The following is a 576,716-nucleotide window of genomic DNA, read 5'->3' on the forward strand; positions in this document are numbered from 1 at the left end:
CATAACCTAGTTGACTGTTGCAGTCCGTTCTCTCGCCTTATGGTTCTCGTTTCTGAGTCGAATACTCAAAAGGTGAGTTCCTGATTCTAAGGCGAGTCCTGAATAAGCCGTTAGGTGACGTAAGGGGCGGGGATATGTTTTATGGGATGTTTCTTTCATGAGACCATATCTCTCTGACAACTTACATTACATTACTGCCTCCCCTCCCCCAAACGACATAAAGATATACTAGGGAGAGCCGCCCTGCCTGGACGTGACAGGCTGGGGTGTCTGACACTTGTCAGATTACAAGGAGGGGAGATCAGTGATCACTCTATAGGCTGTTGAGCTGTTGGATGGAACTACTGCTTTAACCTATCTGCTTATACATCCCCATCATATCGCAATCGCGGCGCTGCTACTGTTACTAGATTGGCACTGAGAGATGGAGAATAGAATAGAATTGGATAGAATGGGATAGAAAATAATACACCAAAATATTCACTCATTTGTCCAACATAGCCCACACATTATAACACGCTGGAGTACATTTCCAACATTTGGAAATTAACTCAGCTGTAAATTTGGCAATAAGCTTTTATAGGAGGCAGTTCCTTTCCGGATGGCGAGGGACAATTTATTCAAAGGCTCTCTTCTGACATACTGCTGTACAACACCAGGCCATTCAGCAGCACTGTGACAGTGTTATAAGATCCTGAGTGCATCTCAGGAAGTGTGGCCCGGGCGTTACTGGCTACGCTATTGAACATTAAAAGCCCACTAGGCATAGGAGCGTAATCTATATAATAACCCATAAAGGTTTCATTTACAGAAAGCCCCCTTGTTTCTCACCTCAGTGTCTATGTCTTAAAACGTATCCTATTCCCTACATAGTGCACTACTTTTGACCAGGACCCATAGGGCTCTGGATAAAAGTAGCAAACTATGTAGGGAATACGTTGACATTTGGGACGCAAACCAGTGAATTCCATAAGAGTTACATTGTATCAAGCGTCAAATCTAAACAGGATCTGCTGGGCTGGTTTCCAGCTAGGGGTTCCTAAAAGATCCGACAGGAAATGTGATGGAAACCACTGAAACACAATCTTCGGGTTAAAGCTGTTTTCTGGCCTTACAAGGGTCTAGTTTCTGTACTGAATGAAGAGGCAATAGGTTGGTTGGGGGGAAAGGGGGGATATGACTTTCAGTGAATTGTCCAAAGTATGCAGCATAAAGACAGAGTACCCTGGCATATTAAAGAAAGGGTGGGAAAGCTACCATAAGGTGTGTACATCACATACACAGATGGGGTGGCACAGACAAACACAGACCAACAGAGTGGTCAACCACATGTTGTGAGAGTTGTTACGAACGGCGTTAGTTATAGTAGGGTGGGTGCCAATGTCCCCACTCTCCACAAGAGCTCATTAACTCCAATGCCCCCTGCTTCAAAGCACCAGGAGGGAGACCCAGAGATCCAACGAGACCTCGGTTGGGAGCAGCCCTCTGTGGGTATGGAGGGCACCAGAGCCAGGGTGCCAGACCTCAGCCTCTCTAAGGGCCCAGTTCTTCCAGGTTCCTTTGGCCCTCTGGCTAAAATAATATCCAGTGGCTCCAGTCACTGAGCCTGGTTAATGCATCTGTCCAAGGCCTGCAATTACCTGGTCATAACATTACCCCAGCCGTTGCCAGCCAACCAATCAGGGCAGGGCTTCGATAGGCTTTTAAACAGCGCACATTTCGCCAATGTCAAGCTGTTTGATCTCTGAGGGTAATATTGCCGAGAGAAACGTATCAGGAGAGAGGAGAGGGGAGAGGCCGAAGAGATGTATTTTTGTCTTCTACCTAGCTCCTATTGTTTGGAGGTATCCACCTTCATCACAGACTGGGACCTACGAGGCATACTACACACACAACGGTGCACGTTTACACGTATAGAGAGACACACACACACACACACACACACACACACACACACACACACACACACACACACACACACACACACACACACACACACACACACACACACACACACACACACACACACACACACACACAGATAACCATGCATTATGTTTATACACTTTTAGTAAGAAATAAATACTATGGGCACGTGTTCAAGATGTGTTGCTTATAAATCAATCTGACATTTTTCTTTTTTATATGTCAAATAATTATTCAGCTCTAGTTTTTAGATGTAAGCTATCCGTTATATACGTGGGGTTTTAAGATCATTCAAATGACCTAATTTCTGTAGGCCTATAGCTGCTCTGTGTTGTGCCTGCATGCTGCCTCTTCATTATAGCTTAATGAAGCATGGACGTTTTGCTTGTTTGTTATTTCTACAAGTCCAGCGTCGTCTATGTACCATGTTTAGCTGCTTTGCCTATGAGCACTGGTGGTATAGTGCCTCGGTGTCTGCCTACTGAAAAACATAAAAAGGCGCGTGATTAATCGTGCAATTACCAGGGTAATTTTCCCTCTTATCGGCGCCGGACTGCGGAGTGATTTGCTTTATTGACTGGGCTGTCCTTGTTTTCACACATTACTACATTGTAAAAAGTCAAGGTGCGTTAATAAAAGGCAGAGGTGAGCGCTGTGTAATTATAAAACACACACATTTGTATTCCCGAGCCATCAAAGCGGTGAGACATAATTATAATTACTTTGACAACCGATTATGTTTGTTTTTCAGAATGATTTGTAACGGGTTTTGATTTGTAATCGATTCGTTTAATCATAATTATCTTAATCAGAGGGAAATAATCACATTGAGGGGATGAATGAGTGCTTTAAGAAAGCCTAGAGGAACATTTTACCGCCTGGTTTATCACTATGTCCATTACATACAAATGAAAACATCCTTGATTTTGACCCACTCAACATGCAAGAAAAATATAGCAAACTCTACTTAAGCAGGCCTAGCCTCGGTAAATTAATGTTTGCTTTGAAATCCAATGCAATAAGGCTTTACTGATATTGTACACTACATTGGAACTAAATCTAGGCCAGAATTTGTTTGAAACAAGGTGACATTTATCCAGTTATTCTTTGTAATGATTAATGCGATATATATATATATATATACGCAATATTAATATAGCCTTATTGCGTTTCACTTCAAAGCAAACATATTAATTTACCTGGGCTAGGCCTACTGAAGTAGATTTTGCTACATTTTTCTTGCATGTTGAGTGGGTCAAAATCAACGCCGTTATATATTTGGGTCGACTGTTAGAAAAAAATATAGTGGGTGATGGGCGATTTTCGTTAAAACAAATATGGGTAACAACGTTGGAACGAAGACATTTACGTTGTTTTTTTTAGATACAGCTAATAAGAGATTGAATGAATGTATCAGTTTCCGTGTGTGTGTGTAATGTATATGCTGTACTTTTCCTATAATAGAAAATCTATAGGCCTATCGTCTATTGAAGATTGGGGTGTCCCTTCGCAATCATCGGTGCAATGCGGACTCTTCCCCCGTTGTTGGAAGAGGAGTACTCGGCTATATAAGTCAGTCAAGCATCCCCTTTACATAGCCAGAAAAAGCAAATTATTTGATTCAAAGTGACCATGAGTCCTATGGCATTCTTTTCAAACAAGGATTATATCGCCACGAAACCAACAAATACACTATTCAAATGAATTTTAAACGATTCATAATCATTCGATAGTGGATAGGTCCATTAAGAATTGTGAGGGGAAAAAAAGTGAAAAAATCATGCTTTCAAAATAACGACAATGAGGAATACATTCACATAGACAACAATGATGGGTTCAACAATTAGATTAACATTTTTTACAGTTGCATTCAGGGTTAGTGAGCGAATTGTATGCAGTTTAGGCTATTTCTATTCCCTTATTTAACTTGGCAATACGGCCAGACAAAGCAGAGGCACTACATAGGCTTAGAATACATCATACACAATAACATTCCTAGAACTGTATACATTGCTTCGAGTTGTGCTCTTATACGATGACGTATGCATGCCACATCGTTTAAATGATGTTATAGGCCGAATAATGAATCATGTTATTATTTTTAATAAATGAACGACATATTTTTCACTAGGGTAAAATAAAAACGAACGGTAGGCTGATTCATTTAGAAAATAATGGATTGTAGTATATTTTACTCTATATATCTCATATTTACATGCGAAAGGAAATTCTACACACCATGAGCAAGGCATTTTGACACAAAACAGGCAGGAAGAATAACTTAATTAATTCCTGATCACATTTGATATTGCATAAAAGGCCTTTCTTCAAGAAGAGGATGAATTTCTCTCCAATAGTATTTGTGTTTCGTTTTCAGATGCTTCCATTATACACTTGCCTGACATATGAATTCAATTCACGAAGAGCAAATCTGCACACAATATTGATGCTCTATGTTATTTGCTGTTCTATCCTTCGATGCGTCAAGGACACATTGCAAGAGCTGGTCACAACGATTTTAGACCAAATAATAATAAGTACAATAAGAAATCCATTCCCGTAAAATTGACCTACGCTCTTAGAAACCATTTTCGCATAAACGAACCATATACACTCTTAGAAAAAAAAAGTTTCGGATAGATCCAAAAAGGCTTCTACGGTTGCTTCATATATGGCACCTCTTAAGGGTTCTATATGGTGCCATGTATGAAGCAAGCAATATAACCCTTTTTGGTTCTATCCGGATTTTTTTTTAAGAGTGTATGTTTCGTTTATGCGAAAATGATACAATCACAACTGGGACTTTTTTCTTCTGAAGTCGACCATCTTCTCATCGAATGCGGGAAAACCATCATTGCTACCCGTAAGGTAGACCACACTCTCTCTCACTCTCTGCACCAAGGCATTGTCCAGGATCACTAGGTGGCGATAGAAACCCCCACTAAAACACAACCTTGTTTCAGAGAAACCTGCCAACTTTTCGCCTCAGTCGAAACAACCAAAACAAAAACATGTCCAAGTGTAAGCAGCATTCAGCAAGAACACAACCCCCCTAATAAACAACATCAATTACTGCTTTTCTCTAGAACATGAGTTCATGCTCTGTAGTTAACCTGCAGGCCTATTCCAGCTGCTCCTCCAATCAGATCCCACTGGGAACACACTGGTTGAATCAACGTTGTTTCCATGTCATTTCAATGACAATACGTTGAACAAACGTGGAATAGACGTTGAATAGATGTCTGTGCCCAGTGGGATATCAACCATCCATCAATCCCATCAAGACCTGGTTTGTAGTATAGAAAGCTTACAGTTTATGTTAAAGTTGACTTTTCGTAGCAGGTTAGAAGAATTTACGTAGCAGGTTAGGAAAATTTACGTAGCAGGTTAGGATAATTAGGTTAGGGTTAGCTAAAATACAAAACAAATCTACTTTTGACGTCAATTTGACATAAACTGAATCCCATCTAGACATGGCCACATCTAGCTGAACAGTGAGGGAGACAGTTCTAATCCCCACTGTTGTGCTCTTGAGTCTCTCTCTCTCTGTGCCTCTCTTGGCTGCTCTACCAGTCTCTCATCTGTCTTTCACTCTCCCCATCTCTCTACACCTCTTTTCTCTAGAATGGTGAGTGCAGCCAGTCACATCAAACAATCTCTCGCTCTAGTTCTCTATTTTATTTAGTCTCTGTATACCTCTCTCTCTCTCTCTCTCTCTCTCTCTCTCTCTCTCTCTCTCTCTCTCTCTCTCTCTCTCTCTCTCTCTCTCTCTCTCTCTCTCCCCCCCCCCGAGGGGCCTGAGGTGACCCAGGGTGCCCCTCTCACCCGCTCTGACCGCCTGCGGGTGGCCGCGGGTCGTAAGGCTGGCCTGGACTGCCATAGGAATGCCCCCGGCTCCAGGCCTTACTCACAGCTGTTGGCATACACTCAGTCCAGACACACTGTGCACTTTCCCCACATTCCTCCACACGTTGTTCCTCCTCAACCCCAAACTGACTGACGTCTAGTCAACCCCAAAGCCAGCCTGGACAACCTAGTCCGTGCCAGACAGAGACATGTGTGGATATTTGTTGCCTGACTGACAAGGGAGATGCACGGTAAGAGGGTTGCACTCCGCACACAGCATGGAAAACACTGCCCATTGAACACTACAGATGGTGTAGTCAAAGTAACATTAGATACACAAAACAATGGGGGGGGAAGAAGGTAATCTTGCAAAAGATTCATTCAATTATAAGCCGACGGAAGGATACTACAACATGGCGCGCATTTTGATTACACTCCACCGAGTAATCTATTAGTTAGACATTTCCCTCATTAAAGATCTTGATTTTTTATCATTAAATTATATTGATACAGTCAGCTAGAGGACTAGAACCCCCATTCTAATCAAGCTCTGTATAAAATCAATCATCCTCCAGTTTCAGTGGCCACAGTTTTACGGCTGCTACAGACGTGCGGGGCCGGAGAAGCTAAAAGTGGAGGGCCTGTACCTGGATTATGTAACTGTTTGAAGTTTCTCCCTCTCAGATGGGCCCTTCAGTGAAAGGACACAATCAAATTGGGCCCCCTTCCCAGTTTAAAGGGACTAGAGTGGGACCACCAACAGCCAGGGAGAGCCAGGGCTGGGGCCTGCTTTTATGGCCTAGGTTGGGGCTGGGCTGAGGGGGTTGAGGGGCCGGGGTAGGCTAGTAGCTAGCTGGGAATCCATTTCAGCAATGGAAGTGAAGAGTTGGATAATGGCCTTCTTCCCTCAGGGGTGGCTCGATGCGTTGTAAATCCTAGGAGTACCGAGTCCCATACTCCATTTTTACTAGGTGCTTGCCTTGCCTGCTGATGTGAATGGATGAGTGAGTATCCAGTTTCAATTTAAGTTAGAAATAGTAGAAATGAGACTGAAAAAGGGCACTTATAAGGCAGAAGTCTTCTTTTTCGTGCTCCGCAAGGACAAAGGCTTCAAAGTGACATAGAAGGGGAGATCTTAATCCACTTTTCCGCTGTTAATTCGTTTTTTTCCTGAGACAATCGGCTTGGGTTGCCCTGCCTGTACCAGAGAGAGAGACAGAGAGAACGAGAGAGAGAGAAAGAAAGAGCGAGAGAGAAAGAGAGAGATGTTGAAGTAAAACAGAGAGCTTAAAGAACCCTTTATCTCCACCCGTCCTGATCAGTTACTCTCTCCAAAATGGCCGCCCATGTACCACTACCACACACCCCTTCCTCCTTCGAGCTGGCTACCATAGAAACGGGTCATTACCATAGATACAGGGGTCAGACCCGGTATGACCTCAGAGCAATAGGATGCCAGCGGCCAATCACGGGCCTCCCTCACGTCCCTCTGGGTTAGCGGTGGCATAGCGTGAGACGTAACAGATGCTTGCCCTCCTTCACCACTCAGCCACAGCAAGGCAGAGCCTAGCATTTCATCATCCTTCTTCACAGCTCCAATCGCAAAATCCAATAGAAGCATAAGCCACAACCGTCTTGAGTGTTTGGAAGTCTGGCATTTAAAAACAAACAAATGTTGGCCCCAAAACATGCATTGTTTGACCATAAGGACAACACATACACTAATATTTGCGGAATCAAATCAAATAAGGAAAATTAAGTTGTTGTTTTTTACTTGTCAGACTACAAATCAACCCTGATTGAGTTTCCAACTGCAAAACGTGATGAAACTACACCTCCCATGATCCTCTGTAGTGGCTTCATCATAAACTGTGGTGGTCAGAGTAGCCTAACAACATTGTTGAAAGCTGTGGAGGAGCGGCCAATACTAAACAGAGCGGGTCCCATGGTGTTAGCACCTGGGTGGGCAGGCAACTTTCCCATGTCACGGCGGCCCTCGCCATTCCTGTCACAGCGATTACACGCCCTGTAAAATACTTGAAATAGTGTCGCATTAGTGAGAATATGTGAATGAGATTGGCTGTTCTGCGATAGCTGGGGTTTGCGTTCATGTCAGTGTGTCGTGGCGTGACGCCTACGTGACAGGGACAAGTAGGTGGTGCCACTTCATAACAACAACACTACTTTACTCAACGGACTGCGGAAATGATGTTTTCCCAGGCGTCTAAACATTATCCTGGTGCCCTGTTTGGACATTTTGAAATCATGGAAATCAGTCACACACATCAGAATTCAACCCTCTAACCCATTTGCTAAACCCTTCTGAATAGGCCTGAGGTAAACTAAATGACCAAAAGTATGTGGACACCTGCTTGTTGAACTTTTCATTCCAAAATAATGGCCATTAACATGGAGTTGGTCCCCACTTTGCTGCTATAACATCGTCCACTCTTCTGGGAAGGCTTTCCACTAGATGCTGGAACATTGCTGCGGGGACTAATGCCACAAGAGCATTAGTGAGGTTGGGCACTGATGTCGGGCGATTAGGCCTGGCTCACAGTCAGAGTTCCAATTCATCCCAAAGGTGTTTGTCTTTACAAATGTCTTTGTATGCTGTAATGTTAAGATTTCCCTTCACTGGAACTAAGGGGCCTAGCCTGAATCATGAAAAACAGCCCCAGATCATTATTCCTCCTCCACCAAACTTTACAGTTGGCACTATGCATCCGCCAAACCCAGATTCGTCCACCGGACTGCCAAATGGTGAAGCGTGATTCATCACTCCAGAGAACGTGTTTCCACTGCTCCAGAGTCCAATGGTGGCGAGCTTTACACCACTTCAGCCAACGCTTGGCATTAGAAATCCATTTCATGAAGCTCCCGACGAACAGTTCTTGTGCTGACGTTGCTTCCAGAGGCAGTTTGGAACTCTGTAGTGAGTGTTGCAATCGAGGATAGACAATTTTTACATGTTACGTGCTTCTGCACTTGGCAATCCCGTTCTGTGAGCTTGTGGCCTACCACTTCGCGACTGAGCCGTTGTTGCTCCTAGACGTTTCCACTTCACAATAACAGCGCTTACAGTTAACCGGGGCAGCTCTAGCAGGGCAGAAATTTGACGAACTGACTTGTTGGAAATGTGGCATCCTATGACGGTGCCACGTTGAAGTCAGTGAGCTCTTCAATAAGGCCATTCTACTGCCAATGTTTTCCTATGGAGATTGCATGGCTGTGTGTTCATCAGCAACGGGTGTGGCTGAAATAGCTGAATCCACTCATATGAAGGGGTGTCCACATACTTTTGTATATATAGTGTATATACTTATTGTTAGGAATCAGTGTCATTACTGAAGACAGACAGAGACACCCATTCATAAGATGTTGTGTTGTGATTTGTGAGAAATGCTGGGGTAGACTTTATGGTGTAAACCCCCTGTGGTAATGACTTACAACTGATGACCACAGACCACCACACACTGCTACAGGGGCCCCATGTCTGAGACACAACCAGGGCAAACAAGTCAGAACAACAAATCACCTATTGCTGAAAGTAGGGACAGTGGCAGTGCCTCTTAGACTAGAGGATAGCACCTGCTAAGTGTTGTGAGGCATAAGGGTCTCTTACTGTTGAGATCCAGGGACTGTTGTGGCTGGCTATTCCAAAATGGCTGCTCAACCAAAGGAGGAATTGTCAGACATCACCTAAAGTAACCTTAAATACAAAACACTCAAATGGAAGACAAAAACTCTGTTGAGTGAAGAAAAGCATAAGCATTGCTTTATGTTCAGGTTACATAATGACCAATAGTCATTTAGAAAATGATTAATTATGATGAGGGCAGGGTAGGGTAGGACGAAAACAAACAAAAATGAAGAAATTCAAAATAAGGTGAAACTAGTCCTGTTGCAGCCTGGTAGAGATAGTTGTTATTGCAGAGACCAACGAAAGTGCTTTATCTGCGACAGAGAGAACATGCCGTTTCTCACCTCTCTTCTCTCTCTCTCTCTCTTTCTCTCTCTTTCTCTCTCTCTCTCTCTCTCTCTCTCTCTCTCTCTCTCTCTCTCTCTCTCTCTCTCTCTCTCTCTCTCTCTCTCTCTCTCTCTCTCTCTCTCTCTCTCTCTCTCTCTCTCTCTCTCTCTCTCTCTCTCTCTCTCTCTCTCTCTCTCTCTCTCTCTCTCTCTCAGGGCTTATTATAGTTCACACTTCATTCATTAGCTGAACTAAAATCCATCCAATGGTTTAATTGTTTGTGGACTGTATATCTTTAAGGCATCTTGTTTTGGAGGTCGGAGGCCAAGAGGAAACAATGGAACACTGTTTTCCTTTTTCTGTTAATTTGTTCTCCCGGCAACCCTGCCATTATGGCTCTTCATCTAAATGAGTCTCCCTCATGCATCAGAAATCATCCAGAGGTTTATATGTCTGTAAACCTATGTTTATATTGTTTCTATATATGTACAGTATATATTTTTATATATATATAGTGAGGGACTTTATCCCTTCACTGAAACATTCATTAAGATTAGGGTTAACAGACACTACTGTATGTTGGTATACGATGTAATTCAGACTTTACTGTGGTTCTTTGCTGAGTGGCTATGTGACAGAGCGGTCTTATAAAGAGAACTTCATGACAGAGTGAGTGTACTTTGCGCGTTAACCTACCTTGTTAGTCGAAAGACAACTTTTACAGGCCTGTTAAAATGGCAAACTAGACCTTTTTTGTTTTTACCTCACCTCTGCATGCGTGTAAACTAAGAGTTTGTAATTTCCTGTGACCGTATCTGCTTCCCATCCTCCTGTGTTTAATTTTTACTATCTTTTTTTACCATTTAATGTCGAATTTTCTTTCTCTATTCAGCATTTCTTCCCTGCTGTGGGGTTGATTCCAACCTCTCCAATTTGTGTGTCTGAGGTCTGGTGCCTCTAGTATTACATTTATATCAGCAGGCTATAGACCTTTTCTAGCATGAGAGCTACTTTTCTCCTCTCCCTTGCAACTCTTCCCCGGGTCCTTAGTGCACTATATTCTCTTGTACACTATGTTTTCTGTCAATATACCTGGTAAAATAATGGTTAATTAACAACTCTAAGGTGGGCCCTAAAAAATCTGATTTAAAAAAAAAAAGTTTAATATTTTCACAAATGATGGTGTCTCAGTTAGATTTTTCCTGGTTTTAGATATCTTTTAGTTTTTCCACTCTCCAATTTATTTAAATTTTTATAGAGAAACAACGAAATTGGATGTTCTGAGTCCATGTCAATGGTTAAATCACATCAGAAGACCATCTTCTTTAGGTCTGGAAGAAAAGGAACACATTCATTTTTTTGTCTAATTCCCAATTCATTGCGCATCTGGCCCTTTAATTGCGCATCTAGTGAGTGAGGAATGTGCAGTCTGATGTGCAGGTCTAACGATGGTTCTGTACTGCTGCTCCTCATTTCTTAGCAAAGTTTGCTAATAACAAGTAATAGATACAAATGATATACTCACTTAAGATATACTTCTGCCAGGTAATCCTACTTTGCAGTGAACATTTCATTGAGAAGTATTTCTGTCAACCTACAAGATGGCTATCACATCAACTGGCTACACATGAAGTAATAGACAAATGTCTGCACCACACAGACAGACACGGACAATATTGCTGGAAATTAATTGGCAGATATTGTGTTAGGTTTGGCTTTTTAAGCCAATAGTGGCTAACCAGGGGTGGGATAATGTTAATGTTGCGTTCATTAGATTGTAGCTGGGAGCTTGTGTCTGATACTTGTGAAATTTGTTTATGACAGTTTGCGATGGAACACGTGAAAAATTGCACATACTTTTGGAAATTGTTTGCCGAGCTACTCATATGTGGGCTACGAGCTACTGGTATCTAGCGATAGACCTGTTGGAGACTCCTGCTATAGGCAGCCAAGCAGACAAGCGGACATGCAGACAGACAGGCCGACAGACCAACCGACAGGCATACAGACAGACGGCAGGCAGACTAGGCAGGCAGAGGGGTCGAAGCTGAGCCCACTATAGAAATAGAACTACTAGAACGGGAGAAAAGGCCCTCATCACAGGAATATTGACTTTCATTGCACGGTAATGTCTACAGTCGTGGCCAAAAGTTTTGAGAATGACACAAATATAAATTTTCACAAAGTCTGCTGCCTCAGTTTGTATGATGGCAATTTGCATATACTCCAGAACGTTATGAAGAGTGATCAGATTAATTGCAATTAATTGTAAAGACCCTCTTTGCCATGCAAATAAACTGAACCCCCCCCAAAAGAATCCTCCGCATTTCAGCCCTGCCACAAAAGGACCAGCTGACATCATGTCTGTGATTCTCTCGTTAACACAGGTGTGAGTGTTGACGAGGACAAGGCTGGAGATCACTCTGTCATGCTAATTGAGTTTGAATAACAGACTGGAAGCTTCAAAAGGAGGGTGGTGCTTGGAATCATTGTTCTTCCTCTGTCAACCATGGTTAACTGCAAGGAAACATGTGCCGTCATCATTGCTTTGCACAAAAAGGGCTTCACAGGCAAGAATATTGTTGCCAGTAAGATTGCACCTAAATCAACCATTTATCGGATCATCAAGAACTTCAAAGAGAGTGGTTCAATTGTTATGAAGAAGGCTTCAGGGCGCCCAAGAAAGTCCAGCAAGTGCCAGGACCGTCTCCTAAAGTTGATTCAGCTGCGGGATCAGGGCACCACCAGTACAGAGCTTGCTCAGGAATGGCAGCAGGCAGGTGTGAATGCATCTACACACACAGCACAGTGAGGCGATGACTTTTGGAGGATGGCCTGGTGTCAAGAAGGGCAGCAAAGAAGCCACTTCTCTCCAGGAAAAACATCGGGGACAGACTGATATTCTGCAAAAGGTACAGGGATTGGACTGCTGAGGACTGGGGTAAAGTAATTTTCTCTGATGAATCCCCTTTCCAATTGTTTGGGGCATCCGGAAAAAAGCTTGTTTGGAGAAGACAAGGTGAGCACTACCATCAGTCCTGTGTCATGCCAACAGTAAAGCATCCTGAGACCATTCATGTGTGTGGTTGCTTCTCAGCCAAGGGAGTGGTCTCACTCACAATTTTGCCTAAGAACACAGCCATGAATAAAGAATGGTACCAACACATCCTCCGAGAGCAACTTCCCCCAACCATCCAGGAACAGTTTGGTGACGAACAATGCCTTTTCCAGCATAATGGAGCACCTTGCCATAAGGCAAAAGTGATAACTAAGTGGCTCGGGGAACAAAACATAAATATTTTGGGTCCATGGCCAGGAAACTCCCCAGACCTTAATCCCATTGAGAACTTGTGGTCAATCCTCAAGAGGCAGGTGGACAAACAAAACCCCATAAATTCTGACAAACTCCAAGCATTGATTATGAAAGAATGGGCTGCCATCAGTCAGGATGTGGCCCAGAAGTTAATTGAGAGCATTGAGAGCATGCCAGGGCGGATTGCAGAGGTCTTGAAAAAGAAGGGTCAACACTGCAAATATTCAAATATAGACTCTTTGCATCAACTTCATGAAATTGTCAATAAAGGCCTTTGACACTTAGGAAATGCTTGTAATTATACTTCAGTATTCCATAGAAACATCTGACAAAAATATCTAAAGACACTGAAGCAGCAAACTTTGTGGAAATGTATATTTGTGTCATTCTCAAAACTTTTGGCCACGACTGTACACTTGTTGTATTCGGCGCATGTGGCAAATACAGTTTGATTTGATTTGAATGAGAATATCCGTTCTAGTCATTTTATGTGTATGTAGGACATCCTCTCTACCAAAGGAGAGGAAGTAGCCATGTCTGTCTGACAGGCTTTACATTCAACCTAGAACAGAGCAGCTTACAGGGAAACAGACATCTCACCTGAGATTCTTTTCATTTATTTAAATATCAAAGTGTTGTCCAATCCCCCATTACTCCCATATTATCCTAACGTTGATGTTTTAAGGGATCTATGATGGAATTCGATGATTATTATTACTATTATAATGTCAAAGGTCAGTGTGTGCGTGTGCATGCCAGTTTGTGCGCGTGTTCCATTGCATGCGCAGGAACATGTGCGCATGTGTACCAGGTGAATGTGTGTGTGTGTGTGTGTGTGTGTGCTCTGCCTGCGGTTATGGAACCCCTACCTGTCCCAGACCTGCTGCTTTCAACTCTTAATGATCGGCTATGAAAAGCCAACTGACTTTTATTCCTGATTATTATTTGACCATGCTTGTCATTTATGAACATTTTGAAAATCTTGGCTCTCTCTAATTCTCTCCTTCTCTCTTTCTTTCTCTCTCTCGGAGGACCTGAGCCCTAGGACCATACGTCAGGACTACCGGGCATGATGACTCCTTGCTGTCCCCAGTCCGCCTGGCCTTGCTGCTATTCCAGTTTCAACTGTTCTGCCTGCGGTTACGGAACCCCTACCTGTCCCAGACCTGCTGTTTTCAACTCTTAATGATCGGCTATGAAAAGCCAACTGACATTTATTCCTGATTATTATTTAACCATGCTTGTCATTTATGAACATTTTGAAAATCTTGGCTCTCTCTAATTCTCTCCTTCTCTCTTTCTTTCTCTCTCTCGGAGGACCTGAGCCCTAGGACCATACGTCAGGACTACCGGGCATGATGACTCCTTGCTGTCCCCAGTCCACCTGGCCTTGCTGCTATTCCAGTTTCAACTGTTCTGCCTGCGGTTATGGAACCGCCACCTGTCCCAGACCTGCTGTTTTCAACTCTTAATGATCGGCTATGAAAAGCCAACTGAAAATGATTCATGATTATTATTTGACCATGCTTGTCACTTATGAACATTTTGAACATCTTGGCATAGTTCTGTTATAATCTCCACCCGGCACAGCCAGAAGAGGACTGGCCACCCCTCATAGCCTGGTTCCTCTCTTGGTTTCTTCCTAGGTTTTGGCCTTTCTAGGGAGTTTTTCCTAGCCACCGTGCTTCTACACCTGCATTGCTTGCTGTTTGGGGTTTTAGGCTGGGTTTCTGTACAGCACTTCGAGATATTAGCTGATGTACGAAGGGCTATATAAAATAAACTTGATTTGATTTGATTTGTGTGTGTGTGTGTGTGTGTGTGTGTGTGTGTGTGTGTGTGTGTGTGTGTGTGTGTGTGTGTGTGTGTGTGTGTGTGTGTGTGTGTGTGTGTCTGCGTGTGTGCGTGTGTGCGTGCGTGCGTGTGTGTGTGAGAGAGAGAGACGCTAGAATCTGCAGTGGCGGATTTGCCCATGGAGAGATGAGAGTGAAGGCCTTTTACCTTCTCTGACCCTCCTTCTCTGACCCTGTCTCTCTCAGAGTGAGGTGTGTTGAGTTTTTGTAATTTATTTATTTATTATACTCTCAAAGGTTTATAATATGGCTGCATTGCCATGTTTAAGGTGTACACAGATCCATTCTGTTGATTGTGTTATAATTTTATGTGATGGGATAACTCCTTAATAACCCAATACATTTACTGTCAGTGGTTTTATACATACAGGATGTGAAGGCTATAGTTTGTTGTGTCTTATATAACATTTTGAAATGTTCAGTATAAATTGCTGTATTATATTCGGGCGTTATCATTGGGACATAAGTCTGTTATACATGTGTAAATGTAATAATTATGTAGCATATGTCCCAAGGTTACATTTCATTATAATTATGCACATCGTTTACAAGGATGGTTATACAAGGCTACAAACTGTATTTACAGGATTAGCCTACAAAGGCTAGATTATTTACTGGTGTTTTAGAACACAATAAAAGTCCTCTGAATTTGTATCTCAAGATATACTAGGGGTTTCGCTTTCACTCAGTCATTTTACAGCATTAGTGAAGTGTCCAATCGTTTCACCATTGCGCACAGGGGAGATTTCTAGATAATATCAAGATAGCAGAAAACTAAGAGCCACCACTTGTGGCTGATTGATTGAACCCAGGCCCTATTTAGTGACTGTTGGGCTGGCTGGGCTCTGTGAGGTTGTGGCTCGTTGAGCCTGCTGCTATCAGAAGCTCTGCTCCCTTATCTGATCACTGTGATCACACCAGCCGGTCGGTCGGTCATCCCTGAGTCGACAGTACGTGGACCAGGCCAACCATGCGCAGACCGCGGTCCCAGTCACCCCTTTGGCCTTTGATTAGTCATCAGAGAGAAAGGAGGATGGAGGAGCGTCTGGTCGTTGAGGGGGGATAACATGATTAGGAGCCTGAATGGCCACTGCAGCAGCCTTGATGTCACAAACGGCCTTAAATCAGCTGCTTTAGTGGACTAGTCCGGGTAGGGGCCGGTGGCTGTATAGACCAGCTGCTAGACGCCTGACCAGCCTGATGGGGGGACATTAACAAGACTGTCAGGATGACCTGGCCCCCAGGGGGTCACAGCTGGACCACCACCGGCCGGCACTTGTTCCTGTTCCTGTTTCTGAAATGACTGTTCCCTAACAGGCCGATATCATTTCATAATTGGATTCATGTAATGAACATAGTGTAAATGTTGCTGCAAATGCACAAAGAGCTTTTTCAAACGTAACTTGAGAAGGGCTAGACTCAGATTTCACTAAAGCGCAAGATAATCAGCTCGATAATTTACAGTTAAATGCATATGAAAATATCACACTGTTTATTGCTTACGCATTACTTAAGATTAAATCATTTCTACTGCATTCCATTTCTTTTTCTGGAAAGGTTATGGAAATTAAACACGTTTCTGCTAAATCATCTGTATATATCCAAAGGAGAGAATGAAAAATAATATATATATTATGTTGCAAATAATATAGTTGCCACAGTAATATTACATTCTGAATATTCCCATGTACTGTTAATGAAAGCACAACAAAGTCATTTACCATCAGCTGTTTTAAAGAGCTCATGTAAAGTGGTTACGGTAAAGTGAGGTTTGCCAGAACACTGCAAAAGGATGCTTGCTGGATATCCAGGTCGTGGATAGTTTGGTGGACTCACTCCAACGAGTGCACACTACCACAAAAACAACACACACACTCCAACGAGCGCAGACTCCCACATAAACAACATGCGCACACTCCATCGAATACAGACTCCCACTGAAACACACTGATAACTACAATTTAGTTTGCCATCTCGTTATCTTTGTGTCTCTTTTCTAGGTTTCATTTGACTGGTGAACCATTACAGAGAGAGTGTGTGTGTCTGTGTGTGTGTGTGTGTGTGTGTGTGTGTGTGTGTGTGTGCGTGCGTGCGTGCGTGCGTGCGTGCGTGCGTGCGTGCGTGTGCGTGCGTGTGCGTGCGTGCGATAATGTCCCTACAGTAGAGAAATTGAAACGACACCATGTATAGCCGTACTTATTTCTGAATTGCCTTTGTGTTTTTCTGTGTGGGTCATACACCAGTCATTAGCCATTAGAGGAAGCATCTCTCTGCAACCCAGAGGTTACCCGCGTGCCAGCTTTCATGTCGGCGGCCACGGCAACCCTCTGTGACTGCGGGTGGCACTGCCGCCGCTCAAAGGCCCCCATTATGCTGCTCCGTCTCCCGCCTGCTCGGTTATAAATGATTTTCTTGTCCGCCCAGCGTGTGCGGTATCATATACCCTCATCATCTTCAAATGCAAAATATCCCCTTTTCTTTTCCTGCAAAGAGTTCCAAAGCCTTAGTCCTTTTCAACGAGCCATTGAGGATTTCCCTAATTGCCCTGAAGGAAGCGTTTCTCATGTTTAAATAAATACAGTTAGTAATGACCCGCCGGTTAGCAGCCTATAGGCCCTGGGCTGCTGACTGATAAGGAGGGTTAGGACTGTTTTGGTCAGTTGGACTCTGAAACCTCTTTACACAGTATCAGAGAGGGCAGCGGGCAGGGCAGAGAAAGAGAGAGAGACAGAAAGGGCACAGAATGAGAGAGGGAGCACAGGGAGAGAGTGAAGGACAGAAAGAGACGGCACAGAGCGAGAGAGGGAGACAGAGAGAAAGAGAGAGAAGGGGGAAACAGGAAACTATAAATCAGAAAAGAGCCAACGACTGATTGCTGTGTGCTGCTAATTGAATCAGAGTGCTGTTCGGTGCAGTCGGCTCTCAAACCCCATTTCCATTTCCACCCCGGCCAAAAACACACAAACACACAGACCCACATCTGACCATTGTCCGTCTGTCCGTCTGTCGTCTGTGTCCAGCAGGGTTGGGGTCAGTTCCTTTTTAATTCAAATTCAAATTCCACATTTTTCTAATAGAGACACATTGAGGAAAATTGAAATTAGAATCGGAAGTTCAGTATATTCCCTGAATTGACTCAATTGATATGGAGCTGAACCCAACCAGCCAACGGCGGGGCAACACAGGAACGGGATAGGATATCAGTGAAGGTGGACTATCACCATCACTATCAACAACACTAGAGGGGGGCCAAATCACTGTGTAGTGAAATCAGCGCTGCCGGACCAGACGGCCCTCTGACACTCACCAGATACCTTGCTGGCCCTGCTTTAATTCACTTAACCCTGTCCCCTATGTGGTTCTGGGACCTGACTAGCCTCTGGGCAAGGGTTTGGGTTTATTACCATAGGGTTAACTGGATTTGGGCGATGTGTAATTGATGCTTAATGCACGTGTGTGTGTGTGTGTGTGTGTGTGTGTGTGTGTGTGTGTGTGTGTGTGTGTGTGTGTGTGTGTGTGTGTGTGTGTGTGTGTGTGTGTGTGTGTGTGTGTGTGTGTGTGTGTGTGTGTGTGTGTGCTTTAGAGAGAGAGGGATTGATGCTTAATGCACGTGTGTGTGTGTGTGTGTGTGTGTGTGTGTGTGTGTGTGTGTGTGTGTGTGTGTGTGTGTGTGTGTGTGTGTGTGTGTGTGTGTGTGTGTGTGTGTGTGTGTGTGTGTGTGTGTGTGTGTGTGTGTGTGTGTGCGTGCGTGCGTGCGTGCGTGTGTTCGTGTGCATGGTTGTTCTTGGAAGTGGACATGGAGATGGAGAGAAGGGTCTGATAACGTGGTTATATCCGGATTATAACGTCGGGTATATCGTTGATTTATATTCTAACGCGAAACAGATCCACTGTCGTAGTTACCGCGGTGATTTATTTCGCTGACGTTAGACGACGTGACTTTGACTGGGAATGAGTCACTGGTACATGATAAATATATTCGATCACTCGGTATATTGCACGTCTTTTTGCAGAACCACTACTCAAAATAAAAACAGTTGTATCAAGGCATTGCAATGTCAAAATATATGGTGCACACTCTGACACATTTGGCCTGTTATATCTTACTTCATAAAGGCTGTCAAACTATTTTGATTAGCTAATATATTGCTAAGAAAATATTTTTCTGCCATGTATTATTTTACTGATAGAAAGAGAAGCCTCCATTAAAGTCGGTGGTGTGGGGTATCCGAGTGTAGGCCTCTGCTCTGTGTAGGGAAGTGAGCAGAAAGGTCATAGGTCATTTTGTGGTTTTAAGGTGATGATTGCCTTAGGAACAGGGTCACCACCGACAACAGCCACCAACAGACTTCTCTGCAATGAGTTATAATAGCTTCAGAACCGTTGTGCACATAGCCCATTATGCAACTAAAGGGTTAAAGAATATGGTTTATAGTGATGAGCTCTATGACGCTATCACGCAATCGCTATTATTTAATTGATTTAATAAATAGCTCTATTGCAATCGATCTTTTAAATGACTTTTAATCAAGGCGAACAGGCCATAAATCAGAAGGAGAGTTGACCGCGGTAGATGAATGAGTCTCCCACTCATATGGCTGTACACGGGTTATACTTCCTCTGTTTTGTACAGCACAGTGATTCTGCTCTGACGGTTAATTCATCTAATTCTCTGGGGTTTTTTTCTTTTCTTTTTTTTTCTTTTCTTCCTCTCGTCTTTTTACGACGGAGTTGTTTGATGAGGTTTCTCCCAGAGTGTATGAGAGCTCCGTATTATTAATAGTGGCTGCATAGGGCTGGCCTGGACTGTGTACTTCCCTGTCTCACACACACACACACACACACACACACACACACACACACACACACACACACACACACACACACACACACACACACACACACACAACAGGAAATGCACAGCGCCAGGGCACACGTCTTTGATTAAAATGATTCAGTCACTCCTGTACACTGTGGAAAGATTAATATTGTCACTGTTTATTTTGAGATTCACAGAATGTCGATAAATCATGTCGACATTTAATGGATGATGGAATGGCGCAACACTTTATTTCCACATCGCGTTGCTTTCCATTCACAATTTGCACCTGACCCGATAATAAATGTTTTGAATACAATATCAATATGGAAAGATCGGAAAGATCAACAGGCTGTGTAACCAGGGGAAATATTTACACATGGACCAGGCTAATATGGAGAGGGGCATTGTGCCAATTGAGTGTGCCAAGGTCAAATGGCGCTCATCTGTGTGTATTTGTGTGTGTGTGTGTGGAGGGGGGGGGGGGCGAATCTCTGCCAGGTGCCCCTGCCCATTTTCCCTGCATTAGCCACGGGGAGCGAGAAAAATGTGTCACTAGCTAATCATGATAGATAGTTCTTACAACTGCAATGGCAAGTGCTCTGTTGCTGCATTCAACACTACAGCTGGTGGTAAGCAAGCTCCATATTTGAACTTTTAGCTCAAAGCTACAGTTGAAGTCAGAAGTTTACATACACTTAGATTGGAGTCATTAAAACTGTTTTCCAACCACTCCACACATTTCTTGTTAACAAACTATAGTTTTGGCAAGTCGGTTAGGACATCTACTTTGTGCGTGATACAAGTCATTTTTCCAACAATTGTTTACAGATTAATTCACTTATAATTCACTGTATCACAATTCCAGTGGGTCAGAAGTTTACATACACTAAGTTGACTGTGCCTTTAAACAGCTTGGAAAATTCCAGAAAATTATGTCATGGCTTTAGAAGCTTCTGATAGGCTAATTGACATCATTTGAGTCAATTGGAGGTGTACCTGTGGATGTATTTCAAGGCCTACCTTCAAACTCAGTGCCTCTTTGCTTGACATCATGAGACAATCAAAATAAATCAGCCAAGACCTCACAAATAAATTGTAGACCTCCACAAGTCTGGTTCATCCTTGGGAACAATTTCCAAACACCTGAAGGTACCACGTTCATCTGTACAAACAATAGTACGCAAGTATAAACACCATGGGACCACGCAGCCGCCATACCGCTCAGGAAGAAGACGCGTTCTGTCTCTTAGAGATGAACATACTTTGGTGCGAAAAGTGCAAATCAATCCCAAAACAACAGCAAAGGACCTTGTGGGGATGCTGGAGGAAACAGGTACAAAAGTATCTATATCTACAGTAAAACGAGTCCTATATCGACATAACCCAAAAGGCCGCTCAGCAAGGAAGAATCCACTGCTCCAAAACCGCCATAAAAAAAGCCAGACTACGGTTTGCAACTGCACATGGGGACAAAGATCGTACTTTTTGGAGAAATGTCCTCTGGTCTGATGAAACAAAAATAGATCTGTTTGGCCACAATGACCATCGTTATGTTTGGAGGAAAAAGGGGGAGGCTTGCAAGCCGAAGAACACCATCCCAACCGTGAAGCACGGGGGTGGCAGTATCATGTTGTCGGGGTGCTTTGCTGCAGGAGGGACTGGTGCACTTCACAAAATAGATGGCACCATGAGGGAGGAAAATGATGTGGATGTATTGAAGCAACATCTCAAGACATCAGTCAGGAAGTTACAGCTTGGTCGCAAATGGGTCTTCCAAATGGACAATGACCCCAAGCATACTTCCAAAGTTGTGGCAAAATGGCTTAATGACAACAAAGTCAAGGTATTGGAGTGGCCATCACAAAGCCCTGACCTCAATCCCATAGAAAATCTGTGGGCAGAACTGAAAAAACGTGTGCGAGCAAGGAGGCCTACAAACCTGACTCAGTTACACCAGCTTTGTCAGGAGGAATGGGCCAAAATTCACCCAACTTGTGGAAGGCTACCTGAAATGTTTGACCCAAGTTAAACAATTTAAAGGCAATGCTACCAAATACTAATTGAGTGTATGTAAACTTCTGACCCACTGGGAATGTGATTAAAGACATAAAAGCTGAAATAAATCATTCTCTCTACTATTATTCTGACATTTCACATTCTTAAAATAAAGTGGTGATCCTAACTGACCTAAGACAGGGGATTTGTACTCGGATTAAATGTCAGGATTTGTGAAAAACTGAATTTAAATGTATTTGGCTAAGGTGTATGTAAACTTACGACTTCAACTGTATATAATCAATTCATATTTTTCCTTCAATTTTACTTATCTGTTTCAGACTGTGCTGTTCTGTATCTCTATATCAAAAAGCAGACACTAAAATGTCAGATGACACAAAATGTGAAGATAAAAGAAAGACTCCTAATCAGCATCGTAAGCCTCTCTGCTCTCATGCGTGACATCAATGGAAAGGCTTGTGTCCCATCATCAGTCCTTTTGGGTTGGTTTGTCTTGTTTCCACACAGTACTGATAAATACTTCATGTCTTCTCAGAGATAGATAGGCAATCATGCTGGAGCAGACCAGGGCCTCCACATTCAACTCACTAGTCACCACAAACACACTGAGAACCATAGAAATATCATCACTAGAACTGTTGAAAAAAACGTAGACCACTGTGATTCTATTTCTATCCTGAGAATAACTTCATTCCATCCAAACCCATTCATATTCATGGAAGATTACTTTTATCTCTCCTCCTTCTCAGTCAGTAAGTCCTCGCTCACACAGAAGTCAGCCAGCCAGGCCCCCAGACTCCCGGCAGTTATAGGGGCTCTAGTCTGCACTCTGCCTTAGGGTTCAAAAGGTGGAGGAGAGGAGAGGCGATTGAGTAGTCAGAGACAGCCAGACTCTCTGGTCATCTCCATCTCTTTCCCCCTGGCTTTGATTTCCACTCTGGGGCCCTGGTAGAAGGAAGACCCTGAGAGGCTGAGGGGGCGCAGAGCGATCGGACGTGTCACGGCGCCCGGCACAACCCGTGATTTATCCTCGCCGGTCGGGACCCACGTGAACACACCTCATTTGATTATGATGATGCAGAATGTTGGAATTCTTGGATCCGTGTTCAGTTACGGTTAAGGTTGGAATCCTTATGTGGACTGAGAAAAGGGACTGAGGGAAGGGAGGTAACAATATGGTTCCCATTTTGAGTTTTTTATTTTTCGCTTCTTTTCTATTTTTTTTAGAAGGGTGTGGGTTGGCGAGGAAGGGTGGATGAAATGGGGTCTGGGGGTGGTGGGTGAGGGAGGATTACGCATGCCAAAAGTTCAGGTGTGCCAGCTTTGAACGCATAAAACAAAACGAGAGAGAGAATGAACAAACGAGAAAGAGAGAGAGCGAACGAACGAGAGAGAGAGAATGAACAAACGAGAAAGAGAGAACGAACAAAAGAGAAAGAGAGAGAGGAGATTTTGTTGGATGAAAGCCTGGCACACCCTGTATCCCCGGATATTTTTACGGCCGCCTTTCAAGATTACTGTTCAGAAATACCGTCTGGGAGGGGGGTGTAGGAGTGGAGGGAGGGGAGGGGGGTATAATTGTGAAATCAATTAGCCGGCAGCGTGAGGTGATGAGGTGTAGTAGGCCTCTCTCTCTCTGGTTGACACCCGCTGTCCCCTGTATTATTGTCCCGGTCCCAAATGGTACCCTAATCCCTATATAATTCACTCGGACCAATAGGGCTCTGATCAAAAGTAGTGCACTACGTAGGGAATAGGGACGCAGACGTTGTCAGCTAGCGCTAGACCGCCTCACGCCCACCTCCGCTACACTGGGCATCTGGACTACACATGTTAGGCTCTCCTACAGCCCCCCCACCAAACTACCACCCCCCTGTGTTCCCCACTACCTTTACACCCTACACCCCTTCCCCCTTCCACCCTCTCTCCCCATACGGCAGTAAGGCACTTGAACCCAGAATAGGGTGGAGGAATATTCCTGGGATTGTGACAGGAATTAAGTCTTTTCAGCTTTGACTTTATTACCTTTAGTATTTACAAAATCAGGTACAGAAAATGTAGATTCATTTCTTTAAACAGACACACATTCATATGCCATAAGTAGCCAATGCACAAATAAAGTCAATCAAACTCTATTTTCTTTTTTTGATTTTTTTTTAAAAATAATTTTATCCCATTTTCTCCCCAATTTTCGTGGTATCCAATCGCTAGTAATTACTATCTTGTCTCATCGCTACAACTCCCGTACGGGCTCGGGAGAGACGAAGGTCGAAAGCCATGCGTCCTCCGAAGCACAACCCAACCAAGCCGCACTGCTTCTTAACACAGCGTGCCTCCAACCCGGAAGCCAGCCGCACCAATGTGTCGGAGGAAACACCGTGTACCTGGCCCCCTTGGTTAGCGCGCACTGCGCCCGGCCCGCCACAGGAGTCGCTGGAGCGCGATGAGACAAGGATATCCCTACCGGCCAAACCCTCCCTAACCCGGACGACGCTATGCCAATTGTGCGTCGCCCCACGGACCTCCCGGTCGCGGCCGGCTGCGACAGAGCCTGGGCGCGAACCCTGAGACTCTGGTGGCGCAGTTAGCACTGCGATGCAGTGCCCTAGACCACTGCGCCACCCGGGAGGCCCCAAACTCTATTTTTAATACAATCAAGGAAATTAAACGTCATAATTACGTCAGAATGTATAATTTTTTCTATAACAAGTTGTTTTTGTGATAAGATACCCAAAAAAAGAATGAGGTCAAACACTGTCCCCATTATGAAACACACTACAGCCATGAATCATAGGGCTACAGCAGAGATACAAGAGTCAAATCAACTAGCTTGGAACAGTGACTGATGTTGTTCTTCCACCAAAGAGCCACGCTAAGGATCTCACAAGATAAGCAATAAATAATCTCCCTATCCCAGCAACCAGACACTTTCCATCCTTAGTGAGGTCACCAGAACCGTGTGTTCGTCAGGCTTCCAGCCCCCCCCCCCCCCCCCCCCCCCCCCCTTCCCCTTCCCAGACCACCCGTTGCCACCCCCTGCTACCCCAACCACGGTGGCCCAGTGCTGGGCTGGTGGAATAAGTTAACCCCCTCTTGCCTCTGGAGTTATGGAGCTCCCAGCTCCCAACTCCCAACCCACTGGCAGTGGTAGAAGATTAGAGGACCAGCTAGGTGCCAGTGTTATCTGTGTGAGTGGAGAAAAGGTTACACTACACTAACAAGAATGTCCCTGGCCATGCTTGACAAACTCCAGCTGCCTATGCCTGCCCCTGGTGTTGCCCGCTTTCCAGGGCGGTGTGTGTGTGTGCGCGCGTGTGTGTGTGTGTACACGCTTTCCAGGGCTATGTAAGCTCTGAGGACTGACTGAAGGGCAGAAGGTTCTACTTAAAAGTAGGGGAGGGGAGTGTTGAGGCGTCTCTGGAGATTAAGCACTCTAACTAGCCGTTTCCACCTCTCTGAGGGAGAAAATGGACCGACCGGACTCATCACGACGCCATTGGTTGGTCTACACGTCTGCTGCCATACCCTGGTCTCTGGTCACAGCAGATGAAATCATTTACCTTCATAACCTCTTGAACCTTCATGGTAGTTTTTGCTTCAGTTGTCATGGCTCCAAAAGTGAAACGTTTTTGTACAGAGGCTGAACATTTATCTCTTGACAATATCGAAACAATTTGCCTACAGCTTTTGATAATGCAACAATAAGAAAACATGTAACATTCATGTGGTATGTAGTATATATTTATTCCTAAGAATGGATATTTAGTTTCGCTATGTATTTTATCAAGGTATCATACCTCAGAAACCTTGGGATGAAATCAATGGATATCAAATTAGACCCATACTACATGTATTGGTATCTCCATGGTAACGTATTTAAGAGGTGGCGCCAGGGCGGCGAACACACCACGCACCACAAACCTCCTACCCGCCCTCAATGATAGCCGTCGGTCTTTTGTCACTGTGGCGAGGGCGTCAGGCTTCCTGGTCATGTGACCGGTTAGTTGTCCTGGCCCTATTAGGCTGTCAGACTGTTGATAATGGAGAAGATTGCTTGTTTAGACTGTGTAGTGGCTCCCCTTAATTCACTGTGTGTGTGTGTGTGTGTGTGTGTGTGTGTGTGTGTGTGTGTGTGTGTGTGTGTGTGTGTGTGTGTGTGTGTGTGTGTGTGTGTGTGTGTGTGTGTGTGTGTGTGTGTGTGTGTGTGTGTGTGTGTGTGTGTGTGTGTGTGTGTGTGTGTGCGTGTGTAGTGGCCTCCCCTCTTTAATTCAACCCCGGCTCTGCACTGACACCTTTAAATGGCTATCATCAGAAAATCCACATTTTCCAGAAGGACTAAAAACAACAGGAGTCTTGGTTTGGAGGTTAATTTAGCTCCTCTCTTTAGGGCCTAATTACCCCCTCATGTTTAATCTGCAATCTGGACCGAATCCTTTCCATCTCTCTCTGGCTGGGGTTAGAGCTGGGCTCTACCAACCAGGCAGGCCTACTGGCCCCTATTATTTAATGACTGACCACTCACTCACTGCCAGTCCTGGCTAGGGGAAATGTATGAAGAGTAAACAATGATATAAGTATTGTCTGGAAATGAACCATGATATTGTATCAAATGTTGTATTATATCAGAGATTGGAGCAAAACAGCCTCTAATGGTTCACTTGGTATAGCCTGAAATCTAGTATGATTATGTAATGAATAAACTGAAGAAAGAGGTTTGCCATTTTCCTTTTGATATGGGAATCTAGGCTTTTCCAAGAATATGAAAATGTGTTATTTCATGAGTTGTTAATCCAGTTGGCTACTAAAGTAACCAAAGATCTAATCCGTGGAATTCACAGTATATCTGCTACAGAGGAAAACCTCTAGTGATAATACATGGAGTAAAAGCAATCATTGCCAATAAGCTAGATTTGAATACACTGGTCCATTGTTTGAAACAGAAGCAACGGCTTGTTCCCAAATGCCCTTCGGAGTCCAGTCTATCATTCCCAGCTCATAAGATCATCTTTGTGGGGGGAAATTGCAAAAACGGACAGTTTTCCTACTTGGCAGATAAATCAAAGAATCCATTTTGAAATGGTTAAAAACATGCGTTGCTTTGATCTTGCTCTTAGATCTGGATAGACGGCAGAAGGAGGGAGGACATCTTTATGCAGCCATTGTAGTTTACTAACTGCAGTCCTACAAGTATAATTGATACAAAAGTGCTTCTTTTCAATTAAATATATGGGGAGGAAACAAGAGATTGACCTACGCTAGTTCACTAAGCACTGGTAGCCTAAATCATGTCCTATGGTATTACTTATATCCTAAGTGTGCTATCTGAACATTGCAGTTAAACACAGTACAATAACCAACCTGGCATGTTCAATAGGCTAATGGTGTAGAATGGTTCAGTACAAATACGGTAGACAGAACAAACGTGCCTCTGTGACATAGCTGTTCATGACATATCCGTCTCAAACATTCAACAGCGTTTACTAAACGCGCCCCTGGTTTCAACAGCAGTCACGGTGACTCCCCTGGATGCTTGCCCGAAAGTGGCCCTGCTAAATCCAACCAAATCTCTATGAGACGCCAGATTGCCTTCACACTTAAAAGCTAATTCCCCTTATGCTATAGCTGGAGCCCATGTAAGATGAGGGATTGCCTCTGCAGAGTCAAATATCACCACTGCTAGAAATAGAGAGAGAGAGAGAGAGAGAGAGAGAGAGAGAGAGAGAGAGAGAGAGAGAGAATAAGAAAGTATGAAAGAGAGTAAAGAATTGTTCAAGAGTTTGATGCACACTTGTTGCTTCACCATTGCCTTTAGAAAAAACCTTTTGCTCCATAAAAATGTGCAAGAGAGTAAGAAAGTGAAAAAACACTCTTGTTGGACTGTCAAATTGCATTCACATACACTCACACCGGCATCCTGAACTCCATAACGCTGTCCGACTACTAGAGTTACCAAAACACTGCTAATAGACAGTAGTAGTGACAGCGCTGTCAGCATTAGCATCATCAGCCCTCCTCAACGTCTCTCTCTGCCCGTAGAAAGAAAACAACAGGAAGGGCACCATCTTGTTTCCACGTCGAATTCCATCTGCCTGCAAATGTTTCCACACACACTTGAGCATGCACACACGATACACACACACACACACACACCAGTGGAGGCTGCTGAGGGGAGGACGGCTCACAATAATGGCTGGAACGGAGCAAATGGAATGGCATCAAACACATAAAAACCATGTTTGTTCTATTTGATACCATTCCACTGATCCCGCTCCAGCCATTACCCCGAGCCCATCCTCCCCAATTAAGTTGCCACTAACCTGCTGTGACACACACTCTCACACACGCACACCCCCTTTTTCTCCGTGATCATCCGGTCATGGCCAGTTTATGTTTTCCCACAATTATAACCAATTTTATGAAATAGCCACCCGTTTCAATTTGTCCGTGACAAACCACCACCGCCGTTGGTGGTGTCATTACAGGGGGAACGTATTCCGAGCTCAAGGGGAATTAGGAGGACTTTGCATCACAAACTGAGTTTATAATTCAATTATTTTATGAAGATATAATTGCATAACGGTAATGCCATGTTGTGAAGGCTTGAAAGCTTAATGGACGGAGTCACAACACGATGGGAGGGCCTCCTTGACCTGTAGAGTGAGTTAAATTGTTTTTAATGTTCAAGAGTGACTAGTCTAGACAAGTGGTTGTGACAGCTGGAGGCTCTCTGTATTCAACAAAGAACATAAACAAACACTTTTCTGAGATTATTTGAGAGATGTTTCATCTGGAAAATAAATGTACTACTGATAATATCAATTGAGTGCTTTTAGTGAACTGTGCCAAATTTGGAAGTGGTAAATTCTAATGGCTGTAATTTTCAACATGTCAAAAAATATTTTAGATTACAGTTTCCTTCTGTTGCACTGATCTGACGGAAACTGATGAGCCATTCAGGAGCAATAATTCTCCTACTGGTAAACATTTATAAGCAAAGCTGCAATGTGTCAGACCGGGGGCTAAACAGGTTCGTATTGTTCTTCCTCATATAGAAGAATAACTTTACACATCTGAACAAATATGGTGGGGCTGGCAGTGTGTGCAAGTGTGCGTGCCCACACTCACGTGTGTGTGTGTGTGTGTGTGTGTGTGTGTGTGTGTGTGTGTGTGTGTGTGTGTGTGTGTGTGTGTGTGTGTGTGTGTGTGTGTGTGTGTGTGTGTAGTTTTGTGCTTTAGATATCCCCAACCAGCTCTTTCTGGACCAGACGTTCTCCACAACCTCCAGTGATTATCATACTTTTCTCTGCTGTGATCAAACAGATTGCTAGTGTGAGCCATCCAGATTGGATCCACATAACGAGCAATCAGACACCTCCGGAGGTCGATAAGGCGGGGAGTCGTCCACACACACACACACACACACACACACACACACACACACACACACACACACACACACACACACACACACACACACACACACACACACACACACACACACACACACACACACACACACACTCGTCCTCATGCGCCGGTCGGGGTATTCCTGAGGTTACAAAAACATCTAAGTGCACCACTATATTACCCCCCCATTAAAGCTGACTCACTATGGCATGGCATCCTTGTTTGGGTGAATGGGGGCTGGTGTGGGGGGGTGGGGGTACCCGGCTAAAGTTTGCAACATTCCCATACGGGACATGAAAGAAGGCTATTCTTTTTTTCTCACCCACTATTTCACTCCTATAGGCTCAGGGGCTTGGGGCAGAGGGCCAGAGGAGCAGCCAGGTTACAGCCAGGCCAGATGTCTGGGTCAGGGGGATCCACCGTTTGTTTCGTTGTCTGGGCTTGGGTCATAGAGCTGGGGCTGGGGAATGGGGCTGGGAATGGGGCTGGGGTTATGGGGTGGTTAAGATAAAAACAGGGTCAATTGCCTGCCTATGTACAACAAAGTGTGGTCTGGCCTGAGATATCTATAACGCTATAAGTCTGTGGATACGCTCAGAGATCAATGAAGTTATGTTGCAGGACCCAGGACCCCCCTCACTAAACCTTAAATCACTGCAACATCAAAGGAGAGCAGGGGGCTACGAAGGTGGGCAAGCTGGTGCCCTCCCTACCCCTCCCTAGGTGAACAACCTCTGGATCCAGATGCCTTATCTATAATGGTCAGTCTGACCTCCAGTTGGAACTAATTTACTCCCAATCCTCGGCTATAATAAATTTGCCTCAGCATCACATGCCTCAATAAACCGCCTGGAGGAAGGCTAGCTATGTTGCTAATCTGGGGAGTGATGACGTGATGTTTCTTGAAGTGTGAAGAAGACGAAGAAGAAGACGAAGAGGAAGAAGAATGGTCCATTCTATGGGGTTCTAATAAGAGGCTTGTGCCATATTTGCCTTGTTTGACTTTAAAACATCCATTTATATCTTTGACTTCTTGCTTAGGACTCCAGCTGAATATCCCTGAAGATATCCTGAAGCAGGGTAGGGAGTTAGTTTAATAAAAACATCCTGGTAGCTGAGTGCTAATGTTGCTGTTAAATCCACTTGGCCTAGTTTTAACTCTACACATTGTGAACAGAACACACGTTTATAAAATCAACTGACTCGATGAAGGGAAACGGATGAAACAATGCCAATGTTTTATAACTGAACTGAATTAAACTATTGCATAGTCTTTTCCCTCAATCCACAGAGGAAAGGATGCAAATCCTTCAACTACAGAATCAATCAATCAATCAATCAAATGCTTTAAGAAAGCCCATCTTACATCAGCTGATGTCACAAAGTGCTGTACAGAAACCCAGCCTAAAACCCCAAACAGCAAGCAATGCAGGTGTAGAAGCACGATGGCTGGGAAAAACTCCCTAGAAAGGCCAGAACCTAGGAAGAAACCTAGAGAGGAACCAGGCTATGAGGGGTGGCCAATCCTCTTCTGGTTGTGCAGGGTGGAGATTAGAACATGGCCAAGATGTTCAAATGATCATAGATGACCAGCAGGGTCAAATACAATCCCCCTCATTCTATACTATGGATTGTTGTTGGGCACTAAATCATCATAATTACCATAGTAAAATAAAAAAGTAGAATACCTACCCTTCCTGCACAGCCAGATGGAATCTATGACATTCGGAAACATGGGAAACCACAACATGGTTGTCAGTCTGATCCTTGTTAACTCTGGTCTCCTCTCCTCTCTCTCCCACTCAGAACCACTGAATCTGGATGCATTCCTGGCCCTCTGTGTGTGTGTGTGTGTGTGTGTGTGTGTGTGTGTGTGTGTGTGTGTGTGTGTGTGTGTGTGTGTGTGTGTGTGTGTGTGTGTGTGTGTGTGTGTGTGTGTGTGTGTGTGTGTGTGTGTGTGTGTGTGTGTGTGTGTGTGCGCGTGCTTGAGGAATGGACTGTGATGTGATGACAGGTTAGACCCCTTTCACCTGTTTCCCCCCCACCCTCCACCTCCCAGCAGTTCCAGCTCCCGTGACCTCCGCTATCTTCTTCAAGGCCTCCAGGGGTCAGAGGTCAGCCCAGACATGGGGCATGCTGGGTAACATATGTTCGCGGACCATTCAATTATATTACAACTGGAAGTTGTGACAGTGATAGACGTCTGGCTCTTTACCTCAGAAAGGGAATGCATGGTTTGTTTGGTTGTTGGCGTTTGTTTAAATTGTGTTTTTATCTGCTTTTTCACGACTATCTTTCTTCCATCTTACTATTTTCTGAATTCTCCCTGCAGGTTCAAATACCCACTGGGCACAAACTGGTTGAATCAACGTGGTTTCAAGGTAATTTGTTAACATATTGTGACGTGGAATCAACGTGGGAAATAGTTTGGATTTAAAAAAAACAGCAACGTAAACTATTGTTTAAGAGGGTGAAAGTTCAACCCCAGGATTATGTCATCATGGTAACCCAATGTCAAAATAAACAAACATAGAAAATATGTAGAAAATATGTTGAATTAGAATCTTTAAAACAACGTAAGCTCTTCAACGTTATATATCAGGGAAAAAAACTGTAGGCTGAGTAGCACCTCCTACTTGACAAAGTATCTATCTACAGCTACCATTTGGTCTCCCTTCCAGGGTTCTAACCAGTCCTGCTTAGCTATGCTGTTCATCCCTGACTATTACATAGTGCTGTTGTGAGAATGGTTGTTGAGAGATCTCCACTTCTCCAACGAAATAGATTCACTGTTGCTATCGAAGTCATTCCAAAGGGTGGGTTTGACAGAGCAAACGAAATGTGGTTGATGAAAGCAAATTAAAGCTCTGGTTGATTTCAAATGTATTTATATTTTGTGATATTGAATTGTGTCAACATTTGAAGGAGATGTATCTCCTGGTTGGGTAGTTCCTTCTGCCACTCATTTAGTCTGGCTTTCACTTCAGTTTGTCTACAAAGTAATCATTGATATGTTGCATTCACGTCTCCATCTCAACCAAAAGTTAAAGGTCCAACGTAGCCATTTTTACCTCAATATCAAATCCTTTCGGGGTCACAATTCAGTACCTTACTGTGATTGTTTTTTTGAAATGGTCAAAAATAAATCAAAATAGCTTCTTAGCAAAGAACAATTTCTCAAGCAATAATTGTGCTAGGACTGTCTGGGAGTTGGGAGGGGGAAACTGAAAACTAGCTGTTATTGGCAGAGGGGTTTGGAACTGTCTTATTTGGTCTATTAACTAAGTTTCAAGTTTCAAGATTTAATGCCAAGTACAGTGAAATGCTTTTCTTGCTCCAAACCCAACAAAGCAGTAATCAATATCAATGTAACACTAAAAATAACAAGGTAGAACAAAAACACACACAATAGAAATAAGAACAAGAGAAAGTAAGAAGCTATATACCAGGTCAGTTCCAATACCATATTTACAATGTGCAGGGATACTGGAGTGATGGAGGTAGATATGTATAGGGGTAAGGTGACTAGGCATCAGGATATATGATAAATAGAGTAGCAGCATCATAACTGATGATTGTGTGTGTGTGTGTGTGTGTGTGTGTGTGTGTGTGTGTGTGTGTGTGTGTGTGTGTGTGTGTGTGTGTGTGTGTGTGTGTGTGTGTGTGTGTGTGTGTGTGTGTGTGTGTGTGTGTGTGTGTGTGTGTGTGTGCGATAATGTCCCTACAGTAGAGAAATTGAAACGACACCATGTATAGCCGTACTTATTTCTGAATTCCCTTTGTGTGTAGAGTCAGTATAAATGTGTGTGCATGTTATGTGTACAGTAAATAGCCTAATGTAACATTCAACCTTAAAATGAGTGACACATCCATGGCCACATTTTGAGGCCACTGCAACTATAAATGTCTTCTTATGTAATCATAGAAAGCGTGGATGTTCAAGATCAAGACCTTCACAAATACTGTAATCATCTGTGCAGAATCTCGAACAGCATTGATCACTTGCACCATGTACTTATAATGTACTCTCAACTGCAATCCAGGTCATTTGGTTGTGCTATTAGATGAAGTACAGTGATAACACATTAATCTGTTGTACAAATAAACTAAATGTCTGAATATTTATTCCATTGGAATTTGGTTGTGCTTTTACATGGTAGAAAGCATAGTGATAACACATAGAAAATTCAACTCACTTTTTGGCTTTTTTTTTTTTTTTATCATTCAAATACTTTACCTGTTCTTGAATGAACTTGCTTGGCACTGGAACTAATAAAATAGTCAAAAAGACTAAAGATTTTTACCATTTGAACCCAGGTCAGATACTCCCATGGGGATCCAACCCTCGTGGGTGGGGATCCAACCCTCGTGGGGATCCAACCCTCGTGTTTACTCCCTACTCACTAATGTAAATGAAGTCACGGTTAAGGCCTAAACGTTTTCGGCTTCCCTGACACTGTTATGTCTTTACGGTCTGGGCCAGCTAGAAACAAACACTAACTGATCACTCACCCTCACACTCACACACACACACACACACACACACCCTCACCCTCACACCCACACCCACACCCACACCCACACCCACACCCACACTCACACTCACACTCACACTCACACTCACACTCACACTCACACTCACACTCACACTCACACTCACACTCACACCCACACTCACACTCACACTCACACTCACACTCACACCCACACCCACACCCACACCCACACCCACACCCACACCCACACCCACACCCACACTCACACTCACACTCACACTCACACACACACACACACACACACACACACACACACACACACACACACACACACACACACACACACACACATACACAGACCTAGACAGGTAGACCCATCCATCAGTTTTAAAAATACACACATAGCGTAAAGATGGGCCCTCAGAGAGACGAATGATCAATTACATGGAAGAAGTGGGACTCTGGTCTCCTGTGGCTTAATTTGCTTGAGGCTCTTTATCACAATGACCAATCAGTCACCTCCAAGGAAGGGAGGACCGACATGAGACTTCTGCAAGAGTAAAACATCAGTCGTCATACTATTCTAAATAAAAGTGATGAAAACATATTGTTAGTTGCTTGTTTTGACTGTCACTGTGGTTGTTGACATGTTGTTGTTGTGTCTTTAACCCTAGTGGGTTAAAAGGGAGTGTGTAAGGGGTTCAGAAGGGTCAGTGACCTTGTGGCGAGGTCTAAAAACAGGGAGGCAGACAGGGCGCGACCTCTAACCCCTGCCTTGTGCCTTGTCAAACGATACCTCCTGTGGGCTGTAATTACAACACTGACAGGCATCTATTTTAAGATGCAGCACATCAACCGGTCTACTCAGATGGATATAAATAGCAGACTAAAAAATGCAAATTCTGACAAAGATTAAAATACCTTAAAGTAGCTATAAAGAAAATAGCCACACATATTGAGATCGAACAGGGTAGCAAAAGAACCTCCAACCAAAACGGCATCCATGCACACATACACACACATACACAGCCCCTCACCCCGACTCCAATTCGCCATTTTTGGCCGACCTCAACCATGGGCCCTGTTATTGATGGCTGTGTGTATCCGCTTTCTAAGCTAGACCATTAGAAAACAAGGCCATTAAGACAATGCTGTTGTTCCTGGAACATCTAATAAAAGTGGCCATTTAGTTGCTCTGATGAAGTCCGCTGGGCTGAACCAGGACAAGGCAATACATTTGAGTCTCTGTTCTGTTCTGGAGAGACTTCTCTGATATTCTGCCAGCTGCTCTCAAACACTGTTTACTCCCTTAAAAGCCCTCGTCTAAGTCTGTCTGACATGCTGCTGCTTGAAGCTCTCTCAATTCCTTCTCTCATACTGTGATCTCGTTCTTATTCTCTCTCTCTCTCTCTCTCTCTCTCTCTCTCTCTCTCTCTCTCTCTCTCTCTCTCTCTCTCTCTCTCTCTCTCTCTCTCTCTCTCTCTCTCTCTCTCTCTCTCTCTCTCTCTCTCTCTCTCTCTCTCTCTCTCTCTCTCTCTCTCTCTCTCTCTGTCTCTGTCTCTCTGTCTCTGTCTCTCCCCCTCCCTCTCATTCTCAATTCTCAATTCTCAATTCAATTTCAATTTAATTAGGGGTGGAGTTTACACTTTTGGGGAAAATCGTTCAAAATTTAAAACGGCCTCCTACTCAATTCTTGCTCGTACAATATGCATATTATTATTAATATTGGATAGAAAACACTCTCTAGTTTCTAAAACAGTTCTAATTATTTCTCTAAGTGAAACAGAACTCTTTTTACAGCCAATTTCCTATCCGGAAGTGAGATTTCCAAAATCGAGGTCTCTCTTCAAGAGCTTGTCTATAAAAGGGCATGTCACTTATGACTGTAGAAACACGCCATACGCCTTCCCCTGGGTGTCATGCGGAAATGAGAGCAGAAATGAGGTGATTATCTCGTTCAGGGGTTGAATACAACCTCTTTGATTGAGAGGACCGCCATTTATTTTTTGTTGGGAGGCGCGAATTTGGACCTGGTATCGCCTCCTGGAAAACCGTTGTTATTGATGAATATGATCTCCGGCTTCGATTTTATTCGATACATGTCACAATATCATCCTAAAGTATGTTTTTTCAATATAGTTTAATTATATTATTGAAATTTATTCTGGACTTTAGACGTGATGCGACGCAAGAATTTTGTCAAGATGGAGAGGTTAGCGTCGCACTGCCAGTGTGCTTGCTAATTCAAGAGGGAAATCGTTCGTTCTGGATCGAAATAAAGACGTTTCTGAACAAAGGACCCCTTGGAGAACATTCTGATGGAAGATCAACAAAGATAAGGACCCAATTTGGGATGCTTTTTCATATATCTGTCGAACTGTGCTATGCTACCGTTCGACTAGAATCAATGCTGCTGTGTGCTAGCTAATGTAGTAAGCTAATATAACGATATATTGTGTTTTCGCTGTAAAACACTTAGAAAATCGGAAATATTAGCTATATTCACAAGATCTTTGTCTTTCATTTGCTATCCACCATATATTTTTCTGAAATGTTTTATGATGTGTAATTAGGTAGTTGACGTTGGTGTCTATTTACTCTGGCTGCTCCCGTGCTATTTCTGACTGTAGCTATGATGGTAGCTATGATGGTAGCAGTAATGTAAAACTGATTTATAGCTCAAATATGCACATTTTTTGAACAAAACATAGATTTATTGTGTAACATGTTATAGGACTGTCATCTGAGGGAGTTGTTTCTAGGTTAGTTAGGTTGGTTCTAGGTTAGTTAGGTTGGCTTTGTGCATGCTACCTGCATGCTACCGGTGCTGTGAAAAATGTCTGTCTGTCTTTTGTATTTGGTGGTGAGCTAACATAAATATACGTGGTGTTTTCGCTGTAAAACATTTTAAAAATCGGAAATATTGGCTATATTCACAAGATCTTTGTCTTTCATTTGCTATCCACCATATATTTTTCTGAAATGTTTTATGATGTGTAATTAGGTAGTTGACGTTGGTGTCTGTATTTACTCTGGCTACTCCCGTGCTATTTCTGACTGTAGCTATGATGGTAGCAGTAATGTAAAACTGATTTATAGCTCAAATATGCACATTTTTTGAACAAAACATAGATTTATTGTGTAACATGTTATAGGACTGTCATCTGAGGGAGTTGTTTCTAGGTTAGTTAGGTTGGTTCTAGGTTAGTTAGGTTGGCTTTGTGCATGCTACCTGCATGCTACCGGTGCTGTGAAAAATGTCTGTCCTCTTTTGTATTTGGTGGTGAGCTAACATAAATATACGTGGTGTTTTTGCTGTAATACATTTAAAAAATCGGACATGTTTTCTGGATTCACAAGATGTTTATCTTTCAAATGCTGTATTGGACTTGTTAATGTGTGAAAGTTAAATATTTCAACAAAAAAAAAAATTGTATTTCCCGCTCTGCCTTTTCAGTGGAATGTGGGAGGAGTTCCGCTAGCGGAACACCCATCCTAAACAGGTTTTAAGGGCTTTATTGGCATGGGAAACATAAGCAAAAGTGAAATAAACGATACAAATGAACAGTAAACATTACACTCACAAAAGTTAAAATAGAATAAAGACATATTATGTGCAAATAGTTACAAAGGGGAAAGTTCAAGTACAAAAGGGAAGAAAAAAAAAACGTTTGTTCTTCACTGGTTGCCCTTTTCTTGGCAACAGGTCACAAATCTTGCTGCTGTGATCACACACTGTGGTATTTCACCCAATAGATATGGGAGCTTATCAAAATTGGGTTTGTTTTCGAATTCTTTGTGTATCTGTGTAATCTGAGGGAAATCTCTCTCTCCCTCTCTCTCTCTCGCTCTCTCTCTCTTTCCACTAGCATACTTCCCCTCCTTTCTGCACTTGAACCAAGAATGTTAAACAACCCCCCCCCCCCCCCCCCCCCGACTAGACCGACCACAGTGTTTGTGGTCGATATGAATAGTTAAGTGATGTTTAATGTGTTGGAGAGGATCAGTTGAAGTAGTGTATGGGCCTATGAACACACCAGATGGACTAAGAGTTTCTTAGCAGTTTCTTTGGAAAGCCAAAGAGCATGAATCCCCATGGCAATGTTTTACAAAGCTGTTCAGCAGTTTAACTAACTACAGCTTTTGACCAGAGCACTGATCACACGTAGTGCACTGTATGGGGAATAGGGTGCCATTACGGATGCAGCCTAGGTTACTGAGGTCACAGTTGAGTTGTAGGCTACATAGGTACCATGTCAACTTGCTAATAGGGTCGAGCTACTCTGCCATTCACTCAAGTACACTCAATTAGCTGTGGTTATGGTCAATGTGTCACAGGGTTAATGCCCCATGAACAAAGACCTCTAACAGACCATTGGGCTGCTTCCCCCTGGCCATAAAGACTTTCTCTCTCTTCTCTCTCTCTTTCTGTGGTAATCTGGTTTAAGAGTAACTAATGATAAGTTAATTGGTTCAGCAAACTCAGTCAGAACCCTCCCCAGAGGCAGTGAGAACACAAAAAGGACTGCAACGGGACAAGTACTGTAGTCACTGCACATGTCGTCCAGCGAGCTGAGGACCTAGAAACTGCATTACCTAAAATCACATGCAAACATGATGGGAGATAAGGTTAAGAGCTACAGCGGAGGGAGGGAGGGAGGATCTTTTAGGAGACACAGAGGAGAGGAGAGCAGAGAGATGGAGAGATAGTGAAGAGAATGTCTCAAGAGTCAAAGGTCAGAAAGTGATAGGACAGATAGCATCTAAGAAATCTCATTATTGTTCAGCATGATTGTTGTTCAGGCACCTGTTGTGTTCCGTCACCTGGTGAACACACACACACACACACAACACACACACACACACACACACACACACACACACACACACACACACACACACACACACACACACACACACACACACACACACACACACACACACACACACACACACACACACACACACACACACATGTTACCATGGCAACTGGGGAGGCACAAGCCAAGCAGCTGATGATGTGGATGATGGATCCAAGCCCTGCGGTTGGCAGGTGTGTGTGTGTGTGTGTGTGTGTGTGTGTGTGTGTGTGTGTGTGTGTGTGTGTGTGTGTGTGTGTGTGTGTGTGTGTGTGTGTGTGTGTGTGTGTGTGTGTGTGTGTGCGTGTGTGTGTGTGTGTGTATGCATGTGCGTGTGCGTGTGTGTGTGTGTGTGCGTGTGTCTGCACATGCACGTGATGGGGAAGCTATTGCTGCTATGAGGCTAAAATGGCTCCATGGCCTGTAGCACTTCCACTGGTTTAACAAAGAGACAGAGACAGAGACAGAAAGGCTGAGGGTTAACACTGTAGTCCAGCTGACTATAAAGCTCAGCACTCACACACCTTAGGTCAGAGTGAATAACAATGATAGTGCTGATCTTAAAATGCATTCTACAACAACCTTTGGCATTATTTTGATTTTATTATAATGCATATCAAATACAACACTATTTTCAGAGAGCAAATTCATACTATCTTGTTTAAATAATCAATAATAAAAAATAAATGCTTCAATACAGAGTTATACAGTACCGTGCAAAAGTATTCATCCCCCTTGGCATTTTTCCTATTTTGTTGCATTACAACCGGCAATTTAAATTGATTTTTATTTGGATTTCATGTAATGGACATACACAAAATAGTCCAAATTGGTGAAGTGAAATTAAATAAATAAATAAAAATATGGAAAAGTGGTGCATATGTATTCACCCCCTTTGCTATGAAGCCCTAAATAAGATCTGGTGCAACCAATTACCTTCAGAAGTCACATAATTAGTTAAATAAAGTCCACCTGTGTGCATTCTAAGTGTCACATGATCTGTCACATGATCTCAGTATATATACACCTGTTTTGAAAGGCCCCAGAGTCTGCAACGCCACTAAGCAAGGGGCACCACAAAGCAAACGGCACCATGAAGACCAAGGAACTCTCCAAACAGGTCTGGGACAAAGTTGTGGAGAAGTACAGATCAGGGTTGAGTTATAAAAAAATATCTGAAACTTTGAACATCCCACGGAGCACCATTAAATCCATTATTAAAAAATGTAAATAATATGGCACCACAACAAACCTGCCAAGAGAGGACCGCCAACCAAAACTCACGGACCAGGCAAGGAGGGTATTAATCAGAGAGGCAACAAAGAGACCAAAGATAACCCTGAAGGAGCTGCAAAGCTCCACAGCGGAGATTGGAGTATCTGCCCATAGGACCACTTTAAGCCGTACACTCCACAGAGCTGGGCTTTATGGAAGAGTGGCCAGAAGAAACCATTGCTTAAAGAAAAAAAGAAGCAACCACGTTTGGTGTTTGCCAAAAGGCATGTGGGAGACTCCCCCAAAAAATGGAAGAAGGTACTCTGGTCAGATGAGACTAAAATGTAGCTTTTTGTTCATCAAGGGAAATGCTATGTCTGGCGCAAACCCAACACCTCTCATCACCCCGAGAAGACCATCCCCACAGTGAAGCATGGTGGTGACAGCATCATGCTGTGGGATATTTTTAATTGGCAGGGACTGGGAAAATGGTCAAAATTGAAGGAATGATGGATGGCGCTAAATACAGGGAAATTCTTGAGGGAAACCTGTTTCAGTCTTCTAGAGATTTGAGACTGGGACGGAGGTTCACCTTCCAGCAGGACAATGACCCTAAGCATACTGCTAAAGCAACACTTGAGTGGTTTAAGTGGAAACATGTAAATGTCTTGGAATGGCCTAGTCAAAGCCCAGACCTCAATCCAATTGAGAATCTGTGGTATGACTTAAAGATTGTTCTACACCAGCAGAACCCATCCAACTTGAAGGAGCTGGAGCAGTTTTGCCTTGAAGAAAGGGGAAAATTCCCAGTGGCTAGATGTGCCAAGAGACTTACAGGTGTAATTGCTGCAAAAGGTGGCTCTACAAAGTATTGACTTTGGGGTGGTGAATAGTTATAAACGCTCAAGTATTCTGTTTTTTGTCTTTTTTCTTATTTGTTTCACAATAAAAAATATTCTTCTTGTTGTGTAAATCAAATGATACAAACCCACAAAAAATATATTTTATTTCCAGGTTGTAAGGCAAAAAAAAGGTAAAATGCCAAGGGGGTGAATACTTTCGCAAGCCACTGTACAAGTTGCTTAGTCATATATACCCAGAATTCCAAACACTGTTGCCATTTTAGTCCGAGGCTCAGAGCAGACTTCCTGGATCTGAGGCTATAATGACCACTCAAATCTACTTTGGAGGTCGGATTAGAACATTTGACCTATTAGTTCATGAGCCCATAATAGAAAATAGATATCAAATACAATTTTATTGGTCACATACACAGATGTTATTGTGGGTGTAGCGAAATGCTTGTGTTCCTAGCTCAGATACAGATACAGACGCTGTGTAACACCAGACAGTGACCGGAAAAGTACTGCACATTTACAGTAAATGCGTGGCAAAGAGAAAACCTTTTTCCATTAGTAGTAGTGGCTTTTCATCGCAATGACGTAGTGATGTTTACAAGTGGAAAAAGTGAGCTCTCCTGTCCTATCAATGCTTGTCTACTCAGTAGTTGCAAACCTATTTTTTCCAACGATAACACCCAAACAGTTGATTCTAAAAGTAGCACTTTGACTTTTAGGGAGAATGGAAGCAGAGAGTAGTTCTCTCCCTTCGCTCATTGTCTTTATCTCTCCTTATCAGTTTGTTTTCTTCTTGTGTGTAATCATTCGCGTTCATGCGTGGATGTGCGATGACGTGATCGTACCGCCACCAAACAGTGTTGTCATCATGAGCCTCCCTAGCAGAACTTGGCTAGGCGAAGGGAACGTCCGCGCTAGCATGCTCCCTTAAAATACCTTCGCTTCAAAAACAAGACAAAAGCGGCAATATTACTGTTTGTCCCTCTTGAGACACTGTAGCAACAAGTACACTTCCTCGAAATAAATGTAAGATAACTCCAGAAATCTGTAATGATTTTTAACATTTTTGTCGAGGAGGACTTAGTTGCACAATTTGACATGTTTGGTACAATATTTCTCAAGTGAAAAAATGTGCATGAAAACTAGTCGTCTGTTTGTTGAATGACAACAAACACTTTATTGAAGAATCCCTACTGTTGACCAATCATGAAGGGGCCTCCGCCTTGAAAAGCCTCCAGAAAAAAAACTGTGTGCTGAACAAAACGAACAAAAAACGTCACGAAATGTAGTCATAATATATGCGCAAACTGTTTCAACTGGGAAGCGCAAGAGTGCTTAAAAATAAGTATTCTGTGGCAGGCGAAAAGCATGAGAAAAATCTGTAAAAAGGGGTTGACTAACTGTTAAAATGCCATCTTCTGAGTCCTGCGATGGAGTCTTACCTACAAATCCCACCAGAGCAACTAACATCCAAATTCAACACAACTTACAACCGCAACACAATTCACAACCACCTGTGTCAAAAAAAGGTCAACAACGCTCTCTCCCTCTCTCTCTAAAGCACACACACACACACACACACACACACACACACACACACACACACACACACACACACACACACACACACACACACACACACACACACACACACACACACACACACACAAACATACACACACACACACTGTCCCTCCAAAAAGAACTGTAAGGGTGAGTGATGGTACTGGTATCCACTATGTGGTGGGAAACAGCTGGCTCTCTGAGGTTTCATCAACCAATAAACCTGGTTTCCTCAAGACAAAATATGTATTTCTCAACCAGCTCAGCACAGTACTGCCCTGACTGACTGCCTGACTGGAGAACCGACTCAGGCTATTCCTATGATAAATCACCAGCGTTAACCTAGTCAACATTCCCAACAACTCAAACTCTTCCATGTCATGACAAACTCCCTGTAAACTTTGTAAAGGTGAACACAACTCCATAATGGAGACGTGGTACATCTATCTGGAGTGTTACGTTAGGAAAATGGGAAACACCACCACCCACACCCACACAACCCATAAGTCATAAAGAAACAGGTCGTTTTAAGGTCCTTTTTTTCCTTTCCCCTAGAGCACCCCACTGTGTAAGTGTGCTATCCAGGTTCAGAAAGACAGTGTGTGTCTGCCTGTGTGCCTCTGTGTGGTGTGTGTGTGTGTGTGTGTGTGTGTGTGTGTGTGTGTGCGTGCGTGCGTGCGTGCGTGCGTGCGTGCGTGCGTGCGTGCGTGCGTGCGTGCGTGCGTGCGTGCGTGCATGTGTGTCTGCCTGCATACGTGCATGTGTGCAGGTGTGTGAATGTGTGTGTTTTCACCAGCCACACTCAGAGGATGGATGGATTAGTGCTGTGAGGCGGCAGGCTGCAGCTGATGTCAAGGCCGCTTACCACCTCCCCCTGAAAGTGCTCTCCTGATGAAATGTCTGACATATATATGAGGTGGAATGCACCCATATAATTTGCTCTAAAAATCACCCTTTTCCCAAGGACTGGAAACAATGAAAAACAGCAACATGTGAGACACTCCCAGAGAGGGAAGGAGAGAAGGAGGGAGGGAAGATAGAAAGAAAGGAAAACATGAGTGCAAGGAAGGGTAAAATATGTTTTTAGTGCTATTATATATATCCATAAAAGAGTAGGGAGAGGTATAACATGAAAGATCAACTTGAATATTTAGCACATATCTAATAAATGTAGGATCTTTCTCGACTCTTCGAAAAAAAGGTGCTATCTAGAACCTAAAATGGTTCTTTGGCTGTCCCCATTGGAGAAACCTTTGAAGAACCCTTTTGGGTTCCATGTAGAACCCTTTCCACAGATGGTTCTACATGGAACCCAAAAGGTTCTACCTGGAACCCAAAAGGGTTCTCCTATGGGGACAGCCGAAGAACCCTTTTGGAACTGTACACATATAAGTCACAATGTCAGATCTACTTCAGCAGCCTAAAAATATTCCTATTAGTCACATGGAAACATTTTCTAACTAATAGATACATAAATAACTCCGATGACATCACTCAGATAACTTCTCTCATGTCGATTGCTTCATCAAGGTTCTATGCAAAAACAAACCCAGTCTGAACGTGTCCATCAGTCCAACGAGAGTGACATCATACTCTAAGCATGACACATAGTCATGTTATAACTGTAGAACTGATAATAATGACTAGTCTCCAGTTGATCTGCTCAATCACAAAGGAGTGAACTAAGTTATAAACCGGCTAATAATGAAATCATTTCAAATCCCCGACACACACACACACAGGTAAATACCCAGACCAGTCAATAGTCCCCCAAATAACACTATGACCTTTGGTAAAACTATCTGACAACCCAGGTAGGGTAGATAGATGAATCCTGGTGCTGGCACACAAACAGTGAGGGCGTATGGGGGTTAGGTATTAAAACATTGTAGCCGTTATTTTACGGCGGCATGGTCGGTTATGGCTGCTGGGTCGATTACCCAGCCAGTCAGACTGAGATATAAAATTAATGTTGCCTTGAATTGGTATACTGTCTCCTCCAATAGAGAGATGAAGGAGCTGGGTCGGCTACCTCTCCATAAAACAGCCCTTTATTAGATCCTTAAAGGACCATACGGAGGGAGGGAGGGAGGGAGGCCCTTCAAGATGTCCGGGCCCTTGACTGGCCTCCCCACAATTACATTTCCGGAGGAAAAGGTCTGAGGGAAACAGGATAATGTAGTACTAAATCACAGGTCCCCAACCAGTCAGCCAGTCAAGCGGCCATCTTTGTTTGTATGTTGGGATGACTAAACACAATTCTTACACAATGGTTAGATAGAATAGATTCCATGCACCGTGAGTAACATTGATAGGAGACGTTTTTAAGTGACTCGCAGCAACATAATTTTAATGGGATTTTAATTAGCTAAAGGGCGTGAAAGAGGGAATGATGTCAGAGATAAGGCGATCAAATCCTATAACGTCAATTAAGGGCTGCTACGGCAACCCCGGAAGCACCATGCACATACCCAAACTTGGAAGTTAGTATTTCAAGAGCTTTTTTGTATTGTTAATAGTTATCAATTCTCTAGAGACGAGTCCAATCGAAAGGTGCCATTTTTTAAATCTTATTGCAAAACTGTGGTTGTCCAAATGAAGTAAGAGACATTCAAATTGATTGATGTCATAATGTCTTGAGCAAGGAGGGAGTAAAACACATTCTTTGAGATCCAACTCATCGACTCCCCCATGATTTCACTACAAAATGTCGTCATTCCTCTATGTCTGGGGGAGAAAGTCTGTCATTGGTGGGTTCGGTATGCGTAGTGCAGCTTGCAGTCTGGGCTTGGGCTGAGTGAGGGTTGGGTGAGAAAGCAGTAAAATAGCCTGCTTGCTAAAGGACTCTTCTGAAAGGGGGAGGGCCCCCTGTCTGGTTTCTACGGTGATACACACACATTAGTGCTGCTTCATAAAATGCATAAAGTACTCAGGGAGGATCGGTTATTAACTATTAAACTGTGTCTGTGAGTTATGATACAACGGTGACAAGGTGATTCATGCTTTGTCCTGATTTAAACTGAATATCAAGATAAAAGAGAGGTGGGAGTAGGGAATGTACTTTCCTTTGGAAATGTTTGTTCGCAAAAGTTGTTGCCAACAAGTTGACATGTTGATTTGGGATTTTATCACATATCATTAAATCCTGACTTTATCTAAATCTCCACGATCATCACATTTATAGTGCATATCTATTACGTCCAAAAAAGAAAACAAACTGGCAGAATCTCAAAACTTTGCCACCGCGGGTGTTCCTTTTGTCCAATGTCCTTATACCACAACCTAATACCAACAGACACAAACCAAGTTATTTCGGTGCTTGTTAATTGGCTGGCCAAATATGCTCTTGTCCTGTCAGATATCAGGGGCGGCCCCCCGGTGACACACAGGGAAGTTGGCAGCGCCAGCGATCGCGATGTGCGTAATTTCACTAATAGTCATTAGGCTCCTACCGGCCAGCTCCTTCTCTGAAGAATGTAGTGTCCCCCACCACTCTGAAGTCAAAGTATCAACAGCTTTAAGCTATTAGGAGGCTTTTCAGACCTCTCTCTCTCTCTCTCTCTCTCTCTCTCTCTCTCTCTCTCTCGCTCTCTCTCTCTCTCTCTCGCTCTCTCTCTCTCTCTCGCTCTCTCTCTCTCTCTTTCTACAGAGAAGCTAGTAGTGTGGCGTCTGTGGGGTGGGCCAAGCCAACGAGCCCTTCATCATCCAATCAGGCCTCGTATCAGACGAGAGCGGCTCATGACCCATTTTACAGATCGTTTGATTTGTTATCTAATTACTACATAAATATGTTATCACTGAAATGACTGAAATTACCGCATGAATAGATTATCACTGAAATGAAAATAGATCTGTGTCATGGCCCGAGGAAAATAGGAAAATTTGCCTTTATACCGCGCTAAATGGTTTTATTTTGGACGTGAATGAATGTCAACTAGACAGTACATTGCAGTGAGTTTGGGGGGATAGTCTGTCCCAATAGGCATTGCACGTGCAAGGCTGCATTTACAAGCCGAGTACACTAACTCCTCTTGATTGTTAAATGACGTTTTAAAGGCTCCTCTCTTCAGACTAGCAGTCTATTGAAGTGTCCTCCGTGTGTATCCCACCAACAAAACAGATCTAAGTAAAGAAAGACAGAAAAGAAAACTTGATAACATCTGGATACATGCTTTAGGATCAAACAGTAAACAAACATGGCAGATGTTCAGTAGTCTGATGACTGAAAGGGTTTGTCTTGACCTTCTCTCTCAACTAGATCCAGCACGGCTAAGTCCATAATGATGTTCCTAATCTCACTGCTCTTTAACAAGTCATTTCTCCCTTTGCTATCTGATGCCTGGCTATAATACGAGGCAACTAGAGGGTTAGACAGAGGGGGAGAATTGGGAGAGAAAGAGAGAGAAGCCACAATGGCAGTGTGGCCTGCTCCAGTGTGTGTGTGTGTGTGTGTGTGTGTGTGTGTGTGTGTGTGTGTGTGTGTGTGTGTGTGTGTGTGTGTGTGTGTGTGTGTGTGTGTGTGTGTGTGTGTCATGCCATATCACCCTGCCGCTCCCTGAGTTGATTGACACATGTGAAAAGCTTTATCAGTCTGGCACCACTGAGGTCTTTGTCTCGGCCTTGTTTTGCTCTGAGGCGTCTGGGACAGAGAGAGAGAGATGCCTGAAGTCACTGTCCGACAGTGTGGGAAATTTGGCCCCAGTCTTACCTCATACACTATTGAACTCACACAAACACACCCACAGAGCAACAGGTATTTCAACAACCCCCCCCCCCCCCCCCCCCCCCCCCCCCCCCCCCAAAAAAAAGAGTTGGTAACTTTATTCTGTGTTTGTTCTTTGAGGATACGTTTGTGAGAGAAACATATTGGGGTTATGCTTCAATTCTTGATATCCACCAATGTTTCTACCCATGGAGTGAGCTTTCTTCGAATAGTCAAATATTTGGCCATTTAAACCGTATAGAGGCCTTGTTTCTATGGACAGTGACCTGACTAGTTTTGAACGGACAGCTTTGATGGTATCAATACAGGTCAAATGTCGCTTGACTCCCCGCAACAACTCTCACAAAGACCCCTGTCACATGTAATGCCTGCAGAGGTTACAGAGAGAAGTAGGCTCACGCCTCTGAAGTGCAGACAGGCACATGTCCACCTAGCTCTCACAGTCTCATGTCACAATTAGACGTTCATCCATGTTTCTCAAACGTCACATTTCAAAGTTGTTCCAAACGTCACATTTCGAAGCAGTTAAGTTTCGGTATTAACTCCACATTTTTAAGGTTAGGGTTAAGTTAAGGAATTAACTCAGAAATCTTAAGGTTAGGTATTAACTCTGAATGGTTAAGGTAAGGGTTAAGGTTTGGGAAAGGCTTAAAACAAAAATCTAAAAAACTACTTTCTATCGCTGGATTCAAACATGCAACCTTTGGCACCAGAGGCAGATGCTTACGCTCATCTGCCAGCCCCGTCCACAACACCATAGCAAAACCCGAAACCTACTTGAAGGTAACAGCGCTCACTGTTTTCACATCATCTCCTGACGAACTCAGACATGGATGGACATCGAATAGTGACTTGACATGTCAGGGCTGAAAAACTAGGGCTTTAACTATCATAGCCAAAGGCTACAGCGTACCAAAAGCTACAGAGTACCAAAGGCTACAGCGTACCAAAAGCTACAGAGTACCAAAGGCTACAGCGTACCAAAAGCTACAGAGTACCAAAGGCTACAGAGTACCAAAGGCTACAGAGTACCAAAGGCTACAGAGTACCGGTCTGAAACACCAATAAAAATGAGTAATGGGGCACCACTTGGCTTTCGCAAAGGACTTCTGAATGAATGAATGAACGACTGAATGATCTCATGTCTCGTCTTTAATAGAAAATAAAAAATACTTCCCCCAGTCATCCTCTGTATCCCAACATGTCTCACACATAAGAGTTGAGTTTTCAATTACAGTATATTTCCATCAAGTTGAACTCCCATGTCCAATGTAAAGGGTAATGGTCCTGTCGGTGGATAATTAGGTCTACACAATTTCCAGTGAGGGACAATGGGCTTCGTTATGAGGCTGATGACTTGGAACTGACAAACTAATGTGGGGTCTGGTAACTGGTGGTCTTTCATGGGGCTAATGGGAGTAGGAACAACAGCCCTGGGGACATGGGGGGGATGGGACTGGGGACTCCACACAGCTAGGGACCGAGGGTTTCAGAAAGAATCTCCAATACTAAGGCCTGTATGGGCTAAAGATAGCAGTGGTAATGGAGACGTCCGACAGTGGCTGGGTCCGGGTGACTCACAGCACAGGGTCATGGTATGGGTAAGTTAGCAAGTGAGTTAACTTGTGTGAGAGTGTCCAGTAAGCCGAGTGGAGTTGCATGCACGAATGGCTTGCATAGGTTAGCATGGGATGCATAAATTCCATAATTTCAATCATTTGTTTACTTGTCAGCTACAGTTGACTTATCTGTTGCACCGGTACCAGAGCAATCCTTCAACCTAATTAGCCTAGAATCTAACAGCCCCTCAGTATTTAGTCTGTGTGGGGTAGGCCAGGCCAGTGTGGTTAGGTTAGAGGGCCAACCTCAAGGCAGTGGATAAGTGACTCGGGTCACCTCTGTGGGCCAGCCACTGTCTCCTCTGTTGCACCCTGGAGCCACTGAGGGGGAGGGGAGAGACTAACCTACAGCGCTGACTGGGGTAACTCTGTCTCTATCTCTTCTCAGAGGGAGGCTATCTACACATGGGATTCCACCACCACCACCAGACAGCCCTCATGATTCTGGAGCCATCACACTGTCCCCCCCCCCCATGTCCCCCCCCCGGTCCTCCTCACAACCCACGCATCCTCCTATCCTCCAAACTGTCCACGGCTTAAACAAATCACTTATTCTCCTCTCGTCCTCTGCTCTGCCACAGAGTCTTCCTCGTCAAGCCCACTGTGAGACGGCCATTGTGTGGTGGTATATTGTGGGACAGTGTAATTGGGAAGGGTGGCAGTGAATCACACAGAGGGGTCAGACTGATAATTGGATTGGTTTGAGGACTGTACATTTGTACATAATGGCGGATAATGGTGAGGACCACCAAGGAAACACAGTGGGGTATCACTGACTACAGTACTATGTTCTCTCAGGTCGTGTTGTTGTCCTATCAGGCTATGTCTCAAACAGTATGTACTGCGTCTCTCCTATTGTTGACCATAAAGCATCTTGGTAACACCACCAGGCGATAGGTATAACGCATTATGATGCTGCTATAATGTATTGTCATGTCTTATGGTCTCATAATGATCCTGACTAAAGATCTCAAATGCATCAGCATCAACTGTCACATGTCAGGGGAGGGAGACCCTTATCTCTGGCTGCGCTGTGTTTTTCCTGAATGACGAGGCAGGCTGTCAGCTTGTCCATCAGCCTGCCTGGGGGCCGGAGCAGCAGCGCAGTCATAAGTTACCCTGGCTCAGAGCAGACACAGACAGTGCTGAGACAGACAGACGGACTCTATCCATATTAGTCTCTCTTTCTCTCTCTCTATCCCTCTCTGTCTATCCCTCTCTCCCTCTCTCCCTCTTTCTCTATTCTCTCTCTTCTATCTCTCTCTCCCTCTCTCCCCTCTATCCCTCGCTCTCTTCTCTCTATCTTCTCTCTTCTCTTCCTCTCTCTCTTTCTTCTCTCTCTCTCTTTCCTCTCCCTCTCAATTTCAATTCAATTTCAATTATGGGCTTATTTTGCATGGGAAACACATGTTAACATTGCCAAAGCAAGTGAACTAGATAATAAACAAAAGTGAAATTAACAATTACAATTAACAGTAAACATTACAGTCACAAAAGTACCAAAAGAATAAAGACATTTCAAATGTCATATTATGTGCAAATAATTAAAGTACAAAAGGGAAAATAAATAAACATAAATATGGGTTGTATTTACTGGTTGCCCTTTTCTTGTGGCAACAGGTCACAAGTCTTGCTGCTGTGATGGCACACTGTGGTATTTCACCCAGTAGATATGGGAGTTTATCAAAATTGGGTTTGTTTTCGAATTCGTACTGGATCTGTGTAATCTGAGGGAACTATATGTCTCTAATATGGTCAAACATTAGGCAGGAGGTTAGGAAGTGCAGCTCAGTTTCCACCTCATTGTGTGGGCAGTGTGCACATTGCCTGTCTTCTCTTGAGAGCCAGTTCTGCCCACAGTGACCTTTCTCAATAGCAAGGCTATGCACACTGAGTCTGTACATAGTCAAACCTTTCTTTAAGTTTGGGTAAGTCACAGTGGTCAGGTATTCTGCCACTGTGTACTCTGTTTAGGGCCAAATAGCATTCTAGTTGCTCTGTCTTCTTGTTAATTCTTTCCAATGTGTCAAGTAATTATATTTTTGTTTTCTTGGTTGGGTCTGATTGTGTTGCTGTCCTGGGACTCTGTGGGGTCTGTTTGTGTTTGTGAACAGAGCCCCAGAACCAGCTTGCTTAGGGGACTCTTCTCCAGGTTCATCTCTCTGTAGGTGATGGCTTTGTTATGGAAGGTTTGGGAATCGCTTCCCTTTAGGTGGTTGTAGATTTTAACAGCTCTTTTCTGGATTTTGATCATTAGCGGGTATTGGCCAAATTCTGCTTTGCATGCATTATTTGGTGTTTTACATTGTACACAGAGGATCTTTTTGCATAATTCTGCATGCAGAGTCTCAATTTGGTGTTTGTCCCATTTTGTGAATTCTTGGTTGGTGAGCGGACCCAAGACCTCACAACCATAAAGGGCAATGGGTTCAATAACCGATTCAAGTATTTTTAGCCAGACCCTAATTGGAATGTCGAATTGTATGTTCCTTTTGATGGCATAGAAGGCCCTTCTTGTCTCTCAGATCCCTTCACAGCTTTGTGGAAGTTACCTGTGGCGCTGATGTTTAGATCGAGGTATGTATCGTTTTTTGTGTGCTCTAGGGCAAAGGTGTCTAGACGGAATTTGTATTTGTGGTCCTGGTAACTGGACCTTTTTTGGAACACCATTATTTTGGTCTTACTGAGATTTACTGTCAGGGCCCAGGTCTGGCAGAATCTGTGCATAAGATCTAGGTGCTGCTGTAGGCCTTCCTTGGTTGGGGACAGAAGCACCAGATCATCAGCAAACATTAGACATTTGACTTCAGGTTCTATTCGGGTGAGGCCGGGTGCTGCAGACTGTTCTAGTGCCCTCGCCAATTTGTTGATATATATGTTGAAGAGGGTGGGATTTAAGCTGCATCCCTGTCTCACCCAATGGCCCTGTGGGAAGAAATGTGTGTTTTTTGACCATTTTAACCGCACACTTGTTGTTTGTGTACATGGTTTTTATAATGTCGTATGTTTTACCCCCAACGCCACTTTCCATCAATTTGTATAGCAGAACCTCATGACAAACGGAGTCAAAAGCTTTTTTTCAAATCAACTAAGCATGAGAAGACTTTGCCTTTGGTTTGGTTTGTTTGTTTGTCAATTAGGGTGTGCAATACATGGTCTGTCGTATGGTAATTTGGTAAAAAGCCAATTTCACATTTGCTCAGTACATTGTTTTTACTGAGGAAATGTACAAGTCTGCTGTTAATGATAATGCAGAGGATTTTCCCAAGGTTGCTGTTGACGCATATCCCACGGTAGTTATTTGGGTCAAATTTGTCTCCACTTTTGTGGATTGGAGGGGATCAGTCCTTGGTTCCAAATATTGGGGAAGATGCCTCTCCCTCTCTCTCTCTATCTTCTCTCCCTCTCTCTCTTCTCTCCTCTCTCTCTCTTCTCTCCTCTCTCTCTCTTCTCTCTCCCTCTCTCTCTTCTCTCTCCCTCTCCTTCTCTCTCTATTCTCTCTTCTCTCCTTCCCTCTCTCTCTCTTCTTTCTTCTCTCTCCCTCTCCCTATCTTCTCCTCTCTCTCTCCACTCTTCTTTCTTCTCTCTTTTCTCTTCTCTCTTCTCTCCCTCTCTCTTGTCTCCTCTCTCTTTTCTCAGTTCTCTCTCTCTTCTCTCTCCCTCTCTCTGTCTTCTCTCCCTCTCTCTTCTCTCTCTCTCTTCGCTCTTTCTTCTCTCTCTATTCTCTCTCTCTTCTCTCTCCCTCTATCTTCTCTCCCTCTTATCTCTCTCTCTCTCGCTCTTTTCATCTCTCTTCCTCTCTCTCTGTCTCTCTCTCTCTCTGTCTCTCTGTCCCCTGGGGTTCTTCGGTCCTCTTCCCCCAGCTGCGCTTCTGAACTGTCAGGACGTCCTGATAAGGACTGATCGATGGGCGGCTCTCTGGCTCCGCTCTGCTCTGACCTCACTATGCCCCACTAAGGGTTCACCGCTTAGGGCTGAGCAGCTAGGGGCTCCCTTCGACTGAGGCCCCCGGACCAGAGTCTGGGAACTGAACAAGGCTTCCCCTGAATCTTAAACAACAGCTGGGACTCTATTCACAAAGAGCCTCAGAGTAGGAGTGCTGATCTAGGATCAGGTCTCCATACAATGCTATTCATTATGATCTAAAGGCCAAACTGATCCTAGATCAGAACTCCCATTCTACTGTGACCCCCAGGTCCCCAGCATGATGTGACTGTTTCTGTTGTGGCTGTTTTACACTTAGAGAAAGAAAGGTTAAATAGACGGGAGAGAGAAAGCTATGTATGTTACGTAGGGAGGTAATGACAGAGAGAGAGAGAGAGAGTGTGAGGGAAAGGGAGAGAGAGAGAGAGAGAGAGAGAGAGAGAGAGAGAGAGAGAGAGAGAGAGAGAGAGAGATTCTGGGCTGTGAAGGAATGCAGTGAGTGAGTGAAGAGCAGACCAGTTTGCTGAGAGAAGGGGGCAGTAATGGTGCAACACTGTGACAGATAGGCCAGGGAGAATAATGGCCTCTCACCGCAACACCATCGTTCATCCAGCCCCAGAACAGAGGCCTGCTTCACTTAATGTTTAACATTGAAGCAGGACTAGGGCAGGGAGTGTTTCCTTACAATGCGGAAAAACTCCACACTCTAGTTATTAACGGTCAGGTCTTGTGGTCACGAAGAACTTGCAGCATTAGCATCACCCAGCTGTCTCCAGCCCACAGCCCAAGAGCAGTGTCTTTTCCTGGGCCTCCTAAAGGGTAAAACATGGGTCTGCCTGCCTGCCGACTTGGCCTAGATGGTAAAAAAACATCCATATTCTGTCTACGTCTCAAATGGCACCCTATACCCTACATCGCGCACTACTTTTGACCAGAGTTCTATGGGCCCTGATCTAAAGTAATGCACTATATAGGGAATAGAGTGCCATTTGTGACGCAGCCTCTGAAATACTGCATTGACTTCCATATAAACAGTACACCAACAACTGTCATGTTCGCACCATCATTTCTCCTGCAGGGTTTACATTGTTTATACCCCACAATTCTTACATTTATTCAAACATTTTGCTATTCAATAAACATACAGGAACATGTTGCCTCAGACCTTAGGGGGTTTGTTTATAATTCGTCACCTGGTATTTATGAGATCGCTCACGCTTTTTTTTCTGGTTGTCTGGCATGGAATCGCACATGTGCCAAACAATGCCAGTTTCGCCATCCGTTTGTGTGGCTCTGTGGTCAAATAGTGAGAACATTATGCTGGCTACGTTTCTTACTTTGGACTGCCTCAACGGCTCAAAGAGTTTCTCTTTTTCAAAGCATGTTCGGTAAGAAGTGCTACTACTTATCTGTGTTTAACATGTCTTTAGTATAATCTCAGCAGACACGTAAACATCCCATTGATAAAAAGTCCTCGGTGGACAGATCACAAAATAATTAAAGGGGAAAAGTTTGGGAAGGAATGTAAACTTTGCGAGGGCTTCAATTTCTGTTTATTGTGAAACAGCTGTAAAGTGCCTGCGTCTCCTGCCAAGTGTAAGCAGCTGTTTGTCACTTCCATTTAACAAAAGGACCACTAGAAATGGAAAAAACAACTTCATACATGCTAATTTGTAAGGCATTATTATTCCAAAAAAATGGCTTGCGTGTGTGTGTGTGTGTGTGTGTGTGTGTGTGTGTGTGTGTGTGTGTGTGTGTGTGTGTGTGTGTGTGTGTGTGTGTGTGTGTGTGTGTGTGTGTGTGTGTGTGCGTAGGAGGAGGAGGAGGAGGAGGAGGAGGAGGAGGAGGAGGAGTTTAACTTACATGGTACCAGTCAGTGCCTTTCCTGCTCATACCGTATGACGGCTAAATGACTCTGTTCTGAGTCACGTCAACTAGGAAAGGCCTCTACCTCTATGTTACACACACACACACACACACACACACACACACACACACACACACACACACACACACACACACACACACACACACACACACACACACACACACACACACACACACACTTAGCAACTCCCTCACTTCTCTTCACTGTTAAAAAAAACTCTTGACATTGCTAAAAGAGAGTCCTGTCACAGCCAAGCAAGCTCAGGGTGGATTTGTAAGCTTTGAGTTTAGCTGCAGGCCGTTTCTATGATATATACTTCATCCATTTACACAGAATCTTTAACGCCGGAGATCCTCGTATAAATAATTCCAAGAAATCAATCCGGTATAAATCCGCCAAACTGTACATAGGAAAGTTTCCAGCTATTACTCGGAATAACTTGTGACAGTGCTGTCGGAGAGAGTCTCCCTGCGCAGACCCGGGGATCAATTAGAACTGTAAAAGATGACTTAAACAAACACACGTAAGCACAAATGCAGATGCAAACACACACACACACACTCATAGCCTTTAGTTGTTCAGAATCTGGCAGGGGACATCCTTATAGTAAACTAGATAAATCTCAGAGTTGATAGAATCTAACCTTGATCTCTCTCAGTGTTTTAATACCTCCGATAAATCAACCTGATCCAGAGAGAAGAAGAAGAGGTTGGGTCTGTCTGAAATCGGCAAGCTGCCACCAGCGGAAAAAGAGCGAGTGGGAAATGTTTACAAACCCCACAGGTTGATTTATCCGTGTATATGAGGAAACATCAAGTGAGGACCATCTAGTCGGTTTATTAAAGGATTGTGGAATGTCCCTTCTAAAATAGTCCGACCGGCAGTTACCAAAGAAATAGTCATTCTTATAAGATACACTGTACTGGTCCATTTGTCTTCTGCTTTTATGCTTATGGCAGTAACAATCTCCCTACCTCCATTTAGCCTCATCTTGAAATGTTTTTTTAACCTTTATTTAACTAGGCAAGTCAGTTCAGTACAAATTCTTATTTACAATGACGGCCTACACCAGCCAAACCCGGACGACGCTGGGCTAATTGTGCGCCGCCCTATGGGACTCCCAATCACGGCCGGTTGTGATACAGCCTGGATTTCTGATCAAAGGTTACTGACAACTTTGATATGATTGTAGCTGTATAATATAATAATATATGCCATTTAGCAGATGCTTCTATCCAAATCGACTTACAGTCATGCGTGCATCCATTTTATTCATGGGTGGCCACTGGAACCGAACCCACAACAGTAGCGGTGCAGGCACCATGCTCTACCAGCTGAGTCATGGACATCAGGCAGAGGAGTTGTATTAGTTGTATTACCATGGTAACATCTAGAATAAACACACCATCTACCCTCAAGGTGCGTTGCACAACTGCAGTAGCGGACACCACACGTAAGGATCAACCCATTTTACTGGAGAGGGCCTCGTATCAACACCCTGGTTGTGGTCTGGTTGCGGTCAGGGTTTCACAGCCATAGAAATACATTTACAAGAACGGACATTCCCAATCAACTCAACGTTCCCTCGTGGATAGAGCGGCAGCCATATTGGCTGCACTGTGGAATTCCAGTGGTCTGAGGGGCCTTGCACATTCTATTTCGATACACTGATTGTGACATCACCAAGTAATGTCATGTCATTGCCACAACAAAGAGACATATTTAAGTGATAATGCCAGAGAAGCCAGTGTTTGGAGGATATATTGGCACGGGTGTTGTTGAAAACCGTACCAATATATCCTCCAAACACCGGCTTCGAGGGCATTTTCACTTTTATACAACGGGTTACCAGCATATTCCAATAATGATTGAATTTATTCATACTTTTTCATCCCTCCACAAGATATAGTCCCGACACAAATCTAGGGTTGCTGCCCAAGCCGGCTGGTCGTTCGTTCTATTGGTTCGGTTGCCAGAGACGCGACCCAGTCGTTCAGTCTTTTTGTTCTGTATCTACGGACGCGACCCAGACGTTCGTTCTAAATGTTCCATTGCCATACTGACTTGCAACGTTCTTATCACTTGCTTGCTAGTTAGCCAACTACGGCAGCCAGAATAAGAGCAAAGAAGCTGCATTTGCATTTGTTTAAGCGGTTTTCTAGTGACATTTATTTGGATACATCCATAACAATAAGCTAATGAGGCGCGATTTCGTCAGGACACTGTTGTTCAGAGGAGCTAGCCAACAACACAGCTAACACAGTCACTTCAAACTGAAGCTGGAAAGACTGCAGAGTAGCTGCACTTTGTTTTCTTTGTATATTTCCATAAAAATGAGGCAGATGATTCATGATTTCGACTGGCTTAGAAACGCTGCCTTCCTGTCTGTCTCGTCCCGACTCCCGACACGTTCATTACTATGGGACAGCTGGTGATCAAATTTAAATATCAAAACAATGTTGCAAATGTCAGAGAGACAAGGTTTATAATAATCTCTGCTGTTGAGAACTAAATGTTAGTCTAGAAGAAATGTGAGATGATGTCTAGATGCTTTTTGTAGTGGAGATCAAGTTTATAACTTCCCGGCCTGAGCTGATGAGACAGTGGATTGCTCAGTCAGATGGGACAGAGTAAATAGGCATTTTAACGTCATAGATTTAGCTGGTGGTAACTTGTGGAATAGACACCGGCTGGAATGTGGTTTTAACCAATCAGCATTCAGGATTAGACCCACCCGTTGTATAAAATACAACAATTTCTGCCCTTCCGGTTTTGTTGTTCCAGAACGACCAGTTCAAAAGCTATTAGCATCTGGAACCACTTGACACGTTAAGGGCCAATCAGGGGTGAGAAACACAGTCTCAAGTAGAGCGGCAACGCCGAAATGAATGTGATGGTGTTATATTTCAGTTCTCTACTGAATGAATATAAACCTACATCATACAGTAACACATTCCACCAGCGAGATCTAGCTTACTCACCCGGCGCCTTCGTAACATCAAAGAGCTGCAATTTGATTCGTTTATATGGCTGTAAGAGGGGAGATCACGGGTCAAATACTAACACATTGATAAACATTTTCGACAGGGAACAATGCAACTTGTTTTCCTGTTTACAAACACAATCGTTTACTTCCTCTAAAGTATTGCACATAATATGTTAATTTGTATGAAGGAAATAACAGTTTGATTAGTAAACCTTCTTGTTTGTTAATAACCATATTGTGAAATCTTAATAGATAATGTATTCAAGTAACTCAGGTAATACTGGTCACCATGTCTGTCCGTCCGTCTGTCCGTCCGTCTGACTGACTGCTCTCATACCTCTTCTTCCTTCATTAACCTGGAGAGGTTATAATTATAGAGACTGCATGGCTGGTCTGCCTGGTCAAAGAGGCCACCAATGAAGAAGCAGCTATTTAAAGCCCTAATGGTCAAACCTGACAGGGATGTTAGTTAATAATCACCCCCATGATTAAACCTATTTGACCCCAGACGCACGCTCTGCCGCCATGCCTGCACACACACACACACACACACACGCACACGCACACGCACACGCACACACACACACACACACACACACACACACACACACACACTTACCTTCTACTCAGGAGTGTGTGTGTGTGTGTGTGCGTCTCAATGATTTGTATTTCCAATTAATAATGGTAACATCCTGTTTCAGGCTTCTCTAGACTTGGAGACTCCAGCCTTGTTTCACTACAGGCTGACTGAGTCCCTAGGTTGTTACTCAGGTTGCGCCCCAAATGGCACCCTATTCCCTACATAGTGCACTACTTTTGACCAGAGCCCTAGGGAATAGGGTGCCATTTGGGATGCAGCCCATTGGCCAGGGCAGATGATAAGGTACTGTTCCTACCTCCACACATCGTTAATGGATCGTCTAATGGATCCTACATAACTGCCTCTCCTTACTCCATTGGTCAATGCATTTGTTTTATTTATGATTGGTGGTGGTAACAATAGCTGGTTGTTGTTCCATTAAAATTGGACACAATTATACTAATGTATTTGTGGACCAGGTATAAATTGTTTGTGTGTACTGCCTATTTCTAGACTACATTTGCTGTTCCACTTTGCTTCTGCTTCTCCTATAGCCATGCGTTCCTTAACAGCCCTGAGCAGCCAAGCCAGCCGAGCCAGTCGCTAGGTGTTAATGTTAACACTGAGCTTAATTTAACAGCGAGGGTGCTAACAATTACACTGTGTGTTCGTCCTGTAGTTAGCAGGAGTACGTGGCGTATTTACTACTGCGTGATGTCAGAAGGTGCCAAAGCAGATACCTTGTTAGAGCACACTGCAGCTCCCCTCTTCACTCTCTCCACTTATCCTGCCTGTCATCTCTGCTCCTCTCTCTCTCTCTCTCTCTCTCTGTCTCTTTCTCTCTCTCTTCTCTCTCTTTCTCTGTCTGTCCCTCTCTCTCTCTCTCTCTCTCTCTCCCTGTTCTGACTCTGTGTCCCCCCATGCTACCTCCTTCTCTCTCTCCCCCATCCCTCTCGCTCTCCTTCTATCTCTCCCTACCCTTCTCTCCCATCTTCTCCCTCCCTGTCCTGTGCCCTTGATTCCCCCAGCCCAGGCGGTCTTTGAAGGGGCTGTGGTGTGTTTACGGGTTGACCCAGGCATGGCCCCGTAAGCAGCAAGGGGACTCCAAACAGGCAAACCAGGGAGGATGGAACCGTGGTGAGGCCCTGATGCACAACCCTGGAGGAGATAGTGTTGTTTGGTGTTGTGCCACTATTGTAGCTAGAGAAGCATGTCTGTGTGTGGAGAGATGGGGAAGTTTTGGTGGGTGGAGATCTAGAATTATATTGTGTGGAGACTATAATAGAGATGAGAGATCTGGTTCAACTTTGCTATAAACTTGAAGTAGTCCTACTGGAGGTGACATTAAAGGGAAGTACGCAGTGTTCTAGCACAGGATTAGAACAGGTTTAACTAATCTGGATGTGCATGTGGGGAATCCATGATTTCCTAAAACCACCCAAGAAAACAATTATTAACAGCCCTCCAATTTCCATACGATACAGCATCCAAATCATTGTTTCTACGTGAAAATCTCACTGAGCAAGCACAGTTTAGTTTACCTCACTAAAACATTTCACTGTGTTGGTCTGTGTGAACGCAGTGGAGAGGAGAAGGATAGTTAAGTCTCCACAAGCTAAACCATCAAGACCAAAGCAGGATATGAAACATGAGACCAAAAGTAAGAAAACGTGTCTTAAACCAGCAGACAGAGGAATATAAAACACAAGTATCATAGTTCTCTGCTGCGACCTTGCCATCTGTAACATGATGTGAATCCCTTTCATGTTTTAGCCTCCCGTCCCTCCCCGCATGGGGCATAGGGTCTCCTCTCCAAGGCCAGAGAGGGGTGGTGGGATGGGGGGTCTCTGAAGAGGGGCTCTGTCGTTAGGATAGGTCACCCCCGCAAAACCCCTTCTCTAACCATTCTGTCTCTCTCCCTCTATTTCCCTCTCCCCCCTTCTCTCTCCTTGGACGGGCTGTGTCGTTAGGATAAGTCACCCCACTCCCCCCCACCACCACTACCCAGGCCCCCGAGGCCTCCAGGCTGCCTCTCTTTACCCCCAGATAGATAACCAGCCACAGACAGCCACAGACAGATCAAGGCTAATTATCAGTTTGTCTTCCTGGGCAGCGGGGCATGAAGGAGCCAGCTCCATCCACAATGTCATCCAGGAGAGGTGGCTGGCTGCCAGCAGAGAGAAGACACGGCTTGTGCCCCCCTCAAACACTGTACAACACACTAGGGAAGACAGCAGATATACTGTGGGCCATAATGGCACTGTAGAGTGCACACAGTGTGTGTGCCACGATACTGTATTCCATCATATATTGTGCCAACCATAGAAATAGAATGAATAGAAAGGGCGTCTCCATTTAAGTCAATGACGGCATAATGGATACTGGCAGACATTTTGAGTGTACCCATGAGTTTACCAGTCAAATTGACAGGGTTAGAGCTTCCAAGCCTGTTCTGTTCATTCTATTTCTATGGTGCCAACTGCCAAGCTAAAGTAGGCAAGATGAACACAGTCCTGTAGTGTAGACCAAATGGGACGGTTTTCCTGGAGACATTAAGCCAAGTCCTGGACTAAAAAGCATGCTCAATGGAGATTCTCAACTTTATAATCAAGGAATAGGCTTAATCTGTCTTTGGGAAACCTCCCCGAAGTTTCCTATATGCTATAGTGCTTTTTAAATGTTTTATGTAGTAAAATAAACAGCATGGGACTATCTTCTCCACCATTTCTCCCCAGCAGGGGCCCAGAGAAAGATTCATATTTAACCTTATGTACAGTTGAAGTCAGAAGTTTACATACACTTAGGTTGGAGTCATTAAAACTTGTTTTTCAACCACTCCATAAATTTCTTGTTAACAAACTATAGTTTTGGCAAGTCGGTTAGGACATCTACTTTGTGCGTGACACAAGTCATTTTTCCAACAATTGTTTACAGACAGATTATTTCACTTATCATTCACTGTATCACAATTTCAGTGTGTCAGAAGTTTACATACACTAAGTTGACTGTGCCTTTAAACAGTGTCACGCGGGACTAGGTGGGTGAAGGAATCAGACGCAGAGAGAGATCCACTTGGAAAAAAATATTCCTTTTACTAATGCACAAAAAATGATAAGCCCAAACATTCAGGGCGCAGAGAACAACTTGATAACCCAAAACACAGGGTACCAAGTAAATAGAAAAAATAATACACCTCTACCTAAAACACACACACGGAACATAAAGACAATCCCGCACAAAACAAGGGCGGGTCTACCTACTAAATATAGGGAAGCTCATTTACGAAAACAACAGAAACACAGGTGAAACTAATAAGACAAAACAAACAGACAAACGAAAAAGGGATCGGTGGCGGCTAGTAGGACGGTGACGACGACCGCCGAGCACCGCCCGAACAGGCAGGGGAGCCAACTTCGGCGGAAGTCGTGACAAACCACTTGGAAAATTCCAGAAAATTATGTCATGGCTTTAGAAGCTTCTGATGGGCTCATTTGAGTCAATTGGAGGTGAACCTGTGGATGTATTTCAAGGCCTATCTTCACACTCAGTGCCCCTTTGCTTGACATTATGGGAAAATCAAAAGAAATCAGCCAAAACCTCAGAAAAAAAATGTGGACCTCTACAAGTCTGGTTCATCCTCGGGAGCAATTTTCAAACGCCTGAAGGTACCACGTTCATCTGTACAAACAATAGTACGCAAGTATAAACACCATGGGACCACGCAGCCGTCATACCGCTCAGGAAGGAGACGCATTCTGTCTCCTAGAGATGAACGTACTTTGGTGCGAAAAGTGCAAATCAATCCCAGAACAACAGCAAAGGACCTTGTGAAGATGATGGAGGAAACAGGTTCAAAAGTATCTATATGCACAGTAAAATTTGTCCTATATCGACATAACCTGTGTAACGGCAGTCTAAGTCGTCCTCCTCCTCAGACGAGGAGAGGCGAGAAGGATCAGAGGACCAATACGCAGCGTGGTAATTTTCCATAATGAATTTAATCAACACAAAACAATACACTATACAAAATAACAAAAGAACATACCGTCACAGTCCTAGCTGGTGCAGAACACAAACACAGAGACAGGAAACAACCACCCACAATCCCCAACACAAAACAAGCCACCTATATATGATTCTCAATCAGGGACAACGATTGACAGCTGTCTCTGATTGAGAACCATATCAAGCTGAACATAGAAACAGACGAACTAGACACACAACATAGAATTCCCACCCAGCTCACGTCCTGACCAACACTAAACAAGCAAAACACATAAGAACTCTGGTCAGGACGTTACAGTACCCCCCCCTGAGGTGCGGACTCCGAACGCACCCCTAAAACTCAAGGGGAGGGTCTGGGTGGGCATCTGTCCGCGGTGGCGGCTCCGGCGGTGGACGAGGACACCACTCCACCACTGTCTTTGTCCCCCTCCTTAGCGTCCTTTGAGTGGCGACCCTCGCCCACGACCTTGGCCTAAGAATCCTCCCCAAGGCCCCCACATGATTTAGGAGGTAGCTCAGGACAGAGAGGTAGCTCAGGACAGAGAGGTAGCTCAGGACAGAGAGGTAGCTCAGGACAGAGAGGTAGCTCAGGACAGAGAGGTAGCTCAGGACAGAGGGGCAACTCCGGACAGAGAGGCAGCTCAGGACGAATGGCAGCTCCGGACTGAATGGCAGCTCATGACTGAATGGCAGCTCCGGACTGAATGGCAGCTCCGGACTGAATGGCAGCTCCGGACTGAGTGGCAGCTCCGGACTGAGTGGCAGCTCCGGACTGAGTGGCAGCTCCGGACTGGGTGGCAGCTCCGGACTGGGTGGCAGCTCCGGACTGGGTGGCAGCTCATGACTGGAGGGCAGCTCATGACTGGAGGGCAGCTCATGACTGGAGGGCAGCTCATGACTGGAGGGCAGCTCATGACTGGAGGGCAGCTCATGACTGTAGGGCAGCTCTGGCAGCTCCTGACTGGCTGGCGGCTCTGGCAGCTCCTGACTGGCTGGCGGCTCTGGCAGCTCCTGACTGGCTGGCGGCTCTGGCAGCTCCTGACTGGCTGGCGGCTCTGGCAGCTCCTGACTGGCTGGCGGCTCTGGCAGCTCCTGACTGGCTGGCGTCTCTGGCAGCTCCTGACTGGCTGGCGTCTCTGGCAGCTCCTGACTGGCTAGCGTCTCTGGCAGCTCCTGACTGGCTGGCGGCTCTGGCAGCTCCTGACTGGCTGGCGGCTCTGGCAGCTCCTGACTGACGGACGGCTCTAGCGGCTCCTGACTGACGGACGGCTCTAATGGCTCGGGACAGACGGATGGCTCAGATGGCGCTGGGCAGACAGATGGCTCAGACGGCGCTGGGCAGACGGATGGCTCAGACGGCGCTGGGCAGACGGATGGCTCAGATGGCGCTGGGCAGACGGATGGCTCAGACGGCGCTGGGCAGACGGATGGCTCAGACGGCGCTGGGCAGACGGATGGCTCAGACGGCGCTGGGCAGACGGATGGCTCAGACGGCGCTGGGCAGACGGATGGCTCAGACGGCGCTGGGCAGACGGATGGCTCAGACGGCGCTGGGCAGACGGATGGCTCAGACGGCGCTGGGCAGGCGGCCGACTCTGACCTGCTGAGGCGCACAGTAGGCCTGGTGCGTGGTGTCGGAACTGGTGGTACCGGACTGGAGACACGCACCTCAAGGCTAGTGCGGGGAGCAGGAACAGGGCACACTGGACTCTCGATGCGCACTATTGGCCTGGTGCGTGGTGCCGGAACTGGTGGTACCGGACTGAGGGCACGCACCTCAGGGCGAATGCGGGGAGAAGGAACAGTGCATACAGGGCTCTGGAGACGCACAGGAGGCTTGGTGCGTGGTGCCGGAACTGGTGGTACCGGGCTGGAGACACGCACCACAGGGAGAGTGCGTGGAGGAGGAACTGGGCTCTTGAGACGCACTGGAAGCCTGGTGCGTGGTGTTGGCACTGGTGGTACTGGGCTGGGGCGGGAAGGTAGCGCCGGATATACCGGACCGTGCAGGCGTACATGCTCCCTTGAGCACTGAGCCTGCCCAACCTTACCTGGTTGCATGCTCCCCGTAGCCCGTTCAGTGCGGGGAGGTGGAATAACCCGCACTGGGCTGTGTTGGCGAACCGGGGACACCATGCGTAAGGCTGGTGCCATGTACACCGGCCCGAGGAGACGTACTGGAGGCCAGATATGTAGAGCCGGCTTCATGGCACTTGGCTCAATGCTCACTCTAGCCCGCCCAGTGCGGGGAGGTGGAATAACCCGCACCGGGCTATGCACCCGTACAGGAGACACCGTGCGCTCTTCCGCATAACACGGTGTCTGCCCGTACTCCTGCTCTCCACGGTAAGCATGGGAAGTGGGCGCAGGTTTCCTACCTGCCCTCGCCACACTACCCTTTAGCCCCCCCCCCCCCCCAAGAAATTTTTGGGGTTTCTTCACGGGCTTCCAGCCCCGCTTCCGTGCTGCCTCCTCAGACCACCGCTCCTGGGCTTTAGCTGCCTCCATCTCTTCCCGAGAGCGGCGATATTCTCCAACCTTAGCCCAGGGTCCTTCTCCGTTAAATATTTGCTCCCATGACCATTCCTCCTGGTACCGCTGCTGCTGTCGCTGCTGCCCATTGCCACGCTGCTTGATCCTTGTTTGGTGGGTGGTTCTGTAACGGCAGTCTAAGTCGTCCTCCTCCTCAGACGAGGAGAGGCGAGAAGGATCAGAGGACCAATACGCAGCGTGGTAATTTTCCATAATGAATTTAATCAACACAAAACAATACACTATACAAAATAACAAAAGAACATACCGTCACAGTCCTAGCTGGTGCAGAACACAAACACAGAGACAGGAAACAACCACCCACAATCCCCAACACAAAACAAGCCACCTATATATGATTCTCAATCAGGGACAACGATTGACAGCTGTCTCTGATTGAGAACCATATCAGGCTGAACATAGAAACAGACGAACTAGACACACAACATAGAATTCCCACCGAGCTCACGTCCTGACCAACACTAAACAAGCAAAACACATAAGAACTCTGGTCAGGACGTTACAACCTGAAAGGCCACTCAGCAAGGAAGAAGCCACTGCTCCAAAACCGCCATAAAAAAGCCAGACTACGGTTTGCAACTGCACATGGGGACAAAGATCGTACTTTTTGGAGAAATGTCCTCTGGTCTGATGAAACAAAAATAGATCTATTTGGCCATAATGACCATCGTTATGTTTGGAGGAAAAAGGGGGAGGCTTGCAAGCTGAAGAACACCATCCCAACCGTGAAGCACGGGGGTGGCAGCATCATGTTGTGGGGGTGCTTTGCTGCAGGAGGGACTGGTGCACTTCACAAAATAGATGGCATCATGAGGCAGGAAAATTATGTGGATATATTGAAGCAACATCTCAAGACATCAGTCAGGAAGTTAAAGCTTGGCAGCAAATCGGTCTTCCAAATGGACAATGACCCCAAGAATATTTCCAAAGTTGTGGCAAAATGGCTTAAGGACAACAAAGTCAAGGTATTGGAGTGGCCATCACAAAGCCCTGACCTCCAGCCCATAGAAAATTTGTGGGCAGAACTGAAAAAGTGTGTGCGAGCAAGGAGGCCTACACACCTGTCTCAGTTACACCAGCTCTATCAGGAGGAATGGGCCAAAATTCACCCAACTTATTGTGGGAAGCTTGTGGGAAGCTTGTGGCTACCCAAAATGTTTTACTCAAGTTAAACAATTTAAAGGCAATGTTACCAAATACTAATTGAGTGTATGTAAACTTCTGACCCACTGGGAATGTGATCAAAGAAATAAAAGCTGAAATAAATCATTCTCTCTACTATTATTTTGGCATTTCACATTCTTAAAATAAAGTGGTGATCCTAACTGACCTAAGACAGGGAATTTTTACTAGGATTAAATGTCTATCTCTGCCTATCTCTCTCTTTCTGCCTCTCTCTCTCTCTCTCTGTCTCTGCCTTTCTCTCTGCCTCTCTCTGCCTCTCTCTCTCTGCCTCTCTCTCTGCCTATCTCTCGCTCTCTGCCTCTCTCTCGCTCTGTCCTTTCTCTTTCTGTCTCTTTCTCTCTCTCTGCCTCTCTCTGCCTCTCTCTGTCTCTGCATCTCCCACGCTCTCTCTCTCTCCCTCCCTCTCTTTGCCTCTCTCTCTCTCGCTCTTGAACTCTCCTCAATACTCCAGACCAAATAAGTCATCAGAAAAATCTTTACCGTTCCACAAGATCAACACTTATCGCGGCCTTTAATTGTCTGTCCCCTAAGTTCAGCAGTGTGTACTAAAATATCATGAGTTTGGAAAGCAAGAGGGGGTCTGTCTGAGGGGCTGTGGCACGACAACATATGTCGAAAACCTAGGCTGCATCTGAAATGGCACCCTATTCCCTTCATAGTGCACTACTTTTGACCGTCAAAAGTAGTGCACTATATAATACAGTGCCATTTTGGACGCCCCCATAGTCAAAACAGATAATGGGAAATAGGGAAATTAAGAATACAGTGCTTCCATATTGGAATTGACTCTCCAGCTTGGACATTTCCCATGCATGTGCAGTCAGTCTGCGTCTTAATCTATTTCCTCTCTTCCTATCTCTATTAAATATTTCCCTCAATTTAGGAATCTTAGGTTGACCTCTCGATGATGGTTGGCGGTTTTAATGAATCAAGTCAGGCTGTGGTTTTAGTTTGGAACACTGCCACATTCTGTCTTTCTTCTTTCCAGGCTGCAGATAAAACATGTCCAGTATGTTCAGTGACTTGAAGTCAGTGTTGCAAAATGCTGAATGTTGCATTTTCTGGCAGCTGATTAAAGGAGTAGTCAGGAGGGGAAACAACTCATCTGTGAATGACAGGTCTGATCTGGTCCTTTTCCTATTGGCCATGACTGAGGAGAGAGTTGTTGAGCGTAGATACAGGGACGGGACATGGAGACACACCTGCGTCAAATAGAGTAGATGACGCTACGACGTGCGAAACTCATCCATAACAGTTGAGATACTTCAATAAGTATATGTACATGTCCATAGACTTGTAATTAGCTATTGTAATTGTCGACATGGGTTGTTATAACCCGACATGACTGTGCGCTTTTATTACCCTTTACAATATCCTCCTGAAACCCCCATTTTTTTATTTTTTTAATGTTTTATTTTTTATAACATACAGTAAGTGTTTGAGTGGGGGGAAAAAACATGTTACAATTATTTTTTATCACAAATATATTGTTATTTTGTAAGTGCAAAATTGTCCTCTTTAGTGGTCATTAGGACGTAATATGAAAAAAAGACATCAGAAAAGTCAAAGGGTACAGTAGGTGAAAAACAAGACTGCGGCATCCAGGTATGTGAAAAAAATATTACACAGTCCTGACAAGTCACTTAGCTATTCCTGAGATATTCACTTAATAGAAACGATTTGAATATCAACCTCGTAAAAATGATCATCAATAATTACACACACTTCTTTTCAAATGTCCATAAAATGTGCTATTTTTGACGGAAGACATTTTATGAAGAACCAGATAGATATAGGTGTTAAGGCCACTCCCCCATATCATTGAAAAGCCCAGAATATCCTCTCAAAGGGACAACAGGACTTAATACAGTGGCTTGTATGGCCTCAGTGATACGGACCAAGAACTAATGTTCACTAGAGAGGACAAAAATGTATTTCTGGGTCTCAGGAGGATATGACTGAAAAGGAAAACGACTTTCAGGAGCAACAGTAACAATTATCTCTGCATTATATCTTCTTTTTTGTAATTTTCCAAAGAATTTGCTTATCTCACAAGCCGTACGCACGACCCAATCATCTATCTTTGACTAGGCAGATTAAGGAAGAGGCTGAGGTACACTATTCTCAGAGCCGGCCAAAGTTCTATCCCGCTTCCGCCGTCCCATTAAAAATGATGTCCCTCCCGGTTTCAGAGGGAAGAGGAGAAAAGTTCACGACGAGACGAAGGAGAAGACGTTCCTCCTGTTCTGAGACGGACTGGCTTGTTTATCGTAAGAGGTTGACTAAAGGGCCATGCCAGAGTTCCGCACATTTGTTTATCTGTGGCACTTCTTTTCAAAATGGCTTCCTGGTCTTGAGATATGGCTGTAAACAGAGAGTGCCGGTAATTGGAAGAAGACATTTCTCTGTGTGCCTCGCAGTGGTAAGAGAGCTGGAGTTGAAAAGAGAAAGAAGGGGAGAGAGAGAGAGAGAGCAAGAGAGAGAGCAAGAGCGAGAGAGAGGGAGCGAGAGAGAAATAACGAGAGAGAGAGAGAGAGCAAGGGAGAGACAGACAGCGAGAGAGACAGAGAGACAGAGAGAGAGAGAGAGAGAGATGGAGAGAGAGAGAGAGAGAGAGAGAGAGAGAGAGAGAGAGAGAGAGAGAGAGAGAGAGAGAGAGAGAGAGAGAGAGAGAGAGAGCATTTTCCTAACACGTTCCCTGATTCCCAAGACAAAAAAACAGATCAGTAAAAGAAAAATCTCTGCGAAATAAATTTCCTGGCTATATATCTCATATATACGTGACACGTGGCCTGGCTAACAATGGCAAACCCATGTTTGTTTTCTGAATTGTTTTCAAGGCCTCGCTCGATAGGCGTAGGAAGAATATATTGATTAATGACTCTGATTTTGCATACATCAGCAAGAAAATACATTGTAAATAGAAATGGAAAAGGACAGGTTTTATGTTCATCCCCTCTAACTGCTACAATTTTGTAATATTTAATTTTACATTCTATGATTCTCCTGTTTTCTTTACAGCTGGGTTAGACTACATTTTCATGGTATTATTCTGGGTGTCTAGCTACATTAATTAAATGAAGTCAAATTAAAATGTATGATTTAATGAAATGGTATATAGCTTCAGCATGTCATGAGAGGCTTAGCCTACGTACATATAGCAACTTGTAAAGCTGTTGATTCTTTGTCAACGTATTGTGGTGCCCTAATGTCTAAGTATTTGTTGTAACACTCGATAAAAAAAAGAAAGGGTTAGCATTTGGAAAAACATTGGTATGGTCAACTTGAAAGTGGAGAGGTCCTTAAGACATGCTAAAACTTTAGTGCATTGTTTCGAGGGCCAGTCACGTTCCCCTGATCTTTGAATGACAGAGAGTCTTAAATTCCAGACGAAGCGAAAGAAGCGAATAAAAACAAAATTGTATTTGAGCACAACCACCTGACTATTTGCCAGCCACATGTGTCATCAATAAAAGCCTTGATGTGTGTGTGTACGCGCGTGTGTGTCCGATTTACTAAGAAGGCTAAATAAAGCATTTGTACGCTCATTGACACACAGTGCACAGGCCTGGCCTTGTTCAGTACTACAAAATAGTGGACCTCTCTACCAACAACAACAACATGGTAGGAAAAGTAAATAGTGGACCTCTCTAACAACAACAACATGCTAGGAAAAGTAAATAGTAGACCTCTCTACCAACAACAACAACAACATGCTAGGTAAAGTAAATAGTGGACCTCTCTAACAACAACAACATGCTAGGTAAAGTAAATAGTGGACCTCTCTACCAACAACAACAACATGCTAGGTAAAGTAAATAGTGGACCTCTCTACCAACAACAACAACATGCTAGGAAAAGTAAATTGTGGACCTCTCTAACAACAACAACATGCTAGGAAAAGTAAATAGTGGATCTCTCTAACAACAACAACATGCTAGGAAAAGTAAATAGTAGACCTCTCTACCAACAACAACAAGCTAGGTAAAGTAAATAGTGGACCTCTCTAACAACAACAACAACATGCTAGGTAAAGTAAATAGTGGACCTCTCTACCAACAACAACAACATGCTAGGAAAAGTAAATAGTGGACCTCTCTACCAACAACAACAACATGCTAGGTAAAGTAAATAGTGGACCTCTCTAACAACAACAACATGCTAGGAAAAGTAAATAGTGGACCTCTCTAACAACAACAACATGCTAGGAAAAGTAAATAGTGGACCTCTCTAACAACAACAACATGCTAGGAAAAGTAAATAGTGGACCTCTCTACCAACAACAACAACATGCTAGGAAAAGTAAATAGTGGACCTCTCTAACAACAACAACATGCTAGGAAAAGTAAATAGTAGACCTCTCTACCAACAACAACAACAACATGCTAGGAAAAGTAAATAGTGGACCTCTCTAACAACAACAACATGCTAGGAAAAGTAAATAGTGGACCTCTCTACCAACAACAACAACATGCTAGGAAAAGTAAATAGTAGACCTCTCTACCAACAACAACCTACGAGGAAAAGTAAATAGTGGACCTCTCTATCAACAACAACATGCTAGGAAAAGTAAATAGTGGACCTCTCTATCAACAACAACATGCTAGGTAAAGTAAATAGTAGACCTCTCTACCAACAACAACCTACGAGGAAAAGTAAATAGTGGACCTCTCTAACAACAACAACAACATGCTAGGTAAAGTAAATAGTGGACCTCTCTACCAACAACAACCTACGAGGAAAAGTAAATAGTGGACCTCTCTAACAACAACAACAACATGCTAGGAAAAGTAAATAGTACACCTCTCTACCAACAACAACCTACGAGGAAAAGTAAATAGTGGACCTCTCTAACAACAACAACATGCTAGGAAAAGTAAATAGTAGACCTCTCTACCAACAACAACAACAACATGCTAGGTAAAGTAAATAGTAGACCTCTCTACCAACAACAACCTACGAGGAAAAGTAAATAGTGGACCTCTCTACCAACAACAACAACATGCTAGGAAAAGTAAATAGTACACCTCTCTACCAACAACAACCTACGAGGAAAAGTAAATAGTGGACCTCTCTACCAACAACAACAACATGCTAGGAAAAGTAAATAGTGGACCTCTCTATCAACAACAACATGCTAGGAAAAGTAAATAGTGGACCTCTCTAACAACAACAACATGCTAGGAAAAGTAAATAGTAGACCTCTCTACCAACAACAACAACAACATGCTAGGTAAAGTAAATAGTGGACCTCTCTAACAACAACAACATGCTAGGAAAAGTAAATAGTGGACCTCTCTAACAACAACAACATGCTAGGAAAAGTAAATAGTAGACCTCTCTACCAACAACAACAACATGCTAGGAAAAGTAAATAGTAGACCTCTCTACCAACAACAACCTACGAGGAAAAGTAAATAGTGGACCTCTCTAACAACAACAACATGCTAGGAAAAGTAAATAGTGGACCTCTCTAACAACAACAACATGCTAGGAAAAGTAAATAGTGGACCTCTCTAACAACAACAACCTACGAGGAAAAGTAAATAGTAGTCCTCTCTACCAACAACAACATGCTAGGAAAAGTAAATAGTAGTCCTCTCTACCAACAACAACAAGCTAGGAAAAGTAAATAGTGGACCTCTCTACCAACAACAACATGCTAGGAAAAGTAAATAGTGGACCTCTCTAACAACAACAACATGCTAGGAAAAGTAAATAGTGGACCTCTCTAACAACAACAACCTACGAGGAAAAGTAAATAGTAGTCCTCTCTACCAACAACAACATGCTAGGAAAAGTAAATAGTAGTCCTCTCTACCAACAACAACAAGCTAGGAAAAGTAAATAGTGGACCTCTCTACCAACAACAACAAGCTAGGTAAAGTAAATAGTAGTCCTCTCTACCAACAACAACAAGCTAGGTAAAGTAAATAGTAGTCCTCTCTACCAACAACAACAAGCTAGGTAAAGTAAATAGTGGACCTCTCTACCAACAACAACATGCTTGGAAAAGTAAATAGTGGACCTCTCCACCAACAACAACATGCTTGGAAAAGTAAATAGTGGACCTCTCTAACAACAACAACAAGCTAGGTAAAGTAAATAGTGGACCTCTCTACCAACAACAACATGCTAGGAAAAGTAAATAGTGGACCTCTCCACCAACAACAACATGCTTGGAAAAGTAAATAGTAGTCCTCTCTACCAACAACAACATGCTTGGAAAAGTAAATAGTGGACCTCTCTACCAACAACAACATGCTAGGAAAAGTAAATAGTGGACCTCTCTACCAACAACAACATGCTAGGAAAAGTAAATAGTGGACCTCTCTACCAACAACAACATGCTTGGAAAAGTAAATAGTGGAAGTGAACATTTAATGGATAACAGACAAGAAACAAACAAGGACAACGTCTGAACGGGGGAATGACATCAATGCTGACACAAGGCAAAATAATTTCCTATTCCTCTCTTCTCAATAAACAATGGAAAATCAAACAACAGCTGATTGACGCAATTCTGGAATTAGACCAAAAATACTCCGCCTCTCCATCACCAGAACTTTGCAAAGAAAGGCTGAGTCTTCAAACTCAGTACAATTTACTATCCACAGATAAGGCTGAGCAGCAGCTACTACGCGCACGCGGTTTTGTTTACGAACATGGAGAAAAGGCTGGTCGACTTCTAGCTCATCAACTCAAGTGCAAATCTGCCTCACAACACCTCGGGTGTCTTAACAGTTAGTCCAACTGAAATCAATAATACCTGCAAAAAAATTATAGTCAGATCTTTACATGTCAGAATCACCTGAAGACAATTCAATTATGAATGATTTTCTTGACAATTTGGAAACTCCTACCATTAGTACAGAGAAGAGAGAGGAAATTGATCAACCTTTCCATTTCCCATTATCAAGGGGCACACGCAAGGGATGTCCAATGTCACCTCTGTTATTTGCCCTGCCGATAGAACCCCTTTCTATTAAGCTAAAGGCCACACCCTCAATACATGGTATCTACAGATGGGGACTGGAACACAAATTTTCCTTGTATGCAGATGACTTGCTTTTATATATCTCAGACCCCGAAGCTTGTATCCCTGAGGTAGTGGATGTACTGCGTAGGTTTGGTGTGTTTTCTGGCTATAAATTGAATTTCTCAGAAAGTGAATGCTTTCCTATTAATTAATTAGCATTAGAAATTCCACGGGATACTGTTCCATTTCGTATGTCCAAGACTGGCTTAAAATATTTAGGGATCAATATCACCCTCCATGATGATAACTTTTCTCCCCTGATTAACAAACTTAAACTGGACTTTCAGAGACGGAGTATTCTCCATTTTACTTTAGCTGGTAAAGTGAATTGTATCAAGATTAATGTATTGCCCAGATTTCTGTACTTGTTCCAATGTCTCCCTCTTGTTTTACCAAAGTCTTTTTTCACTTCAGTGGATAAGCTTATATCTTTTTTTCTATGGGGAGGTGGGAATCCAAGAATACGTAAAGCATTCCTCCAGAGAGATAGAACACACGGAGGACTATCCCTTCCTAACTTGATGTATTATTACTGGGCAGCAAATATACAAAATATTGTTTACTGGCTTCACACACCAAAAACTGACTGGTGTCAAACAGAAGCCAACTCCTGTTTTTCCTCCTCTTTGTCAGCTTTAGTCACCTCCAATCTCCCTCTTTCAGTTTCGCGCTACACATCCAATCCAATTGTTGTCAATACTTAAAAAATGTGGACTCAATTCCGTCAACATTTTAAATTCTGAGATTTCTCTATTCAAGGTCCTATATGTAATACTCACCTCTTCCTTCCATCCAAACTGGATTCAGCTTTCAGGTTGTGGCAGAGGAATGGCCTTACTAAGTTTGATGACCTTTATATAGATGGCACCTCGCAATCAAACTTTATCTACCCCATTCAAGTTTATTTAGGTATTTCCAAATCCACCAGTTTATCCGCACTCAATGCCCAACCTTTCCAATTCTATCACCCGGATCGGGTCTGGATGCCCTTTTGAAAACACCTTTTCAAGTAAAGGGACTCATATCCCATAGTTTTGAGATAATCATGTTCCTTGATAACCCATCACTCAATAAAATCTGTTCTGGGAAAAGGGAACTTGGTTGGAATGGTGCCTTACTTAGGGTAAATGGAACCTCCTCTTGTGCCTGGCTCAGCCTTGTACAGTTTAAGGTACTTCACCGTATCCATTTCAGCAAGGCCAGATTATCCAAATTCTACCCAAATATTGATGGTACATGTGACAGGTGTAAAGGCCCCTTGGCAGACCTGACCCACATGTTCTGGTCCTGTCTCTGTCCGGCAGATTATTGGTCCACTATATTTAAAACCCTTTCTGAAGCATTTGATATAAAGTTACAGCCTAGTGCAGAAATGGCTATTTTTGGAGTACCAAACAACAATTGTTCTTTGACCAATAGACAGCTGGATGCCATTGCTTTTGCCTCCCTGTTGGCCCTCATAAGGATTTTATTGGATTGGAAATCTATCAAATCTCCCTTGGCCTCTCTTTGGCTCAAAGATCTGAAGCTGTTCCTAAAATTAGAGATAATTAAGTGTACCATTCGAAGGTCACCCAACTCATTTTATTCCACCTGGGACCCGATGATATCCAATTTTGAACAGATCCAAACACTTCCTCCAGATTAGTACTCTTGGCCCCACCCCCACCCCTCGAGATTACCGCTGTAGGCCTACAAGATCACCTAATCACCTGAAATAGTTAGGCTATTACAATTTTGCTTGTATTGAAGTAGCATTGTTGTATACTTTTGTTTTCTGATATGTAACTCAATGACTTTGCCTTTCTTTGTAAATGTGTTTGGAGGCATTCTGGGGGAGGGGGAGTGGACAATAAGGGAAAAATGTACTATGTCTTTACATGTAATCTTTCATTCACTGTGAATAAAAATATGATATAAAAAACAATATTGCGCAGATGCGCGTAATGATGATGACAGATGTGCGTAATGATGGGCCGCCTGGCTCCCTCGAGCGCCAGAAAGGGGGAGTGGGAGCAGGCGTGACACTTATAGGCTTATCCAATGGAGGAAAGATCCAGTTTACATTAGGGACCCCTGTACTTTGGTTAGGTAGGGCTCTGGTTCTTGTAGTACTATATCCTGTTCATTGTTTTCTTGTAGTACTGTTATTAATATTGCTATTAGTACTGTTATTTGAGTGAATTCAGAAAAAGTGGGACACTTTTTGCATTTCTGTCCTCTGTAATCTCTTCAGAAATCTATCCAACATATTAGCCCAACACATGATACATTTCTGAAATCCTCAGAGGTTTCTTAGTCACACAAAATTTCATTTAATTGTCATTGGGTACAATTAGGACTATAATAATGGTGTCCCAGTCTGCTGTCCCAGTCTACCAAATGCAATCTGAAAATATGGTTTTGACTTGGTGTACACAAATAGGTGTCATGCCTCCTGTCAACATAATATTATGATTTTTTTTGTGATTAGAAAACAAATCTTGAGGATTTCAAAAAATGTATTATGTGTTGGGCTAATATGTTGGAGAGATGTCGAAAGAGATTACAGAAGACAGAAATGCAAAAACAAAAACAAAAAATCTTATTCCGAATTCCCCCTATACTAGAAGGAAGAGCTACGTTCAATAATGGTGACATATTTTGCCATTTTGCCCCTTAGCTATATAGCTAACAATAATGTGTTCAAGATGACACAGCGTCAGGTATGCAAAATGCATGGCATTTTAAACTTATAGTGTACTTGAAGTTTAAAAAGCCTTCTAAAGTTTGTAATTTCCACTTTTAGATTACAGATTTAATTTTCCCTTACAAAAACAATGTATCAACCCCTACAAAAACGTCCAGTAATTATAATCCACATAATATTTCACATCTCCTGTTACTGCAGGATTCCTTTCCTTCTTTAGCAAACTGGCTCAAATGAAGATCCTACTTCTGTAATGACCGTAGCTAGCCCACAATAGTCCTTCTCCATAGGTAGTAGTAGGACCTCTTATGGTAATAACATTGTGACATCACTCTATTTATTGTGTGTTTCATGAGTGTGGGAGAAAACGTGGCTAAATATTGCAAAATAATTGCAGTTGGAAGAAATTACAACAACAAACGGACAAACAGATATTTTGTGGGAAAAAAAGCTTGGTTTATGTGTGTGGCAATAGGGTCAGTGAGGAGGCACTTTATCATTCCAATATGTAATGATAAACAATGTAATTGTTTAACGAGAGATTTAAGCTGACGTATCCTTTATAATTCTTTGATTCGGTTATTGTGGTTAACCACCATCACGTTTGGAATATTGCAGGTCTGTTTTTGAGTGGTTTGCCACTAGCTCAGCCTAAAATAACTCAGAGTCTGCTTTTGTTTAATGGAACAATAAAAAAAAGTTTGTTTTTGTTTGAATCAACAAATGATTCTAACCCATAAAACGGCTTTTTAAGACGCGTTGCATCAACTTCCTTCTTCTGTGATGACAACTCCAAAATAACTCCGTTTGTTATCTTTCGAGTTCCAACATCCTGAGAACTTTTAATACTTTTCAGATGAGCTTCAAAACAAAATATATCTTAACTTTCCCCTCACAAATGATGAAGTCAATGCTTTGGGTCTATTATGCTATTCTATTGGAATAACTTGTGGAAAAGGGAATGAAGACATTTAGACATAAACACCGCAAGTGTTAGGAATTTGGGACGATTCTGAAGACAAGTGGGATTGTACAATAAACATCAAACGCTTGTAGTTTTTGTAAACTGTGTCATAATATTAAATAGCTTCTCATAAATCATTAAGGAATGATGGATGTCTTGTTTCGTCTGTTTCTTTGTCGATCCCTTGGCTTTTGTGGGCCCTCAAATGCCATAGGAGCTTTTAAACGGCTCTGATGTCTAATATCTGATGACTGCGTTGTCTTTGTAAGTAAAGGTATTGGTTGGGCACTTTCAATGCAGGACTTGAGTATTTGGATCGATAGGTTGACTACAATAGCCTACGCTGCAGTTTGCTGTAGTTTATGGTGGGTGTTTCCACTATCTTAACATAGTTTTATGTTGCACAGTTAAAACGGGACAGTCTGCTCCATACAGATGTATCTGTTAACATACCTTTCCTACATTCCTTTCCACATATGGAATCCACACACAGTCTAACTTAGACCAAAGTATATTCTTAAAGATTCACACAGGACTGCAAAAAACTAGGGCCGCCCTGCTTACACCCACACAGTCTTCTGATCATGACTAGCATGCATGAGGACCGTATGTGTGTGAGGCAGAACAACATTGGAATGCCCTTGTTGAACATGATACCAGATATGATTAGGTATTACAATGTTGGCCTCCCGAGTGGCGCAGCGTTCTAAGGCACTGCATCGCAGTGCTAGAGGCGTCACTACAGATCCGGTTTCGATCCCGGGCCGCGTCGCCGCTGGTCGCAACCGAGAGACCCATGAGGCGTCGTCCAATTTAGGGGAGGGTTTGGCCGGCTAGGATGTCATTGTCTCATCGTGCTCTAGCGACTCCTTGTGGCGAGCCGGGCACATGCCCACTGACTTCGGTCGCCAGCTGTACAGTGTTTCCTCTCACACATTGGTGTGGCTGGCTCCCGGGTTGGGCGAGCAGTGTGTCAAGAAGCAGTGCGGCTTGGCGGGTCGTGTTTCGGGGGGCTCATGGCTCTCGACCTTCGCCTCTCCCGAGTCCATACGGGAGTTGCAGCGATGAGACAAGACTGTAACTACCAATTGGATATCATGAAATTGGGGAGAAAAAGGGGTAAAAGTACAAATAAAGATACATAACAAATAAAAGGTATTACAATGGTTCATATTTCACCACCAATCCTTGCACAGAGCTGTTTAGCGGTGAGGATCGGTGGACCTCTTGAATCGCTGGTGTCCTGGCAAGAGGAGCGGATATCAAATTCTAAAATAGCACACACACATTAATTTGCATTAATTTCACCCCACACACTCACACACTACATCAAATGTTGGAGTTGACGAGTCAGATTTGAAATAAACCACTTCTGACACTCCTCTGCCAACACGTCACTAACACCTGAACCAAGTCAACGATGGTAGTTCCCACAGTAAGGTTCAACGGTTATCTACTGTATGTACAAGACATCTTATCCGTCTTCTCCTCTGACACGTTAGTTAGTTCCCACATCACACACACGCGTGACCTCTCATAGTTCTTTCTGACAGCTTGAAAAGTGCTGCTTTTAGGCAAGACTCCAGGACTCGGGTTCAAAGGCCTGAGGAAAGAATGTTTAGCATTCGCCCAAATAATGTACTAATGGGGCGTTGTGTTGCTCCACACTCTCTGATTCATCTGTTCAAGTTACTACTCTTTCAACTGGATTCTTTGTGAGACTTGTTTCAATTCCACCATTCATCATTCCAATTCAGCGTCCCCCATTAATAATCGTGAGGAAATTACCATATGATAAACCGGAATGGATTACTTTTTAATTCCCTCTGCTCTTTTTTAATTCCCTCTGCTCTTTCTCAGATGTCAACGTGAATACTCACACTTCCTCACTGCCACTTCCTCAGTGATGTTGTCTAGATGATGACTTGGACTGTTCGTCGCCATTGTCCAGGGAGAGAGAGAGAGAGGACCGCTCTGTCGAATGCCTTGTGGAAACTTTTCATCTTTAATACCATCCATCCATTGTTGGGGAGGGAGGGAGGACTGCTTAGGGAAGCACTCTTATGAGCTGTGTGTTATTGATGCTGTGCCAAAGTGTATCCTGAGTACATTTACAACATATTTTTCCCGACCCCATCCCCTTGCCAAATTGCCTCTAAACCTAGAATCATTCATTAAGGGGTATGGAGGAGGTGAGGGGGAGCTTAGGGTGTCGGAGGAGCAATGCCTTTTTGAGTGTGATTTCTGTAGCGCGGTCCGCAGTATGCGTGAAGGAACATTGATTCATCCCTCATAGGGGTGTCACTCTCAACCTCTCATATAGACCCTTAGAGCAACACAGACACACTGTGTCCACACACCTACACACCTACACATACACAGTGTCTTGGGAAGACCTGGAGCTTTGCCATGACTCACATTACCATGAGGCGCTAGCCTAACTCCCTCCCCGGCAACACTCATCGTGTTTCTGACAGATTCTGACTATTAAAGCATAGAAATAAAGTCTGGTGTGTAATTTGTTTCTTCCCAACATCACATGAAATGCCAATGGAAGTATATGGCAAATTTATAGTAAGAACACTAAAACTGCCACAGGGTGCTTATACAAATGAAGGCCCAATCCATCATCTGAGGTGCACTAAAGGACTGCGTCCCAAATGGCACCCTATTCCCTATTTAGTGCACTACTTTTGACTAGGGCCCATGGGAGTCTGTTCAAAAGCAGTGCACTATATAGGGAATAGGGTGCCATTTTGGACACATTCATAGAGAAGATTGCTGGGCATCAGACTGCTGCCTAATATAGAAAAGCTGTGTGTTATTCCCTTCAGGCTGACTTCAAATGGAAAGGGGACATCTCAGTTCAGTTCACATTAAATACTGCCGCTGAGAAATGATCTGGCGTCCGGCCAGCTTCTAAGAAGTGTTAACGTTGGCACTTCCACTGTCTACATTTCCAGTAAATTGTTTTAGTGTTTATTTGACGGGATATGTGCCGGAGGATTGATGGATGGGATATTCAGACATCTTCACCCCCCCCCCCCCCCCCCCCCCGGCCCCATCTTACCTTTTTCAGTCATATTATTGACTCAGGGGAAAGAGGGACTTGTGTGTATGTGTATGTGTATGCGTCTGCTTGGGTGTTTCTGCCTGGGTGTGTGTGTGTACGTGCCTGCCAGCGTGTGTGTGTGCGAGTGTGTGTGTGTTAATGCCGCAGCACTTGAGGGGATGTGTGAGGCTTGGTTGTTCCCTGAATAGACCCCGTGTCATTAGGAACGAGACAGAGTGCCAAGAGCAGTTGAGGTGAGGGCAGCACTCTACCACTTTACTGACACACTCTGTCTCTCTCTCGGTCTCTCTCTCTGTCTCTCTCTCTGTCTCTCTCTCTGTCTCTCCGTCTCTCCGTCTCTCTCTGTCTCTCTCTCGGTCTCTCTCTCTGTCTCTGTCTCTCTCTCTCTCTGTCTCTGTCTCTCTTTCTCTGTCTCTCTCTGTCTCTCTTTCTCTCTCTCTCTCTGTCTCTCTTTCTCTCTGTCTCTCTCTGTGTCTCTCTCTACACAGTGGCAGCTACTAGACCTGTGCACCAGTCATTGTATGATACCAGACCTCAGACTACTGGCTTTCCCCTGTATGATTATTGATTTATGCAGATTTATGGTGCTTCGGTAAAACTTGCTGCATTGTTTTCTCTTTTCCAAGACGGTAAACAAGCTACTGGCTTACGGTTTGCAGAAAGCGTATACAATGAGCAGAGAGAGCAGTAGTCTAGTAGCCAGGTTGTCCTGAGGGATTGACCTTAAAAACAGGCGCCATTGTTCCCAGGTTTTCTCAGACCTGAGGTTCTCTCTCCTCTCTCCTCACACTCTGTCTTTTCATCACCAAGATTATGAGTCAAATGGGTTAACTAAACTGTGGTGACAAATCATGAGAGAACTAGGCTATACGGCACTTGTATTATCAGCTGGCATGTATAGCAGGGATTAGAACCTGGTGCCAACATGGTACCAGGTTGACTTTCCAAGACAGTAGTTGGCCTACGCTGACTATGACCTGCGATGGCTTGGCTGATTCTGCTAGGACCCTCTCTTTCCTCTTTCTGTTGTCCACCTATTTACTGATGTTAACAGATGGAAAATACCGCCCTTTAAAACAGCCAATTACCAGGGAAATACTTCACTGTCAGCCAGGCACATAGAAGACCATGGTAGACTGAAGTTTCCCCTTTCAAAACATGAAGTAACAAATGGTCCATTGACGTACAACAGCTGCAACACCACCTTTGTCTCAGGTTGGATGTTATCTGTATCTATTTTTGTTGAACAGTTTTAAGTTTAATAAAGTTTTTCAATTAAATTACAATGTTTTACGCCGTGACACCTTGCAACACCTTTATCATTGATAGTAACATTATACAGTATTTATTGTCAACATCCCAGCCATTGAGATTCCTTCCTCAAACAACAAAATAATTGGTGTTACAGCGATGGTTCCACTATTTATGATGAATTATACTACTGTTTATTCATTTAGCACTTAAGGGAAGAACTTTACAACATTTCAGCTCATCTTCCCCTTGACTTGTACAGACAAACACAACCCGGAGTAGCTCGTGTGTATGATTGTTACACTAGTGTCTGTGATCTCTGCAGACATCCCAACTTGTCTAGAAGCTAGTTTTACAAGGACGGTCTGTTTGTCCCTCAACTTCACTAACACCAAAGGGAGAAGGGTCTCTTCTTCCATTCTCTCCCCCGTACAATCCTGAGGTTCTCACCACTGAGGAAGTCGTTTTTATGTATTGTTATCCTTTCGCTCAATCTCTCTGACACCATTAGATAACTTGGGCCGAGGTAATGTACACAATAATGGGGGAGATGGGTGTAAATCCATCAGGTGGTCATAAATTCACGCCTGGCACTTTTGTGTGCACGGATTACACTGCTCTGGGCTGGGCGATAATGTCTGGATGGCTGGCACGTGCACATACACACACAGAACCACACACACACACATACATAAACACACAGACGCACACATACACACACATTTAAACAGTTTATTCCATGGCCTGCAAACGCACCAGCCATGTCAGCCATTGAGCATGTTTGGAAGGCTCTGGATCAACGTGTACGACAGCATGTTCCAGTTCCCGCCAATATCCAGCGACTTCGCACAGCCACTGAGGGGTGGGACAACATTCCACAGGCCACAATCAACAGCCTGATCAACTCTATGCGAAGGAGATGGTTCGCGCTGCATGAGGCAAATGGTGGTCACACCAGATACTGACTGGTTTTCTGATCCACGGCCCTACTTTTTTTTTAAGGTATCTGTGACAAACAGATGCACATCTGTATTCCCAGTCATGTAAAATTCATAGATTAGGGCCTAATGAATTAATTTAAATTGACTGATTTCCTTAAATGAACTGTAACTCAGTAAAATCTTTAAAATTGTTGTGTGTTGCGTTTATGTTTTTGTTCAGTGTATATACACACACACACACACACACACACACACACACACACACACACACACACACACACACACACACACACACACACATGATATGCAGTGTTTCTTCACTGTGAGTTCACTCTTAATAAACTTCCTTGACCACAAACGTTTACACAATACACAAATAATGGCCAAATAACAGGGAAGCAATGTCCATGGGATACCTGTGGTTTGACTAGTATCAAAGGTTTATCTCAGAGTAATTCCACTGTCTTGCTCTCAGCCCTCTGAGTAAAAGGCTGTGGTTGTGTGAACTCTGACTCACAGTGTTATTGGTCAAGGGTACACTCTTAGAAGAAAGGGTTCCAAAAGGGTTATTCGGCTATCCCCATAGGAGAACCCTCTTTTTGGTTCCAGGTAGAGAAAGAGAGAGAGAGAGCGAGAAAGCGAGAGACTGTAGATGACTTTATCACTGACCTCAACCCAGAGTCTCTCAGAGCGTTCACAGTCAGACCACTGACACCCCTATCAGATCACAGCAAAATCACAGTCTACCTGAACAGAGCAATACTCAATCATGAAGCATCAAAGCCAAAGGAACTCCACAATATTAAGAAATGCTATAGATGGAAGGAAAGTAGTGTAGAAACCAACTAAAAAACAACAAATTCAATGCCTTTTAGACAACGTCCTGGACAAAACATTTCACTGTAATAGTGAAGGTGTAAACTTGGCAGTAGAAAGCCTAAACAGTATAAATGACCTTTCAGCTTCACTATCGAATAAAAAAATGTCAAGCAGACAACATAAGAAAATGAACAACAATGACAAATGGTTTGATGAAGAATGCAGAAACCTAAGAAAGAAATTGAGAAACCTGTACAACCAACAACATAGAGACCCAGAAAACCTGAGTCTATGTCTTCACTATGGTGAATCACTAAAACAATACAGAAATACACTACGGAAAAAGAACGAACAGCATATCATAAATCAGCTCAATGTAATTGAAGAATCCATAGAATCGAACCACTTCTGGGAAAATTGGAACACACTAAACAAACATCAACACGAAGAGTTATCTAGCCAAACTGAGATATTTTTGGTTCTATAACGTAGAACATACAGCAAAAACATATACATAATCAATTACAAATCTGAGAATAAGCTATTAAAGACTACCAGAACCCACTGGATTCTCAAATTACATTGAATGAACTACAGGACAATGGTGTTGATGATATCCTAAATGTAATGATAAAAATACAGATCCCAAATTCAATTTGGCTATACTTAAACTCTTTAACATCATCCTCAGTTCTAGTATCTTCCCTAATATTTGGAATTGAGGACCAAACTTAAAAGTGGAGACAAATTTGACCCCAATAACTACTGTGTGATATGCGTCAACAGAAACCTTGGGGAAATCCTCTGCATTATCATTAACACCAGACTTGTACATTTCCTCAGTGAAAACAATGTACTGAGCAAATGTCAAATTTGCTTTTTATCAAATTACCATACGACAGACCATGTATTGCACACCCTAATTGACAAACAAACAAACCAAAGCAAAGGCAAAGTCTTCTCATGCTTTGTTGACTTCAAAAAAGCTTTGGACTCAATTTGGCATGAGGGTCTGTTATACAAATTGATGGAAAGTGGTGTTGGGGGAAAAACATACGACATTATAAAATCCATGAACACAAACAACATTTGTGCAGTTAAAATTGGCAAAAAACACTCACATTTGTTTAAACAGGTCATGGGGTGAGACAGGGATGCAGCTTAAGCCACACCCTCTTCAGCATATATATCAACGAATTTGCGAGGGAACTAGAACAGTCTGCAGCACCCGGCTTCACCCTACTAGAATCTGAAGTCAAATGTCTACTGTTTACTGAATCTGGTGTTTCTGTCCCCAACCAAGGAGGGCCTACAGCAAGACCTAGATATTCTGCACAGATTCTGTCAGACCTGGGCCCTGACAGTAAGACAAAAATAATGGTGTTCCAAAAAAGGTCCTGCAGCCAGGACCACAAATACAAATTCCATCTAGACACCGTTGCCCTAGAGCACACAAAAAACTATACATACTTCGGCCTAAACATCAGTGCTCTTAGAGACAAGGCAAGAAGGGCCTTCTATGCCATCAAAAGGAACATAAAATTTGACATACCAATTAGGATCTGGCTAAAAATACTTGAATCAGTTATAGAACCCATTGCCCTTTATGGTTGTGAGGTCTGGGGTCCGCTCACCAACCAAGAATTCACAAAATGGGACAAACACCAAATTGAGACTCTGTATGCAGAATTCTGCAAAAATATCCTCTGTGTACAATGTAAAACACCAAATAATGCATGCAGAGCAGAATTAGACCGATATCCGCTAATGATCAAAATCCAGAAAAGAGCAGTTAAATTCTACAACTAACTAAAAGGAAGCGATTCCCAAACCTTCCATAACAAAGCCATCACCTACAGTGAGATGAACCTGGAGAAGAGCCCCCTAAGCAAACTGGTCCTGGGGCTCTGTTAACAAACACAAACAGACCCCACAGAGCCCCAGGACAGCAACACAATTAGACACAACCAAATCATGAGAAAACAAAAAGATAATTACTTGACACATTGGAAAGAATTAACAAAAAAAACTGAGCAAACTAGAATGTACACATTGGCAGAATACTTGACCACTGTGACTGACTGACCCAAAATTAAGGAAATCTTTGACTATGTACAGACTCAGTGAGCATAGCCTTGCTATTGAGAAAGGTCGCCGTAGGTAGACCTGGCTCTCAAGAGAAGACAGGCTATGTGCACACTGCTCGCAAAATGAGGTGGAAACTGAGCTGCACTTCCTAACCTCCTGCCAAATGTATGACCATATTAGAGACACATATTTCCCTCAGATTACACAGACCCACAAAGAATTTGAAAAAAATACAATTTTGATAAACTCCCATATCTACTGGGTGAAATACCACAGTGTACAATCACAGCAGCAAGATTTGTGACCTGTTGCCTCAAGAAAAGGGCAACCATTGAAGAACAAACACCATTGAAAATACAACACATATTTATGTTTATTTATATTCCATTTTAATTTACTAAAACTATTTGCACATCATTGTGACACTGTATATAGACATAATATGACATTTGAAATGTCTTTATTATTTTGGAACTTGTGTGAGTGTAATATTTACTGTTCACTTGTTATTGTTTGTTTCACTTTTGTTTATCCATTTCACTTCCCATGCCAATAAAGCTCCTTAAATTGAAATGGAATTGAGAGAGAGAGAGAGAGAGAGAGAGAGAGAGAGAGAGAGAGAGAGAGAGAGAGAGAGAGAGAGAGAGAGAGAGAGAGAGAGAGAGAGAGAGAGAGAGAGAGAGAGAGAGAGAGAAAGAGAAAGAAAGACACTCCTTAAATTGAAATGGAATTGAAAGAGAGAGAGAGAGAGAGAGAGAGAGAGAGAGAGAGAGAGAGAGAGAGAGAAAGAGAGAGAGAAAGACACACACAGAGAAAGAGAGAGAGAAGAAAGATATATGGCAAACTTCAGCAATTCACACAGACAGTAGTGTGTAGTATGTAGGGATGATCAATGAGGTGATTGGGGAGAACAGGTGCTGAGTGACAGGGGCTAAGGAAGTGATGATTACTACAGATAACTATTATGGATGAGAGAGAAACATGGAAAAGGGAGGAAGGGAGGACAGAGGAGAAGGGAGTTGTTGAAGGAAAATAGAGAGTTCCCAAAACAGGAGTTGTTTAATTGTATATCTTAGCAGGAGAGCGGGAGGGGGTGAGAGAGGGAGGGAGAACCGTTTTGGTTCCAGGTAGAACCCTTTTTGGTTCCATGTAGAACCCTTTGTGGAAAGGAACCAAAAGGGTTCTACCTGAAACCAAAAAGGGTTCTTCAAAGGATTCTCCTATAGAGCTAGCCAAAGAACCCTTTTAGGTTCTAGATAGCACCTTTTTTCTAAGCGTGTAGGCTAGAAGAGGCCAGGGGAGCTAATATGTCTTATGGGAGACCTGAGAGTAGCATTCTGAGAGTGACTGTCTGGAGAGAGAGTGGGTCAGAGAGAGAGAGTGGGTCAGAGAGAGAGAGTGGGTCCGAGAGAGAGAGAGAGAGAGAGAGAGAGAGAGAGAGAGAGAGAGAGAGAGAGAGAGAGAGAGAGAGAGAGAGAGAGAGAGAGAGAGAGAGAGAGAGAGTTGTTTAATTGTATATCTTAGCAGCAGAGAAGGGAGGAAGAGAAGAGAGGAGGAGGGTGTCTGTCTAGTCAGGTTAATGTGATGAAGCACACGCTGAGCATCTCCCCTCCCTAGGTTCTCCAGAGCCTAATGGGCCTTGGCTACACTCTGGAGCCATGAAAACACCGGCCCTGTTCCATCCATCCATTCCTCCCTCCATTCCTCCCTCCATCGGTGCGATCACGTTTAATATGATTAGAAGGCTGCAGTAATTATGCATCAGATAAATTAAAAACACATCAATGAGCTGTGAAAGCCCATAATAACACACTAATGCCTGTTTGTTTTCATTCAGGGAAGAGAGAGAGAGGAGGGGTTTGGAAAAGATTCATTCCACACACACACACAATGGTGGACTTTTCCGATCTAAAACCAGGACGACAAGCAGGCTCCAAGGAGGAAAATCCCAAGCAGACAAATGCTTCACACACACCAGAAGGTAAACAACCACCATTAGTGGGTGACCCTCATCGTATCTCTCACACACACACACACACACACACACACACACACACACACACACACACACACACACACACACACACACACACACACACACACACACACACACACACACACACACACACACACACACACACACACACACACACACTAGTACCTACACAATGTGAATTCTCTGTGTAATATGTTCCATACATAGTGAAACAGGTTGGTATTGCAGTTGGAATAACATAAACAGTGACAGATGAGGACACAGTGTAGTGAAAATGAAGCTAGTGGAAATGCTAATAATCCCACCGAGCTAGGTCACACTCGTACCGGATGAGAGGGGGGGGGGGTAGAGAGGGAGAGGGAGGGGAGTGTGTGTGTGTGTGTGTGTGTGGTGTGCATGAGTGGGAGTGTGATTAACAGGGTCTCAGCCAGTGACTTCACACCATTCCAACATGCCAATTGAGTCTTAGTGCTGGTTATGTCTGTCAGCCTTACAGGTGTATACCAGTCAGTGCTCCAGTTCTTTTTTAAAGGAAGAGAAAACTAAAAACCGAATGGAAAACACAGAGGTCCAGCTTCGCTTGGCGTCAGCGGCAGCATGTTGGGCCTTTAATGAGAGATGAATTGCAAACGAGGTCACCCTCCTAGTTGGTGCTTCCCATCAAGCACCTAGTGAAGCGGTGGATGTTGAGTGTAGCTACACACTCTAATCATGTAGCATTTCAATGAAAGTCAAACATTGAGTGAAATACGGAAATCGGTTAAATGATCTCAACGAATCTCAATGTTTGACACAACGTTTTGACTTCATTTAAATGTCATCATAAGTGCAAATTCATAACTCTGGTATTCATGTATGTAGGTACTGTCCAGTATAAATTCAGAAGTTCAATGTTTGTAAGATAAATGAGAAAAAGTCATTGTTTTAGGGAAAACAACTGCAGTCTATGACATGGTCAGCTAAACTAGCCTGGTCCCAGACCTCTTTGTACTGTTTTGCTAACTCCTATGGTCATTTTTGATACAACATTGATCATGGGAGTTGGCTATACAACACAAACAGGTCTGGGATCAGACTGAAGCTAAACAACCGTTCTTGTGTGTGAAATAGTAAGGTACGTGAGGGAGATAGAGCTCACCACGGTTCCTTGCATCATTAGTTATGGTGAAGAAGATTGATAAGAGAGGAGATGGGGGGGGAACCACACCGTCAGGTACGAGCAGATGTAGGTCATTGTTGGCTGTACAACATGTACATGGTGCTGATGAGTACAACTTAGCACAACCTTTTTCCTCACATGAGTCATTTTTTCCCACGCATACACACACACACACGGACGCGTACACACACACACGGACGCGTACACACACACACGGACGCGTGCACGCAAACACGCACGCACGCACACACAAACAGGAAGTGACTACTACAACAAAGGAAACAGGGGGTTCTTTTAGTATATCCAAGGCTCAACAACAAATAAAATCTACAAATAAATAGCATTTTATTCACAGTTGAACACATCCACACCTTATGTATCCATTCAAAGAGAAACGAAAAGATATTGACGAAAAGCTGGAAGAGAAAGCCCCCCCCTCCAGTACAGTTAGAGTAGATGTATAAGAGGCTTCATGTTGCTATGAGTCCAGACCAGTAATGGTACACTACTACAACACTACAAACATATGGTTCTGATTAAGACAGAACAGATTGGATTTGGAATGTCTTGCATAAACTGGTTAGTAGTATTGTGTTAGCCGGGAATCCTGAGTTATGAATCTCATTTGTCTCTCAAATGACCCCTGTGCTCGTGCAAAATGGCTGCTGTTACAGCCGGCTACCAGAAACTACAGAAGGTGAGCCCGTAGTGAGTCTGGTGTGTGTGTGTGTGTGTGTGTGTGTGTGTGTGTGTGTGTGTGTGTGTGTGTGTGTGTGTGTGTGTGTGTGTGTGTGTGTGTGTGTGTGTGTGTGTGTGTGTGTGTGTGTGTGTGTGTGTGTGTGTGTGTGTGTGTGTGTGTGTGTCAGAGGGAGACAGGAGGGGGTGAAATTGCTTTAGTGAGCAGTAATAGCACATCAACACAATAAGACAAACAGTGACGAGAAACCAGACTCACAGACAGTCTTAGTACATTAGTCTTCCACAACAGTATAATGATTTTTTCCTTCATTTCATTTTGCAGGAGATTGATTATGGATATTGGATAAACAAAAACGAGAAACAAGGGGGGGTTCTGGGTAATGGCCGTTAGCGTTTGAACGTGAGCCGATAGCTTATATCTCGATCAGTTTGTGGGGATTACCATGTATGGACTTGTTTGTCCGGACTTTGAAAGCAAAGAAGGATAATATCACTCATGTTGGATTTCTCCAATTCCCACACGTTGAAGCTGTACTCTCATTTTACCCTCTGTAGGGTTTCTGTAAGGTTTCTATCTCCGGTGCTTAGCGGTGGACAATGAGAAAACGCCTGGCCGCAAAGCACAGTAAGCACAGTGGATTAACTATGTGTTTGGTGTCACCATGTCTCCCACACCTCAGGATTACACAATGAGATAGACACCCAAAGGACGATAGGATAGACAATGGGAGAGAGGAGGAGAGGGAGAGGGGGAAGGGGGTGGAGGTTGGTGTGGGAGAGGTGAGGTGAGGAGTACGGCTTTGAACCTGGCCCTTGGAGAGAGGGGGGAAAAAGAGTGAGAGAAGAAAGGGGGTGAGTGATCAGAAGTGAGTGGTTATGGAAAGAAGAAGAGGAGGAAGAGGAGGAGGAGGGGGAGGAAAAGAGAGAGGGAAAAAAAGAGTGGGAAAGTCTATCCAAACACTGGACAGGGAGTGTAGATAAGGGTTGAGATGAGTGGAAGAGGTGGAGAGGTACTGTAACACAACAGGCCCTGACTGAGGATCAGACAATCCTGCCCTCTCCTCTCTCCTCCATGGTTCTCCAGCAAGGTCTGTCCTGAGAGAGAGAGAGAGTAAATACAACCCATATTTATTTTATTTATTTTCCCTTTTGTACTTTAACTATGTGCACATAACATGACATTTGTAATGCCTTCATTATTATGGAACTTTTGTGAGTGTAATGTTCACTGTTAATTTGTATTGTTTATTTCACTTTTGTTTATTATCTAATTGACTTGCTTTGGCAATGTTAACATATATTTCCCATGCCAATAAAGCCCATAAATTGATATTAAAATTGAATTGAGAGAGAGAGAGAGAGAGAGAGAGAGAAAGAGACAGAGATAATCAGAGAGAGACAAAGGGAGAGAGAGAGAGAGAGAGAGAATCAGAGAGAGAGAGAGAGAGAGAGAGAGAGAGAGAGAGAGAGAGAGAGAGAGAGAGAGAGAGAGAGAGAGAGAGAGAGAGAGAGAGAGAGAATCAGAGAGAGAGACATATGAGAAAGTTATATGGCGAACTTCAGCAATTCACACAAACAGTAGTGTGTAGTATGTAGGGATGATCAATGAGGTGATTGGGGAGAACAGGTGCTGAGTGACAGGGGCTAAGGGAGTGATGATTACTACAGATAACTATTATGGATGAGAGAGAAACATGGAAAAGGGAGGAAGGGAGGACAGAGGCGAGGAGAAGGGAGTTGTTGAAGGAAAAGAGAAAGTTCCCAAAACAGGTCTGACCCAATACAGGTAGTTTGACAGATATGTTTGAATTCAGTCATTGTTTATGATAAATGTTTAGGATTTTGCTAACTTGTGATCGAGTTGTGTTTTGACTTTGACTTTGAGGTTATTGATCCTGACTCACAGATAAAACTGAGGAAATTCAGAATTAACAATTCTAAACACTAACTTAAGTGGTTTCCAGTCACGCAATGCTACCCTAGCCATGTTCACCTCCTTGAGCTACCTGACCAGCACTGGCCTCACTACTGACTGACTATAGCAGAGATAATGTGTTGGAGTGTGAGAGAATAGCTGCCTCTGCAGCTCTGTCTCACTTTATGGATTCTACACATTCACAATATGAGGAGAGAACTTATCGCATCCTATATACAATTTGCCATTATACATTACAAGGTGATTTTATAGATGTATTTGAGTGTTTCTAGTCTTTAATCAATGTCTTTGGCAAATAAAATGTAGAACAAAAAAAGAGGGAATATATGAATGCCTATGTATGCCGTTTTGAAAGGGGGTTAATTTAATGAACTTTTAGTTGAGTGGTTTGAATAAATAAAAAGGTTTTGATTTTTAGTCTTCTCAATATTATCATTGGTTCTCTGTTGAATGACGTGCTTGTTTTCCTTCGTTTTAAAATATGAATACATTAAAAGTGTATTCCTGCATTATATTTCATGTCGTCAAACGTTTGCCACGATGTGTGCGGTATTGAAAATCTTTCTAACGTTAATATTTCGACAACCACTTAACTAGTACTCATGTTCTTGTGTATAATTTATAATTGATGAGTAATTGCACAGTGAACACGAGCCAGGCCCTGGGCTTTATGAGGATAGGTAAACAATAGTTATATCAATTTGGCTTAATCAAAGATGTAAAAAAAGAAAATACAAAACACGTATTTTAAATGGCCTAATTAATATATAATATATAGCTAATTAATTCACGTGCATTATGTATAAGAGGGCCTATAATAGGGCCTATAGTAAAAATACTATTCAATTTAATTTAGGCTAGCTAGCCTGCATGCGCACAATGCCAGGGATCTCTGCATGGTTCCTCTGATGTTTCGCATCAAGCCTTTTGTTCCAATAAATGAACTTTCTCACATCGTCCTCCTGTATATTAGACATGACAAGCATTCGCAATAACAAGCGCCAAGCATTTCAAAGCGTATTTATGGGATTTAAAAGGTGGTTCTAAATGGCTGTAATTCATACGAGCAGGTGAGTTGTATTAAAATCTCGTAAAAGTCCCTTAAATCCAGCTTTTAGCCTGTTCTCTATCAGTCGACATTTCGGATGAGCTTAATGCCTAAATAAATTAAGTTAAGGCGGTTGTTACGCTTACCTTCTTAGGCCTACCTACATTAGGCTATAGCTCAGACCATTGCTGCTGTTATGGGTCATGACGGAGAGAGAGAGGTGATGTGAGCTTGTTACTGGGGTCAACAACGATAACGGCCAGCCCTGCTGTAAATCCAACCAACGGGACATTGCTGGATTGGGCAATTTTGGAAATAGCCAAATGGTTCGCTAATGAGACCTCATGAGAGCTTGTATGGAGGAGAAATGGAGAAGTGCCCGCTTTTCAACCTATTTCACGTATTTTTAGGGCCTATAGGCCTATATGTTGTGCATGTTGTAGGCCTATATGGGCTTTTATACTAGTTGTAGGTCTTAAGTATTGTGGCCATCCAGGGAGGCATTTTAGTCTGTTTGTGTTTTGAGGTTGTTTTGGGATGTCAAAGAAATTCTCACAAAAATTTTTTTATTTATTTCAAGGTTTATTGCCCATCCTACAAATAACTGACACATTGTATGAGTACAGGATATTCGAATAACTTCTCAATATTTTCCTATAAAGGTTATGGGTTATTACCAAGACCTGTCAGATCTCTACATTTGTTTTGTTTGTTTTTACAGATTATTTGAGATTATCTTTGTAATGAAAATGGCTATATAAAATAAACATAGTATTATTACCATGATTAGGCAATACAGAACTATTATTATTTTACGTCCTATTATTTTGAGATGTCTACATTTGTAGGGCTATTTTGCTTAATTGCATGGAAAAAGTGAGTTTTTGTTCATTGAATTAAATTGTCACGCAAATAGCACTCGTAATGACAATCCCCAGTCGTCGGTTGAGTTCCGCCGAATGTACGTCACGTTCATCAAGCACTTCTCTCACGCTCAAATATTTGGCTCTGCATAACTTGTATTTATTTTTACGAAATTCAGTGTCAGCTTCAAAGGAAATCAGAGAGGAGAGGAGGGGTTTGTGACAGGAGTCTGAACAAGTGACCTATAGGCTAATTGTGTGTCATTAACTGGAGACTGGACGTATCTAAATTACTTAAAGAACTTCCATTCAGCCATATTAATTACACTCCACCACCCCCACATACAACACTTAAACAAATATAAATCATGGCCCTTCTGCCTTCCTTTTGAGTTTGGGAATTTTTTTTCTTTTACACATTCTCTCTCCTTTTCTCTAGTCAGACACACATATCTAGGCTACACATACACACACACACACACGCACGCACGCACGCACGCACGCACGCACGCACACACACACACACACACACACACACACACGCACGCAAGCACACACACACACACACACACACACACACACACACACACACACACACACACACACACACACATACACACACGTTCAACATGCGGTGTGTGGGCTGAATAAGATATGCCGAGGAAAGTCCAAATAAAACAACTCGTCTATTCTGACCCCCATATGGTCTGCAGTATTGTTCTACAGAATAAAATGGGTTTTACCTCATAGCAAATGTAATGGTTTCTCTGTGCAATTTAGTCCGTTTCATTTACTAAGGCATCGTTAATGAGTATCGAACTGTATCAAAATACGCATGGTTCATTTTTAAGCCAATAGCCTAGACTACGTGTCAATTTCTTATGAGTTACCATGCAATGATACACTTGGTCTTTCGCCAATTGAGATTACCATAAATAAATATGGGCGTGACCATCAACAACCTCGAGTCTAAATAAAGGTTCAAATGAGCCCTGAAACAAAATGAGTCGAGTATTTAAATGAATTGTTTACCTTATCAGCAATCTGTGCGAACCAGGCCTACTTTGCTTTAAATTGCGTCATCGGTTGGGTTCTCCCTGGTCATTCAAGCCTATCGGTTTATGTATTGGCCTATTCCAGTACTGGAGGAAGGTCCTATGAAGTGTTGGCCTAGGGTTAATCTCTCTATTATATTCATATTTGCACCAAAATAATGCTATAATGAAATAGGCATTATTTATTTGCAATGTAATGAAGAATTACAATTTAATTTCACATAGATATATAGTGTTTATATGCTAATATAGCAAACGCAGCCAACATTCTCTAGCCAGTCAGTTGTTTCGATGGGCGAAATATATTATACAACAAAAAGTAAATACATGTCAAAGCTGTGCATATCATAGAATAGTATGTTGTATTTAAAATCTATATATATATATTTTATACATTGTGAGAATGGGCCAACATAATTCAATTACGTTTTGCCTCTCATTTTACTCTCAAAATGACTTTACGCATAGTTTGCTATCGAATTGATGGACGTTTAGCCAAGTGTGCAATGATCGCTAATCGAGCAACAGTGCATGTCAGGTAAAGTCAATACATGTCGAAAAAGTGCAGTATTTATTTCTACACAGATTAAATATGAAATGATTCTGTTGTTTGCTATTCGCATAATTTTGTTGTTTATGAGACACAAGGTAGGATCATGCAATGGAGTTAATAATTGTTTTGCACGAGTAATAATGCGCTTGGTTTATTGATAAGGGACTTGGCCTACTTGAGACAGATCAAATATAGACTTTTAATATGAATACGAAAAAGTGTCAGATGTGAAAATCATAGGCTACTGTGAATAATATTCCTGTTTAACGATATCGAATCGCCTTTCCATGCACGTACAATAAATGCATTGCTGCATTGATGACCGAAATAATCGACCCTACAACCCCACAAAATGATGTAGGCCTATTTCCTTGAAAGCTAACTTTTACATCAAGACAAGACGAGTTTCATGAATAAATTAATCAATCATGCGATTGACGTTTAGGCCTACGTATTTTTGTTGTTGTTGAGTAAAATCAAACGTGCAAACCACAAATAGTAATAGCCTACCACTAATCATAGGCCTATCATTCTTAAAATTAGCCTACAACAGCCCCTAACGTTGACATTTGAAGGCAAACAAACGTCCATACCTCTCATTTTGTTGATGATTTTATAATTTCAATAGTCTAATTAGGCGGTGTATGGATTTTTCACAATCTTAATGTCATTAATAAAATATGTCGAGGCTGCCAATGCTTAAGAGGGGCCTTTGAAATGTAGGAGCGAAAACACCCAGCAATGTAGGTTATGTCCCTCCTCCTCTAAGACGTGATTGGCTCAGAGTGGTCTTGACGACATATATTAACCCAAGTCGTTCTAAAGATGAAGCTGTGACATGGAGATCAAACGGATGAATTCTGGTTGTGTGCTCAACTGAAAGGCTGTGTATTGCGTGCAGTGCACACTATAGCAGCTGGGATTTAGAACTTTTTTGTTATCTGGCGCCCTATTTAATGAATTTGGTCTGGAATCCATAAAGCGTTTGGAGGGGAAAAGCTCGACCCGAAGTGCTTGAGGACGCAGTTCATCAGGCGAAACATGCACTGTCTGTCTCCGTAATGGAAAAGAAGGAACTTTCTCACGTTGGAAATGGACAAATTATGAAAAACGTGTAAGTAGCTGACACCATTCTTCTATATTCCACACCATAGACCAGCAAAACAGAAAAAATAACGTCTCTTTAACGCATGCATTGCTGAAGTTTCGTTTAGGTGTCTATATTGGACAAATATAAATAGCAGTGCTTTTCAAATGACCAACTGAACCAAGTTACGTTTTATGAGAATAGCCTATTTTCCTAAAATATTTTGGAGAACCTGACATTAATCGGAGAGCGCGAACGCGTATTCGTTTCGTGGTTCGTTAGTAGCACCGTTTTTGGTCTACTGCTGTGTCGCCATGAGTTTAGTTGGTGGATTCCCTCACCATCCAGTGATGCATCATGACGGCTACTCCTTCGCGGCAGCAGCAGCTGCAAGCCGCTGCCACGAAGAGAACCCCTACTTCCACGGTTGGCTGATAAGCCACCCGGAGATGTCTCCCCCAGACTACAGTATGGCACCCTCGTACAGCCCCGAATACTCCACCGGGGGCCCGGCGTTAGACCACGCACACTACGGAGGTGGTATCCCCGGGGCTGGCGTCGCTGGGATCGGGATGGGACCTCGGCCGGTGAAACGGAGACCAACGGCAAACCGAAAGGAGAGGCGCAGGACTCAGAGCATCAACAGCGCCTTCTCGGAGCTCAGGGATTGCATCCCCAATGTTCCTGCGGATACTAAGCTGTCCAAAATAAAGACCCTCCGGTTGGCTACCAGTTATATCGCCTACCTCATGGACATTCTGGACAAGGACGAGCAGAACGGCGACGCAGAGGCCTTCAAAGCGGACTTCAAAAAGACAGAAGCAAAGGAGGAGAGGAGGAAGAAAGAAGTGGTAAGACAAATTCGTAATTTCAGTTATGCATGCTTATGCAAACACAGAGTAGCCTCCTGCAAGGCTTGACATTATAGATCATACATTTGCTTATTATCTAGGTTTGTAGTAGCCTATGCTGTGAAACTCAATAGGCTACAACCTTAAGGCCTATAATATCACGACATATGCGACAATAATACTGGTTTTATGGAGACAAAGTTGCTAAATTATACCTGTTCTAAACTGGCGTTATAAAATACTGTAAATATATTATAATTTTCATAATAATTTAGTAATAACAACTTCAGGCTCCCACACCACAGTAGGCCGAATAACAGCCTTGAATGCCGGAGAGAAGTGGTGATAAGTGGCAAGAAAGTAGTATTTCTCGACAACAATAACATACATCTGATTTTTCCTTGTTTCCAACAGAGTGACGTTTTGAAAAACACAGCGAGCAGCAATGACAAGAAAACCAAAGGAAGGACTGGTTGGCCGCAGCATGTCTGGGCTTTGGAACTCAAACAGTGAATATCCTTCTTCTCCTCTCAAAAAAAGACTTGAAATGATGAAAAAGTCTTCTTCTAGGCTTTTATTTGTACTCTCACGTTATTTAATGGAATATTTATGTGCAATTGCCGCTACGGAGAGTGGATATTTGAAGAAAAAAACATTCCATTTTTAAGAGGAGGAGATACAACACCCTTTGGTAAGGGACTTTGTCATTGTCTGATGTTGTTGGTTGGATGTTTGTTGTTGTCCCAAGAGTAAACCAAACAGAAATATTGGACACTATGGTGTATGTGAAGTCGTTCTCAATCTATCCCTATCTCTCTTTCTATCTCCATCTATCTCTCTTTCGATATAAATATCAATGGTGTTTGGCCGATGTTGTGGTTGCAGTTCAAGCGAATGTTTTATTTGAGAAAAAGTAATGAAGTGTTATGTTGTCATTTTTGTGGTCGTATACAGTATTTGATAGTGTTTTAAACAACTGTTAGTCCACTCAATTGCACTTCCGTCCAGAGACGTGGAATTTAAATAATATTTGAGATGTAAACAATGTAATTAATTCAATAAACCACTGGGGTTTTTTTTAAACAAAGTCAACCACCTTGTTGCATAATTAAAGTGAAAATACGAGGCAGACTTTAAAGGGTTTATTCTATACCAAACTCATTCAATGTAAAATATCGCTTGCAAGGTATGACATATTCTTCAAAAAACATTTGCGTCTTAGCAGACAAGGTAGCTTTTTCCCTCGAATAGAAATAAAAGTATGATATAGCTATAGTAAAAATTAAATCATGCATGTTCTGTTTGATTAGAGGTAGCCTAGGCCTCAATTTGATTTCAAACTAAGGTCTATAGGCTTGCCTGGGCTCTCCCTTCCCGAGTCCTGTCAAACAGCGCTCACGCGATACATCCACAACAGCTCCTCAAGTAGAAACAGAAACATACCCACGCACAGGAGAAACTGTCTGTCTCGTGTTTGTAGCCTATTAGAACATGCGGGTTCTGACATAGGTGATCGTGTAGGAGATAAAAATAGTCTAAGAAACAGCTTATAATGAAACTAAATATCTATTTGGGTGGATAGAAGATTCATGTGTAGTGCGCCAGACGAATAATTACTTTGTGGTCTTTTCGGTCAGCAATAAGCTGCCATAAGGGTAAATTATATTATTGTTTATGTTCATAGGGGCTATGACCAATTCAACAGAATCACCAGGAAATGTATCCATGCTTCAACAACATGTAACACAGCTCACTGTTGTCATTTTCCTCCTTGATTACAGGCATCTTATTATTATCATGACGAGTATTATGATGTATAATATTATTAGTAGGCTGTTGTTACAGACTGTTATTGTTAGCCCTATCATTTAGATGATTGCTATTACATGCTAATTCCTCATTAACAGCCCTGCTAGTAGTGTAATATTGGTACCTATAGGCTAGTATCGTTGTTGTTGTCATTCAATATCACCAGGAAGAAATAAACAAATAGACTAAGTGCACACTACTAGGCTGCACTATCTTGATAATAAGGATTGTGGGCCTACTAATAGGCTAGTATAGTGGAATAATTACTCAACATTGAGACCACCGAGTTAACCACAAGTGGTATATACTCAACAATTACAATGTTTATTGCTGCTAGTGACTCCATTTTCCATGTTATAAAGTGATTCTCTATTTTAAATATGTTTCTAGTAACTGCATAATAGCTATAGGCTACTCTAATTTGATGGTCTAAGTAAAAAAAAAACTGGCCTTTCTTTAGGCTCCATGACCAACCCATCTAAAGATGTAAACATGGTGGCAGAAATAGCATATATAGGCTTGAAATTCCATTGGTTAATTATGGCATTCCACTCTTCTAGCCCAAAACACAAGAGGACGAGACAGAGTGGAGCCGGGAAAAAATGTGGATTTTGACGTTAAAAGCTGGTTGGTCCGAGGAAGGTAGATTGTCGAGGCTCGAGAGAGAGGGCCCAGCTATCGGATGTTCGTGTGATTGATAGCGTGCCTATCAAAATGCGGCGCTGAAGTGCCTTTTTAGGGTTGGGGGTTGAGGGCGGACGATGAAACCTGTAACCTTTGCATAAAATCATTTTGGATTTGACTAATATCCTACTTTTGATAGAAAAGAATAGCCTATTGTTCTATAAATAGGCTAGATAATTTTGTTTTGAAATGCACGTCACTAATCAAACATTACAACGAAACCAAAAAAACATTACGTCTACAGCCTGCTTCACTTATCAATGTGTGTCAGCTGCGCAATTATAGACTAGGCCTGCAACATAAAAGCCTGTAACATAACATTTTGCATTTCACATGTCTATTTCACACTTTTGCCCACTGCATCACAGCTTGGTAAATATTTATTAGAGAGTAGACTGGATTTAAACTGCCCTGAGAATAATCGTTACTTGCATGGTTGGTGAGTAAACAGACCTCAAATAGGCTACAACAGACCAAAGGATTCTTCACGAGAAGCTATGCAATTAAAGTGACATCTACAGCAACGTAAATCAGAAGAGGATTGGACACACCGAAGATTTACAGTCCATCCGATTGCATTAGATCATTTTAACATGAAATTGGCTTGTTTCACGAGTCCGAAGTATGATAATTATGAATAATTTGTTGTCTGTCCGTGTCAAGATGGCGTCCGAAATAGTATCAACTGGCTATCGTGATAAAGAGATGAAACTGACCTGCTGCTGTATTATTTATAGAAGGATACAACTCATAGGCCAACACATAGACCTATAGGCTACATACTTTGTTTTCAGCCGGTTGAGCTCACCATCCTCAAATCAGTGTAAATGCAGTAGGAAGCAATAACCTGGTCCAATGTGCCAATCAAATGTGCTACGTTTTGATTAATCCTCTGTGCTATCCCAAAATAATATAGTTTGCAGGATGGCTGGTATGCCTAGGCCTACAATAGCAAAGCTTTTCATTTCCTTAATTGCACACCGCATACGATCAAAATGAGTGTGTATGGGTCAATACTGTTCTTTGTTCTCTTGTTTAATTCCCTCTAATAACGGCAGTGGACTGGACTTACAACATGATAGACTTCTCTAAGTGTGGAATAAGATTTTTCCCTGGTATTACAAACATCTGCGAACGATTACTTCATAAGACCCTCCTACCCAGTTTTTTTCTCCTGGCAGTCTCAACGAGGGCGGGTAGACATGTTGACGTCGGATCAGATGCTTCGAAGCTATACTGCTGCAACACTGAACGTAATGACGCGGTGCGTTCCACTCGCAATCTGGAAAGAGGATCATTCTTAATGCATGTTTTTCTATCAAGCCCATATAGGAAAACTGTGGCATCAATTAATTGACAAAGAAGTGTGTCAGTATGTAGGGTTATGCATGTGTTTGTATTTTAAGGAGAGACAGGCCTAGACTATTTCAATACTGAAAAAATAACTTTTGCAGAACTATAAAAGTGCAAAAGGTGCACTCAAAACAGACTGCAAACGTACTATATATTTGTATTTTATTCATTTTATTTCACCTTTATTTAACTAGGAAAGTCAGTTAAGAACAAATTCTTATTTACAATGACGGCCTACTATATGTAACCCACGTGAGTCAAAATCTTTCTATGGTGAAGTTCTAGATCGCTTTCCGCTGTTCAGACGCATAAATCAGTGGTTGCGTGCCACATCATCGACTGACAGATTGCAATAACATATGATGTGGTTAGCTGATAGGTAAAATACCTATCCAGGCCTTGTAAGATCAGGCAGGCATCAGCAGCGCCTGGGCAGAGGAACGAGCCCACTGTCTACTGAGCTAGGCCTATGATTGGTCATGGTCCAGCACTAAAACAAAAGCCTATGAAACGTTACATCATTGTAAAAAAATATATATATTCCAACAGTGCAACTTTTGATTAAAAATAAGATATTGCGCTGCAGTGGGGATATATTTAAATATAGCTGGGACAAGTATGTGATTACTAAGAGGATAGGGCACAATCAACGAATGATCTACAGGGCACAGACCGAGTGACATATTGTTGTGACATATATTGTTTTACACATAATGAGAGTTATTACGCATACAGCTAGAATTTGGCCACAACTAAAAAAAAATATGGCCACATCTTTATTGATCATTTAAAAAGCACATTAAGACCAACAGAATATACTGAACAAAGAAGTTGAATAATATGCCAGCACAACACATAAGAGCATTTTCCGACAATACAACCCACTGGGCACAGACATCTGTTCAACGTCTAGTTATGATTTACATCTGTTTGAGTTGTTAATTAACGTGAATTCAACGTGAAATCAACTTAAAATGTCACCAGGTCATTTAGGTTAAAAGTTGGGTGAAAAAAATACGAAAATCCCTGATGTTGATTACTTTTTTCATTTCCAATCAGTTTTCCACCGGATTCAACTTCATCAAATTTTTTTTTTTGTTGAAATTACAAATAACGTGGATTCAAACAGTTTTTGCCCAGTGGGGAGTTAGATGAAATCATGTTCATGTCTCATGAGCACGGGTGTTTTCAAAAGCATCAACTGGCACTACAAATGGACTTTCAACAATGCATCGCTGTTATATAAATATATCAAATTTAGGCAAGATGAAGGATATATGTCTAGGCTGCAAGTGAAAATATTACTAGGTCAAGAAAATTACTTTATTCACCATTATAATTCAATGAAGGATGAGTAAAATCATGGCCTATATGCAACAACTAATGAACAAACAAAAAATATTTGCATCCTTCAGTGTGAAACAACATTGCAGAATGGTTGTTTTTGCTTCAAGTTTGCCGCGCATAAATATGATGCAAACTTTTTAGAGATCGTGAAATCAGCTCGAGTCCAGGAGCATCTCTGGACTTGTGTGACCAGAATATTCCGCGACGCTTATCTGTGTGCCATCTCCAACCATTGGGAATAATACGTCAAATATATCCCCAAAAACAGATAACGGACCTGACAACAATCGACCTTCATGCAAAACCTCTTATATGCCTACTTTTACGCGCAATGTTGTGCGGAAGATCAGGCCTGTGCCCTGTGTTGCTGTCAGTTGTGACAGTTCCCAGATGGGGCCTGCTACTGTATGTGAGATTGAGTTTCTCACAAAAAAAACTCCCTCTCCATCCAAACCGTCCTCAAAAACCTTCTCCAGGCACAGGTCGGTGCGTCAGCTCCCAGGACAGAGGCTGGTTGTCTTGTCGAAAAGCCCTGAGTGCTCGGCATGAAAGGAACCGCTCGGGGTCTCTGTATAGCCGAGGCCATTATCAGGGGATGGGGAATCGACACGGGCGGTTGGAACACTGATGGTATTTCTTCCTATTAGAGGTCGTGGATATAACGAACCTTATCTAATCCATGGTAAGTAGCCTAAACTACGCGGATTTCATCATTTGTTTTGAATAAATTTCAAGGGACACTTGAATTAATTGTGATATTTACCTTTTATTTTTGTTATCGAGGCTATTTCCTGTCTTGCCTACATGTGATGCACAGTTTTCAGTAACGGTGTTGATGGAAGTCAGTCAAAGTTGACTACGACGATGTAACTCCATAGTTATTGCATTGGCTACCATGTGGAGCGTTGTGCGCTTATTTGCTCGTGGTAAGCCGCTCTGTTACTGGTTATTATAATGATAAGTAGGCTACACTGGAGTACCACTTCGACACGTTATACCACTGTAATACAAATAGCCTTATAATAATCACCGTCATAATAATAACCCGAATAATCAGAATAATAACAATGCATTGTCATTATCATGATATGCGTGATGATTATAATACATATTCAAAAGACAACTCAGAAATTTATGGTTACTGAAATGCATGCAGTAACACAGGCCCATGTGTGTGTGCTAGCTATAGGCTATATGTTGATGGTGCAGATTTTTCGACTTACACAAAATGAACAACGTTGGCATTCAATAGACTACTATAGACCTTTTTAACGTATTCTTGAGGCGGAGCGGAAGTGCAAATAGAACGTGTTATTGTTTTTACAGTTGAAAAGTCTATAGACAATGAAATAAAAAATATAATTGAAGAGGGGTAATCTAAATGATGTGCAATGTAGGGTAGAAATATTACAAATGTGTGTTTTCACATGGGTTCTCTTTATATATACGATATGCTACACCCATTGCCATTTACAGAATGTGTATTAGGCAAATGACTATCCTAAAATATTGTTCTGAAACACCCTGACTAATACGGCATCCTCTATTCGCCTGTGGCGCGCGGCACTATGAGATCAAGTGAGAAGAGAGGAGGAGAGGCAGACCTCCCAAGTGGCTGGGGGCATGCGTGTCATTGTAGGGGACTCGGCTAACACTCCATTCATCCCGGCGAGCAGGAGGCGACTGTTCTGTTTTGTCGGTGATAAACATTTAAAACCGTTAATAGAGACCATAAATCCAGTTGGGAATGCTACACGCAAAAACATTGACCGGAAAATGGCTGCGTTTACACACACACTGCAGACTATACTACCATGCACGCCTCGCGTCAACATCGTTATTCTGGCCTTGTGGATTTAACAAAATACACCTTCAAACAATACATAACCCTACCCGCAACCTTTAAAAAATGTAGGTAGCACCTATTATGTGTTTCACAATAGGCTACAGTGCAATATATTAGCCTACATTTAAACAAATATATAGTCTAGGCCTAGTACTACGAATAAGATTCAGTGAGGGAACATATATATTTGCATGGATTGAGAGAGTTTGAAATTTAAATCTACCCAACCTCTCTGCTTGTAAAACTACTTATTCACGATTGACTGTTCACAGTGATTGAGTAATGTAGGCCCTATCATATCAAGGCGTGTGTGTGTGTGTGTGTGTGTGTGTGTGTGTGTGTGTGTGTGTGTGTGTGTGTGTGTGTGTGTGTGTGTGTGTGTGTGTGTGTGTGTGTGTGTGTGTGTGTGTGTGTGTGTGTGTGTGTGTGTGTGTGTGTGTGTGTGCGTGTGTGCGTGCGTGTGTGCCTGCGCTCAATGATGCATTTTAGAAAGGTTGCTTTGCGTAAAGTTTGTTAGGCTATGCTAAAGTTGATGTCATTTATGGGTAAAGTTGATGTCATTTAAAACAATGTGCTCGTGTTTGTCTTTCGTATAGGCTATGGCGATATGCGTTGCATTAGTGCTTCAAAATTATCTGGAGCACTGTGTCTTCGTTTTAAAATGACTACATTTCAGACTTAGGTCTAATTCAATGTTCCCAGTTGTGTTTGTAAATAATTGGTGTCCAAATAAATAAGACTGGATACCGTCTATTAGCCATAATAGTTATGTTTTGTTAGCTAAACGCTGTGGATTGACACTAACTGACCTTGGCCAGATTCGAGACATTGTATGCCATTTATTTAAGTGGAAGGCGCGTCGCCGCGGCATGATGAACCGCCGCGGTAGTAGTGTAATATTTCTTCACTGGGAAATAAACAGACCAGGGACATCACAGACACGAGTTACGCACAGTATTAACCTTTTAAACTAACCAATTAAAGAAAGGAATAGACAGTGCCCGAAAGCTGTTCGATAGGCCTAACCAAGGCAGCACTGCGGCGGTGAATGTCTGGTCAACTTGGCTGGAATATAAATTCAGGCCCATATGGAATGGGAGGCGTATACAGCCTTCATCAAATCGATATCATAGCTGCTAATTTGCACAAATTACCCTAACTATAGGCTAACCGTTAAATATTATTCGTTCAGGTTAATCCGTTAATATAGGACAAAATTATTTAACAAATCACTGTATTCCAGGCTTTGTAGACTACCCTGCAAATCAGTGGCTTTATTTGCTTTATCGCGCCATTGAATGCAGCATGCGTTATTGTCCAAAATGTGGTGTTGAAGGCTACTTTGGAAGTACTTTGAAATCACCCCAAAAATATTGTCATTTCGATGTGACAACACACATCAACAATTGAATACCTAAAATGCTCATAGACCGAAATGCTCATAGGCCCAAGTTATTGAACTCTACATTTTATCGTCCATAACAACCCTACAAATCAATGTCCATGCATTTCCCATCACTGTACTTCAAGAAACAGATACAAATCCAGCCTACATTAGAATGATATAGCCTACACCATTCACAATGTTAAAGATATTTTTTGAACACAAACCAATGAATAGCATAACGTTGTAATGACGGCGCTTTAGGCACATCATTGATAAGAGAGACAGGGACTCGTTCGTAGGACTACAGCCTACTTACTAACTGTTAAGATTATTGCCACTTGATCCCCATATGGGAGTCTTTCAAGCAATTAAAATAAAACAATAAACGTGGCAAAGATGTTCTTCGGTTAATGTTTTTATAGATATCGTTCTAAAATTAAGACTAAAATGGAAAACGGAAACTAGATTTGAAATATAAACATTGTTGACGCGTTTCATGCTTATTTGCATTTTTTTATGTGACATTATAAGGCAGGCAGCATTTGTACCACTAGTATGGCTCCGTTTTTAAATTAAGCAGACAAAATGTATAAGTCTAAACCTATCTGTAGCCAAAGGACTATGATTGCGCAAAATCCTGTTAAATAACATGCAACATGCACGAGATAATACATCATATTCCAAATGCTTTTCAGGTCTATTGCTCTTCGTGTTGTGTCCAGGGACTGAAGGGGATTTTCTCTTGCTTGCTGTATGAGTGATGGCGAAGCAGCGGTCAAAAGACACCTAGATTATTAGGCTACCCCAAGAGGATATGATGTCATCCCTATTCGGACGAGGTTCATTGACTTCTTAAAGATGGTTCGATTACTCTCAGCATACATATCTTCCGACGCAGCTGCAGCAACGCAGATGTCGCTGCCGGGTTTCGCCAACAACAGAGAACAAATAATTCAAGTCCGTATTTGGCTGACAACTAACGCGCCTGGGGGTTAAAAATGAACACGTACAAAAACCCGAACTCTTTCTGAGTAGCCTCGGCAATTGATGGCAATCAATACAACTTCTCATTTTGTCAATATGAATCTTGCAGCCATCACTATCGAATGCAGACAAAGGCCTCATCGGTTTGACCAGTTGAAAATGTGATAGAGCATATTATCGTCCATCATACACTGTCCCTCTGTGACCAGTTCCCATGCATGGTATGTCAGTGCGTTTCTGACCGGGAGCGAGTTCAGCTATTTCCTTATCTGTCCGGTGGAAGTGGCCGGGATAACTAGGTCGAGATGACGGCATCACGCTGTGTTGGTCACAGCGTGTTTCCAGCCTGTGACGTAATACAATCAATATTTACACCCTGTGCCACCTTCCTCTGAAGATTAGGAAAGGGAATTCAGCAAAATACGAAAGATGTCCCCTATCTTTCTCTCTAAGTGTTATGATCAGGGGCATAAAGTCTAAACATTGAATTCAAAATGCAGAACAGTTTCCTGACTGATAACATTTATTTTCAGGACCAAAATTCTGCATATCAATGTAGGTTATTTTTTAGGGGCCCACGTGACATTTTGCCATGCCAGACATTAAAATGTAAGGTCAATCAACTGATTTTGTTCACCGCCTAACAAAGATCTTTAAGCTTATATCAACAGAGGCCATGCTGTGTCCTCTTAAAGACATGGAAAATGAGATCTCTGTAATCTAACACCATTGTTCTGTGCCATATCTGACCTGAATGGCTACACTTTGGTGTTGTTACGCACCAGATTGTCTCCCAAAACATCAGCAATATTACATTGTTTTCATAGGACACAGCGTGGGACCATAGGCTCCCACGAATTCACGTGAGAAAGCGGGTGCACGTGCACACACACTTTCTCATTTTCTCTTTGTCTCTCTCCTGGATCATTAATGAGCATCAGGTCAGAGTGGAGTGGTGTTGTGATGGTGATGGTATAACTCCTGGATGGGGCCCTCCAGCCCCCCCCCCCGTCAGTCAGTCAGTTAGGGCCCTGTGAGGAGAAAAGAGGACGGTGCATCCGGGGCCAGGTTCCTCTGTCATCCATCATGGGCAGTACTGGAGAGTTTCTGGAGAAGTCTGTGTCTAGCCTGCGTTAAACCACAGCGATGACAACCATCCACATTCTACCCCCTCTCACGCCATCTCCCTCTCTCTCTCTCAACCTCCCTCCCTCCACATGTGTTGCTAAGCTTTCCGAAAGGGTTTACCGCATTCCCCCTAACTGGTGCAGAGCCGGTGGACCCATAGGCAATCTGCCATATTGAACGGGCACTAAGTTGGATCTATGAGTACCCTTTATTTTCTGTGCACGTCAGTCCAGATCCAGTGAGAAACCAAACAACTGCTTTCGAGGTGAGGGTACACAAACGCACACATCCAACACCCACTATGTGTCAACAGGCAACGGCCCGGGTTGATTAATGACCATGCGGCCCAATGAATGCTTCCTTGTTTTAATTGGGCTGATGACGACGTCACAGTGTTATTTTGACTCTCCCAGTCCCAGAGCACTCCCATCAGCCATCACAAGCACATAGGGACCTGTCATATATCAGACAGGAAGATAATGGCCATTTTTCCCACTGATTCATCCATCCACCGCCCCTGAACCTTGAACTCTGATATCCACATATACAGTGCCATCAGAAAGTATTCATACCCCTTGACTTATTCCACATTTTGTTGTGTTACATCCTGAATTCAAAATGTATTACATTTATGTTTTGTCTCACCCATCTACACACAATACCCCAAAATGACAAAGTTAAAACATGTTTACATATTTTTGGCATATTTTTGAAAATTAAATGCAGATATATCTAATTTACATAAGTATTCACACCTCTGAGTCAATACATGTTAGAATCACATTTGGCAGCGATTACAGCTGTGAGTCTTTCTGGGTAAGTCTCTAAGAGCTTTGCACACCTGGATTGTACAATATTTGCCCATTATTCTTTTCAAAATTCTTCAAGCTCTGTCAAATTGGTTGTTGATCATTGCTAGACAAACATTTTCAAGTCTTAAGTTAAAGTCAATACTGTAACTCAGCCACTCAGGAACATTCATTGTCTTCTTGGTAAGCAACTCCAGTGCAGATTTGGCCTTGTGTTTTAGGTTATTGTCCTGCTGAAATGTGCATTCAATCTCCCAGTGTTTGGTGGAAAGCAGACTGATCCAGGTTTTCCTCTAGGATTTTATCTGCGCTTAGCTCCATTCTGTTTCTTTTTTATCCCCAGTCCTGAACGATTACAAGCATACTCATAACATGATGCAGCCACCACTATGCTTGACAATATGGGGAGTGTTACTCAGTAATGTGTTGTGTTGGATTTGCCCCAAACAAACACTTTTTATTCCTTCTTTTCACTCTGTCATTTAGCTTAGTACTGTGGAGTAACTACAATGTTGTTGACCCATCCTAAGTTTTCTCCTATCACAGCCATTAAACTCTGTAACTGTTTTAAAGATACCATTGGCATCGTGGTGAAATCCCTGAACGTTGTCATTCCTCTCCGGCAACTGAGTTAGGAACCATGCTCAGAGGGATATTCAATGTCTGCTTTTTTTTTTACCCATCTACCAATAGGTGCCCTTTTTTGCGAAGCATTAGAAAACCTCCCTGGTCTTTGTGGTTGAATCTGTGTTTGAAATTCACTGCTTGACAGAGGGACCTTACAATTACAGTGCCTTCAGAAACTATTCACACCCCTTGACTTTTTCAGCCTGAATTAAAATGTATCAAATAACGTCAATGTGGAATTATGTTTCAATCATTTTTTACTAATTCATTAAAAATGAAAAGCCGAAATGTCTTGAGTCAATAAGTATTCAACCCCTTTGTTATGGCAAGAATAAATACATTTATTGGACTAAAGAAGACACATAATAAGTTGCATGGACTCACTCTGTGTGCAACAGCAGTGTTTAACATGATTTTTTAATGACTGCCTCATCTCTGTACCCCACACATACAATTTTCTGTAAGGTCCATCAGTCGAGCAGTGAATTTCAAACACAGATTCATTTACAACATTGTAGGTCCTCCATGATACTAACCTAATTAACAGCGTGAAAAGAAGGAAGCCTGTACGGAACAAAAATATTCCAAAACATGCAAAACAATTCATTTATTGTCCTGAATACCAAGTGTTATGTCTGAGGCAAATCCAATACGACACTTTACTGAGTACCACTCTCCATATTGTCAAGCATAGTGGTGGCTGCATCATGTTATGAGTATGCTTGTAATCGTTCAGGACTGGGGATAAAAAAGAAACAGAATGGAGCTAAGCACAGGCAAAATCCAAGAGGAAAACCTGGTTCAGTCTGCTTTCAAGCAAACACAGGGAGACAAATTCACCTTTCAGCAGGACAATAGCCTAAAACATAAGGCCAAATATTCCTGAGTGGCCTAGTTGCTTAAATCGGCTTGAAAATCTATGGCAAGACTTGAAAATGTCTGTCTTGAAATTATCAACAACCAACTTGACAGGGCTTGAAGAATTAAAAAGTAATAATGTGCAAATATTGTACAATCCAGGTGTGCAAAGCTCTCAGAGACTTACCCAGAAAGACTCAGCTGTAATCACTGCCAAAGGTGATTCTAACATGTATTGACTCAGAGGTGTGAATACCTACATGAGATATTTCTGTGTTCCATTTTCAATAAATTTGCAAACATTTCTAAAAACATGTTTTCACTTTGTCATTGTGGGGTATTGTGCACAGATGGGTGAGAGAGAAAAAATATTTAACCCATTTTCAATTCAGGCTGTAAGACAACAAAATTATGAATAAGTCAAGGGGTATAAATACTTTCTCAAGGCACTATATCTGTATGTGTGCGGTACAGAGATGAGGAAGTCATTCAAAAATCATGTTAAACGCTATTATTGCACACAGAGAGAGTCCATGTGACTTATTACATGACTTGTTTAAGCAAATGTTTATTCCTGAACTTATTTAGGCTTGCCAAATACATTTCAGATTTTAAATTTTACAAAACATCCTTACACTTTGACATTATGGGATATCGTTTGTAGGTCAGTGACAAAAAAAATCTAAATTTAATCCATTTTAAATTCAGGCTCTAACACAACAAAATGTGGAAAAAGTCAAGTGGTGTGAATACTTTCTGAAGGCCCTGTATAACCTATAACCCCGACCGTAATCCCCCAGCTACCAGGCATTTGACGCCAGTGCAGTAGTGAAGTCCAAACCACACAGGTTAAGCCTGTATAATGCCTCACCTTAGATATTGTTCTCTTTTTACTCAGATCAAAAGAGGGCTGTGAAAGTTCTCTATGGCTCGGCCAATCACTGGTCTCATGAGTATCAGGTTTCCCTTTCATCAAATCACAGAGCTGGAAAATCCACTCGGGTCTCTCGGGCCGGCCAATGACACAGAGGCTGCTGCCAAACTGGCCAATGGGACAGAGGCAATTTTTTTGTGAGTATGTTTCCCGGAGCCAGCTGCCTCAGCACCAGACTACATTTACTTTCCCTTATGATACATGAGATAATCATCTGGTGTAGTACAGCACTTCAGCGTTGCTTGGCCACAGTGCTGTTCAAACATGTGTGGAAACCCAGCAGAGTAGGTGTCCATTTTAACCTGTCTAGTTAATTAATGATCTCAAAGATTGAAGAGATGGAGAACTTGAGGAATTGTTCCAAAATGCTGGGCTGCAACAAGATCTCACGGTTTAACCAATTTTGACTTCAGATTCTGACGTTAATCTACATTTATCCAAACGTCAAATATTGAAGTGGCTCCAAACATCAAATTTCGAAGTTAAGTGTTAAGGTTTGGGATAGGGTTAAAACAAAAGTGTGTGTCTTCCACGGGGATTGAACACGCTACCTTCGGATCCGGAGTCATGGGATTACCTCTAGTACTTGATGGTAATAGCGCTCACAGTTGCCCCTAGTGGCTGGGTTTGAAGGCATTTCCCAACATCCTCAAGACATGGACAGACGTCCAATTTCGAAGTCAATCTTGAGCGATCTAGCTGTCCAATGACGTGGCCCTGGTCCTTTCTAAGTAGTCTTTCTGTCCATGTTGTCATTTGATTTATAAGTGCTACTGATTAATTTAATTTCCACATTTCCTCTCATTTGAAACAAGTTAAGATGTCATGGTCTGTGCATGCCGTGATTGTTCATCGATAGGTTTCCTGGCAATTGGCTTCCTTGAAATTAGGCCTATGCTATAGTACCCTAGCGTGCTGCTTGACACAAAAATATTTTCTTTCTAAATTTAATAAAGTACAAGTTGAACTGCTAATAATATGGATAATGCCATGTAGTTATACAATTTATTACAATATTTATAAAGTTGAAAGGAGATACTGTATTATGCGTTGACATGATTAATACAAGTATTTATATTACATGCCCAGATTGCAACAGTAGGCCTACCATTTTAACAAATAGAAAATGCTAATGTTTTTATATACATGAATAATAGATTAATAAATACATAATTGAATGAATAAACGAGCTTAGCTACATGTTTGGTGCATCCTCACTTAAATGTAGCAGATCTTTCGTTAGAAATGATCAAACGTGAGTGTGTTTCAATGCATAATTTATTAGCCTGAATTCTCTCATCTCGATGAGGCTATAGTTCACGTAGGACTAAATCTATAGGCTAATCAACTACATGGAAATTATGGGCTTAAAAAACATTTCATTTTGGAATCATTGTGAGTATCGGTAGCGCACTTTTTTTTTATATGCAATAGGCGGTATGGTTAGGCCTATATATTATTTCTAATTAGATCTAATATCCTCCATGAAATGAACCATATGTATATTATGAATTAGGTTGACAATGGTTATGGTTTTAGGTTTTTATTTGGGGACAGGGATGTAGACTAATCATTTTTGGAGACAAAGTTCCAACTTTTAAATCAAACATCTTCGCTTGAAAAGACGATTTAATTTTTGTATTTTATTTTTACAATTGAGTTTAAGTTACGGGCTATAGTCTACTGTAATCTGACGGACAACAGAAATTCGCAACATTTATGATTTCGCTAGCTAACTCCTTCCTACATGCAACTCACCACTTCTTTCCAAAATGTTTCCTTTTAAGCGCGCATAGACTACGTAGCGTATTGATTTAATGAGTGGGTGGCAGATTGATCTGCAACGGAGTGGCCCCTTGTTTATTGGTCGTCTTGTCCGTAGGGCTGAGAACCTGAAGTCTCTCCCGGGTGGCCCAAATTCCAGGTGCCCTTACACTTCCACAACACCCCACTGCTTTCATTACTTGCTGCAGAATGGTTTTGATCATGTTTGCAGCTAACATAAACCCTGACCACACACTTTTGGCGCCCTTTGGGTAAAAAGAAGGGCCATTTTTACGCTGCCGGGAGAGGAAGAGGGGGGAAAGAATACCAAGTAGTTGACCGGTGGTCGCCATAGCCTCATACTGTCAGACATGAACATAACACATTTTATTGTGTCTGCCTGCCACGCCGTATTTCATAATTCGATGACCAAATGTCATACCAAAAATACATAATTAGTATCCCCCTTGTGTACAAGTTCTTAGGCTATTTAGTCTCCCGAGCTCATGAAGTCATGAAGCTCCCTACAATTAGTGCCAATTTTACACCTACGTGTAGTTGATGCATTATGCACTAGTCACACATAGGCTATAATAGGTTGTACTAGGACTAATCAAACAATTGCCCCAAAAGTAAAGGAAAGGTGGATACTTAGTCAGTTGTACAAATGAATGCATTCAACTGAAATGTGTCTGCCGCATTTAACCCGACCCCTCTGAAAGTACAGAGCGGTTCATCAGGTTACTCCATGCAGGACATTGCTAAAATACAGGTGACGTTAACATCCAAAATAAAGGAAACACCAACATAAAGTATCATAATCTATTGCACCTTGGCATAGATTCTACAAGTTTCTGCGTGTTTCTGAGTGCGAAATCATTCTTCCAAGGTAAATTCCATAAGTGTGTGTTTTGTTGATGGTGGTGGAAAACACTGTCTCAGGCCCCACTGCAGAATCTCCCATAAGTGTTCAATTGTGTTGAGATCTGGGTACTGAGATGGCCATGGGATATGGTTTACAGCATTTTTATGCTCATCAAACCATTCAGTGACCATTTGTTTCTTGTGGATAGGGGCATTGTCATCCAATGGGGGCATAGCCATGGTAGCCAAAATAAAGGCACCTTGTTTTGGTGCAGTGGCATGAAGTCATGAACATACAGACTAGACCTCCACCCCCCACCCCCCACTCACACACACCAGGTCTACTACTACTCCATCCCATAGACCAGCCAGTGCTCAACCCCCACACAGACACATCTAACCCTATCCCACCCCCATCCCCTCCCAGACAGCTGATAACCAGTGTTTTAAGATTCCTGACAATTTATCAGCAGCACTGGCCTGGTTACTGGCCAGCTCTCTCTCTCTCTCTCTCTCTCTGGCTCTCAGTTCTGAGTGCATTTAAAAGGGAGAGTTAGAGGGGAGTCTGCATGTGAAAACACTAATGTTGGGACAACTTGTTTTAAAAGATGAAACACTCTTCTGTTGAGGGTAACTCTGCTCTACTTCCATTTTGATTTGATGTGTCTGCTCTGCTAGAACCCCCCCTCATGTCTGACATCGACCTTCTAGGTACACTTCCTTTTCACAAATCAATAACAAAAAAAATACATTATACAGTATTCTATAGAGCTGGTATTACACACACCCATGCATGCACGCACACACTCTCTCTCTCTTTCTCTCCCTCTCTCTCTCCATGTTAGCTACAGTAGCCTTTGCTCTCACATCTAAATACACTCACAGCCTCATAATGAGAGGAAGTTTACAGCTAAGCCCTGCTTGTAAAGGGAATCTCCTCTCTTCTGACTGTTGCAGCCATGAAGCCTCTTGCCAGACCACCAGCAACAGGTTCTTGGGTTACACCACTAGATTACACTATCGCTGGAGCTAGGGGCTCCCATGTCAGCTCTGCTCAAATGGGACGGGACCATACCTGGGTTCGTTTTGACGTGTTTCTGAGTGGTAAACTGACCAATGAGAGAGAGACGGACTGCTCATATCTTGGTCTCATATTGCAATATGACTCAGTCATAATGTAGTACTTTGGGTGTTGATATCCACATAAATCAACCAACACACGATACAGCGTCAACAAAGATTTGCTACGACTTTCAAGTACACCCAAATCCTACAGCTGTGTTTGGCTACAGTTGTAAATGAAATTACTGCTCTATGAAATTTAAGAGCAACGAGTCCACTCCTGTGTTTGCCGTCACTATGGAAACCAGAGTGCCCCTGTCATAATTCATAACTATACATTGCCATAGATTGCTGATGTATAAACTAGTTTACACACGCAATGCAACATGTAGGAAATCATAATCAACTGCATTTTCCGTCAATTATGTTTTGTGTAAATTAAAATGTATTGATTCTGTATTTATTTATACAGTGATTTTACTCTGAAATGTAGAAGCATAATTCAAAATTCTGGTCTATAGAAAAAATAAACCACACTATGTTGAGCTTTTCCAATATGATTTACACGGTTTTCCTGGCGTTGGCTGTTCAAAACTCAATAAAACAGATTGAAACAAAACGAAACAAAAGTCAGGAAAGAGATGACATTTTCCAAGAAAACCACAACGATACAACTGTCAAAGTCCCTCGAATTTAGGATTAGAGTGGAACACAAATCAAATTCAGTACAGCCTCTGGGAAGACTCTCTCATTCTCTGTTACTGTTCAAGACCTCTATTTCCTCTGCTTATTGGAAGTATAAGGAAATGTGAATGGTCTCATTTCAAGGGCAGGCACACTTGACGGAACTTGTAATATAAGTCAATGTGATATGCGACTGCTTAGGCCCTGAATAACATAAAGCATATTTAGAAACCCGAGGGTGAAATCTTGGAGACGTGCATATACAGGCTGTGGGCCTTGATAACAGACAAGCCTGCGGTAAAAGTTACATTGACGCCTATAGAAAATGTAATATAAGTTGCAGCCATATTGTCTGACTCCACAGGGAACACTTGTGGATAGGGGAAATGATTATTTTTGGAATAACATTTATTTTAACCACAAACGTGGGGTGTAATTTCCTTCTCCACAAAGGGCTGTGGAGTTTTTCAGACTTTTTTTAATGCCGGATGAGGTGTTCGCAAATGCAGCTAAATACTGACCTCTTGTGGTTAAGACATGCCTTCAATACACACGAACCTACTGACAAAGACGGATCTATTGGAGGTTGTGGCACTGGCAGTACAAATATGAGCTTGTCATCTCTGATGGATTACATTGTATAGCACTTTTCCCAAGGTCTGAATGTTTTTTCAAAACCTATCAATAAATCACATTTCCCATAGACAAAACAACAATGATCTTGCATTTCTTATTTTCCCCTCTCGCCCTCTCGCCCACTACACTACAGCCAACCAACTAACCAGTCAGAAGAGAAACAGTCTAACTGAAGACTATGGAACCATGGAGATGGCGGCAAGACCAGCATATCACCATTCTGTCCTTAATAATCAACTCGAATATGTAGGCGACATATTGTTTGATAAATTAATTTGTGAGTTAAAGGGACAGTCTTCAGTTGCAACAATTACAAAGTGGAGACCCCGCCTCTGTTTTGGTTAAAAGCTGAGGGAAGGGCGTGGAGAAATGTAACCACTCTAAAATGCATAGATAGCGCAATGGATGCAAGGACTGACCACCCAAGATATCAAAATAGTTTTACGCATGTTTTGTAGCTAAATGTGTGTAAACCAATACAATTTGATTTGGTTTGTTTGTTTACATTTGCAATATTTACAAACATTGGAGTAAAACAAGTTTATATTTTGGTTCTGATGGGGTACGACAGTTGAACTAAGCTTATGAGGCATTTATAAGTTATATTCTTCAAGAATCAATGGGCAATGGGTATTCACACACCCCTTGACTTTTCACACATTTTGTTGTGTTACAAAGTGGGATTCAAATTCTAAATGAATTGTAACTTTTTTGTCAACGACCTACACAAAATACTAAAACATTTGTTTAAAAAAATTATGGAAAATAAAACACTAATTTATCTTGATTAGCTAAGTATTCAACCCCCTGAGTCAATACATGTTAGCATCACATTTGACAGCTGTGTGCAATAATAATAACATGATGCAGCCACCACCATGCTTGAAAATTTGAAGAGCGGTACTCAGTGATGTGTTGTGTTGGATTTGCCACAAACATACAGTAATGCCTTGTATTCAGGACAAAAGTAACATTTCTTTGCCACATTTTTTCACAGTATTACTTTAGTGGCTTATTGCAAACCAGATGCATGTTTTGGAATATTTTTATAATGTACAGGCTTCCTTATTTTCACTGTCCTTTAGCATTTAGGTTAGTATTGTGGAGTAACTACAACGTTGTTGATCCGTTTCTCCTATCACAGCCATTAAACTCTGTAACTGTTTTAAAGTCACCATTGGCCTCATGGCGAAATCCTTGAGCCGTTTCTTTCCTCTCCGGCAACTGAGTTAGGAATGACGCCTGAATCTTTTTAGTGACTGGGTGTATTGATACACCATCTAAAGTGTAATTCATAACTGCCCAATGTTCAAAGGGATATTCAATGTCTGCTTATTTGTTTTACCCATCTACCAATAAGTACCCTTCTTTGCAAACCATTGGAAAACCTCCCTAGTCTTTGTGGTTGAATCTGTGCTTAACATTCACTGCTTGACTAAGGGGCCTTACAGACAATTGTATGTGTGGGGTACAGAGATGAGGTAGTCATTTAAAAGTCATGTTAAACACTATTATGGCACACAGAGTGAGTCCATGCAACTTATTGTGTGACTTGTTAAGCAAAGTTTAACTCCTGAACTAATTTAGGCTTGCCATAACAAAAGGGTTGAATACTTATTGACTCAAGACATTTCAGCTTTTCCTTTTTAATTAATTTGTAAACATTTCGAAAAACATAATTCCACTTTGAGATTATGGTGTATTGTGCGTACATCAGTGACAAAAAAAATCTCAATTGAATCCATTTTAAATTCAGGCTGTAACACAACAAAATGTGTAAAAAGTCATGGGGTGGGAATACTTTCTGAAGGCACTGTATCATTCATTTATAAATACACAAATGGATGTACAGGTGTAGGATCTCAATTTGAGCCAGTTTGCTACAGCATGAAAATACTGTAATCCTGCAGCAACAGGAAATGTGAATTATGTGGATTATAATTAACAGACATTTTTGTTGGGGTTGATAGATTTTTCTTAGGGCAAATCAAGTCTGATATTTCTAAGTGGAAATGACTAACTTTAGAAGCTGTTTTAAAACTCAAGTTTAAAGAATCCTGCTGTGCATGAATATGCTCACAACAAAATAATGATCAAATTAAGATCCTACATCTGTAGCAACTGCAGATTACCCCTTAAACATATAATGCATAATCATGCATAACAGATAATTATAGAAGGTAACAACATAATAAAGGCATTCAACTTTTCCCTAATGATTATGACAAACTCTGTGAAGTTGCCAGTGTGAAAATGTACCACAAGATGGTGCTATATCCCTAACAATCACTTGAAGAGTACCGGTAGCCTCAATCAATACCATTTACACTGAACAAAAATATAAATGCAACATGTAAAGTGTTGGTCCCATGTTTCATGAGCTGAAATTAAAAGTCTCTGAAATGTTCTATATGCACAATAAGCTTATTTCTCTCAAATGTTGTGCACAAATCTGTTTACATCCCTGTTTGTGAGCATTTCTCCTTTGCCAAGATCATCCATCCACCTAACAGGTGTGGCATATCAAGAAGCTGATTAAACAGCATGATCATTGCACAGGTGCACCTTGTGCTGGGGACAATAAAAGGCCACTTTAAAATGTGCAGTTTTGTCACACAAACACAATGCAACAGATGCAGATGCATCCATTGCAGTTTCCACTTTAAACAAATCAAGCAGTATTTACTTTGTGTTATACAGCTACCGAAAACTGAGAAATGGCCTTTCAGGGCTCTGAAAGTATATCATACTCAATAACAGATGGCATTTTGCAGTTGACGCTTAATGATGTAATTGGCACTGTAGTGGGTGTTTCATGCTCTTCTATGGATGGGCCTTGTTTCATTGGAGGATCAGACGGGTTGATGTCAAGAAAAGTTTATTAAGACAAATGTTATATTTTGATTGGCCTATAGTAGCTCAATAAGTATGGGAAACCAGGGATGGTTGTAACACAGGATAGTTGTAACACTCAATATCTCCAATCAGGAACAAGCTAGAATCATGTGACTCACTGCACATGCCCAGTTTAGTCCTCAACCCTCATGTAGAAGCAAGAGGTAAGAAAGTACTTTTTTAACCAAATGTGTTTTTGTGATGGCATCACCTGCTTTGTAGTTAGAGTCACCAAACTTATATGAGATTTATAACCAGGGTGTGTAGATATGTTTGGTGTATAGTGAACAAAAATACACTGCTCAAAAAAATAAAGGGAACACTTAAACAACACAATGTAACTCCAAGTCAATCACACTTCTGTGAAATCAAACTGTCCACTTAGGAAGCAACACTGATTGACAATAAATTTCACATGCTGTTGTGCAAATGGAATAGACAAAAGGTGGAAATTATAGGCAATTAGTAAGACACCCCCAAAAAAGGAATGGTTCTGCAGGTGGTGACCACAGACCACTTCTCAGTTCCTATGCTTCCTGGCTGATGTTTTGGTCACTTTTGAATGCTGGCGGTGCTTTCACTCTAGTGGTAGCATGAGACGGAGTCTACAACCCACACAAGTGGCTCAGGTAGTGCAGTTCATCCAGGATGGCACATCAATGCGAGCTGTGGCAAAAAGGTTTGCTGTGTCTGTCAGCGTAGTGTTCAGAGCATGGAGGCCCTACCAGGAGACAGGCCAGTACATCAGGAGACGTGGAGGAGGCCGTAGGAGGGCAACAACCCAGCAGCAGGACCGCTACCTCCGCCTTTGTGCAAGGAGGTGCACTGCCAGAGCCCTGCAAAATGACCTCCAGCAGGCCACAAATGTGGGGGTGCTGAGGAGTATTTCTGTCTGTAATAAAGCCCGTTTGTGGGGAAAACTAATTCTGATTGGCTGTGCCTGGCTCCCCAGTAGGTGGCCCTGGCTGCCAAATGGGTGGGCCTATGCCCTCCAAGGCCCACTCATGGCTGCACCTGTAACGATCGTCGTGGGCTGAAGGAAGAGTTGACCAAGGTGCAGCGTTTAAAGTGTTCATGATTTAATCCAAAAACCCAAATCGAACAAAAACAACAAACAGGAGAACAAAAGCGAAACAGTTCTGTCTGGTGCAGACACAAAACAGAAAACAACTACCCACAAAACCAACATGGAAAATGGCAACCTAAATAGGCTCCCCAATCAGAGACAACGAGAAACAGCTGTCTCTGATTGGGAACCAACTCAGGCCACCATAAACCTACAAAGCCCTAGACCCTACAAAATCCCCAAGACAATACAAAAACTAAACAAACCACCCTTGTCACACCCTGACCTAACCAAAAAAAACAAGAAAACAAATATAACTAAAGTCAGGGCGTGACAGCACCCTTGCCTAGTCATGTGAAATCCATAGATTAGGGCCTAATTTATTTATTTCAATTGACTGATTTCCGTATATATGAACTCTAACTCATTCAAATATTGTACATTGTTGCATGTTGCGTTTATATTTTTGTTCAGTATATACACATTTTACACAGATTGCAGTCTGCTGTCAAGAAATAGTAGGGGAGACCAGGGATGGTTGTTACACTTTTTGCATTTTTGTCAATTTTTCTGAGATTGTTTGAGCTACTACTATTTGTCTGCTACAAATTGGTATAGGTATCATCTCTCTAAGTCAAACAGACACGGTGTGACTTCAGCTGTCTCAAATACATGGAGTGGAATATTACAATTTACCCCACCTCCCGGGTCAGTTGTAATAGGGCTTCTGGTGAAACGTAATAGTTTGAAAATATAAATCATGACACTCAACGAAATATTGAACGTTTTTATTGAGAACATGAGAACAACCTTGCCATGTTTAACAATTTGTATGGCAGAAATAATTAAACAATAATATAAATAATACATTTTTATTTGGTATGACCAAACAACCAAACAGCAACATCTGTCAACTAAACAACAACATCTGAACTAAAAAAGAACATGTTTGTGGTGTGTGTGTGTGTGTGTGTGTGTGTGTGTGTGTGTGTGTGTGTGTGTGTGTGAGTGAGAGAGAGAGAGCGTTTGAGAGAGAGAGGTGTGTGTGTAGCCATTAGGTAACTTCAATTTTAGCTACATGTTAAAACTGTAGCATTGCTAACTTACACTGAACAAAAATATAAACGCAACATGCAACAATTTCTAAGATTTTACTGAGGTACAGTTTATAAAAGGAAATCAGTCAATTTAAATAAACTCATTAGGCCCTAATCTATGGATTTCACATGACTGGGAATACAGATATGGATCTGTTTGTCACAGATACCTTAAACACAAAAGGTAGGGGCATGGATCAGAAAACCAGTCAGTATCTGGTGAGACCACCATTTGCCTCATGCAGCGCAACACATCTGCATCGCATAGAGTTGATCAGGCTGTGGTTATGTTGATTGATGTCCCACTCCTTTTCAATGGCTATGTGAAGTTGCTGGATATGTTTGGGAACTGGAACACTGTTGTACATGTCGATCCAGAGCATCCCAAACATGCTCAATGGTTGACATGTCTGGTGAGAATGCAGGCCATGGAAGAACTGGGACATTTTCAGCTTCCAGGAATTGTGTACAGATCCTTGCAACGTGGGGCTATGCATTATCATGCTGAAACATGAGGTGATGGTGATGGATGAATGACAATGCAATGGGCCTCAGGATGTCATCGCGGTATCTCTGTGCATTAAAATTGACATCGATAAAAAGCAATTGTGTTCGTTGTCCGTAGCTTATGCCTGCCCATACCATAACCTCACCGCCACCTTGGGGCACTCTGTTCACAACGTTGACATCACCAACACGACGCACTCTGTTCACAACATTGACATCTCCCACACAACGCCATACACGCTGTCTGCCATCTACCTGGTACAGAAGAACAAACTTCTCCAGCGTGCCAGTGGCCATCAAAGGTGAGCATTTTCCCGCTAGTCGGTAACGACGCTGAACTGCAGTCAAGACCCTGGTGAGGACAGCAAGCACCCAGATGAGCTTCCCTGAGACAGTTTCTGACCGTTTGTGCAGTAATTCTTCGGTTGTGCAAACCCACAGTCATCAGCTGTCATCAAACCCACAGTCATCAGCTGTCATCAAACCCACAGTCATCAGCTGTCCGGGTGGCTGGTCCCAGATGATCCCGCAGGTGAAGAAGCCGGATGTGGAGGTCTTGGGCTTGCGTGGTTATACGTGGTCTGCAGCTGTGAGGCCGGTTGGATGTACTACCAAATTCTCTAAAATGACGTTGGAGGCGGCTTATGGTAGAGAAATTAACCTTCAATTCTCTAGCAACAGCTTCGGTGGACATTCCTGCCGTCAGCATGCCAATTGCATGCTCCCTCAAAACTTGAGTTATCTGTGGCATTGTGTTGTGTGGCAAAACTGCACATTTTAAAGTGGCCTTTTATTGTCCCCAGCACAAGGTGCACCTGTGTAATGATCATGCTGTTTAATCAGCTTCTTGGTATGCTATACCTGTCAGGTTGATGGATTATCTTGGCAAAGGAGAAACGCCTACTAACAGGGATGTAAACAAATTTGTGCACAAAATTTGAGAGAAATAAGCTTTTTGTGCAGATGGATAACTTCTAGGATTTTTTATTTCAGCTCATTAAACATGGGACCAACACTTTACATGTTGCGTTTTATATTTTTGTTCACTATACACCAAACATATCTACACACCCTGGTTATAAATCTCATATAAGTTTGGTGACTCTAACTACAAAGCAGGTGATGCCATCACAAAAACACATTTGGTTAAAAAAGTACTTTCTTACCTCTTGCTTCTACATGAGTGTTGAGGACTAAACTGAGCATGTGCAGTGAGTCACATGATTCTAGCTTGTTCCTGATTGGAGATATTGAGTGTTACAACTATCCTGTGTTACAACCATCACTGGTCTCCCATACTTATTGAGCTACTATAGGCCAATCAAAATATAACATTTGTCTTAATAAACTTTTCTTGACATCAACCCGTCTGATCCTCCAATGAAACAAGGCCCATCCATAGAAGAGCATGAAACACCCACTACAGTGCCAATTACATCATTAAGCGTCAACCGCAAAATGCCATCTGTTATTGAGTCTGATATACTTTCAGAGCCCCAAAAGGCCATTTCTCAATTTTCGGTAGCTGTATAACACAAAGTAAATACCGCTTGATTTGTTTAAAGTGGAAACTGCAATGGATAAAACTGTGCTGCCGTACAATAAGAAGCAATTGATTTAACACACTAAGTAGATTATTAAATTTGGCTGTGACGGTTACTTTCACAGCCAACCAGCTCTATCAGCAGTCAGTGGAGCTCCTCTGCGTGTCAACAAGGGAAGGAGCCAAGTCAAGCCAAAGGTTACAGCTATAGAGAAACGTGCATTTCCCTTCCAACTGGTTCATTTACTGCATGCATCACTTGCATTTCATTATACCCAGACAGACACTCCATTTAAACGGTACGAGCATCCACCACATCTGATTGCAACACTCACAGCAATTCAGATGCTTTAGAGAGATTCAGTGAAAGGCAACATTCAGTATCAGGCATTCATTCATTCGCTCTTGGATGGTTCTCTATTGAAATGAAAAATGGCTGATATACAACTAATTAAAATAAAATAAAACACATTGAAAACACATATACTAAAAACGTAGCCTACTACTTCAAGGCTGCTAAATTTGTATTATACGTTATTCTGGATGTGAACAAACTCTGCTTGTTCGCTAGACTGTAAAACCATGATTCAGACCCCGTTCATGTACTTTTCCACAGCATATATGAACTAAATCTGTCTGAGACTGAGAGGTTTGGTTTGGATCACTCCCCAATGCTGGCCTCTTCACTTAGCCCTCTACCATACTTGCATGTAAGCATGGTGTTATTTTCGTGCTTGTGCAGAGTGCGGATTTAATCAATGCCCTTGGTTATTTCTCTGGTTTACAGGCTGAGAGGAGAGAGGGGAGAGATGGTCATACTCCTAGCATGGGGTAGAGTAGGGATAAAGACTCCTCTGTTTTCTGTTTTATACTTACTAAATGTACCCAATGAAAACGGGTCAGAAGCAACTGCCGTTCCTGGGGAGAGCACTAAATAAGGTATGGGCTAATTTAATCAGCAGATAATGTTATGTAATTGGAAATATAATAATGATGGGGAGTTATAAGTAAATTAACACGAGTTATAACTAGTGATGAATGATTAATTATTATAATTCGATGATTAAAAAATAATCATTAGTTTTCGATTTCGATTATTTGGTTTGAATGCTGTACCAACACAGAATAAAACAATTAATAAAAGTACTATGATGGTAGTGACTGTCCATTACTGCTTATCACTTATTAACCATAATGTATTCACATTACTTTAATAACATATTTCAGTTGTTGTGTATATTTCATTTGTTTTATTTTATGATTGTATTATTCAATTCCAAGTCATCATCTCATCCCTATAGAGTTGCTGAATATTCTGTCTGACAAAGTCACTAATTTGTATCTCTTCGGAGTAAATAAGGCAGACTTCTATGACTGAATACGAACTTTCGATCACTTAGATCAGTGTTTTTCAGGTAGCGATACCCTGTCAAGCATCAGCTGCTCTCTAAATCCCCTCACGATCGCGCATTCTTCTGCCGCTTACGGTAGCAGGCACAAAAGAAAGATAGACAGGACAAGTAGATGCGCAGTGGATTATGGTCATTGTAGTTAATTACTACAATTTACGCTCTGAAATATGCAGGATATTGGCCTGTTGGAAACTACAACTCCCTACTACATCACACAGTTCAAGCTGGATCTGACTTATCTCTCGAGAAACTGCCATTTGTGCATTGACCTCACAGAAAAAAAACGAACGAAATGGAATTCAAATAATTTAACCAAAATTTCGGTTAATTGCTCAGCACTAGTTATAACTGCAATGTACAGAAGTGAAGTTTATAAGACTGCAATCATTGTACCGTGGAAATCTTTGCAATAATTGGGTTATGGTAATATAATTGAAATGCAAATAATGTTGAATCTATTTAAAACACAAGGTTGAATTATTTAGTGGCATAAGCGACATAGCAAATAGGCTGTATATATCCACCAATCTTTGAAATAACAGACAAATGCAATATTTATGTCCAGTATCAATATTGTTGCAAATTGAAAAATGTTATAGAGGATGTCCAACTTATGCTAGGTTCAAATTCTACAAGGAACAACATCATAACACTATGTGAATCAGGGTCATACTTAAAGTGCCTTCAGAAAGTTTTCACATCCCTTGACTTTTTCCACATTTTGTTGAGTTACAGCCTGACTTTAACATTTATACAATTAGGATTTTTTTTGTCAGTAGCCTACACACAATGCCCTATAATGTCAAAGTGGACTTATATATATTTTTATTTTACAAATGAATACAATATTTAAAGTTGAAATGACTTGAGTCAAAAACGAGTCAACCTCTTTGTTATGGCAAGTCTATATAAGTTCAGGAGTAAAAATGTGCTTAACAAGTCACCTAAGAAGTTGCATGGACTCACTCCGTGTACAATAATAGTGTTTAGCATGATTTTTGAATGATTACCTCATCTATGTAACCCACACATACAATTATCTGTAAGGTCCCTCAGTTGAGCAGTGAATTTGAAACACAGATTCATCCACAAAGACCAGAGAGTTTTTCCAATGCCTCGCAAAGAAGGGCACCTATTGGTGGGTAAAATAAAAAATAATAAAACAGATATTGAATATCCATTTGAGCATGGTGAAGTTATAAATTACACTTTCAATAGTGTATCAATACACTCAGTCACTAAGAAGATACAGGTGTCCTTCCTAACTTAGGAAACCACTCAGGGACTTCACCATTAAAACAGTTACAGGGTTTAATGGCTGTATAGGAGAAAACTGAGGATGGATCAACAACATTGTAATTACTCTACAATACTAACCTAATTGACAGAGTAAAAGAAGAAAGTTTGTGCAGAATAAAATATTCCAAAACATGCATCCTGTTTGCAACAACACACTAAAGTAATACTGCAACAAAAAAAATTGTCCTGAATACAAAGTGTTATGTTTAGAGCAAATCCAATACAACACGTTACTGTGTACCACTCTCCATATCTTCAAGCATAGTGGTGGCTAATAAGTTACAAACAACGCAAATAAACTAACAAATGTGCAACCAGAGGGGGAAAAAACTCTGGACCACCTTTACTCCACACAGACGCATACAAAGCTCTCCCTCACCCTCCATTTGGCAAATCTGACCATAATTCTATCCTCCTGATTCCTGCTTACAAGCAAAAATTAAAGCAGGAAGCACCAGTGACTAGATCAATAAAAAAGTGGTCAGATGAAGCAGATGCTAAGCTACAGGACTGCTTTGCTAGCACAGACTGGAATATGTTCCGGGATTCCTCCAATGGCATTGAGGAGTACACCACCTCAGTCTTTGGCTTCATCAATAAGGGCATTGGTGATGTCGTCCCCACAGAACCTGTACGTACATACCCCAACCAGAAGCCATGGATTACAGGCAACATCCGCACTGAGCTAAAGGCTAGAGCTGCCGCTTTTAAGGAGCGTGACTCTAACCTGGAAGCTTATAAGAAATCCTGCTATGCCCTCCGACCAACCATCAAACAGGCAAAGCGTCAATACAGGACTAAGATCGAATCGTACTACACCGGCTCTGACGCTCGCCGGATGTGGCAGGGCTTGCAAACCATTACAGACTACAAAGGGAAACACAGCCCAGAGCTGGCCAGTGACACGAGCCTACAAGACAAGCTAAACTACTTCTATGCTCGCTTCGAGGCAAATAACACTGAAACATGCGTGAGAGCACCAGCTGTTCCGGAAGACTGTGTGATCACGCTCTCCGCAGATAATGTGAGTAAGACCTTTAAACAGGTCAACATTCACAAGGCCGCAGGGCCAGACGGATTACCAGGACATGTACTGCGAGCGTGCGCTGACCAACTGGCAAGTGTCTTCACTGACATTTTCAACCACTCCTTGTCCGAGTCTGTAATACCAACATGTTTTAAGCAGACCACCACAGTGCCTGTGCCCAATAACACTAAGGTAACCTGCCTAAATGACTACCAACCCATAGCACTCACGTCTGTAGGCATGAAGTGCTTTAAAATGCTGGTCATGGCTCACATCAACACCATTATCCTAGAAACCCTAGACCCACACTAATTTGCATACCGCCCCAACAGATCCACAGATGGTGCAATCTCTATCGCACTCCACACTGCCTTTTCCCACCTGGAAAAAAAGGAACACCCATGTGAGAATGCTATTCATTGACTACAGCTCAGCGTTCAACACCATAGTGCCCTCAAAGCTCATCAATAAGCTAAGAACCCAGGGACTAAACATCTCCTTCTACAACTGGATCCTGGACTTCCTGATGGGCCGCCCCCAGGTGGTAAGGGTAGGTAACAACCCATCCGCCACGTTGATCCTCAACACAGGGGCCCCTCAGGGGTGTGTGCGTAGTCTTCGTCTGTACTCCCTTTTCACTCATGACTGCACGACCAGGCACGACTCCAGCACCATCATTAAGTTTGCCGATGACAGAACAGTGGTAGGCCTAATCACCAACAACGACGAGACAGCCTATAGGGAGGAGGTCAGAGACGTGGCCGTGTGGTGCCAGGACAACAACCTCTCCCTCAACCCGATCAAGACAAAGGAGATGATTGTGGACTACAGGAAAAAGAGGACTGAGCACGCCCCCCATTCTCATCGACGGGGCTACAGTGGAGCAGGTTGAGAGCTTCAAGTTCCTTGGTGTCCACATCATCAACAAACTAACATGGTCCAAGCACACAGTCGTGAAGAGGGCACGACAAAACCTATTCAGAGGTAGGCCCTAAAAATTGTCAAAGACTCCAGCCACCCTAGTCCTAGACTGTTCTCCCTGCTACTGCACGGCAAGTGGTACCGGAGCGCCAAGTCTAGGTCCAAGAGGCTTCTAAACAGCTTCTACCCCCAAGCCATAAGACTCCTGAACATCTAATCAAATGGCTTCCCACACTACTTGCATTGCACCCCCCCCCCCCCCCCATTTTACATCGCTGCTACTCTCTGTTGTTATCGTCTATGCATAGTCACTTTAATAACTCTACCTACATGTACAGTTGAAGCGGAAGTTTGCATACACCTTAGCCAAATACATTAAACTCTGTTTTTCACAATTCCTGACATTTAATCCTCGTAAAGATTCCCTGTCTTAGATCAGTTAGGATCACCACTTTATTTTAAGAATGTGAAATGTCAGAATAATAGTAGAGAGAATTATTTATTTCAGCTTTTATTTCTTTCATCACATTCCCAGTGGGTCAGAAGTTTACATACACTCAATTAATATTTGGTAGCATTGCCTTTAAATTGTTTAACTTGGGTCAAATATTTTGGGTAGCCTTCCACAAGCTTCCCACAATAAGTTGGGTGAATTTTGGCTCATTCCTCCTGACAGAGCTGGTGTAACTGAGTCAGGTTTGTAGGCATCCTTGCTCGCACACGCGTTTTCGGTTCTGCCCACACATTTTCTGTAGGATTGAGGTCAAGGCTTTGGGATGGCCACTCCAACACCTTTACTTTGTTGTCCTTAAGCCATTTTGCCACAACTTTGGAAGTATGCTTGGGGTCATTGTCCATTTGGAAGACCCATTTGCGACCAAGCTGTAACTTCCTGACTGATGTCTTGAGATGTTGCTTCAATACATCCACATAATTTTCCTCCCTCATGGTGCGATCTATTTTGTGAAGTGCACCAGTCCCTCCTGCAGCAAAGCACCCCAACAACATGATCCTGCCACCTCCATGCTTCACGGTTGGGATGATGTTCTTCGGCTTGCAAGCCTCCCCCTTTTTCCTCCAAACATAACTATGGTCATTATGGCCAAACAATTCTATTTTAGTTTAATCAGACCAGAGGACATTTCTCCAAAAAGTATGACCTTTGTCCCCATGTGCAGTTGCAAACCGTAGTCTGGCTTTTTTATGGCGGTTTTGGAGCAGTGGCTTCTTCCTTGCTGAGCGGCCTTTCAGATTATGTCGATATAGGACTCGTTTTTACTGTGGATATAGATACTTTTGTACCGGTTTCCTCCAGCATCTTCACAAGGTCCTTTGCTGTTGTTCTGGAATTGATTTGCACTTTTCGCACCAAAGTATGTTCATCTCTAGGAGACAGAACGCGTCTCCTTCCTGAGTGGTATGACGGCTGCGCGGTCCCATGGTGTTTATACTTGCGTACTATTGTTTGTACAGATGAACGTGGTACCTTCATGCATTTGGAAATTGCTCCCAAGGATGAACCAGACTTTTGGAGGTCTACATTTTTTTTTATGAGGTCTTGGCTGATTTCTTTTGATTTTCCTATGATGTCAAGCAAAGAGGCACTGAGTTTGAAGGTAGGCCTTGAAATACATCCACAGGTACACCTCCAATTGACTCAAATGATGTCAATTAGCCTATCAGAAGCTTCTAAAGCCATGACATCATTTTCTGGAATTTTCCAAGCTGTTTAAAGGCACAGTCAACTTAGTGTATTTAAACCTCTGACCCACTGGAATTGTTATACAGTGAATTATAAGTGAAATGATCTGTCTGTAAACAATTGTTGGAAAAATTACTTGTGTCATGCACAAAGTAGATGTCCTAACCGACTTGCCAAAACTATAGTTTGTTAACAAGAAATTTGTGGAGTGAAAAAGTTTTAATGACTCCAACCTAAGTGTATGTAAACTTCCGACTTCAACTGTACGTATTACCTCAACTAACCAGTGCCCCCGCACATTGACTCTGTACCGGTACCCCCCCCCCCCTGTATATAGTCTCACTATTGTTATTTTACTGCTGCTCTTTAATTACTTTTATTTCTCATTCTTACCTGTATTATTTTTTAACTGCATTGTTGGTTATGGTCTCATAAGTAAGCATTTCACTGTAAGGTCTACACCTATTGTATTCGGCGCAAAATTTTATTTCATTTGATTCGATCATGTTATGGGTTTGCTTGTAATAGTTAAGAACTGGGGGGGTGAATTCACCTTTCAGCAGGAGAATAACCTAAAACACAAGGCCAAATCTATAGTGGAGTTGCTCACAAAGAAGACGGGGTCTCAACTTACTGTTGACAGTTAGAATTGTACAATTGGTGAATTTTCGAAATTTGGTTGTGCGTCAGCAGTTTTCCACTTCTTATATGTCACTGACTGACGGTCACTCAATTAGTCCATATCAGTTAACATTTTGAAGATTGGTTAATTAGTCAAAATTAGTCTAGCCAGCTATATGAACTTTTAGTAATCATGGCTGAATTACGTGCCCAGGGACCCTGACCTCCAGGGGGCCCCCATTCATTTTATTATTCATGCTCACTCAGATATCATATCTCTTAAATGTAACTAAATGTAATCTAAAATGTAATCTACGTAATCACCAAAACAAATTATTTATCATGAGAGGGCCATAAGTAATGCTGCCTACTCCAAGAAAGGTTGAAATCTCACCTTTCTGATAAAAATAGTTACAAATTGCTGAGGTGTAGTCACTTTTGAGGACACAAGCTCAAGTACACAAGTAAAAATATGATTCTTATTTTGTATGTATTTCCTATTCAACAAAACTGTATGAATAACGCTTGAAATATAGTATAATGAAATTATAAAAATAATAACTTTTAGATTTCACCTTCCTTATAACTGTAAAAATACATATTTGTATGTCTAGTATTAGATCAAATATGCAGGTCTCTCTTGATCAAAACGTCTGCCCCCACCGCTGTGAACGTCACACAAGAGAGCTCTAGCTTGGCTTCCTGAACTCGCCTTTCATCTTACTATTGTCTGTCTAGGACAAACAAAAAGTGTTTATTGTTTAAAAACGATTAATCTTTTTAGATTATTGTGATAAAGTTGGTTATAAATCGATCTCTGAATGTGCTCGAGCAACGAAAGCACTCTATCCTGTTGGGCTACGATGTCAGGATTTTAAGGCATGTGCTTTGTCAGCGGCTGTGATGTACGGTTTAGACAGGAGTTGATGGACAGTCGGAAGAGCGAATGAAATGGTAGGAGGGACGTCCCAGCTTCAAGTGGTGTCAGATTTCACACCTTAAACAAAGATTATGGATAAACTGACAAGACACATGTCTCGCTGTCCACAAAGCGGTATGGTGTGCTGTCTAGATCTCGCCTATTCTTTCTTTGGATTGGTGGATACATCTAATTATTGTAATATCTTTTGTAAATTCGATGAGGGTTGTTGACGTCAACTGCCTGTATTCAATGGAGACAGACGCTACACTACTGGCCTCATGCAATAAATATGCGTAGCCATCTCGAGACAACACCCATATAAAGTGTTTTTTCTCAAAATTGCCGGGATGTCACGTGCCCTACTTATATCAATACACTCGTAACAATTTAGCCATTAGGAAACTATTATTGGATGAAATAAACCTACCATAGCAAATAAGCCATACATTTTTTGGCCTTACCAAATTCAACACTCTCTCATTGACTTCCATACAAAAACTCTTTGCTTGGTGGGCGAAACAACGAAAAAACGCCACCTACTGAAATGAGACATCTTTCCGCCGAGTTGGGCATCTCTATTCCTCTTCCTCTCTGTGCTAAATCACACAGGCGGAAGAGATACACTAATGAGTCGTTATGAACCCGCGTTACCGCTCGATTCAAGCCATTGCGATCTACGGTGTCCACAGGTCGATTGTATAAGCAGAAAATGTCGGTCGGAACCGGTACCAGAACCACGCAGGTCCTCTATACGTGTGACTTTACATCTTTAACATGGCATAAGTCATGGCAAAATGTATCCAATTGCAGGAAATTAGCATTCAAACTGCACCGCCCATAACGAAATGTGTAGAATTGCAGGACATTGCAATACAAAGTTCTGTAAAGCAAACATATTTGTTTGCGTTTTGTTAATAAATAAATAAATATTCTAACAGATCCCTCTGTACATATTGAAGTTTTTCATCTCGGTGCTGAGTTAATGTGTAGTGGCAAATTGTAGAACTAATAGGCTACGTGTTTTGTTGATCAACTGAGGTAAATGAAGCTACAGCAACCAATGTGATAATAGCTGGGTACGTTTTTGTCTGTATTTGCTCTCCTCCAAATAGCATTTTAGATTTGTTTTATTTGATAGAAATGCAATATAAACTTACAAAAAATGTCCCTCCACCCCCTCTGGACCTTACTAAAACTCAGACCCTGCTTATGGCCCTAACGGGAATATATTTTTTTGTGGGTTGGATTTGTGTATTTATATATTAATGACTGGGGTGACTTTAGAGACATTCTAACCAATTATATACATTATGTCGTCCTATTTACAGCTTGATCAAAATGAAGGCACTACTCATTGCTGCTATTCTCTTGGTTGGACTGTTGGCAATGGGCAGCGAGGCCATTCCATCAAACCGCTGGTCCTGCTACAAGAAAGTCTTGAAGGACAGGGACTGTCGCAATGTTGGCATCTCCAACGGAGTTGCGACCATGCGACCCATCGATTCCCTGCAGAACCATTTCTGGGAGGGGAACAAATGCGACATGGTGTGCTACTGTAACTTCAGTGAGCTCCTCTGCTGCCCAAGGTACAGCAATATCATTCTCCGCCAGTAGGCGGCGCCCATGTTCAGCACACATATACAGTCTCTGTTAATACAGTTCTGGAACAGTGGATGGCTCTGTGGTGCTGTTATGTGCACTGGAGGCCGAATGGAGGCCGGCGGGCAATTATAGTTGGGAACGAATTGGATCCAGTCACAGGCTGCCCAGTGAACACTGCCTACATTGTGATTATCATAAGCCACCTATTAATACAGTCAGGCACGTGTGCCTGCTGCCTTGCAGTGAGCTGTGATGTGGAGTTGACTTTTGTTTCACTGGTCAGTTAAAAGGTCATTCGTGCTGTTTTTACGTCGTGGCCTTTGCTCATGTAATGCAAATACGCTATGGCTAGGCCTATGCATTTTGGCTGTTTTTAGTCAGCTGTTGACTACAGAGAAGTGTTTTTCCTATAAAGAGGCACTATATGCCTGGAAATCAAACAGATACACGGAGCTTATCAGTTTGCAATCACAGTTTATCAGTTTATCAATTGAAAATAATGCCATTCTTGACTAGATGCTTCCTTCATTAACTAGGCCATTCTCTCCTGAACCACATGGTCCATCCACTAGAAAGTCATGGACAGTTTACCATAGTCTTGGATTCCAGGCTAATAGGGCAAAATACTAAACACATGTTTTTATTTTTTATGTTGTTCCAGGGATGTCTTCTTTGGACCCAAAATCTCCTTTATAATTCCATGCAAAACCATCTGAGCCATCAGTCGATTGAATGGACAGCGAACACGGACGGTGCAATCTTCTGAATTGAAACAAGAGTAAAGAGTTAATGGAGCCAGGGGGGATGGGCCCATCCAATCCGGACTACAGAATTACATGCATTTCATTCTTCACTTGGAGACAGCTACAACAACGACAGGTTCAGAAGGCTGGAGCTAAAACAAAAGCACAAGCGTTGAAGCTGAAAAAAAGAGGCCCACCTTTCACAATACTTGGGCCTACAAATAAAATGCATTATTTTCAGTCTCAAATACAGCACCCAGTATATTTATTATCTGTGAAGACAATTCAATAAATGCAACCCGTGTCCCTCCTTTGCCAAGTCTACAGTTCAACACTTGTATATCTGATTTGGCAGACCCTTCATTTGGCCTTCACAATGATGTGACACACCCATTATTTACACCCAAACGTAAACAGGTCTCACTATTTGGCAATAATACAGTAATACCACGAGTGTGCCTTTATATTGAGTTGTTGCACATGCCAAAATATTATTCAATAGTTAATAGTATGCCATTCTTGAGAGACATTCCATTTTATATTCAAGGCTATTAAATTCCGTAAATGTCAGCAGGATCATAAAATGTGATGTTGTGATGAGCCTATGAAGCATGATTTTGCATGGCTGAAACAAGTAGGCTGTACAACTGTATTGTAAATGTCTTTGCAAAAGGATTATATTATTGTGTGTGTTACTAGGCCTAACTAACTGTAAGTCGCTCTGGATCAGAGCGTCTGCTAAATGACTAAAATGTAAATAACAGCACTACAGATCACCTAGACTGGTGTAGCTGTTTTAACAAGTTGTTCTACTGCTCCACGACATCTCCCTGTACTTATCCAATGATTTTATATCAATTACAACACTGTATGTGAGAATATTAATAAACAGATCGGTTTGAGTGTTATTTTGCCTGCAGGCCTTACTTGTTGTATTATGAAACCACCTGTGTGGCTCACGTTTCCTTTGTGAGCTTGTTATGTTTCAGTTTGTTGTTGATAGACTTGCTTTTGTCAGTCAGTTACAAAACATCACTGATTAATATTGTTGTAATTAGAAGAGATTGTTCTACTGCTCTATGTAAACAAACTGAATTAAGGTTCTTGAGTGGGTAAGATTTATTCACGGATTCACTGTTATTCTCAGTCACTGATAATAGATTCCAGTAACTGTAGAATAGGCCCACAGAGAAGGATGTCAAATCGCACAAATGCATCTCACCATTATATATATATATATATATTCACATTTGTGGCCTGCTGGAGGTCATTTTGCAGGGCTCTGGCAGTGCACCTCCTTGCACAAAGGCGGAGGTAGCGGTCCTGCTGCTGGGTTGTTGCCCTCCTACGGCCTCCTCCACGTCTCCTGATGTACTGGCCTGTCTCCTGGTAGCGCCTCCATGCTCTGGACACTACGCTGACAGACACAGCAAACCTTTTTGCCACAGCTCGCATTGATGTGCCATCCTGGATGAACTGCACTACCTGAGCCACTTGTGTGGGTTGTAGACTCCGTCTCATGCTACCACTAGAGTGAGAGCACCGCCAGCATTCAAAAGTGACCAAAACATCAGCCAGGAAGCATAGGAACTGAGAAGTGGTCTGTGGTCACCACCTGCAGAATCACTCCTTTTTGGGGGGTGTCTTGCTAATTGCCTATAATTTCCAGTGAAATTTATTGTCAATCAGTGTTGTTTCCTAAGTGGACAGTTTGATTTCACAGAAGTGTGATTGACTTGGAGTTACATTGTGTTGTTTAAGTGTTTCCTTTATTTTTTTGAGCAGTGTATATACACTGCTCAAAACAATTAAGGGAACACTAAAATAACACATCCTAGATATGAATGAATGAAATATTCTTATTAAATACTTTTTTCTTTACATAGTTGAATGTGCTGACAACAAAATCACACAAAAATTATCAATGGAAATCAAATTTATCAACCCATGGAGGTCTGGATTTGGAGTCATACTCAAAATTAAAGTGGAAAACCACACTACAGGCTGATCCAACTTTGATGTAATGTCCTTAAAACAAGTCAAAATGAGGCTCAGTAGTGTGTGTGGCCTCCACGTGCCTGTATGACCTCCCTACAAGGCCTGGGCATGCTCCTGATGAGGTGGCGGATGGTCTCCTGAGGGATCTCCTCCCAGACCTGGACTAAAGCATCCGCCAACTCCTGGACAGTCTGTGGTGCAACGTGGCGTTGGTGGATGGAGCGAGACATGATGTCCCAGATGTGCTCAATTGGATTCAGGTCTGGGGAACGGGCTGGCCAGTCCATAGCATCAATGCCTTCCTCTTGCAGGAACTGCTGACACACTACAGCCACATGAGGTCTAGCATTGTCTTGCATTAGGAGGAACCCAGGGCCAACCGCACCAGCATATGGTCTCACAAGGGGTCTGAGAATCTCATCTCGGTACCTAATGGCAGTCAGGCTACCTCTGGCGAGCACATGGAGGGCTGTGCGGCCCCACAAAGAAATGCCACCCCACACCATGACTGACCCACCGCCAAACCGGTCATGCTGGAGGATGTTGCAGGCAGCAGAACGTTCTCCACGGCGTCTCCAGACTCTGTCACATCTGTCACATGTGCGTGTGAACCTGCTTTCATCTGTGAAGAGCACAGGGTGCCAGTGGCGAATCTGGCAAATGCCAAACGTCCTGCACGGTGTTGGGCTGTAAGCACAACCCCCACCTGTGGACGTCGGGCCCTCATACCACCCTCATGGAGTCTGTTTCTGACCGTTTGAGCAGACACATGCACATTTGTGGCCTGCTGGAGGTCATTTTGCAGGGCTCTGGCAGTGCTCCACCTGCTCCTCCTTGCACAAAGGCGGAGGTAGCAGACCTGCTGCTGGGTTGTTGCCCTCCTACGGCCTCCTCCACGTCTCCTGATGTACTGGCCTGTCTCCTGGTAGCGCCTCCATGCTCTGGACACTACGCTGACAGACACAGCAAACCTTCTTGCCACAGCTCGCATTGATGTGCCATCCTGGATGAGCTGCACTACCTGAGCCACTTGTGTGGGTTGTAGACTCCGTCTCATGCTACCACTAGAGTGAAAGCACCGCCAGCATTCAAAAGTGACCAAAACATCAGCCAGGAAGCATAGGAACTGAGAAGTGGTCTGTGGTCACCACCTGCAGAACCACTCCTTTATTGGGGGTGTCTTGCTAATTGCCTATAATTTCCACCTTTTGTCTATTCCATTTGCATAACAGCATGTGAAATTTATTGTCAATCAGTGTTGCTTCCTAAGTGGACAGTTTGATTTCACAGAAGTGTGATTGACTTGGAGTTACATTGTGTTGTTTAAGTGTTCCCTTTATTTTTTTGAGCAGTGTATATATATATTTTTTTTAATATATATTTTTACCTTTATTTAACTGGGCAAGTCAATTAAGAACAAATTCTTATTTACAGTGACGGTCTACACTGGCCAAACCCGGGTGACACTGGTCCTATTGTGCGCCGCCCTATGGAACTCCCAATTAGAACCAGGGTGTCTGTAGTGATGCCTTAAGCACTGAGATGCTGTGCCTTAGACCGCTGCGCCACTCGGGAGCCCAAAGTACTTCACTACTTCAGTCCTCAGTTCAAAGTCAACACACATAAACCACCCATACACTGCTATCCTGTTTTTCCCCTATGTCTAAAATCATATACAAGTTGAGACAAATCAATCCACTGTTTGCAATGTAACTCGTGCGAAAAACTCAGTACTGAGGATGGTAATTGGAGAGGAATCGAGCCTGCACTCTCCTGCCACCTTTAATACCTATGTTTGACACCCTGTGGATAAAGTCATCTGCTTCCCACAATGAGGATCCAGTATGAATAGGATCTCGGGTCTAGTGAGTATGTGAAAGGGTGTTTTGTCAGTTGGGCCCATTGGTAAACAACTGGGGGGCTTACAGTTTTATGCTAATGCTGATTGTCTTGTCAGCTCCTTTTGCTTGTGAGGCTATGTGCTTTTACTATGGGGCTGGGTGAGAACGGCTGTGTTGGTGAGGCTAGAAAGGAAACTTGAGCATCTACTTTACATCTTTTGTCTTGTGGCCTTATCTTTCATTTGATATCTAACCATTTGGTATGCTATTTGTCCACATTTACTATAGGTTAGCCACAAATTCACCTCTGCCAATTTTTTTAGTGCTTAATTGTGACTTTCCAATTTGCCCAGCTTCTGGTGTAGGCCTCTGGGGTGGCAGGTAGCCTATCGGTTAAGAGTGTTGGGCCAGTAACCGAAAGGTCACTGGTTTGAATCCCTGTGCCGACTAGATAAAAAATCTGTCTGTGCCCTTGAGCAAGGCACTTAACCCTAATTGCTCCAAGGTTGCCATCAATAATGGCTTATCCTTGGCTGTGACCCCACATCCAAGGGTGACTCGGGGGGGAGTGGGATATGCAAAAAGCTAATTTACAATGTACAGGTGTTTAATACACACTTGTACATGTGTGAAATAGGACAAATGTAAGAACCAACCTAATTATAATTAATATTAGTCACTTGTTGGCAAGCGTAAACAAGGGCCTACTATGTCATAACATAAGCATACTACTATTTTGGTGCTATGGAATGAGAATAAAAAAACTTTACTGTACTGGGAGATCCTTGGACCTTCGAGGAATCTTTCTCTCCAAGTGCAGCTGCTATGGCGGCATTCAACATAGTGGCAACATGGACGCTCAGCCTCATTGACACTTGAGCAGCTGAGGCCTGCAGGTGAAAAGACACTCACAATCAATCTTGACATACAACCCCAACAACTCTGTTTACTTTTTCTCCTCCTGACACACTTAAACCAGTTTGAGCTGAACTGCTCCAGTTCCGCTGAGGCCCTGGCTGTGAGAATGCAAAACAGAACAGGAGGAATGAAGCAGGGTTGTGACTTGATGGAGTACAGCCACAACCGGAAGTTACTTTTTAAAAGCATAACCGGTTAGGAGAGCATGATAGCTAACTCTAACCTTTTTTATAACCTTTCCTAAATCCCCTAACCTGCTACCTTAATTCTCCTGACCTGCTGCATAAATTCTCCTAACCTGCTACGAAAAAAGTCATTTCAGGTTGTAACTGTATAGGCTACCACCTAGTTTCTACCATGAAGCAGCCTGACTGACAGAACAACAGTGAAGACGGCTGAAAATTGCTAATGCTAGCAACAAAGTAGGCCCTTTTCATTTTTCAAGAGAAGTGCCATAGGTTTGTTTTAGGCTTACACTCTTACAAAAAGAGTTCCAAAAGGGTTCTTCGGCTGTCCCCATAGGAGAACCCTTTCTGGTTCCAGGTAAAACCCCTTTTGGTTCCAGGTAGAACTATTTTGGGTTCTATGTAGAACCCTCTGTGTAAAGGGTTCTACATGGAACTCAAAATGGATCTAACTGGAACCAAAAATGGTTCTTCAAAGGGTTCTCCTATGGGGACAGCCGAAGAACCTGTTCAGGTTCTAGGTAGCACCTTTTTTCTAAGAGTGTAGAGCAAGGATAAGTTTTTAATAAATGATTTAAACATTGGACTACTACTTTAACGTAGTAAATCTAGAAAGCTGACCCCAACAATAGACCACCAAGCTCGAGCTCGCCACACACCTGGACTAATTAGTTATAAAATGGGTACATTTATTGCTGATGCATCAAAATAGCTCAGGTATGTTGCCCAGTAGGTCTATCTGAAATTGCAGCTAAGGACATGGGGACAGTAGCTAGCAAACACACATTGATGCTGCGATAATGTACATTTGTGAGAATAAACATACTTGTCTGTAGTATTGATTGCTGCACTGACTGATCAGGGGAAAATTGTCATGCTGGCTGCAACCTGGTCTCAGAGCATTACGTATTATTCTGTACCCTCTATTTGGTATGATATGTTTACTTTCGTATGATATGTATTAATTTGTGGATGTCCATCACCCATTTTGTATGATATGTTACGCGTTACAATTCATATTATATTTAACAAATGCAAATGTACAATATGTTACAAATTTGTGAAATTAATATGCGAAACATACAATATGTTATGAATTAGCAAAGCATATGATATGCTATGAATTCTAGCTAGGTGGCAAGGTGGCTAATGTTAGCTAGTTGGCTGACATTAGCTAGGCTAGGGGTTAGGGTTACGTTTAGGAGTTAGGTTAAAGGGTTAAAGTTAGGGTTAGCTAAAAGGGTTAAGGTTAGGTTTAGGGGAAGGGTTAGCTAACATGCTAAGTAGTTGCAAAGTAGCTAAAAAGTAGTACGTAGTTGAAAAGTTGCTAATTAGCTAAAATGCTGAAGTTATCCATGATGAGATTCAAACTCACAACCTTTGGGTTGCTAGACTGTCGCATTATACCCTACCCTTTTTGCCTTAAGCAAAAATGTGTTTTATGTAAGTGTAACAGTATAACTTTAGTCCGTCCCCTCGCCCCGACCCGGGCACGAACCAGGGACCCTCTGCACATATCAACAACAGTCACCCACGAAGCATCGTTACCCATCGCTCCACAAAAGCCACGTCGCTTGCAGAGCAAGGGGAACCACTACTTCAAGGTCTCAGAGCAAGTGACATCACCGATTGAAAGGCTATTAACGCGCACCACCGCTAACTAGCTAGCCATTTCACATCCGTTACATAAGCATATCAAAAGTAACATATCATACCAATTTGAGTGACCCGGATTTACATATACTATATTACGTCTAGTCTATGAGACCAGGCTGCAACAATAGGCTAGGCTATATGCTTAACTAGGCTATATAAAGCTACTACTAGGCCAATATTGCAATGATATCCTGATTTAAGACTGTTTGAAAACAAAAGCTTCAGTCGCGTGGCGTGGCTTTACATTGCTACAGTGTCTGCGGCTCGGTAGTACAACACAAAGCGTGGGAGCACACTGGGGTCGCATCCGCACGCAGCTGACAGCTGTTCCCCTGCTGGCCTTTGTGCTCTTGTTCTACGGTTATGGTGGAGCTTGCTGTTACATTTCTGACTAGCTAGATGGACACTTGCACATGGAAACATTTGAGCATTTATAAGAGCTCAGGCAAAACGTATCAATGGCTGTGTGGGGTCTTTCTGTAGTAACGTTGTAACACTGTCTGAAATATTGAAAACGAATACATACATGTTATTTGCATTGCATATTGAAATCTAGCTCAAATGTCTGCGCATGTTGTTGCTCAAATCAGATTGGCTTAATTTTTGTGATTTTTTTGGTAAGTTTTAGTTTCATTTCATGATCATTCAACTTGATTACTGGCATCTGTTATCTCGCAGCTCAAACATTTTATTGTGTTTTTATTTTCATCAATAACTGTTCATTTCTATTCTTTCCTAAATTATCTGACGGGCTAGCAGTGGCAACGGATCCTGTTAATATGATCCTTGGGACGTCACTACCACTCCCATTGCAGTCAACATTGTAAATAGTTACGGTAGGTTAATAGTTAAGGTTAGGTAAGGTTAAAGTAGGGGTTAAGGTTAGGGTAGGGACGTCCCAATGATCTTGGATAGCACTGACCCAGTGGGAACGGCCATCCAACAAACAACCCCCTTCAAAGCGTTTAGGCTTTTGGCGCCGTCTATTTTAAATCCCCACTCCGGCCAATCACATGAGTTTGCCATTGAGCCGCCACAGACAACCGTGATAGTCTCAAAATATAGACCTTCAGCCAATCCAAACACCGTTCATGCCCTGGGTCCCAGATTCAAATTTAAATGCGTAATTTCAGCCAACCGTATATGACAAGCGGGAGGAGCTCTAAAAAACATTTAATCAAGTTTGTGCGAACTGTCTCTCACCCACAAAACAGTGCGAAGGACTTTACATTGGCACTCATTGTATTTGTGTGGCTGGATAATAGGTGAGTAAGGGAACTTCTACGCCTATCAAATCTTTCGTGATTTTCTACATGTAAAGTTTGTTTTTGGAATGCTTTTTAACTTAAGGCAAAACCTCTCAAATGCTTACTGAAGAATATATGTGGTAAACTATTTTATTCAACTAAGCCAGCGAAGTTGGGAAGCGCGCGCTGTGATGCAGTTGCTATTTAGCTAGCTAACTTGATGCCATAACACATTTTTAAAGAATATATTGTTCTCGTCGTAGCCAAGAATGTTCAGTATGATAAGGAGCATTTTAAAATGTTTTCCGTCCAGAAAATACTTTTTGGGTACATAATTCAGACATAACATGCTAACATCGTGCTAGGTAGTCGGTAGCGATGTTGCACGATGCATTCCATACTTGCTGCCATTGAGCTAGCCCAGCTAGCGTCGTTACTAAACTAACTTTGATCAGCCTTGCAGAAATGGTTTAGGTAACCTTTCGGTGTTTATTTATGACTAACGGGTATCATTCTGATGACCAATTATCAACGAATAAATGGTTTGATCCTACTTATTGCATTTGTTGGGAGACTTGGTTTAGGCGGGAAACAAAATGGAGGGACGCTTATTGTCCTAGCCGTATAGCCACAATGAAGCAGGAACTCAATCGGATTAGCGCGGTTTCGCGTCCTTGGGCTGTCCGTGGAGTGGTTTGTGGCTCGTTTACTCGGTGGTACCATCCGAATACATACCTTTTAACGTTATTTATATATTTTGAGATTTTATTAAATTTTTGCTTAATATATGTTTTTCCTTTTTCAGAATATAGCAGCCATGCCGGGTAAAGATCCTAATAAGCCGAAGGGAAAGACTTCTTCCTATGCGTTCTTTGTTGCGACGTGCCGGGAAGAACACAAGAAAAAACACCCAGGAACTTCAGTGAACTTTTCCGAGTTCTCAAAGAAATGCTCAGAGAGATGGAGGGTAAGTTCTGACTGAGCAGCCGCCATATAAAAGTTTTTTTTTTCCGGGGGGCGGGGCAAAGCATGCCTACGAAACCGTTAGCAAATCAATGTATCAAATGGTGGGGATTTGGCGCAACATGGATGCTTCGATGAGGTGTGACTAATGCCGTTTTTCTCTTTTCCAGACCATGTCTGCAAAAGAGAAGGTGAAGTTTGAGGACATGGCCAAGGGTGACAAAGTCCGTTATGACAAGGACATGAAGGGTTATGTGCCCCCCAAGGGATCTAAGGCAGCAGGAAAGAGAAAGAAGGACCCCAATGCCCCCAAGAGGCCACCGTAAGTACTCCACTTATACGACTGTATTGATTGATAGTGTTCTGTTCAGATTTTGGAACTAAATGTGTTCTCAACATTCTATCCCCAATAGTTCTGCATTTTTTGTGTTCTGTGCTGAACACCGTGGAAGAATCAAGGCTGATAACCCAGGCATGGGCATTGGAGACATCGCCAAGCAGCTGGGTCTGCTGTGGGGTAAGCAGACTCCCAAAGACAAGCAGCCACACGAAGCAAAGGCCGCCAAGCTGAAGGAGAAGTATGAGAAGGTAAGGTCCACTCCAGAACCACTTCAACTATCACTTATGACTGACTAGAACCGTTGTAGGAGACTCGTCACGAATCAAGTCCATTTTTGATAACTGAATTGTTTGTTGTAGGATGTTGCTGCCTACAAGGCTAAGGGAGGCGCAGGTGCAACTGCTAAGAGTGGCCCTGGCAGGCCAGCTGTTGGCAAGAAGGCAGCGCCCATGGATGATGACGATGATGATGATGAAGAGGAGGAGGATGACGAGGAAGAGGAGGATGACGAGGATGACGACTAAACTGCCTGGAAACTTGAGCTGGAGTATTTGCAAAACAATGTGAACCTTACAATGTAACATTTATAGCATTTTGGATTTTTCAGAACATGTACAGTGATGTGCAATGGCTGCAATAATGCATACAGGGGTCATATTGTGCTGTCTTGTAAATTAACAGCTCTTATTCTCGAAGCACTGCTTGTTTTGTCTTTGGATGGTGGCATGTTCTTTTCCGCCCTATATTGATATCGTTTCCACTGCCGTTTTTAAGAAATGCAAGGGAAAATGTGTAGATGTTTGCGACCCATTTTTAATGTGGAGTTTCAGTGTAGAATTTCTTTTTATAATAAAAATTTGTTTTGTATATTATGATTAACCTCCTTGCCTTGTTGATGACAAGTTAGATTAGGGATGTGATTAGACAACTAGTCATATTCAGATTTTTTTTTTCTCTTTCTCCACACCCCACTAACTGGTCTTTCAGATCTGATCATTTAAAAGCCCACTTGGTAGAAAAATATCTGAATTGGCTGTGTAAAAGCGGCCAAATGTACTCCATGTTGGTTAGCTACTAGTTTCAAGGTAGTGACCTACTAAATTGCACTAAAACTTCAATGAAAAAGCTTAATACTCAGGCAATTCATGACGTATACTGAACAAAATAAATGCAACATGTTGGGTTTCATGAGCTTAAATAAAAGCTCATATTCTGTGTATTTCTACCACCCAGTTAGGGAGCATTTCTCCTTTGCCAAGATAATCCTGTCAAATGTGGCATATTAAGCCAATTAAACAATACATTAAAGGCCGCTCAAATGTGCAGTTTGTCAATGCCACATCTCACGTTGGAGTGCAGTTGGGCATTCCTGTCAGCATACCAAGTCTAGCAACCCCTCAATGTTCACTTCTCTACACCGTGTGGGAAAGGGGTTTGCTGATGTCAGAGCCGGGTTTTGGGCAGGCATAAGCTACGGCCAATTAATGCACAGAACGTGATAAGATCAAAGTCCATTATTGTGCCATGTTTCAACATGGTCCCAGTTCTTCCATAGCCTGCATACTCACCAACATTCCAATCATCTCTATGCAAAGGAGATGTTGTGCTGAATGAGGCAAATGGTCACACCAGATTCTGATCCATGCTCTTATTTAAGGTATACTGATGCATATCTGTATTCCCGGTCATGTGAAATGCATTGATTTCATTATAAACTCATGTTTTACCTTTAACTAGGCAGGTCAGTTAAGAACAAATTCTTATTTTCAATGACGGCCTAGGAACAGAACGGCAGATTTTTACCATGTCAGCTCGGGGATTAGATCTTGCAACCTTTCGTTTACAAGTCCAACGCTCTAACCACTGGGTTACCTGCCACCCGATCAGACTAGCTCGCTGTAAGGTTGACTTTCACCTTTGGTTGTAGACCTTGTGGTTACCAGCTAACAAGTCAATAGGGCACAGATGGTCTGAGGGAAATGTAGGTCTCAAATCCACTGCAGTTGGAGTGGTTGACATATGGCCAGACAGGGTTGAAGCATTTTCTTTTGGATAGATAACATACAAATGAGACCATGTTTATCTGGGGGATTTAGTGTAATCAGACCTGAACACAAGGTTGAAGGTTCAAAGATACATGAATACCATAGGCCTATCGCAACATAGCTGCAATTGAGCACAATAAAAAAGACCATTATTCTACAATTGAGAAATATACATTTCTCTATAAAATTGTAATTTCAAGGAAAAGGGGCAAAAGTCATTGGTAAAAAGGTAAAATTTATTGCCATGAGTACAGTTCGAGCCAATATTTTTTAATAAGTTAGATATGTACACCTTCATCCAAGGCTCACTGCATAGCTCTATGTTTTAGAAATAAACCTATTTACATTATAAAAAATGCATACATATCACATCATACCCCAAAGAAATCACATTTTCAAAATTTTGCTTTGAACAAATTGGTTTCTGGTTGCTTTGCAGTCATCATTCAACATTTACATACCAAGCTGGAAATATATAAAAACAAAAACCCTTTCTTTATATAGCCATTTGAAATTCACCAGTTAGAGCCAACATGTTAAATTCAAGCTTTTGGAATTTCACTGTGCCTAAGACCAACATCATTGAAGTAGTAAGTCCTTTCAAAACATCCAGTGTTCATTCTTGACCATGATTCATGAGTGGACTTAACCATCTAGCCTGGTCCCAGATCTGTTTGTGCTTTCTTGCCAATTAAACACCTATGGGTCATTGTACAAACAGATCTGAGACCAGGTTATAATCCATTGCAGTTTTCAAAAACATAGTATTCTTAAAAACCTAGCTAGAAGTGGTTTTGAATTGTTGAATGTTCAATTCTGCACATTGATTAATGAATCCTCCACCAATGTTTTTTTAAAGTTAGAAAACATTCTCAGACCCCTGAGTAATAGCCCAAATACCCCAATAAGATGTAAAGATCGAGAGAAGAGAGCAATAATGTGTAAACATCTACAACTGAAAAAAGGTCCATTATCCAAGTGTGTGTACGGAGGAGTATCTTCCGTGGGACATGGTTGAGAGAGCACAGTATCCCCTATATAGTGCATTGCTTTTGACCAGGGCCCTTAGGCAGGGCTGTCATTTCAGCTAAACCTACAAAATTTAAAAACTCTAAAAAGCTATTTGGAGACAGCGAAAACAAGAAAAATTGACTCCAGCCATTATCACCTTAGTTGTAGCTTCATTCCCCACAGTCAATAAGGGACTTAACGTTCTACAAACATGTTATACAGCAATTAGCTGCTAAGCACTAGCTCCGCACCGGGATTAAAAACGAGTTAAGTTCCATGTGAAGTCAAAAGTGCAGTTTCATAGCCATCTACAGCAATCTTCCACCTCTGCACTGTTTTAAGACAAAAGCTACCTCAGCTCAATGTGCTCTATCCAGACAAACAAACAGTCTTTCCCACCTGCTCGGAGGCCTGCCAGCTATTACAGCTTAAACTGCATTTGCCATTTAATGGGGATTGGAATGACTTTAGTAGCCCATTTTAAAATAGTTGGTGTATGTTGACTGCCATACACAATTGACGCCCCTGCCCATAGGGCTCTGGAAGTAGTGCACTATATAGGGAAATAGTGTGCCATTTTGGATGTACACAACCTCTCAATGCAGCAGACAGTTGAAGTGCAGTGTTCGATGCCCTATCCTGTTGAGTGAGTTCCAGTAGGAGTAAAGTACCCTCTGTGCGGCCGTAGCTTTAAACCGCTACAATATTGTTCATCTCCCACTTTTGTGTGCTTTTGCTGGTGTCACAGTCTGCGATGAAGACCTTGTGGAGGACGTCCGACCGGTCCAGGCACCTCCCCGTGGGGACGTGGGTGAACCTGTGGAGGTCCTGGGAGGGAAACGAAACAGTGAGTTCACTTACACTACATATACCCTCACACATACATGCTAATAAGCTATGTTCAGCAGTACCATCTCAAGCTGTAACGCGATAGGAAAAAACTCATAATACTGTATTGGTAACAAGGATGGATTCTCTTTCCAACCGTTTACCACATCTTATGAAGCAATCATATATTGAAACAATGGCACCAATCTAAGGAGGTTCTCATATATGAAGTTAGATGCAGCTGCATACCTTGAAGTATCTCCACTCTGTGTTCTCGTTCATGTTACAGTGTGTAACGATCACCGCCGACCCGTCTGGTCCTTTCGTCAAGCACTGGTCATACTGCATGACCTGGTTGGCTTCATTTATCCTGAAAAGCTACAAGAGGTGTTTTATCAGTAAATGATGAATAATGTTTAGGAATAAATAAAGTCTATAATCCAAAATGACAAAGGGTTTTCTGACCTGGTTCCCACCCATTCTGTGACAGGGTCCAATCTCCACATTGCCGCCGTTGGTGTGGCCCATACTGTCAATGCAGTAGCTGGTCTCATATCCACGGACCTGGAACAAAGCAATAATGTTCACTATACATTCCAAATGCACATACTTTTGTGTATGTGAACACCCCTTCAAATGAGTGGATTTGACTTTAAGCCACACCTGATGCTGACAGGTGTATAAAATCGTGCACACTGCCATGTAATCTCCATAGCCAAATATTGGCAGTAGAATGGCCTTCCTGAAGAGCTCAGTGACTTTCAACATGGCACCGTCATAGGATGCCACCTTTCCAACAAGTCAGTTCGTCAAATTTCTGCCCTGCTAGAGCTTCTCCAGTCAAGTGTAAGCGCTTTTTATTTATATCGATTTTGTTGTATTTTTTACCAGATTTTTCTCCCCAATTTCGTAATAGCCAATTGGTAGTTACAGTCTTGTCCCATTGCTGCAACTCCCCTACGGGCTCGGGAGAGGCGAAGGTCGAAAGCCATGCGTCCTCCGAAACAAGACTCAGCCAAGCCACACTGCTCGCTTAACCCGGAAGCCAGCCGCACCAATGTGTCGGAGGAAACACTGTCCAGCTGGCGATTGAAGTCAGCTTGCAGGCACCTGGCCCGCCACAAGGATTCTTTAGAGCGCGATGGGACAAGGAAATCCTGCCGGCCAAACCCTCCCCTAACCCGGATGACGCTGGGCCAATTGTGCGCTGCCTCATGGGTCTCCCGGTCACGGCCGGGTGTGACACAGCTTGGGATCGAACCCAGGTCTGTAGTGACGCCTCAAGCACTGCAATGCAGTGCCTTAGGCCGCTGCGACACTCGAGAGACCAACTGTAAGTGCTGTTATTGTTAAGTGGAAACGTCTAGGAGCAACAACGCCTCAGCAGCGAAGTGGTAGGCCAAACAAGCTCACAGAACAGGACCGGCGAGTTACAACGCTAGAGAGTTCCAAACTGCCTCTGGAAGTAATGTCAGCACAATAACTGTTTGTCGGGAGCTTCATGAAATGGGTTTCCATGGCCGAGCAGCAACACACAAGCCTAAGATCACCATGCGCAATGCCAAGCGTCGGCTGGAGCGGTGTAAAGCTCGCCGCCATTGGACTCTGGAGCAGAGGAAACGCGTTTTCTGGAGCGATGAATCAGGCTTCACCATCTGGCAGTCCAACAGACAAATCTAGGTTTGGCAGATGCCAGGAGAACACTACCTGCCTAAATGCATAGTGCCAACTGTCAAGTTTGGTGGAGGAGGTATAATGGTCTGGGGCTGTTTTTCATGGTTTGGGCTAGGCCCCTTAGTCCCAGTAAAGGGAAATCTTAACGCTACAGCATACAACATTCTAGATGATTCTGTGTTTCCAACTTTGTGGCAACAGTTTTGGGAAGGCCCTTTCCTGTTTCAGTATGACAATGCCCCTGTGCACAAAGCGAGGTCCATACAGAAATGTTTTGTCGAGATCGATGTGGAAGAACTTCACTGGCCTGCACAGAGCCCTAACCTCAACCCCATTGAACATCTTTGGGATGAATTGGAACGCCAACTGCAAGCCAGGTCTAATCACCCAACCTCACTGATGCGCGTGGCTGAAAGAAAACAAGTCCCCACAGCAACGTTCCAACATCTAGTGGAAAGCCTTCCCAGAAGAGTGGAGGCTGTTAAAGCAGGGGACAAACTCCACTAAAAGGCCATGATGTCAGAATGAGATGTTCAACGAGCAGGTGTCCACATATTTTTGGTCATGTAGCGGACAGTAACACACTACTCTTCAACAGATGCATATGTTGATATTTTAATGAAGTAAGACTGCAATTCAGCTTTTAGCTACTATTGTGTAGTATGAATAAACTAAAAACGAAATATGGACAATACTTTAGCCTACCTCTCCCCACTCCACGTTTTTGGGGGGCAGTGGGTAGTTCATGGGGATGTCATAGGCAATTTCTTCCATGAACCACTTGAAGCTCTTGCAGCGGTGCTCCTCTCTGAACTTCTTGAGCTGGCTGATGTCCCCGTAGGCCAGGGTGAGGGTCTCCGGCCGGCTTGCGTAGAAGTAGTCCTTGTAGTCGTCCCACCAGACCTCCACCACACGCACATAGTTCTGGAGCAGGGAGGATCAGAATAAAACACCAATTATTCGTTTCCATGAAGGACAACACCTCTTGGAGGACATCAGTCAGTCAATCCATATGCTACTTCTCATATGGTGTTCTTCCATAAGATTGCTGATGTTTTATGATACAATACAGATGACCGATACATATGATGATATCCATATAATTAATCCACTACTGACCATTTGATAAATGGCTGTAGGCCTACATGAACTGTCCTTAGCACAATATATCATTCAATCTAGTTACCCTTGTAGACATTTGAAACTGGCTGAACCATATTAGTTTACAAGGATGAATCCAAGTAAATAAGCAGATGGTGCCAGGTCAGCTCAAAGGAGCCAAGAAAAGCTGCCAGGGATTTGCCAGAGTGGGCTAGCCTGGTCCCAGATCTGTTTGTGTTGTCCTGCCAACTCTTACAGTCATTGTGACAATTACCATAGGAGTTGGAAAGAGATTGAACGCAGATCTGGAAGCAGGCTAAGAGGGGCAGCCTGGGTGCTTAGTTTGACATACTTGGCACACTGACCTTAAGTGTGGGCGAGGAGCCAACGTGGGCAGGGGGTGGGTTGCCCTGCCAGCCCTGTAGGCGGTAGATATGGCCCACGCGGGAGCACGGCACGAAAAGCAGCTGGCCACCACATTGCCAGATCTGGGGTCAGATCAGGACAATAGAACATGCTGGAGTTACACAGATGGTACATACAAAGCTGAAAATACAATAGTATACCAGTACAATAGAGAGACAACATAGTTGAAATTCACAGCAAATAAAGAACAGCTACTAATCATTATGCATGATTAGTAACAGTATCAATACAGGACCAAACAATAGCCCAAGTATTTTATTATGATGTGAAATCTTTCGTAGATGATTGAGAGCTTTAGGTGGTCTTAGTGTTTACCTTATAGGATATCTCAAAGTTCTCCCCTCCCCAGATCTGCAGTCCTGGGTCATAGAGGCCCAGCTCAAAGAAGAAGTCCCTCTCAATGGCAAACAGCCCCCCAGCCATGGCAGGAGACCTGAGAAAGGCCCAAAACTACATTACCCACAACCCACAGGAGTCTCATCCAGAGAGAGGGACAAGAGCTCAAAATGTAGTAGGGAAGAAGGTGGATACATGATGAAATAGGGAGAAACATAAGCATTATGACAAAAAGAGTGAACAAGTACATTGACCCAAAGAGTGCTCCCAAACAATCCTTAATGTCAAATGACCAAATATCATGCTAGCCATCGAAGGTGAAACATTACTGACTTATCTTCTCAAGCAATAGAATAACGTGGTAGGATACCGAGTTGTGGAGAAGACCGAAGAGATTATTGGTGAGGAAATCACACCAAGAAAAACTGAGAATGAGAATGCAGGACATTAGTGAGAGATTTCAAAGAGTTTAATTTCAAAGACTTAAGCGTTGATTTCTAAGGCACAAGCAGTGGCATGTCAAAATTCCTTCCAGGTATCAGAGACTGCTAGCATTCAGGGTTCGGACAAATTGATACTTTTAATTGGTCCAGGCCATAGGCATTTCTTCAAGAGCATGAAATTTGGCACTAGAGCAAGTTAGAGAAATTAATAAGCCACATTGAGTGCTACAGTTGGTAATTAATGGGTATTACATAGCTTTCTGATTATTGTTACATCTACAGACCACTATATGAGGTAGCACTTGTGTTTCATAGTTAAAATACTGCGATCACTAGCAGGTCAGCATACAGTTATACACTATAGAGAAGTGCCAAGCAGTAGTATGAGCAAGCCAAGGCCAAGCAAATAGTACTGTACATGCAGACAGCATATTGTATACTCTAATGCATAATTTGTGCCTCAGAGGTTGATGTTGCAAGCAGGGCAGATTTTTTTTTTTAGTGCCGATAAATTACCGATAGGGCTCAGTTTTAGTTAATCTCTTCTCCTTCTCCCTGCTACTGAGGGGCACACGCTTCCAGAGCATGCTCCAGTCCCATGCGCCGCGGGCAAAGCCATCCTCGTCCCCTCCCCCTTGTGGGTCAATTTGGAATGTCTTCCCTTCTATGGAGTCTATGAGAGGGACCGTGCACACCGTTCTGGGTAGGGACAGCCGGTGGGGAGATGGAGGGAGGGTTTCATGCATCACACACACACACACACACACACACACACACACACACACACACACACACACACAGGGGGGAAACAAACAATACATCTGGGTTTTAGATGGACATGCAAGGCATGGATGGTAGCAGGATGTTTACCGATAAGGCTCGGTCTTATGCTTTCGCTTAGCCTTCTCCCTGCTGGAGAGAGGCACTCTCTTCCACAGCAGGCTCCAGTCCCAGGCTCCCCGGGCCAGCCCGTCCTCATCACCACCTTGCTGGGGCTCTATGGTATAATCACTGCCGTCTATATAATCTATCAGAGGTACAGTGCATACCGTTCTGGAAACAGGCAATGAGAATACACACACAAGATGTTACAGTGGGGCAGACCACTGCACTAAATTGATATTAATTACTGATCAATATTTAGCATAGATACAGTTTTGCATATTCAGCATGGATGGATACACCCATCTATACATTTTCAATACAATCATCTGCACATGAATTAGGTTGTATATACGTCAATGTATATCACTAGTTATGCTGTGACATAATACAGAGATGTTTCTGGTGGAGAGGATTCATGACCTGCACCATTGAGAATATGTTTCATTATTACAGTAGAACAAGTCATCATATATGAAGTAGAAATATTCAAAATCACAGCCACAGACCACTCATACCTGTCCTTGGATATGGGGGCCACCAGAGGGGCGTACCAGTTGGCAGCGACTTCACAGTGAGCGTCTAAATAGATAAGAACCTATAGACGACAGGACACACACAGCGGCCAAACACGTCAGACACTGGAGAGAACAGTTGCTTGACAGAAGAGTTGTTGCCATTCCATATCTTTCCTTCTATATGGATGTAAATCTATATTAGTGGCTCCAGATCAATCCATTCACTCATTCCCCTTTGTCTCATCCACACACAGTAAGTGTAGAGGTGATGGAGTAGCTGTAGCCTACCTGTCCCAGGGTGGCTACATGGGCTCCTATACTCCTAGCCTGGATGAGGCCCTCTCGCTTCTCATTGCGGTGCAGTTTGACCAGGCCGTTCCACTGCTTAATGTACTCTTCTAGTCTCTCCTTCAGGTGCACTGGAGACCGACAGGGACAGTGAGATTAAACCTACTTTTATTTGTCACGTACACAGTTTACCAGGAGGTACAAAAGGTGCAGTGAAACGCTTGTGTGCTAGGCCCCAGAACATTGCAGTACAATACTTCAATAAGACTCAAATCAATAACAAGTAATAGAAGAGGTAGTATTCCTAGTAATAGCCTGATATGTACACAATAGGATATCGTACAGTATTTGATCATTATTGTGCTAGTATGACTGCATTTACAACTATAGTGGTTGTGCAGATTATATATTACAATCGTCACTAGAGGCTTATAGCCCAGACACACCGGTAGGATTATCAAACCTTTGCCGGCCGACAGTACTTAGCACCTCTGAACAGAGTGTCGGCAGTCAACCTCCAGTTCACACAGCAAAGACCTTGAAGTCGTCAGCCTTGTTAAAATACTCTAAACCAAAAGGTGGCAGAAGCATTGTTTGACACTGCATGCCAGTGTGTTGCTAAGTTTATGGTCTAGATTCCAATGTTAGCTAGCTAGCTGTGCTAATGTTGTAATTTTGCAGAAAGTCCTTGTTGATACTAGCCAGAGCTAGATGACGAAGAAACAATTCAATTCATTCTCCATAACCCCATACAGCTAGTACCAGCCCATGGCCAAAAGTTTAACTAGCTAGCTAACGTTAGCATATTCGCTAGATGATGCAACATAGCTAGCTAGCTCTGTTTCGTTAGCTAGCTAACGTTAGCATATTTGCAAGCTAGTGTAACATACACCTGTTGCTGACAGGTGTATAAAATTGAGCATAAAGCCATGCAATATCCACATACAAAATATTGGCAGTAGAATGGCCTTACTGAAGAGCTCAGTGAATTTCAACGTGGCACAATCATAGGATGTCACCTTTCCAACAAGTCAGTTCATCAAATGTCTGCCTTGCGAGAGCTGTTCTGGTCAACTGTAGGTTCTGTTATTGTGAAGTGGAAACGTATAGGAGCAACAGCGGCTCAGCCGCGAAGTGGTAGGCCACACAAGCTCACAGAACGGGACCGCAGAGTGCTGAAGTGAGTAAAAATCATCTGTCTTTGGTTGCAACACTAACTACTGAGTTCCAAACAGAAATGGTTTGTCGAGATCGTTGTGGAAGAACTTGACTGGCCTGCACAGAGCCCTGACCTCAACCCCATCGAACACCTTTGGGATGAATTGGAATGCCGACTGCAAGCCAGGCCTAATTACCCAACATCAGTGCCCGACTTAACTAATGTTCCAAGTGGAAAGCCTTCCCAGAAGAGTGGAGGCTGTTATTGCAGCAATGTGGGGGGACCAACTCCATTTTAATGCCCATGTTTTTGGAATGAGACATTCGACGAGCAGGTGTCCATATACTTTTGGTAATGTAGCATAGCTAGCTAAGGACACTGCAGCTAACACAGGCAGCGGTTTCATGGAAACTAATCCATTGTGATTTCCTTATGTCAATATTTGCTCCAGTGGTTAGCTAGCTTGCAGGAAATATTTAGTGTTGTGTGCATTGAGTCTGTGCACTTAGCTAGCTAACATCCCATAGCCTACACTGCATATGAAGTGTGACTGGCTCATGACATTTAACTGTGGCTGTACGGAGAAAACACCCTCTTCCCATCTTTGTTGTCACACCTGTAGGCTCTCCCACGTGGGGGTTTGTGCTCTCTGATTGGCTCAAAGTCAAGTTGTTGGCCACTGACGAGAATTGCAATTCTACAAGTAAAAACGGCAGGTTCGTCGCTACCGGGGACGGCACGAAGCAGGTACCGCTTTTGTTGTAGTACGAAAAGGCACGGCCTACCACTGTGATAAGTACCTATCAGCAGCAAGACGGTTTCATGCTTTAACTATACAGAGATATTTCTGTATCAACCCTAGAATACTATTATATAAACCATAACCTTGAGTTTAATTCCATAACATCAGAAGTGCAAAGACGATGAGCCCCTGGCACCGCTATATATTGCTTGCGGTCTGTGAGTTAGTCACAACCTTTATAATTACTTGTGTATGTTCGGCTGTGGCCGCCTGCTGTAGAACAAAATGTGCAACAACTGATGTGAAACCTGAGCAATAACGTGGCATCTTTCTCCTTCAAAACCCTGTTTCCAATGGCCACACCAGTTTCTGGCAATGAAGGGCTTGTGATAGCATGCAGATGGTTTAGAATACTGTAGCAGGCTTTGGTAATAGCAATCAGTAGCAGGCTGCATGCTTAACGAGATGAATTCTCTGAGCTCTTGATGTTCTCATGAAGTCAGTGTCCATTACGTATCTTTTGGTGTTGTGGTGCCCCCGCTTCAGGGGAATTACTCAGCCAGCTTTTCACAATGGTGGACTAGGCTCTCACAGTACAACTGAATGGTGTTCCATTGCTTGGGCAGGGCCTCACAATGCAGGACTAAGGGAGACACTGGGGGCGAAAGGCTGTTCCACTCCAATGCTTTTCATAGCCGGTGATAATTTAGCATGACAATGGCAAAGTGTTGTTGCAGAGCGCTGATTCAATTGCTGGGCGTTTTACTTGGTAATTGGAGTGGGGGTCCCCTGCTTACAGCCAACTGTAGTTATCTACTAGCCTAGCTGAAACAAAGCAGGGTGCTTTTAACCTTAAACCAAGAATAGACATGTTATGCACTAAGGCTTGTGAGGAAATGTACAAGTACAACAGTGAAGCGCTGGTACACTGCAGTAGAGTGATGTCATGAAGCCTTCTAGTCTAACCTGATTGGCTAATTCAAAATGGAACAAACATTTCCATGCAAGTCATTTCGCAGACCCTCTTATCCAGAGCGACTCATTGATCTTAAGGTAGCTAGGTGGGACAACCACATGTCACAGTAAGTACATCAATAATGTAGCTGCCAGCAAAGTCAGAGTTAGTAAGGGGGTGAGCGTTAGTTCATAAGACAATATTGGTACAAAGACAAAACCCTATCAGCCATGTGTTGTAATTACTAGTACTCAAACCAATGCTACCTTTGTTGCTGAAGTCGTCGATCATGACGATCTCGGCCAGGTATCGTCTGGGCGTTCTCTTGATGACGCTGTGGACCGTCCTCATCAGGGTGGACCAGCCCTCGTTGTGAAACACGATGACGACACTGGACGTCAGTAGGTTGTCGTCGTAGTGCCAGTACTTACACCTACAGTAGGAGGAGAGGAAGAATTAAAATGGCTGTAGGCATACATACTGAACATGTAGTGGATAACAGGAAATATTTATATAGCTTAGGCTATGTTCAGAAGCTGGAAAGTAACATCTTTTGACCAAGTTTGTATAGCATTTCATACATTTAGAAAATACTGCTTTGGAGTGATATAGGACTGAACACACAAAAAAAAGAGGCCAAAGGCACAACAGATTCCACTATGCAATCTGAAGACATCAGAATAGACACAGCCCTGGCTAGCTTAGCTTCACCAGCAATTGCTGCTAGCTAGATCCATTCTAACACATGATAGCCCTAAGCTCAGCTGCCTAGCTCTTTCTCCTTTGTGTCTACCCAGAGCTCTGCTAGGCCTCTGTCACAACCCCCAATCCCCTCCCCCCCTCCTCCTCCACAGGCAGACCATCTGTGAGGCAGGAAGGCAGCCCTGCTTTGTGTGGTTTCCTTTTGGCAGAGTGCGCTGTGTGTGTGTGTGTCCTGGACTCCACTTCCTCATTCTCAGCGTACTCACTCACTATAGGTGTCTGCTGCTCTTCTACTGCAAAAACAACAGTACTCACTACCTCCCATTGTCACATGCCATGCCTACGTATAGGCTTCAGGCCAGCCAATTGCCCTACAACTAGCCATCCAACTGCCCTGTTAATACAGCCGAGTGTGTGAGAGTGTGTGTGAGAGAGATAGAGCGAGAGGCCGGGCCAGACACTGGTGTGGCATACTGAGGGTCTATTTTTAGCCTTGGTTTGAGCCCTTGGCGCTAGCAAAGCAATCTGCCTAGGGGACGACCTGAAAGAAAAAGACGGAGCGGCGAGGCGTCTGAGGTCACTTGACCCAAGAATTGTGAGCGTTATCATCAGTGATATGCGGAATTCAGGACGGAGTGAGCAGTAAGAGGTTGGTCAGGTCTGGGCTGAACTGAAAAGAGTTTGCAGCACAGCAGATCTAGAGTGTCTGGGAGGGGTTGTTAAGGCTGAGACTGAACTGAGAACAGTTTATAGAGCATCTCTGGGAGGTTACATTTATGGTGAATCACACAGGTCTGCCTACCTGTCCTTCCTGTTTAGGATGATTATAACACACTTGGCATATAAAATGTTATTTTTCTAAGAAACGCCTGGCTGGTTTGTGTACATTGTGACGTATATATGTTTTGCAATGCAAATTTTAATCCTTGTGTTAGTGTGTGTCGCTCCCATCGCATCTCCCCTGCAGTAACATGCGGAACAGCTCCTGTTCTGGCCTGTCCTCCTGGTTCTCACCCACTAACACTCAGATAAACACCTCAGATTACAGTCCTGTTTGACCAAACCTTTATAACCTGAGAGCTCACAGCTCCATTAAGGGAAAATGGCTTTCAGCCTCCCTAGGCCTGAAAACAGATAAAGATCCACAGGCACCTCCTCACGTCACTCACTTTTACAGCCAGGGAGGTTTTGGACTGCCACTTCATTATGACCTGCACAAAAAACCTTCAACAGTAAATAAAGGCTAGGAAAGGCCAAAAGACGGAGGCACTAAATACAGACGGGTAGCGTCTCAAATGGTACCCTATATAGTACACTACTTTTAAAACAGGACCCATAGGGCTCTGGTCAAAAGTCGTGCACTATATAGGGAATAGGGTGCCACTTAAGAAGTCTCCCTGGAGAGGCTTATAGAAAGATGTGAAAGAAAAGATTAGAGGAGGATCTTATACTGAACTGGGATTCAGTGCTCTTACCATCCCCAACCCATCTCCTTGTTTAACAGTGTAACTAATGGCTTATCCTTCAGCTACAGTATGCTGGCTTGTGTTTTGAGTTGAGGCGTCGATGAGTTAGAAGGGCAGGGGAGGAAAGCATTAGTCATATCAGCTTCTTGTAAACACTGTGCAATAGTCTACACATGGGGTAAGCTCTATGGCTGTATTCAAATCTACTGCATTTGAGAACAATTTTGAATATTCACTCGGCCTATGGGTAATTTGCTCTGACAGCGTGGAGTGTTTTCTGGAGAGAAAAAAAGTCCAACAGGAATCCATTGCAGAACAGCGGTTAGCCTACATGAGTTTCCACGAAAGCCTCGCTCATTCCCATCTGAAACGACACAAATAGAAACATATCCAGTGATGGTCTTGGACCTGATGTTAATTAACTCAAGGGAGCGGGCACAGTTGAATGGCTTGGGCTGCTGTTGTTGTGTGAGAGGGAAGGTCTGTCCCAGAGACTTTCGTTCTCAGAACGACAACACACTGAACTCACTACTCTTGGTAAAAGGTCATGAATTTCTCCACATGGAATTACAAATCGCAAAACTTCAATACGGATTTTGCCAACTAATCTCGTGGACAGACGACGTAAAACAAACAATGCAAAATTTAGCTAAGATTATTAGCCAACATATCAGTCAGGATGCAGACTGGAGGCTTGACGAGTGATCGCTGTGTGTGGAAACATTCATCACACGTCTATGAAGACAACAGTTCTCCCTGTGCTGAGCTCTACGGAGGGGAGGACAAAAGCAACACTAATGAATAACACCGGTGACTTAACTCAGTCTGTGGAGGTTACTTGTCGCTCTAGGGGCTTCATGTGAGTTTCAGTACGTCTGTGTGCGCCTGACAAATAGTATAGGAAGGAGATAGAGCTAAAACAAGTGTATGCTCGTGTGTGTACAAGGAAAGAGGGTCCTGTGCTGAGCGAAGGTCAGCCATCTTCCTGCCTATAAAATGCCGCCGCAGCCTTCAAGTGAAGCGCCTCGCAGAACTCTTAAATGGAGACCGTTTCACCACATTTCTGCTGACAGGATCCCTCCAGGCTAAGCAGCTCTAATGCAGTCACCCTACCAGAGAAACACTAATGTATGACAGATAGCTACTAATCTACCTCAACCACACACACACACAAACATGAAGCCTGGAACACGTAGGCCACGGTACTTTACTTGGCCTACATGGCCAAGTAAAAGTACCACACGCATCCTAAATAAACAGGCCTATGCTTTGTCAACAGAGAAGTTTTGAAAACCACAGCACTAAAAACGATTAAGTGTTTAAAAGTCGTGATTTAAGGAGGAGGCTAAGGGTGTAAGGTCAATATTTTCATAACTTTTAACAGTGTTGTACTGCTAGTGTCATGTGTGGATATTGGATACATTCAGATTGTGCAGAAACATGATATGAACTGTTCAGCGTGGAAGACTTGAGCGCTTAACCGGTTTACTAGTTATACCAGGCTGACAACTAGTCCTATCTGTAGATCTACGGCCGTGTCTCGAGACTAGTCTAATTGATACAGGCTCGCGCTTCATCAGAGAGTTGTTTTTGTTTACTCACACAGCACCGGGAGGAGGGCAGCTGAGCCAGAGCTGTGGTGAAAATACTGAACATCCTTGGCTTCTTCCCACCGTGTTATGGGACTGGGGCCAAGCATGCACATATAGGCAACACAACTCAGCCCCTCTGCAGAGAGGTGAGAATGTCTAACGTCATCTGCCATGAAACTCAAAAGAGAGTTCCTGCCACTGAATTGCAGTCTTACCCAATGTCCTGAACGGGGCTAAAATGAAGTGTAATGGACAAGGCTGCTCAATAGTGACTGCAGTGGGCCATCTTGTGGCCAAAACCGGAACTACAGATCCTGTGTTGAGACCATTCACATCCTGATTGCACAACTAAAGTACAACCAATCCACCTCAGCCACCTGGGTTTTCTGTAATCAAACACAGATTCATCTAAATAAATATTGACAACATTTACTTAACTAGGCAAGTCAGTTAAGAACAAATTCTTATTTACAATGACGACCTACACCGGCCAAACCTGGACGACGCTGGGCCAATTGTGCGTCGCCCTATCGGACTCCCAATTACGGCCAGTTGTGATACAGCCTGGATTCGACCCAGAGCGTCTGTAGTGACGCCTCTAGCACTGAGATGCAGTGCCTTAGACCGCTGCGCCACTCAGGAGCCCCCCTAATGGAGTGAGTGACACCTTTGCCTACATCTGCTGTGCACTGATCCACAGAAAGGCGTGAATAGCAGTGTGCCAATCAGGACCGTCTTCGTATAGAGCAGCTCAAGCCACAGCAAGTGATGCACTTTGTCAGTAACTGGTTAGTCCACATGAGTTCTATTTTCCTAACACGATGCAGTTCACATGGCTGTCAACAACCTCAAACTGACGGATTAATGTTCTGCCCATATATATGTATATATCATGGAACGGTTTACATATGTAGAACAACTAGGAAATGCAGTCTAATATCAACAGTTAGGTCTGGGGCAGTGATGTAGTGGTTAAAGTGCGTGAATGCCATTTCACAAATAGAAAGTTGCGAAAGAGAAGTTCACCCTCCACTATACCCCCGGTCTGGGTGCAGCAACAGTCTCACACCTACTACAGTTAATGTAATCAGTTGACAGTATGTTGTCCTACATTCCTAGGAAGCACCAAACCAAAATAGAGGGCCCAGCCCAGCCACAATCAGTCATCATGTTCTTTAGTCCATCATCCATTATCTCCCATACTGACTAGGCTATAGTAAAGTCCACGTGGATGTCAGCAGCCCAGCCACATAACCTAAAGCCTGTACTGTAGCGTCCAACCAGGGATGCATGTCCTGTCGTCATGCTGACTGTTCAAAGGTGCCCTTTGTGTTCCCACTGGGCCCCGCAGCCAGATGAAAGGCTGGAGAAATACACCTCGCCTGTTTGTTCTCCACACAGTATTAGTCCATTGTGAGTTAATCAGTGACAGTGTGTGTGGCCCAATGTGTGCACACAGACAAAACGACGAGGTGCCACCTTTCATTCCTATGTGAAGACACAATAGCGCATTGAAGCCAATTGAAATCTGTTAAGGCGGCGTCTCATGGAGACATAACCTGAAACATTTGAGCTACTCCAGGAAGTGACGCTGCTCCCGCTCATTGAGTAACTCAAGTTGAAGACCGACCGGGGTACTGCAGGCTGCCATTAGCAACTAAATGACCCGTATACTTGTGTGCGATTAAAAATATTATAATAAATGGTTCAAGGACATACATTTGGTGTATTAGAAGCAATTACTGGTACCATGATGGTCTTCCAAAAATGTTTTTACACAAAGATGGCATTTTTTCCAATTTTTTCCCACATTCACTATATTGTTTTCTGCTAACAAATGCATCCCGTACCACTGTTGCCTTTAACTTCCATGGCTTCAATGAGAGGGGGCAGTCGTTCTCCCCTGGTTTGGCCATATATAATTGGAAAATTAAAGAGGACTAAAGATCATATTTAGTTAAGAGTGATTAACACAATGTTTAGCATATTTCTGTAATACACATTTCCAGTGTTCTAGTTGTGACACTCAAGGTGGGGGTTGGTCACTAGACTTGTTACGGATTATGCCCATATCGGTTGATAGTGATTGACGCCAGACTGGAGGTACAAGGACACACTGACTATTCACGGTTGTATTGATGACCTTCTGGGGACACTGATTCTGTAGCAGCTGACAAAGCCGCTGCCTTGGTTGTGAACTGCGAGCCTCTCGGGCTGGTGTTTCCAGAACAGTTGGTGCTATCTGATTAGAAGAAAAAAAGGGCCCGTCTCCAAGAGGCCAGTTAGACATTCTCTACTCTGTGCTGGAGGCGTCTCCATTACAACTTGTAATAAACCCGATTGACTTGCCCTACGACTGCTCCTTTCTGTTCAGCTGGATATTCATTATACCAAACTTCACTCAGTACCTGAAATGTACTGCTACACAAACAACTCTACAGAATACTGTAATCAGCTAGTGTACAGTAATAAAACCTAGGTAACAGTCTTATCAAGAACCAGACCACTGGCAACATGTCCCTATCCCAATAGTATAGGCTATCAGTCACGCATCTCCAGTAATGAAAATAATCTGTAGCTACATTCTACTTCCAGGGTTGGGAGGACTAGGCGATCTGATACGTTCCTTTATACACTGAATCCAAAACAACTCCATGCAAATGAAATCCAAAAGGTTTCCCCTCAGCTTGAGAACCTTGGGTTGACCTAGCCATGGGACAGCCTAGCCGCCATTCCTCATTTGTTCTGCTATGACTGTTCTCTAATCTGCTCTGATATAAACTAAAGCCAAAATGCAGGTTAATTGGATGTATGTTGTTGCGTGTGTTTTGGCTGGCTGGACTGCTCTTCTGTATATACACTGATGTTCTATGGTAGGGCTCCCACTGGCACAGAGGTCTCGTAGACTGCCCCTCATATTATTACATCGTCACCTGACCTTAAGAGTTCCATCAATCCATCTCCCTCACTAGCTTTAAGCACCAGCTGTCAGAGCAGCTCACAGATTACTGCACCTGTACATAGCCCATCTATAATTTAGCCCAAACAACTACCTCTCCCCCTACTGTATTTATTTATTTTGCTCCTTTGCACCCCATTATTTCTCCCTCTACTTTGCACATTCTTCCACTGCAAATCTACCAGTCCAGTGTTTTACTTGCTATATTGTATTTACTTCGCCACCATGGTCTTTTTTGTGCCTTTACCTCTCTTATCTCACCTCATTTGCTCACATTGTATGTAGACTTATTTTTCTACTGTATTATTGACTATGTTTGTTTTACTCCATGTGTAACTGTGTTGTTGTATGTGTCGAACTGCTTTGCTTTATCTTGGCCAGGTCGCAATTGTAAATGAGAACTTGTTCTCAACTTGCCTACCTGGTTAAATAAAGGTGAAATAAATAAAAGTAAATTTAAAAAAATGCATACTAACCAGTGTTGTTACAGGGATTCCCATCACTTTGCATAGTTTTACCAATGTATGATATACTCTTAACAAAAATATAAAAAACGCAACATGCAACAATTTCAACGATTTTACTGAGCTACAGTTCATATAAAGGAAATCAGTTAATTTATTTCAATTAAGCCCTAAACTACAGATTTCACAACTGGAAATACAGATCAATTTAAAAAAGTAGGGGCGTGGATCAGAAAACAAGTCAGTATCTGGTGTGAACACGATTTTGCCTCATGCACGACATCTTCACAGAGTTGATTAGGCTGTTGATCGTGGCCTGTGGAATGTTGCCCCACCCCTCAATGGCTGTGCGAAGTTGCTGGATATTAGCGGGAACTGCAACCCACTGTCGTACACGTCGATCGAGAGCATCTCGAACATGCTCAACAGGTGACATGTTAGGTGAGTATGCAGACATTTTCAGCTTCAAGGAATTGTGTAGAAATCCTTGCGACATGGGGCTGTGCATTATCATGCTGAAACATGATGGCGGCGGATGAATGGCATGACAACGGGCCTCGTCACGGTATCTCTGTGCATTCAAATTGCAGTTGTGTTCGTTGTCCTTAGCTTATGCCTACCCATACCATAACCCCACCATGGGGCACGCTGTTCACAACATTGACAATCAGCAAACCGCTCTCCCACACGATGCTATACACTGTCTGCCATCTGCCTGGTACAGTAGAAACCAGGATTAATCTGTGAAGAGTACACATCTCCAGCGTGCCAGTGGCCATTTTGCCACTAGTCGGTTACGATGCCGAACTGCAGTCAAGTCAAGACCCGGAAGAGGACAACAGGCACGCAGATGAGCTTCCCTGAGACGGTTTCTGACAGTTTGTACAGAAATTCTTTGGTTGTACAAACCCACAGTTTCATCATCTGTCAGGGTGGCTGGTCTCAGATGATCCCACAGGTGAAGAAGCCGGATATGGAGGTCCTGGGCTGGCGTGGTTACATGTGGTCTGCGGTTGTGAGACTGATTGGACGTACTGCCAAATTCTCCAAAACGACACTAGAGGCGGCTTATGGTAGAGAAATTAACATTCAATCCTCTGGCAACAGCTCTGGTGGACATTCCTGCAGTCAGCATTCGAATTGCACGCTCCCTCAACTTGGAGACATCTGTGGCATTGTGTTGTGTGACAACTGCACATTTTAGACTGGCCTTTTATTGTCCCCAGCACAAGGTGCACCTGTGTAATGATCATGCTGTTTAAAATCAGCTTGTTTATATGCCACACCAGTCAGGTGGATGGATTATCTTGGCAAAGGAGAAATGCTCACTAAGAGGGATGTAAACAAATTTGTGCACAACATTTTAGAAAAAAAGCTTTTTGTGCATATGGGAAATTTCCGGGATTCTTTATTTCAGCTCATTAAATATGGGACCAACATTTTAAATGTTGCGCTTACTTTTTTGTTCAGTATACATAGGCCTAGTGTGATAGAGCTGGAAATAAATGAGGGCATTTTACAGATATTGATAATTACACTAAAGTAGAGAAATGTGAAGTTTGAAATTAAATAATGCAGCTAGCTCTTCGGCTGCATCAGATTCACAACTGTCAATGTCCATGATAGCTGGGCTAGCAACAAATGTAGAATTACTGATGCTAGCATTGGATGTGCACGTGGAAGCAGAACAACTTGTGTCATGACAGGTGCAGGTATAGTACTGCTGGTAGTAGCAGTACTACCAGTAGAGCTGGTACGTGTCTCTATGGTCGCGGGCCTTACTTTTTTTTAACCATTTATCAATTTGAGCAAACGGAAAGAGCAGCAGCTACATTTGGCTACATACGTTAGTGGAATTCCCGCGAGAGAGTAATGGTTAATGTGATTGGATGTTCATTATTTGACTAGGCTACCTGTATTTGACATTGTGTTGTTAATTAGCTGAACACTAGATGGTTACATTTTATTTTTGGCAGTGAAACAAGGCTACTCAGGTGAGAGAAAAAAACATCACCCAAATGTTTTGCCCTGTTGGAAAATCTAAATGGAATGTTTGAAAATGTGAATCACATTTTTATTTGGCGTACCCTCGGTGGCATTGCGCGTACCCCTGAGGCAACCCTGACAAAAGGGGGAGAAGGGCCTTGGTCAGGGAGGTGACCAGGAACCCGATGGTGACTGACAGAGCTCCAGAATTCCTCTGTGGAGATGGGAGAACCTTCCAGAAGAACAACCATCTCTACAGCACTCCACCAATCAGGCCTTTATGGTAGAGTGGCCAGACGGAAGCCACTCCCCAGTAAAATGCACATGACAGCCCGCTTGGAAAAGGCACCAAAAGACTCTTAGACCATGAGAAACAAGATTCTCTGGTCTGATGAAACCAAGATTGAACTCTTTGGCCTGAATGCAAAGCATCATATCTGGGAGAACCCTGGCACCATCCCTACAGTGAAGCATGGTGGCAGCATCATGCTATGGGGATGTTTTTCAGGTACTGGGAGACTAGTCAGGATTGAGGGAAAGATGAACAGAGCAAAGTATAGAGAGATCCTTGATAAAAAATGTGCTCCAGAGTGCTCAGAACCTCAGACTGGGGCGAAGGTTCACCTTCCAACAGGACAACGACCCTAAGCACACAGCCAAGAAAGTGCAGGAGTGGCTTCGGGACAAGTCTCTGAATGTCCTTGAGTGGCCCAGCTAGAGCTCAGACTTGAACCCAATCTAACATCTCTGGAGAGACCTGAAAATAGCTGTGCAGCAACGCTCAACATCCAACCTGACAGAGCTTGAGAGGATCTGCAGAGAAAAATGGGAGAAACTCCCCAAAGACAGGTGTCAAGCTTGTAGCGTGATACCCAAAAAGACCTGAGGCGGCAATCGCTGCCAAAGGTGACTCAACAAAGTACTGAGTAAAGGGTCTGAATACTTATGTAAATATGATACTTCAATTTTTTTATTTGTAATAAAATGTGGAAAAAGGGGTCTGAATACTTTCCAAATGCACTGTATTTAGTCAAAATCTCACGAGCCGCCAGGTCTGGTTATAGACTGCACATACACAGACCAAGAGAGATGTATAGAAGGGACCATTTCCACTAGACAGGAAAACCCGCTATGGGCTTTGCCATCACAGAAGCGATCAATGGCAAAGATCAGAGGTGCGCCCTCTATACAATTCTACGGACAGCAGCTGTCATGACATTTCTCCAAACAGCCTCTTAGCTCGCATAAGAACTAACTGAGGAAACAAGTCGAGATCGGATCATGGAAACACACCCGGGTAGAGATATGATTCTGAAAGTAACGCAGGCATTGTTTGATAAATTAACGAACAATATTACCCAATTTGAAAATGCGTTACTTCACTCCATTACTCATAAAAATCAGTCTGATTACATATAAAAGTAACAGGTTAACGCATTACCCCAACACGGGTGATTGCTAAAACGGGACAATTGATAGGTACAGCATTCAAAGTAGTAGTTCATGGAAACGTAAAAAAGTATGTTATACATTTATAGTTCAACTCATCGTTAGTGATAATTCAGTAAATTTATCGTGATATGGATTTTTGTCCATGTCGCCAAGCAACTTTTATATATTTCCCCCTCATTCTTTATAGACGGGTTGACTGTTTAGCGACAAAACTGACACGTGCGTAACTAAAATCGGGCAAAACAGCCCGGATTGGCTTAGATTAAATAGTTAAACAGCCTCCAATGTTTATTGAAAACAAATACATTTGCACAATGAGCTAATTTATAGCAAACATATATCCCCGACTTTCATGTGCACAAACATATAGCTTTGTCCTACCAACATTTTGCATAACTTCCTATTCTCTTCCCAACAGCAGAAATGACAAACGTATACAGTAAGATTATATACGAATTATCTGCCCATGTAAATTCCCAATTCAGCCGCATAGATGTTGCACATTACATACAAAACAGACAAGTGCAGAGAGCGAGAGCTATAGCCGTGCTATTGGGAGGCGCCGCCGTAGGCAGACCTGGCTCTCAAGAAGACAGGCTGTGTGCACACTGCCCACAAAATGGAGGGGGAAACTGTGCTGCACTTCCTACCCTCCTGCCAAATGTATGACCAGACATATTTCCCCTCAGATTACACAGACCCACAAAGAATTAGAAAACAAATCCAATTTTGATAACTCCCATATGTATTGGGTGAAATACCAGTGTGCAATCACAGCAGCAAGATTTGTGACCTGTTGTCACAAGAAAAGGGCAACCAGTGAACAAACACCATTGTAAATACAACCCATATTTGTTTATTTTCCCATTTGTACATTGTAACACTGTACATAGCCATAATATAACATTTGAAATGTATATTCTTGAAACTTTTGTAAGTGTATTGTTAACTGTCATCCAGTTCACTTGCTTTGGCAATGCCAATAAAGCCCTTTGAATTGAGAGCGCAAAGCACAATCACAAGATGGTGCCGCAAAGTAGGCTATTGGCAAAGTAGTATGGGTTACACACCTCCATCACAGTCACGTCATTGCCATTGTTATCAACGTTCCACAGACGCCGCAGCCACATTGTGGTCTAAAAGTAGAACGGGAGCTAATGACTATTTTGCCCAGAGATGTAGTAGATTCCCTAGACCTCGAGTCCCAAGTCCCTTGTGCTCAAGTCCGGGGCCCAGTGCTCAAGTCGGGTCACTGGGTCCACATGAACTCAAAACAAATGATTTAACCAGTCAGATATAGCATAGTGGCAAGTAGTCAAGTTGTTTGCTAACCCTTTTTCTTTCTGTGCCACCAAAATGTTCGCATATAGGCTACTGGTCATTTTAACAGGGCCACGTTCCACTGAAAGAAGTATGAACATTGTAGATTGAAATTCAATGTATCAAATTTCATTTATCACATGCACTGAATAAAACTGGTGTAGACGTAACAGTAAAATACTAGCTTACGAACCATTCCCAACGATGCAGTAGCATAAATAAACAGTAGCAGCAGCAGCAAATGAGTGTAAAAGTGTGTATGTTTGTGTTGTGTCGGTGTGAGAATGACAGTGTGAGTTGGTTTGGTTACCATTATTTGACTATTTAGTAGTCTGGCTATTTAGCAGTCTTATGGCTTAGGGGTAGAAGCTGTCTCGGAGCCTATTGGTCCAAGAGACAATGCCCTGATACGGTTTTCCAGACAGTAGCAGAGTGAACAGCCTATGGCTTGGGTGGCTGGAGTCTTTGGGAATTTTTCGGGCCTTCCTCTGACACCGCCTGATATATACACGGACCAAAAATAGAAATTCAACATGTAAAAGTACTGGTCCCATGTTTCATGAGCTGAAATAAAATATCCCAGAAATGTTCCTTACACACAAAAAGCTTCTTAAATTGTGTGCACAAATTTGTTTTCATTTAACCAGCATGATCATTACACAGGTGCACCTTGTACTTGGGACAACAAAAGGCCACGTTAAAATGTGCAGTTGTCACATAACACAAAGAGGTCTCAAGTTGAGGGAGTGTGCAATTGGCATGCTGATTGCAGGAATGTCCACCAGAGTTGTTGCCAGAGAAATCTCAACCATAAGCCGCCTCCAATGTCCTTTCAGAGAATTTGGCATTACGTCCAACCAGCCTCACATCAGCAGACCTCGTGTAATCATGCCAGACCAGGACCTCCACATCTGGCTTCTTCATCTGTGGGATCGTCTGAGACCAGCCACCCTGACAGCTGATGAAACGGAGAACAATTTCTGTCTGTAATAAACCCCTTTTGTGAGGAAAAACTCATTCTGACTGGCTGGGCCTGGCTCCCCAGTGGGTGGGCCTATGCCCTTCCAGGCCCATCCATGGCTGCGCCCCTGTCTAGTCATGTGAAATCCATAGATTAGGGCCTAATGAATTTAATTTAAATTAACTGATTTCCTTATAGGAACTGTAATACTCAATAAAAAAAATGGTTGAAATTTTTTGCGTTTATATTTTTGTTCAGTATAGATGTCCTGGATGGCAGGGAGCTCAGCCCCAGTGATGTGCTGGGCTGCCCGCGCCACCCATTGTAGCACTTTGCGGTCAAGGGCAGTACAATTACCATACCAAGCGGTGAGGCAGCCATTCAAGATCCTCTCGATGGTGCAGCTGTAGAACTTTGAAGATCTGAGGGCCCATGACAAATCTTTTCAGCCTCCTGAAGGGGGGAAGAGGCGCTGCAGTTCACTCTTCACGACTGTGCGGGTGTGTGGACAATGTTAAGTCCTTAGCGATATGAACGCCAAGGAACTTGAAGATCTCAACCCACTTCACAACAGCCCCGTTGATGTGGATGGGGGCGTGCTCTCCCCTTTCTCCTATAGTTCACAATCAGCTCATTGGTCTTACTGACGTTGAGGGAGGTTTTTGTCTGACTACCTCCCTGTAGGCTGACTCCTCTCCGTCAGTGATCAGGCCGACCACCGTTATGTCTTCAGCAAACTTGATAGTGTTGGAGTCGTGCACGACCACACAGTCAGGAAGTACAGGAGGGGACGAAGCACACACCCCTGAGGGACCCTGTGCTAAGGGTCAGCCTGGCGGAGGTGTTGTTGCCTACCCTCACCACCGACACCTGGGGCCGACACATCAGGAAGTCCAGGATCTAGTTACAGAGGGAGGGGCTAGTCCCAGGGTGGGAGGGCTGAGCGAAACTACAAATTCAAAGATGGCCTACTCAAGGGAGAGAAAAACACACCTAGACCATTTTATTATTAAACTCAATGCTGTTTTTTTGGGCTTGTGTTTCTCAACCAGGCAAAGGGTAGCTACTTAAAAAAGGCAGGTTAGCGAAGGTGAAACGATCGCTCCAAAAACTCTTTCCCAGGCCACTTAGTAATCAGAGAATTCTCGATTTAGTCAACTGAAATATCTTTTTGTTGTTGTCAGTTATAGTCTCGTCAATTGCCACTGAAAAATAGTTGTTTGACGAATATTTCAGTCACCATTTGCTGACAAACTTAACACTAGTAGAAACAAACCTTTTTGCTAGCCATCAGACCACGCGTATAATTTGTGATGTATAATAGGCTTACCTCATCATAAATTGAGTAGCACATTTCAGACAATGCGTCTTACAGTGTATAACTCAATCAAGGTGTTGCATAGAAAGCCAGCATTCTTCCTAGCGTCATTCTTAACTCAGGCAGTAGGAAGCTCTCTCATCCATTTCTATGCAGATGATACAGTCTTATACGCAGCTAGCCCATCCCTGGATTTCGTGTTAAATGCTCTACAACAAAGCTTTCTTAGTGTCCAACAAGCTTTCTCTACCCTTAACCTTGTTCTGAACACCTCCAAAACAAAGGTCATGTGTTATGGTAAATAATAATTTGTTCTTAACTGACTTGCCTAGTTAAATAAAGGTTAAATAAAATAAATATTAAATTCTTCTTACCATTATTAGAAGAATTATGCTACATTTCCACATTCTAAGTGGGTAGAATGTGGCCGATACAGACATGACTTGATAAACACATCTTCAATAGAACACCTAGGCCTAATTGGTGTGTAAATGTAAGCATGTGTAACTTTTCTCAAAATAAATGTCAAAATGACGCAAACACTACGAACAGAATAGAGAGGCCACGCCTTGGATCTCAAGGTGTGAGTTTGTGACACACAATATATACGGTTTTGATAATGGACTAACTGAATAGTTTGACTACCAAAGAATTGCTTTTCTATTGGACTGGTGGTAGGCCTTTGTTCTGTTAACATTGCACAACCAACTTTTAAAAGCCTGCCCCACACCCTTGTCATACCAGCCCTTCAGGTATAGAATTGTGCTTGCGACACCAGAATAGTGGGTTATATTCCAATGTATGCACAAATGACAAAGTTGCTTTGGATAAAAGTGTCTGCTAAATTACATGTACCGGGATTGACATAAAGGGTTGCCCTTTTGCCTAGGGCAAGTGAACTCTGAACAGGGTTCCAAGTTGAGCCTCCTCTTAGGTTGCCATATTGAGCAGGTGAAACCAAAACTGTAAAAATAATTCCAATAGCCTAACTGATCTTTCTGGTTCCTCCCCCCCATTGTTTAAGTGAAAGACAGACAATTTATGGCAGTCTGGCAAGTTGAGCCTGCTCTGATAATTATTTTTTGCTGATAACAAAAATTATTTATATTCTATCAGGTCTTTGATTCCTCCCGTGTCAGTAAAGGGCAGCTAGTATGGCATGTGAATTAACCATTTACATTTTCAGGCAAATTATCATAATCGTCAGGCAAAAAAAAAGACCGCTGACTTGCCTGATAGGCAAGTGCTTTTCAGACCTTAATGTTAAGCCATGGATACATTATGATCTTTAAAAAAAATACATTTGTAACATTTGTGAAAGGAACGATGAAGTAACATTCAACTGGAACACCCAGTGACACATATTTAGAAGAGAAAAAAACATTAAGTTGATGGCAGTTCCTTAACACACGTACCATTCCGATAGGCCTAGCTACATCCTTAATAGGGACGACTACTAGTCTATACAACACAGTACCACCAATCCATACAGTAGCCATCTACCTGGGCTCTAAGGCCTACTACTGTAATTACTCTTTATGATGAATGTCACAGATTCCTTCTTCATTCCAATTCAACTGCCATAACACACAAACCATTCCAATAGGCCTAGGTCTAAAAAGATGTATACTATGACCCAGCACCTTGTCTATCTGCCTGGATTGGGCCTTGGCCTTAATACTACTTACTCTTCATGACGAATGTCGCTGATGGTCCTGTCTAGGGAGATCATGTCGCTGGCCACCATGTTGAAGCCAAATTCCTTAATGCTGGCCTGGGCGGCCTCGTGGTACTCCGCTCCCAGGACGAACGGCTTCGCCCCCTCCCCAGGCCCATCCTGCACCCCGTGGGGCTCCGGCTCCTTGAGCTCAAAGTTCCCCAGGGTCCCCCTCCTTAGGACGGGTGCCGAGTAGACATTGGTGTGGGGCTTGAAGGTGACATACTGTTTCTGGATGACATTCTGCTGGTTCTGAGCACCGCCGGCTGGTTTGCCAGGAACCAGCTTGTCGTCTCCTCTGTTCTTCTGTCGGATGGAGTCCAGGTCCACCTCGACCCCTTCAACATGGGGCCAGGGGACCACGGGTTTGAACTGGTCAGCAATGTCATTCTTAGGCAAGAGGTTAGGGGCAGCTCCCTCCTACATAGAATCAGAAAGAGGTTAGCTAGGTCTATTGCTTTTCCAAGGCCTAAAATGGAGGGTGTGATAGACTATCAAGCAAGTTTAGCTGACAGCGGTAGCTACTAGCTTTTACAAGGCGTAAAAGGGTTAAACAGATGATGATGCTCTTCATCTAGGTTTGCAGGATCAGCAAAGGTCTTAATCTGCCCTACTTGACAGCGCAATTGGCTAACTAGTCCCCCAGCAATTAGCTTTAAGTCGAATTCCTTCACTGGCCACATTACGGTATGCACATGCGTTGATGTTCATGAGGTTCACAGTAAACATAGCTAACCAAGATAAAACAAACAATGCCGTGTAGTTTAACACAGTATCACTTATTCGACAAAGGCAATTACAGCTTCGGTGCGAGTCTTGACAGGTGTGAGTTTAGCTTCAGGGATGCATTAACGTAGTTGGCTAGCTTTCCAGGCATTCGTTGCCAGCTGGCTACGTGTCATTTCAACACAACGTTTTTACAATCTTGGTGGTGTCTTTTCATACAATGATAACTATTGTCGAATTCGTGAGCAACAGGAGACAATTTGAACGAGAGACAGCTAGCAGGCTAAAGCCTTCCGGGTATGTTTGATATTGTCGTCAAATCATTTAAATATGACCTAACGTAAGCGGACATTCAGGAACGAGTGGGGTTCAATGCAGGAACGCTAGCTAGCTAACGTTAGCTGTCTGATTAACAAGTTAACGTTAGATAACAAAATGTATAAGCAAATGGTAGTTAGCAAGACTGTCATAAAGTCCCAATGACATTTTGCACTCTATTAACGTTACAGTAGCTAGCTAAAATAGACCCTAACGCTAAACAATCTCCATGACAACGACTCAGACTTGTTTGCTAGCTGACTTTTAGCAGCATGGTTAGGTAACGTTAGCCATAATTACATGCCAGAAATGTTATAGAATGCATAGCTACAACAAAACACATTAAACATATAAAATGATAACGTTTGACCAGTAGAAAGCTGGTTGTAATTGAAAACTTACCCGTTTAGCAAAGGGATTTTCGTCGTGCTCTTTCGGCGAAAGGGAAGACCAAAGCACCACAAGCCCTAAGAATGTGGCAATAACTATTACACTACGAAGAATAAATCCAACTCTTAACCTCATTTTGAAAATAAGACCATCTACAAGGTGCTAGCTAACCTCGTTACTTCGTGGCACCCCTCTCTGCCAAAGCCAGTTCGAATCCCAAATTGAGCCAACCGTGCGCCTCTCCTGATTGAATCCCTCTCGTCGGCATGTAACATTATCTGCTCTGTCTGTCACACCCCCCTACTGCGAGCGAGCAAAAGTTGTAATATAAGCAGTGGCGACTCTTCATTCTGGGCAGGTGGGGCTCTTTTGAGCTTCATTTTTTTTGTTGTTGTTGGGGGGGGGGGGGGGGGCATGTTATTTGTTGCATGTTATTTGGCATTAATACGTGTCACATATCAGTTGCAAACAATGTAAAAAAAAATATATATATATATATATAATTTAGTTAATAAAGCAGCATACAAACATGGTCTCTTTTTTGTTTTCTTGACTAAGGCAGCTCCAAAATGCAGGTGTTTCAGCCTAGCTCAGTGCTTTCTGTGGTGGTGGGGCAAGCCAGCAGAAAATACGGAGCGTTGCGCCATGATTGGCTCAGTGTTCTGTCACTCATGGGGACACTACGTCACCGCCAAGTCTAAGGGTAGAGCTATAAAATTCAAGCTCCTTGGGTGCTGCCACAGAGTTACATTAGAAGTGCCCATCCAAGAAGGCTGAAGGTCACTGGCCACAGATAAAATTACGTCAAATCACCTTATATCTACAGTATCTTTGATTGGACTGATCATGTCAACATCATACTTTCAAAATCTTAGCTATAAGTCGACAATCTACTGGCAAATCCTTTTTAATACTTGTCATAAGAAGATAAATAATTAAGAGAAAATATAGGTAAACGTATCGGTGCTCATCGGCCATTGGACATGAACATTACACAACAAGATGGAAATCGCAAATTCAACAATGAGTGGTTTGGAAGGAATCAGTCTCTAACTGCAAGCATTGCAAAGCAATCACTAGCCTGCTATTCAGTGGAGTGGCTGTGTGGTCCCAAGTCTAAGATTAAGGGTCTATTTTCCTAGTTTAAAATTATAAACATTCAACATTGGCCATGCTGTCAATGAAGCTTGATTTGTGCCGCGCATAAAACAACTGTTAACTCGGAACTGCAAAATCTGACTTTAGTGAGTTCAAGACAACTGGGAACTCGGGGAAAAACGAGCTACGACTGGGAAAATACGTTTAGAACTTTCATCCAACTCGGAATTGCACATTCGGAACTCTGGCCTCTTTCTATAGCTATGACTTGAAGATCACTGACGTCATCATGATTCTACCTCCCCCCTCCCCGAGTTCCCAGTTGTCTTGAAAGCACCATAAATCCAGAGAATGCCAGACTTTGATGACAAAGTTTGATGACAAAATTTGCCCACAAAAGACCGACGCGCCACCTTCCTGTATAAGTGAGCACACCACAACAAGGTTAGTCCAAAAATGTCTTGTATGCTGCTGAATAAACTATGTAATATGCCAGGGAGATGTGTATACTGTAGCTAAGAAAGTAATACTAAGTGTTGTGTAGTAAGCTGTTAGTAGCCCATGTGCCTCACCTTAATAATTTGATATATTATCTTAATTTCGCCTACTGATCTGACTTGGTGGTGAACATGTAGCCTATAACCTGTTTTTGAGAAATGTAATCATTGAATATTGTAAACGCTTTCATTGTCTGCTTATATGCCCCCTTTATCTATCCTACAGTTCTGACTTGGTGTACAGGGAGAACACTGTAAGAACGGCCCATGTTCTGAATTCTGTTGCTGTACATTTCAAAAGTGCTAAACAAATAGATATATTGACTATGTGCGCCCTAGCTCGCTCATTAATGTCTTCATCGAAATTACGGATGGCCTCTTATCCGCTTGTCGTCCTCTTATGCCATAGTTTGTACATCTCAATTGTCAGTAGAAACCACATTAGTTTAAGCAAGTCAGCCATATCAGCTATGTTTTTTTAAGAGGCAGTAAATGAGGCTGAATGAACTGTTTCGCTGCCAGACAAGGCTTCGCTGATAGACAGGTGTAACAGTGGTAAGGTGTTGGGACTGCTGTTGGGACTCTGCTGTTGGGATAGCTTTATGTAGGCCCTAACAATTTGTCACCGTTATAGTGCAATTAATGTATTTTTGTGTGTTGTGTTGCGTAGTAGCTTTGCTGGCATGCATCCCACATTTATTTATTTTTTGCCCCACCAAGATTCACATGCTAAAATCAACACTGAATGTAAGACATGCCTATAATTTCTAGAACGATGCAATCTTATAGAAATTGGAACGCAGGTTGAAAAGGTAGAGTGACACACGGATGTGGAGCAATCAAAACCAGGAAGCCGCAGGCTTGTTTGATTAGCGGTTCGTATTTGCATAACTATAAAACATTGCCACATTTCGGTAGGCTATTACCACTGATACAAGTGTTTGCTATTACAGATAGGTCCTTGATATCCAGGATCCTGGGACATGCCAATGCTTACATCACCCCATTGAAGATGACATTTTAATGGTTAAGTTCAGGGTTGGGTTGTTTGGTAAGGGTTGTGGTTTAAGGTAGGCATGTCCCAGGATTGCACTAACCATTACAGATTGTTCCATCATGCACGGAACCAACCAGGGGCAACATAACTGAACATGTTGTGAATGCCAACCTCACTGATATGTCCCCTAGTTTACCGTCACCATGTTTTGAACAGTGCTGCCTTTTGACATTTCTTTTTGGTAGCTCTGGGGCTTAATGCTTGTTTCAAATATTGACAAGAATTGTGTATTTCATTCATATACTGCAAGTGATTTTCCATTTTACGCACAAAATACATGCATTAATTTGAGATGTGAAATATTTCAAAAGCATACTGTAGGCCTCTGCTGCTTACATATCCTGGAGGTGTCAAACTTTGTTGACTCAAGTGTGTTCCAGAGATAGGTGGAAGCTGCTGAGGGCAGGACGGCTCATAATAATGGCTGGAACAGAGCAAATGGAATGGCATCAATGGGCTCCCGAGTGGCGCTGTGGTCTAAGGCACTGTATCTCAGTGCTAGAAGCATCACTACAGACCCTGGTTTGATCCTGGGTTTGATTGGGAGTCCCATAGGGCGGCGCACAATTGACCCTGCATCGTCCGGGTTAGGGTTTCGTCGGGGTAGGCCGTCATTGTAAATAAGAATTTGTTCTTACCTGACTTGCCTATTTAAATACTTACTTTTTAAAAATCAAAACACATGGAAACCATTGATTTATTTGATAACATTCCACTAATTCTGCTCCAGCCATTACCACAAGCCCGTCCTCCCCAATCAAGGTGCCACCAACCTCCTTTGATAGAGATATACACACACACAACTGACTGGTTCTGACCCACGCCCCTACTTTTTTTTAAAGGTATCTGACCAACAGATGCATATCTGTATTCCCAGTCATGTGAAATCCATAGATTAGGGCCTAACAAATGTACTTGAATTGAATGATTTCCTTATATGAACTGTAACTCAGTTTATATAACTGTAAATCATTGAATGTTGAGTTTATATTTTTGTTCAGTATACAATACTCTTACATACTCTCACATCTGCTCCTGCAACGCCCTCTACTGCTTATCCTGTGTCTCCTTGACCTGCCGCCACTGCCCCAGTACTCTCTTCCCCTCCCTCTCTCTCTGTGTGTGTGTGTGATTGTGTGGGCGGAGACAAGTGTGCTGGAGTCAGAGCAGATCCCCACCAGCTGCAACCTGTTCCATAATCAAGACCTCTACAAATACTCAGCCCTGCCACTTCCACAGTGCCAGATTGTAATCTCTGTTCAGTCAGTCTACGCTTCTAGCCGTTTGTTACTATTAGAGCCGGTTATCCTGTTATCCCTGTTTTCCTTGCCTGATGCTGTTTTCCTCTCCGCTACAGTTCTGCCTGCTCTGACTCTGGTCCTTGTCTCCAGTTCCACGTCTCGTCATCCAGCTACTCTGTCCTGGATTCCCCTCCGGACCTGCTTACCCTGTCCCAACCCCTCTCGCCTCAGCCTCCTCACCTGGTTTCCTGCAACCCACCTGAGCTTCCCCTGGCCTGCACTCCATCTTCCCCGTGTTTCAATAAATACCTTGGTTACTTCATCCCTATCTCCTCGTCTGGGTCTGCTCTTGGGTTCCACTCCGCGTAACACATATGGCATGAGAGGATGCTAAATGTTAAAATCTATTTTATTCCACTGCCATGTACCCCTGTTCGTATTCTTATATTTTATTATTCTTATTGTTGCTGCATTGTCGAGGAAGGACCCTGGAATTAAGCATTTCATTTTACGACGTATACCATGAGTATCCCGTACGTACAACTTAAAACTAGAGGGATTGAAATTATATTAATACGTTACATTTATTGAAAATGTGCATCTGAAAATACTTTACTGATTGTATTATTAATACCAGCCATGGGATATACCCTTTTTGCCAATGTTTGCAACACTTAATAGCAATAACCTATATCAGAGATGGGCAACTGATTGTGGTAGGGGCCCCAAAAAATGTAACTCATGGGGCGCAGTGGCTCGTGGGTCTGCGGCCTCCCTCATGACAGCAAAGTAAGTTTAAATTTCATTTTCTGCAATTCTGCACATTTTGATATGGAGCATAGAGAAAATATTTGGTGTTTTAAAGCAAGTTTGTAATTGTACACATTTTGCCATAGGCAGAGAAATTAGCATTTTTACAGCTCATTTCCTGCATTTCTACACATTTTGCCATAGGGTGGAGGAAAATGTTTGCGGTTTTTAATATAACTGATGATCAACGGGACCCACCCCGGTCGGTAATTCGGTCGTGCTTACTACAAGGTTAGATAGCTGTCCGCTAGACTAACATACCAATCTAAAAACATTTAGCTGACAATTGAGTGACGACTGAGGAACAACCAAATTTCGAAATTACACCTTGTGTATTCTATTATTCTAACTCTCAACAAAAGGGAGGCCATGAGTTGCCCACCCCTGCTCTATATTAACATAATGTGTGTTGTAGACAGCATTGAGGTGACTTCTTGACATTCCACATCAGCCTCCTACAAAGAAGCAAAACTTGTTTTATAAAATAAAGTGGGACAGTGACGTGAGGCATGATTTGAGAGACCGTAGAATAAATGCTCATTTACAGAGTATCTTAACGCTTTCTAACTTTTGGCAAGGTCTCCGTATCAAGAGCAATCTATGTAATATCTAAATTATAGCCTATGTTTTTATATCAGTTTTGGAGCAAAATAGAATGACTAGAGAGAAGATGCAGTGGTGAATACATGGACACAGCTGACCTCTCATGTCCATTTATGGTAACTACAGAACACATGACTAAAGCTGACTGATTGAATTCAAAACAATTATGAATACCTTCAATAGATTAGAATTATAAAAAAAGGAATTAAGACCCAAGTTAAAGGTGAGTAAATGGAACTTAATTCCATTTGATGCATTTTTCTCTACTCGTATTCTGACCTTGAACTAATGCTGCATTCGTAACCAAGTCGGAATTGGGAATTTACCACATACGACTGGGAAAAATACACTTGAATGCCAACTGGTAATTAATTACTAGTGGGAAACTCGTCTATCATTCTGCGTTCCCACTTCTCCCACATGCTGACCTCTGACATCACCTACTAAGTCTGACAGCACAACTGATTGGCAAACATACTGCAAATTGAGAAATCATAGACTAAACTGATTAAAAATAAGAAGAAACTATACTATGACACAAAGATAAATGATATAAAGAATGATAGTAAAAAGCTTTGGAGCACATTATATGAAACTTTGGGCAAAAAGGCAAACAGCTCCATCATTCATTGAATCAGATGGCTCATTCATCACAAAACCCACTGATATTGCCAACTACTTTAATGATTTTTTCATTGGCAAGATTAGAAAACATAGAAATGACATGCCAGCAACAAACGCTGACACTACACATCCAAGTATAATTTACCAAATTATGAAAGACAAGGATTGTAATTTGTTATTCTGTAAAGTGAGTGTGGAAAAGGTGAAAATAGTATTGTTGTCTATCAACAATGACAAGCCACCGAGGTCTGACAACTTGGATGGAAAATTACTGAGGATAATAGCGGACAATATTGCCACTCCTATTTGCCATATCTTACATTTAAGCCTACTAGAAAGTGTGTGCCCTCAGGCCTGGAGGGAAGCAAAAGTCATTCCGCTACCTAAGAATAGTAAAGCCCCCTTTACTGGCTCAAATAGCCGACCAATCCGCCTGTTACCACCCCTTAGTAAATTTTTTGAAATAATTGTGTTTGACCAGATATAATGCTATTTTACAGTAAACAAATTGATAAACTTTCAGCACGCTTATAGGGAAGGACATTCAACAAGCACAGCACTTACACATATGACGGATGATTGGCTGAGAGAAATTGATGATAAAAAGATTGTGGGAGCTGTTTTGTTAGACGTTAGTGGGGCTTTTGACATTACCAATCATAGTCTGCTGCTGGAAAAACATATGTGTTATGGCTTTACACCCCCTGCGACATAGTGGATAAAGAGTTACCTTTCTAACAGACCACAGAGGGTGTTCTTTAATGGAAGCCTCTCCCACATAACCCGGGTAGAATCCATAATTCCCCAGGGCAATCTTTACTAACGACATGCCACTGGCTTGGAGTAAATCCAGTGTGTCTATGTATGTGAATGACTCAACACTATGCAAGTAAGCTACAGTTAGTTAGTTTCAGAATGGGTGGCACGGAATAATTTAGTCCTAAATATTTCAAAAAGTAAAAGCATTGTATTTGGGACAAATCATTCACTAAACCCTAAACCTCAACTAAATTTTGTAATGAATAATGTGGAAATTGAGCAAGTTGAGGTGACTAAACTGCTTGGAGTACCCTGGATTGTAAACTGTCATGGTCAAAACATGTTGATATATCAGTAGCTAAGATGGTGGGGGGAAGTCTGTCCATAATAAAGTGCTGTTCTGCCTTCTTAACAACACTATCAACAAGGCAGGTCCTACAGGCCCTAGTTTTGTCTCATCTGGACTACTGTTCAGTCGTGTGGTCGGGTGGAACAAAGAGGGACTTAGGAAAATTACAATTGGCTCAGAACAGGGCAGCACGGCTGGCCCTTAAATGTACACGGAGAGCTAACATTAATGATATGCATGTACATCTCTCATGGCTTAAAGTGGAGGAGAGATTGACTTCTTCACCACTTGTTTTTATCAGAAGTGTTGACAAGCTGAATGCAGCTTGGACACCCATGCATACCCCACAAGACATGCCACCAGAGGTCTCTTCACAATCCCCAAGTCCAGAACAGACTATGGGAGATGCACAGTACTACATAGAGCCATGACTATATGGAACTATTCCATACCAGGTAACTGATGCAGATTTAAAAAATAGATAAAAATACACCTTATGGAACAGCGGGGACTGTGAAGAGACACACACACAGGTACAGACTCACAAATACGCACACAAACACTACCACACGCACTCTACACATGTAATATTGTTGTATGGTGGTATTATACCTTGTGCATTGTAGATATGTAGTGGTGTAATAATGTTATATGATGTACTGTTTTATATGTAATGTAAGAACCTTAATGTGTCGGGATCCCAGAAAGAGTAGCAAAGGGATCCCTAATAAATACAAATACCTACTAAGGAAATTAACCCGATAACAGCATTTTCGGCAGTTAAATGCAACAACAAAACATTATTTATAAAAAGCAATCTATTAATATGTTTTTTGAACACTATCATTTGTTTACAAGCATGATAGCTGTACTTGTAGTTTATGCAGCTTGTTTGTCATTAGCCAATCAGTGTTTCTCAACGAGTTCAAAGCACGTGACTGCATCCAACTGGTATTTATGACTTCACAACTGGTAAATTCTCAGCTCCCACTTGGTTACAAAGTCAGCATTAAGCATGGGGAAACACATGTGCCAGCCAAGTATTTGTTTGGGGTGGAGATCACAGAAATGGAGGTGTGGCAGAGGTGTGTGTCTACAGATACACGTATTCTGACTGACTTAATTCCCTCATAATTCCTCCAGTTTTACACGCAAAGAAACCATGAATAAGGTCGAGCGAACCTATCGGTTCCAAGTGTAAAACATATACTTTCTTGTTTCAGATCAAAATAACACCATTCTCCATAAACTGTCATTTGGGCTGGGCCCCACCTGTTTTGAGACCCACATTTTTAGCAACCTCCAAAAATGTAAATGAACCCTTGCTGGGAGATTTGGAGAGACCTGTTCAGTCAGTCACTCGATAATATATTAATACTCTCGCAATCTGTTGATTCTATTCGATTAGATAGATTAAAATTGTATGTTAAACATCGCAGCGTAGTTGAAAGATATATGGAGTGTAAAAATCCCGAAGAGGGTGGCCAGCAGAGATAGGTGGGATGGGCTGAGGGAAATCAAGGGTTGGAATTTAGAACTGGAGATGAGTGGGAGTAAAGTTACTGATTGAGGGGTGGGGACCTATAATATCTTTTTTTAAAGCATATCAACATGACAGGCATTTCCGCCCATTTCCTACAGTGAAGTATAAAATGCTGTGACCTTATGCATAATTGTAATGGCCTTTTAACTAGCAGTGATGAAACTTGGATACGCAGGCCAAATGGAGAGGCTACTGCAGCCTGGTGCATTTGATTGCCTAACGACAGTCGTGCCAAATGAACCTTTGGGAAAGAGGATACCTATTCAGTTGTACAACTGAAATGTGTCTTCCACATTTAACCCAACTCCTCTGAATCAGAGAGGTGCCTGGGAGCTGGCTTAGTCCACATCATCGGCGCCCGGGGATCAGTAGGTTAACTGCCTTGCTCAGGGGCAGAATGACAGATTTTAACACCTCGTCAGCTCAGGGATTCGATCCACCAACCACCCGGTTGGTTGCTGGCCAAATGCTCTAACCGCTAGGCTACCTGCCGGCACTCTCAAAATGTTTTAATTGTATGCCCCGACGACTTTGACTGTTTCTTACCATTTCTATCATGTTAAATATTAGTCACTATCAGCATCGACTGTCAGAAATAACCACACATATTTAACTGCCAATGTATCATTGTTTTGTTTACCTTAATTTGCTTTGTCTGTAAAGGCTGCCACGTCCGTGTGGTTGTTGCTGAGGATCACTAGTAATAGTTGATCATATTTAATGTAAAACAAAATAAATGAACATGTAGGCTGATTAAATCATTATGGAGCGCAGACCAAGCTGTATGTTTGTAACAGTTTGAACCATCATCACAAAATTCCATTCAAGTGCAGGCAATAGGCTAGGGTAAACTATTGTACACTATTCTCCCTATTATTATTATTTCTACACTGATCTTCCAACATGACCTTGGGTTGATGAACTGAATGTGGCAAATTTCAGAATGAATGAAACCACTGAATGAATGAAACCATATTTTTCAATGAACCTTTAGTATTCATGAAAACGTCCCTAAACATACATATTGTGAAACAACAGTTTTGAAATCTATGCATGGGTTCTCAAACTGAGATAAATATCCATATGTTTTGACGGCTATCTTTCATTGATCTCCATTCTGAAAGCATTCTCCATAAGGCTACATTCTAATATTGTGCAGATCAAAATCAAATGAAAAGTACACCGCATTTAAAGGACACCCCCAGAGGAAGTTTCCGCCACTAGTTCGATGTAATTTCCTGTCCTAGAGATAAACATCAACAAATGGGGCACTGACAACTTCGCCACAGATGGAAACCACTGGACTATCTTTGACTTTGCCATCTATTGTCATCTCCAAAGTTTTGACATTGTCCGTAAATTGCGGCTGCGAATCCGCCACATAAATAGTTGAAGAATAAGATGAAGATCCGGAAATATTGAACAGTGTTTTTCTATATTGAACAAAAATATAAACGCAACACGCAACAATTTCAAAGATTTTTCTGAGTTACAGTTCATAGAAGGAAATCCATCAATTGAAATAAATTCATTAGGCCCTAATCTATGGATTTCACATGACTGGGTCGCAGCCATGAGTGGGCCTCGGAGGGCATAGCCCCACCCATTGGGGAGCCAGGCCCAGCCAATCAGAATGAGTTTTTACCCAAAAAAGGGCTTTATTACAGACATAAATACCCCCCCCCCCCAGAAGATCCAGCAGGGCAAGAAGACAGATGTGGAGGTCTTGGGCTGGCATGGTTACAAGTGGTCTGCGGTTGTGAGGCCGGTTGGATGTACTGCCAAATTCTCTAAAACAACGTTGGAGGTGGCTTATGTAGAGAAATTAACATTCAATTCTCTGGCAACAGCTCTGGTGGACATCCCTGCAGTCAGCATGCCAATTGCCTGCTCCCTCAAAACTTGAGACTGTGGCATCTGTGGCATTGTGTTGTGTGGAAAAACGGCACATTTCAGAGTGGCCTTTTCTTGTCCCCCAGCACAAGGTGCACCTGTGTAATGGTCATGCTGTTTAATCAGCTTCTTGATATGTGGTAGAGCAAAGCCAAGTCAGACGGTGCTCATGGTTCTCACAGGGGAAGTGAAATGATAGGCTACATGTAACTATAAATTCCTTGAATAAACATTTTGCGGGTGCCTTTTCATTATCTGGACAGACACTTGTGGTTTCTAGCTAATGTTACACCAATCAAAGCAGTAGAGCGTGTAGTGAAGCAAAACTTTAGTGGACAAAATCATTAATCTTGGGGCGACGGGGGAGTGGGTTTGTAAAACGCTATCATATGACGCAATTATACCATTTATAATATATATATATATTTTAATACAGACCAGGTTTTTTTTTTTTTTTTTTTTTTTTTTTTTTTTTTTTTTTTTAAATCGGTGAAAATGTACATATTATCCAATGGATTATGATAATTTTCTAGTAAGAAAAGGAGGTGCAAAAAACATTTAATTTGCTCCTACTTTAATTTGCTCCATGGCTCAGGCGGCCAAGTGGAACAAAGGCTGTCACCTCAGTGGCGAAGAGGAATAACATTGCAGCTGTTTCTGATTAATAAACAATGCCATGCTGGTGGGTGGTAACATTAAAATAAAACCCAGCACTGAAACGAAACGTAGGCTGAAAATAATCTGTATGTCATATCATAAGAAAAGACTGCATTCACATGGATTTGCACAAAGTGGGCAGTTTGGATTTGTCACTTCTAGCCCAAATATATCATACTTTGACTAAAACGATGACTTATTGAATTAAATCGTTGGGAAACACCAAGGGTAAGCTCTGGCCATCATCTTTCAGCTCGAAAAAGTGGATTTCTGCTGGTGTGGGCGAATAAAGGGATTGATGAAGATGAACTAACAGAACAACTCCCTGATCAAATTGGTAGGCCACCCAGTGGGTGTGTTTTCTGGAATTTTATCAAATGTATACATTGTGCACAAGGGAGCCACACCCGCAAACCTTGTTACGCACGTGCATAGGGTAAGTCTGAATAGCACATACTAAGAAGTGCTTAAATCAAAATGTGTAAAAAAGGCATACATTTCCTAAGACTGAATCGTCCCATTAGTGCACATGTAGACGAGTTTTGAAAACTTCAAAAGTGGGCACACAATCATCACTTTTGAATGAGCACCCACATGCATAATCATAAGTCCATGGGCATCTTCTTGGCTGCTATCGCCATGTAATATCATTGTGAGATGTGTCATCATATAAATGCTCACACACGCCATACAATTGCAATATTTCATGTACTTTTTTCAAATTTTATTCATGTTTACTACATCATTTTCATTGGCTGAACTTCACAACTTCAAATCGTACAATCACGGGGACCAGAAATCTGAAAAACCCATTTAAGTATACACTTAATAAATTATTGTTCTTAAAAAAAAAGACAAAATAAATTAACACAAAATAAATACTAATAAAATAATCATGGAAAATAAATAGCCTTACAAAAATGAGCAAATTATTCATGAGCCTCCGATATAGTACAAATCCACCATGCGATCTGAAGAGAGTGACAGTTGGAAAATTCCTTTTTCAACCTGATACAAACAAATCCAGTCTACTAGACCTGCTGTGTTTGACCTTTAACCCATAGAGGACCTAGAGGACAGTGTTCTGGAGGTTTCTGTGTCCTCGTCCAGCAAGGTGCCCCTGTGTGGCGGCTTAGCTTGGGTCTAGTTTAGTCTGATTAGTTCTCTGAGAATAGGCGACCTTGAACGTCCCATCAGCCCATTGGGCAGAACCAGGCAGAATCCCAGAATCTCTTTCAGCCAGAAAGGAGTCTTTATCCTCCATTTTGGATCTGATCCCATCGGGCAGAGGATCCGCAGACAGAACAGAAACGTAGCCCCAGCCCCCCCACCCCCTTCTCTTCCACTTTGTAGCCCCCACGTTGATGAGCTGGGGGGTCTGGGAGACAGGACCGCTAGCTAACTGGCTGGCCGCTTGCTGCTACAATGCACACGTTTGTTTTGTTTTTTTGTCGTGGGGGTTGGCGCCTGGTTCCTAGGAGCTGGCAGCCGCAGCGCTGTTGAATTTGTCCAGGACGGTGGCGTTGGCTCTCTGGAACAGCCACCGCTGTGTCTCCGACCCAGGGTCGCATTTATTCATGAAAATCCTCTTATCACCGGGACTGCAGTCCATGCAACCGCTGCTCACCAGGTGGTACAGCAATTTATCCTGTATGTGTTGGCCCAGAGAGAGAGAGAGAGAGTGTGCGAGAGAGACAGAGCGCGAAAGAAAAAGCATGAGGTAGAGAAAGAGAGAGAGAGAGAGAGAGAGAGAGAGAGAGAGAGAGAGAGAGAGAGAGAGAGAGAGAGAGAGAGAGAGAGAGAGAGAGAGAGAGGAAAAGAAGGATTGAGATAAATTATTCAAATAAAGTAGAGACAGGTAAGCCTGTCTCTGGCAGACAGGCTGCTGTTTAATCCTGCTCTCTCATCTCCCACTCCCTTCAAACAGATTACAGACGGGGAGCTGAGCATCTGACTGCAACAAGGTATTTCCTCCCTCCATTCTAATCAGAGTTTACTTCATTTCATGGAGTGAGGGGTCTGAATTTGGGAGTTAAACTAGGCTGAGAAATATGAGTTCAACACACAAGAGTTTTTAAACCCAAAGCTTCAACGGACCATTACATTCCTTTTCTGAATGTTTATTCTTTGGGTTCATCCTCCCTCGCATGACAGAAAGGGAAAAGTAACAAATTCAGCTGCAAAAGAAAGAGGAATTGAAGGAAGTACGAATCGTTGAAAACTGACAACACAAAATGAAAATACGTCCCTGGCTTCCAATAATAATAGCCAGTGATGGACTCAAACTGAAAAAGGATTCTGTGGGGAGGGATAAAGTTGTGGTGAAAGATGAGGAGGTGGAGAACGCCTCAGAGGTACTTGGCAGTCATTTTGTTCTCGTATCATGCGTCCGCCTTCCTGATTTTACAATGTTCACACAGCCTCAAGCCCACCTCAGCCCTTTAATAAGCAGCTATTGCATCTGTGTAGCTTGAGTTCAAGACCTGACTGTGTTGTCTTGCCACAGTAATGGAGGTGGCAAACAGATCTGGGACTCACGCTGGCATCTGTGCACCTCAACCTCATTGAGTCATTCTAGGCAGAACCTGAAGAGAGATGGGACTGTAATGACATTCTGATTTTGCGTTGAGTAAACATTCATCTCTCCTCCCTAAACGATGTGGAGGAAATAGGAGTGGTGCCACGATAAAATAAGTCCCCTATTACTTTCCTCTACCTGGAACGCAGCAGTAAAAACACGGTGTACATCTTTTCTGTTTGATGACTTTGATATTGTGTTGTGACTCAATACATCAGGCCTACTTTCCTTTACTACAGTGTTTACGTGGCTACGTATGGACATTTCCCTGGTGTGTAGGACTGCTATCAACGCAATTTAGTTAGATTGCCTTGCTGTGGCTGTGGAATAACCACACAACTTATGAGTTTTAGCTACCGTCCTGTGGCTGTGGTAGTAATCTGAATGATGAGGTGTTTGATGTGGTGTTATAACAGTAAGTTACCAGGCTTTCTGTTGATTATTGATTGATAATTTACATTCCACATGGAATATAAAGCCAAAACAGAAGTAAAGTAAGTACCATACAGATACAATATAATCGTGTTCTATTTAATTCTGTTTAAAGTTACCTTCCTATAGCGCCAGTGCTGGTTGCCCTTCATGCCGTGGCAGTCGTACAGTGTGACAGGGGAACTCTGGGAGATGGAGTCAAAGCAGAACTTCCTGGTGTGGAGAGGATCCCCTGGCCTGATGTCCTCTCTCCAGCCAAATGTAAATATCTGAGTACAAACAAGTACACAGGCACAACATGGTATCCAAGTTCCGTTATGAGATTCACAGTATGACTACCCTAAAGGTCATTTTAGAGGCGGATGAACATGAGGACAAGAATGTGGTGATGATCTGTTCAGATTTAACAGTAAACAGCAGGAACATTAGTTGCATATGAAGCAATCGCCGGCTACAGTACCCTAAACTTGTTTTGTATTAAAGGAAAATGCCGGCCAAAAATGATCTTTTGGTATTTGTTTCATTAGTCCATTGTTGCTATACTACTAATATGTTTTTCATGTCAGCAATCAGGTTTTCAAGATATCTAACTTTCAAAATACATAAATAATGCCAGTATGATGCAAAATTATAATAACTGCATCATACCAGCTGTATTGCTGTATTTTGAAAGTTGTATATCTTGATTGCTGACAGGCAAAAAAACATTTTGGGACTATATCATGGGTGGAATCTTCCTTTTAGCGTAGTTCTGTGTATTTCGTATGTTATGGTTCTTTTGCGAGACTAAGTGTTGTGATGGCTGCTTTGCAGACAGCACATGTTGCAACTAATCTTTAATCAAACGATTGAAATGATCATCTTTAATCAAAGGATTTGCAGGGTACCTTCCCAAAAAGGTATTTCTTGCAAGGGGCAATATGCAGTTCAAACAATAACATTTGCAAGTTATATTCCTTAAGTATCAATGGGTACATATAATTCATTTAAAAGTCACAAAATGGATGTAGCAATTGCAGATTGCTGCTTTAAATGGGGCTCCCTGCCTAAATAAAGGTTAAATAAATAAAACATACTGTTACAGTATGACTCATGGAGGGGCCATTCATTCCTGACTATTACTGACTGACTGACTGAATGATTAACAGGCCGGACTCATGGAAGGGCCATTCCTGACTAATACTGACTGACTGACTGATTAACAGGCCGGACTCATGGAAGGGCCATTCCTGACTATTACTGACTGACTGACTGACTGATTGATTAACAGGCCGGACTCATGGAGGGGCCATTCCTGACTAATACTGACTGACTGACTGACTGATTGATTAACAGGCAGGACTCATGGAAGGGCCATTCCTGACTAATACTGACTGACTGACTGATTAACAGGCCGGACTCATGGAAGGGCCATTCCTGACTAATACTGACTGATTGACTGACTGATTAACAGGCCGGTGATGTGCTATAGTACCACACCCCGCTATACAGTATAATATAGTATAGACGACACTGTACCATACAGTTTAGTATAGACTAAACCCTACTATATAGTACAATATAGTACAGACTACACCCCGCTACACAGTATAATATGGTATAGAATACACCCTACTATACAGTATAATATAGTATAGACTACACCCTACTATACAGTATAATATAGTATAGACTACACCCTACTATACAGTATAATATAGTACAGACTACACCATACTATACAGTATAGATACACCTTACTATACAGTATTATATGGTATAGTCTACTCCCTACTATACAGTATAATATAGTATAGACTACACCCTACTTTACACTATAATATAGTATAGACTACACTGTACAAAACAGTTTAATATAGTATAGACTACACCCTAATATACAGTATAATTGTCAGGGTTGTCGTAAGAACTCGACCAAGGCGCAGTGTACGTAGAGTTCCACATCTTTAATATAAAGTGAAACCTAAGCAAAACATGGTGCACATGCACAAACACAGATGGGAGAAATATCTACTTAAATATGATTCCCAATTAGAGACAACGATTACCAGCTGTCTCTAATTGTGAATAATACAAAACACCAACATAGAAAATATAAACTAGAACAAAACATAGAAATGATAAACTAGAATACACCCTAGTCACGCCCTGACCTACTACACCATAGAGAAACAAGGGCTCTCTATGTTCAGGGCGTGACAATAATATAGTATAGACTACACCCGACTGTACAGTATAATAGGGTATAGACTAAACCTACACCCTACTATACAGTATAATATAGTATAGACCACACCCTACTATACAGTATAATATAGTATAGACAACACCCATATAGTAAAACATAGTATAGACTACACCTACACCCTACTATACAGTATAATATGGTATAGACTACACCTACACCCTACTATACAGTATAATATAGTATAGACTACACCCTACTATACAGTATGATATAGTATAGACTACACCCAACTATACAGTATAATATAGTATAGACTACACCCTACTATGCAGTATAATATAGTATAGACTACACCCTACTATGCAGTATAATATAGTATAGACCACACCCTACTATACAGTATAATGTAGTATAGACTACACCCTACTATACAGTATAATATAGTATAGACTAAACCTACACTCTACTATACAGCATAATATAGTATAGACTACACCCTACTATACAGTATAATATAGTATAGACTACACCCTACTATACAGTATAATATAGTATAGACTAAACCTACACTCTACAGCATAATATAGTATAGACTACACCCTACCATACAGTATAATATAGTATAGACCACACCCTACTATACAGTATAATATAGTATAGACAACACTGTACCATACAGTATAGTATAGACTACACCCTACTATACAGTATAATATAGTATAGACTACACCCTACTATGCAGTATAATATAGTATAGACTACATGCTACTATGCAGTATAATATAGTATAGACTACACCCTACTATACAGTATAATGTAGTATAGACTACACACTACTATACAATATAATATAGTATAGACTAAACCTACACTCTACTATACAGCATAATATAGTATAGACTACACCCTACTATACAGTATAATATAGTATAGACTACACCCACACCCCACTATACAGTATGATTATAATATAGACTACATATAATATAGTATATTATACTGTATAATATATTATACTATATTATACTGTATAATATAGACTACACCCTACTATACAGTATAATGTAGTATAGACTACACCCTACTATACAGTATAATATAGTATAGACTAAACCTACACCCTACTATACAGTATAATATAGTATAGACTACACCATTCTATACAGTATAATATAGTATAGACAACACTGTACCATACAGTATAGTATAGACTACACCCTACTATACAGTATAATATAGTATAGATTACACCCTACTATACAGTATGATATAGTATAGACTACACCCAACTACACAGTATAATATAGTATAGACTACACCCTACTATGCAGTATAATATAGTATAGACTACACCCTACTATACAGTATACTGTAGTATAGACTACACCCTACTATGCAGTATAATATAGTATAGACTACACCCTACTATGCAGTATAATAAAGTATAGACTACACCCTACTATACAGTATACTGTAGTATAGACTACACCCTACTACACAGTATAATATAGTATAGACTACACCCTACTATACAGTATACTGTAGTATAGACTACACCCTACTATACAGTATAATATAGTATAGACTACACCCTACTATACAGTATACTGTAGTATAGACTACACCCTACTATACAGTATAATATAGTATAGACTAAACCTACACTCTACTATACAGTATAATATAGTATAGACTACACCCTACTATACAGTATACTGTAGTATAGACTACACCCTACTATACAGTATAATATAGTATAGACTAAACCTACACCCTACTATACAGTATACTGTAGTATAGACTACACCCTACTATACAGTATAATATAGTATAGACTAAACCTACACCCTACTATACAGTATACTGTAGTATAGACTACACCCTACTATACAGTATAATATAGTATAGACTAAACCTACACTCTACTATACAGTATAATATAGTATAGACTACACCCTACTATACAGTATACTGTAGTATAGACTACACCCTACTATACAGTATAATATAGTATAGACTAAACCTACACTCTACTATACAGTATAATATAGTATAGACTACACCCACACCCTACTATACAGTATGATATAATATAGACTACATATAATATAGTATATTATACTGTATAATATATTATACTGTATAATATAGACTACACCCTACTACACAGTATAATATAGTATAGACACCACCTTACTATACAGTATAATATAGTATAAACTACACCCTACCATACAGTATAATATAGTATAGACTACACTCTACTATACAGTATAATACGGTATAGAATAAACCCTACTAGTATAATATAGACTATACCCTACTATACAGTATAATATAGTATAGACTACACCTACACCCTACTATACAGTATAATATAGACTACACTCTACTATACAGTATAATATAGTCTAGACTACACCTACACCCTTCTATACAGTATATTATAGTGTAGACAACACCCTACTAGTATAATATAGACTACACCCTACTGTACAGTATAATGTAATGACCTGACTAGATCATAAAGGAACAATTGTCCAGACAGAGGATTGAGTTTACGAATTGACGGTTTATTAAACCAACTTTACGAATTGACGGTTTATTAAACCAACTTTACACAGGCTACTGTTTAGCCGTAGCCCACGCCAAATAAATGAAAGATAACCACAAGCCAACCGTGACCTTCTCTTGTGAAGGCCAGACATAAGAGGGAGAACAAAAGCTAAACCTGGTCTTAACTTCCAATGCTCCATCCCCCTGCCCAACCCCCCTCCACGCCACTCTGCCAACCGCCAGGATGCCCGACATCAGAACATTCCAGGCATTCCCGTGATTGGCAGATAGCAGGTTGATTGGCATGTCGGACCCCGCGAACACTGGGTACTGGTCAGTACAACACAACCACCTACTAGCCTAACACATAACACACAGCTGTCTGTGCGGGTCGCTACAATAATATAGATTATACCCTACTATACAGTATAATATAGTATAGAATACACCCTACTATACAGTATAATGTAGTATAGACGAACACCTACATCCTACTATACAGTATATTATAGTGTAGACTACACCCTACTAGTATAATATAATATAGACTACACCCTACTGTACAGTATAATATAGATTATACCCTACTATACAGTATAATATAGTATAGAATACACTCTACTATACAGTATAATGTAGTATAGACGAACAGCTACATCCTACTATACAGTACACGGCTCCGGTTGTACCTACCTGTTCGTGTGCCCAGGTGCGTTCAGCCCCCTCCTTCAGACAGGCGTCCAGTCGCAGCTCGGTCCCTGTGGGGCCGTGCTTGGAGTCTATACACAGACCTGATGCAGCGTTACGAATCTACAAGGACACAAAGAGAGGGAGGGCTCAGTTAAAACCAAACACACACACACTTTGAAGCCTCCCAAAAACAGCGAAAGGGAGGCCTCGGTGAAGACTTGCGTGCGCGTGCGCACACACACACACACACACACACACACACACACACACACACACACACACACTATACATCTATAGATGTAGAGACCACAGGATGAGATACTCCGGCTTCTCTCTAATGCTCAAAGCTCTGATCAATGGACTCCAGTGTAGATTGGAATCCATGGCAACCTTCCAAACACACTGTACACAGCAACTTAGTACAAGCAGCCAACTATCTATACACAGTATGTGGTTTTACGTAACAGCGTATGATCTGACATGGTATCAAAGCTCTCACAGTTTGCTGACAAGATCTACTCTCACCAGTGACTGTAAGAGATAAGCTAATTCGTTCCTGGAGCATCTTCCTCCCTCTAAACCGGAGTTAACAGGCGCCCCCTACTGTGAAAACGTAAAAAGTTTCAGAGTTACTTGGCTCTCAAACACATTTGATTGACTGTGTCATTTGCCTCATTCTCTTTCTAGCATTCAGGTGAGCTTGGCTCATGTCACAGTATGGCTCAATAATGCATGAATCCAGATGCACTGCATCTAAAGTAGCCTGGTCTCTGTCTGTCTCCGTGGCCCTCACTAACACATTCAGAGGAGAGAGAAAGGCGAAGGCAGAGGAGAGGAGAGAGGACAAAGGAGGAGAGAGGGGGAGAGTGAGTTAGAGTGTGTGAGAGATAGATAGAGAGAGAGCGAGAGGAATGGTTGGAGAGAGGAGGTCCTACAGGGTCAGAGTGAGACACTGTATTTGACAGGAAGGAGACCAGGGATGGAATACTCAGAGGTGTTTTGCACAGCGTTGACTCTCTTATAAAAGTTGCTACCCCTGCTCGCCACTAGATGGGGCCAAAGACATTAGCTAGGGCTGTAGCAAATAATGGGGATTATTTGACTGTTAGTGTGGAGAATGTCTGACAACAACGCTATGGTTGGCTCTGAAAATGTTGATTATAAAAATGTATACCAACTCAATGTCAGCTCTCCTCAATGTTGTGCATGTTTTTCTAATAACAGAGTACAGATTACAGCTTTTATTTGGGTCAGGATAACCGGTTTCTTTTGTGGAGTTGAGATTAAAACTTGTGAGCTGTGAAATATGGAGCAACGAAAACTAAAGGAATGGCAGATAAATTCTCTACAAAATGGCGACACATTTCTTGCCTCAGTGCTTTCTGCCTCTTTGGTTGCTCCTGCATCTAAACTACAGAGGCTCTCCCCTTTTCCCATCATGAAGGAGTGAAATATTCAAGACAAGTGATTTCACCTTTCCTCTTGAACAACAACAGAAACATCCATTAGGTACAGGTCAGATGTGACCAATTTTCTACAGGCAGCCCCATCTCTGGAAGGTCACATCGTCACCCACACATAGTTCTACTCTGAGATAAGATTACTTATATTCTCTAGGATGCAGCCAATGAGAAAAGACAGTGAAACACTGTTTCCCTGACATAGACCTATATCAATCGGACACTATTCCAAAAGGATGATACATACCAATAATACAAATCTTTGTTGCAAAGTTCTACAGTATTTTACATGGCAAACAATAATACGAGTTTAGTCCTTTAAATGCTGCAAACAAACTTGGCACTTATGTGCCTATCAGGCACCCGTGGAGCAGCATTATTATGTAATGAAGCAAAAAGTTTAGCAAGAAGTGCAGTTGGAAATGCAAAATAATACCCACCTGCATTGCAATTCAGAAACTTCAAATAATCAAACTCCCTCAGCCTGCCGCCCGCATCGACAAAGTGCATTTAACCACAGGGTCATTAGGAGTAAACTGCTGATCGCTCTGAAAGACCAATAATGGTGTGCGAATTGTACTGCATAATGGGCCTTCACTCTCCACTTTTCCCAAGCCTCATCTGCCTGAAATGGGCCCAGGAGCAAAACACAGTGCTTATCCCTGATGCCATGCCTATCAACATGCCAGCGCTGATCTAGAGACACAGTTAGAGCCGAATCAAAAGGCCTGATGATTGCATCACTTGAAGTGATTTAGACCTATTGAAGGAGCCGTGGTGTGGAGTTGTGGGGAGGGAGGAAGATTGGATGGTGGGGAGGGGGTCAGACAGACAGCCCCCTATTTACCCAGTCTGCACAGCTCCAAGGCTGAGGTGTCGAGAAGGCTGACCCCCTGATCGTCATCTTCCAGAGATGTAGAGGAAGTTTAATCTGAGCTCTCTCTCCTCTATGTCTGTCTCACAATCTCACTCTCTCTTTGTCCCTCTGATCTTATCCCTTTCTCTCTCTCTCTTTCTCTCTCTCTCCCCCCTCTCTCTTCTCTCTCCCTCTCCTCCCTTGCAATCTGGGCTTGAATACCCAATGAGAGATCTTTATAGTTCCATAGATCAGGTGGGGTGACAGCGGGGGGACAGGTGGGATGACAGGCAGGGTGAGAGCCAGAGAAGAGATGGCACATGAAGCTGTCAGCCTGACGATAAAATTACTATCATCCTCACCCGGGGGAGGAAAGAGGAGATATTTACCTACTGTGCAAACATTTCCTCATCAAGAGGTACACCGCTTCACTTCTTATTTACTATCCATTTTCACCTCTGGCTAATACGGAAGGGGTGGTTAATCAGCGGGGACGGTAATAAGCTGGGACTTGTGTTGTGTGTGTGTGTGCTTGTACAATTTGTGCTAATGGCCTTGTAGACGTGAACAGAGGAGAGTGGGAAAGGTGGGTCACTGCGGAGACGGACTTCCATTCTACCTATTATCATTAGTACCCTGACCCAGGGGCCAGGACGTCAGAAAAATATAGAAAGTGAGATTTTCTAAAAGAAGGCAGAGCAAGGAATCCAATTATATGTAATGCAAATGAATTTCATTTTTCATATTAACGTACAATGTGTTCGCCGTGAGGTTTCTGAAATGTTTCAGTGGCTTGAGAGGAGGATGTGGTTTCCTTCCGGCACATAGGGTGAATTTATTAGTGAATGATGTATCCCAGGTCCATCTAACCATCTATCAGTGATGATTAAAACTACTCCTGCACCCAACCTCCCTATGGAAAAAAAAACTGGTTGGGAAACAATCTCCATGAATACCTGATTCTTAGCCTGGAATCCCCACTATTTACAGTTGAAGTCGGAAGTTTACATACACTTAGGTTGGAGTCATTAAATCTGGTTTTTCAACCACTCCACAAATTTCTTGTTAACAAACTATAGCTTTGGCAAGTCAGTTAGGACATCTACTTTGTGCATGACACAAGTCATTTTTCCAACAATTGTTTCCAGACAGATTATTTCACTTATAATTCACTGTATCAGAATTCCAGTGGGTCAGAAGTTTACATACACTAAGTTGACTGTGCCTTTAAACAGCTTGGAAAATTCCAGAAAATGCTTCTGATAGGCTAATTGACATCATTTGAGTCAATTGGAGGTGTACCTGTGGATGTATTTCAAGGCCTACCTTCAAACTCAGTGCCTCTTTGCTTGACATCATACCGCTCAGGAAGGAGAAGCGTTCTGTCTCCTAGAGATGAACGTACTTTGGTGCGAAAAGTGCAAATCAATCCCAGAGCAACAGCAAAGGACCCTGTGAAGATGCTGGAGGAAACAGGTACAAAAGTATCTATGTCCACAACAATAAAACGAGTCCTATATCGATATAACCTGAAAGGCCGCTCAGCAAGGAAGAAGCCACTGCTCCAAAACTGCCATAAATAAGCGAGACTACAGTTTGCAACTGCACATGGGGACAAAGATTGTACTTTTTGGAGAAATGTCCCCTGGTCTGATGAAACAAAAATAGAACTGTTTGGCCATTATGACCATCGTTATGTTTGTAGGAAAACGGGGGAGGCTTGCAAACCGAAGAACATCATCCCAACCGTGAAGCACAGGGGTGGCAGCATCATGCTGTGGGGGTGCTTTGCTGCAGGAGGGACTGGTGCACTTCACAAAATAGATGGCATCATGAGGATGGAAAATTATGTGGATATATTGAAGCAACATCTCAAGACATCAGTCAGGAAGTTAAAGCTTGGTCGCAAATGGGTCTTCCAAATGGACAATGACCCCAAGCATACTTCCAAAGTTGTGGCAAAATGGCTTAATGACAACAAAGTCAAGGTATTGGAGTGGCCATCACAAAGCCCTGACCTCAATCCCATAGACAAATTGTGGGCAAAACTGAAAAAGCGTGTGCGAGCAAGGAGGCCTACAAATCTGACTCAGTTACACCAGCTCTGTCAGAAGAAATCTGCCAAAATTCACCCAGCTTATTGTGGGAAGCTTGTGGAAGGCTACCCGAAACGTTTGACCCAAGTTAAACAATTTAAAGGCAATGCTACCAAATACGAAATTAGTGTATGTAAACTTCTGACCCACTGGGAATGTGATGAAAGAAATAAAAGCTGAAATAAATAATACTATAATTCTGACATTTCACATTCTTAAAATAAAGTGGTGATCCTAAATGACCTAAAACAGGGAATTTTTACTGAGATTAAATGTCAAGAATTGTGAAAAAATTAGAGTTTAAATGTATTTGGCTAACGTGTATGTAAACTTCCGACTTCAACTGTAAATGGTGAACGGAGCATACGAGTGTGGATTCCAGGCAACCTGATTCCAGCTCCTGCATTTATGGGTATGATTGCCTGAGGCTAGATCCCATCCTCACAGAGCGCAGATAGAGTGAGATTGTGTGTGTGTGCCAGAGAACAGACAGAGTGAGATAGTAATAAAATGCCAAGGCCATCTCCAGCCCCATCCCTTCACAGGTAACACAGAGAGGCATTATATATATCTCAGAATACGATGCAGCAAACTGCATGTCATGTTTATGGACAATGTAAAGTAAAATCTGCTACTTATGGTTTCTGGGAGTAGTGAAGCAGAAAGTCCAGCTGTGTCCGTTTTGTGACACTGTCTACTCTAAAACATTTCATTAGCAGGCTGCTGGCTGCCTGTCCCATATGAGAAACGCATTACGTTTCAGCGAGCACCAGACATTCATAAATCAATGAACGTGGAAGAGTCCCAAACGGCCCCCTATTCCCTATATAGTGCACTATTTTGCGCCATGGTCAAAAGCCATGCACTATAAAGGGAATAGGGTGCCATTTGGGATACAGGGCTGGTAGAATAATAGCCTTCCGTGACACACCTGTGGAGGCATTCAGGGACTGTCTCTTAGCTGATGTATTGGTGTCTGGAAATAGATTCATTCATTACAATACCAGCTAAAAATACGCAAGAAACCAAATCAGCCTGTGGATACTGCTCAGACTTAGCTGTTATTGGTGGCATGTAAGACAGTGGGTTTATGTAGACCTAAGTATTGTGAGAAGTCCTATTATTTGTATCAATGCCTCAGTAAGTGACCTCGAAAACATGACCTGATGTTTAATTTTGGATTCTAAGGTAATCACATATGGTTTTATATGCCTTTGAATGCTTTTCTGTTCGTGTGTGTGTGTACCGGCTCTTGCGAGTGTGTTCATTCGTTCTGTAGGTGCGTTAGCTCTGTCTGTGTGCGTACGTGCTCTTGTCTGTGTGTGGTGGTTCTGTGTGTATTCCTAACTTCCTACCTCTCCCCAGGCGGCAGGCAGCGGCTCCACAGCGGGGTAGTACTTGGCCAGGTCCCAGGCCACAGCGTTCATGTACCACTTGAAGTCTTTACACTTGAGGTGTCTCCTCAGCTCCTTCTGGGCCGTCAGGTCCCCGGTGGACAGGTGGCGGTACTCTGGACGACGCTGGTAGATGAACTCTGTGTACTCATCCATCCATGTCTCAGCCACCCTCTTCAGGTTCTGAGATAAGGGAGAGAGACAGGGAAGGAGAGATGGGGTAAGGAGATGGACTGTCTGTGTGTTTAGCTTATCACAGCACAGGTCACAGTGTGCTGAGTTAGTCAGACCTCATCTTAAATCAGATAGATGGCTGGACCTACATCCTCAGCTTGACTATCAGCCATGTGCAACCAGTCAAAATGGCTGCATGTTAGCCATAACCAGTTGATGGAAGCAGTGTACTGACTGGTCAGTCTAACTTACTCTGGCTAGGCTTGTTCCAGACGGCACTTTGTAGGGGACGTATTTCCTGTAGATATGTCCTACTCGGGAGCATGGTACGTCGTACATACTGCCCCCACACATCCATACCTGAATGGAGATGGAACACAAATAATACCTCAGTACATTACTTCAAAAGCTTTCTGTCAGCCTGCTAGCTATGTGTTCTAAGCAAGGCCGCAAAACCTTTGTAACTCAACCGACCGTGTGTTGTAAATAGGGTTGCAAAATTTCGGGAACACTTAATACATTTTCTGGTTTTCCAGAATACCTGGTTGGATGATTCTGGATTTCCTGCTTATTCCCTCCTGATTCTGGGATTTCGGGAGAAATCAGAAAATGTATTGAATGTTCCCGGAATGTTGCAACCCTAGTTGTAAGCACTGAAGTAAAGAAAGAAAAGAAAAAAGCACATCTTGTTTTTCCTATTGTTCCAGAAAGGAATCACAGGTATCTTTCAATTTCAAAGCCCTGAGTTATTGTGGACTGAGTTCAGAGTGAGGATATTGTTGTTGAAATGGTTGTGTAGATGGGTTTGTGTTCTGTTTGTTGCAAGACCCTAACAGACAACCTATTGTCCCTCTGTCCACACTTGAAGTGGATTCCCACTTTGTCTGCTTGGCAGGGCCACATTATAAGCCTCTTTGAGCGGAGGGACTGAAAGGAATCCTATTTCCAGAGCACTCCGCTCGATACCCCTCTTTCCTGCATCAAAGGAAGAGCTAGAAAGAAGAGGAAGGAAGAGGGCAGGTGTCAGTAGTGCTACTCTGAACCCCTTCAGTCTGCTATCCTCTCCCTTACTGTCTCCCTCGCTCTCTCTTCCTCCCTATGCCTCTCTTTATCTCTTCATGTCCCTCCATTCTTTCTCATTCCTCTCCCCTCTTTCAAACTTGGCAGCTTGATTAGAATTAGAGTGGTCATGCTGACTAATTGGAAAGGACCCTGGGACATTTCACCTCTCCTCCGCTTCTCCTCCTCTCTCCCGCTGTGTGTGTGAGCGCTCCACCTCTCTCCCTGCTCTGCCATATCAAAACGAGGCAGGGTGCTTTCCTGTGGAGCCTCAGGTTAATGGTCAAGCTGGCTTTACAGGCTTCATTGACATGTGGAGAGATTCCTCCAGTCTTCAGAAAATGGCCTCTTCAGAGGACAAGTGTAGATGTTCATTAATCTCTCATATCAGCAGAAATATGAGGGGTTTATGAATGACTCCCATGCGTTTACGAGTAACAATTTGCTTTAGCGTACAACTCACAGGACGAGGTAAAATTCCTGGAGATGTTTTGATGATATCTGTTCAATGTGAGATACTACCAGTGTCAATAGAGTGTCAGTCTAACAGCTGTCACATGTAGGCTAACTGTCAGACATCCATACTCCGTGACAGTAGAGGAGAGTGGGGTAAGTTGAGCCAAAGGGGTCAGTTGAGCCACCCTTGTTTCTAGGAAACCATACACAATGTATAATTTGACCAAATATTTAGGAAGAGGTCATCATTTCATGGAGTCTATGAAGGAAAAAAACACATGGAAAAAGTGGTAAGCAAGTTAGGTCAAAAAAGTCATTTATTGTGTTAGAGGTTTCATGATGCTTCTAAACCAAAGTAGATCATCTTAAGAGTGTTCTATACATCAGTTGGGGTCTCTATAAGCTTCAATGTGAGGTCCTAAACCTAGAATGAAAGTGCATCCTTGTAGCTGTGTGGGCTAATAAAGTCAAAATGTTTGTCTTGGGGTAAGTTGAGCCAATGGCAAGTTGAGCAAATGGAAGTGTTTTCTTCCCAAGTGTAATGCAAGGCATTATTGGTGGGATATGAGGTTACAACAGGGCCTGGCCTATGTTCATTTTAAAAAGTACAAAGTGTTTGTTTGGTGTTAAGCCTGTGTTAAAAGATTCTTCAAAATATTAAAAGACAAAAAAGCGATTGTGATTATGATGAATTGTGTTTGGGAAATGAAGATGGTTTAAAAAATGTAGTGCTAATATTTCAATCAATACAGACATTTGTAGCTATGTTTTTCATAGCTATGTTTTTCAAAACTGTAATGTTTACATGAATTCGGATTATTTCCAGGGATATACAACATCCTGAAATATATGTAGATATCTTTGCTAGAAATAATACTATATTTCATTAACAGTGATGCTGAATGTAAAAAATACCCTGACTACAGCGCTCACGTCGCGTGCGCTCGCGTTGCAAAATACATTTAGGAATCTATGTTATTCAATTATTGCACCCACACTGCTCGCGCGTGTCAAGGGCTAAAATAGGAGTCATTCCTATTTCTGACGCAGATCACGCTGCAAGTCCTGCCTCTCCCATCTCCTCATTGGTTTATAGAAGCAGGTACCCACATGCCATCTCCTCATTGGTTATACCCACGTGGGTGATTGAAAGACGAACTGTTGCCGGTTGTCGTGGTAATACTATGAAAGTTTAGATGCCAATCACCATATACGTTCAACGATGAAAAAGCCTGGAAGGAGGGGAGATGACTAGAAACGATTCGGTTGACCGTTTTTATGTGTGGATTAATTGTCGGAGTAGAGGACCTTGTGCATTTCAGGTAAAATAACAACCTAATGTTTATATCCCAGGACAAATTAGCTAGCAGCAGCAAGCTAGCTAAAGAGGACAAATTAGCTAGCAAGTACAAGCTAACTAGCTAAGTTGCCATAAATGTTTAATGCATTTCGACCTGTCCCCAAATGAATGTCATTGGTTCAGAGTTTGTTTTGATATTTTAACCTGCGTGTCGTGATCGCGTTTGGTGTAGGGGGACAAAATAAATGTATGCACGATGTCACACGCGCGCAGCCGGTTTGGGTTCCGTGTTACCCCACTCTCCCCTAAGTAACTGGACCGGAGAACTCTGAATCAGAGCTTTTAACATTTAGACAGATGGGGGCGCCACTGTGTAATATTTACACTTTTGCTTCATTTGTGTGCTTATTGTACACTTGTGAATTCTCAATACAAAATAACACCAACGACTCAAAAAACACAGATTAACACAAATGTCTGAATCCCCCCTCCCACCTCTGTAAGAAGACTTATTGCAAATTTGCTTGGGAACTATTTTTATCGTTGCCATGGTTTCCAGTCAAGGAAGAAAGGGCTGCATTCCTATTACAAAGTGCACTCACTGACAGAACGAGAGCGAGAGAGAGAGAAAGAGAGAGTATACTGAGACCCGGTTGGATGGCAGGTATGTCAGGCACGATAACCACAATATTCCCTCACATCCATATACCGTGTTCTCCTCCGGAAATCAAAATGGAATAACCTCTGAGCCGCAAACAAGCCAAACATCACTGGCTGTAATTAGTTTGGGAAGGAGGCTAAAGCCTGAACTACTGCTTGTAACCCACTAACACAGACACACGGGCACACACACGCACACACAAACATTATTTTGGAATGCTGGGTTCTGAGGAGTGCATTGTACTGGAGAAGGTAGGGGAAACAAAACACTGGAGAACAGAGCGAGAGCAATTCTTCTGAGTGAAAGTCATTTCAGTTCAATAAGGTTGTCTGGGAGCAGATTGACCTGTCTGGAGACTAAGGCAGGGGTATGATGGGACAGGATGGAAAAGAATGGACGAAAGAAACACATTGTTATGGGTCTGGACTCTAATATAATTGCAAGGTTGATAGACTTTAGTGTGTTTTAAATCATCTGTAATTTTTAAGGGATGTATTGTTGTGCTCAGATGAACGACGCAACTTTATATGTATTTTAAATATGTCCAATAAAATTAATTCAAGGCAAGGTGGGACACAGTCACTGGATGAAAAGGGTGGAAGAGCCACATTGCTATGTGACCATGATTGTATAATATGAACTATTAGTAAATATTATTTATATTGTATGATATCCTATTGAAGAAAAGATTAGTGGCATTTATATGTCGTGTTACACACAGTGCAGATAAGGACTAAATAGAAGCACCTCAGCATAGATAGAAGTGGATAGTATAGACCAGGGGTCGGCAACAGGCAACAATACTACATAATAACAAAGGAAAAACTGTTTATAGATTTTTTTTATGTATAAAAAAAAAAAAAAGGAAATATCACATTTACATAAGTATTCAGACCCTTTACTCAGTACTTTGTTGAAGCACCTTTGGCAGTGATTACAGCCTTGAGTCTTCTTGGGTATGACGCTACATGTTTGGCACACCTGTATTTGGGGAGTTTCTTCCATTCTTCTCTGCAGTTCCTCTCAAGCTCTGTCTGGTTAGATGGGAGCTTCGCTGCACAGCTATTTTCAGGTCCCTCCAGAGATAATCGATTGGGTTTAAGGATCTCTCTGTACTTTGCATCCGTTCATCTTTCCCTCGATCCTGACTAGTCTCCTAGTCCCTGTCACTGAAAAAGATCCCCACAGCATGATGTGGCCACCACCATGCTTCACCGTAGAGATGGTGCCAGGTTAGTTACAGACGTTACACTTGACATTCAGGCCAAAGTGTTCAATCTTGGCTTCATCAGACCAGAGAATCTTGTTTCTCATGGTCTGAGTCCTTTAGGTGCCTTTTGGCAAACTCCAAGCGGGCTGTCATGTGCCTTTTACTGAGGAGTGGCTTCCGGGTGGCCACTACCATAAAGGCCTGATTGGTGGAGTGCTGCAGAGATGGTTGTCCTTCTAGAAGGTTCTCCCATCTCCACAGAGGAACTCTGGAGCTCATTCAGAGTGGCCATCAGGTTCTTGGTCACCTCCCTGACCAAGGCCCTTCTCTCACGATTTCTCAGTTTGGCCGGGCGGCCAGCTCTAGGAAGAGTCTTGGAGGTTCCAAACTTCTCCCATTTAAGAATGATGGAGGACACTGTGTTCTTGGGGACCTTCAATGCTGCAGACATTTTTTGGTACCCTTCCCCAGACCTGTGACACAATCCTGTCTCGGAGCTCTACGGACAATTCCTTCGACCTCATGGCTTGTTTTTGCTCTGACATGCACTGTCAACTATGGGACCTTATATAGACAGTTGTGTGCCTTTCCAAATCATGTCCAATCAATTTAATTTACCACAGGTGGACTCCAATCCAGCGTTAGAAACATCAAGGATTATCAATGGAAACAGGATGCACCTGAGCTCAATTTCAAGTCTCATAGCAAATGGTCTGAATACTTATGTAAATAAGTTTTTTCTGTTTAACATTTTTAATACACTTGCAAGAAAAACCCGTTTTCACTTTGTCATTATAGGGTATTGTGTGTAGATTGATGAGATTTTGTGTTTATTTTATCCATTTTAGAATAAGGCTGTAAAGTAACAAAATGTGGAAAAAGTCAAGGGGTCTGAATGCACTGTATGTGATTGTCCCTACATGTAATCAAGTTATGAAATGATTGCTATTTTCAAATAAATCTATGTTGGGGCTGAGTTGTGGTCAAATTATTATAATTATGTTAGGAGAGCCCCTTGGATGAGTGAAGAAACAAATAAATTATAGAGAAATTGCAGAAAGGCAGAGCGGAAGTGGAGAAAGTCAAAGTTGCAGGTCCATTATGATATTCTGAGAGAGCAACTTGGCATATACTGTACAGTAACAGTCAAAAGTTTGGACACACTCATTCAAGGGTTTTTCTTTATTTTTTATTATTTTCTACATTGTAGAATAATAGTGAAGATATCAAAACTATGAAATAACACATATGGAATCATGTAGTAACCAAAAAAGTGTTAAACAAATCAAAATACATTTTATATTTGAGATTCTTCAAAGTAGCCACCCTTTGCCTTGATGACAGCTTTGCACACTCTTGGCATTCTCTCAACCAGCTTCACGAGGTAGTCACCTGGAATGCAGTTCAATTAACAGGTGTGCCTTGTTAAAAGTTAATTTGTGGAATTTCTTTCCTTCTTAATGCGTTTGAGCCAATCAGTTGTGTTGTGACAAGGTAGCGGGGTATACAAAAGATAGCCTTATTTGGTAAAAAACCAAGTCCATATTATGGCAAAATAGCTGAAATAAGCAAAGAGAAACGACAGTCCATCATTACTTTAAGACATAAGGTCAGTCAATCCGGGAAAATTTCAAGAACTTTGAGTGCAGTTGCAGAAACCATCAAGCACGAAACTGGCTCTCATGAGGACCGCCACAGGAAAGAAAGACCCAGAGTTACCTCTGCTGCAGAGGATAAGTTCATTAGCGTTACCAGCCTCAGAAATTGCAGCCCAAATAAATGCTTCACAGAGTTCAAGTAACAGACATATCTCAACATCAACTTGTCAGAGGAGACCGCATCAATCAGGCCTTCATGGTCGAATTGCTGCAAAGAAACCACTACTAAAGGACATCCATAAGAAGAAGAGACTTGCTTGGGCCAAGAAACACGAGCAATGGACATTAGGCCGGTGGAAATCTGTCCTTTGGTCTGATGAGTCCAAATTTTTGAGATCTTTGGTTCCAACCGGTGTCTTTGTGAGACGCAGAGTAGATGAATCTGAAAAAAAGTAATCTAGATTCTTCAGCTCTTAGCCATTTTCGGGCAATCTCCAACCTTTCATTCTTAAGCAAAATTCTGGAGAAATTGGTTTCAAACAGATATATAATTTTTTAAAGTGCCAACTGTATTTTTGAAAAATTCCAATCGGTTTTTCGTGCCCACCACAGCACAGAGACAGCCTTAGTTAAAGCCAACACAGATGCCAAACAGCTCTCTGTCCTTGTACTCTTGGATTTAAGTGCTGCACTCGACACGGTTGACCATGATGTCCTTCTGAAAAGACTGGAAAGGTGGGTTGGCCTCTCCGCTCCAGTTCTAAATTGGTTTAGGATGTATTTAACTGGTCGAGAGTCAAAATAGGCGCTGTGGCGTCCACAAGGTTTGATTTTGGGTCTGGTACTGTTCAGTTTATAAAGTATATGTTACCCCTTGGCAGCGTTATCAGAAAGCACAGCATTGATTTTAACTGCTACACAGATGATACACAACTTTACATTTCTGTGTCACTAGAGGATTTTAACTTCACAGATACATTATTAGACTGTATTAGTGATTTAAATACTTGGATGGCTCACAACTTCCTCCAGGTAAATCAAGACAAGACCGAGGTACTTCATACTGGACAAAGAGTTTTTCTTTAAATGAATCGGAAGCAAAGGATTTACTTCAGACACTGGACAAGGCCCAAATCCCTGCCATTCTCATGAAGAAGAGACAGATATCGGGGACGTAGGTCGGGGTGCCTTGTAAGGATTCGACGGCAAGTGGGTAATCCGCCTCTACATCAGTCCTATTAGCCAACGTGCAATCATTGGATAATAAACTGGATGAGCTCTGACCAAGACTATACTTCCAACGGAACATTAAAAACTGTAATATCTTATGTTTCATCGAGTAGTGGCTGAACAACGATATGGGTAACATACAGCTGGCTGAGTTTTCTGTGCATTGGCTAGTTAGAGCAGCTGCCTTTAGTAAGACAAGGGGTGGCGGTCTGTGTCTATTTGTCAGTAACAGCTGGTGTACGAAATGTAATATTAAGGAAGTCTCTAGGTTTTGCTCGCCTTAGGTAGAGTATCTCATGATAAGCTTTAGACCACAATATTTACCGAGAGAGTTGATCTATATTTTTCGTAGCTGTCTATTTACCATGACAAAACCGATGTAGGCACTAAGACCGTACTCAACGAGCTGTATAAGGCCATAAGCAAACAAGAAAATGCTCATCCAGTGGCGGTGCTCCTAGTGGCCGTGTACTTTATTGCAGGGAAACTTAAATCCATTTTACCTCATTTCTACCAGCATGTTACATGTGCAACCAGATTAAATAAAACTCTAGACCACCTTTACTCCACACACAGAGATGCGTACAAAGCTCTCCCTCAGCCTCCATTCTGGCAAATATGACCATAACTCTATCCTTCTGAGTCCTGCTTACAAGCAAAAACTAAAGCAGGAAGTACCAGTGACTCGCTCAATATGGAAGTGGTCAGATGACGCAGATGGTAAGCTACAGGACTGTTTTGCTAGAACAGACTGGAATATGTTATGGGATTCTTACGGTGGCATTAAGGAGTACAGCACATCAGTCACTGGCTTCATCAATAAGTGCATTGATGACGTCGTTCCCACAGTGACGGAACGTACATATCCCAACCAGAAGCCAATGGATTACAGACAACATCCGCACTGAGCTAAAGGGTAGAGCTGCTGCTTTCAAGGTGCGGGACACTAACCTGGACGCTTACAAGAAAACCCGCTATGCCCTTCTACGAACCATCAAACAGGGAAAGCGGCAATACAGGACTAAGATTGTGTCACGCCCTGATCTGTTTCACCTGTCTTTGTGATTGTCTCCACCCACCTCCAGGTGTCACCTGTTTTCCCTATTAGTCCCCAGTGTATTTATCCCTGTGTTTCCTGTCTCTGTGCCAGTTTGTCTTGTATTTCCAAGTCAACCAGCGTTTTTCCTAGCTCCTATTTTTCAGTCTCTGTCTTTTTCCTAGCCCTCCTGGTTTTTGACCCTTGCCTGTTCTGAACGCGAGCCTGCCAATCCCCTTATACTGTTTGAACTCAGACCTGATCATTGAACCCCTGCCTGTCCTGACCTCGAGCCTGCCTATCGCCTGGTACTGTTTGGACTCTGACCTGGTTTATGAACTCTAGCCTGTCCCTGACCTGCCTTTGCCTACCCCTTTTGTTATAATAAATATCGGAGCTCAACCATCTGCCTCCTGTGTCTGCATTTGGGTCTCGCCTTGTGCCCTTATAGATTGAATTGTACTACACTGGCTCCAACGCTCGTCGGATGTGGCAGGGCTTGCAAACTATTACGGACTACAAAGGGAAGCACAGCAGCAAGCTGCCCAGTGACACGAGCCTACTAGATGAGCTAAATTACTTCTATTCTCACTTCGAGGCAAGCAACACTGAAGCATGTATGAGAGCAGCAGCTGTTCTGAACGACTGTGTGATCACGCTCTCCGTAGCCGATGTGAGTAAGACCTTTAAACAGATAAAAAATCACAAGGCCGCAGGGCCAGACGGATTACCAGGATGTGTACTTCGAGCATGTGCTGACCAACTGGAATGTGTCTTCACTGACATTTTCAATCTATTCCTGACCGAGTCTGTAATACCAACATGTTTCAAGCAGACCACCATAGTCCCTGTGGTCAAGACCACCAAGGTAACCTGCCTAAATGACTACCGACCGGTAGCACTCATGTCTGTATCCATGAAGTGCTTTGAAAGGCTGGTCATGGCTCACATCAACATCATCATTCCAGAAACCCTAGACCCACTCCAATTTGCATACCGCCCCAACAGATCCACAGATGACGCAATCTCTATTGCACTCCACACTAACGTTTCCCACTTATCCTCTTCTGTTTTTTTGTGTAGTAAATATTTCAGTTGTTTTTATTCCGTTTTTTTTCTGTGACGAACATTGTGTTGCATTTCATGTCTGAAATGTAATGTATAAATAAAGCTTGGTGTGATTCGATTAAGCCACCCGACCATTCGCGCCGACAAAAATTGGCCTGTGGCTCAATCTAGTTGCCTAACCCTGGTGTATACTGAAAGACGAACTTAGCCCTCATGAGTATGACTAGCAACCTTAAGACTCCTTAAGACTTCCAGTTTCTCTACAGTGCTGTATTGAGATGCTTGAATGATAAGATGTGTTCCAGTCTTGAGAACATTGGTAAGAGAAATGTATGATTGGGAAACGCTATCTTCTATACATTTTTGCTCACCTTGAACGATATCTCGTACTGCTCTCCGCCCCATATTTCCAAGCCAGTGTCGTAGCCACCCAGCTCCCAGAACCACTGACGGTTGACGGCAAAGAGACCTCCGGCCATCACTGGAGACCTGTAGGAGAGACAGAGAAAGAATCCATGTCTTTAGCTTGTTGGTAAAGTTATTTTCTAAATCTTCCGATCAGCACAAAACAATGTGGCGGTGTCCAGTTCTTTTTGTGTTATAATGTGAGCATCTACTGTTACAGCTGTAGCTCTTAAGAGACAGACAGATAGAGAAACTGTACAAGAGAAACAGTGAGAGACAAAGAAATAATACAAGTGTTAGTTACCATGTTCAGATTTATTACGTTAAAATAGTGCATAACATCCATATATTGAAAAGTGACATTTGGTGTAATTCCAAGCATCCTAAATCCAGAGAAAGTAATCTACACTTGCAGTCTTTGTGGTATCAGACAGATTCTGAGTTATTCTTTAACAAAAATATAAAGTAACATACCTAATCCCTTGAGCTGAGAAAAACATGACATATGTAAAGTACATATATTGAAAGGTGGCATTTGAGCATCATAATCCAGAGATAATCATATTGCAGTGTTAGTGGAAGCATACAGAGAGAAATTATGTGGCCCTCACATGAGCCGAATCTCTCTGTTGCCCCTGGATACGTAAATGCACACCTTCTAAAAGACCATCATACGTATAGTAAAAACATGCACTCAGACACGCAGGCAGTCTCAAAGACATATTGAGTCTTTACCCATAAATCCGCTGGCTTGCAATAATAAAGGATGTTCCGTTCAGGCTTATCTCAGTCAAAGCTTTCATCCAATCACAGCAAAGAAATACCAGTCTCTCGGGGTATGCTGACACCGACCCTCGCGCAATCGATAAACTTCACAAAGAGCTCAAGCAGTCAAAAATCCCCATGATTGACACTTGACATGGCTATTTGCCTGACATTTCACATTTCCCACTGCAGAATCTACAGAAAGATCAAAGCAGACGAGGGATTGGTGCACAGTAAGCAGCATCTACTCCAAGTAGAAGCAACTTCCTTCCTATCAACAACAAACTGCTTCTACTAATAGTATTCTAATCCTTTCTCCCTGCCTATTCCTATTCTCCCTCATTGCTCATTGTACTGCCCCAAACCTGTACTCTTTGTTATTTCACACTCCCTTTCAGCAGGGCTTAAGCTCGGGGAGTGGATTTTGTTGGACCCTGACTTTGGCATGTTTGAATGTTTTTCCTTGTAGTTCTTCTTTGACAATGGTGGAGAATCAGAGTAATCCTCCGGGTAATGGGAAGAGCTCTTTTCCTGCGTTTGAGTCATTCCTCGGTAGCGACGAGGACGAGGCGCCAATCTTCTATTGAAGCGTGGGGGGATGAAATACTGTGATGTAAGTAGAGGAGGCCAAAAAAGGAAAACACCACAGCCCTTTGAATTACTGAGAGGGCGAAAAGAGCGGCGGGGACTTGATGCGGTACGGCAGTGTGGAGGATAGGTCTAGCGTTTGAGCTGGGGAGCCGTTGAACTAGGGGTGTTTTGTAACCAAAATGCTCAGAATAAACAGCACCATGGCGCAAAGCCACAACACAACAGCAAGCTTGACTCATTAAATCTCTTCACACCTCCTGATTCACAGAGAAAGCATCGCATTATTTGGGCATCTTAGTCAACAAGAAAAAGAGCTTAAAGCCAAGAAAGTTTTAAGCAGTAAAATCCAGAATAGCAAAGGAGTTGTGGGAGGGATTGGATTTGGTGCCTAAGGTTAGGCCTCCACAGACGGACAGTCTTTCCTATCCGAAAAACGGTTTGATCTGACCCAATGATGAGTCAAAGGAACCAAATGTTCCTTGTTCCATTTTTTGTGTGTGTCTATGTATCTATGACAACCATGATCTGCCCATGCAAAAAACAAGACAAGACAACAAGTGAGGAATGAGCTTGTGTGTGGGGATGAAGGCAGAGCCAGACGGAGGGAGCTCAGTGCAGAAATCTATTTACTCTGCGGATAACACCCTCCGGCCTGCTTCCCTCCAATTTAATAAAGCGCTGAAATATACCAGTCCACTCAATTAAAGGAGCTAATGGAGGAGCAAGCTGAAATCATTATATATTTTATCTTCTTAGCAGCCTTGCCAACAACAGCTGAAAAACACTAGAGAACATAGTTTATTTGGGAAGTTAAAGTAGTTTATTTGTCGTTGACACTACAACTTCTGGTGAAGGTGGTTGGAAAGAGGGATTAGACAAAATGCAGAACTAACTCACGTAATATTCTTATCTTAAAAAACCCACAACACTAGAAGATTATTTGGGAAGTTAAAGTTGTCGTGGACACTACACTTTCTGGTTGTGGTGGTTGAAATTAAAGGATAATATATATAACCCTCATCGTTTGGAAAGTCCGTTTTTGATTCACTACGGTTGAAATACACCACGGGAGAGATTGAGTGGGATAGTTTGTGTGGTGATATAGAAGGTAATGAGAGCTGTTTTTTAGCTGTGGATATCTCAGTGGTTAGTGGAGGCTTTACACTGTTTGATCAGGCTGGATTGCTGCTGATAGGCTCAGAGGGAGAGAGAGAGAGAATGAATATCCTTCATCTAAGCCTACAGGAGACTTACCCAACAAGGAGGAAGGAACCAGCCTGCTATGAAGAGATGATATGATTGAAGGAGGGCAGCATTCAGAGACGTCATGCAATTTATTCAAGGGTGCCCTGATAGCCAAATTCAATATTGTAGGATTAATTAATTATACGCAAAGTCAGTGTACAAACAGATAAAACTGAGGGGGGCTGAGCGGAATATGCAGCATGCACGTTCCTTCTCCCGGCCGTAGCACAATCCCAATCAAAAAGTAGTCCGTTGCCAAAAGTAGTGCCCTCTTTAGGGAATAGGGTGCCATTTGGAATGCAGCCTATGCAGTCAAGAAACAAGGCCAGTCAGTCAAGATGATTTTAGTCAATCAAACCTGCCAGGGACAGAGGGCTAGCACTAAGGAGATGTGATTACTTCAGTGTGGGTTCCTCCAGGAAGGATTGGGTCTGAGTTGAAGGGAGCAGCCAAACTGGATATGATATAGTAAGACTGCAGCGTGGTGGCTGTTATCGATCCCTTAATTAGACAGGAATCTCAGAGGGAACGTGTAGATCAATGAGGCTGAGCTGAGACGGAGGAGGCTGTATGTGTGTGTTCCTGTGTGTGTGTGTGGTTGGCCAGCCAGGTGAGTAAAGCAGAGGTCACACCGCTGCAGGTTGACGTTCTGAGACAGTGGGGCGTGTGTGACCGGGTCAAGCTACTTACTGAGGCTGACTGAGCCTCTCTGGCCTCTGGCCTGTGAAGCCCATAGGATACTGGGAGGCCCAGCCCTGTAAATGACCTGCTACCCACAGTAGGAACCTAATCACTGTAATCAAACAGCAGGACACACACAAGCACGCATTGGCCTTTGTACACATACTGTACAAACACACACACAGGCACGCACACTCACATTCACACACACTGTACAAGCCTCGGCTCACACAGCTCATTAACCTTCATACATACTGTTCCTAATCATACTGAACATGCATAAATTACAGCACTCTGACACAACACTACTCTACCCTCCAGCCAGTTGAGTCTGTACTGCACTCTACACAGCAGATCACTGCTGTTCTACATTGATGTGTACATTATAGACCTTTGGGGAATAGCTTACAAACAAGGCCTTAGCTGCTCTATTCATCCGTATATGTAACACGTTAGTTTGTGTGACACAAGGCAAACGAAATAGAGCCATGAATGCCATTGAATTGAAAACCCTATGTGTGTGTCTCTCTCTCTCGTGTGGATGTGTGTGTATGGTTTCCTATGTATGGCCAATTCCTTGTGGAATTGGACTAGAGCTCAACCCTGACAGACAGTCTGAACATAGCCTCATAATTACCAGACTGATTACCGCTGATATCTGTGTAGCCATCATGCATGTAAGCTCGCAAGATCAGTCAGTTTACTAGTCTGAACACTGACTGACTGACTGACTATAAACGAATTAAGAAGTAATTCCACTCAAAATACTAATTATCTGATGTGATTAGTTAAATGCTGTTGGAATTAGTGCAACATGCTAATAAAGCCATGTTGTTGAAGCCTTTGGCCTCTCTCTCTCTCTCTCTGGAAATGAGTTGGAGGTTTTTCTTCTTCAAATATAACATTGTTTCTGTCCTGGGTCAAGCGGTGTAATGTGTGAACACTCTTGTCCAGGGAGAATAGGTTGTTTATGATTGGGTGAATCACACAGCCAGATGTAGAAGAATAAGCCAGATGTAGAAGAATAAACACACACACACACACACACACACACACTGTACACACACACACACGTACACACACACTGTACACAGACAAATAGTTAGCAGGACTTTGACACGTCTCATGTATGTTTGTCATCCCTTAACAGCACAGTAAAGCAACATAGGATTGTGTGTGTTTGTGTGTGTGTGTGAGGAGACAGTTTGGAAGGGCTCCCAGTCTCCATCAGTCCAAACGATAGGGGAGCTCAGCTCCAACCTCTCTTTACTTAGGCTTGTCCAAATACAATTAATCATTCCCCTTCTCTTCTCTAGTGTAGAGTAGTGTAGTGTAGCTTTCAGTGGCTTAGCTTTAAAAAACCCAGGCATCGATTCGGAGGGCCTCTGTCTGTCGACAAACACTTCGCACATCTCTGACGAGCTCAGCAACACCTCAATATGTTGACACCCATCTGTTTCTGAGCCACGCTCCCCAATTACTGCCACCTACCTGCCTGCCTGGAGATGTCAATCATCATGTACATTCAAGGGATGAGCTCTTAGATCCAATTAAGGAAGGACCTCCACACAAATACCACATTCATGCAGCTTATAAACAATGTTCCCTCTAAACTGCGTGCGTGTGCACGCTGTAGCCCTGAGACTGCCGCGCAGCTGCCATGCAGAAATATCACCCCACAGAGAGAAGCACTAGATAGAACTTCACTCTACTTTCTACAGCAGTGGTCACCAACCGTTCGATCGTATTCCACTGGTCCATCTCCAAGGCATTCCTAGTCAATTGACAAACATTTCTGTAATAAACCCAACGATAAAGCCTTACGAATCGTGTACCCTAGCACGCGGTGAATTGCAGCGTGCCGCTTAGGCCGCCCAGAGTGGTTCGCTTGTAGGCGTGCTGGCAGCATATGGTTTATAAAAGTGTTGAATACAGTGTTGACAGTGCTGAGTAAGAACTTAAACATGAACTCACTCATAAAAACAGCAGCTCTTTGCTGTATTAGTTGACAGTCTATCTCTAGTCATGGTTTTAAGCATTTTGACATCTCACTTTACTGTATCTTTCCTTTATGCCTGCTACGTTACTGCAGACACGGTCATCTGAGCCATCCTATTGGCCAGCGGTAGGCCTATACTGCACTTTAGTTTGTATGAAGGTCTGGCCCACCCAGGGACAAAATTATTTTGGGGGCTCACGAGTGGCGCAGCGGTCTAAGGCACTGCATCTCAGTGCTAGAGGCATCACTACAGAAACCCTGGTTCGAATCCAGGCTGCACAATTGGCCCAGCATCGTCCAGGTTTGGCCGGGGTAGGCCGTCATTGTAAATAAGAATTTGTTCTTAAACTAACTTGCCTTGTTAAATAAAGGATAAATAATAAATGAAATGGGTAAATAGTTTGATCCATTCTCCATTTCATGAATTTATTCACAGGTAAATAGTAATATGCTGTAAAATGCTCTGGTGACAAACAAACTTTGCTGCCCTGTTTCCAATCGTCCACTGGTTGGGAGGACCTATTCAAGTAAGTAAATACATTTTGAAAATGTAAAAAAACCGATGTATTATTAGCTAACTAGCTACAGTGAGGGCTAACTTTAATGAGCTGCTAACATAGCTAGCTAGCTATCTAGCCAACTTTACAAACTGTATAGATAGCTAGCTAAGTTAATTAAATATCACCAGCTACCTAACTTCATATTAGCTAGCTACCTTGATGTATTTATCACTGTAGAAAAACAACTCCAAATGCATTTGTAGGTAGCTAGCTAACAGTCACGGAGGATGGTAAAATAGATGTGTGAGAGAGTAGGCTATTCTGGATAGGGCAGGTACTTCTGTGTAGTTCCAGTCCCTAGAAGTGAGGACGGAGATAATTTCTGTCCTCAGATACAGGGAGGACAGTGAAGATATAGATAAGAGGTCCCAATGAAGAGCAGTGGTTCTCAGTCCTGGTCCTGGGGAATCAAAGGAGTGCACATTTTTGTTTATGCCTTAGTACTACACAGCGGATTCAATTGATCAACTCACCATCAAGCTTCAAGTGGTATTTATGTGTTCATTTGTGATGCTATCCTGGATATGATCCTGCTTGTCACGTGCTACACATGCACATGTGTGTGCACATGCATCTATCTATCCAATGTTATCATGATTTGTTATAAGGGATATACTACTTTTGTAATCCACAATGACTTGGTGATGGAAAAGTCAAATAATGACATTATCTTCCATATTCCTACAGATACCTTCAAAACGATTGCCTACAGTTACCGTGTAGGGCACTGCAAGGTTGGGTGACCAAGGCCATCTGGGACTACCTCCTGGGAGATTTCAGGTGAGTGAAGGCTACCTGTTTCCTGCATAACTTCACGATGATGGACACGAGGACCAGTAGGGGATCTGCAGCTCGCCGCCGTGCGCCAGAGGAGAAGTCTGCTGCTCTGCAGGATGTTTCAAGGATGGGGTCCAACAACGCAGCATGGGAGGCAATATGTGTGCGGGGGAGCTTCACCTACTTTTTCGAAGAGGGTGCTGTTCCCTGGCAACACCATAGACTACACTATGCACAACCAAATGCTCTTTTAAGAGCCATCCACATTGAAATAAGAGTATTCTTCCATTTTGTCACGCCCTGACCTTGGAGATCCTTTTAATTCTCTATTTGGTTAGGTCAGGGGGTGACTAGGGTGGGCAATCTATGTTTTCTATTTCTTTGTTGGCCGGGTATGGTTCCCAATCAGAGGCAGCTGTCTATCGTTGTCTCTGATTGGGGATCATACTTAGGCAGCTTTTTTCCACCTGTAGTTTGTGGGATCTTGTTTTGGTACTGTGCTGTTTAGCCCTACTAAACGTTACGTTTCGTTTGTATTTGTTGTTTTTTCGGTGTGCATTGAATAAAGGAAGATGTACGCTACCACGCTGCAACTTGGTCCGATCCTTCCATCGACGGACGTGACAGAAGATCCCACCATAAACGGACCAAGCAGCGTGGCCAGGAGGAGCAGACATCCTGGACATGGGAGTATATCTTGGACGGTAAGGGATCCTGGACGTGGAAGGGGATCCAGGCCGGAAAGGATCGCCTTCCATGGGAGCAGACGGAGGCAGCGAGGGAGGAACAACGACGACACCGGGGGTCGCAACCATGACGGAACCCCGAGAGGCAGCCGGGGGGCACACGGGGTGGTTGGCGGAGCCAGGGTTTAAACCAGAGCCAACTCCCCGTGGGATCTTGTTTTGGTACTGTGCTGTTTAGCCCTACTAAACGTTACGTTTCGTTTGTATTTGTTGTTTTTTCGGTGTGCATTGAATAAAGAAAGATGTATGCCTACCACGCTGCACCTTGGGCCGACCATTCTTACAACGACGAGCGTAACACATTTACTTAGCTATGTCAACTGCAGTTGTTCAATTCCCAGTTTCTCTCCTTTTGAGTTCTACTTCTCAGGTGAGGGTGCTGTTCAGTGAAGGGTGATGTCTGTACAAAAACAAAACAGGCACATTTAAGAGTCACCCATATAGATTTTTTTTTGAACAATTAGACACCCTATAACCCACACCTCCACACTCGTGTATCAATCTGATTGATGGATTGTGTTGTGCAGTAAGCAGGCTCAGGTGTATAACTGTGGCTCCTTCCACCTTCAAAGAATAGGCAAGACACTTCATTATTTATATTTATGTAACTACTCTATATTGTTTGTCTTCGTGTGTCTGTGCATGTTTTTCAGTAGAAAGTCAGGGATGCAAACTGGTGAGGGCCCAAAAAGGTGACACTTTTTTTGGCACTGAAACATGCAAAAAATCCCTGCCAGGGGTGAAAAAAAAATGTATTAAAATTTCTAGTGACTTAGGTGGATTTCTAGTGACTTAGGTGGATCCCTTCTTGAAATGCAGGTTTTAACTAATTAAACAAAGAATATGATCTACATGATCAGTCTGTGTGTAATATAAAAAGTGATTAATGTGAACCTAACTGACAGTGCCGACCCGTCATTCAGGGAAAATAAAAAATAAAAAACATTAAAAAGATATGTATATATTTTTTTTAAATTTGTCCTTGCCTGTTTTGCATGTTATTTTGGCATTAATATGTGTCACATATCAGTTTGCAAACTGTAAAAATATATATATAATTGAATTAATAAAGCATCATACAATCATGGTCTCTTTTTTGCTTTCTTGAGTAAGGCAGCTCCAAAATGCAGGTGTTTCAGCCTAGCTCAGTGCTTTCTGTGGTGGTGGGGCAAGCCAGCAGAAAATAGGAGCATTGCGCCTGATTGTCTCAGTGTTTTGTCACTCATGGGGACACTACGTCACAGGCCAAGTCTAAGTCCTTAGTAAGGGTAGACATCGAACATTTCATCCCTGCCATAGAGTTACATTATAAGTGCCCTTCCAAGAAGACTCAAGGTCATTGGGCACAGATAAAATGACATCAAATCACATTATATGTACAGTAGCTTTGATTGGACTGATCATGCCAACATCATACTTTCAAAATCTTAGCTAGCAGTCATCATTGTGAATCAAGTCGACAATCTAATGGCAAATCCTTTTCAATCCTTGTCATATGAAGATAAATAATTAAGTGAAATTATTGATAAAAAATATCGGTGGTCATCGGCCATACCCATTCCACAACAATTTGGATATTGCTAATTCAACAATGAGTGGTTTGGAAGGAATCAGTGTCTAACTACAAGCATCGCAAAGCAATCACTAGCCTGCTATTCAGTGGAGTGGCTGTGTGTTTTTTTTTCTCCAGGGTTCCCACCATAAATCCAGAGAATGCCAGACTTTGATGACAAAATTTGCCCAAAAAGGACCACCACGCCACCTTCCTGTTTAACCTGTCTGGCTCTGGCGTTCCGCTAGCGGAACTCCTCCCACATTCCACTGAAAAGGCAGAGCGCGAAATTCAAAAGATATTTTTTAGAAATATTTAACTTTCACACATTAACAAGTCCAATACAGCAAATGAAAGATACACATCTTGTGAATCCAGTCAACATGTCCGATTTTTAAAATGTTTTACAGCGAAAACACCACGTATATTTATGTTAGCTCACCACCAAATACAAAAAAGGACAGACATTTTTCACAGCACAGGTAGCATGCACAAAGCCAACCTAACTAACCAAGAACCAACCAAACTAACCAAGAAACAACTTCATCAGATGACAGTCTTATAACATGTTATACAATAAATCTATGTTTTGTTCGAAAAATGTGCATATTTGAGGTATAAATCAGTTTTACATTGCAGCTACCATCACAGCTACCGTCACAAATAGGACCGAAGCAGCCAGAGTAATTACAGACACCAACGTCAAATACCTAAATACTCATCATAAAACATTTCTGAAAAATTGATGGTGTACAGCAAATTAAAGACAAACATCTTGTGAATCCAGCCAATATTTCCAATTTTTTAAGTGTTTTACAGCGAAAACACAATATAGCATTATATTAGCTTACTACAATAGCCTACCACACTACCGCATTCATTCATCAAGGCACGTTAGCGATAGCAATAGGCACGTTAGCGATAGCGAATAAACCAGCAAAAGATATATAATTTTTGACTAACCTTGATAAGCTTCATCAGATGACAGTCCTATAACATCAGGTTATACATACACTTATGTTTTGTTCGAAAATGTGCATATTTAGAGCTGAAATCAGTGGTTATACATTGTGCTAACGTAGCATATTTTTCCCACAACGTCCGGATATTTTTCTGACACTTTTTCTGACACATATTCTGACCAAATAACTATTCATAAACATAACTAAAAAATACATGTTGTATAGGAAATGATAGATACACTAGTTCTTAATGCAATCGCCATGTTAGAATTCTAAAAATAACTTAATTACGACATCCAGCTTAGGTATAGCGAGAGAGTGCCCAAACTCTGGGCGCAAACGACTAGTTCACATGTACGACAGATATATGAAATAACATCATAAAATGGGTCCTACTTCTGCTGATCTTCCATCAGAATGTTGTACAAGGGGTCCTTTGTCCAGAACAATCGTTGTTTGGTTTTAGAACGGCCTTTTTCCCTCTCGATTTAGCAAGCACACTTGCCAAGTGGCGCGAATCTCTCCATCGTCAACAAACTCAGAGAACGGAACACGGCAAAACTCCCGAAAAAATTTCAATAATCTGATTAAACTATATTGAAAAAACATACTTTACGATGATATTGTCACATGTATCAAATAAAATCAAAGCCGGAGATATTAGTCGTCCATAACGACAGCTTATCAGAAGGCAAATCCAGATCCCTTCTCGCGCTCTCCAGAAAACAGGAAACTGGTGACACGTCATGCCAAGAGCTATTATTCGAGCCCAGATCAAGTTACACACTCAATTTCTTCTCTCACTGCTTGTCGACATCTAGTGGAAGACGTATGAAGTGCATCTAAACTAATAAATATCAAGGACTTTAATAGGCATTCCCTAGAACAGTGCATCGATTTCAGATTTTCCACTTCCTGTCAGGAAGTTTGCTGCAAAAGGAGTTCTGTTTTACTCACAGATATAATTCAAACTGTTTTAGAAACTAGAGAGTGTTTTCTATCCAATAGTAATAATAATATGCATATTGTACGAGCAAGAATTGAGTACGAGGCCGTTTAAATTGGGCACGATTTTCCCCCAAAGTGAAAACAGCGCCCTCTGTCCTCAACAGGTTTTAAGTGAGCAAGGTGAATCCAAAAATGTCTTGTATGCTGCTGCATAAATTATGTAATATGCCAGGGAGAAATGTATACTGTAGCTAAGAAATTAATAATAAGTGTATGTTGTATAGTAAGCTGTTAGTAGCCAAATGTGCCTCACCCCAATAATTTGGTCTATTTTCACCAACGCGGTATTGTAAACATCTCTTGTGGCCGGTGTGTGATTATTAGCAGACTTTATTTTGCACAGTGTTGACAGTGCTACTGATAGTAGTGGTGGCGCTTAGCTTGCACGTGCACATTCAACACATACAACATTCTATAATAGAATTGTGTTGTTTGACGTGTCAAATTAAAAGCTTATTTAACGAGATAGTGTTATTTGACGTATCTTTTTTTATCACACAAAGACCCAAACGGCATTCAATGTGCCTCACCCTAATAATTTGGCCTATTTTCACATCTTAATTTTGCCTACTGTTCTAACTTGGTTATTCACATGTAGCCTATAAGCTGTTTTAGAGAAATGTAATCATTGAATACTGTAAGAGCTCTCATTGTCTGCTTATATGCCCCCTTTATTTATGCTACGGTTCTGACTTGGTGTACAGGGAGAACACTGTAAGAACGGCCCATGTTCTGAATTCTGTCGCTGTACATTTCAAAAGTGCTGAACAAATAGTTATATTGACTATGTCCGTCGTCGCTCGCTCATTAATGTCTTAATCGAAATTACGGATTGCCTCTTATCCGCTTGTCGTCCCCTTATGCCATAGCTTGTACATCTCAATTGTCAGTAGAAACCACATTTGTTTAAGCAAGTCAGCCATATCAGCTAAGTTTTTCAAAAGGCAGTAAATGAGGCTGAATGAACTGTTTCGCTGCCAGACAAGGCTCAGCTGATAGCCAGGTATAGCAGTGGTAAGGTGATGGGACTGCTGTTGGGACTGTTCGGACAGATTTATGTAGGCCCTAACAGTTTGTGGGCACCGTTTGTCACCGTTATAGTGCACTTCCTGTATTGTTTAGTGTTGTGTAGTGGCTTTGTTGGCATGCATCAAATATTTTTTTTTTTGCCCCACCAAGATTTACATGCTAAAATCGCCACTGAACTCACAGCTAAAAAAGATTAGGAAAGCAATCCAATGTTATTTGTTGCCTAGACTTTACTGCAAATGACACTCAAGTCCAGAGAAAAAAACAATACATTAATATTGCAGTTCTAATAGAACGCTTGTGACCACACACATAAATATTGCACTTGGGAAAAAAATATCTTAAAGTAGAAATAGAATGAAACAAACAGGCATTCTATTTTTGCTCTGTTATATTGGCCACTGTAGTAGACATCACTCAAGTGCACAAGGCTAGGTGTGCAAAAATAATGTTCACTGAGTAAAAATTAAAAGAATCCCCCCTCACTCACACAACTGTATATCAAGTTCAACACAACAAAAGCAATAGCTTTGAGCTACACTGCACGTTATTAAATTTTACACTTTCTGCATGTGGACATCTGTTCTACAATGTGCCAGCAGCAGAGCATGAAACCCTTTGTTGGCATAACTGATCTCTTTCAGGCAGGGAGTACACCTGGCATACCCCTTTTAATCTACCGTATTGAAAAAGTGAGAAAGAGGAAAAGTGTGTGGTGTTCCTTTCACCTCTATAGTGGCATCCAGCTTAAGCCAGGCCCAGCACCAGCTTCAATTCATCCCTGAATCCACTTGTTCAACAAGCAACACCTCATTTTCACCCAATTCTCTCATTCTGAAAATTAACCACATAACGTTAATGTATAGGGAAAACATTAGTTCAAAGATAGTAATGTTAGTTAGTTCGCTAGCTAACAGAGAAGTCGATCTAGCTAGCAAGAGATTGCATCCCTGATAAAGTACTCTGCAGCCACTTAGTGTGGACACCAGGTGAGACCACACACACAGATTCCTGTTGAAAACGATCTTTAACTACATTATTTCCTCAATTATGACCTTATTTTCTCTCCTCCCTTCTCCCTAAATCCTCTAGGTTATCAAATCAAATGAAATGTTATTGGTCACATACACTGTTTTAGAAGATGTTATTGCGGGTGTAGCAAAATGATTGTGTTCCTAGCTCCAACAGTGCAGTAGTATCTAATAATTCACAACAATACACACAAATCTAGGATGAGCAATGTCTGAGTGGCATTGACTAGAATACAGTAGAATATAATACAATATATATATATGAAATGAGTGAAGCAGTATGTAAACATTATTAAAGTGACTAGTGTTCCATTATTAAAGTGGCCAGTGATTCCATGTCTATGTATATAGGGCTGCAGGCTCTAAGGTGCAGGGTTAAGTAACTGGGTGCTAGCCGGCTAGTGATGACTATTTAACAGTCTGATGGCATTGATATAGAAGCTGTTTTTCAGTCTCTCGGTCCCAGCTTTGATGCACCTGCACTGACCTCGCCTTCTGGATGATAGCGTGGTGAACAGGCCGTGGCTCGGAAAAACTATATATTTCAGCTATGTCGGTGAACCCCCCTGCATCTGAACTGGCTGACACATAGAGGGCATGACCGACTAGGTCGGGTCAACAGGAAGTATTATTAAAGTAATTTATTATTAACTGAGATACAGATAGAGATGTAGTTGTTCCAGAGTTAATGATCCAAGGTCAGTTTTGCATTTCACCTACTGATGATTATGATGACTGACAATGTTAGAATAAAAAGAAAACAAGGCTTAATCTTTCCTTCCATCTGTCTGTCGACTGCAGGTATGTTTTGATGTGAGAGAGGATGCCAACCACCAGTCCTATCATCACCATCTCACCCGCTATTAAGATAACCTTCGGGCCAACTGGGGTTCCAAGGCTGTTAGGAGACACCGCTAGAGACACTATTATGTAATTGTGATGAACTGAGAGAATATTAGGGTAGCACTCTGATTCATTAATCATATGCTGTCTTCCCTGCTCCTCTGTTCTTACCTCTTTCCCTTTCTGTGTTTTACACTCTCTCACACCTCTCTACCTACCTCGTCTTTCTTCCTCTGTTTTTATCCACACCAGATGTGCATTGAAGTACAGATTGAACTTGTATTTATAATATCATATTACATTTATAATATTTATAATGCATGTATTATGTATTTATAACACTTGGATAATTAACTTCTTTCAATGAAGTGTTTCACATTCTCTACTGGTTGAAATGAAGTCTCTCATTTGATGAAATACTACACCTATCCTGTGTCCTCAGATCAATGCAGATGAAGGGAATTAGATATTGAGATGAACCGGTTTTAGAGTATTTACATGATGCATAGGAAGTATAGTGTACGATGTTTTAAATTCTGTTTCTGTATATATGTATTACAAATCAGCCTTTAATTACTGAAATCATGTTTCTAGTCTTTTGCATAGTTACAATGTGTAACCAGGTCACAGTTGTAAATGAGAACTTGTTCTCAACTGGCCTACCTGGTTAAATAAAGGTTAAATAAAAAATAAAAAACATTGATGTTCCAGGACCAGGATTGGTAAACACTGTTGAAGTGTATAATTGTAATACATACATGCAGACACAGCATCATTCAAAGAATGGAGTTTGATACTCCTGGTATTGGATATGACTTAAAAAGAATGTCTCACAGACATTCATACCTGAACTGCACCTTTATTTGCCAAGGTAGAGTACATGATCAGTGAATACAACAGGCTATGATGGCTGAGGTTCATAGCTAGGTTCTGAACTAATATTTATACCAAATGTTTTAGGGTCCACACATAGATCGGCTACATAGCTAGCTACACATCCATAGGCATACTGGTATTTTTATCCTCCACTACACAATAAGCAATAAAATAGTTAGCTAGCTAGGTTACTTCAGCTGCATTGCATGGGAAATATCAGCAAGGCAAGCTTACAAAATTGTACATTCAATTTGCAGTAAACGCTTTAGCTAGCTAGATTCTTTACATCCACTGTTTCACAAGACAAGGTTTGCTGGTTTTCTCAGGAGTCCCTAAAACATTAAACAACACAATTACAATTTCATACTCATGTCACAACACCCATAAAGCTAGCTAGCTAATGTTAGCTAGTCAGCTAGATTGCTAAATAGCAATTTTCTTAAATTAACTTTGACAAAAAAATGCAGAATCGTTTGTCTCTACATTAACTAATATATTCTTCTCAACAGTCATTTTTTTTGCATGACTTGTTATGACGTTATAATTACTTATTTGCTTCCATCCTAGTACATAAAGTGCACTATTAGCCTACCTCTGGCCAATCGGATGGCTCAGATTACCATGTCTGCAATAGCGTAGCAGGCATAAAAGAAAGCTACAGCAAAGTTGATACTGTGATATTTCAAAACGTTTAAAACCATGACTAGAGAGTGACTGTCAACTAATACAGCAAAGTGCTTCTGTTTATATGAGTGAGTTCATGTTTAAGTTCTTACTCAGCACTGTCAACACTTTGTATTCAACACTTTTATAAACCATAAAATGCGCGTTCTTCCTATTTCCACTCAGCGCTACAACAAGCAGTGCAGCAGTAATGAATGAGTAGGAAAGTGTATCTATAGGCTTGCATTGTTGTTATTATTAGTGGCTTGGCTCTTTTTCAATAGAGAAATATTTCACTTTTTCTGTTCATAAGACTAACAACATGGATTTGAGCATGAGGCAGAAATAATGCGGTGCGACTCGAGCTTCCCCATCAGCTGGAAGACGGTCTCCCTTTTTGGTCAGTGTCAGTGGAGGAAAGAGAGAGGCGAGGGATGTTGAGAGGAGGACCCTCTGATAGGCGGACCATTAGATACAGACACCATCAGCCCAGTAAAATATGCTGGGCTCAGCTGTGCCTCACAAGTAATACAACAATGGATCTATTACCAGTGTGATCATATAGCCTACCTCAAATTCTGATTTTTTTTTTTTTTAAATGGCCTGAACAATAATGCATTGGCAGGGCAATTCAAGCAAAGCCAATATGCAGTGATAATGTATTGGGCATATAGCTTACTGCACAAACCTCATTGCTACAGTACTGTTTTTAATTGGTTAATGTTGCATATGCTTACGGTTTGTAAAAAAAAATCTGAGCGGTAGATCTCGGCTTGCATTTTGACTCAGAAAGTGATCTTGACTCAGAAAAGGATGATGAGTTTTCTCTGTTAACGCTATCAACGTTTCCCTTTACAACGCAATATTAGCCAATTTCAATGCAACATACCGAAACAAAACAAACTATGATCAAATAACCACAGTAGCCTACTTGGCCACTGTTAAAACTGTAACTTAAAGCGGGTACAGCCTCAGTGTTCACAGTAAACGTGCGCTGGAAGTTTTTCACAACGTGCGCACAGAATTTTCACAACGTTCAAGTTTGCGCTCAGCAGACCTGAAATTTGCTCAGTGACGAAAAATATTAGAGGGAACATTGCTTATAAACACACACACACACACACGAACAAACCCACGCACATTGCTTATAAACACACCCACCCACAGTTTAGGGAAACTTCAGCCAAACCACAGTTATTACTCTACCTCCCATATAATTTCCATCAATAAAAATCACACAATTTATTCAGAGCCAAGAAGAAAATAGAAAAATCATCAACAGAGATTGCCATCTGCAGCACAAAAAAGCCCCTCCACTGGCCAGCACAGTTTAAGCTCCAATGGCCAGCACAGTTTAAGCTCCACTGGCCAGCACCGTTTAAGCTCACCACTGGCCAGCACGGTTTAAACTCACCACAGTTTAAGCTCTCCACTGGCCAGCACAGTCCACGCTCTCCACTGGCCAGCACAGTCCAAGCTCTCCACTGGCCAGCACAGTCCAAGCTCTCCACTGGCCAGCACAGTCCAAGCTCTCCACTGGCCAGCACAGTCCACGCTCTCCACTGGCCAGCACAGTCCAAGCTCTCCATTGGCCAGCACAGTCCAAGCTCTCCACTGGAGAAAATTGAATAATGGATGCCTTAACCTCCTTATGGCCAATTATGGATGGCTTTATTAAAGGGATACTTCAGGATTTTGGCAATGAAGCCGTTTATCTCTACTTCCCCAGAGTCAGATGAACTTGTGAATATTTTTATGTCTCCTCATGCATCCCTTTAAGCAGTTCAATTCATGGATATGGAAGGGGGGAGTATTAGCGATGTGTATAGAGGGGGAGTTGAGTGTGCGAGTGTGTAGGGAGGAGTCATTTGCAATGCACGTCCATGCAGCCAAGGTCAGAGACTGCCAGCGGGCAAGGGGAGTCAGCTGAGAATATAGGCCCAATGTGTGTGTGCTATCCAGCGATACAGCTCCTTGCTCTCTCTGCATAGGTACCCCCCTCCCGTCATTTATTTATTTCTCTTTATATAATCCCCTCGCCTTGAGTCTGCCATGTGCAGATTGTGCGTGTGTTTCTGTCTGTCTGTGTGTGTGTTCAAGGCACAGTAGTAGGAGACGGCAAGGGCACACAGTCACTGTGTCTCTGTATGGTGATTATATTATGATTAAAATGGATGTACTGTACATATCCATTACTCAATTCCCTCCGCCTCCACAGACTGCATATTTTACGGAACAATAGGACCCCAGTATATGGAGTCAGCTATAATGATATAATAGAATGTAGTGATGGCAGCAGTGTCTGTAATATATGAATGGGACAGTGGTGGGCCGTCAGGGCCAGCAAGGCCTTCCCTGCTGGCCTAAACATCATCAGAATATATATTTTTTTTATAAATATATTTTCCCACAAATATGTATTAAATTATTCCCCAGAGTAAGAGTTATACTCTTCATTTCATAGCTTTCCTCTTGGTTGCACTGCTTCCAGCCCCAGGTTGAGATTTGGAGGGCTGGTCTTTATGTTAGATCTTTTATCCAATCATATTCAGCCATCATGTGTTGCCAGGGGTCTAAAATCTGCCCTCAGGCCTTCAGAATCAACAGTGCGGGCGCTTGTAGCTTATAGTGAATGGAAATGAAAATTTAGTGTCAACCAATCAGCTTTAGAGTTGGCTATTGTACGCCTGCTGGCTGGCTCCAGTGTTGTACGCCTGCTGGCTGGCTCCAGGAGCCAGCTAGCAGGCGTAGTGCGTGCACGTCTTTTGATTGGATTACCAATATTGAGAGGCAGGTCCTATGGGCAGGTCTATGCAGATCTAGGAAACTGAATTTGATAAACGAATTAATTCGCGTACTACTAAGCTGTTTTTTCAACCCACAATGGCGGAAGGAGGAGAAGATATCGATTTGGTCGAGGATATAATTATAACGCCATTCTCAAGACGAACTTTTCAAGAAAAGTTAGACATTGTAAGGAGAGGTCGCCCGACGCCACAAAGCCTGTCACAGGCGGGAAAGGGGTTCGTTCGCTCGCCACTTTCAAAGTTTCAACTACGAGCGCTATCAATGGCTCACAGGCTCCGAGAAGCACTGCAAACTGTACTGCTGGGAATGCCTATTATTTGCAAGTGATCGATTTGGTGTTTGGAGCCACACTGGCTTTGCAAACTTGAGTTGTCTAACCAAGGCAGCAACGAGACACCAAAGTACGGCTGGGCACTTACAAGCAATGGTGCTTTTGAAAACTTTTGGGGACACCGGAGTGGATCTACAGCTCAACGAACAAGCGCGCAGGGCAACGGAGCTGCACAATGAAAAGGTGAAGGGAAATATTGAAAAGACTCATTGATTGTGTCATGTTTTTGGGTAAACACTTTACCCAAAAATGTCAATTTGTCAATTTCAAGGTGACGCAACCCCTGGTTATACTGCGTTTCTGTCTAAATGTATAGTGTCTAGAGCCATGGCATCATAATGATGGTAATAAGAGGTGGATTAATTCGGGTGGGACTGTGTAGTACCTCACTGAAGGACCAGGCCCCAGGCACGCCACTGGAATGGGAGTTTATTGTATTGTACTAATTGACCCTTTGCTAAGTCCCACCCCCAGGGGTGAAAGTAGATTTAATGTCTTACCTGTACGTGCGCGCACACATTTTGTTGTACTACAAAATGACAGGGTAGCCTACTCTGCTGACACTGACAAACAGATCAATAAAAACGATGTTGTCTGATCCATCTAATAGGCCTACGAAAAGGAGAGACACAAATACAATATGATGTCCATCTAACCTGGAGGGGGAAATGATTTGTCCAAAAACAAACAAAAGTGGCACTGACCCAATGGCAGACAGTGAATATGCAGACTCAACGGGGATATGGTCGATGTTTTCTGCTGGTGCCAGTAAGATAGGCGACTGTTCGCTTAATTAAGTTAAGAATGTTGATATCTAAAATATAGACTGGAGTCTTTTCATTGTCATCTCTTTACAGCAATAGCCATTTACTTTCCAAACAGTTTTTACGCGATTGTATTTTTAAGTATCGCATTATGCTTGGCTGGGTCTCTCTGCTTTTCACTGACAGTCGCAACTCAACAATCATCTATTTCGTATTTGCAGCGAGCGCTGCCCAAATTGCAAGCCCTTCCGACTGTAGGCTATGCATTTTAAAACAATCCGCAGCTATTTTTTTTAAAGCTAATTATCCTCTGTGGCCAAATCATGCTTTCTGTTCTAGTAGCCTATATTGAATGATTTTATTTATTTATGTATAGACAGGAGTTAGCTAATTAGACTATATCATTTTGGCAATTTAATTCAATTTACTTTTGGGAAAGCTTCCCCTTATGGACACGCCGCCTATGCGTTTTAATGTGGCATAAACACAACCAGTCGAAGTTTTCATCTGATTGTCAAACAATCACTTAACAAAGGCGCTCCTGTTGGCTACCCACGCACATTCGTCCACTCAGAAACTCATTTCAGCATCCAAACCCCAACAGTGCACCCGCAATTTCATGAATGCAGAGAGGCATCTGTTACACAACACCTACGTGTATTGTGATGACATTCTGCAATTGTCATTAGACTCACACTTGTAGCCTGAATTGATGCATGTCCACGCCACTCCTCTCCGCCTTGGCCACCCATCTCCGCCTTGACAAAATGTAAGTGTTCTCCTCAAACCACAACGCAATTTAGATTGCATAACACCCGGTTTCCAGTCAATTCGCTAATATATCATGCAGCTGACATGCAGTAATGTTAAAAAATGGTGTAATAGTCTATAGGCTTACGTTTTACCTGCATGGCTTCCCCCACTAATTGTTTAGCCGGGATGCCGTACCGGATCATATTACTTTGCCCTCTTGGTTACTGTTGCAATCTTGGACAACATTTTCCTGGGAAACCCAATTCCCCCCACAATGATAACAAACTGTAATACACAATGAAATTAAACACAGACTAACCTTTGGTAATCAGGAAACTCTAGCGTATGATGTGGTGGACTGTCAACTGCTTCTCGTGAACCTGGTAATATTATGTTTGTAGTGTAGCTAGCGACTGATTGGCTCTGAATTCAATGTGAGCATGTAGTCAAAGCTACAATCAATTTAGAGCAAACTAGTGCTCTGAAATCGTATCCTGATGTCGACCTCAGATGGGAGTTAATATGGCTAACTTAGCTAGCTAACATACATTTCGAGAAAACAAGTTATATTAAGTGGTTCGCTAGGTAGCGTTAGCAATGTTTGGTGGTCATTGAGGTGGCTAGCTAGCTAGCGTTAGCAATGTTTGGTGGTCAATGAAGTGGCTAGCTAGCTAGCGTTAGCAATGTTTGGTGGTCAATGAAGTGGCTAGCTAGCTAGCGTTAGCAATGTTTGGTGGTCAATGAGACTGCTAAACACCTGAGCTATCAAACAATGTAACAAAAGTATAATTTCGGATTCGAAAAATACACGCTCTGCATTTCAAAAATAACAGTAGCAAGTACTCCTGATGCACTGCTTAATTATTAAGCCGTTTAAAATATATATTTGAATAAAACTCTTGTTTTCCCACTGCCCACTGGCTTTCATTCATTTCAAACATGAGCTTGTCCGAGTGTATCATACTCAACCATACTGCTATCCATTGGAGCACTGTGATTGGTTGCACAACATTCTGGGGAGGGGCTTAGCGAAGGTAAAATTGAGTCGACTATGGTGATACAGTATGTATGTAAAGGATATTATGATTATAGTGTTGTTGCTGTTAGGCCAGTAGGTGGCGATATGACATCAGATATAGACAGAGAGATAGGTCAGAGAGTAGGTCATGTCATGATCTGACTGTGGAGAAGGGCAGTGTGTGTGTATGTGTCGGGGTGTGTGTGGGGGGGGGGGTGTAGTGTAGTGTCATTTAGCAAGATTAATGCCCATCGAACAGTGTTGTGACAAAGTTAAATTATCAGGTTTAATTTAGTTCTGATGTGCTAGGACAGATTGACACACACACATACACACGCACGCACGCACAGAGCATGGGAGAAAAAAAAGAAGCAAAATGTGCCTTCTCAATGGATCAGTCATTTCACAATGAGCTTTGTTCCAGATAGAGGAACTGCTTTCATCTGATAACAGGCGCTAAGATCTATATTAAGGCATCTTAGAGGAGCACACTTCACACATGCCAATGTGTTGGTGCTGAATGTGCCAGGCAGGCTGGCAGGCAGGCAGGGGGGAGGCAGGCAGGAAGGAAGGCAGAAATGGATGGAGGGACGGCAGCCAGGCAGGAAGGCAGGGATGGAGGCAGGAAGGCAGACGTGGGCAGGCAGGCCCGCAGCCGTATGTGGCGCCACCAGTAGGAAAGGCAGGAGGGATTTATTGAAAGCCTGTGGAATCTTGTATCTCCTCTGCACCTAGCAGTAGAGCCTCATTACCAGTCCATCACATGTTTGTCTCTTCCTCTCTCTCTCTCTTCTGGAATGAAGAGGCGATAGTGAAAAATCAGAGCTGCCCCATTTTGTCTAACTCTCCCACTCTTTAGTTTTTTTTCAAACAGAGGTAAAGTAGGAAATCAGCAGAGCCGGAGCAAGTTTTCTTAATGGTTTCTTTTTTTTCTTCCTCCCTCCACTCCTCTGACAGTCGAGTACAAATCCACAAAATGTCCTGACTTGATGTGGAAGTTGGTGGTCCTTCTAGTTTCACACAGAGAAAAGGCTGTTCACAAACAGACGGACTGACTAATGTATTAAGTCTTGGACATCTTCAGAAGACGCAGTGTCTGCCATCAGTGCCATGGCACGTGACACAGTTTAACATGGACACGTGTCATGGCACGTGACACAGTTTAACATGGACACACTGCCTGTTACATTGTCAGCATCAGGGTCCTCCTTTATGCCTCTTACCCTGACCTCAGATCAGATGCTACGGAGAGTGTCCCATTCTCCCTCCTCCACAACATACTCACAATAAAGTGCATGTCGTTGGTTGTAACAAAGGAATAGAGCCTTCTCATCCTCAACATTCTCCTGTACATAGGGAACTGTTATTCTAATGAGATATGTGTGTTCTGTAGAATCATTGTAACTAAGTAGAAGCCTTGGCCTAAGCTAGTTATTTATATTACATTGTTCCTCCCTGTTGGATATTCTTCTTAACCTCCCAGAGAGACAAGGTTGTGATGAGGAATATGTCCAGATATTCAGCTTGGTATCACAACGCCCATGAAGAAATACTGATATTGATTTTACTTTCTTCCTTGGCTCCTCTTCGTGTTTTTAACTTCTCTTTTCTCAAACCGAAACAAAAACACAGCACCCACAGGTAAAAAAAATAAATAGTCTCAATAGCAAGGGGATTTAAAAAGGAGCAAGTCTTTCACAAACGTTGTCCCCTACGTGATGACACCGTAGGCGAGATAAAAATCACTCTTTGATTTCTTTGTTTGGAACATGAAAGAGTTCCTTTCAGAACACGTACGTGGCTCACTAAAAGTAATGTACTCAAAGTATGTGTTCTGCTCTGTTCGACCAAGCAATAAGTGAAAATGGAATGATTGTAGTATTGTGTCTGCTGACACAAATGAACATGCCTTCAATACAGTACGTGCTCGACTTTCAAAGTGCGATTATGATTACGATTAAGTCATTCCACCAGATCTTTTCACATGAGTCAACCCCACACAGTGATTTGTCTCAAATAAGCCACTCGAGTCTGAATATATTGGTGCTGTAGTAATCTCATTTAAACTGTAATCATTTCAGTGTACCTGCCCCATGTTCACATTACCAAACAGCATTGTGGGTATTATCTTGGTTGAACAGAATCTCTCTCCCATAGCCAAACATGACAGATGGAGGCAGTTTGGGAAAATGTTACATTTCATGAGCATCATCCTTCTGCATTCATTCCCTTAATGAATCCCAATTTAGCACTGGGACACCTGTGGTAATAGGACACACACACATTGAAAGTTTAGGATGATGGAGCTGAGATGAGTAAGCAGTGTGGGAGGGTTAAAGGTCTGGTTTATCAGTGCAACAGAATGGAGCCAGGGAGGCCTGGCTGGGAGTCTGGCTGTGTGAGTTGTGCTGGCTGGCTCCAGAGAGGATCCATGGACTCATGCCTGGTAGGGGGTGCATGCTGGGCCTCAGGGCCTATAGGGGAGCATACAAGTCTGGGCAGCCCACTGTGAGCTGCCCTGGGCCAAGTCCTTAGAGTCTGGAGGAGTAGGAGGCAGCAGCAGCCTGGGGGATAGTCTGGGAACAGGGAGAGGGTTCGTTGGAAGGTAGGAGGGCTGTCTGTCTGTCTGGGTTTAGGATAAGAAGAGGACCATTGAGTGTGGAGAGCTTAGCTTCGGGCTATAGGCAGAGAGGTGGGAGATTTGGATAAAGGGAAGCAGGAATGAGAGCTGGTGTTATAGAATCTAAATTAGGTAAAGGTTCAGATCCAGGGGTGCACGGCATTGAGCTGTCAGTGTTTTGGGCAAGTTGCGGTGGAGGTGGGGGGAGGATATTTGGTTGTCCTGGGAAAGGTCTAGATACGAGAAGGGAGGGAGCCACTCGTCAAGGGAAAACAGCACCCTGACAGCTGGATTTCTGAGTAGGTCGCACAGAATGTGGATAAGCACACGTGCACACCCCCCCCCACCACCCCACCCCTATATTTACCCTCTCAGCATTTACACAGTTTAACCCCTGATGATGCCGTTGCCCTTGAAGAGGACAGGTGATCATTTGCTTCATTAATAAACCATACTGTATCTCTATGTAAATGGAGGACGTGTAAAATGCCAACCGCTCCCTGTGACCTGGGATAAAAGTATCTGCTGACTGGGTAAAGCTACGCCTGTGTCCAAAACGGCACCCTTTTCCCTATTCAGTATACTACTTTTGACCAGGGCCCTTAGGGGAATAGGGTGCCATTTGGGACACACACCAGAAGTAACACCCACTGGATCATCCTGTTCTGCCTTTACGTCAGTGGGGCTTTCATCTATTCTAGGGGCCCTCTACCTACGTACCTCTGTAGATCTGTGAGCTATCGCTAGTCGGAGCCTGACGCGTTATAGAGATCAAAAAAGGTGTTGGTTCAGATGTGTATCTTTAACAGCAAGTGCTTACCTAGGATAGGATGAACTCTTATCTCCGCGAGGGATAAAATGGCCTTAGACACACAGTGTAGACCTAGATCACAAAGATATTTTAGGGTGTAAAGAGTGACTAACTGGACAGCTTGCCAGACATCGTGAGTCATTTCTGGGGGTCTAGAGAGAGGTTAGCGGGTTCCTTTAAGCATTCATTGCATACACAGTAATAGCAGCAAGCAAAAAGCCCCTAGCAAGGGAACGAGAGAGTGAGCCAGAGGAGTCAGTCACAGTGAAGAGTAGAGGATGTTACAGCCCAGTGACTGCTGTGCTGCTCCCAATCCCCTATCCTCTATCACCTTCTCACACATTTCACCCCCAACTGGCGACGCAGCCAAGGCATTAAGCCCAGGATTAATTTAGAGGGATATATGAAGAGGGCTAGCAGAGGAAATTAGCTTTCTAGCTTTCTCACCTCACCTCCTTGCTGCACCACTGTTCTAGTAACTGACTGGGGGAAATGATTCAGCCGTGCGCCTTGTAGCAGGCTGGTGTCGTGTGTCATAAAATAGGCTGCGTTTACACAGGCAGCCTAATTCTGATCTTTTGACCAATCACATCAGATCTTTCACATCAGATCTTTTTCAGAGTTGATCTGATTGGTCAAAAGACCAAATATTTAAACAAATATCAGAATTGGGCTACCTGTCTATGACACATATAAGGTGGTTGATAGGTGTGTGTGTGCATGATTGCGTATCTGTGTACTCACTCATAGGGATCACTTGTGTCGGGGCCCTGGAGCTCTGGAGGGATGGGGATGCGTTTGTAGTACATCTCCCAGTCGAAGGCTCCCCTCATGGCGTCCCCAGCCTGGGCTTCATATCCAAAGTGGTTATGGTCGATCACGTCAATCATAGGGCACACGATGGTCTTGGGGTTCTGGGCAATCTGGTCTTTATGGGGCGGAACAACAGAGAGAAAGAGTGTGAGCATGTATCAATCACCATACCCTGCTGTTTGTAGTTCTCTCTTTCTTTCCTTATTTTTATTTCTTCCTTTCCTTCTTTCTTTCTTTCTTTTCTATCTCGTTTTTCTCTATCTCCATTTCTCTGACGTACACATAGGGAGTGGAACCAGGGCAATTGCTTTTGTTCCCTGGAACCTCTCTCCCTCCCTCCGTCCCTCTGTCCTCTTCTACCACTTCCTCCCTCCTCTCCCCTTATGTGGAGGTCTCTGGGCAGCTCTGCTCCTCCTACAGCGAGTCACTGGGCGATTAGAAACAATTACAGCGTTTCAAAGTAGGTTGGCTCCGTGGAGGCCTGAGAGCCAACCTCGACGTGTCTGTCTGCCGTGTGTGTGTGACTGAGCCGAGCAATGATAAGCCGCCCCAGATCTGTCACACCCCGCCCACCCCACCCACCTCTCTCTTCTGTGGGCCGTGTCTGCTGGACCATGGAGAGAAGGGGAGCAGAGGCCCAACACCACAGCACTGAGACTAATGGGGAGTGACTGTACAGTATTGTACATTGACACACCTTACTATCAACACTGTAGCCTGGTCCCAGATCTGTTTATGGCCAACTGCTATAAAATCATTGTCATGCAGCATGGCGAAGAGTAACACACCTTGAAATGGTGGCGGGTTTCTCACACGGTTAAGATGTAATTTAATTGGCATATGGAAGGCTGTACAAGCAGTAACTACCCAGCTATAAGCCCCCTTGTCCCTGCCAATATAAACATATAGAAACTATTGACTTGAATCAGTTTGTGTTTATGTGCAGGTCTCTGTAATATTCATCTAGTGTGCTTACTGTGACACAATCCTTTGTTTTATTCCCTCACATTTCCAGCGCTGCGGCTAAGTAGTCTAAATCCAAATACCCATGACACCATCTTACTGGGCCTGCATGGATACATTTGAAACAAAGGATAGAGAGAACGAGAAAGAGAGCTCCCAATTGTAATGAAATAGAAATGAACAAAAAGGCAAATAACAAGAGGCAAATGGGAAGGGAACTCTCAAGAGCTCATTAAACGAGAAGGGACTGCATTTCAAATGTAGCAGTCATGTGGAAAAGAAAAAAGGTAATCCACCCAGTTGCCATGCCCACACTTCCTTATCCTTATAGGTTTGTTACACATAGCGAAAGAGCGGTTAATTCAAAAGTTGTTCCGTTCGTTATGTGGGTTATACATTATGTCCTTTGATCAAGGTAAGATCCAGGGTTTTTAGGAGATCCAAGGAGAGAGGAAGCATTAGATTCAGAGAGCAGTGATAAAACCTGGCCTGTTAATTAGAATGGTGTGGTGTTGGAGGCTTAGATCTGCAGAGAGAGAGAGAGAGGTAGAGGGAGAGAGAAAGATAAAGAGATTGAAATAAGAAAGAAAGACAAACAGCAAATCCCTGTATTCCACTGATCTGATATCAGAGCCCGGCAGGATGATTGCATGTGTCACCGTGCCTGTGGATGGCCTGGGGTTCACTGCGGTATCTCCTCCACTCTATTCATACATGCGAGCCCCACAGCACACCTCTGCTTCACGTCCCGCATTACATCAGCCTCCCAAATGGCACCCCATTCCCTTTATAGTGTACTACTTTTGACTAGAGCCCATAGGAAAGTAGTGCACCATAAAGGGAATAGGGTGCCATTTGGGACGCATACCTCATCAGCCCCGCTCTGTTCTGCTCTCTGACAGGCAGGCGGCTCCATTCCAACCAATTAAAGAACCCCATACTGCGAGTCCTCTTTCTCAGTAACCCAGAAGACAATGGGGTCATGTCGTGGAATGGTGGTAGTGGTGTGGCTATTATCTACTATTATTATTATCATAGGGACCTGGGCGTACATATCAATCATACCTTTCATGGGAATCCCAGTCCCTGTGTGATTGAGTACAGTAATGGCTGTAATCACTTCACATCCATTTATTTTGTGCTGGGAGATGGCTATTATCAGGGAGTTTCCCTAGTCTCCCTAATGTTGCAGTAACATGCTATGCTGGTATGTGAAGAACAGCACACCTGTTCACAGGCTACACGTGACGCGACAGCCCAGGAGGCAGTTTTCCTCGATGCTTAGGGTTGCACCCCTGGAGCGGCGCGTCGGGAACGTGCATTGAACATGGATTCAGGCTGAGGCTGCGGCACTCTTTTATCAAACAAACTACAGAAACTGAGAGAAATTTCCTTTGTGAAACTGACAGATATAGAAGTGTGAGATAAGCCAGTTTTCTTATGGAGATTTTAACCTTCCTACTCTCTCACACGTTCTCTTGCTCGACCCGTCCCCCTTTCTTTCGCTCTCCTGACCCAAACTTCTCCCTGGCGCCACTCTCTTCTTACAGAGAAAAAAAGACGACTAAAAGATGCACCTTCTCCATCCCACTTTCCTTTCCTGCTCACTCCTCTCCTGGCCCAAACCTCTCTCTGTCTAAGCTTTTTTTTATAGTTATCTTTACCTGCAGCTATGCTCTGCGACTCCGTTCCAGTCGACTCACCGAGCAGGGGGGACTACACTTTGTTTGGCTGGTCCACAGACACGCACGCACACACGCGCACACTCACCAAGCAGGGGGGGCAGCCAGTTGACGTTGGCCTCACAGTGAGAGTCCAAGAAGGTGAGGACTTCTCCCTTGGCCACCGAGGCCCCCAGCAGACGGGTACGGATCAGACCCTCCCTCTTCTTGGTCCGAACGATGCGCACTTTGGGGAACCGGGCCATGTACTCCTCCAGACGGCCCTTCAGGTGCTCTGGGAAGGAGAGGAAGAGAGAGAAAAGGTTAGAAATGTGCCGCATGGGAATGAAATCCTTCCCTATACAGTACATTCCTCAAAGATCATCTATTCAAAGAGAGAGAGAGAGAAGAGAGAGTGTTATAACAGATATCCATCCCTATACATTATTTAGTACATGGGTTATGATCACCTCTGTCACACACAGAGAGCGAGAGGAGGAGGAGAGAGATTTATAATTATATATATTTTATTTATATATTTTATTTAACCTTTATTTAACTATTCAAGTCAGTTAAGAACAAATTCTCATTTACAATGACGGCCTACCCCTGGCCAAACCCAGACGACGCTGGGCCAACTGTGTGCCGCCCAATGGGACTCCCAAGGGAGGGAGGGAGGGAGGGAGGGGAAAGGAGAAAGGAGAGAGAGGGAGAGTCGAGGAGGGATGGTGATGTTAGCTCCCGGCTGCTCATCAGCTCAAGCTATATCCAGGCCACTGATGGGGCTGATTATTCTGGATGTGCCTGAGCAGGGTGGGTCACCAATCAGCTAGTCGTGCCAGAGAGACACTTAATGTCATCATTACTAGAGACGGGAGGGGATGACACTCCAGGTAGATTACACAGACCAAGGAGGTGTCAGATGGTACATTATGAAATACAGAGGGAGAGAGCGGTAGAGAGAGGGAAAGAGAGAAACAATCAGTGTTGCTCTTTTCCTTGAAACAGGAGGTAATTCAGGGTATTTGAATTGAAAGGGGAGGGAGAGAGAGGAGTGACAGAGACAGAAAAGGGGATATAGAAAAGTAAAAGATGGAAAGAACGAAAGAGGGAGAGAGGGGTAAGAGGGAAAAACAGAAAAGTAAGAGCGATGGTAAGATAAAGAGATGGAGAGAGAGAGAATTTCATCTCTAGTGATGTGTTAATCTAATCTTGCTATTGTTTCACCATTCTCCTGGTCCCATTCAAGGGCATTAACAGTTAACGTCCCTTAAGATTGCCCCACTGTTAGCACTTAATTGAATTGTTGAATTGGTCTCTGTTTTTTTAATATTACAAGGAGCAGTGGTTTAGAGGCCCACCTGATAAACCAAGGAAAATAACATGGCGGCAAGGCTAACTTATATAATGACTTCATAACCCATACAAGACACATTCATAAGCAGTAAATAAGCATGTCATACCGTAAAAGCTGGGTTGTCGGTCAACCTTTGTCATTGTGTTTGTAATAACTGAAATACAGTTCAATATGATCCTTCTATATACATGCATGCATACAAATAAGAACTGTCACCTTATCAAAATAATAACAACGAACAAATTCTTACTGACAATATCTATTTCCAGAAATCTAATTTAGAACCTGAGACGAAGCAGGGGAATGTGATGGAAAAAAGCATTCCAAATCGACATCCATTCATTCCCCCCCACCTCTCTCTCTCTGTCTCCCTCTCTCACTCTCTCTCTCTGTCTTCCTCTCTCACCCTCTCACTCTCTCACTCTGTCTGTTCTCATATAAAGAACTGGTAATGTGTTTGACCCCTTCCTAACAGAGGCCAAGATGACCATCAGTATGGTGGCAGTATAGTAGAATAGGAGAACCATCCTTATCTTCCTTCATTGTATTATTTGTTCATTTCCCTGTCGGCGGGAGTTTTTTGCATGCCAACCGTGTCCCCGTTACCGGCATCATTCAAATCCTTTAAAGGTAGCCGTTAATACCTGCATGCTGGGGCTCTATCACACGCCTGCAGCCTCGGCCGCTGTTTGTCCGTGATTAGCTACACCGCTTTGCTTTTTAAACGCTCCGCATCGCACCATACCGCACCCTGTCTGGATTTACACTAAGTAGAGTGTTGAAAGGGGGAAGGAAGAGGGTTCATTTCAGTCTATAGACAGATGCTGGCTTAGTTAGGTAGCCGAGCGGTTAGCGCGTTGGGCCAGTAACCAAAAAGTCGCTGGTTCGAATATCCGAGCCGACAAGGTGTCGATGTGCCCTTGAGCATGGCACTTAACCCTCATTTGCTCCAAGAGTGCCGTACTACTATGGCTGACCCTGTAGAAAAACACACTTCACTGCACCTATTCGGTGTCAGACTTTTCTTTCTAGCATCTAAGACAGGGCTGCCCAACCCTCTTCCTGGAGATCTACGGTCCTGTGGGTTTTCAGCCCAACCCTCTTCCTGGAGATCTACCGTCCTGTGGGTTTTCAGTCCAACCCTCTTCCTGGACATCTACCGTCCTGTGGGTTTTCAGCCCAACCCTCTTCCTGTGGGTTTTCAGCCCAACCCTCTTCCTGGACATCTACCGTCCTGTGGGTTTTCAGCCCAACCCTCTTCCTGGACATCTACCGTCCTGTGGGTTTTCAGCCCAACCCTCTTCCTGGACATCTACCGTCCTGTGGGTTTTCAGCCCAACCCTCTTCCTGGACATCTACCGTCCTGTGGGTTTTCAGCCCAACCCTCTTCCTGGACATCTACCGTCCTGTGGGTTTTCAGCCCAACCCTCTTCCTGGACATCTACCGTCCTGTGGGTTTTCAGCCCAACCCTCTTCCTGGACATCTACCGTCCTGTGGGTTTTCAGCCCAACCCTCTTCCTGGACATCTACCGTCCTGTGGGTTTTCAGCCCAACCCTCTTCCTGGACATCTACCGTCCTGTGGGTTTTCAGCCCAACCCTCTTCCTGGACATCTACCGTCCTGTGGGTTTTCAGCCCAACCCTAATTTAACACACCTGATTCTACTAATTAGCTGCTCAATAAGACCTTATTTGGTGTATCTGATTCAGCTAGTTTAGGGTTGGACTGAAAACCTACAGGACAGTAGATCTCCAGGAAGAGGGTTGGGCAGCCCTGATCTAAGATGTTAACATCTAGGTAGAGCATAAACAGATATTAGCCTAGCTACCACCTTTAGAGACGAACGCCAATAATACCGTCTCTACATTATCCCCCTGTAGGCCTGTAAGACCAGTGTTCTCTGTGTAACCCATTAGTCTACAAAAGAAGTCTGACCCCTCCACAGTAACAAGTCATTTTCCATTCCGGAGCCTATTATTCACACCGCAAACATAACCATACATCTGAGTGTTGGCAAAGACAATGAACCTCATTGTCCTATCAGCACACAGAGAGAATGTCCGGGTTGGCCAATAAGTCAGTCATTTGGTGTCCTTGAGTGGGGCACACCTCCCCAAAGTCACTACTCACCACCTAAAAAAGTTGCATTCAGCACTTTTCTTTTCCCTTTTCCTCTCTATCTTTCCCCTCCCTCTCTCCCTTCATCGCAACACTTCTATCTAAACTCCCAGGGTGTCTCCCCTTCAAACTAATGGCCCCAATAAAAGTGACAGTAGCTGTATGAATGAGATGCCTCCCGGCCTGACCCGGCGCTCTCTCTCTTTCTCTCTTTCTCTCTCCCTCTCTCTCTCGCTAAGGAACAGGACGACAGGAGGTGAAATTAAAAAGGAGGGAGGGAGAATGTTTCAATGTTTCACCGCTGCTAGGCTTGTTAGTGTAATTGATATGCGCCACCTAGAAAACGCTAGGGAGTTCTGGAGGAGGTTGGAGGGGTCTAAAGAGGTAAGAGGCGGGCCAATTCCCTGTACAATTTCCAACAGGAAAGAGAGAGATCTATCATGCCAGGTGTCCTTTGAGTGGTTTATTAATCAAGGTCATAAATCAACGGACTGACACATGGCATGGTTGCTACGGCGGCGGAGGTGACAAACAGTTATGGAAGGGGGGAAAGTTTTGCGATCCCAGCGGCGCTGCAGCGAGCCCGACAGCTCGTGATAAAGGGCAGCAGCCATGGCGGTGGGCTGGGTTCCTTCCTCCCTGGTACTTTGATGTTTCACAGGCAGGGGGATAGTCTTTTAAGGTGCTCTCTCTCTCTCTCTCTCTGTCTAAACTGTCTTCGGGCGATTTCTCTTTGGGACCCACTCTCTCTCTCTCTCTTCCTCTTCTCTCTCATCTCTCTCCATCAAGGCATAAAAATATGGATTGCTGAATAAGGGCGTTTAGCCTATAGAGCGTCTACCTGGCCTCATCGGTCGGTCCATCAGGAGTTTAGATGCCTTCAAAGCCCAAGCCTTCTAATTTTTCCCACTGACCCCCATCACCAGCAATAACTACACAGAGAAAGCAACTCAAATTATGGATATGTCTGAAATCACCCCCTTGAAAACTAGTTCTTGAAACGTAGTCTGGGCCGGCTCCAGTTAAATAAATGATTAGAAAGTGTTTTTAGGAAGTAGCAATTGCCGTATCCCTCTCTTCGCTCCTGTTTTTTAATGAAGAGGCAATAAGCCCAAGTTTTCCCTGCACTTTAACTGCATCAATTTATGTATTAATATTATTTTTATACTAACTCGATTGTTTCATCTGTAAAGTTCAAATAGCTTTGTGAAGAAAGACTATTAGCCAGTGTAAAGAGTGTTGGATAATTATGGCTTGGCTACTGGCTACGTTGGCAGCTCACACTCTTTGCAACACTGGATGGGTGTGTGTACAGTGTGTGCGTGCGTCCGTGTGAGTGTGTAGACGCCTCCATGCGTGTGTGCATTTGCTCCCGCTATAGTGTTTGTCTTAAAGACCGACCATGTCAAAGACTACATATCTAGATGTTCTGGCTTCTCTCTTCAGTTCCATGACAGGTCATTCATTAAAACCTCCAATAGCTTCAGGGTGTATAGACTCAGTCAGGGACACAGCTAGCTAGAGAAGTGAAAACGCACAGGGCAAAAGAAAATGGCCAGAATTTCCATAATTTGCCTTTTAATCAAAGAGGCGGAACAGAAAAGTTCAAAACATGTCATGTGGGTTTCAAAGCTAATTATGAGTGGAAAGTTGAAAACGTTATAGATGGTGTAGTTCAAATGAACGTTTCTACGGCTGGATCAAAGAGGGTATTGTGTGAGTGTGACCTTCATTTCAGTATCGGCTCGAATTGTGGGGGTATGCCGTATCCCTTAGAAAAAAGGTCAAAAAACGTACCCCTTGTTAGCTTAAAAATTGGAAAATTGGATCCCAATTATATTAAGCGATCTATAACGACGCTTTACTCTGCAATGCTTTAGGCTAGAAACAAGATGTGCGGCTCCGATGCACATGTGGATATACTTGGATCGTCTCAGTAACATTCACAGGCATTTTGGAAGTGTAACGCGCCATTTCTAGAGTGGAACATCAGCTATATCAAAGATAAGAATTTCACACGAGACAGCATACGGAGCTGAGCAGGACGTGACTTTGTTCTGGGTCAGGCAACCACCATCTCAATTAGCTCACGTGACAGACAGGAATTTATAGACCCGGGTGTGACTCTGCCGATATCAATTGAGCTAATCACGTTCTGAAAAAGATGTTTAACTAAATTGATACTTGATGGTTCATATAAATTAAATGTTTATAACATATTTGATAGTGAAATAACATTTGTGAAAATATATGACATTATAATTAAACAGCCTACCCAAAAGATGTCATGAGTCATGTTATTTACACCATATCGAATTGCAGGAAATGTGCTTGAAAACAATTTTTACATATCTCAATGAACAATAATTAAAATAGACCCAAATACAGGCTCCGGTCAGTATTTTCATCTCCAACTTTGACCAACTCACATTTCCCACACATCTGTTGAACTTATTTGGTCTTTCACAATAGCCTATGTAAGTCAGTGGCATGCCCCCAAACCCACCTAGTAATAAGCATACTGATGGTGAAGAATCTCTAAAGAACTAACACTAGACCACCCCAAAAAAAAAGAAGAAAAAAAAAAACAAAAAAAAAAAAAACACTAGAGCACGAGAAGCATCATCAAAGATAGAATCAAATAATCACGAAGCAAGCCGTTGGCTCCATGCTCTGTTCACAGTATTAGCTGTGCGTATTTGAAGTGCGCAGTAAGCCTAGGCCCAGCCTGTTGAATAAGAAGACCCCCCCTTCTCGGCTTCAATTTACTCCAACCAGGCTTTCCTCTGGGACGACTGCGATGAACCGCCTTGAACCGCTCATAAAGTCTTACCTCGCTCTGTACCAACAGAGATCAATGTTCCGACTCAATCCCAACTTATTACGTTCTCGCTTTTCTAAAGAGAAGAAAACAATGAGGTTCACTCGCTTTGGTTGAATGGAATCTTGCGGGATTCCATCAGGCGTAGATTCTAGAACAAGGGTGAGGAGTAAACGTGTTCACCTGAGGGTGGAGTTGTTTGTGTAACTAGGCGCGCGAGGCTCCGATGTCCTAGTGGGAGCATGGCTGTTCGTACACATAAAGGAGAGGAAGGGCAAGATGGGGGCATTCTAATCCAGCTCGATCTTCTCATTCATCCTTTATTATTCACTAAAGCCCCATTGCGATTGGAATCTCTCTTTCTGACCTCTGATATGGCGACCCTGAAACTGTAAAGCAAACGTGTCACTACAGTCCAAGTGTATGAAAAGAGAAAGCAGTACAACATAAAGAATGCATTTAATGGCCAACTCGACTAATAATTCATCTTCGCTCCCTCCGTTCCAATAAATCCTAAATGTTTTGGCTGAAGCTTCGTATTTCACTTAGATTGACGTACTGTATTTTGCCATGGCATGTCCTTCACTACAACCTAAAATCCCTGCCAGTTAAAAGCTTTTGCTTGGTAAATCATTCCAACTTCCATATATTCCAAGGTCTTCTAATCTTCCTGAGAGAGGACTATTGTCCACACCCCTTCTGTTGTTTCAATCACAATCTATCCTTTTACAATCCACAGTGGATGTGAACCTTCAACTTATGAAAGCAAATTGTCCTACAAAGACTCACTGAATATCTGTTCTCCTTACGAAACTCTATTGACTGGCACCAGAGCACTCTGTTCCAACCTTGGTGAGGTTGATGCCTACTGAACCAATGTATTAAGGACAGGATGACACACAATGCCACATAACAACACAGAAAACGCTGATGCATTTCTAAACACTTCCCCAGAACAACGGTCCCTTGCTTTAAAAGGTGAAACAGCCAAGGAAGAGAATAGGATCCATAGACGTATGGATTTCCCACCCTGTAAGATCACCTGCAACAAGAAGCAAGAAGATCTATTGACGAGTGTTGAGATAATTGACATCCGAATGCCAAAGGTTGCTTGGTGAAGCGGTGAGGGCTCCGGTTGTTTCTTTGATACACACCGATCGTTAGAGACGGGGAACAAAGCCCACACCTGGGCCTTATTGATCCGCTGTGTGTGTGTGTTGTATGCGTATGCACGTGTTCCCCTGCTCTTCGATGGGAGATGACAGATGCCGCATATAATTGGCGAGATAGAGGCAGCGGGCGATTCTCCCGCGCAGGGAGAAGACACAGCCGACGCATAACGCACCACACTGACATTTGTCGCGAGCGGGTTTCGTCCAATCAAAGGAGGCCAAGGGATAATTACCTGGCAGGGTTTGTGTAATATGGGTAAGACTAGTGAGGAAGGGGGGGAAGAGAGGTCACTCCATTAGGCGCTCCCCCGCTCCTATCGGAAGCAGTGGCTACTCTTTCATTCACTACGCTTGTTTACCACCAAGGTTATATGACATGGGGTCCTTAATTAGCGCTGAGGCAGGTGTGTGTGTGTGTGTGTGTGTGTCTGAGTGGCTTTTCTAGCTCTTATCTTGAGAATTGCCCTTTATCAACACTGGGCTCTCTGTTCCTTCCCAGTGACTAAATAAACTACAGGTGCATTCTTTCTACTCAACTCAGGCATCTCGATGCCTTTGAGAACATCCATTTCCATTATCTGTGATTAAAGTATTTAAGAAGGCATGGAGTCAGGCAGACAATACAAGAAAGGCAATGCTTTGTTTTATAGTTTGACTTTGTCTCAATTCATTAGCCTAAACAAAAGGTACAATGTCATGCAGAAGAAACCACTCTGACATGACCCGTCTTTTGAATTAGATACCATTTCCAACATGCCATGCTTATATGAACAATTATTTGTCGTTGACGTTTTTAAAAGAGTCTGCTAGACAATTCCTTCACCTTACAACCCTCTTTAATGCACGATCACAATGTGTTTGGTACTTGTTCTATAGCCAACATGCTGCTAACCGACTACAGATGATTATTTCTGAAGTCGCATTAATGAAGAAGTGCTGTTCAGTGCAATACAATTCCAAGGGTGGGAACGAGGGTTCTTCCAGTCCAGAGAACATGTGTAGTTAACTAATTCCTTGGTTAAAAAAAAGGCCTTTCATAACAAATAAAAATATCAGTGAAAAAAGAGAGGAATGGAACAGATGACAATTACAAGGACAACGAGGACAATGACAGCTGCTAAAGCTAGTTTACTCTCTCTCTTTCTCTGCTCTCCTGGGAGAAGAAAAGACAAATCTCCAACATAAGGAAGGACAACTCGAGGGAAGCAGATTTTGATGACTTCAATGAACCACTTTCTTTACCAAACACCTCCCTGCTTTGCAAAATCATCTTTGAGTAACTCCTTGAACAAATGTGAAACTTCTCTCAGCCCTGCAACCATCACAATGGATTTGTCACACAGCGTTTGCAACAGATAACAGATTTATCAGTCTGACAAACTGATTAACGCATAATTAAGATACAAAAAGATAAGTGAATGTTTGGAACAAAGTCAGCAGCACAGTGACTATGACCTGGAAAACCGAAGGCGGTTGTTCTTCGATAGAAGCTGAGGAAGGAATCGCGCTTATTGAAAACTTTATAACAACCTGGTTACTTTGAAGGGAACCTACATAAGGACTTTGTAAGACATCCATACGACATAGCTAACACATTTATAAGAAGTAGATCAGCATTTATCTGCCGGAAAGCAGATCTGTGTCTGTATCAAGATGGGAGTGGGCCGAAAGAGTCAAGGAAGTCTCGTCATGGCAACCAGTTATTATGATGCTGTTTGAAGTCTGGAAACATTGTCTGTTCTGTTGTTGTTGTTATCAGTACTGTAGTGTACTCTCATAGGAAAGGTTCTTTATAGTGTTGAAGTCTCCTCCTTCATTCTCTTTCTATTCCCTCTACAGGCTCCTGAACAACTTCCCCAAACTCCAATCAACAGCTCACATGCACCGTGCTCCCGAAGAACACCCTCTACACACTCTCAGCACATTCCATAAAACCCCCTCACAATGACCTTACAGTGGAGGCAGAGCTGACAGAAGCAAGAACATCCCTGAAAGAAATGAAGAAGAAAAAAACATGCCTCTTCTTTTGTCTAACACTCCACATTCAGCACTGGACAAACGTGTCTCCAGTGTAGCATCCATAAAGACTGTGTTTGAGTGCCTGCGTAGGTGCGCGTGTGTATATTTGTGTGTATGTATCTCAGGGTTCCTTCGGGAGTTTGGGGAAGCAATTACACACTTGGCATGAAAAGAGATTCTGGCAAAAAACCCATCGGACAACAAAACCCACGGAGGAGCACGGCTTTAAATTAGTCGGTGCATTTTATACAGCGCTCAAAGTTGTCCAGCCTCTCCATTCCATCCTCTCAGAGCATACACTGTGCCTATTGAGCTGCCTATTTGTTCTTCCTCAAGTCATTAAATGTTTCCGTTCCCTGAAACTTTAAATCAATGACTCACTTCACTTAAGCACAGGACAGTTAAACCCCCCCCCCCCCTCCGCCCCCTGCAAATGTGGTTGTTTCTGGAGGAGGGGTACAATGTGTCTCTCATCCTCATCTCATAACTGGAAGTGGAAATGTATGTTAAAACAGAACAGATCCTAAGCATATTTAGAACTGCATTGTGGGTAGACGATGGGGTTCTCACAGTAATAATGGACACACGTAGCCTTCTACTTTAACTGTCACTCTAATGCTCTGAGGGTAGAACTAACACGTTGTGAATGCAATTTGACATAGACAGATATACACCAAGACACTTGGAGGGTAATCTATTTGCTTTAAACAGCCTTTTAGTTATTGGGGCCTTCTTGCTGTAATCATGTCAGGGGAATGTCTCCCTGAGTGCACTTTATCTATACCTGGGTGAGTCACAGTGAAACATAAGTGAAGAAAGTGTGTGTGTGTGTGTGTGTGTGTGATAACATGCGAAGCGAGAACAATGCTAAATTCCTGTTTCTGATGTTACACAATAAAAAAAGGTACAATAAAAACATAAGCACTTCGCCTAAATTCTTAATTTTTAGAGAACATCAACATTTTAATATTATGGAAGAGTGGATGATAATTATTATAATAACAGATGAATCACTGATCGTTAAACAGGAACCACTGCCCTCTCATTGAAAGTAATTAAATGGATTGAGATGCTAATATTCAGTTATTATAACATTGGAGAAAAAGATCCCAATGTTTTTGATAGGCAAATTAAATGGAAGAGCTCATAAAGGTTTTGTTTCACAAGCTTCCCTCCTCCCTTTCCCCCCTCTCCTCTCCTTCATCCTCCCTCTCCCCCCCCCCAATCCTCTCCTCCTCCTCCCTCTCCCCTCCTCTCCCTGCCACCTTCTCCCTCTCTCCCCGCTTCCCAGGCAGATCGTACAGTACAGGACATTAAAGGTGTCCTCTATTCCAGTTCCATAATGGAACCGGGAATCCACTCCCCGCCTCTGAGATGAAAGCGGCTGGAATTCTCCAGAACCCTGGGACCCTCTCTCTCGTTTGTGACATTCTACACTCGCCCGCTCTGAGGTCAGGATATGAATATTCTATTGGCAGTCGGCGGACTGATTGGAAGCACATCGATGGTTTAGTTTCAAGAGGGATCATTAGTATGACGTACCACAACTCTCGCTTTGCCCCGGGGCCGACACCAACTGTCAATAGACAGGAGGAGGCGGAGGAGAGCCGACTTAATTTCTCTCACAGAACATGGAGGATGGTCCTGTGGCTCACTAGTTACTGTGACTAGGTTGTAGAGGGCCACTCCAACTATACAGTCCCCATGCATTCACAGTGTTCAGTGTAGAATGATATTCACATCCTTATACTGTATTTATGGGTAGATTTCCTTGTGGTATTCCAGTAGTCCAACTGCTTACGACCGACCAGCTGGTCTGTGGTTATTTGTAGTTATTTAGGTAAAAGGATAATGGCATTGTAGTCCCCAGGCTTTTTAATGCAGTGTTGGTTTCAATTTCTCTACTCCACCATTTACTTAAGTAATAAGGCCCGAGGAGGTGTGGTATATGGCCAATATACCACAGCTAAGGACTGTTCATACGCACGATGCAATGCGGAGTGCCTGGACACAGCCCCTGAGGTGCCTTATTGCTATTATAAACTGTTTTCCAACGTAATTAGAGCAGTAAAAATAAATGTTTTGTCATACCTGGGGTATGCGGTCTCATATACCACGGCTGTCAGCCAATCAGCATTTAGGGCTCGAACCACCCAGTTTATAATTATATTTATACCATGGCATTGCTGAATACTTCTCTATAACCCACAGTAGATTTGCACAGTATAATTCAATGGCTATAGTTCATTCTTTCATGTTCTATGTTTTGGGCTGCTTTTGAAAGCAAAAATCGATTTGAAAACATTACTGGCATTTTATTTTCATAATGGCAAGCTAGGATTGATGGTTTGGCTAGCAAGTCTGTTTGTTACCATGGCAACTACTGTAGCTATCTAGTAAACTTGCAAGCTACTTCAGTGGATGTTGAACACATTTCTACCTGCAAATGTGTTAAATTATAGCCATGGTATTAAAGGGATAATCAACTTGGGCCTCTGCATTCTACGGAACATAATGCAACTCCGTGGAAGGTCAGATCCACTCGGCTGGCGCGTCGTGGAAAACACCTTCAATGTCGTTCATTATTTTCCATAGAACGCATACATAGCACTTTGTTGACTATCCCTTACAAAGTATCCTCCTGCCCATTTACCATCGTAACATTCTACTAGTGTTTGAAAAGCAACAACATACCTAAAGTTTACCTTGAGTGATCGTGAAAAAGTCGAGCAGCTACAGCTGTGTGTGTGTGTGTGTGTGCACGAGTGTTCCTGTGTGTGTGTGTACATCACTGATGTTATTTATTCTACCTCTGTGACTGGTGGGAGGAGTGGGACCAGTTAAGCCATGCCACATCCTCCTACTGCAGAGACAGCGTATCACTATGGCTTATCATTATCACTGGCACTAGGTCCTTTAGCACCAGCAGCTTTCTGACTGCAATCCTTTAGGGGTTTAAGTGGACTTGACTCTGTCCTATGGCGAGCAGGTTGCACGCTGTCGCTGCCACTACAGCTAAGGAGGGAGAGGGGAAGGACATCTGTGTGGCACCACAGATTATGGGTTGTTAAGAAACAACTCCAGCCTCTACCTATTGGTTCACGTCAGAGCGAGTGAAAAATACCCACCCACAAAAGCCCCAACCCACAGCACAGACATAAAACATGGATATTGGGGAGGCAGAGATTTCAAATCATAAAACCAATACTTATAGTTCAGTCAGACAGACGGAAAATAAAGAGTCAACACAATTAGGAGCAAAACAGCAGACAGCAGAAACCTACAATAAATAGGCTGTTTTGTCTAGCAAACATACCAGTCAGAGGAACAGGCAGAAAGTTGGGTTTATGAGAGCTGCTGAGACGTGATTATAGCAATGAATTAAGACAAACCACAAACACAAAACCTGTGAGTCACAAACAGAACAGAAGTGTAGTGTCTAACACAACAATAAAGCAGTAAGGAGCTACTGCTTGTACAATAGGCCTGTCTTATCACGGCTGAGACAGGTTACTTCTCGCAAAACAAAAGAAAAAGGGATGTTTTGGGGAGGTATGACGGTTGCTCCTGTTTTTCTTAAACTTACGTCCCACCAACGAGAGACAAAGAAGAGATGCTTTGTCTCCCAAACGAGAGGAAAAAGGGGTGTTTGGGGATTTATGACGGATGTGCCTACTGTCCTCCTTTAAACAATGCCTTCATTATCCTCCAGGTCTGCTGCTTCACTCAGACAGAGAGCAGATGGAAGTAGGACAAATAGAAGTCAGGAGAAGAGAGGGGGGGGGGGGGGGGGGGGAAAGAGAGAGAGAGATGTAACTCAAACCTTCCTCCGGAAAAAATAACTCCATGTGGAAGATGTAAAAAGTGTTTTTTGAACACGTTCCTATCAGTAGGGGAAGCAGCTATGGAGCGGGCACGAATCATCAAAACATGTGGCTAGTGCCAAGGAGCCTTGACCTTTTTAACACCGTCCAAATATTCTGGGAGAGACTTTGAGCACGGAATACCCATATGTCTTCCTGCCCCGCTCCACACCGGCTGGCTGGCTGGCTGGGTGGGGAAACAAAAAGAGGTGACATACATTTGGAAAAAGCTGTTTCTACATAGATAATAGTGGGAAATCTACCATCTAACCTCTAGAAGTCCATGAGGATTTCAGAGTGAAGAGCAGGACTTCTAACCTTTTGAATAAGGGCTGTTCAAGTGTAATTAAGGAAGGATAGAAGTAAACGTTGTACTGAGGGAATTCAACTAATTATACATTCTCCTCAGGACTGAGAGTTGGAGTGTGAGACAATCTACTACAGGGATGCAGCCAATGATCTGAACTCATTAGTTCAATAAGAAGCGCTCATTTTTGTTTTCCATTGCAAAAAGTTTTGCCACCGTGTGTACATGGACCCGAACCTCCTTAGAAAGACATTATAGAAAGAAAGGAAAACGCTCTGAAACGGAGTGAAACAGGGAGGTACTATCTGAACTTGTCCAATAAGAAACTCTCCTTTGAGGTTTTTCTAAAGTGTTCCCTTATAACAGGGTATAACGACCCTGTTATAAGTCCTTCCAAACCTTAGGGTTGTTCTGAACACAACCGTACCTCCAGGTACACCTACATGTATACCATTAAGCATAATTAAGCATAACCTCTGTAATATGCAATTCCATAACTGTGAAGTGAAGCCGTAATAAGAAACCAAAGAAACCATTTAATTAATTCAGCTCGTACAGTGGTGTCAGCAGCTGAATATATAACTATTTTTTTCCGAGCCCAGGAATGAGTAATATCTCTCAGATAAAATAAGATCATTTCATTAAAGTAACTGTCACCGGTCTGAGTTGATTGTTTGTCTTGACTGTACTCAAATAAATCATTCAACCAATAGGATTGGAAAGAGGAATGAAAGAGCGAAGACATCTCTGTCTTCCTTCCTCTCTGCTTCTTATTGTAATTTCCTGTGTGAAGCACCAGGGATGCATCACTGCTATAAGACCCCCATGGCCCGGGCTTTATTTTAAGCAGTAAAAAAATGATGATTAATGAACAGGGATGGAGGGGAATATGGTCCTTTGGAGATTAAACCTGCAGTAGGAGGGGAGGTGAGAAAGTGTGTGCATGTGTGAGAGAGACAGGGAGCAAGAGGGAGGGAGAGAGAGAGTGTGTTTCAGTGTGTGTTTGGTGAGAGAGAGTGAGAGGGAGGGAGAGATACTGTGTTTCAGTGTGTGTGAGAGAGAGCGAGAGGGAGGGAGAGAGAGAGAGAGTGTGTGTATGGTGTGTGTGCGTACTTCTGTGTGTTTCAACAGTGTCCTCACGTAGCTGCATACGAGCTTATACCACACAAAGAAATGTTTCTCCTCTATGCCTTTTCTCAACCGACTTCTCCTGCTCTCCGTTCCCTGTTAAATCTAACTGAGATGGCAACGGGCCAGCATCATTAAGAGAAAAAATGGTGAAAAACTCACTTTCACTCCGTACTGGATTTCCACTTATATTTGCATTCATTGAATCTGTTTTTATTTGCTCTCCATAAAAGCACATTTGTATTTGCAGAAAAAAAAGCACATTTCCATTTGAATTAATTCAGAATAATACTGCTTAAGTCCCCTGTTTTATTTAAAACTGGTTGTCTTGAGTTGTAAGCTCTGCATTGATTATAAGGCGACAGATGAGAGATGGATTGTGGAGTAGTAAGCTCCTCCATCCAGGCACCACAGCCCTTGACTAAGTGTTTGAAGAAGGCAGGGTGACAACACCAGCTGTCCTCCCTGCCTCTTAACAGGCTGATCCTCAGCTCCCTGCAAACTAAGTGGAAAACGAGAGACCCACTGAGTGTGAAGAGTGAGGAGAGACCAAGGGGGGAGTACAGGGGTGTGTGTGTGTGTGTGGATGTGTGCCTACTTGAGCGTTGTGTGATAAAAGAGTTTGAGATTTTGATTGTATTATTGAGACTGGTTTTAAGCTACACTTTATGAACGGACAAACATTGCGTGACTGAGGTCACTTGAACTCATTTACCAGGCGGGACTCTTTTTAGGCCCGAGGTACGGGACTTTTCTTGAGGAACCAGAGATCATTGTTTTGTGATGTTTTTATGTGTGTGATCAGTTGTTGTGGATTTCTAATGTTTTAAGGGTATTATGAAAAATGTATTTCCATACGGACTTTTACATGAGTCCTCAGTATTGGTGTAGACTTGACGGACCAGACGGGACTTATTCCCTCACCAACAAAAAGGAGAAATCTATATTTTCTCTGGTAGGCACGACCAACCAGGTACCCCTAAAAAACAATAACCTCAAGTCAAAAACCGTTACAATGTGTGTTTTCCCTCGGGGCCTCCTGTCGTTAATGAATCGCATATCTCAGGTATGCCATAACACGCGTACATACAGGGCCTTCAGAAAGTATTCACACCCCTTGACTTTTTCCACCTTGTGTTGTGTTACAGCCTGAATTTAAAATGGATTCAATCGATATTTTGTGTCACTGGCCTACACACAGATAGGAAACCGCTCAGAGAGTGCCAACGGAGACTTTAAAACAGTTACAGAGTTTATTGGCTGTGATAGAAGAAAACTGAGGATGGATCAACAACATTGTAGTTACTCCACCATACTAAGCTGACTGACAGAGTGAAAAGAAGGAAGCCTGTACAGGGCTCTAACTCCTCTAGCTCCACAATGAAATAGGGTGCAGGCCAGCCAGTGGAGTCTGCCACTAGCACAGTCAGTGTAGTCAGCTCAGCTATACCCATTGAGACCGTGTCTGTGCCTCGACCTAGGTTGGGCAAAACTAAACATGGCGGTGTTCGCCTTAGCAATCTCACTAGGATAAAGACCTCCTCCATTCCTGCCATTATTGAAAGAGATTGTGATACGTCACATCTCAAAATAGGTCTACTAAATGTTAGATCCCTCACTTCAAAGGCAGTTATAGTCAATGAACTTATCACTGATCATAATCTTGATGTGATTGGCCTGACTGAAACATGGCTTAAGCCTGATGAATTTACTGTGTTAAATGAGGCCTCACCTCCTGGTTACACTAGTGACCATATCCCCCGTGCATCCCGCAAAGGCGGAGGTGCTGCTAACATTTACGATAGCAAATTTCAATTTTTAAAAAAGAAGACGTTTTCGTCTTTTGAGCTTCTAGTCATGAAGTCTATGCAGCCTACTCAATCACTTTTTATAGCTACTGTTTACAGGCCTCCCGGGCCATATACAGCGTTCCTCACTGAGTTCCCTGAATTCCTATCAGACCTTGTAGTCATAGCAGATAATATTCAAATTTTTGGTGATTTTAATATTCACATGGAAAAGTCCACAGACCCACTCCAAAAGGCTTTCGGAGCCATCGTTGACTCAGTGGGTTTTGTCCAGCATGTCTCTGGACCTACTCACTGTCACAGTCATACTCTGGACCTAGTTTTGTCCCATGGAATAAATGTTGTGGATATTAATGTTTTTCCTCATAATCCTGGACTATCGGACCACCATTTTATTACGTTTGCAATCGCAACAAATAATCTGCTCAGACCCCAACCAAGGAGCATCAAAAGTCGTGCTATAAATTCTCAGACAACCAAAAGATTCCTTGATGCCCTTCCAGACTCCCTCTGGACGTCAGAGGACAAAAATCAGTTAACCACCTAACTGAGGAACTCAATTTAACCTTGCGCAATACCCTAGATGCAGTTGCACCCCTAAAAACTAAAAACATTTGTCATAAGAAACTAGCTCCCTGGTATACAGAAAATACCCGAGCTCTGAAGCAAGCTTCCAGAAAATTGGAACGGAAATGGCGCCACACCAAACTGGAAGTCTTCCGACTAGCTTGGAAAGACAGTACCGTGCAGTATCGAAGAGCCCTCACTGCTGCTCGATCATCCTATTTTTACAACTTAATTGAGCAAAATAAGAACAATCCGAAATTTATTTTTGATACTGTCGCAAAGCTAACTAAAAAGAAGCATTCCCCAAGAGAGGATGGCTTTCACTTCAGTAATAAATTCATGAACTTCTTTGAGGAAAAGATCATGATCATTAGAAAGCAAATTACGGACTCCCCTTTAAATCTCCGTATTCCTCCAAAGCTCAGCTGTCCTGAGTCTGCACAACTGCCAGGACCTAGGATCAAGAGAGACACTTAAGTGTTTTAGTACTATATCTCTTGACACAATGATGAAAATAATCATGGCCTCTAACCCTTCAAGCTGCATACTGGACCCTATTCCAACTAAGCTACTGAAAGAGCTGCTTCCTGTTCTTGGCCCTCCTATGCTGAACATAATAAACGGCTCTCTATCCACCGGATGTGTACCAAACTCACTAAAAGTGGCAGTAATAAAGTCTCTCTTGAAAAAGCCAAACCTTGACCCAGAAAATACACTGCTCAAAAAAATAAAGGGAACACTTAAACAACACAATGTAACTCCAAGTCAGTCACACTTCTGTGAAATCAAACTGTCCACTTAGGAAGCAACACTGATTGACAATAAATTTCACATGCTGTTGTGCAAATGGAATAGACAAAAGGTGGAAATTATAGGCAATTAGCAAGACACCCCGAATAAAGGAGTGATTCTGCAGGTGGTGACCACAGACCACTTCTCAGTTCCTATGCTTCCTGGCTGATGTTTTGGTCACTTTTGAATGCTGGCGGTGCTTTCACTCTAGTGGTATTATGAGACGGAGTCTACAACCCACACAAGTGGCTCAGGTAGTGCAGCTCATCCAGGATGGCACATCAATGCGAGCTGTGGCAAAAAGGTTTGCTGTGTCTGTCAGCGTAGTGTCCAGAGCATGGAGGCGCTACCAGGAGACAGGCCAGTACATCAGGAGACGTGGAGGAGGCCGTAGGAGGGCAACAACCCAGCAGCAGGATCGCTACCTTCGCCTTTGTGCAAGGAGGAGCACTGCCAGAGCCCTGCAAAATGACCTCCAGCAGGCCACAAATGTGCATGTCTGCTCAAACGGTCAGAAACAGACTCCATGAGGGTGGTATGAGGGCCCGACGTCCACAGGTGGGGGTTGTGCTTACAGCCCAACACCGTGCAGGACGTTTGGCATTTGTCAGAGAACACCAAGATTGGCAAATTCGCCACTGGCGCCCTGTGCTCTTCACAGATGAAAGCAGGTTCAAACTGAGCACATGTGACAGAGTCTGGAGACGCTGTGGAGAACATTCTGCTGCCTGCCACATCCTCCAACATGACCGGTTTGGCGGTGGGTCAGTCATGGTGTGGGGTGGCATTTCTTTGGGGGGCCGCACAGCCCTCCATGTGCTCGCCAGAGGTAGCCTGACTGCCATTAGGTATCGAGATCAGATCCTCAGACCCCTTGTGAGACCATATGCTGGTGCGGTTGGCCCTGGGTTCCTCCTAATGCAAGACAATGCTAGACCTCATGTGGCTGGAGTGTGTCAGCAGTTCCTGCAAGAGGAAGGCATTGATGCTATGGACTGGCCCGTCCGTTCCCCAGACCTGAATCCAATTGAGCACATCTGGGACATCATGTCTCGCTCCATCCACCAACGCCATGTTGCACCACAGACTGTCCAGGAGTTGGCGGATGCTTTAGTCCAGGTCTGGGAGGAGATCCCTCAGGAGACCATCCGCCACCTCATCAGGAGCATGCCCAGGCGTTGTAGGGAGGTCATACAGGCACGTGGAGGCCACACACACTGCTGAGCCTCATTTTGACTTGTTTTAAGGACATTACATCAAAGTTGGATCAGCCTGTAGTGTGGTTTTCCACTTTAATTTTGAGTGTGACTCCAAATCCAGACCTCCATGGGTTGATAAATTTGATTTCCATTGATAATTTTTGTGTGATTTTGTTGTCAGCACATTCAACTATGTAAAGAAAAAGGTATTTAATAAGAATATTTCATTCATTCAGATCTAGGATGTGTTATTTTAGTGTTCCCTTAGTTTTTTATACACTGCTCAAAAAAATAATCGGCCTATATCGAATCTTCCATTCCTCTCAAAAATTTTAGAAAAAGCTGTTGCGCAGCAACTCACTGCCTTCCTGAAGACAAACAATGTATACGAAATGCTTCAGTCTGGTTTTAGACCCCATCATAGCACTGAGACTGCACTTGTGAAGGTGATAAATGACCTTTTAATGGCGTCAGACCGAGGCTCTGCATCTGTCCTCGTGCTACTAGACCTTAGTGCTGCCTTTGATTCCATCGATCACCACATTCTTTTGGAGAGATTGGAAACCCAAATTGGTCTACACGGACAAGTTCTGGCCTGGTTTAGATCTTATCTGTCGGAAAGATATCAGTTTGTCTCTGTGAATGGTTTGTCCTCTGACAAATCAACTGTAAATTTCGGTGTTCCTCAAGGTTCCGTTTTAGGACCGCTATTGTTTTCACTATATATTTTACCTCTTGGGGATGTTATTCGAAAACATAATGTTAACTTTCACTGCTATGCGGATGACACACACACAGCTGTACATTTTCAATGAAACATGGTGAAGCCCCAAAATTGCCCTCGCTAGAAGCCTGTGTTACAGACATAAGGAAGTGGATGGCTGCAAACTTTCTACTTTTAAACTCGGACAAAACAGAGATGCTTGTTCTAGGTCCCAAGAAACAAAGAGATCTTCTGTTGAATCTGACAATTAATCTTGATGGTTGTACAGTCGTCTCAAATAAAACTGTGAAGGACCTCGGCGTTACTCTGGACCCTGATCTCTCTTTTGACAAACATATCAAGACTGTTTCAAGGACAGCTTTTTTCCATCTACGTAACATTGCAAAAATCTGAAACTTTCTGTACAAAAATGATGCAGAAAAATGTATCCATGCTTTTGTTACTTCTAGGTTAGACTACTGCAATGCTCTACTTTCCGGCTACTTGGATAAAGCACTAAATAACCTTCAGTTAGTGCTAAATACGGCTGCTAGAATCCTGAACAGAACCAAAAAATTTGATCATATTACTCCAGTGCTAGCCTCCCTACACTGGCTTCCTGTTAAGGCAAGGGCTGATTTCAAGGTTTTACTGCTAACCTACAAAGCATTACATGGGTTTGCTCCTACCTATCTTTCCGATTTGGTCCTGCCGTACATGCCTACACGTACGCTACGGTCACAAGACGCAGGCCTCCTAATTGTCCCAAGAATTTCTAAGCAAACAGCTGGAGGCAGGGCTTTCTCCTATAGAGCTCCATTTTTATAGAATGGTTAGCCTCATCTCTTCAGTAGGTCATATGATTGAGTGTAGTCTGGCCCAGGAGTGTGAAGGTGAACGGAAAGGCTCTGGAGCAACGAACCACCCTTGCTGTCTCTGCCTGGCCGGTTCCCCTCTCTCCACTGGGATTCTCTGCCTCTAACCCTATTACAGGGGCTGATACACTGGCTTACTGGTGCTCTTCCATGCCGTCCCTAGGAGGGGTGCGTCACTTGAGTGGGTTGAGTCACTGACATGGTCTTCCTGTTTGGGTTGGCGCCCCCCCTTGGGTTGTGCCGTGGCGGAGATCTTTGTGGGCTATACTCGGCCTTGTCTCAGGATGGTAAGTTGGTGGTTGAAGATATCCCTCTAGTGGTGTGGGGGCTGTGCTTTGTCAAAGTGGGTGGGGTTATATCCTGCCTGTTTGACCCTGTCCGGGGGTATCATCGGATGGGGCCACAGTGTCTCCTGACCCCTCCTGTCTCAGTCTCCAGTATTTATGCTGCAGTAGTTTATGTGTCGGGGGGCTAGGGTCAGTCTGTTATATCTGGAGTACTTCTCCTGTCTTATCCGGTGTCCTGTGTGAATTTAAGTATGCTCTCTCTAATTCTCTCTTTCTTTCTCTCTCTCGGAGGACCTGAGCCCTAGGACCATGCCTCAGGACTACCTGGCTTGATGACTCCTTGCTGTCCCCAGTCCACCTGGCCGTGCTACTGCTCCAGTTTCAACTGTTCTGCCTGCGGCTATGGAACCCTGACCTGTTCACTGGATGTACTACCTGTCCCAGACCTGCTGTTTTCAACTCTCTAGAGACAGCAGGAGCGGTTGAGATACTCTTAATGATCAACTATGAAAAGCCAACTGACATTTACTCCTGAGGTGCTGACTTGTTGCACCCTCGACAACTACTGTGATTATTATTATTTGACCATGCTGGTCATTTATGAACATTTGAACATCTTGGATATGTTCTGTTATATTCTCCACCCGGCACAGCCAGAAGAGGACTGGCCACCCCTCATACCCTGGTTCCTCTCTAGGTTTCTTCCTAGGTTTTGGCCTTTCTAGGGAGTTTTTCCTAGACACCGTGCTTCTACACCTGCATTGCTTGCTGTTTGGGGTTTTAGGCTGTGTTTCTGTACAGCACTGAGATATCAGCTGATGTAAGAAGGGCTTTATAAATACATTTGATTTGAATAAAAACATTCTAAAACATGCATCCTGTTTTCAAAAAGGCACTAATGTAAAACTGCAAAACATAAGGCAAAGAGATTCACTTTATGTCCTGAAAAAACAAGTGTTATGTTTGGGGCAAATCTCACACAACATCACTGAGTACCACTCTTCATACTTTCAAGCATAGTGGTGGCAGCATCATGTTATGGGTATTTTTGATTTTATTTATTTTCCGAGGCAAGTCCGTTAAGAACAAATTGTTATTTACAATGACAGGCTACCCCGGTCAAACCCTAACCCGGACGACGCTGGGCCTATTGTGTACTGCTCTATGGGACTCCCAATCACGGCCGGTTGTGATACAGCCTGGAATCAAACCAGGGTCTGTAGTGACACCTCTAGCACTGAGATGCAGTGCCTTGGACCGCTGCGCCACTCGGGAGCCAATGCTTGTCATCAGCAAGGACTAGGGAGCTTTTTTAGCATAAAATAAATGGAATAGAGGATGTATTTCAAGGCCTACCTTCAAACTCAGTGCCTCTTTGCTTGACATCATGGGAAAATCAAAAGAAATCAGCCAAGACCTCAGAAAAAAAATTGTTGACCTCCACGTCTGGTTCATCCTTGGGAGCAATTTCCAAACGCCTGAAGGTATCTGTACAAACAGTAATACGCAAGTATAAACACCATGGGACCACGCAGCCGTCATAATACTTAGGAAGGAGACGCGTTCTGTCTCCTAGAGATGAACGTACTTTGGTGGGAAAAGTGGTGATCCTAACTGACCTTAGAGAGGGAATTGTTACTAGGATTAAATGTCAGGAATTGTGAAAAACTGAGTTTAAATGTATTTGGCTAAGGTGTATGTAAACTTCCGACTTCAACTGTATTGACTCAGAGGTGTGAATACTTATAGAAATTAGATATTTCTGTATTTTATTTCCAATACATTTGCAAAAAAAAAAAAAAAAAACATGGTTTCACTTTGTCATTATGAGGTATTGTGTGTAGATGGGTCAGAAAAAAAATCAATTGAATCAATTTTGAATAAATGCTTTAACAGAACAAAATATAGAATTAGTCAAGGGTTATGAATACTTTCTGAAGGCACTGTAAACACACACACACACACACACACACACACACACACACACACACACACACACACATTGATCAGAAAATGTCTTAATCACTGCCAACAGCCCGTGGAGAGTCTGCTCCTTGCCAAGTCCCATCAACATCTGTTTAAATTCAATTACTTCACGAGAAAAAGCTGCACCCTCCTCTGATTTCCTCTTTTAATTTGAGCGCAAACTTTGAACCCCTGCATATCGACCAACCGGCCAACATCCAAAAACAGGAAGGATTCAAAATTAGCATGGAGGGCTGTCAAAAACAGTGAGGCATAAGTTAAATATTACAGAACGGCTGCCAAACAAATCCCCTGAGGAATCTGAGTAACGTGCCAACGCCGGCCGACTTTAATGGCGTTGCTGTCGCCGTAGGGACATCTCCATAACGCAGCGGTGACGGGGAGAGAAAGTGGGGCTGCATCTCCATTAGTAATGGGGGTCACATCTGGCTCCGTGCTGTAATCAAGCTCGTTTTATTGGGGGATTAGGATATAATTAAAGCATAATCCAGCATGCCATGACACCAACAAGAGAGAGCCATTGAGAGAATGTTTTTCCCATCCGGAAAATGGTGGAGGATTCCATTTCTGGAATGACTGCATTACATGGACTAGAGAACACACACACACACACACACACACACACACACACACACACACACACACACACACACACACTGAAAACTGCTTGCGAAGACACGGAGGTCAACGCATAGCTGAGAATCGGCACACATGCTGCACAGTGATAACTGATCATGTTTTCTTCGGTTAAGCTTACTTTAAATGCCAGTGAGGGAGAGAGAGAGAGAGAGAGGACAAAGAGAGAGATGGAGAGAAGAGCACCCTTTCTAGTCCTGCTGCTGATCCTTGGAAAGGCATTTTCATGCCTTGTCCTCTCCATGCCTTTTGTTCCATTTCTTATTCTACCATTCCTGAGAAAACAAGCCCTGCTTCACATTGATTGTAGCACTGAGGAGTAGAAGAAGCTCCTTCTGTACGGGGCCTTGCTCTCTCTCTGCCTCTCTCGCTCTCTCTCGCTCTCTCTCTCTCTCTCTCTGGCTCTCTCTCTCTCTGGCTCTCTCTCTCTCTGGCTCTCTCTCTCTCTGTCTCTCTCTCTCTCTCGCTCTGCGACCTCGGCGGTAGTGATTACATCGTGACAGAAAAGCGGTGTGTGTGTGTGTGTGTGTGTGTGTGGCTGCCTCATGGCCACGGGCTCCCTACCTCCATCCCTCCCTCCCTGCCTCCCTCCTTACCTCCCTCCCTCCATCCCTCCCTGCCTCCATCCATCCCTACCTCCATCCATCCCTAACTCCATCCCTCCCTCCCTCCCTGCCTCCATCCCTCCCTCCCACTCCAGTGTCCTCCTCTATCAAGGCCTTTATATCTGTTACATCAACTACTAGTGCTCTTTGTGCCGCTGCCCAGTGACAGCATGTCTACACTCTGGATCTCTGTCTGCGCCACAAATGGCACCCTATTCCCAGGGCCCTGGTCAAAAGTAGTGCACTATATAGGGAATAGGGTACCATTTGGGATGCAATCACACTCTCTGTTGTGGGGCCTGAGGCCTGATCTACTAGTGCAAGTGCTTCTGCTTGCCTCTATAAACTGCCACTGTTTCTGCTGCTGCTACAGCTGCTGTTGCTACCTACCTGTGTTGTGTTCAGTGGCCCGATCTACTAATGCAAGCCACTATGAATTGCCATCGATTCTACAACAGATGATGTTGCTACATACACAATGAAAAATGACATTCAAATCTCATTGTTGAACGTGGGCGGCGGGTGTTTCATCAATTCAAGTAAACTCCTCTGTCAACGAGTCGCCGCAATTATCCTTGTCGTCCCGGCGCAGTGGGAAAACAAAACCCTTCAAGGTCTGTTTAAGAACAATCACCGTGTCTAATTGAATATGTCAAGACTGAGTGATGGGCCATGTTAAATAAATATAGAAGTGACTGGAAGGGAAAACAGAACACGGTAATGAACGCCAGACAATGTCAAAGAAGCACCAGGCAGTATTTAATGTCAGGGGATGTTGTCGTTTCTGCATAACGTGTCGCTGAATTGGAGTCATTTAACAATGAATGGGAGTGGTTTCCACAGGTGGATTCTTCCTGGGTTTCTTCTCTAAGTTTGGTCAACTAAAAGTTGTCGTTTTTTTAAATCAAAAGTTTACTTCTTGTGTATTCTACATGTTGTAGCAATACTATTTATTATACATTCAATGTATTCGTATGTGAAGACTACAGACAATTGGTTTAGATCACCGTCAGAGCTTTGCTTCTGTTCCCTTTTTGCTGTGCAGGGGATTAAAGACAAATATTGCCAAATAAAGGTATAGCAATCTTGTAAAGTAGAATTCCCTTATTCATCAGAACCAGAATGTGAGCCAGGGGAGAGGCTCTATATTGCATTATTTCCATGCCTTACAGAACGAATGGCTGCTCAAAGTCCTAAAGGTACCATACCATCTCTCTCTTCTGTCTCGCTCCCTCTGGGGTATAGTAAAACAGTAGCTAAGCAAATTCAGATCCCATCAGCTCTGGGCTCCAGATAAAATCCCGGTGACTACGCTGTTTTATGGCTCTTGGAATTGCTGTGACATTTACTATCGCTTGGTTTTTTCCTCAAAATGAAGGCTATCCTTTGAGCAAGATGTGCCTTTATTTTACTTTCTCTATCTCTCTCTCTCTCTCTCTGCCCCCCGCCCTCGCTCCCTCCCTCCCTTGTCACCCTACCTAGTATGGGATTGTTTAAAACAAGAGAGAGAGCGAAAAAGAGAGAAAGACATCCCCATTGGGGTTTGTGCTCACATCTCTGACTATGACTCATGCCACTGAGAACAGAGAGAGGAACAGGAGAGGAACAGAGAGAGAAACAGAGAGTGGAACAGAGAGAGGGACAGAGAGAGGGACAGACAGAGGAACAGAGATAAAGAGAGAAGGGGAATTGTTCTGAGAAGGAATGAGATTCTGTAACTAATATGATGTATATAAAGGTAAAACAGGGGAGACACCAGGTCCTCAGTGACTGGTCGTTAATTGCTTATGAGACTCCCCGACGCCGGTTTCCGTAGAATGGATCCCGGCCAGGACAAATGTGGAAAGCGGGTTGCAGGAAATCTCCCTGTTCCTCCTGCCGAGTGTAATCATGGGTGTTAGAGGGTCTCGGTCTCCCGACGCATCGCTGCCAATATCAAACCCCACAACCAGATTGAAACACAGGGGACGGAGCCGTGAAGGTCAGACACAAGCCGGGAGTCAGGCACCCAGAGGCATTAGTAAGCTGAAGTAAATAGAAGAGATTTAGCTGAGACGAGGACAGGAGGCAGTGGCCATATAATCTCAAGGCTGGTGAGACAAGATGTGCACCAGAACTGGTCCTTTAGCTGGCAGTAGGAGAGGAGACTTGGTGTAATGTGTCATTTCACATTTAGCTGGTGCATGTATGAGATATGCGACAGTGATGGAAAGGGACTGGGGAGAAAACAGAAGTAATGTCAACCTTAATGCTTGAAGTGCCCCAGTTATCACAGAGACCGGGGGAACATGGAGTTATTCACGCAGCAATGGGAGCTAAAGAGAAAATAATATTTGATAAACATTTTTTCTCAAAGTTTCTCATTGGTCCTAGGAGATCATATCTTCCCAAAGCCCCCTAATACCGTGCATACAAACTAGTAAATAATAGCTGATCTCTCTCTGCACCAGCAAATACACCCACCCACTACTTGTCAACAGTCAAAGCTCTCTTTATCCCTGGGAAATATTGCTCTGAGTCGCTGCTCAATAAGACTGTACAGTAGGATCATGCCTTGATTCCATGGTTAGAAAAGGAAATATTTATTTCAGTCGTTGCGCAAGACTATCTATGATCACACATTGATTTCATGGTTATATATAACTCAGACCATAACACGACCAGCCACCACAGCTTATCAACCACAACCCATAGTGTGGAGGGCCTAAAGCACCCAGGTTATGGACAGCAGCAGAGAGGCTGGGCAGTAGTAGTGCTGTCAGGGCAGCTTTATGACAGGTTAAAGAGGCGGCAGGCACCGGGGCTGGCCCCTCTGTCTCACTGACTGACAGCTTTACCATCCATGTGGGGATTACCACCACCGCAACCGGCCGGCAGTGGGGAATAAATTCTTCCTGGCTGCAGCTGAAGTCAGGAGTTGGTCCTTTCTCTCTCTCTCTCTCTCCCATTCTCTCACTCTCTCTTTTCACTTATTTCTCTCTCTCTCTCTTCACTTCTCTCTCTTTTCACTTCTTTCTCTCTTTCTCTCTCTCTTTCACTTCTTTCTCTCTCTTCCCCCCTTCTCACTCTCTTCCTCTCTCTCTTCACCTCTCTCTCTCTCTATTTCTCTCTCTTTCACTTCTTTCTCTCTCTCTCTCTTCCCCCCTTCTCACTCTCTTCCTCTTTCTCTTCCGCCCTTCTCTCTCTCTCTTCCCCCCTTATCTCTGTCTCTGGTCTTACAGACTAGGACAGGGTACATCCAAGGTCACACCACCAGGGTTGTTATGGGCAGTCTTTCCCACTTGGCCACCTCTTAATGCTATACCCGAGACACTGTGGACAGACACCACGGGGAATACAGTAAGTATTCCACTGTCATAAAGAGACACTACAGCCCTCATACAGTATGCTGACAGGATATACAGTATTGCGTCAATACAACTTAATTTGATTGACCATTGTGTGCTTAAGTGAAACTTCTCTCCGTGCAGCTTAATAATAATAACAATTGACCCTGCCATGCCAGGCATAACCAAGCCTTATCATTCAAATCAATACGGCCTTGAATTGAATACAAGTAAATGGTGCTGCTGCTGAAGACTTGAAGGCATTTAATTTTCTAACTCCTGCCCAGAGGACAGGAAGGAAATAATCATTTGCTGTAGCTCTCCCGCTTGGCTCTCGCTTGGCTCATTTGCTGTCCCCAAATAAATTGGCTTCTATTAATAAGGTAGTATGCCATTAACTGCACTGCTGTGTGCTGTTCAATCTGGACATGAGTGATTTACCCTGTCATGATGTCATTATGCAAGGTTAGCAGACCTAGACTTTCTGCCTTACTCTTACTCTTCTGTGTGGATAAAGCCAGAGCCAATGATATACACAGTACAAGTCAAAATTTCAGACACACCTACTCATTTCTTTCTTTTTACTATTTTCTACATTGTAGAATAATAGTGAAGGAATCAAAACTATGAAATAACACATATGGAAACATGTATTAACCAAAAAAGAGTTAAACAAATCAAAATATATTTTATATTTGAGATTCTTCAAAGTAGCCATCCGTTGCCTTGATGACAGCTTTCTGTCCATATAAGACATGTCTATTTCCTGGAAAGTTGGCTGTGACTTACAACATCATTCTAGTCACATTAGCGCATGTTAGCAACAACCGTCCCGGTATAGGGACACCGATCTCGTAGTGGCAGTGGTAGACACCACAATGTCAAGCTAAATATGCCACCCATCTCGTCCCCTGAACCTACAGTCAGTTCTAGCATTACATTATAGTTATTGTTTAGTTTAATTAATAGCATAATTGTTCATACTCACAGGCCATAATGCAGAATGGTTAAAATAGATGAAACAGCACACAGATCAGACTGACGTATCATTAAGAAAATCAGTGCTTTTATGGGCAAATAATGAAATAATGAAACAGTAAAGCCTACTCAAAGCCTATACTTAACCTCTAATTCCTCCCAAACCCGGATCCGGGAGCACCCCCATCAGTAAAAAAGCTGACTAGCATAGCCTAGCATAGCGTCACAAGTAAATACTAGCATCTAAATATCATTAAATCACAAGTCCAAGACACCAGATGAAAGATACACATCTTGTGAATCCAGCCATCATTTCTGATTTTTAAAATGTTTTACAGGGAAGACACAATATGTAAATCTATTAGCTAACCACGTTAGCAAAAGACACCACTTTTTTTACTCCACCATTTTTTTACTGCATCAGTAGCTATCACAAATTCGACCAAATAAAGATATAAATAGCCACTAACCAAGAAACAACTTCATCAGATGACAGTCTGATAACATATTTATTGTATAGCATATGTTTTGTTAGAAAAATGTGCATATTTCAGGTATAAATCATAGTTTACCATTGCAGCCACCATCACAACTCTCACCAAAGCAACTAGAATAACTACAGAGACCATCGTGTATTACCTAAATACTCGTCATAAAACATTCGTCATAAAACAAAAATACACAGCGTACAGCAAATGGAAGACACAGATCTTGTGAATCCAGCCAATATTTCAGATTTTCTAAGTGTTTTACAGCGAAAACACAATATAGCGTTATATTAGCTTACCACAATAGCAAACACACAACAGCATTGATTCAAGCCAAAAATAGTGATAACGTATAAACCACCAAAATATATTAATTTTTTCACTGACCTGCTCAGAATTCTTCAGATGACAGTCCTATAACATCATATTACACAATGCATATAGAGTTTGTTCGAAAATGTGCATATTTACCGGCACAAATCGTGGTTATACAATGAGAAAAGTAGCCAAGCTGCCAAGAAAATGTCGGGAGAAATCTTGGGAGAGGCACCTATTCTAATCGATAAATAATCATAAACTTGACTAAAAAATACAGGTTGGACAGCAAATGAAAGATAAATTAGTTCTTAATGCAATCGCTGTGTTACATTTTTAAAATTAACGTTACTACAACATACAGCGTGCGTTAAAGCGAGGCTGCACTGAAATTAATGGCGGCTTATGCATTTTACATTTTTCAACAGAACAACGAATTAACAGCATAAATAGTTCTTACTTTTTGATGAACTCCCATCAGAATCTTGGGAAAGGTGTCCTTTGTCCAAAAGAATCGTTGCTCGGTTGTAGAATGTCGTCTTCAACGTTGCAATTAGCAGTAAACATTAGCATGTGAGCCAGAGATACCCAACTCCCTAGAACGCCACAAAAATAAATACCCGAAAATCGCAATATACTGACATAAACTGATATAATTCGGTTTAAAATAACAACATTATGATGTCTTTAAAGCCTATATCGAATAAAAACACAGCCGGATATTTCTAAGAGCTATAACCGAAGGTTCTAGTACGATATGCCAAGGTCCTCCGTGCATCAGAGCGAAGAGGGAAAAGACCAGATACTTCCTTGCCAAGCTATTTATAACCTTTCAGATCTGCGTAGAGACTCCATTTCAAGTCTCACTATTCGCTAACATCCAGGGGAAGGCGTATGCAGTGCATCTCAACCAATAGAAGACAGGCAGATTTATAAACAGATCTCAGAGCAGCTTGCAGAATTCTGCATTCTCACATCCACATAGGAAAATTGCTCTAAGTCCAGTTCTGTTTCACTCACAGATATAATTCAAACGGTTTTAGAAACTAGAGAGTGTTTTCTATCCAATAGTAATAATAATATGCATATTGTACGAGCAAGAATTGAGTACGAGGCAGTTTAATTTGGGAACGTAATTATTACAAAGTGCTAACAGCACCCCCTATTGACAAGAAGTTTTAAGCTACATTCAACTTTGTAAGAGGGATGATGGGATGCAAACCATATGCACACTTCATAGAAAAACCCATGAAAAACATCAGAGAACTGCAACACTATCTTAGAAAAATCTAGAACATTCCATCAAATATTAATGGAGTTGAGTGATTAGAGATGAGAAATGTTTACTTTCCTTATTAAGTATAAACACATACTCCCTCTGGTGTTGGAGGATACATGTAGACGCGCGCGCACACACACACACACACACACACACACACACACACACACACACACACACACACACACACAGTCTCATTTCATGGTAGGTAATGCAATAGCTCATGATGAACTGACACTGAAGGCGGGCTGGTAGGCCGTCTGCTTCAAAGAGCAATTTCAAGGCTAGACAAACCATCTGCTATCAATCTATTAGCATTACAAAGACTGGTCTTTTCACAAATTGCATGACATGGGAAAATGGACTGCTGAAAGTGTATTGCCTTGCATGATTGACATGCTGGGTAGGTGGACATACTGTATCATTTTGCATACACCCCTACAGGTAGCATTTTGATATTCAAGCTCTCAAGGTATCAATTTCATGAATCACGGACCTTCCCCCCCCAACTGCAAAGAATAAAAAACACACTAAATAAACAGAAAAATAATTATTCTATGATTAAGGGTACAATATTTCAAGGTTTTGCCACAGCAGGGTGGCAACCTACGTACTGCACCGTACAGCGTATGTTGATTAACTAAACAAAAGGCAAGATGACAAATCAAGAGTAATCACTACCTGGGTGATTCTGAACCTCACTGTGCAGCTCTCTAATCACCGGAGTGACAAGTCATTACAGACGGAGAAAGAGGGTTTTTGTCTAGTGTTTACAGAGGGAGAAGGACAATGAGGTTGTCTGACCTCAAACAACCAAGGTTACGAAACCGAGTATTTAAGGAAAACATTTTTGCTGTAAATTCTATCTGTGAATAGAACCAATCTGGTAAGGCTGGTATTAAGGTCAACAAGTTAGCAAAACACCAAAGTCAACATGTACTTGAGAGAAAGTTTAATTTCTCCCTCTTTCCCAGACTATTTCTCTCTCTCCCTCTCCTTCGCTTCCTCCCTCTCCATTTAAGCTTATTTCACGCACAAACATGTGAATTCTCACCAGCCACACAACATGCCGAGCTCTTAAACAATACAGTGCCATCCAAATTGAATCACCTACACTTCCACCTAAGCCCGGCCAAGAGAAGATGACCAGACAAGACAAGCAGAATACATTTAGTGTGAATCCCAAATGGCACCCTATTGGCCCAAACACTCTTAGAAGAAAAGGTGTTATCTAAAACCTAAAAGGGTTCTTCAGCTGTTTCCTTAGGAGAACTCTTTGAAGAACCCTTTTTGGTTCCATGTAGAACTGTCACGTAGGTAACAATGATTCGGGAGACGGGCGTAGGAATGCGTAATAGTTTTTTTTATTACGCCCCAAATTGCAGCGTGCCATGTAAGGGCACAGGGACAAAGACTAAACAAACACTATACAAAACACAGGGTTGAAACACAAACAAAAGAGCGAGGAGTACCTCGAAAAAATGACACACGTGCACAATGATACAACACGGGACGAGACCCGTAATCATCTGCGCAATCCACAAGGGCACGAAAGCCCAAAACACACAGCACAGGTACTCACACGCACCAATGAACATAGTAACAATAGTCGACAGCACCATGGAAACCAAAGGGCACACATATACAAATACAATCAGTGGGAATAGGGGACAGGTGTGCAAGATCGAATCCCCGAGCTGACAAGGTAAAAATCTGACGTTCTGCCCCTGAACAAGGCAGTTAACCCACTGTTCCTAGGCCGTCATTGAAAATAAGAATTTGTTCTTAACTGACTTGCCTAGCTAAATAAAGGTAAATAAAAAATTGTGCCATCCACTGCACTTTATCCTCTTATGAAGCCTGATTCATTACGACACTAGATTACATGGGGTAGGAGACGGACCGCATCACATCTCCAGGATGGATCACGCCACAATGCTGCAGGCCAAGAGCAAACAGATACAGTAGGACACCATGCTGAAATAAGATGGTCTGATAATGAAGTGATTAATGCATTGCGCTTGAGCGAGCACACACACACGTATGCATTACACCATCCAGTCGTACTTTAAGCTCTGCGATGACACATTCTCATTTGCAAACTAGTGGCTCAGAAAGGAGTTATACTGCTGTAAATGTCATTTATGGGAAAAAACTTCAGATCAGGTTAACTAATCGACACCACGACTGGCAGTGAGTGATCATGGATCGATTCTTAAATCTAGCTATGTTTCAGTCAAGAAGTCTGATGAGAGTTGTGTGCTGATGATGAGAGTTGATGTCTCTGTAGTTGTGTGTGTGTGTGTGTGTGTGTGTGTGTGTGTGTGCGCTAGCCTATTACTACAAAGCCATGCACCGCTTGCTGTTCGTCTATGAACAGGTTAACACAGCAGTGTAATCAGCACAGGCAGATTAGTGTTACCATCAAATACCTCTGAGGGGTCATTGGGGCTTGAAAGGGATTACCGCCCTGAGATTAACAGCTGATGCATCTGGATCCTAACAATTTGCTTGACTTGGCTAATTAAAAGTGGAGTGTGTGTGTGTGTGTGTGATGCTGCAAAAAGCCGGTGAGGTCAGTCAAAGGCATAGTCCCCCTGCTTTCCTGCTCTCCCTTCAGATTAATTACCCTTCTATCAGACAGGCCCCCCTTTGAAGCCAATCATTAATTATACACGGACAAATAGTCAACTCCCGCCCCTCCCCGGGAGCCTGTGTATCCCTTTAATTGCTTTCTGTAATCAAAGACAGATTTTTTCCCTTTTTCTCCAGACAGACAGGATGAGGATGACATCTGTCATTCAGGGAGATGGACAGAGAAATTACAGAGAGGCGCACAGACACAATTACGGGGTTGGCGTTGGATCGCTGCTTCTGATTATAGGGGGATGGAAAAGAGAAAGAGAGCGAGACATTGTTATAACACTGTACATAGCAATAATAGGACATTTGGAACTTTTTTGAGTGTAATGTTTACTGTAAATTTTTTATTGTTTATTATCTATTTCACTTGCTTTGGCAATGTAAACATACAGTATATTTCCCATGCCAATAAAGCCCTTTGAATTGAATTGAATTGAGAGAGGGGGGAAAGGAAGAGAGATAGTGAGGAAGGGAGGGAGGGAGAGAGAGAGAAAGAGAGAGAGGGAGACAAAAGAGAGAGAGGGAAGCGATGGAGAGACTTCTCTGTGGTGAGACATGGAGAGGAGGTATGTAACCCTCCCATTGTCTAAGTGCCTCTACAGTAATAACACTAAAATGGCACAAATGTTCCTGTTCAGACAACAAAAAGAAAAGAGGAAAAAGGAACAGGAAAAAAGTCACTCTCGTCTATCACTTTTTCTCTGACTGTCTGGAAAAGCTTTAAAGTCTGATCCGGCACTATTAAGAGATGCTGAGGAAAGGTTTTAAGTGAGCGAAGCCAGAGACGTCCGCGGTGACAAAAGCTTTAAATGCTGAGCAGAACTCTATGGGCACAGCGAGGCTCAATTAAGACACAGATCTCAGCGGAGGCACTTCTTCCACGTCATGGGCTGCCTCCCAAATGGCACCCTATTGCCTTTATAGCACACTACTTCTGACCAGCTCTGGTCAACAGTAGTGCAGTACGAAGGGAATAGGGTGCCTTTTGGGAGGCAGCCTGAGAAACTTTAACTTTCAACACCAGCCAGGTAGACGCTTTGAGAGAAACACAGACAAAACGACAACTCTTGCTGTTTCCCCCGTGCTCTCCACAAGATGCTTGTTTGATTCGATGAGAGTTTGTACACACCCCCCCCCGAAGCGATAAAGCGTGGATGATGTCACTCGTCAATCCATCAGCATTGAGAACGGGAAACAAGGGAGGGGCCAGTGGTGCATTTTGTAAACATTCATAAGGGCGTTCATTAAAACTATGAGGATGAAACTTAAGTGAGATGTTTTTTTTTCCGGTTCCATCCAATCTCTCGAAGTCTCGACAACAAAGCCTTTATCTCTATTCCCTGATTCCCTTTCATTTTATAATCAGATATAATGTATTACAGATCCTCCTTGAAACCTAGATCCTTAGATCAAAGAGACTAAAGTCTCCCCCACTGCCCTCTTCTACAAAAAAGGGTTTATGTTGCCTTTTTCATAACTTCTTCCTCTTCTTCACGCCCGACCTCGCCCGTTGTCTGGTACTGTGGTGGAACGGCCATTAATCAAGGAGCCTCCTCCGTGTGACGCAATGATCTTCTCCCACTGGCCGGGGGAGGGATGGAGGAAGAAAGTCAAGGACACCACAGATTGATCCCTAGGCCCTTGTTCCGTTTCACTCCAGTGTCCAGGGTTTTCACAGCGTCCCTCTAAACGCCTGACCAGCAACCAGCTGGATCCTCCGAGGCTCCAGTGCTAGGGGCGACCACATCCCACCCTCCTCCACTCCATGGGGGATACGGACGGTTACGGTTGGGAGCCTTTACCCAAGGAATGATGGAGTATTAATTATACCTCCATAGTTAATAATGAAGTCTGGCTTAATTAGCCGGGTTAATCAACTGTGATTGGACGAGAGGACCTCCCTACTGAGGACGTGCAGGCCGCTCTCTCTCCCTTCTCAGAGCCCGGAGGATGATGATGAGGGGAAAATGGAGGAGACGAGGGAAAAGAAGGAGGATGTTTAGACCTCTTTCAGACGACACTGAGGACTGGTAATGTCATAACAAAATTGACTATTAGCATAAATATTGGCGCCGTTGTGCAAAACAAGTTAATACAAGTTTACTTATATTCTGTGTCTCTCAAAGCAAAAAAATGTAAACTTCATTGGGAATAAGGACGAATCCGGCATCTCTATAAGTTTTTGTCTGTTCGAATCAAGCTGTGTGTGTGTGTGTGTGTGTGTGTGTGTGTGTGTGTGTGTGTGTGTGTGTGTGTGTGTGTGTGTGTGTGTGTGTGTGTGTGTGTGTGTGTGTGTTCGTATCAAGCTGTGTCCTGAGATACGCCAACAGCTTTCTTGTTGCAATGATTATACAGGACACAGCATTTGCTGTCAGATACGTTAACAAACACACAAACACATGACTAAAACTAGACTGGGATGGATTCTCTTAATACTTGTTTGTTTATTAATTTATGCATTTTCATCTCCATCACAACAAGGTTTGTTTATCTATGTGGAATTCAGTGACAACCTTTGATCACTACGTCTTCGAGAAGAATAAGAATATAATTTGTGTGCCACATCGTATGTTTGCTCTCCCTTTCTTAATCTGTTTCATGGCATTTTGCTTTCTAAATTCTTCTAAAACTATTTTCTTCTTTGACACATCGCTATCATAAGTTGAGAAAGCACGTATCATAAACTTATCGTATCAAAACAAAAATAGTACGCTAAAATTGATTCATAAACTGATTCCTAAATCATATTTAATTGTATTATCGCCTTGAGTTGTTTAAATCGTTTGACTCATAATAAGCATAACCACATGTTGTATATCAAAACATACCTCCTACAGGCTTCGCCACACTTAGCCCAAAGCCAACACAGCATGCTGAATAACTTGGAAATAAATAAGTCAACATGGGGACATACTCAAATCTGTGAGTCCAGCCCAACATCAGTGGGGCAACATTCAAACCACGTAGCAAACTCTGGGTTGTCCAGGTAGGCTCTCAGATCAGATCACCACGTTTTCAGAGGTGAGGAGAGAAGTAAACAAGAGCTCAAAGGAAAGACAGATATTGTAACGTTCGTCTGGTGGTGTATTAACGGACCAAGGCACAGCGGGTGATGAATACATACTGACTTTATTACAAACAGACGAAACACTGACAAAACACTAGAACAAACTACAAAACAATAAACGAAGGCAACAGACCTGAAACAAACGAACTTACATATAGACGAAGGACGCAAGAACAGGAACAGACTACCTTAAACGAACGGACAAACGAAACAGTCCCATGTGGAATACACTGACACAGGAACAATCACCCACAAACAAACAGTGAGAACAACCTACCTTAATATGACTCTCAATCAGAGGAAACGTCAAACACCTGCCTCTAATTGAGAGCCATACCAGGCAACCCAAAACCAACATAGAAACAGAAAACATAGACTGCCCACCCAAAACTCACGCCCTGACCAATAAACACATACCAAACAACAGAAAACAGGTCAGGAACGTGACAGAACCCCCCCCTCAAGGTGCGAACTCCGGGCGCACCCCTACAACTCAAGGGGAGGGTCTGGGTGGGCATCTGTCCGCGGTGGCGGCTCCGGCGGTGGACGAGGACACCACTCCACCACTGTCTTTGTCCCCCTCCTTAGCGTCCTTTGAGTGGCGACCCTCGCCCCCGACCATGGTCCAGGAACCTTCACTAAGGCCCCTCCTACATAGAGGAGACAGCTCAGGACAGAGAGGTAGCTCAGGACAGAGAGGTAGCTCAGGACAGAGAGGTAGCTCCGGACAGAGAGGTAGCTCCGGACAGAGAGGTAGCTTAGGACAGAGGGACAACTCTGTACTAATGGCAGCTCCGGACTGAGTGGCAGCTCCGGACTGAGTGGCAGCTCCGGACTGAGTGGCAGCTCCGGACTGAGTGGCAGCTCATGACTGGAGGGCAGCTCATGACTGGAGGGCAGCTCATGACTGGAGGGCAGCTCATGACTGGAGGGCAGCTCATGACTGGAGGGCAGCTCATGACTGGAGGGCAGCTCCTGACTGGAGGGCAGCTCCTGACTGGAGGGCAGCTCATGACTGTAGGGCAGCTCATGACTGTAGGGCAGCTCATGACTGTAGGGCAGCTCATGACTGTAGGGCAGCTCATGACTGTAGGGCAGCTCATGACTGTAGGGCAGCTCATGACTGTAGGACAGCTCATGACTGTAGGGCAGCTCTGGCAGCTCCTGACTGGCTGGCGGTTCTGGCAGCTCCTGACTGGCTGGCGGCTCTGGCAGCTCCTGACTGGCTGGCGGCTCTGGCAGCTCCTGACTGGCTGGCGGCTCTGGCAGCTCCTGACTGGCTGGCGGCTCTGGCAGCTCCTGACTGGCTGGCGGCTCTGGCAGCTCCTGACTGGCTGGCGGCTCTGGCAGCTCCTGACTGGCTGGCGGCTCTGGCGGCTCCTGACTGGCTGGCGGCTCTGGCGGCTCCTGACTGACGGACGGCTCTAGCGGCTCCTGACTGACGGACGGCTCTAATGGCTCGGGACAGACGGGCGGCTCTAATGGCTCGTGGCAGACGGATGGCTCAGAAGGCGCTGGGCAGACGGATGGCTCAGAAGGCGCTGGGCAGACGGATGGCTCAGAAGGCGCTGGGCAGACGGATGGCTCAGAAGGCGCTGGGCAGACGGATGGCTCAGAAGGCGCTGGGCAGACGGATGGCTCAGAAGGCGCTGGGCAGACGGATGGCTCAGAAGGCGCTGGGCAGACGGATGGCTCAGACGGTGCTGGGCAGACGAGCAGTGCAGGCGGTGCTGGGCAGACGAGCAGTGCAGGCGGCGTTGGGCAGACAGCCGACTCTGACCTGCTGAGGCGCACAGTAGGCCTGGTGCGTGGTGCCGGAACTGGTGGTACCGGACTGGAGACACGCACCTCAAGGCTAGTGCGGGGAGCAGGAACAGGGCACACTGGACTCTCGATGCGCACTATAGGACTGGTGCGTGGTACCGGAACTGGAGGTACCGGGCTGAGGGCACGCACCTCAGGGCGAGTGCGGGGAGAAGGAACAGTGCGTACAGGGCTCTGGAGACGCACAGGAGGCTTGATGCGTGGTGCCGAAACTGGAGGCACTGAGCTTGAGACACGCACCACAGGGAGAGTGCGTGGAGGAGGAACAGGGCTCTGGAGACGCACTGGAAGCCTGGTGCGTGGTGTAGGCACTGGTGGTACTGAGCTGGGGCGGGAAGGTGGCGCCGGATATACCGGACCGTGTAGGCGTACTGGCTCCCTTGAGCACTGAACCTGCCCAACCTTACCTGGTTGTATGCTCCCCGTCGCCTGACCAGTGCGGGGAGGTGGAATAACCCGCACCGGGCTATGTAGGCGAACCGGGGACACCATGCGTAAGGCTGGTGCCATGTAAGCCGGCCCAAGGAGACGTACTGGTGGCCAGATATGTAGAGCCGGCTTCATGGCACTTGGCTCAATGCTCACTCTAGCCCGGCTAGTGCGGGGAGGTGGAATAACCCGCACCGGGCTATGAACACGTACAGGAGACACCATGCGCTCTACTGCGTAACACGGTGTCTGCCCGTACTCTCGCTCTCCACGGTAAGCCCGGGAAGTTGGCGCAGGTCTCCTACCTGACTTCGCCACACTACCCTTTAGCCCCCCCCAAGAATTTTTTTGGGTTGTACTTGCGGGCTTCCAGCCTTGCTTCCGTGCTGCCTCCTCATATCGTCGCCTCTCCGCTTTAGATGCCTCCAGCTCCGCCTTGGGACGGCGACACTCCTCTGGCTCTGCCCAGGGTCCTTCTCCGTCCAGAATCTCTTCCCATGTCCAATCCTCCTTGACCCACTGCTGCTGTCGTTGCTGTCCGTTAACCCGCTGCTTGATCTGGGTTTGGTGGGTGATTCTGTAACGTTCGTCTGGTGGTGTATTAACGGACCAAGGCGCAGCGGGTGATGAATACATACTGACTTTATTACAAACAGACGAAACACTGACAAAACACTAGAACAAACTACAAAACAATAAACGAAGGCAACAGACCTGAAACAAACGAACTTACATATAGACGAAGGACGCAAGAACAGGAACAGACTACCTTAAACGAACGGACAAACGAAACAGTCCCATGTGGAATACACTGACACAGGAACAATCACCCACAAACAAACAGTGAGAACAACCTACCTTAATATGACTCTCAATCAGAGGAAACGTCAAACACCTGCCTCTAATTGAGAGCCATACCAGGCAACCCAAAACCAACATAGAAACAGAAAACATAGACTGCCCACCCAAAACTCACGCCCTGACCAATAAACACATACCAAACAACAGAAAACAGGTCAGGAACGTGACAGATATGAAGAGAGACAGAGAGAGAAAGAGTGAGAGAGTGACAGAGAAAAAGAGAGAGGGGAGCGCGTGAGAGAGACAGAAAGAGTCAAAAAGAGGAGAGAGTGAGAGAGAGAGAAAGAAGCAAGAGAAAGAGCGAGGGAGAGAGAGAGAAGAGACTGAGAGGATTTGAAAGAGAAAAAGTGAGTGGCTGAAGGGTAGCAGACTAGAGACAGCTATACATATAGAAGCAGATTCCCTGCCATACCTGCCCTCCTCCTTGCAGAACCCCTGCCTGCTTTTGAAGTGATGTCCACAATAAGGTTCAGGTAGTCGTACAGCCAGGTGTGATGCAAAGATGCAACATCCGGGCAACAAGTCTTCATACAGACATCAGACAAGGATGCCATGATTATTTGTTATCGGTCTGTTGCTCACTGTTTCCTCATGCCATAAGTCTTCATGCATACAGTATGTGTTAAGAGATTCAGATTGATCAATATTACACAGTACAGGCCTAATCTGTGTGTATATTTAGCCTGACAGTCTAGCACCATATAGCACCAGTTGGCCTGTGTTGTCAGGGCTGGACAAAAACACAAGGCCTTCTTGACCCTGAGATAAGACCAAGTAGGGATTAACAAGTAGGGAAGAGAATATGACAGACGGTCTCTGAAATTAGATGAAAAGCTCCAGACTGATCTTATCCTCTCTGTCTCTCTCTGTATCTCTCTATCTGTCTCTCTCTCTCTGTATCTCTGTATATATATATCTGTATCTCTCTCTCTTTCCTTGAGAAGCTCTCAGTTCAGCAGCAAAGTGAGAGGGTGACGGACACACACACACACACACACACACACACACACACACACACACACACACACACACACACACACACACCTCTGTAAATCTCCTTTGGCCATTGGATCCATCACCCTGTGTGTGTGTGTGTGTGTGTGTGTGTGTGTGTGTGTGTGTGTGTGTGTGTGCGGGGAGGGAGGGAGGGATCAGGCTGTGGATCAGTCCAGGCAGGTCTGTATTGATCTGATAGCACGGGTACGTCCCAAATGGCAAACTATTCCCTATTCAGTGCACTCATTTTAACCAGGGCCCATAGGTTAGTGCCCCTATATCCATAAGGGAGGGTAATATGTTACCACCTGCAGTAAGACAGACTTTTGCCTGTTGTATCTTGTTGTGTCCTACAGGTCCGAGCTTTGTGTTATGATATCCAAACGGTGACAGAGCTGCTCCAACACCAGAGCTGTACGCTGTGACTGGCAAAGGTGTCGAGACAACGGTCTGAAATAGATATTCTCTAGCGATGAAAAGAGAAACGTCCGACAGAGATATGACAGTGAGTCAGATTGATATCACTAACGAGGACTGGATTTTACAACCAGCGTGTCAAAGGAGACTTTTGAGAGGCGCATGTGTGTGTGTGTGTGTGTGTGTGTGCACGTGCATGGCTGGTGGCTACCTGTCTATAGGATAATGATCTTGTGCACTGTTTAACCAACATAAATACAGACAAAGGAAGAATCTACATTAGGAGGCAGAAGTTGTTCCTTGTAATGATCGTTAACATGTCCTGAGCTGTCAATCAAAAGCGTAAAATTAAAAAAACTTCACAGATTGCCCGCCTGCTGTCCAGAATATTCATGGCAGGAGAACCACAGAAGTCTACTCCTGAATCCCAAATCAACTCCTAGTTCCTACCACCTAGGCATTCTCGGTAGATCTAAGAGTATTGGCGCAATAGGGCTCCATCTTTCCCTCTGATAGGCCAGGTGGAATTGTTGAGATATTGCGCCAACAATTCTCCACAAGTGGAATGGAGCCTCGGGGTTCAGTTGAGATTCAGGGTAAAAGTGAAGAAGATGAAGCGGTGAGAGCAGTCTTGAGGTAGTTTTAAAAAAAACATTTTTTAATTTTACTGTTATTTTACCAGGTAAGTTGACTGAGAACACGTTCTCATTTACAGCAACGACCTGGGGAATAGTTACAGGGGAGAGGAGGGGGATGAAAGAGCCAATTGTAAGCTGGGGATGATTAGGTGACCATGATGGTATGAAGGACAGCTTGGGAATTTAGCCAGGACACCGGGGTTAACACCCCTACTGTTACGATAAGTGCCATGGGATCTTTAATGACCTCAGAGAGTCAGTTAGTTCGGGAACAGAATGGCCTCAGTGAATCCCAGTTTAGCGTTTCCTCTACTATCGGAGTCTGATGGTGAGACCTGTTAATTAGATGCATTTTTAGACGGCTGAAGATAACAAGGTGTCTAATTGCAGACACATCCAAATCACTAACCGATTATTTGCGGTAATAGTGATTATGCGAACCTGCTGTAATGTTGCTGCAACAATGACCGCTGCACCCTGGACCTCTTATGGTGTTATACAGTTGTGTCACGTGCAATGACGTACAGTGGTGTTACGTTGTTATGTCACCTCTTGAAATTGCGTGCCTGAAGGACATGAAAGGGTTGTTGAGGTAACGGAATGCTATCACAAGGTATTAATTATTTACCTGTGATAATATTAGCACCGCTAATAATTGTTGAGGTAAAATATTCCTGTGCAGACTCTCATTTTGAAAAGCAAACAGACAGATCACCTAGTCTATCTTCACTGATTAAAACAGATCTACGGTGGAAAAAATGCTGAAACCAGCTGCCATTTTCTCTATCTGACAGAATTGCTTCAAGTTCACACTGGCAATTCCATAGCTGCAGTCATCATGATCTATCATTCATTCAACAGATAACTATACACTAAATATCATCATCAAAGGTAACTGTACAATGTCTGATCAATGTGTCTGATCAATGCTTGATCAGTGTCTGATCAAATTCTACAATGCCTTAAAGAATCCATGAAAAGGATCTCACCACATTCAATAATATCTCATTAGTCCCTGATCACACCTAGTCATAACGATGTATCTTAGCAGATGTTGCCTTACTACAGCTGGACCTCTGAGGACAAGCAGTCTGAGACGGAGGCACGCATTACGCACACGCACGCACGCACACACACACACACAGGAGGATTCTGCACAGCCAGCCGGATGGACACACAGGGGAAGGAGGCTTTCAGTACAGACCTTCAGAGTGTAACCTTTAATTAGCCTCATCATGACAGCCAAACTCGCCATATCACTAAAAGAGAAATGTCATCCTAGTGACGTGGAGCCGTTTGACTAACAACGAAAACCCTGACCTGCATGATACTGTTGTAAAATGTGTGACAGGGTTGCACACGAAAATAGGTTCTCTTTGCAATATAGCTAACTTGTGTCATGTTCTTATTGGTGATCACAGAGCTATATGGCCTATGTTATGGTAAGTCTACTGCTGAAATGGTAGGAGGCTGCAAACTGCTTATCAACAGTTTTACTGTGATGTCTGAGCGTCTGGCCTTGGAACTGACCTTTCACCTTTGAAACGAGGGCAAACATCAAGTCTGACATGAAAGGAATCATCTAGTTAGCGCTGTAGATCCATCTGAGAGATTGGAAGATGTTTCTGAGATGAGTCTGACCTTTTGACCCCTGGTTGTTGACCCACTGCTGGCCCTCCTACACAGACTTCAGGGCAACTCCGAGACTTAGATTTTTCACTTTAAAATGTATACCAAACAATAACCATTGATTTCAAAGTTAAAACAAACCATAGAACTCCATGCACAAGATGTACTTTTAACAATTTCAACTGAACATTTTGCAAAAACACATTTACAGCAAGCACTGTCTGTGCAGATACAAAGTTTGGTAACAGAATAAAACTGAGGGAGATTTAACGTAATTCTGTTACCAAACTTTGGATCGGCACAGTTCTTCCGGTAAATGTGTTTTTCCATTTACTGTGCAAGTTGTCCAAAGTAGTCATTGTGCATAGAGTGGTATGGTTTGTTGAACTTTGAACGGAATGTTTTTTTGTTTGGCATACATTTTAAAGTGAAAAATTCGGAGTCTCGGCGTAATTCCATTACCATGGAATTGCCCTTCAGTCTATTTGTGTGTGTGGGTGTGTGTGCAGGCACATGAGTGTTTGTTATGTTTGAGGATGGGGGTCCGATTTAATGATGAATCCCAGGGGTGAGAGTGTGTGGGCGAGTGTGCCTGTCGCTTTGGTAGCAAAGCAGAAGTAGCACCTCGTTCTTTCACCTGTCTCAGTTTTCTAACAGCCTGTTGACCTTCTCACCTGTGGTGTGTCGGTTCTTCTGATATTGACGTCCTGAAACTTTTGTTCACTTTGAAAAACAGATTTGATGGATAACTTTCACTTCCTAAACTGCCTTCAATCTGACCACAAAGTCATTTCAGCGGCCATCAATTCAAACGTTTACTGTACACCACAACATCATAACAGGAGATAGGTTCCTGCCCTCTGGGCTATTCTGGCTCAGACAACGCTACTTCATTTATAAAACGTACTTTATAACAATATACTAAACTCATTTCTGTGTGAACATATTTGGTGGATCACTTTCACTTTGTAAACTGACATCAATCTGTAAACTGACCATGAAGTCATCTCATCAGCTCCTGCACTATGGGCCATTCTGGTACTATGGATACTTCTGTCACTATGGGCCATTCTGGTACTATGGATAATTCTGTCACTATGGGCCATTCTGGTACTATGGATAATTCTGTCACTATGGGCCATTCTGCTACTATGGATAATTCTGTCACTATGGGCCATTCTGGTACTATGGATAATTCTGTCACTCTGGGCCATTCTGCTACTATGGATAATTCTGTCACTATGGGCCATTCTGGTACTATGGATAATTCTGTCACTCTGGGCCATTCTGCTACTATGGATAATTCTGTCACTATGGGCCATTCTGGTACTATGGATAATTCTGTCACTATGGGCCATTCTGGTACTATGGATAATTCTGTCACTATGGGTCATTCTGGTACTATGGATAATTCTGTCACTCTGGGCCATTCTGCTACTATGGATAATTCTGTCACTATGGGCCATTCTGGTACTATGGATAATTCTGTCACTATGGGCCATTCTGGTACTATGGATAATTCTGTCACTATGGGTCATTCTGGTACTATGGATAATTCTGTCACTCTGGGCCATTCTGCTACTATGGATAATTCTGTCACTCTGGGCCATTCTGCTACTATGGATAATTCTGTCACTATGGGCCATTCTGCTACTATGGATAATTCTGTCACTATGGGCCATTCTGGTACTATGGATAATTCTGTCACTCTGGGCCATTCTGCTACTATGGATAATTCTGTCACTATGGGCCATTCTGGTACTATGGATAATTGTCACTATGGGCCATTCTGGTACTATGGATAATTCTGTCACTCTGGGCCATTCTGGTACTATGGATAATTCTGTCACTCTGGGCCATTCTGGTACTATGGATAATTCTGTCACTATGGGCCATTCTGGTACTATGGATAATTCTGTCACCATGGGCCATTCTGGTACTATGGATAATTCTGTCACTATGGGCCATTCTGGTACTATGGATAATTCTGTCACTATGGGCCATTCTGGTACTATGGATAATTCTGTCACTATGGGCCATTCTGGTACTATGGATAATTCTGTCACTCTGGGCCATTCTGGTACTATGGATAATTCTGTCACTATGGGCCATTCTGGTACTATGGATAATTCTGTCACCATGGGCCATTCTGGTACTATGGATAATTCTGTCACTATGGGCCATTCTGGTACTATGGATAATTCTGTCACTATGGGCCATTCTGGTACTATGGATAATTCTGTCACTATGGGCCATTCTGGTACTATGGATACTTCTGTCACTATGGGCCATTCTGGTACTATGGATAATTCTGTCACTATGGGCCATTCTGGTACTATGGATAATTCTGTCACTATGGGCCATTCTGGTACTATGGATAATTCTGTCACTCTGAGCCATTCTGGTACTATGGATAATTATGTCACTATGGGCCATTCTGGTACTATGGATAATTCTGTCACTATGGGCCATTATGGCTCGGACATCACTACTTACTTACTTTAGAACGTCATACAAATCCCTTTTTTTCTATGTGTGTGTGTTTTGCATGCATGTGTGCTTGCACAATGTGATACAGTACGCCAACTGGGCGACAATACTCCTCATCTTATTAGAAGCCCCGCTATGCTGGGCATCACTCCCTCTCTCCTTCCCTCTTTCCCCCCTCTGTGTCTTGGCCTCCAGAGTACTGTCTCATTTCCATAGCAGCGTGACGCCTCGCCTCTCCATCCTTCATCTGAATTTCCGAGGCTCATATCCTTGAGCAGCCATGTAAATAAACAGCCTGGTGTTAAATATTAAAACCTCATTGTGGGTGAGTGACAGCACAGGACCTGGACCCCCACCTATTAGCCAGCTGGGGCCTCGGCCGGTTTGTGTGTGTGTGTTTGTGTGACCTCGACCCCGCCTCAAGCTGTGGACCAGTACACCAGGGACTCCTGAAACACAGCTTCTGTATAAACACTTAGTGACATCTGCTGACGTAAATAGGTCTTTATAAATACATTTTATTATATTTTTCAAGGTAACTTAGTTGCATTAGTATACAATGTCTATCCGTCACAGGCAATACATCTCCAATCATAGTCTTACAAGGACAAAATACAACAATGTGAATAGAGAAATTACCCATAACTCTACAACTTAATGTGTATACCCTAGCATTGTCCCTCAGACAAGCTGAGAAATTTGTCTAGGGAGGAAATACATCTGTTTAACAACCCCGTTCTCATTCAACCTGTCCCTGAATCTGTTATCTACCTCATTGCATATGGTTCATTGTCAACCTCATTTTTATCATAAATTAAACCAACCAACCAATTTTACTGCATGGACCCTTTAACAACTAGCTAAGTCGCGGTCCATGAAATACAGCCCTTTGCCCATTGCTATGGATTTTACAGCCAGAAGTATCATCAGACAGCCACTTTCCATCAGTAGCTAGTTTCTGAAGAATTGGAATGCTATTACAGCTAGTCACTGGGAAGCCCTCATCCGAGTCATGAGTCTGTGAAGCCACAGACCAGAGAGAATGATGCACGCGCACGCACGCACGCACACACACAGAGGAGTGACTCCCTGGAACAAATAGAGGATGGATAATGTCTGGGCCCCCATCAGGGCTCCAAACTGTCCCTGCTGCTATACACAAGCCATCAGACCCAAATCTCTTGTGACATGAAGGCTGGCCCCAAATGTAGACGGACTTGATATGTGTGTGTGTATGTGTGCGTGCGTGCACATGTGTTTGTGTGTGAGAGAGGTAGAGTGAAAGGAAAGGGGGATACCTAGTCAGTTGTACAACTGAATGCCTTCAACTGAAATGTGTCTTCCGCATTTAGAGAGAGAGAATATATGTGAGTGTGCAATAAATGCTCAAAAATGTAGAAAATACTTGGCATTATCCTTGTAATACCATTCTATATTCTTCTCTGACTACTTGCCTATTTCGTAACTGCATAATACACCTCACTTCTCCCCTTACAAAGACGTACACATTGATTTTGACCTGCGGTGGGTAAAAATCTAAGCCATGTCTAAATGTGTGTGTGTGTGTGTGTGTGTGTGTGTGTACTGATCCAGATGAAAACAGTGAGGCCTGCAGTCATACTGTAGCAGCAGTGGAGATGGTTCTGATTGCAGTTATCATCACTACATTTCCCAGTGGGTAAATCTAGAAGCATAACCTCAGGGATTATTTCACAGTCAGGCACTATACAGGCACACCCATAAGATCGCATGCATGCACGCGCACACACACACACCTGAACTAACAAGATATATAGTTTATTCTTATTATTTTGTTGTTGTAATTTTACCCCATTTTCTCCCCAACTTCGTGATGTCCAATTGCAATCCATTTATGAACTCGCCAACGGGCTCGGGAGAGGCAAGTTCGAGTCATGCGTCCTCCGAAACTTGACCTGGAAGCCAGCCTCACCATATATTCACCAATATTTTGATATTTTTTAGAATCATAAGTTTTCCCATTCATAATGGTAACTGCTTTTTTAAAGTCATAATCATAACTGCTTGAGTGTTCCATCTTTCGATTGTGCAGATGACAATACTGTGAATGACTTAATTTGTCTGAATACAGTATGCTAACACTGTCCTATTCATATTCAAATCGTTGACTCTGTATGGCAGTAATTGGGATTCACACAGCTAGACTGACTGAGAATTGTAAGCACTGTGGCAGTCATTTAGGCAGATTTAAACCCTATACTCACCCAGACTTCTCACATTGTCAGAAAACAAAAGAATCCATCTAATTATCAAAATGGAGGTTATAGCATGTCAGGCAAATGTTTTTCTTTTCTCAATTTAAGCTCCCACCAGTCAAACCAGGAGAGAACAGCCAGGCGTGTTGCAAACAACATGGTTGTGAAGCCGTAACAGTAATGGTAATGTAGCGCCATGTGCAGAACATGTCAGCATCTCAGGAAAAAAATCTGTGGCTGATTACTCGCTCTGATGCGTTCTAGTCAGTCAAATGCAGTTCCTCCCCTCAGTCATTATGCTTAATTGGCGTACTTCCTGTTGAGTGCAGGCAGGCAGGATCACTGCTTTATTCAGACGAAAGCAGAGAAAGAGAGTGATGGGAGCGGTAGAAAGAGGAAATGGAGAAAGACAGTAAAGGGGTGGTATATGGAGAAAGAGAGAGAGAAATGCAGAGGGGAGAGGGTAGAGAGGGGGATGTATAGAGAGGGAGAGAGAGAGGGGTAGAGGGGGAAAGTCAGAGAAAGGTAGAGAGAGAAAGAAAATTAAAATAAAAACATGCAGGAAAAAGTGCTTCATGCCAAGACATCAAAAACAAGACAGCCAATTAGTGGACAGAGCAGAGCAGTAGGGGAAGCTGAACTGACCAATCAGGGGCTTCGGTGGTGAATTGATTGTTTGTGTGTTGCATCCCGCTGTGTTTCTGCATGGAGACACTCACAGACAGACCCCGCTCTGCTCTGCTTTGAGGTGATTGATCACACTCCAGGTGGGGCCATCTCAAAATATTGGTGTATGTGTGTGTTCAAAATGTTCAACAGGAAATTGGAATGTAGCCCTGCAAGCGTTGAGGGGGGAATTGGAAGTGGCTTTGGTGACTAGCCAATTGACGTCTCTTTCTCTCTCTCTCTGTGTGTCTCTGACAGGTGGTGCCCATGGATGAGAAGAGGAGAGGAAAGGAGAGGACATGTCCTTCTGATGGATGTGCCGTTTGATAAGGCCATCTCTCCCGGTGAATGAATGGTGAAACATAACAGCTGCTGCTGGCATCAGACAGAGAGCCCAGCCCACCTCACCAGTGCCTTGCCTACGACCGACCAACCAAGCTTGACAGACGTCGAGAGAGAAATCTCAGACCGCTGACAGGTTTACTGACAAACCTCGAACATTTCACGCTTTGCATGCTGGATGGAGGATGGGCTGGATGGTGAATGCACACTCAATAAAAAGCACACAGACAGATATAAATCTTCCCCTCTGCCTCTGTAATGGCGTTTCAACATCAATACCTGAGGGATGGTGGTGTACGTCCCTGCAGCCTCCGCTAAAGCTAGCTTGAGGAAGAGACACTTTTAGTGCATCTGCAAATACACACAGGTGGACATAGATGCACAGAGGTGTGCACACACACACACACACACACACACACACACACACACACACACACACACACACACACACACACACACACACACACACACACACACACACACTAGCAAGAAAGTATATAAGTGCAAATGCTCACACACACATAGGCAGGTAGACTTGCTGTATTACCCTACAACACTTCCCATTCAACAAATATGTTTGAACAACACAGTACTATGCAATTATTTCATCTCAGGGAACCCTTAATGAGTATTGAGTACTGCTGTGAATACATTATTTCCTATCTATCGCTTCATGAGGTACACAGTATCTTTCATTCCCGCTTGTACGCTATTTAATCAGAGCTCTATCCTCTCATTAAACTGAGACCTGGGCTGTTTAGCTCCCTGATGCAGAGTATGTGTGTGGGGCTCCCTGCTGTAAAGACAATGTGTTCAGCTCAATATTGGCTGGATTAACCCCCTGCTGTGATCCATATCTGATCACCACAGTAACTTTATCATTCACTTAGCTACAGCTGGACTGGACTCAAACCAATGCACAGAGAGAGAGAGAGAGAGAGAGAGACACAGAGAGAGAGACACACAGAGAGAGAGAGACACAGAGAGAGAGAGAGAGACACAGAGAGAGAGAGACACAGAGAGAGAGACACAGAGAGAGACACAGGCCCACTAAATGAGGTGGAAACTGAGCTGCACTTCCTAACCTCCTGCCAAATGTATGACCATATTAGAGACACATATTTCCCTCAGATTACACAGATCCACAAAGAATTCGAAAACAACCCTGATTTTGATAAACTCCCATATCTATGGGTGAAATACCACAGTGTGCCATCACAGGAGCAAGATTTGTGACCTGTTGCCACAAGGAAAGGTCAACCAGTGAAGAACAAACACCATTGTAAATATAACCCATATTTATGCTTATTTATTTTCCCTTTTGTACTTTAACCATTTGCACATCGTTACAACACTGTATATAGACATAATGACATTTGTAATGTCTTTAATCTTTTGGAACTTGTGTGAGTGGAATGTTTACTGTTCATTTTTATTGTTTATTTCACTTTTGTATATTATCTACCTCACTTGCTTTGGCAATGTTAACATATGTTTCCCATGCCAATAAAGCCCCTTTAATTGAATTGAATTGACACACAGATCAAGAAAGAAAGAGGAGAGAGAGAGACTATACTATTGGCTTCATTATTCACTTAGCTACCGCTGGACTACAGATATACTGTATAGCTTATAAAGCATGTTTATTAACTTTCTAGTTCATTCACTAGTGGCTATGAGCATGTTCACTCCTAACCTCTAATTCATTTCCACATTGACACACTAAGATAAGAGTTGACAGTCTACACTAAGCTACGCAGACAGACTCGTTCTCAGACTTCTAAGTTGTGAAGTGCACACAAATTTAATTGATACAAACCACGGGCACTCAACGTCATTCCAATGTGTGACTGTATAATAAGATTACAACCTATATTCACCCAATCAAAAAGAGATTGAAAAGTTGGTTGAATGTCCAATGTATTATCACTATGGATCTAGACGCACAACCAAATTCCAATGGAAAAACAATGTCGGATTTTTGGTTTAGTTGTCACCCGAATGTCCATCGCTGCGCTTTCAACCATTTAAAAGCACAGCAAAGTTCAAATGGGAATACAATGTCAGATATTTGGGATTGCAGTTGAGAATACATTATAAGTACATGGTGCAAGTGACCAATGCCGTTCGAGTTTCTGCACAGATGATTACAGTATTTGTGAAGGTCTCCACAGACTTACGTCGACCTACGACCTATAGCATCTTGAAGCTGCACACTTTATATGATTACATAAGACATTTATAGTTACAGTAACCTAAACATTTTTAAATATTTTTTTAATTTTGGATTAGTGTGTGCTATTTGACATTTACTGTATTGATTAATAGGAACTAAGCACATAAGCATTTCGCTGCACCTGCCGTAACACCTGCTAAACGGCATACACAACCAATAACTTTGATTTGAAAATGCGGGCCATGGATGTGATACTCGTTTTAATGTTGATTGTTACATTAGTTTGTAAGATAATTTGAGGCTATTTATTGTATTTTGAAAGTGATATTGAATTGTGTTTTGTTAGTGCAACCAAATATCAACATTTAAAGGAGATGTATCTTCTGAGCCACTGACTTAGTCTGGCTTTAATTCCAGTTTGTCTACAAATGAATAATTAACATGTTGGATTCACATCTCCATCCCAACCAAAAACCAAGGTTAAAGAGGACTATATGAAATCAAACTTTAAATGCACTTTAAATAAAGTCAATTTAGCCCTATTCTTTAACTTGTTTGGTTGAGATGGATGTATTCAACATATAAATGATTCATTTGTAGACAAACTGGAATTAAAGCCAAGAAGAGAATACATCTCCTTCAAATGTTGATATTTGGTTGCATTGACAACCAAACCCAACATCACTAAATAACCATTACATTTTAAATCAACCAGAGCTTGAAACCCTAGGCCTACTATATTGTACATTTTTAGTTGAATTCTGGGTTGAATTACAACAATATATGTTGATGACTTTCTAAATGCTATATTAGAGGTCTACAGTAAATAGCGTCTTTGATGATATATAAGCGATAAAGTATGGTCACATTTCATTTGCTCGGTTTAACCTACCATTTGGAATGATAGCAACAGTGAATGTATTTTGTTTTTAAATGGTATTCGCTCAACAATCATCCTCACAATAGCACATTGGTAATTAATAGATTAATAGTGAGTGACAAATATAATCGCTAAGCAGGGCTGGGATTGGTTAAAACTCTGGGTGGGAGACCAAAGGGTAGCTATGGGTTCAATTCTCCAGTAGGAGCTATGGGTTCAATTCTCCAGTAGGAGCTGTGGGTTCAATTCTCCAGTAGGGCTGTGGGTTCAATTCTCCAGTAGGAGCTGTGGGTTCAATTCTCCAGTAGGAGGTGTGGGTTCAATTCTCCAGTAGGAGGTGTGGGTTCAATTCTCCAGTAGGAGGTGTGCGTTCAATTCTCCAGTAGGAGCTGTGGGTTCAATTCTCCAGTAGGAGCTGTGGGTTCAATTCTCCAGTAGGAGCTGTGGGTTCAATTCTCCAGTAGGAGGTGTGGGTTCAATTCTCCAGTAGGAGGTGTGGGTTCAATTCTCCAGTAAGAGCTGTGGGTTCAATTCTCCAGTAGGATCTGTGGGTTCAATTCTCCAGTAGGAGCTGTGGGTTCAATTCTCCAGTAGGAGCTGTGGGTTCAATTCTCCAGTATGAGGTGCTTCCCAGCCTATAGTTTATTTTCTGATTGTGGATATAACGTTGAAGATCTGACGTTGTTCGAAAGGTATATATCTAACATATTTTATACCAGGTTTGTCTATGTTGAAATTAGGTTACCATGTTGAAAAAATCATGTGGTTGAAATTGCACCCTCAAAACAACAGTTGATGGACTTTCGATGGACTTTAAAAAAAATCCAATGCATTTTCCACATAGATTCCACATCACAATACGCTGAGAAATGATGTTGAAATAACATTGATTCAACCAGTTTGTGGGGAAACTAGATACACGGCAGGTCTATTCACACTGTTAGGGTTTGCTATTGAACATGTGTGAAGCTCTGTTTGTTCCACACATCACTGTAGAGAATATCTATCTAATCAGGGATGTCAGGTAACTGCCAAAATAAAGGAAACACCAACATAAAGTGTCTTAATAGGGTGTTGGGCCACCACGAGCCAGAACAGTTGCAATGCTCTTTGGCATAGATTCTACAAGTGTCTGGAATTCTATTGGAGTAATGCAACACCATTCTTCCACAAGAAATTCCATAACTTGGTGTTTTGTTGATGGTGGTGGAAAATGCTGTCTCAGGTCCCGCTCCAGAATCTCCCATAAGTGTTCCAGTGGGTTGAGATCTTGTTACTGTGACGGCCATGGCATTCAGTTTACATCGTTTTCTTGCTCATCAAACCATTCAGTGCCCATTGAATCGGGACATTGTCATCCTATGGGGGCATAGCCATGGTAAGCAAAATAATTTCCAAAATGATGGCCTGCCCAACATTATACATAACCCTCAGCATTAAGGGATGTTAATTTCTTAATTAACCCAGGAACCATACCTGTGTGGAAGAACCTGCTTTCAATATACTTTGTTACCCTCATTTACTCAAGTGTTTCCATTATTTTGGCAGTTACCTGTACATTCCAGTTAGAATAAACGTGAAACACATCAGTCCAGACAGGAAAGAGAACCCGAGGGCATATTTGAATCATGTATGGTAACCGGGGTAGAGCAAAGGATTAGATGCAGGTGCTTTGGGGAGGGAGAGGTAAGACTGAGGTGCTTGCCTGTTTTCTGAGTGACTTCACGCAGCGTGTCTATGTTAAATATTCCCTTCTTTCTCAACACAGTCATAGAGACTCATAGAGAAGCATTAAGGTTGCATGATGCGGTGCTCTCTCTCTCTCTCTGTGTGTTGAGGAAATATTCATAGTGTACAAGAATCCCTCAACAACAAAAAACAGAAGAGCCTCCACTTTACCTCACTCAACATGGCCGCATTAATATTCATTAGAGAAAGAGGAGGAAAGTGCTTTATAGACTCAGATGAGATGCCACACAATGAGTTCTGCATTCCAATTAGGCGGGGATACACACAGACACAGACACAGACACAAACACACACACACACACACACCGTTTCCAAGGGAACAGCAGATTGGAAGTCACCTGAATGAGCCCTGTCAAATTGTGCTTCCTATATAAAATGGAGGTCATGGCCACCAAGCATTCAGGGGACGCTAGCTAGCCTACAACACCTTCCTGCAGTGTTTTGACATAGATTAACATTACAACATTTTTTTGTAAGTGGTTATCTGGAAAGGGGGCAACATAATGCGGAACGAAAGGTATCAAGACCCCGGAACAATTCCCCCGTGTCACAAAACCCATTAGTGTGTAACAGACAGGGTGAGTAGCTCGGGGACAAAGACAGTAAGGATACTTCCTTCTGAGAGAGCAGTGCAGTGGAGTGCAGTAGAAGGACAACGTCATTGTTGGCAAAGTCAATCTCAATCCACAGGCGGGCGAGATAAGAACTCAGGAGCCCCTTGGCACTCAATGAAGATTTCAGATAGAATTGCTACAGTATTATCTCAATGAGAAATCCCTTCCCTGACTTAGAGAGCAGCTAAATCAATAGCCCATCAGAGCAGAGATAGGACGACGGCCTTGCTTGACTTTCGTGAGTACGGAGGAGCCGCTCTGTAAGACAGTAAGCAGTCAGAGCCACAGGGAGAGCAGAGCAGAGCAGCACTTCCTAAGGTTGACTCACAGCCCGAGCTAAAAACAACTAATGTCACTAGTAGAGGTATGTCAAATGAATTTCCCAACTCGCAAAATATAGTTCAGTACTCTGATAATGAAGCAGCCACGACTCTCAAGAAGAGAAGTTATGAATTGGCCTGAAAAGAGCTGGGGAGCACCTGGAGAAAGATGATGCCAAATGGATCTTGTCTGAGTCAGTGTGTCTGATGCCACTTTGGATATCCTTACCAAAAGGCATCCAATATGTCTCACACAATAACTTGGGCAAAGTGGGCTCCTCAAGTGACTTCTGTTGCTCCAGTGCCCCACGTAAATTAAATTAGGATTCAATTGTTTTTCATTTCAGTTCAATTTGATTTAATTTCAGTCTAGCTTTCCTTTTGGCATTTCTGAGTGAGGGATGGTGTATTTGTGTTTTTTGGTTAGAAGGAACGATCAAAGGGAAAATACCTGGCTTTCAAATCAAAAGTGTTTCAGAAAGAGGCTTTGAAGAATGATGCATTCATGGCAGCTGAGTGGATAACCACCCCAATTTCCCCTGGTGATTTTACTGAATCACAGTCCATAACGGATGGAAAGACCTGTTGACCTCCAGGCCTGCTGTACTTTTTATCCTGTGACCTGCATGGTGGAGGAATAGATCTGCTATTGTATCTGTGGTGTGGGGAGTATTTTGGTCTGTTTACTGCTGGCTCTACGACAAAAGCTCAGCATGGTTCTCTTTTTTCTATTTCATACCTGCTACCCCAGATGCTCTCTGGCTGCTGCTGTAAATGGTGCAACCTTCACACATAAAATAACACACATTTTTCAGAAAGCGAGAAATAATTTATGATTTATGATTCCTGGATCATGCATTCAGTCTCTGTGCTGTTCCAAGGATACAGTACCTGCCAGCATGACTGTGTGAGTGAAGTAGAGGCTACACAGTTCGATGCTTCAGGAATGAGAGATGGAAATATACACTGAACAAACACATCCACACAACATGCAACAATTTCAAAGGTTTTACTCAGTTACAGTTCATATAACAAAATCAGTCAATTGAAATAAATTCATTAGTCCCTAATCTATGGATTTCACATGACTGGGAATCAGTGGTGACCCGTCATTCAGGGCAGGTGGGGCAGAGGCACACTTTTCGTTTTTTGGGGTCGGGTTTGGCTGTTTTGCTTGTTATTTTGTCATTAATACGTGTCACATATCAGTTTGCAAACAATGTAAAAAAAAAAAAAAAAAATGCAATTGAGTTAATAAAGCTACATACAAACATGGTCTCTTTTTTGCTTTCTTGCGTAAGGCAGCTCCAAAAGGCAGGTGTTTCAGCCTAGCTCAGTGCTTTCTGTGGTGGTGGTGGTGGGGCTAGCCAGCAGAAAATACAGAACGTTGCGCCTGATTGGCGCAGTTTTCTGTCACGAATGGCTCAGTTTTCTGTCACTCATGGGACAGTACGTCATCCCCAATTCTAAGGTTAGAGCTCTAAAATGTTAGCCCCTTGGCTGAAGGTCACAGATAGAATGACATCAAACCACATTATTACATTTTTTTATTTAACTAGGCAAGTCAGTTAAGAACAAATTCGTATTTACAATGAGGGCCTACTGGGGAATAGTGGGTTAACTGCCTTGTTCAGGGGAAGGACGACAGATTTTTACCTTGTCAGCTCAGGGATTCGATCCAGCAACCTTTCGGTTACTGGCCCAACGCTCTAACCACTATGCTACCTGCCGCCCCAATGATCCTGCTGTTTAATCAGCTTCTTGATATGCCACACCTGTCAGGTGGATGGATTATCTTGACAAAGGAGAAACGCTCGCTAACAAGGATGTAAACAAATTTGTACACAACATTTTAGAGAAATAAGCTTTTTGTGCGTATGGAACATTTCTGGGATCTTTTATTTCAACTCATGAAGCATGGGACCAACACTTTACATGTTGCGTTTATATTTTTGTTCAGTATATTTCTAAATGTACAGTGCTTTACAATAATGGTCATGATCATTACAGATACTAACATACTACATTCATAATGGTCCATTGCACTGAAAGTCATTCAAAACAGTAAGCATAAAACATGCATACACTGATAACTGTACGTACAATTCAAAAGGTTTACAGTTATGAGGGTGGTGAGTGATATTATGAGGGTGGTGAGTGGTATTATGAGGATGGTGAGTGATACTAGGAGGATGGTGAGTGATACTAGGAGGATGGTGAGTGGTATTATGAGGGTGGTGAGTGATACTAGGAGGATGGTGAGTGATATTAGGAGGATGGTGAGTGATATTAGGAGGATGGTGAGTGATATTAGGAGGATGGTGAGTGATATTAGGAGGATGGTGAGTGATATTAGGAGGATGGTGAGTGGTATTAGGAGGATGGTGAGTGGTATTAGGAGGATGGTGAGTGATATTATGAGGTCGGTGAGTGATATTGGGAGGGTGGTGAGTGATATTAGGAGGATGGTGAGTGATATTATGAGGTCGGTGAGTGATATTGGGAGGGTGGTGAGTGATATTGGGAGGGTGGTGAGTGATATTAGGAGGATGGTGAGTGATAGGAGGATGGTGAGTGATATTAGGAGGATGGTGAGTGATATTATGAGGTCGGTGAGTGGTATTGGGAGGGTGGTGAGTGATATTAGGAGGGTGGTGAGTGATATTAGGAGGGTGGTGAGTGATATTAGGAGGATGGTGAGTGATATTAGGAGGGTGGTGAGTGATATTAGGAGGATGGTGAGTGGTATTATGAGGGTGGTGAGTGATATTATGAGGGTGGTGAGTGATAGGAGGGTGGTGAGTGATATTAGGAGGGTGGTGAGTGATATTATGAGGGTGGTGAGTGATATTGGGAGGGTGGTGAGTGATATTGGGAGGGTGGTGAGTGATATTGGGAGGGTGGTGAGTGATATTAGGAGGGTGGTGAGTGATATTAGGAGGGTGGTGAGTGGTATTAGGAGGGTGGTGAGTGGTATTATGAGGGTGGTGAGTGGTATTATGAGGGTGGTGAGTGATATTATGAGGGTGGTGAGTGGTATTATGAGGGTGGTGAGTGATATTAGGAGGGTGGTGAGTGATATTAGGAGGGTGGTGAGTGATATTATGAGGGTGGTGAGTGATATTATGAGGGTGGTGAGTGATATTGGGAGGGTGGTGAGTGATATTAGGAGGGTGGTGAGTGCAGGTGATATTGCGACACAGGAAAAGGAAGGAGGGCTCATAGGACGGATTCTCTATATCTGACAGTGAAGTAAGATCACAAGGGAGGGTCAAAGAAAAATTGTATTTGTACAACAAGGCAACATGTAACTCAGGCATGCACGCACCCACACCCACACACCCACCCTAACCACCCATGTGTGATATCATTGATTATCTGTACAGCTGGATGTGAGCCTGGGGCTTTGTGGGACATGAGGAGTGGATGTGTCCTCAGCAGGTCCAGCAGCACCAGGCTCTGATGAGGGCTCAGCCCCAGAGGATTTCACCACCAGCCGCTCTGCTTTGCCAGGGGATTCAAACCTCATTATTACTCCGCCACATTGGGGATACGTCCCAAATGGCACCCTTTCCACGATGAAGTGCGCTACTTTTGACCAGGGCCCGTAAGTAGTGCACTATATAGGGAATATGGTACCATTCGGGACGCAGCATGGGACTCCATAACAAGAGGAATGGGAATAATGGGTTTTAGCTGGACATAATTAACCTTCACGCGGAGGAGGTATTTAAGCATGTCTAAGCTACTCTCCTTCTCTGTAAATGTCACTGTGTGTATGTGTTCACTAAGAAGTCTGTCTGTCTGCCTGTCGGTCCACAGAGAAGAGTTTCACCTGCTAGGTGTCTAAACAGCCTACAGCCTCTAGTCAGGAGAAGAACAACTCCAGAACACACTGATTTACAACGACAACCTCAACACACAGCCAGAAGCATGTCTGAATACTGTACACACACACCATTACACCCAGCGCAGAATAACTTCAGTGCACTAGCCCAAGGACGTGTTATGTATGAATCATTTATAATGTGAATGCATTTATACAGTAGGCTACCAGACTTATTTTAACTGAAACAAGCCCTACCCGCCTGTTCTCATTCACATCATTCACACCAAAAGAGCTCAACAAATTAAAGTAATTCACACCAAAGAGCTCAGTGAAGGAAATTCACACCAAAAGATTCCAATCAAACCACTACACACATCTACAGAATGTAATGTAGCTCTACAGATGAACCTCCTCACAGGGTGGAAGGATATTTTAACCGGGCTGACGTCATCAGGAGAAGAACTGCAGGTCAGCAGGGGAGGGCCTATCAATTATTAATATCGCTATGGAAACGATAAAGGCCAGGATATAATCGTCTGAGGGGCAGAATGAACATTCATGTATTCTGGATGGATGGTGAGTTATTCTACTGCTAGTCTCCCTGTAGGAACTATTAGTGTGTGCCCTTGTTGCTCTGAGGGTTATGGAGTCAGCAATAGGCCCTACAATATACTGTAAAAGTCAACACTACAGCAGTGTACTGTATGCACTGATAACACACAAGCACAAGTCATTAAAGGCTCACCATAGCTGTCTTTCAGTTGGTCAGATCAAGGCTGTTGGTCCTCACGTCTGTCTCATAGAAGTCAACAGCAGTATACTGTAGGCCTGGTGATGATGCATAAACACAAGTCATTAAAGAGACGATCCAAGCAGTGTTTTTAGAACCCGGATCAAGGGTTTCCATTGGCTGTAAGGGAATCTCAGACAGTAGCAGAACCAAGATGAAAAGCATGGCATCCTTCCTCCTGCCAGGGTTTGGTTCAATAGACCATCCATTTACTCCATGTTTCTCTGTGATCAATGTTTCTTCCTTTTGTCTCTCTCTCTCTGGCTCTTTATCTCTCTATGCTCTGTCTCTATCTCTCGCTTCAAATGTCATATGTGTTTTCAGATCAAGTGATGAATTGCGACGAGCTCTGAGCTGTCAGACAGTCATTTTTAAATCTCAGGTTGTTCTCCATTTGACATCCTCGTAATAGAGAATAAATGAATGTCTGTCTTGCCAACAACTGGTGGTTCAATTTAATACACATTGTTACCCCAATGATTTCTACATTCCTGCTGCTGCTGCTGCCACCACAAGGCAGTGGTACAATAAAACGATTTACAGTATGTATCAACGTAAAGTCATTCTTTTTATAATCCCAATAAATCTGATTGGCACGTAGATTAAGCCGTAAATATAACAAACTAACAGAGTATCAATCTGCTCTCAAAGCATTTACCTTGTGTATAAAGAGTATTTCTTTGCCACTATTAACATGCGCCATTCTAATTACCTCAGAATACATTTCGGATTTTTTTTCATGTTTATTTCCATCTGGGTATAGACTGTGTGAAAGGAGAATCTCTGGTCTTTGACGCAGCAGCTCTGTTTTGTTCTTTGTGTTCTGAACTGCATTTCATTATAACGCCACCTGACACTCCACTCTGGTAATAACGTGAATCCACATGCAGCAGCATTGTGGGAACTGAACTAAGAGTGGAAATTTTCATATGTTCTAATCCCCCCCCGAGTCTGCCTCCCAGATCTTTCTTTTCACCAGTCAATAGACTTGAAACATCTTCTCTTTCTCTCATCTCTTCCCTTTTTTCTTTCTAGTTCTGGCTCCTTTATAATGCTCATGGAATCAATAGACAGCGATATGATGATGTCTCAGTACTGAGAACTGGGTTCATTTGCCATGCCGCATTTCATAAGCACCGAAAAAGAAAACAACATTGGGTTATATGCCTATGTTAAGACTGGTGGATCATTCATATTATCCCAAATGTCTTTTTAAAAAGAGTGAGGGAAAATGCAGCTCACAAACGGCTGCCTGTGTAAATGTCCTCTGCTAGATTGAGGAGATAAACTATCAATGGCATAAACATGCAGTGATGTGACTCATAGAGATGGCATATGTAATGCTATTGATTCATAAAAACACTGACATACTTGAACAGGCTGGGCACTGAGCACACCCACCATTGACAAACAAAGACTAAACTATACCCATTCTGTTAAATTGTCCAAACAGTAGCTGAACCCAGGTGTAGGTGTGACGTCCCACATTTCTACTGCCAGCCTACAGTAACAGTCTTCATGGTGCAGTGCAGACACTCTGGACTCTGAAGCCCCAGAGAAGCCCCATAGGAGACCATGACATCAGTAAATCTAGACTCACATCTGGCCCTGCTGACAGCTGACTTGGGAGAGACCATACCATCTGGTTCTGTGGAGATAGAACCAGGGTTAACTTGGGAGAGACCATCTGGTTCTGTGGAGATAGAACCAGGGTTAACTTGGGAGAGACCATCTGGTTCTGTGGAGATAGAACCAGGGTTAACTTGGGAGAGACCATCTGGTTCTGTGGAGATAGAACCAGGGTTAACTTGGGAGAGACCATCTGGTTCTGTGGAGATAGAACCAGGGTTAACTTGGGAGAGACCATCTGGTTCTCTGTGTATAGAACCAGGGTTAACTGGGGAGAGACCATCTGGTTCTGTAGAGATAGAACCAGGGTTAACTTGGGAGAGACCATCTGGTTCTCTGGATATAGAACCAGGGTTAACTGGGAGAGACCATCTGGTTCTCTGGATATAGAACCAGGGTTAACTGGGGGGAGACCATCTGGTTCTCTGGATATAGAACCAGGGTTAACTGGGGGGAGACCATCTGGTTCTCTGGATATAGAACCAGGGTTAACTGGGGGGGAGACCATCTGGTTCTCTGGATATAGAACCAGGGTTAACTGGGCCTAGTTGACTAGTGGCATTGCAAAACATATATATATATTTTTTGGGGGGGGTTGAAGGATGCCACATATCATTGAAAAATTAAGCGGAAGACACAAATCAAAAGAGAGCCTGCCTGGACATGAATTAGACACAGGTGCCAGATGGGCCAACAACCACTAGCTCCATTACCAAGCAACACACACACACACGATACACAACTCATCTTCATCAGAAAATGACCTAATTCTGTCCAGAAAAGCATTCTGGTGGCAGAAGACAAGTCTTCAGATCCTGGTTATTGGCAGGACTGGTACTGTATATTATTCATAGTTGTCTATAGATAACCCCCTTACAGTTGACCTTTAGAGAGGAAAGAACTGTGATTATAAGATAAAGGAGTAGCCTCCAATGCATGTGTTGACTGAGTGACACCTACTGTATGCAGGGGGATGGATACAAAAATAATTGCAGCTTAGACATTTTGATATATTATGTTCCAACCATATATTTTCCTTTGGGATTTGGCCATGGGGATTTGAGTCTTTATATTATCACATAAGATATGGCATTTAACATATTTGAGGTCTTGCATGAGGTCTGACGTGGACATGTAACACCATGATTGCTGTTGCTTATTTCACAGCCTATGGTCCAGTAGACGAGAGCATTCCACTACATACTGTATATCCCCATGAGGTATATAGCCTATTAAGGTGTGTGTGTGTGTGTGTGTGTCTGTATTCCACTCCAGATGTCCCCAGGAGGGCTCTAGCCTATTAAGATGGTGGTGTAGCAGATAGATTGAATTGGATATAGCAGGCAACAGAGCAGGCAGGCAGTAGTACCTGGGCCTGACAATGAGTTAGTGAATCACTGGACAGCATCATGCCTCGCCTTAATAAGACAAGGCCTGAGAGAATAAAATAAAAACAAGTTTTCACATTCTCATCACCCACCATAAGTTAGACTCTGGTTACACCCTGGCTACACTCTGGCTACACTCTGGCTACATTGTCTATAATGAGACATCTGATACAAAAATGCAAGACTACTTGTATCACAACAACATTAGGCTAATTATTATACACCACTCACAGCCCACTACAAATGTCTTAAAATATGTATTTGTATTTATTAGGGATCCTGCTACTCTTCCTGGGCAGGAATATCGATTATAATAACATTTTTAAACATTAAAATACATTTTCCCACAGATTTCACAATACATTAAGTGTGTGCCCTCCGGCCACTACTCTACTACTATACACAATCCAGATGTACGCGTGTGTATAGTGTGTATGTTATGTGTGTTTGTACCTGTGTGTGTGACTCTTCACAGTCCTCGCTGTTCCATAAGGTGTATTTCTATCTGTATAACATATTGTAGCCCTATATATGATGGGATATAACCTGATCGTAACTAACAAAACATCTGGTACAAAATGGTGGCTATACGTCAGTACAAGCCAAAAGAAAAAATAATATCAACTGCTTAAATGGTAACTAATCTAAGGACAACAAAACACAAACCCCCTGTATTATAATACATGATCCATTTTTCATACGGTTGATGCATTTTTTATGTGAGTAAACTTCCACTTGTATAGCTGATGGACAGCCAATCATCTAGTCATTGTGCTTCTCACTGAGAGGATTTAAAAGACAAACTAGAATTAAAAATCTATTAAATAAGACTTAACCAACGTCGTCTCCCAGATGGTATTTGGGAAAAGGTTAATGCTTTGAGTGTGTGTGTGTGTGTGTGTGTGTGTGTGTGTGTGTGTGTGTGTGGGTGCGTGCGTGCAAGTCTCAGATAGCACTTATTTTAAAAAGCACATTGTTTATCCACTGCTATTACTAGAAGGTGTGTGCTCGAGTGAAACACTATAATTGGATTTCTCTGTGAAGGAGACAGAGAACATTTGATCGACACGGGCGTTCACCGGGAGGAGGAGGAGGAGTATCGACGTATCACAGTTAGCAGTGTTATGCGCTGGTTGATAAACTGAGAAGTTGCGCATCGCAACGTTGTATAGTAGTTAAGCGTGCTGTGTGTGTGTGTGTGTGTGTGTGTGTGTGTGTGTGTGTGTGTGTGTGTGTGTGTGTGTGTGTGTGTGTGTGTGTGTGTGTGTGTGTGTGTGTGTCCTTGGTAGGTAGAGATACTGGTCCTCCTCCAACACGGTGCTTCGATAGTGTTTCCAGCACTTGACCCCAATTGCTTGGGCTTGTTCGGCTTGGTGATTATCGCTCTTGTTATATGGGTCACACACAGAGGTATACACGTGTGTACACTCTCAAACACAGGTACTCACGCACACACACAAAATAGTGAACACACACACACACACAAACACACTCTCTACTATCATTTTCCGCTCTCCTCTCAAGTAGCTCCACACTGAGCTAAGTGACACGGAGGAGGAAGGGCACAGGGAAGGAGTGTCTTGACTTGCTGTCTCACACGCTTTCATTGACTACAGTACATTAGTGTACTACACGACTACAGCGTAGTAGTCTCCACGCAGTCAAACTCTCATCCCAATACAACACTGTAGTATACAGTCTGATCTGGAAGCTGAAGGCTGTATCAGTATGTTAATAGAACATGTCCCCAACCTGGGGTTCGTTCCCAGTCCCACAGTAGCAGAGCTGTAGAGCCGTCTGTCTGTCTCTTATTCTTGTCCTAAATGAAAATGTGGTGCTACACGAACTTCTGGGGAAATGACAGTCCGCTCCCAGACCTCCACTCTGCTCCCCAGAGTCATCTGAGTCAGTGAATTAAATACACGTCATGTTCCCCTTCCCAATAAAGGGGAAGGTAAAGCAGCATGCCTCTCCCTCATGGGGTGTTGCTATTTTTTCTCTCTCTGTCTCGTCTTCTCCCTCTCTCTCTGTTTGTCGCTCTCTCTCTCTCTCTCCCTCCACCTCCTCCATTGCTCTCAGTCTCTCTCTCCACGTTCAAATATCAATTTGGTTACTATTACCATGGGACGTGGTGGCAAATGGCTCTTGCTTCTGCAGATTAAACAACATGGGAAAAGAATGAAAGGCCATTTCCCAGATGCTGCAGCACCTCACATTAATGAGAGCCATCTATCAACTCGAGATATTTCCCACGGCAACAGGCTCATTATTGGATGCGATTTATGGGCTGTTCAGATAAGGTGTATTATAGCAACCCCTTGGTTTTTTTGTCTTAAAGGTGTTGCGTGTGGGGCTAAAATAACACACTTTTGAAAAGGGCCGGTACAATATAGTTAAAACAACCAAGCGTTAGAGAGGGTACACTTCACTTGTTGTGTGGTTTATGTGGATACACCTTATGGGGACAAGGACAGGAAGCCACAATAGACTATAGACATGCCCAAAGGCCCTCCTGGTGTCCAATTATGCATACTCAGCTAATCTAATGTCACGCAAAGTATAATATAATGCTGATAGATCTCCATTAAGAAAAAGGGAAAAAAGTGGAGACTACTAGAGGAAACTGCAGGTTTGAGGAGTAAACTATGGAGTAAAATGCGCATGAGGACAGGAATAGTGCGATGCAATAACTGCAGGCTCTATTTTACAGCATCAAATTTCACCAAAGGGATTTCTCAGATGGGAGGACGGATTTCCCAATGGGCTTCAATCTAAAAGTAAGGGTCTCTCTCTCTCTCTCTCTCTCTCTCTCTCTCTCTCAAAATGCCCTTCCCAAACACTTTTGTGTCTTGCCGAGATATCAAAATAGCTCCTTTCATTGGGAGCAGTTACAGCCAGCAGTTACATTTACTTGTAATTACTACGAGTACATCTAGTTTCCACCATGCTGATTGGCACTGGTGATCCCACAGGGGTGAGGCTTTTTTGCATTTCGCTTCTCCACACACACACACACACACACACCACACACACACACACACACACACACACACACACACACACACACACCTCTATCTATTCCCTATGCCTCTCTGTCTGTTTGAACTCCCATCCCTCTCTTGTCTCCCCAGCTAGCCTCCAACGGGCCCTGTGATAGTTTAGTGACATAGTTAATCTGTCTCCAAGGCCCTCAGCTCCACATAGCTCAGTAAACAGTCACACCCCAAAGAGCACATCCATACTCTGTCAGTGTTTCAAATGGCACCCTATTCCCTATATAATTCACTACTTTTAACCAGTGCCCATAGGGAATAGTGTGCTATCATTCCTCTCCGGCTAATGAAAACCCAAACAGGCATGACATGATATGGAGGCCCCATGCCTTGTTATGGTTGCACTCTCACACCTCCAACTACAGTAGCATGGCTCATACTGAGCATTAAAGTGGAACTGAAAGCTACTTAACAGAAACAACCAGACAACCCTAATATCAGTCATAATATCATACTGAACATTAAAGACTATGATATCCTACTCCAAATACCGCGATATCCGATTTAATCGTTTTGCGGCGTTAATGACGCAATAATTCCAGACTGTGCCATTATTATTTATGATATTATAGTCGCATTGTCATTAAATGATCTTTGTATGGTGAAACAATAAGGCTTAGTTTATTCATTTACACTTAATGCTCAACATACTGATAACACTGCACAGTTTTGATTTGTAAAGTTCAAATAGAGTATAGTCTGCACTTCACGATATATCACCGATGTCAAATATCACCATGTTCGGTGTAATCATATATCGGCCCAACCCTAGGAGGAACATGTCTTGGGTGACCTCAGAAACCCTAGGTACAGGTACGTAGTGAACTCAGTATGTACACACACACACAGTATGCGCAGCTACAACAGTCTGAACTAAGCCATCCTGCACTCCTCAGTTCATCCACGTTTTCCTTTTTTCTTTAACCTTTGTTTATCCAGGAAATGTCATTGAGGTCAACTCTTTTACAAGGGAGACCTACATGACACGTCCCGGAAAAACTCTGCTCCCTATAGGTCTGATGGCCTGATTATCAGGAATAACTGGTAGTCCGATCCTGTGTATACACTCTTAGAAAAAAAGGTTCCAAAAGGGTTCTTCAGCTGTCCCCATAGGAGAACCCTTTTTGGTTCCAGGTAGAACTGTCTGTAGAAACCCTCTGTGGAAGGGTTCTACACAGAACCCTTTCTACCTGAAACCAAAAAGGGTTCTTCAAAGGGTTCTCTTATGGGGACAGCCAAAGAACCCTTTTAGGTACTAGAAAGCATATTTTTTTCTAAGAGTGCTGTCCCCCTCACTCACAGCTGATCGGGCTTTCGGGATAACTTTCCTCCCTGGTCCCATTCCTACTCCTTAAACAGCCATAGAGGAACCACCCCACCTGACCCCACTTGTCTTTTTAACTAACATTTACAGGTAACTGCCAAAAAAAGAAAACACTTGAGCAAATGAACGATACAAAGTATTTTCAAATCAAATCAAATGTATTTATAAAGCCCTTCTTACATCAGCATGTCACAAAGTGCTTACACAGAAACCCAGCCTAAAACCACAAACAGCAAGCAATGCAGATGTAGAAGCACAGTGGCTATGAGAAACTCCCTAGAAAGGCAGGAACCTAGGAAGAAACCTCGAGAGGAACCAGGCTCTGAGGGGTGGCCAGTCCTATTCTGGCTGTGCCGAGTGGAGAGATTGAACGCAGGTGCTTCCACACATGTGTGGTTCCTGAGTTAATTAAGCAATTAACATCGCATCATGCTTAGGGTCATTTATAAAAATGCCTAGCTGCTGATTATTTTGGCTACCATGGCGAGAAGAGATCTCAGTGACTTTGAAAGAGGGCTCAAAAGAGCATAGGGGTTTAAAGGGTGTGTGTGTATGTCTCAGTCACCAGAACTCAACCCAATGGAACTCTTACAGTATGGGAGATTCTGGAGCGGCGCCTGAGACAGTATTTTCCACCAACAAACACCAAATTATGGAATTTCTCGTGGAAGAATGGTGTCACATCACAGTGATTTCCCCCTCAGCCATTTATTTTCCCAGCACCCCTGGAGCGTGTCAGGGTTAGGAGGACTAGGCTTCCCGCCACTGGCCTTAAATAAGACATTTCCTTGATAACAGCGACATTGAAGTGTTTTACTGTCCTATTTGTCATCTCAAGGCACTTTAATGGAGTAAATTAAAACCATTCAAAGCCATTTAGTCTTAACCTTTGAATTGACTTGACCTGTAGCCTCCATCTGAGAGTGGACCACTCAAATCAAATCAAAGTTTGTCACTTGCGCCGAATACAACAGGTGTAGACCTTACAGTGAAATGCTTACTTACAGGCTCTAACCAATAGTGCAAAAAAGGTATTAGGTGAACAATAGGTAAGTAAAGAAATAAAACAGTAAAAAGGCTATATACAGTAGCGAGGCTATAAAAGTAGCGAGGCTACATACAGGCACCGGTTAGTCAGGCTGATTGAGGAGCATGTACATGTAGATATGGTTAAAGTGACAATGCATATATGATGAACAGAGAGTAGCAGTAGCGTAAAAGAGGGGTTGGCGGGTGGTGGTTGGCGGGACACAATGCAGATAGCCCGGTTAGCCAATGTGCGGATGCACTGGTCGGTCGGCCCAATTGAGGTAGTATGTACACGAGTGTATAGTTAAAGTGACTATGCATATATGATAAACAGAGAGTAGCAGCAGCGTAAAAAGAGGGGTTGGGGGGGGCACACAATGAAAGTAGTCGGGTAGACATTTGATTACCTGTTCAGGAGACTTATGGCTTGGGGGTAAAAACTGTTGAGAAGCCTTTTTGTCCTAGACTTGGCACTCCGGTACCGCTTGCCATGCGGTGGTAGAGAGAACAGTCTATGACTGGGGTGGCTGGGGTCTTTGACAATGTTTAGGGCCTTCCTCTGACACCGCCTGGTATAGAGGTCCTGGATGGCAGGCAGCTTAGCCCCAGTGATGTACTGGGCCGTACGCACTACCCTCTGTAGTGTCTTGCGGTCAGAGGCCGAGCAATTGCTGTACCAGGCAGTGATGCAACCAGTCAGGATGCTCTCGATGTTGCAGCTGTAGAACCTTTTGAGGATCTCAGGACCCATGCCAAATCTTTTTAGTTTCCTGAGAGGGAAAAGGCTTTGTCTTTTTAGTCCCAGGATCCTTAGCTTAGTGATGAGCTTTGAGGGTACTATGGTGTTGAACGCTGAGCTGTAGTCAATGAATAGCATTCTCACATAAGTGTTCCTTTTGTCCAGGTGTGAAAGGGCAGTGTGGAGTGCAATAGAGATTGCATCATCTGTGGATCTGTTTGGGCGATATGCAAATTGGAGTGTGTCTCGGGTTTCTGGGATAATGGTGTTGATGTGAGCCATTACCAACCTTTCAAAGCACTTTATGGCTGCGGACGTGAGTGCTACGGGTCTGTAGTCATTTAGGCAGGTTGCCTTTGTGTTCTTGGGTACAGGGACTATGGTGGTCTGCTCTAAGCTCTAAGCTCCACGATAACACTGAGCAAAGGTAACCTACAACCACAATATCATCCACAGTATCAACAGGTGATTCATTGTCAACTGACGACTGCTGCAAATCAGAAGCAATGTCACAATTGAATACCCCCAATGTCATTGTCATATTTGATCATGACAACGGTGTAACGGTTTTCCTCCTCCTCTTCGTCCGAAGAGGAGGAGTAGGGATTTGACCAAAACGCAGCGTTGTGATACGACATGACTTTTATTTAAACAAGACGAAAACTAAACAAACTTGAGAATTTACAAAATAACAAAACGACGTAGACAGACCTGAACATGGAACTTACATAACTACACGAAGAACACACGAACAGGAACAGACTACATCAAACGAACGAACAAACGAAACAGTCCCGTGTGGTGCGCAGACACAGACACGTTAGACAATCACCCACAAACAAACAGTGTGAACAGCCAACCTATATATGGTTCTCAATCAGAGGAAAACGTAAAACACCTGTCCCTGATTGAGAACCATATAAGGCTAATTACAAACGACCTAAACATAGAAACACAAAACATAGAATGCCCACCCCAACTCACGCCCTGACCATCTAAACACATACAAAAATAACATAAAACAGGTCAGGAACGTGACAGAACCCCCCCCCGCAAGGTGCGAACTCCGGACGCACCACCAAAAGTCTAGGGGAGGGTCTGGGTGGGCATCTGTCCACGGTGGCGGCTCAGGCTCTGGGCGTGGTTCCCATCCCACCATAATAAATCCCCGCTTCTTTATCCCCCTCCCAATGACCACCCTCCAAATAACCCCACCTAAATTAAGGGGCATCACCAGGATAAGGAGCAGCACCGGAATGAGGGGCAACACCGGAATGAGGGGCAACACCAGAATGAGGGGCAACACCAGAATGAGGGGCAACACCAGAATGAGGGGCAACACCAGAATGACTGGGGGATCCTGGCTGGCTGGCTCTGGCGGATCCTGGCTGGCTGGCTCTGGCGGATCCTGGCTGGCTGGCTCTGGCGGATCCTGGCTGGCTGGCTCTGGCGGATCCTGGCTGGATGATGGCTTAATGCTGGATGACGGCTCTGGCTGGTCATGGCTGGATGACGGCTCTGGCTGGTCATGGCTCGCTGACGGCTCTGGCTGGTCATGGCTCGCTGACGGCTCTGGCTGATCCTGTCTGGCGGAAGGCTCTGGCTGATCCTGTCTGGCGGAAGGCTCTGGCTGATCCTGTCTGGCGGAAGGCTCTGGCTGATCCTGTCTGGCGGAAGGCTCTGGCTGATCCTGTCTGGCGGAAGGCTCTGGCTGATCCTGTCTGGCGGAAGGCTTTGGCTGATCCTGTCTGGCGGAAGGCTCTAGCGGCTCCTGTCGGGCGGAAGGCTCTAGCGGCTCCTGTCTGGCGGAAGGCTCTAGCGGCTCCTGTCTGGCGGACGGCTCTGTAGGCTCATGGCAGACGGGCGGCTTTGCAGGCTCATGGCAGACGGGCGGCTTTGAAGGCTCAATACAGACGGGCAGTTCATGCGGCGCTTGGCAGACGGACAGTTCAGACGGCGTTGGGCAGACGGACAGTTCAGGCGCCGTTGGGCAGACGGACAGTTCAGGCGCCGCTGGGCAGACGGCAGACTCTGGCCGGCTGAGACGCACTGTAGGCCTGGTGCGTGGTATAGGCACTGGTGGTACTGGGCTGGAGCGGGGAGGTGGCGCCGGAAATACCGGACCGTGCAGGCGTACTGGCTCCCTTGAGCACTGAGCCTGCCCAACCTTACCTGGTTGTATGCTCCCCGTCGCCCGACCAGTGCGGGGAGGTGGAATAACCCGCACCGGGCTATGTAGGCGAACCGGGGACACCATGCGTAAGGCTGGTGCCATGTAAGCCGGCCCGAGGAGACGCACTGGTGGCCAGATGTGTAGAGCCGGCTTCATGACATCCGGCTCAACGCTCAATCTAGCCCGGCCGATACGTGGAGCTGGAATGTACCGAACCGGGCTATGCACACGTACAGGAGACACCATGCGCTCTACTGCGTAACACGGTGTCTGCCCGTACTCTCGCTCTCCACGGTAAGTACAGGGAGTGGGCGCAGGTCTCCTACCTGACTTCGCCACTCTCCCTTTAAGCCCCCCCCCAAGAAATTTTTGGGGTTTACTCACAGGCTTTTCGGGTCTCCAGCCACGTCTCCTTGCTGCCTCCTCAAACCACCGCTCCTGGGCTTTAGCTGCCTCCCTCTCTTCAACAGAGCTGCGATATTCCCCTGTCTGAGCCCAGGGTCCTTTACCGTCCAATATCTCCTCCCATGTCCACGAGTCCTGGTTTCTTTGTTGCGCTCTCCCACGCCGCTTGGTCTTTGGTTGGTGGGTGATTCTGTAACGGTTTTCCTCCTCCTCTTCGTCCGAAGAGGAGGAGTAGGGATTTGACCAAAACGCAGCGTTGTGATACGACATGACTTTTATTTAAACAAGACGAAAACTAAACAAACTTGAGAATTTACAAAATAACAAAACGACGTAGACAGACCTGAACATGGAACTTACATAACTACACGAAGAACACACGAACAGGAACAGACTACATCAAACGAACGAACAAACGAAACAGTCCCGTGTGGTGCGCGGACACAGACACGGAAGACAATCACCCACAAACAAACAGTGTGAACAGCCAACCTATATATGGTTCTCAATCAGAGGAAAACGTAAAACACCTGTCCCTGATTGAGAACCATATAAGGCTAATTACAAACGACCTAAACATAGAAACACAAAACATAGAATGCCCACCCCAACTCACGCCCTGACCATCTAAACACATACAAAAATAACATAAAACAGGTCAGGAACGTGACAAACGGGTGATTCCATGTTTGTGACAAATGTTGCAATAGGACCGATGCTGCTCTGATTTCAACATGGAAAACATGATAACAGTAACTAAACTCTGATACAAGAAGCACCAACACCACGTCGACCAAAGCAAAAGCTACATAATTTCAGAGAGAAACTGTGAAATTGCACTGGGTGAAATTGCAAAACTATAAATACATCAATTAATCAATCTGCAATGCAGACACCCTAGAGCAATACAAGCAATCCTGTTAGCAATAATAAACACAGCTCTTTGACTAAAAGCTTTTTCGAAGGCTGTGTGTTTTGACGAATCAATAGCCATTCTGTCAAGAAGCCACACAGGAGGATGCTGTTGAAAAGATCTCACAGTGACCCCACAGCAATTTGACTGTCTAACAGCGAGAGAGCCCTCCCTCAATGACTAACAACAGGATAAAACTGCACAGTCACACACCCCCAAGACACTTCTAGAGAGGATGATACATCAGCATGGTGAGGGTTGGTGTCTTTCAAAAGGGGAATGGCACACACACACACACTCACTCACTCACTCACTCACTCACTCACTCACTCACTCACTCACTCACTCACTCACTCACTCACTCACTCACTCACTCACTCACTCACTCACTCACTCACTCACTCACTCACTCACTCACTCACTCACTCTCTGATTTGTCAAAGGTTCTGGTTTAAATGAAGACTTGGATGTTGCCCTGATATTGTCCCTTCATGTTTCCTCCTCCAGGGCTGTAATCAGACCTCTGATGGCTCGGCAGGATCTATTCAACGATGGACAAAGACTGACAGACAGGAGAGGGACACTCTTCCCCATGGGAAATAATAGCTCTCAACATAGAAAGGGTAAGAAAGGACCATAGACACACACACCAGGCCACCTGTGTCCGTTCTGGAGTGTAAAGTCACAAGCTCTGCTGTTTGGCTAATGCGTAGCAAACTAGCAGGGCTGAATTATGTTGAAGTTTGCTACAAATCTATTAATCGAATGAAATAGTGATCCGTTATGACTACTACATTTGTCGTCACACAGGACCACGTGCTGACACAGACCAATCACTGGCCGGCAGGCCCTCATGCACGTGTCTCTCAGGCAGGGTGAAAACAACTACATTGATCATGATCCTTTGCAAGTTACGGCCACTTTCACCATGATCCTTAGTGATGTTTTGGTGCCATTCAGCCCCATTCGGCAATATGGTGCGCTTCAAATTCAAATACTTCCGGCTTCATGCGCCATCGGGAGTTTTTTATAGGAATATATCAGCGCTATCACTATCTACTGGTTTTAATGTCTATGACACACACACACTTGCCAGGTAATGACAGTCTTCCTGATCTCCCTTGGTGCAGCGTGTCTCAGCTGTAATCTCCTGACACGGTCAGATGAGGTGTCCTGTTCTACTGGGAAACGAATGACTCAAACACAACAACAAGTTGAGTGCCTCATCCTCAGACAGCAGCTCCAGACATTATACCACTCTGGCCCCCCCGGGGATAAAGAGGAAGTCAGCGGGAGGGAAGACTGTTCCATATTCAGCAGAAACAAACCAGACAACATGGTGGCCTAGCAGTCAGACTGATGTCCTGATCCTTGGTTCATCCATCAACCTGTTGAGTCTGAGTGTGTCTGGGCAAGAGTGTACGGGTATTTGTGAATGTGTGTATGTGTGTTGGTGGTGGGAAGCAACTTAAACAATACTCAGTAACTGTGTTAAATAACAGTTTTATCTGAATTTATTTTTTATTATTCTGTAACGTACTGACTACAGCATTCAATATAGGCCTGCATCCATAGCTTTTTTCTATACTGTATATACAAAAGTATGTGGACACCCTTTCAAATGAGTGGATTCGGCTATTTCAGCCACACCCGTTGCTGACAGGTATTTAAAATTGAGCACACAGCCACGCAATCTCCATAGACAAACATGGGCAGTAGAATGGCCTTACTAAAGAGCTCAGTGACTTTCAATGTGGCACCGTTGCTTCCCCGGTCAACTGTAAGTGCTGTTATTGTGAAGTGGAAACGTCTAAGAGCAACAACGGCACAACCTTGAAGTGGTAGGCCACACAAGCACACAGAACGGAGCATTGGATTCTGTGCTTCCAACTATGTGGCAACAGTTTGGGGAAGGCCCTTATCTGTTTCAGCATGACAATGCCCCCGTACAAAAGTCAACAAGTACAGCAGCAAAGAAATTATTTTGATGAAACTGTTGCTATTTTGAACCATTTCATGTGTCTGAAGGCACAAACTCCACCTTCCCTGCGGGCCCAGAGAACAAATCAGGTGCACTATAGGCCTACCGCTGGCCAATCGCCTGGCTCAGATGACCGTGTCTGCAGTAACGTAGCAGGCATAAAAGAAAGCTACAGCAAAATTGATACTGTGAGATTGCGAGAGAGAGACTGTCAACGAATACAGAAAAGAGCTTCTGTTGATATGAGTGAGTTCATGTTTAAGTTCTTACTCAGCACTGTCAACACTTTGTATTCAACACTTTTATAAACCATAAAATGCGCGTTCTTCCTATTTCCACTCAGCGCTACAACAAGCACTGCAGCAGTAATGAATGAGTAGGAAAGTGTATCTATAGGCTTGCATTGTTGTTATTACTTCCAGCTCGTCACTTCCTCTTGAACTTGCAACTTGCAGACGTGTTGCTGTGCGTTTTGTTGCCAACCTTACTTTGCTACCTGACAACTTTACGGTTTTTACTTTTTAATTACCGTTTATATTTTTAGTTTTTCCCTCACAACTTTTTTTTTTCATTCAACTTTTTCACTCCGGACGCTTTATCTGGACATGGTTCGTCAGCACCTTCAACAGCCGAAGCTAAGTAGTAACATTAACATGATGTCTTCTAATTGCAGTCGCTGTACTCATAATATACAGGAGAACGATCACCTTACGGCGAGGATAGCTGTGCTTCAAGCCCAGCTTCAGACGCAATCGTTAGGCAAGGGTAATTTCAGTGTAGGAAAGGATGAAACAGCGTCTGTGCCACCAGTAAGTACAGATAGTAGTATAAATCCCCTCGCACAGTCCCCGCAGCCGGACAACTTTCTCATGGCTTCTGGAGGGAAATGCTGTAGGAATGCTCAACCGGTGTCGCTCATTCAGCCGACAGAAACTTTCAACCGGTTTTCCCCATTAAGCAGCGAGTCGGAGTCTGAGGCCGAGCCTTCTCTTGTCTCTACTCCTCCCGTTACGGGGTCTGAGACGCCGAAGCTTCCCACCATTAGCTCTGACAAATTGAAAACCCTAGTCATTGGGGACTCCATTACCCGCAGTATTAGACTTAAAACGAATCATCCAGCGATCATACACTATTTACCAGGGGGCAGGGCAACCGACGTTAAGGCTAATCTGAAGATGGTGCTGGCTAAAGCTAAAACTGGCGAGTGTAGAGAGTATAGAGATATTGTTATCCACGTCGGCACCAACGATGTTAGGATGAAACAGAGGTCACCAAGCACAACATAGCTTCAGCGTGTAAATCAGCTAGAAAGATGTGTCGGCATCGAGTAATTGTCTCTGGCCCCCTCCCAGTTAGGGGGAGTGATGAGCTCTACAGCAGAGTCTCACAACTCAATCGCTGGTTGAAAACTGTTTTCTGCCCCTCCCAAAAGATAGAATTTGTAGATAATTGGCCCTCTTTCTGGGACTCACCCACAAACAGGACCAAGCCTGGCCTGCTGAGGAGTGACGGACTCCATCCTAGCTGGAGGGGTGCTCACATCTTATCTACATAGACAGGGCTCTAACTCCTCTAGCTCCACAATGAAATAGGGTGCAGGCCAGGCAGCAGGCTGTTAGCCAGCCTGCCAGCTTAGTGGAGTCTGCCACTAGCACAGTCAGTGTAGTCAGCTCAGCTATCCCCATTGAGGTCTGTGCCTCGACCTAGGTTGGGCAAAACTAAACATGGCGGTGTTCGCCTTAGCAATCTCACTAGGATAAAGACCTCCTCCATTCCTGCCATTATTGAAAGAGATCGTGATACCTCACATCTCAAAATAGGGCTACTTAATGTTAGATCCCTCACTTCAAAGGAAGTTATAGTCAATGAACTAATCACTGATCATAATCTTGATGTGATTGGCCTGACTGAAACATGGCTTAAGCCTGATGAATTTACTGTGTTAAATGAGGCCTCACCTCCTGGTTACACTAGTGACCATATCCCCCGTGCATCCCACAAAGGCGGTGGTGTTGCTAACATTTACGATAGCAAATTTCAATTTACAAAAAAGAAATGACGTTTTCGTCTTTTGAGCTTCTAGTCATGAAATCTATGCAGCCTACTCAATCACTTTTTATAGCTACTGTTTACAGGCCTCCTGGGCCATATACAGCATTCCTCACTGAGTTCCCTGAATTCCTATCGGACCTTGTAGTCATAGCAGATAATATTCTAATTTTTGGTGATTTTTTAATATTCACATGGAAAAGTCCACAGACCCACTCCAAAAGGCTTTCGGAGCCATCATCGACTCAGTGGGTTTTGTCCAACATGTCTCTGGACCTACTCACTGCCACAGTCATACTCTGGACCTAGTTTTGTCCCATGGAATAAATGTTCTTAATGTTCTTAATGTTTTTCCTCATAATCCTGGACTATCGGACCACCATTTTATTACGTTTGCAATCGCAACAAATAATCTGCTCAGACCCCAACCAAGGAGCATCAAAAGTCGTGCTATAAATTCTCAGACAACCAAAAGATTCCTTGATGCCCTTCCAGACTCCTTCTGCCTACCCAAGGATGTCAGAGGACAAAAATCAGTTAACCACCTAACTGAGGAACTCAATTTAACCTTGCGCAATACCCTAGATGCAGTTGTACCCCTAAAAACAAAAAACATTTGTCATAAGAAACTAGCTCCCTGGTATACAGAAAATACCCGAGCTCTGAAGCAAGCTTCCAGAAAATTGGAACGGAAATGGCGCTACACCAAACTGGAAGTCTTCCGACTAGCTTGGAAAGACAGTACCGTGCAGTATCGAAGAGCCCTCACCGCTGCTCGATCATCCTATTTTTTTTAACTTAATTGAGGAAAATAAGAACAATCTGAAATTTATTTTTGATACTGTCGCAAAGCTAACTAAAAAGCAGCATTCCCCAAGTGAGGATGGCTTTCACTTCAGCAGTAATAAATTCATGAACTTCTTTGAGGAAAAGATCATGATCATTAGAAAGCAAATTACGGACTCCTCTTTAAATCTGCGTATTCCTCCAAAGCTCAGCTGTCCTGAGTCTGCACAACTCTGCCAGGACCTAGGATCAAGAGAGACACTTAAGTGTTTTAGTACTATATCTCTTGACACAATGATGAAAATAATCATGGCCTCTAAACCTTCAAGCTGCATACTGGACCCTATTCCAACTAAACTACTTAAAGAGCTGCTTCATGTGCTTGGCCCTCCTATGCTGAACATAATAAACGGCTCTCTATCCACATGATGTGTACCAAACTCACTGAAAGGGGCAGTAATAAAGCCTCTCTTGAAAAAGCCAAACCTTGACCCAGAAAATATAAAAAACTATCGGCCTATATTGAATCTTCCATTCCTCTCAAAAATGTTAGAAAAATCTGTTGCGTAGCAACTCACTGCCTTCCTGACGACAAACAATGTATTCAAAATGCTTCAGTCTGGTTTTAGACCCCATCATAGCACTGAGACTGCACTTGTGAAGGTGGTAAATTACCTTTTAATGGCGTCAGACCGAGGCTCTGCATCTGTCCTCGTGCTACTAGACCTTAGTGCTGTTTTTGATACCATCGATCTCCACATTCTTTTGGAGAGATTGGAAACCCAAATTGGTCTACACGGACAAGTTCTGGCCTGGTTTAGATCTTATCTGTCGGAAAGATATCAGTTTGTCTCTGTGAATGGATGGTCCTCTGACAAATCAACTGTACATTTCGGTGTTCCTTAAGGTTCCGTTTAAGGACCACTATTGTTTTAACTATATATTTTACCTCTTGGGGATGTCATTCGAAAACATAATGTTAACTTTCACTGCTATGCGGATGACACACAGCTGTACATTTCAATGAAACATGGTGAAGCCCCAAAATTGCCCTCGCTAGAAGCCTGTGTTTCAGACATAAGGAAGTGGATGGCTGCAAACTTTCTACTTTTAAACTCGGACAAAACAGAGATGCTTGTTCTAGGTCCCAAGAAACAAAGAGATCTTCTGTTGAATCTGACAATTAATCTTTAAGGGTTGTAAAGTCGTCTCAAATAAAACTGTGAAGGACCTCGGCGTTACTCTGGACCCTGATCTCTCTTTTGACGAACATATCAAGACTGTTTCAAGGACAGCTTTTTTCCATCTACGTAACATTGCAAAAATCTGAAATTTTCTGTACAAAAATGATGCAGAGAAATTGGTCCATGCTTTTGTTACTTCTAGGTTGGACTACTGCAATGCTCTAATTTCCAGCTACCCGGATAATGCACTAAATATACTTCAGTTAGTGCTAAATACGGCTGCTAGAATCCTGACTAGAACCAAAAAAATTGATCATATTACTCCAGTGCTAGCCTCCCTACACTTGCTTCCTGTTAAGGCAAGGGCTGATTTCAAGGTTTTACTTTTTACCTACAAAGCGTTACATGGGCTTGCTCCTACCTATCTTTCCGAGTTGGTCCTGCCGTACATACCTACACGTACGCTACGGTCACAAGACGCAGGCCTCCTAATTGTCCCTAGAATTTCTAAGCAAACAGCTGGAGGCAGGGCTTTCTCCTATAGATCTCAATTTTTATGGAATGGTTTGCCTACCCATGTGAGAGACGCAGACTCGGTCTCAACTTTTAAGTCTTTACTGAAGACTCATCTCTTCAGTGGGTCATATGATTGAGTGTAGTCTGGCCCAGGAGTGTGAAGGTGAACGGAAAGGCTCTGGAGCAACGGACCACCCTTGCTGTCTCTGCCTGGCCGGTTCCCCTCTCTCCACTGGGATTCTCTGCCTCTAACCCTATTACAGGGGCTGAGTCACTGGCTTACTGGTGCTCTTTCATGCCGTCCCTAGGAGGGGTGCGTCACTTGAGTGGGTTGAGTCACTGATGTGATCTTCCTGTCTGGGTTGGCGCCCCCCCTTGGGTTGTGCCGTGGCGGAGATCTTTGTGGGCTATACTCTGCCTTGTCTCAGGATGGTAAGTTGGTGGTTGAAGATATCCCTCTAGTGGTGTGGAGCTGTGCTTTGGCAAAGTGGGTGGGGTTATATCCTTCCTGTTTGGCCCTGTCCGGGGGTATCATCGGATGGGGCCACAGTGTCTCCTGACCCCTCCTGTCTCAGCCTCTAGTATTTATGCTGCAGTAGTTTGTGTATCGGGGGGCTAGGATCAGTTTGTTATATCTGGAGTACTTCTCCTGTCTTATCCGGTGTCCTGTGTAAATTTAAGTATGCTCTCTCTAATTCTCTCTCTCTCGGAGGACCTGAGCCCTAGGACCATGCCTCAGGACGACCTGGCATGATGACTCCTTGCTGTCCCCAGTCCACATGGCTGTGCTGCTGCTCCAGTTTCAACTGTTCTGCCTGCGGCTATGGAACCCTGACCTGTTCACCGGACGTGCTACCTGTCCCAGACCTGCTGTTTTCAACTCTCTAGAGACCGCAGGAGCGGTTGAGATACTCTTAATGATCGGCTATGAAAAGCCAACTGACATTTACTCCTGAGGTGCTGACTTGCTGCACCCTCGACAACTACTGTGATTATTATTATTTGACCATGTTGGTCATTTATGAACATTTGAACATCTTGGCTATGTTCTGTTATAATCTCCACCCGGCACAGCCAGAAGAGGACTGGCCACCCCTCATAGCTTGGTTCCTCTCTAGGTTTCTTCCTAGGTTTTGGCCTTTCTAGGGAGTTTTTCCTATCCACCGTGCTTCTACACCTGCATTGCTTGCTGTTTGGGGTTTTAGGCTGGGTTTCTGTACAGCACTTTGAGATATCAGCTGATGTACGAAGGGCTATATAAATACATTTGATTTGATTTGATTATTAGTGGCATGGGTCTTTTTCAATATCAAGGAATATTTCACTTTCTCTGTTCATAAGAGAAATAATGCGGTGCAACGCGAGTTTTGTCATCAGCTGGAAGACGGTGTCCCTTTTTGGCCAGTGTCAACGGAGGAAAGGGAGAGCAGAAGGATGTTGAGAGGAGGACCCTCAGTCTACTGCTCTCTCCCTCCGCTGAGACTGACAATCAGATGCAGGCACCATCACCCCAGTAAAATTAAAATTATATGGTCAATGTATGGTCATTCAGCTGTGCTTCACAAATAATACAACAGATCACATAGCCTACCTCAAATTTTAAAATATAATTTTCAAAAATGGCCCGAACAACAATGCAATGGCAGGGCAATTCAAGCAAAGCCAAAAAGCGGTGGTAATGTATTGGGCCTATAGCTTCCTGGTCAAACCTCATTGCTACAGTACTGTTTTTAATTGGTTAATGTTGCATAGGCCTAGGTTTTTTAAGTCATGTTAAAACAAATCTGAGCGGTAAATATCAGCTTGGAAGTGATCTGGACTCAGAAAATGTTGGTGACTACTGTTCTAGTTTTCCTGTTAACAGCATCAACGTTTCTCTTTACTGTGGCAATTGTGACATGCAATATTAGCCACTTTCAATGCAACATACCGAAACAAATGCAACAGATTTTGTTGTAGGCAGAACACATCGGAGTAGGACTCTATTGCATTTACACGCACTACTCAGCCCGTACTCTACACAGAGTACGGTGCGTCATAAACGGAGATGCAGTAGGTTTATTTACAAATCAAACATTGCCATATATGAATCTGTGCCAACTGGACTGTGTTGACAACATGAGCGGTCATGAATAGATGCGATGTTTTGAGATCAAAGCGAGAGCTGCATATGTGCACATTTTGTTCATATCGTTGCTAGTTAGTGAGTTATTAACCTAGTTATAGATCATTTGTAGTCAGTAATAGGGGAGTTATTGCTTCCTACAAGAGCACAAAATGTATACATTTCTAGACGTCTTTGAAAAGCAAGTCTGGTAAAGAGCTTTTGTTTTGTCTTAAAGGGGCAGTGTTGTATTTTGAGACTGGCTTGAATAAAGTAAGTAGCCAATTTGCAGAGGGTAGCACAATTTATCTGATTCTCTGTAATAATGTTATGGGAATAATAATGCATTTTATTTTGTAAAGTGGTTTCTTGCATCAAACAACACAGGTTAATGAACAGGTTAATGTCAAGCCCTGCATGTTTAAAAAAAACGTATAATGGAATGTAGGCCTACATTGAACACCACACATTGGCTGCTACTGTAGGCTGAATGATAGAACAGCTATTTCCATGTTAAAATGTTTTGGGATGCATTTTCTCCATTGTTATTTATGGTAGGCAACTCTGGTAGGCCTACATTATGATCAAACAGCTACAGTAGCCTACATGCCCTAAATTTACTCAGTGCCCCCACAATTTGAGGGAACATTGGACCTGACCTCAACCCCATCAAACACCCTTGGGATGAATTGGAACACAGACCGCGGACCAGGCCTCATCGCCCAACATCAGATCCCGACCTCACAATTGCTCTTGTGGCTGAATGGAAGCAAGTCTCCGCAGCAATGTTCCAACATCTAGTGGAAAGCCTCCCCAGAAGAGTGGAGGCTGTTATAGCAGCAAAGGGGGAACCAACAACATATTAATGCCCATTATTTTGGAATGAGATGTTCGACAAGCAGGTGTCCACATACTTTTAGTTATGTAGTATATGTACATGCCATTCCAGAGTATACACCATTCAAAAACTGAGCCTCACATCTAATACATTCCTCATGTTTAGTAGGAATAACATTAGCAATGTAGAAAATACAATTGAGGAAAGGAACAATCTTACGTATCATTTCTCCGCCTTTCAGACCACCTGTGGCCTCCCTCTATCCTCTTCTGCCTCCTGTCCTCCACCTTCTCGATCCTCTACCTCCTCTCTCCTCTCCTCTACTTCCTCTCTCCTCTCCTCTACCTCCTCTCTCCTGTCCTCTACCTATCCTCTTCTCTACATCCTGTCTCCTCTCCTCCACCTCCTCTCTCCTCTACCCCAGCTGACAACCTCATGAAGCTGGCTGAGAGAATGCCAAGAGTGTGCAAAGCTGTCATCAAGGCAAAGGGTGTCTATTTGAAGAATCTCAAATATAAAATATATTTTGATTTGTTTAACACTTTTTTGGTTACTACATGATTCCATGTGTTATTTCATAGTTTTGATGTCTTCACTATTATTCTACAATGCAGAAAATAGTAAAAATAAAGAAAAACCCTTGAATGAGTAGGTGTTCTAAAACCTTTGACCAGTAGTGTATCTCCAGTCAGATAATCATCATGAGTGCACCTGGCAGGTTCTCTCCCCTCCCTCCCTCCCTCCTCACCTCTCTACTTCCATCTACTCTCTGGGTCTGCAGGAGAGCAGCTCAAGCCCATTACGAGTGTCGGGAGAAATAACCTCAGCCATGAAATGGAAGAAGTGCTTTGAGAAAAAAAAGCCTCAAACCTGATATGGTGAGAAACGGGAGGGAAGCCATGTGGATTGGAGAACCAATCATGTCTGTGACATCCATCTCAGCTACTAATGCCCTGCCGGTTATATAGAGTATAGTATTAGAGCTGTAGAAGAGTGGAAGAGCTATTTGTTGTTCTAGGTGAATTAACCCTGTGAGTACAGCATTGTTTCCCCTATGTTTTCTCTCCAAGATGGGTCAAAGCAACATCTGTATATTCTAAAAAGAAGGACAAAATGAGATGGTTTAAGACAAAACAGTGGACTACGTGGGAGCTCCTTCAAGACTGTTGGAAAAGCATTCCAGGTGAAGCTGGTTGAGAGAATGCCAAGAGTGTGCAAAGTAGTATTCTATTTACATAGAACTCATTTACCAAATGTCAGCCCACCAGGAGAGGCAGTGGAAGGACATTTCAGTAAAGCAATTACTGAGAAAGGAAATTGTAGGAAATTCTAAATCCATTATGGCTTTCATTTCTTTGGACTTTTTGACTTGGCTTTATTTTGAAAACTTTTATCCCCAGGTTGCCTCATTTTGCAGTTAAAAAGTAAAGAGCATTTTTCCCGCCCCCGCCCGTGATGGTCTTACTCCAGCCATTCTTTGGTAAATGACTCCTATATGAATAGAATACTGCTCCTGCTCTCTCCTGGCAGGTAGCCTAGTGGTTAGAGCATTGGGCCGTTTGAATACCTGAGCAGATAAGGTGAAATAAAATCTGTAGATTTGCTGTACTACCATTGCTGACACTGTACAACAACACATTTCACTTCACCTATCCGGTGTATGTGAAAATATATATATTTTTTTCCTTTCTCTCTTTCCCTCTCTCCAGCAGAAAGAAAGGTTGATGGTGGTGAAAAGTGATGCATCCGTTGATTAAGGTGACATATCCGTTGATTTAGGAACCACACATACAGTAGTCAAGATGGAAGACTGTGGAACTGCAGGACTTGGTATCGATTGATCATCCCGACTGCTAGAGGATTTAAAACCTTTTCAACAGCAGGAGGAACATTTGTCATGTTAAAGTACAGTACATCTACGTATAAAAGCCTGCTACAACTGCTCCAGGCCAGACCTTGGGACCCGGTAATGCGCTGACAAGATATTGATATACAGTGCCTTCAGAAAGTATTCACACCACTTGACTCATTTTTTTTGTTTTACAGTCTGAATTTAAAGTCGATTAAATTCGGACTTTTTTTGTCAGTGGCCTACACAATGTAAATGGGACCATATTTTCATGTTGCACACCTTTTAGTTGTCTCATTTAATGCTTTCAATATTTGTATATGGATTTCTACAATTGATAGTTGGTTTGAGGTTTTTAAGTCATTGAATTTTAAGCTATTGACCTTTCAAAATAGTGTCCCATGTAAATTGTGTAATTAACTGATGGTCCCTAACTAGCCCCATAGGGATATCGAATGTCAAACCAAATTGACCGGCATTACGATTGGGTTGCGTGCAGCTGTGCTCCGAATTGATGATTACTTGGGTGCTGCCAGCTGTGAGCATGTGGGCAGGGTTGAAATAAACCCAACCCAAGGAAAACTGTTATGGTACCCTTAATTCCCTGACATACAATTTTTACTTAATTATCTCTCAAATCTCTGTTTTGAACAAAAATGAATTTATTACCAAAAATATCCTATTTACATTTTGTAGTAAATTTTGACACTGGACCATTTTTTTCTGACTAATATAGTCAATATTCTACCAGAGAAGTTGTTTATTGCCTTCACTTGTCTTTGGTCTGTCAAGAGGGGATTTGCAGTGCCTTCAGAAAGTATTCACACCCTGGGATTTTTTCCACATTTTGATGTGTAACAAAGTGGGAATTTAATTGATTTAATAGTCATTTTTGATCAACGATCTACACAAAATACTCTAATTTCAAAGTGGAAGAAAAATTCTACCATTTGTAACACAATTATGAAAAATAAAACACTCATATATATTGATTAGATAAGTATTCACCCCCTGAGACAATACATGTTAGAAACAACTTTGGTAGTGATTACAGCTGTGAGTCTTTCTGGGTAAGTCTCTAAGAACTTTGGATACCTGAAATGTACAATTTTTGCACATTTTTCTTTTTTTAATTCTTCAAGCTCTGTCAAGTTGGTTGTTGATCATTACTAGAAAGCCCCTTTCAAGTCTTTGACACATTTTTTGCAGTATTACTTATGTGCCTTGTTGCATGTTTTGGAATATTTTTAGTTCTGTACAGGCTTGCTTCTTTTCACTCTGTCATTTAAAGTGCATTCTGAAAATACACACAATACCCCATAATGACAAAGCAAAAACAGGTTTTTAGATTTTTTTTGCAAAAACCAAGCCATGAGGTCAAAGGAATTGTCCGTAGAGCTCCAAGACAGGATTGTGACGAGGCACAGATCTGGGGAAGGGTACAAAAATATTTTTGCAGCATTGAAGGTCCCCAAGAACACAGTGGCCTCCATCATTCTTAATGGAAAAAGTTTGGAAACCCCAAGACTCTTCCTAGAGTTGGCCGCCTGGCCAAACGGAGCAATTGGGGGAGAAGGGTCTTGGTCAAGGAGGTGACCAAGAACCTGATGGTCACTCTGACAGAGCTTCGGAGTTCCTCTGTGGAGATGGACAACTATCTCTGCAGCACTCAACCAATCAGGCCTTTATGGTAGAGTGGCCAGACGGACGCCACTCCTCAGTAAAAGGCACATGACAGCCAGCTTAGAGTTTGCCAAAAAGCACCTAAAGGATTCTCAGACCATGAGAAACAAGATTCTCTGGTATGAAGAAACCGAGATTTAACTATTTGGCCTGATTGCCAAGTCTCACGTGGTGGTGGCAGCATCATGCTGTGGGGATGTTTTCAGCGGCAGGGACTCAGAGACACGCAGGATCGAGGGAAAGATGAACGGAGCAAAGTACAGAGAGATCCTTGATTGAAAACCTTCTCCAGAGCGCTCAAGACCTCTGACTGGGGCGAAGGTTCACCTTCCAACAGGACAACGACACAGCACACAGCCAAGACAACGCAGGAATGGCTTCGGGACAAGTCTTTGAATGTCCTTGAGTGGCCCAGCCAGAGCCCGGACTTGAACCCGATCAAACATATCTGGAGACCTGAAAATATATGTGCAACAACGCTCCCGATCCAACCTGACAGAGCTTGAGAGGTTCTGCAGAAAAGAATGGGAGAAACTCCCCAAATATAGGTGTGCCAAGCTTGTAGCGTCATACCCAAGAAGACTTGAGTCTGTAATCGCTGCCAAAGGTGCTTCAACAAAGTACTGAGTAAAGGGTCTGAATACTTATGTAAATGTCACATTTCCATTTTTTTTATTTTTATAAAATCAGCAAAACAAATTCTAATAACCTGTTTTTGCTTTGACATTATGGGGTGTGTAGATTGATGATGGGGAAAAAATACAATTTAATCCATTTTAGAATAAGGTTGTAACGTGACAAAATGTGGAAAAAGTGAAGGGGTCTGAATACTTTCCGAATGCACTGTATGTTAATATTGTGGAGTAACTCAAATGTTTTTTTCACATCTACCAATCGGTGCCCTTCTTTGCGAGACATTGAAAAACCTCCCTGGACTTTGTGGTTGAATCTGTGCTTGAAATTCACTAATCGATTAAGGGACATTGCAGATAATTGTATGTGTGGGATACAGAGATGGGGTAATCGTAAAAAAAATCATGTTAACCTCTATTACCGAACACAGAATGAGTCCATGCAATTTATTATGTGATTTGTTAAGCACATTTTTACTCCTGAACTTATTTAGGTTTGCCATAACGAAGGGGTTGAACATGTATTGACTCAACACATTTCAGCTTATAATTTTGTATTAATTCGTAAACATTTCTAAATCCATAATTCCACTTTGACATTATGGGGTATTGTGTGTGATTTATTGACGGTCCCTATCTACCCCCGGAAGCACAAGCTAGCCTAGGCAACTTCAAGACACAAGACTGGTTAGGCTGTTTCAAGTTATCTAGAAGGGTGAGTGACTGTAACTGTGTACTGTTTTGGCAGAGTGAATGTACAAACGCTTGCCACGTGCAAACACACACCCACACAAGAGACACCCACATTAAACCACCTTCCCAAGACAACTCTCGTTTGTCTTCAGTCATGGCCGCTGCATTTCTTAATGAGTAAGCTAAAAAACAAGGTCATATCAGTAAGTTCAACCCCCCTTTAACAATTCCCTTATGTGCACATTATAGAAAACAATGAACATTTAAAATGCGGGTAGTTTTACGATGAATATTATCATTGATTAATGTGATAGTTTCCAGGGTCCCTATTGGTACCTTGAATTGAGTTGCTTCTGGAGTACATCTGCAGCTTCCAGCGTACTGCAAATTGCAAAGTGGCAAATGTTTTTTGTCACCAAGTGTCACCGTGACAAAACGCAACATTCATCGTAATCATGTTTGCCATTTCGGAGTCACATCTCGCTAACTATCGAAGCGATGTGAGCTGACAACATATCATGATGATGTGAATTAAGGCAATAACCTTAAACTCTGTCAGCCCGCAAGTCTTTTCTCTCCTCCCCCATTTCCCCCAAACTTCTTCTCTTTGCCAGCTCTGAAACCCACGTTTCAATATGCTCCTGTTCTTATGTATTAAAGGAGAGCTGGCATGTCAGAGTCACAGTCCCTGGGCTTTGCATATCTTACACGGCCCCTGATTACGACAGTCAGTGGCAGCAGCAGCAGCCAGCCGTCCGTGAAGACCGCAGCAGGCTCGCAGATTTACACCACGGCACCGGGGCAATGGCATTACACGAGACATTGGCAGGAAAAGCCTGGTCTACATGAAAGACAGCGTCCACGGGATCCCTGCTGAGGCCAGCCAAAACCACTAGGGTGCCGTCAATGGCATAATCGCTGTTCTGGTCCGCCAGAACCGCTGCTCAGACTCAGGCCTGATTTCATGTCATGTAATGGTGGTACTGAGCCTAATGGTGGCTCCTATTGCCCTTGGACTATGTCGTTCCAAACATTGTAATTGCTCTGTCTTGTTAAAGACACAAGACAAAGAATCGTGTTAGCATACAGAAAAAACATGTATACTACCATGGCAACTGTAACAGTTAGATTTCTATTCAGAGACTACGCAAACACACAAAATGTGTTATTGCGCTGTTGCTTTAAGAGGGGAGGACAGTTGAATAAGTGAATGTCTCATTGGTTAGTCATGTCGTCTTACTCGATTACCACGTTCTCTGCAATGGGGTCATGCAAGTGAGCACAGATGAACAGCCCTCTAATGGATTACTACTGCAGCCTAAGTCCGCTTTTCCCTCCAGACCTTAGCAGTAGATGTTGATGTAGTACTGAGCAGAACAACGGTTTGTATGATAGTGCTGAGTCATTAGTGTTTTTTTCGGTCCGTTTCGGTTCGACAATTAAAACAATCTGCACCGTTTTCGATTTCTATATATATTTTTAACATTAAATATATTATGAAATAATGAAATATATTATGAAATAATGAAATAAATTATGAAATAATGACGTTACAATGATTTTAGAGCTTTTTAATGGAAATTCCAAAGCCAAAAATGGTAAACATTCAATTACCAAAACATAGGAAATATTCCGTTGTCTGTCAGCTCCACCTTGGGTAGACATTAATAGAAAAATAGGAAATTACTATGAAATAATAAAATATTTCAGTTGTGTATATTGCTTAGCTTTAATTTGATTACTTTATTATTTGAATTCCTTAAAGTAATAATCTCATCTCTGCTCAGGCAGTAGCAGTCCGCCAGCCAGGCCATCTAACGTTATATGCTCCCCAGACTGTACCGTCTTAAGTCATCCTAATTAGCTAGCCTAAGCATGCTGCAGAGCTGTCTTATGAAATCATTTGACTAGTTCTTCAAAGTAGATAAGGTATACTTTCACAAACTATCTCTGTCCCTCTCGTTTTGTGTTGTGTACATTAATCTCATGCGGTCTATGCAGTCTGTGTGTATCTAACCTAAGGTAGCAGGCGTAAAAGTGTATCCGTCCAGAGATCTGTACACAATGATGAGATGCGCCACTACAGTCCTTGGTTCGATTCCAGGCTGCATCACATCCGGCCGTGATTGGGAGTCCCATAGGGCGGCGCACAATTGGCCCAGCGTCGCCCGGGTTTGGCGGGGTAGGCCGTCATTGTAAATAAGAATTTGTTCTTAACTGACTTACCTAGTTAATTAAAGGTTAAATAAAAAATGGGAGTTGTTGTCCCAAAGGTGGGAAGACAGGCGACAAGCTTAGGTCCAAAATAAACCCAAAGAAACACATTGGGCTTATCTTGGACAGATTTTGGCGAGAGTGAAACCTTTTGCTTCGCCTCTACCTCTCAGATCAGTCTGATCAGTCTCTGAGCCGGAATAAAATGGCGCAATAGATTATGGTCATTGTAGTTAATTACCACGTTTCTGTGCTGAACTCGGTTGAATATTTGCTTAGTGAAAACTACAACTCCCTTCAGCCAAGTGTCCCATACTTCTTGACTTGATTTCTCCAAGAAACAGCACGTTGGGCTCACAAAAAAACCGAACTAAATGATATTCAAGTAATTGAACCGACGTCGGTCAATTAGTTGTTTAATAACCGAAAACCGGTTAATCGCTCAGCACTATTGCATGATGACAATTTTAGTATACAGACTGTAATATAATCCGTAAACACTTTCCACACAGAGATAGACTGAGGACGGAAGTGCTCGAGGTGTATAAAAACACACAGAAAAAAAACTATGCCGATGGAAATGATGTACTAGCAGCCTATTTCCTAGTGTTTCACTTTATATCCATTGTGTTCCAAACACTTTTTACACAACAGCGATTTTTAATTAACTATGGATTGGAGTGGGTGAGCAGTAATGAGAGAGAACTGAGCAGGTCTGAAAAGGGGAGAGAAACATTTTCTCAATTTGTTTTTATAAGTAAATTAGGAGTAAATTTGATTTGTGCTTGACGTTTTGAAGACTGGGTACTATTTATCAGCTATATTATACTGCTCTAATTCTTTACCAACAACCGGGGACCTTCATCATATCTTCTGTCTCTTCCCATCTGTTGACACACCCATACAATCAGAAAGTTACTGAATATATTCTGCTCTACCACCAGAATATAGTATTGCATGACCACACTGACCAACATGTGTTTTTTTCAAAATCTCTAGTCTATTTCGTCTATTTAAACTGGTATAGCCCTACATACCCTGACAGAGGTGCTTAATTGGGTTCACCTACTTTTAAACAGGGGGAGTTTAAATAATGAACCAGGAAATTGCTGCCTGTAGGAACTGGAAGTTCCTTAAAAAAAGTATAATCCTGAAATAGAAAATGCACACAAGCCCAATGTGAATGCTAATGCTTTCTCTTTCTTATAATAAGTTAACTTCCTGATTTAATAAGGAGATGAAGGACAGTTTATGTGTTCTACACGGTACTTTAGTATTAAACTCTTCTTGTGTATTGAAGAGCTTTCAGTGCAGCCTTCCTTCCTGTCTGGACAACCATGGTGATTCCTTTCCACGGCTGTGACCTAATTTTCCACTACAATTTGCTGATGATATTTCATGTAAAACATAACTGAGGGAAGAGGGCTGGTTTAAAACTTTCAACATGCACTACGACTAATGTGAACTGTCACGAGTGCTGTCTGCCATTAAATACAACAGGCCCCTCTGTTGCGCTGCCACCCAGCCCAGTGAAATGCCATCTGGCATCAAGCTGCATTAGTGACGCCACATTAAACCAGGTAGGACATGAATCTTTCACAGCTCAAGGTATACTGGGGAATGTGCAGCTCTGGTCTGGCAACACACTGACTCTACGGCCTTTTACTCTCTGCAATAACACCACCCTGCACATTTTATTATCTGCGAACTAGGAGAGATAATAATGTCTCCACTCAGACCAATGATTATACAGAACCCATCCGGTACAGTACACAACCCTGGGTGATACTTACAGGAAGAGAAACAGTCCACTCTGATACAGCTCATCTGACTTGGAAAACATGTCAACTCAGCTCCACTTTAAGACCCTGTAGTAGTACCCACTGGTGACTGTACTGTAGCTGCCACCAGGAGAGGAATAGAGTTTAGAGGCAGGAGAGAGAGGAGAGAAACCCATCCATTTAAATCACCAGCAGTAAGACTCACGGCGATGGTGATTAAAGTAAAACAAAGAGCCATTTCCCCTCCACCTCTGGAGTAGTGATGGCCAGAAATAGAGTGAGAGAGAGAGACCAGAGAAAGAACAAGAGAGACCAGAGAGATACTTTTTTGAAAGAGAGCCAGTAAAGTAGTCTCTTTATGGCCCGCCTCTCCTATCCTTTATCCTTTCTCCTCTCCCCTCTCCTCTGGTCTGTCTGCTCTCTGGTACAGCTGCTCTGCTCCCATTAGAGCCTCTCCTCTCTGGCAGGTGTCACCCTGTACCAGATGCATGGCCGTCTCCCAGAGCCCTTACTGTCCCATCATTAAGCCATCGATGCTGCATCACTGTGGACAGAGAGAAAACAGGCTGTGGCAGGAATAATCCTGCTGCTAACCTGTCCAGATGAATACCACATGGGCCTGCCAGACAAATGTTAAACAAAGCAGGAGCAGACAACCAACAGGCCGCTACCGCAGGAGAGAGATGAAGAGAGAGGTGGAGAGAGAGGGAGAGAGAGATCAGAGGGAAAGAGAGGGATGGACTCCTCCTCGTCAACCTTAGTATGTAGAAAGGTGCTTTCTCTCCTCTCCTCCTCCCTGTTAGGATAGAGAGGTGGGTCCTCAGGGCTGACTCCTCTTACCTGTTAGGATAGAGAGGTGGGTCCTCAGGGCTGACTCCTCCTACCTGTTAGGATAGAGAGGTGGGTCCTCAGGGCTGACTCCTCCTACCTGTTAGGATAGAGAGGTGGGTCCTCAGGGCTGACTCCTCCTACCTGTTTGAGTTGAGCAGGATGGATTATATCCTCCTCAATCAACTACTTGTCTGTTTTTCTCTCTGCTGCTAGAACAGTACGTTCTCTCTCTCTCTCTCTGAGTCAGCCAACTCTGCCTGCCATACCCTCAGGCTCCACGGTAGAGTTGGGACCAACACACCATAACACCACCATCAGCGATGGGAGTATGGGAGAGGAATATACTAGCGGTACCAGACCTGGGTTCAAATAGAAATTGGAATAATTAAAAATTCTTTAGCTTTGCTTGATTGAGCTTGCCTTGTTATATATAGCCATGTTATTTTTACTCGTTATTGTTATTCGTTATTCAGTGTGTATTCATCCCTCGTGTCTCTATATTGTTGAAAAAAGGAACCGTAAGTAAGCATTTCACTGTTGGTCCACATCTGTTGTTTACGAAGCATGTGACAAATACAATCTGAATTGACTGCCTGGCACAATGGAACCAATAGAATGGTCCCAAAAGTGCAAACCACACTCACCTGGCACTCCAGGCTGGCTCAATCAAACGCAAAAAAAGTATTAGAAAGATGTGGGGGAAAACACAGCACACCAGCGATGGGGAGATGGGAGATGGAGAGGAATACAGTAGCAGTACTAACACAGGTAGGTACACATGTACAGGAAGCCCCGCGTTCCCAACTGTCAACCGCATGCAGCATTTTAATGGAGCTGCTCAGAGCGCCGAATATAATTAACAAAGTCGTGCTTGAATAACACTGATAGACACCATTATTGTAATCACTGTCAGTTGTCATCTGAGAAACTAATTAAAAATCAAATTAGTTAAACTAGCTAGTGCAGTGAAGTCACTTCAGAACAGAGATGAGCTTTTTTCATCGCATGAGGCTGCCAAACTGTAGGCTAATAACTGAGCCAAGTGGATCCTCCAGTCCTTCAGTGTTGGTCAAAACCTGGCTGTTACCCAAAATGGCACCCTATTCCCTATATATTATAGTGCACTACCTTCGACCAGAGCTGGTCAAAAAGAGTGCACTACAGTATATAGGGAATAAGGTGCTATTTGGGACACTTCCCCCCCTCTCACAGTGTTGTCCACTCTTGCTGCATGTAAAGTGCACTATTAAACACGCCTACAGTGCACCATGTTGGGAGTTGAGTCAAGGAGAGTTTTATCAAAGCCAAAACTGAGAGAGGAGAGGAATATTTTCATTTAAAGAAGATATCAGATCAAATGGGTAGTGAGCGTAATTCGAGTAGAGATGCATTTATTTAAAAGGGAATGGGTGAGTAGGACAGTAGAACTGCCATGCACTGTACCGGAGCAGAGCTCATGCTTTTTACTTAACACTGCCTTTCTAAGTTCCTTTGACAAGTGTTGGGGAGAACTACATGTAGCTCAACTAGCAATTGAATTGCATTTTGCTATAAGCTTGGTGCTAGCTGAATTCAAATCTCGGTAATGTTTTCAGTAGTTTATTACTTTGCCATGTAGTGGTGTAGCTCAGTGGTTCTCAAACGGGGGAGGGGGGGGTACTTCAAAGTGCAGTACTGCAGAGTACTTTACAGTCATACGTCTAACACTCTTGATGTCTGGATTAATCAAGTCTAATTCATGCAGGAGTCGCTAATGCAGGATCAAATGTGGTAAAGCACCATCCTCGAGCGTGCCCCTACTGCGCCTCTGCATGGCGGATGTAGGCCCTAGTAGCCCCTTTAAAATACAGCCCATCCATACTTCCAGCAGCTTCAAGCACCATGGGGGTTACACGGTGGGGATGGCCTTGCAAGCCCATAAAAGAAATGTCAGGCATTAGAAGTTATCTATGGCTCTGTTGTGCAGAGGTGGCCAAGTGCACCAACTAGCCCCGTATTGCCGTAGCCATGATTTGTCATCTGAGCCGGGTAACAAATGGGCCCATCTCGGAGAGCAGGCATATTCATCAGTCTCAGGCAGGCAGAAGTACTGTAGCACTGGGCAGAGCTGGGTTGCACAACACAACTCTCCCCCCAGTTTTACTGGACTAGATTTACCAGTTCTACCATCTAGACAAGTTCCCCCTCCCTCTGCACCACCAAATGATCAGGTCTGGGAAAATGTCAAATGTATCACGGATACACACACAGGCTACGTCGCCATACACACACAGACACAGATATTAGACAAACGTACTACTGCATTGCTACGAATGTGATGAAATGCTAAATGAGCAATATGCTACAAAACCTACATAATGCATGTCATCATAATATGTCTTTATATCAATCAATCAATTTACAGATCAGCAAATGTCACAAAGTGCTGTACAGAAACCCAGCCTAAAACCCCAAACAGCAAGCAATGCAGATGTAGAAGCACGGTGCACAGGAAAAACTCCCTAGAAAGGCAGGAACCTAGGAAGAAACCTAGAGAGGAACCAGGCTCTGAGGGTTGGCCAGTCCTCTTCTGGCTGTGTCGGGTGGAGATTATAAGAGTACATGGCCATTTAAGGCCAGATTGTTCTTGAAGATGACTACAATGAACCAGCTGTCTAAACCGCTGCCTCCATATCACATATACCGCTGCAGCATGGGTTTGAATCTGGCCTCCATCTTTCCCACGGTCTCTCCTCTATCCAATATAGCATACGATGTAAAAAATATACTGTACCTTTAAAATAAACAGGCCATGTGCATACAATGCGTGAGGCACAGCTGGGGTTTTATGCTGCCTTCTCATAAAAAGGACATGACTGTGTACTTGTGTGAACCTTTGTTGATCTACACAAAAGGCGTAATCATATACCATTGATGAACAGAGGTATAACACAACGCACTGGTAAACTATAGTAAAAAGGCATGATTGGCAAGCTCTAGCTGGCTGGTGGTGGCTTGTCAGTCCTCTGTTGCTCAGTATTTTTTCTCTTTGGCCTTTTCTATACCATAACCACAGTAAACCATAGTACAGGCCTGATTCGTGGCTTCATTTGTCCACTGTTGTCCATACAGGGTGGACGACAACATAGTATTTTCTCTCTGTCTTTTTCTGTCCTGTTTTCGTCTCCTGTTGTGTTTGGACGTGATGCTCTTCTCTCTGCCAGTACTGGATTTAGCAGCTGGACTGGATTCACCACACAAACAACCACTGCTGTTGGTAATTAGCTCCATATTACACAATTAGACTCACTCCCAGGCCCTCCCTTTTTCTTGTCGTCTGCTCAGAGTAAATGAGGTAACAGGATGGGCAGAACAGCTCCTTTAGTTCCCATGTAACTTCCTTTGTAAGATTTAGTTGACGGTTATGCAGATGATGTGTTCAGAACATATTCTGTAAGCTTACAAGTGAAAATAGCAGTAATTTAGCCGCCAAAGAAATCTATTACAAAGTTCCAACAACTGACATTATACCCCCACTAGATAAAATGCATTCTCTAAAGGGCTATGACAGTGTTGAATTGAACACCCTGACAATTGCAGTGAATGGGCAGAATAATTGCCATGGATCCTTCAACGCGGACAAGAAAATAGAAAATGACAGAAAAAGAAAGCTTTCAGTTTGTCTGGGCGTATTCTTCCACCCCTGTATTTTTGTAAAGGATTGGTGAATCGATCCACAGCGGTGATATGATAATTGCAATGTTCTCCCTCTAGTCTGACTGCTCTCAGCGAGATAACCAATCCTCATTTATAGAGTGATAGAGGAGGTCCAATCTCGTTAGGATGGAGAGGAGGGGGAGAGGAAGGAGGAGGAGTGGAGGAGGGGAGAGGAAGGAGAGAGGAGGAGGAGTAGAGGAGGGGGTTATCTGTCTTAAGCCAGGCTGATAAAAGTGCTCTGTTCTGGGGTCTGGTGGTCAGGTTATCAGGCCTGCTGGAGGATCAGATCATTACTGGCTGAGCTGCTCTATCTGGTAGGTCACTGGGACACACAACTCCTCATTGGAAACGGCGCAGTTAGATCCAAGTCTCATCAGTACAGTGTTATCACACACAGCTTTTCATTATTGGATTTTCGCTGTGATGGAAACAGGTCCAGCAGCATCATATACTGCCCTCAAACTCAACTCTGGACCTTGGAGCCAGTTCCACTGCTTGTTTTCATTGTTCCCCTCTATTCAGGGACTGATTTAGACCTGGGACACCAGGTGGACGGAATTAATCATCAAGGTAGAAAAGAAAATCAGCAGGCTCTGGACCTCGTAGGGTAAGAGTTGAATACCCCTGATATACTGTATAGCCCAGCAACCTTTCAGTTGTATACAAAATGTATAATAATAATAATATCCCAATGCCCCAGGGCAGTGATTGGGGACATTGCCCTGTGTAGGATGCTGTCTTTGGATGGGAAGTTAAACGGGTGTCCTGACTCTCTGTGGTCACTAAAGATCCCATGGCACTTATTGTAAGAGTATCGGTGTCCTGGCTTATCGGTGTACTGGCTAAATTCCAAATCTGGGGCCCTCATACCATCATGGCCACCTAATCACTCCCAGCTTGCAATTGGCTCATTCATCCCCACTCCTCTCCCCTGTAACTATTCCCCAGGTCGTTGCTGTAAATGAAAATGTGTTCTCAGTCAACTTACCTGTCGAAATAAGGGTAATATATATATATTTTAAACATATAATAATATATGCCATTTAGCAGACGCTTTTATCCAGCGCGTCTAGTCATACGTGCATACATTTTACATATTGGTAGATCCAAGTCTAATCAACTGGGAAAAACAGTACAGTGTCAAGTCCACATACTCCAGTCCATAGTCCAGTTACATATGAGCTAAGCATGTACAGCGAACAGTAGGTGCATTCCAAAGGCTCTAAGAGCAGGAGACATTCTCTGTGATGTCCATAGAAGCCTATATGAAAATGTACAGACAGCAGTGTTCTATCTATTAAGAGCAGTAACCCCCATAGTAGTAGTTGTACAGTAAGTGCACTCTAAAGGCTGTAAGAGCAGGTACAACATTCTCTATTAGTTTCATAGAAGCCTGTTATAATGTACAGTAAGTAGCATGCTACAGTACCTAGAGCACGGAGTAGTGCTTCACTAACGAGCACAGGGCTTTATTTAGAATCCACTTACATTCACGGCACACTGGCATGGCTGACAGAGGTAGGTCTTCTGGTAATGATGCAAATAATAAAGCGGGAAATGTGCCCGTAATGATTGATTTATTGCAGTGCCATTTGGAAGAGTTTCAAGGCTAATTTCCATGGTACCTACCCCAACCGACGACACACTTTAAAGTTCCGTGGGGATAATGGAAGACTGCGAAACACCGAGAAAATGGTTCAAGTCAAATTAGGTGGGGACAAATATATCTAAAAACAGGGACTTACGTAGACTTCTCCATAACCAGTCAAAACAGACAGGGAGTCAAGGGGGTTCAGTACCAAGAAACAAACCTGTAAACCAGGTCTACAAAGTACAAGCTCATTGCTCCTGAATGAAATGACTAATATGCTGTCCTGTCTCAACCTAATGACTTTGGTGATGTTGTTTACTGAAGTTTGAGGACGAAAGCCAGGGACTGTCGTGCATCATCTTCATCAGAGAGAGTAGCTCATCTGCGAGCCATAGTCTGGGATAATTTGTCGGTGATGGAGACAGCAGTGACGGTGACAGAGTATGTGTGTGTGTGTGTGTGTGTGTGTGTGTGTGTGTGTGTGTGTGTGTGTGTGTGTGTGTGTGTGAGATTTGGGGAGGGTAGCTCAAATCGGTCGTCTCGGGTGTCCAAAATAAGCGATGGCTCAGCCAAGAGCACGGCCATCAATCACGGAGGTCATTTCTCTTAAGGATGCGGTCATGTGGAGTCGGTGTGCGTGTGTGTTAAGGTTGAGAGTTATGCTGAGCAGAGGGCCAGGAGGGCAGCCAGAGACACCAAACAGCCCCTGGGGAGTGCAACACGTCAGTTTGCAGGGAAACGGGGAGAAATACAGCTCCGGAGCTACGGAACCAAGACAGCTTCTTTCATTGACCTTTACCTTTCATTGACTGGTACTTACAAAAGAGCCTGGCTGTCAGTGTCATGGAGAGGCAAAGCAACTTTGGATGGAGTTAACTTGACTTCAGCAATTAGGGCTGTGTTGTTTCCGTTTGGATCTCAGACAGAGGCAGTGGTGAACGGGGGGGGGGTCTGGTTTGGGAAGTTAAGTAGCTAGGGATGAATTGAGCGTTTGTTGGTTGGTTCGGTTGGTGTGTTTTAGTTTGGATTTCAGAAATTAGAACTGGGGGTCTGGTTGCCAAGTCAACAGGCCACCTAATCAGAATACAAAGTGTTTCATCTGCGTTGTCTGAGAATAATCATTTCGTTGAGCATATATTGTGACAAATGAATTAAAACAAAGTGGGTCTATTTAGTGTGCCAAATCAAATGGGGCAGACCGAGAACAAGACAGAAGGGTACAACCAAAATTCAAAATTTCGCCCTTTCCCCTATGTAGTGCACTACTTTTGACAAGGCCTGCATAGGGCACTGGTCAAAAGTAGTGCATTATGTGGGGAATAGGGTGCCATTTAGGGTGCAGACAGGGTGTGTGTCTGATCTCTTGCCTTGTTGCCCAGAGCAGTAGGTCTTTGATCTGCAGTGTGGTCGAGGTGGGCCAGAGAGATAACTTTATCCTTGGAGGGACCTGGGACTTAGCCAGTCTAAGCAGAGCTGGTTGGCACTCTCCTATTAAGATGTAATGGCAAGGTTGACCCTGACACACACACTCACACGCGTTGCCCGCATACACACTTGCGTGTAGACACACATGCATGCACACACACACATGCACACACACCACCAGCTAACTGCAGTATATGGAGGACTTAGAAGAGAGGATAGAGAGGCTATCCTGTGTGTGTGTGTGTGTGTGTGTGTGTGTGTGTGTGTGTGTGTGTGTGTGTGTGTGTGTGTGTGTGTGTGTGTGTGTGTGTGTGTGTGTGTGTGTGCGTTCTTCTGATAGATAGATACTGTATTAGAAATCCGTCTTGAGTGAAAATAAAAATGACGTGGGATTGTGTGATTCAATACAATGCCAAAATGAGAACTTCAGGAAGAAAGACATCACTGTGGCTCTCAGAACTGATGGAGAATTCTCATCATTTAATAGATTCTGTGACCTGCCTCCGCCCTCTATCTCTGAGCCAGAAAGAAAACAAACGCACGCGCACGCACACACATACACAGACACACACACAAAGGAAACACTGATGATCACAGACAGCTTCAAGATGTTCAGTGTCTGGAAGAAGTATTAAAAACCACATAATGCACAGGAACATTTCAAGTCCTTCCAAGAACTTACGTAACAGTACTTTGGTATTATACTGTATATAAATGATTAATATTATTTGCCAAGGCTATCAGCTGAAGAGGCTTCAATGAGGCTTCCATTTATCTCAGAACTGGGATGCTGCTATTGACGTGCAGAACGAGAGAGTGATGCATGCAGCCAATATCTGCCAGAGGAAGTTTCACTGACAAGTGACACATTCCGGAAGGACTCTCTCTCGCTGAACTTCAACAGTAAAGTTGGCCGCTTATGAGTATCGACAGGCACGCCTGGAGGACGCGGACAAGACGATTGATTTTGCCTTAAACGTTTTTGCCGAAGGAAGAAAAGCTGGTCGGTTTGGGAAAAGCGGGGAAGCAGGCGGGTGGCAGGGACAAAGTGTACATCACTCTCTCTTTTGCCTGCTCCAATCAATCCCATCTCCATCCACTCTCCCAGGAAGGGAGTGTGTGGCTTATTCTCCCCCCCCAAGAAACGCAGCCTTGCAGAGGCAGCAGAAATACTGGCCAAGGGCATCTGACTCTGGATGGCCCTGGTTCCATCTTCGTCTTATCTCATCTCATCCCAGCAGGCTGAGCCGAGTCCGGTCCGGTTTCTGCCCCCACAGTTCGAGATCACAGCGAGCCTAAGTCAATGGGCCATCACTGGCCTGAAGCGAGGTTTTATTCCTGGCCCCTGTGACACACCGGTTACTACTCCACAAAGCACTTCTACAAGACAATGGCGTTCACAGTCAATTATGAATACAGTGGGGTACTATGTGGGTTGGATTGGCCTGTTGAAGCGTAGTGCCATGTGGAACTGAAATTAGTATTTTTTTTGACCATGAGAGAGAGACTCCCGAGCCGTACTAAAAGCTTTTGGATGAGGGTCCTGAAATGTTCCCTGTACAATCTCATGGGGACAGAAAAACTATAATTATGCCGAAAGGTGAACGCTGCATTGTCACTTAAGTTTCTATTTAAAGAAAGGGTATGTTTGATAAGGGTTAATGTATCAGAAACCATGAAGAGCATATTTTTTAAATATGTTAAGGCAACACGTACAGTCGTGGCCAAAAGTTTTGAGAATGACACAAATATACATTTTCACAAAGTTTGCTGCTTCAGTGTCTTTAGATATTTTTGTCAGATGTTACTATGGAATACTGAAGTATAATTACAAGCATTTCATAAGTGTCAAAGGCTTTTATTGACAATTACATGAAGTTGATGCGAAGAGTCAATATTTGCTGTGTTGACCCTTCTTTTTCAAGACCTCTGCAATCCGCCCCGGCATGCTGTCAATTAACTTCTGGGCCACATCCTGACTGATGGCAGCCCATTCTTGCATAATCACTGCTTGGAGTTTGTCAGAATTTGTGAGTTTTTGTTTGTCCACCCGCCTCTTGAGGATTGACCACAAGTTCTCAATGGGATTAAGGTCTGGGGAGTTTCCTGGCCATGGGCCCAAAAAATCGATGTTTTGTTCCCAGAGGCATTTAGTTATCACTTTTGCCTCATGGCAAGATGCTGGAAAAGGCATTGTTCGTCACCAAACTGTTCCTGGATGGTTGGGAGAAGTTGCTCTCGGAGGATGTGTTGGTACCATTCTTTATTCATGGCTGTGTTCTTAGGCTAAATTGTGAGTGAGCCCACTCCCTTGGCTGAGAAGCAACCCCACACATGAATGGTCTCAGGATGCTTTACTGTTGACATGACACAGGACTGATGGTAGTGCTCACCTTGTCTTCTCCTGACAAGCTTTTTTCCGGGTGCCCCAAACAATCGGAAAGGGGATTCATCAGAGACAATGACTTTACCCCAGTCCTCAGCAGTCCAATCCCTATACCTTTTGCAGAATATCAGTCTGTCCCTGATGTTTTTCCTGGAGAGAAGTGGCTTCTTTGTTGCCCTTTTTGACACCAGGCCATCCTCCAAAAGTCTTCGCCTCACTGTGCGTGCAGATGCACTCACACCTGCCTGCTGCCATTCCTGAGCAAGCTCTGTACTGGTGGTGCCCCGATCCCGCAGCTGAATCAACCTTAGGAGACGGTCCTGGCGCTTGCTGGACTTTCTTGGGCGCCCTGAAGCCTTCTTCACAACAATTGAACCGCTCTCCTTGAAGTTCTTGATGATCCGATAAATGGTTGATTTAGGTGCAATCTTACTGGCACCAATACCCTTGCCTGTGAAGCCCTTTTTGTGCAAAGCAATGATGACGGCACATGTTTCCTTGCAGGTAACCATGATTGACAGAGGAAGAACAATGATTCCAAGCACCACCCTCCTTTTGAAGCTTCCAGTCTGTTATTCGAACTCAATCAGCATGACAGAGTGATCTCCAGCCTTGTCCTCGTCAACACTTACACCTGTGTTAACGAGAGAATCACTGACATGATGTCAGCTGGTCCTTTTGTGGCAGGGCTGAAATGCAGTGGAAATGTTTTGGGGGGATTCAGTTCATTTGCATGGCAAAGAGGGACTTTGCAATTCATTGCAATTCATCTGATCACTCTTCATAACATTCTGGAGCATATGCAAATTGCCATCATACAAACTGAGGCAGCAGACTTTGTGAAAATTAATATTTGCGTCATTCTCAAAACTTTTGGCCACGACTGTACACTGAGTGGACAAAACATTAAGAACACCTTCCTAATATTAAGTTGCAACCCCCTCGCTTTTGCCCTCAGAACAGCCTCACTCCATCGGGGCATGGACTATACAAGGTGTCGAAAGCATTCCACAGGGATGCTGGCTCATGTTGACTCCAAAGCTTCCCACAGTTGTGTCAAGTTGGCTGGATGTCCTTTGGGTGATGGACCATTCTTGAGACACAGGGAAACTATTGAGTGTAAAAAACCCAGCAGCGTTGCAGTTCTTGACACACTCAAACCAGTGCGCCTGGCACCTACTACCATACCCTATTCAACGGCACTTAAATCTTTTGTCTTGCCCATTCACCCTCTGAATGGCACACATACACAATCGATGTTCTTCATGTTTTGTTCACTCAGTGTACAGTAGACGGATCAATGGAGCCCGGGTTGAATTAACATATTTCAGTCGCTGCAATTAGTCTGGCCAAATAAAACATGGACATAGCTTTGATTTGGCTTACTTCACATTGATCCTTAAAGCTGATCCTGAGCCCAAAAAGCCTAGTCTACATTAGATGCATCCTGTGCAGTATAAGTCTTTAAGACAATGGATTTTCCTCTTACCTTGATTCTATTTATTGCTAAGGTACCGTAATCGAGGCATTTGAAGGCGATTTACAACACCGTTCGGAGGTCTTAATTAGCTTAGCTTGGTGGATAATTAACACGTAACATTAAAGAGGGGTCCTAAACCCACCTCTTGTTAGGGGAAGAAATACAGGTATATGTCCTCTGTAGCTCAGTTGGTAGAGCATGGTGCTTGAAATGCCCAGGTAGTGGGTTTGATTCCCGGGACCATCTGTACGTGAAATGTATGCACGCATGACTGTGAAGCTCTATTCGCACAGGACTAGTATTACTAGAGAACGTTGGTTATGTAATTATTACTCCAGAATGTCTGTTATTCCAGATGACGATTTGGACAGGATGTATATATATTAAACCAAATGTTTAGGTCAGTTGTATGCTGCTGCTTTGAGATCTATTAACAGCAAGGGTTGCATTTTACAGGCACAATATATTTTACTGATGGATTTGGCAATATTAAATTAATCCGCACAAAACGTGAACAAAAGTATTCACTGTGAAAGTTGATACATGCAGGACATTCATATATAGGCTATGCACAGCACTTCGTTCAATTGATCAAATCAGTAATTGTTTTCTTGCTCAAACCCGCGAGCAACACCTGTCAAACTCAGACTCTCAATAACACAGGGATGTCGATTCGCACAGGACTAGTATTATCAGAAGACTTCGGAGTTTGCCAAAAACAGTAGTTTATTCTGTCTGGAATTATTACTCTCCTGCCACGTAAAAATGACAGATGTGGCAGATTCGGACCGGACTAAAATTACAGATGTGGTGTTTGTGCTCGTGCACATAATTACATTACCCAACCTCCCCCAGTAAAACTAATCCCATCTCAATAGGGCTTTAGTTTCTTTGGATAAAAGCGTCTGCTAAATGGCATATATTATTATATTAGGTATTGACCCCAAAAGTAGTGGACAAGATACAGTACTGTAGATACCTATACATTTGGGGTTGACTGACACCTCTATCGCCGGTGGGGTCAATTCCATCTAAATCACAGTCAATTCAGTAATTTAATTGCATTATTCTGGAGTAATTCTAGGTTCAATGCTACACACCAGACACATACACCAGATGTTTCAGAATTGTACATGGTAGAAGTCAGAACACTCCCAAAACAACTTTCAAAAAGGATGTTTGATTTCATTTCAATTGAAACTAAGTGGTTGACGCTACTGTAACCGTGTCGAGGTTTTCTGGGAAAAGTGAAATTCAAATTATTATACAGCCCTTAATTAAAGTGTCTGCTCATGTCATTTTATGTCAGAGCTTCCTTGTTTGAATGTTTGAATATGGAATGGAGACTTCCAGAGGGAACTTCAGTAATGTAAAGTAACTTTCTACATTTGATTGATATACAGGACAGTGGATAAATGAATCATTCAATAATATTCCAAGGACACACCCTTCTGAATTGGCAGAGAATATGTTGAGCTTGCATTCATTCTCTGTTCTCTCGTCACACACAGAACGGAACAGGTGGTAATTATTCATTGTCAGTCTGATACGGCGTGCTAGACTGTGTGTGAGAGAGAGAGAGGGAGGGAGGGAGTGTGTGTAGAGAGTGTGTGTGTGTGTGAGAGAGTGAGTGTTTGTGTGCGTGTGTGTTCATGCGTACATGCGTGGTCTCAAGGGCTCCCTGTTGGCTTCCAATCTCATAAAGCCTGTTTTGGTTTATCCAAAAGGCAGAGTAAAAATGTTCAGTAATTACCCCCAAATTTAGCTCCCTAAAGGTAAATCCCACATCCACAAATCCCAGACTGTAGCTTTAGCCAAAAGCTAAAACAACTCTACCGCTGAGCTGCCATGACCCCTCACCACTCAGCTCTCCCAAAAGGCAACAGAGAATTACATTTCTGTATTTTTTGCTACACACCATTGGCTTTAAGTGCCTCCAGGACTTCCATCACTAGCATCTGTTGAGACAAGGCGTCAGTTGGATCTATGGGGAGGGTTAGAGAAGAGAATTGGGGATGAAATCTAAAGTGCAGGCTGGTGTTTCGCAGGTTAGCGGTTTTTGTCATGAATCTTGTTCTGGAGGCAGCTCAAGTGGTCAATAGCTGGTCAATAGCTGGCACAGCCATAAAGGCATAAAATCTGATTTAAAACCTGACCCTAACCTTAACCACACTGCTAACCCTAATGCCTAACCCTAACCTTAAATGAAGACTGAAAATAACATTTTTGTTTTCATGAATTTTAACAATATAGCCAAACTGAGGCTGGCCCATCAGATATCGAGCAGTTCTGCCTCAAGGACGGTTTATAATAATCTCCTATTCCTAACCCATTAAAATGTCTGTCTTTCAAATACTATATTTTGATAATCCATTAACCTCTAACGAGCCTCAACCCCGGATCCGGGATCACCCCCCACCCCCCCCCCACACTGATTAGCATCGCTAGCATAGCGTCACAATTAAATAGTAGCATCTAAATATCATTAAATCACAAGTCCAAGACACCTAATGAAAGATACAGATCTTGTGAATAAAGCCACCATTTCAGATTTTTTAAATGTTTTACAGGGAAGACACAATATGTAAATCTATTAGCTAAACACGTTAGCAAAAGACACCATTTTTCTTTGTCCACCATTTTTTCTCTCCACCAGTAGCTATCACCAATTCGGCTAAACTAAGATATTGATAGCCACTAACCAAGAAAAAACCTCATCAGATGACAGTCTGATAACATATTTATGGTATAGGATAGGTTTTGTTAGAAAAATGTGCATATTTCAGGTATAAATCATAGTTTGCCATTGCAGCCACCATCACAAATCTCACCAAAGCGACTAGAATTACTACAGAGAGCAACTTGTATTACCAATTTACTCATCATAAAACATTTCTTAAAAATACACAGCACATAGCAATGGAAAGACACAGATCTTGTGAATTCAGACAACATTTCAGATTTTCTAAGTGTTTTACGGCGAAAACACAATAAATCGTTATATTAGCATACCACATATGCAAACGTTACCCCAGCATGAATTCAAGCCAAAGAGAGCGATATCGTTATCATCGCCAAAATATATTAATTTTTTCACTAACCTTCTCAGAATTCTTCCGATGACACTCCTGTAACATCATATTACAACATACATATAGAGTTTGTTCGAAAATGTGCATATTTAGCCATAAAAAACCGTGGTTATACAATGAAAATAGTAGCAAAACAAGCCTGGAAATGTCGGTCGCCATCTTTGAGTGATCTAGTTTAATCAAAAGCTAATCATATACTTGACTAAAAAATACAGGGTTGACAGGAATCGAAAGACAAATTAGTTCTTAATGCAATCGCTGATTTACATTTTTTAAATTATCCTTACTTTTCAATACAGGTTGCGCCAAGCGAAGCTATACAAAACAAAATGGCGGCATAAGCGTTTAACATTTTTCGACAGAAACACGATTTATCATCATAAATTGTTCTTACTGTGAGCTGTTCTTCCATCAGAATCTTGGGCAAAGAATCCTTTCTTGGGTCTAATCGTCTTTTGGTCGAAAGCTGTCCTCTTGCCATGTGGAAATGCCCACTAACGTTCGGCATGAACTGGAAACGTGCCCAGCGGTTCAAAGTGTCTCAGAAATAAATGCCTCAAAATCGCACTAAACGGATATAAATTGCTATAAAACGGTTTAAATTAACTACCTTATGATGTTTTTAACACCTATAACGAGTAAAAACATGACCTGAGAAATATTACTGGCTAAACAAAAGCTTGGAAGGAGGCGAGTCCGACATCCTTCGTGCGCCAGGCGCAGGCAGCAAAGGGAAGCTACTTCCGGTATTTGCTGTTTTATACAGCCCCTGATTGCGCAATCGACTCCATTCAAAGCGTCATCACGTACTGACATCCAGGGGAAGACGTAAGAAGTGTCTGTTTCTCCATAGCATTTACACGGACCTTTAAACTGACTCCAGATCAGGGGCCAAGATGTCTGAAATCTGACTCCCTATCATGAAAAGTGCTGTAGATTGAGTTCTGTTTCACTCAGAGACAAAATTCCAACGGCTATAGAAACTAGAGAGTGTTTTCTATCCAATAATAATAATAATATGCATATTGTACGAGCAAGAATTGAGTAGGAAGCCGTTTAATCTGTAGAGCAAATTATGCTAATGCGAAACAGCACCCCCTATAGTGGCAAGTTAAGCTCATATACAGTCACCGTTAAGGCTAGGCTACCTCATCATCAAACAACCAAGTGAAGTAAGACCTCTAATTACTAGTTTCAATGTAATTAAGGTTTATTGTATAATGTTTCTATACTAGGGCTGACCCCATTTAGTCGACAGGCCGGTCATTTCTGTTAATGCATTCAATATATTATTATTATTATTACAGTTGTTTACCGTTTTCATTGTCTGAGTGGACAGGTTGTTTGCAGAACTCACAACCTATGCTACACTTGTGAGAGACAAGTTTTTGTTTATTTCATTCCATTTTCGAGTTTTGTCATTTATTAATAATCTTTGTTGAGTAAGGACTCGCACCTGATTACACATATAGAAGTAGGACTAATCTACATGGCCTGCGCAAATGTAGGCCTATAAATATGCCCATTTGGGGATGTCTAATAGTATTTTGGATTGTCTTAACATATCACCACTAATGAGCTGTGGACCTCAAACAGGAAGTAAACAAAGTCTGTTTTTAGACTCAATTGAGAATGCAAATATTTCCAGCTCTCTCCCTTTCAATAACCACTCGGCATTAAAAGGAAAAATGTAATTGTCACGATCGTCTATGGGTGAGAGAGAGGACCAAGGCGCAGCGTGTGCAAAATACATTCTCTTTTATTTAGAGAAAGGAAAAACACGAAACGAACACTGAATACAAACTAAACAAAACAACCGTGAAGCTAAATGACGTAAGTGCAATGACAAGCAACAAACGTTCAACATAGACAATTACCCACAAAACCCCAATGCCTATGACTGCCTTAAATATGGCTCTCAATCAGAGACAATGAACCACAGCTGCCTCTAATTGAGAACCAATCTAGGCAGCCATAGACATACAAACACCTAGATAAGACACTGACCCCTTTACCATACAAAACCCCTAGACAATACAAAAACACATATCTTCCCCATGTCACACCCTGACCTAACTAAAAAATATAAAGAAAACAAAGAATACTAAGGCCAGGGCGTGACAGTAATGCTCTGTTCCAGTCATAAAATACCCAATTACTTCTTATCCCTTTCACAAATAACCTACAGCTGTGTCTGTCCCGAGCTCACTGGCACGGGAAACTCTGAGGGCCCAGAATACGTTTTGTTTTTATTCAGGATATTTTCTACCTGCAGGCTGCAATGTTTTTATTTGTTGGCTTTATGTAGGCTATTTTTACACAGTTGGCAATGGCAATAAAAGTTACTTTTAGATTTGTATCATTAACCACAGACAATGATTTTGAGAAACTAAGACTATTATAAATGAAATGAAACTGTATCATAAAAATGTGCATATCAAAATCATAACAGGCACACAGATCAGTAGAATTAGAAAGATAAATTGGCACTCCAAATGGAAAAAGTTGCCGACCGTTGGTGTAGCCTAGCAACTCCAGGAGCGTAAAGGCAGAGGCGGAACTATAGTTTTATATATGGGGTGGCCATGGGGTGGCCAAGGTTACTTCAGGGGGTCCATAGACCATGACAGAAAATGTGTGTGTTACCCTAACCTGGCATCAAAGGAGCATGAATGAATCCTATGATTAGGGCTGGGCGATATGACGATATATGTTGTGTGACGATAGAAAAACGTCTATCATTTCATACTATGCTCTATTGTTTATTTCGTTGTGGCGCAAATCATACTCTTTACGGCAATCTTTTTTGCCAATTGGACGTCGCTTTGCGTTCTTCTGGAAGGAAATTTACAACACAAACAAACATGGAGGAGAGTGAACGTGACACAGAGCACGGAGACCGTAACTAAAAGAGGGGCTACTTAGGTCGCATGGACGTGGTTTGGGTATGAAACGTCTGACACGGACCAGAAAACCGTCCTCTGCAAAATATGCCGCAGACCGGTCCCAACAACATCCTCAAACACCATTAACCTCTTTTACCACCTACACAAGAATCTGTCCCTCAGATTACGGCATGCCCACCTGTCACACCCTGGCCTTAGTTATCTTTGTTTTCATTTATTATTTTAGTTAGGTCAGGGTGTGACATGGTGAATGTATGTGTTTTTGTAGTGTCTAGGGTGGTTGTAAGGTTAGGGGGTTTATTAGAGTAGTTGGGTTTATGTTTAGTATAGAAGTCTAGCTGTGTCTATGGTTGCCTGAAGGGTTCTCAATCAGAGACAGATGTCATTAATTGTCTCTGATTGGGAGCCATATTTAAGGCAGCCATAGGCACTAGGTTTTTGTGGGTAATTGTCTGTGTCTATGTGTAGTGTTTGTGTCAGCACTATCTAGATTTATAGCTTCACGGTCGTCTGTTTGTTGTTTTGTTTCGTTTTCCTTCTGATAATAAAGAGAAGATGTATTTTTCACGCGCTGCGCCTTGGTCCTCTCTCTCTCCTAAAGACGATCGTGACACCACCTTACATCCGTAAGTCTCTGTAGTTCCCTGGGCTGCTGCTGTGGATACAGCTCTTTCTGAACTGCAAGCCACTTGAGATGAACGTACGAGCCAGATACAAAGTTATAAAGCTTCTGCAGGAGAGCAAAAAAGTTAACTGCCTCAGGAACTGATTTTACAGCATCGACAAGAACCAAATTCAAACAATGTGCATTACAGTGCACATAAAATGCAAATCTTGCACTGTTCTTAATCCGTGCACCTGACTCAGTTGCACCGGCTCTGTCAGGAGGAATGGGCCAAAATTCACCCAACTTATTGTGGGAAGCTTGTGGAAGGCTACCCGAAACGTTTGCCCCAATTTAAACAATTTAAAGGCAATGCAACCAAATACTAATTGAGTGTATGTAAACTTCTGACCCACTGGGAATGTGATGAAAGAAATAAAAGCTGAAATAAATCATTCTCTCTACTATTATTCTGACATTTCACATTCTTAAAATAAAGTGGTGATCCTAACTGACCTAAAACAGGGAATTTTTACTCGGATTAAATGTCAAGCATTGTGAAAAACTGAGTAAATGTATTTGGCTAAGGTGTATGTAAACATCCGACTTCAACTGTATATTATGTTAACTAATAGCAAAGAAAAGTTTTGGAATTGGCCTAATCAAGACCAAATTAAATCTGTGTGACATGATACCCTTTGGATTTATCATTTTAGAATGTCAGTGTACGAGCTAGTACACAGTGGAGGTTTTAATCATGACCAGAGGGACCGCCTAAGTGCCAAATTATCCTAGGTAGATTTAAAACAGCATAATTCTGCGGTTCTGTTGAGAACTGGCAAAATGTTTCACAAACTCATCTATGTTGAGGGAGCCTTGACTTGACTCCTTGACTCAACACCGGGAATTCCCGAGGTGACTTAACCTGTAATCAACCATTGCTGTCCTCAGGTGGGTTTTAATCAGTTTAAAAGCTGAAAAGCTTCTCTCGCAAGAAGCACTGCTGACTGGTGAACAACAGAAATGTTACAAAGTCAAAATAGCTCATGGAAGACCTCTTTATAAGGTTCTAGAAACACAACAACGTCAAGGAGAGTAGACGGCCTGTCCCTTCCACTTTTCTCCCCTATCAAGAAGCCGCTTGGTTTGATGAACCTCATGTTTGAGGTCCTCTAAATCTGACTCAAAGGTCTGAGCAAAGGCAAACAGAGGCTCCTCATTCAAGAATGTTGTACTCTTTGGGTTGAGAGACTGGACCCCTTGCATTATCTCGCAATTCTTATTTGAAAAAAGCCTCTGCAGCTCAGCTGTGTGACTGTCAAGCACCTGATAAAAGACAGCTCTTTGGAAGCTCTCGCCATCACTTTGGTCACTATTTTTCTGTCCTACAGTGCTCATCATCAATCAGTCGTGAAATCTTAAGCTTGTTTTAGGCTGTCTTTTACACATTGTTTGTACACTTATTTTGCAGTGCTCTGCAATCTTTTCAACCTCTTTCCATAGTTCTCCAAAGTAACCCTCACTTCTGTAGTCCTGTAATGTGACTATAAGGGCACCTACTAGATCCACAGCCCTTGCTAGATCAAGAGAGTTTGATTGGAGCATGTCAGAAAGACATTTGGCATCACCAAGCACTTTACAAAAGGTAACCAAAAGCCCTATGAAATGTAAATCTATCTGAGAAAGAAGGCCCCTTGCCTCCACTGATCTATCACCCACTATTTTCAAGTGTGATATCCTGTAGCACTCTCAGAACTCCTGTCCCTCAGATTACGGCATGCCATGTATCTGCATGCCCACCTTACATCCGTAAGTCTCTGTAGTTCCCTGGGCTGCTGGTGTGGATACAGCTCCTTCTGAACTGCAAGCCACTTGAGATGAACGTACGAGCCAGATACAGAGTTATAAAGCTTCTGCAGGAGAGCAAAAAAGTTAACTGCCTCAGGAACTGATTTTACAGCATCGACAAGAACCAAATTCAAACTATGTGCAATACAGTGCACATAAAATGCAAATCTTGCACTGTTTTTAATCCGTGCAGACACACCAGAATGCTTTCCGCTCATGACGGATGCACCATCATAGCCTTGCCCCACAAGATTATTTCTGTAGTCCAGACCATGTTTTTCAAGGCAATCAATAATCCTTTTTGTGAGACCTGCTGCATCTAAGCTTTCAGCTGACTGAAAGTGTAAAAAGCTTTTGTGGATGGCCCCGTTGTAATAGTACCTCACAACTAAAGACATTTGTTATTTTTTCTTTAAAGCTTTGGTTTCATCTGCAATTACACTAAAAACTTGACCTTCTTTTACTTCTCTTATTATTTCACTTTGTACCATCTCAGCTAAGCCCTCAGAACTTCCTTCTGGATTTGGTGGCTTGTGTACTTAGCATTGCCACATGCATTCATCCTTTTCTCTATGAGAGGGTCATGCTTTGCTATTTCTTCTAAATTTGTCAAAAAATGACCCTTGTGAGAGTCATCAGACTCTCAATGACCTCTGCGCTATATTTTGAGTGGCAGTTAGCAGGCGCACATCTGCAATTGTTTTAATGTACAGTCGTGGCCAAAAGTTTTGAGAATGACACAAATATTAATTTTCACAAACTCTGCTGCCTCAGGTTGTATGATGGCAATTTGCATATACTCCAGAATGTTATGAAGAGTGATCAGATGAATTGTAATTAATTGCAAAGTCCCTCTTTGCCATGCAAATGAACTGAATCCTCCAAAAGCATTTCCACTGCATTTCAGCCCTGACACAAAAGGACCAGCTGACATCATGTCAGTGATTCTCTCGTTAACACAGGTGTGAGTGTTGACGAGGACAAGGCTGGAGATCACTCTGTCATGCTGATTGAGTTAGAATAACAGACTGGAAGCTTCAAAAGGAGGGATGGTGCTTGGAATCATTGTTCTTCCTCTGTCAATCATGGTTACCTGCAAGGAAACACGCGCCGTCATCATTGCTTTGCACAAAAAGGGCTTCACAGGCAAGGATATTGCTGCCAGTAAGATTGCACCTAAATCAACCATTTATCGGATCATCAAGAACTTCAAGGAGAGCGGTTCAATTGTTGTGAAGAAGGCTTCAGGGCGCCCAAGAAAGTCCAGCAAGCGCCAGGACCGTCTCCTAAAATTGATTCAGCTGCGGGATCGGGGCACCACCAGTACAGAGCTTGCTCAGGAATGGCAGCAGGCAGGTGTGAGTGCATCTGCACGCACAGTGAGGCGAAGACTTTTGGAGGATGGCCTGGTGTCAAGAAGGGCAACAAAGAAGCCACTTCTCTCCAGGAAAAACATCAGGCACAGACTGATATTCTGCAAAAGGTACAGGGAGGGATTGGACTGCTGAGGACTGGGGTAAAGTCATTTTCTCTGATGAATCCCCTTTCCGATTGTTTGGGGCATCCGGAAAAAAGCTTGTCAGGAGAAGACAAGGTGAGCGCTACCATCGGTCCTGTGTCATGTCAACAGTAAAACATCCTGAGACCATTCATGTGTGGGGTTGCTTCTCAGCCAAGGGAGTGGGCTCACTCACAATTTTGCCTAAGAACACAGCCATGAATAAAGAATGGTACCAACACATCCTCCGAGAGCAACTTCTCCCAACCATCCAGGAACAGTTTTGTGACGAACAATGCCTTTTCCAGCATGATGGAGCACCTTGCCATAAGGCAAAAGTGATAACTAAGTGGCTCGGGGAACAAAACATCGATATTTTGGGTCCATGGCCAGGAAGCTTCGCAGACCTTAATCCCATTGAGAACTTGTGGTCAATCCTCAAGAGGCGGGTGGACAAACAAAAACCCACAAATTCTGACAAACTCCAAGCATTGATTATGCCAGAATGGGCTGCCATCAGTCAGGATGTGGCCCAGAAGTTAATTGACAGCATGCCAGGGTGGATTGCAGAGGTCTTGAAAAAGAAGAGTCAACACTGCAAAAATTGACTCTTCGCATCAACTTCATGTAATTGTCAATAAAAGCTTTTGACACTTATGAAATGCTAGTAATTATACTTCAGTATTCCATAGTAACATCTGACAAAAATATCTAAAGACACTGAAGCAGCAAACTTTGTGAAAATGTATATTTGTGTCATTCTCAAAACTTTTGGCCACGACTGTAAGTACAGTTTCCTCCACTTTCTTTTCCCGATCCTCATTTATGACATCTAACATTGATGAGTTGCTGTCAATAGCCCTTTTATGCTGATTCCAAGCATACATAGCATTGATATGATGCTCTGCCTTCGAATGGAGCTTAAACCCCAGAATCTTTAAACAGTGCCTTTTTCCAGTTACAAAAACCTGACTGTGATGTGAAGGCAGATTCCGGTGTATTGGGCAGAGAAAAATGCCTACAGACAAAAAAACAATAAGTCGAATCTTGATTTACAGAATATTCAAGCCATGAATTGTCCTTATACCAGGAGCTGTTGAAAGCCCTTTTCCTAGTACCATGCTGAGTTCTGGGAAATGTTTTCAAACACGGCTGTTCAGGACCCTCTTCTCTGGATCTTGAAGTGTCTGAAATACATGTTAAATAATGTGTTATATCTCTATGGAAATTAATAATTAAGGGATCCACAAGATTAGATACTAACAGCTGCTAACTAACATGTGTAGTTTAAAGTATAGGCCTGGCCTACCATTGGGTCCTTTTGGAACAGCATATCTGGTGCTTGATGCAGTTGGGAGGGGCTCGATGACATCTCCTGTCAGCTCTGGCTCACTGTCTTGCTCAGAGCCAGAGGTCTCTGTGTCATCCCTTGATATATCTATTACATTAAAATAACACAAGAACCATTAGTGTATAATCACAATAAAAATGCCACAGCCATCAAAACAAGAACACACATGAATCAACAACCAACATTTTAAAGTGAGGCTTAATCTGACAAAATCATATATTACAAGCTGAAGCTAAACTTAAATTCTGAACTGGGCATGTGACTGACTGCCTGGTAGATGCTCTGACCTGGTGGTGGTAGACTGGGTCCTTGTGAAGTCTGACCACACTGACTCTGACTAGCCTCAGGTAGGGAGCTGCTCTGGGGTTCGGTGGTGATGCAAGGGCTGGGGTCTGTTTGCACCTGATCTGCCTGTTTGTGATTCTTTAAAAATAAGTCTGATATCTCTCCCTTTCTTTTCATGTTTAATTGACCCTATGCAAAAATAAGACAGTCTATGGTTACATCTAAGCATCCAATTACCCACATTTTAGTCCAATCTCAATCTTAATTACAAATCCCCATTATCATAACTGTACCTTAAAATCAACTACTAGCCTAAGTTACTAGTTAGATCATGGCTAGGACTACTCTGCAGTAAGTAACTTAGCTAGCTATAATGTCTTATACCTTTACGATAGCAAACAGGCTATAGTTATAATGTCTTACACCTTTACGATAGCAAACAGGCTATCTACAAGTTGCGGTAATCTTTTGAGTAACGTTAACAGATTGATAATAACAATTGTTCGTTTTGAGTTCAAGTACAAAAATCTAACTGAGATAATGGATTTCAAATTGCTGATTGTTAACTTGCTGAACACTGACAGCTGTAGCCTACTAGTTACCCCACATTAGCTAAACATTCGTATACTGTAACCCCTGCACTGTATATGCGTGTATTATTAGCACAGATGTAAACATAATGTTAGGCTAAATTGGGAACCGATCTCTCTTATCTGATTAACTGTCTGTCAATGGAGCCAAAGGTCTAACGTTAACTTACACAGCAACACAAAGTTGTCCAGGAAACCTAAGGTTTAGCATCGGGTTTAAAACTTACTTCAAATATGATGCTTTCACCAATCGCGAAAATATCTCGTGGAGCTGTGGGAATATTCTCTCTTCTTCTTCTGTATGTTCTTCTTATTCTTATTCTTCTGTATCTCGCAAACAATGTTAATATTCTCTTTTCCTCGTCCTCGATTTGAAAAGTGCACACCGAATGTCAAAATAAATGCTTCTTTCAACAAGAGGTGAAATGAGATGTCAATCAGCATCAAACTGCCAGTAGCGAATAACATTTTGGGGTGGCACCCGGGGTGGCCAGTCAGATGTCAGGGTTATCCAGTGCCACCCTGGACACCCCTCTGGCTCCGCCCCAGCGTAAAGGCAAAATCTGCAAATGCCAGCAGCAACGGGAGGAGGGTCGTAAACGCTTTTTTCCTTCTGGTTAGGCTATATTGATCTCTGGCTCCCTCTTGAGTCATTTGTGTGTCTTAATTATTTAATCAAACAGCGTGCTTACAGCTTCAGACAAGTTCAGTACATACAGGCTATGGAAAAATACAAATAAAAAAAATTCAACCAATCGATTGGTGATGACTCTCGGTCGCCCAAAATTGTATTTTTGCAATTAGCACCCCTTTGCATAATACATAGAATAAAAAGAGCAAAAGCGCCTAACAGAGTGCCATCACGATTCTAGCTAAATGACACTGAATGAGGGGACATTTCACGATTCATTAAATTCTGTGGAGTGAATTCAATTTGCGCCCATGTTTTAATGAGTGCCCAGCAGTGGTAATTTGGAGATAACCATTTCACATTGCTTCTCAGGGTATCTTTCACAAGAACAGCTTTCCTTTCTAAAGACTTTTAGCTGAAATGTGTGTGTGTGTGTGTGTGTGTGTGTGTGTGTGTGTGTGTGTGTGTGTGTGTGTGTGTGTGTGTGTGTGTGTGTGTGTGTGTGTGTGTGTGTGCGTGTGTTACTGTCTGTGGAGGGTGAATGGTGATTTGGCTTAGCTATAAAAGGAAACATTTACAAAGCACACACAATACACAGCTGGATGTTTTTGCAGGGCCTTCCATTTAGCTAAGGATTGTTCTTTTAAAAACTTCAAAGCACTTTAAAGTTTTAATTTAGGCTATTTGGTATTTACTGTGAACATTTAGTTTTCCGCTTAGTGTTTTCTAACCTGGCATGCCCTGTCATATTTCTAATTTGTCTAAAGTTAGACAGCAACAAATTCATGTTCTGAGATTTCTACCGATCTCATTGAGTCTGTCATTCAGGTAGCTTAAATTAGAAACTGTCATCTTTGATGTTTTGAGCGGTAGAATCTAATTCATATTCCATTTTCCAACGCCTCTTGTTTGAGAGCTGCAGAAATGACACTGTCAGTCAGTCAGTCTATTCCAATAAGAACACCTCTCTCTTATCTCTCACATCACATTTTTTGGGGGCGGTTGCCGGGTGATTGATGGGAATTGGATCTTTGCCCTTAAATGTTGCCGTGGAGATAAAGCGGTGGTGACAGCTCCATGCTGTGAGTGACTTCCTGGATATTTTCACGGTGACCGCGGGCGGTGACACTTCAGGAGTGACAGGTGATTTTCTCCCCCCAAGGTGTCAGAGAGGGTCTGAGCTCAGAGAGAGGGAAACTCTGAGTTCTACCAAGGTGAAGACCTTTGGACACAATTCAGCTGAGTCCTTGCCAACAGGTCTCCGATTGGTTGGTTCACACATTGCAGGTACCAGGATAATTGGACTAGGTGTACCTTTAATACAGGGTAAAACATGCACATTTGAAGCAACAGTACATATAGACAATCTAGTCTAGACAATATAACGAACAAGCAGCACATCAGTTTTTAAGCAATAAGGCCTGAGGACCTGGGGATTATCGTGTGATAACTCACAACTAAGAGCTGTTCTTAGGCCCGAGGCGAAGCCAAGGGAAACAGCCCTTTAGAGGGGGTTATCAGATGATTTTTTTTCACCTATTTGGCCGGATCCAGTACCTCTCCTGGCATGAACAATTATTTTCACTTTTTGCAATAAAAAAAAAAAGTCAAATAAAAGCGATAAAATGTATTTATTTAGAGTTGCCTCCCCCCGTATCTCTCTCAGAACTACAATGAGATTCAGTTTCTATTATTTCTCTCTCTCTCTCTGCTCTGATAGACATGAGCCTGCAATCCTAATCTCTCCAGCATTGCACTTCATCATTTATTTCCTTATAGAATCTTAACCGTGCGATGGGTCCTGGAGGAGCTGTAGCAACACTGATGAATTTAAATACATTTGCCAAAGTTATAGAGTTACTGCTGTCTGTTCAGAAATAAATGAAATAATTCAGAATAGCCTACTACACTAGAAAGCCTATAATTTTGCCACAGAGGATCAGTAGCGTCTTTAAAAAAATTGCCTAGCTGTGGAGTGTATCCCAATAACAAGGCATAGCCTACAGTCTGGAACACGTGGCAAATCTGTCACTGAACAAACAGCATGCAGACCAAACAGGTTGGAAAGCAAATGGCTCCTGCTGAAAAGAGAAGACTCTATGTTGTAGGCTGCCAAAATACTTGATCAACTTCCAAGTATTTTACAAAGTAAAACAGGAGAGAGAGGCTTCTGGCACGAACGCATCGGCCATCACCAGTGAGGGAGCTGCGTGTCATTGGGTGAGTCAGTGGAACTGGAATGAATTTTTAGGACTATAATTTCCAACTCATATTGTAGCCTACAATAGCTATTGATGGATTCAAGACAAGTTCGTTTTTATTGATCTCAGATTTTCAGTTGTTCTTTGTCAAAGTAGCCTCTCATTTCAATAATTTGTGTGGTATTATGGTGATTTTAAGACAATTTGGAACTCGAGTTGGAATCATGATGTCAGTGATCTTCAGGTCGGAGCTCTAGAAAGAGGCCCGAATTCCTGACTTGGAATTCCGAGTTAGATGACTATTCAAAACAAATCGGAATTCTGAGAGTTCCTAGTTGTTTTGAACGCGGCATTAAAAAAGATTATACCAAAGTCTCCAGTCAAATGAAATGCGTTTTTAAAAGACAAACATTTTCCCAGACTCTATGCCACTAAAATTGCTTCCCATGCCACTACGCAAATGTGATGATATGCATGCAATGCTTTATTATAAAGGTGATTCTTTTTTTAATGCGTTCCGGTACCTCAGAGCTCCCCAGGTCACCCCCCCCCTCGTGCTCACTTTTTGTTCCAGCACTTCCCGATTTACAAATTAAGCACTGAGGATAGCTAGGCTAAAGTTACTTCTCCTTTGCTACTGTAGCTAACTAGCCAACTAGAACTAACACACAATCACATCAAGCAGCTGAAATGACAGCAAACTATGTGCATTTTCCTTTGTTTTACCTTCGTTTATATTGCCAATTCTTTGGATATATCCATTAATGATCCTGATAAATGAATTGGCCTGACTTTTAGTCTCGTCATGTTCATGTGCATGGCACCATGAAGATCCCACCACAAAAAAAGCAACATGTTGCACAGGTTGGATAGGCAGACAGCAAGGCTTATATTAACCCCTGCTGTACCAAACCTAATGCTAGGCTAGTAGCATGGGGAAATATTGTCTAGACGCAGGCTTTTTTGTGGGGTTTGTTTTGTTACATTGTTACACACAAGGATATACCATGACACATTGCATTCTTCATTTAATAAAACAATGAACTTTAGAATGTTGTGTTTTTTACTCCTGCTTTAAAGCTGTACACTGTAAATGTAGCCTACAGTTCTGAGGACGCACAAAGTGATTGTTTTTAAAGCTCCTTTTTCTCTCTCATGGGCTATGGGCTATGGGTTGCGTTTCACATGAAAAGGCATTTTACTATCATAGCGCACATTTAGCCCTCCGGTCAGCCCTGACAACAGTAGGCTATTACCCCACTTCAAATAGCCTGCAGGCGCGCGCCAACGGAGGGTTCACAAGACCTGACACAGATCAATGCAAAACACTCACCAGAAAACTTTTTGTTGAAAGAATCAGTTCTATGATGGCAAACATCAGACATATTCACTATTGCTGTTAGCTGAGGCTACTGTTAGGGAAAGGGGAAAGGGGGATACCTAGTCAGTTGTACAACTGAATGCATTCAACTGAAATGTCTCTTTGGCATTTAACCCAACCCCTCTGACTCAGAGAGGTGCGGAGGGCTGCCTTAATCAACATCCACGTCTTCAGCGCCCGGGGAACAGTGGGTTAACTGCCTTGCTCAGGGGCAAAACAACAGATATTTACCTTGTCAGCTCAGGGATTCCATGCAGCAAACTTTCGGTTACTGGCTCAACGCTCCTATCCACCAGGCTACCTGCCACCCCTAGCCAACAAATACCGGAATAGCACCCTGAAAACCACTGCACTGTCTGCTGTTGTGGCATTTTACGTCATTCTGAGTGACGTTATTTACAGAGGTACATCATAGGGGTCATTCATATGGGCACAGAAGATAAACCGTTTTTTACTTAGTTTTTATGGGAAGAAGCAACTTATTCAACTCTGAGGCTCCAGTATACAAGAAAATACCTTTCCTAGCATTGCTCCTGATCCTGTATAAGCACACATTTGCAACACCTGATGGTGCTGTGATTGTGTGCATCCCTAACACTGGGAAAGTAATCAGTTAGATATCTGGGCACAGAACCATAAATACTTGTGTAAACCAAACCCAGTCTAATCTGGGACACTGTCAACAGACAACCAGTTGTGTTCCTGAAAGCAGCTCCTGCCTATGTGAGTACATGGACTCACCTTCAATACTACCCTGATCAGCTTATTCTGGGCTATCTGGAGCTTCCCCTTCATAAGCTTAGATAAGCCCCCAAACCAGGAAGTACTAGTGTAGTCAAAGTGGCATTGAATGAGGGCAGTGGCTAGCACTTTCATGGAGTCCTTATCAAGCAGCTTGGACTTTCTAGGCAAAAATGTAGTCCTGGCATTTACCTTCCCTAGCACTTTAGTGGCCATGCTCACACCTCCCAATCTTCTATTAAGGATGCATCCCAGGTAGCTAACAGAGGTTTTAGTAGTCAGCACCTCCTCCCTAACTCCACTCTGATTTCAAAGGACCTACTCAATTTAGGTCTGGATCAAAAATAATTGCCTCAGTTTTACCTAAGTGCAGAGATACCTTATTATCTCCAAGCCATTTGCTAATGCTAGTAAGCTCTGTGCTAAGTATGCTCTCTAACATAGTTTTACTTTTGTGAGACACCAGAAGTGTAGAGTCATCCGCATAAAGGAAAAGATGGCAAGACCAAGCATCTTTCATATTGTTATTATACAGTAAAAACAGACAGCGAACCATTAACTTGTACTATTTGCTCCCTACCTGATAAAAATGACTTTACCCAGCCTAGAGGGATACTGCTTAACCCCAGTGCTTCCAGATTGGAGATTAGGAGACAGTGGTCAACTGTATCGGAGGCCTTTTGTAGGTCAAGCAGTACCATTCCACAGATATTTCCCTCATCAATCTCTTTCCTGATGAAGTCAGTCAAGTAAAGTAGACATGAAATCAGTGGAGTATGTTTTTCTAAAACCTGACTAAAAATCATACATTAGACTGTTTGTTGACATATTCATACATTTGCTCATGTACAACTCTCTCCAGGATCTTTGATGTTACACTGAGGATAGATACAGGCCTATACTTCCCAGGGTCAGACTTTATCCCCTTCTTATACAGAGGTATAACTTTAGCTTGTTTCATGTCCCTGGGAAAGATGCATTGTTCAAGAGAACGATTAACCATATGCGTAATACAAGGGGCAATTTGCTCAGCAGTATCTATAAGAAACCTTGCAGGAATATTATCCAGGCCTGTGGCTTTGGAGCATTTAAGCTCTGCTAGCATACTGGCGAGTTTGGCTGTTGCTACCTTTGCAAAAGAGTTTGGCTGAACCCGTAACTCGGCATTATACTTATTGACTTGGTCGTTTCCATACATACCAGAACTGGTGGGCAGCTTGCTAACCAGCTTGCTGGCAACAGAAGTAAAACAAATGTTGAATTCATTGGCAACCTCTGCATTTTCATATACCATCTCCCCCCTGATGTTCAGTCCAATAGTGTTTAGTTTGTTTTTGGTGGTACTACTACAGCCTAGTTCCTTAAATGATTTCCAAAGCTTTTTAGGGTCATTTTTGTTCTCAATGATTTTATCAGCAAAGTAACCCCTCTTAGCTTCATCCATCCTGCGCTGTGCTTAATTTCTGTGATGTTTATATAGGACAAAATCATGCTGCTCTTGCGAGTTCTTACATTTCATCAAGGCCTTATTCCTTGCTTGGATAGATTCTAGAATCTCATGATTAAACCAAGGGCTAGATCTCTGCTTTACCCTGACCCGTCTAATGGGAGCCATCACATTCACCACATCAAGGAATCTACATTTAATTAAAGGCTTCCCAGGCACTGTCTACCCCTACACTATCCAGCACTGGTGACCAGTCAATTTTACCCACTTGCTCCCTAAACATTTCAACACAGTATTTATTGAGTCCTCTGATTCTAACAGTTTTGTGAAACGATAATATATCTTTAAAAACCCTCCTTGTGCAAAATGTAATAAAATGATCACTGATTCCATATACAATTACTCCACTCTGCGATATTTTGGATTGATCAGACACCAATATTAAGTCAATTGTACTTTGCACTGTTTCACATATCCTGGTGGGATCTTTTATCATTTGGGTCATGGCAAGTGATCTACAGAAGTGCATAAATACATTGTGAGTTGGGTTTTCCTTTTTGCAGACATCAGTATTGAAATCCCCTAACAAACTTATTTCCTTCACCAGGGAATCATTACAGCTTGACAACACAATTTCGAGACCTACATAGAATGCATTCTGATTGGGCGGCCTGTAACACACCCCCAACAAAATCGGCTTGGTTTTGGGGAGGCAGATATCCAGCCAGACAATCTCCAGATCAACGCTTAAATCCGATCTAACGTTATAAGCAATGTCCGATCTTACAAACGCACATATCCCCCCCACCATTCTGATTCCGATCCTTCCTCTCTCTGTAAAACATAAGACACCCACCTCTGATTTGCAAACCAACAGACGTATCTCATCTATCTTCGGTAGTAGGTGTAACGTCCTGACCAGAGTTCTTATGTGTTTTGCTTGTTTAGTGTTGGTCAGGACGTGAGCTGGGTGGGAATTCTATGTTGTGTGTCTAGTTCGTCTGTTTCTGTGTTCAGCCTAATATGGTTCTCAATCAGAGACAGCTGTCAATCGTTGTCCCTGATTGAGAATCATATATAGGTGGCTTGTTTTGTGTTGGGGATTGTGGGTGGTTGTTTCCTGTCTCTGTGTTTGTATTCTGCACCAGATAGGACTGTTTCGGTTTGCCACATTTTGTTCGTTGTAAGTGTTCACTGTTTTCGTTTAATTAAACATGTTGAGCACTGGCTACGCTGCGTGTTGGTCCGATCCCTGTTTCACCCCCTCTTCTAGTGAAGAGAGGGAAGGCTGCCGTTACAGAACCACCCACCAAACTCGGACCAAGCAGCGTAGCAACGGGCAGCAGCGGCAGCAGCAGCAGCAGCGGGACCAGGAGAAATGGACATGGGAGGACGAGCTGGAAGGAAAAGAACCCTGGGCAGAGCCAGAGGAGTATCGCCGCCCCAAAGCAGAGCTGGAGGCAGCAAAAGCAGAGAGGCGGCATTTCGAGGAGCTAGCTCGGCAGCAGGAGCCGGATCTGGGTTACACCACTTGGGAGGAAATAGACAGGTGGTCGGTTGACCCAGGGAGAGTGCCGGAGCCCGCCTGGGATTCGATGGAGCAATGTGCAGAGGGATACCGGCGAATGAGGTTAGCACGACGACGCGGTAAGAAGCCCGTGAAGAAACCCCAAAAATGTCTTGGGGGGGGGGGGGGCTAAGGGATAGTGTGGCGAAGTCAGGTAGGAGACCTGCGCCCACTTCCCATTCTTACCGTGGAGAGCGGGAGTACGGGCAGACACCGTGTTATGCGGAAGAGCGCACGGTGTCTCTTGTACGTGTGCATAGTCCACCTCCCCGCACTGGCCGGGCTAGATTGAGCATTGAGCCAAGTGCTATGAAGCCGGCTCTACATATCTGGCCTCCAGTACGTCTCCTCGGGCCGGTGTACATGGCACCAACCTTACGCATGGTGTCACCGGTTCGCCAACACAGCCCAGTGCGGGTTATTCCACCTCCCCGCACTGGACGGGCTACGGGGAGCATTCAACCAGGTAAGGTTGGGCAGGCTCGGTGCTCAAGGGAGCCAGTACGCCTGCACGGTCCGGTATATCCGGCGCCACCTTCCCGCCCCAGCCCATTTCCTCCAGTTCCAGCACCCTGCACTCGCCTTATGGTGCGTGGCCCCAGCCCAGTACCACCAGTGCCTACACCACGCACCAGGCTTCCAGTGCGTCTCCAGAGGCCTGTTCCTCCTCCACGCACTCTCCCTATGGTGCGTGTCACCAGCCCAGTACCTCCAGTTCCGGCACCACGCACCAAGCCTCCTGTGCGTCTCCAGAGCCCTGTACGCACTGTTCCTTCTCCCCGCACTCGCCCTGAGGTGCATGCCCTCAGCCCGGTACCTCCAGTTCCGGCACCACGCACCAGGCCTACTGTGCGCCTCAGCAGGTCTGAGTCGGCCGTCTGCCCAACGCCGCCTGCACTGCTCGTCTGCCCAGCACCGTCTGTACTGCCTGCCTGCCCAACGCCGCCTGCACTGCTCGTCTGCCCTCCAGTCATGAGCTGCCTTCCAGTCATGAGCTGCCCTACAGTCATGAGCTGCCCTACAGTCATGAGCTGCCCTACAGTCATGAGCTGCCCTACAGTCATGAGCTGCCCTACAGTCATGAGCTGCCCTACAGTCATGAGCGGCCCTACAGTCATGAGCGGCCCTACAGTCATGAGCGGCCACTCAGTCCGGAGCGGCCACTCAGTCCGGAGCGGCCACTCAGTCCGGAGCGGCCACTCAGTCCGGAGCTGCCACTCAGTCCGGAGCTGCCACTCAGTCCGGAGCTGCCATTCAGTCCGGAGCTGCCATTCAGTCTTGAGCTGCCTCTCTGTCTTGAGCTGCCTCTCTGTCTTGAGCTACCTCTCTGTCCTGAGCTACCTCTCTGTCCTGAGCTACCTCTCTGTCCTGAGCTACCTCTCTGTCCTGAGCTACCTCCTAAATCATGTGGGGGCCTTGGGGAGGATTCTTAGGCCGAGGTCGTGGGCGAGGGTCGCCACTCAAAGGACGCTAAGGAGGGGGACAAAGACAGTGGTGGAGTGGTGTCCTCGTCCTGCGCCGGAGCCGCCACCGCGGACAGATGCCCACCCAGGCCCTCCTCTTGAGTTTTAGGGGTGCGTTCGGAGTCCGCACCTCAGGAGGGGGGTACTGTAACGTCCTGACCAGAGTTCTTATGTGTTTTGCTTGTTTAGTGTTGGTCAGGATGTGAGCTGGGTGGGAATTCTATGTTGTGTGTCTAGTTCGTCTGTTTCTGTGTTCAGCCTAATATGGTTCTCAATCAGAGACAGCTGTCAATCGTTGTCCCTGATTGAGAATCATATATAGGTGGCTTGTTTTGTGTTGGGGATTGTGGGTGGTTGTTTCCTGTCTCTGTGTTTGTATTCTGCACCAGATAGGACTGTTTCGGTTTGCCACTTTTTGTTATTTTTGTTCATTGTAAGTGTTCACTGTTTTCGTTTAATTAAACATGTTGAGCACTGGCTACGCTGCGTGTTGGTCCGATCCCTGTTTCACCCCCTCTTCTAGTGAAGAGAGGGAAGGCTGCCGTTACAGTAGGCTTCGGACGTTTAAGTACACAAAATGTAAACACGTATTCCCAAAGGCCTCACTGAATTCCCGATCCACTTGTAACTCGCCTCCCACTGCACTACCATCCTCCCGCTGCACTGCCTCCGGTGGCCTCTCTGCCACCATTGAGCACCCCCTCCCCAGGCGCTGCTCCATCAGCCTCACCACCGTGTCCCCCGTCTCTCGCCTCTGGTGGTCTCCGCACCGCTGCAGACCCCCCCCCCCCTCTGGTGCACTCTCCATCCTAGGTAAGTCCCCTGGTCCCACTCCACCTTCATATTATTCGAACAGTGAAATCATTTCTAATGCCCATCCATATAAACTATGTAGCCAACTGATTGGTATACTTATGCAACATAATCATAGTTTTCCACTGAAACTTAATAGATTGGATATCTTCACAGGTACAGTAGTAGGTGACTAATGCTGCGTTCACAAAAAGTGGGAAGGTGGTATTTACCACATTCAGCTGGGAAAATTCCACTTGAACGCCCCTCCAACTGGTAATTACTAGTGGGAAACTTGTCTATCATCCCTGAGCTCCGACTTCTCCCACATGCTGACCTCTGATGAGGCCTAGTAAGGAAATAACCTTGATAACTGCATTTTTGGCAGTCAAATACAACAGCAAAACATTATTTATAAAACGCTATCTATTAATATGGTTTCTGAGCATTATAATTTGTTTACAAGCATGGTAGCTGTACTTTTAGTTTATGGTTGACGCAGCTTGTTGGCCTTTAGCCAATCAGTGTTTCTCAACGACTACAAAGCATGTGACTGCATCCAACTGGTATTTATGACTTCACAACTGGGAATTACAACCGTGCCACTGGGTTATGAACGTAGCATCAGACAATAAAGGTTGATTTCATTATTTATCATTCGAGCAACAGATGGAGAGTTATTATCATTATGACTCATAATTATACATTGCCAAATGATTTCTCAGAAGGTTTGGTTTCAAATGTAGCTATTCTGTCTGCAGAGTTTATTGTTATTCTCGCTTCAGGTGAAAAATCTGTTCATAGATATTTCTGCTTCCTTCACTGGAGAATTGTCCTCCACAGGCACAAAGAGGCCACTCTGCCTAGCTGCTGTGTGCAACACACCAGAACGTGCCTAGCTTCTCTGTGTAACACACCAGAACATGGTGGGGGTGAACGCAGTCCTGGGATGTGTAGCCAGGATATCTGGCATGCATTACACAGCTGACCAGTTTAGGTACTATTGAAGTGTGGTTGTAAGATGGGAGAATAATAAACAATATAATATGGCCAGTGACAATAACATTAGCACATCAAACGCAGGCAAGCACACACACACACACCTTGGGGGATAGATTCAGCTGTAGGGTAGAGCAGCAGCTGTGCCCATCTGGTGTCCCACCGTGAGGACTATCGTCCCAGAGAGCCTCAACTGACTGAGAATCTGCCACCTCTAACACTGATCCCCCACACACACAAACCCTTGCCCAAAGCTGCCATTCACACACACACACACACACACACACACACACACACACACACACACACACACACACACACACACACACACACACACACACACACACACACACACACACACACACACACACACACACACAGAACCCAAATGACCCATTTCCACACATTCACCTGACTCAGTATGTAAACAGAACAGACAGGCCTACAGCATGAATCAACCAACAGAGAGTTGGCACCCCACAGGAAAGCTGGCACCCCACCAATGTTTTTGGTACAAATCTGGGGGCTGGGGCTGGAGAAATGTAACCACTTTCAAATTCATAAACAGAGCTAGATGCCAGGATTGACCATCCATGATATCAAAATGAGTTTTAACCATGTTTTGAGCCTATACTGTGTTTGTTTACATTTAGGTTGTTTACAAACATTGGACTTAAACAAGCTGATATGTTGGGTTCTGATGGGATATGACAGTTGAACTAAACTCATCAACCATTTATTTATAAGACGTATTCTTCAAGAATGAATTCCAAGTCCAAAATAGAAGTGCGTATCTCCCCTTTAAACAACCAGTGAATTCCCCATTAGGCTGAATCATCACTTGATGCAAATGAAGAACACACACTCTAAAGTCCATCCACCAAGAGGTTGTTTGTGCTGTTGCTCTTCGCCCGCTAAAACAATATTAAAATACCTCAATTATGCTAATACATGCATGGGCTTACAGAGGCGGAATACGGAATGTGGAATGATCCGGGCTAAGCCCTGTGGTGTGGTGAGTCTTCTCTCTGTGTGTGTGTGTGTGTGTGTGTGTGTGTGTGTGTGTGTGTGTGTGTGTGTGTGTGTGTGTGTGTGTGTGTGTGTGTGTGTGTGTGTGTCGGAAGGCCAGTGGACTGAGAGTACCAGTGGATTGTCTCAACGTCTCAACACTGCGGGGGAGCATCCAGTACACTGAGTCGACACAATGACTGACCCTGTCCGGCCACGGTGGTCTGGCTACTGAACGCTTACGTTCTATCTCACTCCCCCTGAGGCAAGCAGCCACACCACTATAGGAAGTGAATCTGTTTCTATGCAAAACACTAACATCCACAGAACCACAGGAGAGAAAGAGGGCACCGGCCAACAGGGCAACCAGCTGGCTGGGGAGCAAAACCCAACTCCTCCCAAACCAAACTACCTGACCATAGACGGATGAGAGGTTGACACAAATGAGTATGGCTCCTACTAGCTTCACACACAGGGTTATCCTCAAGGCAAAGACCCCCAGAGGCAACATCCAGGGTTGTAGACACCAAAAACATACACTAACAGAGATGAATCAAAGTGAGATTCTATGAGTTGGTAGGGGTAATGGAACTAGTGAAGTGCCCCGTACCCACTAACGCCATACTGTTAGGAACACAAGCATTTCACTACACCCGCAATAACATCTGCTAAATATGTGTATGTGACCAATAACATTTGATTTGATTTGATTTAACCAGGGTCCTATCTGATACATAGAGCACCTTACTGTAATAACTGTAGTTTAACCAGGGTCCTACCAGCACCATACTGTAATAACTGTAGTTTAACCAGGGCCCCACCAACACCATACTGTAACAACTGTAGTTTAACCAGGGTCCTACCAGCACCATACTGTAATAACTGTAGTTTAACCAGGGTTCTACCAGCACCATACTGTAATAACTGTAGTTTAACCAGGGTCCTACCAGCACCATACTGTAATAACTGTAGTTTAACCAGGGTCCTACCAGCACCATACTGTAATAACTGTAGTTTAACCAGGGTCCTACCAACACCATACTGTAATAACTGTAGTTTAACTAGGGTCCTACCAGCACCTTACTGTAATAACTGTAGTTTATCAGGGTCCTACCAACACCATACTGTAATAACTGTAGTTTAACCAGGGTCATACCAGCACCATACTGTAATAACTGTAGTTTAACCAGGGTCCTACCAGCACCATACTGTAACAACTGTAGTTTAACCAGGGTCCTACCAGCACCATACTGTAACAACTGTAGTTTAACCAGGGTCCTACCAGCACCATACTGTAATAACTGTAGTTTAACCAGGGTTCTACTAGCACCATACTGTAATGACTGTAGTTTAACCAGGGTCCTACCAGCACCATACTGTAATAACTGTAGTTTAACCAGGGTCCTACCAGCACCATACTGTAATAACTGTAGTTTAACCAGGGTCCTACCAGCACCATACTGTAATAACAGTAGTTTAACCAGGGTCCTACTAGCACCATACTGTAATAACTGTAGTTTAACCAGGGTCCTACCAACACCATACTGTAATAACTGTAGTTTAACTAGGGTCCTACCAGCACCTTACTGTAATAACTGTAGTTTATCAGGGTCCTACCAACACCATACTGTAATAACTGTAGTTTAACCAGGGTCATACCAGCACCATACTGTAATAACTGTAGTTTAACCAGGGTCCTACCAACACCATACTGTAACAACTGTAGTTTAACCAGGGTCCTACCAGCACCATACTGTAACAACTGTAGTTTAACCAGGGTCCTACTAGCACCATACTGTAATAACTGTAGTTTAACCAGGGTTCTACTAGCACCATACTGTAATGACTGTAGTTTAACCAGGGTCCTACCAGCACCATACTGTAATAACTGTAGTTTAACCAGGGTCCTACCAGCACCATACTGTAATAACTGTAGTTTAACCAGGGTCCTACCAGCACCATACTGTAATAACAGTAGTTTAACCAGGGTCCTACTAGCACCATACTGTAATGACTGTAGTTTAACCAGGGTCCTACCAGCACCATACTGTAATAATTGTAGTTTAACCAGGGTCCTACCAGCACAATACTGTAAAGACTGTAGTTTAACCAGGGTCCTACCACAGTCACTGAGTAGGGTATGGTGTAAGAACCCTGACCACCAACACACACAGTAGCGTAACAGTTAACCAGGGTCCTACCACAGTTACTGAGTAGGGTATGGTGTAAGAACCCTGACCACCAACACACACAGTAGCGTAACAGTTAACCAGGGTCCTACCACAGTCACTGAGTAGGGTATGGTGTAAGAACCCTGACCACCAACACACACAGTAGCGTAACAGTTAACCAGGTGTCCTACCTCTGTCACTGTAGTCGTCCACCAGTATGATCTCAGCGATGAGGTGGTCTGGGGTGCGGTAGGAGATGCTGTGGATGGTCCTCAGCAGGGACGACCAGCCCTCATTGTGGAAGGGGATGATGATGCTGGTGTTGGGAAGGTTCTCCAGGTACAGCTTTGTCTTGCAGCTGAGGAAAGAGAATACACAAAATACCAGGGACTGTATTAGCCTCCATGGTTTTTTATACATCAGACAAGACATTTCTTGACCTGTCCTGACAAAGACCCCAGTGGGATCGAAATTCAATACATCAGAGACATTGTGCGTGTTTCATCTCCACATGTAGCTTATGCATTTGATGTAGAGCTAGCTGCATGTGTTGGTATTTCGTATGTTTGAATATAGTGACTCTGTGATAGGCTAAATGTCACAATCTAATACTGATATCTTTAATCACGTCTTCCTACATCTGGAAAGCCAACCTGCTCCCTGCTGTGTGTCACACTGCCAAGCCAGCCAGCCAGCCAGCCAGCCAGCCAGCCAGCCAGCCAGCCAGCCAGCCAGCCAGCCAGCCAGCCAGCCATACAGCCAGCCAGCCGTCCAGTCAGCCTTACAGCTAGCCAGCCAGCCAGCCTCAAACACATAGCCTGCTTTACCTTCTACCTCTGTGCTGAGTCGTAAAGTAAATCAGCGTTTAAAAGAGCCACTCCAGCTTCAGCCGGCCTAATAAACAATTCAGGGAAATCTGCATGTTAATAGCCGCCTCGACAAAGCTGAAATTGGCAAATGAAGCAACAGTTTTACGGTTCACACGAGTCTCCTGCTAATTTACCCCGGTGACAACCTTGACAAGCTGTTCTAATTTATCACCGGTCTCTGCAGAATGATGACTCGGTACTTGGTTAGAAGCCCTGGTTTTTATTATTGTTTTATTTAGAGAAAGAGAGAAGGGGAGGGAGGGAGGGAGGGAGGGAGGGAGGGAGGGAGGGAGGGAGGGAGGGAGAGAGAGAGAGAGAAAGAGACAATGAGAGAGAGTGAAAAGGGAAAGAAGAGAGCGAGAGAGAGAGAGAGAGAGAGAGAGAGTGAGATAGAGAGAGAGAGTGAGAAAGAGAGAGAGTGAGATAGAGAGAGAGAGAGAGAGAGAGAGAGACCAAGGGTGGGAGGGGGAGAGACAGAGATTCTCTATTGAGGCAGAGGGAGGGTGGGAGGGGGAGAGACAGAGATTCTCTATTGAGGCAGAGGGAGGGAGGGAGGGAGGGAGGGAGGGAGGGAGGGAGGGAGGGAGGGCATAAAAATCCCCCACCAAACTGCTCCAGCTCCCTACAACTGTGCTGGGCTGGGAAAGCAAATTCATTCCTGCTGGAGTTGAGCCAATCTCTAAAACACAAGGTTGGTCTCTCCAGCTGCCCTGTCAGATAATTCTACATTATGAAATACCATTCGGGAAGGAGAGGAGCATCGATTTGCATAGTAATAGGCAGATAGAGCCACATACCATTATGGAAAATACCGTTGTCACCCCCCCTCCAGCGCTGTATCGCGAGGAAACTTGAAATATGGGGCTGGACTGGGGCATTATAGGCCTCTCTTAAATGCATATAGGCTTAAATTAAACTTCCATTTCCCCTTCCTTACTGTATGGAATGAGTGTGTGAGGAAGAGAGAAAGAATGAGAGAGTGAATAAATAAATGACTGAATAGACTCCGTTCAGGTCAGGTAAGAATGAAGCAAGACTGTCGGCTTCCGTTGAACTTGATAAGATGACATTGAACATGATGCAGACTTGATGCTATCAACTGCTGATGTGATTCTTTTTCATCTCAACTAGGCCTTTGCACCGCCGTGGTTGTCGCACACCCGGTGAGAATGACATTCGTGTTACATTCTGTAAGGGTAAATGCCTTCAGTCTGTTCCTTACGTGTTGATTTTCCATTCCCAGCATGATAGGATTCCCCACTGCATCTTATACTGTCTGCCATGCTGTTAAAGCCATTTAATAACAGGTCACTGCTCTCCAGATCAGATCAGTACTTACTGTAACACCTGCCTGGGTAAATGCATAGGTGTTAATGTTGGATGAAATGTTGAGCTGTGTCATTTGGTGTAAAATGCACAATGCAGTATCACAACTGCCAGGCTTTATTCTGAGGCATTGCTCTGTTCAAGTGTAGGCTATGTACACTAACTACCGAACGTTCAACTTCTCCATCATATCGTATGACTTGTGGACCTGATTATAGATAGTCCAATGCTTCAGTACAAACTGTAATTAATTCAGCAGTGAAAACATTTTGAAAATAACCAAATATAAAACAGTAACTGAAACCAAGTAGGGTTGGATCCAGGTATAACTAAAGGGTTCTACCTGGAACCAAAAGGGTTCTACCTGGAACCAAACAGGGTTATTCAAAGGGTTCTCCAATGGGGACAGCTCTAGGAACCATTTTAGGTTCTAGACAGTGTATGTGCAGACTGAGAAATACAACATTGCCAAAAATACTTAGCATTCACAGACATCGCAATCCTTAAATGTTTTTAACCTGTGAGGTTTATTTTCCGTACCGCTTTGCGTCAACAACATTAGCTAGGATAGCGGCAGCACTGGCCTCATTTCCATCTCTTAAATTCGTTGAAATCAGGGGTGTATCTGAGTTATAGCCGTCATTACATTAGGCAGGGAAGCAGAACAGGCAGGCAGAACAGACAGGCAGAGCAGGAAGACAGGCAGAGCAGGAAGACAGGCAGGGCCCCAGCTTACTGTGAGGGAGATGGAGATCATTCAGCCACTGTCTACAAAATAACGATCCAGATCACATACCGAGAGGATTGCTGCAGGGCTTTATGAGACTGTAAATAAACAGAGATGCCCTCTCACCATAGATATTCTCTCTTGTTCTCTCGCTCTATCTCACTATCTATCTAACTCTCCCTCTCCCCCTCACTCTCTATCTCTTTCTCTCTCTATAACTATCTATCTCCCCCCTCTCTCGTTTTTCTCTCTCTCTCCCCCTCTTCCCCCCTCTCTCTTTCCCCCCTCCCCCCCCCCTCTCTCACACACTAATAAACACACTCTCTCATTCTCTCCCTCTCTCTCTCACACTCCGCACAAGGCACGTCACCTGCTGAAGAAAATTGCCATGTTTTTTTGTGATTATGGAACTGAACTGAAGAGCATTGCCCTGGAGGGCTGATTTAGCTTCATAGAAACCTGACTTCCTGTCAACACATGTTCTGATCCCACACACACGAAGTGCGATGTGGAATACATGCTTACTAGTAATTGAGCACACACCATTTTCACACATGAAAATGTACTTACGTGCGCACCTTGTACATCCTGTGCATCATGTCGAATATACTTGCACCCACACACACACATTCTCTAAATACACACACATGCATAGACAGTCACACAGTCAGTAGAGATTAGACACGGGACAATATCCAGAGGGAGAAAACACTATATTTCAATCCTAAGCTTAACTAGCTTTCAAATGAGAAAATGTCCCCATATCCCTCTCCACAGTATGCACAGCACAGTGTGGCATCTAATTTCCCTACCTCGCTAACATGGAATCACTTGGAGTCCAAACGGCACCCTATGCCCTATAAAGTGCATTATGTTTTACCAGGGCCCGTAGGGTAAAAAGTAGTTCACTATATAGGGAGTAGGGTGCCATTGGGATGCAGTCACTCTCAGCCCCCCGCAGCGGAGGGAATAGTTCTCATTATCGACAGAGCTGTAACACTACTGCAACCCCCCTCCTGACTTCCAACCCATTGCAGTAGGAGTTACTGGAGGATTTGTTTCTTGCAAGGAGATAGAGACAGAGAGACAGAGAGACAGAGAGACAGAGAGACAGAGAGAGAGAGAGAGAGAGAGAGAGAGAGAGAGAGAGAGAGAGAGAGAGAGAGAGAGAGAGAGAGAGAGAGAGAGAGAGAAAATCCATGTTGTTTCTATGAGGGCCTAATGGTGCGCAGAAGGCCAGTGTTTTCTCTCTCTCACTTTCTTACAATGCCTTCTAGTGCTCCCTGAGAGCCATTATGGACCAATCCATCAAATACCTCATTGCAAATCCTCTTTAAGCAATATCTGACATCACTGCGAAAAGCAGCCAATACGGCCATCCTAACGTACATACACAGCACTGTTCAACTAGTAGCAGAGTAACCACCCACAACAAACCCCTAATCGATGTAAGCTGCCATTTTCCATGTAATGATATTAGCCATGTTTGCCTACTAATGAATAGCAGTAAAGTGCCAGTGCAAATCGTGTGCATTGTATACGGGTTACATTCACATGTATTTGATGTGAGGATCAATAGAGGTGAACGTGTTTGTTCAAGCTCCTCTCCTCCAAGCCATTGAACAGACACAGATACTAAGACCTGGGGGATTAGAGAAGACAACATCGTTGGAGATGCGAGGTGTGACCCCATTTTGTGTTTGAAGTGAAATGTTAACACGCACGCCACCTTGTTCTCTCGTTAGTAGTGCAGCAATTGACCCCCAATTAACACACGTTATTACCTCTGCTCTGCACATTTATTCCGTCAACATTTGGGTCAGAGAAAGACCCATCTGTCCCTCTACTTACTTTGGATGTCTGATGTCTGGTAGAGAGCGGTCCAGGGCGATGTTGTTACTAACGTAGATGTTGAAGCCGTTCTCCTTGTAAACCGAGTCGTCACACTCATCCTCAGCCAGAGGGTAGGGCTTGCCGTGCTCCCCTTTCCCTAAAAGACAGAAAATACTGTGAAAACTCAAGGTGCTTTGTGTGTGTGTGCGTGCGTGTGTGCGTGCGTGCGTGCGTGAGAGAGAGAGAGAGAGTTAGTGTCTGTGTGTGTGTTTGTGTCTCAGAGGGTAATAATGGTCCACTTTAACCCATTTGGGTCTTTTTCGGTAGATACCCTGTGGAGTAAGTGCAGTGTTCCTCTTCTCTCCCATTTCTATGATCAGAAAAGACACTGTAAATGCACAGACTTTTTTCAGGACTTGGCAGTTAGCCACTTTGGCGTAACGACGACTCCTAAATCCTCAAAAGACATCAAACCAGGAAGGGAAACATTTGGCCTGCCCTGCGATCACTAATACAATTATACACACGTCTGTGAGATCAGGAGTGTGAGTATGTACGTGTGTATGTGTGTTTGTGTGTGTGTGTGTCTATTTAGAGATGCAAAACACTGTTTTCAGTATTGTAATCAACGTTGGCCCCAAACCAACAACAGGAACCGGGACTTCTTAAATTGAATAAGCAGCCCTCTACACACTCTGCTTAACATGCTGATAGAGAAGAGGAGATTGAAATCTCCTTGGATACTGCCGTTTAGGCACAAGTGAAATACAAACAATAGGCTAAGAGCTGTGTGTTCATTTGAACTGCTACGGTGTGAGTATCTCATTAGGGGGGCTTGGTAAAGCATGCAATGCTAAAAACAGTAGCCTACATGAGTGTGGATCAGTAGCTGTACTGAAACTTTGATATACAGCACCATTCGATGATTATAAAAGCTCATGGATGCTTATAACAAGTTATAGACCTAAAACATTATACCTGCAGGCTTGAGGTAAAGTGTTACTGTATTTGTTCAATCAAATGTTGCTGGTTAGTGGTTACCAAGGTGATGAAATGGTTTGCTGTGTGCACTGAAACCAATTAAGAATAAAACGCTATGTTTTTGATGCCATTGCATGTGATATACTATGCCAGTAACTATGGTGACATACTATAGTATCTATCCACACAGGCTGTACTCTTGAGTCCATCCATTTGTTCTGCAACCCCCCTACTGTTTAATCTTGAGTCCTGTACTGAGATGTAAAACCTCAGAAAGAGTCTGCGTGGTGACAGAATCATTGGCTCACACTCTGCCATGTGCATTACTGCCATGAGCTTGACTAACTGCCCACCATGAATCAAGCCCCAGGGGCACCGACGCTGAAGGGAAGGCGTTACATATCACTTAAGCTGCCAATCACAATTGACTGACAGCTTCTCTTTCATCTAATGAAACCGTTTACCTCGTTTATACCTCCAAGGGGCCAGAAGTAGAGGATCCTATCGGCATACTTTATTAGAGGATGCTGCAATGAAATCACAAGTGGGTATAGAAGCATCTAATTCCGGAATCCTGCTAATGTGCATTGTTCTTTTTGGACGAGGGCACATATGAGAGAAATGTACTGCTTCTAATATAAAGAGAAAGCTTATAATATAGAGAGAAATATCCTAGGGGGAAAAAACTGTTTTAGCGCATATTATTGTACGGTATGTTAAGGTTATCCCTGAAAACACTCCTGGCGTGGCAAACATGCGGTTAATGTACACTGACAGCCGGCTTTGTTTGATGTACGGAGAGGATGCAGAAAGGAAAACAATGACATTCTTAACGAGAGGCTTTTCTTTTGATGTGTGAGCGAGACCGAGGAAAACATGGAAAGTTTCCAGGACCAGTACAAAGGAGAGAAATAGAAAAATCTTTGTTTTTGTAAAATATTAAATGGATTTGGAAGCGGGAGGTGGGAAATATTTTGTGGGCGCCGTCTGCCAAGTAAAGGCTTATGTTTCAAGTAGGTATCGTATGCCACAATCTTAGAGTCGGCTGGAAATAGGATGAAACGAAACCCACGTCCCTGTCCTCTCATAAACACAATTCATTTCACATCCTTCGCCAAAACCAACGCTAATGAATAAATCACTTGCCAAGTTTTACATCGTTCATAATTTCTCTCATCAACGTGAATTATACATTGACATAACCAGTGATCCCTCTCTCTCAATAATGCGGTGAGTTCAATAACTCTACTGTGAGTATTGTTGGCCGCTGAAAGCTAATTTTCCTCGGTACATAATTATTGAAACACTACACCCACAGCACAGGGCAGGCAAGCTCACAGGAGGGAGGCGAAAAACCAAGCAAATTAAATATTCCAATCCAGCACACCCACACATTAATGTTCAATAGTAATGGTTTTCCATTCCATCGTTTCACTCGGAAGGGGCTTGATTTTCGAAACAATGGCGGTTCAAAAAACTAAAGTAAAACATGGACAAAGTGCACTCACCCAATTTCCCTGCTGACAGAACATGTAAATGGATGCTTTTAAAAGGCATAATGGGATAGACAATATATAGAGAAAATCACTTAATTGGTTTAACACATTAATAATTCCTACATGCTGTTCAATGGGGTTAGATTTTCCACAGCTTCCTGGTTGGGGGATGGTGGTGATTATGAGTCTATTATTCACAAAGAGTCTCAGACTAGGATCATTTTATCCTTTTAGATCATAATTAATAAGATGTCATGGACAAGGGGGACCTGATCCTAGATCAGCACTCCTACTCGGAGACACAATTTGAATGCAGGCCCTGTTCTGTAATCACTAATCTATTCACAACAGAGATGGGCAAGAGGCTGACGTCTACTTGATTGACAGGCCCATCACAGTACAATGACGTTGCTTACCAGCACTGCAGCTTTATAAGTGGTTAATACACATGCCTACAATTCATTATACAGAGCATTTGTATATGAGCTGCTTTAGATTTGTGAGTGGTTAATACATATAGTAGACTACACTTTTCATCCATCATGCACTGATGAGCTATAATCAGCTTGATTCATCCAAAATGAATAGAAAGCTTTTATCATGGTCACCGCAAACGTACAATCGAGGCTCAACAGATGGTGTGGTACATATGTGGTGGAGGTCTGGTGGGACAATGACCATGCATCATGATCTGACCAGACAGGAGGGCAGAGAGGGCAGCTTTCAGGATTTAGGCAGCCATATTGTAGGGTTACGTGATGTGACAGGTCTGCCACCCTAATGGCACCCTATTCCCTACATAGTGCACTACTTCCGAAGAGGGCCCATAGGGGAATGTGGGGAATAGGGTGCTATTTAGGACAGAAGCCCTGTTTGACGTCTCTGTTCTAGTCTGGTAGCAATTCAACTTAGTCTAATCTGGCTAATGACTTTATTTAATACTCTGAAGTCTGCATGCATTAGAATTTACAGCCGAGTTCCGCAATTCCAGAAGCTGTAAAAGTGTTCTATTCTCCATTGTTGCCTGGTCATTAATATTGCCTCTGACATGTTTATCTACAGTTGACATGAACCCCTGACCGAAATAATATATTTCCTGTCTGGCATTGATGATTTATCCGGCTTGGCTTCAAATGTTTCCCAGCTCTGGGGTACGTTCCAAAACCCACCTTATTCCCTATATCGTGCACTACCCAGAACTGGTCAAAAGTAGTGCACTATGTAGGAACTAAGGTTCCGTTTGGGATGCAGACTAGGTCTCTACCAGGATGGGACTATTGAAATCTATCTGCTAAAATATTGAAGCTTTAACTGGCAATGGCACAGTGATTTAACCTTAAGGGGGTCAAGACTGAAAATACTTAAGTTTCAAATGGAGCTCTTTTTGAGTGATGCTGTAACTGCACAGCGGCAGGAAGGAGACACAGATACTGTGTTTGGATTAGGAGAGGAACATTGGGCCTCTGCCTCTCTGCTCTTTACTTGACATTTATGTAATGAATGGAAATCGCTGGGTTATGTGTGGACACAATAATTTCTGGCCCGAACACCCCTCCCCCAGATACTTCTTGTTTGAATAGTGGATACTAATGGCTTGTCTATCAGTGACCTTTTCTAATTAATGTAAATCGGAATTGAGATCCTGGTATATGTTCTCACTTAGCTAAGGGTTAGTCTTGCCTCTACTTGGTGGAAACAGACCATCATTTGTTATTTTTTTTTTTACATGTCTCAAATGGAAATGCATTTGTCCAGCATTTGGGCTCCCATTGCTCAAGAAGCAGAGCTAAAGCGAACATTATCAAATAGACCAATATGACTTACAAAGTTACTGTACAGTACCTACTGTACCTTAATAATACACTTACTGCCTTGGAAAACAATCTCCCCTTTACCTTCATGGAAACCATTACAGTACGTCATGATAAAGATAGACTTGGTTGAAGTTCTTTACGTGGACATTTGTTACGTGAGGTCTCAGCTTGCTCGCTGTGTGCAGAGTGAAAACTCTTTAGCTACAGGAGGTGTAGTGATTGTCTGTGGTTTCCTGTGAGTTCTCTGTGAGACGTACCGACACGCAGTTCGTCTCGCCTGATGCTCTCGTTATCATGCCAGTCTCTCCTCCTCAAGCCGTCCGTCCAGGTGTAAATGTGTCCTTCGCTCAGCCCCAGCGAGAAGCCCTGAGAAAGAGGAGAGGAGGAAGAGGGTGGGGGACAATTCCATCATTCCATCATCACCCACTCCGAGAGATTAAACGTTGCAATTCAGTGTGAGCCTCAGCCGAACAGTAACATGAAGAGAAAGGTAAAACACTTACATTTTGATAGAACACTCAGCCCTGATAATTTAACTGGCCATCATTTCTATTCATTCTCCCTTCACTCCATCAACAGTTGAACATGTGCTGATTCTAATATTTAAAAAAAATGATTCTATATGAATGACATTTGAATTCAACTGTCAAAAAAAACGTATGCATGAACGAGCCTGAAGTGACTTCAAATTGATCTCTAAAGTGCTTCCCAGTGCAACAAAAGCTAGAACTTGGTAATAATTCAGATACCCTACGCTTTGTTCTGCTTTCTGTGAATTTTGAAGGTTGACTTGGAGGTTCAGAGAAATAATTGCCTTTAACCTGAACTTTAGCAGGGAGCTTGCTGCAAACACAAATACAGTAAATGTTTTATGCTGTACATTCATCTAATGTCATTGAACATTGGTTACTTTAATAATGTTTACATACTGTTTTACAAACTTAATATTGTACTGTATCCTAGTCAAGGCTCATCCTATATAACTACTGCTGTACAGTCGTGCACAAAAAGGGCTTCACAGGCAAGGATATTGCTGCCAGTAAGATTGCACCATAATCAACCATTTATCGGATCATCAAGTACTTCAAGGAGAGCGGTTCAATTGTTGTGAAGAAGGCTTCAGGGAGCCCAAGAAAGTCCAGCAAGCGCCAGGACCGTCTCCTAAAGTTGATTCAGCTGCGGGATCGGGGCACCACCAGTACAGAGCTTGCTCAGGAATGGCAGCAGGCAGGTGTGCGTGCGTCTGCACGGACAGTGAGGCGAAGACTTTTGGAGGACGGCCTGGTGTCAAAAAGGGCAGCAAAGAAGCCACTTCTCTCCAGGAAAAACATCAGGGACAGACTGATATTCTGCAAAAGGTATAGGGAGGGATTGGACTGGTGAGGACTGGGGTAAAGTAATTTTCTCTGATGAATCCCCTTTCCGATTGTTTGGGGCATCCGGAAAAAAAGCTTGTCAGGAGAAGACAAGGTGAGCACTACCATCAGTCCTGTGTCATGCCACAGTAAAGCATCCTGAGACCATTCATGTGTGGGGTTGCTTCTCAGCCAAGGGAGTGGGCTCACTCACAATTTAGCCTAAGAACACAGCCATGAATAAAGAATGGTACCAACACATCCTCCGAGAGCAACTTCTCCCAACCATCCAGGAACAGTTTGGTGACGAACAATGCCCTTTCCAGCATGATGGAGCACCTTGCCACAAGGCAAAAGTGATAACTAAGCGGGGAACAAAACATTGATATTTTGGGCCCATGGCCAGGAAACTCCCCAGACCTTAATCCCATTGAGAACTTGTGGTCAACTTCAAGAGGCGCGTGGACAAACAAAAACCCACAAATTCTGACAAACTCCAAGCATTGATTATGCAAGAATGGGCTGCAATCAGTCAGGATGTGGCCCAGAAGTTAATTGATAGCATGCCAGGGCGGATTGCAGAGGTCTTGAAAAAGAAGGGACATCTGCAAATATTGACTTTTTGCATCAACTTCATGTAATTGTCAAAAAAAGCCTTTGAGACTTATGAAATGCTTGTAATTATACTTCAGTATTCCATAGTAATATCTGACAAAAATATCTAGACACCGAAGCAGCAAACTTTGTGGAAATTAACTTTTGGCAACGACTGTACACACCTGTTCTATTCATATACTGTCCTTACTGTCTATACACACCATTCACATACATACAGTACCAGTCAAACGTTTGGACACTGCTATTCACTCAAGTGCTTTTCTTTATTTTTACTATTTTCTACATTGTAGAATAATAGTGAATACATCAAAACTATGAAATAACACATATGGAATCATGGAGTAACCAAAAAAGTGTTAAACAAATCAAAATGTATTTTATATTTGAGATTCTTCAAAGTAGTCACCCTTTGCCTTGATGACAGCTTTACACACTATTGGCATTCTCTCAACCAGCTTCATGAGGTCATCACCTGGAATGCATTTCAATTAACAGGTGTGCTTTCTTAAAAGGTAATTTCTTTAATTTCTTCCCTTCTCAATGCGTTTCAGCTAATCAGTTGTGCTGTGACTAGGTAGGGTTGGTACACAGAATTTTTTGTAAAAGACCAAGTCCATATTAAACCATCAAGCGCTATGATGAAACTGGCTCTCATGAGGACCGCCACAGGAAAGGAAGACCCAGAGTTACCTCTGCTGCAGAGGATAAGTTCATTAGAGTCACCAGCCTCAGAAATTGCAGCCCAAATAAATGCTTCACAGAGTTTAAGTAACAGACACATCTATCTCAACATCAACTGTTCAGAGGAGACTGTGTGAATCAGGCCTTCATGGTCGAATTGCTGCAAAGAAACCACTACTGAAGGACACCAATAAGAAAAGGAGACTTACTTGGGCCAAGAAACACGAGCAATAGACATTAGACCGGTGGAAATGTGTCCTTTGGTCTGATGAGTCCAAATTCGAGATTTTTGGTTCCAACCGTCGTGTGTTTGTGAGACGCAGAGTAGGTGAATGGACGATCTCTGCATGTGTGGTTCCCACCCCACCGTGAAGCATGGAGGAGGTCGTGTGATGGTGTGGGGGTGCGTTGCTGGTGACACTGTTTGTGATTTATTTAGAATTCAAGGCACACTTAACTTTTTGTCAATAGGGGGAGCTGTTAGCACTTTTTTTTTTGACGTTGCCAAATTAAACTGCCTAGTACTCAATTCTTGCTCGTACAATATGCATATTATTATTATTATTGGATAGAAAACACTCTCTAGTTTCTAAAACAGTTGGAATTATGTCTCTGAGTGAAACAGAACTCATTCTACAGCACTTTTCCTGACAGGGAGTGAGATTTCAGAAATCTTTGCCCCTGTTCCCAGGTCAGTTTTAAGGTCCCTGTGAATGCTATGGGGATACAAACACTGCCTACGCCTTCCTCTAGATGTCAGTAAGTGGTGACAATTTGAATGGAGTCGATTGCGCAATCTGGGACTGTATAAAAGACCACAAGGCGGAAGTAGCTTTCTTTTCCTCCCTGCGCCTGACGCACGATGGACGTCGGACTGGCCTCCTTCCAAGCTTTGGTTTAGCCACTTCTATATCCCCGGTCATGTTTTTACTCGTTATAGGTGTTAAAAACATCATAAGGTAGTTAATTTAAACCGTTTTATAGCAATTTATATCCGTTTAGTGCGATTTTCTGGTATTTCTTTGTGACGCACTTCCAAGAGCTGGGCACTTTTCCAGTACATGCCGAACGTTAGTGGCCATTTCGACAGGACAAGAGGACATCTTTCGACCAAAAGACGATTAGACCGGAGAAAGGATACATTGCCCAAGATTCTGATGGAAGATCAGCTCATAGTAAGAACTATTTATGATGATAAATCGTTGTTCTGTTGAAAAATGTTAAACGCATATATCGCCATTTTTTTTTGTGTAGCTTCGCTTTGGCGAACCCTGTATTGCACAGTAAGGATAATTTTAGAAATGTAATTCAGCGATTGCATTAAGAACTAATTTGTCTTTCAATTGCTGTCCAACTTTTTTTTTTTGTGTCAAGTTTATGAATAGTTTTCGATAAAAATAGGTGTCTTTTCAAGATGGCGCCGGGCAGATTGCTTGAGTAGTTGGACATTATTTCCATTGTGTAAGCACGATTTGTGCCGCTAAATATGCACATTTTCGATCAAACTCTATATGGATTGTGTAATATGATGTTACAGGAGTGTCATCGGAAGAATTCTGAGAAGGTTAGTGAAAAAATTAATATATTTTGGTGATGATAACGTTATCGCTCTCTTTGCCTTGAATCAATGCTCGGGTAACGTTTGCACATGTGGTATGCTAATATAACGCTATATTGTGTTTTCGCTGTAAAACACTTAGAAAATCTGAAATATTGTCTGAATTCACAAGATCTGTGTCTTTCCATTGCTATGCGCTGTGTATTTTTAAGAAATGTTTTATGATGAGTAAATTGGTAATACACGTTGCTCTCTGTAGTAATTCTAGTCGCTTTGGTGAGATTTGTGATGGTGGCTGCAATGGCAAACTATGATTTATACCTGAAATATGCACATTTTTCTAACAAAACCTATGCTATACAATAAATATGTTATCAGACTGTCATCTGATGAAGTTTTTTCTTGGTTAGTGGCTATATATATCTTTATTTGGTCGAATTGGTGATAGCACCTGATGGAGTAAGAAACTGATGGAGTTAGAAAAGTGGTGTCTTTTGCTAACGTGGTTAGCTAATAGATTTACATATTTTGTCTTCCCTGTAAAACGTTTTAAAAATCAGAAATGATGGCTTTATTCACAAGATCTGTATCTTTCATTTGGTGTCTTGGACTTGTGATTTAATGATATTTAGATGCTACTATTTACTTGTGACGCTATGCTAGCTATGCTAGTCAGTGGGGGGTGGGGGGTGGGGGGTGCTCCCGGATCCGGGTTTCTGAGGCGGTAGAAGTTAACCAGCATTGCTACCACAGAATAACCAGCATTGCTACCACAGAATTCTGCAGTAATACGCCATCCCATCTAGTTTGCACTTAGTGGGATTATCATTTGTTTTTCAACAGTACAATGACCCAACACACCTCTATTTGACCAAGAAGGACAGTGATGGAATGCTGCATCAGATGACCTGGGCTTTACAATCACCCGACCTCAACCAAATTGAGATGGTTTGGGATGAGTTGGACCGCAGAGTGAAGGAAAAGCAACCAACACGTGCTCAGCATATGTGGGAACTCCTTCAAGACTGTTGGAAAAGCATTCCAGGTGAAGCTGTTTGAGAGAATGCCAAGAGTGCAAAGCTGTCATCAAGGCAACGGGTGGCTACTTTGAAGAATCTAAAATGTAAATATATTTATTTAACACTTCTTTTGGTTACTACATGATTCCATGTGTGTTATTTCATAGTTTTGATGTCTTCACTATTATTCTACAATGTAGAAAATAGTAAAAATAAAGAAATATTTATTTGCATTCCTGACTGACATTACTCAATCGGATATGTCTTAATTTCTTGTTCTTTTATTTTACTTTTGGATTATGTGAGCATTGTTATTGTATTGCTAGATATTGCTGCATTGTTGGAGCTAGAAACATACGCATTTTGCTGCATTGTTGGAGCTGGAAACATACGCATTTTGCTGCATTGGCGATAACATCTGCAAAACTGTGCACGTGACCAATAAACATTGATTTTATTTGAAGTCATAACCGGAGGGGGAAGAAAAAGCTTTTATGAAATGCTACTTTTAAAAGCACCGTGGTGCAGATAGGGCTTCGTAATCTCTCCTTCTCTCTCACACAAACACACACACACTCCTGATATGATAAATCTCAAAGGTGTGTATAATCATATTAGTCATCGCAGGGCAGGCAAAATGTTTCCCTTCCTGGTTTGATGTCTTTTGAGGATTTAGGAGTCGTCGTTACGCCAAAGTGGCTAACTGCCAAGTCCTGAAAAAAATCAGTGCATTTACAGTGTCTTTTCTGATCATAGAAATGGGAGAGAAGAGGAACACTGCAATTACTCCACGGGGTATCTACCGAAAAAGACCCATTGACAAATGGGTTAAAGTGGACCATTATGTTTCCTGTCTGTTTCCAAAAGCTGCTGAAAAGTTGGTTCCTCTGAGGCCCTGCATCATATTCTTTTTCAAGAGATGCTGAAGTATCATGGCATGTAGGTGGAAATGTGGTTATTGTGGTTCAAATGGACCCCTCACTAAATGGACCCCTCACTAAATGCACCCCTCACAAATGGACCCCTATAGTACTTTGCCTCAGAAGAGCCAATTGTTCATCAGCTTTTGGAAACAGACAGGACACCACAGTCATAATGATCCACTTTAACACTTCCCATTTGTCAATGGGTCTTTTTTGTTCGATTCCCTGTGGAGTAATTGTGGTGTTTCTCTTCTCTCCCCTAGTAGCAGCAGGATAATGCCCTATGGGTAGCTGCATGGCTATGACGAGCAATTTGAGCTACAGGGCTACAACTAGACCTTGGTTATGTTCAGTAGGGCACGCAGTAGTACAATCTCTTCAGATAGTACTTCCCTGTTTCACGCCATTTCTAAACGTTTCCCCTCAACTGAACAAGACAATAGAGGCATTCTGTAATACTATTATCTCATCTCAGAGATCCTGATAGCACATTCATATGTTAGCTCTGAGAACAAACACACTCCTGAATGGTAAATCAACAGACGTTCCTCATGAGAGTCGTGATTGGAGTGGTTTACTGTTAGCGGAAGGCGATATGGCTGTCTTTACACAGGCAGCCCATTTGTGATCTTTTTCCACTAATTGGCCTTTTGACCAATCAAATCAGCTCTGAGAAAGATCGGATGTGAAAAGATCAGAATTGGGCTGCCTGTGTAAACGCAGCCCATGAGGCACACATCAAAATAAGGGATTTGGAGATAGAGGAACAATAGTAATTTAAAGAGACACACCACAATGAATATGTGCTTTTGAATAACTTTAAAAAGCCATGTAGATATATGAAGAGAGCGATCATGATCATATCGGAGAATTTCAAATCTTGAATGAGGTGGTATTTTAGAGCTAATCAGCCTCCGCTGGACATAATCCAGTTACTTTACAGTTGGACGTGATCTAAAATCTAACGGAGCATGTCTTTTTGAGACACAGTTATTACAGTCTCCTCACTTCACTAATCAGAGGTAAGAAGGACAGGGAAACAGTTGGATAATTGAAAATAAGCTCCAATGTAAAATGAAGCATGAGGTTGAGAAGGAAAATGTGTGTTTACTGCTTAGAGTTCCATTCTCTATTAGGGACAGACGTGAGATTTAGAGAACACATCTGATAGACCTTGTGATGAAAAAACAAGGACAGTGTTGACTTCTAAAAGTCAACTGATGCTACTAATTAGCATAGGATACATTTCAGACTTTTCTTTCCTTTTTTTAGGCGACGTTGCCATGACAACTGTTCAATAAACTGAGGATACTTTATGAGGTCACTTCACCCACATGAGAGTAAAGGATACTACAGTTTATGTGAGGGATAACTGTGTGTTTTCACATATCCACGCCAGCTTGTTTCAGTACAAAGAATATATTCTAACTACTCAGGTAGAGCCTAAGAGGCTGATATTATTACAGTCACAGCTGTGACCCTGCGAACCCCTGCACTTTGAGTAATTTACATCTCTCTCAAGCTGACACGGGACACAGCGCAAAATAATTGCCAAGCCAAGAGGTAAACCCAATCTTTAAAGGAGTGCAATTTTCATTTATATTGTCCTATAATTCCTATTTCATTGCCACCTGAAGACACTAGGTCCACGCCTGTTAAATGTCTAAATGACCCCAGGGTTTCACACACACGAAGACAGACAGGGAACTCATCTTCTGATCCACACCTCATAAAGGGCAGGTCAAGAGGTGTTGGAGCTGGCTACCAATATTTCACGACTTCTCCTTCTCAGACTCCCAGGCTTTGAAAGCTACGACACAGACACACACACACAAATGCGCGTGTGCATGCAAACAGACACACAGACACACAGACACACAGACACACACACACAGGAATGTTTTTAACAAAGCAGGCCGCCGCCCTAAGCACTGTGCATCTGTTCATGCCCTTTCACCTATTGTGCTTTCACCTGCTTTAAATATTTTAATGTAGACTGTATAATGGGTATCTATACTATGTTTTTCTAGGTTAGTATCAGGTCAGGAATAACTACAGAGTACAACGTTTTCTTCTCTCCAGGTCTATCCAGAATAGAACATCAGTTTGCATTGAGCTAGCTAATCGACCTAGCCTCTGAAAATCTATAGAGTGTTGTTTTCTGCAAAGAGGTTGAATTCTTGGTCAGGGTTGTTCTTGTTCAGAGTTGTCCTGGATTCATTGTGAACTATGAGACTGTTCCTTTTGGTCTGGGTTTTGTCCTTCAATGTCCTTGCAGCACTGGCGGTGAGCCACTTGAAAAACACATCTGAAAGAAACACTACTTCAAGGTAAAGCTAGGTAGGAGGCTATTGATTAAGTACATGCTTTAAAGGATGATTCTTAAATACTTTTCCCCAACATTCCAGAGATTTTGCCGACACGCATGATACAGGAAGTTATTTTTGCAACCGTCTTCGGTAGGAGAACTTTGTGGGTAAACGCAAATGGTTATTTTCCTCTATGCCCTATATGTATTCAAACTAAAACCTTATGGGGAAATAATGCTTTGAAAAAACACACTTTTCCCACCAACCAATGCTGTAAAACACAATCATGGTGGAAAGTAAGTAAAATCCACACAGAGCATACTTAAAAATCTCTTATATTCTCCAGACAGATAGCTAGACAGACAGACAGGCTGATCAATAAACAGCACAGTGACCTTGCCTCTGTAAATCCGAACTCAGCAGTGGATCAAGGCTTGACAGGTCCTGTGGGGGATGGCTCGAATCAAAATAAGAGGAAGACATACTACTCAGACCAGACTAGCCCTGTCTTAGTGTACTCTCCATAGAGATACACACATCACTCTATCCATCTCTGGGGTACTCCCCCTCTCTCTAAACAGTCTCCTCTGCTTATTCTGTTCTGCTCTGTTTTTTCTTCTCTCCACTGATCTGTTCCTTCTAATCCTGTACTGTACAGTGTACTCTTCCTCTCTCTCTGAAACCAAAATGTTGTTTGGTTTTCCCTCTCCTCTCCTCTCCTCTCCTGTCCTGTCCTGTACTTACTTACTTCTGTTAATCTGTTCTGTTAATCTGTTCTGTTCATCTGTTCTGTTCGTCTGTTCTGTTCATCCGTTTTGTTCATCCGTTTTGTTCATCTGTTCTGTTCTGTTCTGTTAATCTGTCCTGTTCTGTTCTTGTAATCTGTCCTGTTCTGTTCTGTTAATCTGTCCTGTTCTGTTAATCTGTCCTGTTCTGTTAATCTGTCCTGTTCTGTTAATCTGTCCTGTTCTGTTAATCTGTTCTATTCTGTTAATCTGTTCTATTCTGTTAATCTGTTCTATTCTGTCCTGTTCTGTTCTGTCCTATTCTGTTAATCTGTCCTGTTCTGTTCTGTCCTATTCTGTTAATCTGTCCTGTTCTGTTAATCTGTCCTGTCTTGTTAATATGTCCTGTCCTGTTCTGTTAATCTGTTCTATTCTGTTAATCTGTCCTGTTCTGTTAATCTGTCCTGTCCATCTGTCCTGTCCTGTTCTGTTAATCTGTTCTATTCTGTCCTGTTCGGTTCATCTGTCCTGTTCTGTTCTGTCCTGTTCTGATCATCTGTCCTGTTCTGTCCTGTTCTGTCCTATTCATCTGTTCTGTCCTGTTTTGTTCACCTGTTCTGTTCTGTTCTGTCCTGTTCTGTACTGTTCTGTTCATCTGTCCTGTTCTGTCCTGTCCTATTCATCTGTTCTGTTCTGTCCTGTTCTGTACTGTTCTGTTCATCTGTCCTGTTCTGTCCTGTCCTATTCATCTGTTCTGTTCTGTCCTGTTCTTTTCATCTGTTCTGTTCTGTACATTTGTTCTGTTCTGTCCTGTTCTGTTCATCTGTTCTGTTTTATTCATCTGTTCTGTTCTGTCCTGTTCTGTACTGTTCTGTTCATCTGTACTGTTCTGTCCTGTCCTATTCATCTGTTCTGTTCTGTTCATCTGTTCTGCTCTGTTCTGTCCTGTTCATCTGTCCTGTTCTGTCCTGTCCTATTCATCAGTTCTGTCCTGTTCTTTTCATCTGTTCTGTTCTGCCCTGTTCTGTTCATCTGTTCTGTTCTGTTCATCTGTTCTGTTGCATTTTCTTCTCCTTCACCTTGTCTGTTTGCTCTCCTCCTCCTCTCCTCCGTATTCTGTGGTTCCTCCATTCCCTTTGTTTTCTCTCTTCTCCTCCTCTCTACTCTTTCTCTTCCCTCTGTTCTTAGAGCATGCTGAGACTGGCAGTCTGTCGGGCTGCGCTCCCTGCACATTGATTCCAGTAAATTTACCAATTACCGTACAGGCTCTGCCCAGACAGCTCGGGGTCTAGGGCCACAGACTCACTGCACAATGTGCTACTTAATTACACATGCTGAGAATGCTGCTCTCTCGCTCAGCAGAGGAACACACAGGTATTGCAGGAATTGTTTTATAACCTACATGCGCATGTATTTTAACAATGGGAAAGGTTCTTCATATAATGATGGCAGACGATGTGATTTTCAATAGATATCTACAGTGATACTATAGAACTGACATTTAACAACCCATTTGTGAAGGTTGTTAGGTATTCTGACTTTCTCTGGTCACCAACTGTGACTCAGCAGTAATCTGTCTCTCTCTCTCTCATCATCACTACCAGTCCCATGTGGCGCTGCAAACGAATGTCTGTGTGGATTTTGGCATCCAGTTCCGTCTCTCATCTCTTTCTCTTCCACTATGGATACTGTGTGACTCCGTGCCTACAGCCCCTTCCCTCTCTCTCTCTTTCCATTCCATGCCAGGAAAGAAACGAACATGGTAAGATATTTCACTCTCCCTATGCAAATGTTTGCTCATCAGAGTGCAGTTAAGACCCTGGTAGTGGCCGGTCGAGGTCGCTCCGCTCTCTCTGGAGGGAGAGGTTATGAAGTTTTCACTGGCACATATTTACGAGAGAGAGCGAGAGCGAGAGAGAGAGAGAGAGCGAGAGAGAGAGCGAGAGAGAGAGAGAAGTAAAAATCCCCCACCAAACTGCTCCAGCTCCCAACATCTGGGCTGGCTGGGGTTCTCAGTGGCACAGACTTCACCTAGCATCATGGGCTAATTTATTCTCTGATGTTTGTTACACTGAATGACTGCCACTACTAGAAGCCTATATAGGCAGCAGCTGTGACGGTCTTGGAATTTGAGGTTACGGTAATTGATCAGGCAATATACACGGTCACCGAAATAACCGTTCAGGGTTAAACAAGACATTACCCTGCGTTATTATCAAGTAATTTCCTTATTATTCAGGTTATTACTCACAAATATGAATCAACAAATGAAGAAATGCCAAGTTGGAGTGGATCTGTCGCATTTTCATATTGACAAAATATTAATGGAGTCGCCATAAAGATATATGCCTACCCTGTCCTTGTCTGTTGGCTTTTCTGCATACAATCCTAATTCGACGCACAAAACCGTTCACTCAAATGAAGTCCGATGGGTTTTCTCCCACTTTTCCCCAAATAGCTGCATAAGCGGTCATTCGATGGCATTGGGATATGTTCTTCAAAGAGAGGATGAGAAATAATGTAGCAGAAGAAAATAAGCCTTTTACAAGATTAAATCATGACAGGAGCATTTGACTGTTATTAAAGAGATGGAGTCCAGACAGGCTACTTTAGGAAACTTTCTGAATGGACATATAGGCCTATAGAGAGAATCAGTGAACTCACACTCACACGCACACCCCCGTAAAAGCACCCGTCAATCAAAGCCACCAGCGAATGTCATATACTGTAAAAGAGCAAATATTTCTCCTTTCCTTAAAATGTATTTACAAACCTTATGCTTTCACGAAAGTAGGCTATAAGATAATGAACTGACAAGGAAAGTATGAGAGGGACAGCTATGCTATAGTATGAAGATGAAATTGACAATCATTCAAATATAAATAAATACACGCAACAGATCCATAGCCTATTTCTCAGCAACGCTGATTATTGAGGGGGAAAGCGTTGGGAAAATGACTTTGAGGAATAATGTGAGGAACTATTACAATACTGTGAGGAACTATTATAATACTGCGAGGAACTATTACAATACTGTGAGGAACTATTATAATACTGCGAGGAACTATTACAATACTGTGAGGAACTATTATAATACTGCGAGGAACTATTACAATACTGCAAGGAACTGTTACAATACTGCGAGGAACTGTTACAATACTGTGAGGAACTATTATAATACTGTGAGGAACTATTATAATACTGTGAGGAACTGTTATAATACTATGAGGAACTATTATAATACTGTGAGGAACTGTTATAATACTGTGAGGAACTGTTATAATACTGTGAGGAACTGTTATAATACTGTGAGGAACTGTTATAATACTGTGAGGAACTGTTATAATACTATGAGGAACTATTATAATACTGTGAGGAACTATTATAATACTGTGAGGAACTATTATAATACTGTGAGGAACTATTATAATACTGTGAGGAACTGTTATAATACTGTGAGGAACTGTTATAATACTGTGAGGAACTGTTATAATACTGTGAGAAACTATTATAATACTGTGAGAAACTGTTATAATACGGTGAGGAACTATTATAACACGGTGAGGAACTATTATAACACTGTGAGGAACTATTATAATACTGTGAGGAACTATTATAATACTGTGAGGAACTATTATAATACTGTGAGGAACTGTTATTATAATGTGAGGAACTATTATAATACTGTGAGGCACTATTATAATACTGTGAAGAACTATTATAATACTATGAGGAACAATTATAATACTGTGAGGAACTATTATAATACTGTGAGGAACTGTTATTATAATGTGAGGAACTATTATAATACTGTGAGGAACTATTATAATACTGTGAGGAACTATTATAATATTGTGAGGAACTGTTATTATACTGTGAGGAACTGTTATTATACTGTGAGGAACTATTACAATACTGTGAGGAACTATTACAATACTGTGAGGAACTATTACAATACTGTGAGGAACTGTTACAATACTGTGAGGAACTGTTACAATACTGTGAGGAACTGTTATTATACTGTGAGGAACTGTTACAATACTGTGAGGAACTGTTATTATACTGTGAGGAACTATTATAATATTGTGAGGAACTGTTACAATACTGTGAGGAACTATTACAATACTGTGAGGAACTATTACAATACTGTGAGGAACTATTACAATACTGTGAGGAACTGTTACAATACTGTGAGGAACTGTTATTATACTGTGAGGAACTGTTATTATACTGTGAGGAACTATTATAATATTGCGGAACTGTTATAATACTGTGAGGAACTGTTATTATACTGTGAGGAACTATTATAATACTGTGAGGAACTGTTATAATACTATGAGGAACTATTATAATACTGTGAGGAACTGTTATAATACTGTGAGGAACTGTTATAATACTGTGAGGAACTGTTATAATACTGTGAGGAACTGTTATAATACTGTGAGGAACTGTTATAATACTATGAGGAACTATTATAATACTGTGAGGAACTATTATAATACTGTGAGGAACTATTATAATACTGTGAGGAACTATTATAATACTGTGAGGAACTGTTATAATACTGTGAGGAACTGTTATAATACTGTGAGGAACTGTTATTATACTGTGAGGAACTGTTATAATACTGTGAGGAACTGTTATAATACTGTGAGGAACTGTTATAATACTGTGAGAAACTGTTATTATACTGTGAGGAACTGTTATAATACTGTGAGGAACTATTATAATATTGTGAGGAACTGTTACAATACTGTGAGGAACTATTACAATACTGTGAGGAACTATTACAATACTGTGAGGAACTATTATAATACTGTGAGGAACTATTATAATACTGTGAGGAACTGTTATTATACTGTGAGGAACTATTATAATACTGTGAGGAACTATTATAATACTGTGAGGAACTGTTATAATACTGCGAGGAACTATTACAATACTGTGAGGAACTATTACAATACTGTGAGGAACTGTTATTATACTGTGAGGAACTATTATAATACTGTGAGGAACTATTATAATACTATGAGGAACTGTTATAATACTGTGAGGAGCTATTATAATACTGTGAGGAACTGTTATAATACTGTGAGGAACTGTTATAATACTGTGAGGAACTATTATAATACTGTGAGGAACTATTATAATATTGTGAGGAACTGTTACAATACTGTGAGGAACTATTATAATACTGTGAGGAACTGTTATAATACTGTGAGGAACTATTATAATATTGTGAGGAACTGTTACAATACTGTGAGGAACTATTATTATACTGTGAGGAACTATTATAATATTGTGAGGAACTGTTACAATACTGTGAGGAACTATTACAATACTGTGAGGAACTGTTATTATACTGTGAGAAACTGTTATAATACTGTGACGAACTATTATAATACTGTGAGGAACTGTTATTATACTGTGAGGAACTGTTATAATACTCTGAGGAATTATTATAATACTGTGAGGAACTGTTATTATACTGTGAGGAACTATTATAATACTCTGAGGAATTATTATAATACTGTGAGGAACTGTTATAATACTGTAAGGAACCATTATAATACTGTGAGGAACTGTTATAATACTGTAAGGAACCATTACAATACTGCGAGGAACTATTATATGGCGCCGACAGACGTGGCAGCTCTGCTTCTAGCTCCAAAGCAACTTTGCAGTATTTCGTTTTTGTGTGTGTTATTTCTTAATTTTTTTTTGCACCACAACGCGTTTTGTGTTGTTACATACAGCCGGAAAGAACTTTTGGATATGAAAGAGGCGGTAACTCAACAGCATTAAGACGAGGAATAGTACTTTCCTGAATTGGATCCTTTGTTCATTCCCCCAGGACAATTGAACTTATCCCAGAGGTTGATCCAAGACGCTGCGGGCGGAGATGAGGTATTCAGAGTGGACTTCTAGTCTGACCGCTTCCGAGTTTATTACTCGCCAATGTTCAGTCTCTGGACAATAAAGTAGACAAGCTCAGGGCAAGGATCTCCTTCCAGAGAGACATCAGGGACTGTATTATACTCTGTTTCACGGAAACATGGCTCTCTTGGGATATACTGTCCCAGTCCATACAGCCAACTGGGTTCTCAGCACATCGTGCAGACAGAAATAAAGAACTCTCTGGGAAGAAGAAAGGCAGAGGTGTATGTTTCATGATTAACTACTCATGGTGTAATTGTGAGAGCGTACAGAAACTCAAGTCCTTTTGTTCATCCGACCTATAAAATCTCACAATCAAATGTCGACCGTATTACCTCCCAAGATAATTCTCTTCGGTTATAGTCATAGCCGTGTATTGTCTCCCTCAAGCCGATACCACGACAGCCCTCATGGAACTCCACCGGACTTTGTCCAAACTGGAAACCACATATCTTGAGGCTGCATTTATTGTAGCTGGGGATTTTAACAAAGCAAATTTGAGGAAAATGCTCCTGAAGTTCGATGAATACATTGGCTGTAGTACACCGCGCTACTAAAACACATGATCACTGCTACTCGCCCTTTCGGGATGGCTACAAGGCCCTCCCCCGCCCTCCCTTCAGGCAAAAAAGATCACAACTCCATTTTTCTCCTACCTTCCTCTAGGCAGAAACTCAAACAGGAAGTACCAGTGCTAAAGTCTATACAACGCTGGTCTGACCAATCGGAATCCATGCTTCAAGATTGTTTTGATCACGCGGACTGGGATATGTTCTGGGTAGCCTCTGAGAATGACATTAACAATGTCACGGACACGGTGACTGAGTTAATCAGGAAGTGTATGGGGATGACTATTAAAACCTACCCAAACCAGAAACTGTGGATAGATGGCAGCATTAGTGAAAAACTGAAAGTGCAAACCACCACATTTAACCATGGCAAGGTGACTGGGAATATGGTTGAATACAAACAGTGTAATTATTCTCTCCGTAAGGCAATCAAACAGGCAAAAAAGTCAGTGCAGAGACAAAGTGGAGTTGCAATTCAATGGCTCAGACACGAGACATATGTGGCAGGGTCGACAGACAATCACGAATTACAAAGGGAAAACCAGCCAAGTCAAGGACACTGACGTCTTGCTTCCAGACAAGCTAAACACCTTCCTCACCCGCTTTGAGGATAACACAGTGCCACCGACCGGCCCACTCCCAAGGACTGTGGGCTCTCATTCTCCGTGGATGACGTGAGTAAGACACTCAAGCTTGTTAACCCTTGCAAGGCTGCCAGACCAGACAGCATCCCCCCTCAATGTTTACGGACATATTCAATCTCTCCCTATCCCAGTCCTCTGTCCCCACTTGCTTAAATATATCCACCATTGTTCCTGTACCCATAAAAGCAAAGGTAACTGCACTAAATTATTATAGCCCCTTAGCAGTCACTTCTGTCACCATGAAGTTCTTTGAGAGGCTAGTTAACCTTTTGACGCTAGGGGTCAGATTATTTTTTATTTTTTTAATAACGTTCCCAAGGTAAACAGACTATTTCTCAGGTCCAGATCGTAGAATATGCATATAATTTACAGATTAGAATAGAAAACACTCCAAAGTTTCCAAAACGGTCAAAATTTTGTCTGTGAGTATAACAAAACTGATTCTGCAAGCAAAAACCTGAGGAAATCTAACCCGGAAGTGATTTTTTTTTTTTTTTAATCTGTGTTTCCTTGCCCGTCTTTCTTCCATTTAAAAGGGTATCAACCAGATTCCTTTTCAAATGGCTTCCTCAGGCTGTGACCAGGCTTTGGACATAGTTTCAGGCTTTTATTTTGAAAAATGAGCAAGATTCTTCAAAACTAGTGAGGTGTCCTTTGATTAGTTCCTGCGCGCGAGAGGGGTAGCTCTCCATTTTCTTTCTCTCTTTTATTGAATAGGTTACGGTCCGGTTGAAATATTATCGATTATGTTTGTTAAAAACAACCTGAGGATTGATTATAAAAAACATTTGACATGTTTCTACGAACATTACGGATACTTTTTGGAATTTTCGTCGAACGGAACGAGGCTTTGGTTTTCTGAACATAATGCGCAACCCAAATAGATTTTTTTTTGTTATAAAAGTAATATTTATCGAACAAAAATACCATTTATTGTGTAACTCGGAGTCTCGTGAGTGCAAACATCCGAAGATTATCAAAGGTAAGCGATTAATTTTATTGCTTTTCTGACTTAAGTGACCAAGCTAACCAAGCTAATATAAGGCTAACTGTTCTAGCATTGATTGATACACTCACAAAAGCTTGGATTGCTTTCGCTGCAAAGCCTATTTTCAAAATCTGACACGATAGGTGGATTAACAACAAGCTAAACTGTGTTTTGGTATATTTTACTTGTGATTGCATGATTATAAATATTTTTTGTAATATTTTTTAATCTGATACGTTTGGGAATTTTCTTCTGCCTTTCAGGACCGGAACGAGGCTGTAGTTTTCTGAACATAACGCGGAACCCAAATGGCGTTTAAAAAAAAAAAAAAAAGTAATAATTATCGAACAAAAAGAACATTTATTGTGTAACTGGGATTCTCGTGAGTGCAAACATCCGAAGATTATCAAAAGGTAAGCGATTCATTTTATTGCTTTTCCGACTTTCGTGACCATGCTAATTTGGGGCTAACTGTTCTAACATTGATTGATACACTCACAAAAGCTTGGATTTCTTTCGCTGTAAAGCATATTTTCAAAATCTGACACGATAGGTGGATTAACAACAAGCTAAGTGTCACGACCTGACCTTAGTATTATTTGTTTTCTTTATTATTTTGGTTAGGTCAGGGTGTGACAAGGGGTGGTTTGTTTAGTTTTTGTCTTGTCTAGGGGTTTTTGTATGTCTATGGGTTTTTGACTAGTCTAGGTAGTTATATGTCTATGGTTGCCTAGATTGGTTCTCAATTAGAGGCAGCTGTTTATCGTTGTCTCTGATTGGGAACCATATTTAGACAGCCATATTCCTTGAGCATTTCGTGGGTGATTGTCTATGTGTTAGTTGCCTGTGTCTGCACTTTTCATATATAGCTTCACGTTCGTTTTGTTGTTTTGTAAGTTTGTTTAAGTGTTCTTTGTTTCATTAAATAAGATGTATTCATATCACGCTGCGCCTTGGTCTCATCCATACAACGAACGTGACACTAAGTTGTGTTTTGGTATATTTCACTTGTGATTGCATGATCATAAATATTTTTAGTAATATTTTGCGCCCTGCAATTCAGCGGTTGTTTAGGAAAATGATCCCGCTAAAGGGATCCGTAGCGCAGAGAAGTTCATGATCATATCACTTCTACGTCACCTGACACCCTAGACCCATTTCAATTTGCTTACCGCCTCAATAAATCCACAGACGATGCAATCTCCATCGCACTGCACACTGCCCTATCCCATCTAGACAAGAGGAATACCTACGTCAGAATTCTGTTCATTGACTACAGCTCAGCCTTCAACCCCATAGTACCCTCCAAGCTCATCATCAAGCTCGGGGCCCTGGGTCTGAACCCCGCCATGTGCAACTGTGTCCTGGACTTCCTGATGGGCCGCCCCCAGGTGGTGAAGGTAGGAAACAACACTTCCACTTCGCTGATCCTCAACACAGGGGCCCCACAAGGGTGCGTGCTCAGCCCACTCCTGTATTTCCTGTTCACCCATGACTGCGTGGCTGCGCATGCCTCCAACTCAATCATCAAGTTTGCAGATGACAACAGTATTAGGCCTGATTACCAACAATGACGAGACAGCCTATAGGGAGGAGGTGAGGGCCCTGGAGGAGTGGTGCCAGGAAAATAACCTCTCCCTCAACGTCAACAAAATTAAGGAGCTGATCGTGGGCTACAGGAAACAGCAGAGGGAGCACGCCCCTATCCACATTAACGGGACCGCAGTGGAGAAGGTGGAAAGCTTCAAGTTCCTCGGCGTACACATCACTGACAATCTGAAATGGTCCACCCACACAGACAGTGTGGTGAAGAAGGTGCAACAGTGCCTCTTCAACCTCAGGAGGCTGAAGAAATTAACCTTGGTCCCTCAGACCCTCAGGAACTTTTACAGATGTACAATTGAGAGCATCCTGTCGGGATGTATCACCGCCTGGTACGGCAACTGCACCTCCCACAACCGCAGGGATCTCCAGAGGGTGGTGTGGTCTGTCCAACGCATCACCGGAGGCACACTTGCCTGCCCCCAAGGACACCTACAGCACCCAATGTCACAGGAAGGCCAAAAAGATCATCAAGGACATCAACCACCCAAGCCACGGCCTGTTCACCCCGCTATCGTCCAGAAGGTGAGGTCTGTACAGGTGCATCAAAGCTGGGACAGAGAGACTAAAAAACAGCTTCTATCTCAAGGCTATCAGACTGTTAAATATCCATCACTAGCCAGCTACCACCTGGTTACTCAACCCTGTACCTTAGAGGCTGCTGCCCTATATACACAGACATGGAATCACTGGCCACTTTAATAATGGAACACTAGTCACTTTAATAATGTTTACATGCTGCTTTACTCATCTCATATCTATATACTGTATTCTATTCAACTGTATTTTAGTCAATGCCACTTTGACATTTCTTGTCCTAATATTTATATATTTCTTAACTCCATTCTTTTACTTTTTAGATTTGTGTATTGTTGTGAATTGTTAGATACTACTACACTGTTGGAGCTAGCATTTCACTACACCCGCAATAACATCTGCTAAATATGTGTATGTGACCAATACAATTTGATATGATTTGATCATTTGAATGGATGAAACAAAAAAAACGGACTTTGTTGACTTACTGTGTGAGGTGAAGAAAAAATTCGAGAAGCAGGCCAGGTACCTCTATGTGTGCTCATGCGCACGGCGCTCTGTCTACATTAACAGGACAGAGAACCCAGACGCTCTGTCTACATTAACAGGACAGAGAACCCAGACGCTCTGTCTACATTAACAGGACAGAGAACCCAGACGCTCTGTCTACATTAACAGGACAGAGAACCCAGACCCTCTGTCTACATTAACAGGATAGAGAACCCAGACGCTCTGTCTACATTAACAGGATAGAGAACCCAGACGCTCTGTCTACATTAACAGGATAGAGAACCCAGACGCTCTGTCTACATTAACAGGATAGAGAACCCAGACGCTCGGTCTACATTAACAGGACAGAGAACCCAGACCCTCTGTCTACATTAACAGGACAGAGCACCCAGACGCTCGGTCTACATTAACAGGACAGAGAACCCAGACCCTCTGTCTACATTAACAGGACAGAGAACCCAGACACGTGCTCATTTCTCACATGGAGCTCGTAAAAGACGGTATGAAATAAACCAAAACTTGTTTCCCACAAGTATAGCAGATTATGAACTCTGCAAACAACATTTCCATTCCGAGAATGGTAAATTTCTGTAATTAATACATACATTAACAGAAATGAATTGCCTGTGTTCCAAGCAGTAGACTACCACATGGGCATTCATAAAAGTCCATTGCGGGCCAACACTGTATAGCTTAGGCTACTATTCTTCTATACGGAGATAGGAGGGATTCATAAAAAAACAAATAGGCAAATCAGTTAAGAACAAATTCTTATTTTCAATGACGGACTAGGAACAGTGTGTTAACTGCTTTGTTCAGGGGCAGAAAAACAGATTTTTACCTTGTCAGCTTAGGGATTCGATCTTGCAACCGTTCGGTTACTAGTCCAACACTCTAACCACTAGGCTACCTGCCGCCCCAGCCTAGGGAAGCATATCAGCCAAGACCGGGTCTGATCAGCGTTGATTAGTCTATACATTTTACACAAAATTAGCACCTTAGGCTATAGGCCTCAGAGCCAGAACAACCTTGTCAACGGCTGTTGAATAATTAATGAATAGTCAGGCACGTTCAACCTTGTAACGATCGTCTGTTGAAGAAGGAGTGGACCAAAGCGCAGCGTGGTAAGTGTTCATGACTTATTAATAATACTGAACACTAAATAACAAAACAACAAAGAGAACGAACGAAACCGAAACAGTTCTGTCAGGTGCAGAAACACAAAACAGAAAACAACTACCCACAAAACACAGGTGGGAAAAGGCTACCTAAGTATGGTTCTCAATCAGAGACAACGATAGACAGCTGCCTCTGAGAACCACACCCGGCCAAAACCAAAGAAATACAAAACATAGAAAATGAACATAGAATGCCCACCCAAATCACACCCTGACCAAACCAAAATAGAGACATAAAAAGATCTCTATGGTCAGGGCATGACAAACCTATTTTAAAAGAAGTGGTTTATTTATTTACTAACAAGCAATGAAAACATGCATTGTGTAACGTTCGTCTGGTGGTGTATGAACGGACCAAGGCGCAGCGGGTGATGAATACATAACGATTTATTTCAAAACAGACGAAACACTGACAAAACACTAGAACAAACTACAAAACAATAAACGAAGGCAACAGACCTGAAACAAACGAACTTACATATAGACGAAGGACGCAAGAACAGGAACAGACTACCTAAAACGAACGAACAAACGAAACAGTCCCATGTGGATTACACAGACACAGGAACAATCACCCACAAACAAACAGTGTGAAAACACCTACCTTAATATGGCTCTCAATCAGAGGAAATGAAAACCACCTGCCTCTAATTGAGAGCCATATCAGGTCACCCTATTAACCAACATAGAAACACATAACATAGACTACCCACCCAAACTCACGCCCTGACCGTCAAACACATACAAAATAACAGAAAACAGGTCAGGAACGTGACACATTGTATAAAAGAAAGTCCACACATCAAACTATATTTGTAATGAAGTGCCATAGCCTATAGCGCTCTACAACCCCGTGGATCTAGAAGATTAGCTGCTCCAGCATCACTCTACACCCCCGCGGATCTAGAAGATTAGCTGCTCCAGCATCACTCTACAACCCCGCGGATCTAGAAGATTAGCTGCTCCAGCATTACTCTACAACCCCGCGGATCTAGAAGATTAGCTGCTCCAGCATCACTCTACACCCCCCGCGGATCTAGAAGATTAGCTGCTCCAGCATCACTCTACACCCCCGCGGATCTAGAAGATTAGCTGCTCCAGCATCACTCTACACCCCCGCGGATCTAGAAGATTAGCTGCTCCAGCATCACTCTACACCCCCGCGGATCTAGAAGATTAGCTGCTCCAGCATCACTCTACACCCCCGCGGATCTAGAAGATTAGCTGCTCCAGCATCACTCTACACCCCCGCGGATCTAGAAGATTAGCTGCTCCAGCATCACTCTACAACCCCACGGATCTAGAAGATTAGCTGCTCCAGCATCACTCTACAACCCCGCGGATCTAGAAGATTAGCTGCTCCAGCATCACTCTACACCCCCGCAGATCTAGAAGATTAGCTGCTCCAGCATCACTCTACAACCCCGTGGATCTAGAAGATTAGCTACTCTAGCATCACTCTACACCCCCGCCGATCTAGAAGATTAGCTGCTCCAGCATCACTCTACACCCCCGCGGATCTAGAAGATTAGCTGCTCCAGCATCACTCTACACCCCCGCGGATCTAGAAGATTAGCTGCCCCAGCATTACTCTACAACCCCGCGGATCTAGAAGATTAGCTGCTCCAGCATCACTCTACAACCCCGCGGATCTAGAAGATTAGCTGCTCTAGCATCACTCTACACCCCCGCGGATCTAGAAGATTAGCTGCTCCAGCATCACTCTACACCCCCACGGATCTAGAAGATTAGCTGCTCCAGCATCACTCTACAACCCCGCGGATCTAGAAGATTAGCTGCTCTAGCATCACTCTACACCCCCGCGGATCTAGAAGATTAGCTGCTCCAGCATCACTCTACAACCCCGCGGATCTAGACGATTAGCTGCTCCAGCATCACTCTACACCCCCGCCGATCTAGAAGATTAGCTGCTCCAGCATCACTCTACACCCCCGCGGATCTAGAAGATTAGCTGCTCCAGCATTACTCTACAACCCCGCGGATCTAGAAGATTAGCTGCTCCAGCATCACTCTACAACCCCGCGGATCTAGACGATTAGCTGCTCCAGCATCACTCTACAACCCCGCGGATCTAGACGATTAGCTGCTCCAGCATCACTCTACAACCCCGCGGATCTAGAAGATTAGCTGCTCTAGCATCACTCTACACCCCCGCGGATCTAGAAGATTAGCTGCTCCAGCATCACTCTACAACCCCGCGGATCTAGACGATTAGCTGCTCTAGCATCACTCTACACCCCCGCCGATCTAGAAGATTAGCTGCTCCAGCATCACTCTACACCCCCGCAGATCTAGAAGATTAGCTGCTCCAGCATTACTCTACACCCCCGCGGATCTAGAAGATTAGCTGCTCCAGCATCACTCTACACCCCCGCGGATCTAGAAGATTAGCTGCTCCAGCATCACTCTACACCCCCGCGGATCTAGAAGATTAGCTGCTCCAGCATTACTCTACAACCCCGCGGATCTAGAAGATTAGCTGCTCCAGCATCACTCTACAACCCCGCGGATCTAGAAGATTAGCTGCTCCAGCATCACTCTACAACCCCGTGGATCTAGAAGATTAGCTGCTCCAGCATCACTCTACACCCCCGCGGATCTAGAAGATTAGCTGCTCCAGCATTACTCTACAACCCCGCGGATCTAGAAGATTAGCTGCTCCAGCATCACTCTACAACCCCGCGGATCTAGAAGATTAGCTGCTCCAGCATCACTCTACAACCCCGCGGATCTAGACGATTAGCTGCTCCAGCATCACTCTACACCCCCGCGGATCTAGAAGATTAGCTGCTCCAGCATCACTCTACACCCCCGCGGATCTAGAAGATTAGCTGCTCCAGCATCACTCTACACCCCCGCAGATCTAGAAGATTAGCTGCTCCAGCATCACTCTACACCCCCGCGGATCTAGAAGATTAGCTGCTCCAGCATCACTCTACACCCCCACGGATCTAGAAGATTAGCTGCTCCAGCATCACTCTACAACCCCGCGGATCTAGAAGATTAGCTGCTCCAGCAGCTGCTCTATCTCTCTCTCTCTCTCAATTCAATTCAATTTGCTTTATTGGCATGGCGTAACAATGTACATATTGCCAAAGCTTATTTTGGATATTTACAATATAAAAATAAAAATGAGAATCAAAATTGTCAACGGGACAACAGTAACAACAATCACCAAGTGTCAAAATAACCATACATTCAACAATAACAATAAACATACAGTAGAGTACATGTGCAGGTTGATTGATTGGTTTGTCTCTCTCTCTCATAAGTGAGCAGATGTTCCATCCTCTACCAGCGCACCGCTACCTAATTATGTATTGCAGCCGTGCTGTCCAAACTATCCATTGCTGTCATTTCGACAGCTTACTTCAATCTCTTCCATGGTCCCTGTATTGAAAGAGGGCCTGTCTGTCAGCATGGTGCTCTGGTGCATTGTGGTTCTCTGAGCCAGGGTTGTCTCTGATAAGTAAACAGTAAACACCGTCTGATGAATGGTATTCAGTGGGAGGGAGGGATACATGCAACGTTACGAAAATGTGGCGCCGGACAACGTGACCGGGGAGATTTTAACTTGCAGGCCATTAAAAATGTACCGGACCCATATGCATTGGATGCATAACCAACAGGAGTTGCATCTTCTGTTCATATGAATTACCATAATCTAAATGGGATTCGATTATGGTAATTAACATTAACAGAACATGCAACTCCTGTAATGAAGCAGCCAATACAATTAGCTGGAAAACACCTTTGTAAACAGCGCACATGACCATATGTGACAGAGATTTAAATCTTTGTTAGAAATTTAGAAAGAGGGGGAATCTAAAATTGCAACAACTAGGCTTCTAGTCAAGATGAAAACCAACAGAACAGGAGAGACATGCTGGTTTCAATGGCATACGAGGAAGTCTATAATAATTGCCTCCACGTTTCCATCAAAACTGTTTTTAACATGCGATTTTATTTTAAATAGTTGCACAATGACAAAGAAAAGCACGTTTCACTCCAGGTGATATTCAGCTCACTGAGGTGATATTCAGTTCAAAATAGGCTCTGTGTGATGTGTGCGTGTGATGAATAAGATACATGATAACTATTTTGCGATGGGATCATTTTTTCTCCCGGGTCAACAGGCTAACGGAAACCCTGGCACACACATACACACTGAAAGGTGCCACTTAAGCCGGTCGGTATGAAGCAGAACAGAACCCAGATTAAAGACGGGCTGGAAGCGTTTTACAGCAAATCAGCTTTTTGTGATGCTGTCAGGTAGACACGGTCGAACCGTCACCGCTCTGCACAGCCTTATGTGATATCATGAGCCTGTCCTTCAGCTCTGCGTCTCACAGCTGGGAAACATGATTACAGCAGGTACACTCTTAGAAAAAAGGGTTCTTTAGCTGTCACCATAGGAGAATCCTTTTTGGTTCCAGGTAGAACTCTTTTGGGTTCCATGTAAAGCCCTCTGTGTATAAGGTTCTACATGGAACTCCTGCTATGTAGATGGGTCTTTCTATAACTAATGGGGCCAATGTTTTACATTTGGATAATAATGTTGAAATGGTTTGAAACAAAATTAAGAAAGACTTATGCGGTTCCACATGTGTACTTAGAGCAATATATGCAAATTGTCCCATAACTCCACCTATATAACAACATAGGTCTAGGACTATACATCCTTTAAGCAGGGTTCATACAGACATTGGCAAGTCAAATTCAAGCACTTCAATTCAAGGACGTCAATAGTATACAATTGTATAATTTATGGCCTATTATAGAACCCCCCCCCCCCCCCCCCCCCCGAAAAAAAAATAAGGCCAATACCACTTTAAGAACGATGCATTTTTTAGGCCTTACCAGTGCCTTACCAATGCATTGATATTCAAAGTATCATTACATTCTAAAATATGTGAAAATAATGTGGCCTGACTAAATAAATTGGATGGATGTAGGGTGATTTTCCTGTAGCCTGTGTGGCCTACACAGCGACACATAATAAAGCCTTGAATAGAGGAAGCATTAATCTCACCACTTGAATCTCACCATCGCTGTTTTTATAACGAGAAAGCGACCAAAAAACAGGTTCCTTTTGTACTGGAAGTATTGTTATGGAAAGACAAGTTGAAGCCAGAATAAGATGTCGTCCTCATAATAACCACACGTGGTTTTACCGCAACAGAGTAGCGCAGCACCCTTCAATTGAAGCGCCGGGAAACAAACGAAAGTGGCCACATCTCTCACAAAAATGGATCAAAAAGGAAATGACTGATAATTATAAAGGAGCAGGACAACTTAGAAATTGGCTACAATAATTACAAGGATTTTCAAGCCCCAAATTGAGGAAATGTCAGATTTGTTGCATCGCAGGCGCTATTACAACAGCCATTCCTCACTTGACTGTTTTGGACAAATCCAATGTTCAAGATACCAAACATGAGAAAGGGTTAAACATAGATTTTAAATTTGATTGAATATACAGTAGCTATGTCTTAAAGTATTGACATGAAAAAAAATTGGCAGATTATTATCAGTGACTTATCAACATCTGTAGCAAGTTGTCCAGCGTAGGAACTCCTCACTGGTACCCTAGTTTATAGAAAGACCCAGATACACAATCAGAAATGGCTCAATACTGACTGGCTGACTGACTGACTGACTTACTCACTCAATGACTGTGTTTGAGAGTACATTGCAGTCAGACTGCACAGAATTACTGATTTGTAAATTAACTTGCAGCCCAAATAACTACTTATTATGTGAACAAGATTCTGGTCTCGGTCAAATTGATCCCGTCAAACACACTGATTGACTGTATAGAGCTGAACACTATGTTTTAATTATAGAGACAGATTGGTTGGAAAATGTCCTCTTCAGCAGATAAGACTACTGAAGGTGATGAAACTGGTGCGGTATGAGCCCACAGACCAATCACACACACACACACACACACACACACACACACACACACACACACACACACACACACACACACACACACACACACACACACACACACACACACACACACACACACACACACACACACACACACACACACACACAGGGCCATTACGGTACGTATGCTCTGCTCAGCATCTAGACCGACTGGGAAGCTGCTGCTGCACTGTCTGCTCCTCTAATGTCTACCCAAGGTGACCAATCACCTGTCTGCTAATGCAATTCCTGTCTGCTCTTCAGTGCCAGGTCTTACATCTCTAGTGCGCACGCCGGCGGAAAAACAGCGAGGAACGAGCGAGAAGCCGCCCGCTGCAAACGATGTACAAAACAAATTCCAATCTAGCAGAGAACATGACGCTGTGACCTCTCCTATCATTTCTCTTCTCTGAGAGATGGTGGGGAGTCACAGAGGGAATTCACAGTGTTTGTGTGTATGTATGTGTGTGTGTCACGGAGGGTATTCACAGTGTTTGTGTGTATGTATGTGTGTGTGTCACGGAGGGAATTCACAGTGTTTGTGTGTATGTATGTGTGTGTGTCACGGAGGGTATTCACAGTGTTTGTGTGTATGTATGTGTGTGTGTCACGGAGGGAATTCACAGTGTTTGTGTGTATGTATGTGTGTGTGTCACGGAGGGAATTCAGCCATTTGCGGGAGGGAAGGATGATGAGGGCCCCTGTTTGAGTCATCAGCCGCTATGTATTCACTGCCCCCACTGTCTGTCTGCTGCCTGACTGCCTGTTTTCCTGCTGTCCGCATCATTGCATTTCCAACCATAAATAGATCACCATCACCATGGAATGGGAGCAGTTCTGTCCTATGAAAACACACAAAGACCAGGTGCTGTAGTAAAAGAGAGAGAGAGAGAGAGAGAGAAAGAGAGAGAGCATGAAAAGAGGAGATTAAAACAGGGAGAGAACAGTGATGATATAGCCATTCTGGTGGACAATAGGCACTAAACAGATATGCAATGGTGTGAGTAGCAGTGCCATTCCGAGAAATCTGCACACAGAAGGACTACTGTATCTTGGGGCTGAGCTGACGTGTGTGTCTGTGTGTGTGTCTGTGTGTGTGTAGGTTGTTAGAGTGTGTGCGTGTGTGATTTGTACACATGGTTTAATAATGAGTGTACTTGGCTCCTGCGGTCCCCTGTAATTTGAGCAGATGTTTCATCTTCCTGTAGAGGAGGTGAATGGTGCTCCTGCTCTACTTCATCAGGCTGGAGTCCTTCTCCCTGTGGAGGGCTGGAGGTGCATGTAGGAGTCACAGCAGCATGGGACGCATGTAATCCTGCTGCACCTCGTTGCCTGCCCTCCACACGCACACGCAGACACACGCGCACGCCAACTTAGTGCCGCACTCAATTTCCTACATTTCCCCAAACAGTCACACTCATAATTTGATTAATTCTCAGGCTTTTAAACTCCATTTCTCACTGGGACACTATTCATTTCACAAGAACTCATTTACTGAGGATCATTCTCCTGAAATTACAACTTCAAATGCCTGTTCACTGGGCCCTTTCTCTCATTAGCCCTTTGAGTACCTAGCACAATACTCTATAAACCCAGGGCCTGGCTGACTATCTGGGAAGAGGACATAAAAACCTAATTGAGAGAACTAAATTACACTTCCGGACCCTCAAATCAGTTTTTATATATATTTAGATGACCTACCAAGAGAAAAGGATGTAGGACCACAGCATGTGCAGAGTCCCACTCCTAGCTATCTAGTTTCAGATAATGTAAAGACGTTTTATTGAGTCGTCATGAAACACAGCAATAACTAGCAAATAAACCTGTGCAGGATGTCTGATGTTCTGTACCTCCAGGCGTTTTTCCTTGTCTTGGGCATTTGTCTTTGATAATGCCACTGCTTTAAGCAATTTACTCCTGACATGAAAAATAACACTGATTACAGGAACATTCAGTCATATTGATTTTACACAGACACACTCCTTCAAATCCAATTATCCTGACGTTTTCAACTTTCGGCAGAAGACACACACACACACACACACACACACACACACACACACACACACACACACACACACACACACACACACACACACACACACACACACACACACACACACACACACACACACACACAGCTTCATCTCCACCAGATCTGGGCCTGCTGCTGTGCTCAGCCTCTCCTCATTAACTGTCTTTGTGTTCTAAAGTGTTTCATTTTGAGAGAAGATGAGCTTCACTGTTCCAAGTGGCTTGACTTCAAGCTGCAGACAGAGAGACTGGGATCTGAACTACAGGCTGCTAATGTAAAGATTTCTCCTCATTACACACCACTTTATTGCTTTTCTGCAACTCAGTTTGTATTTCTCTCAAAGCCGTTCCCAACAAATAACGGGAGCTTTTGCATGAGGCAGCCAGCGGCGACCCAGAAATTAAAGGGCTTTTATTATAGTTTCTAATTCTCAACACATTCTTTATTGCCAGATAAAAAACTGTAATATCTTAGAGAGAATGTCTGAGAGAGGAAATAGTGTTATTTACATATCCAATATTCTCTCTCTCTCCGTGCCTCTCTCTCCCTCTCTCTCTCTCTGTTTCTCACTTGCTCTCTCTTTTTCATTATTCAAAATCCCTCTCCCTCAATATTCTCCCAATACCGCAACAAACTTTCCGGATAACTTTCCGGATAATCAGCATGGAGCTTCCTGTGCTGATAGAATATTCAACACAGCAATGCTCCAGTACACTCCCAGACCACTCATATCGCTGCTGGTTGTCTTTATGTTACGCTCTGTGGCACTGGGAGTGCTGGTGTACAGAGAGAGATAAATGTCTGGCCTTCAGGGTCCATGGATGGATCAGCCCTACAGGATGACTCTGGGCTGCGGCACACCACAACATCCCAGTGCTTCAGTGTCTCAACACCACAGCAATACAGCATGCCACAGCAGTAGAAAGCACTGACTGCAACTACCTTTGTGTACCACAGTACACTCGCCACATTGCATTTGTCCCACCCGTAACAAAGAACCATGACATCCCTCCACACAGTAATACAGCAGTAGTATATTACAGGGTCTCAGTGGCCAGGCAGCAGAGACAAGCTTTCAGAGATAGGCCTTCTGCTTAGAACCCGCTCCAGAACAGACCGGCTGTACTGAGAAGGGAATGGCTATATTCTCACTACCGCCTTAGTGTCGACTTCACAGCGCAGCAATAGCAGTCTGTGTAAACACCCAGTGTAAAGCTATAGGTAAATGAATGAGGTCCTATAGCTGATTTTTTTTCTTTTTCTGCTGTCAGTACCTGGCCTAACTGCAAAGTCATCAAATCAGATTTTATACCTAACCCTAACCTTAAACCTAACCTAAACCACACTGTTAAACTTGTGCCTAACCCCAACTTTAAATGAAGGTTGTGGTTAGGCATAATTTTGTTTTCATAGTTTTTTTGCGGCTGGCCCATCTAACGGAAACTGCTCAGCTCTGCCTCCAGGACAAGATTCATCCCAATAAACGTAAACATTCATTTTTTCCCTTTTTTTTTTCTTCTTGCCACAGTAGCCCTATTTTAAGCAGCGGCTGGGCTGTTGTGTGAGAGAGAGCATCTGCAATCACCTTCCAGATGGCATCATGGACAAAAGGGCTTATGGCCAGGTGCATTCACCATCTCACCATGACAACCAGATAATCATGCATAGAGTGGGGATTTGTGGCTACACATTATTCAATGCAACACCATACTGTAAAGTGTGTGAACACAAGAACATGCGTACAAGCATGCACACAAGCGTACACCGGTGCACGCACACACACTTATTTCTTAATGCATTACTTAACACATACAATGCTTCATCATACTGTAACTATACCAATACATGGACAGAGGAGCAAACGACAGATGTCACAAGTGGAGCAGCACGTTTACTTCGTTCCTGTGCCACATGCAAGTCATTAAACACCGATCAAATCTCTCTCTCTCTCTCTCTCTCTCTCTCTCTCTCTCTCTCTCTCTCTCTCTCTCTCTCTCTCTCTCTCTCTCTCTCTCTCTCTCTCTCTCTCTCTCTCTCTCTCTCTCTCTCTCTCTCTCTCTCTCTCTCTCTCTCTCTCTCTCTCTCTCTCTCTCTCTCTCTCTCTCTCTCTCTCTCGAGTGCATGCTGGGAGTGAGTCGTCAAGCAGGAGTGATTGTGAGAGCGACTGGAATTCTTTTCACTCTATTGGGTTTTGGTGTGTATATATATTGATTAGTTTAGTTGTTTTAAGGGTATCTTGTCTAACTATCACTAAGCACGTATAGGGGTGGTGGGATCGTTGAGGTTGGTTTTCGCGAGGGCAAAACCAGCGGGTGGGGCTGGTTGCAATGGCCACTCGCGGAAGTTTGGAGTTTGAAAAACGTAGTCGGCGGCATGGAGTAAAGATTCCTGCTGCGGCCGGGTGTTCAGTGGAAGAATGTAGTTTGGCTGTGGGTGCTATCATTGGGTATGATAGCATCAAATCAGCCTCAAGGATGAATAGCGCTGTAGTGATATTCTTAGATTCCATTGAAAAGGTGAATAAGATAGTTGAGAGGGGTGTTGTGTTGCGGGAGACACAGACGCCGGTATTTCCGCTTATGAATCCGGCGAAGAAAGTTATATTTTCTAACGTGCCACCATTTGTTAGAGATGAAGTGTTGGAGCGAGAGTTATCTCGTCATGGTCAAATCGTATCTACAATAAAGAAGGTTCTTTTTGGATGCAAATCTCCGTTGCTGAAACATGTCGTGTCTCATAGGAGACAAGTGCATATGACCTTAAAAAAGGACGTTGATGAACTGAATTTAGCGTTCAGTTTTAAGATTGATGGATTTGATTATGTCTTCTACGCTTCTACTGAATCAATGAAATGCTTTGGCTGTGGAAGAGAGGGGCATTTGGTGCGTAGTTGTCCCGAGAATGAGCGCGCAGAGCCCGGTAGTAGCTCTAGTGCTGGTGCAGCTAACGCACCACCGCGAAGGGATGAACATGCTAAGGGTGCAGGGGAAGGGAGAAGGTGGGCAGATGTGGTTGGAAAAGTAGGAGAGGAAGGCATTGTGGATAAGGGGGCAATTGTGGTAGATCAGAACAAAGAGGGAGGGGAAACAGTCGGTGAGATTGCGACTGCCGTCGCTGAGGTGGTGCTGGAAAATGAAATTGGAGGTCAAGAGGAGATTGAAATAACGGAAAAGGAAGCAGCTGTTTTCAAAGTACCGAGGAGTAAGAGGAAGAATTTAAGGGGTGGTGAAGGGTCTAATTCTAAGAGGAAGGTAGAGATTGATAAATCAGTTGAGGATGAACAGGTTGTAGAGATGGTGGAGTTTTCTTCTGGGGAGGATAGCGAGAGTGAGTCATCTGACGCGTCACAACAAAATAGCGAGATAAATGGGGTGGAAGGGAGGTATGGGATTGAGAAGGTACGTCAATTTCTGAAGTTGACAAAAGGGAAGAAATATATGCAGGATTACAATGTAACTGATTTTTTCCCTGAAAGTGAATTGTTTATTGAATCAGCAAAGTTTCTGATGTCAAAAATTACAGGGGGAGGTTTGACAAGCCCTGAAATTGCTAGACTCAAGAAAGTGGTCACGAGAGTGATAAGTGATGTAAATTCTAAAGAAAATGAAAGAGTTCAGTTGCAGCTTTAACTCTGTAAAGAGATGTGGTGTCTGTATCTTCCTCTGTATATTTTTTTCATCCATGAGCAGTTTTAAGATTTCTTCTTTAAACGTAAATGGGGCAAGAGATGGTAAAAAAAGAGCCATAGTGTATGAGTTAATTAGGGGAAAGGGAAGTGACATACATTTTCTACAAGAAACGCATAGTAATTTGGAAAATGAAGTTATGTGGCAACAGGAGTGGGGGGGGGGACAGTGGTGTGTAGTCATAAAAACTCAAAAAAGTGGGGGTGTGGCTATCTTGTTCTCAAAAGGGTTTTTGCCTTTGTCATATGAGGTTGAAGAGGTAGTTGAGGGGAGGTTATTAAAAGTTAGAGCAAGGTATGAAAACATCACTATGTGTCTGATAAATGTATATGCCCCAGTGGTGGCAGTTGAGAGGGTATGTTTTTTAGAGACATTATCAAATACCATTGAGAAATGTAACAATGAAGATTATTTATTTATTGCTGGGGATTTTAACTGCACAGTCAGCGATTTAGATAGAAATCACCAAGAACCTCATATAGCCTCAAGGACTTTTTTTAAACGCCTCATTGTAACACATGAACTGTGTGATATTTGGCGGAGTCAACATGGAGGCACAAGGCAGTACACCTGGGCGCATGTGAGAGAGAACACCATCTCTATGGCCAGGTTAGATAGGTTTTATTGTTTTGAGCATCAATCTCAGGTCTGTAAATCAAGTGTGATAACCCCAGTGGGATTTTCTGATCATTGTTTAATAACAGAGGTGGTGTTCATTAACGATGTAAAACCCAAAAGCGCATACTGGCATTTTAATATAACTTTATTGAGTGATGCTCACTTCAGGAAATGTTTTAGTTTTTTCTGGGAGAGGTGGAGGTCTCAAAAGGCCAGTTTTGTATCCCTTCAACAGTGGTGGGATATAGGGAAAATCCAGATTCAACAATTCTGTAATCAATACACGAGGAATGTCACCAAGGATATCACCAGATCAATGAAAGCCCTAGAGTTTGAAATAGTGGAACTCATGACGTTGGTTGAGACCACAGGAGATCGAGGCCATACTCAGGCCCTCAAGAGGAAAAAAGCTGCATTGGCAGACCTGCTGGGTATCAGAGCACAGGGGGCATTGGTGAGAAGTAAGTTTCAGGGAATCTCTGAAATGGATGCCTCATCCAAATTTTTCTTTGGTTTAGAGAAAAAGAATGGACAAAGAAAAATTATTCATTGTCTCAAATCAGCTGTTGGACAAGAGCTCACTAGCCCTAGTGAAATTAGAAAGAGGGCAGTAGAGTTCTATGCTGAGCTCTACAAGTGTGAGTACAAAGAGGATAAAACAGTGACACAGCAGTTCCTTGATGGGCTCCCACAGGTGGCTGCAGAAGCTCAGGTTGAGCTTGAGCAACCATTGTCTTTGCAGGAGTTATACACTGCATTAAAAGGCATGGAAAATGGAAGGGCACCAGGCATTGATGGGCTTCCCGTTGACTTTTTAAAGTCTTTTTGGGATATGTTGGGAGAGGATTGGCTAGCAGTAGTTAATGATAGTTTAACCGGAGGGTTACTACCAATAAGCTGCAGAAGGGCTGTCCTCACCCTACTGCCCAAAAAGGGTGACCCTAGGGAGGTGAAGAACTGGAGGCCGGTGGCTTTATTGTGCACTGATTATAAGATCCTGTCAAAGGCTTTGTCCAACAGGCTGAGGGAGGTGATGGGGCAAATCATACATACGGACCAGTCCTACTGTGTTCCTGGCAGGCAGATAGGGGATAACATTTCTCTGATTCGTGATTTTTTGGACGTCTCTAGGGCTATTGGGTTGGATGCTGGTCTAATTTCAATTGATCAGGAAAAGGCATTTGACCGAGTTGAACATCAGTATTTATGGCACACGTTTGAGGCGTTTGGGTTCAGCTCTGGTTTTATTGCCATGATAAAGGTGATATATGGTGACATTGAAAGTGTATTGAAAGTTAACGGTGGTTTGAGTGCTCCTTTTAAAGTGTGTAGAGGTATTAGGCAGGGATGTTCTTTGTCAGGAATGTTATATGCCATTGCTATAGAGCCACTACTAAATAGCATTAGAAGTCGCATTGAAGGGGTGTACCTTTCAGAGGATATTCCTCCTATTCGTCTCTCAGCCTATGCTGATGATGTAGTTGTTTTAGTGAAAAATCAAGCGGAGGTGGATAGTTTGAGTCTAATGGGTGATCGTTTTAGGGGAATATCCTCTGCAAAGGTAAATTGGGAAAAGAGTTGTGCTTTACAGATTGGAGAATGGTCTGGAGGGATCATGGCTTTGCCAGGGGGGCTGGAATGGTGTAAGGGAGGTTTTAAGTATCTTGGAGTGTACCTAGGAGATGAGGGGACTATGGAAAAAAATTGGATTGGGGTGGTTGAAATGGTGGAAGGGAGGATGAGGAGATGGCGTTGGTTGCTATCTCGTATGTCATATAGGGGGCGCACTATTATAGTTAACAATGTGATTGCCTATGCATTGTGGCATCGGTTGTCCGTTTTAGAACCACCATCTGGCCTTCTGGCTAAGATACAGGCAATTATTGTGGATTTCTTTTGGGATAAATATCACTGGGTTCCACAAAGTGTTTTGTATTTGTCAAAAGAGGAGGGGGGACAAGGTCTTGTACATCTTGCTAGTAGGGCTGCTGCTTTCCGGTTTCAGTTTATTCAAAGGTTGCTTTATGGACCGGAAAATGTGGTGTGGAGAGGGGTGGCAGGTCTTGTATTACAGCGGGTTGGAGGATTAGGTTTAACTTCTTATGGCTGCAAGGGGCAGTATTGAGTAGCCTGATAAAATGTGTCCATTTCAAACGGCCTCGTACTCAATTCTTGCTCGTACAATATGCATATTATTATCACTATTGGATAGAAAACACTCTCTAGTTTCTAAAACCGTTTGAATTATTTCTCTGAGTGAAACAGAACTCATTCTGCAGCACTTTTCCTGACCCGGAAGTTCAAAGTCTGAAATCGATGCTCTCTTCCTCTTCCTGCCTATAAATGGGCACAAGAGCTATTAGTATACATGCACGTCATACACCTTCCTCTGGGTGTCAAGAAGGCTGTGAGAGAAGAAATGAGGTGATTATCTCGATCTGGGATGGAATAAATCCTCTTGGAATGACGTGTACCCCATTTCCGGTACTCTGAAGAACGCGATTTGGACAGTGGGGTTGCCTTTTGTTTTGCTGACGTTATAGGCGACTATTATTTCCGGCTTTGATTTTATTTGATACATGTCACCATATCATCATAAAGTATGTTTTTTCAATATAGTTTCATCAGATTATTGAAATTTTTTCGGGAGTTTTGCCGTGTTCCGTTCTCTTCCGTTTGTTTACATGGAGAGATCCGTGCAACCCGGCTAGCGCGCTTGCTAAATGGAGAGAGAAAGTTGCCATTCTGAATCCAAACAACGACTCATCTGGACAAAGGACACCTTGTTCAACATTCTGATGAAAGATCAGCAAAAGTAAGACCCATTTTATGATGTTGTTTCATATATCTGTCGTAGTCGCCGGCGCCCAAGTGTTTCTGGCTATTGTGCTAAGCTAATATAACGCTACATTTTGTTTTCGCTGTAAAACACTTAATAAATCGGAAATATTGTCTGGCATCACAAGATGCCTGTCTTTCATTTGCTGTACACTATGTATTTTTCAGAAATGTTTTATGATGAGTAATTAGGTATTTGACGTTGGTGTCTGTAAATATTATGGCTGCTTTCGGTGCAATTTCTGAATGTAGCTGCAATGTAAACTATGATTTATACCTGAAATATGCACATTTTTCAAAAAAAAACCCTATGCTATACAATAAATATGTTATCAGACTGTCATCTGATGAGGTTGTTTCTTGGTTAGTGGCTATTTATATCTTTATTTGGCCGAATTTGTGATAGCTACTGATGGAGTCAAAAACTGATGGAGTAATAAAAGTGGAGTCTTTTGCTAACGTGGTTAGCTAATAGATTTACATATTTTGTCTTCCCTGTAAAACATTTTAAAAATCGGACATGTTGGCTGGATTCACGAGATGTGTACCTTTCATATGCTGTATTGGACTTGTTAATGTGTGAAAGTTAAATATTTAAAAAAAATATCTTTTGAATTTCGCGCCCTGCACTTGAAGTGGCTGTTGTCATAAGTGTACCGACGTCGGGCTTGCACGCCAAACAGGTTAAAGAAGGCTTTATTTCTGGTTGATAGTAGCCAGATTTCTAGGGAGGGAGTACCTCCGTTTTACAGAGGCCTTCTCAGAGTGTGGAGCATAATGAAGGTGTCCAGACGAACTTCAGCGGAGTCAGTGCATTGGCTGTTGGAGGAACCTCTGGTGTATGGGGCAAGACTGGATTGTACAACTGCAGCTGTTCCACATTTCTCCAAGATTCTGGTGAAGGGCAAAATCATCACCTTAAAACAGTTAATGGCCATGGCTGGGCCCGCCTTAATGGATGGAAGACGGGTGGCTGAACATTTGGGGGTGAGGTCGGAAAGGATTGTCGGACAACTGCTGGGAAGCTGCAGGAAGGCTCTGTCAGCGGAAGAGTGGGGTATGCTTAATAGCCAAAAGAAGAAGGTACAAGATGAAGACGTCTCATTTCCAAGACTAGGGATTACACCAAATATCCCAGAGTCAGAAAGAAAGGCGTTATTGCTGGATTTGAGAGGGTTGGAGGAGGTGGGTTTGGATGAGGTGAATGGGAAGGACTTGTATAGGGGGTGTGTCAAGGTGTTGAATAAAGATAAATTGAAAAATAGAAAAGACACTCCATGGAGGGTAAAATTGGGCATTGATGACAAGGTAAAGCCAGCATGGAGAGCACTGTACAAGCCACCGTTACAAAACGGTACTGGTGATATGCAATGGAGGGTTTTACATGGCATCATTGCAGTTAATGCTTTTGTATCTGTTATTAACTCAGATGTTAGAGATGGATGTCCTTTTTGTAATATAAGAGAAACCATTTTTCACTGTTTTATGGAGTGTGAGAGGATAAAACCTCTATTGGAAATGCTGGAATCTTTGTTTAAAGCTGTAGGGGAGATTTTCAATAACACTGTTTTTATTTTGGGGTTTCAATATAGTAAGCAACAGAAAAGAAAATGTCAACTGTTAAATTTTATTTTGGGACAAGCTAAGATGTCAATTTTTCTGAGTAGGAAACATAAGATAGAAACGGGATATGGGCAGGATGTAAGATGTGTTTTTAAAGGATTAGTGAAAGCAAGAATAAAAGTGGATTTTGAGTTCTTCTCAGCTGTAAAAGATCTCCTATTGTTTGAGGAGAAGTGGGCCTACGAAGGAGCGCTTTGTTTTGTAGAGGAGGGGAAATTATTTTTTGTTGATGAAATAAGTTGAATGTATATGTTCTTTTGTATTTTTATTTTATTTATTTTGTTTAGGAATTACATTTGTTGTTTCATTTCTGAAAAGGCAGTGTGTCATTATTTATGTTAACACTTGAGTATAAAATAAAGGTTTTATAAACTCTCTTTCTTAATGCATTACTTAACACATACAATGCTTCATCATACTGTAACTATACCAATACATGGACAGAGGAGCAAACGACAGATGTCACAAGTGGAGCAGCACGTTTACTTCGTTCCTGTGCCACATGCAAGTCATTAAACACCGATCAAATCTCTCTCTCTCTCTCTCTCTCTCTCTCTCTCTCTCTCTCTGGAGGGAGGGAGGGAGGGAGGGAGGGAGGGAGGGAGGGAGGTGTTTGATGGTGCAAGAAATATAACATTGGGTTTGTCTTTGGCGAAGCAGCAAGCGGCAGATCCCTTTAGACTGTCCTTCCCTTCTCTCTCTGAGAGTGACAGGTGCTTATCCCGCAGCCCGGGCTGAGTCTGCTGTACGGTAATGAGGCACTGTTTGCTTTGAGTTGTTGTTGAGCTGAGGGTTGCCGTGGCACTCTGAAGCGCTAGACTGGCAAGGCTACTATTCTGTAGCAGCATGATTTGAGAAAGAGCTACACAGCGACGGCTTTTCCACAGCCTTGACTGACTTGGCTCTTGTCTTCCGCCAGACAAAACCCTGAGCTTGTTATTGTAACGCAGTGTGAGCAGTGTGCTTCCGCGCGCATGCGTGGTGCTGGCCATGACACCAGGTTGATAGTATCTCAGGAGCTTTGTGCATCATGTGTTTCTATGGCCCTGCTGCTCTTAAGACACCCTGGCCTCCATTACGGTTCTGAAAGTCAAGGTCAAGACATTCATCTAGTAGTGTTCCCTTGTGTTTATTATGTCCATTTATTCATGATTCACTTCTACAGTTATCTACTATTCACATCTCACTGCTAGTTATTCATTATTCACTACTACAGTTATCTACTATTCACATCTCACTACTAGTTATTCACTATTCACTACTACAGTTATCTACTATTCAAATCTCACTACTAGTTATTCACTATTCACTACTACAGTTATCTACTATTCACATCTCACTACTAGTTATTCACTATTCACTACTACAGTTATCTACTATTCACATCTCACTGCTAGTTATTCATTATTCACTACTACAGTTATCTACTATTCACATCTCACTACTAGTTATTCACTATTCACTACTACAGTTATCTACTATTCACATCTCACTGCTAGTTATTCATTATTCACTACTACAGTTATCTACTATTCAAATCTCACTACTGGTTATTCACTATTCACTACTACAGTTATCTACTATTCACATCTCACTACTAGTTATTCACTATTCACTACTACAGTTATCTACTATTCAAATCTCACTACTAGTTATTCACTACTACAGTTATCTACTATTCACATCTCACTACTAGTTATTCATTATTCACTACTACAGTTATCTACTATTCACATCTCACTACTAGTTATTCATTACTCACGACTACAGTTATCTACTATTCACATCTCACTACTAGTTATTCACTACTACAGTTATCTACTATTCACATCTCACTACTAGTTATTCATTATTCACTACTACAGTTATCTACTATTCACATCTCACTACTAGTTATTCATTACTCACGACTACAGTTATCTACTATTCACATCTCACTACTAGTTATTCACTACTACAGTTATCTACTATTCACATCTCACTACTAGTTATTCACTACTAGTTATTCATTATTCATTACTACAGTTATATACTATTCACTACTACAGTTATCTACTATTCACTACTACAGTTATCTACTATTCACATCTCACTACTAGTTATTCATTATTCACTACTAGTTATTCATTATTCATTACTACAGTTATATACTATTCACTACTACAGTTATCTACTATTCACTACTACAGTTATCTACTATTCACATCTCACTACTAGTTATTCATTATTCACTACTAGTTATTCATTATTCATTACTACAGTTATATACTATTCACTACTACAGTTATCTACTATTCACTACTACAGTTATCTACTATTCACATCTCACTACTAGTTATTCATTATTCACTACTAGTTATTCATTATTCATTACTACAGTTATATACTATTCACTACTACAGTTATCTACTATTCACTACTACAGTTATCTACTATTCACATCTCACTACTAGTTATTCATTATTCACTACTACAGTTATCTACTATTCACATCTCACTACTAGTTATTCATTATTCACTACTACAGTTATCTACTATTCACATCTCACTACTAGTTATTCATTATTCACTACTACAGTTATCTACTATTCACATCTCACTACTAGTTATTCATTATTCACTACTACAGTTACCTCACTACTAGTTATTCATTATTCACTACTACAGTTATCTACTATTCACATCTCACTACTAGTTATTCACTATTCACTACTACAGTTATCTACTATTCACATCTCACTACTAGTTATTCATTATTCACTACTACAGTTATCTACTATTCACTACTACAGTTATCTACTATTCACATCTCACTACTAGTTATTCATTATTCACTACTAGTTATTCATTATTCATTACTACAGTTATATACTATTCACTACTACAGTTATCTACTATTCACTACTACAGTTATCTACTATTCACATCTCACTACTAGTTATTCATTATTCACTACTACAGTTATCTACTATTCACATCTCACTACTAGTTATTCATTATTCACTACTACAGTTATCTACTATTCACATCTCACTACTAGTTATTCATTATTCACTACTACAGTTACCTCACTACTAGTTATTCACTATTCACTACTACAGTTATCTACTATTCACATCTCACTACTAGTTATTCACTATTCACTACTACAGTTATCTACTATTCACATCTCACTACTAGTTATTCATTATTCACTACTACAGTTATCTACTATTCACTACTACAGTTATCTACTATTCACATCTCACTACTAGTTATTCATTATTAACTACTACAGTTATCTACTATTCACATCTCACTACTAGTTATTCATTATTCACTACTACAGTTATCTACTATTCACATCTCACTACTAGTTATTCATTATTCACTACTACAGTTATCTACTATTCACATCTCACTACTAGTTATTCATTATTCACTACTACAGTTATCTACTATTCACATCTCACTACTAGTTATTCACTACTACAGTTATCTACTATTCACATCTCACTACTAGTTATTCATTATTCACTACTACAGTTATCTACTATTCACATCTCACTACTAGTTATTCACCACTACAGTTATGACAAACAAGTGGTGAGAACATCTCAATTCCATAAATCCCCCCAAAGTTACAAAACAATATGAAATTCTATTCTACTTCCTTGGGATACGCCCATGATTTCAGTCAACAAAGAATCCTGTAATTGTTTAGTCAATAATGGCTTCCTATTTCTTGTGGAAGTAAGAAAAAACCTAGAGTAAACACAGCCAATTCATCATTGTGACAACCTTATTGTTCTGCCACTGGTGCAAAGGTTGCCATTTCAGATATAATAAATGCTTACTGTACTTTTGCCTTAATCAATACCTTAGGCTAGTGCTAGTCGGTAACGCTGTGGGCGCTGCACTGACCAAGGCGCGGTAGAAGACAGTTCATCTTAGACGGGGCCTGCTTTTTTCCTGAGATAGAAACAGCACAATATTTAAGTGGGATCGCAATGGCGTGAACGTTCTCTTAATTCTTAGAATGTAGGGCCCCATGGTAATGTAAAATGCGTGTGTGTGTGTGTTGCAACCTCTGATGAATTGGCACCGCTGGGATGTCAGTCTCTGCTTAGAGCTATTCCTACTGACAGAAATTAATACTATTGTCCCAAAGTGGGAATGTTCAGTTTTTCATAGAGCTAAATCTTAATGGTCTGATCTACAGGTGCAATTAGTACTTGCTGTTGGCTGTGACATAGCTAGTAGATTGACAAAACACAGAGGCTATGCATGGCTTATTAGTACTTACTGCATGATCAACGCATCAAACATACACTACCGTTCAACAGTTTGGGGCCACTTAAAAATGTCCATGTTTTTGAAAGAAAAGTACATTTTTTGTCCATTAAAATAACATAAAATTGATCAGAAATACAGTGTAGACATTGTTAATGTTGTAAATGACTATTGTAGCAGGAAACTGATGATTCTTTGTGGAATATCTACATAGTCGTAGAGGCCCATTATCAGCAACCATCACTCCTGTGTTCTAATGGCACATTGTGTTTGCTAATCCAAGTTTATCATTTTAATTGGCTAATTGATCATTAGAAAACCCTTTGCTATTATGTCAGCACAGCTGAAAACTATTGTTCTGATTAAAGAAGCAATAAAACTGGCCTTCTTTAGACTAGTTTAGTATTTGGAGCATCAGCATTTGTGGGTTTGATTACAGGCTCAAAATGGCCAGAAACAAATAACTTTCTTCTGAAACTCGTCAGTCTATTCTTGTTCTGAGAAATGAAGGCTATTCAATGCAAGAAACTGAAGATCTGGTACAATGCTGTGTACTACTCCCTTCACAGAACAGCGCAAACTGGCTCTAACCAGAATAGAAAGAGGAGTGGGAGGCCCCGGTGCACAACTGAGCAAGAGGACAAGTACATTAGAGGGTCTACTTTGAGAAACAGACGCCTCACAAGTCTTCAACCGGCAAAATACCAGTCTCAACGTCAACAGAGGCGACTCCGGGATGCTGGCCTTCTAAGCATTTCTGATCAATTTGATGTTATTTTAAATGGACAAAAAATGTACTTTTCTTTCAAAAACATGGACATTTTTAAGTGACCCCAAACTTTTGAGCGGTAGTGTAATATTGAAAAAGCCATTCTTGTATGGTACAGTAACAGTATTGCTGTTGCTGTAGAATGTGAGCGCTATAAAGCGTTCTAGAACTCCCCAGTGTTCTATAAGAACAGCCTGGAGTAGAAAGCAGTCAGCCCTGTTATCTCTTTTAATAACTCACCCTGAAAAAACACATAACATTGCTCTGAGGCCTGAGTCCATTTTTGATTAATGGTACGACACCAGGCTTGGCCTTTGTGTAACAGTTCATTCCCAGCCTTTCCACAGCCCTTTACAAGTCATTCTCAAGGTTAATGTTCCTTTCCTCTCAAAAATACTTTGTTAACATGCATTATGTGTTTGTGAGAGAAAGTGAAAGAGGTAAAGCAAGAGAGAGAAAAAGTGGGAGAGAGAAAGTGAGAGAGAAATAGAGAAAGAGTGAAAGAGAGAAAGAGAGAGTGAAAGAGAGGGGGGTATAGAGACCCTATAGAGTTTTTCCACAAGATGCCATTATTCATTAACAAAATGAGGTGGCAAAACAGTCAACACTGTTTTCTAGTACAGACAGAAATGTTCTACAAATGTTCCCCATAGAGCTGCTCTCAAGTGCTGCCTGATGGTCATTTGGAAATGTTTGTCCCGTCATGTTGATGTATTTCACCTACATATTTTGCAATATATTTGAAGAGAGATTTTGCCACAGACACTTCTGAATGTGGTTCCATTGTTGATCTATAGTAGTATATTCACAGTTCCAGTTAAAGATCCCATCATACCGTAGCAAAGACGGGTTATGTATTTTGTCAAACAACATTGGACAAATTGACGTGCTGTCAGCCAACCCTCGAGCTAAAATCTAGGCATCGTTACTGGAACTGATATAAGCATGACGTGTAAGTACTAAAGGGATTGTTTTGGGGTGAACACAAATAATAACAAGCAGCGATAAACTGGGGGGCAATCTGTGATTTAGATTGCAGTGTGGGCTAAGGCTTACTCAAATCTCCCACCCACGGCTCAAATTATGCTAGCAATTATAAGCACATTGTGTCTTCTGGTCAAAAATCTGCTAGCGCTACTGCTTTCACTGCATTCCTATTAGCATAAACACCGGATATGCTAATCACTGTGCCCCATCAACTGCCCCATCAACACCAACACAACAAACACTTCAGCAAGTCATTTCAAGACGTATAACACCAACACTTAAGACGCCATGTATTAATGTGATGCTCAGTGGGTAGCTGCCTAGCACGGTTAACCGCCACGATCTATCAATATCACACTGAAAATGAAGGGGGAATATCTCCCAGTTTGATGTAATGATTTCCTGATTTCAGAAAACGGCAATTCTTTGTCCCACTGTTCCTGAGTCAGCAAGAATGACTTAATGTATCTCTCTCTCTCTCTCTCTCTCTCTCTCTCTCTCTCTCTCTCTCTCTCTCTCTCTCTCTCTCTCTCTCTCTCTCTCTCTCTCTCTCTCTCTCTCTCTCTCTCTCTCTCTCTCTCTCTCTCTCTCTCTCTCTCTCTCTCTCTCTCTCTCTCTCTCTCTCTCTCTCTCTCTCTCTCTCTCTCTCTCTCTCTCTCTCGCTCGCTCTCTCTCGCTCTCTCTCTCTCTTTCTCTTTCTCTCTCTTTACCTCTCTCCCTCCCTCCCTCTCAGAGACAGAGTGACCTGGGACTGTGGTAAATCAGTTGCAGCAACATGTTAAAGGACTACAGAAGCTCAATGGGGGGCTGTAATGATTTTCTGGCGCCCATCCAGCCAGGCAGAGACACTGAATGAAGCAGGTGAGGAGACAAGCACCAAAACATCTAGCAACAACAAGCGCAAAAGTGGGACTCTATGACCACTAACACACTGTCATTACACACACATCCAATCAAGCTTATGGGGTACAGGGATGTCACACATCCAGCCAGGAAGAGACACTGAATAATGCTGGTGAGGTATTGTGGAGTGCTGAGGTGGGACTTAGTGACCACTAAACAGTGGACGATGGTGATACACTGTCCTGAAGCATATCCAATAACCAAACTAACTGGTTGAGGCGCTGTGGAGACATGCACCACCACAACACCTGCTGAAGCTGGACTCTATAGACAACGTATGTGGTCGGAGGGTGATGATACACTCTCCTTACAGCAGATTGAACAGAGCTTACAAAATGGTGCACTGAATATTCTTCTCGTAGCACCAGAGGTAACACATCTCCGAATGTCCTTCAACACTGCCATTACTGGATGAATGAACGCTTCCTGTTTTAGATATTCTAAATGAGACCTCCAACTGCATCACTCAATCTCATCAGTCTCTGTTCATACAGTACCAGAACACACTACAGCCAAGTGCGTAGAGAAGATGCCCTGCTGCACTGAACATCCACTTAGGAGTCATATGTCTAATGGCAGAAACCTATACATCCTGAGAGAGGTCACTTCCTGTAGTGGAGAGCGGTGCACTCATCATCCTGTTGATCCCTGAGTAATTTACATGGAGAGGAGCGAGAGGAACACAGCATCTAGTACTCTGACTTTTAAATTTCACAAACACACACACACACTTTAAGAAGGGATACGGGGGGATGTTTAGTAAATGGCTCTAGCCTCAGGTGAGTTCAGTTCACTGTTGCCTAGAACAACAACTGGTTATGACACAACGGATACCACTCTCGGCTCAGTAGGATCCGTTGTTACCCCCAGTAGTATCCGTAGTAACGCTGCAAGCTTTGAGAAATGGAAGATGGAATCTAGGTCATAGGGTAGGTATACTTATAATAATGTGTGTAATATAAAGTGCAACGACCGGGATTTTTTTTTAAAAAATCACACAGGAAACGCATGAATATCATTCTCAGGCTATCGCATGTGCAGGAACAGAGAGAGGTTGCTGTCAAACCCATTCGTACATTTTTCACTTTACCTCAATACGGCTTTCACCAGGAACATATGTCCCAATACATAATATATACCAGATGATTAATATATAAAGCTTTTTGAGCAGTGCTAGGTGGAGACAGTGAAACAATGACATCTAATTATTCAGTAGTCTGCCAGTGCCCGGATTGTCCTGAGTGCCCCTCTACCCTTGAGCCACTACTCAAAGGCTGTGACCAAATGGCACCATATTCCCTACATAGTGCACTACTATAGGGAATAGGATGCCAATTGGGACAGAGCCCGTATCTATCTATCTCTCAGCAGCTACACATTGCTGGCTTAGAGGTTTACTGTGTTGCATTCAGATACATTGAACTGTTAGAATAAATATGATGTAACTGTGGATCTCATGCAGGATCTCAAGCATTTTTATCTGATGCAGAACAAGAAAATAAATTGGTTAATGTGTTTTTCACAACGTCATGATGACGACAGTATAACACTTCAGCGAGTAATTCAACTAAAAATAAAGTCACCTCAAAAGTCAACGAAAGAAAATAATACAATTGATACCATCACTGTGAAATAATTGCTTAAAGCAGCTCTAATTGTGATGGACTATAAAAGCTTGAGTTCTCTGCTCAAACGACTGCACTTAAGCAAAGTGTTCAATGCTCTGCACATTGTGTGAAGCGAACACATTATATGGCACTTAATGTATATGCATTCATTAGACTATATTCATTAGAGATCACTCTCTTCTACGCAAACACACATTGTTTACACCGGGCCAAGATATGTCTTGAAAACACCTCCGGCAGCAAATCCAATCCCCCAGTTTGTTCCAGACTTTGTCAGCAACTTGGCGGATACAGAGATGTCACAGCGAACTGTAATTACATTTCTAATCCCCGAGCTGTGAAGATGAACACTAGCGCCATCTAAATGAATATAGCTGAGGAGAGAACTCATCCACAAGAGTGCTGTTGCACAAACATCACGCTAATAAAAGGTTGTTTGTAACCCAAACAGATGCATAGGAGAAATGGGCTGAAGGTTCCTCCTTCTTTTTTGCTTCGCTGCTCCTCTCGCGTTTCCCGAGGCGGAAGCAAATTACACACTTAAACAACATTAGAACTAACTAGAAGCAAAGGAAAACAAGAATAATGGTCCTTGTTAGAGAAGCTGTGGATTCAGTGCATGTTGACATTTTCACTGATATTACTCCCAGTCATGGGATGTAGCCTAGCTGCAGTACTGTAAAAGCCCACTTGGCAGATTACATAATACCCCATCAGAAATGATGCACCAAATGCATACGGATGAAGAAATGATGCTTTGCTTCACTCCTGGAAAATATACTCTGATTCAGCTGTGTAACTAATACCAAACATCACTGCATAGTTTTTAATCGTTTTGTTGAATCCCACGACGATGGCACACACGTGCTCGCGCACACACACAAACACACAGCGCTCCCTCTTTATGGGGTCGAACCACATCCCAAACAATCACAAAGTTATCTTTATTTTTCTGCGTTCCCATTTTTTTCGTACATATTATATCTGCAATCTGTCACTTTTTAGTGGGATGAGAGGCGTGAGGAGTGAGACGACAGCCAGAGGGCCTGGAGGGACGTATCCGTCGTGTCGGAGATCTGTGTTTGTTTTGAGTCTGATGTCATAAGGGAATCAGCCCGGGAGTTTACATGGAACGCCTCTGAAGATTCCGGAACACAAATAAGATCACAGAGCTAGAGGAAAAACAATGAGCCCCATGTAGACAAATCACTCCGCAAAGTGTCTGGCTGTCACACTGAGGCAGTTGGGATTGAATCAAAGAATCCAAACAAGTCAGAAAGACAGGCTGAGATCCTAAATCTCCTGATGGTAACATACCATTGGTGTACTTGGTCATTTTTCTTACACCTAACTTGATTCAACATTACATTTTTTGACTGTTTAGTTTACTTTTCAATACAGTATTTTGGCTTTTGTGTGATGGGGATTTGACATAAAGCCCATCTGAGAATAAGGAATGATGAAATAACCCAGCTATCTTGCAGATGTAACATGGAGTGAAGCCATTATGTGGATAATACATTCAGACTCCTACTGTAGCCAAGCCAATGCAGCTGGTCGGCACATAAAGCCAATACTCCATTTAGGAAATTACATCCATCAAGATTGATCTAACTAGTTGGTGGGGCTTTGAGGACACAATATGGTGTCCAACAGAATCTTCCGTTTCAAAACCATTTAAAAATCGTCTCTGCTGTCCTACTAGACACAGTGGAAATGGATATTCCTCACATTACATATCAGTCACATTTTCTCAACTATTAACCACAACAATCAGATATCACCTACTGACTAGATCACTGTCTATTTATTGAGGCTACCAGATAGCATTTTCATTACTTTGTCTACAACATATTTACATGATGTAATAATTGATACATTTCAAGACAATTTTGACATACCAAAAGACCAGCAGGTCTATCCTATTGTTGCTTGGTGCCCCATTTTGCAAGTAAATACATTTGTTTTGGAGCTGCATATTTATTATGGCAATTCTCTCTCCCTACAATTTTATGTTTGCACTGCAGCCAATCCTATAGCTGTACAGCAAATCAGCAATCTGTTCGCTAGGCCCAGAGGTTCTCAAACTTTTTGACCCGTGACCCCGAAAAAGGTGTGGGTCAAAGGTTGCGACTCCTGCGCAGGCACGTGTGCACAAGGGAACACAATCGCTGCGCAAATGTACCCTGTCATTTCAGCCATAAACGGTGTTGCATTTTCAAAACGTAAGATACAGAAATAAACTGCGTTTCACACCTGCATTTTGAGCTGAAAGTCATCTTAGCAGTCAATATCAACCAGGGATTACATGTCACATCGTCACTTCTCTGGAGTCCAGAGCAAGCAGGATCATATGGCCTACCTGTATGCAGCAGGGGTTGCAGGACCAAATGGAAAGCATGATCTGGCTGGAGACTTTCTCTGCCTCACAATTATTAACACATCATTCATTCGCCAGAATATGTTACATATTCATCCCATAAGTATTGATGGTGCACGATGTTACAGCTATTTTTAGACATATGGCCAGTAACACCATTGAGGTATATAATTATTATCCATTCAAACTACGCCTATCTAAAATATGAAAATGAGCAATGAAATCACCAGGGAGCCTAATAGTAATGTTCTGGCAAAGATAAGTCCATAGCAGATTGCTAAACTGTATTCTATATGGATAATATGACTCTGTGCCACAAAATGAGTGACAAAACGTTACAAAACCTGGCCAGATAATTTCAAATCAAAGTCGAGTCCCGAGTTCTGAAGCTCCAAGTGCAAGTCAAGTCTCAAGTTATTTTATATTCTATCAAGTCTCTAAATATCATTCAACAGTAATAGCTAAATATCATTCAACAAACGCCTTTGGATATCAGGGTCAGCACAGCAGCGTTCAGAGCATGAAACAAAGAGGTAATGATTTAATCTATAAGAGGTGCCGGTACTCAAGCAGTAGAAAATATGAGTTGACGGTACTCCATACTGGGGAGCATCGGCCCAAATCAAGCACTGCTAGTGATTGCCTTCCCCTGCTACTCCTCTGATCTCTTAACTCCAGGTTTCCGGAGGGGGATCTTGAAAAAAAAAAACTTTAGCTTCACTCCCAATCCATCAGCAGGGTGAAACAAAGGTAAAGTTGGCAGATGCAGCCAGCCGAGGCCCAACATTAATCTTGATGGCAAAGTGTAATTAGGAAGCGGCTGTATGAGCAGACATGATGCCATAAATAACTCTAAACCAGAGAGGAGCAGAGAGAGGAGAAAGTAGCTTGTCTCTTAATGACCCCAGAGTCACTGTGAACAGCCACATGTCAACAGGACACAAGATTCATCGGGTTGGCCGCACTGGCGTAACGCAGTTTCTCTGGCCCCCCCCCCCCCCCCTAAGGTTCGAGTGCGGCCCTCCCACCGTTCTAAAATGAAAATAGATTGAATGTGTCAGTCAGACAGTCACTCACAATGTATAGACTACCGATCGCTGTCCATGGTGCTGAAATTGCGACATGTCTATGCAGCTGCATGCCTATCGAATCAATGATAGGGTTTCTGTGGTGCCAGGGCATGTATAGTTTTGCTTTAGCTAATGGGTAAATGTTTATTGGTAGACCTATTCGGTCGTCATTTTGTCATGTTAAGCCTAACATTTCACAAAGCTACACAGTGTCGCAATGCTGCCATTTTTAGACTGCTGGCAATAATGTAATTCCTTGTTCAGTAATTCAAGTTGGAAATTCAAACATTGCAGATTGTAAAATACATTTGATGCAACAGCATACTAATCAGCTACCAATCGATTTTTTAAAATATAAAACTTCCCTGTGTAGCCTACCTGAACCTGCATGACATGAGCTGTCCTCGCGCTCTCTCCCAGCTTGGATAGAAAGTAGAGGTCGACCGATTATGATTTTTCAACGCCGATATCGATACCGATTATTGGAGGACCAAAAAAAGCCGATACCGATTAATCGGATGATTTTTATATATATTTGAAATAATGACAATGACAACAATATTGAACGAACAATGAACCCTTTTATTTTAACTTAATATAATATATAAATAAAATCTATTTAGTCTCAAATAAATAATGAAACATGTTCAATTTGGTTTAAATAATGCAAAAACAGTGTTGGAGAAGAAAGTAAAAGTGCAATATGTGCCATGTAAAAAAGCTAACGTCTAAGTTTCTTGCTCAGAACATGAGAACATATGAAAGCTGGTGGTTCAATATTCCCAGTTTTTCAATATTCCCATTTAAGAAGATTTAGGTTGTAGTGATAGGAATTATGACTCGTTGACTATTTCTCTCTATACCATTTGTATTTCATATACCTTTGACTATTGGATGTTCTTATAGGCACTTTAGTATTGCCAGCCTAATCTCGGGAGTTGATAGGCTTGAAGTCATAAACAGCGCTGTGCTTCAAGCATTGCTAAGAGCTGCTCGCAAACGCAGTAAAGTGCTGTTTGAATGAATGCTTACGAGCCTGCTGCTGCCTACCACCGCTCAGTCAGACTGCTCTATCAAATATCAAATCATAGACTTAATTATAATAAACACACAGAAATACAAATCCGGAAACTATAGTTTTAAAAAACAAAAAGTTTATTCTTTCAGTGAAATACGGAACCATTCCGTATTTTGTCGAACCGGTGGCAACCCTAAGTCTAAATATTGCTGTTACATTGCACAACCTTCAATGTTATGTCAAAATTATGTAAAATTCTGGCAAATTAATTACGGTCTTTGTTAGGAAGAAACACAGTTCGCAAAGAGCCAGGCGGCCCAAACGGTTGCATATACCCTGACTCTGCTTGCACTGAATGCAAGAGAAGTGACACAATTTCCCTAGTTAATTATCCTGCTAACATGAATTTCTTTTAACTAAATATGCAGGTTTAAAAATATATACTTCTGTGTATTGATTTTAAGAAAGGCATTGATGTTTATGGTTAGGTTCATTTGTGCAACGAATGTGCTTTTGTTTAATCATCACCCGTTTGGCAAAGTTGAAGTAGGCTCTGATTCGATGATAAATTAACTTCTACTTCATCACAATCCCGGATCCGGGAGCACCCCCATCAGTAAAAAAGCTGACTAGCATAGCCTAGCATAGCGTCACAAGTAAATACTACCATCTAAATATCATTAAATCACAAGTCCAAGACACCAGATGAAAGATACACATCTTGTGAATCCAGCCATCATTTCTGATTTTTAAAATGTTTTACAGGGAAGACACAATATGTATTTCTATTAGCTAACCACCATAGCAAAAGACACGACTTTTTTTCCCACCATTTTTTTCCTGCATAGGTAGCTATCACAATTTCGACCAAATAAAGATATAGTCACTAACCAAGAAACAACTTCATCAGATGACAATCTGATAACATATTTATTGTATAGCATATGTTTTGTTAGAAAAATGTGCATATTTCAGGTATAAATCATAGTTTTACATTGCAGCCACCATCACAACTCTCACCAAAGCAACTAGAATAACTACAGAGACCAACGTGAATTACCTAAATACTCATCATAAAACATTTATGAAAAATACACAGCGTACAGCAAATGAAAGACAAAGATCTTGTGAATCCAGCCAATATTTCAGATTTTTTAAGTGTTTTACAGCGAAAACACAATATAGCATTATATTAGCTTACTACAATAGCCAACCACACAACAGCATTGATTCAAGCCAACAATAGCGATAACGAATAAACCAGCAAAAGATATTAATTTTTTCACTGACCTTCTCAAACTTCTTCAGATGACAGTCCTATAACATCATATTACACAATACATATAGAGTTTGTTCGAAAATGTGCATATTTAGCGGCACAAATCGTGGTTATACAATATGAATAGTAGCCAAAATGCAAACAAAATGTCGGGAGAAATCTTGGGAGAGGCACCTAATCTAATCAGTAACTAATCATAAACTTGACTAAAAAATACAGGTTGGACAGCAAATGAAAGATACATTAGTTCTTAATGCAACCGCTGTGTTAGATTTTTAAAATTAACGTTACTACGACATACAGCGTGCGTTAAAGCGAGACCGCACCGAAAATAATGGCGGAATATTAGTTTGACATTTTTCAACAGAACAACGAATTAACATCATAAATAGTTCTTACTTTTTGATGAGCTTTCATCAGAATCTTGGGCAAGTTGTCCTTTGTCCAGAAGAATCGTTGCTCGGTTGTAGATTGTCACCTTCAACTTTGGAATTAGCAGTAAACATTAGCCATGTGGCGAAGACGTGCCCAACTCACTATAACGCAGCACAAATAAATATCCGAAAATCGCAATATACTGATATAAACTGATATAACTCGGTTTAAAATAACAACATGATGTCTTTAACACCTATATCGAATAAAATCAGAGCCGGATATATCTAACTCCTATAACGAGAGCTTTCCAGAACGCAATCCTGAGGTCTGTCTTGCGTCATGGCGAAAGTTGAAAAGAGTGGACCCCACGTTCCAAAACCCTTTATATGGCCTCAGATCTGCCTAGCAACTCCATTCCAATTCTCATTGCTTGCTGACATCCAGGGGAAGGCGTATGCAGTGCATGTCGACCAATAGAATACATGCAAATTAATAAACCGACCCTGGAACAGATTGCCTGATTTCAGATTTCTCACTTGCTGACAGGAAGATTGCTCCAACTCGAGTTCTGTTTTACTCACAGATATAATTCAAACGGTTTTAGAAACTAGAGAGTGTTTTCTATCCAATAGTAATAATAATATGCATATTGTACGAGCAAGAATTGAGTACGAGGCAGTTTAATTTGGGAACGAAATTTTTACAACGTGAAAACAGCACCCCCTATTGAGAAAAGGTTTTAACAGGCACCACATTGATTATATGCAAGGCAGGACAAGCTAGTTAACCTAGTAATATCATCAACCATGTGTAGTTAATTAGTGATTATGTGAAGATTGATTGTTTTTTATAAGATAAGTTTAATGCTAGCACCTTGGCTCCTTTTGACGCTGCACTCGTGTAACAGGTGGTCATCCTGCCACGCAGTTTCCTCGTGGATTGCAATGTAATCGGCCATGATCGGCGTCCAAAAAGGCAGATTACCGATTGTTATGAAAACTTGAAAAATCGGCCCTAATTAATCGTCCATGCCGATTAATCGGTCGTCCTCTAATAAAAAGTTGTTGTGCGTAAAACCAGTCTATAAATGCAAAATCATACAGTCAGCCCACCCTCAAAACACTAGATTGTTTCATTATGCAGGTTACTATCTATAGCTATATACTGCTGTTTATAAACCTTTTATAAAATGTAAATATCAAATAGCCTAACACTGAGGCAAAAAGTAGTCAGCTTAAGGATAAATTCAGCCACAATTTATTGTTGAACTCAGCGAGTTTTGTCTGGCGAATAGCCTCCACAAATAGGATGCAATAGTCAAGGTAAATTAAATTAAATCCAACTTGAGAGACTCCCCTGGTCTCCTGAAGTCCTCCTTTTTTGTGTGCAAATGTTTTTACCACAGCCAGGTGGTAAAAACGGGTCCAGGTTGCAGACCCGACTATTTTCTATACTGAGTAATGCCAACCCAGACAGTTTTCTGAGACATTGTGCATTATATGTCCATTGCGCTGCACACAATTAAATGTAGTCTTCAATGACGCATGCCAAGATACACCAGGGATAAGGGCCTGTTGATATTACAACCACACCAAGCTGGTTCACCAGCATTTTTTGTTCGAGCCCTCGAGAACTGTTGTCTGCTAAACATGATAATCTGTTTGCATCTGACAATTTATTGGCTGTCCAGTAACCAGACAACCTGTTGAGGCCGGCAACTAAGGAGAATGAGAGGCTCAATTAAAGATGCTGCAGAAGTGCTGTATTTGAAGCACCACTCCCATCTGCCCAGTTTCCCTGATGTTGCTACGGCAATCAGCTTTTGAACACCTGAGGAAGCCCCACTCATTGCCCTGGCACCATCGTAGCCTTGACCACGCCATTTGATCACCCATATCCCCGAATACTTTCAATCAGTTAAATGTTTCCTTTTCAAGGCCTGAGGCACTTTTTCAGTCACATTCCTGAAGCCCAAGAAACAAACACTTAGCTTCCTAGTACATATGAAAATTAGAAAGGTTTATGAATTACTTTTTGTGCCCCCTTCCTTGCGGGGAGGTCCGGTATGTCAATGGTTGACCAGTAGTTGTTACTATGTGTAATAAATAATGAATCCGTTTTGCCAGAAGGAAAACCAACCGTATTTGTTTGTGCTGCTGACTCTAACAGGGGTTATATAATCTGAAAACAACAAGAGTGATACAGTCTACCTCAGTGCATCTCAGTTTACCTCAGGGGTAAGCAAAGTCACTAGGAGAAAAGTGATTAAGGATGAGCCATAACAAGTTCTCAGTGTGACCAGGAGGGGTGCTGTGAGGGTTTCAGTAAATCCCCTCATCTGTAGAGCGAGAGCCGGCAGGCAGAGTGTGTGTGTGTGTGTGTGTGTGTGTGTGTGTGTGTGTCTGACTGTTAAATCGCCCTGGGAAAGAGCATAAAGTGTGACAGAGTGCATTTTTCTGCTCAAAACAATTTGGAGGGAATCAAAAAGCCTTGGCAGGAGAAACAAACCCCCCACACACACCCACATCCCTCAAATCTCTCTCTCTCTCTCTCTCTCTCTCTCTCTCTCTCTCTCTCTCTCTCTCTCTCTCTCTCTCTCTCTCTCTCTCTCTCTCTCTCTCTCTCTCTCTCTCTCTCTCTCTCTCTCTCTCTCTCTCACACTCTCTCACACTCTCTCTCACACTCACACACTCACACACTCACACACTCACACACTCTCACACTCACACACTCACACACTCACACACTCACTCACACTCACACACTCACACACTCACACACTCACACACTCACACACTCTCACACACTCACACACTCTCACACACACACACACACACACACACACACACACACACACAGAGATACACACACACACAACAGTGCCCACCTCGCTCTGCTCGAATGTCACAGTTTCTCACAGTGTGGGAGGCAGCACTGTCAGTCTGTCGCTACGGCAGCAAACGGTTCCCTCTCCCTGTCATCACACATACTTCCTCAGCTTTTACACGCACGCACGCACACACACATAGATGTATTTGGCCAGGCCCTGCGTATTAACCCAACATTCATGATGAATCACCTCCATGGGACAACAGAGGATTCAAGATTCCAAACTTTACAGAATAATATCTGTCCCAGTTGTCCCTGTATACAGGCTGAGTAATCAGTCACTCACTGGCTGCATGGTCCCTCACCAGCACCGACCGGCCCTTTCTTTTCTCATCAGCCTGACCCAGCACTGCTGCAGCACAGCACACGCATCCCTCACCCAGACACATCTCCCTCCTCATAAAAAGATAGTGCAGCCTCTTCGTGTTTCAGAGAGGCCAGTAATTCACGACACAGGAAGAGAGGAGAGAGATGACATATTGACAACACAGGGAACCCATTTCTTAGCCTGGCTAAACCAGACTGGACGCTGGCTGCACTCTCCATTGAAGTGAATGGTGAGTTCAACATTCAGTCTAGTTTAACCAGGCTACACATGAATCCTCACAGTTTTCCTCCATTAGAGAATCAAAAACTGCACCGTGGGCTTTTAATGAGATAGGATAATACAGTGGAATGACTCACAAATATCCTAATAAGCACCAAGGACTTTTCTTGTTAGGGAGACTGCTTGGGTTTTTCATCAGTGCAGTCAGTGAATTAGTAGGAGGAAGAAAGGAGGGAAAAGGAGGGAGGATGATGAAGGGAGTTCATTAAAAGAATAAAGAGGGAATAGAAAGGAATTTAAATCGATAACCTGAGACCACCTCTCAAATAAGCCTCGAGGAATCGGCACAATATTAAAAGATACTCATCAAGCTCATTCATATTTAAACCTAGGTAAAATATCCTATACACCGCAGTGATCCAGTTTCAACATCATTTAAATCAGCTCTGGTGTCTTAATACACTGTTGACATTTATATTCCTCACATTACAAATCACTCAGTTTCTCAACGGTTCCCCACAACAATCAGATATCACATCCCGTCCTTCACACAAAGAAATGAATTGACTGCAGTTAATAACTAACAAAGATACCCATCGTTGGTGACTGAAGTGATTAGGCTACAATGATTCACTGGTAAATCATCAGTAACTGTCCTGGAAGCTGTGGAAGATGCTAGTGGCTCTTGGGGGGGCAGTCTAACAAGTAGTGTTGTGGTTTAAATTCATGTTACTTGAAGGCTAAAATAAATCAATGGTTTATTGTGAGCATAGCTGTGCTGCGATTCATTCAACCACTCAGTCAGTGTGTCCAACCTGCTGGGTTGATTCTTAGGTGTGTCTGTTGGTTGCACCGAGAAGGACAATAGGCCTTTTCAGAACATGACTGGGCCAACTGTCTGCTTTCAAATGCAGGACACGCCTATTTTTGTCCTTTCCACACATACTGTAGGATACAACGAAAAGGTTACAACTCAATAACACACAGCAGGACACAACGTCTCCCTTTCACTGAATACCACCACACAATATGTGACATAATGCCAGGGGGGCATCCTTTTCAGAACCATATCGAATTTGACTAAATTTCATACAGTGACGAAAACAAAGGTTGATGTGATTGGAAGACACGGCTGACTGGCAATCTCAGCATGAATCAAGATATAATCATAAATATTGATTTCTGAGAGGATTTTTTTTGTTGAGAGGTGGTGATTCCAGCCAATTATGTTTTAAAATCACATTTTCAACTTGAACATTCTGATTAGGTCTACAAACTCTTGTTTGAAATGTAAAAGCAAAATGGAAAATTGTTAAAAAAAACTTTCAACTTTACTCATCTGTAAGTAAGCCTATCCAACAAGATAATAACTGGAGGAGAAAGCTAGACGGTCTTTTTTAAAGGTACTAGCCATCAAGTGGAGTGGACAGTCACAGCCATGATCAATTACTCCCTTGGGAACCGCTTAATTGAAAAGTAGATTTTGGATTGCCTTTAATAGATGCAATATAATGACCCTTCAGACTCACGATAATCTCTTCCAACCTCTGTCAGGCCACATTGTTAAACTGTCTGTCTAATTTAACTGTTAGTTATGTTTCACCGTGACAAGTATTACCTTGCGCGGTGGGTTTTAAACGCCGTAAATCTACGGTACGACGCCGGCGCCGCGGAGGAAAAGAGGGCCATAAAACATAAGAAGCTTTGCTCTCCTTGAATAACAATCGCCAGAGTGGAGGAGTCAGTCAGAGCTGCCAGTTTAAACAGCCGTAACTCAGCCATCTCTGTGCTGAGGGACAGTTGAACAAGCCGGGGACAATTCATGGCCCATCTATGTGATTACACTCATGGTATGTATACCTAGGGTGTAACCCAAATGGCACCCTATTCCCTATATAGTGCCCTACTCTTGACCAGGGCCTATAGGGTATAGGGTACCATTTGAGATGCAGCCCTAGTCTAGCGTATGGGAGCATTTGTGACTGATCACACGTTGACATGGATAGACATTCAATGTCCACACTTTCTCACTGATTTAGGTTAGTGCCACCAGGAGAATAAATAGGTGTGAGCTTTATAGACTTGAATAAGTGGCTATATTTACATCTTACACTGAAAGAAGTTCATGACCATTAAAACAGATTGCACTGCTGTGTAGTGTCTGACAGTACAATGGCAGTGATTACATCGAGCCTATTTCCATTACTCTCAGAAGCATGAGAAAAAAACACAAGTGCTATGGGAGTGCTTTTAGCTTAATGGAGATGCCCACGTCACAACACTGAGAGGCGTCCAAAATGGCACCCTATTCCCTTCATAGTGCACTACTTCTGAGCAGAACCCTATGGGCCCTGACAAATGCCATTATGGAAGCACCCTTAATGATTACGTCTAGATCTCACCTCCTGAGAGTCGGTGGTGGTGAATAAGTAGTTTTATATCACTGTGCAGACAGGGCCAGGCAGTCACTCCATATGAAATCCCCTTTATTCTCAGAAGACACAAAACAGCCTCCCACCACATTCTACCACCTGTCAGCGGCACACAGGGCACATCTGACAAATCAGGTTGAAACGGACCAAGACTAAGGAGAAGATGGAGGTGAAAATTATGTAAAGCTTCATGATACATATCATCAATACACAATGTGGCAAATCCTTGGTCCTGCTAGAAAGCTTATTGGGGAGCTGAGTGGAATGTAGATGATAAGTATGTGAGCAACAACTCAACATCAACACCATCAACACCAAAACGCCTATTTTTGGAAAGGGATCGGTACTCAAGCTCATTGCGATACTGGTGACAATGATGATAGCAGCATTGATGATACAATAACTCACCAACAACAACAACAACTTCTATAATGATAGTTCTACTATATAAACACAGAAACACAATCAGCTCAGTTCTCTAAAATAGCACAGTAATTACAGAAAAACACTTAACGGTGAGGGGAGAAGATAACGAGGTGTCATAAAAACAGAAGGAAACTAAAATGAAGTCGTTAAGGAAGCAAGTCATTATAAATAATATACTGTACTGAGGAAGCTAGGAGTCAATACTTTGAAGCAACACTGACAGGTATAATTACTACCGGTTTAATTACTAAATGTATTATGTGTTCCTTCTGTATGGTAATGGGGAAGCCTCTTTCACAGTTGATACGGGGAGAGTTTGATTCAAATTCATATTCAGAAGAACGATATCAATACCGGAGATTCATATTCTTATTCATTGTCAAAATATCATGGTCACAATTGAATTCCTACCAACAAGCCAACAACCTATTACCGCTCACACAATTGAAGTCTTTGCATGTCACCACCAAATCGGGTCCCTTCAACAGAGGGTTTTTATGCCTTGTGACAACCACTACAAGACTAATCATGAATGGCCTTTTCAACCTGCTTTGTCCCATCTCACACTGAAAATAGATTCCATTTCCACAGACGATTTGTGAAATCTTTTTGCGTTTCTTGTTTTTATATAAACCCCATCTCCGTTCTAATATATTTGGTAGATCATTCATCCATGGCCACATTGTCACTCAGCTCTGCATCTGCATTACCGTCATGCATCTCCTCCCTATGACATCGTGGTGGGTAGCCTAATTAGAATGACTGCCTTGCTCTTCCAACTGTCACTTTGTCACGAAATGGATACTGACAATAACAGTCAGTCACTAGGAAATCAACATACTCTCAGTTGGATCTAGATGTTAAAGGCGGTTCTCAACATTCTTGGGTTATTTTAAAGTCCCAATCACACCCCCAACCAAAGTAGGCTACCCCTTCATTTGCAGTGGATCATTAGGCCTACAGTGGCAAGAAAATGTATGTCAACCCTTTGAAATTACCTGTATTTCTGCATAAATTGGTCATCAACTTTTATCTGATATTCATCCAAGTCTCAACAATAGACAAACATAGTGTGCTTAAAACTTCTTAGGGATCAAATCCCGTTAACGGGATCGATTTGACAACATCCGGTGAAATGGCAGAGCGCCAAATTCAAATTAAATTATTAGAAATATTACAATCACAAGTGCAATACACCAAATTAAAGCTTTACTTCTTGTTAATCCAGCCACCGTGTCAGATTTCAAAAAGGCTTTACGGCGAAAGCAAACCATGCTATTATCTGAGGACAGCACCCCATCAAACAAACACAGACAATCATATTTCAACCCGCCAGGCGTGACACAAAACTCAGAAATAACTATATAATTCATGCCTTACCTTTGAAGAGCTTCTTCTGTTGGCACTCCAATATGTCCCATAAACATCACAAATGTTCCTTTTGTTTGATAAATTCCATCGTTATATCTCCAAAATGTCAATTTATTTGGCGCGTTTGATTCTGAAAAACACCGGTTCCAACTCGCCCGACATGACTACACATTATCTAATAAGTTACCTGTAAACTTTGTCCAAACATTTCAAACAACTTTCCTAATCCAACTTTAGGTATTTTTTAACGTAAATAATTGATACAATTTAAGACGGGATAAACTCGTTCAATAGCGGATAAAAACAAAGTGGAGCGAGCTTTCAGGTCGTGCGTCCCAACCACAACAGTACACTTGGCTATCCACCCAGATAGGAAATGGCTACTTCTTCATTACTCAAAGGAAAAACATCAACCAATTTCTAAAGACTGTTGACATCTAGTGGAAGCAATAGGAACTGCAACCAAGTGCCTTAGAAATCTAGATCCACATAGAAACCCCATTGAAAACACTGTCAACTCAAAAAAACATTTTCCTGGATGGTTTGTCCTCGGGATTTTGCCTGCCAAAAAAGTTCTGTTATACTCACAGACATTATTCAAACAGTTTTAGAAACTTCAGAGTGTTTTCTATCCAAATCCTAGCTTCTGGGCCTGAGTAGCAGGCAGTTTACTTTGGGCACGCTTTTCATCCGGACGTGAAAATACTGCCCCCTAGCCTAGAGAGTTACTAATGACACACAAATTATTGTATTTTATTGTCTATATTGAATACATCATTTAAACATTCACAGTGTAGATGGGAAAAAGTATGTGAACCCAGAGGCTAATGACTTCGCCAAAAGCTAATTGGAGTCAGGAGTCAGATAACCTGGAGTCCAATCAATGAGACGAGATTGGAGATATTGGTTAGAGCTGCCTTGCCCTATAAAAAACACTCACAAAATTTGAGTTTGCTATTCACAAGAAGCATTGCCTGATGTGAACCATGCCTCGAACAAAAGAGATCTCAGAAGACCTAAGATTAAGAATTGTTGACTTGCATAAAGCAAGGGTTACAAAAGTATCTCTAAAAGCCTTGATGTTCATCAGTCCACGGTAAGATAAATTGTCTATAAATGCAGAAGGTTGCTACTGTGGCTACTCTCCCTAGGAGTGGCCATCCTGCAAAGATGACTGCAAGTGCACAGCGCAGAATGCTCAATGAGGTTAAGAAGAATCCTAGAGTGTCAGCTAAAAACTTACAGAAATCTCTGGAACATGCTAACATCTCTGTTGACAAGTCTATGATACATAAAACACTAAACAAGAATGGTGTTCATAGGAGGACACTACGCAACAAGCCACTGCTGTCCACCCCAAAATTTCTGCACATCTGAAGTTTGCAAAAGTGCACCTGGATGTTCCACAGCGCTACTGGCAAAATATTCTGTGGACAGATGAAACTACAGTTGAGTTGTTTGGAAGGAACACACAACACTATGTGTGGGGGAGAAAAAAAGACACAGCACACCAACATCAAATCCTCATCCCAACTGTAAAGTATGGGGAGGGAGCATCATGGTTTGGGGCTGCTTTGCTGCCTCAGGGCCTGGACAGCTTGCTATCATCGACGGAAAAATTAATTCCCACGTTTATCAAGACATTTTGCAGGAGAATGTTAGGCTGTCCTCCAATTAAAGCTCAACAGAAGTTGGGTGACGCAACATGACAACGACCCAAAACACAGAAGTAAATCAACAACAGAATGGCTTCAAATGAAGAAAATACGCCTGTCCTGACCTCAAACCGATTGAGATGCTGTGGCATGACCTCAAGAGAACGGTTGACACCAGACATCCCAAGAATATTGCTGAAGTGAAACTGTTTTATAAAGAAGAATGGTCCAAAATTCCTCCTGTTGTGCAGGTCTGATCCGCAATTACATAAAACGTTTGGTTGAGATTATTGCTGCCAAAGGAGGGTCAACCAGTTATTAAATCCAAGGGTTCACATACTTTTTTCCCACCCTGCACTGTGAATGTTTACACGGTGTGTTCAATAAAGACATGAAAACATATAATTAATTGTGTGTTATTAGTTTAAGCAGACTGTTTGTCTATCGTTGTGACCTAGATGAAGATCAGATCAAATTTTATGACCAATTTATGCAGAAATCCAGGTATTTCCAAGGGGTTCACATAGTTTTTCTTGCCACTTTATGCTCTTGAGTCTTCCCATTCCCAAGTTCCCGGGCTGTGGATAGGCCAGGTATCTGCATGGGGTACTAGTACCCCAGGTTGAGAACCACTAACCTAGAAGAAAGTCCCCAGAAATCCTGGTGAAAATGTTTGAATACCACTGATGTAGAGCTTCATCGGACATTATTTTCCATCTAGTATTTATTAGAATCCCCATTAGCTGCTGACAAGGCAGCAGCTATTCTTCCTGTGGTCCAAACAGGATTAGAACAATGCAATAGCCTACATCATAAATAAAACAGTACATCAAACTAGACATTGTGCATTATACATATGTACACTGCTCCATTACTACAAATTAACAGTATAAAATGTACAATCTCAGCTACTACCTCCATCACTTCCTCCATCACTTCCAAAATGTTATTAGGCCTAGCCTGCATTACTCCTGTAGACAATGCTTAAACGAGTATCCACACACCCTGTGTAGACTGCTAACACTCCACACACCCTGTGTAGACTGCTAACACTCTGTCTCTCACACGTCACTGCTCAGTGTGCTATCATATATCCGACTCTAGCATACTCATCATCCCATGTAAACATCCCATCACAAGTGACAGCTGGTGTGTGTGTGTGTATGTGTGTATGTGTGTGTTTGCGCGCGCGCACCTGGTATCTAGGGTACAAAACACACCATCAGTACACATGCTAGCTGTTGTTTGTTGTTTGCCACTAAATTTGCCTGTGAGCTGAGATCAGGACCCTTACCACAAAGCAGTTTCTTATATTGAAATGGATGAACAATGTTACAGAACTGGTCAAAGGCAATAATGTGTCCGATGTGATGCATCACATAAAAGACAGATGATGTCCATATACAAGAAACTACAGTGCATTTATAGTGTGAAATACATCATAATGTCGGTAATAATAGGCTAAACATCACCACGGTGACTAGGTTAATAACTAAAATGACAATCTGGTGAGCTTCGTTGGTAATTGGGCCCAACAGAAACATCCATCCCCAATGTCAATTATCTCACCCTGACTGCAGACAAAATGGCCCAATCAAACAGATACAAGCCCAGGCTTCTTTTTCCTTTTATGGTTGGCTGGTGTGTGAAACTTCAGCTGCTTTGATTTTGAGTCAGGGGACAGCTTCCCCAGTTCCCTATGTAGTGCACTACTTTTGACCAGGGCTAAAAAGTAGTGCACAATATAGGGAATAGGGTGCAATTTGGGACGCAGACTTTGAGTCAGGGGAGGAAACGGGGTGATTCTGATCTTATGGACTGTTCCCATTTTTCTGTTGCCTGCCACGGAGGATGAGCCTTTTCCCTCAGAGCATATAATGCTGCCGCTCCCTTCCGTCTTTCAGAGGATTGGCTGGCTGCTCGGTGGCTCTGAATCATGGAATCAGGAAGGAACTCACCAGTTCGCCTGTGTTGCTGCTCTGGGACCTACTGATCCCAACTAAAGGGTTCTAGACCTTCTTCTTCTTCTTTTCTTGATTTGCTTTGATTGTATCAAATGCCTGTAGTATAGGAGCTCAATTTAAAGACTATGACACTATGGATTAAACTAAACCACAAGGAATCAATAAGACTTACAAGAAAACCAAAGGACATCACCTTGTTCAGTAAAATGGCTGCCAAAAATACCAACACACCACTAATCTAAAGTTAACACATACCTACTGAGGCTCCTATTTTCAGTGGATAAAAAAATAGAATGACAAGAGAGGACATTGGTCATCAAGTTGCACTGGTCCGAGGGGCTTTGTTCAATCTACTCTTTCTTTCTATGAGACAGACAACCTCGAAATGGAATGTGAGACAATCTCCGCAGGGTGACTCAGTCTGTATCATGTAGAGGTCAGTGGAGAGAGGAGAGGACGGTAGGTGTCGTCCCACATAATGACCACCCACCGCCTGATGTTTCTGTCCCTGTCAACCCGGGCCGGAGCTAGAGGGCGACAGGCTGGGTTAGCCTAATGGTGATGAACTGTCAAGGCTTCACACAGACGGGGCCATGCAGTGCCGAAGGGCAATGTTACGCCATGCGGCAATGCAAATCGCGATCAGGCAAATGAGAAAGAGGCAATGATGAGATGCAATCCTAAACCGACTCAGGCAGTTTTCACTGCACCCCCCAGCAGCAGAAATAGATTACAGGATGATAGGCGTATATGAAACAAGCCTCACGGCTAAACAGAGTGCAGCTAGGGCCACATAACATGAAGGGCTGGCAAAGAGCTGTAGGTGTTCAATGAGATCATCAAGCCACACAAGCTAAAGAGGATTTGGTGCCATGGTACTCTAACCTCATGCTATAATATTCTGAATGTACACATTACTGGAAAGTGGTTTCAGTCAATCAGCATTCAGGAACCAATCTACCCGTGTTATAATAAGTCACACTTAGGAGACAGCACAGTGACTTCCACCACAATCTGGGCCCAGCTCCACGAGGGGGAAAAAGGGGGCTTATCCCCCTCAGTTTTAGTTTTATGTCCCTATATAAAAAAAAGTTACAATTATTGAGTGACAGGTTGGTGCAAGATTTGTATCTCTGCTGCGCTGTGTCAGTGGTTAGGTATGACTCCTTTGGTTTTCATAAAAAGCCGGAAAAAACAGTTCTCATCTATGGTAGGCAAAGTGAATAGCGTGATACGCCTCCGCCTGTAATATTTGATTTAGATTTATAACGGCGGGGTCAAGTTTACCATTGAAGCTGCTTCACTCAACTCAGCCTCACGCCCCACCACTACAGAGTTTAGTTAGCGTCTTAGCTAGCTGAAAAAAGCGTAAGTGTTATTAGCCTTAGCCTATTTAGCTAGCTGGAACCAGCTAATCTGCCACTGCCACGGTGGATAGCAGAAATTGGCTTAGCCAAAGTACCCAAACAAAGCCAATGGAGAAGGGGACACCTGGCTACTGTGACAGTGGCTGTTAAAAGTTGTGACAGCATCGTGAAGTTCCTATCTGACATCGAATGCATGCATTTGTACAACACAGAAGTAAGACTTGAGGCTACAGGGCTGCTAAAGGCAATGCTGGACCCTGGCTTTAAGTTTACAGCCACCATGGTGCACAGAATCCTCAGTCTTCTCCATCCTCCAAACTAATGTATCCAGGCAAAAGCAACAGATCTTTACACTGGAGTCAAAGTGGTCCGCAGTGCGTTGGAGTGCTGAGGTGTGACAAGCCGGGATGTGACAGCGAGTTCGAAGCCATTTGTGGACAGTTCAGTGCCAGTGGCACTGACGCACCACAAGCTCCAAGAAATTATGACAACGTTATGTAAGTACAAATCTCTAGCATTATGTGATGGACAGTACAGTAGGCCAGCAGGACAAAGGAGAAGAGACTGAGTGTAAAAGACTGTTCTTGGATGCTGTCATCGGTGAAATGTCAGTACGATTCAGCAAATGCAACAGCCAACTGGTGGAGACCCTGTTTACCCTTGAGAGCCATGACTTTCTAGATGGGAAAAAGGTGAAACCACTGCTGGATCTAAGAAAAACAGATTTGGTGGAAGCTGAGTTTAGTGTTGCGCGCCAGTTTTTGCAGACTGAAATCGCCCGCTCCGGCTCCAATGAGGAGAAATGGGCCACACTTGATATCTTGCAACGATTCTCTGGGCCTCTCTCCGCTATGCCGACCATGCTTACTGCACTGACACGTATTGACTTTTGGGGCATCCACAGCTACATGCGAGAAATCATTTTCCACTTTGACAAACGTGTTCACGCAACTAATCCAACTGGCATTTGTTGGGGATCTTACAGGAATATTTCGGGGAGAGTGGAATGACCGATTAATCAGGAAGTTCCACAGAGCATCAAGGAGATTGCAACTCTTCTGAAAAGGTAAGAAACAATCTAGCTGGTTGATTTTTATCAAAGTCTTGGTGGTACAGCCAGTGGTGTACTTTCAGCAAAAACCTATGGTATGTAATGGCAAAATGATTTCCTTAGCCAGACTATAGGCCTTTAAGTTTGTAGGGCGCTGTCCACGGTGCTGATAGAGCGCAGCTGAGATTTTGCACCAACCTGCCATTTCTTGGTCAAAAGCACTCAATGTTCTCGACATTTGAACTTTTATGTTTACTGTGGTATAGCGTGATAAGCAGAATTCAATATAATTCTAATGCAAGAATCCAAATGATGCCCCTGGGTATAGCTACATATCAGTATGTTTCATCATAGAAATAGATACATTCTATTATGGCTTTCTTGGTAGCCTATTGGTTTCGTGGTTGTAAACTGTACGTATTGGACATTTATGGTAGCCTGGCATTACTTAATTGATTATGTGGATCGATTTTGATCCACAGAAGTGTATTGTACCATATCACAACGTGTTGCTGAACTCATGAGCGCCATGATTTCCATGTTTGAACCGGGCCTATAGGCCTGTTTGTTTGGCAAGACAGCGGTGCATGGCTGCATCTCACTGAAGTAGGCTGTAGACTGTGTTTTGGGTTTCTATTTGCTTTTGTTTACTGTGCTTGTTTACTGTTAATGTAACTAGCCTAAATATAGATTGTGTCATGCCTTTATTGATTAGATATTTTGGCATACTTGGTATCGCTGTTTTGTTCTGTTCACATTCATTCGTTCACATTGTCTGTATTCTAAGCCAAACAACTATTCAATATTTTTGTTTGCCTGCATTAAGAACTAGGTTACTACTTTCAGCATTTAGTTTGCATTATTTTAGTAAGACGGCTGTGTGTACAGCTGCATTCACATAGGCTGTTTGTAATAGGTGAATTACCCTATCTATCTTGTAGCCTATATTCATTATCAAATCGCTTCAGTGTGTAGAGCATTGTCCATTGTGCTGATAGAGTGCACACCAACCTGCCACTTTAAAAGCACTCAATGGTCATGGAGTCTCTGCATTTGAACTTTATGTTTATTGTGGTATAGCGTGATATAAGCAAAATTGTGCCCCCTCGCTGATTTCAACTGCCCCCTTAGTCCCTTTATCCTGGTGCCGGGCCTGCCACAATCACAACAAAGGTTGACATGTTATCATATTTGAGGGACATTGGCCTGGATGCAAAATAACTTGGGTACAATTTAAACCAGGAACTAAATGTACTCTTACACAGAGGTGACTCTCGATTGCTTGCCTGCAGCACCCGTTAAAGTATAATGTATGCATACACATCTTTCACCCAAGGAAATGTATAAAAGCATTAAAAACATTTGTTTTGCATTTAATGGTTAGAATTAGGCTAACATTAGGCTATATTAACCAAATACTATATATGGTTGTATGTTCTACCAGATAGGCCTAATTTTCTGCACCCAACTGGTGCCCCACACCCATCTAAATCAGTCCTTCAGAGGGGAAGAATGAAAATCAGCAGTGCAACTGGGCTTCAAGGTCCAGATTTAAATTTGCCTAGTATAAAGTTGATGAAAAGATGCATGATATGTGGGCCTAACTGATGATGCGATAATGATGATTGATGAGCCGTCCTAACTAACACTGTTGCTCAAGCCATGACTGCGCAGGTTGTTGCCAAAGAACTTTTCCACCAACTCACAATTACTTTACATGAACTTAAAAATGATCAACTTTGTAGCACCAGTTAGTTACTGTAGGCTACACCCGTTTGAAATACGACGAATTTGGTGCTTAAAAAGTGGCAAAGCCAACGTAACTCGACCTTAGACCAACCTGTTCGCCGGCCTCGTGCGACTTCATCAGGTGTTTCTCCCGGTATAAAGACCACAGTCCGACGTTTGGCAGAAATATCAAAGCCACCATGAATACGAAGGCCATTTGCAACACTCGCTTCTGTCTCCTCTTCATCGTGGACACCCAAGTAAGAAGATATAATCCCAATATCTAAAAACTACGGAGTCCGTTCTTCTTGGCTCGTGCCACTCGGGTTGAAATATTATTTGTTGGTCGGTGGCAAACCACCTTCTGCGGGAGCTGTTGACAAACGTTCACCTAAAACAAACAATAAAATGTATCAGCATGTAGACCTCTTACTGACATTTAGCCTAATCGCAAATGCAGAGGACTGAGAAGCCACCATTCCACTAATTTAAACATTTTGCTGCACATAAAAAAACACTACCAGTCTAACAGTAGGCTATGCTCTCAAAGTTAACAATCATTAAACTACATGTGTCACTAAATTCAAACCAGAGATGGAGACGATAGTGACACCTTTCAGTTTCAAATAAATAAAAGGTGACCCCACTACTTACAGCGCAAATGGTTAAACAGACAGCACCAAACACATCACAATGACTTACTGTCGGTGCGTATTTGCATGTTGCCTCATTTACCGTGATTGTTTAGGTCCTTTTCGGCCGCATTTCTGTTATAAATCAAGACACAAATAGAAGCGCTGAACAGCTTTATCTCCCACGATGCGCACGTGAGGGAATCTCGAGTCCGTCTCGTGCTCTTCATGAATCAGAAAATCCCTCACGAGCTGCATTTCTCCCACATCTAGGTAGAAATGATGTTCTCCCCCTCCTTCTTTCGCAATGTCGCTCCTCAATACCGGGTTTTAGATATTGCGGTTAAGAACCACGTGCACTGCGCATTAATGTGGGAACATTCCTACGGCTTGGCGATCCCTTCAAAGGCAAGAGCGAGGTGTGGGATAGGGACAAGGAGCGTCAACGCGACCACATAGCAGTGAATCCGACAGCACTTTGGCACGAAACAGCGGACGAGAGAACAAAGCGCAGTGATGCATTGGACGGCTGCCTGATGCACTTTGGATAGATAGCCTAACAATTTTGCAGTCTGGCATTCAAATGAACGTGTTGCTGAAATTCAGAATCTAATCATGTGCACTGCACTGATACTGAATATTGATTAGAAAGGCAGAAATGTCATCACCTGTCACTATAGGAGTAATCAATTGCAGATGATGAACATCAGTCAAAAGTTTTGGAACACCTACTCATTCAAGGATTTTTCTTTATTTTTACTATTTTCTACATTGTAGAATAATAGTGAAGACATCAAAACTATGAAATAACACATATGGAATCATATAGTAACCAATAAATTGTACCAAATACAGAAAAACCCTTGAATGAGAGTTCTAAAACTTTTGACCGGTAGAGTAGATTTAAATATAGTACTTATTTTGTCCAAATGTGACATTATTTAGCACTTTTTTTTTTCATAAGATGTGGATTGTGAACTTATCAGCTCAATTTGACCTGTAGTTTCCTGGGGACAGCTGAAATGGACAGCTGATTCTCAACTCTAGAGTACTAGCTAGCTGCAGTAGCTACCTTTTGGGACAAATCATATGCTCCTAGACTGTGTTGGCATGTACAGTACTTCTACCGTGCTTTAAATCAACTTGTTGTGGCGGGGTCACCGCTTTGTTATTGTTTGAATCCCATATTTCCCCTTTAATGATCCATTTATGTCACTTACACAGGTCCATGGGATGAGCCAACTCTGTGTCTATTAGTAAATATGAAATTATTGGCAGTATTGGCAGAAACCCTGGCCCAGAAACCCTGGCCCATGAAAAATGTTTTTTTCACTTTGAGTTTTTTATAAGACTCAAAATGCAGCATTTTAAAGCAATGCTAATATTGTTGCCTTGAGAGTGAGAATTGATGTTGCCCATCCGTGAATTCAGGATATATTCACAACTCCTTTATAACCTTCAGAAACTTGAACCAAACACAGCTCAGATGAAATCAGCCTCAAAATAATAGAATCACTTCATGTTTTCCATGAAATGTTGTTTATGTGCAAGGAGTTGCTTTACAGGAGAGAGGAGATTCTCAGAACTTGCTGAAATATTTATTTACTATTGAATCCTGCTTCATACTTGAAAGCATGCTAAAGGAGAGGGAGAGAGTAAAGATTGTATTGGAATACATGGAGAACAAAGTATTCATCACACTGTGTATGTGTGCGTGTGTGCGCGTATGTGTCAATATTGAGGTTGTAGCTAATTGAACACAGACCACAACTTCAATAATGCATAGATGCAATGGTACAGCGCAGTTATTATTCCCCTGTAGCAGTGCACCGAGGCACGGAGGTCTGGCAGATTATGTTTTCAGTCTCCATGGCTACCAATAGAGGGGGGTGTGGTTGAGACCATTCGCTGTTAGTACAGACGGAACATCTGCAAGTAATGCACCGAGGTGGTGAGGTCATGTTGGCAAGTGTTTGAATACCCACCCATACGCAAGTGTATGAATGATGTGTGTATGAAGCAGGTGGCTCTGTGCACCATAACACTGTGCCAGTTGAAACATGGCATTTGACCTTCTTCCTCAGCTTTATCGTGATCTTCACTGAATGCTATCAAAGTCTGTAACCATTATCACTATCAGACGATGCCAGTTTATCTGAAGTAAACCTTTAACTGTGATTCATTAGGCATGGCACTCGTTAGCCTTGATAATGCAGTAGAACCAACCGGATTGTATTAGGAAAGCTGAGGAAATACATGGAGGAAAGATCTGAGAGCTATAGCGACAGCAGAGAGCGTGTAACAAGCACTCTGGATGTGTAGTTAGAACCTCTAGACAGCCATGGTTGTTAGGCTCTATTGACTTAAGCCCTGAAGTTCTGCTGGTGTTGGGGACTTTGGGATTACAATTCTTACTAACAAGATTGTATCAAGGAAGAAGGAGAAAAATATGTTGCTTCCAGTCAGTGTCAGAAGGCCTATAGCTATACTGTGCCCCCTCCACTTTTTCCCATCTTCTTTCCATTTTAGTTTGTGAAAGCTGCAGAGAGAGAGGGAGAGGATCCATCCAACAATCAATTGGTCAGATAAGGAGATTTTCAATTTGAACTCACATTGTTCATTTTTAGAATGATAAAAAAATGATACAAAATGCAATGACATTTTAACAATGAAAGATACACTGAGGTATAATTAACTAGACATTCTGCTTATGTCACAGTGTCAAATCAAGTATAGGATCAATTATTTCAGAATACACAGAGAGGGAGACTCTATAGGCAATGAATAAAACCGTTTTTTCTCTCTCCTCTCTTCTCTCTCTTCCTCTTCTTTTGTCACTCTCTGTCTCACTCTTCCCCTCTCTCTCCCAAAGAAACAAGGTTTTCCATTATAAATGAGTGGTTCAGTATGTTTTCAAAGCAGAAAAACACTGCAGCTAGAACATATTTGGTTCAAGACCTTGGACAGCACTCATGACCAGCGCTCCAGCAGCCTACAGTCTGGCGTCTAGAGTTCCAGGACCTTGGACAGCACTCACTACCAGAGCTCCAGTAGTCTGGCGTTGAGTTCCAGGACCGTGGACAGCAACCTTCACTCACGTAACATGGCTGCTGTGCTTTCATAACCACAAGGAAAACAATCAACTTGACCCCAGTCCAACTAGCACTTAGCGGTAAAGTGTGCTTATACAGATGTAGAATCTTAATTTGATCACTATTTTTGTTGCTGGGAATTTTCCTGCACACCAGGAAATGCAAACTTGTAGTGTGTTTGAGTTTTAAAAAGGCTTCTAAAGTTTGTCATTTTGAAATGTCAGACTTGATTTTCCGTAATGAAAAATGGATCAACCCCTACAAAAATGTCCATTAATTATAATCCACATAATAATTCACATTTCCTGTTGCTGCAGGATTATTTTCCTGCTGTAGCAAATGCTCAAATTAAGATCTTACATCTTTAACTAGGGCACTGAGTTTCTTCCTGGTCAGTTGACATGGTCAAGGAAAAACTCCAGGCCTTATTTTTAATGCCTGTTATGAGGGCAACACCACACTTAGAACACATCTTATGATAGCAACACTAAGCAACTATCCAATACCACAGCAAGTGCAATACCACTGTGTGTCACAATCCCCTTTCTATTCACTATAGTGATTTTCGACAGAGAACCCAGGCTAGATATCCCATTATCACCATGATGGTTTTCATTAGACAGTTAAGATCAGGGGACATAGGTGAAGCATGTAATAGCCAAGGAAAAGACTCCCCAGGTGACTTTTAGCATCAGACCCTTGGCTCAGCAGCACAGAGGTAGTGAGATATGGCACTGTAGTTAGTTCACATAAAGCCCCACTCATTACTAGTGTTGGTAGCGTTATCCATCTTCCCAATTGATTGGCTGATGTAGTACTGTATCTCCATGGCATAGACAGGTCAGATGAAGACATATGGAAATATTACTACTGTACTATAAACCTTGTATTGTATATGACCAAAAGACACCACTTTGTGTGTCTGAAATGGCATCCTTTCCCTACATAGTGCACTACTTTCCACTATGGCTCGGCATAAGGTTCTGGTCCAAAGTAGTGCACTATGTAGGGAATAGGGTGACATGTCAGACCTAGACACTGTATTTAATACTTGTATTATGTAATAGAATACTATTGACTGTATGTATCTAGTGATTACATTTCTGGCATATCTTTATATAATGCTTATCTGCCTAAATAGCTTCTCTTGTGAGTAAACATAATTATAGTTAACAGGGTAAACACACTGTTCTAATCTGATCTGATTACTTTGAACCATAGATTTTGTTTGGAGCTGATGTATTGTAATTTGGAAACTCCACAGGAGCTTCAAATGAGAGCGCCATCTGTCTAAAAGAATTGAAAACAAACACTCTTGTTCTCCTCACTCACTGCTCAAACACACACACGCACGCACGCACGCACGCACGCACGCACGCACGCACGCACGCACGCACGCACGCACGCACGCACGCACGCACGCACACACAAACACACACACACACACACACACACACACACACACACACACACACACACACACACACACACACACACACACACACACACACACACACACACACACACACACTGCTCACAAACTGCTCACAAACACACATGCTCACACTTGCTCACACACGCTCACAAACACACATGAACACACACAGACATGTATATATTTATATACACCCTTGCACATGCATATTCACACACTCACAACCAAGCAACTTTGAGAATTTTTTATTTATTGCGATAGCACTTTTTCATCGTAATTACTACGATGTAGCATATCCATCAAACCAACTGACTACAGCATATCGTGTCGGGCTAGAGTAAGCCATCTAAATCTAAAGGCAATTTAATGGAACAAATTAAACATTTGAGATCATTCAGAGAAAAAAAGTGACTTCATATCCTTTCCAAGGTGAAAAGTGTATGATATCTGCTTGATTGCTTTGTAGCGTCACTGATGTACCACAGAGCAAAAAAAGCTATTACCTTTGCTGATTTTAAAACACGAGCAAAAACTGACAGGAGAAAGAAAAATGTGTTTTGATCTATTGAAAGCTCACGGTAATGTGGCGACCAGAATGGTCTTTGATGTGAATGTTAATGGATTTCCACTGGTTAACTCTGCAAAGGGTACAGTTATCTCTCTCTCACACAAGATACATTTGTCAACCTTTGATCCCAGAGATATTTGTAACATGAATCAGTGGCTGCGTCTGAAATGGTGCCCTGTTCCCTATAAAGTGCAATGCTTTTGACCATAGGCCCCACACAATGTCTTATAAAGTGCACATTTGACTTTTTCATGTCACTTTTGAACAGGTCCAATCTGCACTATATAGGGAATAGGGTGCCATTTCAGACCCAGCCTATATCTGCGTCAATGATCAATTGACCTTGCACCTGTTTTAGTTAGGATAGCAGGGCAGAGTTGTCTCATTAGGGTGAATATACAGTACCAGTCAAAAGTTTGGACACACCTACTCATTCAAGAGTTTTTCTTTATTTTCACTATTTTCCACATTGTAGAATAATAGTGAAGACATCAAAACTATGAAATAACACATATGGAATCAGCCAATTTCATCATAGTACTTGATGTTTTTTGCGACTGCACTTGAAGAAACTTTCAAAGTTCTTGAAATGTTCCATATTGACTGACCTTCATGTCTTAAAGTAATGATGGACTGTCGTTTCTCTTTGCTTATTTGAGCTGTTCTTGCCATAATATGGACTTGGTCTTTTACCAAATAGGGCTATCTTCTGTATACCAACCCTACCTTGTCACAACACAACTGGTTGGCTCAAATGCATTAAGAACGAAAGAAATTCCACAAATGTACTTTTAACAAGGCACACCTGTTAATTGAAATGCATTCCAGGTGACTACCTCATGTAGCTGGTTGAGAGAATGCCAAGAGTGTACAAAGCTGTCATCAAGGCAAAGGGTGGCTACTTTGAAGAATCTCAAATATAACGTATATTTTGATTTGTGTAACACTATTTTGGTTACTCCATGATTCCATATGTGTTATTTCATAGTTTTGATTTCTTCACTATTATTCTACAATGTAGAAAATAGTAAAAATAAAGAAAAACCCTTGAATGAGTAGGAGTGTCCAAACTTTTTACTGGAACTGATACATAATGTACACACACTTGACTTGAGATGGTGTACATGTAACCCTTTTATGCAGTCAAGGGGTGGAATGTTATTCATAATTAATAAAGATTATATCCAAAAACCTGACGAAAATCCGTTGTTTCTATGTCAAACAGTTTTGTTATATTTGAATCATCTATGATGTATATCAAGTGCAATATTGGGATGCAAACTCCAAATGTAATACATTTCAACTCTGTATCTGACATGGTGGTACAGGTGTCTTCGTTTTTTAAGCCCATAACCAATGTGTGTGAGGTGTATAATTTTGTTTCAAAGTAGATTTGTTTAAGACTACCAAGAATCACTGTGTGTGATCCTGATCTAGCCCATTGCAGTAAAAGGTTTTAAACTAAGTGTCACGGCCGTCAAAAGGAGGAGACCAAGGCGCAGCGTGGTATGCGTACATTCTTCTTTAATACAAGAATGAACACTGAACAAAACTAACAAAATAACAAAACGAACGTGAAGCTATACAAATGAGTGCTGACAGGCAACTACACATAGACAAGAACCCACAAATACCCAAGGGAAAATGGCTACCTAAATATGGTCCCCAATCAGAGACAACGATAAACAGCTGCCTCTGATTGGGAACCATATCAGGCCACCATAGACATATATATACCTAGACCTACAAAACCTCTAGATATACAAAATCCCTAGACAAGACAAAACTAGCATACCCACCCTAGTCACACCCTGACCTAACCAAAATAATAAAGAAAACATAGCTAACTAAGGCCAGGGCGTGACAGTACCCCCCCCAAAGGTGCGGACTCCCGACCGCAAACCTGAACTTATAGGGGAGGGTCCGGGTGGGCATCTACCCTCGGTGGGGGCTCTGGTTCTGGACGCCGCCCCCCCCCCTTTACACTGATCCCTCCGCCTTTGTAGATCCGGACCGTGGATCATCGCCGGAGGCCCCGGACCGTGGATCATCGCCGGAGGCCCCGGACCGTGGATCATCGCCGGAGGCCCCGGACCGTGGATCATCGCCGGAGGCCCCGGACCGGGGTCCATCGCCGGAAACCCTGGACCGGGTACCGTCGCCGGAAGCTCCGGACCGGGTACCGTCGCCGGAAGCTCCGGACCGGGTACCGTCGCCGGAAGCTCCGGACCGGGTACCGTCGCCGGAAGCTCCGGACCGGGTACCGTCGCCGGAAGCTCTGGACCGGGTACTGTCGCCGGAAGCTCTGTACTATGGAAGCGCACTGGAAGCCTGATGCGTAGTGCCGGAACTGGTGGTACCGGGCTGAGGACACGCACCTCAAGGCGAGTGCGGGGAAGAGGCACAGGCCGTACTGGACTGTGGAAGCGCACTGGAGGCCTGATGCGTGGTGCCGGAACTGGTGGTACCGGGCTGAGGACACGCACCTCAGGGTGAGTGCGGGGAAGAGGCACAGGGCCGTACTGGACTGTGGAAGCGCACTGGAGGCCTGATGCGTGGTGCCGGAACTGGTTGTACCGGGCTGAGGACACGCACCTCAGGGCGAGTGCAGGGAAGAGGCAAAGGCCATACTGGACTGTGGAAGCGCACTGGAGGTCTGATGCGTGGTGCCGGCACTGGTGGTACCGGGCTGGGGACACGCACCTCAGGGCGAGTGCGGAGAGGAGGAACAGGATACACTGGGCCGTGGAGACGCATTAGAGATCTGGAACGTAGAGCTGGCTCAATGCATCCTGGCTGGATGCCCATTCTAGCCCGGCAAATGCGAGGAGCTGGAATAGAGCGCACCGGGCTATGAATGCGAATTGGAGACACCGTGCGCATTTCTGCATAACACGGTGCCTGACCAGTCACAACAGCCACGGTAAGCACGAGGGGTTGGCTCATGTCTCCAACCTGACTCAGCCAATCTCCTCGTGTGCCACCCCCCCATTTTTTTTATTGGGGCTGCCTCTCGTGCTTGCATTGTTGGTATTTCTCCTCATAATATCGCCGTTCCGCTTTTGCTGCCTCTATTTCTTCTTTTGGACGGCGATACTCCCCCGCCTGCGTCCAGGGTCCTGCTCCATCCAGTATCTCCTCCCAGGTCAATTTCTCCATAAAACGCTGCGCCTCCTTTTCACGCTGCTTGGTCCTTTTGTGGTGGGTTCTTCTGTCACGGCCGTCAAAATGAGAAGACCAAGGCGCAGCGTGATATGCGTACATTCTTCTTTAATACAAGAATGAACACTGAACAAAACTAACAAAACAACAAAACGAACCGTGAAGCTATACAAATGAGTGCTGACAGGCAACTACACATAGACAAGAACCCACAAATACCCAAGGGAAATGGCTACCTAAATATGGTCCCCAATCAGAGACAACGATAAACAGCTGCCTCTGATTGGGAACCATATCAGGCCACCATAGACATATATATACCTAGACCTACAAAACCCCTAGATATACAAAAACCCTAGACAAGACAAAACTAGCATACCCACCCTAGTCACACCCTGACCTAACCAAAATAATAAAGAAAACATAGATAACTAAGGTCAGGGCGTGACACTAAGCAATGTTGATCTATCTATCACTCAGTCAAAGCTGAAGCAATCAATATCAGGCCTCATCAAAGTGTTGATGGATCAGCTCTACACTCTTAGAAAAATAGTGCTATCTGCAACCTAAAAGGGTTATTCGGCTGTCCCCATAGGAGAACCCTTTGGAGAACCCGTTTTGGTTCCAGGTGGAACCCTTTTCACAGAAGGTTCTACATGGAACCCAAAAGTGTTCTACCTGGAACCAAAAAGGTTCTACCTGGAACCAAAAAGGGTTCTCCTATGGGGACAGCTGAATAATCCTTTTGAAAAGCTGTAATGAATCCTATAAAAAGCTTCATTTTAAGTATGAAAATCCAGACCTTTTGCATGTGGACTTATTACCCATCCACGTACAATAGGAATATCATGTTAGATTCATTCTGCCCTTGTATAGCCTATAGTGAAAGAGCGATGACTCATAACAACACTAATATCACTTTGTTTTAGGTATAAAAGACCAAAATAGGTAGTCTAGAACATAGACGTACGGAACGTTCTCAATTCTTATGAGATTCCTTCTATGATTCCAACATGTGCATGAATCTAACGGTGAGGTAGTAAGGAGAAGGAGATGAATTTGCAGAGTTGTGTATTTCATTATCCTCTTCCTGAGACTTGGGCCTATTGTAAGTTGTTGCCATGGCACAAACAGTCTCCAATGACTTCCAACCCCATGTGTGATTGCGAACATAAGGGTATAAGCAATTCGCTGTGACCCCACTCTCCAAGGGTGTCTCAGGGAGAGGTAGGACAAATAGGACAAATATAGGACAAATATAAGCACCTAGAAAAATTATTATGTATTATTATTATTATTAAGACTCTGGGTACGTCCCAAATGGCACCCTATTTCCTATGGAGTGCACTATTTTGGGCCCGGGTCAAAGCATTGCACTATATAGGGCAGGGATGGGCAACTCCAGTCCTTGGGGCCAGAGTGGTGTCACACTGTTTCCTCATCCCTAGCAAACACAGCTGATTCAACTAATCGCATTCTAAACTGAAGATCATGATTAGCTGAATATTGGAGTCAGGTGTGTTAGCTGGGGCAAAAGTGTGACACCAATCAGGCCCTCGAGGACTGGAGTTGCACATCCCTGATAAAGGGAATTGGGTGCCATTTGAGAGGCAGACACTAGTAACTGTATTCAAGCTAGACTGATGAGCAGACTCTCTCTCTCTCTCTCGCTCTCTGTGAAAGCAAAGTGAATGTTTATCATGCTGTGTTTACTACCCTGTGCTGTGTCGATGACATACACAGTGAGTTATTGTAATTTGAATGCTGCAATAAGCTAAAACGCCAGGCCTGGTGCTAATTAAGAAATGTGACATGTGTGCGTTCATCTGAAAATAACCAGATAAATTGTCTGCCCCAAGGTACGTGCTTGTGTCAAGATTGTGAATTCATGATATAGTTTAAGTGCTCGGCATGCCAACTTTTGCCAGTTGGTTAGTTTGGCGACATATGTTGTTGATCAACTCTGTGAGTAAGTGGCATAGGGGAGGTTGGCTGGTTAGTTCTTTTTAAACGTACTGTATATACACACTCGCAGGCAGGCACACACACATGCATACACACACGTCACACACACACACAGATGTCTTCATCTTTGGTTATATAAATACGATCTCTCCTTGCATAGATTAACAATTCGCTTGATCTAATCTGACATCTGTCCTATGGTTGATATCTCACCCTGAAGATATCACTACGCTGTTTAACTCAACATAGAAGACAGTGCATAAAAGATACATGAATCTATATCTGATCTGCTGGATGTGCCTCTGCATTATGATAGTTTAATGGGAAATCACTTTGAAGAACCATGATCAACTGTGTGGGAAAATATGTACGAGACATTGTCTGAATCCCAAATGGCACGCTATTCCCTATGGGTCCTGGTCAAAAGTAGTGCACTAAATAGGGAATGCCATTTTGGACGCAACCCTTTGATTTCTATCTGCAAATCACCACTGGAAAAGACCCATGGACAAGCATAAACTGTGTTCATTACCTCATTCTTTGAAGTGGAAATTCATGGCGCTATGTATCCTGAATGCATAACGCATCTTACCAAGGCCGATCAAATGTATTCCTTAACCTAGTCCAACCCATATGGGAAATAGAAGGTCATTTTTAATAGGGAAGTGAATTAGTTGAGGTATTGACTTTTCAACATCAACCTGAGAGAAACGGTCATTAATGCCAGCTGTCACACACACACACACACACACACACACACACACACACACACACACACACACACACACACACACACACACACACACACACACACACACACACACACACACTGTACAAACACAGTTACTAATATGGATAAATGGCCTCAGAACTGAGGAAATCCAGAGGTCATATAAGTCTGAACTATAAGTCTACTATAATTAAACAGTGGATTACTCATCTATCTGTATGTTATTCCAGGCCTGCTGTCAATTGGTTGGTTCAGGCTGTTTGCTATGGTACTCAAGGATCACACACACACACACACACACACACACACACACACACACACACACACACACACACACACACACACACACACACACACACACACACACACACACACAGGGCGAGCAATGATAGGAGAGCATCCTTAATCCCTCTTGACTGTGTACAGGGATTTACTCTCATGGTTGTTAACCTGACACCAACACACCTCTATTCAGCTGTTAACCTGACACCAATAAACCACAATACAACACACCTCTATTCAGCTGTTAACCTGAACCCAATACAACACAATACAACACACCTCTAGTCAGCTGTTAACCTGAACCCAATACACCACAATACAACACACCTCTATTCAGCTGTTAACCTGAACCCAATACACCACAATACAACACACCTCTATTCAGCTGTTAACCTGAACCCAATACAACACAATACAACACACCTCTATTCAGCTGTTAACCTGACACCAATAAACCACAATACAACACACCTCTATTCAGCTGTTAACCTGAACCCAATACAATACAACACACCTCTATTCAGCTGTTAACCTGAACCCAATACACCACAATACAACACACCTCTATTCAGCTGTTAACCTGAACCCAATACACCACAATACAACACACCTCTATTCAGCTGTTAACCTGAACCCAATACAAAACAATACAACACACCTCTATTCAGCTGTTAACCTGAACCCAATACACCTTAACACAACCCACCTCTAGTCAGCTGTTAACCTGAACACAATACATCACAATACAACACACCTCTAGTCAGCTGTTAACCTGAACACAATACATCACAATACAACACACCTCTAGTCAGCTGTTAACCTGAACCCAAAACAACACACCTCTATTCAGCTGTTAACCTGAACCCAATACACCACAATACAACACACCTCTAGTCAGCTGTTAACCTGAACCCAATACACCACAATACAACACACCTCTATTCAGCTGTTAACCTGAACCCAATACACCACAATACAACACACCTCTATTCAGCTGTTAACCTGAACCCAATACACCACAACACAACACACCTCTAGTCAGCTGTTAACCTGAACACAATACAACACAATACAACACACCTCTATTCAGCTGTTAACCTGAACCCAATACATCACAATACAACCCACCTCTAGTCAGCTGTTAACCTGAACACAATACAACACAATACAACCCACCTCTAGTCAGCTGTTAATTAACCTGAACCCAATACACCTTAACACAACCCACCTCTAGTCAGCTGTTAATTAACCTGAACCCAATACACCTCAACACAACACACCTCTATTCAGCTGTTAACCTGAACACAATACAACACACCTCTCTTCAGCTGTTAACCTGAACACAATACAACACAATACAACACACCTCTATTCAGCTGTTAACCTGAACCCAATACAACACAATACAACACACCTCTAGTCAGCTGTTAACCTGAACCCAATACAACACAATACAACACACCTCTATTCAGCTGTTAACCTGAACCCAATACAACATAATACAACACACCTCTATTCAGCTGTTAACCTGAACCCAATACACCACAATACAACGCACCTCTAGTCAGCTGTTAACCTGAACCCAATACAACCCAATACAACACACCTCTATTCAGCTGTTAACCTGAACCCAATACAACACAATACAACACACCTCTAGTCAGCTGTTAACCTGACACCAATAAACCACAATACAACACACCTCTATTCAGCTGTTAACCTGAACCCAATACAACACAAAACAACACACCTCTAGTCAGCTGTTAACCTGAACCCAATACAACACAATACAACACACCTCTAGTCAGCTGTTAACCTGAACCCAATACAACACAATACAACACACCTCTAGTCAGCTGTTAACCTGAACCCAATACACCACAATACAACACACCTCTATTCAGCTGTTAACCTGAACCCAATACACCACAATACAACACACCTCTAGTCAGCTGTTAACCTGAACCCAATACACCTTAACACAACCCACCTCTAGTCAGCTGTTAATTAACCTGAACCCAATACACCTCAACACAACACACCTCTATTCAGCTGTTAACCTGAACCCAATACACCACAATACAACACACCTCTAGTCAGCTGTTAACCTGAACCCAATACACCACAATACAACACACCTCTATTCAGCTGTTAACCTGAACCCAATACACCACAATACAACACACCTCTATTCAGCTGTTAACCTGAACCCAATACACCACAACACAACACACCTCTAGTCAGCTGTTAACCTGAACACAATACAACACAATACAACACACCTCTATTCAGCTGTTAACCTGAACCCAATACATCACAATACAACCCACCTCTAGTCAGCTGTTAACCTGAACACAATACAACACAATACAACCCACCTCTAGTCAGCTGTTAATTAACCTGAACCCAATACACCTTAACACAACCCACCTCTAGTCAGCTGTTAATTAACCTGAACCCAATACACCTCAACACAACACACCTCTATTCAGCTGTTAACCTGAACACAATACAACACAATACAACACACCTCTCTTCAGCTGTTAACCTGAACACAATACAACACAATACAACACACCTCTATTCAGCTGTTAACCTGAACCCAATACAACACAATAAAACACACCTCTAGTCAGCTGTTAACCTGAACCCAATACAACACAATACAACACACCTCTATTCAGCTGTTAACCTGAACCCAATACAACATAATACAACACACCTCTATTCAGCTGTTAACCTGAACCCAATACACCACAATACAACGCACCTCTAGTCAGCTGTTAACCTGAACCCAATACAACCCAATACAACACACCTCTATTCAGCTGTTAACCTGAACCCAATACAACACAATACAACACACCTCTAGTCAGCTGTTAACCTGACACCAATAAACCACAATACAACACACCTCTATTCAGCTGTTAACCTGAACCCAATACAACACAAAACAACACACCTCTAGTCAGCTGTTAACCTGAACCCAATACAACACAATACAACACACCTCTAGTCAGCTGTTAACCTGAACCCAATACAACACAATACAACACACCTCTAGTCAGCTGTTAACCTGAACCCAATACACCACAATACAAAACACCTCTATTCAGCTGTTAACCTGAACCCAATACAACACAATACAACACACCTCTATTCAGCTGTTAACCTGAACCCAATACACCTTAACACAACCCACCTCTAGTCAGCTGTTAATTAACCTGAACCCAATACACCTCAACACAACACACCTCTATTCAGCTGTTAACCTGAACCCAATACACCACAATACAACACACCTCTAGTCAGCTGTTAACCTGAACCCAATACACCACAATACAACACACCTCTAGTCAGCTGTTAACCTGAACCCAATACACCACAATACAACACACCTCTAGTCAGCTGTTAACCTGACACCAATAAACCACAATACAACACACCTCTATTCAGCTGTTAACCTGAACCCAATACAACACAATACAACACACCTCTAGTCAGCTGTTAACCTGAACCCAATACACCACAATACAACACACCTCTATTCAGCTGTTAACCTGAACCCAATACACCACAATACAACACACCTCTATTCAGCTGTTAACCTGAACCCAATACAACACAATACAACACACCTCTATTCAGCTGTTAACCTGACACCAATAAACCACAATACAACACACCTCTATTCAGCTGTTAACCTGAACCCAATACAATACAACACACCTCTATTCAGCTGTTAACCTGAACCCAATACACCACAATACAACACACCTCTATTCAGCTGTTAACCTGAACCCAATACAACACAATACAACACACCTCTATTCAGCTGTTAACCTGAACCCAATACACCACAATACAACACACCTCTATTCAGCTGTTAACCTGAACCCAATACAACACAATACAACACACCTCTATTCAGCTGTTAACCTGAACCCAATACACCACAATACAACACACCTCTATTCAGCTGTTAACCTGAACCCAATACAACACAATACAACACACCTCTATTCAGCTGTTAACCTGAACCCAATACACCTTAACACAACCCACCTCTAGTCAGCTGTTAACCTGAACACAATACATCACAATACAACACACCTCTAGTCAGCTGTTAACCTGAACACAATACATCACAATACAACACACCTCTAGTCAGCTGTTAACCTGAACCCAAAACAACACACCTCTATTCAGCTGTTAACCTGAACCCAATACAACACACCTCTAGTCAGCTGTTAACCTGAACCCAATACACCACAATACAACACACCTCTATTCAGCTGTTAACCTGAACCCAATACAACACAATACATCACACCTCTATTCAGCTGTTAACCTGAACACAATACATCACAATACAACCCACCTCTAGTCAGCTGTTAACCTGAACACAATACACCACAATACAACACACCTCTAGTCAGCTGTTAACCTGAACCCAATACACCTTAACACAACCCACCTCTAGTCAGCTGTTAATTAACCTGAACCCAATACACCTCAACACAACACACCTCTATTCAGCTGTTAACCTGAACCCAATACACCACAATACAACACACCTCTAGTCAGCTGTTAACCTGAACCCAATACACCACAATACAACACACCTCTATTCAGCTGTTAACCTGAACCCAATACACCACAATACAACACACCTCTATTCAGCTGTTAACCTGAACCCAATACACCACAACACAACACACCTCTAGTCAGCTGTTAACCTGAACACAATACAACACAATACAACACACCTCTATTCAGCTGTTAACCTGAACCCAATACATCACAATACAACCCACCTCTAGTCAGCTGTTAACCTGAACACAATACAACACAATACAACCCACCTCTAGTCAGCTGTTAATTAACCTGAACCCAATACACCTTAACACAACCCACCTCTAGTCAGCTGTTAATTAACCTGAACCCAATACACCTCAACACAACACACCTCTATTCAGCTGTTAACCTGAACACAATACAACACAATACAACACACCTCTCTTCAGCTGTTAACCTGAACACAATACAACACAATACAACACACCTCTATTCAGCTGTTAACCTGAACCCAATACAACACAATACAACACACCTCTAGTCAGCTGTTAACCTGAACCCAATACAACACAATACAACACACCTCTATTCAGCTGTTAACCTGAACCCAATACAACATAATACAACACACCTCTATTCAGCTGTTAACCTGAACCCAATACACCACAATACAACGCACCTCTAGTCAGCTGTTAACCTGAACCCAATACAACCCAATACAACACACCTCTATTCAGCTGTTAACCTGAACCCAATACAACACAATACAACACACCTCTAGTCAGCTGTTAACCTGACACCAATAAACCACAATACAACACACCTCTATTCAGCTGTTAACCTGAACCCAATACAACACAAAACAACACACCTCTAGTCAGCTGTTAACCTGAACCCAATACAACACAATACAACACACCTCTAGTCAGCTGTTAACCTGAACCCAATACAACACAATACAACACACCTCTAGTCAGCTGTTAACCTGAACCCAATACACCACAATACAACACACCTCTATTCAGCTGTTAACCTGAACCCAATACACCACAATACAACACACCTCTAGTCAGCTGTTAACCTGAACCCAATACACCTTAACACAACCCACCTCTAGTCAGCTGTTAATTAACCTGAACCCAATACACCTCAACACAACACACCTCTATTCAGCTGTTAACCTGAACCCAATACACCACAATACAACACACCTCTAGTCAGCTGTTAACCTGAACCCAATACACCACAATACAACACACCTCTAGTCAGCTGTTAACCTGAACCCAATACACCACAATACAACACACCTCTAGTCAGCTGTTAACCTGACACCAATAAACCACAATACAACACACCTCTATTCAGCTGTTAACCTGAACCCAATACAACACAATACAACACACCTCTAGTCAGCTGTTAACCTGAACCCAATACACCACAATACAACACACCTCTATTCAGCTGTTAACCTGAACCCAATACACCACAATACAACACACCTCTATTCAGCTGTTAACCTGAACCCAATACAACCCAATACAACACACCTCTATTCAGCTGTTAACCTGACACCAATAAACCACAATACAACACACCTCTATTCAGCTGTTAACCTGAACCCAATACAATACAACACACCTCTATTCAGCTGTTAACCTGAACCCAATACACCACAATACAACACACCTCTATTCAGCTGTTAACCTGAACCCAATACAACACAATACAACACACCTCTATTCAGCTGTTAACCTGAACCCAATACACCACAATACAACACACCTCTATTCAGCTGTTAACCTGAACCCAATACAACACAATACAACACACCTCTATTCAGCTGTTAACCTGAACCCAATACACCACAATACAACACACCTCTATTCAGCTGTTAACCTGAACCCAATACAACACAATACAACACACCTCTATTCAGCTGTTAACCTGAACCCAATACACCTTAACACAACCCACCTCTAGTCAGCTGTTAACCTGAACACAATACATCACAATACAACACACCTCTAGTCAGCTGTTAACCTGAACACAATACATCACAATACAACACACCTCTAGTCAGCTGTTAACCTGAACCCAAAACAACACACCTCTATTCAGCTGTTAACCTGAACCCAATACAACACACCTCTAGTCAGCTGTTAACCTGAACCCAATACACCACAATACAACACACCTCTATTCAGCTGTTAACCTGAACCCAATACAACACAATACATCACACCTCTATTCAGCTGTTAACCTGAACACAATACATCACAATACAACCCACCTCTAGTCAGCTGTTAACCTGAACACAATACAACACAATACATCACACCTCTATTCAGCTGTTAACCTGAACACAATACATCACAATACAACACACCTCTAGTCAGCTGTTAACCTGAACACAATACAACACAATACAACACACCTCTAGTCAGCTGTTAACCTGAACCCAATACAACACAATACAACACACCTCTATTCAGCTGTTAACCTGAACCCAATACAACATAATACAACACACCTCTATTCAGCTGTTAACCTGAACCCAATACACCACAATACAACGCACCTCTAGTCAGCTGTTAACCTGAACCCAATACAACCCAATACAACACACCTCTATTCAGCTGTTAACCTGAACCCAATACAACACAATACAACACACCTCTAGTCAGCTGTTAACCTGACACCAATAAACCACAATACAACACACCTCTATTCAGCTGTTAACCTGAACCCAATACAACACAAAACAACACACCTCTAGTCAGCTGTTAACCTGAACCCAATACAACACAATACAACACACCTCTAGTCAGCTGTTAACCTGAACCCAATACAACACAATACAACACACCTCTAGTCAGCTGTTAACCTGAACCCAATACACCACAATACAACACACCTCTATTCAGCTGTTAACCTGAACCCAATACACCACAATACAACACACCTCTAGTCAGCTGTTAACCTGAACCCAATACACCTTAACACAACCCACCTCTAGTCAGCTGTTAATTAACCTGAACCCAATACACCTCAACACAACACACCTCTATTCAGCTGTTAACCTGAACCCAATACACCACAATACAACACACCTCTAGTCAGCTGTTAACCTGAACCCAATACACCACAATACAGCACACCTCTAGTCAGCTGTTAACCTGAACCCAATACACCACAATACAACACACCTCTAGTCAGCTGTTAACCTGACACCAATAAACCACAATACAACACACCTCTATTCAGCTGTTAACCTGAACCCAATACAACACAATACAACACACCTCTAGTCAGCTGTTAACCTGAACCCAATACACCACAATACAACACACCTCTATTCAGCTGTTAACCTGAACCCAATACACCACAATACAACACACCTCTATTCAGCTGTTAACCTGAACCCAATACAACACAATACAACACACCTCTATTCAGCTGTTAACCTGACACCAATAAACCACAATACAACACACCTCTATTCAGCTGTTAACCTGAACCCAATACAATACAACACACCTCTATTCAGCTGTTAACCTGAACCCAATACACCACAATACAACACACCTCTATTCAGCTGTTAACCTGAACCCAATACAACACAATACAACACACCTCTATTCAGCTGTTAACCTGAACCCAATACACCACAATACAACACACCTCTATTCAGCTGTTAACCTGAACCCAATACAACACAATACAACACACCTCTATTCAGCTGTTAACCTGAACCCAATACACCACAATACAACACACCTCTATTCAGCTGTTAACCTGAACCCAATACAACACAATACAACACACCTCTATTCAGCTGTTAACCTGAACCCAATACACCTTAACACAACCCACCTCTAGTCAGCTGTTAACCTGAACACAATACATCACAATACAACACACCTCTAGTCAGCTGTTAACCTGAACACAATACATCACAATACAACACACCTCTAGTCAGCTGTTAACCTGAACCCAAAACAACACACCTCTATTCAGCTGTTAACCTGAACCCAATACAACACACCTCTAGTCAGCTGTTAACCTGAACCCAATACACCACAATACAACACACCTCTATTCAGCTGTTAACCTGAACCCAATACAACACAATACATCACACCTCTATTCAGCTGTTAACCTGAACACAATACATCACAATACAACCCACCTCTAGTCAGCTGTTAACCTGAACACAATACAACACAATACATCACACCTCTATTCAGCTGTTAACCTGAACACAATACATCACAATACAACACACCTCTAGTCAGCTGTTAACCTGAACACAATACAACACAATACAACACACCTCTAGTCAGCTGTTAACCTGAACACAATACATCACAATACAACACACCTCTAGTCAGCTGTTAACCTGAACACAATACATCACAATACAACACACCTCTATTCAGCTGTTAACCTGAACCCAAAACAACACACCTCTATTCAGCTGTTAACCTGAACCCAATACACCACAATACAACACACCTCTAGTCAGCTGTTAACCTGAACACAATACAACACAATACAACACACCTCTATTCAGCTGTTAACCTGAACCCAATACATCACAATACAACCCACCTCTAGTCAGCTGTTAACCTGAACACAATACAACACAATACAACACACCTCTAGTCAGCTGTTAACCTGAACACAATACATCACAATACAACACACCTCTAGTCAGCTGTTAACCTGAACACAATACATCACAATACAACACACCTCTATTCAGCTGTTAACCTGAACCCAAAACAACACACCTCTATTCAGCTGTTAACCTGAACCCAATACACCACAACACAACACACCTCTAGTCAGCTGTTAACCTGAACACAATACAACACAATACAACACACCTCTATTCAGCTGTTAACCTGAACCCAATACATCACAATACAACCCACCTCTAGTCAGCTGTTAACCTGAACACAATACAACACAATACAACCCACCTCTAGTCAGCTGTTAATTAACCTGAACCCAATACACCTTAACACAACCCACCTCTAGTCAGCTGTTAATTAACCTGAACCCAATACACCTCAACACAACACACCTCTATTCAGCTGTTAACCTGAACACAATACAACACAATACAACACACCTCTCTTCAGCTGTTAACCTGAACACAATACAACACAATACAACACACCTCTATTCAGCTGTTAACCTGAACCCAATACAACACAATACAACACACCTCTATTCAGCTGTTAACCTGAACCCAATACAACACAATACAACACACCTCTAGTCAGCTGTTAACCTGAACCCAATACAACACAATACAACACACCTCTATTCAGCTGTTAACCTGAACCCAATACAACATAATACAACACACCTCTATTCAGCTGTTAACCTGAACCCAATACACCACAATACAACGCACCTCTAGTCAGCTGTTAACCTGAACCCAATACAACCCAATACAACACACCTCTATTCAGCTGTTAACCTGAACCCAATACAACACAATACAACACACCTCTAGTCAGCTGTTAACCTGACACCAATAAACCACAATACAACACACCTCTATTCAGCTGTTAACCTGAACCCAATACAACACAAAACAACACACCTCTAGTCAGCTGTTAACCTGAACCCAATACAACACAATACAACACACCTCTAGTCAGCTGTTAACCTGAACCCAATACAACACAATACAACACACCTCTAGTCAGCTGTTAACCTGAACCCAATACACCACAATACAACACACCTCTATTCAGCTGTTAACCTGAACCCAATACACCACAATACAACACACCTCTAGTCAGCTGTTAACCTGAACCCAATACACCTTAACACAACCCACCTCTAGTCAGCTGTTAATTAACCTGAACCCAATACACCTCAACACAACACACCCCTATTCAGCTGTTAACCTGAACCCAATACACCACAATACAACACACCTCTAGTCAGCTGTTAACCTGAACCCAATACACCACAATACAACACACCTCTAGTCAGCTGTTAACCTGAACCCAATACAACACAATACAACACACCTCTATTCAGCTGTTAACCTGAACCCAATACAACACAATACAACACACCTCTAGTCAGCTGTTAACCTGAACCCAATACAACACAATACAACACACCTCTAGTCAGCTGTTAACCTGAACCCAATACAACACAATACAACACACCTCTATTCAGCTGTTAACCTGAACCCAATACAACACAATACAACACACCTCTAGTCAGCTGTTAACCTGAACCCAATACACCACAATACAACACACCTCTAGTCAGCTGTTAACCTGAACCCAATACACCACAATACAAATCAAATCAAATCAAATCAAATTTTATTTGTCACATACACATGGTTAGCAGATGTTAATGCGAGTGTAGCGAAATGCTTGTGCTTCTAGTTCCGACAATGCAGTAATAACCAACAAGTAATCTAACCTAACAATTCCACAACTACTACCTTATACACACAAGTGTAAAGGGATAAAGAATATGTACATAAAGATATATGAATGAGTGATGGTACAGAACGGCATAGGCAAGATGCAGTAGATGGTATAGAGTACAGTATATACATATGAGATGAGTAATGTAGGGTATGTAAACATAAAGTGGCATAGTTTAAAGTGGCTAGTGATACATGTATTACATAAAGATGGCAAGATGCAGTAGATGATATAGAGTACAGTATATACATATACATATGAGATGAGTAATGTAGGGTATGTAAACATTATATTAAGTGGCATTGTTTACATTCACATTTACATTTAAGTCATTTAGCAGACGCTCTTATCCAGAGCGGCTTACAAATTGGTGCATTCACCTTATGATATCCAGTGGAACAACCACTTTACAATATCCACTTTACACTTTACACTTTACACACTTTACCACTTTACACTTTACAATATCCACATATCCCTACCGGCCAAACCCTCCCTAACCCGGACGACGCTAAGCCAATTGTGCGTCGCCCCACGGACCTTAAAGTTTAAAGTGGCTAGTGGTACATTTTTACATAATTTCCATCAATTCCCATTATTAAAGTGGCTGGAGTTGAGTCAGTATGTTGGCAGCGGCCGCTAAATGTTAGTGGTGGCTGTTTAACAGTCTGATGGCCTTGAGATAGAAGCTGTTTTTCAGTCTCTCGGTCCATGCTTTGATGCACCTGTACTGACCTCGCCTTCTGGATGATAGCGGGGTGAACAGGCAGTGGCTTGGGTGGTTGTTGTCCTTGATGATCTTTATGGCCTTCCTGTGACATCGGGTGGTGTAGGTGTCCTGGAGGGCAGGTAGTTTGCCCCCGGTGATGCGTTGTGCAGACCTCACTACCCTCTGGAGAGCCTTACGGTTGTGGGCGGAGCAGTTGCCGTACCAGGCGGTGATACAGCCCGACAGGATGCTCTCGATTGTGCATCTGTAGAAGTTTGTGAGTGCTTTTGGTGACAAGCCGAATTTCTTCAGCCTCCTGAGGTTGAAGAGGCGCTGCTGCGCCTTCTTCACAACGCTGTCTGTGTGGGTGGACCAATTCAGTTTGTCCGTGATGTGTACACCGAGGAACTTAAAACTTTCCACCTTCTCCACTACTGACCCGTCGATGTGGATAGGGGGGTGCTCCCTCTGCTGTTTCCTGAAGTCCACAATCATCTCCTTTGTTTTGTTGACGTTGAGTGTGAGGTTATTTTCCTGACACCACACTCCGAGGGCCCTCACCTCCTCCCTGTAGGCCGTCTCGTCATTGTTGGTAATCAAGCCTACCACTGTAGTGTCATCCGCAAACTTGATGATTGAGTTGGAGGCGTGCATGGCCACGCAGTCGTGGGTGAACAGGGAGTACAGGAGAGGGCTCAGAACGCACCCTTGTGGGGCCCCAGTGTTGAGGATCAGCGGGGTGGAGATGTTGTTACCTACCCTCACCACCTGGGGGCGGCCCGTCAGGAAGTCCAGGACCCAGTTGCACAGGGCGGGGTCGAGACCCAGGGTCTCGAGCTTGATGACGAGTTTGGAGGGTACTATGGTGTTAAATGCTGAGCTGTAGTCGATGAACAGCATTCTCACATAGGTATTCCTCTTGTCCAGATGGGTTAGGGCAGTGTGCAGTGTGGTTGCGATTGCGTCGTCTGTGGACCTATTGGGTCGGTAAGCAAATTGGAGTGGGTCTAGGGTGTCCGGTAGGGTGGAGGTGATATGGTCCTTGACTAGTCTCTCAAAGCACTTCATGATGACGGAAGTGAGTGCTACGGGGCGGTAGTCGTTTAGCTCAGTTACCTTAGCTTTCTTGGGAACAGGAACAATGGTTGCCCTCTTGAAGCATGTGGGAACAGCAGACTGGGATAAGGATTGATTGAATATGTCCGTAAACACACCAGCCAGCTGGTCTGCGCATGCTCTGAGGACGCGGCTGGGAATGCCATCTGGGCCTGCAGCCTTGCGAGGGTTAACACGTTTAAATGTTTTACTCACCTCGGCTGCAGTGAAGGAGAGCCCGCAGGTTTTGGTAGCGGGCCGTGTCAGTGGCACTGTATTGTCCTCAAAGCGAGCAAAAAAGTTATTAAGCCTGTCTGGGAGCAAGACATCCTGGTCCGCGACGGGGCTGGTTTTCTTTTTGTAATCCGTGATTGACTGTAGACCCTGCCACATACCTCTTGTGTCTGAGCTGTTGAATTGCGACTCAATTTTGTCTCTGTACTGGGACTTAGCTAGTTTGATTGCCTTGCGGAGAGAATAGCTACACTGTTTGTATTCGGTCATGTTTCCGGTCCCCTTGCTCTGGTTAAAAGCAGTGGTTCGCGCTTTCAGTTTCACGCGAATGCTGCCGTCAATCCACGGTTTCTGGTTTGGGAATGTTTTAATCGTTGCTGTGGGTACGACATCGTCAATGCACTTTCTAATGAACTCGCTCACCGAATCAGCATATTCGTCAATGTTGTTGTTGGACGCAATGCGGAACATATTCCAATCCGCGTGATCGAAGCAGTCTTGAAGCGTGGAATCAGATTGGTCGGACCAGCGTTGAACAGACCTGAGCGAGGGAGCTTGTTGTTTTAGTTTCTGTTTGTAGGCTGGAAGCAACAAAATGGAGTCGTGGTCAGCTTTTCCGAAAGGAGGGCGGGGGAGGGCCTTATATGCGTCGCGGAAATTAGTGTAACAATGATCCAAGGTTTTACCAGCCCTGGTAGCACAATCGATATGCTGATAGAATTTAGGGAGTTTTGTTTTCAGATTGGCCTTGTTAAAATCCCCAGCTACGATGAATGCAGCCTCAGGGTGTGTGGTTTCCAGTTTACAAAGAGTCAGATAAAGTTCGTTCAGGGCCATCGTTGTGTCTGCTTGGGGGGGGATATATACGGCTGTGATTATAATCGAAGAGAATTCCCTTGGTAGATAATGCGGTCGACATTTGATTGTGAGGAGTTCTAGATCAGGTGAACAGAATGACTTGAGTTCCTGTATGTTGTTATGATCACACCACGTCTCGTTAATCATAAGGCATACCGCCCCGCCCCTCTTCTTACCAGAAAGATGTATGTTTCTGTCGGCGCGATGCGTGAAGAAACCAGCTGGCTGCACCGACTCTGTTAGCGTCTCTTGAGTTAGCCATGTTTCCGTGAAGCAGAGAACGTTACAATCTCTGATGTCCCTCTGGAATGTTACCCGTGCTCGGATTTCATCAACCTTATTGTCAAGAGACTGGACATTGGCGAGTAGTATGCTAGGGAGTGGAGCGCGATGTGCCCGTCTCCGAAGCCTGACCAGGAGACCGCTACGTTTGCCCCTTTTACGGCGTAAAAAACAAACAAAATACTGCATATTTTCCAAGGAACGCGAAGCGAGGCGGCCATCTTGGTCGGCGCCGGAAGTGTTTAATACAACACACCTCTAGTCAGCTGTTAACCTGAACACAATACACCACAATACAACACACCTCTATTCAGCTGTTAACCTGAACCTAATACAACACAATACAACACACCTCTAGTCAGCTGTTAACCTGAACCCAATACAACACAATACAACACACCTCTAGTCAGCTGTTAACCTGAACACAATACAACACAATACAACACACCTCTATTCAGCTGTTAACCTGAACCCAATACACCACAATACAACGCACCTCTAGTCAGCTGTTAACCTGAACCCAATACACCACAATACAACACACCTCTATTCAGCTGTTAACCTGAACCCAATACACCACAATACAACACACCTCTAGTCAGCTGTTAACCTGAACCCAATACACCACAATACAACACACCTCTATTCAGCTGTTAACCTGAACCCAATACACCACAATACAACACACCTCTAGTCAGCTGTTAACCTGAACCCAATACACCACAATACAACACACCTCTATTCAGCTGTTAACCTGAACCCAATACACCACAATACAACACACCTCTATTCAGCTGTTAACCTGAACCCAATACACCACAATACAACACACCTCTATTCAGCTGTTAACCTGAACCCAATACAACACAATACAACACACCTCTAGTCAGCTGTTAACCTGAACCCAATACAACACAATACAACACACCTCTATTCAGCTGTTAACCTGAACCCAATACAACACAATACAACACACCTCTATTCAGCTGTTAACCTGAACCCAATACACCTCAAAACAACACACCTCTAGTCAGCTGTTAATTAACCCGAACCCAATACACCTCAAAACAACACACCTCTATTCAGCTGTTAACCTGAACCCAATACAACACACCTCTATTCAGCTGTTAACCTGAACCCAATACACCACAATACAACACACCTCTAGTCAGCTGTTAACCTGAACCCAATACAACACAATACAACACACCTCTAGTCAGCTGTTAACCTGAACCCAATACACCACAATACAACACACCTCTATTCAGCTGTTAACCTGAACCCAATACAACACAATACAACACACCTCTAGTCAGCTGTTAACCTGAACCCAATACACCACAATACAACACACCTCTATTCAGCTGTTAACCTGAACCCAATACACCACAATACAACACACCTCTATTCAGCTGTTAACCTGAACCCAATACAACACAATACAACACACCTCTAGTCAGCTGTTAACCTGAACCCAATACAACACAATACAACACACCTCTAGTCAGCTGTTAACCTGAACCCAATACAACACAATACAACACACCTCTATTCAGCTGTTAACCTGAACCCAATACAACACAATACAACACACCTCTAGTCAGCTGTTAACCTGAACCCAATATACCTCAAAACAACACACCTCTAGTCAGCTGTTAACCTGAACACAATACATCACAATACAACGCACCTCTAGTCAGCTGTTAACCTGAACCCAATACACCACAATACAACACACCTCTAGTCAGCTGTTAATTAACCTGAACCCAATACACCTCAAAACAACACACCTCTATTCAGCTGTTAACCTGAACCCAATACACCACAATACAACGCACCTCTAGTCAGCTGTTAACCTGAACCCAATACACCACAATACAACACACCTCTAGTCAGCTGTTAACCTGAACCCAATACAACACAATACAACACACCTCTAGTCAGCTGTTAACCTGAACCCAATACACCTCAAAACAACACACCTCTAGTCAGCTGTTAACCTGAACACAATACATCACAATACAACGCACCTCTAGTCAGCTGTTAACCTGAACCCAATACAACACAATACAACACACCTCTATTCAGCTGTTAACCTGAACCCAATACACCACAATACAACACACCTCTAGTCAGCTGTTAATTAACCTGAACCCAATACACCTCAAAACAACACACCTCTATTCAGCTGTTAACCTGAACCCAATACACTACAATACAACGCACCTCTAGTCAGCTGTTAACCTGAACCCAATACACCACAATACAACACACCTCTAGTCAGCTGTTAACCTGAACCCAAATACACCTCAACACAACACACCTCTAGTCAGCTGTTAACCTGACACCAATACACCACAATACAACGCACCTCTAGTCAGCTGTTAACCTGAACCCAATACACCACAATAAAACACACCTCTAGTCAGCTGTTAACCTAAAACCCAATACACCACAATACAACGCACCTCTAGTCAGCTGTTAACCTGAACCCAATACACCACAATACAACACACCTCTAGTCAGCTGTTAACCTGACACCAATACACCACAACACAATGCTCCTCCCTGTAGGCTGTCTCGTTGTTGTTGGTAGTCAAGCCTACTACTGCTGTGTCGTCTGCAAACCTGATGATTGAGTTAGAGGCGTGTATGGCCACGCAGTCATGGGTGAACAGGGAGTACAGGAGGGAGCTGAGCACGCACCCTTGTGGGGCCCCACTGTTGAGGATCAGCGAAGTGGAGATGTTGTTTCCTACCTTCACCACCTGGGGGCGGCCAGTCAGGAAGTCCAGGACCCAATTGCACAGGGCGGGGTTAAGGCCCAGGGCCTCAAGCTTAATGATGAGCTTGGAGGGTACTATGGTATTGAGCTGTAGTCAATGAACAGCATTCTTACATAGGTATTCCTCTTGTCCAGATGGGATAGGGCAGTGTACAGTGTGGTGGAGGCTATAAAGTGTTTTTACTTACAAATCTGTAAGTGGTTGGATTTATTGCAAAAGGTTACTGAGAAGGCTGTTCCAGTTTACATGATGTAGGTAGTATGTAACAACAGTACTCCCTTCCCTGCTTTGACATGCATTCTGAATGTAAGTTGTGGGTGATATGAAATTGCTGGACATCCTCCCTCTTAAATGGATACCAATAGCAATTGGAGGTCACTTTGCAAGCTATCATAATATGACACATTAAGAAAAATGTAAATTAGATATACACTTTTACACCTCAAATGGGACCATATAAACCCCAACATAGTGTTGAGTTTGGGTCCATAGGAGTTGAATTGACTCTTGCGATTATATTGAACAACACTGCAGAGAGTTACAGAAGTAACAGAGATTTTCAATGAATACTGTACAGCAAGGATCACCATCTAGATTCAGCCGCGGACCGATATTTTCTGGACCGGGTCGGGGGGGCCTGAACATAATTGCAAATCATTTGTAGACTGCAAATGAATCACAAGATAAAATGTTTGACTAAAACATAATAATTTCAAACCTTGCTTACATTTCTATATGATCACGTGTCTCTCTAGTGTGCGTGGGAATACTTAGGAACAGATTTCTTAAATTAAAATCCTTTTGTGCTGGTTTCCTGGTGTTTTTACAGTCTTTCATGTCCAACAATTATGTTTTTTTTGCTCCGAAAACTTGAGGGGCCAAATAAAACCACCCAAATTTGGCCCGCGGGCTGCCAGTTGGAGAACCCTGCTGTACAGAGTGAAACGCAATGATGCAGAGTTAAATGTCAACACTAAATTCAGCATATACATTTTTCAAAAAATAATGTTGCCAGAGTACGTTTTACTCTTTTTAGACTGGGACCGAATGTTATCTGTGGCAGAATCACATTTTTTTAAATTCATGTTTACTGTCTATGCATGTAGGCCTAGCTACGCTGTTGATTTCAAATGGATGCAAGCTGTTTTTAACCCTCTGGACTTAATTGGGATGTATGGTTACTGTATGCTGCCAATGAAGACTGGGGTTTGCAATATTTTCATTCATTGCACAGACATTAGTTACATCGTTGATATTGGAGGTTTTCAAATGGATGGATGCAATCTAGCTTTTAAGTGTTAGGCCTATGCAGCGTTTGCTATTGAACCTGTAATCATTACAGAAATAATGGAAACCTTTCCTTACAAGCCTTTGGAATTAAATTATTTCTAAACCAAAGCTTGGTCTAGAACTTTGAAATGAGGTAAGCAAACATTATGTGTGGTTTAATGATAATTATTCAAATCCTTTGGAGTGTCAAGTTGACCACCATAGATAAAAGCTCTGGATAACCCACCAGTTGCCATTTTAAATCGATGCTGCAGCCACCTGCACGCACTGCGATAAGGGAGAGTAGACTATACGGCACTGCAGAGCCTGTAAAAATAACTCACAGGTCGGTCAGAGCTCCAATCGAATATATATCTCCCCTCTGGTTTTTTACCCTGACAGATAAATCTTCACACACGCGCGCACACACACACACACACACACACACACACACACGCACACACACACACACACACACACACACACACACACACACACACACACACACACACACACACACACACACACACACACACACACACACACCTTCAATCAATGCTGTTGAACTTCAAAGTCTGAAAGCCGTCAAGCTGCTGCGTGTAATCAAATATCGACAGGGGCTTCGTCCCAAATGGCACCCCTATTCGTTATGAAGTTACTTTTTTTTTTTACCAGGGCCCATAGTGCTCTGGTTAAAAGTAGTGCAGACTGAACACTTCAAGACCATGTTGAGAACAAGAGGTGCTGTCGTCATCCCCTTCCTGTATGAGGGTTATGAGCCAGTTATTAAATGAAATCCATTACTTCATATATGACACAATCTTGTGATATTCTCTTTTTCTCATTTCATCAATGTTCTTCATTTTATCACTTTTGGAATTTGGAACCAGCCGGCTCTGAGCACAGGCAAGCCGACGTCAGTGCATTTGCAGTAAATTCTGCAACAGTTTTCATCATGATTCATCTTACTGTCCTCAACAGAATCATGAAAATGGAGGACAACTAGGTAGGCCTGCAAAAGTGCTTCACTTCCTTATTGTCAAAAGCATGAGTGTTTTCTAAGAAAAACGACATGGATTTCATAATGATTGTTGCAGGATTTTAGCACCAGCAGAGTCATATTTCTATCTCTATCGCTATGGCTCTGGTCTCAAGTAATGTCTGAGTTTTCAACCAACTCGTGATCCAATAACAGTACTACTGTAGCGCACAGCTCTTTGTACAGTGCACAGTGTTCAACTGTTAAAGTCACGGAAGCCGTTGCTAGATTCATGCTAGGCCAGCAGCCTCTTTGCTATGAGAAACACAAGTGGTTTAGCTTATGTCTGAGTCTGGGTTCGTTATGGGCCCAGCTGTTCGCCTAGAGACTATACTAACCCTGGGCATAGAGGGAAATAGAAAATAGTCAGTGTTTACGGAAGAAGAGGATACCGTAAGAGGTTTTGAGAATCTCAGCGAACACACTAACACACTGCTAATATATGGGCTAAACTAGAGACCGTGGATGCCCTTCTTTACCTAATAAAGTTTTGATGCGTATCTCCCTGAATTATTCAACACGTATTGTGTTATACCACACTATATGCCTACAGAATAACCTTCCGATAGAAAAGGGGCTGAATTAGATCTAGTTGATAGATAGGATTTACAAGAGAGAGCCGTCATTAGTCTACTGCTTGTCTAGTCAGTTGTTGTTACGGAGGATTCTGTTTTCATACCGCTGTATTTCTCCTCTGTCACTCGCCCTTATTAAAGTAATTCCACCCCTCCCATCTTCCTACTCTCTGAAACTAAGCGTTGCAAATTGCTAGACTTATGCTGTCAGTCTGTGGAAGGATTGGTATCGGTTGTACCCCAGGGTCATTTGCATTGCAGTAGAAAAACCAAGGCAATATTTCTCACTTTTAACAACCCAATAAATAAAGAGCGCTTGCTTTTTTCTAACCGTGGTAATGGCACAGATTGTCACTGGAGAAAGCGGCTTTTTACGACTGAAATTTGTAAAATGACAAATTACCATTGCCTGCTGTGGCCGATTACAGAACACTCAAGTAATGAGATGTTGACTTTGCCGTTGTAGAAACCCAGGATATCTTTATTCCGAGCAAAACGTCGCCCATAAATCCAAACTTCGTTGCTCAATCTTAACATTCTATCATGGATTCAGAACAGCAGAATTCGAAGCAGGAGAATGTATTAAGTATTCTATTGTATGCTTGTAGAGTTGTCACGGGTCTCCCACAAGAGTTTAACTAGCAGTCATGTTATATAAATTAGCAGAAAATCATAGGCTACATTTGCAGCGAACATTGCCTTTGTGACTGGCCTGAATGCATTTTCCTTGTCTATGATAAATGGGTATTAGATATTTTTAAAACAACATTTTTATTGCAGGCAGTGCCCAGGGAATGCAAATGATGGGGAACCAAAATTGAGAACAGCGGGAAATGTCCCTTCCAGTCAAAAGGAGATGGACATAGCTTGACGATGACTTTCTCATTTCGTACGGTGGAAATAGGCAGAAATGAATAACTAAAATGTCTGCCACCATCTCTCTCTCTCTCTCAGTGACAGTAGTCCCCTTGGGCATCTTTTGAGTTACATGCTAAGTTCCACCTTTTTTGCGATGGCAAATCTATTGAATTTCAATTGCTTCTTCTTGAGGAAGGACGCCTCAGAGGTATAATATAGTTGACATCGGCAGAACCAGGGAATAAAACGACATCTATATTAGGATGTGGGAAGTCAGGCAAGGGCAGAGGTAACTGAGTGGCCACTGAATATAGGGAAGATAGCCCATTCAAAATCCCATTCACACTGAGCAGATAGATAAAGAGGACTACCTTTAGTCAGACGTCACAGTAAAATAACAGCTTCTGAGTCTGAGAGAGAGAATGTGGTCCTCAGGGCCTGTCTGGATGTGGTCTACCTATATTACATTTTTCCTGCTGGTAAATACCCTTCCTGGTTTAGCCTGAGGCCACAGGAAGTAGTGGGAGCCGTGCTGTGTAACCGTGAGGCTCTTGTCTATGTGTTGTGAAGCTGTCTGCTCCCTGTACTGTCTTGTCTAGGTGTTGTGAAGCTGTCTGCTCCCTGTACTGTCTTGTCTAGGTGTTGTGAAGCTGTCTGCTCCCTGTACTGTCTTGTCTAGGTGTTGTGAAGCTGTCTGCTCCCTGTACTGTCTTATCTAGGTGTTGTGAAGCTGTCTGCTCCCTGTATTGTCTTGTCCAGGTGATCGCTGAGTTTCCCTCCTCATTACTCTTCATTAGAGCTGCCTCCGTCCCTCAATGGAGCGTTGCACCCTGGGAGATCTCCCCATACAACGGCTCCCCTACTGACTAGTTCCAGACCTTCCCTCTCCACGCGTGATAATGAGCCAATGACAGGGCCTCTCACTGAGGCATGCAGAGGTCACAGAGGTCACAGCCATCATCTCCCTCTCTGCTCCAGAGAGACTACAGCTCTGGAGGTAAGACTCAACTCAACATACATCAGACTAGCAGACCAGATCACAGAGCAGAGCAGGACAGACTCATTAGGACAAGAGAAACGGTTCCTGGCCTTGCTTTCTCCTTTCTCTCCTTCTTTCCATCCTTCCCTCCCTCCTTTCCCCCCTCTTCCTTTCTCTCCTTCCTCTATTTCTCAGGACTCGTCCTCTGCATTTCACGGAGGCTTGTTGCTCTGAAGTCATTTGTCTCAGTCGCGCCGGCGAGACCTAATCTCAGCTTCCTCAGCAGTTATATAATGCTGGCAACCTGACTGACAGTGTGTGAGATTAATGCAATATGATGTTATGAGTCATAAACAGTATTTATCTAATCCAGTCTTAACCATGAGTTGACCTTTTAAATGGGACATGTAACAATTACATGATTCACATACAGTACACTACACATATTCATATTTATATCACCCTGACCTAATTCTGATAGACTCCTGTGTTTGACTATGCTGTGCCACGCTAATTGAGTCATTGAGTTTGATCTCTCTCTGTCTCCCTCTCTCTCTCTCTCCTTCCTCTGTCTCCCTCTCTCTCTCTCTCCTTCCTCTGTCTCCCTCTCTATCTTTCTCCCTCCCTCTTACTCTCTCTCTCTGTCTTTGTCCATATCTCTCTTTCCCTCGATCTGTCTGTCTCTGTGGTTAAATCCGGCTTTCTCGACTTGGAAATCAACAGTACAGGATCCTCCAAAGTTCAGAGCACTTACTGCAAATTAAAATGAGCCTGGAATTTACCACCACTCATTAAACCTGGGGAGACACTGTTAATTGGATATCAACCTCTTATAACTCACCCCCCTGTTAACTGTCACTGAGAATTGCTATCATAAGTCATATAGACCTGCTGCAATGTAGATGTCGCTACCAGTCAGTCAAGCAAACGAATGCAGTGTGTGTGTGTGTGTGTGTGTGTGTGTGTGTGTGTGTGTGTGTGTGTGTGTGTGTGTGTGTGTGTGTGTGTGTGTGTGTGTGTGTGTGTGTGTGTGTGTGTGTGTGTGTGTGTGTGTGTGTGTTTCATATGACAGTTGGCCATCTGTGGGGTCCAGAGTAGTTACCGAGATGCAGGTCTGCAGGGAGAGAAAGGTGTGATTTATAAAAAGATGATTGCTTCTTGGGACTTGCAATACATGATGTAGGTACAGCGGAGAGGTCAACCTGCAGCTCTAAAGGCCTCTGTACACTCCCGTTCCCTCCTGCTCTCTCTCCCGTTCTACTCCAGTGGTTTTTCATCAGTCTGGGACAGCTCAACAGGGAATTACAGGTTGCTGTGGTATGACGAGGTCCAGCTAGCTTTCCGAGGACCAGGCTATCTGGATGGTTGGAAGGGGGATTCGACTCCTGTGGGTTTGACAGTTTCTGGAACTACTCGTTCGCTTCCTCTCTCTCTCTCTCTCTCTCTCTCTCTCTCTCTCTCTCTCTCTCTCTCTCTCTCTCTCTCTCTCTCTCTCTCTCTCTCTCTCTCTCACTGTTATTTTGCATCTTGGCTGTCTTTCGCAGTTTTTTCTCTCTCCCTCTTTATCACCCTTTCTCTCTTCATTCTCTTTCTTTCACCCACTTGCATTGTGGGAAATCTACATTGCAGCAGCACAATAATATTGTTCTGGCTCCATAACAACAGCGATCACAGTGATTCATATGACTATGGGAAAACAAAAAACGAAGCAAATCTCATTTAGATTTTGATGAAAGGCTACATTTAAGCAGGATTGCTTGAATCCATTCTCCAAATAAGTCACTTGCTATGTTTATTTGTATATTGTGCGGTCAGTGTCTTTATACAGATGTGGAATCTTAATTTGTTGCAGGATAACTCTCCTGCAATGTGGGACATGTACAACTTGTAGTGTATTTGAGGTTTAAAAAGGCTAAAAAGGCTTCTGAAGTCTCCACTTTGAAATTTCAGACTTGGTTTTCCCTTATGAGAAATATATCAACCCCTGCAAAAATGTCCTGAATTATGATCCTAATAATTCACATTTCCTGTTGGTTCAGGATTATTTTCCTGCTGTAGCAAACTGGCTCAAATTCACATCCTACATCTGTACAAACACTGATAAATGTGTAATGATTTCATTAACATTCCAACTTGCAATCTTTTTCAAATTCGGTCTCAATTAAATTATAATACACAATCTTGCTGTGCAGTAGAACAACAATGCCACAACAAAAAAAACATAGTCAACCTTTCCTTACGTGTAAATATACTGTCAATACAACAACTCACACATCGGCCTTATGCGCCACAGGGAACGAAGTGGAGTAAGTAAGTAGGCTAGGAGTTTGTAACATTGATCGTACAGTACTGTGTCTATAATCTCCTCACCATATGCATGGAGAGTAAAAACATGCTGCAGGTGAGGGGCCTAACATTACCTGAACCTGCGTGTTTAGAGGTCAATGTTCTCCCTCCACTGTTGGTCACGTTGCAACTTAATCACCACACGCCATTAGGATGCAGGTGTTGGAGGTGTGTGTGCATGTCTGAGCATGTGGAGAGTCGTAGGGGAGATCGAAACAAAATCAATGGCTCACAATTAGAATCCAGCCTCGGCTGCCAACCACACTGAATAATCTGAATCCAAATATATATTTTTTGTATCATCTAAATCAGTGGTTCCCAAACTTTTTCTAGACCCATACCCCTTCAAACATTCAACCTCCAGCTGCGGACCCCCTCTAGCACCAGGGTCAGCGCGCTCTCAAATGTTGTTTTTTGCCATCATTGTAAGCCTTCCACTCACACACACTATACGATACATGTATTAAACATAAGAATGAGTGTTTGTCACAACCCGGCTCGTGGGAAGTGACACAGAGCTCTTATAGGACCAGGGAACAAATAACAATATAATAATAATCAATAATTTTGCTCTTTACTTAGCCATCTTACATATAAAACTTAATTTGTTCATCAAAATTGTGAATAACTCACCACAGGTTAATTGAGAAGGGTGTGCTTGAAAGGATGCACATAACTCTGCAATGTTGGGTTGTATTGGAGAGTCTCAGTCTCAAATTAAATAATTTTCCACACACAGTCTGTGCCTGTATTTAGTTTTCATGCTAGTGAGGGCTGAGAATCCACTCTCATATAGGTACGTGGTTGCAAAGGGCATCAGTTTCTTAACAGCGCGATTTTCCAAGGCAAGAAACTCTGAGCGCAGCCCTATACAGAAATCTGGCAGTGGCTTCTGATTAAATTCAATTTTCACAGAACCGCTTGTCGTAACTTCGATGAGGCTCTCTTGTTCAGATATCAGGTAAGTGGACTGGGGGCAGGGCATGAAAGGGATAACGAATCCAGTTCTTCGTGTGGTCTGTTTCAGGAAAGTACATGCGTAATTGCGCACCCAGCTCACTCAGGTGCTTCTCTATATCACATTTGACATTGTCTGTAAGCTTGAGTTGATTTGCACACAAATCATACAATGATGGAAAGACCTGTGTGTTGTCCTTGTTAATTCAGACATAGAAGATCTCCAACTTCTTAACCATAGCCTCAATTTTGTCCCGCACATTGAATATAGTTGCGGAGAGTCCCTGTAATCCTAGATTCAGATCATTCAGGCGAGAAAAACATCACCAAGATAGGCCAGTCGTGTGAGAAACTCATCATCATGGAAGTGGTCAGACAAGTGAAAATGATGGTCAGTAAAGAAAACTTTAAGCTCGTCTCTCAATTCCAAGAAATGTGTCAATACTTTGCCCCTTGATAACCAGCTCACTTCTGTATGTTGTAAAAGCGTTACATGGTCGCTGCCCATATCATTGCATTATACCGAAAATACACGAGAGTTCAGGGGCCTTGCTTTAACAAAGTTAACCATTTTCACTGTGGTGTCCAAAATGTCTTTCAAGCTGTCAGACTTTCCCTTGGCAGCAAGAGCCTCTCGGTGGATGCTGCAGTGTACCCAAGTGGCGTCGGGAGCAACTGCTTGCATGCACGTTACCACTCCACCATGTCTCCCTGTCATGGCTTTTGCGCCATTAGTACAGATACCAACACATCTTGACCACCAAAGGTCATTTAATGTCACAAAGCTGTACAGTATTTTAAAAATATCCTCTCATGTTGTCCTGGTTTCCAGTGGTTTGCAGAAGAGGATTTCTTCCTTAATTGACCCCCCATAAACGTAACGGACATATACCAGGAGCTGTGCCAGGCCCGCCACCTCTGTTGACTCATCCAGCTGTAACGCATAGAATTCACTGGCTTGTATGCGAAGCAGTAATTGTTTCAAAACATATCCTGCCATGTCACTGATGCGTCGTGAAACAGTGTTGTTTGATGAAGGCATTGTCTGTATAGTTTTTTGGGCCTTTCCCCCCAGAATTGTCCCAGCCATATCCGCGGCATCAGGAAGAATTAAGTCCTCCACAATAGTATGGGGCTTGCCTGTCCTAGCCACTTGGTAGCTCACCATATAAGACACTTCTTGCCCCTTCTTATTAATGGTATCTGTCGCTTTTATACATGTCTTACTACTCGAAAGTCGTCTTAATTCTCACTCAAAAAACTCCTGTGGCTTATTTTTCAAATTGTCATGTTTAGTTTCTAAATGTCTGCGCAAGAATGAAGGTTTCCCGCGAGAGAGTAACGATTAATGTGATTGGATGTTAATTATTTGACAAGGCTACCTGCATTTGACATTGTGTTGTTATTTCGCTGAACACTAGATGGTTTAATTGTATTTTTGGTAGTGAAATGAGGCTACCCAGGCGAGAAAAAAACCTCACCCAAATGTATAGCCCCGTTGGAAAATATAAATGGACTGTTTGAAAATGTGATTTAATAAAAAAAGTATTTTGGCGTACCCCTGGGGGATTACATGATCTAAATCAACCCTGTTTTTAATTTTCTTCATCATGTATCGATTTAACGCACAGCCAGGTGATTATTCGGTTAAGTTGCTTCTACCCCATTGAAACTCTTCATATTTTACTTCCAATGCAATTTCATATAGGACGTTGCAGCCTGCTGCATCTAACAGAGGAGTTACATCAAGGTTTTACTGAACTCGCTGTGAACTTGAGTGGATCATTAACAGTGCATCTTCAGCAGACACTGTCTTTGTTATAATGGTCCCTGGGGCCTTTTAACACAGGTGGAGTACTTGTTGTTGGCCAAGCATCTGCAGGTGGAGGAGCCGTAGTGTGTGTGTGTGTGTGTGTGTGTGTCTGTGTGTGTCTCTCTCTGTGTGTGTGTGTGTGTGTCTCTGTGTGTATATGTGTCTCTCTCTCTGTGTGTGTGTGTGTGTGTGTGTGTGTGTGTGTGTGTGTGTGTGTGTGTGTGTGTGTGTGTGTGTGTGTGTGTGTGTGTGTGTGTGTGTGTGTGTGTGTGTGTGTGTGTGTGTGTGTGTGTTGCAGGTGCTCCAGATCTAGTGCTTAGTGAACCGCCTAGGGAGATCCTGTCCTCTCCCCTATCTATCCTCTCAGCTTCACTCTCTCTCTCTTTCCCTTCTCTCCTCACCCTGTCTCTTCTCTCCTCTCCCTTTCTCTTCTCTCCTCTCCCTTTCTCTTCTCTTCTCTCCTCTCCCTTTCTCTTCTCTCCTCTCCCTTTCTCTTCTCTCCTCTCCCTTTCCCTTCTCTCCTGTCCCTTTCTCTTCTCTCCTGTCCCTTTCTCTTCTCTCCTCTCCCTTTCACTTCTCTCTTCTCCATTTCCTTTCCTTTCTCTCCTTTCCTTTCTCTCCTCTCCCTTTCCTTCTCTTCTATCCTCTTCTCTTGCCTTTCCATCTTCTACTCCCCCTTTCCATACTCCATACTCTGACCAACACTCCTTTCCTCTCTCTCTCTCTCTCTCTCTCTCTCTCTCTCTCTCTCCCTCTCGCTCTCTATCTCTCATTCTCTCGCCTTTCCCCTCTTCTCTTTTCTCTCCTCTCCTCAACCTTATCTTATCCTTTTCCCTCATCTTTTTCCTCTTTTCCCCTCTTTTTCTCTCCTCTCCTCCTCTATTGTGGTTGCGTGATGTCCCACCAGATGTACTGCAGCATCCAGACTGCTCTGCTCTTGGTTGCTCTTATTTCCACTGTAGGACTCTGTGGCCTGAGGTGTAACTGCTGGACTGGCTGCCTTTAAGAGGAATCTCTCCCCATTGCGCGCACAAACACACACACACAAACACACAGAGTATTTGAAGGCCACTGTCAGGTTGTGTGTGCCTGACTGCGCACAGTGTGTGTATGTGTGTGTGCGTGTCCGCGCGCGTGTGTGAGAGAGAGAGAGAACACTGATGATGAGCCATCTGGACCTGTGCAGAAACCTGCTGTGGTGCAGAAACTCTCCCAGCATCCTCTTCCTCTCTGTCAGCACTCTGAACAGTGACCACTGACACACATCAGAAGACTGGCTGGTGCTCTGATTCTGTAAAGTGAATGATTTAGTTGAGTAATATTACAGGACAGTCAGAGCTAAAATTAGTGAATTATAGATGTTCATCAAAAAACAAAACGCTCAAATATCTACCAATACAGTGCCTGTGTCTGGATGATACAATGTTGCTAAATACTTTAGGACTTGTTAACTTGACCGGTGTTGTACTTGTACTTGATTAGGTGTAACAGTATTGCTTCCGTCCATCTCCTCACCCCAACAGTCACATTCGAAGCATTGTTACCTATTGCTCCACAAAAGCCGCGGGAAACAAGGGAAACAACTACTTCAAGGTCTCAGAGCGAGTGATGTCACCGATTGAAATGCTACTAGCTCGCACCGCTAACTAGCTGTCCATTTCACACACCCCTTTGATCTCATCCTTCTCCGCAGTAACCCCAACAGCTGGGCAGAGCCCATTGAGTGATCCGGGTCACAGCACCAATGTAACAGTATTTCTTCCGTACCTCTCTTCGCCCCAACCTGGGTTTGAACCAGGGACCCTCTGCACACATCGACAACAGTCACCTTCGAAGCATCGTTACCTATCGCTCCACAGAAGCAGAGCAAAGGAGCAGAGCAAGGGAAACAACTACTTTACGGTCTCAGACCGAGTGGTCACCGATTGAAACGCTACCAGCACGCACCGCTAGCCAGTTCACACCGGTTACATAGACACTCATTTATATTTACATTTTAGTTACTTAGCAGACGCTCTTACCCAGAGCGACTTCGATACCTAGGTGGGACAACCTCATATCTCAGTCATAGTAAGTACATTTTACCTCAGTAAAGTAGCTATCAGCAAAGTCAATGCCATTAGAAACAACCAAAAAACAACCAAAAAACGTAGCGGCACATTGAGATGATCAGACAGGTAGAGTCTAAGGTTAACAGATTCTTGTCACTAAAGCAGGGCCAGAAGGCAGGTTGGTGCAGGCTGGAGCAGGGAGGGAAAACAGTGATAATGGGATGGAAAAGCAGCGTCTAGGGAGGTGGTACCTTCCTTTTATTAACAGCTCTCTGCATGGCATGCCACCACAGCCTCGCTGAGGAGGCCTGGGTAAGGCTAGTGCCTCCAGCAAGGTGAGACCGCTCCACTCAGCATCGATTGTGACTCGCAGACAGCTAGTGGGGGGGGTGGGGGGAAGAGCGAGAAAGAGGGGGAGAGAAGGGGAGATGAAGAGAGACAGTCCCTCTATACACCTTCTCCACCTCCACCAAGACAGCTTCAGCTCTCTCGCTTCATACCAGGATAAAGTGAGCCATCGTGGGTATAGAAGAGACGTAACTTCCCTCCTGTGCTGCTGGTTAACAAGGCCCCGATGTTCAGTCAAGCTAGGGGAAAAGAAAAAGAAAGAATGATTTTTTAGTTTCTCTCTTTCTCCCCGGGGGAAGTGAACCTGTTAATCCATACAGTGGAGGGAAAGAACAGACTTGACATTCTGCACAATGCACCTGTAAGACACACACACACACACGCACACACACACACACACACACACACACACACACACACACACACACACACACACACACACACACACACACACACACACACACACACACACACACACACACACACACACACACACACACACACACACACACACACACACACACACACACACACACACAGTAAGGTAGCAAGGTTCAGAGCAGGAGTTTAGCATATCACACCACAGTATAGTAATTCTCTATGGAGATGTACTTTGTAGTGGAGTTAGAGGACTGACGGGAACTAAGTGCCCGCCGCACCTCACCTCAGCAGTTTCTAACCTCTAATGCTAATCTTGCACAGGGGATGAAAAGAGCAGCGCTGGCTTACAGTAAATAGGCTATACATGAACCTAGAGTTATAAAGCTGGATAAAGCATGTCTCATGCTAGATATCAATGGCTGTACAGTAGTTCTCTGGTCTGATAAATTGCTGGCCTAAATTGAAGCATATAAAGTTAGTTTCCGTAACCTAACGTCAGTGAACAGCTGACGACAGTTGTTATCCCTCACTAACGACCAGGCTACTCTATGACAGAGAGCTCAAGTTAAAATGGTACCTTTGAGTTTTCCTCTTGACATTTCCCCTCAAAACCGCTCGTGATGGCCTCTCCTGAGACCTGACCTTTTTCATGGCAACTGTGTTGAAAACAGGAAATGTCACCCCTGTTAGTGGGGTGCGACATCTCTTATGACCTTGCTGCATGCAGAGTGATGGGGTGAGTGCTGTGTCATGTTGTGTTCCTAGTTCCTACCTAGTTCCTGGCTGTTGCACTTTGGCTTCAGGGAAGGGAAAGTGCGGGACCATCATACTGCTAATTGCAAGCCAACATGAACACGCGCACGCACGCACGCACACACACACACACACACACACACACACACACACACACACACACACACACACACACACACACACACACACACACACACACACACACACACACACACACACACACACACACACACACACACATTTCATTTCTCAGGCGATCATTCTTAAAACTATTTCTAAGTCTTTTCAGTCTCTCTGTGGAGTGCTACAAGTAAAACTGCAATCAACAGGTGGAAAAGGAGTGGTTGAATTGTAGTCTCTCAAGGTACCTGAATTGGCTTAAAGCACCTGAAGAACCAGCAATTACCTCAAGTCAATTACTTACAAGTAACCAAGTCACACTTGTGCAAGCTCGTTTAATTGTATGTGTGTGTAATTAAAGGGATAGGGCGGTGGTATTTTGCATGTGGAGTGCTAGATCTTCTTAAGACCATGAGATAGTTGAAGTAATAACTGAAGTATAATCAAGGTGAATGATAAATTCATTACCTGACAGTTTACCGCCTGGTAGGAGGCATCTCATTTGTAGCTAAGCTGATCCCCTTAAAGATCCACTTTAGTGAAGCATATTAACAATCAATTACTGGGATCCAAATCCAAGACTTTGTGCCTGTGCTTCTTCATATGTCGTTAAAGTAATTGATTTTCACAATATGTATGGATTGCATACATTATCTTGTGAAACAACTGGTTTGAAAATTACAATCATGTATAACCAAGCTATACTGTACAGGCCATGTAAAAGACATTGGAGAGGAAACTTGTACAACCTTGTAAAATACACTTTCCAAGGTCTCTTGTATCACCTACACGAGTAGGACCAGACGATTTCCTGACCATGTGACCCAATCAAGAAAATATCTAACTATGACATCATCTGATATCCATGTATGTGTAGCATTACCTGTACTCATTCACCCAAGCTTCATCACGAACTTGAGCGGGTATTCACTAGTTACCACAGCCACAAAGTCTGGCTAAACCCCACCCATTTCTACAATTTCTATTCTTAGAATCTGACTTCAACCCTAACCTTCACCACACAGCTAACCTTATGCCTAACCTTAACCTCAAATTAAGACCAAAAAGCAAATTTTTAAGTTTCTAGCCAGTTTTGACTTTGTGGCTATGATAACCAGTAACAACCTCTTGAGAGGCCATTGCTGGAACGAAGATGTATCCGTCTTTCTCTCCAAGTTTTTAATGACAGTGGAGGAATTCACCTACTACTAGATGACACTCTTTTTCCATCCACTGAACAGCTCATTTGCCCAAGCTCCATTTGCTTGAATGGAGAGTGATACCTCATCTCTCGCTCTCTCTCTTCTCTCTGTGTGAGTTTTTGATGACAGTGGAAGTTGATTAGAGGGACTGGCTGAGGCTGTAGCCTGAGGCATTTCATATGGTTCAGTGATGTGGTGCTGGAGGTCCTCATCAGAGCCGCTCATCAATGCCAGGTTTGGCAAGGAGTGTGTGTGTGTGTGTGTGTGTGTGTGTGTGTGTGTGTGTGTGTGTGTGTGTGTGTGTGTGTGTGTGTGTGTGTGTGTGTGTGTGTGTGTGTGTGTGTGTGTGTGTGGCAACAATACTAAATCAAGGATGGACATCGCTTGAAGGTCAATACTGCAGGTAGCAATTTGAAATCTCTTTACAGTGTGAATACACAAAAAGCAAGAAGTGAGTATGCATGTGTACACCTCTTCCCCATACATCCCCGCCCATGACATCCCAATGACATCCTGATGAGATGTCCCTATGCGCCCTCACAACATCGTGACTGATCTGGCGTGGCCGCGTCCCTTTCTAAAAGTCCTATTGATGGATCACACAGAAGCCGGGTGAGGGATCTTTCGTCTGGACACACCAAAGAAGACAGATTGGGAATTGGGATTGCTCCCATCTCCTCATCTATCTGTGTGGCCTCCATTGCGACTCAAAAGGCACACCAAAAGCACACTCTCCACTGATTAAAAGTCAATCTGTTGACCCAACAGTGACACAGTTTCCTTATCCCCCCTTAAGTAATATGGACATCATGAGAAACTGCCTGCTTTGCATTAACCTCCATTAAAACGGTCACTGTGAAACAGCGGCCATTGTGTGTCTATACAAGTGAAGTAATCGGTTAGAAGCCATTTTGTTTAACACTTTGACCCTTGATAATTGTTGTTTTGACACCTAATGGACGCCGTCATGCCAGTCGCATAAAATCGAAGAGCTAATACAGGAAACATGTTCCGACAGCTGTAACTTTTCGTGCTTCAGAGTGGCGTGTGTGCGTGTCCACGAGCAAGCGTCCACGTGCCAAGTGTGTGTATGTGCATGCTTAGTTTGTGTATGCACGTTTGAGTATGTGTGTGTGTGTGGCAGACTCCTAATGGAGATGATTGGAGTAATTACACCCTGCAATGCTCCTGCAATTGAATCTAGCTGGCGTGAGGCTGGACTGTTAATGAAGCAGAGCTGAGAAGGAGATGATTACCAGAGCTGGTAACACCAGGTGTGTAGGAGCGCCAACCAGCTGATAAGATATACTCTAGAATTGTGATGAGCTATGGATTATATGGGTCCAGGGAGCTTCACTATATTGAATTGTAATCATAGTGTGTACAATTACATTATAGGCAAAATACATAACAAAATAATCCATATGTGCTTGTATGACATTAAAGATCAGAGATTTACTTTGTGTCTAGCTGGCTGGTTTGTGCAGTTCATAATACTAGATATTCATTGAAAATGGCACTTCAGACAGTACAGTAGAATGTTGAGATTGTAAACCAAGAAAATCACAAAGTATGGCTCAAATCAATGAGAACAAGCAGATAACCAATTGATGTGAAATTGGCTTCACTTCTCTATTAAACCCACTGCGATATCCAATGGCAGCGCACATCTCTGATCCATCACAGCAAACATCCAATATTAACTAGGTGTGTGTGATAGCACTGTATTGTATTTCACCAGTTGATAAGTCTTAGATCTAAATGCTCCGTTTCCATTGAGGAGCTCCGTTTCCAATGTCCCACCACCCAGACAGAACAGGGCCTGGTTGCATAAAACACCTTAAGTTAATTTCCACCTTGTCTTTTCCCTTAAAGTTTCCTAAACTTTAAGTCAGTTGCACAAAACATTTTAAGGTACATTTCCCCCTTAAAGTTAAGGGTGCCCATGAGGTCCCCTAAGTGCTTAATTCAGTATGGACATCAATGTAAACAGCATTTGTGGAGGTGATTGTTGCTTTCATCTGCTCTGGATACAAAAGGAAAACCAGTTAGCTACTTAGCTTAACAATGGAAGTTACAATTCCATGGCTACAAAGCTAGCTGGCTAGTTAGTTATAGCGACTCTGTAAGCTAGCTTGACGTACTAGAAAGTAATATAAACAAGTTAAGAAAAAAGTAACTCCAAGAAATGTGGTTTATTATCTTCTGAAGCAATTTGATCTCTTTGATGAGACCTTTAGTCAGTGAATCAGGCCGTCTCCATGGTAACCAGATAGTCTTTCTGCCATACATGCCTTCGAACTACCGTAAAACCCCTTAAGTATGCCCTTACCTAAGGAAATATTCGAGGGGCTCTATGCAATGCCCTGAAACAATTCCCTTAGGTAAGGGGAAATTATTCCTTAAGGTAAACAGGAAACACTTAAGATGTTTTATGCAACCGGGCCCAGAGCCTCATCCCCATTCAGTCAGTAATGATCTGATCCTCCAGCAGGCTGATAACCTGACGACCAGGCCCCAGAACAGAGCACTTTTATCAGCCTGGCTTTACAGACACCCCTCTCCTCCTCAACCTCCTTCTACCTCTCCTCTCCTCTTCTCCTTCCATCCATTCCTCCTTCCACCATCCCTCCTCCATCCTAACAAGATTGGGCCTCCTTCTTTCGCTCTATAAATTAGGATGGGTTATCTCTCTGAGCGCAGTCAGACTGGAGGGAGAACATTGCAATTATTATATCACCACTGTGGATCGATTAGGTTTGAATCGGTCCGGACAACAAAAGAACCCTATTTTATAATTCACCCTGTTCTGTTGAGAAGATATGGAGGAAAGAAAATAATTCTTAATTTGCAGACAATTGGTGCAGCTGCTCTATAGGAAGACCATTATTATAAGCCTCTGAAAACAGAATATCGTATTATATCCTAAAAAATGAAATAAAAATACTTATTACAGTGGAGGCATGTTGAGATCAATATGATGGATGTTCTTTCTGAATTCGACTCACAGATATCCGATGAAATTCTAAGAAGACGCACACAAAGACAGTTTTGGTTCGGTGTCTAATCAAAAATTCACAGCCACACGTAATACCAATTGCATTTTTTGTGATGTCAGTGACAAAACGTAACTATTATGTCCTATAAACATCAATTATTTCATTTATTTTATTAGCGTAACCATTTTATTTATAATAATAGGGTTGTATTTTTTGGGCCATTCATTTACTGTGTGGCATTGTGGCTTTTTCTGAAACAAAAAGTGAGTAATTGCATTTTACACACCCACACCCACCCATCCACACACACACACACACACACACACACACACACACACACACACACACACACACACACACACACACACACACACACGCACACGCACACACACACGCACACGCACACGCACACACACACACACATGCACACACACACGCACACACGCACACACACACACACACACACTTATCGTTCCCCAATGTGATCTTATTCCCTCATTTGCGGGAGCAACTCATCAGCGGCACGTTCAGAGTGGCATTAATTGAGTCTAATTGTGTAATATGGAACTAATTACAAACAGCAGTGGTTCTTTGTGTGGTGAATCCAGTCCAGCTGCTAATGCCAGTATTGGCAGAGAGAAGAGCACCACGTCAGAACAGAACACAACAGGAGACTAAAATAGAACAAACAAAGCCATAGAGAAAATACTTTTGTTGTCCATCCTGTCTGGACAACAGTGGACAAATGATAGCCACCACCACCCAACATGAGGTTGCCAATCAGGCCTGTACTATGGTTATCAGTGTTTAAAACCTTTTAAACCTTATATAAGACCATACGTAAGCTTCATGGGTTGGTGAGCAGTGTGCTGAACAGCGTGTAGCAAACTTTGAGACAAAACTTTGAAAACAAGACGTTTTAAACTTCCTAAAGTTACTTGAATGACTTTTAAAACAGTAGGTTATCTTAATCATATGTGAGAAGTCTGCTGCAGGTATGGCGGAAAATAACCTGATGGAGATTATACCGCCGCCGGTATAATGAAAGAATTGAAGTTGCTCAATGTGAAAGTGACTCTGAAAAAGCTAATACACAGCAAGGTGGACAGTCTCCGTGACAACCTGGAGCAGCTGCTCATAGAAAATCGAAATTTCATAAAAAAAACGATTTGGAGCAGAAAGCCAAATAAATCCTGAAGGTATTGACTTGGTCCTGGAGTTGTGAAGATTACATTCCCTCAACCCAGACTTGATTTATTTAAATTAAACTAATTTGTATGGCGACTCCACTGTTGATTTGGATGGTTATTCTTGGTTTGGACACAACCGAAACGTTGACGGTACCTGGAGTTGCTTTAGACACAGGTGTAAATAGGCATAGGAAACGTTCGTTGAATTCTTAAAGGATACCAAGTGCTGCATTCTGAATGGTACATTATCACCACAAAATGATCATTTCACATCAATATCAACAAAGAAAAAAGCAGTCGTCGACTATATTGTAACATCCCATGACTGTCTGAATACAGATGTGGAGTTGAGTGTGATTACCTCAACGGAGCTTGTGGAAAGTTAAGGTCCTGAGTGTATTGGCCTGATTGGAGACCATAGACCTATGATCATTCATTGTTGTTTCTGAAATTCATGATGGGAAACTATACTGGGAAGGAAGGGGATGTAGGCTCATCTAAGTCAAATGCAAATCAGACCAAGAAAAGGCCTAGAAACCTACCTGACCATTTTCCTTCATCTGACATGTGCTGCACTGTTCTTATGGACCTTACTGAAAACCTGAAAGCTTGTCTGAAAACACCATTTAATATTGATCAGTGGTATGGCTGGTAAAAGTGTTTACCTGTCCAATCAGTATCATCCAAGCCTAAGAGACCTCAACAAATTGCTAAACCGTATTGGAATAAAGAGTTAAGTCATTTATGGTCTGTAATGAGAGTTGCAGAGTAGAAGTTCCTAAAATGTAAAGACCAATCATTGAGAGAGAAGAGTTTAAACAGTGTCAACTTATCTTTGACAACAAGCTATAAGAGGGGATTCAGAAGGGGCCAAGCACTGCATCTTCAACATTTGCAAAGTAACAACCCTGAGAAAGTTTGAAATTAAATCAATAAACTGGGTCCAAAAAGAGTTATGAAACGTCCCATGGAAATTATACTAGAAAATGGTGAACTTGAACGTAAGAATAATTGTGTATTAAATAACTGGAAGAATGAATTTGCTAACCTATTTTCAGGCAACGATATCCCTTCTGTGTTTGAGGATGGCTTTTTAAATTATACTGAAGAAATGGATTTGAAATTGAGATGTATAGGTCTGGATACACCTCAAACTCATTCCTGAATGAAAAATGTACTATTGAAGAAGTTAGGAAGGCTGTTAGAAAACAAAAACAAGAACATCTTCAGGAATAGAGGAGCTTCCAAATGAAGTCCTAAAGTCTCCTACTGTAGGTTACTGGAGACTCCATTTTGTATTTTTCAAACATGTTCAAAAAATACAAAAACGGAAATAGGGGCATCAGATTGACACTCATCTCAACTCTGGAGACCTGGTTTATGAAGATGACATCCCCCTGTGCTCCAGCAGACTATCTGACTTTTTTTATTTTTATTGAACCTTTATTTAACTTACAATGACGGCCTACACATGCAAGACAAAGTTGACAACTTCACGAACACATCCCTCCAAATTGGTTGGAAAATCAATGAAAAGAAAACCAAGGTAATGAGGGAATAACCACAAGGCCTCTTCTTCTCCCTAGGCAACAAGGCATCTTCTTCTTCCTAGGCAACGAGGCCTCTTCTTCTTCCTAGGCAACAAGGCCTCTTCTTCTTCCTAGGCAGCAAGGCCTCTTCTTCTTCCTAGGCAACAAGGCCTCTTCTTCTTCCTAGGCAGCAAGTGCTCTTCTTCTTCCTAGGCAACAAGACCTCTTCTTCTTCCTAGGCAACAAGGCCTCTTCTTCTTCCTAGGCAGCAAGGCCTCTTCTTCTTCCTAGGCAACAAGGCCTCTTCTTCTTCCAAGGCAGCAAGGCCTCTTCTTCTTCCTAGGCAGCAAGGCCTCTTCTTCTTCATAGGCAGCAAGGCCTCTTCTTCTTCCTAGGCAACAAGGCCTCTTCTTCTTCCTAGGCAGCAAGGCCTTTTCTTCTTCCTAGGCAGCAAGGCCTCTTCTTCTTCCGAGGCAGCGAGGCATCTTCTTCTTCCGAGGCAGCAAGGCCTCTTCTTCTTCCTAGGCAAAAAGTCCTCTTCTTCTTCCTAGGCAGCAAGGCCTCTTCTTCTTCCTAGGCAGTGAGGCATCTTCTTCTTCCGAGGCAGCAAGGCCTCTTTTTCTTCCTAGGCAACAAGGCCTCTTCTTCTTCCTAGGCAACGAGGCCTCTTCTTCTTCCTAGGCAGCAAGGCCTCTTCTTCTTCCTAGGCAACAAGGCCTCTTCTTCTTCCTAGGCAGCGAGGCATCTTCTTCTTCCAAGGCAGCAAGGCCTCTTCTTCTTCCTAGGCAGCGAGGCCTCTTCTTCTCACTAAGCAGCAAGGCCTCTTCTTCTTCCTAGGCAGCAAGGTCTCTTCTTCTTCCTAGGCAGCAAGGCCTCTTCTTCTCACTAGGCAGCAAGGCCTCTTCTTCTCACTAGGCAGCAAGGCCTCTTCTTCTTCCTAGGCAGCAAGGCCTCTTCTTCTCACTAGGCAGCAAGGCCTCTTCTTCTCACTAGGCAGCAAGGCCTCTTCCTCTTCCTAGGCAGCAAGGCATCTTCTTCTCACTAGGCAGCAAGGCCTCTTCTTCTCACTAGGCAGCAAGGCCTCTTCTTCTTCCTAGGCAGCAAGGCCTCTTCTTCTTCCTAGGCAGCAAGGCCTCTTCTTCTCACTAGGCAGCAAGGCCTCTTCTTCTTCCTAGGCATCAAGGCCTCTTCTTCTCCCTAGGCAGCAAGGCCTCTTCTTCTCCCTAGGCAGCAAGGCCTCTTCTTCTTTTCCCTAGGCAGCAAGGCATCTTCTTCTTCCTAGGCAGCAAGGCCTCTTCTTCTCCCTAGGCAGCAAGGCCTCTTCTTCTCCCTAGACAGCAAAGCCTCTTCTTCTCACTAGGCAGCAAGGCCTCTTCTTCTTCCTAGGCAGCAAGGCCTCTTCTTCTCACTAGGCAACAAGGCCTCTTCTTCTTCCTAGGCAGCAAGGCCTCTTCTTTTCACTAGGCAGCAAGGCCTCTTCTTCTTCCTAGGCGGCAAGGCCTCTTCTTCTCATTAGGCAGCAAGGCCTCTTCTTCTTCCTAGCAAAGCCACTGATGACGGAGATTCAGAAAAGGATGTCAACACCCGTATCATTAAAGCAACCTACACTTTCGGCATGTTAAAACCCAAATCAAAACACCTCAACATCAAAACCAAACTCTGCCTGTTCAATAGTAATGTCCTCCGTGTGCTTCTGTATGGCTCTGAACGTTAAAAGGTGACATCCAGACTGTTTAGAAAACTAGAGACTTTCCAAAACAAATGTCTCCGGAAGATACTGGGCATTTACTGGCCACACACAGTATCGAACTACACCAAAAGACAAATATCATCACAATAACCAAAACAATCAGGAGATGGAGATGGTGTCACGCCCTGACCTTAGAGATCCTTATTACTCTCTATGTTTGGTTAGGTCAGGGTGTGACTCGGGTGGGAAATTCTATGTTTTCTGTTTCTTTGTTTTTGGCCGAGTGTGGTTCCCAATCAGAGGCAGCTGTCTATCGTTGTCTCTGATTGGGGATCGTACTTAGGCAGCCCTTTTCCCACCATTAGGTTGTGGGATCTTGTTTTCTGTTTAGTTACTGTTGCCTGACAGAACTGTGCGTTCTCGTTTTCGATTTTGTTATTTTGTTTGAGTGTTTTTAAAATTAAAATCATGAACACTTTCCACGCTGGGCTTTGGTCTACTCTTTCTACCACCAACGAGAGCCGTTACAGATGGCTAGGGCATGTATGCCAAATGAATGGGCCTACACTCCCAAAGACAGCCCTTCATTGGGCATGGCCGCCCTAAAGAAACCTGGCGAAGGGACGCGGAGAAGGAGATGAAGGACAGTGGTGCGTCATGGAAAACCATTCCCAAAAAGGCAGAAGATCGGCAGCAGTGGCACCGTCTCGTGGAATCCTTATGTTCCATCTAGGAATGAAGACGACTAATGAAATGATATGTGCATACTGTATAGAGACATGATCATTTTATTTTGCTTCAGCAAATACAGTGTCTTACAAGCCCATGTGGGCTGGGCACCCTGAAGATACATGACACTATAATAATAATAAAATAAATCAATCAATCAATCAATCAAATTAAGGTACAGAAAAAGCCAGAGAGAAAAGATACTGGACAATAGAGGACTGAAAAGCCACCACCAGCCAGCTAGAGCCTGCCAATCATGTCCTTATTATCTTTTCTAAAAGAAACTTGGCAGGGAAGGGGGGAAAAAATGGTTCAACCAACCACTGTCACTAGTTTCCAAATCATGTCTGGTCTGACACAGATAGTGCAGAACAGAAATCTTGTTGCAGAACAGAAGTCTTGTTGGTTTGGATTCTGGCTTCCCATATCAGACTCTGAGTATAGTTACATGCACACAATAATACCCTTATTGTGGATAGTCAGATGAATATAATAGTTTGTTTAAAACGTTTACATGCTTTGCAAGAAGAACGATTTCTAATAATCCTGTTTACATAGATGCATCTAAAATCAGGCTGCCCGACGGGACATTGATAAAATCAGCAATCTAAATAAATGTTCCACCACAGCGATGGTATTTTTGCGACATACAAAGTTTTACATGTGAAAACTATTTCTAACATGCGCACTTCAAGTTTTTCAGAATTCACTTCCCTCGCGCATAAAGAGGGAGGCTTGCGCTACCGGTGCTGGCACATACACAGCTGGAACGCCGATTATGGTGTTTACATGTCCTAATCATTTGAAAGATTGCTCAGAAAACCAGGTGTTTAAATCGGTGTATGCTGACTTCAATTTTGACCTTACACTGATTAAGATAAGCAGAGTCAAGTGTTTACATGACTATTGCCATACTCAGCCTACTGCCATAATCCGTTTAATATTGAATTATTCGTGTGCATGTAAACATTCTCACCGTCTGACAACCCAATCGGATTGTCTCACACAGGGTTGTGTTGGAAATGTGTTGACGTCACTCTTTATTAATGCAGGGGTGTCAAACATACAGCGGTCCAGTCCAGCCCGTGGGTGGTTTTAGTAAAAAGAAAAATATAGAACTCAATATACTTTAAATTGACTAAAACCAATTCGAAACTGTGTAGAAATAATAACAGACCTATATTCAAACAGTTTCTTGACTGTCCAGCTCGCTAACAATCACTAGTTCGACATCCCTGCATTAATTCCTAATGGAAAATGAAAGGAAGTACAATGTTGCTCGACCCAGTGGGTTGCCTAGCTTGGCTTCTCACAGCCGTCAACTCAGTAGCTTAAGGCTGTGTTCTTTTGGCAGTTAATTGTACTGTTTGTTGTGGTAAATCAATAATGGAAGGTTTTCTGTGCTTTGTATGCCCAAATCTACAAAATCTTATACTGCAGATGATTCATCTGTGAATTAACCCATCAAAACAAAACATGAATGAATGTTATTGCCTTCTGGCATTCCTGAAAAGATGGTAAGCAGGAAACGATCAAAACGCCAATAAAATAGTTCATGTTACGCTTTTTGCTCAATCAGAAACAAACAAAACTAACACAAGCATCGAATCAAATCAAATGTATTTATAAAGCCCTTCTTACATCAGCTGGTATCTCAAAGTGCTGTACAGAAACCAGCCTAAAACCCTAAACAGCAAGCAATGCAGGTGTAGAAGCACGGTGGCTAGGAAAACCCCCTAGAAAGGCCAGAACCTAGGAAGAAACCTAGAGAAGAACCAAGCTATGAGGGGTGGCCAGTCCTCTTCTGGCTGTGCCGGGTGGAGATTATAACAGAACATGGCCAAGATGTTCAAATGTTCATAGATGACCAGCATGGTCAAATAATAGTAATCACAGTGGATGTCGAGGGTGCAACAGGTCAGCACCACAGGAGTGAATGTCAGTTGGCTTTTCATAGAGTATCTCTACCGCTCCTGCTGTCTCTAGAGAGTTGAAAACAGCAGGTCTGGGACAGGTAGCACGTCCGGTGAACAGGTCAGTGTTCCATAGCCTCAGGCAGAACAGTTGAAACTGGAGCAGCAGCACGGCCAGGTGGACTGGGGTCAGCAAGGAGTCATCAGGCCAGGTAGTCCTGAGGCATGGTCCTAGGGCTCAGGTCCTCCGAGAGAGAGAAAGAAAGAGAGAAAGAGAGAATTAGAGAGAGCATACTTAAATTCACACAGGACACCGGATAAGACAGGAGAAATGCTCCAGATATAACAGACTGACCCTAGCCCCCCAACACAAACTACTGCAGCATAAATACTGGAGGCTGAGACAGGAGGGGTCGGGAGACACTGTGGCCCCATCCGACGATACCCCCGGACAGGGCCAAACAGGAAGGATATAACCCCACCCACTTTGCCAAAGCACTGCTCCCACACCACTAGAGGGATATCTTCAACCACCAACTTACTACCCTGAGACAAGGCAGAGTATAGCCCACAAAGATCTCCGCCACGGGACAACCCAAGGGGGGGCGCCAACCCAGACAGGAAGATCACGTCAGTGACTCAACCCACTCAAGTGACGCACCCCTCCTAGGGATGGCATGGAAGAGCACCAGTAAGCCAGTGACTCAACCCCTGTAATAGGGTTAGAGGCAGAGAATCCCAGTGGAGAGAGGGGAACCGGCCAGGCAGAGACAGCAAGGGCGGTTCGTTGCTCCAGTGCCTTTCGGTTCACCTTCACACTCCTGGGCCATACTACACTCAATCATATGACCTACTGAAGAGATGAGTCTTCAATAAAGACTTGAGGTTGAGACCGAGTCTGCGTCTCTCACATGGGTAGGCAGAACATTCCATAAAAACGTAGCTCTATAGGAGAAAGCCCTGCCTCCAGCTGTTTGCTTAGAAATGCTAGGGACAATTAGGAGGCCTGCGTCTTGTGACCGTAGCGTACGTGTAGGTACGGCAGGACCAAATCGGAAAGATAGGTAGGAGCAAGCCCATATAATGCTTTGTAGGTTAGCTGTAAAACCTTGAAATCAGCCCTTGCCTTAACAGGAAGCCAGTGTAGAGAGGCTAGCACTGGAGTAATATGATCAAATTTTTGGGTTCTAGTCAAGATTCTAGCAGCCTTGTTTAGCACTAACTGAAGTTTATTTAGTGCATTATCTGGGTAGCCGGAAAGTAGAGCATTGCAGTAGTCTAACCTAGAAGTGACAAAAGCATGGATGAATTTTTCTGCATCATTTTTGGACAGAAAGTTTTTGCAATGTTATGTAGATGGAAAAAAACTGTCCTTGAAACAGTCTTGATATGTTCGTCAAAAGAGAGATCAGGGTCCAGAGTAACGCAGAGGTCCTTCACAGTTTTATTTGAGACGACTTTACAACCATCAAGATTAATTGTCAGATTCAACAGAAGATCTCTTTAATTCTTGGGACCTAGAACAAGCATCTCTGTTTTGTCCGAGTTTACAAGTAGAACATTTGCAGCCATCCACTTCCTTATGTCTGAAACACAGGCTTCCAGTGAGGGCAATTTTGGGGCTTCACCATGTTTCATCTCAATGTACAGTTGTGTGTCATCCGCATAGCAGTGAACGTTAACATTATGTTTCCGAATGACATCACCAAGAGATAAAATATATAGTGAAAACAATAGTGGTCCTAAAACGGGACCTTGAGGAACACCGATATTTACAGTTGATTTGTCAGTGGACAAACCATCCACAGAGACAGCTGATATCTTTCCGACAGATAAGATCTAAACCAGGCCAGAACTTGTCCGTGTAGACCAATTTGGGTTTCCAATCTCTCCAAAAGAATGTGGTGATTGATGGTATCAAAAGCAGCACTAAGGTCTAGGAGCTTGAGGACAGATGCAGAGCCTCGGTCTGACGCCATTAACTTCTACTTGCACACAATCCCGGATCCGGGAGCACCCCCATCAGTAAAAAAGCTGACTAGCATAGCCTAGCATAGCGTCACAAGTAAATACTAGCATCTAAATATCATTAAATCACAAGTCCAAGACACCAGATGAAAGATACACATCTTGTGAATCCAGCCATCATTTCTGATTTTTAAAATGTTTTACAGGGAAGACACAATATGTATTTCTATTAGCTAACCACGATAGCAAAAGACACAACTTTTTTTTCCACCATTTTTTCCTGCATAGGTAGCTATCACAATTTCGACCAAATAAAGATATAAATAGTCACTAACCAAGAAACAACTTCATCAGATGACAGTCTGATAACATATTTATTGTATAGCATATGTTTTGTTAGAAAAATGTGCATATTTCAGGTATAAATCATAGTTTTACATTGCAGCCACCATCACAACTCTCACCAAAGCAACTAGAATAACTACAGAGACCAACGTGAATTACCTAAATACTCATCATAAAACATTTATGAAAAATACACAGCGTACAGCAAATGAAAGACAAAGATCTTGTGAATCCAGCCAATATTTCAGATTTTGTAAGTGTTTTACAGCGAAAACACAATATAGCATTATATTAGCTTACTACAATAGCCAACCACACAACAGCATTGATTCAAGCCAACAATAGCGATAACGAATAAACCAGCAAAAGATATTAATTTTTTCACTAACCTTCTCAAACTTCTTCAGATGACAGTCCTATAACATCATATTACACAATACATATAGAGTTTGTTCGAAAATGTGCATATTTAGCGGCACAAATCGTGGTTATACAATGAGAATAGTAACCAAGCTGCCAACAAAATGTCGGGAGAAATCTTGGGAGAGGCACCTAATCTAATCATTAACTAATCATAAACTTGACTAAAAAATACAGGTTGGACAGCAAATGAAAGATACATTAGTTCTTAATGCAACCGCTGTGTTAGATTTTTAAAATTAACGTTACTACGACATACAGCGTGCGTTAAAGCGAGACCGTACCAAAATTAATGGCGGAATATGAGTTTTACATTTTTCAACAGAACAACGAATTAACATCATAAATAGTTCTTACTTTTTGATGAGCTTTCATCAGAATCTTGGGCAAGTTGTCCTTTGTCCAGAAGAATCGTTGCTCGGTTGTAGATTGTCACCTTCAACTTTGGAATTAGCAGTAAACATTAGCCATGTGGCGAAGACGTGCCCAACTCACTATAACGCAGCACAAAGAAAATTCCGAAAATCGCAATATACTGATATAAAATGATATAACTCGGTTTAAAATAACTACATTATGACGTTCTTAACACCTATATTGAATAAAATCAGAGCCGGATATATCTAAGGCCTATAACGGGAGCTTTCCAGAACGCCATCCTGAGGTCTGTCTTGCGTCATGGCGAATGTTGAAAAGAGTGCACCCCTGGTTCCAAGAGCCCTTATATGGCCTCAGATCTGCCTAGCAACTCCATTCCAATTCTCACTATTTGCTGACATCTAGGGGAAGGCGTATGCAGTGCATGTCGACCAATAGAAGACATGCAAATTAATAAACTGACCCTAGAACAGCCTGCCTGATTTCAGATTTCTCACTTCCTCACAGGAAGTTTGCTCCAACTTGAGTTCTGTTTTACTCACAGATATAATTCAAACGGTTTTAGAAACTAGAGAGTGTTTTCTATCCAATATTAATAATAATATGCATATTGTACGAGCAAGAATTGAGTACGAGGCAGTTTAATTTGGGAATGAAATGTTTACAAAGTGAAAACAGCACCCCCTATTGAGAAAAGGTTCAAAGGTAATTTACCACCTTCACAAGTGCAGTTTCAGTGCTATGATGGGGTCTAAAACCAGACTGAAGCGTTTCGTATACATTGTTAGTCTTCAGGAAGGCAGTGAGTTGATGGGCAACAGCTTTTTCTAAAAAAATTGAGCGGAATGGGAGATTCGATATAGGCTGATAGTTTTTTATATTTTCTGGGTCAAGGTTTGGCTTTTTCAAGAGAGGCTTTATTACTACCACTTTAGTGAGTTTGGTACACATCCGGTGGATAGAGAGCCTGTTATTATGTTCAACATAGGAGGGCCAAGAACAGGAAGCAGCTCTTTCAGTAGTTTAGTTGGAATAGGGTCCAGTATGCAGCTTGAAGGTTTAGAAGCCATGATTATTTTCATCATTGTGTCAAGAGATATAGTACTAAAACACTTAATTGTCTCCCTTGATCCTAGGTCCTGGCAGAGTTGTGCAGGCTCAGGACAACTGAGCTTTGGAGGAATACGCAGATTAGGGTTGGGTTAGGGTTAGGGTTAGGGTTAGTCCGTAATTTGCATTCTAATGATCATGATCTTTTCCTCAAAGAAGTTCATGAATTTATCACTGCGAAAGTGAAAGCCATCCTCTCTTGGGGAATGCTGCTTTTTAGTTAGCTTTGCGACAGTATCAAAAATATATTTTGGTTTGTTCTTATTTTCCTTAATTAAGTTGGAAAAATAGGATGATCGAGCAGCAGTGAGGGCTCTTCGATATTGCATGGTACTGTCTTTCCAAGCTAGTCGGAAGACTTCCAGTTTGGTGTGGCGCCATTTCCGTTCCAATTTTCTGGAAGCTTGCTTCAGAGCTCGGGTATTTTCTGTATACGAGGGAGCTAGTTTCTTATGACAAATGTTTTTTGTTTTTAGGAGTGCAACTGTATCTAGGGTATTGCGCAATGTTAAATTGAGTTCCTCAGTTAGGTGGTTAACTGATTTTTGTCCTCTGACGTCCTTGGGTAGGCGGAGGGAGTCTGGAAGGGCATCTAGGAATCTTTGGGTTGTCTGAGAATTTATAGCACGACTTTTGATGATCCTTGGTTGGGGTCTGAGCATCTCTCCTCCTTGTTGATATGTCGGTTGTAGTTCATACTAGATCCTTGAGTCAGAGGGAATGTAGAATTAGCAGCAGAAGCAGAGAAAAACAGCCAAAGATAAAATCCACCCTGCTTAACTCAAACAGATAGGAGGAGTCAGCCCTGAAGACCCACCTCTCTATCCAAACAGATCGGAGGAGTCAGCCCTGAGGACCCACCTCTCTATCCTAATAGACAGGAGGAGTCAGCCCTGAGGACCCACCTCTCTATCCTAACAGATTGGAGGAGTCAGCCCTGAGGACCCACCTCTCTATCCTACTAGATCGGAGGAGTCAGCCCTGAGGACCCACCTCTCTATCCTAACAGATAGGAGGAGTCAGCCCTAAGGACCCACCTCTCTATCCAAACAAAGTTGAGCTCAGCACAAAGGGAAGAGGAGAGGAGAGAGAGCACCTTTCTACATACTAAGGTTGACGAGGAGGAGTCCATCTCTCTCTTTCCCTCTGGTCTCTCTCTCTCTCTCTCTCCACCTCTCTCTTCATCTCTCTCCTGCGGTAGCGACCTGTTGGTTGTCTGCTCCTGCTTTGTTTAACATTTGTCTGGCAGGCCCATGTATTATTCATCTGGACAGGTTAGCAGCAGGATTATTCCTGCCACAGCCTGTTTTCTCGCTGTCCACAGTGATGCAGCGTCGATGGCTTAATGATGGGACAGGAAGGGCTCTGGGAGACGGCCATGCATCTGGTACAGGGTGACACCTGCCAGGGAGGAGAGGCTCTAATGGGAGCAGAGCAGCTGGACCAGAGAGCAGACAGACCAGAGGAGAGGGGAGGAGAGGAGATGGGAGGGGAGAGGGGCAGGCAGCAGGTCAATAAAGCATCCACTTTACTGGCCTAAAGCTCCCTCTCTCTCTCTCTCTCTTTCTCTGGCCAGTCGTCACTACTTCAGAGGTGGAGGGGAAACGGCTCTTTGTTTTACTTTAATCACCATCCTAAATCTTACTGCTGGTGATTAAATGGATCCTTTGGGATTTCTCTCCTCTCTCTTCTGCCTCATTTCGGTAGTGAAGTGCTTATGTTCCTAGCTCCAAAGGTACAGTAATACAAAACAATACAAATCAATACATGCAAATCCAGAACGAGCAATGTCAGAGTCCGGAATATAAATATCCATTATGTATGTGATGGTGTGTATAGACATTATTTAATTTTTTAATGTTTAATTTCACCTTTATTTAACCAGGTAAGCTAGTTGAGAACAAGTTCTCATTTACAACTGCGACCTGGCCAAGATAAAGCAAAGCAGTGCGACAGAAACAACAACAGAGTTACACATGGAATAAACAAGCGTACAGTCAATAACACAATAGAAAAAAAAGAAAGTCTATATACAAATGGCATGAGGAGGTATGGCAATAAATTGGCCATAGTAGCAAAGTAATTACAATTTAGCAGATTAACACTGGAGTGATAGATGAGCAGATGATGATGAGCAGATGTGTGTAAGTAGTGATACTGGTGTGCAAAAGAGCAGCAAAGTAAATAAAAACTATATGTGGATGAGGTAGGTAGATTGGGTGGGCTATTTACAGATGGACTATGTACAGCTGCAGCGATCGGTTAGCTGCTCAGATAGCTGATGTTTAAAGTTAGTGAGGGAAATGTAAGTCTCCAGCTTCAGCGATTTTTGCAATTCGTTCCAGTCACTGGCAGCAGAGAACTGGAAGGAAAGGCGGCCAAAGGAGGTGTTGGCTTTGGGGATGACCAGTGAGACATACCTGCTGGAGCGCGTGCTACGGGTGGGTGTTGTTATCGTGACCAGTGAGCTGAGATAAGGTGGAGCTTTACCGAGCATAGACTTATAGATGACCTGGAGCCAGTGGGTCTGGCGACGAATATGTAGTGAGGGCCAGCCGACTAGAGCATACAGGTCGCAGTGGTGGGTGGTATAAGGTGCTTTGGTAACAAAACGGATGGCACTGTGATAGACTGCATTGTTGATATATACAGAGAAAAGAGTCGGCCCAAGAATTGAACCCTGTGGTACCCCCATAGAGACTGCCAGAGTTCCGGACAACAGGCGCTCCGATTTTACACACTGAACTCTGTCTGCGAAGTAGTTGGTGAACCAGGCGAGGTAGTCATTTATTTGAGAAACCAAGGCTGTTGAGTCTGCCGATAAGAATACGGTGATTGACAGAGTTGAAAGCCTTGGCCAGGTCAATGAAGACGGCTGCACAGTACTGTCTTTTATCGATGGCGGTTATGATATCGTTTAGTACCTTGAGCGTGGCTGAGGTGCACCCGTGACCAGCTCGGAAACCGGATTGCACAGCAGAGAAGGTACGGTGGGATTCGAAATGGTCAGTGATCTGTTTATTAACTTGGCTTTCAAAGACTTTAGAAAGGCAGGGCAGGATGGATATAGGTCTCTAACATTTTGGGTCTAGAGTGTCACCCCCTTTGAAGAGGGGGATGACCACAGCAGCTTTCCAATCTTTAGGGATCTCGGACGAAATGAAAGAGAGGTTGAACAGACTGGTAATAGGGGTTGCGACAATGGCAGCGGATAATTTTAGAAAGAGAGGGTCCAGATTGTCTAGCATAGCTGATTTGTACGGGTCCAGGTTTAGCAGCTCTTTCAGAACATCTGCGATCTGGATTTGGGTGAAGGAGAAGCTGGGGAGGCTTGGGCAAGTAGCTGCGAGGAGCTGTTGGCCAGGGTTGGGGTAGCCAGGAGGAAAGCATGGCCAGCCGCAGAGAAATGCTGATTGAAATTTTCGATTATCATGGATTTATCGGTGGTGACCGTGTCGCCTAGCCTCAGTACAGTGGGCAGCTGGGAGGAGGTGCTCTTGTTCTCCATGGACTACAAGATGCAAATTTCTGTTTGAAAAAGCTAGCCTTTGCTTTCCTGACTGACTGTGTATATTGGTTCCTGACTTCCCTGAACATTTGCATATCGCGGGGTCTATTCGATGCTATTGCAGTCCGCCACAGGATGTTTTTGTGCTGGTCAAGGGCAGTCAGGTCTGGAGTGAACCAAGAGCTATATCTGTTCTTAGTTCTACATTTTTTGAAAGGGGCATGCTTATTTAAGATGGTGAGGAAATTACTTTTAAAGAACGACCAGGCATCCTCGACTGATGGGATGAGGTCAATATCCTTCCAGGATACCTGGGCCAGGTCAATTAGAAAGGCCTGCTCACAGAAGTGTTTTAGGGAGCTTTTGACAGTGATGAGGGGCGGTCGTTTGACCGCGGACCCATAGCGGATGCAGGCAATGAGGCAGTGATCGCTGAGATCCTGATTGAAAACAGCAGAGGTGTATTTGGAGGGCAAGTTGGCCAGGATAATATCTATGAGGGTGCCCATTTTTACGGATTTAGGGTTGTACCTGGTGGTTTCCTTGATAATTTGTGTGAGATTGAGGGCATCTAGCTTAGATTGCAGTACTGCTGGTCACCTAACAGAATGAACTCTGAAGATAGATGGGGGCAATCAATTCACAGATGGTGTCCAGGGCACAGCTGGGAGCTGAGGGGGGTCTATTACAGGCGGCAACAGTGAGAGACTTATTTCTGGAGAGATTAATTTTTAAAATTAGAAGCTCGAACTGTTTGGGCATAGACCTGGAAAGTATGACAGAACTTTGCAAGCTATCTCTGCAGTAGATTGCAACTCCTCGCCCTTTGGCAGTTCTATCTTGATGGAAAATGTTGTAGTTGGGTATGGAAATCTCAGAATTTTTGGTACGGCAAGAACATCAGGGTTGGCGGAGTGTGCTAAAGCAGTGAGTAAAACAAACTTAAGGAGGAGGCTTCTGATGTTAACATGCATGAAACCAAGGCTTTTTCGATTACAGAAGTCAACAAATGAGAGTGCCTGGGAATACGCAGGGCCTGCGTTAGCCTCCACATCACCCGAGGAACACTGGTCGTCTAGTACGTTGTAGACAGAGAATAAAAGGAGCAGATTTCTGGGCGTGGTAGAATAGATTCAGGGCATAATGTGCAGACAGGGGTAGTATACAAGGCAACAGTATACAAGGCATATTGACTTTTGAGAGAGACATAAAGCGAGGCATAAAGCAATCGCAGGTGTTGATTGGGAGAGCTAGCTAAGTCAACAACGGGTAAGACAACAACAGCTAATCAGCTAAGTCAACAACAACAGGTAAAATAGCGATGAATGGGCAGAGAGGGTCGGTTAACTACACACAGGGCCTGAGTTCGGGGCTAGGGCCGACAGATAAACAAAGGTAAACAAAGTGGAGTACCGTGATAAATGAACAGTCCAGCAGGCATCAGCTATGTAGCCAAGTGATCATAGGGTCCAGTGTACAGCAATAGATGAAACAGGGAAGCCGCTAGGTAGTCGTTACTACGCTAGCACGCAGGAGACACGGCGTTTAAAGTTAGCAGTCCGGTGTAAGTAGAAGCATCTTCTCCGTCGTCCGGCAAAGGCCGGTTGAAGGCACAGCTGATGGAATTACGTCTGCGGACTAGTTGTGGTGGTACGGCAGGTCGCCGTGTCGACGAAGGGACAGGGCCAGATGGCGAAAGAGGTATTGTATTTGTGGTAAATATGAACAGTATATGAATAGTAAAGGTGTGTACAACAGTAGTTATATAGGATGAGCCTTGACTAGAATACAGCCTATACATAACAAGGGGTAAAAGCCTGACAGGATGCTCTCAATGGTGCATCTGTAGAAGTTTGTGAGGGTTGTTGCCTATCTTCACCACCTGCAGTCGGCCCGTCAGGAAGTCCAGGACCCAGGACCCAGTATGGTGATGAACGCTGAGCTGTAGTCGATGAACAGCATTCTTACATAGGTATTCCGCTTGTCCAGTTGGGATTGGGCAGTGTGTAGTGTGATTGCGATTGCGTCATCCGTGGATCTGTTGGGGCGGTATGCAAATTGTAGTGGGTCTAGGGCAAACTTTTTATAGTCCCGTACCCCTTCAAACATTCAACCTCCAGCTGCGTACCCCCTCTAGCACCAGGGTCAGCGCGCTCTCAAATGTTGTTTTTTGCCATCATTGTAAGCCTGCCACACACACACTATACGATACATTTATTCAACATAAGAATGAGTGTGAGTTTTTGTCACAACCCGGCTCGTGGGAAGTGACAAAGATCTCTTTTAGGACCAGGGAACAAATAATAATATAATAATAATCAATAATTTTGCTCTTTATTTAGCCATCTTACATATAAAACTTTATTTGTTCATCAAAACTTGTGAATAACTCACCACAGGTTAATTGAGAAGGGTGTGCTTGAAAGGATGCACATAACTCTGCAATGATGGGTTGTATTGGAGAGTCTCAGTTATAATTTTCCACACACAGTCTGTGTCTGTATTTGGTTTTCATGATAGTGAGGGCTGAGAATCCACTCTCACATAGGTATGTGGTTGCAAAGGGCATCACTGTCTTAACAGCGCGATTTTCCAAGGCAAGAAACTCTGAGCGCAGCCCAATCCAGAAATCTGGCAGTGGTTTCTGATTAAATTACATTTTCACAGAACCGCTTGTTGCAATTTAGATGAGGGTCTCTTGTTCAGATATTGGTAAGTGGACTGGAGGCAGGGCATGAAAAGGATAACGAATCCAGTTGTTTGTGTGGTCTGTTTCAGGAAAGCACCTGCGTAATTGCGCACCCAACTCACTCAGGTGCTTCTCTATATCACATTTGACATTGTCTGTAAGCTTGAGTTGATTTGCACACAAATCATACAATGATGGAAAGACCTGTGTGTTGTCCTTGTTAATTCAGACATAGAAGATCTCCAACTTCTTAATCATAGCCTCAATTTTGTCCCGCACATTGAATATAGTTGGGGAGAGTCCCTGTAATCCTAGATTCAGATCATTCAGGCGAGAAAAACATCACCAAGATAGGCCAGTCGTGTGAGAAACTCATCATCATGGAAGTGGTCAGACAAGTGAAAATGATGGTCAGTAAAGAAAACTTTAAGCTCGTCTCTCAATTCCAAGAAATGTGTCAATACTTTGCCCCTTGATAACCAGCGCACTTCTGTATGTTGTAAACGCGTTACATTGTCGCTGCCCATATCATTGCATTATGCAGAAAATACACTAGAGTTCATTGGCCTTGCTTTAACAAAGTTAACCATTTTCACTGTAGTGTCCAAAACGTCTTTCAAGCTGTCAGGCATTCCCTTGGCAGCAAGAGCCTCTCGGTGGATGCTGCAGTGTACCCAAGTGGCGTCGGTAGCAACTGCTTGCACGCACGTTACCACTCCACCATGTCTCCCTGTCATGGCTTTTGCGCCATTAGTACAGATACCAACACATCTTGACCACCAAAGGTAATTTGATGTCACAAAGCTGTCCAGTACTTTAAAAATATCCTCTCCTGTTGTCCTGGTTTCCAGTGGTTTGCAGAAGAGGATGTCTTCCTTTATTGACCCCTGTCACGAACCGGCTCAAAGCCCGTAACAAAAGGGAGACAACGTGGAGATAAGGAATAACAAAACATATATTTATTAGATAAAGTAAACTAAGTACAATATACAATGGTGTGTGTAATCAGTAATCAGTAGTGTAAGTGAGTGTTTAGCATGCATGAATGTGATAAGGCAGGGTGTTGAAAGGTGCCAAAGCAAACAACCAAAAACCACCAAGATACACAACAAAATCTATAAATGTGTCTGCATGGAGAGAGTCTCCTCCATGAATGGGGAAGTGGTGTATTTATCCTGGGAGACACCGGGCCCAGGTGTTTCCCATGTAGCTGACGACCCTCCCAACTCCGCCCACCGGCATCCTAATAAGGAAACAAGAACAAAGAGAGAATACGGCAGACAGAGTGGGAGGGTCGTCACAACCCCCCATAAACGTAACGGACATATACCAGGAGCTGTGCCAGGCCCGCCACCTCAGTTGACTCATCCAGCTGTAACGCATAGAATTCACTGGCTTGTATGTGAAGCAGTAATTGTTTCAAAACATCTCCTGCCATATCACTGATGTGTCGTGAAACAGTGTTGTTTGATTAAGGCATTGTCTGTATAGTATTTTTGGGCATTTCCCCCAGCATTGTCCCAGCCATATCCGCGGCAGCAGGAATAATGAAGTCCTCCACAATAGTATGGGGCTTGCCTGTCCTAACCACTCGGTAGCTCACCATATAAGACACGTCTATTCCCATCTTATTAATGGTATCTGTTGCTTTTATACATGTCTTACTACTCGAAAGTCGTCTTAATTCTCTGTCAAAAAACTCCTGTGGCTTATTTTTCAAATTGACATGTTCCGTTTCTAAATGTCTGCGCAAGAGTGAAGGTTTCATTGAGTTGTGAGATAGTACTTTTGCACTACTCCCAATATAAGTGAACCCCAAATCAATGTAGTTTTCATCATATTTGCGCCTCTTCGATGATCCAACGTTGTTCGGTGCTTTCCCGGGTGAGGGGGCAGTAGCCCTTCGGGTGCATCAGATTCACAACTGTCAGTGTCCATGATAGCTGGGCTAACAACAAATGTGGATTTACTGATGCTAGCATTGGATGTGCTCGTGGAAGCAGAACAACTTGTGTCATCAACAGGTGCAGGTGTAGTACTGCTGGTAGTAGCAGTACTACCAGTAGAGCTGGTATGTGTCTCTATGGACACGGGCCTTACTTTTTTTAACCATTTATCTATTTTCGAGATAACGGAATGAGCAGCAGCTACGTTTGGTTACATACGGACCATTAGTGGAATTCCCGTGAGAGAGTAACGGTTAATGTGATTGGATGTTAATTATTTGACAAGGCTACCAGTATTGGACATTGTGTTGCTATTTTGCTGAACACTAGATGGTTGAATTTTATTTTTGTCAGTGAAACGAGGCTACTCAGGTGAGAAAACCCCCCAAATGTATAGCCCCGTTAGAAAATATAAATGGACTGTTTGAAATTATAAAAAAAAAATGTGGAACACATTTTTATTTGGCGTACCCCTGGACCCGAATGCCTTCTGGGCCGGCAGCCTTGCGAGGGTTAACACGCTTGATTGTCTTATTCATGACGGAGAACGAGAGGCCACAGTCCTCCTCGTGTTGGTGGTACTGTGCTTTCCTCAAAGCGGGCAAAGAACGTGTTTAGCTTGTCTAGGAGCATGGCGTCGGTCTTGTGGCTGGTTTTCCCTTTATAATCCGTTATTGTCTTGAGTCCGTGCCACGTACATCTCGTGTGTGATTGCCTTACGGAAGGCATAGCTGGACTGTCTGTACTCGTTCATGTTTCCAGTCACCTTGCCGTGGTTAAATGCAATGGTTCACGCTTTCAGTTTTGTGTGAATGCTGCCATCTATCCAAGGCTTTTGGTTTGGATATGCTTTAATCGTAACAGTGGGAACAACATCCTCTATACACCGAGTCAGTGTATACGTCAATGTAATTCTTAGAGGCACCCCGGAACATATCCCAATCCACGTGATAAAAACAATCTTGAAGCATAGTTTCCAATTGGTCAGACCAACGTCAAACAGTCTTTATTTACATTTTTGTCATTTAGCAGACACTCTTATCCATAGTGACTTACAGTAGTGAGTGCATACATTTTCATACTTTATTTGTACTGGTCCCCCATGGGAATCGAAACCACAACCCTGGCATTGCAAGTGCCATTCTCTACCGACTGTGCCAAGGATATCACACATCAGTCGAGGTAGTGCCACCACAAATTAACAAGTGCAGCGAATTCGAGTGGCATTTTCTACCAAGAAGGAACATACTCGCCGATAATCATACCCTGTATCGAATCCCTATACGGCTGTTGTATTTAGCCTTGAATCGTTTTTAAATGCTTTCTTTTCCTTACTGTGACAATCTGAGTGTAGAAAAGCATTGGGCTTCATCCGACAATCCTCGTTCCTCTCACCCCGTAAATCTGTCATCATCATCCATAACTTTTTATTATGAAACCCCGTCTCTTATTGTTAATCCACTCACCCTCTACAGGATTCAAATTTATAGAAGGGGAACCTAAATGTGTTAAGCCTAAACACCACAGGAGTTAAATCTTGTTTATCTCAAATAAGAGAAATGGCTTAATCTTTACATTTAATATCAAGTTCACATCGAAAACATAATTGAAGACACAGAAGTGGAGGAAGACTTGAGAATGACAAATATATTCAAATTGTTTGAAATCAGTGCACATAGCACACATAGGAAAATTAAATAGTTTATAGAATGGAGCATTCAAAGACTGACATTAATTGACCAAAATGTAATTAGAGAATTCAGCTAAGGGCTTTTGTGCTCAGAGTGAATTAAGAGGAAGGGGAGAATACTGTTGAGTAATACATCAATGACAAACGATGCTGTATATACAGTTAAATAAATGCCACAGAGGGACAAACAATTGAGCACAAATAATTACAATTATATATAATTAACAGAAAATTGAGAGCGACTGATTGCTGGCTCCATCAGAATGCCCAGCCCGTAAGGAGCAGAGGATGGGGCTGACTGAGGGACAGCCGAGCATAGGTGTGGAGGTCAAAGACAGAGGCCCATCCGGGCACAGGTGTCAAAGCCACGGACAGAGGTGGTGGAGTAGTCCGTACAGGAGTGGAGGACTGATGCGGGTAAAGGTGTGGACTGGATGCTGGATGGTGGTGTGGGTCCCCCAGGTACTCCTTCAAAGTCATCTGATTGGCAGCATCATTTTGCGTCACTCTTCATCGATGCCACCAAATACCCAGCATACCACAGAGCATTTTCAACAACCTACTTGAAGGTCTGCTTTCCTCCAAAGGCTGAACTGCATCTCGTGTTGACCCAACAAGTGTGCCTTGTTGCTGGGTTGCCAACTCGGAGCAGTACAGCCCTCCTGGATAAATGTATCTGCAGATAGCAGATAGCAGCCCTGGTGTACTCTCTTTTAGAACTAGGTCTCCAGAAATGGTAAGCATCCTTACTGTCAAAAATTGAATCAAATTAAATCAAATCAAATTGTATTCATCATATATACAGAATACTGTGGGGTGTAAACAGTGCAATGAAATGCTTACTTGCAAGCTACCTCTCAATATAGCCCTTATGTCATACAGCATGTCATGGGGGTATGTTATTTGTGCGTTTGTAACTTTCTCACTCATCATTATTCACAATTCATCAGGACTATCCGTAATCCTGGTAGCATCCACATTAATGTAGAAGTGTTTAGAAACATATTCTATTCTCATTTACAATAAGTGACTCCAAAATGACACAATACATTATTTACCATTTATTTCTATTGGGCTAAAATAATCTGAAACACAACCAAATGCATCCAACCATTTGAGAGAGTCACAAGCTTGGTGTAATCATTGCGTGGTAGGGATATGGGACCAAATGCTAAACTTTTGACTACTTTAAAACACATAAGTGAATTTGGCCCAATACTTTTGGTTCATCTTAAATGTGGGGACTATGTACAAAAAGTGCTTTAATATGTGTAACGAACTTCGTCGGGAGAAGGAGAAGAGGACCAAGGTGCAGCGTGGTAAGTGTTCATATTACTTTAATAAAATACAAAACACTTGACAAAACAACAAAAACGACAAACAAACAGTTCTGTAAGGAGACGACACACAAAACAGAAAACAACTACCCACAAACACAGGTGGGAACAGGCTACCTAAGTATGGTTCTCAATCAGAGACAACGATAGACAGCTGCCTCTGATTGGGAACCATACCAGGCCAAACACATAGAAATACAAAACAAGGACAACATAGAACACCAGACATAGAATGCCCACCCAAACTCACGCCCTGACCAACCAAAATAGAGACATAAAAAGGATCTCTACGGTCAGGACGTGACAATATGGATGAAAATACCCTCAAATTAAAGCTGAGTCTGCACTTTGTATCATTTAAAATCCACAGTTCTGGAGTGCAGAGACAAAACAACCAAACAACCAAACGATCCCAATACTTTTGGAGCTCACTGTATATTTAGTTTGTATTCCAACTCTTTGCTTCCTGGAATCCTTACTGTTCATTAAGACAAGGCTTCCATTTGGCTGTTTTCTGAAGCTCGGCTCCATGTCTGCTGTGAAAATAAAGGGGAAAGTTTGTATTTAATAAGCATGAATTATATACATTTTAATCACAGTGAGCAGACTTGATTAATAGATGAAACAATAAAATGAAGTATATAAACTCTAGCTACTTATGTTGTCATCTCTAGCTGCTTGCTTAAGCACATTTCTACCACACACAGAAACACCAGCATAAGCAAGTGCATAGGATATCGCTCGTGCCTTTTAATTCATAATTAACATGATGACCTGAGCCTATTTGATATCAAGACAGTGTTTTCCCTACAGCTATGCCAATTCCAATTAGCTAAATTAATAAAAAGAGAATAGGAGAGGTTTGCTGATGCTGAGTTGAGTGACAAAACACAACTACTAGCTATAAAATCACACTTTGTTTATGTAGCTAGCTACGGTAATAAGAAAATAATAACTCCAGTTTAGTATGGAAATAGCGGGGTTAACAAAGTATTTTGATGGTCAGAGTCATCGCACGTTAAGCTAGCTGTTACTTCGATAACCTGTGTCAGTGCCAAAACACCAGTTTACTAACGTGTTAGACAGCGTTACTGTAGCTAAACTGTAAATCTTGTTAACCGTGCTAACATATTACTGTACTGTAGCCTAATACACTGATCTTACCTGCTAGATATTCCAATCGATGATGATGATAAATGAAAACAGCAGACAACCAAATATTGTAGCTAATGTTACTTCAGAAAAGAAAGATAACTTGTCTCTTCTAGCGTTTAAAGGTCCTGCCATAGCTCATAGCTAACGTTACTTCAGAAAAGAAAGATAACTAGTGAACAAAATTACCTGAGAGGAAATATATTTTTCCACTGTCCTCTTCTAGCAATTAAAGGTCTCGCCATAGCTCTATCCTCATTGGTCAATTATTGGTTAATTCTTGGTTGCACTGGCATCTCAGATTGGTTTGGCGAGTACAATTCTTGGTTATTTCTTGGATGCAGACGGCGATATGATTGGTTGTCGCAACCAGAAACTTCCTCGACTCACCGTTGCCAGGGGGAGCTACACGGGACCTGTTTAAGGTTTTGCCTCTAGGAAGGGAGGAGCAGAATGGAGGCATGATCTGATTTGCCAAAGGGAGAGCGGCCTCAGGATATGCATAGTTCCTTGAGAGCCGTCGTGGTGTCAGCTTGAGGGGGAATATCGGCGGCCATGACGATGACCGAAGATAATTCTCTTGGGAGGTAATGCGGTCGGCATTTGATAGCAAGGTATTACAGATATGGAGAACAAAAGGACTTGAGTTCCTGTACGTTACCACAATCACACCATGACTAGTTTATCATGAAACATACACCTCCACCTTTCTATTACCCGGAGAGTTCTTTCTTCCTGTCTGCACGATGTACGGAGAACACCGCCTGCTGTATGGACGGGGACAGTATATCTGGAGAGAAACATGATTCCGTGAAACAGATTATGTTACATATTTTTCAGGTCAGATGAGCTGTATCAGAGTGGACTGTTTCTCTCCTGTAAGTATCACCCAGGGTTGTGTACTGTACTGGATGGGTTCTGTATAATCATTGGTCTGAGTGGAGACATTATTATCTCTCCTAGTTCGCAGATAATAAAATGTGCAGGGTGGTGTTATTGCAGAGAGTAAAAGGCCGTAGAGTCAGTGTGTTGCCAGACCAGAGCTGCACATTCCCCAGTATACCTTGAGCTGTGAAAGATTCATGTCCTACCTGGTTTAATGTGGCGTCACTAATGCAGCTTGATGCCAGATGGCATTTCACTGGGCTTGGTGGCAGTGCTACAAAGGGGCCTGTTGTATTTAATGGCAGACAGCACTCGTGACAGTTCACATTAGTCATAGTGCATATTGAAAGTTTTAAACCAGCCTGCTTCTCTGTTAAGCTTTATATGAAATATCATCAGCAAATTGTAGCGGAAAATTAGGTCACAGCCGTGGAAAGGAATCACCATGGTTGTCCAGACAGGAAGGAAGGCTGCACTGAAAGCTCTTCAATACACAAGAAGAGTTTAATGCTAAAGTACCATGTACAACACAGAAACTGTCCTCCATTTTTGATAATGATGATATCAACATGAGAAACGAAGATATTTGTTTTTAAAGGAATGTTCAATGGTTCTTAAAGTATATGCAAGCTATTCATGCCGTTTAACAAGATGCAAATTGTTAAAAATGACCAACTGTCATTAGATTGGTTGCCTTACTGTCATTAGTGTAGGTTTTGAAGGTCAACTACATACAAAATCATTAGTGAGAAAAATAAAGTGAAGAAAACTTATTCACTGCGATGTATGCTTTTTACAAAGCATTTAAAACTAATTGAAACTTTTCCCCAGACCTGCTCATTACTGCTCACCCCTTCCCTCAATTATTTACAACGCATTCGTACAACATTTTGTACAATGCTAATTGATGTTCACCACTTAACAATCTGCTAACGAGATGTTTTTCTGGAGCTGAAATTAAGACTGGCAACGATGTTTTGAATGGGCTCAGTGAATGGGTAGTGCTCTGTGTGAAGAATTGAAAATTAATCTCATTATTTATTAGTAGAATTAAGTATTTCTCAGTTGCTATGGGAACAGAATACTTCATTTAGAGTAAAATACTGAATTTGGAAGAATGTATGAACATTCTTGAACACATTTCGGGGTTTTGGGTGACAAGAAACATGGTTCACAATTCATTGTCATATTGAAAACAAGCTAGAGCAATTAAGTGTGTGTATGTGTGTGTGGCGCTCAATGTAGCTCTTCCAGGCATGTTAATTGTCTCTTTTTTTTCTAATTAACATTTTTCTCAGGAAACAATATGCACAATTATCTAATCACACACCCATAGAGAGCAGAAACAATGACATCACACAGCTGTTTTGTAGACACTGGACTTCTCTTCCATCTCAGTTCGGTCCCACACTAGCCAATCTAATAGCCTATGCAAGCACTGCATCATTGTACAATTAATGTACAATTACTGTACAATTCTACAATATGTTATTGTCAATCGAAATGGAAATTGGTCCTTTTGCTGTCTGTTATCTCATTGCACAGTACTGCAATGAATACAGTGCAATTGTACAGTAGCTTACTGGATGGAGTTCTGTACGTTGAATAAGGAAAATGGGTTGGTTGCAGAGAGTGAGATGAATATGAAGAATCTTGACGTTACTCATCCATTCTCAGCTGGAGGCCTGCTGGGCCTAAATAATCCACTTCAGTGGAGTGTTGTGTGCAGGCAGACTGAGAGGTGCATACTGCATATTAATGTAGCCACAATCAGCATACCCTTATCTCCAGTCTCTCCTGGTTTCTGTTGTTGCATGATTGTGATTCGCTGTAATAGAGAGAACATTACTGACATGTTGTTTGTGAAAGTTTAACTGTAATACAGAAGTACAATATAATGCTATATTATGTAAGGGATAAACGCTGACGTTCTGTACATTACCTTGGAAATAATGGACGACGCAGCTCATTTTGCCAAGATAATGTACAGAACGGAGGCGTTTATCCCGCTTATACCACAGTTGCCAAAGAAAACAATACTAATGCACACATTCGTTAATGTTTTTATTTTTATAAACACATTCATACTTTCTCATCTTTCGGTTGCTAGAGACGCGACCCAGTCGTTCATTTCATTAGTTCGATATTTATGGAAACGACCCACAGGTTCGTTCTATATGTCAGTCACGACCGCGGCAGCCAAGATAAGAGCAAAGTCGCTGCATTTGCGTTTGTTTAAGCTGTTTTCTATTGACATTCATTTGGATACATCCATAGCAATGAGCTGATGATGCCTTATTTTGCCTGGCATAGCTGGAAAAGTTTGCCTTCACGTTAGGACACTCGACACTGTTCATTACGAGGAGTATCAAACACTAGGCTAGAAGCTAGCTAAATAGCTTGTTACTAGCAAACCTTCCAATATGACAACAGAATTCAAAAATACCTGTTGCTGAAATCAGCCGGTTAAACTAGAAAACATATGGTAGGATTTGACAGCATAGCACTACTTCTGCAACATAGGGACCAGAGAAGTTAATGTTCATCACTCACCACGTTAGGTCAGCAGATGCTCCAAAAAAATTGCCATCTGCAAAAACAAATCAATGCTAGCTATCTAGCTAATGTTATCTAAGTGTTTCCTCATTGGACCTACGTTTACAATGTATCCAATTTCGGTTTATGTGGTTGTTGGTTTAGCTTTCTGTGATTTTGTAGCAAGTACGGTCTGCATATGTGGGCACATATTGCGTCATGATTGCAAGGTGTCCTGATATCTGGTTTTAATGTCCATTCTAGAATACCCTTCTAACCAATCATGAACGAGTATTCATCCTTGCTGTGGTACAAACACAAATATCCTGTAAGACACCAAAACATTAGAAACATGTCCATGTAGGATGGTACCCTTTACCTGGTAAGATGCAGTCTTCCAGTTATTCGTCCAGTTCCAGCTGTCAGCGTAAATGATTTCATCCACCCCCAGGCTGCAGGCATCTCCTAATGGTCTATCCTAACCCACAGACCCACACTCTAGTGTGGTGGAAATACGTCACTCACGGCACCCTGGTGGTTTCTGTTGGCTGCAGCAGGGATCCCGTGGACGATGTCTTTCATGTTGACCAGGCTTTTCCTGCCAATGTCTCATGTAATGCCATTGCCCCGGGGGCCGTGGTGTAAATCTGGGAGCCTGCTGCGGTCTCCACGGCGGATGGCTGCTGCTGCCACTGGCTGTCGTAATCAGGGAGCGTGTCAGATATGCAAAGCCCAGGGACTCTGTGACTCTGACATGCCAGCGAATGGATACAAGTGGAATTGACTAGTTCCTTAAAAAAAAGTTTTCCGTATCAGAGTTGACTGAAGTGAAGACCCCATGTCTTTGTGCACTACATAGGGAATAGGGGGCCATTTCAGATGTAGCCTTAAATGAAAGCAGGACACTACATAGGGAATAAGGGTCATTTCAGACATTACCTAAATTGAGACCAGAGCACTTCAAAGGGAATAGGGTGCAATTTTAGTGCACTACTTTTGACCTTGGTAGTGCACAACAAAGGGAATGAGGGGCCATTTTAAACATGACCTAAGTTGACACCAGTGAGAAAGTGATCGATGGTGATGAGTAGAGCAGTCAACAAAAGCAGAAGCACTTCTACGTGAATGAGTGAGCTGTACTGTATCATTTCAAGACTGAATCAAGTTGAGATCCTGGCTGTACGGTCCATATTAGGACAGTCACACAGACGTTGTGTCAGACAGTCAATTGAAGGTTGTGTCAGAGCCACTGTCCTAATATGGGCACCGTATGGCTGTATCGTGCACTGAGACCACAGCAGGGAGTGACTGATAGATGGAGGATGATTAGTAGAGCAGTCAACAGAAGCACCGTATCGCTGTGGGAAAAACACAAACTGTCCAATGTCCATCCACCTTGAGGACAGCAGCCACCTTGTTTGATTGACAGACCTGATTAACATCATACTGTTCTGTACCAGATCAATGGCATGCATCCAGAATGGCACCCTACTCCCCATATAGTGCACTACTTTCAGCCAACCCGGCCAAAAGTATTGCACTACATAGGGAGCCATTTTAGACACCGCCTTGCTGTCCACCTTGAGGTGTTTGATTGACTGACCTGATGAATGTCATAGTGTTCTGTACCAGATCAATGGTGTGCCTACCCACAGAGAACCTGGTCCATTTCACTGTGATGACAGATCCATCGAATTGACTGGCCTGACAATCTGTGGCGGTGGTTTGACTGTGAGCCGTTGGCTAAGCAACAGGGTGATGGATTTGATGAACCAAGGACATGCACTGTAGGTTACTGTAAGTTTTGAGGATGGTTGTAGATGTTGGATGTTGGATGAAATCCACGAGCAATAACAGAATAGGCATTATGGTGCCTCGTGTGAGGATGATCTATAACATAACTGTAACATAGTGACTAATTTCATAGGAAAATCCAATATTTATGCATGTTATTGTAATAATAATATAATTTACATTGACTTCATTTCTTGTATTTTAATGCTGAGATCAGAGATGGGAACATGCTTTTATAGCTGTACTTAAAAGTGACAAATGTTCTGCCTGCGGTTTCATATCCGCGAGCAGCCGGATGATCAATCGATACTAAGTCCTGCAGTTCCACAGTCATCCATCTTGACTATGTATGGAACCTAAATCAATGGATCACTTCGGATTTCTGGGAAAATGCTGATTGGGCGGGAAAACACATTGGGTGGGTTGCACCGACATGGTTTAAATGAATCTAGGATTAGAGCTAATCTAGGTTTTGTAAATCCAGGTTTATAACTAATCAGAGATGTGTTGCACCATTTAATTTTTAATCTGGATCAGTAAATCTATGATTAACGGTTTTAAACAATGATAAGCGACATGATACACTAATATGTGAGGTATTTTGTGAGTTGAAACAAAATAGCTAGCCTACTTGACAAATGAGGCAACAAAGTTGTTGTTTCTTTGACAAAATACTTTCATTACTTAATGTTATTTAGCCATTTATTATTAGTTCGGTAGCCACCTGATCACGGCACACCAAAGCAGTTCACATTTCTCTGCATATGAAAAAGACCTCTTGTCAGAGTTGATTGAGGAATTTAGTAACGCACTGGAGGATAAAAAGACAGACAACATGACTGTCAAAAAGAAGGAAGACACCTTGGTCGTTTGATGCGACCGATTTAATGGATCATCAGGGATTAAAGAGCAGAGTGGGCTGGATGAAGATGAAGACGGGCTGGAAAAACTTAAAAGCCAAAGCCAAAAAGGATATGTCAGAGGAGAGGAGGGGCTACTTCAGACCAGAGGGTGACCTCCATCCAAGGGAATTGGTAATCTCTCCCAGAAAATATGCAAAATGATTCCCCAGCAGTTTGCCCCTCTCCTTAAACCATATGATGACGACAGACAACTCAACAATATTTAGTAAGCATAAATAACTGGTCAATAGCAATGACTATAATGCACGCTAAAATTAACCTTAATGATACTTCACTACAATGGTACCATTATCAGTCCCGTTACAGCATGTTACATAACGTCATCATTTGTACCCAGGCTGGCATATCTTAACGTGAATGCTACTTCATTACAATGGTACCGTTATCAGTCCCGTTACAGCACGTTACATAACGTCATCATTTGTACCCAGGCTGGCATATCTTAACGTGAATGCTACTTCATTACAATGGTACCGTTATCAGTCCCGTTACAGCACATAACGTCATCACATAACGTCATCAGGCTGGGCATATCATAAGGCCCAAATAAATTGCTGTACAAAACCAATATTTTTATTTCATTGAAACAAGAATTTATTTAAACAAGAATTTCTTAAAACAATGTCCCCACTTGTGTTCTCTTGCCAGAATAAGAGAGATGTTGTTTTTTCTCTCTTCAGGTGTCTGGGGGTTTGAAAGGGGAGGATCCCCATTAGACGTTGCGAAAGCAGCATCAACTCTTCCTGGGGTCCACACAGAACATGAAATATGACATAGTACAGAACATTAATAGACAACAGCTCAAGGACAGAACTACATACATTTAAAAATGGAACACATTGCCTACATACTGTATCAATACATACACACAAACTATCTAGGTCAAATAGGGGAGAGGCGTTGTGCCGTGAGGTGTTTCTTTATCTGTTTCTTTTAACCAGGTTTGCTGTTCATTTCAGCAATATGAGATGGGAGTTCCATGCAATAATGTCTCTACAGTGTATAGTACTGCAAGCTTTTTTGAATTTGTTCTGGATTTGGGGACTGTGTAAAGACTCCTGGTGGCATGTTTGGTTGTCACGATCGTCTTCTTGAGAAAGAGAGGACCAAGGCGCAGCGCGTGAAAAATACATCTTCTTTAATGAAGGAAAAAACAACCACTTACAAAATGAACAAAACAAACGATTGTGAAGCTAAACAGAACTAAGTGCACACATGCAACATAGAACATAGACATAGACACGGAAGACAATCACCCACAAACAAACAGTGTGAACAGCCAACCTATATATGGTTCTCAATCAGAGGAAACGTCAAACACCTGTCCCTGATTGAGAACCATATAAGGCTAATTACAAGTGACCTAAACATAGAAACACAAAACATAGAATGCCCACCCCAACTCACGCCCTGACCAACTAAACACATACAAAAATAACATAAAACAGGTCAGGAACGTGACATAACCCCCCCCTCAAGGTGCGAACTCCGGACGCACCACCAAAAGTCTAGGGGAGGGTCTGGGTGGGCATCTGTCCACGGTGGCGGCTCAGGCTCTGGGCGTGGTCCCCATCCCACCTTAGTCAAACCCCGCTTTTGTAGCCTCCTCCAAATGACCACCCTCCAAATTAATCCCACCGGACTAAGGGGCAGCACCGGACTAAGGGGCAGCACCGGACTAAGGGGCAGCACCAGAATGAGGGGCAGTACCAGAATGAGGGGCAACACCAGAATGAGGGGCAACACCAGAATGAGGGGCAACACCAGAATGAGGGGCAACACCAGAATGACTGGCGGATCCTGGCTGGCTGGCTCTGGCGGATCCTGGCTGGCTGGCTCTGGCGGATCCTGGCTGGCTGGCTCTGGCGGATCCTGGCTGGCTGGCTCTGGCGGATCCTGGCTGGATGATGGCTTAATGCTGGATGACGGCTCTGGCTGGTCATGGCTGGATGACGGCTCTGGCTGGTCATGGCTGGATGACGGCTCTGGCTGGTCATGGCTCGCTGACGGCTCTGGCTGGTCATGGCTCGCTGACGGCTCTGGCTGGTCATGGCTCGCTGACGGCTCTGGCTGGTCATGGCTCGCTGACGGCTCTGGCTGGTCATGGCTCGCTGACGGCTCTGGCTGGTCATGGCTCGCTGACGGCTCTGGCTGATCCTGTCTGGCGGAAGGCTCTGGCTGATCCTGTCTGGCGGAAGGCTTTGGCTGCTCCTGTCTGGCGGAAGGCTCTAGCGGCTCCTGTCTGGCGGAAGGCTCTAGCGGCTCCTGTCTGGCGGAAGGCTCTAACGGCTCCTGTCTGGCGGACGGCTCTGTAGACTCATGGCAGACGGGCGGCTTTGCAGGCTCATGGCAGACGGGCGGCTTTGAAGACTCAGAACCGACGGGCGGCTTTGAAAGCTCAATACAGACGGGCAGTTCATGCGGCGCTTGGCAGACGGACAGTTCAGACGGCGTTGGGCAGACGGACAGTTCAGGCGCCGTTGGGCAGACGGGCAGTTCAGGCGCCGCTGGGCAGACGGCAGACTCTGGCCGGCTGAGACACACTGTAGGCCTGGTGCGTGGTACCGGAACTGGAGGTACCGGGCTAAAGACGCGCACCTTCAGGCTAGTGCGGGGAACAACAACAGGGCACACTGGACTCTCAAGGCGTACTATAGGCCTGGTGCGTGGTACCGGCACTGGTGGTACCGGGCTGAGGGCACGCACATCAGGGCGAGTACGGGGAGAAGGAACAGTGCGTACAGGGCTCTGGAGACGCACAGGAGGCTTGATGCGTGGTGCCGGAACTGGAGGCACTGGGCTGGAGACACGCACCACAGGGCTAGTGCGTGGAGGAGGAACAGGGCTCTGGAGACGCACTGGAAGCCTGGTGCGTGGTGTAGGCACTGGTGGTACTGGACTGGAGCGGGAAGGTGGCGCCGGAAATACCGGACCGTGCAGGCGTACTGGCTCCCTTGAGCACTGAGCCTGCCAACCTTACCTGGTTGTATGCTCCCCGTCGCCCGGGCTATGTAGGCGAACCGGGGACACCATGCGTAATGCTGGTGCCATGTAAGCCGGCCCGAGGAGACGCACTGGTGGCCAGATGCGTTGGGCTGGCTTCATGACATCCGGCTCAACGCTCAATCTAGCCCGGCCGATACGTGGAGCTGGAATGTACCGAACCGGGCTATGCACTCGTACAGGAGACACCATGCGCTCTACTGCGTAACACGGTGTCTGCCCGTACTCTCGCTCTCCACGGTAAGTACAGGGAGTAGGCGCAGGTCTCCTACCTGACTTCGCCACTCTCCCTTTAAGCCCCCCCCCCCAAGACATTTTTGGGGTTTACTCACAGGCTTCCTTGCTAGTCGTGTACCCTCATAACTCCGGTTCCTCTCTCCGGTTGCCTCTGCTCTCCTAATCGCCTCCAGCTGTTCCCATGGGAGGCGATCTCTTCCAGCTCGGATCTCCTCCCATGTGTAGCAACCCTTGCCGTCCAATACATCCTCCCATGTCCATGAGTCCTGGTTTCTTTGCCGCTGTTGTTGGTTCCTCTCACGCTGCTTGATCCATGGTTGGTGGGTAGTTCTGTCACGATCGTCTTCTTGAGAAAGAGAGGACCAAGGCGCAGCGCGTGAAAAATACATCTTCTTTAATGAAGGAAAAAACAACCACTTACAAAATGAACAAAACAAACGATCGTGAAGCTAAACAGAACTAAGTGCACACATGCAACATAGAACATAGACATAGACACGGAAGACAATCACCCACAAACAAACAGTGTGAACAGCCAACCTATATATGGTTCTCAATCAGAGGAAACGTCAAACACCTGTCTCTGATTGAGAACCATATAAGGCTAATTACAAGTGACCTAAACATAGAAACACAAAACATAGAATGCCCACCCCAACTCACGCCCTGACCAACTAAACACATACAAAAATAACATAAAACAGGTCAGGAACGTGACATTGGTGGTGTAAGTGTGTCTGTGAGAGCTTTGCATAAATTGACTATGCAAACAATTTGGAATTTTCAACACATTAATGTTTCTTATAAAAACAATGCTTAATGGTTGGTCCAACCTGTCTTTCCGGTTGCATCACAGAGTCCTTGGAGAAGCGATATCTCCTTGACGACTCATCATTATCATAAAACTCAACAGGATTCAACCTGCCTCTAGTTATTCTCTGAGGAACTCTGTCGTTTTAGTCTCTCCACAGTAGATATGCTGCAATTTTAGCAGCTAAACCACCTCAAGCGCCAGTTTAGAATGAATCTCCAAAATAAGTTTATATTCAATTTAAAGTGAAAACTAAACTTAGAGGAAGGATTTCATTTAACTAGGATTAATTTAAAACTAGGTTTAAAGTTTGGTGCAACAAGATTAATAGCGAAGCCTTGATTTAAGCCAGTTTAAGAGTTAATCCATGTTGGTGCAACCCGCCCAGTGTCACTTTCAGCGTGTCACTTTCTTTTTTCATCAACCTCTCTATCGGAGAGGGGGAGCAGAAGGCTATTCCATTTACAGTAGACCTATAGAGGATCACATTGCATATACAGTAGACCTATAGAGGATCACATCCCATTTACAGTAGACCTATAGGAGTACATCCCATTTACAGTAGACCTATAGAGGATCACATCCCATTTACAGTAGACCTATAGGAATACATCCCATTTACAGTAGACCTATAGAGTGTCACATCCCATTTACAGTAGACCTATAGAGGATCACATCCCATTTACAGTAGACCTATAGGAATACATCCCATTTACAGTAGACCTATAGAGTGTCACATCCCATTTACAGTAGACCTATAGAGGATCACATCCCATTTACAGTAGACCTATAGGAGTACATCCCATTTACAGTAGACCTATAGAGGATCCCATCCCACTTACAGTAGACCTATAGAGGATCACATCCCATTTACAGTAGACCTATAGAGGATGACATCCCATTTACAGTAGACCTATAGGAGTACATCCCATTAACAGTAGACCTATAGGAGTACATCCCATTTATAGTAGACCTATAGAGGATCACATCCCATTTACAGTAGACCTATAGGAATACATCCCATTTACAGTAGACCTATAGGAATACATCCCATTTACAGTAGACCTATAGGAGTACATCCCATTTATAGTAGACCTATAGAGGATCACATCCCATTTACAGTAGACCTATAGGAATACATCCCATTTACAGTAGACCTATAGGAATACATCCCATTTACAGTAGACCTATAGGAGTACATCCCATTTACAGTAGACCTATAGGAGTACATCCCATTTACAGTAGACTTATAGGAGTACATCCCATTTACAGTAGACCTATAAGAGTACATTCCATTTACAGTAGACCTATAGGAGTACATTCCATTTAAAGTAGACCTATAGATTACATCCCATTTACAGTAGACCTATAAGAGTACATTCCATTTAGAGTATTGAGGAGTAATTTACCAACGCAGGCCTGAACTAGACTAATTGTCACAAAAGTTTGCAAAACTAGGTAATCTTAGAAAGAAACCTCAGTGGAATGATAACACGGCCACATTGGCATCATTTTTGGCAGGTCAACTACACCAACTACACCCATCTCTGATGCACCTATACTGACCTCGCCTTCTGGATGGTAACGGGGTGAACAGGCAGTGGCACGGGTGGTTGTTGTCCTTGATGATCTTTTTGGCCTTCCTGTGACATCGGGTGCTGTAGGTGTCCTGGAGGGCAGGTAGTTTGCCCCCGGTGATGTGTTATGCAGACCACACCACCCTCTGGAGAGCCCTGCGGTTGTGGGCGGTGCATTTGACATACCAGGCGGTGATACAGCCTGACAGGTTGCTCTCAATTGTGCATCCATAAAAGTTTATGAGGGTTTTAGGTGTAAAGACACATTTCTTCAGCCTCCTGAGGTTGAAGAGGCGCTGTTGTGCCTTCTTCACCACACTGTATGTGTGGGTGGACCATTTCAGTTTGTCAGTGATATGTACGCTGAGGAACTTAAAACTGTCCACCTTCTCCACTGCTGTCCTATTGATGAGGATAGGGGGGGTGCTCCCTCTGCTCATTCCTGAAGTCCACGATCATCTCCTTTGTTTTGCTGACGTTGAGTGAGAGGTTATTTTCCTGACCTCAAGCTTAATGATGAGCTTTAGAGGGTACTATGGTGTTGAATGCTGAGCTATAGTCAATGAACAGCAGTCTTACATAGGTATTCCTCTTGTCCAGATGGGATAGGGCAGTGTGATGGCGATTGCATCGTCTGTGGACCTATTGGGGCGGTAAGCAAATTGAGTGGGTCTAGGGTGACAGGTAAGGTGGAGGTCATATGATCCTTGACTAGTCTCTCAAAGCACTTCTAATAACAGAAGTGAGTGCTACGGGGCGATAGTCATTTAGTTCAGTTACCTTTGCTTTCTTGGGTACGGGTACAGGAACAATGGTGGCCGTCTTGAAGCATGTGGGGACAGCAGACTGGGATAGGGAGAGATTGAATATGTCCTTAAACACACCAGCCAGCTGGTTTGCGCATGCTCTGAGGACGCGGCTCGGGATGCCGTCTGGGCCAGCAGCCTTGAGAGGGTTAACACGTTTAAATGTCTTATTCACGTCGACCCCGGAGAAGGAGAGCCCACAGTCCTTGGTAGCGGGCCACATCGGCAGCACTGTATTATCCTCGATGCAGGTATAGAAGGTGTATAGTTTGTCTGGAAGCAAGACGTCGGTGTCCGCAACGTGGCTGGTTTTCCTTTTGTAGTCCGTAATTGTCTGTAGATCCTGCCACATACGTTTCGTGTCTGAGCCGTTGAATTGCGACTACACTTTGTCTCTATACTGACATTTTGCTTGTTTGATTGCCTTGTGGAGGGAATGACTACTCTGTTTGTATTCTGCCATAATCCCAGTCACCTTGCCGCGAATGCTGCCATCTATCCACAGTTTCTGGTTAGGATAAGTTTTAATAGTCACAGTGGGTGCAACATCTCCCATACACTTCCTTATAAACTCCCTCACCGAATCAGCGAAAACGCCGATATTATTGAGGCTACCCGGAACATATCCCAGTCCGTGTGATCAAAACAATCTTGAAGCGTGGATTCCGATTGGTCAGACCAGCGTTGAATAGTCCTTAGCATGGGTACTTCCTGTTTGAATTTCTGCCAATAGGAAGGGACGAGCAAAATGGAGTCGTGGTCAGATTTGCCGAAAGGAGGGCGGGGGAGGGCCTTGTATGCATTGCGGAAGTTAGAGTAACAATGGTCCAGTGTTTTTCCAGCGCGAGTGCTACTGTCGATATGCTAATAGAACTTAGGTAGCCTTTTCCTCAAATGTTCTTTGTTAAAATCCCCAGCTACAATGAATGCAGCCTCAGGATATGTGGTTTCCAGTCTGCATAAAGTCCAGTGAAGTTCTTTGAGGGCCGTTGTGGTATCGGCTTGAGGGGGAATATACACAGCTGTGACTATAACTGAAGATAATTCTCCTGGGAGGTAATACGGTAGGCATTTGATTGTGAGGTATTCTAGGTCGGATGAACAAAAGGACTTGAGTTCCTGTATGTTGTTATAATTACACCATGAGTCGTTAATCATAAAACATACACCCCCGCCCAGCTTCTTCCCGGAGAGATGTTTATTCCTGTCGGTGTGATGCACTGAGAATCCAGGTGGCTGTACCGACTCCGACAGCCTATCCCGAGAGAGCCATGTCTCCATGAAACAGAGTATGTTACAATCCCTGATGTCTCTCTGGAAAGCAACCCTTGCCCTGATTTCGTCAACATTGTTATCTAGGGACTGGACATTAGCGAGTAATTTACTTGGAAGCGATGTGGGTGCCTCCGAAGTCTGACTAGAGACCGCTCCGACTCCCTCTTCTCCGGCGGCGTTGTTTTGGATCGGCCTCTGGAATCAGTTCAAATGCCCTGGGTGGTGCGGACAAAGGATCCGCTTCGGGAAAGTCGTATTCCTGCTTGTAGTGCTGGTAAGTTGACCCACTCTGATATCCAATAGTTCTTCCCGGCTGAATGTAATAACACTTAAGATTTTCGGGGCTAACAATGTAAGAAATAATACATAAAAAAAACGAAATACTGCAAAGTTTCCAAGGACTAGAAGCGAGGTAGCCCTCCCTGTCGGCGCCATGTTAACCAAATGCAAACACCAAGAGCACTGTTCTGGCACGTCTAGAATACCAACCGTAACAGCAGTAGTACTGATCATTATAAATAGTCTCTTGCCTGTGATAAATCACACATTTGATTGGACCTCCACCTCAACAGACTGGGTTTTCCAGTCAGCAACTATTTCTGCTTTCCTATCACTATATTGTTTTCAGAAGCAGCACTTACATTTCATTGCTGAGGTTATTTCTCCCAACACTCCTAATGGGCTTGAGTTGCTCACCTGCAGACCCAGAGAGCAGATGGAATCAGAGAGGTGAGGGAGGGAGGGAGGGAGGGAGGGAGGGAGGGAGGGAGGGAGGGAGGGAGGGAGGGAGGGAGGGAGGGAGGGAAGCTGCCAGCCAGGTGCACTCATGATGATCATCTGATATATACAGTACAGAGAGGAGATGAGAGGAGAGAGGAGGTAGAGAGGAGGTAGAGGAGAGAGGAGGATGGAAGGAGGAGAGGATGGTAGGAGGGGAGGAGGAGAGGAGGGAAGGAGGAGAGGAGGGAAGGGAAGGAGGGGAGGATGGAAGGAGAGAAGTAAGAGTGGAGGGAAGGAGGGGAGGATGGAAGGAGGAGAGGAGGAGAGGAGAGGATGGAAGGAGGGGAGGATGGAAGGAGGGAAGGATGGAAGGAGGAGAGGATGGATGGAGGTCACATATAAGGAAATCAGTCAATTTAAATAAATAAATTAGGCCCTAATCGATGTATTTCACATGACTGGGCAGGGGTGCAGCCATGAGTGGCCCTGGGAGGGCATAGGCCCACCCATTTGGCAGCCAGGCCCACTCACTGGGGAGCCAGCCTCAGCCAATCAGTATGAGTTTTTCCCCACAAAGGGCATTATTACAGACAGAAATATTCCCTATTTTTGTTCAGTGTACGTACCAGTATACTAAGGCAATTATAAAAATAAAAAAAACATTGCAGTAAATTAAACCTGATAAAAACATCTGTCTCGTCCAGGACCGGAGTCTACGCAGACCGTTGCACCATAGTCAATCAGAGCTACACTAGGCATTTATGCAAATAAGCCTTTTTCCACACGGGCCTGCCATCATTCACTTTGAACTGGACTGTGTGTTTACAGGCAGTTGGTCCTGCCATCATTACTTTGAACTGGAATGTGTGATTACAGGCAGTTGGTCCTGACATCATTACTTTGAACTGGACTGTGTGATTACAGGCAGTTGGTCCTGACATCATTACTTTGAACTGGACTGTGTATTTACAGGCAGTTGGTCCTGCCGTCATTACTTTGAACTGGACTGTGTGATTACAGGCAGTTGGTCCTGACATCATTACTTTGAACTGGACTGTGTGTTTACAGGCAGTTGGTCCTGCCATCATTACTTTGAACTGGACTGTGTGTTTACAGGCAGTTGGTCCTGTCATCATTACTTTGAACTGGACTGTGTGTTTACAGGCATTTGGTCCTGCCATCATTACTTTGAACTGGACTGTGTGTTTACAGGCAGTTGGTCCTGCCATCATTACTTTGAACTGGACTGTGTGTTTACAGGCAGTTGGTCCTGCCATCATTACTTTGAACTGGACTGTGTGTTACAGGCAGTTGGTCCTGCCATCATTACTATAAACTGGACTGTGTGTTTACAGGCAGTTGGTCCTGCCGTCATTCACTATGAACTGGACTGTGTGTTTACAGGCAGTTACAACACGCAACTTTAGATCATTAGAACGCATTCACCAAAAGCCACAAAATACACTTGAATGGATTTCTGCAAATATGTAGACACCATGGGAGTACTCTTACATTTGTTAAACTTTACATTCGTATTGATCAAACAACCATGAAAAGGTAGGCTCTCACTCCCTCAGTTACAACAACAACAACAACTAACGCTAGCCAGAGCAAAACGAGCTGAAATCTAACAAAGGAACATTAGATAAACCCTCTGTAACTTTTTCAGAAAGTTGGTCGTCAAACTTGCACTGATAAACGATGGGGAATTGTAGACTACTATCCTTCTGCAGCTTGCCTGCCAATGATTGCTTGTCCCAACCAAGCACACAAGCTAACTGGATACAGTTTGCTAGCAAACTACTTCCAGACACAAATGGGAGAACACTGACCAATTGACTTGCCCTTGCAGATCTGTTTAGGCTGTTTACTGTACATATTATGTAAATCGTTCGTGACTAACTATAACTTTTTTTGCCTACGTTCACTGACACCGGTCATATTCAGCGTTAGTAAATTCATCAGTTATTCTGCGCTCTGGCACACTCAGACGAGAGTGCTCTGAATTCGGAGTAGATAGCCAGAGTGAATTTGCGAATATGCTAACTGGATAACAGTCGTTCAAGTTCTTGCTAGCTAACCAAATGACACCTGCATCTCTAGCTGTGTATAGCCAACGAAAAACGATATGAGGGTAAAAAGTCAGTTACTCACCCACTCCTCCAATAACATGACATCCTCTTAGCAGCTAGCTTGCTACATAAAGAGATACGCTAACCTTTTAGCCACGTTATGACTGACTTGTGATCATTGCTAGTTTGATTGTATTGACATTCCCAGCCTTAGTTACATTTGTCTGTTTTTGCAGCAAACAATGTACCGTGCAGGCCAGCTGTGATTTACAACCTGATAGCAATATTTTTTGGACTACCAAGAAATGTATTGGTGAATTATATTAATCATGCATTTAAACGGCATCCATCTATTCTGCCAACAATGCACGTCATGGAATATTGAGTCAAATAGAACCTATTTTTAAAACCTCATATGAAGATACTTTTTTTGCATTTGATATTATGACTGATATTAGGGTTGTCTGGTTGTTTCTGCAAAGTAGTTAGGTAGCTTTCAGTTCCACTTTAATGTTCAGTATGATATTATGACTGATATTAGGGTTGTCTGGTTGTTTCTGCAAAGTAGTTAGGTAGCTTTCAGTTCCACTTTAATGCTCAGTATGAGCCATGCTACTGTAGTTGGAGATGTGAGAGTGCAACCATAACAAGGCATGGGGCCTCCATATCATGTCATGCCTGTTTGGGTTTTCATTAGCCGGAGAGGAATGATAGCACACTATTCCCTATGGGCACTGGTTAAAAGTAGTGCATTATATAGGGAATAGGGTGCCATTTGAAACACTGACAGAGTATGCATGTGCTCTTTGGGGTGTGACTGTTTACTGAGCTCTGTGGTTTAAACAGATCTGCTCCTGAGGGCCTCAGAGACAGATTAACTATGTCACTAAACTATCACAGGGCCCCGATGGAGGCTGGCTGGGGAGACAAGGAAGGGAGAAACTCCCTCAGATGATATGCTGTGCAAACAGTATTTCTGTCACACCCTGATCTGTTTCACCTGTCTCTGTGATTGTCTCCACCCCCCTCCAGGTGTTACTCATCTTTCCCATTATCCCCTGTGTATTTATACCTGTGTTCTCTGTTGGTCTGTTGCCTGTTCGTCTTGTTTGTTCGAGTCAACCAGCGTTTCGTGTCTCACCTCCTGCTTTTTCTAGTCTATATTTTCTTGCCCTCCTGGTTTTGACCATTGCCTGTCCTGACTCTGTGCCCGCCTGACTGACCACTCTGCCTGTCCCTGACCCTGAGCCTGCCTGCCGACCTGTACCGCTACCCCCCTCTGGATTATCGACTTCTGCCTTACCCAGACCCTGAGCCTGTCTGCCGTCCCAAGGAAATGTACAGCATTTTAATATCTGTCGGTTGTGTTATACTCCTAGGGTATCAAGTATTCTATATGGTGCTAAAGGACATCAAAAACATGCACCATAGGCTTTATACTGTATATATAGTCTCATTAGCATTTGTACTTTCTATAAGTCTCTTACATGTATAAATTAACTTAATATAGATGTATAGGACGTTTATTGTCATCGATGCCAGTAATTCAGATATTGTAATAACTATAGAATGTTTACTCTTGTTCCAGTACCTAATTCTTTGTATCCATCGACCACCCAATTTTTATTTTTTTTACATAATATGTCTGTTGCTGTGGTAAATATCTCCAGTTGATAGATGGCTCTCTTTAATGTGAGGTGCTGCTGCCTCTGAGTAATGGCCTTTGATTATTTCCCCCATGTTGTTCAATTTGCAGAAGCAAGAACCATTTGCCTTCATGTCCCATGGTAATAGAAACCAAATTGATATTTTAACATGGACCGAGAGACAGAGCAAGGATGGAGATGGAGGGGGAGAGACAGTGAGGGAGGAGGGGAGAGAAAGGGAGAGAGACTAAGGGCTCCATTTTAACAAACCTAACTCAATGGGAAATCTTAGTGCTGGCGGTAGCGTTCTAGGTTCAGTGGTGGTCAGAAATAGTTTTGCAATTTTCTGACCCAGAATTATGGGCACAGTAGCAGGCGGTGGCATGAAAGGACTGTGTTTTGATGATTAAGAACGTTGTGGGTGCGTCGAGGCTTGGCCCACTCACTGGCCAATCAGAAAGTGCTCCATGGTTAAATATGTGGTTGCTTCAAGTTGAGTATTTCCGGTATTTAAATGTATTGTGTTGTCATCAACTCCAATTCGAATGTTAGGCCGTTATAGCCTAATTTGTTAAATACATTGTTTGAACACGTTTGCAGTCCACATTGTTCTAATTGCATTACTTTAATATAGAAATACATTTTTAAACATAAGTCTATACCATTCACACTGATATCGGGGCTAGGGCTACTGTAAATTATAGTCTGGACATGCCAAAAGTAGTCAATAAGCAAGATTAATTTCACTAGGTTATTGGTAAGACCTGAAAAGACAGTGTATAATTCTAATGAAAGCGAAACAACAACTTCTTTTAAATAGGCTATGTCTAAATATAGTTACAGGCACCATAATTGCTCCCCAAGGGCATAATACAGACAAGGCAGCTCAGACTATGTGCACATCCAAACTTTTCACAGGAGCTGGATGAAGATCCAATATAAAGACAAAGGGGGAATGTCCACTCACCACTGTACTGCTCGCAAATGTATTGCTTTATAAACATCATGGAGCCATTTTACAGATTATAGCAGACAAAATGACATTGCATTCGAGCCCTGTACGTTCTCACCATAAACCCATGGAGGGTGAATCTTTCTAATAAGATAGATTTTTAATCAAATAAATGAAAAACCATCACTCTGTTTTTAAACCAACAACAATATATCTAAATAGGATTAGGTCAGCAGCATGATGTCATAAATCCCTTATCTCGTTCCATGGCACTGTGTGCAGACGTCGGCCTAAATGTCTTTATGCATAACATTTGCATGTCTATAGAAAATACTAGGCTCTGTCAAGTGTATCGTTGCCTATATGCTGGGTAGATTCTCCAAAATATCTGTCATTGATAAGGCATTATAGGAGGTTTGAATAGTTTGAATAGTTTAATCGAACGAGGGGCACTCTTTGAAAATGGTGTTGAATAGCCAACTTGAACAAGCGGAATGCAGGTATGCGAATTGTGAATAAGGAAAAAGCATGAGGGCAAAAACGTCCAAAAAACCTACATTTAAAACCCCTTTGTTTATAGGCTACTTTTGGATAATGGCCAGAATAATAAGAAGCACCAATGCGATGCTTCTAAACTAACCAGCATTAAAGGGAGGCTAGGCTATGCTTGGTTTTGAATCAAATTAAATGAAATGGGGGAAACCAATATTATTATTTTATTTTCTAAATACGAGATTCACCAGCACAAAAGGCACGTCTCTCCTTCCGTGGGCACTGTGCATCAGGGATGGATAGGCTGCACTTCCGCTCTCAAAATCCATGCCATAACCAACTTCGTTACCATTAAGACCTGCTTTTCCCATTAGCGTTGCATTAAATTATCACTTTTGCGCTGGTTTTTAAGGTCACACCTCAAAATATTGCCACCCCTCTCACCTCAGTGCAAGCAAGCAGATGTTAGACAGGTACATTGTCAAACCTAGTGTTAGGGCTGGAAAATGCCAGTGTGCCAATTTTTACAAGACCAAATTCGTTCCATTTGACACTTGCGCCTCCAGCCGAAAATAGAGCCCAAGAGAGAGGCCGAGAGAGGTACAGACAAAAAAAGAGAGCGGGAGAAAAAAACAACAGAGATAGAGGCCATGAGGGAGAGCCACCTCCCCTATCCCCTTTATTGGAGCAGGAAAGATCAAACGTTGAACATGACATGATTTAATTAATTGACTCAGATGACTCCGGTGAGCAGACTGGAGGACTGGGAGCCACCTGTCATTTCCACAGAAGTCGTGTATCACCACATTTCCATTTAGGGCAAACATGAGGGACTGACAGACAGACAGCTCTACTACTGTGAAAGGGATTCATATGTTTTGCAGGTTTGTCTCTTTAGAGAGTATAATTAAACATATTTGAAACAGAAACAAAGTCCCATGAGAACCTCTCATTTAAATTAACAAGTCACAGTAACTTTAATGGCAGTAACTGGGCTATTAATATCAAATGCAAAACATCTAATTTGTCATTTTAAATGCAACAAAGCTGTAAATTATTCATACGGTAGATCATCATTATATTATAGCAAATAAACTTGAACTATAGTCAACTTGTTTTACCACGTGCCCAAGAAGATATGTCCATTTACAACCTGTAAGTCTGAACTAGGCTCAGGATCACATTGCCAATGTATGCTACATAATACAGTGTCAGTAAGTGTTTGAGTTAATCACAAGACCAATCTGCTGAACAGTGGTCTGAATATGGTCTGAATGGTCTGAATATTTATGTAAATATGGTATTTCTGTAAGGTATTTAAATGTTAATACATTTGCAAACATTTGTAAAAAACTGTTTTCACTTTGTCATTATGGGGTATTGTGTGTAGATTGATGAGGAAATCTTTTGTTTTAATCCGTTTTAAAATATGGCTGTAACGTAACATAATGTGGAAAAAGTAAAGGGGTCTGAATACCTTCCGAATGCACTGTATATCTATCTGAACATTCCCAAACTTTGCGTTCTGCTGAACGTAGGGCTGTGAAGGTCATGGAATTTTGGATCTCTGTAATTGGCCAGTCAAATGAGCGCGGTCACTGTTATGTGCAGTTAAGGGCAAGGCGTGCTGCTTTGCTAGGTCTTTCTTTGCTGCACTTCACCATATTACAGGACAGTAATCTAAGGAACCGAAGACTCCTTTGCTTGTTTCAGCAAGGAGGAACAAAGTTTCATCAGGTTGTTAAAACTCCATGTTATGGCCGATATGGACTCAACCACACGAATGCCCGGCCGTTCCATCTTCATTGTTCGCTCCACACAAACGGCTATGGCGGTTATTTTATTTTCATTATGGTCTTCATCCATTACCTACCGCCAGTTACCCGGTTATACGGTAATTGTGTTGAACGCGCCCTAGGTGTGTTCGGAGGACTAATATATGAGGAAATAATCATCTATCAGAATACCATCTGCTGGTTTCTTCAGCTTTATACAGGTAATTTGATACGAATTTGATACATTTTGAATGAAAAATGGGAGTAAACGGCGCATAAAGGGATCAAATAAAGCGTTTGCAGTCTGTATGTTGACCTGCTTCTACAACACTGTACAACTGTCAAAAACGGTCAATAAAAGGAAGTGAACACAGTGAACCAGAGCCAAATGTTTAAAATAATGCATCGGAGGTGAACTATTGATTATATCTAGGATAAAAATTGTCTTTGACATGTCCTCTGACTATAGGTTTTGTAGTGAAGACATATAGACATATATTAAACTGCTTTTAACTGTTTTCTTCCCACTCCAATTTTTGCCACAAATATGAATATAGGATGAGGCAACAACATTATTTGGGTTAACAGAATATTAACTTTTAAATGTGTGATTTTCACTGTACTGTTACTTTAAGAGAATTTCCTGCAATTCTATGGATTCTGCCATGGCTAATGCTGTGTTATTTTGCTCAAACATAATAACAAAATCAATACTGCTAAATTCATTGTTTTTGGAATTTTCAATTCTCCCTGACTGTCTAGCTTTTATTTTGGTGATTGTTAGTTCTCAAAGATTATATTGTTAAAAAAATATAGGCACATTATCTTTACTACATCATTTATATCTGGTTTAAGACGTTTGAGTTGACACTGAAAGTGTTTTTCCATCCCAAAAATGTATTTAAAAAATAAAATAAGTGTTACACTGTTAGCCCAAGGATTTCAATGGCAGAAAAATCCCTGACAGTATCACTGCAGTAGCACAGCTGTGTCTGGATAAGTGGTACCCTTGGGGCTGAACATGCAGTATGACATTCTGTTGGACCTCACTTTTCAAGTAGATGCCATACCCTAGTCGTTCCTCTCCTCTCCATCCCATGTAAAGGGCAATACATTATGTCACTAAACAACGCAGTCAATTAAAAAAATCGCTAACATTTTCTAGCTAATTAATTTTGGGACTCGCTCCACTCCATAGCCTCTGGGTGTGTCCCAAATGACACCCTATTCCATAGATAGTGACCTACTTTTGACCAGGGTCCATTGGGCTCTGGTCAAAGTACTGCACGATATAGGGAATAGGATGCCATTTGGAACACAACTTCTACCTGCTACATATGAACCCATGGGTCTGAAGCATCCATTGTAACTAGCGAATAGCGAGGTTAGCGTCATTGCGGAAGTTAATGAGACCTGCAATTTACATTTAATGAGCCTGCCCACACACCGTTCAGAGGCTAACACGCTACATTTAGCCTAGTGTATCTCCTTTACAGACTTGACACTCATCTTTTTTGACAATCTGAAATGGCAGTGAACTACTTTTGGGCAGGGCCTAATGGCACCCCATTCAAGGTCAAAGGTAGTGCACTGTGTAATGAATAGGGTGCCCTAGTAATATACTGTCACTCGTATTGTGTTTTTCCCCCATCCCCAGACAGACTACTTTCAATGTATATTGGAGGTTCATCCTGACTTTGAGTTCTGGCCTATTCCTCCCCACACATCAAAATAACTCCAAATGGCCTAGCTAAGAGCCAGCTGCTTAGACAGGCTATTTTCCCTGCATGGGAATGACAAACTCGTTTTCGCCTGCCTGGTACCTATTTGAAAGATGTCACATTCGCACATCTGTCAGATCCATCAAATCCTCTACTAAATAACCGTACGCCCGCGACGCGTTGTCTCGTTTGATTTGTGTCCTAAACTCAAACGTCAGACACAAGCGTGCCCGCTAAATCAAACGCCACAACCACTACTGAGGTAAAAAGAAGTGGTTCACGCGTAGGCTTGTCAGTCTGTTGGCACCTGGATGAGTTGAAAGAAACACAGACAGTGTATTATCTGACAGTAAGACTATATCCATAGCTGTAGTTTGTGTGTCAAGGTTGCTGGAATCTAAAATGGAATGGTGTCATGGGTTTCTATTACAGGTTGTTTGGAGCCCAGAGTGCCTGCAGCATGGAAAGCTCTGCTACTCCATGGTGGCAGTGTGGGATGACGGTAATATGGGAAATGAGGGTAATATGAGCGATGAGAGTAATATGGAGGGATCAGGGTAATATGGAGGGATGAGAGTAGTATGGGGGATGAGGGTAATATGGGGGGATGAGTGTAATATGGATGGATGAGAGTAATACGGAGGATGAGGGTAATATGGGGGATGAGACTAATATGGAGGGATTAGAGTAATATGGGGGATGAGGGATAGCTGGCTCTGCAGTCTCAAATGGTGGTCGCTATTTTCAACGCTGCAGGAGCTGTGTTACTTTGCTTTATTCCGGGACAATGTGGACCGTCCAGACATTCAATGTAGCAACTGTTTGCTTGCAGAGGACGACATGGGAGAAGTGGCTACTCTTAGCAAACAAGTAGCGAACCTACACAAGCTACTGGGGAATACTGGGAAAAAAGGGAAACTCGGCTCCATCGTTATTTGAATCAGACGGCTCATTCATCACAAAATCCACTGATATTGCCAATTACTTTAATGTTTTTTTCATTGGCAAGATTAGCAAATTTAGGAATGACATGCCTGCAACAAATGCTGACACTAGAAATAGAAAGAAGCTGTTCAGTCTCTCAGTCCCAGCTCTGATGCACCTGTACTGACCTCGCCTTCTGGATGGTAACGGGGTGAACAGGCAGTGGCTCAGGTGGTTGTTGTCCTTGATTATCTTTTTGGCCTTCCTGTGACATCGGGTGCTGTAGGTATCCTGGAGGGCAGGTAGTTTTCCACCGGTGATGCGTTGGGCAGACCTCACCACCCTCTGGAGAGCCCTGCAGTTGCAGGGCGGTGCAGTTGGGTACCAGGCGGTAATACAGCCCAACAGGATGCTCTCATTTGTGCATCTGTAAAAGTTAGTGAGTTTTTTTTTTTTCAGCCTCCTGAGGTTGAAGAGGCAATGTTGCACCTTCTTCACCACACAGAGGGTGGACCATTTAAGTTTGTCAGGGATGTGTATGCCAAGGAACTTTAATCTTTCCACCTTCTCCACTGCGGTCCAGTCGAACTGGATAGGTGGGTGCTCCCTCTGCTGTTTCCTGAAGTCCACGATCATCTCCTTTGTTTTGATGACGTTGAGTGAAAGGTTATTTTCCTGACACCACACTCCCAGAGCCATCACCTCCCTGTAGACTCTCGTCATTGTTGGTAATCAAGCCTATTACTGTTGTGTTGTCTGCAGACTTGATGATTGAGTTGGAGGTGTGCATGGCCACGCAGTCATGGGTGAACAGGGAGTACAGGTGGGTGAACAGGGAGTACAGGAGGGGGCTGAGCACGCACCCTTGTGGGGCCCCAGTGTTGAGGATCATCAAAGTGGTGTTGTTTCCTACCCAGTTACACAGGGCAGGGTTCAGACCCAGGGCCTCGAGCTTAATGATGAGCTTGGAGGGTACTATGGTGTTGAATGCTGAGCTATACTCAATGAACAGCAGTCTTACATAGGTATTCCTCTTGTCCAGATGGGATAAGGCAGTGTGCAGTGTGATGGCAATTGCATCGTCTGTGGCTCTATTGGGGCGGTAAGCAAATTGAAGTGGGTCTAGGGTGACAGGTACGGTAGAGGTGATATGATCCTTGACTAATCTCTCAAAGCACTTCATGATGACAGAAGTGAGTGCTACGGGGTGATAGTCATTTAGTTCAGTTACCTTTGCTTTCTTGGGTACAAGAACAATGGTGAAGCATGTAGGGACAGCAGACTGGGATAGGGAGAGATTGAATATGTCCTTAAACACACTAGCCAGCTGGTCTGCGCTTGTTCTGAGGACGCGGCTAGGGATGAAGTCTGCGCTGGCACCCTTGCGAGGGTTAACACTTTTAAGTGTCTTACTTGCGTCGGCCATGGAGAAGGAGAGCCCGCAAGACATCGGTGTCCGCGACGTGGCTGGTTTTCTTTTTGTAGTCCGTGATTGTCTGTAGACCCTGCCACATACGTCTCGTGTCTGAGCCATTGAACTGCGACTCCACTTTGTCTCTATACTGACATTTTGCCTGTTTGATTGCCTTGCAGAGGGAATAACTACACTGTTTGTATTCTGCCATATTCCCAGTCAACTTGCCATAGTTCAATGCGGTGGTTCGTGCTTTAAGTTCTGTGCGAATCCATCTATCCACGGTTTCTGGTTAGGGTAGGTTTTAATAGTCACAGTGGGTGCAACCTCTCCTATACACTTCCTGATAAACTCAGTTACCGTATCAGTATATTCGTCAATGTTATTATTGGAGGCTACTCGGAATATATCCTTGTCCGCGTGATCAAAACAATCTTGAAGCGTGAATTCTGATTGGCCAGACCAGCGTTGAATAGTACTTAGCAGGGCCTTGTAGGCATCCCGGAAGTTGGAGTAGCAGTGGTGGAGTGTTTTAGCAATGCGAGTACTACAGTCAATGTGTTGATAGAACTTTGGCAGCCTTTTTTTCAAATGTTCTTTGTTAAAATCCCCAGCTACAATAAATGCGACCTCAGGATATGTGGTTTCCAGTCTGCATAAAGTCCAGTGAAGTTCTTTGAGGGCCGTTGTGGTATCGGCTTGAGGGGGAATATACACAGCTGTGACTATAACCGAAGAGAATTCTCCTGGGAGGTAATACGGTAGGCATTTGATTATGAGGTATTCTAGGTCGGATGAACAAAAGGACTTGAGTTCCTGTACGTTATCACAGTCACACCATGAGTCATTAATCATGAAACATACACCCCCGCCCTTCTTCTTCCCTGACAGATATTTATTCCTGTCTGCGCGATGAACTGAGAACCCAACTGGTTGGAGCGACTCAGACAGTATATCCCGAGAGAGCCATGTTTCCGTGAAACAGAGTATGTTACAATCCTTTATGTCTCTCTGGAAAGAAATCCTTGTCCTGAGCTCGTCAACTTTATTTCCCAAAGATTGAACGTTAGCAAGTAATATACTTAGAAGCGGTTGGTGGTGTGTGTGCCTCCTAAGTCGGACTAGAAGTCCACTCCGGGTACCTCTCCTCACCGGCAGTGTTTTGGGTCGGCCTCTGGAATCAGTTCAATTGTCCCGGGGGGTACAAAGGATCCGATTCGGGAAAGTTGTATTCCTGGTCGTCATGCTGGTGGTGCTGGTAAGTTACCTCTGATATCCAATCGTTCTTCCGGGCTGTATGTAATAACACAAAACATTTTCTGCACTAATAATATAAGAAATAATACATAAAAAAACAAAATACTGCAAAGTTTCCTACCTCAAGAGCTAGAAGCACGACAGTCCTCTCTGTCGGTACCATATGGAGGGATGAGGGTAATATGGGGGGGATGAGGATAATATGGAGGGATGAGGGTAATATGGGGGGATGAGGGTAATAGAGGGATGAGGGTAACAGAGGGATGAGGTTAATATGGGGGGATGAGGTTAATATGGGGGGATGGGGTAATGTGGCGGGATGAGGGTAATGTGGGGGGATGAGGGTAATATGGGTAATTTGAAGGGATGAGGGTGATATGGAGGGATGTTGGTAATATGGGGGGATGAGGGGGGATGAGGGTAATATGGGTAATTTGAAGGGATGAGGGTGATATGGAGGGATGTTGGTAATATGGGGGGATGAGGGTAATATGGGGGGATGAGGGTAATGTGGGGGGATGAGGGTAATATGGGTAATTTGAAGGGATGAGGGTGATATGGAGGGATGTTGGTAATATGGAGTTCAGTGGACGGCAAGAGGGGACAAAGGCCACAACAGGCTACTCGTCTATATGATTACAAGTTAATAGTGATTTAATAATAAATGCTTTTGCAGTCTCATATTCATGGTACTCTTCACTCATGAGACGAGTAGATTTTTTCTGTGTAGATGATTAAGATATGAGGTGCTGTGCTTATTATAAACCAGGTAGTTCGAGCTCCGAATGCTGATTGTCTGAAAGCCGTGGTATGTCAGATTGTATACCATGGGAATGACAAAACATTTATGTTTACTCTTCTAATTACGTTGGTAACCAGTTTATGATAGCAACAAAGGCACCTCGGGGGGTACACTATATTGGCCATATACCACACCTCCTCGAGCGTTAATGCTTAAATATTAAATATAACCCTCAGGAAGATTTACAGTATCCAGTGTCAAAGGAAGGCCATGAAGATCATCAAGGACCTCAGCTACCTGAGTCACGGTCTGTTCACCCCGCTAGCATCTAGAAGACGGAGACAGTACAGATTCATCAAAGCTGGGACTGAGAGACTGAAAAACAGTTTCCATCTCCAGGCCATCAGACTGTTGAACAGCCATCTCCTGTAGTAAGAAACAAAGATAGACTCACTCACACAAAACACAAACACAAGCTCACACACACACCTCATACACACGCGGACTCCTGTACTTGTGAGGATCGACGCTGGAGACAAGAAGCAGGGAGAACATATAATAAACAACGGACGTGAAACAGGACAGGAACAGCGTCTGGACAGGTGACAAAATAACGACATCAATGCTGACACCGGGAACAAATGGGGGAGCAGACAGTTATAGACGGGGCAATCAACAAAGGGAAGGAGTCCAGGTGAGTCAAATGAGCGCTGCTGCGCATAATGATGGTGACAGGTGTGCGTAATGAAGGGCAGCCTGGCGCCCTCGAACGCCAAAGAGGGAGAGCAGGAGCAGGCATGACAGTGCTCACAAACACACTCACACACACATAGCCAACGCTGCTGTTCCATGTATATACAGACATTAAACAGACATTAAACACTGGACCTTTGCTTTCACACTGTGTATTCATATACTGTTTTCTTCACATAGTTCATTATAATATACAGTGCCTTCAAAAAGTGTTCATACCCCTTGACTTCAGTGGAGGATGCTGAGTGGAGGACAGCTCATAATAATGGCTGGAACGGAACAAATGGACTCGCTTCAAACATGGAAACCATGTGTTTGATGTATTTGATAACATTCCACCTATTCCCCTCCAGCCATTACCACGAGCCCCCCCCCCCCCCCCCCCAATGAAACTGCCACCAACTTCCTGTGCTTGTTGTGTTACAGCCTGCATTCAGAATTGATTAAATTGATTTTTGTTCTCACCCATCTACACACAATACCCTATAATGACAAAGTGAAAACATGTTTTTAGAAATGTTTGCAAATGTATTGAAAATGAAATATCTCATTTACATAAGTATTCAGCTCTGAGTCTTTCTGGGTAAGTCTCTAAAAGCGTTCCAATCCTGGATCGTGCAACATATGCCCATTTATTCATTTCAAAATTCTTCAAGCTCTGTCAAATAACTTGATCATTGCTAGACAACCATTTTCAGGTCTCGCCATAGATTTTCTAGAAGATTTAACTCGGCCACTCAGGAAAATACACTGTCTTCTTGGTAAGCAACTCCAGTGCAGATTTGGCCTTGTGTTTTAAGTTATTGTCCTTCTGAAAGGTGAATTCATCTCCCAGTATCTGGTGGAAAGCAGACTGCACTAGGTTTTCCTCTAGGATTTTACCTGTGCTTAGCGCCATTACATTTATTTTTTATCATGAAAACTCCTAAGTCCTTAACAATGACAAGCATACCCATAACATGATGCCGCCACCACTAAGCCTTAAAATATGGAAAATGGTACTTTTTAATGTGTTGTACTGGATTTGCCCCAAACATAACTCTTTCTATTCAGGACAAAAAGTTAATTGCTTTGCTATATTTTTTGCAGAATTACTTTAGTACCTTGTTTCAAACAGGATACATGTTTTGGATTATTTTTTATTCCGTACAGACTTCCTTCTTTTCACTTTGTCAATTAGATTCATATTGTGGAGTAACTACAATGTTGTTGATCCGTCCTCAGTTTTCTCCTGTCTCAGCCATTATACTCTGTTACCATGGCTTCATTGTGAAATCCCTGAGCGGTTTTCTTCCTCTCCGGCAACTGATTTTGGAAGGACACCTGTACTGGTGTAGTGACTGGCTGTAATGATACACCATCGCTAGGGTGATTAATAACTTCACCATGGTCAAAGGGATATTCAATGTTTGCTTTTGGGTTTTGTTTTATCCATCTACCAATAGGTGGCCTTCTTTGCGAGGCATTGGAAAACCTCCCTGGTCTTTGTGGTTGAATCTGTGTTTGAAATTCACTGCTCGACTGATAGACCTTACAGATAATTGTACAGTATGTGTGGGGTAAGAGATGAGGTAGTCATGCTAAACACTAGTATTGCACACAGAGTGAGTTCATGCAACTTATTATGTGACTTGTTAAGCACATTTTTACTTCTGGATTTATTTAGGCTTGCCTTTAAAAAGGGGTTGAATTCTTATTGACTCAAGACATTTCAGCTTTTCCCTTTTTATTAATTTGTAAACACTTCTAAAAACACAATTCCACGTTGACATTATGAGGTATTGTGTGTAGGCCGGTGACAAAAAAAATCTCAATTTAATCCATTTTAAATTCAGGCTGTAACACAACACAATTTGGAAACTCAAGGGGTGTGAATACTTTCTGAAGGCACTGTAAGCATAGATTATATTTGGATTACTGTGTTATTTGGGTTGTTAACTGGAATCGTTCTGACATCTGTGATTTCTTGTTTCTAATTTTGATGATTATTTGTGCACTTGTTTGACATTTTGGCTGCACTGTTAGGAGCTAGTAAAACAAGCATTTTGCTGCGCCAACTATAACATCTGCTAAATTGTCTATGCGACCAATATACTTTGATTTGAACTCTCTTCATTATTATCATATCATTATTATCTGATTTTAACTGCTTTAACAAATCCTTCGTACATTGAGAGGGAAAAATACTCGCCCAACTGTGACTGTCTCTCTAAAGGTCATGAAGTGTATTACAATCGGAAAAAGTAAAGGTAGATGTACTGTCTCATGCCTATTTAATGGTAAAAATAAAGATCTCAGAGGCTCCGACTCAGGGGGGATTAGAACATTTCATTTCCACTCTTAGTTAAGTTCCCACAATGCTGCTGAATGTGGATTCACGTTATTACCAGAGTGGAGTATTTGGTGGCGTTATAATTAAATGCAGAACAACAAGAACAAACAGAGCTGCTGCATCAAAGACCAGAGCTTCTCCTTTCACACAGTCTATACCCAGATGGAAATAAACACACACACACACACACACACACACACACACACACACACACACACACACACACACACACACACACACACACACACACACACACACACACACACACACACACGCACACACACACACACACACACACACACACACAGTCATTTTTACATCAACCATCAACAGAATAGAAGCACAATGTTCCTATTGCAAAGAGTGAGAGAGGACTTTTTCATTATTGCACACACACAATAGGTAATTACTGGGGAGTAGATTGATAAGGTCTGTTATTCGCAGTAAGAATGTCAAGCCTTTCATATGGATGGCGTTGATAGAAATAATTATTTCATATTGATTTCATTATTTTATGAAACCACACGGTGACATAATGTCATTGTTTAAATGTCATCTATGAGACCATTTGTATTAGTTTGTCACAGAGAGACATGGCCTGAACAGAACAGGGGAGAATAAGAACTGTATTGATATGCTACTTTTCTAAAGTCTTTACATCATGCGTGGATATAAGATGCCGGGTGTCATATTGTTCTTCAGCGGGCCCATTTGATAATCGTTATTAGCTACAGACCCAATAGGAAAGCGAAAAAGAGTGAGATGTTTAAAGATCTCTCCATGAAATGCAATCACATTCATTCTGCGGGCTGACAGACAGACAGGCCTCTTAGGGAACACATACCCACCCACCCTGCCACCCTAACCACCCAGGCTGCTGATGTGTGATATCATTGATTATCTGTACAGCTGGATGTGAGCCTGGGGCTCTGTGGGACATGAGGAGTGGATGTGTCCTCAGCAGGTGCAGCAGCACCAGGCTCTGACGGGGGTTCAGCCCCAGAGGATTTCACCACCAGCCGCTCTGCTCTGCCAGGGGATTCAAACCTCATTATTGCTGCGGCTCACTTGGAAGGTTTACCGTGATGTGAAAGTCAGACACCTGTGCACAGAGGAGGTCAGAGTAATGGGCATTTGGCCACTACTGTACATGACTAGATGATAGTACAGTAGGCTATCTACTAGGTGAATAGATGATAGTACAGTAGTCTACCTACTAGGTGACTAGATGATAGTACAGTAGGCTACCTACTAGGTGACTAGATGATAGTACAGTAGGCTACCTACTAGGTGACTAGATGATAGTCCAGTGGGCTATCTACTAGGTGACTAGATGATAGTACAGTAGGCTACCTACTAGGTGACTAGATGATAGTCCAGTAGGCTACCTACTAGGTGACTAGATGATAGTACGGTAGGCTACCTACTAGGTGACTAGATGATAGTACAGTAGGCTACCTACTAGGTGACTAGATGATAGTACAGTATGCTACCTACTAGGTGACTAGATGATAGTCCAGTAGGCTATCTACTAGGTGACTAGATGATAGTCGAGTAGGCTACCTACTGGGTGACTAGATGATAGTCCAGTAGGCTATCTACTAGGTGAATAGATGATAGTACGGTAGGCTACCTACTAGGTGACTAGATGATAGTACAGTAGGCCACCTACTAGGTGACTAGATGATAGTCCAGTAGGCTACCTACTAGGTGACTAGATGATAGTACAGTAGGCTACCTACTAGGTGACTAGATGATAGTACAGTAGGCTACCTACTAGGTGACTAGATGATAGTACAGTAGGCTACCTACTAGGTGACTAGATGATAGTACAGTAGGCTACCTACTCGGTGACTAGATGATAGTACAGTAGGCTACCTACTAGGTGAGTAGATGATAGTACAGTAGGATACCTACTAGGTGACTAGATGATAGTACAGTAGGCTATCTACTAGGTGACTAGATGATAGTACGGTAGGCTACCTACTAGGTGACTAGATGATAGTCCAGTAGGCTATCTACTAGGTGACTAGATGATAGTACAGTAGGCTACCTACTAGGTGACTAGATGATAGTCCAGTGGGCTATCTACTAGGTGACTAGATGATAGTACAGTAGGCTACCTACTAGGTGACTAGATGATAGTACAGTAGGCTATCTACTAGGTGACTAGATGATAGTACGGTAGGCTACCTACTAGATGACTAGATGATAGTACAGTAGGCTACCTACTAGGTGACTAGATGATAGTACAGTAGGCTACCTACTAGGTGACTAGATGATAGTACAGTAGGCTATCTACTAGGTGACTAGATGATAGTCCAGTAGGCTACCTACTAGGTGACTAGATGATAGTACAGTGGGCTATCTACTAGGTGACTAGATGATAGTCCAGTAGGCTACCTACTAGGTGACTAGATGATAGTACAGTAGGCTACCTACTAGATGAATAGATGATAGTACAGTAGGCTACCTACTAGGTGACTAGATGATAGTACAGTAGGCTACCTACTAGGTGACTAGATGATAGTACAGTAGGCTACCTACTAGATGATAGTCCAGTAGACTATCTACCGAGGTGGCTGCTTAGGCTGCTGATGTAACTGCTGTGATTCAGTAAACCACAGTTGCGGGATAAGTACCTTTGTTTGAGACCTGAAGGCCTATGCTTTAGCCCAGTGGGCTAACATAGTCTTGTAGCAGGAGCCCATGGTTTCATACCTTGTCAGTCACATTCAGACAGCTACTTTTAAAAACAACTTGATTTGACAATAATGAGATACTTATATTTAATGAAATTTGTACTTAGAAAGTTTTGAAATGCAGTGTACCTCACACTGGCAGGCTGACAGGGTACCTTGCGAAATAGAGAGCAAAGTTGCTACCCCACTCTGTTGATCTGGCAGAGTGCCTTGCAAAATAGTGATCCGCAAGACAGCAAAAGACTGAATTCTTGATCCAGGAATCACATGAAACATTTTTCTCCAGCTCTCAAAAATGTGTGTTATTTTATGTGTAAAGGTTGCACCACTTACAGCAGCAGCCAGAGAGCGTCTGGGGTAGCAGGTATGAAATAGAAAAAAGAGGACCATGCTGAGCTTTTGTCGTAGAGCCAGCAGTAAACAGACCAAAATACTCCCCACACCACGGATACAATAGCAGATCTATTCCTCCACCATGCAGGTCACAGGATAAAAAGTACAGCAGGCCTGGACAACAGGTCTTTCCATCCGTTATGGACTGTGATTCAGTAAAATCCCCAGGAGAAATAGGGGTGGTTATCTACTCAGTTGTCATTCACTGTTGGTGTCTGCAAATGTGCTCTTACTGTGGATTTAGGCTACTTTGAGCAACCAAACTAGTGAAAATCAGTCATTTCCGATGGAAGAGTTTAGCAAGTTGATGCAAACATTCAGCTTAACCTACCTTTTTGTGTGCTGTTCTGATTGCTGTTTGGAAGAAACACTCGTGGAGAGCTCATGGTTGAGCTACTAGCCCAACTCTTGCAGCGACTTTTCAGGTGAAGTTTTGAACTCGACTTTTGAACTTTGATAGCTAGGTTGATGGACCAATGTTCTGACCTCCGTTGCACTTAGTGGCCTTATCATGTCATTTTGTCACTGCACCAGATTTACAATTGATTTTGTAAATGCTTAGCCTGGGGAATGATATTCTCATATAGAGAATTCAGGTGAAGCTCTTGTCTGTTGGCTTTAGAAAGTCTCAACAAGTGCTTCGGGGCTTGTCTGAATGTCACCCTCTCTCTGACATTACCAATTGTGAGGTCACACAAACATTGATATTACTGACTGACCATTACCACTGGCTACCTTCACTAATTCTACCCCTTTTTCTATCCTGCAGTACTATTTTACCCTCTATCTCCCTCAACCTCCTTTTCTCCCTCTCTCTGCCATTCCCTCTCTTTCTCTACCTTTCTATTTGTCTCTTCGACTCTCCCTCCTCTCTCTCCTCTCCCTCCTCTCTCTCCTCTCTCTCCTCTCCCTCCTCTCTCTCCTCTCCCTCCTCTCTCTCCTCTGCTCAAAGGGAAGTAGGCCTATTATGCATATAACTGAGGGAAGGAACTCAATTTGACTGACTAGAATTCATCAGAGCGAGTAATCAGCCACGGCTTTATTCTGAGACGCTGACACGTTCACCCCACACGACGCTACATTCATCTACCATACTGTTATGGCTTCACAACCTTGCTGTTTTCAACACGCCTGGATGTTCTCTCCTGTTTTGAAAGGTGGGAGCTTAAATTGAAAATAGAAAATGAGACTGACATGCTACAACCTACATCTTGATAATTAGATGGATTTATTTTATTTTCAGACAATGTAGGAATCACAGTGTACATACGATTTAGATGTAAATAATGACACCTTGGCCTCATGAATATACCTCAGACAACCATGATGTTTAAACACATACACACACACACACATACGTACACAACACCACCTCTTACAAGTACACACTCTCTACACACACCCTTCTACACACACAATGTCAGTCACATCTGTATTTAGGGATGTCTAAATTTCACAGGTGTTTTCATCCTGATGGCTTGGGTAATGTAGCAGGAAGTTAGTGTGAGGAAGTGTGATGTGTGATCTGACCTAAATGCTTGTTTCAGGGCAGCAGCCTCCCAGTCCTATGAAACAGATGCCAGAGTGCCCATAAAACCGTTATAACTAACTTTAATTGCTTTCTACTTCCTCCCAAAAACCACAAGGACATACATTTCTTCTTTACTTGTGTTTCCTCTATGGGACAAAGAGTTTTAAGGGGCAAGGCAGGGCTTTTGTAAATTGATTGTGTTTAAGGATTTTTATGACTTATCTTATAAAAGGAATTAAAACAAGAGAGCTGAAATTACTGTTTCAGTGGTTGTTGGCTTTGATTCAGTCCCAATAAAAAATCAATTGGAAATTTTATCAACCATTTCCTGCTGTAAATCCACGACCTGAACCAAAGTTTCCATTGGGTTGAATATCTTAACGTGTCACGCCTGCTCACGCTCTTCCCCCCTGGCGCTCAGGGGCGCCAGGCTGCCCTGCATTACGCACTCCTGCCACCATCATTACGCACACCTGCCTTCCCTCATCACGCGCATCAGCGAATTATTGGACTCACCTGGACTCAATGACCTGTTTATTACCTCCCCTATATTTGTCAGTTCCCCAGCTCTGTTCCCCGCTGCTGCATTGATTGTCGTCTGTCTTTGTATACCCGTGTGGTGACACTGTTCCTGTCCTGTTTTCATGTCTGTTCTGATTAAATGTCGACTCCCCATACCTGCTTCTCTTCTCCAGCGTCATTCCTTACGTAACGTGGCAGCGATATTTTCTAATGACATAATCGGTGACTTTGTAAAGCAGCTCAACCTTTCTGATGGATATTTGTGATGGATTATGATGAATATACTCCTACCATAAATCAAATCAAAGTGGAATTGTCACGTACACAGATTAGCAAATGCTAAAGCAGATGTGTAACGGCTTTCTTCCTGAGATGAAGGAGAGGACCAAAATGCAGCGCAGTTAGTGTTCAACATGTTTAATTAAACCATAAACGATGAACATTAACAAACATTACAAAACAACAAACGTGAAAGCCGAGACAGTCCTATCTGGTGCAGAACACAAACACAGAGACAGGAAATAACCACCCACAATCCCCAACACAAAACAAGCCACCTATATATGATTCTCAATCAGGAGGCTTGGTGCGTGGTGCCGGAACTGGAGGTACTGGGCTGGAGACACGCACCACAGGGAGAGTGCGTGGAGGAGGAACAGGGCTCTGGAGACGCACTGGAAGCCTGGTGCGTGGTGTAGGCACTGGTGGTACTGGGCTGGGGCGGGAAGGTGGCGCCGGATATACCGGACCGTGCAGGCGTACTGGCTCCCTTGAGCACTGAGCCTGCCCAACCTTACCTGGTAGCCCGTCCAGTGCGGGGAGGTGGAATAACCCGCACTGGGCTGTGTTGGCGAACCGGGGACACCATGCGTAAGGCTGGTGCCATGTACACCGGCCCGAGGAGACGTACTGGAGGCCAGATATGTAGAGCCGGCTTCATGGCACTTGGCTCAATGCTCACTCTAGCCCGGCTAGTGCGGGGAGGTGGAATAACCCGCACCGGGCTATGAACACGTACAGGAGACACCATGTGCTCTACTGCGTAACACGGTGTCTGCCCGTACTCTCGCTCTCCACGGTAAGCCCGGGAAGTTGGCGCAGGTCTCCTACCTGACTTCGCCACACTACCCTTTAGCCTCCCCCCAAGAAATGTTTGGGTGAGCCTCTCGGGCTTCCAGCCGCTCTGCCTTGCTAGCGCCTCATAATGCCGCCTCTCCGCTTTAGATGCCTCCAGCTCCGCTTTTGGGCGGCGACACTCCTCTGGCTCTGCCCAGGGTCCTTCTCCGTCCAGAATCTCCTCCCATGTCCATTCCTCCTTGAACCACTGCTGCTGTCGCTGCTGCCCGTTAACCCGCTGCTTGATCCGGGTTTGGTGGGTGGTTCTGTAACGGCTTTCTTCCTGGGATGAAGGAGAGGACCAAAATGCAGCGCAGTTAGTGTTCAACATGTTTAATTAAACCATAAACGATGAACATTAACAAACATTACAAAACAACAAACGTGAAAGCCAAGACAGTCCTATCTGGTGCAGAACACAAACACAGAGACAGGAAATAACCACCCACAATCCCCAACACAAAACAAGCCACCTATATATGATTCTCAATCAGGGACAACGATTGACAGCTGTCTCTGATTGAGAACCATATCAGGCTGAACATAGAAACAGACGAACTAGACACACAACATAGAATTCCCACCCAGCTCACGTCCTGACCAACACTAAACAAGCAAAACACATAAGAACTCTGGTCAGGACGTTACAAGATGCAGCGAAATGCTTTTGTTCCTAGCTCCAGCAGTGCAGTAGATGTCTAACAGTACAATACTAAAACACAAATAATCCCAAAACAAAAAGAGGAAGAAACAAGAGATTAAGAAACATCAGAACGATAACCATATTGTGCATATTGATTAAATACTGTATTCGGATGAACTTTTGATTTACAAGAGAGTCTAAGTTACCGTACAGAACAGAACACATGTATAAAAGTCTGAGTTCTTTCAAGTTCAAGATTTCAGTCTGGAAGTACATGCCATGTTCCATTTTGTTCACTGCATTCGGTTGCCCAGAAAAACAAACGTGACATAATTGAGAGGGAAAACTTTCTAAAATATCATCAGATCCCTGTGAAAATATAACCCAAAACCGTCAGTCTATTTGTTCTTCTGCTTGTGTGGATCACCGTTTCCAAGCTGTCTGCCTTCACCAGGATTACATTGTATTTGTTCAGTTTGTTCTGTTGCCGTGTTTGTGTGTGTGTGTGTGTGTGTGTTTACCGTCTCTGATTCTCTCCCCTCCTCATATGGTGATAGGCCACAATGAGGAAAGAGAGATGGATGGAGAGATGATGGAGAGAGAGCAAGAGAAGGGATAGAGAGATGGAGAGAGAAAGGGAGGAGAGCTTTTCTCTGTCAACAAAGGCATCTGGAGGGGAGTGTTACAGGATCTAGGTCGTCCAGCTTCCCAGCTCTTCTAGATTTATATACCAGCTAAGAGCTACACCCAGAACAATTTGTGATTGAGATTGTCAGTAGTCTAAGACAACAGCTATTTATACTAATGTTTCCAACAGCAACACAAGGGAGGGAAGGTAGAAATTGCATTAGTTTAGAAAACTTGTGATTATTTTGTTCATTCAAATATTCATCTGAACAGCAACAGACCAATAACATTCAAATTAGTACATTGTTATGGATCCCTGCATTAGAAATTGGTGTTTGGGTGTTCTGGTGTTGTCGTCACCCGCCTCCCAACAAAATAAATCCATTATCCACCAACTTCAGGTACAAAGTGAAAAGTCTAACTTGTTATAATCTTACTCCTGTCACATCCAGCTGTCAGACCATGCATGGAAAAACTCCCCCTTGTGACATTCTACCAGTGTCACCTGGTCATTACTCTAAATACCAACCGTCTCTGTGCCGACGACGAAATGCAAACAGGATGGCACAGCTGCAAGAATCCAATATTCTAGAACGCTGGTGCCCCTGCCTGCCTGCGCACCAACTGTCAAAAATGATTTGATTTATTAAGATTCCATCGCTGAGCTGGGGAAATGGCACCAGAAATCAATGTAACCTTTTCAGTTTTGAATAATGAAGGAGAGAGGAGAAAAAGCCACTGGTGTGGTCTTGGTAGCAACAAGCACTGTAATGAAATGATTAATGTCACAAAGAAAATCCTGCCATACAAAACTGTCATCAATGAGCAGGGGGGCCATGACTATCACGGTGTACCATTGAGTCATACATTTTCTTTGTGAGCCATTTGTGTGATTAGAATAATGAATTGTATATGTTGGGTTTTCCCACAATTGTGTGCAGTGCATCCTCATTTTGATCTAGAAAGTATTACAACCTGTCAAGTCCTTTTAAGCTACGCATGATCACAAGCAATTTACACATTCCTGTCAGAGTGGGCTGTAACTGCTAAACAGCTAAAGATGAATAGGCTTTTCAGGATTAACTTCCCGCTGGACAAAAACCGGTTGAAAATGTTGTTTCTACGTCATTTCAACAACAACAAAAATCTATGTGACGATGTTGAATCAACGTGGAAAACTGATTGGATTTGCAACAAGTCATCAACATGAAGTAATCAACCCATCTTTTAACCTAAATCCAATGACTTTGTAAATATGTTTGGTTGATTTCACATTGAATTCACATTTGTTGACAAATCAACTAATTGTAAATCTAAACTAGACGTTGAAATGACGTCTGTGCCCAGTGGGTTAGCACTTATTTGTGTGGTTGTACTGCAAAAACCATAGAAATAGAACTAAACTCTGTTGTTAAAACATCTAACATTGTTAAAGGAGCTGAATGTCTGTAAAGTCAACCCAAACTCAGTGTGTTGCCTGGACTCTAGCTGATCAATCTCTTCCATCCCATAACTGAACCCTGTCTTGACTCTAGCTGATCAATCTCTTCCATCCCATAACTGAACCCTGTCTTGACTCTAGCTGATCAATCTCTTCCATCCCATAACTGAACCCTGTCTTGAATCTAGCATAATGACTCCCATCCCATAACTGAACCCTGTCTTGAATCTAGCATAATGACTCCCATCCCATAACTGAACCCTGTCTTGAATCTAGCATAATGACTTCCATCCCATAACTGAACCCTGTCTTGAATCTAGTATAATGACTCCCATCCCATAACTGAACCCTGTCTTGAATCTAGCATAATGACTCCCATCCCATAACTGAACCCTGTCTTGAATCTAGCATAATGACTCCCATCCCATAACTGAACCCTGTCTTGAATCTAGCATAATGACTCCCATCCCATAACTGAACCCTGTCTTGAATCTAGCATAATGACTCCCATCCCATAACTGAACCCTGTCTTGAATCTAGTATAATGACTCCCATCCCATAACTGAACCCTGTCTTGAATCTAGCATAATGACTCCCATCCCATAACTGAACCCTGTCTTGAATCTAGCATAATGACTCCCATCCCATAACTGAACCCTGTCTTGAATCTAGCATAATGACTCCCATCCCATAACTGAACCCTGTCTTGAATCTAGCATAATGACTACCATCCCATAACTGAACCCTGTCTTGAATCTAGCATAATGACTCCCATCCCATAACTGAACCCTGTCTTGAATCTAGTATAATGACTCCCATTCCATAACTGAACCCTGTCTTGAATCTAGCATAATGACTCCCATCCCATAACTGAACCCTGTCTTGAATCTAGCATAATGACTCCCATCCCATAACTGAACCCTGTCTTGAATCTAGTATAATGACTCCCATTCCATAACTGAACCCTGTCTTGAATCTAGCATAATGACTCCCATCCCATAACTGAACCCTGTCTTGAATCTAGCATAATGACTCCCATCCCATAACTGAACCCATGGCCCCTTCCTGAGTATAGGGATGGTCTGAAATGATAAGGACGTTAAGAACGTTGAAACTGTAGCCTAATAATGCATTCAGCTCATCAACATAGGCCCCTATACCAAAATGCCTGGATAATACATATCCCACAGAGACTATACTGAACAAAAATATAAACGCAACATCAACAATTTCAAGTTACATTTCATATAAGGAAATCAGTCAATTGAAATAAATGCATTAAGCCCTAATCTACGGATTTCACATGACTAGGAATACAGATATGCATGTGTTGGTCACAGACCTTTAAAAAAAGTAGGAGAGTGGATCAGAAAACCAGTCATTTTCTGGTGTGACCACCATTTGCCTCATGCAGCGCGACACATCTCCTTCGCATAGAGTTGATCAGGCTGTTGATTGTGGCTGGTGGAATGTTGTCCCACTCCTCTTCAATGGCTATGTGAAGTTGCTGGATATGGGTGTGAACTGGAACACGCTGAAAATAGATACAAATTAAAATAAACATTAAAGATATATCACTTATCAAAAGGGGAAAAAGGCAAATGTATACCCCAGGCTCCACCCCAGGATACGTAGGCCTCAGCTAGATGTAATGGGTCTCTCTCACACGCACACACACACTCTGTAACGCGCTGCAGGGGGTCTCAGTCGCAGGGTCACGCGGCGCTTCCTGTGTAAAATATGTTATTGTGAGTAATTGGCTGTCTAATGAATTCTATTGGCTGCCTTCTAAGGTGCGGGGGGGGAAGGGGGCGGGGGTGGGATGTGTGTCATGTGGCGTCAGGTCTCGAAGCCTCACACCCAAGGGCACCGGTTTATTGGATGTCTTATTGGTTTTTCTGATTCCACGGTCACTATGGTTCTGTGAGGCCCTGGTTTACAGCATGTTGCAAATCCCCTCTAGCCATCCAGCTCCCTCCATGAGATCCTATTAATGAAATCGATAGTTTTTTTCTGGATTTTTAATTTTTTTAAATTCATCTAATCCATTTTGATTAATTTGTTACCTTCCTATCGTTTTAGGGAGATGATAAAAGCAGCGTTAAATGCATTCTTGTTCTGCGTTCATCTTTGAGGATTTGCAATCCGCCTCAGTCTGGCTCCCATTAATGATCCTATTGTTATCCCAGTGGTTTGCATATTCTCTGTTGGTGGCCATTTTGAAAAAGAAGCCCAACATCTCTTACTCCAAACTTACCATACAGTTTGAGTGACACAACAGTGACTTTGTGAACACTTTGTAAAAGTGACTTTGCGTTCATTAATTATTCCAACAACTTCATTAATGAGTTCCATGTAGAGCCATTCTTTGTAATTGCCCCATGCTGTGTGAGGCTGTTGATAATGACGGAGGAAGGAGAGGTTTGCAGTGACAGGGGGGCCGCTGCTTTGTTCCTGCTGGTTGTGATGAGGCGGCGTGGGAGGGACAGACAAGGAGTCAGAGAGAAAAAGAGCGACAGAGAGGTAGCGAGAGATACCCACAGTGCCAGAGAGAGAGAGAGATAGAGAGACGGAGAGAGAGATGCCCACAGTGCCAGAGAGAGAGAGAGATAGAGAGACGGAGAGAGAGATGCCCACAGTGCCAGAGAGAGAGAGATAGAGAGAGATGGAGAGAGAGACGCCCACAGCGCCAGAGAGAGAGAGAGAGATAGAGAGATGCCCACAGCGCCAGAGAGAGAGAGAGAGATAGAGAGACGGATAGAGAGATGCTCACAGCGCCAGAGAGAGAGAGAGAGATAGAGAGATGCCCACAGCGCCAGAGAGAGAGACGGAGAGAGAGATGCCCACAGCGCCAGAGAGAGAGAGAGATAGAGAGACGGAGAGAGAGATGCCCACAGCGCCAGAGAGAGAGAGCGAGATAGAGAGATGCCCACAGCGCCAGAGAGAGAGAGAGAGATAGAGAGACGGATAGAGAGATGCTCACAGCGCCAGAGAGAGAGAGAGAGAGAGAGAGAGAGAGAGAGAGATAGAGAGACGGAGAGAGAGATGCCCACAGTGCCAGAGAGAGAGAGATAGAGAGACGGAGAGAGAGATGCCCACAGCGCCAGAGAGAGAGAGAGATAGAGAGACGGAGAGAGAGATGCTCACAGCGCCAGAGAGAGAGAGAGAGACGGAGAGAGAGATGCCCACAGCGCCAGAGAGAGAGAGAGAGAGAGATAGAGAGATGCCCACAGTGACAGAGAGAGAGAGAGATAGAGAGACGGAGAGAGAGACGCCCACAGCGCCAGAGAGAGAGAGAGAGAGAGACGGAGAGAGAGATGCCCACAGCGCCAGAGAGAGAGAGAGATAGAGAGACGGAGAGAGAGATGCCCACAGCGCCAGAGAGAGAGAGAGAGATAGAGAGACGGAGAGAGAGATGCTCACAGCGCCAGAGAGAGAGGGAGAGAGAGATAGAGAGACGGAGAGAGAGATGCCCACAGCGCCAGAGAGAGAGAGATAGAGAGACGGAGAGAGAGATGCCCACAGCGCCAGAGAGAGAGAGAGATAGAGAGACGGAGAGAGAGATGCCCACAGCGCCAGAGAGAGAGAGAGATAGAGAGACGGAGAGAGAGATGCCCACAGCGCCAGAGAGAGAGAGAGATAGAGAGACGGAGAGAGAGATGCTCACAGCGCCAGAGAGAGAGAGAGATAGAGAGATGCCCACAGTGCCAGAGAGAGAGAGAGATAGAGAGACGGAGAGAGAGAAATGCCCACAGCGCCAGAGAGAGAGAGAGAGAGACGGAGAGAGAGATGCCCACAGCGCCAGAGAGAGAGAGAGAGAGAGACGGAGAGAGAGATGCCCACAGCGCCAGAGAGAGAGAGAGAGATAGAAAGACGGAGAGAGAGATGCTCACAGCGCCAGAGAGAGAGAAAGATAGAGAGATGCTCACAGCGCCAGAGAGAGAGAAAGATAGAGAGATGCCCACAGCGCCAGAGAGAGAGAGAGATAGAGAGAGACGGATAGAGAGATGCTCACAGCGCCAGAGAGAGAGAGAGAGAGAGAGAGAGAGATAGAGAGACAGAGAGAGAGATGCCCACAGTGCCAGAGAGAGAGAGATAGAGAGACGGAGAGAGAGATGCCCACAGCGCCAGAGAGAGAGAGAGATAGAGAGACGGAGAGAGAGATGCTCACAGCGCCAGAGAGAGAGAGAGATAGAGAGATGCCCACAGTGACAGAGAGAGAGAGAGATAGAGAGACGGAGAGAGAGACGCCCACAGCGCCAGAGAGAGAGAGAGAGAGACGGAGAGAGAGATGCCCACAGCGCCAGAGAGAGAGAGAGATAGAGAGACGGAGAGAGAGATGCCCACAGCGCCAGAGAGAGAGAGAGAGATAGAGAGACGGAGAGAGAGATGCTCACAGCGCCAGAGAGAGAGGGAGATAGAGAGATGCCCACAGCGCCAGAGAGAGAGAGAGAGATAGAGAGACGGATAGAGAGATGCTCACAGCGCCAGAGAGAGAGAGAGAGAGAGATAGAGAGACGGAGAGAGAGATGCCCACAGCGCCAGAGAGAGAGAGATAGAGAGACGGAGAGAGAGATGCCCACAGCGCCAGAGAGAGAGAGATAGAGAGACGGAGAGAGAGATGCCCACAGCGCCAGAGAGAGAGAGATAGAGAGACGGAGAGAGAGATGCCCACAGCGCCAGAGAGAGAGAGAGATAGAGAGACGGAGAGAGAGATGCTCACAGCGCCAGAGAGAGAGAAAGATAGAGAGACGGAGAGAGAGATGCCCACAGCGCCAGAGAGAGAGAGAGAGATAGAGAGACGGAGAGAGAGATGCTCACAGCGCCAGAGAGAGAGAGAGATAGAGAGATGCCCACAGTGCCAGAGAGAGAGAGAGATAGAGAGACGGAGAGAGAGAAATGCCCACAGCGCCAGAGAGAGAGAGAGAGACGGAGAGAGAGATGCCCACAGCGCCAGAGAGAGAGAGAGAGAGACGGAGAGAGAGATGCCCACAGCGCCAGAGAGAGAGAGAGAGATAGAAAGACGGAGAGAGAGATGCTCACAGCGCCAGAGAGAGAGAGAGATAGAGAGATGCCCACAGCGCCAGAGAGAGAGAGAGATAGAGAGACGGATAGAGAGATGCTCACAGCGCCAGAGAGAGAGAGAGAGATAGAGAGACGGAGAGAGAGATGCTCACAGCGCCAGAGAGAGAGGGAGATAGAGAGATGCCCACAGCGCCAGAGAGAGAGAGAGAGATAGCGAGACGGATAGAGAGATGCTCACAGCGCCAGAGAGAGAGAGAGAGAGAGAGATAGAGAGACGGAGAGAGAGAGATGCCCACAGCGCCAGAGAGAGAGAGATAGAGAGACGGAGAGAGAGATGCCCACAGCGCCAGAGAGAGAGAGAGAGAGAGACCGAGAGAGAGAGAGATGCCCACAGCGCCAGAGAGAGAGAGAGATAGAGAGATGCCCACAGTGACAGAGAGAGAGAGAGATCGAGAGACGGAGAGAGAGACGCCCACAGCGCCAGAGAGAGAGAGAGAGACGGAGAGAGAGATGCCCACAGCGCCAGAGAGAGAGAGAGATAGAGAGACGGAGAGAGAGATGCCCACAGCGCCAGAGAGAGAGAGAGATAGAGAGACGGAGAGAGAGATGCCCACAGCGCCAGAGAGAGAGAGAGAGATAGAGAGACGGAGAGAGAGATGCTCACAGCGCCAGAGAGAGAGGGAGATAGAGAGATGCCCACAGCGCCAGAGAGAGAGAGAGAGATAGAGAGACGGATAGAGAGATGCTCACAGCGCCAGAGAGAGAGAGAGAGAGAGATAGAGAGACGGAGAGAGAGATGCCCACAGCGCCAGAGAGAGAGAGATAGAGAGACGGAGAGAGAGATGCCCACAGCGCCAGAGAGAGAGAGAGATAGAGAGACGGAGAGAGAGATGCCCACAGCGCCAGAGAGAGAGAGAGATAGAGAGATGGAGAGAGAGATGCCCACAGCGCCAGAGAGAGAGAGAGAGAGAGAGAGACGGAGAGAGAGACGCCCACAGCGCCAGAGAGAGAGAGAGAGATAGAGAGATGCCCACAGCGCCAGAGAGAGAGAGAGAGATAGAGAGACGGATAGAGAGATGCTCACAGCGCCAGAGAGAGAGGGAGATAGAGAGATGCCCACAGCGCCAGAGAGAGAGAGAGAGATAGAGAGACGGATAGAGAGATGCTCACAGCGCCAGAGAGAGAGAGAGAGAGAGAGATAGAGAGACGGAGAGAGAGATGCCCACAGCGCCAGAGAGAGAGAGATAGAGAGACGGAGAGAGAGATGCCCACAGCGCCAGAGAGAGAGAGATAGAGAGACGGAGAGAGAGATGCCCACAGCGCCAGAGAGAGAGAGATAGAGAGACGGAGAGAGAGATGCCCACAGCGCCAGAGAGAGAGAGAGATAGAGAGACGGAGAGAGAGATGCTCACAGCGCCAGAGAGAGAGAGAGATAGAGAGATGCCCACAGTGCCAGAGAGAGAGAGAGATAGAGAGACGGAGAGAGAGAAATGCCCACAGCGCCAGAGAGAGAGAGAGAGACGGAGAGAGAGATGCCCACAGCGCCAGAGAGAGAGAGAGAGAGACGGAGAGAGAGATGCCCACAGCGCCAGAGAGAGAGAGAGAGATAGAAAGACGGAGAGAAAGATGCTCACAGCGCCAGAGAGAGAGAGAGATAGAGAGATGCCCACAGCGCCAGAGAGAGAGAGAGAGATAGAGAGACGGATAGAGAGATGCTCACAGCGCCAGAGAGAGAGAGAGAGAGAGAGAGATAGAGAGACGGAGAGAGAGATGCCCACAGCGCCAGAGAGAGAGAGATAGAGAGACGGAGAGAGAGATGCCCACAGCGCCAGAGAGAGAGAGAGATAGAGAGACGGAGAGAGAGATGCCCACAGCGCCAGAGAGAGAGAGATAGAGAGACGGAGAGAGAGATGCCCACAGCGCCAGAGAGAGAGAGAGATAGAGAGACGGAGAGAGAGATGCTCACAGCGCCAGAGAGAGAGAGAGATAGAGAGATGCCCACAGTGCCAGAGAGAGAGAGAGATAGAGAGACGGATAGAGAGATGCTCACAGCGCCAGAGAGAGAGAGAGAGATAGAGAGACGGAGAGAGAGAAATGCCCACAGCGCCAGAGAGAGAGAGAGAGACGGAGAGAGAGATGCCCACAGCGCCAGAGAGAGAGAGAGAGAGAGACGGAGAGAGAGATGCCCACAGCGCCAGAGAGAGAGAGAGAGATAGAAAGACAGAGAGAGAGATGCTCACAGCGCCAGAGAGAGAGAGAGATAGTTAGATGCCCACAGCGCCAGAGAGAGAGAGAGATAGAGAGACGGATAGAGAGATGCTCACAGCGCCAGAGAGAGAGAGAGAGATAGAGAGACGGAGAGAGAGATGCCCACAGCGCCAGAGAGAGAGAAAGATAGAGAGACGGAGAGAGAGATGCCCACAGCGCCAGAGAGAGAGAGAGATAGAGAGACGGAGAGAGAGATGCTCACAGCGCCAGAGAGAGAGAGAGATAGAGAGATGCCCACAGTGCCAGAGAGAGAGAGAGATAGAGAGACGGAGAGAGAGAAATGCCCACAGCGCCAGAGAGAGAGAGAGAGACGGAGAGAGAGATGCCCACAGCGCCAGAGAGAGAGAGAGAGATAGAAAGACGGAGAGAGAGATGCTCACAGCGCCAGAGAGAGAGAGAGATAGAGAGATGCCCACAGCGCCAGAGAGAGAGAGAGATAGAGAGACGGATAGAGAGATGCTCACAGCGCCAGAGAGAGAGAGAGAGATGCCCACAGCGCCAGAGAGAGAGAGAGAGACGGAGAGAGAGATGCCCACAGCGCCAGAGAGAGAGAGAGAGATAGAAAGACGGAGAGAGAGATGCTCACAGCGCCAGAGAGAGAGAGAGATAGAGAGATGCCCACAGCGCCAGAGAGAGAGAGAGATAGAGAGACGGATAGAGAGATGCTCACAGCGCCAGAGAGAGAGAGAGAGATGCCCACAGCGCCAGAGAGAGAGAGAGATAGAGAGACGGAGAGAGAGATGCCCACAGCGCCAGAGAGAGAGAGAGATAGAGAGACGGAGAGAGAGATGCCCACAGCGCCAGAGAGAGAGAGAGAGATAGAGAGATGCCCACAGTGACAGAGAGAGAGAGAGATAGAGAGACGGAGAGAGAGACGCCCACAGCGCCAGAGAGAGAGAGAGAGACGGAGAGAGAGATGCCCACAGCGCCAGAGAGAGAGAGAGATAGAGAGACGGAGAGAGAGATGCCCACAGCGCCAGAGAGAGAGAGAGATAGAGAGACGGAGAGAGAGATGCCCACAGCGCCAGAGAGAGATAGAGAGATAGAGAGACGGAGAGAGAGATGCTCACAGCGCCAGAGAGAGAGGGAGATAGAGAGATGCCCACAGCGCCAGAGAGATAGAGAGAGATAGAGAGACGGATAGAGAGATGCTCACAGCGCCAGAGAGAGAGAGAGAGAGAGATAGAGAGACGGAGAGAGAGATGCCCACAGCGCCAGAGAGAGAGAGATAGAGAGACGGAGAGAGATGCCCACAGCGCCAGAGAGAGAGAGAGATAGAGAGACGGAGAGAGAGATGCCCACAGCGCCAGAGAGAGAGAGAGATAGAGAGACGGAGAGAGAGATGCCCACAGCGCCAGAGAGAGAGAGAGATAGAGAGACGGAGAGAGAGACGCCCACAGCGCCAGAGAGAGAGAGAGAGATAGAGAGATGCCCACAGCGCCAGAGAGAGAGAGAGAGAGACGGATAGAGAGATGCCCACAGCGCCAGAGAGAGAGAGAGAGATAGAGAGACGGATAGAGAGATGCTCACAGCGCCAGAGAGAGAGAGAGAGATAGAGAGACGGAGAGAGAGATGCTCACAGCGCCAGAGAGAGAGAGATAGAGAGATGGAGAGAGAGATGCCCACAGCGCCAGAGAGAGAGAGAGATAGAGAGACGGAGAGAGAGATGCCCACAGCGCCAGAGAGAGAGAGATAGAGAGACGGAGAGAGAGATGCCCACAGCGCCAGAGAGAGAGAGAGATAGAGAGACGGAGAGAGAGATGCTCACAGCGCCAGAGAGAGAGAGAGATAGAGAGATGCCCACAGTGCCAGAGAGAGAGAGAGATAGAGAGACGGAGAGAGAGAAATGCCCACAGCGCCAGAGAGAGAGAGAGAGACGGAGAGAGAGATGCCCACAGCGCCAGAGAGAGAGAGAGAGAGAGACGGAGAGAGAGATGCCCACAGCGCCAGAGAGAGAGAGAGAGATAGAAAGACGGAGAGAGAGATGCTCACAGCGCCAGAGAGAGAGAGAGATAGAGAGATGCCCACAGCGCCAGAGAGAGAGAGAGATAGAGAGACGGATAGAGAGATGCTCACAGCGCCAGAGAGAGAGAGAGAGATAGAGAGACGGAGAGAGAGATGCCCACAGCGCCAGAGAGAGAGAGAGATAGAGAGACGGAGAGAGAGATGCCCACAGCGCCAGAGAGAGAGAGAGAGATAGAGAGATAGAGAGACGGAGAGAGAGATGCTCACAGCGCCAGAGAGAGAGGGAGATAGAGAGATGCCCACAGCGCCAGAGAGAGAGAGAGAGATAGCGAGACGGATAGAGAGATGCTCACAGCGCCAGAGAGAGAGAGAGAGAGAGATAGAGAGACGGAGAGAGAGATGCCCACAGCGCCAGAGAGAGAGAGATAGAGAGACGGAGAGAGAGATGCCCACAGCGCCAGAGAGAGAGAGAGATAGAGAGACGGAGAGAGAGATGCCCACAGCGCCAGAGAGAGAGAGAGATAGAGAGATGCCCACAGTGACAGAGAGAGAGAGAGATAGAGAGATGGAGAGAGAGACGCCCACAGCGCCAGAGAGAGAGAGAGAGACGGAGAGAGAGATGCCCACAGCGCCAGAGAGAGAGAGAGATAGAGAGACGGAGAGAGAGATGCCCACAGCGCCAGAGAGAGAGAGAGATAGAGAGACGGAGAGAGAGATGCCCACAGCGCCAGAGAGAGAGAGAGAGATAGAGAGACGGAGAGAGAGATGCTCACAGCGCCAGAGAGAGAGGGAGATAGAGAGATGCCCACAGCGCCAGAGAGAGAGAGAGAGATAGAGAGACGGATAGAGAGATGCTCACAGCGCCAGAGAGAGAGAGAGAGAGATAGAGAGACGGAGAGAGAGATGCCCACAGCGCCAGAGAGAGAGAGATAGAGAGACGGAGAGAGAGATGCCCACAGCGCCAGAGAGAGAGAGAGATAGAGAGACGGAGAGAGAGATGCCCACAGCGCCAGAGAGAGAGAGAGATAGAGAGACGGAGAGAGAGATGCCCACAGCGCCAGAGAGAGAGAGAGATAGAGAGACGGAGAGAGAGATGCTCACAGCGCCAGAGAGAGAGAGAGATAGAGAGATGCCCACAGTGCCAGAGAGAGAGAGAGATAGAGAGACGGAGAGAGAGAAATGCCCACAGCGCCAGAGAGAGAGAGAGAGAGACGGAGAGAGAGATGCCCACAGCGCCAGAGAGAGAGAGAGAGAGAGACGGAGAGAGAGATGCCCACAGCGCCAGAGAGAGAGAGAGAGATAGAAAGACGAAGAGAGAGATGCTCACAGCGCCAGAGAGAGAGAGAGATAGATAGATGCCCACAGCGCCAGAGAGAGAGAGAGATAGAGAGACGGATAGAGAGATGCTCACAGCGCCAGAGAGAGAGAGAGAGAGAGAGAGATAGAGAGACGGAGAGAGAGATGCCCACAGCGCCAGAGAGAGAGAGATAGAGAGACGGAGAGAGAGATGCCCACAGCGCCAGAGAGAGAGAGAGAGATAGAGAGACGGAGAGAGAGATGCCCACAGCGCCAGAGAGAGATAGAGAGACGGAGAGAGAGATGCTCACAGCGCCAAAGAGAGAGAGAGAGAGATGCCCACAGCGCCAGAGAGAGAGAGAGAGATAGATAAATACAACCCATATTTATGGTTATTTATTTTTTAACCATTTGTACATCGTTACAACACTGTATATATATAATATGACATTTGTAATGTCTTTATTGTTTTGAAACTTCTGTATGTGTAATGTTTACTGTTAATTTTTATTGTTTATTTCACTTTTGTATATTATTATTACCTCACTTGCTTTGGCAATGTTAACACATGTTTCCCATGCCAATAAAGCCCCTTGAATTTAATTGAATTGAATTGAATTGATAGAGAGACGGAGAGAGAGATGCCCACAGCGCCAGAGAGAGAGAGAGATAGACAGACGGAGAGAGAGATGCCCACAGCGCCAGAGAGAGATAGAGAGAGATGCTCACAGCGCCAGAGAGAGAGAGAGATGCCCACAGCGCCAGAGAGAGAGAGAGATAGAGAGACGGAGAGAGAGATGCCCACAGCGCCAGAGAGAGAGAGAGAGAGACGGAGAGAGAGATGCCCACAGCGCCAGAGAGAGAGAGATAGAGAGACGGAGAGAGAGATGCCCACAGCGCCAGAGAGAGAGAGAGAGAGAGACGGAGAGAGAGATGCCCACAGCGCCAGAGAGAGAGAGAGAGAGATAGAGAGACGGAGAGAGAGATGCCCACAGCGCCAGAGAGAGAGAGATAGAGAGACGGAGAGAGAGATGCCCACAGCGCCAGAGAGAGAGAGAGAGAGAGAGAGAGAGAGAGAGAGAGAGAGAGAGAGAGAGAGAGCGGGACACACACACAGACGTTTGCTCTCTGTGAACCAGGTGAGAATAAAGATGACAGTCTGTCACAGCCTTCCCAAGTAATCACGACAAACATAACTCTACCTGATTAAGTTATTCATTTAATGGAGTGGTTTCAGTAGCTTCCAGTAACTTCAGTAATCTCTCATCAACGATCATTATTTGTTTTGCACATTCTTTAGATTGTTGTGTTGTATGAAATGAAAATAATTATTAGTCTATGATGGATTAAGGCATATTCTCCTACAAGCGTTTAGTTTTTATGCAAAGAATCCAAAATATCTTTACAAGACTCAATACAGAGCAAAGCCCCGTAGCAGTCACTTCTGTCAAAATATCTTTACAAGACTCAATACAGAGCAAAGCCCCGTAGCAGTCACTTCTGTCAAAATATCTTTACAAGACTCAATACAGAGCAAAGCCCCGTAGCAGTCACTTCTGTCAAAATATCTTTACAAGACTCAATACAGAGCAAAGCCCCGTAGCAGTCACTTCTGTCAAAATATCTTTACAAGACTCAATACAGAGCAAAGCCCCGTAGCAGTCACTTCTGTCAAAATATCTTTACAAGACTCAATACAGAGCAAAGCCCCGTAGCAGTCACTTCTGTCAAAATATCTTTACAAGACTCAATACAGAGCAAAGCCCCGTAGCAGTCACTTCTGTCAAAATATCTTTACAAGACTCAATACAGAGCAAAGCCCCGTAGCAGTCACTTCTGTCAAAATATCTTTACAAGACTCAATACAGAGCAAAGCCCCGTAGCAGTCACTTCTGTCAAAATATCTTTACAAGACTCAATACAGAGCAAAGCCCCGTAGCAGTCACTTCTGTCAAAATATCTTTACAAGACTCAATACAGAGCAAAGCCCCGTAGCAGTCACTTCTGTCAAAATATCTTTACAAGACTCAATACAGAGCAAAGCCCCGTAGCAGTCACTTCTGTCAAAATATCTTTACAAGACTCAATACAGAGCAAAGCCCCGTAGCAGTCACTTCTGTCAACATGAAGTGCATTGAGAGACTAGTCAAGGATCATATCACCTCCACCTTACCTGTCACCCTAGACCCACTCAATTTGCTTACCGCCCCAATAGGTCCACAGATGATGCAATTGCCATCCCACTGCACACTGCCCTATCCCATCTGGACAAGATGAATACCTATGTAAGAATGCTGTTCATTGACTACAGCTCAGCATTCAACACCATAGTACCCTCCAATTAAGCTTGAGACCCTGGGTCTGGACCCCGCCCTCTGCAACTGGGTCCTGTACTTCCTGACGGGCCGCCCCCAGGTGGTGAAGGTAGGAAACAACATCTCCACTCTGCTGATCCTCAACACTGGGGCCCCACAAGGGTGCGTTCTCAGCCCTCTCCTGTACTCCCTGTTCACCCATGACTGCGTGGCCATGCACGCCTCCAACTCAATCATCAAGTCTGCAGACGACACTACAGTGGTAGACCTGATAACCAACAGCGACGAGACAGCCTACAGGGAGGAGGTGGGGGCCATTGGAGTGTGGTGTCAGAAAAATAACCTCTCACTCAATGTCAGCAAAACAAAGGAGATGATCGGGGACTTCAGGAAACAGCAGAGGGAGCACCCCCCTATCCACATCGACAGGACAGCAGTGGAGAAGGTGGAAAGTTTTAAGTTCCTCAGTGTACACATCACTGACAAACTGAAATGGTCCACGCACACAGACAGTGTGGTGAAGAAGGCACAACAGCGCAACAGCGCCTCTTCAACCTCAGGAGGCTGAAAAAATTTGGCTTGTAACCGAAAACCATCACTAACTTTTACAGGTGAACAATTGAGAGTATCCTGTCGGGTTGTATCACCGCCTGGTACGGCAACTGCACCGCCCACAACCGCAGGGCTCTCCAGAGGGTGGTGTGGTCTGCACAACGCATCACCGGGGGCAAACTACCTGCCCTTCAGCTCACCTACAACACCCAATGTCACAGGAAGGCAAAAAAGATCATCAAGGACAATAACCACCCGAGACACTGCCTGTTCACCCCGCTTCCATCCAGAAGGCGAGGCCAGTACAGGTGCATCAAAGCGGGGACCGAGAGACTGAAAAACAGCTTCTATCTCAAGGCCATCAGATGGTTAAACAGTCACCCCTAGCACAGAGAGACAGCTGCCTATATCATTGGCCACTTTAATAATGCCACTTTAAGAATGTTTACATATCTCGCATTACTCATCGTGTATTTACTGTATCCTTCACTTTCCTATATATTGCATCTTAGCCGCTCTGTCACTGCTCCTCTGTCACACCCTGGCCTTAGTATTCTTTGTTTTCTTTATTATTTTAGTTAGGTCAGGGTGTGACATAGGGAATGTATGTGTTTTTTGTAGTGTCTAGGGTGGTTGTAAGGTTTAGGGGGTTTATTAGAGTAGTTGGGTTTATGTTTAGTATAGAAGTCTAGCTGTGTCTATGGTTGCCTGAATGGTTCTCAATCAGAGACAGATGTCATTAATTGTCTCTGATTGGGAGCCATATTTAAGGCAGCCATAGGCACTAGGTTTTTGTGGGTAATTGTCTGTGTCTAGGTTGCATGTTTGCACTTAGTCTTTTGATAGCTTCACGTTCGTCTGTTTGTTGTTTTGTTTCGTTGTCCTTCTTCCAATTAAAGAGAAGATGTATTTTCCACACGCTGCGCCTTGGTCCTCTCTCTCTCCCATTAAACGATCGTGACAGAATTACCCACCTAAATCGGACCAAGCGGCGTGTCAAGCGGCAACAGGACCCACCTACACAGGATTTCTGGACATGGGAGGACGAATTGGATGGTAAGGGACCTTGGGCTCAACCAGGAGAATATCTGGAGCTGGAGGCAGCGAAAGCAGAGAGGCGGCGATATGAGGAGGCAGCACGGAAGCAAGGCTGGAAGCCCGTGAGTACAACCCAAAATTTTCTTGGGGGGGGTTAAGAGGTAGTGGGCCGAGGGCAGGTAGGAGACCTGCGCCCACTTCCCAGGCTAACCGTGGAGAGCGAGAGTACGGGCAGACACCGTGTTACGCAGTAGAGCGCATGGTGTCTCCTGTACGCGTGCATAGCCCGGTTCGGTACATTCCAGCTCCACGTATCGGCCGGGCTAGATTGAGCGTTGAGCCGGATGTCATGAAGCCGGCCCAACGCATCTGGCCACCAGTGCGTCTCCTCGGGCCGGCTTACATGGCACCAGCCTTACGCATGGTGTCCCCGGTTCGCCTACATAGGCCGGTGCGGGTTATTCCACCTCCCCGCACTGGTCGGGCGACGGGGAGCATACAACCAGGTAAGGTTGGGCAGGCTCAGTGCTCAAGGGAGCCAGTACGCCTGCACGGTCCGGTATTTCCGGCGCCACCTCCCCGCCCCAGCCCAGTACCACCAGTGCCTACACCACGCACCAGGCTTCCAGTGCGTTTCCAGAGCCCTGTTCCTCCTCCACGCACTAGCCCTATGGTGCGTGTCTCCAGCCCATTACCACCAGTGCCTACACCACGCACCAAGCCTCCTGTGTGTCCCCAGAGTCCTGTGCGTCCTGTTGCTGCTCCCCGCACTAGCCTAAAGGTGCGTGTCCTTAGCCCGGTACCTCCAGTTCCGGCGCCACGCACCAGGCCTATAGTGCGTCTCAGCCGGCCAGAGTCTGCCGTCTGCCCAGCGGCGCCTGAACTGCCCGTCTGCCAAGCGCCATCTGAGCCATCCGTCTACCAAGCGCCATCTGAGCCATCCGTCTACCAAGCGCCATCTGAGCCATCCGTCTACCCAGCGCCATCTGAGCCATCCGTCTACCCAGCGCCATCTGAGCCATCCGTCTACCCAGCGCCATCTGAGCCATCCGTCTACCCAGCGCCATCTGAGCCATCCGTCTGCACAGAGCCATTAGAGCCGCCCGTCTGTCCCGAGCCGTCAGAGCCGTTAGTCAGTCAGGAGCCGCTAGAGCCATTCGTCAGTCAGGATCTGCCAGAGCCGCCAACCAGACAGGATCTGCCAGAGCCGCCAACCAGACAGGATCTGCCAGAGCCGCCAACCAGACAGGATCTGCCAGAGCCGCCAACCAGACAGGATCTGCCAGAGCCGCCAACCAGACAGGATCTGCCAGAGCCGCCAGCCAGACATGACCAGCCAGAGCCGTCAGCCAGACATGACCAGCCAGAGCCGTCAGCCAGCCAAGACCAGCCAGAGCCGTCAGCCAGCCAAGACCAGCCAGAGCCGTCAGCCAGCCAGGATCCGCCAGAGCCGTCAGCCAGCCAGGATCCGCCAGAGCCGTCAGCCAGCCAGGATCCACCAGAGCCAGCCAGCCAGGATCCGCCCCTCAGTCCGGAGCTGCCGTCCTTCAGTCCGGAGCTGCCCCTTATCCCGGGGCTGCCCCTTGTCCCGGTGCTGCCCCTTGTCCCGGTGCTGCCCCTTGTCCCGGTGCTGCCCCTTGTCCTGCTGAGGCCTATTATTTTAGGTGGGGGTATTTGGAGGGTGGCCATTTGGAGGAGGCTACCAAAGCGGGTATGGACAATGGTGGAGTGGGGGCCACGTCCCGCACCCGAGCCGCCGCCATGATGGGGCCCACCCCGGACCCTCCCCTTTCTATGTCAGTTTGTGCGGTCGGAGTCCGCACCTTTGGGGGGGGGGGTACTGTCACACCCTGGCCTTAGTATTCTTTGTTTTCTTTATTATTTTAGTTAGGTCAGGGTGTGACATGGGGAATGTATGTGTTTTTTGTAGTGTCTAGGGTGGTTGTAAGGTTTAGGGGGTTTATTAGAGTAGTTGGGTTTATGTTTAGTATAGAAGTCTAGCTGTGTCTATGGTTGCCTGAATGGTTCTCAATCAGAGACAGATGTCATTAATTGTCTCTGATTGGGAGCCATATTTAAGGCAGCCATAGGCACTAGGTTTTTGTGGGTAATTGTCTAGGTTGCATGTTTGCACTTAGTCTTTTGATAGCTTCACGTTCGTCTGTTTGTTGTTTTGTTTCGTTGTCCTTCTTCCAATTAAAGAGAAGATGTATTTTCCACACGCTGCGCCTTGGTCCTCTCTCTCTCCCATTGACGATCGTGACATCCTCCATATATTTTATACTTATATATTCTCATCCCATTCCCTTACTAGATTGTGTGTATTAGGTTTTGTTGTGGAATTGTTAGATATTACCTGTTAGATACTGCTACACTGTCTGATCTAGAAGCATGAGCATTTCGCTACACTCACAATAACATCTGCTAACCATGTGTATGTGACCAATACATTTGGATTTGATTTGACTTGAGAAAGAAACAACTGCACCCAAGATGGATAGCGGAACCCGTCTTGTTCATCGCTACAGTCTAGCTATGAAAAAGCTATAACTGGCTTACACACAGGTTGTAAATGGATTTAGGAGGCACCTCTGGTTCAAGGTTGGGGAGAGGGATAATTTATCATTACAGCTAAATAAGATCAAGTCTCAATTTAATCATGCACAGTAAGACATAGAGGAAGCACTCCTTCATACTTGTGTTTCGGTGACGCTGATGTGAGCACCTGAACATCTTTTGATATTCAGGTAAGAACATGTGGGGAGATACTGTAGCCTTCAAGATCATCCTTCATAGCATTCAGTGGCTTTCCTCTTCTTTTCGGTCTAATTATTTCACCTACTTAATATATTTAGCGAGTAAACCGTCTTGGAGTTCTAAGATTCCTTCTCGTTGTAGGTTTTCCATCCTTTACTATTGTGAAAAGCATGCCACTTCTGTGGAGCATGGACATGTGTACATATATCTACCACACACAGTCATCCTCAAGTTCCTCTTGATTCATCCTCTAAATGTATTTCTATGGATTGCAACAACACATTCATTACCAGTGTTGGGGAGTAGTGAACTATATGTAGTTCAAGCAAATATTTATTATAACTAATCCAAGATAGACTGTCGTTTCCAGTGGGAGCAAAGCCAAGCACGAGCTAGCAAGTTCCTATTGGTGCTTTCTAGCGTGTATTTGCATATTTCAATTAGGGAACGTCTACTCTGTGAAGTGCTCGTGTGCAATAGCTCAATTTGCCCTTGCACTCCTAAACAACACCATTTCCAAACAACTTTGGCAAAGGGTAAAGGCTACAAAACTTAGTCCACTCTGTCTGTAAGAGATGTTAGTGTTGGGAACAGAAAACTGTATCGAGATTCAATGTTTCATTGGTGAGAAAATTTGCAGAATGCCAAAAATCCATCTCGCTCCGTTAACTCCCACTGCCGGCCAGTGGGCTTCCTCTCATCACTATATTTGGTGTTGAGTGGAAATGCCAACCGGATGCTTCAGATCAAACATCTGGCTCATTGTTCTATCTGTGGTTCAAGTAGTAATTAAACTACAATTTGCAGTAGCTTGGTGGAAGTTGAACTAAATTCAAATCTTGGTAGTGTTTTCAGTTGTTAATTACTTTTTTCCATGTAGCGGTGTTGCTAACTACTGGAACTACACACTACATTATTTTGCGAAAAAGGAAGAAAATATGGGTGAAATATGCCTAAATCTCACTTGAAACATAGTTTTGGTGTTCAATAGGCTAAATTACACATACTTTTAACATCTGACTCCACAGTGATCTGTTTTTGCAATTTGCAGTCTATGACATTTCAGATTAAGATATGATAATCTTTCCCGAACTAGCGAACTACTTTTTCAAAGTAGCTTTCGTTAAGTAAACTATATTTATCTTAAGGGTAGCTTAACTTCTTCTAGTGTGAAGTAATTGGTAGTTTGATAAACCATACATTTAAGTCATTTAGCAGACACTCTTATCCAGAGCGACTTACAGAAGCAATTTGGGTTCAAAGTAGCTTCCCCAACACTGTTCAGTACTGATGGACTGCATGCCTGTCCTCTTCTGATTTTCTTCATTCTCTTCATCTTCAAGCAGTGCAGCAGTAGGTGTCAACGCCCCCCCACCACCAAAAACCATCAATGAACGATAACATCTTACTTGCCAACTTGGAGGCCATTTTCATTTTTTTCTCTGGAGAGCAGATCAGGGATGATAAGGAATTGCTAATGAGCCAGGAACTCCTGTTTGGCTAGTGTTGGACACATTAGGATCTTTGATGTGAATACAATTGCCTCTTGGACATGTTATGATCTTTGATGTACAGATCCAATAAATTGTACTGCATGTACGGCACTAATAGTAGTATTAACTACAAATACAACAGAGGGCTCCAAACTCTGTAGAGCCTCCAGTGATTGTAGAGCATGCAGTGTGTTTACATTTGTTATTTGTTGTTCCTTTGAGTCTAAAGTGTGTATACTAAATACCCATAGTGTAACGGCCATCGTTGCATGGATCATCGCTGGAGGCTTCGTGCCATAGATCATCATTGGAGGCTTCTTGCCATGGATCATCACTGGAGGCTTCTTGCCATGGATCATCACAGAACGAGTGGAGAGAGACACTGGGCCGTGGAGGTGCACTGGCGGTCTTGAGCGCAGAGCTGGCCCCACCCGTTCTGGCTGGATGCCAGCTTCCACCCGGCAAATGCGGGACGCTGGCACCGAGCACACCGGCCTGTGAATGCTCCGCCTCGACACCGTAAGCATCACCCCATAGCACGGGGCCTGACCAGTCCCATGCTCGCCACGGTAAACACGGGGAGTTGGCTCAGGTCTACTACCTGACTCTGCCACAGTCACCGTGTGCACCCCCCCCAAAAACAAAAATTGGGCTGCCTCTCGGGCTTCCTTGCCAGCCGTTTTCGTGTCGCCAACTCCATTCTCCGGTATCCCTCCTCGCACTGTTCTAGAGAATCCCAGGCGGGCTCCGGCACTCTCCCTGGGTCGACCGACCACCTCTCTATCTCCTCCCAGGTTGTCTCATACTCCAGATAGCACTGCTCACCTGTCCAGGAGTCCCTTTCACCACGCTGCTTGGTCCTTTGGTGTTTGGTGGGTAGTTCTGTAACGGCCATCGTTGCATGAAGAAGTGGACCAAAGCGCAGCGTGGTAAGTGTTCATGATTTATTCATAAAACTGAACACTGAATAACAAAAACAACAGAGAGAACAAACGAAACCGAAACAGTTCTGTCTGGTGCAGACACAAAACAGAAAACAACTACCCACAAACACAGGTGGGAAAAGGCTACCTAAGTATGGTTCTCAATCAGAGACAACGATAGACAGCTGCCTCTGATTGAGAACCACACCCGGCCAAACACACAGAAATAGAAAACATAGAACACAAAACATAGAATGCCCACCCCAACTCACGCCCTGACCAAACCAAAATAGAGACATAAAAAGGATCTCTAAGGTCAGGGCTTGCTACAATAGTGAATTATTTAATTTCTACCATTCCCCATTCATTCCAACCTATAAACATGTGCTCAACATACGTGGTAGAAAAATGCCCACTCATGTACTCACATGAAAGGCTGGTGGTTTGGAGTACTCTTCTAGCATCTTGTGTGACAATAGCTTACGTTGATATGGGAGATTGTAGTCATTGATTAATGCTAGTTACTGGCCGTCACAACAATGTTTGGACTGACCTGGTTTAGAAGGCAATTATCTCTAGCGAACCATATTGTCTGCTCTAACTACACGGTTGAATCACATTACCACTAGTGTGTCTATTTCTGAAGCACAGCCATTGAACCTAGTATGACATGAAACACATTCTATTTCCTGGAATCATCTCCCATACACTATAATAACTCAACTGTGTCACAGCTGTATAGATTTAGAGTAATTACAGCTAATTGTGTGACAGCAATTATTGCGACTGAATCTCATGCCTGTTGATTCAGTCTGCTAAACAAATGCCATTTAGCAAGGGCCTAATTAGAACATTGTTGACACCGTGATGCGGGGAACAGAATCAATGCATGATGCCCAATCATTCTCCATCTCAATCTTGTTCTCCATGGAGGCAGGGTTACAGCTCGGAGAGAGAAAACATATGGATGTAAATGTATTATTTTTTTTACACAATGTTTCTCTCAAACACCATTTAGCCACCTGAGGTTATGGACAATGCAATAGATTCACCAGTGGAGGCTGGTGGAAGGATACATGGGGTGGAATGGGGAGCCCGTCCTCCTTATTTCTCCTTCCACTAGCCTCCACTGGAATACACCTCCATATCTTGCTATGATATAAGGTTACCGTCATTTGCATAATCATGAAATTGTTTAACATCAACGCCCCGGACCAACAGGAGGGAGAGCATTCAATGTCTCCATTTCGTTTAGTGTTATCTGAGCCATTTTGCTTCTGAGCCATATTCAGGGCACCGTATGGGGGAGAAAAGTTAAGACTATTCTAAGGGCCTGTGACTGATAGGGGCCCTAATCAAAAAGTAAACATCCAGAGAGCCTCTGTTTCGCCCCCCACCCCCCCACCCTTGCTTGCTAGCAAGAAGGCTCGGCGCTGGGCTCTTGGTGAGTAAGGATGAGCAAGGGCCAGTGTTAACTGTTAAATGGCATGGCTATGGATATTGGATCACTACACACATGATGCCCACAGGCTGAGAACAAGACTGAGAACAGACTGAGAACAAGATATATCTCAAAGTAATGGCTGGATTGCCATAAAATTTGTTGTGACCCCAAGTGGAAGAAACCTATTGATTTGGTGACCTCTTGACCTTTCCTCTAGCGCCACCATCAGGCCTTTTCATTTTCATTTTGTTTTCCATTTCCACTTTTACAGCTGCTAATTATCTAGTTGGTATGTATACTTAGTTCAGAAATCTGCTGCTGATTTAATTATTTTGTTTGTTATATCATTCTATAGATGATAATGTTAGTGTATTTTAATTGAAGAGGTTAATGTATATTTAAGTTATTCATTAATGTTAAGAGAATTTTCCATTCAAGATTTGTACCATTAAAATGACATTTAGACTGTAAAAGACAGCCTTTAGCACATTTCTTATAGAGGGTATCAGTCTTGCATCAAATAGTGAATTCCACTGTATGCAGAATGTTACATGCATGTCTGCACAGTGTTATATTTTCAAAGCTCACTGTCAGTAAATATCGTACAGTAAATATTGGACTACAAGAGAGTTGCAAGCCTGCAAAGGTCGTGTTATTTAAAGCTTTGAATGGGTTGATTGGGTTCTGGAGGTGTGTGGCTACACCAATTGCGCAGGGTTGATGTGGCCTGTGGGGCCCAATGTGATATCTTTTCACGGGGCCCAAAATCCCTGGCCATATTACATTACTTTTCTTTACAAGAGATATAACTTTCATGAGTAACATGCTTGATCTGTAATTGGCTAGACATCTTACTCGTAAAACGGTGCCCGAGTGACTCTATCAACTACGAAGCATCCACGTTCCCCATAGCGTGTGTGTGTCAGGTTGAATTCGAGGTGAATTCCAGTTTAGCAAATGGCATAGGCCTACTAGCTTAATTTGTTGACATTACCCCAAAAACATTTGCTGCCTAGGGACAATTGAATTTGAAGCCAAACGCTGTTCTATAATGTGAACTCTAACTTTAATTTGCAAGATTCATGAGTTATTTCTCGCTGAGGATGGAGGACTTTATCCTCCAAGTGTAATTGAGAGAAAAGGGTTCCTTCTTCTCAACCTCTTTCACCCCACACAGAGCTGACGATGGACTTTCTCTAGCATCACACCAGTGGCTAAATCTCTCATTGCCTTTTCAGTGCTTTTAAAAAAAAAATCTTCCCTAAAGCGGAATACATCCTAGTTTCAATGTAAAATGTATGCACACATTATAGTTTCAATCTATGTCCCTCTTAGTCATTTAACAGGGACTTAAACGCTGTGTATCATCAAAATCATATCTCATATAGGTCTCATGTAAAATACATTCTATATTCCGTTTCTATGTTCTACTGTGCATTGAAAAGTTCACCTCAACGTCATAAGCAGCATGATTTGAAAATAAAAACAGCATTTTAGTCAACACACAGCATTTACACTTTGTGTGTTTCTGGATTGATAAATATACGTACAAAATGGTCTGCCTCTGCGCTCTGGCTGGGTGGCTGGGCCGTGGAGCCAAGAGGGAACCATCCGACACACAGGATCTAATTAAGCCTCCGAGGAGTTTGATTCCCGTACCGTTGCATTTCTCGTGGTTAACCACTCATTTATGCAGAGGATAAACAAGCGCAAAAACCTGAGATAAGCATTTCTTCTCCTTTAGGTTGTTAGAGCCTCATAGACTCATCGCCTCATAGCCAGGCTTTTTCACTAGGGGATTGAGTGATCTCTATGGCAGATGGATATCATTTTTGGATGCATAGCATAGCTTACGTCAGAGGCCTGTGAGAATAGAGTGATCTCAATTTAGACTTTAGAAAATGTTTCACGGAGTGGTATGGGTGATAATTGCACCAAATATGCAAAAACACTATGACAGTTACAGCCATACTAATTCACGTCTATAGCATCTAGACTTTCTCTACAGCAGATGCCCCCCCCCCCCCCCCCCCCCGCCTCCCCCGATGGCTGTTATGACCACAATATAGCTATCGTTTTGGCTATGGTAGAGTCAATAACATGGAAATAACGTAGTGATATTAAATAAATGTTATTGCCAATGCTCGTACAACTGTGTCTAATCTCCCCGAGCTACACTATAGTGAGTCGTGTTCCTGATAGCAAAAAAACATGCTTTCAGATGATTTGCCCCCGAAAATGAGGAATTATGCGAGGGTCACAGAATAGGCCTAATGGATACAACATTACCATGAGCACTTGGTGAACTATTAGAAAACTGCTGAACTGGAACCAGTGATTGTCATAAACTCCATTTTGAAAAGGGTGATTAACTACTACACACATAGTACATTACACCCATTAGCCTTTGTTCGGAGCTGGGTTTTGGAAGCAAAGTGCGCCAGTCCATTATCACTGTGAATCAATTATCACTCTATCTTAGACCCAAATGGCACCCTTTTCGCCATAGTGCACATCTTTTACCAAATACCTATGGGCCCTAGTCAGAAGTAGTGCACTTTGTAGCGAATAAGGTGCAATTTGGGACGCAACCTCTTTCCTAGGCCCTAATTCCATTCATACATTCCAGTACCAACCTGGAAGTGAGGTTGAGTCACCTGGTGGGCGGTGATTTCTCTTTAGGACCAATGGATTGGCTTAGCTTAGCGTAATTACAGTGGAAACACATTGACCAATGTAACATATTAAGTTCCCTCATGAGACTTAATATCTTTAAAAAGACTGTATGTATGATTTGAACAAATGGAATGGAAAACCCGAAGTGCAGTCTACAGATCTCATTCCAATATGTTGTTTTGGAATACCATTCCTTTTGTGTGTGTAATATTAAGAGTTTCTCTGTACAACAAGATACTGTAATGCAGAAGAATTGTCACGTTCTGACCTTTATTTCCTTTGTTTTGTCTTTATTTAGTATGGTCAGGGCGTGAGTTGGGGTGGGCAGTCTATGTGTGTTTTTCTATGTTGGGGTTTTGTGTTTGGCCTGGTATGATTCTCAATCAGATGCAGCTGTCAATCGTTGTCCCAGATTGAGAATCATACTTAGGTAGCCTGGGTTTCACTTTTTGTTTGTGGGTGTTTGTTGCCGTGTCAGTGTTTGTTCGCCAAACGGTACTGTTTCGTTCGTTTGTTCACTTCGTTTATTGTTTTGTTCCAGTGTTCCGTGTTGCTTATTAAAAAGACATGAACACTTACCACGCTGCGCTTTGGTCCGATCATTCATCCACCACAGACGTTCGTTACAAGAATATAACAAGTAGGATGGAAAGTGCAATTTCATAAAGCTTGTGAAAAGTTACTGACTTAGATCTCACACGTATGCATATACAGTAAATGTTTGCTGGCTCAAATAAACTGGAAGCATATGTTGTGAAGGTGTGGATTCTTTTTTTCTCTTCGAGACGACAAGTGTTGCTTTCCCGTGTATTTGTTGACGTGGAATTGCTTGCCATTGCGTTGATGCACGATCACAATATGATATTGAGCCTTGTATGGGTTCTATATATTTTTAAGTATTGCATCATCAAACCACGACAGTTGCATCGTTGTTTACCTCAATGGGTTCTTCTAGAACAAAGGGAACATTGTTGCAGCTTAAAGTGAGTGTATCCATAATGGCACATTCTTTATGTTAAATGCTAGATGTTCACATTGCTGGCGATTAATCACATTTGGAGCCCTTTTCTTGTGGTTGGAAGTGTGTAACAAGAAAAATGGCTGTGATCTCATTTTGTTTCATGTTGACAATGGCCCCATTCTCGGAGCGAAAGCACAGATCCCTTTCATTTGAATTGCATAGTGTTTTTATTCATTTTTCAGTGAAGGAACGTGGTCTGTGTAGCATAGAGAAAGATTCATCATCAGAGCGAGCAATAATGCTCGCTTTCAAGGCACACACACACACACACAACACTCCCCTCATATGACACACTTTGCTGCGGATCAATTGTCTCGACATATTAATAAAAGCAAGGACAAACAAAACAGTGTGCGTTCTGTGTTTAGGTTCCCCAGAGAATGGGGCTAAGCTGATAAATATTCCTTATAACGCATTTATCAAATTCCCTGTGGCGTACGCAATAAATCAAGTGCAAATAAGTGAGTAGCTATAGCTGTAAATTGTACAGAAGAAAGCGGATGGGCCTTGTGGAATGGAATGTATTTTGTTATTAAACTACTAAATATAGATTTGTTTTATCTGTGTGTTTCTTCATGTTTTGACCAACTTTTTATTATTCCTCTCCCCCCACAGGCTCACGTTGTGGACATATCTATGCATAAAACAAAACATCATGGGTAACTCATCTTATGTTTGTAAAATTGTTTGTGGGAACAAGCCACACATGAATACAATCAGCCTGCATACATCGATATTCGATACAGATATTCAAAATACAATTGATAAATTCGAACATGATTATATTATATTAACTCAAAAAAAGCTTTTGACCTTTTCGACCGCTCTACTGAATGTATCTAATGTTCGGTTCCTTACAGCTGTTCACACGTTGCTATGGAGAGCTCTAGTGAAAGAATGTCAAGGAAGTTTTCTTACCATTTAGTTATGCTGAGCTTGGGTGGAGGCTTCCATTTGAACATTATTTTTGCAGCAGTCAGTCCGGACAACCATACTTGTTCCTGGGGTACTGTGAGAGTCAGTGAGGAGTCATCATTCAACAATAATATATTGGGGAGATAAGGAATGGCAGCACCAACTATGCTTGACACAGACCTGACAACCTGTGACCAAAAGGTCTTCACACTGGGGCAGTCCCACATCATGTGTATGTAGCTGCCAATATTTGTTTGAGAACAAAGCAGAGCATTTGGAATAGGAGCAAGTTTAAATTGGCAGCATTTCAGTCAAATAAAATCAGTGAATTAATTTGTAGTGTATTAGTTGATGATTATCTGAGTGTTTCTGAGACATTGCGTGCTCTCAAATTGTTACTTTTGCTTTGTATCTAGAGTGTTGAATGGGGTCGGTAAGAGGTGTAATGGCATATAGAACCTGTATCTATAGTGTTGAATGGGGTCGGTAAGAGGTGTAATGGCATATAGAACCTGTATCTAGAGTGTTGAATGGGGTCGGTAAGAGGTGTAATGGCATATAGAACCAGTATCTAAAGTGTTGAATGGGGTCGGTAAGAGGTGTAATGGCATATAGGACCTGTATCTATAGTGTTGAATGGGGTCGGTAAGAGGTGTAATGGCATATAGAACCTGTATCTAGAGTGTTGAATGGGGTCGGTAAGAGGTGTAATGGCATATAGAACCTGTATCTATAGTGTTGAATGGGGTCGGTAAGAGGTGTAATGGCATATAGAACCTATATCTAGAGTGTTGAATGGGGTCGGTAAGAGGTGTAATGGCATATATAACCTGTATCTAGAGTGTTGAATGGGGTCGGTAAGAGGTGTAATGGCATATATAACCTGTATCTAGAGTGTTGAATGGGGTCGGTAAGAGGTGTAATGGCATATAGAACCTATATCTATAGTGTTGAATGGGGTCGGTAAGAGGTGTAATGGCATATAGAACCTATATCTATAGTGTTGAATGGGGTCGGTAAGAGGTGTAATGGCATATAGAACCTGTATCTAGAGTGTTGAATGGGGTCGGTAAGAGGTGTAATGGCATATAGAACCAGTATCTAGAGTGTTGAATGGGGTCGGTAAGAGGTGTAATGGCATATAGAACCTGTATCTAGAGTGTTGAATGGGGTCGGTAAGAGGTGTAATGGCATATAGAACCTGTATCTATAGTGTTGAATGGGGTCGGTAAGAGGTGTAATGGCATATAGAACCTGTATCTAGAGTGTTGAATGGGGTCGGTAAGAGGTGTAATGGCATATAGAACCTGTATCTAAAGTGTTGAATGGGGTCGGTAAGAGGTGTAATGGCATATAGAACCTGTAATGGCATATAGAACCTGTATCTAGAGTGTTGAATGGGGTCGGTAAGAGGTGTAATGGCATATATAACCTGTATCTAGAGTGTTGAATGGGGTCGGTAAGAGGTGTAATGGCATATATAATCTGTATCTAGAGTGTTGAATGGGGTCGGTAAGAGGTGTAATGGCATATAGAACCTATATCTATAGTGTTGAATGGGGTCGGTAAGAGGTGTAATGGCATATAGAACCTATATCTATAGTGTTGAATGGGGTCGGTAAGAGGTGTAATGGCATATAGAACCTATATCTATAGTGTTGAATGGGGTCGGTAAGAGGTGTAATGGCATATAGATCCTATATCTATAGTGTTGAATGGGGTCGGTAAGAGGTGTAATGGCAAATAGAACCTGTATCTAGAGTGTTGAATGGGGTCGG

The 576,716-nt window shown here is 43.2% G+C and overlaps 5 protein-coding genes across 6 annotated transcripts; 3 read left to right on the forward strand and 2 right to left on the reverse strand.

Moving 5' to 3' along the window:
* The first annotated feature begins 94,624 nt into the window (after window positions 1-94,624).
* LOC120051995 (heart- and neural crest derivatives-expressed protein 2) lies at window positions 94,625-96,804 on the forward strand. Its single transcript, XM_038998873.1, has 2 exons — window positions 94,625-95,717; window positions 96,132-96,804. The coding sequence occupies exons 1-2, from the start codon at window positions 95,181-95,183 to the stop codon at window positions 96,228-96,230; spliced, it is 636 nt and encodes a 211-aa protein (XP_038854801.1). The 5' UTR covers window positions 94,625-95,180; the 3' UTR covers window positions 96,231-96,804.
* Window positions 96,805-101,395: 4,591 nt separating this feature from the next.
* LOC120051996 (scrapie-responsive protein 1-like) lies at window positions 101,396-132,758 on the forward strand. The gene is made up of 3 exons (XM_038998874.1): window positions 101,396-101,592; window positions 130,834-131,091; window positions 131,769-132,758. Exons 2-3 carry the CDS (start codon window positions 130,844-130,846, stop codon window positions 131,821-131,823), a joined length of 303 nt encoding a protein of 100 aa, XP_038854802.1. The 5' UTR covers window positions 101,396-101,592; window positions 130,834-130,843; the 3' UTR covers window positions 131,824-132,758.
* Window positions 132,759-139,610: 6,852 nt separating this feature from the next.
* Window positions 139,611-142,201, forward strand: LOC120053038 (high mobility group protein B2-like). The gene is made up of 5 exons (XM_039000284.1): window positions 139,611-139,713; window positions 140,501-140,662; window positions 140,829-140,980; window positions 141,072-141,246; window positions 141,358-142,201. Exons 2-5 carry the CDS (start codon window positions 140,513-140,515, stop codon window positions 141,520-141,522), a joined length of 642 nt encoding a protein of 213 aa, XP_038856212.1. The 5' UTR covers window positions 139,611-139,713; window positions 140,501-140,512; the 3' UTR covers window positions 141,523-142,201.
* Window positions 142,202-143,258: 1,057 nt separating this feature from the next.
* On the reverse strand, window positions 143,259-171,059 carry LOC120053040 (N-acetylgalactosaminyltransferase 7-like). 2 transcript variants are annotated; one of them, XM_039000286.1, is made up of 12 exons: window positions 170,790-171,059; window positions 169,315-169,763; window positions 153,673-153,839; window positions 150,551-150,681; window positions 150,263-150,342; window positions 149,379-149,561; window positions 148,399-148,516; window positions 148,023-148,145; window positions 147,262-147,480; window positions 145,348-145,446; window positions 145,132-145,260; window positions 143,259-144,882 (listed from the first exon to the last, which is right to left on the reverse strand). In XM_039000286.1, the coding sequence occupies exons 1-12, from the start codon at window positions 170,910-170,912 to the stop codon at window positions 144,745-144,747; spliced, it is 1,959 nt and encodes a 652-aa protein (XP_038856214.1). In that variant the 5' UTR covers window positions 170,913-171,059; the 3' UTR covers window positions 143,259-144,744. The 2 variants fall into 2 exon arrangements, with proteins under 2 accessions (XP_038856214.1, XP_038856213.1); XM_039000285.1 differs by lacking the exon at window positions 149,379-149,561 and adding an exon at window positions 149,733-149,915.
* Window positions 171,060-183,382: 12,323 nt separating this feature from the next.
* Window positions 183,383-439,714, reverse strand: LOC120052233 (polypeptide N-acetylgalactosaminyltransferase-like 6). The gene is made up of 12 exons (XM_038999056.1): window positions 439,580-439,714; window positions 371,700-371,808; window positions 367,170-367,308; window positions 362,588-362,754; window positions 234,335-234,520; window positions 231,533-231,716; window positions 206,322-206,439; window positions 196,585-196,692; window positions 196,120-196,341; window positions 190,356-190,472; window positions 185,038-185,187; window positions 183,383-183,556 (listed from the first exon to the last, which is right to left on the reverse strand). Exons 1-12 carry the CDS (start codon window positions 439,712-439,714, stop codon window positions 183,383-183,385), a joined length of 1,809 nt encoding a protein of 602 aa, XP_038854984.1.
* Between the last annotated feature and the right edge of the window lie 137,002 nt (window positions 439,715-576,716).

This window comes from Salvelinus namaycush, chromosome 8, assembly GCF_016432855.1.
Source record: "Salvelinus namaycush isolate Seneca chromosome 8, SaNama_1.0, whole genome shotgun sequence".
Taxonomy (NCBI): Eukaryota; Metazoa; Chordata; class Actinopteri; order Salmoniformes; family Salmonidae; genus Salvelinus; species Salvelinus namaycush.

Excerpts from the sequence above, each read along its gene's own strand:
- LOC120053040 (XM_039000286.1), bottom strand. The coding sequence starts at position 170,912 with ATGAGGTTAAGAGTTGGATTTATTCTTCGTAGTGTAATAGTTATTGCC. Across the intron at positions 150,343-150,550 it reads ATGTAGCCACCCTGGGACAG|GTTCTTATCTATTTAGACGC; the intron begins GTAGGCTACAGC and ends TGTCGTCTATAG. Across the intron at positions 148,517-149,378 it reads ACTAAAACTGAGCCCTATCG|GTCTCCTGCCATGGCTGGGG; the intron begins GTAATTTATCGG and ends GGCCTTTCTCAG.
- LOC120051995 (XM_038998873.1), top strand. The coding sequence starts at position 95,181 with ATGAGTTTAGTTGGTGGATTCCCTCACCATCCAGTGATGCATCATGAC. Across the intron at positions 95,718-96,131 it reads AGAGGAGGAAGAAAGAAGTG|AGTGACGTTTTGAAAAACAC; the intron begins GTAAGACAAATT and ends TGTTTCCAACAG.
- LOC120052233 (XM_038999056.1), bottom strand. The coding sequence starts at position 439,714 with ATGAAGAGGAGACAGAAGCGAGTGTTGCAAATGGCCTTCGTATTCATG. Across the intron at positions 371,809-439,579 it reads CGCACGAGGCCGGCGAACAG|GGCTTCTCGCTGGGGCTGAG; the intron begins GTTGGTCTAAGG and ends CCTCTTTCTCAG. Across the intron at positions 196,693-206,321 it reads AGTACGAGATATCGTTCAAG|GTATGGATGTGTGGGGGCAG; the intron begins GTGAGCAAAAAT and ends ATCTCCATTCAG.
- LOC120053038 (XM_039000284.1), top strand. The coding sequence starts at position 140,513 with ATGCCGGGTAAAGATCCTAATAAGCCGAAGGGAAAGACTTCTTCCTAT. Across the intron at positions 140,663-140,828 it reads AATGCTCAGAGAGATGGAGG|ACCATGTCTGCAAAAGAGAA; the intron begins GTAAGTTCTGAC and ends TCTCTTTTCCAG. Across the intron at positions 141,247-141,357 it reads TGAAGGAGAAGTATGAGAAG|GATGTTGCTGCCTACAAGGC; the intron begins GTAAGGTCCACT and ends TGTTTGTTGTAG.
- LOC120051996 (XM_038998874.1), top strand. The coding sequence starts at position 130,844 with ATGAAGGCACTACTCATTGCTGCTATTCTCTTGGTTGGACTGTTGGCA. Across the intron at positions 131,092-131,768 it reads GAGCTCCTCTGCTGCCCAAG|GGATGTCTTCTTTGGACCCA; the intron begins GTACAGCAATAT and ends ATGTTGTTCCAG.